Here is a 459834-nt window from a genome sequence, read left to right as displayed (position 1 = left end):
TGGAATGCCATTTTGTGCCTAAACTTTCATTCATCTGTCAAACTCAAAGGACAAGGAAGCCTTCCCTGAAAGTTTGAATTGCCTTTTCTTGGTACTTAAGCCCCATTTTATTTAAAATTTAGTTAAAAAGACATTACCCTAGGGACTCCTGGGTGGCTCAGTCGTTGGGCGTCTGCCTTTGGCTCAGGTCGTGATCCCAGGGTCCTGGGATCAAGTCCCGCATCGGGCTCTCTGCTCCGCGGGGAGCCTGCTTCTCCCTCTGCCGCTCCCTCTGCTTGTGCTCTCTCTCTGACAAATAAATAAAATCTTAAAAAAAAAAAAAAAGACATTACCCTATGAACATATAACTAACATAATTAAAATTTTCCAGCTTATAAACGTTGCTGATTTGTGCATTTAACAAATTTTACATAGAATTTACTCTGTAGCAGATACTATTCTAAATATGTTAGCAAACCACACCCACTTACTTTATACACATTTATTTCTACAGTTCGAAAATTCAAGGCAAACTCAAACTCATCAGGATGGTTGTTATCAAAAACAAAAGTGTTGGCAAGGATGTAGAGAAGTTGGAGACTTCATGCATTATTGATGGAGTTGTAAAAAGGTGCATCTGCTATGGTAAACAGTAAGGTGGTTCCTCAAAAAATGAAAATAGAATTACCATGTGATCCAGCAATCTTTCTTAGGGGTATATGTTCAAAAGAATTGAAAGCAGGGTCTTTCATTTGTACACCACGTTCATAGCATCATTATTCATAATAACCAAAATGCAGAAGCAACCCAAATGTCCCATCAATGGATGAATGGATAAACAAAATGTGATATATCCATACCATGCAATATTATCCTGAATAATAATAATATTCAAAATAAGAATTATTATTTCTTAAAAAGGAAGGAATTTCTTTTAAACTTTTTTTAAAAGATTTTATTTATTCATGAGAGACAGAGGGGCAGAGGGAGAAGCAGGCTCCGCACAGAGCAGGGAGCCGGATGGGGCTCAATGCCAGGACCCCAGGATCACGACCCGAGCCAAAGGCAGACGCTTGACCGACTGAGCCACCCAGGCGCCTCAAAAGGAAGGAATTTCTAACCCATGCTACAACATTGAACCTTGAGGGCATAATGCTAAAGTGATACAAGCCAGGCACAAAACGGAGGGGAGAGTATACTGTATATACTCTAAGTATGAATCTACTTATATGAGCTATGTGGTCAAACTCAAAGACAGAAAGTAGAATGGTAGTTGTCAGAGCTGGGAGGAGCTGAAAATGGGGAGTGGTCGCTTAATGGGTACAGTTTCAGTTGCGCAAGATGAAATGGTTCTGGAGATTCGGTACACAACAATGGATATACTGTACACTTACTGAACTGTACACTTAAGATGATACATTTTATGAGTTAACCACAATTAAAATTTTTAGGACAAACTTTCCAATTGCATAAGCAGTTACATAAGACATGATAAAGTTTGAAAAAATCTGATCACTTCCACTCAGTGCCTTGATAAAGCTTAAGTACAATTTATTTTCTGAATTAGAACGTTGATAGAACATGTCAAACTTGACTTGCATTTAAATTCCTGCTCAGCACAGAATCAGGCTTTGTCCTTGACTCTTGCCACTCCTTAAGTCGTTTGAGTATTTTTCTCTCCTGTTACTGGCTGTCATCACAGCACATGTTCTGCATCTGGTATGTTGGTGTCAGAGTAACTAAATTACACAAGACCAAACAAACAAAAGAGTCATTTAAAAACCACCCTTAGGGGCGCCTGGCTGACTCACAGTAGAGCATGCGACCCCTGATCTCAGTGATCTCAGCGTCATGAGTTCGAGCTCCACATTGGGTAAGAGATTACTTTAAAAACAAACTGGCGCCTGGGTGGCTCAGTCCATTAAGCGTCTGCCTTCGGCTCAGGTCATGATCCCAGGGTCCTGGGATCAAGTCCCCCATCAGGCTCCCTGCTCAGCGGGGTGTCTGCTTCTCCCTCTCCTTCACCCTCTGCCCCTTCACCCCGCTCGTGCTCACTCTCTCAAATATTAATAAATAAAATCTTTAAAAAAATAAACAACCTTTGGTGCTTTTTGACTGGGATGAAGTTTACCTAGTATATATTTGATCATTCAAATCTTTTAGTTTTTAGAAATATGATTACCGAGAGTCAAGTTTTGGGGCGCCTGGGTGGCTCAGTTAAGCATCTGCCTTCGGCTCAGGTCATGGTCCTGGGGTCCTGGGATGGAGCTCCACATTGGGCTCCCTGCTCAGCGGGGAGCCTGCTCCTCCCTCCCCCCCCCCGCTTGTGTGAGAGCTCTCTCTCTCTCAAATAAATAAATATTTTATAAATAAAGTCAAGTTTCATCTGAAGGTGAGAATTCTAGGGAGGCAGGGTGCTTACAATGAGAACAAGGACTTAAGAGTCCAGAGGAGCTGCTTTTTACTAGCTGGGAGGACTTAGGCAAATTTCTGACCTTGGCTTCTCATCTTTCAAGTGAAAAGGACACTACCTGTCTCTTGGATTATAATGAAGATTAAATAAAATGAATGCAACGCCTGAGTCAGTACCACGCCCATTATAGACATTGTGGAAATGTTAGTTCCTTTCTCCCTTGCTAGAGGATTATGGAGGAGAAGGAAGAGGAGCCTGAAAACCTCCCTTTTACTAAATACATGATGATGCAGCATGCCTAGCAGGTGACTCCATCTGCCAGGATGCACCTGTAAGACTCAGCTGGTACCCAGCACCATAGCAGTTACTCAAGATTTGGATAGTAAGTAGGGTTGAGCTAAGCTCTTGGCTTCAGGTCAGGTTTGTGGAGGAAGAGTGTTAGGTAGATTGCGTCCTTCTGAAGGTTGGTTCCAATGACAGAGAAGTCACTACAGGTGAGAAAGGGAGGAGTCTGAGAAGAGAGAAGTTGGAGGAGGGGGTCTATCAAAGCCTACCAACATTTCCAGGAAGCTCAGATGTTCACTAGCACAACCCAGGACAGAATGGTAGTGTGGACAGACTCACTCAAGCCTAAGATTGCCCTGGGTCCTCAAAGATCTCTCTGCCCCTACGGACATCCCATATCTGTTTCTTAACGTCTCCCTGATGGAGGGTTTATCATATCCTAGAGACATCTCTAGTATGGTTTAGAACACAGACTGGAGCTGGACCAGAATCCTACATCTAGCAAAAAATGCAACGTGACCCGCACAGCTGTGCCCTTGCCTCTGGTCATCTCAAAGCCACAGATGTTCCCAGGCTGTCTGGCTGCAGACTCGCAGGGCCAACTTGAGAATTTAGGACACTACTCTCCCGCACCAGGAGAAGCTGTACCACAAGGGGTGGGGGGTTGGGGAGGGGAATGTTAAATGAGTTCACACAAACTTTAGGGAAAATCCAAAGAGGAGACTATGAGACCCTTTTTCTAGCCATACTAACCCTCCCACTGAGCAAAAGTGAGGGGAGGGGAGGGAGCCCCATGAGGTGGAATGGGATTGATAAACTGACATTGGAAAACCAAACACTTTTTTTTCTATCTCATACAGGTGATGTATATTAACTATATATGGGAAATACCAAAAAGTCTTTTTTTAAAATACTTGCAATCTTAAGAAATCAAAAATTACATGAAAACAAATGAAAATGAAAACACAACAGTCCAAAATCTTTGGGAAGCAACAAAAGTGGTTCTAAAAGGGAAGTTTATAGCAATACAGGGCTACCTCAAGAAGGAAGAAAAATCTCAAACAACCTAAACTTATACCTAAAGGAGCTAGAAAAAGAACAGCAAACAAAACTCAAGCCCTGCAAAAGGAAGGAAATAATAAAGATTAGAGCAGAAATAAATGATATAGAAACTTAAAAAAAAAAAAATCCCACAATAGAACAGATCAGTGAAACTGGAAGCTGATTCTTTGGAAAGATCAACAAAATGGATAAACCTCTAGCCAGACTCATTAAAAAAAAAGTAATTTTATTTGGAATAAAAATTACTAATGGAAGAGAAGAGATAACAGCCAACACCACAGAAATACAAACAATTGTAACAGAATATTATGAAAACCTATATGCCAACAGATTAGACAACTTAGAAGAAATGGATAAATTCCTAAAAATTTATAACCTGCCAAAACTAAAGCAGGAAGAAATAGAAAACTTGAACAGACCAATCACCAGCAATAAAATTGAATCAGTAATCAAAAAAACTCCCAAAAAACAAAAGTCCAGGACCAGACGGCTTCACAGGTGAATTCTACCAAACATTTAAAGAATAGGTAATACCCCTTCTTCTCAAACTATTCCAAAAAATACAAGAGGAAGGAAAACTTCCAAATTCATTCTATGAGGCCAGTATCACCCTGATACCAACCAGATAAAGACATACAAAAGAAGAGAACTACAAGCCAATATCTCTCATATATGTAGGTGCAAAAATCCTCAACAAAATATTAGCAAACTGAGGGTGCCTGGGTGGCTCAGTTGTTAAGTGTCTGCCTTCGGCTCAGGTCATGATCCCAGGGTCCTGGGATTGAGTCCTGCATCGGGCTCCCCACTCAGTGGGGAGCCTGCCTCTCTCTCTCTCTCTCTCTGTCTCTTATGAATAAATAAATAAAATATTTTTAAAAATATATTAGCAAACTGAATCCAACAATATATTTAAAAAATCAATCACCACGATCAAGTGGGATTTATTCCCAGTATGCAAGGGTGGCTTAATATTTGCAAAACAATCACCATGATATACCACATCAATAAGAGAAAGGATAAAAACCATATGATTATTTCAGTAGATGTAGAAAAACATCCGACAAAGTACAGCATCCATTCATGATTTTTTTTTTAACAGCATCCATTCATGATTAAAGAAAACCCTCTGTGAAGTAGGTCTAGAGGGAACATATCTCAACATAATAAAGGCCACTTATGAAACACCCATAGCCAACATCATACTCAATGGTGAAAAACTGAGAGCTTTTCCTTTATTTTTTTATTTTTTTTAAATTTTATTTTATTTTTTTTTTTAGATTTTATTTATTTATTTGAGAAAGAGAGAGAGCACAAGAGGGGGGAGCGGGAGAGGGAGAAGCAGACTCCCTGCTGAGCAGGGAGCCCGATGCGGGACTCGATCCCGGGCTCCAGGATCATGACCTGAGCCGAAGGCAGTTGCTTAACCAACTGAGCCACCCAGGCACCCAAGCTTTTCCTTTAAGGTAAGGAATAAGACAAGGATGCCCACTCTCACCACTTTTATTCAGCATAGTACCGGAAGTTCTAGCACAGCAATCAGACAACGAAAGAAAAGTCACCCAAATTGGTAAGGAAGAAGTAAAACTATTTGCAGATGACATGATGCTATATATAGAAAACCCTAAAGACTCTAACAAAAAACTACTAGAACTGATAAATGAATTCAATAAAGTCGTGGGATACAAAATCAATGTAGAAAATCCGTTGCATTCCTATACACTAATAATGAAGCAGCAGAAAGAGAAATTAAGAAAACAATCCCATTTACAATTGCACCAAAACCAGTAAGATATCTAGGAATAAACAACCAAAGAGATGAAAGACCTGTATTGTGAAAACTATAAGATACTAATGAAAGGAATTGAAGATGACACAAAGACATGGAAAAACATAAAAATTAATTAATTAATTAATTAAAAATGGAAAAACATTCCATACTCATGGATTGGAAGAACAAATATCATTAAAATGTCTATACTACCCAAAGCAATTTACAGGTTTAATGAATTCTCTATCAAAATACAGTAACATTTTTCACAGAGCTAGAACAAACAATCCTAAAATTTGTATGGAAGCACAAAGACCTCGAATAGTCAAAGTAATTTTGAAAAAGAAAAAACTGGAGACATCACAATTCCAGATTTCAAGTTATATGACAAAGTGGTAGTAAATAGTATGGTACTGGCATAAAAATAGACAAATAGATCAATGGAATAGAATAGAAAATCCAGAAATAAACCCACAATTATATGGTCAGTTAATCTTCGACAAAGGAGAAATGAATATACAATGGAAAAAATACGTCTCTTCAACAAAGGGTGTTGAGAAAACTGGACAGCCACATGCAAAAGAGTGAAACTGGACCACTTTCTTTCACCATACACAAAAATAAATTCAAAATGGATTAGGGGCACCTGGCTGGCTCAGTCTGTAGAGTGTGCGACTCTTGATCTTGGGGTTGTGAGTTTGAGCCGCACGTTGGGTGTAGAGATTAAATAAATAAATAAATGTATATATAAATAAAATAATTTTTTTTAAAGAATCAAGAGTCACATGTTCTACCAACTGAGCCAGCCAGGTGTCCCTTATGTACTCTTTTGCTACGTTAGTATATTTTTCTCCTTTTTCATTAAAATTCTATGTGGACACAGATGAGTGGACCAGAACAGAACGTTCAGAAATAGACACAAATAAATCGGGAATTTATTTATTTATTTTTTTTAAATATTTATTAAATTTTTAAAAAAGATTTTTAAAAATTTATTTATTTGACAGAGAGCACAAGTAGGCAGAGCAGCAGGTAGAGGGAAAGGGAGAAGCAGGCTCTCCGCTGAGCAGGGAGCCCGATGCAGGGCTCGATCCCAGGAGCCTGGGATCATGACCCGAGCCGAAGGCAGCCGCTTAACCGACTGAGCCACCCAGGCGCCCCTAAATCGGGAATTTAATGTATCATAAGAGTGACACTTCAAATCAGTGTGGGAAAGATGGATTTTTTCCCCGTATATGGTATATCCTATAAATATACTCCCACATGTGCAAGGACAACTGGTTAGCCATCTGAAAAAAAATATGTTGCATTCCTATTATACAACTTATACCAAAATAAATTTCAAATAGACCAAAGATTTAAATTGAAACCCTAGTGCTAGAAGGAAAGACACAATTTTAAATATTCTCTGAGTGGGGAAAACCTTTCCAAGTCATAAAGAAGCCATTAAAGGAAGGACAGTGAACTACATAAAAATAGAAAACGTCTGCATGCACAAAGGAAAAATTATAAAGTTAAAACATAGAAGCGCTGGGTGTGGAGCCAGGAGACCTGGAAAGTCAGTATTTCAATTCAGCTGGCCCAGCTCTAAGTTGCTTCCATTTAAGACTTGGGGGAAAATATCCACTGTTCTCTACGGGAGGGGCCCTCCTTGAGGGCTCCCTGGTCTGGCTCTTGGTGAGGCCTTTTCCTTACAGTGAGACTACCCCCTAAGGCACCATAGGCCCAAGTGTAATTGGGGGGTCCCCCCTGGGCACTCCATCTCCAAATAGCCTTCCCTAACCACCTGCTTCTGGTGTCCCCAAGTCCAGCTTAGACAGTCATACTTTGGGTAGAGATACCTTAGCTAAGAAAATACAAAGTATTGGAGAACTAATGCATTGAGTCTGGTGGGTTGTTTGTGGGGCATGAGCATTTCGGCCAAGGGCAGGTGGACCATGTGTCATGGGTGTATGGGAAGTGTGCCGGCCCAGGGGCATCGAGTTTGAGTAGGTCCCAGTTCCAGCGTGGACTTCCTGCCCAACCTCGGAGAAGTCAACCTTTCTTCCTGGGCCTCTTTTCTTCCCCCTCTGAACCAGGAAGTGGTTGGACTAAATGCTCTAGTTGGGTTCATTCATTCGTTCATTCATTCTACAAATGTGTGTTACGTACCTGCCACATGCTGGGGTACTGCTGTAATTGCTAGGGATACAGCAAGGGACAAAACAGACAAAAGGCTCTGCCCTTGTAGAACTTACATGTTAGTGGGAGGATACCATCAACAAACAAGAAATATAATCATTAACTAAATTATTTAATATTTGAGAGGCATAAGTGCCTTAGGAAAACAAAAGCAGAGTAAGGGATATTCAGGATGTGTGTGGGTGTTGGGATTTAAAACGAGGGTACAGGGGCGCCTGGGTGGCTCAGTCGTTAAGTGTCTGCCTTCGGCTCAGGTTATGATTCCAGGGTCCTAGGATCGAGCCCCACATCGGGCTCCCTGCTCAGCGGGAAGCCTGCTTCTCCCTCTCCCACTCCCCCTGCTTGTGTTCCTGTTCTCGCTGTCTCTCTCTCTGTCAAATAAAATCTTTTAAAAAAGTAAAAAATAAAAAAAAAACGAGGGTACATGCTAGGCTACACCAAGAAGGTGACTTTTTTTTTTAAAGATTTTATTTATTTATTTGAGAGAGAGAGTATGAGTGAGGGGGAGGCACAAAGGGGGAGGGAGAAGCAGACTCCCCGCTGAGCAGGAAGCCAGATGTGGGGCTCCATCCCAGGACCTGGAGATCATGACCTGAGCCAAAGGCAGATACATTAACCAACTGAGCCTCCCAGGCAGAAGATGACATTTGAACAGAGATTTGAAGGCAATAGCCAACTGGGTATCTTGGGAAAGAACATTCCAGACAGAGGAAACAGCCAGTGAAAAGGCCCTGAGGCAGGAGTGTGCTTGACAAGTATGAGAAAAGCAAGAATGAGGTCAGACAGGTAACAGAATGGACAGTGGGGATAGATCATAGTAGGCTTTGTAGGCCCTTGCAAAATCTTTGGCTTTTAATCTATATGAGATGAAGAACTGTCAGAGGGTTTTATTTCTTTGTTTTAATATTTTATTTTTATTATTTATGTATAATAAATACATAGAGCAGAGGGTGAGGGAAAGAAAGAGGGAAAGAATATCAAGCGGACTCTGCACTGAGTGCAGAGCCCCACGCAGGGCTCAATCCCACACCCCTGAGATCACGACCTGAGCCAAAACCAAGAGTCGGACGCTTAGCCAACTGAGCCACCCAGGCACCCCTTAATATTTTATTTTTTTAGAGCAGTTTTAGGTTCATAGCAAATTTGAGCAGAAGATTCAGAGATTTTCCATACACCACCATCCCCACACATGCACAGCCTCCTCATTATTCACCCCCACCCCACCAGAGTGATACACCTGTTACAAGGACACATCATCACCCAGAGTCCATAGTTTCCAGTGGGGCTCACTCTTGTTGTTGCACATTTTATGGATTTGGACACGTGTATAATGACACATATCCACCATTCTAGTATCACACTGAGTATTTTCACTGCCCTAAAAATCCTTTGTGCTGTTGGAGGGTTTTGGGTGAAGCAATGTCCTGTGATCTTTTTTGGAATTCTGAGATCCTACTAAATTTGAGGAAAGAGTTAAGAGGGCTGCAGAACCAAGACTGTTGCCTATTTTGCCTTCCGGCCTCCTGCCGGTCCGAGGGCGGATATAAAGTTCCCAGCCCTCCCCCCGGTCTCCGCCTCTGCGCGCGCCCTGCCTCGGTGGGAAGAATGAGGCTGTAGAACCCCGTCATTCCTCTAGGTGGCGCTGCCTCACACACAGGGACACCTCCCTGTTCTGGTGTGTTCCCAGAACGGCCAGCCCTTTCCCTGGGACCCTGTCGGTGAAATCGCTCAGGAGTGGAGAAGATTGGAGAGGCGCTCCATCATCAGGGACATCCTCCAGCCTGCTCGCCCTTCTCTGGCAAATCCTCCCTGCTTTGTCAGGACTGCCGGGGGCCCCTGGAGCAAGACCGACCCCCAAGCCCGTACTCTCATCTCACCACTTCTGGGGAGCAAAGAACGCGAACAACAAAGAGAGAGCCAGGGTCTTCTTCCCCTCTTTACGTTTCCGTGTACTTGTTCTTCAAGTCTAGATTGATATTCATTTTGACACTTAAACATTGTCATGATGCTCACTCCGGAATATGAATTGAGGGAGGGGAGGAGCAAGGGTCACACGCATACGGGCACCTCGGATGTTGCTGCCTCCTGTGCTTTTGGAAAACGATTGCACCTGCTTCCCCTCCTGGAGTTGACCACCAGCTACACGGCCTTTCTAGCTAGAAACAAAGTACCATCTTCACTACCTTCTCCTCCCTCTTTTATCTCTCACATCTGTCACCAAAACCGTCCGTTTTATCCTACGGAATGTGACAAATTCACCCCACCCCCCTTTATGCACATCTTCACTGCCTTTGTATATCCCCAGGGTAGCAAATATGAAAAGCGAAACGAGTCAAAGGGAAGAAGGCCAGTGTGTGAGGCAAGAGGGAAGGGTGGGGACTGTGGGGAACCGGAAAGAGTATCCGTGAAACCTGAGCCACGTGCCCTTCTGTGGGGAGGCGCACCCACGTGTGGCAAGTTGTTAAAAGCCAGAAATCTGTTGCTGTTTGTTGTTTTTAATGTGAAATGTACCAAGTTAATACTGGCAACTGATTTTTTTTTTTTTTTAATGTTTTAAACAATAAGTAGAACACCACAAGGGGCAAACAACACACCAGTGGTCCGAGTTTCGCAGGCAGCGGCCGATTTTTGACCACCGGTTTGAACCATCATCCTAGCTACGACTACTGATGCGGCTTCTTCTACCGTCTCAGGCCTCTCCCGTCTCTCACTTCCATGCACCTTGCTTGCGGCCTGCAGAGCATCTCCCCAGGCGCCAGGTCACACCAGTTCATTCCCACTGCTTGACGGCTCCCTTGCCGTGGTCCCCCCAGGTTACCCAGGAGACCGAGTGCAGACAACTGAGGCAGGCTGCCGGACTTCTCCCTCTCTGACTCCAGGCCCGCTCCCCTCCCCCGCACCGCGCTCTCCCTGGGCATACATCACTCCTTTGTTACCGGCCAAGGCCTCCCGCGCACCTCTATTCAACCCGTTGTAACGTCTCTCCACGTGTGTCTCCTGCTCTAGATGGCGATGGACGGCCATGGACGCAAGTGACCGCATCTTATTTGTCTGTGCTCTTGTGGGCCACTGCCGCTCAGAAGGTAGCTGGCAAATATCTTTTTAATAAATTACAAAATGAATGAATGATGACTGTTAGCCAAGTAAGGTAGAACTGTCTTAAGGATGTTTATTTCCCCACCCCATTTATACATAACTAAGACCTGAGCATCCTTATGACAAAGACAGTTTTCTTCTTTCCCTTCATTGGCCCCCCAGCCCCCAGGGTGCAGAGGTGTTGAAGACAAGTGCTCTGGGAGCCAGGACAAGCTGCCCCCGCCCCTCCCGCCCACCTCTTCTTACGGGCAGATCCCTGGAGTCTCTGGGGCTTCCTTAATCCTCTTTCTCTTGAGTTTTGTTTTGTGAGGAAGTTTCCTTAGAGAACCTGAAAAGGGAAAGTGACACAGTCCTGATAACATGAGCAGTGAGAGAATCTCAGCCTGTAACATGTCAGGGGGCGTAGTAGGGACAGAAAGGAAGAACGACAAAATCTTATCTTCACTTGCAACCTCTGTCCCTTCCTCTTTTCTCACAGAAACCCTGTGGTGGAGGAAGACTGTATCACCCCGATTTACAGGTGAGGGATCTCACCCAAGCGCAGAGCCCACCCTGCCCAAAGCCTTAGGCAAGAGAGGGGCAGAGTCAGGACTAGACCACATTTCTTGACTCTGAGCCCTCCCCACACCCATCTCGGATTTCAGGCCCTGGTTCCCAGAACTTGGCTGCCGGATGGTTTGCCAACCCCCTGCCATTTTTTATTTAAAAACTGACTTATGAACATGGTGCCAAAGAAACACCAGGTGGGTTACCTTTAATATCACAGATGGACTCAGTGATTGACCAGAGCCCGTTCATGGTGGGTCCAGCAGACAGCATGTGCTTTGTCATATAACACAAGGTGAAGAACACAACCTTGTCTGTAGCCCAGGCAAACAAATATTTAACAGGACTTCATCAGGACTTTTGATCTGAAGTCCTGTTTATGCACAGAGGAACAAGCTTAAAAAAAATGCCAAAAGGAAGCAACAAGTGTCAAAAGTGGGACATTCTGCAGAACAATGGCCTGATCTCTTCAACAAGTCAGGATGTGAAAAAGGGGATTTTGTTGGGTTCAAAGAGATGGAAGAGACATGAGCAGGTGCAATGATGCATGAGTGGGAAATCAGTGCAAGAAAGGTCTTGGACTACTGGGAAAATTTGAATAAGGAGTACTTAATCCAACAATTAGATGAAACGAAAACGTTGACATGGAATGCTGATCTAATTAACTGAAAAAAGCAAGTTCCAATCAAAATCCTATACGCCGTGAGATCTCATTTGGCTAAAATACATGTATTGATATGTATAAAAAACATCTGGAAAGTGCTAGCAGTAGGGAGGACAATGTGATGTTTATATTTTCTTATTTTTGCTTATCGGTATCACCTTATTTTCTATGCTACACTTACGTTTGTAGGAATAAAATGTTATTTTAAGAATTACATAAAAGCCAATGTTCTTAATCCACCATCCAAGGCTTTTTCCTATTACCCCTCGTCCTGCACTTCTCCAACCTGCTCTTCCATTCACCTCCAGGCCCAGACTGTCTGCTAATTGCCCCTCACCTCTGCACACACCTTTCCTTCCTCTCTTTCCCTCCCTTACCCCACTTCCCCTCCTCCTCTTCCCTTTCTTTAAAGCCTGTCCCAGAATTACCTCCTCCAGCCAGCCTGTCCTACCCTTTGCCCTATGGCCTCAGATGGCTCATTTGTAAAAGGGGGGTGATAATACCCATCTGAGGATGCCGCAGGGGTTAGGGTTAGGTGAAATAAAGATACCAATCCCCTGGTATGGAAGAGGCTGGCCCCAAAGCCCAGAGCTCACTTTCCTTATCTGATTCATGAACTGCGTGGCCTAAATCATCTTCATGATGGGCTGGCCTTCATTCCATTGGATATTTTGCTTCCTCAATTTAAACTATAGGCACCAAGGCCAAGGGCCATCACAGAGCCCAGACAGGGCTCTGGGCCTCAGTAATTGCCTGACTCACGCCCACTGCCCCTGCCCCGTTCTCCCTCCTGCTCTCCACTCGGGGCAGCTGTGACTGGTGGATGAGGCCCCGAGCGCCGCGGGCCTGCATCAGTCCCAGTCGGCCTGACCCTCAGAGGAACACCTGGGGCCAATTTAGGACCACACTTGGAGATCCTAGGCCACTCTGTTCACCTTCACTTGCTCCCCCAGTAGCGAAGCAAGAACAGCTAACTGTGGTCCCAGAAGCCGGATCCAGAAGGGAGAGGGGTAAGTGGCTCCAACATCTCTTTGTACCTCAGTGCCCAGGAGGGGACTTCATAGCTTCCAACCTTGGCTGGTACCCCTCACTGAAGAGTCTCTGTCCCCTCACCCCATAGCCTCTGTCCAGAGGGCCAAGCAGTGCAGTCGTGGCAGAGACCAAGGCTGCTGGGAAGGCCCATCCCAGGCCATCTGACTCGACTTTCCCCCCACTGTGGGAATGAACCACTTCCTTAGTCCATAGCCCACCCAACGCGGGCAGAGCAGGCTTCCCGCCTCTGCTTGGACACCTCCTGGGAGTCCCCACTCCTGACTGCTAGAGACGGTCTCTGCTTCTACTCCTATGGGCAAGTGGCTTCGTTTAAACTGTTCATTGAAAAACGCAAGATCCCAAACTGTGTGCATCATGAGACCTCCGGAGGGAAATCATGCAGAACGCTCAGGGGAGACACACCAAACCCTTTACTGGTCATGGCCTTGGGCGATGGGTGATTTTCCTCTCTCCTGTTTTACACTTATCTATACATTTCAAACTTTCTATAAGTGGCCCCGCAAGGAGGGGGACAAAAAAGAGAAAAGAAGAAAGTGCAGAAGGGGAAGGAAACATGGACCGAGACAGAAGTGCGGGGTTAAAGGGAAGATGGGAAGGGAGGCTGTCGCTGCCCCCCACCTAAGGGCATTACCTTTCCCGCCAGGGCCCCGGGGTGGTGGCTCCGCCAGCAGGCAGGCCTCTCGGCCGGGCGCCTGCAGCTTGGACAGCCTCTCCTTCATGCAGCTGATGTTGTTCTGCAGCCCCCACGCGCTGCACAGCTTGGGCAGACTGTCTTCCCGGTCGGCCAGCACGGAGCTCTCCGGGCCGTCCAAGGGGCAGAACGCCACCTGCAATGGGCCCATAATGTTGAGGAGAGCGTGGAGAAGAGAGGGCCCCACGTTCCAGAGCCCCAGCCCTGCCCCTGTGAGGAAATGACTGCGGTCTGGCTGCACCTCGCCCTCCCCCCCCCCCCCCCCCCCCCCCCCCCGCCGAGCCAGCAGGAGGCACGAGTCACAGATGGGGGAGAGGAAGGACCCTGGGGACACTGAGACCGGGCTGCCAACTGTCTCTTCTTGGGTGCTTCTTTACTTGGATATATGTCCTCCATCTCTTTTTAGAGTTATATATAGTGTCTTTTTTAATTTGCTTCGAGTTTTTATTTAAATTCTAGTTAACATAGTGTAATATTGGTTTCCGGAGTAGAATTTAGTGATTCGTCACTTCCATACAACACCCAGTGCTCCTCACAACAAGTGCCCTCCTTACTCCCCATCACCCAGCTGGCCCACCCCCCGCTCACCTCCCTCCAGCAACCCTCAGTTGCTATAGTTCTCTCTGGCTCTATAGTTAAGAGTTCTCCATAGTTAAGAGTCTCTTATGATTTGCTTCCCTCTCTCTTTTTTCCCCTTCTCCTATGTTCATCTGTTTTGTTTCTTAAATTCACATGAGTGAAAGCATGTGGTATTTGTCTTTCTCTGACTTATTTCGCTCAGCATAATACACTCTAACTCCATCCACATCACTGCAAATGGCAAGATTTCATTCTTTTTGATGGATGATATATATATATCTCATATCTTCTTTATCCATTCATCAGTCAATGGACGTTTGGGCTCTTTCCATAATTTGGCTATTGTTGATAATGCTGCTATAAACATCGGGATGCACGTGCCCCTTCAAATCAGTATTTTTGTATCCTTTGGGTAAATACCTAGTCGTGCAATTGCTGAGTCATAAGGTAGTTCTATGTTTAACTTTTAGAGGAACCCCCATACTGTTTTCCACAGTGGCTGCGGAAAGTGTTAGGAGGGTTCCTTTTTCTCTGCATCCTCACCAACACCTGTTGTTGCCTGTGTTGTTGATTTTAGCCATTCTGACAGGTGTGAGGTGGCATCTCATTGTAGTTTTGATTCCTATTTCCCTGATGATGAGTGATGTTGGGCATCTTCTCATGTGTCTGTTGGCCTAGGGTTATTAGTGCCTTATGCATTTGTTTGTAATGAAACAGTAGCATTTGTTTTAAAGTCCTTGGCAAAATTAAAATTGAGAGCCTAGAAATATCTTTTGAAATTTTCCTGGCCAGTGAAATCCAGGAATCACTAAAATGACAACACCTCATATTCAGAGGAGGATTCCCTGAAATGATCCACCCATTCATGTTCAGAGGAAGAAACAGAGACCCAAGGGGGAAGGGATTGGGTTAAAGCTGCGTAGCTAGAGTGGGGTGGGGTGCTGTAGTTAGAGCAAGGCTTTCCCCTGAGCCAGATTACGTTTGAACCCGGCTCTTCCCCCCACTGGCTGTGTGGTCTGGGTCATGTTACTTTACCTCTCTGCATCTGGCATCTTCATTTACACACTGTGGACAGTAATTGTAATTACCATGTAGGGTTACTTTTGAAGATTATAAGAGGGAACATAAAGGGCCTGGCACATAGAAACTGTTACCTATGATTCTTATTTTGAACCAGTGATTCCCAAAGGGTGCTCTGTGAATTCCTGGGGACCCCTGAAATATTTTGACCCCGCTGACCCCCTGAAAAGTGAGGTCTACTCAAAGTGCAAGAGAGAAACCAATGGATTCTAATGAACCTAGTGTGAAAAGGTCATTGGTACAAATCTGAGAAAGCTACATACTGTATGATTCCAACTGATGACATTCTGGAAATACTGAGACAGTAAAAAGATCAGTGGTTGCCAGGAGTTTGGAGGGAAAGGATGGAGGGATGAATATGTGGAGCACAGGGTTTTTACGGCAGTGAAACTATTCTGTACGATACTGGAACGGTGGATACATGTCAGTATGCATTTGTCAAAACCTATAGGGTGGCTCAGGTCATGATCCCAGGGTCCTGGGATGGAGCCCCGTATCGGGCTCCCTGCTTGGCAGAGGGCTTCTCCCTCTCCTCCCCACTCGTGCTCTCTCTCCCTATCTCTGTCTCTCTCTCTCAAATAAATAAATAAAATCTTAAAAAAAAAACCTAGCATGTACAACACAAAGAGTGGGCCCTAATATAAAGTATGGACATTATTTAGTTAATAATGTGTCATAAATAATGTGTCAATACTGGCTTAGTGATGGTAATAAATGTGCCTCTCTAATGCAAAATGCTAATAACGAGGGAAACAGGAGGGGTTAGTATACGGGAAATCTCTGCACTTTCCACACAAAGTTTCTGTAAACCTAAAACTATATATATATATAGACATTCATTGATATGGTTTCAGATTCCACATTGCTAATAAGTAGCTGCCACTTGTTGGGTTTTGGTGTGGTGTCAAAGAAAAATATCCATGACTATCTGCAAATGCTAGGAAAATCCTCTTCTCTCACTACACATCTGTACGGGCCGGGTTTTCTTCACGTACTTTAACCAAGTCACATATCATAAGACACTGCAGAAGCAGCTCTTTTCCATTAAGCCAGACACTAAAGAGATTTGCGAAAATGTCAAACAATGCTGCTCTTCTCACTACATTTTTTTGTTTTGAAAAATACAGCTATTCCTTGTAAAAATTATTTATGTTAAAATGTAATGGGCTCCTTGTTTTTATTTTTAAATGGATTAGTGAGTACATATTTTGAATTTTTTCTTTAGTTTTAATTTTAAAGATTTTATTTATTTATTTGAGAGAGAGAGAGAGAGAGACAGCAAGAGAGGGAACACAAGCAGGGGGAGTGGGAGAGGGAGAAGCAGGCTTCCCGCTGAGCAGGGAGCCCGATGCGGGGCTCGATCCCAGGACCCTGGGACCATGACCTGAGCCAAAGGCAGACGCTTAATGGCTGAGCCACCCAGGCACCTCTAGTTTTAATTTCTAATAGGGCAAATATCAATAGCTATAACCTACATAAACAAATGCTTTGGGGGCTTCTCAATAGCTTTTTAAGAGGGTGAACATGACTTGAGTCCAAAATGTTTGAGAGTCACTGTTTTTGAACAAAGCCAGGCCAGGCTCCATCTGATAGTCCTCCTTCCCCAAGCTGGCTGTGCCTCTCTGCCTGGCTTCCACCATCCCCACTCATAGCCTCTCAGGAATGTCCCTGCACCAGTGAAATCCAGGTGCGGGTGTGGGTGTGGAGAGTGAAGAAATACCAAGAAATACATCGGGGTGTGGGTGTGGAGAGTGAAGAAATACCAAGAACTTGAAGCTGAGCTTCTGCCCTCTTCAGTCCCACTTTGCCCCCTGTCGGGGGTAAAGGTAGGGGCAGTGGGGTCTCCCTGAGGCAGTGAGTGTGGAAACAAGTCGAGGGATGCTGGCGGTATCAGAGGGCCCCCTCAGCCCCAGGCCTCCCCCCCACAATCCAAGAACACACCAGCCAACCCTCAGCTGGGCCCGGGAGGAGCTTTCCTGAGCGCCTCACCAGGAACTTGGCCGTCTGGTTGCTCTTGGTGTACTTGTAAAGCCTGCGAAGCTGTCTCGCCTCTAATTCCGAGAAGAGAGAAACAAATCGCCAGAGCATCCTGCAGGGGAGAAACCAAGGCTGAGGGAGGCAGAGCACAGTCCCTCTCCCTTCAGCATCTGTCTTGTGTCCATGACCCACTCAGGGAGAAATGGACCACATCCTGCCTCCTTGGATTTGGTCAGGGACGTGGAGAGGTGGACATTTGCTAAACCTTGAGTACCCCATCCTGGTGATGGACACCCACACCACACAGCAGTTGTTTAATCAGAGGTCATTCTCCACAGGGTCAGGAGAGTTCTTTGTCCACTGCGTGTGCAAGCTGCCATGAATCAGTGCTGCCCTGAATAACTAGAGGCCCCTGTTCTCTCCAGCCCTCCTTCACCATGCTCACTCCAGGATCCTCACTCTTTCACATAAAGGTGAAGGACTCAGGGATCTTGACTGAGGTGTGTCCTTGAATGGGGGGGTGGCGGGGCCCAGGAGTGGGTATAGTGGGAAGGGCAAGAAGGCTGCCCTACTTCCTCCAGTGCTTGATTTCCCAGGTTCGGCAGTAGTGCTGCAGAAAGGTGTTGATGTGGTCCCCTAGGACCACCAGGCTCTGCTTCATGTACTTCAGCTTCTTCTTCTGGGGAAGGTCCCTGGGCAGGTGCAACTTTCGCAGGAACTTCTTCAGTGGCCTTAGATATTCTTTACACTGAAGAGGCAACAGGTGAAGTGAGCGACCATAGGAGAAAAGAAGAGGCAGATGGGTAGCCCCAAGTAACCAGCAGCCCTTATGGGCCAGGAAGTGTTAAGTGGGTTAAGTAAGGAGGCTCTCGTCAAGGTCTTACTTGACATGACAAGTGGGACAATGAGGCCTGCCAATTTCTGACCCAGGTCTCCTGGCCTGGAGGAGGGACAGGGTCCCTTACTCACAATTTTGAAGGTGTCCTGGCCCAGGCCCTTGGCATGGCGTACAAGTGAGTCTCTGGTGGGCATGGTGCCGGAACCCTTCTCCAAGCAGGGTACACCTGTCACCTGGGAGGAGGCAGGGTGCCGCGGTCAGCTGGGGAGCTCCTGAGGGGCAATTCGAGGCAACCAGTGGTCCAAACTCCAACCAAAGCCCTTCTCCGTTTTCCCTAGGACCTCTTCCTTGGCCCAGCCCTGAGGCGAGTAAGCCCTCAGCAAAGAAACCCATCCCTGAAGATCCCTGCTTAGAAAACCTAGAATGCCCTGCCCATTTCTTTTATAATCCTTAGAGCACAGTATTGTAGCTAATTTTGCAAAGCACTTGATAAACATGAACTCATTTTATTCTCCCACAAATTCTGTAAGGTGATGTATCATTATCCCTGATTACAGATGAGAACACTTTGAGGCACCAAGCGATTTAAGGGACTCCTTGGGGGAATGAGCAGGGAGTCATTCACTCATTCATTCAGCAAACATTTATTGAGTGCCTAAGTCCCAGGCCCACCTCCAACCCTCAGCATCAAGCCACAATAATGAGCACTCCGAAAAGCATGTGACAGTGATGGTAATGAGAAGAAGCTCTCTGATAGCAAACGTGGGGCCAAAAAACAAAAACAAAAACAAAACAAAACTGAAAATTAATGAAGACAAAGTGACTATGAAATAATACTTGAAGTCAGAGCACAGGATTAGATTGACACAGTAGGATTTGCACTTGACTTTGCAAAAGCCTCTCGGAAAAGTGAGCATTAATTCCTGCCTGTGTTCAGGAAGACCCAGGCCCAGACCACTCTGAAGGCGGAGACCAGGGAGAGGGTGGAAGGGAAACGGAGAGGGTATGGAACCGAGGCTCGTCCAGGCCCCAGAGCGAGGGGACTCTGGCGGATCGGCCCCATAAACACACCAGTGCCACCACACAACCAAGCACACAGACCGTAACTCAAGTGTGCACACACACGCACACACACAGATGAGCGCTTGTCTCCACAACCAACAATCATCTTGCCAGGAATGTATGTCTTTGAATGAATTAACCTTCTCTTGCTCTTTCCGTCTCCTGCTAGCTCATGTACATCACCATTTTTCCTTCTTCTTTTCTTCCCTGAATCTCATGTTCTCTGCTTTCCAAGACCAGCCCTTCAAGGACCCTCCGTTCTTCCCTCCCTCGCCTCCCTAGCCCCATTTCACCTCGTTTAGTGGCTTGTCCCCTTCAGCCCCTTGCCCATCGGAGGCCTCCATCTCAACAGGTGCACTGGCGGCCTCCAGAGTGGCCCTCGTTATGTCCCCTCAGGCTTCTGACCTACTGCTTCTGTGACCTGAGTGTCTCAGGGAGTGGGCAGGTTGGCTCCAGAACTCGGAGCAAAACCATGGCAACCGCCAACACAGAGCCTAGCTCCCCTCCCCCTCCCATGCCCTCGTTCTTGGGGGTGGCCACCAGCCACCTCCTTCAACAGGGAACAGAACTCGGGAAGCGAGCAAGATGTGCCGAGTAGACCCAGGACTTTGTCAGAGCTCAGCGCTGGCCAGGTGGGGCTGTAACCCCTTTTCCCAGGAGAACCGTCAGATGCCGGTGATTGTGACCCCTGGTAAGAGCTTTAGAGTCACTTTCCTGCGTGTGTATCGCTGATGACTCCTCGGTTATGCCCTGGGCTCCCCGTGATGAGGGCCATGGGTTATAACGTTTCTTTCTGGCTTGGGGACAAAGGTCTAGAGGGTGCCCGGAGAGAATGGCATACAGCAAGCCTCTCCTGAGACGGATCTCCTCTTCTGTTCCTCCGTAGCCTCCGGAAAGTCAATAAGCCAGTTGTGTTGGGCGATGGTTAAGTGGTGGTAGCGTTCTTAGGGAGGGTGCAAAAAATACAAGCTACCATGTAATATTATCTCAATTGAGCCTCGCAGCAGTCTTCTCTGAGGTGGGTACCGCAGTGACCCCATTTCACAGAAGAGGAGCCGAGACGCAGAGAGGTCCGGTGACTTGCCTTAGGTCCGCGGCCACTAAGTGGGGCGCGGGGCTTTCGGTCGGATCCGGACCGCTCTAGCCTTCCCCACCCGCGCCGCCCTCCGGGGATCCGAGGCCGCGAGAGGCATTGCTGCTGCCGGAGTCCCGGCGCCTGCCTGGCCGGCTCGGCCCGGAGGCGCTCGGAGGTGCGGGGTCCCAGCCGCGACCTCGCCCCTGACTCGGCCCCGCGCCCGCTCCGACCTCCAGCGGCGCACGGCGGGGTTCGGCGCTGATGGGACCGGTGCAGCCTCCGCTTACTCAACCTGCATCTTCTTCCCGGGGACGCTGAGCTCCACGTCCTGGCCCTTGCCCTCGTGTCCTCTGGGCCCGGGGTCCCCCCGCTCCACCGCTGCAGCCCCCAGTCCATACTTCCCACTTCCTCCCCTGCCCTCGCCGGCACCCGGTCCGACCACCGTGGCCAACGCAGCCGCGCTGGGAGCCCCACCCCGCCCCGCTCCGCCCCGCCCCGCGAAGTCGTGCCAGGCCTCCCTCTCGCCATCTGGCGGCGGTACCAGCACACGACAGGGACACTGTGGCTGAGGACATGCCTAGGGGAATGTGGCTCCCCTCCAAACTGGAAAGCCTGGTGTGTTTGAGCATTAATCCAGGACTACTTTGCGGCTATTAAGAAGGAAATTGTATTGGCAAGAGTAAGGGAAAGGGGGCTCTCTTATACACTTCTCCTGGGAACAATGCAGAATGTTAAATGCACATTCCCTTTGGCCCACAAATTCTACTTCTAGGAGTTGGTCCTAAGGAAAGATGATGTGTGCATAAGGACTGTTACAATGGTGACAATTTGGAAACAATTGAAGTGTCATCAGTAGGAAAGGGTAAATAAACTGTGGAACACCAATACTTAAAAATACTACTCTATTAAATAGTAAATAAAATTAATTAGGGGCGCCTGGGTGGCTCAGTCGGTTGAGCGTCTGCCTTCGGCTCAGGTCATGATCCCGGGGTCCTGGGATCGAGCCCCACCTCGGGCTCCCTGCCCAGCGTGAAGCCTGCTTCTCCCTCTCCCACTCCCCCTGCTTGTGTTCCCTCTCTGGCTGTGTCTCTCTCTGTCAAATAAATAAACAAAATCTTAAAAAAAAATTAAAAAAATATTTTACTACTGAAATACTATTATTAAAATATTACTCTATATCTACATAATACTAATTAAAAATTTTTAAAATTACTACTTTATATTTAATGAGGTGGAAAACAAGAACTAAAGCAGCATGTGTGGTATGATTCCATTTTTGAAAGTATGGATTTATATATGCATAGAAAAAAGTCTTGAAGGATACACTTCAAAATATAAAGGGTGAGGGGCGCCTGAGTGGCTCAGTCGTTAAGTGTCTGCCTTCCGCTCAGGTCATGATCCCAGGGTCCTGGGATCAAGCCCCACATTGGGCTCTCTGCTCAGCGGGAAGCCTGCTTCTCCCTCTCCCGCTCCCCCTGCTTATGTTTCCTCTCTCGCTGTGTCTCTCTCTGTCAAATAAATAAATAAAATCTTTTAAAAAATATATAAAGGGTGATTTTTCACCTTTTTTGCATATTGTCTGCATTTCTAAAACTAATGAATATGCTTTACATTTACAGTCAGGAAAAAAAGGGAGAGCTGAATCTTTTAAAAAGTTACTCATAAGGAATAAATAACATCATTAAAAATGTTATATAATGCTAAGATTAAAAACACAAACCAAAAGAGTACTACATTATAGCTCTGAGAAGCCAACATGAATATGGACCAAGACTGGAAGAAAACAATAGAAAAAAGAAACAAGGAATTGAACACAGATATAGATATTGTATATCTATTCCTCCCCCTGCCCCAAATAATATTTACAATTCAAAAGGGGGAAGTAAGTCAGAACCTCAAAGTTTATCTGTCCCTGCCTGCTCCCTCATCTCACTCCACTTCTCCTTTTCCCTCCCAGAGCCTCCAACAAGTCCTAGACTCTGGATGCCTGCCCTGTTCCCATAATGGTTTTATTATCAGCCATAGGGAGTAGCCTGAAAAGAAAATTGAGCCTACCCGCAGCTAGGAATAATGACTCAACACTCAACATAAAAACAAAAATCCATTGCCTTTGGGAGACATTCTTCAAAATCCAATTGGTTAGCATAAAATGACATTATAGGGCAAGTCAACTCATTGAACTGGGTCACTCCTCCAATATTTAATTTAAAAAAAACTGTGCCATGTACTTCAGGCAGGTGGGGTGAAGGTGAGGGTGAGGATGTTAATTTGTTCACCCTCCACTCTATGCAGGTTGGCATATTCCTTAATGGTATGGGCTGGTTTCATAATCATTATGGCTCACCCCTACCCTCTAGTGACAAAAATCTTGTTGTATGTCCTAAATTCAGGGGACAGGGAAAATGACTCTTGGCATCTACTGCCTACACTTCCTCTCATAGACTTGAAGATCTTTCCATCTCTCTCCCTGGGTTAAACAGTGACTCAGAGACTTTTAATTCCCTTAAAGAACTCTCTCTCTATCCCTTTTTTTTTTATTTAAAAAAATTTTTTTAAAGATTTTATTTATTTATTTGACAGAGAGAGACACAGCGAGAGGGGGAACACAAGCAGGGGGAGTGGGAGAGGGAGAAGCAGGCTTCCCACTGAGCAGGGAGCCCCATGTGGGGCTCGATCCCAGGACCCCGGGATCATGACCTGAGCTGAAGGCAGACGCTTAACCGACTGAGCCACCCAGGCGTCCCTCTTTTTTTTTTTTTTTTTTTTTTACGATTTTATTTATTTATTTGACAGAGCACAAGCAGGGGAAGCAACAGGCAGAGGGAAAGGGAGGAGCAGACTCCTCCCCGAGCAGGGAGCCCGATGCGGGGCTCGATCCCAGGACCCTGGGATCATGATCTGAGCTGAAGGCAGATGCTTAATGACTGAGCCACCCAGGTGCCCCTTTATCTCTTTCTTTAATAAGAAACCCAAGGGTATCTTAGCATTGCCAAAAGAAACCCCTTGATCTTGTTCTAAATTATCCAATTAGAATTGTATCAAGTCTCCAAAAAAAGGAGGGCCATTTAAATTCCCACCGTAGCTGGAGTGCTGGGTCTGGAGGACATGTGACAGTTTCTGGCTGAGGGCCAAGGCATCCCTAATCCAAGGCCACGAGGGATTCTATCACTGCCTAAGGCAAAGTCTCTTAACATGGGGTCCACTGATAGGCCTGAGAGAATCAACAAACCCATTGAAACTCTTAACTAGCAAGTTAAGGCCTCATTGCCTTCATCAGGTAGTCAGAGAGGTCTATAGTCTAAAGAAGTTAAGAACCTAAGGGTGTAGACCTTCTTCTGAGCCGTGGTTTTTCAGATGGGTCTTTAAATCTGAGCTCAGGGAAACCCGCAAATGGAGGTCGTGTGAGAAATGCCAGAAACACAGTTAATCTGGAGAGAAACAGGATAAAGGAAGAAGGCAAGGGGGTTTTTGGTCTAACTAACCATATTCCAGACCAGACCCAAGAAACCAGCGACTAAGGAGAAGGCCACTGAGATCCTTGAGCATGTCCAGTAAAGGTGATATACCTCACCCCCTGCGAGCAGCCTGCACCCATCCCTCACCAGCGGGAACGAAGCTCCCTCTGCACTAATCCAAGGGTGAGAGCCTGTCAGGACGGAGTCTACGGCGTGACACCTTTCCCTCTCACCCTGGCAGGACATAGGCACATCTCTGCATGCTGCTCAGGAGCATCTGTTCATCTCCTCTCCTCTCAAAATAGTTCTCAAAAATATTTGGTACTTTTTCCTTCACTCCTATCTGCTATTTACTGTAGTTTTCCATTTATGGAGCCCTGGTTTAATTTCACTTCGGTTTTTTTTTTTTTATAGCAATGTTTTAATTTGGGCTTTATGGGCTCTAAAAATACCTTGTCAGGATATCAAAAGTAACACCACAGAATGGCAAACTTTAACTTCAGAGCATGTTTCTAAACAATTTAATGATATGCAAGCTTCTGAGATGGTGTTAAATTGCTGGGCCTAATGATTTCCACTTGCCTCTCTCTGGAAGGTGTTCTTTCCTAAGATGGGAGGCAGGGAGATGCGCAGGAGAAAATTGTATGGTCAACGAATATTGGAGCTGGGAAGGATTTTGGAGAGGAAAAATGCCACCCCTATGTTTGCTACAAGTCGGGTGGGAGGCATGGGGTGGCGGGGTGATAGACATTGGGGAGGGTATGTGCTATGGTGAGCGCTGTGAATTGTGCAAGACTGTTGAATCACAGACCTGTACCTCTGAAACAAATAATACATTATATGTTAAAAAAAAAAGAAGAAGATAGTAGGAAGGGAAAAATGAAGGGGGGCAAATCGGAGGGGGAGACGAATCATGAGAGACTATGGACTCTGAGAAACAAACAGGGATCTAGAGGGGAGGGGCGTGGGGGGATGGGTTAGCCTGGTGATGGGTATTAAAGAGGGCATGTATTGGATGGAGCACTGGGTGTTATACACAAACAATGAATCATGGAACACTACATCAAAAACTAATGATGTATGGTGATTAACATAACATAATAAAATAAAAAAAATTTGCTACAAGTCCTGCAAGTTGTCCCCAAAGGACTTACTCTCACCGTCTCTCCTTCAGGGCACCATAGTTGTACCCACTGCCTTTGGCCTAGATTTGGTGGTACTGGGGGGCTAATCTCAGGTTTTCCAGACTGAGAAAAATTCCGATGAGAAAAATCACCTCACCTTGGACTTTCAGAATCAGAATTTCCCAGGAGGGCCTGGGAATCACTACTTTGATATGTCCAAGGCACTTATCATTAGGCAAACTTGGAAGATGCTGTGTGGTGAGGTGAATCCCGAATTGGCCCTTGTTTAAACTGAACTGGGTAAATTATGGACTCTCCAGTGTTGTGTCAGAGCTGGCTCTAACAGGCTCATGAGAGCAGATTATTAAATTTTTAGGAATTTTGCCAGCTGTTTGTTAAACACAGACATTATTAAATGATATTGAAAGCAGGGACTCGGGGTGCCTGGGTGGCTCAGTCGGTTGAGCGTCCCTGCTTCGGGCTCCCTGCTCAGTGGAGAGCCTGCTTCTCCCTCTCCCTCTGCTGTTCCCCCTGCTTGTGCTCTCTCTCTCTCTGTCAAATAAATAAATAAATAAAATATTAAAAAAAAAAAAGCAGGGACTCAAATACATACTTGTGCACTAGTATTCAGAGCAACATTACTCACAATAGCCAAAAGGTAGAAACAACCCAAATGCCCATCAGCAGATGAATGGATAAACAAAATGTGGTCTATGCATGCAATAGAATTTTATTCAGCCATAAAAAGGAATGAAATTTTTATATGTGCCGCAATATGGATGATCCTTGCAAACATTATGCTAAATGAAATAAGCCAGATGCCAAAGAACAAATATTATATGATTCCACTTATATTAAATATCTGGAACAGAAAAATTCATAGAGATAGGAATAGAATAGAAGTTACGAGCATGTGGGAGGAAGGAAGAATCATTACAGAGTTTCTGTCTGGGATGATAAAAAAAAGTTCTGGAAATAGATAGTGGTGGTGGCCATACAATATTGTGAGTATACTTAATGCCACTAACGTGTACACTTAAAAAAGGTTAAAATGGTAAATTTAATGTTATGTATGTTTTGCCACAATAAAAAGTTAATTCTGTAAAAATAAAATTAAATATCAACTTACAATTAAAGAAATTCTATTGAAGACAAAATAATATTCAACAGTCAGCCCTTCCTGGTTATTTTTCTACATTTAACAGTTACATTTGCCCTGGCGGTTTTATGTCTGTTGTATTGGTGAAGTAGGAACACTATATAAACGGGCGCTGCCGAGCACTTCTTCCCAAGTGCACATGCAGCCATGTTATATTGGTCACTGGATGTCAGCTGTAGAGGGAGTATTTACACAACAGAAATCAAAACCACTACAAATCAGGATCCTCTTCTCCCCACCCAACTGCTCATTAAGCATTTGCCAGCACACCACTCTTTCCAAACCATAATTTCCTCAATGGCAAAAAGGAAATAAAACTTATCGCAGAGTTTCTCTAAGGATTGAAGATAGTTCATTGATGGAGGTCAACTAAACTGATTGTGGTGATCATTTATATATATACATATATATGTCAAATCATTATGTTGTACACCTTAAATGAATACAACGTTATATGTCAATTAAGAATTTAAAAAATTTTTGGGTGCCTGGGTGGCTCAGTCGTTAAGCGTCTGCCTTCGGCTCAGGTCATGATCCCAGTGTCCTGGGATCGAGTCCCACATCGGGCTCCCTGCTTGGCGGGAAGCCTGCTTCTCCCTCTCCCACTCCCCCTGCTTGTGTTCCTGCTCTAGCTATCTCTCTCTGTGTCAAATAAATAAATAAAATTTTTTTAAAGATTTTATTTATTTATTTGACAGAGAGAGACACAGCGAGAGAGGGAACACGAGCAGGGGGAGTGGGAGAGGGAGAAGCAGGCTTTCTGCGGAGCAGAGAGCCCGATGTGGGGCTCGATCCCAGGACCCTGGGACCACGACCCGAGCCGAAGGCAGACGCTCAGTGACTGAGCCACCCAGTCGCCCCAAGAATTAAAACAATTTTTAAAGATTTTTCAGGTGAACGGGCCCATCAGTGTGCCTGCCACATCGGAAGTGTTTGATTAGCTTTCACCTTTCACTGGGGACCATGAGCTCCTTGAGGGCAGAATCCCGCTCAAATTAGCTTTCTATCCTCCAAATTTCTATTGTAGGAGCTCAGTAAATGTTTATTGAATTGAATACATGAATGAATGGATGGCTGTTCCCGAGACAAATGGGGAAGATATTATTACCTTAACCGCAAGCACCAGAATTACATTTAGGAAAGGAAACAACTTCAGTAGCTGGGGGCACAAGGTGAGAGCTGAGGCCAAGGCAGGAGCCTTATCACCAAAAAGAGAGAGCTAACTAAGCTGCTTTGGAAAGAGAAAATGAAAATTTGGCCTTCAGTTTTGTTTTTGATCTAGAAAAGGATGTCAGAAGGGAGAGGAAGGGAGAGGAGGCATTACAGAGATAGAAACCGGCAAAACAGATGATGTGAGGCTGGGTCACCGTGGGATGAGGTGGAGGCTGGGCAGGCTGGGCGAGACACTTCCAGTAAGGCATGCCTGGGGAAGGGTGAACCACGGGATGAATATGGGTTATATTCGTTTGCTGTAAGGTATGAGATGCAACATTTCATTAGAACTCTCCGTGTCAGGACGCCTGGGTAGGCTCAGTTGGTTAAGTGTCTGCCTTCAGCTCGGGTCATGGCCCCAGGGTCCTGAGGCTCCTTGCTCAGTGGGGAGCCTGCTTCTCCCTCTGCCTGCAACTCCCCCTGCTTGTGCTCTCTCTCTCTCTTTCTCTGACAAATAAAGTCTTAAAAAAAAATAAACCCTCTGTGTCTACCCTACTCGACAGCTTTAGATTTGTGTCTGTTTTAGAATGAGATGAAGCAAAAAGAAGCTGGGCTATCCTATTTTGGACCCAGGCTGCCAGTGAGAGATAAGGAGCAGCAACAAGATATGGTACAGAGCAAAAACGGTGGCAGAGGCAAGAAATGCGATCGGAAGGGACCACCATGATGACATAAATTCCTGGTTATTTGTGGACAAACCTGGACAAGCACTTTAGACTTCTATGGTTTATAGGTTGCAGAGCTGAATCAGTTTTCTCTAGATTTTAAAGAGCTGGGAGATCTTGGCTGCCAATGGATTACATTCAATTATGTTAGAATTTGTATTGCTATCTAATGTTCCGTTGCTCAAACAGTGGACAGTAATATAATACACTGGCTTATTCCTATAGTTCAAAGACTGTATTCCTATAGTTCCTATAGATTTTGAGAGGATTCTTTGTCTTTTTGGACTCCTGCTAGAATTAGGAATGTTCTGGGTAAATCCATAAAACCTAAGGCCATTAGAATGTCCAATTACCCTACCTCTTACAAAAATTTTTTTTTAATTTATTTATTTGAGAGAGGGAGGGAGAGAGAGAGAGAGCACAAGCAGGGGGAGTGGCAGGCAAAGGGAGAAGCAAACTCCCTGCTGAGCAGGGAGCCCGATGTGGGGCTCAATCCCAGGACCCTGGGATCATGACCTGAGCTGAAGGCAGACACTTAATGACTGAGCCACCCAGGCGCCCCTTACAAAATGTTTTTTGATGTCCAACAAAATCTAAGCTATCTAAAGAACAGAGTAGAAAATGGAATGCTGGTAACTTTACAGTGGAGAAGCCTGCTAGACACTACATTAACCTAATGATGAAGGTTAATATTACCAATGATGTCATGTGGGTATCATGTACTCCCAGATGTGATGTGTTATGAGACGAGCACTTCATCTCTGCAGTATTGTTGTTGTCTTAAAGATTTTTATTTTAAGTAATCTCTACACCCAACATCGGGCTCGAACTCACAACCCTGAGGTCAAGACTCACACACTCTACCTACTGAGGCAGCCAGGCGCCCCCATCTCTGCAGTATTCTTTCCAAAAAACCCCATTACCCCAATCTAATCACGAGAAAAAATCAGACAAACCCAGATTGGGAGACATTCTACAGGATATCTGGCAAGAACTCCTTAAGATTGACAAGGTCATTTGAAAAATAAGGAAAGACTAAGAAACTGTCACAGACTAGAGAAGACTAGGGAGACATGACAACTAAATGTAATGTGGTAGTCTGTGTTTGATCCTGGAACAAAAAAATAAACTTTAATGGAAAAACTGGTGAAATCCAAAGCAAGCCTGGAATTTATTTATTTTTTTTAAAGATTTTATTTATTTGACAGAGAGAGACACAGCGAGAGAGGGAACACAAGCAGGAGGAGTGGGAGAGGGAGAAGCAGGCTTCCCGCTAAGCAGGGAGCCTGATGTGGGGCTGGATCCCAGGACCCTGGGATCATGACCTGAGCCGAAGGCAGACGCTTAACGACTGAGCCACCCAGGTGCCCCTGGAATTTAGATAATAATACACCAATGTCAATTTTTTAGCTATGACAAAAGTAGCATGGTAATATGTTAACAATGGTGGAAATCGGGTAAGGAGTATAAAGGAACTTTCTATACAGTCTTTTCTGTAATTATTTAAAGATTTTATTTATTTATTTTTGAGAGAGAGAGAGAGAGAGATTGAGCGAGTACAGGCAGGGGAGGGAGGGGCAGAGGGAGAAGCAGACTTTCCACTGAGCAGGTAGCCTGATGTGGGACTTGATCCCAGGACCCTGGGATCATGACCTGAGCTGAAGGCAGACGCTTAACCAACTGAACCACCCAGGCGCCCCTTTTCTGTAATTCTGAAAGTATTTCCAAATAAAAAGTTTATTTAAAAAAGAAATGGAATTACATGGCCTTTGGTCTGACCCAGGAAACTCATATATTCTTATGTTTTGAGCTTTTCTGTTTCAGGGACTATAATTATATGGTTTGTGTCACCTGACAGAGTACATTTCAAGGAATCTTCATTTATTCCCATTGGCAAAGATAAATTAACATCCTTTTTCTAGGTTCTACTACTACTAGGTTCTACTAAAAAAAGAGGTACATTCACAATCCGGGAACCTGGTCCCGGGAAAGACATTCTCCGTTAAGTTGTTTTGGTAGGATCAAACCTGGCTTCCTTTCCAGGCCTGCACTTGGGTAATTACCCACGGCTGCTTTATTTGTGCAACAGTAATATATTGAGATTGAGCGCACCTTTGTGCAGAACTCTGCCCTGAGTACTTTCATAAGAAAGGCAAACAGATACAACTGAGGTGACCGCATTAAGATTATTGCCAACCTGGGAAGCTTTTTCTGGGCAGCCAACAAGCTTTTGAGGGCCGTGAATAAGTTTGTTAAATGACCGGCTTGTGCATTCTAAACTGGGACTCCTACTAGTGCTTATTCTCTGTTTGTTTGGGGATTGTGACACTGGCTAAAAAGACCAGCTTTCTATTTAAGTGTCCTTTTCAAACTGGAAACTTGAGAAGACTGTTTCTCGGCAGCCACTATTTTTAGAGTATGTGCTCTGGGAGCACAATGATGGTGCTTCAAGGGGGCTAATCCCAGTCTCTTTTGTTACAAGGAAACTGATGTGCATCCTTCTACAATTTCTCTAAATAAGCCAAGCCACACTTACAGATGCCTTTGGTCTGGTACGCAACACAAAGACCTTTGAAAAGCTGTGTTTCAGCACAGCCAAAACCCCCTCTCAAAAAGGGGTCTTTCCAGGGCACCTGGGTGGCTCAGTCGGTTAAGCGGCTGCCTTCGGCTCAGGTCATGATCCCAGGGTCCTGGGATCGAGCCCCACGTTGGGCTCCCTGCTCGGTGGAGAGTCTGCTTCTCCCTCTCCCTCTGCCTGCCTCTCTGCCTACTTGTGCTCTCTCTCTATCTCTCTGTCAAATAAATAAATAAAATCTTTAAGAAAAAAAAAAAAGGGGGGGGTCTTTCCCAGACTAGCTCTTTAAGGAAATGAGATGTGGAGGAAGATAGGCTAACGTGGGAAGTGATAGCGCCTTCTCATAGACATCTAGGCAAAGGGAGAACTAAAGGGTCTTCTCTCAACCGCCAAGAGTGAATACAAACATCAAGTTAGGACTTTTCCCTGGAATTAAAAATATCAAAAGATCAATGCTTAGGACCTATGCCATGTGCATCGCATTAAAAAAAAAAAAAAACTTTTTACTTGGAAATAATTTCAAGCTTACAGAACAGTTGTAAAAAAAAAAAGAACAGCAAAGAATACTTGTATGACCTTTACTCAGATTCACTTGTTAACGTTTTAATCAGTTTGCTTTATTATAGCATTCTCCCTCTTTCCTATTCTGTCTCTCTCTACACACACACACACGCGCGTACATACAATATCTATATTCCAGAAATGTGTGTGTTGTGTGCATAAAAACTTTGTTTTTTCCTGAACCCTTTAAAAGTAAGTTTCATATCTCATGGTCCCTTTCCCCTAAATAACCCCAGTGTATATTTACTAAGAACAGGAATTCAAGTCAAGAGATATTCTATTTGAGGGCGCCTGGCTGGCTCAGCTGGTGGAGCGTGCGACTCTTGATCTCGGGGTTGTGAGTTTGAGCCCCACATCATTGGGTGTAGAGATTACTTACAAATAAAATCTTAAAAAGAGAGAGAGAGACTATATTTGAGGAAACACATCCAAGCAGCCTCATTCACACCTGGACCTGATCTCAATGATGAGATCCTACAGTCCAGGCTTGAACCTGGTATCACAACTCGGATTTTGGAGAAAGGGATGAATGTAGATCGCAGACAGGAGAAATGTAAATTGTTTTCCCCAGAAGGCAGGCTGTGTCACAGAAATATTGCTGGAGCCCATTTCCCCCTCCCACAGTTCCAGCTAAGGTCTCAGCCAACGACAGGCACCCACTGTCAGGCATGCGAGTGAGCGAGCCTTCAGAGGATTCCACTCCTTAGCTCAAGCTGTTGCTGCTGACTAAATGGAGGAGAGGTTAGCTAGCTCCGCAGAACCTTGCCCAAATCGCAGATTCATAAGCAAAATAAATATTATCATTGTTTTATGCCACTAAGTTTTGGGGGTAATTTCTTGAGCAGCAATAATAATCAGAATCGCAATCACATGCAATGGCACGGGGATGCTCACATGTAGAAACAAATATGTATGTACTGGCATGTAACTCCATTTAGTGCTCAAGTACTTCAGAAGAATGAAAAAGTTTGAGATCAATGAGGGATGGAGTATTGAGGATGGAGAAATGTTTGCATAATGCAAGATTGGCCTAATGTAGTTAATAAATGCACACAGTGATCTATAACTAGAATTTAAGTCTGCCCACCTTTGTTTTTGTTCCATATCCATAGAAACTAGAAGATTTGGGTTAATTTAGTACTGTTTTAGGGAAAGGTTGCCCATGAGTCTAGGACGTGGTCTGAGCTACTAATGAAGAGAGTTTTTCTGAGTGGGAGAAATCGAACCCTTTCCCTGTGGAATTTCTGGGGACAATCTTAGTATCTATTGGGTACTCCCTCAGACTTTGGTATGAATTAATTAGGATGTCAGTATTATTTACTAATGTACACAAAAATATGTGGGCCTAAACAATCTCTCTTGAGTGACATCCAGGCTGAAGTTCATGCATAGGTAGAAATCTACCTTCAACCATTAATTATCATACTTTAGCCTAACTCAATTAATTCTTGTAGAACAAATTTTAAGGGTACCTATTGTCCCCAGAACCTTCTGTCAAGTATTGTGCATTGACAGATCAAAGAGATCACAGCAAAATAGAAATCTAATGAAAAGCAACTAAGCTCTTAAAATCTACCTGAAATACTTATAATTCTTACCAACTGTTAGAAGTGAGAATTATTACCTTGCTAGTTAATAATGCATTTTGATTTTTCAGTTGTGTTAGTAGCTACCTTTTTTGTTCATATAAAGGGCATTTCTGATGAGGCAGAGCTTCTTATCTTTTGAGTTCTACTTTATACTTCTGTGCCTTTATTCACACTTTTCTTCTTTCCTGGAATGCTCTCCCCCCACCCTTTAAAGATTTGTTTACTTGAGAGGGAGAGAGCACGTGCGTGGGAGGAGGGCCAGAGGGAGAGGGAGAAAGAATCCTCAAGCAGACTCCCTGCTGAGAGCGCTGAGGCTCCACCCCAGGACCCTGAGGCTACTGGGGCTTGATCCCAGGACCCTGAGATCATGACCCCAGCCAAAATAAGAGTTGGCCACTCAACCAACTGAGCCACCCAGGCACCCCACTCTTTTCCCCATTCTTTGCTTTCCTACCTCACTGGCTTCCCCTTCTCATTCTTCTTGCTAGTTCCCCATCTCTGAACTTTTAGTTTTGGAAGCCCCAGTTACCTTGGGAGTGGATCATGTCCTGGGAGATCTCATCCAGTTCCATGACTTTAAGTATCATGAATCTCTAATGACTCCTCAATTTATATCTCCAGCCAGAACCATTTCTCCCTTCAGACAAATATTTAACTCTCTATTCAACATCTCTGCTTGGATGTCCAATAGGCATTTCAAAAGTAACAGATCCAAAGCTGAGCTCCTGAACTTGTCCCACAAACCTGCCCCTCCCTTTGTCCTCTATTCTACATCTCAGTGAATATTAATTCTAGCCTCCTAGTTCCTTTGGCCACCAAGTTTGAAGTGGTTATTCTCTGACACATCCCAATTCAGTCTATCGATAAATCCTGTTGGCTCTTCCTTCAAAATATTATCTTGGACCCCACCGTTCACCCCTTAACCCTCCCTGCCTGGGTATCTGCAGTAGCCTTCCAACTGGTCTCCCTATATTTACTCTTTCTCTTTCTTTCTTTCTTCCTTCCTTTCTTTCTTTCTTTCTTTCTTTCTTTCTTTTCTTTTCTTTTCTTTTCTTTTCTTTTCTTTCCTTTCTTTCTTTCTTTCCGTCTTTTTCTTTTTTGAGTAAACTCCACACCGAGCCTGGGGCTCAAACTCACAACCCAGAGATCAAGAGTCATATGCTCTCCCAACTGAGCCAGCCAGGCGCTCCTCTGTCTTTTTACCCTTTCATCTCTTCTCTCACTCCAGTTCATTTTCAACACATCAAAGAGATCCATTTCAAGTGTATGACAGGTCTCTTCTCTATGCAAAATCCCTCAATGGCGTCCCATTTTCTAAATAGTAAGAGCCAAAGTCTTCAGGGAGGATGTACCTCCAACCACTTCCCTCAGTGTTCAGTCACACTTGCTCCTTACTGATCCTTATACCAGCCAGGATGTTCTTGCCTCGGTGCCTAGGATTTCCACAAGGTTTACTCCATTATCTCCTTTAGATTTTGGCTTAAAGATCACCTTTTTGCCCCTCTCTGACTATTCTATTTTAAATTACAGCCTTCATCTCAGCACTTCCTGTCTCCTTTCTCTGCAATTTTTCTCCACAGAACTTGTTACCAATGGACTCCATTATTTTATTTATTTTATTGTCTTTTGTTTTCCCTAAAAAGTAAATTTCATAAGACCAGGAATTTTTCTTTGTTCAATTCCATATCTTCAGGACCTAGGATGATGCCTGCTACATACTAGGCACTTTGAACTTGCTGAAGGAGTGAATGAATGGCTGATTTCTTACTTGGTCCTTCAAGACTCCCATCCCCCAAGGCTTCCCTCCCTCCCCCACTCCTTTAATTTGGACTCTCCCTTGTCTCAGTTCCCATAACATACTATATTTGTCTTGATCATAGTACTTCCTAGAGGCTTTAAAAAGAATTCATCTTTGTGTTCCCTAGGGTTTAACACAGTCCCTTGCACACAGAAGATGCTTAATCAATTTTAAAATGAGCTATTTGCAACATTCATACTAAATGTTGGGGCAGTGAGAAGATGTTAGACATGAGTGAGACACTTCTCAACTTCCTCTGTTTTTATATGAATTTCCTTCCTTTTTCAAAGAAACCCAGATTTGATGTCCCCCCACCCCCAGAATGCCAGTAAATAAATATAATTGCCAAAAAACTTTTGGCCAAATGCTATTTTATAGCTTTCAAATCCTTCTGGAAGAAAACATTGGGATTTTTAAAATTTTTTACTTGTTGGATCAGGACCGCCAAGCAAAAAGTTTTACCTAAACCTAGATCACAACTCACATACTGCATATCTAGCTTCACCTACTAACTCCTTTGAAGACTAATGATTTACTCCATCTTCACTCCCACTGTGAATGTCAGAGTTTTTGAATTTTATACCACAATTACTAGCTATTAAATACCTACATGTAGGCAGGTACGTCTCTATCAGAATTTTTGATTAACACACTTGATTTTTTAGAGCAGTTTTAGGTTCACAGCAAAACTGAACAGAAAGTACAGAGATTTCCCATATAGCCCCTCTCCCCATGCGTGCATAGTCTTCCCCACAAAATAATAGTTATTAGTCGAAAGGAAGCTTGGAGTGAAGAAAGGGAGGACAATTAGACAAATAGCAAATTGGTAGTTAGTAAAAGGTGGAAAACAGAATAGAAGCATTATATTAATAGCCAGGTGAGAAAAAACTCAGCCTGACCTAAAAATAAAAAGATTTGAGCTGGCAAGAGAATGTACATTTCAAGAGATAATAAGATAATAGAACTTAAGAACTGGAAAAAGCCTGATTGAGTTTAAAGCCTTCATCTACTAGACAAAGAAATCAAAGTCTAAGGTATAGAGCTAGAGTTGGCATTTCTCAAATATTTAACAAAGCATATTAGTATGATAAGCTGGACTTCAGATGACTTGACAAAGCTATTTCAATCCGAGAAATTGAAGTAAGGCATATCTTATCTGTTCAGAACTGGATTCTGTGTTATTCTATGTTTTAACTGCTGATTAGAATTCAATTAATGTACTTAAACTTGTAGTTTCTATTTTGCTGGAAAAGACTGGCCTGAGAGTAAAATATAGTTGTCACATTAGAAGGAATAGAAGGAATAAGATGAGACGAGGCCTAAAAAGAAGCTGCTTGATTTTTCAGGAGCTAACAACAACAACAACAGTTACTGGTGAAACTGTCCACAGTACCCATTCCCTAACCTTGTAAACTATTAATTTGAAAGAGACATAAATATAACATCATTGCAGTTGGGGTGGAGGAGGGCAATTTGGAGTACTATAAAAGAGTAAACATTTACTCAGAGGTTCAGTGGGTAAATTGCGAAGCATGGATTGTGGTAAGACAGAAAAAGACACCTTCTAAAGTAGGTCTAAGTTAAAGGCCCTCACTTTGAATGTTTTACTTCTTTCCCATTCTTAGTTTTAGCTTATGTATCTTGTGAGTCAGAAGCTCCTAGGGAAGAGGCACTGTTGAAATTTTGCCAAATTTAGGCACCTCTTAAAGAATGATAAACAGAAAGGAGAAACACCTTTAAATGCAGATGAGAGAATGATATCTCTTAAAGATTTTATTTATTTATTTAACAGAGAGAGAGAGAGAGTGCGCACAAGCTGGGGGAGCGGCAGGCAGAGAGAGAAGGCAGCTCCCTGCTCAGCAGGAAGCCTGATGTGGGACTTGATCCCAGGACTCTGGGATCATGACCTGAGCCAAAGGCAGACGCTTAACGGACTGAGCCACCCAGGCGTCCTGAGAATGACACCTCTTTAGTCATTCTTAAAATATTTTGTCCAGGTTTGTTTGTTTGTTTGTTTATTTAAAGATTTAACTTATTTGAGAGAGAGAGAAAGTGAGAGAGCACGAGCAGAGTGGGAGCAGCAGAGGGAGAGGGAGAAGCAGACTCCCCGCTGAGCAGGGAGCCCAACGCGGGGCTTGATCCCAGGACCCTGGGATCATGACTCAAGTGGAAGGCAGATGCTCAAACGACTGAGCCACAAAGATGCCCCTTTGTCCAGGTTTAAAATGAAAATGAATTTCACATCTAGAAAAGCAGGGATTCAGTTCTGTGTTGGTAAGATTTGTGATAGGTAGAGGGTAAAGACAAAAATCAGTTTAAATTGATACTAATGTTAGCAAGGTGAGAGGAAATTGGTTTTCTCAGAAACTCTTGATTAGAATGAAAATGGTCCAAATCTTTCTAGCAATTTGGCAACATCTACTATTAAAACTTAAAAGGTGCATAGCTTTGGGGGGTGCCTGGGTGGCTCAGATGGTTAAGCGTCTGCCTTCGGCTCAGGTCATGATCCCAGGGTCCTGGGATCGAGTCCCGCATCGGGCTCCCTGCTCAGCGGGGAGCCTGCCTCTCTCTCTCTCTCTCTCTCTCTCTCTGTCTCTTACAAATAAATAAATAAAATCTTTAAAAAAAAAAAAAAGGTGCATAGTTTTAAGATTCTGCAGTTCAACTTCTGGAAAGTCCATCTACAGATATACTCACATTTGTAAAGAGGATATATGTATTAGGATGTTAATTGCAACAATGTTTGTGATATTAAAACCCTTGAAACTAATGTTCATCAACAGGTGATTGGTTAATTATACATTAAATACAAAAAATTGGCACATTATGTATGTTAAAAAGAATAAGGTAAATCTATAAGCTGACATGAAAAGCAGTTTGAGCTATACTATTGATTGAAAAAGAAATTGCAGATTAGTATGTGGCTAAGAAAAAGGTGTGTAGTGGGTATAGTTACAGAAAACTGGAAGAATACATACCCCTAGGGAATAAGACTGGGTGAAGTAGAAAGTGTGACCTTTTACTTTATATACACTTTTTTTTACTGATGGAAAAACATTTTTTTTTTACATAGAATATATATAATTTTCATTAAAAATAACTTGAAGTGCTGAAAGTTACATTTTCATTTACTCTAAAATACCTGTATTTTAAAAATATAACACAGTGACCACATCCTCGTATTTTGTCATTGTAAGGCAACAAGGGCATAATACTAGAACAAAAATCCCAATTCTCTTACTGTATAGTCATGCTTCATACCCTGTTGGCCTCATTTTGTGGCAATCAAGTTATACATAAATTAGGTGCTGTTGCATACCTTCTTTATGGTACTGACCTCCCTGTCTATGACCTAAGCCTCTTTGGCAAGTTCTAAAATGACTCTGCCCTATTCCTATGTTATTTCTCTGGGAGTACAAACTAAGGAACAATGTCATTTAGGTTGCTCAACTGGAAGTAGAAATTACATGCCAATCTCCCATGCTTTAAATCTTCATATGAACAACTCTTTCACAGGCATGTAATTATAGATAAAACAATGGTTCCCCAAGTGCAACCTAATGCTTAAAGTCAGGTGGCTGGCCAACTCTTCACGGATTAAGTGAAATATAATGAAAATGAACAAACTAAATGATTAATAGACTTCCTTTCAGCATGGCAAGTAGACTTTAGATTTTCTACATCATCAAACTTAAGTACTGTGTCAATTTTAAGTTATAGAAGGATGTTTAACATTTGACTGCCTGATACTGTGTAATACAAACCAAAAGGCAGGTTTTAATCCCAGCTTAACATTTAAAATTCCCATCAGACACAACTATCTTCTTCACTGCCTTCAATAATATGCTTAATTTAACTCAAAGGAGAAATACTATTTCTTAGTTTGCTATTTCAACTCACAATTTTGAGAAGTGTTTAATCCATGGTAAACTCTGATTGGATGAAAATTTTTATGGCCCTATGGGAATGCAGGCCTGAAACCAAGGAGGAAATTTTAAAATTCCTGTGTGTTAGTACTGCTCTAAATCTTTCATTACAAAGTTTATATTCTATTCTTTCCTCAGTATTTTATAATAATTTACTATTTCATGTGATAGGTTAAGTCCAACTCTAGTCCCACCTTTCAAAGGGGGCAAGTACTACAAAGGGCTAAAACAATTTGCTTCTAATTCCACTGTAAGTCAAATGGGTAGATAATCACTCAGGTCTATCTTTTGCATGCCAAGGTTACCTTTAGGTATTGATTATTTGGGACAGTAATAATGCTTAGGTATGTTGCAGTTGAACTCTTGAGGGTCTTTCCCCTACAGCTGAGCCCTTAAGATTCACTTCCCATTAATTATGATAATCTAACTGCAGGCTGAAGACGACAGAGTTGTTTTGTCTGGATACTTCTGTCTATACCAAACTAATGATCTGGAAACTAAAGGCTTTGAAGTATGTTCCCAACCCCCTTATTCATGGCCTTTTAGATGAAACTAATCTGAGGTCTTAAAATTAACTGCCTCATGGTGAACTGGAAAGGGCAGCACAGTGACTAATGCCATGCTGCTGATCTGGTCTGCCAGGAAATGTGAGTAGAGAAACAAGAGTATTGCCTTCTTTCTCTAGCAGGGCATATTATAATCTGTTGGCTTTAGGAACTAAAATCCTTTTGCCGGCTCTGAATTACCTAACTGGCACCTCCCATCTAATCTAATCCAAATGGTTATTTTTCAAAGTTATTTCCTTATCCAAAAGCTTTACCTTGTGACTTTGAGGGTGAAGACTAACAGAAACAAATTAAATAGACTTAAAAAGCGAGGAATTGAATATTAAACAACTGCATATAGAATACATCTGTATATTGTGTGTGTGTATATATATATGCAAAATACATTGTGTGTATATACACCTGTATGTGCATACACACACACACACACACACACTTGACTTTTGAACGAGACGGTCGGGGCACCAACCCTCCTGTATAGGCAAAAATCCTTGAATAACTCCTCCAAAACCTTACTACTGTTGATTAACCAGAGCCTTGCCAATAACTTAAAGTTAACACATATATTACATGCTATGTGTTTTCTATACTGTATTCTTATAATAAAATAAGTTAGAGGAAAGAAAATGTTAAGAAAACCATAAGGAAAATACACTTACAGTACCCTACTGTGTTTATGGGGAAAAAATCCACATACAAGAGGACCCCTGCAGTTCAAACCTGTGTTCAAGGGTCAGCTAAACCACATCTATTCATCTGTCCATTGATGGACACTTGGGTTATTTCTACATTTTGGCTATTGGGAATAATGTTCTATAAATATGGGTGTATAAATATGTGTCCCTGCATTCTTTTGGCAAGTGGAATCCCGGATCATACCATAAATCTGGGAAATTCTGGCACATGCTACAACAGAGACAAACCTTGAGGATATTGTGCTAAGTCAAATAAGCCAGACAGCAAAGGAGAAATATTTTATGATTCCACTCATGAGGTACATAAAAATGGTTGTTAGTATTTTACAATAAAAAATAACTTTTTTGAAAAGTAAGAGGCTCCACTGTAAATCTTGTAAGCCTCACATCTCTGGTGGGGAGCAACTCTTGGAGAGAAGCAAGCTAAGCCTTTTGCAGAGCAGCTTCTAGAGATTCTATAGAGGCAAGTTCAGAGCGGGAGGTGGGCTTGCGGACGTGTAAGGAAATCTAGAGTCAACTGGGGTGTAGGGGGGAAACGGGATAACGTGAAAAGGAAGACATTCTAAACTTTTCACAAGGTTCATTTTCCTTAGGGATCTCCCCACCAGGATTAAGAATGCTTTCGTCACAGGAAATCCTTGAGGGTCTCTTTCCTTTCACAGCTCCCTCCTAGCCAAAATATTCCATAACGTTAGGAGTTTCTCCCCTGCCCGCCCCTTTCTCTCACTGCACCCCTCAGACCCCGGTTCCCTAAGATTCCATCCAAGATGAGGCCTGTCCAAGGACACTCCAACCGCCAGTTGCTCCGGCCCCGCCCGCCAGACGCCAGAACGCGTGGGCGGGAGTCACGGCCCCGAGCGCCCCGGAAGTCGCCCCCTCAGGTGGGCGGAGACTCCCGGGCCTTGCGGCTTCGGATTGGCGAGAAGCTGCGGGATGATGCGTTACGCGCGGGATTCGGCCCCTCCCCTACGCTCCCGAGCGCGGAGAGCGTGGGGCGGGGCGGAGTGTGTGGTCCCTGGCGGCCATTACCCGGAACAATCCCCGGCCTCGGGTCAGGTGACCCTCGGCGGGGCCGGCGGGAGGGGGGAGGGGGGAGGGAAGAGGGCGTGAAGAGGAAAGGGAAGGGAGGAGAGAGGAGAAGGGCGGAGTAGGAGGGAGGGGAAGGGGGCGGGGTGGGAGTGGGTCACGTGATTCGGCATGGAGGCGGTGGCGGCGGCCGGGAGGAGCTGCCGGGGCAGAAGCCGCACTTGTTAGTGTGGGGGGAGGAGGGGGCTGGGGGACGCCGACACCGTCACCCAGGGACGCCGAGTAGTGGGCGGGAGGGGGGGTGGGGGCGAGATCAGGCTCCGACCCCCGGCCGAGGGGATGAGGGGAGCATGGGCGCCAAGGAGTCACGGATCGGATTCCTCAGCTACGAGGAGGCGCTGAGGAGAGGTGAGGGGGGAGGGGTCTGGGCGAGCTGCGGGGGAGGCCAGCGACGGGCTGCCCCGAGGGTGGGTGACCGGGGAAGGGGAGGAGAGGTTGAGGGCGTGGGGCGCCAGAGGCGGAAGGGAAAGGAGGCCAGCGAATGGGGAATATTATTGGGGAGAAGGGTCGGGTGGGAGAAGTGTTTGGGAATGGGGACCGTATGGAAGGGGGAGAAGCTTTCCCAGAGAGAGGGGTATCTGGTGCTGGTAGGGAAATGGGGTATCTGGTGCTGGTAGGGAAATGCCCGTGCTCTTTGGTGGCGTTGTTATCCTGGCTGTGTCCAGGGAAGTCCTCGCCCCCCTTTCTTGGGTGGCACCAGCCCTTCCAGCCCCCCTCATCCTTTACTGCCATTTTCTCATATCACTCCTTCATAAAACCCGACAACATCCTGAGCTCGTACCCAACAGCCTTGGTTGCAAGGGAGAGGGGAGGCGGCTGCAAAGCCCTCTTCTCTTTTTGCTGCTGGAAGCCCCTTCCAATTGTGGAGTCTCCGCCTTTTCCGAGGGCCTTTGCCAGTCTCTAGGGGCTACCATCATCCACTTCTGCCACCCCCTCACCCTTTGAGCGACTGACTTTGATAAAAACGACCTGAAATTAAGTTGTATTTGAGGTGAGATGAGACTGGACAGCTGGTGTTGCCACAAGACCTTGTCTTAGGTTTCACCTCCTTAGACGCCGGCCAGAGCCTTACATTGCACTTGATCCCCAGTTCTCACCCCCTCCTCCCCGTAAAATGGCATTCGGAAATCCAGCATTCTGATATTGTGTTATAGCTCCCTTTAGAGACCGGCCTTGCTGCCAGTCCTAGCCTGCTGCTTATTGGCTCTGATGCACAGTGTGTTAACAGCCCCAACCCCCTACCACTTACTCTGATACCGCTGTCCGTGATCACTACAGCACACGCTAACTGGAAGTGTCTGTTGCACAGTTTATGGCCAGAATGTGACTTAATGTTTCATGACTAGGATTTGAGTATGTGTGTGTGTGTGTGTATGTATGTATGCTTGTATTTCTTGTCGACATTTAATGGATTTTCTTGGTAAGAAGTGAAACATTTAAGCAGGTTGGATGCTTGGCATTATTGTTAACAGGTTTCTAAGTCAAGAAACCAGCTATGCTCCCGGTGATGGTGTCAGTAGCTAAGGATACAAAATAAAAATTGGATTAAAAGGCATTCAAAATGAGGATTTAGTAGTGAACTCTGTTCGTATGTAGGAAAAAAAGATAAATTCAGAGGGACATCACCGGAAAATAGATACAGAATTTAGGTGTATTCATTGTGGCCTGGCCAGAATCACAAACATAAGCTTTTTCTTTTTTCTACCGAACAGTGTAATGATTGTTCTTATGGACAATCTCGCTTGAACTTTTTTCTCAATATGAGAAATATTCCAAATTCTTGATGTGTTTCCAGCTCTAGTAGGCTAGTCATTTCCGGGATGCTGTCGAGCCTGACAGGTCTGGCCTCAATTAGGCAATGGCTTACATGGCGTGAAAGAGGACATCAGTCAAATTGGTTTACAGCTTCATGGTTCAGAAGTGTTCAGTTTCTTAAGTTTGTGGGTGATGTAGCTGGCATTAAAGGAATTCTAAAATTTAACTTTTATTAAACTCTACCTTGCTCACTCTCATATCAAACTAAGACTTTAGTACCTTTGTAAATATAAATGAAATTAATAGTTGGTGCATTTTAAACTGATTTGATTGAAGGTCTTTGTTCAATTTATTACGAAGTGTTTGCCTGTTGAATTTTAAAATGAATATTTGAAGAGGTAGCAAAAATATTTGTTAAAACCTTTTTAAATTATTCTTTGAATAAATTTATGTTTTATTAGTTTTGCTTCAGAGGAAAATAGAAGCAAAAGAGAGAAGCACGTTGATAAATAGTATTTCTAAATGTAAACCAGGAGCTTTTTTTAAAAAGTGGGTAATTCTTTTGAACATATTGTTTACTGTAGTAAATGTTGGACTTTATTTTTAAAGATTTTTATTTATTTATTTGAGAGAGAGAGAGCATGCACATGAGCGGGGGTGGGGGGCTAGGGGCAGAGGTAGAGGGAGAAGCAGACTCCCCGTTGAGCAGGACCCTGAGATCACGACCCAAGCTGAAGATAGACGCTTAACCAACTAAGCCACCCAAATGCCCCAAATGTTAGACCTTACTATAGAATTTCTTTCTTTCTTTTTAAAGATTTTATTTATTTATTTATTTATTAGAGCGCGAGACAGCATGAGGGGGGAAGGGGCAGAGGGAGAGGGAGAAGCAGACTTCCTGCTGAGCAGGGAGTCGGACTCGGCTTGATCCCTGGATCCTGGGATCATGACCTGAGCCAAAGGCAGAGGCTTAACCAACTGAGCCACCCAAGCGCTCCTACTATAGAATTTCTTTTACTAAGATTATAGAAAGAATTTATAAAGCTTTTGATAGAGCAGAAAAGTGGTTTGGGAACTTTTGAGGGGCATGTGAAGAATCTAAATAGGTACTGAAACCTCTGTCCGTATAGTCTTCCTTGTAAGGTGATTGGGAGTGTGGGTAGGGAGAGGATTGGACAAATACACTGTAGGTTATATGAATCACTATACAAGTGAAAAGCAAGCTTGATAAACTACTGAAATACCCACTTGGCTTTAGTTAAAATTATTGAGCGGTAAATAATGCCTAACCATACTTAGGTAGTATTAAAAAAAATAGCCAACTGTATATTGCTGCAAACAAGGAATTGCAGGCAGTTTATCTTCTAAAATGGGGCCTTGGAAATGGAGTGTTATGTTAATGACAGATAACGCTCACTGGACCTAAGTGAAGGCCAGTCTAGTGACTTCTCATTTACATTGCGGAAGCTCTAGAAATTAGGAAGATTGGTTTTGCATGCTATTTTAGCTAGACTGTGTGTCAGTTATGTAAACATTAATAGTTTTCTGAAAGCATACCTTAAGATTTTTTTTAAGGTAGATGTATTAGTGGTAGCTTTTATTTTGGGCCTCTTTCTATCTATCTAGTCTTGAATAGAACACAAATAGGCTGTTCCTTGAAGGCTGACACTTGTTTAGATTGCATGTATTTTCTGAAGTGTATCTACTGTATTTCATGGGTACTGAGAATTTAGCAGCTATGTTCATCTCTTCACTTCCTCTTGCATCTAAGTTTGTGGCTTGTGTATTCCTAAAAATAGATTCTAAATGCTTGGAACATAGCATTAGAAAAAACATTGAATGAAAGATGAATTGCAGCTTAGAGTATTTCAGAACTCCAAGAAACCTTAAAAATCTCCAGTTCTTTATTCTTTCTTCCTGCTCCTCTCTCCTTTTCATCATTCTGGAAACAGAATTATAAGGCTTCCCCCTTGCCCCCCAAGACTTGGCTGAATTAAAATTGTCCTTAGCGTTTAAACTGTGTTAATAAAATAAAGTGGGTGAATTTCTTCTAATCCCTTTAAGAAGAATTTGGCACTTATATTAGACTGAGTAGTTGGGTGATGAAATATAGCATGTCAGAAATTATGCTGTGGTTTCACGTTTTTGAGTGCTCCTTTGCTCATTCATTCAGCAAATTTTTACTGAATGCTGCCTGTGACTTAGGCACTGTTCAACAAAGATGACTAAGACCCTCTCCAGGAGCATATAGGCTGGTCAGTCCACGGAAGTGTGTATACCCTCAAGGTGTATGCAGGACAATGCGTGGGAGGTGGGAATAAAATAGTAAAACTTCTTTTTAAAGTTCTATTTTGTGTATGTTTGATAATGGACAGTATTTTCAAAAAGTAGTATATATGTATATTATTTATAAATGATTAACATATAGTATGTTAAATGCTACAGTGCTATAGAAGGAAGTGCTATAGGGATATAGAGTGTGTGTTGGTGTATTGGCCTGAAAATACCTAACACTACTCATTTCATAGTATGTGCTCAATAATTGTGTGTTAAAGAATTTAATTTCCTTATCTCTTAAAGGTTGTTGTGTTTGCTACTGGAATAATTAAGTGTGTAATAGTTGAAGATTCCAGTACGTTGCATTTTGCTTATTATCCACCAGCCCTCATATGCTCTAAAACATTGACTCCCCAACCAAGATTTTATTCACCAAGTTTCATAGTATTAATATTAAAATTTCACTGATATTATACTATGATGTGTTTAGCATAATATATCATTGTATAAATGAAAATTTAATATCACACTTGTTACCTTCTGGGATGCACTATTTTCTCTTATTAAAGCACTTATTTGCCTTTGTCTGAATTTATTAAATTTACCGGTGAGCTCTCTTGCATTAGGGTGGAATTACAGGTTTTGGTTAAGCCATTTGCAAGTATACCTAACCAGCTGTTATTATATGTGAAGGAGAAAAATGGGGCAGTTTTAAGTTAGTCTGCTTATATGTAGTCACCTAAGTAATTACACAGGTGCTGTTCTTCATAATCTTCAGTTTGACACTCCACTTGGAGTGTCCGTGACAAAGAGGAGATAAATATACCAATGAACCCTGAATTTGGGGAGGATGAGCAGAATGAGGTGACATCACTTGATGGTTAATGGCCTCCCCATTTACCAAACTGGACAGCTGTTGTTTGTTTTTTCTTGTTCATTGTTTGTCTTTGTGCTTGGTTAGAGAGACTTCACAGTGACAGCATTCAGGATTGCCTTCCAGAAAGATGTGTAAGTACCTAGAGTTGGGAATGTGGTGACCAACCAATCGTGAGGTGATTTCTCTGGAGAAAGAGATTTTTGGCACTCGATTATATGGTAGGTCACAGGAAAAGTTAGAGAAGTGATTATTCTTGCTGTGACTGTAGGAAATCCGTTTTTGGATTTGAAGAACTAGAGACTAATGCTGAGAGCTGGGATTAGAAGCTTTGATGTTAAACAGCTGCAGAGGTGGAGGGATTTTATTTATGAATTAAAAGTTGGTGGTTTGATTTGGGACAACATGGAGACTAGAGGGTATTATGCTAAATGAAACAAGTCAGACAAAGGCAAATACCATATGATTTCACTTACATGGAACCTTAAACAAAACGAATAAACCAACAGCAACAAAGAGCAACAGGCGCATAGATAGATACAGGTTGCCAGAGAGGAGGAGGGTGGGGGAATGGGTGCAATAGGTGAAGGAGATTAAGAGGTACAAACTCCAGTGATAAAATAATCAAGTCACAGGGATGGAAAGTACAGCACAGAGAATATAGTCAATAATATTGTAATAACTTTGTATGGTGGCAGATGCTAATTATACTAATCATGGTGAGCATTTTGTAACGTATGTAATTGTCAAATCACCTAAAAACATAATATTGTATGTCACCTATACTCCAATTAAAAAATTGGTTGATGGTCTGATAATGGTATTGAGAAGACTTGAAATGGAACTCAGAGTTCTTTTCATACCATATCCAAAAAGCATGGCTTCTCTGTTCAGGGCTTGTTGATGCTTCTCCTTTTTTGGGCTTCATGATAAATGTGTTTAAATTGAGCCAATCTAAGGGTACCTAGCTGGCTCAGTCCTAGGAGCATTGACTCTTGATCTTGGGGTTGTAAGTTCGAAGCCCACGTTGGGTGTAGATTACTTAAATAAATAAATAAACAAAATCTGCTTTTAAAAAGATAAATAAATTGAGCTGCTCCACCTCTTTCTGTATGCTAATAAATTCTCTTGTTCCTCTTATCTAAAAATAAAGATCTCTTGGAAGTCAAAGGTGGATATTTAATTACTGACAAAAGCCTGATCAAACTAGTAGTTATAGATTTACTGTTAAAAGTTAGAGATCAATTAGAAGACCTATCTCTTCAAAGATGATGGCCTTCCTTTAACACCCTTCTTTATTAGAGATTTAGTGTTCATTAACATAAGGCTCTTTTTATTTCAGGGAAATCTCAAGTTTATCACTATCTTGTAAACAAGGTTCAGAAAAATTGATATATCAAGACCTTGCTATAACATGGTTCTTGGAATCCTTGATACTGGACTGCGTTAAAAGAAAACTGGGCTAAAGTGAAGTTTTACAGGGGCGCCTGGGTGACTCAGTCAATTATGCGTCTGCCTTCAGCTCAGGTCATAATCCTGGGGTCCTGGGATCGAGCCCTGCATCGGGCTCTCTGCTCAGCAGGGAGCCTGCTTCTCCCTCTTTCTCTGCCTGCCGCTCCCCCTGTTTCTACTCTCTCTCCCTCTCTCTGTCAAATAAATAAATAAAATCTTAAAAATAAAATAAAATGAAGTTTTACAGAGAAATTCTCCAGCTTCTCTTTCATTTCCATAAAGAAGTTAGATTGTTGGGAAGCCTGGGTGGCTCAGTCGTTAAGCGTCTGCCTTCGGCTCAGGTCATGATCCCAGGGTCCTGGGATCGAGTCCCACATCGGGCTCCCTGCTCCGCGGGGAGCCTGCTTCTCCCTCTCTCACTCCCTCTGCTTGTGCTCTCTCTCTCTCTCTCTGACAAATAAATCTTAAAAAAAAAAAAAAGTTTTAAAAAGAAGTTAGATTGTTTCAGCATTGTAGCCCTTGAGGGAAAAGCCTTTTAAGGTTTGCTGTGGTTTCTTGCCTTTTTCTAATGACTGGTGAAAGACTCTAAAGAGATTCTATTATGAAAAGGACCCTTCTATCCAAGTAGTCCTCCCCTAGTCTTTTTTCCACCTAATAAATGGTACCACTATTGTAACATAGTTGCTAAAACCAAGAGTCTCTAGACTTCCTCAGTTCTTTCTTTTCTTTTGCCATCTGACCTATCTTCTTTTTTTAAAAAAAGATTTTGTTTATCTATCTGACAGAGACACAGCGAGAGAGGGAACACAAGCAGGGGGAGTGGGAGAGGGAGAAGCAGGCTTCCTGCAGAGCAAGGAGCCCGATGCGGGGCTCGATCCCAGGACCCTGGGATCATGACCGGAGCCGAAGGCAGACACTTTAACGACTGAGCCACCCAGGCACCCCTGACCTATCTTCTTATCCCCAGTTTGAATCTGTCATCTAGTCCTGTTAGTTTGGTATCCAGTTCAGTCTGTTAACTTCTATTCATCTTCACTGCTACTACTCTAGTCCCAGCTGCCATCATCCCTTGCTAAGATACTATGCAGTGGTTTTCTGGTTTCACACAGCCCCAGCCAGTGTAATCCTAAAATTCAAATCAGATCCTGTTACTCCTTTCCTCTCAGCCTGGAAGGGCTGCCTACAAATTTTCACAGGTCTGGTTCATTTTTCATACCTAAAGTATGAGCTCTGATGGCCTCGTGAGGCTTTCTTTTACTATCTTATATGAAGTGGTCTGTCAGTATTGCACTATTCTGTATGGTTCATTCATAGCCTTTATCATAATATATAATTAACATGTTTATTGTCAGACATGATGATGAATCTCCAGTGCCAGGATAAGTGCAGTGCCGGGTATATTTTAAGTGCTAAGTCAATATTGGATGGCTGGGTGAATGTATAAATGTATAAATGATAGAAGATTTAGAGAACTTGCATAATGTTTGTAAGGTTGGAGGGTAAAGGATCGAGTACTGATAGGGATTGAGTAAATTAAGTGATGTACTGATCTCAAGATTTCTTTTCCTTTAATCAACTTAGAAAAATGTACTAAACGTTTTCAATGATAGTTAAAAATATAAGAGCCTTAAGTATAGTATGTGATTTTGTTTGTTCAGATATTTAAATTTAGATACTAATTAAATTCCTGAGTAGACATTAAGAGACTAGTATGGCATTAAGTATTATGTTCATGAACACTTGAGAATGTCTTTTGGTAAAATATAATATTTAATAATTTTGCCCATGAAATGATTTATTTTTACAGTGATTTTCATGTACTTTTCATCTGTGATGACAAGTAGCATCCTACTGCCAAATGTAAGGTTAGAGTTGCAAACTTTTTTGGTTAACATGTTGTACAGTGTTACTTCGGAAGCTGAGAATAAAATTAACATCAACATAGAATGCTTTCATTGGTTCTAAATATAGGTCCAGGTGATGTAAAAATAAATTTTAGAGGCACTTGGCTGGTTCAGTTGGTAGAACATGTGACTGTTGAACTCGGGGTCGTGAGCTCGAGCCCCACATTGGGCATAGAGCTCACTAAAGAATAAATAAATAAAATACATAAATATTACCTTTTTTTTTTTTTTTTTTTGGTCCAAGGTTCTTTTTGTCTTGTATTCCATGGCTAATGATCCTCCCTCCCACCTTCTTTTCTTATTCTTTTAGTTTTAATTTTTATCACAGTGATATATGTGCATAATTTAGAATCGAATGGTTCTACAGGGTTTGTTATGAAAACAAGTACTGTTTTCCTCTCTCCCTTTCCAGTTTTCCTCTGCTAACTGTCCAGTACTTTTAATATTTTAAATTTATTAATTTGGTCTTTACATTATATCTCCAAATAATACATTTGTAGTGATACTTTTTTTTTTCCATTTAAGGAAAATTTATTGGCATCCCACTATTAAAGATTAGGATTTAGCTCTTTATTTCACTGCTACCCATCCTCCAAATACACACATGTGCTCCTTCTATAGTCCCATTTCCTCATCTTGGTATATGGTTTTTTGTTGTTGTTTTTTTAAGATTTTATTTATTTATTGGTCAGAGAGCGCGAACACAAGCAGAGCAGCAGGCAGAGGGAGAGGGAGAAGCAGGCTCTCCGCTGAGCAGGGAGCCTGATGCGGGACTCGATCCCAGGACTCTGGGATCATGACCTGAGCCGAAGGCAGACGCTTAACCAACTGAGCCACCCAGGCGCCCTGGTATATGTATTTTAAAATTTTGGTTAGATCATTGTTCAGTATTTACATAATTAGGTCTTTATAAAATGCTTTTCACAGCTAAGCAGTTTAATATAGTAGGATTACCTTCCTTTCCTGTATACTTGATTTTCTCCTAAATATTTCCTGTAATAATTGCCTTCTATTTTATTTGCTTAGGTTTCTATTTACTGTAATTCAACCCCCAAAGATCCCACCCAGTTGTTAAATCTATCCGTGTGTGTGTGTGTGTGTGTGTGTGTGTGTGTGTGTGTGTTGAGAGAGAGAGATAGCGAGAGAGAGCATGAGCAGGGAGGAGAGGGAGAAGCAGGCTCCCGACGGGCTCGATCGCAGGACCCTGGGATCATAACCTGAGCTGAAGGCAGATGCTTAACCGACTGAGGCACTCAGGCGCCCCAAGTCTATCTATATGTTAATGTATATCAGGTGTTCACTCAGTTCATTATATTGAAAAATTTTCTTGGAGCCTTTTGGCCTGCTCCAATCTGTACCTATTGCCCTTGTGCTCGAAGCATAGCTGCCGTCCTGGGATCTTCTTTCACCATTATCCTGGAGATTTCCTTCACTGTTCTGTGTTGGATCCCCCGTTTTCTGTATCCCTTGTTTCCTCTTTCTTGACTTACTGTGTTATTTTGTTGGAATTCATCCTCTGGTAGCTTCCTGAAGAAGGGTGCATGGGAGGTAAAGTTTTAAGACCTTTATTAAGCTGGTGCTTTCTTACTTTAAATTAATTCTTGTATCTCTGTTCTTCTACTCGTCAGTTTCCAAGAGGCTCTCTCTGTTTTTTACCAAGTAATTATTCAGAAGTTCCTTTTTAGTAATTCTTATACATGATCTCTGGTCATGTGGGTCTTAATTTAAGCTTTAGGGCAGTTTCATTGCATGGTCAGTTAGAAACTGGGGTAGGAGGAAGACATTGCCGTAGAATGCAGTTTTCCTGGTCATGTACCACTAGGCTATAAAACTCCATGAGGGTGGGGGCATGTCTGTTTTGTTCACTGCTATATTTCTAGCAACTCCCATGTTTTTTGCCTTTTGTTAGCTACTCAATACAACCAGATTAAACTTTTAGAGAAAACTGGTTCAGGATAAATGTTTGTGTGCTCATGGGTGTATGCTCTGAGGCTTAAAACTCATATTTTTATATCTGTGTACATATATTTAAATGCATCTTTTGCCTTTAAAAAATTGTTAGTTGTATTAAAATGTTATTGTGTCATTTTTGGCTCTGCTTTAAAGTTGGTTTTGGGATCTATTGGTGAGCTGCTGTGGTAGGAAGCTGTGGTGGGATTAGAACAATTGTTTGATTAATAAATTTGGTTTAGAGATTTTTTAGTTTATGCAAGCATCCATAAATGAAATCTTTCACTGTGTTTAGTTTTATAGATCAGAAGTTATTCTTTGTCAGAGATGCTGAGGTAAGAATACCTATTTACAGCTAATTATGGAAGGACAAGAAATTGCTCATTCTTTATAGGCTTCGAGGTATAGTAAGGAGTAATCAATGGTGGAAGCATTTTTTATTGTCACATCACTGCTACCATATAGATATAAATTGAAGGTGACAGAAGATTGCCAAGCAAATATATTTAACCGACTGAGCCACCCAGGTACCCGCCAAGCAAATATATTTAAATAATGAAAGAAATAGGATATCAGCTGAATGAACACTTGGCAGTAAATAACATCTTATAGAAAAATGTTTCATTTTGAGCGGAGCATATTTTTTTTTATATTATTTCAGTAGAGTCCCAAACTAAATGCAACTTATTTTTCCACAGATCTGCTTATATATTGCATGTGTGTGATTTACCATGGGCCCAAGCCAGAAACCTGGTTATCAGTTGAGGCTCTTTCTTTTCTCTGTTCACATTTGATCGATCACAGTGTCCCTTTGGTGCTACTTTATTATCTTTTGTTTTTTCTCCATCTTTAAAGTCATTGTCTTAGAAAAGGCCTTCATCTGTCCTCTGGACTATTATTGGTCTCCTACCTTTTCAGTCCATTCTTTATATTTCCACCAGAATAACCGTTCTGAAGTATACGTCTGTTATTTTATTCATCAGTGGAAGGTACCCAACACCCTGTGGTTTAAAGTCAGTCTTTAGTGTTAGGAAGTGCAGGTAGTTTCTGTGATTTGGCCCCTGCCTGAACACTCTGTGCCTTTGAAATGCTGCTTCCCACATCTTGGAATGCCTTCCTTTATTACTTACACTCACTAAAGTGCACAAATGATGCTATATAGCTTGATGAAATTTTAGCTATGTACCAAGCAACCACTATGCAAAACCAAGATAGAGAACATTTCCAGCACTCCAGTAGGCTCTCTCTTGCCCTCTCCAGGTTGATACTGCCCCTCAGAGGTAACCACTGTTGTGACTTCTATCCCTATAGATTAGTTTCACCTATTTTTGAGTCTTGTATAAATAAAATCGTAGAATATTTACTTTGTGTGTGTGTGCATGGTGAACTCATTTTTTTTAAAATGAGATGTGAACTCATTTTTAAGACCAAATTTTAAGCCTTTTCTTTATGAAGTAAATTCCTGAAAAGATTACTAGTGTCTTGAAATTAGGGCAAGTGTATTATTTTTATTTCCAGAAGCTAGGGTAGTGACTGGCAATGAAGTACATGCTTATTGATGAATTGACAGGCATCCTGATCCCTGAACTGTCTGCCTCACTGGATCCTCATCCATCAAAACTAAGCCCAGGCATCAGGTCCTCTCATTAGTCTTCCCTGATATCGCTCCTACTTTTCCTCCCCCTTTCTGCCCTAACACTTTTATCGGAGTGGTTATCCCACTGCAGTATAGCTGCTAGTTTAATTGCCTGTCTACTTTATGTGAGTTCTGAAATCCTCGAGAGTAACTCTGGGGCTTAGAAGGTAATTGGCAGGGCTTATTAAAATGTTGATTGAATGGATGGGACAACTTATAGTAATAATCTGGTAAATTGTATCTTTACAGGATAAATTATAGTTGTTTCATGACATTTATACAAATATTCCAAATGTTCCAGGAATATAAATATTTAAAATTTGGGTTAAAAAGAATACCTGCTGGCCCTAAACTGAAATTACCTGAATCCATGAAGCGCTCAGTAGAAAATATGAAGGAAAAAGGAAACACAATCTTATATGCAATGACTTTAGATTTGTAATTTGTTATAATTAGCAGCTTTGATTAAATTTAGTGCTGACATTTTGCAGGTGAGCCTTGATTTGACTGGTTTTGAGACACTCAAATTTTTCATAAATAGCAAATACTTGTTGGTGCGAATAGGAAAACATGGTAAAATCATGGCAAAATTCCATGCAATTTTTGAAACTTTTTTCAAATAATTTATGTAATTTAATATGTACTTATAAATTTTTTTTTTTTCAGAGAGGGAGTGCACATGGGTGCATGAGGGGGCTTGGGGGGGTGGGGAAGGGGCAGAGGGAGAGGGAGAGAGAGAGAATCTGAAGCAGGCCCATGCCCAGCATGGAGCCAGACGGGGGCTCAATCTTAGAACCCTGAGATCGTGACCTTAGCCAAAATCAAGAGTTGGACGCTTAACTGACTGAGCCACCCAGGTGCCGCTCTACTTAAAATTTTTTAATCTCTTAAATGTGGGCCAATTGGTTTACTCTCTTCATTTCGTATTTCTGTGATTTCACTTATGTGGAGTGACTTTTTCTCTACCTTCATCTATTCTAATAATTTTATATTGTACAAAGGGTTGAGTAGGCAAAATGAAGCTAGATTATGAAGGGTTCATTTTCATTTGATTTTACTCATCTTTCTGGACTTCTAGATTTTGCCTAGATCTTCTCTGGAACATTCCTGGACTATAGAGCACTTATCTTCTTTGAATTCCTATGACTCTTAATTTGTATCCTCGGTATTTGAATATTTTTATATACATATGGTATTGGTATTGTTTTATGTGTATTAATTTAATCTCCCCACTCAATTTTAAGTTTCTTGAGGAGGAATCTTTTTTTTTTTTAAACCACTTTGCATTGTTTTAAGTACAAATAGGTGTTCAGTTTATGCTTGATGGTGGAGAGAAACCGAATGGTTACAGTCATTGGTGCCTTTATATAATTGTGATGTGTTGCTTTTTATTTATTTATTTATTTATTTATTTATTTATTTTTAAAGATTTTATTTATTTATTTGAGAGAGAGAATGAGATAGAGAGAGCATGAGAGCGGGGAGGGTCAGAGGGAGAAGCAGACTCCCTGCTGAGCAGGGAGCCCGATGTGGGACTCGATCCCGGGACTCCAGGATCATGACCTGAGCCGAAGGCAGTCGCTTAACCAACTGAGCCACCCAGGTGCCCGATGTGTTGCTTTTTAAAATCAAGTTATCTTATTTAGTTTTAAGATACATCTTTTAACTTTCATTTTCATGTTTTCTTCTGAGTGTTTAACATGTGGCTCATATCTCAAACTCCCAATTTGCAAGTTTATAGGAGTGTGACTGAAAGTTAAAATAATGGGTCCAAGAGAACTGCATGGCATGGCAGTTCTATACATGCTAGGAGAATTTATTAGACAGTTATAGGTTGCAAAGGAATTTAGGAGACTTTTGCTTATCTTATGTATTTGTGTCAGTTTGAAGATTTGAGAATGCACCCAAGATGATGACTATTTATCAGTATCTCGTGATTCTAATATTAACAAATATAAGTAAATATGCTTTTTCTCATATATATGAGAGAGAAAGCAAAAATTGCACTAAATTACGATTTCTGATTGTAATAGGAATATCGCCTTATGATCAGTATTGTATTTTCAACCGTATGTGTTAGGATTATTGTAAGGGACTTATGAAATATTTCATGTGAATTTTTGTCTGATCTTCACAAGCTTAGGTACATATATAGTTTTATTTTCTGGCTTTAGCAATTTATTATTGTGGTTAAATTATACATAAGATGAAATTTATTCTTTGAACCATTTTAATTTATTTTAGTTTCCTTAAGATTTTACTTTTAAGTAATCTCTATACCCAGCGTGGGGCTCCAACTCACAACCCCGAGATCATGAGTTTCATGCTGTACTGACTGATCCAGCCAGGTGCCCCTGAACCATTTTAAATTGTATAATGCAGTGTCATTAAATACATTCATAATGTTGTGCAGTCATCACCAATATTCATTTCCAGAACTTGTTCATCATCCCAAATAGAAATTGTGTAGTCCCTGAATAACTCCCCATTTTCCCTTCCCCCCAGTCCCTGGTAATCTCCATTCTACTTTTCGTCTCTGAGTGTGCCTATTTTACGTACCTCCTATAAGTAGAATCCTGCAATATTTATCCTTTCATGTCTTTTTCCATTTAGCAAAGTATTTTCAAGGTTCACCCATGTTGTAGCATGTCGTAGAATTTCATTCCTTCTTATGGCTGAATAATGTGTGTATACCACATTTTGTTTATCCATTCATCTGTTAATGGACATTTGGATTGTTTTCACCTTTTTGCTATTGTGAATAATGCTGCTATGGATATTGATGTACAAAGATCTGAGTCCCTGCTTTCAGTTCTTTTGAATGTATACCTAGGAGTAGACTTGCTGGGTCATATGGTAACTTGATGTTTAACAGTTTGAGGAACTACCAAGCTGTTTTGCAAAGTGGCTGCACTATTTTACGCTACTATCAGTCATGTATGAGGGTTATGATTTTTCCACATCCTTGACTACACTTGTTGTTATCTTTCTTAAGCCATCTTAGTGGTTGTGAAATAGTATCTCATTGTAGTTTTGATTTGTGTTTCCTTAATGGCTAGTGATGTTGAGCATGTTTTCCTGTGCTCGAGTATATAAAAGTTATGTTTTCACTATACTGTAGTCTATTAAGTGTAAAATAGCATTATGTCTAAAAAAGCAATATATGTACCTTAATTTAAAAAATACTTTATTTTTTAAAGATTTGTTTCTTTATTTTAGAGAGAGAGTGTGTGTGTGTATGAGTGTGTGAGCGAGTGGGGGAGGGGCAGAGGGAGACAATCTTCAAGCAGACTCCCTGCTGAGTGTGGAGCCTGGCATGGGGCTCGATCCCATGACCCATGAAATCATGACCTGAGCTGAAACCAAGAGTCAGACGCTTAACTGACTGAGTCATCCAGGTGCCATCCAAAACACTTTATTTTTAAAAAGTTGCTAACCATCATCTGAGCTTTCAGTGAGTCTGAATCTTTTTGCTGGTGGAGGGTCTTGCCTTGGTGTTGATTGCTGCAGACTGTTCAGGATGGTGGTTGCTAAAGGTTGGGGTGGGTGTGGCAATTTCTTCAAAAAAGACTACAGTGAAGTTTGCTGTATTGATTGAGTCTTCCTTTCACAATTTCTCTGTAGCATGTGATGCTGTTTGATAGCATTTTACTTGCAGTAGAGCTATCAAAATTGGAAGTCAGTCTTCTCAAACCCTGCTGCTGCTTTATCAACTAAGTTTATATTCTAAATCCTTTGTTGTCATTTCAGCAATCTTTTTTTTATAATTTATTATTATTTTTTTTAATAATCTCTACAGCCAGCGTGGGACTCAAACTCATGACCCTGAAATCAAGAGTTGCATGCTCTTCTGACCGAGCCAGCCACGTACCCCTCAACAGTCTTCATAGCATCTTTACAAGGAATAGATTCCATCTCAAGAAACCACTTTCTTTGCTCATTAATAAAGATTAACTCCTCACCTATTAAACTTTTATCATGAGATTGCAGCAATTCAGTTACATCTTCAGGCTCCACTTCTGATTCTAGTTCTCCTGCTGTTTCCACCACATCTGCGGTTTCTCCACTGAACTCTTGAACCCCTCAAAGTCATCCATGAAGGTTGGAATCAACTTTTTCCAAAATCCTGTTAATGTTGATATTTTGACCCGTTCCCATGAATCACAAATGTTCTTAATGGCATCTAGAATGATGAATCCTTTCCAGAAGGTTTTCAATTTACTTTGCCCAGATCCGTCAGAGAAATCACTTTCTATGGCAGCTATAGTCTTACAAAATGTATCTTTTTTTTCTTTTATTTTTTCTTTAATTTATTTCTTTTTTTAGAGAGAATGAGAGCATGAGCGGGGAGGGGCAGAGGGAGAGAGAGAATCTTAAGCAGGCTCCATGCCCAGCATGCAGAGCCTGACATGGGGCTTGATCTCATGAGCTTGAGATCATGATCTGAGTCAAAGTCAAGAGTCGGATGCTTAACCAACTGAGCCACCTAGGTGCCCCTATTTTTTATTTTTAAAGTAAACTCTGCCTCCAATGTGGGGCTTAAACTCAGGACCCCAAGATTAGGTACCCCATGAAATGTATTTCTTTTTTTTTTTTTTAAAGATTCTATTTATTTATTTGTCAGAGAGAGAGAGAAAGATCACAAGCAGGAGGAGCGGCAGGCAGAGGGAGAAGCAGGCTTCCCGCTGAGCAGGGAGCCTGATGCGGGACTCGATCCCAGGACCCTGGGATCATGACCTGAGCCGAAGGCAGCTGCTTAACCAACTGAGCCACCCAGGCGTCCCCCCATGAAATGTATTTCTTAAAGAAAAAGATTTGAAAGTTGAAATTACTTCTTGATATGTGGGCTGCAGAATAAATGTTGTATTAGCAGGCATGGAAACAACATTAATCTCCTCCATCTCCATCAGTTCTCTTAGGTGACCAAGTGCATTATCAATGAGCATCCATATTTTGAAAGGAATCTTTTTATCTGAGCAATAGATCTCAACAGTGGGCTTAAAATATTCAGTAAATCATGTTGTAGGGACGCCTGGGTGGCTCAGTCAGGTAAGCGGCTGCCTTTGGCTCAGGTCATGATCCCAGTGTCCTGGGATCACGTCCTGCATGGGACTCCCTGCTCAGCGGGGAGTCTGCTTCTCCCTCTGCTTCTGCTGGCTGCTCCCTCTGCTTGTGCTCTCTCTGTCAAATAAATAAAATCTTCAGAAAAAGCAATCATGTTGTAAACAGATGTGTTGTAATCCAGGCTTTGTTCCATTTGTACAGCGCAGGCAGTAGGTTTGATTTAGCATTAATTCTTAAGGACCCTGGGACTTTCAGAATGGTAAAATAGCATTGACTTCAACTTAAAGTCCCCACCTGCATTAGCCCCTAACAAGAGAGGCAGCCTGTCTTTTGAAGCTTTGAAGTGAGGCATTGACTTCTCTTTAGCTATGAAAGTCCTAGATGACCTCTTTTTCCAATATAATGTTTCATCTACATTGAAAATCTTGTTTAGTGTAGCCACCTTCATTAATTAAGCTACATCTTCTGGATAACTTGCTGCTTTACCTTGCATTTTTATGTTATGGAGACAGCTTCTTTCCTTAAACCTCACGAACCAACCTCTGCTAGCTTCAGTCTTTTCTTCTAGAGCTTCCTTACCTCTCTCAGTCTTCATAGAATTGAAGAGAATTAGAGTCTTACTCTGGATTAGATTTTGGTTTAAGGGAATGTTGTGGTTGGTTTGATCTATCCAGACCATTAAAACTTTCTCTGTATCAGCAATAAGACTGTTTCACCTTCTTGTCATTTGTGTGTTCACTAGAATAGTGCTTTTAACTTCCTTCAAGAACTTTTCATTTGCATTCACCATTTGGCTAACTGGTGCAAGAGGCCTGGCTTTTGGCCTGTCTTAGCTTTTGACATGCCTTTGAAGATTAATCACTAAGCTTAATCATTTCTAGTTTTTGACTTAAAGTGAGAGATGTGGGGCTCTTCCTTTCACCTGAACGCTTGAGGCTATTGTAGGGTTATTAATTGGCCTGATTTCAATATTGTTGTTTCTCAGGGAATAGGGAGACCCGAGGAGAGGGAGAAAGACCAGGGAGTGGCCAGCTGGTGGAGCAGTCAGAACATACACAACATTTATCAATTAAGTTTGCTGTCTTATATGGGCATGGTTCGTGGTGCCCCAAAATAATTACAATAGTAACATCAAGGATCACTGATCATTGAGCACCGTAACAAATATAACAATAATGAAAGAGTTTGAAATATTCTGAGAATTACCAAGTGTGACATAGAGACAGAAATGAGCAAATGCTGTTGAAAAAATTGTACCAGTAGAGTTGCTGAAAACCTTCAATTTATAAAAAACACAGTATCTGCAAAGTGCAGAAAAGTGAGGTGCAATAAAATGAGGTTATGCTTGTATTCTGGATACCTTATCAGTTAGGTGATTTGCAGTTATTTTCTCCCTTTCTGTGGGGTGTTTTTCATGTTCTTGATACTGTCTTTTGATGCTCAAAAGCTTTTAATTTTCATGATATCAGGTAGTTTTGAACTTAATGTTTTAGACTGTGCAGAGATAAAACCCACAAAACTCTGAAAGATTGACCTCATAGTTGCAGAAAACCATGGTAGAAAGAACCCTACTTCCTATACCCAAAAGACCCCCTCCTCCTCAAATAAAGAGAGTGCTTTAGAAATAATTTTCCAAATAATCCACACAGCTCATAGATAAATAAAAAGCAAACAGTTCTTAAAAGCAGTGCTGTCTGTAATGAAAGCAGAGGAGAGCCAGCTTTATTATCAAATCTTAGCCAGGGTGCAAAGTCAGGCTATTCTTTGAGGAATATCAAAATTGGCCTCTATTACTGCAAACGCATACACAAATAGTAGCAGGTGGTCTCTTCCGTAAGAATGAAAAGTGCCTGTGTCTTCTTGAATTCTAAAAATTGAATGTTTGTTAACCCAAGTACTGTGGAGGCCTAGGGCTTACGTGTTATATATGCTACTGGAGTAGAGACTATATGATTGCTACTTAGTGATGCAATGACATTTATATGTTTTAAAATCTTTTGTTTTAGTAGGCACTCTTTTAAAGAAAGGTCTGCCTATGTTTTTTCAACTTACTGTCTGGGGGCAGGTTCTTAAAAGTTAACATATCTTAATGGACATATATAGATAAATAGGTGAGTTTAAGGGGGTGATAAATACTGGCTGTGAGAGGTTTCTTTTTAGCTATGTAATCCCTTAGATGTAGTCCTTTGCATATCAGAATTTTATTACAGCAATGTTCTGTGCATTTTTAATAGAGGTTGTCAGTCATTTATCTAATAATTCTTCCAGAAGTTTTTATCTTTTGGAAGTGGCTTTTTGTAACTTCATATATTGGAAAAACTTTTATTCTAGACTGGAGGCTCTGATACGCTATGTTAGTCTGAAATTTTTTTTCCATATTTGAACATTGTTTAACTGAGTGGCTTTAGTTGATTATTAATACTTTAATGTTGTGTTAAACATTAATGCCATTATTGATATATTGTAATTTAGTGCAGTTAGAGTACTCCAAGGAAGAAATTAAATTTTCTTTATTTTTTAGAAGTTGTTACTTTTCATAAAATAAAAAAAAGTCTAATTGGCAAAAAACTGAGTGATAGTAAACAATGCAATGCATATTCTGATTTATTGTTTTCCAGTTACACACACTAAAAGATACGAATTATCCTCTCACCATATTAGTTTAGAGATTAAAGATTTGTCAGAAAAATTAAAAATGACATGTCAAATTCATATTTACTTTTTTCACTTTGCTGTTGAAGTTTTCGTCGTTCTGTCATTCTGTGCTTAGAATTTACATCTCAGGGCGCCTGGGTGGCTCAGTCGGTTAAGTGTCTGCCTTCGGCTAATGTCATGGTCTCCGGGTCCTGGGATTGAGCCCGGTGTCGGGCTCTCTGCTCAGCAGGAAGCCTGCTTCTCCCTCTCCCTCTGTCTACTTGTGCTCTCTCTGTCAAATAAATAAATAAAATCTTTAAAAAAAGAGAAGTTACCTCTCAACTCTGATTGGCATTTTAGACTTATTTCTGCAGCTTTCTGTCAGATTGCCTGTACCTAAGTTGATGGCCTAAAGGTAATCATAACTCTGGCTTTATCCATGAAATGTACTCAGGTCTACTACATTTATTTATTTATCTACTTATTTCTATTACATTTAAAATAGGAAAAGGAGAAATAGTGTTAACCAAAGAGATAATTTAGTCTGTGTCATTCATATACTTCATGGATTTGTATATATGTTTATGGTCCTAGAATGCAAATTCTGGCATCGTGTTATATAATTTACAGTACATTATAGATATTCCTTTAAATGCCCAGTGATAATATTTATGCAGTATGGTGTAATTTAAAATACCAGAATTAGTGTTTTATTTCTTTGTAGAAAAGCCTGTCAAGAGTAGTTTCAAGCTTGCCTTGTATACTTTAAAATATGGAGTGGGATCTTTTCTATGCTTTGGTGAATTGTCATTCCTTTCTAAGTTTGGATTCGCTTCCAACATTTTCTCTTTTGTGTTTTCACTGTTGTGAAAGTATCTGTGAGCTCTGTAAAAGTTTTTTTTTTGTTTTTTCTGCCAGTGTTGCTTCCTCTGGGACATCTTCATCTTTTCTGTCGTGGCCACTTTTCCCATTTACCTTTCACTGAGTTCCTCTGAATGCATATCTAGTATCTCTTGAAAGGTAAAAGTGTCAACATTTCCATGGTCAGCTATTTCTTCTAAATCTCTATTTATGTTTAATTTTTAATTGGAAGTTAGCATTATCACTTTTCATTTCTTTGCTACATTTTTATCTTTGTTGGCTAGTTTCCTCTTTTGATTGTCCATTTTCATAAAATATCACTTGGATTTATCACACAACAATTATACCTTCTTACTCTACATATGAACTGAGTAACAGCTGTGTAGGGACCAATTATAGACAGATTTTGAAAGAAGTGACATGATCGGTTACTGATCATGATGTGCATCTTTTATTAACATAGGGATTCATGGACTGAAGAACCAGCCATGCAGTTTGTATTTTATGAAATTATATACAGTTAATATGATGTGGTGACTGAAATTTGAACTGTGTTTTTTTGGGGGGGCTTGTGTCATTTAACTAAATTGTAGAAACTGAAATTCGTGAATATGGTAACCATGCAAAGCAAGGACTGCCTTTATATTAAAAAGAATTAACCTTACTTTCTCTTAATTGTTCGTAAAATACACGTTTTGGTGAGGATTTGATTTCAAGAAAGCCAGAATGTGTTTGTGGTTTGTAGAGAAAAGGATGTGAAGCTGACCTATATAACCTCAGTTTCTTACACTTAAAAAATTCTATGAGCTTATTGCCTTTAGTATAGACAGTGTATGATGTGCTTATTTCCGTAGGTAGATTTGTAAGATTTGGGGTTTCTCATTTGTTACTTACCTTGTAACTGATTAACAAAGGTATTCTCTTTTCACCAAAAAGATTTAGTAACAAGACTACTTTAATTTTAAAGAGGTTTTTTTTTTTTTAAGTTTATTTATTTTTTAGTAATCTCTACACCCAATGTGGGTCTTGACTCACGACCCTGAGATCAAGAGTCACATGCTGTACTGAGTCAGCCAGGTGCCCTTCAAGACTATTTGTTTTAGATTGTTTATAGTTTTTAAAAAATTATGAATAGCCTAAGTGTCCACCAGTAGATTAGTAAAATGAATTGCTATATCTATACAGTGAATATCATATACCATTAAAATTGATACTTGTAGAAGGACATTTTAGTAACATGGAAAGCATGTACAATATGGTACGATGAGGAAAACATGAAATAATGTATGATGTCATTTTTGTAAAGATTATATATGTGTAAAGAAAAACAAATTTGAAGAATAAACAGTTGACCCTTCACAGAGGTTTCAACTGTGCAGGTCTTATGCTGGCATTTTTTTTTTTTTTATAAATAACAGTGTAGTACTGTATGTATTTTCCCTATGATGGTCTTAATGATGTTTTCTTTTCTCTAGCTTACTTTATTGTAAGAATACAGTATATGGGGCACCTGGGTGGCTCAGTCGGTTAAGTGTCTGCCTTTGGCTCAGGTCATGATCCAGTAGTCCTGGGATCAAGCCCCACATCGGGCTCTCTGCTCAGTGGGGAGTTTGCTTCTCCCTCTCCCTCTGCCCTTCCCCTTGCTCATGCTCTCTCTTCCCCTCTTTCTCTCTCAAGTAAATAAAATCTTAAAGTATGGTATATAATATGTAAAACATACAAAATATGTGTTAATTGACTGTTATTGGTAAGGTTTCTGGTCAGCAGTAAGCTATTAGTAGTTAAGTTTTTGGGGAGTCAGAAATTATACATGGATTTTCCACTGGAGGTGGGATTGGTGCCCCTAAACCCCAAGTTGTCCACGGGTCAGTTATATTACAAAACATTAACAGATTATCTCTGTGTTGTGAAGTTGAAGGTGATTTTCCTTGTATATCTTTATTATCTAAAAATAATTTAATTGTACTTAAAACTGTTTTTCTTATTACCAGAAAAAAAAAAAAAGCATCACTTTTTAGTTCTCTTCATGAAAGATTGTGTTTCACATTTCGATATAACAACAAGTGCCATTTCTTTTGATAGTCCAGTGGGATTAAAGTCTCACTGTAAAATTTTTTTGTGTGACTTTTTTTAATGTTAATTTTTCTTTTCTTTTCTTTTCTTTTTAAAAATTTATTTATTTATTTATTTGACAGAGAGAGACACAGCCAGAGAGGGAACATAAGCAGGGGGAGTGGGAGAGGGAGAAGCAGGCTTCCCGCCGAGCGGGGAGCCTGATGTGGGGCTCAATCCCAGGACCCTGGGATCATGACCTGAGACACTTAACGACTGAGCCACTTAACGACTGAACCACCCAAGCACCCTAAAGTTAATTTTCCAAATTAATATGTAAATGCTTTTTTGTGTATTTTGTAACGAGTAGTTTCATGAAAATAGATTTGTGTTTTGTGAAGCTTTTAATAGCTCTTTTTTTTTAGGATTTTAGTTTTTAAGTAATCTCTCCACCCAATGTTGAGCTCAAACTTAGAATCAAGTGTTGCATGCTCCGCTGACTGAGCCAGCCAGCACCCCTTAATAGCTCTTTTAATTTATTCACTTCATTATTTAACAGCTTTTTAAAATATTTTGGGCAGCAGAAAAATTGAGGCTGTTTATTGGCATCACCTTTAAAATGTTTGTGTTGACCGTATGATCAGGTGAAGAGTTCTAGGACTTATTGGTCAATATAATTGAAAAAAATTTTCTTAAATATAAAACATTCTCTTCAACATCAAAGTTTAGAGAACTGTGTGATAGCTGTCTCTTTTATTAGCTTATGAAGAATTTAAGACATTTTGAGTTTATCTGTAAGGTAATCTAGATAAGTTTCTGCTAAAGATTTGAATAATGTTTTGCCAATCTGAGTTGTATAGAGAAGTTAAGGTTAGATTATTTTAAGTGTTAAAGTAGAGAAAAAGAAATTTAATAATGAATTACATTTCCTTTTTAGAAGTCTCTTTTTGTGGGGCGCCTGGGTGGCTCAGTCATTAAGCGTCTGCCTTCGGCTCAGGTCATGATCCCAGGGTCGTGGGATCGAGCCCCGCATCAGGCTCCCTGCTCTGCAGGAAACCTGCTTCTCCCTCTTCTACTCCCCCTGCTTGTGTTCCCTCTCTTGCTGTGTCTCTCTCTGTCAAATAAATAAATAAAATCTTTAAAAAAAAAAAAAAGTCTCTTTTTGTGTAATTTATTAGTTCCTTTTGCCTTTCTTACCTCTTTTTAAAAATGTATGGCCTGTGCTTTGACATGACAAAAGCACTTAGATTTCTTATGGTTATTGGAGTAAATACATAATTGAATGACTGATTAGTTATTTATTAAATGTTCTGTGCTGAGTGCTAGGGCTGCCAAGACAAGAAATGATACTACCCTCAAAGAGCTTATTATTCATATAAGACAGAGTAGGGTCATGAAGGAGAGAGTAGTCTGGGAATGAAAGGCAAGAGGTGTGATTTTGTTTTTTTTTTTAAAGATCTTATTTATTAGAGAGAGAGAGAGAGAGAAAGGTTGTGTGTGTGTGTGCGTGCGTGCGTGCGCGTGCGTGCGCGCACACTAGCAGTGGGGAAGGGTAGAGGGTGAGGGAGGGAGATAAGTGGACTCTGCACTGAGCCCCTGGTGGAGCTTGATCTCCTGACTGGAAATCATCACCTTAGCCAAAACCAAGAGTCTGATGCTTAACCGACTGAGCCACCCAGGCACCCCGAGAGAGGTGATGATTTAACTCAAATTGGAAAAGAGGATTAGTTGTTCAGGTGGCATTGCAAGAAGTAGGGTGGTATCCATAGAGGAGGGAGCATTGTAAGCAAAGGCAGATAGGAATGTCAGCTAACAACCAACAGCACCTTTGTAAACTTTGTTTAAAAATTATAAAGCAATATAACATTACTGAGAGATTCGTTGGGAAAGGGAGAAAATTTCACTAATGATCTGTCACTTAACACAGCTAATGATTTGCTTTTATTCCTTTTTCTCATAAATGCTTTATATTTCCATATTGTTTTAATCATAACATACCTGGGATTTTGTATCTTGTTTTTTTGAGATGTCTGTTTTTATCAGTTATATATTCATATAGTTTAAAGTGTTAAATAGTTTTCATGAGATTTGTTGAATTAAAAAAAAACTGTTGAATAAGATGCAGTTGCCTAATCTTGGCATTCTCTCTTTCCCAGAAGGTACTACTATATATTCTTTTAGTGGATCTTTGGTATTTGGTACTGATTTTTCAGTTTTAGGCATTATCTATTGACTTCCTACTTTCTGGGCATGAGAATTTAGCTTTCTTCCCCCTCCTTCTCCCTTAGCCACTTCCTCTTCCCCTCTCCTTATTACTTCATCCTGCCACTATTGTTGTATGATAATTTGGTTAGATAAATATTTAATGTTTACCTTATGACCATGTACATGTATGATTCACAACTAAAGGTATGTGGTAAACTGTGATTATTTTTCTAGTGCAATTTTTTATTTTCCCTAGAGCTCATAATTATGATATTATGTTTGTTTAGTATTCTAAGTATTTATCGCTAATTTAATCCTGCATACACTCTTGTCACTTGCCCACGTCTCCTCTCAAGATTATCACATGTTGTCAGTTTCTTCTGCTGTCTGCATGTAACCTGTGGACTGGCTTCAAACTGGATTGGTTACTCTTTGAACGTGGTCCATAGTGATGATCCTGGGAACTCCCTTCACCCTTATCCTGGGGCTTCTTATGTACTAGATCTTTGGTTAACGTCTATCCCATGCCTTTTGCTTTCTGGATTTTTTCTTGTTTTTGTGGATGACTTCCTCCAGGAACTTTGAGAAAGAATTTATGTGAGGTGAATTATTTGAGATTTGTAAGTCTAAATCTGTCCTCACATGTGACTTTTATAGGTGTCCAGAGTTAGAATTCTAAGTTAGAAATCATTTTTCTTTAAAATTTTGAAAAAGTATTGCTTCATTTTTGAGCCTGGTTTCCCATCTTGTTGAGATATCCAGTACCATTTTAATTCTTGGACCATTGTATTTGTTTCTGTTTCTGGAAGCTTATAGTATCTTTATTCACAGTGTTCTGAAATTTCACAGTGATGTCATTTAGTATGGCTCTGTTTTCACCTATTGGCTAGTAAAAATGGGCTCTAACCTGAAAGTTGATGCCTGAATTGAGTTCTGAGAAATTTAATTATCTTATAGATGATTTCGTCTCTTAGATTTTTTTTTTTTTTTTCTGAAACTCTTGTATTTGGATGTTGGAGCTCCTGAACTGATTCTCTAATTTTCTTACCTTTTTCTGTCTTTGTCTTTTTACTCCTTTTTGGGAGATTTCTTTAACCTTGCCTTCCAATCTTTTTTTTTTAATTTTTTAAAAGATTTTTTATTTACTCATTTGAGACACAGAGATACAGAGAAAGAGAGAGCATGAGCAGAGGGAGAGGCAGAGGGAGAGGGAGAAGCAGGCTCCCCACTGAGCCAGGAGCCCGATGTGAGGCTCCATCCCAGGACCCTGGGATCATGACCCGAGCTGAAGGCAGATACTTAACCATCTGAGCCACCCAGGTGCCCCTTGCCTTCCAATCTTAATTGATCTCCTTTTGCTCTCAATTTTTAATTTTTAAGAGCTCTTAATTTTTTTCTTTATTGAAAATCTTCATGTGATAAATTTACATGTAGTAAAATCTTACATGTACAATGCATAAATCTCAAGTGTACACTTCAGTGAATTTAAAAATACGTAACCCATCATCACCAGAATCCTTTCCCCCTGGAGTGAGGCTGTAGGCCAATGCGCACAGGGAAGTGTGCTAATAAAGCCCATGCCTATGCAAAAAGAACACCCCCAAACAAAAAAATTCCACCCATGTAACCTATACTCCTACCAAGATACACATCTCAAGTATTTAGTTCAATCAGTTTTGACAAGTGCTTTGTATTTATCACCAAAATCAAGATAAAGAATATTTGCATCACCCATGAAGGATTCTTCATGCCTTTTTCCAGTCAGTCATCCACCCCCAGGCCCCTGCCACCAGAGGCAACTACTGATCTGATTTTTGTCACCATTGTGTTTGTTTTTGTACTTAGTACAAATGGAATCATATAGTATGTATCCTTTTGTGTTTGCCTTTTTTGGGTCAACATAGTATCTAAGAGATGTGATATTTATCCATGTTGTTGCTGAGTAGTATTCTCTATGAATATAACATGATTATTTATTCTTCAATTGGACATTTCCTGGTTTGGGCTATTATGAATAAAACTGCTTTAAACATTTTTGTACAAGACTTTTAGGACATATATTTTTATGCATCTTATATCCCTAGGAGTGGAGTGGAATGGTAGGTCATAGAATAGTATATGTTTAGCTTTTTTGGAAACCACCAAATAATTTTTCAAAGTGGTTATATAATTTTTTTTCATTACTGCTAGTTCAGTTGCTCTCTCTCCTTACCAGGCTTAGTATTGTGCATTCTTTTAATTCTAGATATTTAGATTGGTGGGAAGTAGTATCTCAGTGTGGTTTTCATTTGTATTTCCTCGATCACTATTCATGTTGAACACCTTATGCATATTGACCATTCGTATGTTCTTCTGAGCCCTTTTTTGTTCTATGAATATTGTTTAGTAGCATCTTGTTATTTTTTTCACTTTTGTTATAATCTTACCTCTTTGAGGATATTAATAACACATTTTTAAAAGTTTCTGTTCCTCCTATAGACTGTTTCTTCAAAAAATTTTTTCCTGTTTTTTGCTTCTCTCATAATATAGGCTTTCTGCAGATGCCTAATCTTGTTTCTCTGCTCATAAAGCTGAATACAAGTTCTGTGTTAGTGGTGCTTGTTTTGAGCATTTTCAGTGTGGAACCCCCCCCCAATTCCTAGTCAGTATCTTTAGATCTTTACTCAGAAAAGTCTTCTCAGCTCTTCTATCTGGAGAGTAAAGGTCTGGTTGCCAGACTCTGGAAGCTCAAATGAGGAAGAGGGGAGATATCTTTACATTCCCATTCATTACTTAATACCTCCGTTTTTAGAGTGGTTTAGTTAACCTCATTTATGTCTGGTGTCCAGAGATTTTCTGGGGTTTCATATCTTCCAGATAATACACCTCTAGTTTTTTGCCATGGCTGGGGAGGCTTAGTAGCTAGGCTGTGTGGAATGGGGTTAGGGATCTCTGGAATGTCACTACTTAAATAGAATTGAGTTAGTAGCACCACTGCCTTCTTTACCCCCACCCTTCTACATCTTGTGGAAGCATCCTTGTCCCACTAATTCTGAATCTTTATGGGATTCCTCCATATAAAAACCTCACCTTTCCTATTGGCAGCTTAGGATTCAATTTTCTTATATTTACTAAGTCCTTTAATATGTATCCATTTTCTCTTCAGCTTCCAAAGTTTTCTTAGTTTTATCTCCTATCCCGATTTTTTGTCTTTGGGTTTATGACTTAAAAAAAAGAACCCGTTTATTGAAAAGTGGGCTTTAAGAAGGGAATGAAATTAAGTGTGTTTCAGTTCACTGTTCTTTTATCAGAACTCTGTATATTTTTTGTCACATAGCATATCATTTTATTTTTTCAAATTATTTTCATAATTATGATTTTTCTTGGTTGCTTGATATTCCATTGCCTAGATTGTCTGTAATTTACTGTTGCTTTATCAATTGATACTTAAATTTCTTCCAGTTTTTCACTTATTACCTTATGCTGAAATGAGCATCATTTAAATTTCCCCATTTTTAGGATTATTTCCTTAGATTTCCAGAAATAACCATCTTTTTTGACTCAGATCATTATCTGAAAGTGATATGTGAGTGTTGATTTTATTAAACATATATCAGAATTTGGTATTATAGTTTGCAAAAAAACCCCCACCTTTTTTGCTAATTAGTCTAAAATGGCAGCTTGTTTTAATTTTATTTTAGATTAGATGTCAAGGTAGAACATTTCTCCATATTTTTGGTAGTTGTATTTCCTCATTTTTTGGTCCTTTAGTCTTAGTAACATTTCTAGTTCTTAAAATTGTTTTTTTTAAGTCAGTTTGTAGAACTCTTTATAATAAATGCCTTGAATGTTAACCATCAGATGGATTTGCTGCAATTTCTGCAGTGGGTTTGCCATTTTATTGCCCTTTTTTGCTATTTTTCTTTTTTCTTTTTATTTGTTTTAAAATGAAGTATAGTTGACATACAACATTATATGAGTTTCAGGTGTATAACACAGTTATTCAACATTTATATACATTATGAAATGCTCACCTCTGTAAGTGTAGTCACCATTTGTCACCATACAAAATTACTACCATATTATTGACTATATTCCCAATGCTGTACGTTACATCCCAGTGACTTACTTATTTTATAACTGAAGTTTATACCTCTTTTTTTTTTTTTAAGATTTTATTTATTTGACAGCACAAGCAGGGGGAGTGGCAGGTAGAGGGAAAAGCAGGCAAAGGGAGAAGCAGGCTCCCTGCTCAGCAAGTAGCCCAATGTGGGGCTCCATCCCAGGACCCTGGGATCGTGATCTGAGCTGAAGGCAGATGCTTAACCGATGGAGCCACCCAGGCACCTGAAATTTTTACCTCTTAATACCCTTTACCTATTTAGTCTATTTCCTTGCATCTTTGCCCTGACAACCACCAGTTTGTTTTCTGTATTTATGAGTCTGTTTCTGTTTTTTTTTTTTTTTTTAAAGATTTTATTTATTTATTTGAGACAGAGAGAATGAGAGAGAGAGAGCACATGAGAGGGGGGAGGGTCAGAGGGAGAAGCAGGCTCCCCGCCGAGCAGGGAGCCCGATGCGGGACTCGATCCCGGGACTCCAGGACCATGACCTGAGCCGAAGGCAGTCACTTAACCAACTGAGCCACCCAGGTGCCCGAGTCTGTTTCTGTTTTGTTTTGTTTATTTCTTTTGTTTTGAAAATTCCACATATAAGTGAAATTTCATATAGTATTTGTCTTTCTCTGACTTATTTCACTTAGCATAATACTGTTTGGGTTCATCCATGTTGTCACAAATGGCAAGATTTCATTCTTTTTTATGGCTGAGTAATATCCATGAGCTCAAAATTTGTATAGTCAGATCTGCCAACTATATATTTTATATCATTCTGAAGTTTCACATTTTTACTCTAACATGTGCCTGAAAAATAATTGATTCTAATTTATGACTTTAAATTTCAGTATTCAACTTTTATTCACCTGAGATTTATTTTGGAGTATGGAAAAAGGATCTAAATTTGAGGGTTTTTTTTGTGTTCTAACTGCTAAGCAGCTAATCCAGTATGAGCCAGGGAATCATTTTCATTTAAAAACAATCCTTTAGGGGCGCCTGTGTGGCTCAGTCATTGAGCGTCTGCCTTCGGCTCGGGTCATGATACCAGGGTCCTGGGATCGAGCCCCGTGTCGGGCTCCCTGCTCAGCGGAGAGCCTGCTTCTCCCTCTCCCTCTGCCTGCCTCTCTGCCTACTTGTGCTCTCTATCTCTCTGTCAAATAAATAAATAAAATCTTTAAAAAATAAATAAATAAAAACAATCCTTTAAAAAATAATTTGAATATGAATAGTAACTTCTGTTTTGCCTCATAAATTCTAATTATTCCTTCTTGTGGTCTTGCATCAGAAACTTGTGTATTTTCTCAGAGAAACTCTCATTGCATCATATGAAGTGTAGACTTCCTTATTTTAAATTATTTTGTTCTTTGGTTGTTTGGGAAGTGTTGGTACACTTTTGCTTTTATGTAATAAAACCTGAGAATGTTGCCATCTTGGGGTTGCTTATAACACCATACATGGTTATCAGGAAATTGCTCACAACTGTGAAGTGCTTACTGTGCTGAATAAGGAAAATAAACTCCTAGGCTTATTTTGTGTTTATTGTTTGATGACCAGATTCCATTCTTAGTTTTAACTGTTTTGTTTTTGTTTTTTTAACTAGGATCTCAGTTTAAAATGTATTTTCTCTTCAGCTTTTATTTATTTATTTTCTTATAATGGCCCTACAACTAGTAGCCTTGTTTCTGAACCAAGGCCTTTGGGTTGAAAAGATTTTCCTCTAGTCGAGAAACTCCTTTAGATTTTTCTTTCAGGATTTCTTATTAACGATAAGCAATAGAACTCCCCTCCCCCTTGATTTCTATGAGTAAAAAAACAACCAACCAAACAAAACCAATAAACTACCTATTGGAATGAAAAGCAATCTAATTTTTATATAACTCTGTCAAGCTTAAAAAAATTTACATTAAGGGGCACCTGGGTGGCTCAGTTGGTTAAGTGTCTGACTCTTGATTTCGGCTCAGGTCACAAGCTCAGGGTTCTAAGATCAAGCCCCACGTTGGGCTCCACACTCAGCTGGGAGTCTGCTTGAAACTGATTCTCTCTCTCCCTCTGCCCTTTTCTGTGCTCGTGTGTGCACACACCTCTCTCAGATAAAGAAATCTTTAAAAAATTTGCATTAAAATAAGTAAGCAAGTGGTACACTAGCTACTATTGCAGTATAGCATGAAGTGCTTCATTATCTCTAAATACAGCAAACAACATGGGTTTGAACTGCATGGGTCCATTTATATGCAGATTTTTTTCAATACAATAGTATAGTATTGAATATTGTAATATAGTACCATAGATATATTTTCTCTTATGATTTTTCTTAATAACATTTTCTTTTCTCTAGTGTACTTTATTGTAAGACGGCAGTATGTAATACATATAATAAGTGTTAATCAACTGTTTATGTTATTGTTAAAGTTTCTGGTGAACAGTAGGCTATTGATAGTTAAGTTTTTGGGAAGTCCGGTTTATGCACATTTTCGATTGTGCAGGCAAAGTGGTGGGGGTTGGTGCTTCTAACCCGTGTTGTTCAAGGATCAACTGTACTGTATTTCTCTTGAAGAAAGAAGGATAGAACTATGTTTTACAAAACAGAGTAAACTTGGTTAGGTGGAATTTTTACTTAATATCAACCCTTGCATTTTCTTTTTTAAAATTTGTTTGTTTGTTGCCTGTTGGCTTTTCTGTTTTTTTGAGGTAGCTATATGGGTTTCTTTTAAAAAGTGGGCTTAAGATTCTTTTTTTTTTTTTTTTTAAGATTTTATTTATTTATTTGACAGAGAGAGAGACAGCGAGAGAGGGAACACAAGCAGGGGGAGTGGGAGAGGGAGAAGCAGGCTCCTTACTGAGCAGAGATCATGACCTGAGCAGAAGGCAGATGCTTAACAAGTGAGCCACCCAGGCGCCCCTGGGCTTAAGATTCTTACCCACTGTCATAATAGCAGTGTGTTTCTGTATCTGGGAGAAAGAAGTACCACAGGTTTTCAACAGTAGACTTAAATTAGAATATTTTTAGAGTTCTGGAAATCAAGAATCAATAGCAATCTGCTACCAAATATAACTAAATTATATTTATTTTTCTTAAAAGTGCAGTAAAGTATTCATTTTATTTTTAAGTGTCGGAATACTAGAATTCATACTATTAAAAGTACAAATTGATTTCTTATGTCATTTTGTAACCTACCCTTTTTAGGAGTTTGGGTTCAAGGCCAAACTCTTTTGGTAGTTTCATTCTAGTTTTTCTCATATATATTTACTCTGTGGCATTATTTTTGGTATTTTAATAAAATTACATAAATGTTTTATTTGTAAAAATGCCTTCTCTGAATAGATTCTTTTAGTAATTACTTTATTTCCTGACGACCTCATAACCATTACCATGAAGTCATGGTGTAGAGTAATGAAAAAAGTAATAAGATTTTTGTACATAACTAGGACAAGAATTCCTTGGGGGAAATATTGAGTGAATGATTACAAGGAAGGTAATTCTTTGGTTACAAATTAATTGCCTTGAAAGTTAAATTCAACTTTAAAATGCAGTCATTTTTAAAGAAATAAACTCATTTATGAAGCTAGATTAACTGAGTAATTACAGCTTAGTTGATAAGGAAAATTGGAAAACAGTGAACATTTTCTTTATTTAAACAAATTAACGTTCACTTGTTGAAATAACTTTCTTTTCAATTTTCTTCACACCGTAAACTGGAAATGTTGTTGTCTTTTCCTCTACCTGAATGTTTAGTAGAATAGTAATGACTTTTTCCTCCATGCTTATGGGCGAACTGTTAGTGTGTTGCCATGTCAGACACCTCTCTGAAAGTTGTGAATGAGAGTTTAGGATAGAAAGAATATGTGTCATTGCTATTAGAAAATCTGAGATCAGGGAACTAGTAAGGAATGAGATCTAAAATACTCATGAAAATTAAGTACCTATGGTACATGAGTCGTTTCTACAAAAATTGGAAGCTGTTATATTTTATTATCATTTTAATTTAAATTTTCAGATTAAAACATTGTTATTACCAGATTGGTATACATTTTCTAATCGCAAAGTATTGGTAAACACTCTTGAAAAATCAAGAACTCAGTTTTTCAGTTGTAAATGTGTGAATTTCTTTAAAGAATTCAGAATTGCCCACACCTGACTCTTACCCATTCATGTGATTTTTTCAGAATTGCTTTTGATATTAGAAGGAATAATGTATGAAATTTTGTCAGATGTTATTTGTTGTTACCATTAATAGTACTGAAAATGACATTTTTGTCACTTGTTAGGTGTGGTTTCCAAGATATCAGTTTGTTTTCAACAGTATTTCTTCCCAAGTGACAGCAGCATTGAGAATAGAATACTGTATGTGTTCTTTTTCACCATTTTGCCAAGAGGGTTGTTAAAAATTCCAGCTATTTCCACTGTGTATGGATAGGACAAGAATAATTCCAAATTTCATTAATATGTTTTCTTCTGACCAAATTTTTTTTTTTTTAAGATTTACTTATTTATTTTAGAGAGAGAGAGAGTGCCGGGCATGCCTGTGCTTGTGAGCAGAGGGAGGGGCAGAGGAAGAGGGAGAAGGAGGAAGCAGATTCCCCATGAAGCCTGTCCTCGGGACACTGAGATCATGACCTGACCCAAAATCAAGAGTTGGATGCTTAACTGACTGAGCCACCCCAGGTGCCCCCTGACCAACTGTTTTTTTTGTTTCCAAATTTCATTAATTTGTTCTCTTCCGAGGTAGTTTTTTTGTAATGCCTTTCAGCAAGGATCTTAGTGATAAATAAGGATGGATGAGTTCTCATAGAATTGTATGAAAAATTTCATGACTTCTTAATTAAAAGGCATAAGGAAATAGCTTCCAACTTGAATATTATGGGTTTAGCTAGTACTAATGGTAGAATGTAAAAGGTCTGACTTTTAATTCTCTAGTCACTTGATGATGTAAATCTATGGTGTTATTTGTGGCTTTCTCATTTGTGAAATTCATTGGAGGATTGGACTTTCTCTGTGAACATATTAGTGAATAATAAAGTTTTTGGAAAGGGGTGGTGCTTAGGATATGTTATAAAAGACTATTATTTTTTTAAAAAAGATTTTATTTATTTATTTGAGAAGACAGAGCATGAGCGGGGGGTAGGGTGGGGACAGAGGGAGAAGGAAAAGCACACTCCCTGCTAAGCAGGGAGCCTGATGTGGGGCTCGATCCCAGGACCCCAAGATCATGACCTGAGCTGAAGGCAGATGCTTACCCAACTAAGCCACCCAGGCGCCCCTATAAAAGACTACTCTTAAAGTGAAATAGAATGGAGGTTATAAATGATTTTAAATTCATGGATAGTTAATGTGATTGGCTTAGTATGTTTTGGGGATGATGGTGAAAGGAAACATCACTGTTCCCTTTAGGGAACCTGAAAACATATGTACTTATGCGTGGGCCTACTTCTATGTGGGCTTGCCTTCCCTCCTTCCTTCCTATCTTCCTGTCTCCCTGCCTACTTTCCCTCCTAGCATTCCATCCCTTCCTTTCTCCTTCCTCTCCCCAAAACAAAAGCACTAACACAGATATATATGTTATCCTTATTAAACTATCATAAGAATCTTTGGGTGCGCTTGGGTGGCTTAGTCGGTTAAGTGCCTGCCTTTGGCTCAGTCATGATCTTGCGGTCCTGGGATTGAGCCCTGCATTGGGCTTAGTGTGGAGTCTACTTGAGATCCATGCCCACCCTCAAAGAGTACACTTATGATGAGCACTGAATAATGTATAGAATTGTTGAATCTCTATATTGTATACCTGAAACTGTTAACTATATTGGAATTAAAATTTTATTTTATTTATTTTTTTTTTTTAAAGATTTTATTTATTTATTTGAGACAGAATGAGAGAGAGAGAAAGAGCACATGAGAGGGGGGAGGGTCAGAGGGAGAAGCAGGCTCCCCGCCGAGCAGGGAGCCCGATGCGGGACTCGATCCAGGGACTCCAGGATCATGACCCGAGCCGAAGGCAGTCGCTCAACCAACTGAGCCACCCAGGCGCCCATGGAATTAAAATTTTAAAAAGGAGTAAAATGCTAGGTTAGATACAGCAGCTGTTATTAATCTTAATATCTTTAAGGTTAAAACACGGATGACAACCTGTCATTACATTTTGGTTAAATTCACAAAGGAATTTGGGCTACTAGATGTCTTGACTAAATTTTTCCCCCCCTCTGGAAGAAAGGAGGGTACTTGGAAACATATATTTTAATGTACTTGAACTGATGAGTGCCATGTTGCTGATAGCTCAGAAGTTTATGGACCAGGAGAATGATAAATTGTGTGTTTGATTTGAGAAACTGCTGGAAGCAAGTGAATGAACTAGAAAACTTGTCATCAACATATGTTAAATAGTCATTTTATTATGTTATGGAAAATAAAAAAAGCTAATGAATACTTAAAGGCATTCTTTCCATGACATTTTTAAGGCTCTCCTGCAGCGTTTAAGTATACGACAAATTTTCTTTGACAATAAACTAAGCGGTGTCTTTTGTGATTTATGTTCTTTTCTTATGGCCAGTTTTCAAAGACACATTCTTGAATTATTTGACGTTGATAACTATAAGGTGGCATATTTGGTATAATATGAGCTGTCATTCTTAGTAGAAGAAAACTTGTACAACTTGCGTGTTTCCTCATTTGTATTCTGAGTTTATAAGTTACTACTGTTTCGTTCATTGACAAAATAGCTTTGTTGTCTAGCACAGACTCTGTTCTATATTATTTTTTTCTTCACATTTTCATGCTTGTTAATGAAAACCAATAGGAGGGAGGAAGCAGAATTTTCTCTTAGACTACTTCAATTTTTTTTTGTGCAGTACAGCAAAGCTCAGAGCTTAGGGCTGCTGGGGAACAGAAGTAGTAGCAGATGGTCTGCAAAGATAGGGTGGTTCGTTTTGATTACAGACACTGGCAGTCTGTGAAGTGACGATATGGAGCCACAATGTATTCTACAACCTGCACTAACCATGTGTGTTGTGGTAAAGCCAAGAACAACTTTGTATGGACATAGTAGAAGAGATGACTGGATCCACTTTTAGTTTCCACACACCCACACAGAGCAATACTGTCAACATTATATCTTTGAGCACTAAGGCCAAGCAGTATATGAATTGCCGCACTGTTTTCTGCTTTGAATTACAGCTGATGTGCTCAGGGATATAAACTAGGATATAATACAGAGAGCTAGATTTTTATCTTCTCAATAACAAGAGAAATGGAGATTTATTTTCTCCATTGTTTAAACAGCTACTCAAAGATGGGCTATATGGGATTCTTTTAGAAATTTTTGTTTGTTTGAATTTCTGAGACCACGTAAATAATAGTGGATAAAAGGCTAGGGAAAGTATAATTGTGGGAATATAAATTGGTAGAGTCATTTCGAAGGGAGTTTGGCAATATTTATTAAACCAAAAAAAGTGTGAGTGACCTACTGCTTACTAGAGAAGCAAATGGGTATTTGTATATATTTCTCCAAGGAGGCATGCCCATGATTTTTCATGGCAAGTGTTGTATGAAGGAAAATTGAGAAACAGCCTAAGTGTCCAACAATATGTGAATAGCTAGGTAGTCTGTAGTATTATGTAATGGAATACTATGCAGCACATAAAGGAATAAGGTAGATCTATTTGTAACAGAGTAAGTTGCATTGTGATATGTATAGTAGGATACCACTGTAAGTTTCACTGGGTATTTTTAAAAACATGGAAAAAGATCTGAAAGGAGACAGACCAAACATTGATTATCTCTTGGGAAGGGTGAGGGAGAGGTAGGGATTAGGACTAGAGGGAAGAAGTGACTAGGGTTTGGTAGTGGTGATGTCTTTAGCCTTAGCTGTATGTATTGTTTGAATTTAAAAGAAGAATTCATTTACTTATTACTTGCATAATAAAAAAACTAAACAGTTATCCCCTAGGGGTGCCTGGGAGGCTCAGTTGGTTAAGCATCCAACTCTTGGTTTTGGCTTAGATGGTGATCTCACGGTCATGGGATTGAACCCTGCATTGGGCTCCATGCTGGGCATGGAGTTTGTTTGAGATTCTCTCTTCCTCTCCCTCTGCCCCTCCCTCTGCTCACGCATGCTCGCTCTCTCTTTCTCAAATAAATAAATCTTAAAAAAAAAAAAATCCCCTGGTACTACCCAATACAACAACCACTTTATTTGCACATTGTCTTCATTTGTGTATATATTTGTCTACTTTTAATAATCTGCGGTTGTTAATTTATTATATTACAAACATGTTTTCATGTTTCTGTGAAGTCTTTATTACCATCTGTAATAATACTTTTAAATTATTTCTTTAACTGAATTTCCCAGGAATGAACCACATGATCAAAGGATATGAACTTTTCTGGCTCTTCTTAAGTATTACCATATTATTTTATAAAAGGATTTTACCAGTGCATAATGCTACCAGCAGTGGTGAAGTACAAGTTTACCGTACCTTACCATTCAAATTTCTTTTTAAAAGCATAACAGGGAAATGAGGAGTATGGATACTGGAGTCTGACTTTGTGGATGCAAATCCTGCTTCTGCCACTCATTAACTGTGTGACCTCAGGAAAGTGACTTAACTTGGTTGGGCGCTTCCATTTCCTCATCTGTAAAAATGGGAATAGTAACAGTATCTACTCTGTAGGATTTTTACAAGGATTAAGTGAAATATTTGTAAAACAACTGGAATGGTGTCTGTCATAGAGGAAGTATTTGATAAAATTTTTTAAAAAATCATAACTTGGAGGATCTTTGGAACAAGACTGTTGTGTATAGGTTGTATCTTATCTGCCTTGTTTGATACTGTGTGATTATTTTTCTAAAATTTGCCACTTTTTGTCATTTGAAGCAAAAGCATACTACATAAATGTATAAATACATAATTTTTGAGTACAGGGTATATGTTTTTAATGATAAAAAGATGGATTTATCAAATGTAAGAGATTTTGAGAAAGCCATGTTTGATTTTCTGCCTTTGGGCAGGTAAATGTCTAAATTATACCTATTCCAGCACTTTTAGAATTAACATATTCTAAACTTCATGTTTCTCATCTGAGTTCCATTTAGTAGGCTACTAAACGTGATTCCAAATTGGATTTAAGCTAAGGAAAGCTGTGAGGAGATTATACTTGTATTATGGTCACATTTGCATTATGGTCACATTTAGTGATGACAAACATCAGGTGTAGGATAATGAAAAAATATTTTTTTGAGCCTTTACTGTGAGTCAATATTGTTCTAGATACTGAGGTTCATTAGTAAGTGGGAGTCAGTAAATGAGAGAATAGATAGGACATTTATTTGATCATTTAAAAAAATCTAAACTTTATCCAAAAATTTATTACGCATCAGTAGTACTTACGGTTCTTTGATTAAGTGTTGGATACAGATAAGACCATTTCTTTGTTCTGAAGGAGCAGAGGGAGATATACAATTAAATCAGAAAATATAGTATTAAGTTGTGTTAAAGTTAAAGCACAGAAAGTTTGCTACTGAGTAAGTGATTACAAGGAAGGTCATTCTGTAGAAGGGACACCTAACTGTAGGTAGTAGGGCATGGAAGCATTCAGAATAGGCTTCTAAAAAATAAAGGAGAGACATTAAACCAAGTCTTGAAGGATGTTGGGCCAGTTAGATTAATTGAGGATAAAAAAAAATTGAGGATAAGAGGCAAAGAACATTGTGAGGATGATGACAGTGAACATAATGTGCTTAGGGAGTGGTAAGTAGTTTGGAATAGCTGGAGCCTTTGTATATATCTCTACTTCTGGTTCTAAGGTTTACATTTACAATTTTCATCAATTTATTGCTGTCAAAACATTTTAGGTTCTTTTGGTCTAAGCCTAGGATTCTCAAGTCTTGGCAAGTGACATTCTTCCTGGCCTTATAACCATGGCACAAGGTATATTTTCTTAGTTTCTGAGATGCCCCATAAGGTAGAATCAAAGCCTGAGGAAGAATCCTCCTCATCAGTATCCTGTTCTCACTAGTTTCTAGTGGCCTTTGATATTCTTGATGTACAGAGTAACATTACCTTATTAAGCTTTTGCCTTACTTTTTATTTTATTATTTTTTTTAAGATTTTCATTTATTCATTTGAGAGAGAGAGAGAATGAGAGCGAGCATGAGTGGAGTGGGGGAGGGGCAGAGACAGAGGGAGAAGAAGACTCCCTGCTGAGCAGGGCTCAATCCCAGGACCCCGAGATCATGGCCTGAGCCAAAGGCAGGCACTTAACTGACTGAGCCACCCAGGTGCCCCAAACCTTGTCTTAATTTAATGGTGTTCTGCTCCTTTGAATTTTGAATTATCTCCATTTTTCTAGTACTGTTTGTCACTTGTGAGGTTCTGATCTGTAACTGATTTTTTTCTGATTGCTTTCTATACATTTTTACATATTTCAAGTAGCCATTAATTGTCTTTCATATACTGTCATTATTTTTTTTAAGATTCATCCATTTATCTTAGTGCGAGCATGTGTGGGGGTTGGGGCAGAGGGAGAGAATCCCAAGCAGACCCCCTGCTGAGTGGGAAGCCCAACAGTGGCTTGATCTTGTGAGATCACGACCTGAGCTGAAACCAAGAGTCAGACACCCAACCAACTAAGCTACCCAGGCGCCCTACTCCTCTTATTATATTAGATCTACAGATCTAGTCTGGAACTTGTTCTTTTCTATAATGTATCTAATACTTACCTTTGCAGTCTACTCAATGCCAGTCATAATTTGATTAAATTATCATCGTCTATAAAAGGGCATGGATTTGCCTATGGTTTTGCCATAGCTTGCTTGTGATGATTATCACTAGTTTGCTTTTTGTGCTTTTCCTGGGTCCTATTTATAGAAATTTGTTTCTATTGTGGGATTTCTTGCGTATTATTTCTACTTTTATGTTTAGTTGTTTATATTTTACCATTCTTTTTCTAATAGATATTTTGGAAACTTTGGAGGGATGGTTATTTTTGACTTTACCTTCAGAATGCTATATTTCTATGTTTGAGTTTAAAGTCAAAACAGAATACAGTCAGTGTTTAAAGGGATCCGTGAAAATGACATTTTGGTAGACTTGTTCGCTATCAAAGATTAGATTTGTACTAGTGATTTAATGATGCTAGAGAAACCTATTGATTAACTGAACTATTGGAACATGTGGGGGGTTTTGTTGTTTAAAGTACTCTGTAGATTGAGTTCCAAAAGTTTACTCAGAATTGTTAACCTTAAAAATAAAACTGCCAGTTATTTTACCAGCAAAAGGAGGGCTTTATTCAGGAATAGCAGAGAATTGCAATCCAGGACAAGCAAGCTATGGCAAAACCATAGGCAAATCCATGCCCTTTTATAGACGAAAGGGGAGAAGTTGGGAGGGCTGTTAACAAACAAAAAGTCCATGAGAGTAAACTGGGAGTTCTAAGTATAGTGGCTGTTCATTGGCTGAATTGTGACTGTCTCTTATTGGCTGGGCTGTTGCTTTGCGTGAAGAAAACGTCCTTCTTCCTGCTGGGATAGTCCAGTAGTATCCACCTTCAAGGAAGGTTCCTCTCTTCCTGTTGGGCCCATAATTGGCAAGAGTACTGGGCATGAGCATTCCCCCTCTAGGCCTCCCAACTCCATTCTAAATGGCGTTTCCTTTTATTAATTTTTACTGAATTTAACGTTTATTTCTCCATGGAAACAATGTTATAAATGCTGATTAGGTTTGTAGGGTTGTGGCTTACAGAAATTTTAAGTCATTGTTTAGCTGAAATACCATACATTTGCAATAAAAAAGTAGTAGAAACCATTACTGTGGAATACTAGATGAAGCACAGTAACAGTAAGATTAGTCACAGATGGATAAGAGTTATTTTTAGAGAATTTTTGTTCATTTGTGAAAAGCTGGGGATTTTTTACGTAAGCAGATTCTGCACTTTTCAAAATCAGCCTTCTTTTGCCCAGTGTTACTATCTGTGAGCTTCATCCATGTTGTTAAATGTATCAGCTTTTTCTTCTTTATTGCAGAATAGTATACTATAATATTAATGTATCATAATCTTTTTGTCTTGTTCATGAATGTTTGGGTCACTTGCATTTCTCGGCTATCATCAATCAAGTTACTGTGAACACTTTGTATAAATCTTTTGGGATCTTATGTTATCATTTCTCTTAAGTAAATACCTAGGTGTGAAATTGCTAGGTCAAAGGACAGGTGTATAGTGAACTTAATAAGAAACTGCTAAACCTTTTTCCAAAGCAGATATACCATTTTACATTCCCACAATGAATAGCAATGAATAAGAATTCCATTTCCTCTATATCCTTGCCAACATTTAATGTTCTTCTAATGTTCATTGAGTGTTTATTGATTTGGTTATCCTCTTTTATGAAATGCTCATTTAAGTCTTTTTTTGTGTGTCTCTCAATTGGGCTCTCAAGGAAGGTGAAGAGCCTGATAACTTAGAGATCACTCTCTGAGACATGAAGGTATAGATGTTCAGAAGTGATGTAGTTACTACTCTTGAATCTGGTATGATTGCTTCTTGGTTTGACCAGGGGTCTTAGCATTGGTATTTTAATGATCTCATTTGCTTTTTATATTTTGATGAACAAAATTCAGAATAGGTATAAAGCTCATTGAATTTAAACTATAATAAGAGTTTGTATTTTGAGCTCACAGGTACAACCATAACCAAATCTACCATTATCGACCACAGAAACAATTTGTATAACGTTGTTATAAGTCCTATGAGTCATTACTTTCTCTGAGGGTAACATTGCTTAGAGATCACAATCAGTAGTTACAGTGTTAGCATTGTCCTTGATTCGCCAAATTAGTCTTTTGGCATCACTTATAAAAATTGGGAACTTCTTCCCCACTTTCTGGAGGTACTGTGGAAAACTGTGGCTCTCATTAGTCCTTTAATCTTTTTAGAATAAATATATAATTACTAAAATTATTTTTTTACATTGTCTAATTATTTAGAGATAATTTCTTTGTATACTTCTTATTAATCCTTAAATATATACTAACCAATTTAGAATAAAAATGAAAGTCTACTTTGAAGGAATTGATCCATTTATATTGTTAGAGATTCTAGTTTATAGAACTAATACCAGGCCAGTTTCAGAATTTTCAGTTTTGTGCCACTTGATTAAAGGTTATGAATATGTGTGAGTTTAACCTTTCAACTTTGCTTTGCCCCCTTTCATAAGAAAAAAAACTTACATCATTTAGCCTGAGATTCATTCTGAAATTCTGGTGAAGTTGTGTTCTTGACAGTCACCAGTGGCAAAAAACTTGTTCTTCGTAGGCTGCCTCTTGTCTGAGATGTTTCATCTAGGATACCCTTTATTATCTACCTGACGTGGCTTTGCAGTAACTTTTGCTATAGGCAGCCTGCTAGAGAGTCTTTTGGTAGGTAAATTCACCAAGCACATTTATAAACTAATGTTGGTTGTGATTTCTTTGCTATGTTCTATTTTTCCTTCTTCTGTGTTTGGAAATTCTTACCCTACTTTGACAGTAAAAAGCATATTTCCCAGTGTTTGTTTACCTCAGTGGTTATCCTCTGATTCAGATGTTAAATTTTTATCCATGCCTTTGGAACCAAACTGTCAAAACAGCAACTCCTGTATTTAAGCATAAATCTGAATGCAAGACACTGCCTTGGTTCTGTGAGAGAGAAGAAATAGATTACCTAGTCCCTGCTTTTGAGAGACTTAAAATCTGCTTGGAGAGATAAGACTTAACCTTTACCTTTGGAAAAAAGTTACAGTATAAAGGAGCATATAATAGGAATATAGAACGCCAGTACCATGGCCTGTTGTGAAATATTTTATAGCCATTTAGTGAGTATTATGAAGTACTGAACTTTGGGGGGGGGGGAAGCCTACCTTTACAAAAGTGGATTAAAGTTCATGTATTTCACATATGCATATGATTTCTTTACTGGAAGTAAAAAGAGTTTAGTTACAGCTAGGGTTCAGGGAATGCCCATGAAATGAAAACATCCATCCTGTCACCACAGAAAAAGGTTGATAACTGCTGTTATAGAAACCACCCCCTTCCCCCCAAATTGTAGGAGAGTTGAGCATTGTACTGTTCTTTCTTTCATACTGAGGTTTTTTGTTTTGTTTTGTTTTGGTGCCATAATCAAAGCACATATTTTATTTTCTTTTCCGGGACAGCAAGTTTTAATCTCTTCATATGACCCTGCAAAAGCCATTTAAATAGCATCTCTATCTAAATCAGAAAGGTGGAATTGACCTATTTATTACTGGTACTGTACAAATTGTATTAGTCTCCTTGGGCTGCCATAATATCCCATAGACTGGATGGCTTAAAAAACAAGTTAAAAGTCCAAGATCAAGGTTCTGGCAGGGTTTGGTTTCTGGTGAAGGCTTACGTCTTGGCTTGCGGATGGCTGCCCTATCTCTGAGCCTCCACGTGGCCTTTCCCCTATGTGCCTGAATTCGCAAACTCTCTGGTGTCTCTTGTTATAAGGATGCTGGTCTTATCTGATCAGGACCCCACCTTTATTTATTTATCCAGCTTCAAACATGAGTTATCCTTCAAGAAAAAGGGAGACTGACCCCAAAGGGGATTCAGAGATGACAGGGCTGTCACTCCCACCACAGGTCCAGAGGGCAGGTCTGGTTTCTCCTCAGTTTCAAAGGGTGTAGCCTCCTTGGTTTGGGAGTAGGGAACCAAGATGCCACCACCCAGTGCCTCAAGAGCAAGGCCATGGCCCAGTACCTAGGAGCAGGGCTGCTCCACAGAACCATGAGAGTGGCACTGACTCCCAATGGGCCTGGCAGGCAGTTTCCAGTAACATGTTCCTCATTTCTGTCTGATATCTTACCAGAATGGTCTTTAATGTTCCTATTCCTAACCAATGTTCTGTTCATCCTAAAGAGTTCAATACTCTTTAGGATGATAGGGACCCTCTCTGTGGCTTTCTTCTCTGAACTCTCACCTTTCTTCACCGCTTCTCACCTTTGAGGGCCATATTTCTACCAATAGTCCCTTCACAGCAATCTAGGCCTTTTATATATAAAGCTTATTTATTTATTTTTTTAGTAATCTCTGCACCCAGTGTGGGGGTCCAACTCACAATCCCGAGTTCAAGAGTTGCATGCTCTTCCTACTGAGCCAGCCAGGCACCTCTAGACCTTTTTTATTTTTTTTTTAAGATTTTATTTATTTATTTGAGAGAGAGAATGAGATAGAGAGAGCATGAGAGGGTCAGAGGGAGAAGCAGACTCCCTGCCGAGCAGGGAGCCCGATGTGGGACTCGATCCCGGGGCTCCAGGATCATGACCTGAGCCGAAGGCAGTCGCTTAACCAACTGAGCCACCCAGGCGCCCTAGACCTTTTTTAGCATGCACCTCAAAACTCCTCCAGCCTCTACCCATTACCCGGTTTCCAAAGCCACTTGCATATTTTTAGGGGTTTGGTATAGCAGCACCCCCCAATTTCTCAATACCAAATTCTGTATTACCTTAGGCTGCCATAATAAAATATCATAGACTAGATGGCTTAAACAATAGAAATCTATTTTCTCACAGTTCTGGAGGCTGGAGAGTCCAAAACTGAGGTTCTGGCAGGGTTTAGTTTCTGGTGGAGACTCTCTTCTTGGCTTACAGATGGCTCCCTGCTCTCAGAGTCTTCACATGGCCTTTCTTCTGTTTGCATGCAGGGAGGTGGGGGGCAGGGAGGGAAGCAGGAGCTCTCTGGTGTGTTTTCTTCTATGGATACTAATCCTATCAGCCCCACCCTTGTAACCTCAATTAACAGTAATTCTTAACTCCAAATGCAGCCACACTGGGGGTTAGGGCTTCAACGTTTCGGTGAATTTTGGGAGTGACACATACATTTAGTCCCCAACAGAAATGTAAATACCATGTAAAATATTAAAATTCTAGTATAGACTTTATCTTCATCAGTGACACTGAATACACTTCAGGACCAAGCAGACATTTAGATCCTTTTTCTTTATTGTCCTTTCACAGCTAATGAGTTATCCATTGAACCCATTGAACACTGTTCAGTCAATTTTAATGTCTCTTGAATCTGCCTTTTAGCCCTCATCTCTTGTCTGAAGGAATGCAATAGCTTCTCAGCCGGTCTTAATGCTGCCTATGTGGCCTTTTTCTAATCTTTTTAACATCTTAACACAAGTGTGAACATAAATCTGTTTGTTACTTATTTCTTTAGAACTCAGAAATAGCTTAGAGTGTCCTTCCATACACTTGGACTGGATACCTCTATCAGTTAGGATTAAGTTTGGATGAATATTAAACAGAAAAAAAATTTTTTATTAAGATTTTATTTATTTGAGAGAGAGAGAGCATGAGCAGGAGGGAGTCTGATGTGGGGCTCCATCCCAGGACCCCAAGACCATGACCTGAACTGAAGGCAGACGCTTAACCAACTGAGCCACCCAGGCGCCCCTAAACAGAAAATTTTTTTTTCTTCCTTCCTTCCTTCCTTCCTTTCTCTTTTTTTCTTTTCTTTCTTTCTTTCTTTCTTTCTCTTTCTTTCTTTCTTTCTTTCTTTTTTAAGATTTTATTTATTTATTTGTCAGAGAGAGAGCTCGCAAGCACAAGTAGGGGGAGTGCAGGCAGAGGGAGAAGGAGACTCCCCGCTGAGCAGGGAGCCCGATGGCGGGCTCCATCCCAGGACCCTGGGATCATGACCTGAGCCCAAAGCAGATGCTTAACCAATTGAGCCACCCAGGTATCCCCTAAACAGAAAATTTCTTAAATAAGATATAGGAGTTTATTTTTCTCACATACAAATCTGGAGATAGGATATCCAGAGGTTGTATGGTAGTTTCATGGTCATCTAAGCTTTTCTATGGTTTATAACTTCAGGTTCATTTGTAGTGTAAGAGAGGGGCTGGAGAGGTAGCCATTGCTTTCTGAGGTGGGAGGAAGAGACAAAAGCAAAAGGACATTCATTACTGTCTGGAGCTTTTTAAGGAGTCTTACTCTTCTAGCAATTTTTGTTACATTTCACTGGCCATTTCTAGTTGCAAGGGAGGCTGGAAAGTATAGTTTTTTTTTTTTAGCTGGGAACATTATCACCTTGTTTATATTTGCCAGTTATCATTCCATTCTCATTTCCTGCAGCTCTGCTTCTTGCAACCTATACTTCATTTATATCAAACTACTTGCAGTTCCCTGATTATTTGTGCTACTTTTTTTTTTTTAAAGATTTTTATTAGTTTATTTAATTGACAGAGAGAGAGACAGCGAGAGAGGGAACACAAGCAGTGGGGAGTGGGAGAGAGAGAAGCAGGCCTCCTGCCGAGCAGGGAGCCCGACCCGGGGCTCGATCCCAGGACCCTGGGATCATGACCCAAGCTGAAGGCAGTCACTTAACCAGCTGAGCCACCCAGGCGCCCCTGTGCTACTTTATTCTTTTATATGTGTTTTCCTTGCATGGAATATCCTTCGGCGTTTTTTTTTTTTTTTTTGCCAGGTGAACCCCTTCACTTCAAGAACCAACCTCTTGGAAGCTTTTCTTAATCACCAACTCAGAATTAATCACTCCCTATTTTGGGACTCCATTTTACTACTTCCACCATAACATTTCCTATCTGGTATAATGGTTATTTGGTTGTGTGCCGATCTTACCTATTGAAATTTGAAGTATTAGAATGTGTGAACTATGTCTTATTCATCTTTACAGTGACTGACACATAGTAGCATTTAATAAAAGACTGTTGAGAAAAATCAGCTAAAAGCACAATTTTAAAAAAGAAAGAATGTTATGCTTATAGGCCACGTGCAGTTAAAAACTGCCTGTAGGAACTGCAGATAATGAATATTTAGGATATACAGACTACAACATTAAAATGATAATTAGGGAAATTTCTGAAATCCCTAGTTGAATGATTTGAAGGTACTTATTGCTTAAAACAAAGTTAGACAGAATTAGTCTTGATAGCTCTGCTTTGTAAATGAATTTTTATAAATGGATTTTTTTTTTCAGATTATGCTTCCCCCTACCCTTTTAAAAAGTCTATGACAAAATAATTACAACTTTCACTAGCTCTGTTTCATCTTTGATTTTCATTTCCAGGGACAGTGTATCCATTGCCTTGCTAAGTCATACTTAATTATAGAAGTCATGTTGAGTAAGGGAAAAGAGAAAATTTTCATTTAAACTGAGGAAGAAAGGCTCTAGATAGTCAGACCCTAGAGCCTCCGATCAGGGAGTCACTGGAAGCTAGCCTACTTTTTCTTTTCCTTTTGCCTTGGACTCCTTTTCCTTCCCTCCCTTTCCTCCTTCCCCCCCTTCCCCCCCTTCCCCCACTTCCCCATTTCTCCCCTTCCCCCCTTCCCCCCTTCCTTCCTTCCTATTCTTTTGATAGATCTTAGATGCTGAAGTTCTTTGTGAAGAAAGAAATCGCAATCTCCTTTCCCTCCCTTTTTTTCTCTAAGACTAGGTTGCTTCCAGTTTCTGAAATAGTGCCCTTAGGTGTAGTACAGATGGGATTTTGATCTTTCCCAGCTCGGTAGCAGATCACATGCTTTTCCTCTGTCTTCTCCCTTTCGATTTTGTACCTTTTCTAAGATGTTAGCTTGGAAGTTTAAATCTTTAGTTTAGCTCTGTTTTTGGCTAGGGGTAATCTACTATAATGGTTGAGTATCCCTGAAGGAGAGTGGTATGGTTGACTTACTTAGTAGCACTTCTTTTTTGCAACATACTATTTTCTTTAGTACCTATGTATATAACTTGTCTTGCAAACATTTGTAAATAATTAAAAGGGGAATATATGATATTGAATTCTTCAAGTGGCTATGGAAAAAAGAAAACCTGGTACAAATATTTAGTGTTCATTATATGGCAGATTATATTTTTATTTGTCAGAGAGAGAGCGCGCGCACAAGCAGGGTGAGCAGCGGGCAGAGGGAGAAGCAGGCTCCCTGCCGAGCCGGGACCCTGAAGTGGGACTCGATCCCAGGACCCTGGGACCATGACCTGAGCCGAAGGCAGACGCTTAAGGACTGAGCCACCCAGGCGCCCCTGGCAGATTATATTTTTTTAAAAGATGGCATGACAATATCTCCTATCCCATTTGCTGCTTACAATATGACTATGACACTTCTCCCATGAAAAGCAGGATCTGTGGTTGCTCCTCTTGAATCTGGGCAGGCTTGGGACTACAGCAGAAGTGACAGTCTTATTATTTCAACTTTTCATTACATATACCAGTGAAATATATTTGATTTCCTTTGCCTCTTTGTCTAATATGTTCTACCTAATTTTTCTCTTTAACCTTGTTAACTTTATTTTTCTGTTTTCCTCCTTTCACTCAGTCTTGTCTTCTTTCTCTTTCCTGCATCATTTCTTTGTCCCAGGAACAGATAGATGGTAGGCATTTTGGTAAATATTTTTCCATAATGCTGGAAGTCTCAAATTGAGGTCCAGTGACCCGTCTTCCTTCTCCTCTGTTAGCAGAAAATGAAATAAAATGAGGAGGGGTGGTTTTGTATGAGGGCCAATGTATGTTTCTCCAGGCTTTCTTTTTCAAAATGTAAACTTGTTCAAGTGGAATATGTTGTGTCTGTATGAACACTGAGCACTTAAAAGAACTCTTATATCAAATTTAGTCTTTCAGTAGCTTCCAGATTTGAATTCTTTTATTTTAAGATTTTATTTATTTACTCAAGAGAGTGAGCGAGAGAACACAAGCAGGGGGAACTGCTTCCCACTGAGCAGGGAGCCCAATGTGGGGCTCGATCCCAGGACCCTGGGATCATGACCTGAGCCAAAGGCAGAGGCTTAACTGACTGAGACCACCCAGGTGCCCCTTGAATTCCCATTTTATTTTATTTTATTTTTAAAGATTTTATTTATTTATTTGACAGAGGGGGAGAGAGCAAGCACAAGCGGGGGAGCGGCAGGCAGGGGAGAAGCAGGCTCCCTGCTGAGCAAGGAGCCTGATGTGGGGCTTGATCCCAGGACCGTGGGATCATGACCTGAGCCGAAGGCAGCCGCTTAACTGACTAAGCCACCCAGGCGCCCCTTGAATTCCCATTTTAAAAAGTTTACTCGTTCTTCTTCTTTCACTGACCAGAATAAGACTGAAGTATTTATTGACAGATTTTCAGCTTTTAAAACCAAGGAAATAAACAAAAACAAAAACCCCACCAAGGACAATACCTTATATTTGTATCCCCCATAGAACCCAACACACGTTGCCGATTATATATGTTAGGTGAAATACACATCTATTTAGTTTTTATGATATGTCATGTAGACTACTCAGAATATGCTTGGATTACTATGTAACTAAAAAACTGCTAGACAAAATTGTGGAATGTTTTTTCTGCTCTTGTTTGTATTTAAAAAACAAATTAAAAAAAATACCCTCTAGACAAGTCTTGGATTTAGTGAACTCTGTAGTAGTCTTGTGTTATATGTATGGGTTATATCAAAGAAGCCTCATTCTTTAATCTGTTACAAAATAGTCTTATTTTTAAAATGAGTACATGTTGAATTCTTGGTGACTTTAGTTCAAGGAGCTTTTGTGTGAGTAGGACCTATTGTAGATAAAGTATAGCAAGTGAACGTATCCATGCTTTGAGTAAATATCATATTTTGAGTAACCAGAAAATTTGCCCTGAAAATCTGTTTTGATATGAGAAAAAAAATTTCGCCCTTCTTTCTTTACCTTTGGTGCTTCCTTGTTGTTGTCTTGTGTTCACACTTCCTGTTTGAGGTGGGATTATGGTTCTGTCCTTATAGCTCTCAATAAGATTCTGGGTGGTTTCTTAAATCTCATGGCAGAATGTTACAGGTGTACAGTTGACCCTTGATCCTTGAGGGTTAGGGGCACCGATCCCCTGGGCAGTCAGAAATTCACATAAAACTTTTGATTCTCAAAAAAAAATTTTTTTTTAAGTAATCTCTTTGCCCAACATGAGGCTTGAACTCAAGACACGACCCCGAGATCAAGAGTCTAGAGATCATACTCTACCGACTGAGCCAGCCAGGTGCCCTTGATTCCCCAAAATTAATAGTTAATAGCCTGCTGTTGACTGGAAGCTTTACGGATTACATAAACAGTCAATTAACACATATCTTGTATGTTATGTGTATTATATACTGTATTCTTAAAGAGAAAATGTTATTAAGAATCACAAGGAAGAGGAAATACATTTATAACACCGTACTTTTTTTTTTTAATTTTTTTTTTTTTTTTAAGATTTTGTTTATTTATTGGACAGAGAGAGACAGCGAGAGAGGGAATACAAGTAGGGGAAGTGGGAGAGGGAGAAGCAGGCTTCCCACTGAGCAGGGAGCCCGATGCGGGGCTCGATCCCAGGACCCTGGGATCATGACCTGAGCCGAAGGCAGACGCTTAACAACTGAGCCACCCAGGCGCCCCCCCTTTTTTTTTTTTTTTTTTTTAAGATTTTATTTATTTGACAGAGAGAGACAGAGAGGGAACACAAGCAGGGGGAGTGGGAGAGGGAGAAGCAGACTTCCCGCTGAGCAGGGAGCCCGATGTGGGGCTCGATCCCAGGACCTTGGGATCACGAGCCGAGCCGAAGGCAGACACTTAACGACTGAGCCACCCAGGTGCCCCAGCACCGTACTGTTTTTATTGAGATCGTAAGTTTGTGTCATGTTTACAAGATGAATCATCTGTGAGTACCTACATCAGTATTATCGTATATAATACAAAACATTATAGATGTTACATGTATTACTAACAGGCATCAAAAATGAAAAGATAATATGAAAAATTTGTATTTATTTATAGGCTTAACAATTCATGATTTGATAATAAAGCAGCAGCAGTATGATTGCTTTATGGTAGCCTGGTGTTATTGATCCATTTGTTTCACAGTAGCCTAGTCTAATGAATTCATCTTATGAATGAATCATTATACAGTTTTCCTGGCATACATTATTGTAGTCCTTTTCATAATACATTGTCACATTAAAAAAATACCTGTGATCGTAGTCTAATAATGCAGTGTCTCCAGTTATGAGAGAGAGAGGCATACTGTGCCAGTAATATAGTTCTTTGAAAGAAATTATAAAACAGTAAGAAAACTAACACATTATTGATTTTATATGAAATATCATTCACTTCATGCATACATAAAGATAGGCTGTCCACTTCCATATGCGTTTTGCACATGGTGTTCCACATGATGAATAGTTAGATGATGATGATGACGATGATGATGATGCAAAAACATCTACAGTTCTTGCCATACAATTAATAGATGTTCACACAAAGACACACACATACACAAGAGATAAGCTTTTTAACTTTGACATAAATTATTTACTATTCATTAAATAGAAGTGGATTGTCATAAAGATCTTCCTCATTGTCTTATTGAGTTGGCTGAGGAGGAGGAAGAGGAGGGGTTGTCTTGCTGTCTTGGGTGGCAGAGGCAGAAGAAGTGGGGGAGGTGGAAGAGGAGGCAGAAGAGGCAGACACACTCGGTATAACTTTATGGAAATACATTGTAATTTCTGCCTGACTTTTTTGCTTTTTTTGTTTTTCTAAAAACATCATATAGAGATGTCAGCATGATATGGTACCAATCCTTCTTCCACCATTTGCTTTAGTTTTAGTGCCCATATCATAGAAGGGTCCAGGTCATAAAAGAATTCAAAACAGTCTTGACTAATTGAAATCCTTCTGCTAAATTGTCTAATGTCAATTTGTTTTCTGGCACTGCTTCTTTTATATCTTCTTTCTCATCATCTGGCACTGGTTTGGAAACACTTATCTCCCTCGTGTTGTCTCCATCAAGTTCTGCCTCTGGTGTGTCTATTAGCTCTTGAATTTCTCCAAGATCCCTATCTTGAAACTCTCTAATCCCCCACTTTTTTTTTTTTTGTGGCCATATCTACAATGTCTTTCGTGTTTTCCCTGATTGACTCTGTTGTAAACCTTGTGAAGGCATGCATAACATTTGGACACAGTTTTCTCCAGCAGGAATTTATTGTTTTAGGCTTTGATGGCTTTCACTGCTTTTTCTATAACAATGATGGCATATTCAGTGGTGTAATCTTTCCAGAGCCTCATGGTGTTCTCTCTTACTGGGTTTCTCTTCCATAGTGTTGACAGTCCCTTCCATAGAGTACCACATGTAATGACCTTTAAGGCTTCTTATGACCTGACCCCCTGATCTAGAGGTTGAATTATGTTTGGGGGCAAGTAGATCACTTTGACACCTTTGGTGTTGCAATCATGGGGTTCTGAGTGGTCAGGGGCATTGTTCAATATCAAAAGTATTTTTTCATTTGAAAAATGTGATTTACTAGTCACTCATCTAAGCAAATCTGAGTACCTACAATGTATCAGATAAAGTTCTAGTCTGAGAACTGAAATTTGTCATTATTTTTCCATTCCTCAACCGCAGTGTCCACCCCCAGAATTTGTACCCCTTTTCCTACGTAAAGGGATTTCACACTTAAAGAGTCTTTTTTTTTTTTTTTTTTTTTTTAAAGAGTCTTGGTAGGGGTGGAGACCACCTCCATCCATTAGAGGGAAAGACTTAATTTCCCAGACATTCTTGCAGTTGGACATGGCTCCTTGTGGGTCCACCACTCAGATGAGCACCTGCCAGACTGTGACTCAGTACATGGTGATACAGAGACTGGAACTGTGCAAAATGCATTTGGCACTGGTGGTATGAGTGGTAGTAGCAGTCCTGGCCACAGGGTCCAGGGTTCAAAATTTAATAAGGATGAGAATCAAAGAACTTTAAAAAGTAGACCCTTGGGGCGCCTGGGTGGCTCAGTCGTTAAGCGTCTGCCTTCGGCTCAGGTCATGATTCCAGGTCCTGGGATCGAGCCCCGCATCGGGCTCCCTGCTCGGCGGGAAGCCTGCTTCTCCCTCTCCCACTCCCCCTGCTTGTATTCCCTCTCTCGCTGTGTCTCTCTCTGTCAAATAAATAAATAAAATCTTAAAAAAAAAAAAAAAAAAAGTAGACCCTTTACTGGCAAGGTACTTCCGACTATAGGGACAGAGCATTAATGGAACCAATTTAGAAAACTGGTTCTCGTTGTCCAGAGACTTCTTGTTGTACACCCCAATGACTGGCAGCTGATGTTTATCTTTTCCCTTCAAGGATCAGGTGGTAGCAACTTTAGAGATAAGGGCAGTCCTAATCATGAACCCACCTGCATTTGTACAAAGCAGTAGAGTTAGCCTGTCTCTTCCTACCTTAAATCCTGGTGCTTGCTTCTCTTCCTTACTAATAAATGTTCTTTGTGGCATTTTTTTTTTTCACAGGCTAGGACACTTACATCTGCATTAAAAACTTGCTCAGGCAGATAATCTTCTCCCCAATGATTTTCTAAATGGCGTCTGGGAATTCATCTGCTGCCTCTTGGTCAGCAAAAGCTGCTTTTCTTGTTGACTTTTTAAGGCAAACCTCTTTTTAAAATTCTTAAACCATCCTTTTCTGGCATTAAATTCTTCAGCTTGCTTTAGATCCTTCATCTTCTTTTTGCTGTAAGTTGTCATCTGATGGCTTTGATTTTTCTTGAATCATATTAGAGTCTACAGGTATGCCTTTCTTATTAACAACCTGCACCCACATAAAAGCTGCATTTTCAGTACAAGATAAAAAGGTATTTCACTAAAGTACAAGATTTTCACTCCTGCTGGTACAGATGTGGTGATGGCTTCACGAATTTCCCTTTTTAAAAAAAATTTTTTAAATGGTCCTTAGTGGATTCATTTATCTTGAAATAGTGGGCAGCCACAGCTGCAGACCTCAGTCTGTGGTACATATCAGGCAATTCAATGTTAGGACTTTTCTCTGCTTCTTGGGAGCACTTCCAGCATCGCTGGTGGCACTTCCTATGGGTCCCCTGGTGTTATTCAAGGCTTATGGTTTTGCACTCAACATGAAAAATACATGAGAGGGCGCCTGGGTGTCTCAGTCATTAAGCGTCTGCCTTGGGCTCAGGTCATGATCCCAGGGTCCTGGGATCGAGTCCCACATCGGGCTCCCTGCTCGGCGGGAAGCCTGCTTCTCCCTCTCCCACTCCCCCTGCTTGTGTTCCTGCTCTCGCTGTCTCTCTCTCTCTCTCAAATAAATAAATAAAATCTTTAAAAAAAAATAAAAAAAGAAAAATACATGAGAACCACGAGAGATCACTTTTTACCGTGATACACAATTTACTGGAGAGATGAACTATTCACGCAGAAATGATTAGCACCACACAGCATTTAAAGTAGACATTCTAACACTTGAACTCACTGTAATAGCAACAGGAAGTGGCTACGAAATTAACAGTTGTACAGTATGTACTACTGTTAATTTTATGCAGTTATGACTTAATACTGCATATTTACATTTGTTTACAATTCTCTCGGTTGGAATGGTACCATGTATGGTCTGTAAGTGTGTGTAAGTTTTGATAAATTTTAACTTTTTCTAATAAATGTATATTTTATGGTAGTAAATGATAAAATAGACAAGTATCTACATATATTTCATGCACTCATGACATACTTTTCAGTTTTTTTGATGTTTCTGGGCTATACAGTTCATCTGTTTTTTCAGATTGCAAATTTCCAAAAAATTTTTCAACGTCATTATTGAAAAAAGTCCACGTATAAGTGGACCCATGCAGTTCAAGCCTGTATTGTTCAAGGGTCGACTGTATTTTGAAATGCTTCTATTCTCTTTTTTAGGTTGTTAAGAAAAACCTAAAATAAGACTAGTCCTTGAGATTTATTTTTTGAGGGTGAAATACCTCTTAAAGCTGTTCCTACTGTGGTCAGATGCATCACTTGGTTTACTGTCCTGCTGTCTATATTTCTGGAGCCCTTCTTCTTCGTTTCTAATCTGGCCCTGTCCTCTAGGCCTACTGTGTAGCTGTCATCTTGGGATGTCATATCATAATCAGCCGTCCTTTACCACTCTCATGCTGGAGTCAGTGTTTCCTAGATCCCTTTTCTTTTGTTTATCCCCTTATTTTGATGTAGAACATTCTCTTATAGCTGGCTGTGAAAGGGTCCAAGAGATTATTGTTACTTTCTCATTACTGTATTTTATAGTACTTATTTGGATGTAATTTTTTTTTTTTTATCCTTCTCTAAGACTATTTGGAGGTTTTAGTATTTTTTTTCTTCTTTCTTCATTATTTTTGTTCACCCCGCTAACCCCTATTTGTTTTGGTACCTTCCTTGTTGGAATCTTCCTCAATATTTGGTGTTCTTTGACTGTTCATTCATTTTTTTAAAGGTCCACTCTATTGAAATAAAATTTACATACAATAAAATCCACAGATTTTAAGTATTCAGTTTAATTAGTTTTGACAAATGTATTCTCTTGTTTTGTTTTTTTTTATTTATTCATTCGGGATACAGAGATACAGAGAGAGAGAGAGAGAATGTAAGCAGGGGGAGAAGTAGAGGGAAGGGGAGAAGCAGGCCCCCTGCTGAGCAGGGAGCCCGATGCGGGGCTCGATCCCAGGACCCTGGGATCATGACCTGAGCTGAAGGCAGATGCTTAACCATCTGAGCCACCCAGGTGCCCCAAATGTATTCTCTTTTGTAATTGCCAACCCCAGGCAAATATATAAAACATTTCCATCACCTCAGAAGAGTTCCCTCCTATCTCTTTGCAGTCTGTTCCCTACATTTCTACCCACACACCCTTCACTCCACCACTGGTCAACCACTGTCTTTGTCACCATAGCTAGTTTTGCCTCTTTAAGACTTTACTATAATGCAGTCATACAGTATATGTTCTTTTTTTTTTTAAGATTTTATTTATTTATTTGACAGAGAGAGACACAGCAAGAGAGGGAACACAAGCCAGGAGAGTGGGAGAGGGAGAAGCAGGCTTCCCGCTGAGCAGGGAGCCCGATGTGGGGCTTGATCCCAGGACCCTGGGATCATGACCTGAGCCGAAGGCAGACGCTTAATGACTGAGCCACCCAGGCGCCCCAGTATATGTTCTTTTGTGTCTGGTTTCTTTTGCTCAATATCATTTTTGAGAGTCATTTATGTTGTTGCGTGAATCAGTTTCTTAATTTTTATTGCAGAATACTATTCCATTGTATGGATATACCACATTTATTTATTCACCTGTGGATGGACAAAGGAGTTGTTTCTAGTGTTTTGGCTATTATTAATACAACTTCTATATATATTTCTGTACAGTATTTTCATTTCTCTTGGGTAAATAGCAAGGAGTAGAATTGCTGGGTCATAGTTAAGTCAGTATATGCTTAACTTTACAAGAACTGCCGAACTACCCATTTATTTTTAAAAGTGTGCATTAAAAGGATTGATTGGAAGACTTATGTGTTTGAGTATGTCACTGGTTGACTTGTGGATTTTCCTGCTGTTCAATTAGTTGGGAACCCAGCCATGTCTAAGGGGGGAATAGAGAGTCTCTTCTCACTCCATGTCAGGAGCAGTAGGCGTTTGTTCTGTTATCATTTACTTTTCTTCAGGGAAGAATCCTGTTTATTCTGCCTACGTGATACATATGTCTCAGTAGGGCAAGGGATACAAATGCTCACTTGATCTTTACCTTTTTTCATACCTCATTATTCTTACAGCTCTCAGATAAACCTGGTATTTCCATGTATGGAGGCTTTCTACCTCAGATTCTCCAGGGAATGTATCTCTGGTCTTTTAATATATATCTACATCTAAAAGGTTTGTGTAAAAGTGGTGGCTGGTGCCTCACTACATCATGCTTCAAGGTTAGACCTGAGAGTCTAACTACTTTTTATATAGACTCTCAACCAGTCAGTCTCTCTTTATCCCCACCTTTTACCATACCCCCCCCAACCTGCGCCTTTGGTGGTAATTGGTCCCATCAGTTCCTGAGCCTTTTTTGGGGTGCTCTGGATAGGGTAAAACAGGTAAATTAGTTTGCTGCTTGTTCATATTTCTCAACTGCTAGGGCTTACGCTTTAATTCTTTGGTCTGCTTAGGTCAGTCACCACCCCTCAAGACATTTAATGGTCACCAGAAAAATTTGACTCTTAGGTCCTCAGTTTTCTCTTCTCTTTGTCCTTGTGAGTTTATATCCTTTTTAATTCTTGCTGTAATTTTAGTGATGTCTAGAGAGAGAGAAGAGATTTTTTTCTTATTTTTTAAAGATTTTATTTATTTATTTATTTGACAGAGAGAGAGACAGCAAGAGAAGGAACACAAGCAGGGGCAGTGGGAGAGGGAGAAGCAGTTTCCTGCTGAGCAGGGAGCCCGATGTGGGACTCTATCCCAGGACCCTGGGATCATGACCTGAGCTGAAGGCAGATGCTTAACGACTGAGCCACCCAGGCGCCCCAAGAGACTTTTTTAAAAAGATTTTATTTATTTATTTGAGAGAAAGAGCACGAGTGTGAGCTGAGGGTGGGGCAGAGGGAGAGGGAGAGAATTCCAAGCCGACTCCACACTGAGCATGGAGCCCCATGTGGGGCTTGCTCTTAAGACCCTGAGATCATGACCCGAGCTGAAATCAAGAGTTAGACAGTTAATTGAACCACTCAGCTGCCCCAAGAGAAGAGATTTTTGAAAATATGTGTTCAGGGATGCTTGGGTGGCTCAATCCGTTAAACATCTGCCTTCGGCTCGGGTCATGATCCCAGGGTCCTGGGATCAAGCCATGTGTCAGGAATTAGCGGGGACCCTGCTACTTCCTCTGCCTCTTGCTCCCCCGCTTGTACTCTCCCTCTCTCTGACAAATAAATAAATTTTAAAAATGTGTTCAGTTTTCCATTTTTTACCTGAAATTGTTTTTTCTTTCTAAAACTAAAATAACTACATTAATGTTATGTTTTCCTACTTTAAAATTTTACTAGGCTTGATTCTAGTCTATTTTCCATCTGCCTAAATTTTTATTTTATTTTTGTTATTTAATTTTTAAAGTAGATACCATTTATTGAATGTCTGGATGTACTAAACCTGAGCTATTTTATGGTTTATATTCATTAGGCACCTTAGTTTAAACAAAAGTATGTGAAGCTGTTAGAAACATATGGAAAGTATTATGGTATAATTTCATTTTATTTCATGATTTTCTCACAACAGTTATAGGAGGCTATTCTCATCTCACAGATACGATGATGACAGCCACAATAAATAACATTTAGATGGCTTTCTGTAACTCAGGCACGGTTCTGAGCACTTTGCATTAGTGAACAGAATCCTCCCAACCACCCAGTAAGGTACATACTCTTCGAACTGCCATCTTACAGAAGGCTCCAGGGATAAGGAGTGGCCCAGCTGGGATTGCAGTCCTCCTAAATTTTTATTTTTAAAGTTTTCAAAGTTTCAGTTGTAGAAGAGAACACTTTTAATGTATGTACTCCTTGTCTACATATGAGCTGATTGTTAGTCTGTTTATTTTGAATAAATAAAAGTGCTGTTTATTTTCAGTAATTGTGGATCTGGGCAGTATATTAGTGTCTGATATTCTATTTCAACTATATATAGTAACTTATTCAATCTATCCTGTGTTGATGGACATCATTTGCTTCTTATAAATGCTTTAAAAAGCTTATTACAGAGGTGCCTGGGTGGCTCAGTTGTTAAGCGTCTGCCTTCGGCTCAGGTCATGATCCCAGGGTCCTGGGATTGAGCCCCGCATCGGGCTCTCTGCTCAGCGGGAAGCCTGCTTCTCCCTCTCCCACTACCCCTGCTTGTGTTCCTGCTCTTGCTATCTCTCTGTCAAATAAATAAAATCTTTAAAAAAAAAAGCTTATTACATATATTTTCTCATGTTATAAATGAGTAAGTTTATTAGTCAATAGACTGCTATTTTTTAAATATACTACCAAATAGTCCTTCAAATGATCTGTAACCGACAGTGTATGAGATTATCATTTTATATCCCAATGATTGATTTTCTTGTCTCTTCTGCTAGGCTGTCAGCCTTCTAATTTGTTAGTAAAGCTATTAATGAAAATTAGGCATCTTGAAGAAATATGTATTCCAGTAGCTGAAGTAATTTATTTTCCATTACTGTAGTTATGAGATGAGCTTTGTTCTGTTTTTCACTTTTGCATTCCTTTTTTTTCTTTTTTAAGAGAAAGAGTGCACACGTGGGGAGGCGGGGCAGAAGGAGAGGGAGGGAATCTCAAGCAGCCTCCACCTGACACGGGGCCTGATGTCCTGACCCCGACCGAGATCATGACCCAAGCTAAAATCAAGAGCCCGGTGCCTAACGGACTGAGCCACCCAAGCACCCCTCACTTTTGTATTCTATAAGGAAAAAAATGAATATATTGAGGATGTTAATAGTATGACTCCAAATTTTAATGAATTAAGCATCTAGTATTCACACTTTTCTCTAGCTACTTATTCAAGTATTAGTTCTTATTGTTTTATCATTGCCCTACAAATTGTCAAACCCATGTTTCTCTCCCTACTATAAACATTTATTGAATGATAATATATGTGCCAGGGACTCTTCAGGCCTTATCTTGTTGGTCCTTTCTACCTTATGCAAGACTGTAGACCAGTCCTTTTTTCTTGTCCTTTGGAGAGTATGCTTTCTTGTTTTTCCTGTTCTAACTGTTCCTTATCAATAGAGTATTTTTTCTTTGTCTGCAGATCCTGTAAGCATTGATTTCTTACAGTTTTTTCTCTAATTCACTGTGCTTATTTATGGATTTCATTGCCACCTATATGCTGATGATTCTCTTCAAACCTCTCCTAAGCTTTACACTCATAATTGTAAAAACGCACTGAATTTCCCCAGGGTTTTTCATATACAGTATATCCTTACCAGGGTTTATCATCTTTTCTTCCTCACTTATCTTTTTCTTACATTCCCTTTCTACATGATAATACCATCCTTCAAGTTTCCCTGACTAGTATCCTGAATATTATCCTAGATTGCTTCTCAGTCAGGCTCTCAAGTTATACTGACTTTTCTTCTAGACATTTCTCAGATTTAGCTTCTCCTTTTCTTCTTGTATTAGTCTACTTTTTGCTTCTCTTATTCCATATTCCTTATTCTCATATTCCACTACTGGTAGAATGAACTATCTGAATTGTATCTGACTGGGTCCTGTTTCCTATCTGCCTGGAATTTGTATCTGAATTGTGTCTGACTATATCCCTTCTTTATTATGACAGAGCAAAATTTCTATGACTTGGTCAAATGACTGCCACCCTAGGTTTATCATTTACTACTCCCTGCCTTGTTTATTTTGTTCTAGTAACATACAATTCCATACACTCCATTCATCATTGTACTTTGTAACAAACTGTCATTTCTGCCTGGCATACCCTTGTCCCTTTTGCTTTAGTTAGCCTTTACATTTTTATGTAATCATCCTCTCTGTCCAGAGTCTTCTCTTTCCTCCAGCATGGGCTAAAGGTACCTACCTTTTCTGTGCCTCCATTATGATCCTTGAACTGACTGCGTAATATTAAAGAGTATTTTTCTTATCCTTATAGGCAGATATTGTTTTAATTGGTGAAAAAAGGTCTTCAAAGGTCTTCAAAATGCCTAAAATAAACTAATGACTCAGTAATTTTTTTTGATAGTGGGTGTCTAAAAATATTAGGTTGTTAGAATAATTTATAGATTACTTTCTTTGTAAGTGATGACAAAATCTAAGCTAAGCTTGGAGACTGTCCTCCACATGGATAGATAAGTGCTCAAGAAGTATAAATAATATAATTTTTATCCCAAAGGAAGTTGAAGTATAGTTGGTATACAATGTAATATTAGTTTCAGGTATACAGCGTAGTGATTTATATACATTATGAATGGTTGTCATACAAGGTTAATACAATATTATTGACTGTATTCCCAATGCTGCTCTTTACATCCCCGTGACTTATTTATTTTATAACTGGAAAGTTTGTACTCTTTATCCCCTTTACCTATTTTATCCATCCCCTCATCTGTCTCTCCTCTGTCAACCACCAGTTTGTTCTTTGTATTTATGAGTCTGTTTCTGTTTTGTTTGTTTTGTTTTTAAGATTCCACATATATGTGAAATCATACAGTGTTTGTCTTTCCCTGTCAGACTTATTTCATTTAGAATAATACCCTCTAGGTCCATCCAAATTGTTGCAAATGGCAAGATTTTGTTCTTTTTCATGTCTGAGTAATATTCTGTATTACGTGTATATACACACACACACACACACACACACACACACACACACACACACATATGTATGTATATATATACCTTATCTTTATCCATTCATTATTTTTTAAAGATTTTATTTATTTATTTTGAGAGAGCGAGTGAAAGCGCGCACACGCGAGCGTGACTGGGGGGAGAAACAGAGGGAGAGAGAAAATCTCAAGCAGATTCCACACTGAGCATGGAGCCTGACACGGGGCTTGATCTCAGGACCCCGAGATCATGACCTGAGCCTAAATCAAGAGTTAGCCACGTAACTGAGCCATCCAGGTGCCCTATACCCATTTATTTATTAATGGGCACTTAGGTTGCTTCCATAATTTGGCTATTGTACGTAATGCTTCAGTGAACGTAGGGGTGCATCTGTCTTTTGAAATTAGTGTTTTTGTTTTCTTTGGATAAATACCCAGAAGTGTGTATGTGGGGGGGAAATACTCAGAAGTAGATTGCTGAATCATATGGTATTTCTGTTTTTAATTTTTTGAGGAACCTCCAAATTCCATTGTGGCTGCACCAATTTACATTCCCACCAACAATGCACAAGGGTTCCCTTTCTCCACATACTTGCCAACACATATTTTTAAAAAATGAAGATTTTGAGAGACTTCTTTTCTCTTCTGGTTTCTTACCCTCTTCAATTTCTGAATTGCAGTTACAGATGTAGAGCTGAAACGACTGAAAGATGCCTTTAAGAGGACCTGTGGGCTCTCATACTATATGGGCCAGCACTGCTTCATCAGGGAAGTGCTTGGGGATGGAGTGCCTCCCAAAGTTGCTGAGGTAATCTTTATATTCTAGGTTTTCCTTTGAGATGGTTATCCACCAGCCTGAATTCTTGAGGAGCTTTCTGGTCTTAACATGTGTACTCTTCCCTACAGGTATTTTTCTTGCTGAGTAGGTAAATAGGTCTTATTTTAGATGTCAATATGGCTGTGTTTTTAGAGGCCAAATGGGAGTAACACAGATCTGCAGTTTGCTGCTTTTATTCTTCTGAGCTTTAATAGCCACTGACTGTAACCATGGGACCATTTGTATGACTGACTTCTTATTCTTATAAACTTCGTTACTCTGATGTATACATTTTATGTTGGGAGTATGTTTTACAAATTTCGTGTTAAAGAAAACCTTTCCATATAGCAAAACCGAATTAAATTAATTCTATAAAATTAAATGTAGTAAATGAAACACTAGTTTATTGGAACCTGTAAAGACTTACTTAATTTCTACTAAAAATTTTAGGTAGAGATAAAATGTCCTAAGTTGATATAAATCTACCCTTTCTAAAAATAGTAAGTTAACTATTTTATAGCTTCATACACAGATATGCATTATGTCATTCCAAATGTGAAATGAGAATAAAACACTGAAAATGTTAATAAAACACTGAAAATTATAGGAATTTTAAGCGTATTATATTACAAAGAACTGTAATTCACCATTCTTAATTAGTGACCGTTTCTGCTTCTAACATGGGTTGTGTGCTTTTGAATCTATGGTTTATGTAATATATAGTTTACATTTTTAATTTTTATCTTTTTTTTGTGGGGGTATATGTTGCATTAATTTTCTTAAATGTGTTTTTTTTTTTTTTTTTGTAAAATTACGTACCTCTGCCATTGTTTCGGATTTATGACAGAGTTAACTTTTTTCCTTAATACTATTTATTGGATTTTCTGTTTCATTGTGAGTTCATCTTCCTATTTCTTTCAGTCTTTTTGTCTTAAATGCTTGTATATAAAATTTTGGAATTTATTTTATTTTAGTATATAACTAGCAAATTTATGAGATACTATAAGTTGGCAGTTGAGGAAGGGTCCTCTGAGTCCATAATAATTAAAATATTCCAAATTCAAATATATACTGCCTTCAGCCTTTCTCTCCCTTCACCTCCTTTCTTAAAGTCGAAACTGTCAGACTCAATGTAGTTTATGGTACTGGGAATAAATTAAGTCAGACTATCTCACTTGTCTCTTTGGACTATATATAAAGATTTACATGTGTACATTGAGTTGTAAGAGTTCTCTATGTATTCTAGATACAAGTGCCTTATAAGATACATATTTGCAAATATACCCTCCCATTCTGTAAGTTTTCTTTTTACTTTCTTTTGATGGTACCCTTTGAAACACAAAACTTAAAATTTTGGTGAAGTCCAATTTACCTGTTTTTCCTTTTATCATTGTGTTTTAGGTATTGTATCTAAGAAATCATTGCCAAAAAAAGAGAAAAGAAATCATTGCCTAACCCAAGGTCATAAAGATTTACTCTTCTGTTTTCCTCTAAGAGTTTTAGCTTTTAAATTTAGGTTTCATCTATTTTGTATTAATTTTGTGTGTGGGATAAGGAGTCCAGCTTCATTCTTTTGCAAGTAGTTCTCCAGTTGTTGTAGAACCATTTGTCAAAAAGACTATTCTTTCCCCATTGAATTGTCTTGTCACTGATGTTAAAATTGTTGAAAGTCAGTTGGCCATAAACATAGTTTTATTTTTGGATTCTCAGTTCTGTTCCATTGATAATCTGTGTCTCCTTGCATCCTTGCACATTGTCTTGATTACTCTGGTTTTGTAAAAGATTTGAAGTCAAAACATGTTATTCCTTTTTTTTTTTAAGATTTTATTTTTTTATTTGAGAGAGCGAGAGAGAAAGAGAGCGAGAGCGTGAGCATGAGTAGGCAGAGGAGCAGAGGGACAAGCAGACTCCCTGCTGAGCAGGGAGCCCGATGCAGGGCTCAATCCCAGGACCCTGAGATCATGACCTGAGCCAAAGTCAGATGCTTAACTGACTGAGCCACCAAGGTGCCCCCAAAACATGTTATTCTTCTAACTTTGATCTTCTTTTTCAAGTTGTTGTGTCTATTCTAGGTCCCTTGTATTCACATATAAATTTTAGGATTATCTTGTCAATTTATGCAAAAAAGGCATCTGGGATTTTGATAGGGTTGTATTGAATCTGTAGATTGGTGTGGGGAGTATTACCATTTTAACAATATTTTAAGGCTTCTGAATTATGAAATTAGGAAGTTTTTACATTTAGATTTTTAATTTTTTTAATGTTCTTTAGTTTTCATTGTGCGAGTCAAATGTCCATCGGCTGAACAAAATGTAGAATCCACACAATGGAATATTACTTGTTAATAAAAAGGAATGAAGTTTTCTGATATGTGTGTGGAAGAACCTGCAAAACATGCTAAGTCAAAGAAGCTAAACACAAAAGACCCATTTTTTTTTTTATCCCATTTGTATGAAATGGTCAAAATAGCCAATCTATAGAAACAGAAAATAGATTTGTTAAAATTTTAGTTGATTTTTTTCTTACTCGCGTGCATAGCAGCTGCATCTTCTTGCCGTGTTCCGCTATTGGAGAGGCAGTTCATGCATCCCGTGTTTTGGAGGAATCTGTCCTTCCTGGGATGTCAGGCTACTTGATTGCCTCTGATAGGCTCAAGAAATGTTGTAATATGATAGTTTATTTGGCTTTTTCTGGTTTTTAGGTTAGAAGTAACACTTTTTCAGACCTTTTACATCTAAGGTGGAAGTGGAACTCCTTGCAACATCATTTTTATGTGAATATCTCATAAATTTCATTTCGCCCAAAACTGCTTCAGGAATCTTCCACTGTCCTTTGGACTGTCTGTTAAGATTAATCACTGGCTAGAATAATTAAAGTAATTATTTTACAAGAACAATCTTAATGTTAAATTGTAAAGTCCACAGTGATAGTTTCAAGTTTCAGTTTTATTGTAGTTAACGCTGTTTTGTGTGTAAAATCTAGCACGGTATTAAAACACGTAAATTCTATAAATGCTTTTAGTGATGATACTAGCTTTTTTTGCCCTATTATTTACTGAAATAGGTTTATTTTAAGTGAGGATGGGTACTGTTAGCATGTGGATATTGATTAGTAAGCGTAATGTGTAAATTGTGAAGTATAATAAGGAGCTAATAAGTACTTTTATCTTTAATTAATTGCTGGTATTTTCTCAGGAAAGGAAGTCTATAGTTTTTCATACCATAATCTCAAAAGGATGAGTGAACCTCATTTAAGCTCAGTTTTGGAGCAGTTTCAACATCAGCTTGTGGTTTATTTTAGCCATCTCTCTGAGATAGGCAGGTCAATAGATAGATTTCATCAGCTTTTGTGTGTATTTGGGAAAGGGAGAGAATTTATTAGTATAATTCATATTTGCAGAGTACAGAGTCATTTGCTGAAGGAGAAATGCTACATTTTAAATAAAATGGAAGTTAAAGGTCTATGCAGGTAGTGTTGAAGTTTGAATTTATTTATTTATTTATTTAAAGCTTGAATTTAGTTTTAGTGAGTAGGTAGACTCAGAATGGAGGTCTGTATTTTATAGCTTCAGGGAAATAAGTTAAATGATTGGATTTATAAATAAAGTGATGGCCCTTGTGAGGCCTTTCTTAAAATCCTGTGGAGAGCTTCAGCCTTAAATTTGGGTGAAGAGGGTCACCTACTCTTGGTGAGATTCGGAAATTAATATTTTGAGGCACAACTGCATTATTTTAATGTCAGTATCTCTATAAGAAAAGCCACAGGAACCATTTAAGCTGCCAATTGTGGATGGAGGGAGAACTTCATTCCCTAGTTAATCAGTGTTTTCCTTTAAAGTAAAAGTAATGATATATCTTTGAGAAGTAAGGGGAGGTATTTTTGGAATCTTAGTAGAAAAGGATGAAAGTTAAAAAGTTAAAAAGTAACTTTAGTCCTTAATATGTTGATTAAGGGAGCATTGTGAGTTTCTAAATTATTTTCTAGAAGAGAGTAGCTGTATATTTTTAGAGCAAAAGAGATTTATTTAGGATTGAACTGAACTCTCATTTTTTTTTTTACCTTCTCTGAAGACTTACTGTGATAAATTCTAAGACTTGGGATGAAGAATAAAAACTCATGACAGTTTACAATTTTTGGAATTTAAGCATCGATCTCATTTGTCTCATTGTTTCTAGGGTAGATTAGTGTAATTAATATTTTGATGCAGTTCTGTCTTGCTTATAATAATAACCATGTGTTATTTGAGTAGAATAGTAAATGAATAGAATTTGAGGAGATTGAGAAAACAAAGTCAAATGAAGTACGTGGTAAGTAAATGGAAAATGTGTAATACTTGAAATTGGCCTTTTCTGAACCAAAGCAACTAACTCTTAATAATCCAGTGCTTATATTTTCTTTTGGGTGTCACCCATCCCCCAACTCCTATCCTCCCAAAGAAATTCTATTTTTTTAAATTTATTTAATTTTTTTAAAAAAGATTTTATTTATTTATTTGACAGAGAGAGAGGCAGTGAGAGGGGGAACACAAGCAGGGGGAGTGGGAGAGGGAGCAGCAGGCTTCCTGCTTAGCAGGGAGCCCAACGGTGGGGCTCCATCCCAGGACCCTGGGATCATGACCTGAGCCAAAGGCAGACGCCCAACAACTGAGCCACCCAGGTGCTCCCCAAAGAAATTCCAATAACAAAACATTTCCATGTAGTATTAATTTGTAATCAATACCTATTGTTTTCACATTCAACTAAAAGTAGTTTTCACCATTTACAAAATCTGCTAGGCAAGTGAATTTGTAGTAGCTGCTCATTAACTATTTCTTTTAACCAAAAACTTAAATCTCTTTCTCAGGATTGACTCCAATTCTGGATGACTGGCTAGTATAGTAATACCTTTCCACTTTTCTCCTTACAGCCGCCTCTGACACTTTTAGCCCACATTGTTTTTCTCCCGTTCCTTACAGGTATTAAAGCCTACCTCTACTATGTAGCACATTTTATGAAGTGATGGCTTGTTCTCTAATTGTTCATTTAAATCTTGTCTCTCAACTAAGTTACAATTCTTGATGGGCAGACTTTATGACTTTTAAAAAATATGCCCCAGAGTACTGTGCATATAGTATAAAGTTAATGAGCATTTGATTTATTAATGCTTTTTAAAAGTAATTATATTATTCTGCAAAATCCCATTACAAAATGACCAGAAAACCAATATTCGTGAAGTCAGTTAGCTTTGCTAACTTTTGCAGTCTTTGAACATTTAACCTTTTCCAAATTAGAGGAAAATGCACATGTTAAGTGAAAGCAATCTTAGAGCCTAAAGTGTTTTCAGACATAGTGATCAACATGTAAAACCAGTTGGTTAGTAGGATATTTTTCCATTAGTGGTAGTAAATTTATGCTGAGGTATTCATATTGCATTTAGATGCCCCTTGTTGACTGGGGACATGTATTTACTAGATAGTCTAGGTTTAGGGGGACTGACCACAGAATTATGATTAGTATTTGTTTTGATGTTAGTTGATCTGTATTACTTAGTATATTCCTTTATGTTGGATTTACTAGAATGGTGGGTAACAACTTTCTTGACAACTCTAGTCGTTGATTGTTAGCACTTGATGCTACTGATCATTGACTCTTGTAATATCCAAAATAACTAATGTGTTTATATAAACCAGAGAAGGGTAGCTAACTGTAACATTTGTTACAGTAAATTCTGATCTTGACATTCTAGCTAACAGGAGAACACTAGGCAGGATACTGGTTTAAAATCTTTCTCTGTAACTAGAATCTGTAAAATGTTCACTAGACTTGATTTAACTGCATCACTTTTTGTTCACAGTGTACTATTTACACTGGTTCTTAAATTTCATGGTTTTTCAGTATTTCTTTTTATAAGACTGGACAGAAAAGATTCCAGGGATTCTATTAGATGAAAATATTAACAGATTATTTCGCTTTCTTGTAAAATTACATATGGATAAAAAAAAATGCATTATTGTCTTTATGGTTCTTAACTGCAAAGTTTTATCCTAGAGTGACTTTTATTTATTTTTTATTTATTTTTTTAAAGATTTTATTTATTTATTTGACAGAGAGAGACAGAGCGAGAGAGGGAACATAAGCGGGGGTGTGGGGGAGGGAGAAGCAGGTTTCCTCCTAAGCAGGGAGCCCGATGCAGGGCTCGATCTCAGGACCCTGGGATCATGACCTGAGCTGAAGGCAGACGCTTAACGACTGAGCCACTCAGGCGCCCCCCTAGGGTGATTTTTAAACGACTTCATAAACTATTGAGAAACAGAGTTTTTAGAGTTTATAGAGTGTCCAACTCTTGATTTTGGCTCAGGTCATGATTTCAGTGTCTTGGGATTGAGGCTGCAACAGGGAGTCTGCTTGAGGATTCTCTTCCTCTCACTCTACCCCTCAGCTTGTGTGTGCACACACTCTTTCTCTCTCTCTCTCTCTCTCTCTCTCTCGCAAATAAATAAATAAATATTTGTAAAAAGGCAGTTTATAGTGGAAGAGCTGATATGTCATTAAGCATAATGGAACTAGTGAACTTCTTATATAAAACGTTATATCAAGTACATTATATAAATTATGAATGTTGTAAATGGTATTGCAGATGTCAAAGAAGTTATTCATTTATATTGGAACTAAAAAATACTCTTACAGAAAATAACTTATGCATGGGGTGCCTGGGTGGTTCAGTCGTTAAGCGTCTGCCTTTGGCTCAGGTCATGATCCCAGGGTCCTGGGATCGAGCCCCGCATCAGGCTCCCTGCTCAGCGGGAAGCCTGCTTCTCCCTCTCCCACTCCCCCTGCTTGTGGTCCCTCTCTTGCTGTGTCTCTCTCTGTCAAATAAATAAAATCTTTTTTAAAAAAAGAAAATAACTTATGCGTAATCACTTACTTGAATTCTTGGTGTATTTATTAACTGAGCTACTGATATGACTGTGTAGTAGATGGTGAAAATAATCAGTATCCTGTTCAAGTCAGTCTTGATAAACACATCTGTCCAATAGCATGTTCCTTAATTGGCGTTACAAGGTAAAATAAGGTTGATTTAATTTATAACCATGTTAAAAACTCTGCCAAAATTCAGCTGATAAGATTTAGCTGTTTGACTATAGAAATCATAACATTCATATAAAAAGAATTCTAAATGGTGGGAAAAGCAACGAATATTTGCTAAACTTGGGTGAATATAGAGGGAGACATCTGAATTCTTATCTTTTTCCCCTTTCTCCCCATGCCCATAGATGGAATAAATATAGCTTTATTTTATTGAGGAGCTACCTAATAAAATTGTTGCAGAAATGGAACCATTTTGTTTGCCTTGCATATGGTAGTTATTATCTTCTAAGACTATCATCTTTGACTAGTGTGACATACTGCATTCAGTATTTAGATTAAAATGTAGGGAAAAGAGTTGTAAAATACAGTTAGACTTCTATATTTCTTTATTTTTGTCATTAAGTGATAAATGTGAGAATCCTTTCTTAATGTGCTTTTTAAAAAAGATTTTTATTTATTTATTTATTTATTTGAAAGAGAGAGAGAGAGAAGACAGAGATAGGGAGAGGGCACAAGCGGGGATGAGAGGGAGAAGTAGGCTCCCCACTGAGCAGGGAGCCCGATGTGGGGCTTGATCCCAGGACTCTGGGATCCTGATCCGAGCTGAGGGCAGATGCCTAACCGATTGAGTCACCCAGGCGTCCCATGCATGGGAATAAGTTTTAAAGAAATCTTGTCCTGTATTTATAGCTGTTAAAGTTAGATAATTGAAGTTTTTAATTCTTTTTTTTTCCAGGGGTGATATACTACTAAAATATATTTCTTCATCCGGCAGTCTATGACGTTCTTCCTTTTAAAATAGAAGCATATTATGGGCGCCTGGGTGGCTCAGTCGTTAAGCGTCTGCCTTCGGCTCAGGTCATGATCCCGGGGTCCTGGGATCGAGTCCCACATCGGGCTCCCTCCTCGGGGGGAAGCCTGCTTCTCCCTCTCCCACTCCCGCTGCTTGTGTTCCTGTTCTCGCTATCTCTGTCTCTGTCCAATAAATAAATAAAATCTTTAAAAAATAAATAAATAAAATAAAATAGAAGCATATTAAAAATATCTGTTCTGTTCATTTTAAATATACTAAAATGTATTCACAATGAAGATTTAACTACTTTGAAAAATCGTACTTGATGACTGCAATAAAAAGGAAAATCAAAAAAAAGAGGAAGTTCTATTGATACATGCAAAAACATGAACAAATCTCAAAATCACTGTGCTAAGTGAAGGAATCCAAGTAAAAATAGAATATATGCTTATGATTCCACTCATAATAAAATTCTAGAAGTTGCAAAGTTCTCTATTCTGAAAGGAAGCTTACTGGGTGCTGGTGGTGCACGGGGAAGAAGAGGGAGAGAGAGATTATAGAGGGACATGAGGACACTTTTGAGGTGATAAAAATGTTTTTTTGATTGTGGTGATAGTTTCAGTGGTATGACATGGCATCACAAAACTGGTCATTTGTATACTTTAAATATGTGCAGTTTAAAAATGGGACTAATAAAAATATTTGCAGTTTATTGTACTTCAATTATCCCTCAAAAACTTTGTAAAAACATTTAATTAGATGTACTTTTTGTGTTTTTCAGGAAGAATACTTATACTACCTGGAAAAGTGAGCCTATTATATAAAAATTGACTATTGACAAGGTGTATCATTTCTTTTTCAGTCTTTGTTAGGGTATTTGGGTTTTAGTTCTAACTTTATTAATTTACTTCAAGGTCCTTTCCTAGTCACTTAAGTTCTTTTTTTTTTTTTTTTTTTTAATATTTTATTTATTTGACAGAGAGAGCACAAGCAGAGGGAGAGGAAGAAGCAGGCTCCCCACTGAGCAGGGAGCCCGATGCGGGACTCGATCCCAGGACCCTGAGATCATGACCTGAGCGGAAGGCAGCCGCTTAACTGACTGAGCCACCCAGGCGTGCCCTAGTCACTTAAGTTCTGAGGCAAAAGAACCTCCAAACCTTTGATCAGAATTGTTGTAGGAATTAGGTGTATGAGCAGCTTGATTGTAATTAGAAAAGTTAGAAATGCAGTTAAATTTATGATGTTTTAGTGGTCTTTGAAATTGGCCTGGAATGGAGTGGGAAAGGATGTGGGCTAGGTTAGGCTGGGAAAGTTGGGGCAGTGAAAGGGAGGAATTCTCAGTGATAAATTTGGAACTCTGCCTTTTCCCTCTTGATTTGAAGTTACAGATTAAACTAAACTTGTAGAAAATGGAAGTTAAAGCAAAGAGATTCCAGAATGAGATCGTTAGGAATAGAAGATCCAGGATAATCAGTTTCCAAGAAAAGTATGGATAATAAAGTAGGACTGGGAGCCAGTTGTGAGGACATGGATCCAATCTTAGTATCATGCATTATGGTATGAAAATACCAAGGAAAAAAGCCAGGAAATCTCCATAGACAGAATTCAGAGACACTGACTCCAAGGAGAGCAGTTTTGATTTGAAACCTTGTAGTTGAACCTGAAGCTTCTTCAGAGCACCTCTGGATCTAAGACTTCAGCTTCTTCATTGGGATGGGACTAGATCAGGGACAAATATTTGCTTTAAAGGAAGCTAGTAAGTGGAAGGGGAGTTAAAACCCAGAACTTCAGAGAAATTATTTAATTATTTTAAACCACTGCCAAGCTAATTGAGAGGGTATACTAATAATTTACCTCACTGATGTCTAGTGACACTATAGTTTATGCTCTGAGCATGACACGTAGTTGTGTATTTGAATAGACTTAAATAGACAAGGTTTTTTTAGAGATGAGAAAAGCGGTAGAGACTGAATCTCAGAACTTGCTCTTTGGTGTGGGGGCAGCAGGAAATTACCTAAGACAAACAGAGCTAGTAATCTGGTTTGTCCAGTTAATCCTAGGGTTAGTTATTGGTCAGACAATCTGTCAGATATAGATAGGTAATGTACAGAGGTATCCTGGGTTATTTTGTTTAGGCAAGGCTCCTTTGCTTTGGGGCTTGAAGAATGGAGAGAAGTAATACGGAGTATTCTATCCTCTAAATTTAAAAAGAGTATTAGTAACTTACTTTCGGACTCTGGTGTTACATAAACATTTTATGATGTGGGTTTATGCTTAGCATCTAATAGTCAACGGTTCTGTGGGATAGATACCTGACACAGGCTTATGAAGCTCTAGGACAGTTCTTATGTGAAAAAAATAGGGATTATAGAGTAAATATAATAAAATATATTTAAGAATGTAGAGCAAATGGCATGTTTTACGTTTTTTCTGAAAGTAATATTTTTTCCCTTTAACAAATTTAACAACTGATTCTTTAACAATAAAGTAATTTGAGAGGATAGTAATCTACATAAATAAAATTAATTTCTGTCTCTTAGAATGTCCTGTGAAAGTAATCAGACTTATTTTCATAACACTTGGTAAGACTTTTTGGGGGAATAGGACTAAAATTATAGATTATTCTATCCTGTATGCATGAATTTTCCTTTGGTGATTCTCTGGAGGAACCTCAAAGAGATAGGCAACTTATAGAGTTTCTCATACTGAGGTCTAGGAATTCCATGTGACCACAAGCATTAAGTCTCAGTAGAATGAGAAAATAAACCATGGTGTCCAATATGGACCCCCAAATCAAATTACAAGAGCAGATGATCTGAAATACAAGTTTTGATTTATGATTGATCATTAATATCTTGGGAAAAATTGAGGTTCTATTACTAAGGAAGGAAGAAAAAATGGATATTGTGTAGACTGCTAACAGTTTTTGCCACAAGCTATATCACACAAGCTGTATTATGATCCAGGGTGAGTAGTAACAGGAATTTATTTAGATTAGACAGTATCATGGAGGCTGGTAATTCCTATATAAATGAAAATTTCATTTAATAAAATTGCCTTTTGGGATGCCTGGGTGGCTCAGTCGGTTAAGTGTCTGCCTTCAGCTCAGGTCATGATCCCAGGGTCCTGGGATTGAGTCCCACATCGGGCTCCTTGCGCAGTGGGGAGCCTGCTTCTCCCTTTCCTCCCTGCTTATGCTCTCTTCTCACTATCTCTGTCTCTCTCTCAAATAAATGAATCTTAAAAAAAAACCAGTTTTATTTGCAAAGCAGGATAACTGGTTGCTGCTGGGGAAGGACTCTAAGTAATAGGGATAAGATGGAGAAGGTTTATTTTACTTTTCATTAAAAATACTTTTGTAAGTTTTAAATAGTGTGGTGCTGAGCAGGGAGCCCGATGTAGGGTTCGATCCCAGGACCCCTGGGATCATGACCTGAGCCGAAGGCAGACACTTCACCGACTGAGCCACCCAGGTGCCCCGCAACTAAAGTTTTTAAATTATCTTTTTTATCATAGTGATATATGTACATGGTCAGAGCAGAATCAGAAAGAGCTAGTGAAAAACCAAGAGTCCCCTACCTACTCAATCTTGAGTATTATGATTATGTAAATTTTTTTTGCAACATGGTATGCTATGATTTAGTTTTCTTTTTTTTTTTTTTAAGATTTTATTTATTTTTTTTGACAGAGAGACACAGCGAGAGAGGGAACACAAGCAGGGGGAGTGGGAGAGGGAGAAGCAGGCTTCCCACTGAGCAGGGAGCCCAATGCAGGGCTCAATCCCAGGACCCTGGGATCATGATCTAAGCTGAAGGCAGATGCTTAATGACTGAGCCACCCAGGCGCCCCTTAGTTTTCTTTCTTTCTTTTTTTTTGTTTTTTCCCTGGGGTTAACAGTTACCTTATTTTTTCATTTGCTTAGTTTTCATACCTGTGGCTAAATCATCTCAAACTTCCAAAAGCTTTTTGGTGTAATTTTTTGTGAGTCAAAGGCTAATTTTTTACACTGATCTTCTAAATGTACTTTTAGTTTAAGTATTTTAGTTGTGATACATACATAAATGTCATATATATATATCTATCTGTTTGTTTATATCAGGCTCTCATTCTGTCCTCTTAACATTCTATGAACTTTTATGCTTTTTGGCCTTCTGTGTCCCAACTATAGATAAAAAAATTTCTGATTCAAGATTTAATTAGTGAGTTTTCTTTATTTGCTGTTGAGATAATGTGGAACATCAAGGTAAAATATAGGTGGTGAAATGGAGGTGAATTTTAATCACATCATTTGCATTATGTTAAATTACCATTAATAACAAAAATGGGAAAATACTAGGTATAAAATGCCATCTGTGTGAAGCACTTGACCTCAGAGGAAAGAGAAATCAGGCTTAAGAATTAGGTTTTTTTTTTTCCTTCTCTAATGTGAAAGCTGAGATACTCTTTAAAATCAAGTTAGTAGCATTTCTAAAAATGTGTTTTATTTTTTACAGATTCTGGCTAGAATTTGACTTTTTAAACAGTTTATTAAAACCAGTTTATAGTTGGCACTGCTCATAGAAATTAGTAGTAGGCAATATGGTTTGCTTAAGTTATTTTATTTTTTATTTTCTTAAGATTTTATTTATTTTTGTGGGTGAGAGAGCACGCACACAAACAAGCCCGAGTGGGGGGAGGTCAGAGGAAGAAGCAGACTCCCTGCTGAGCAGGGAGCCTGAGGCGGGACTCGATCTCAGACGCTTAACCGACTGAGCCACCCAGGTACCCTTAAGTTATTTTATATATGGGCGGCAACTTTAATAGTATTCCAGCTCTGAAGAATAATTTTCTCATTAATTTCCAAGTGACAGAAGCAATAGAGGTGTTTTGACATTTATATAAAAAAGAATATTGACATGGGACGCCTGGGTGGCTTAGTCAATTAAGCGTCTGCCTTTGGCTCGGGTCATGATCCAGATTCCTGGGATCGAGCCCTGCATCGGGCCCCTTGCTCAATGGGATGCCTGCTTCTCCCTCTGCCTGCCACTCCACCTGCTTCTGTGCTTGCTTGCACTCTCTCTGATAAATAAAAATCTTTAAAAAAATTTAAAAAATTAAAAAAAAACCAATATTGACCTACAATACCACACATGAGGATTCATTCTGAACTGTTTCCTGTCTTCATTCTTTTTTATTTTTACATTTGACTTTCAAAAACTTTAGATGAGTTAAAAGGCTTATAGGAGCAGTCTTCAGGAAAATATGTTAAGCCAACTTCGCTATGTATAACCAGATCTTTGCTTTGAATGAAATACTGGTATTGTTTCCTAACAGCCTTTTCCCTTACAGTTTCCTAAATATTGAGATATAATACATGCTATTCAACTCACCCATTTTATTTTATTTTATTTTAAGATTTTATTTATTTGTCAGAGAGAGAGAGAGCACAAGCAGGGGGAGCAGCAGGCATATTTTATTTCATTTATTTTTAAATAATCTCTACACCCAACATGGGGTTCAAACTCACAACCCTGAGATCAAGAGTTGCATGCTCCACCAACTGAGGCAGCCCGGCATCCCTCAATTCACCCATTTAAAATATATGGTTAATGCCTTTAGTTTGTTCACAGATTTGTACAGCGATCACTCAACTAGTTTCATCACCCCCAAAAGAAACCCTGTACCTTTGTCACCCCTATTTTCTCCATCCCCTCCTCCATCAGCCCTAGGCTAATATACTAATTTACTTTCCATCTTTTCAGATTTACCTCTTCTGGGCATTTCGTAAAAATGGAATCTATAATATATGGTCTTCTGTGACTGGCTTCTTTGACTTAGATGAATCTTGAAAACATTATGCTATGTTGCAGCGTGTATCAGTCCTTCATTCCTTCTAATTGGTGAATGATATTCCCTCATATGGATATATCACATTTTGTTTATTTGTTCATCAATTGATGGATATTTGGGTTACTTCTACTTTTTGGCTATTATAAATAGGGATGCTATGAACATTCATGTGCATTTGTGTGGGCATATATTTTCATTTCTCTTGGATATATACCTTGGATGGAATTTCTGGGTCATATGGTAACTCTTTGTTTAACCTTTTAGGATTTTTCCAAAGTGGCTGTACCATTTTACATTATCACCAGTGGTGTATGAGGGTTGCAACTTTTCTACATTCTTTCCAACCTTGTTATTATCTGTGTTTTGGTTAGAGACATCCTAGTGGGTATGCAGTGGTATCTCATTGTGGTTTTGATTTGCATTTCCCTAAATAGTGGTATCCTGAAGTAAAGTTTTTTTAATTTTAATTAATTTTTTTAAAAGATTCTATTCATTCATTAGAGAGAGCGAGTGAAAGAGGGCATGCGCATGAGTGGGGGAAGGGGCAGAGATACAGGGAGAAGCAGATCCCTCGCTGTGCAGGGAGCCAGACTTGGGGCTCAATCCCAGGACCCTGGGATCATGACCTGAGCTGAAGGCAGATGCTTAACCAACTGAGCCACCCAGGCATACCTTCAGTTTTTAATTTTTAAAAAAGAGTATTTGAAAATAATCTCCTAACTGTTCAGGGATCCCAATTAAATATACTGGTGGATCTGAAATGTGCACTAAAGGTTTATACATTTTGTGGTGTGCGTGTATATGGGAATTTGTGTTTGGCTTAATTGTCTCAAGCCTTTTGAGGGCTCTAAAGAATTTGAGGCTTTCTGTATTTTAGCAATAATATTCTTTAAAATTTAAAGTAACAATCATTAATTAAACTTAATGTTGATATAAAGGATCTAATCTATATTTCATATTAGGGTTTTGTAAGCATAACTCCACGTCTAAAACCCAGGGACCATCTCCTCTTCTTTGAACCCCAAGTCAGTTAATTTTGATGTTTTCCAATCTTAATCCTTTTCTGAAATTTTATCTACTTTTTAAAATCTAATTTTTATAATATCTGTTTCATTATTAATTTTGTATAAATAAATTTTTGTGAAGATTTACTAATATAGAGAACCAAATGAAATGCCATTGGATATAAGTCACAACATATATTTTCTTGGTTTGTATATTGTAATACTTATTAAAAATTCATCTTTCTAAGAACATTGTTTTTAACACAAATATGATTTAGATCTGCAGAGGGATCTACCCTTCTCACTTTAAAGATTAAACAGCATCTTGAGTCTCAAGATCTATTCAACACATCTTGTGAAACAGTAGGCCTGTTTTGTACCTGGTAGTCACATTTTAATTTTTTTTGTCCATCTAATAGGACTTATGCTTAGATACTATTTTATTTCTGTTCATTAACTTTATTTAGTAGTTACTGAGAACAAACTTGATGGGCACTTTATCAAGAAGCAATGACTCATGTGACAAAGTTGAAATATATCTTTCTCACTTAGTACTACTAGGGTTATGAAAAAAGCCATCTGATTAAAATAATTAACACCGAGGTGTTAATGTTTGATAGAGTTGGCCTTCACAAGGAGTTGTCACTCTTAAAAGAGCTTGTTTTCCCACATTTCCAATTAGTAGATATAGAGAAGTAATTTTTTGTTGTTACTGGATTTTTCAGTTCTAAAAATTTGCATTTGGTTTTTCTTTGCATCTTCTGTTTCTGTACTAAGACTTTCTATCTTTCCATTCAGCAGTGAGTGTTTGACCTCATTTCTTTGGTCATTTTTATAATGGCTTCCCCAGTGTCTTTGATAGGTCTAATATCTGTCTCATGTAGTTGTTGATTATCTTTTCCTAATTGAATTTAGACTTTTCCTGGTTCTTTATATGCAGAGTGATTCTGGATTATATTCCAGACATTTTTAGTATTATGTTATGAGATTCTGAGTCTCTCTAAATCCTATGGAGAGGTTGATATATTTGTTGTATTAGATTGTTGTATTAGATCGTTGATACTGATCGTTTAGGCTGCAGGTTCTAATCCATCTTCTTTTGGTTGTGTGGTTCCAATGTCAGTTGAGTTTTCAAAGCCTGTGCACTGTTATTTGTTCTGTTTCATGTGTGCACCACCCAGTGGCCAGTCTGGAACCTGGACAGTGATCTATCCTGAATTTAATTCTCAGACTTCGTTGTGATGTTTAAATTCCAATCCATGCATGTACTATTAGGAGGTGAACCCAGGAGTCAAAAACAAGTTTCCTGAGCTCCTTCCTCCTCTCAATATCTATAGCACTTTCCCTTGCCCAGGAGCTGCCATTTTTAGTTCTCCTTTCAGAAGGCTGGTTCTTTAGTTACTCTCCTGTGGCCACACACTTTCCACTACTCTCCTTGTGTCTGGAGCTAAGCTCTAGGACAACAGAGAGAAGGAAAAAAAAATGGGAGTTTGTCCCATCCTCTTGGGATTATAGGTGGTTTTGTTTGTTTGTTTGTTTGTTTGTTTTAAGATTTTACTTATTTAAGAGAACGAGAGACCAGGAGCAGGGGGAGGGGCAGAGGGAGAAACAGACTCCCCACTGAGCAGGGGAGCCCGATGTGGGACTTGATCCCACGACCCTGGAGTCATGACCCGAGCCGAAGGCAGACACTTAACCAACTGAGCCACCCAAGTGCCTGGGATTATAAGTGTTCTGATTGGAGAGTGTGATAGGCTGAATAATGGCCCCCCAAAATCTCCGGGTCCTAATCCCTGGAACTGCATGTGGCATGTGTCTGTGGAATTGTGGTAATAAATGCCCATGTTCTAAAATGCCAGGTTTATTACTTATTACTCTCTGAAAATATTTTTATTTAGTTAGGGATATCTTTCTTGACTACTGGAGATAGGTTTATATAATTACGTATTTTTGGTTGTTTAAATCTCAATTTGAGATTTTCAACAGAGATGACTAAAAATTTATTGTGTGGGTGACATTGTTCTAATGATGATACTGAAAATTTTTATAACCTGTCTTCCTTTGTTTTGTAATGAGTATTCCAGTTACCCTGTTAATTAATAAAATAAAATCCAGCTGTTGATACAGTATTGGGCACATTCTTATACAAGTTATTGAGTTAGGCTTTGTTTTTCCCATTTCTCATAGAGTTATATAGTATTTACGTAATGGTTGAGTGGTGGTACAGTGTTTAGGTCAATATAAGCTACTAAAGGGTGTAGGTAAAGGCATGAACTGGCATGAGTTTGGGAGGAGCTTGCCCTGAGCATGTCGCTTTTAGTTTGGTAGAGCAGGTCAAGCTAATAACTGTATTTTACTCTAGTTTCCGCATTCCTTGTTCAGGCAAGACAGTTTTTGACTGTGAAGGTAGTTCTCAGAAGAACCTTGCTTACTGCAATGCTTACACTTAAGGAATAGGAATGATATACTACTAAATCAAATCTTTGTGTATCTCAGAGGATTTCTAAAAATCTCAGAAAATAAGCCTTCCTTCAAAACCAGACACTTATTAATGAGATGAGGAAGATGTAGAAGAAGGAAGCAGATTAAGCACCTGTAAAGAAAGATGTATACATCTATTTTCAATTAACGTTCTACAAAATGTTAGTGCCAAGAAAGACCAGTTAAGTCATTTATTTCTCTTCCATTGTGTCTCCTGTATCCCATTTGATGTCTGGCATGTAAGATGCACAATAAATATTATGTGGAGTATAATTTTTAATTAGTCATCTGGCTCTATGGATAGTTTGTGTTTCCTCTCTTGAACTGGAAAAGTGTTATTGTTTATTGTTTTGAAATAAGTTCAAGTTCTGTATGTGTGGATCTTTGTGGAATTTTTTCCTTGGTCATTGTGCCCGTAGGAGAAGAGCTAGCTATTAAAAACTAGAAGTGGGGGGGCACCTGGGTGGCTCAGTGGTTAAGCATCTGCCTTCGGCTCAGGTCATGATCCCAGGGTCCTGGGATCAAGCCCCGCATCAGGTTCCCTGCTTAGCAGGGAAGCCTGCTTCTCCCTCTCCCACTCTCCCTGCTTGTGTTCCCTCTCTTGCTGTGTCTCTCTCTGTCAAATAAATAAAATCTTTAAAAATAAATAAATAAATAAATAAATAAAACTAGAAGTGGGGAGGAAATATTATTTAGAATACATTTAATATAAAATTTAAAAAAAGATTTTTTTCCTGTGGTACATTTACTCAAATATTCTGAAAATCTGTTCTTCCTAAAATTTTTAATTAAAATTTTTATTAAGGGGCACCTGGGTGGCTCAGTCGGTTGGTTGGTCATCTGCCTTCGGCTCAGGTCATGATCCCGGAGTCCCTTGATCGAGTCCTGCATTAGGCTCCCTGCTCGGTGGGGAGTTTGCTTCTTCCTCTGCCCCTCACCCCGCTCGTGCTCTCTCTCTCTTGCTCTTGCTTTCTCAAATAAATAAATAAAATTTTTAAAAAATTTTATTAAGATAAATACAGGTTCACATGCAGTTAATAAGAATACAGGGGGATCTGGGGCGCCTGGGTGGCTCAGTTGGTTAAGCGACTGCCTTCGGCTCAGGTCATGATCCCAGGGTCCTGGGATCGAGTCCCGCATCGGGCTCCCTGCTCAGCGGGGAGCCTGCTTCTCCCTCTGACCCTATCCCCTCTCATGCTGTTTCTCTCTCTCTCTCTCTCTCTCTCAAATAAAAAAAAAAAAAAATCTTTAAAAAAAAAAAAAAAAGAATACAGGGGGATCCTTTTTTATACCTTGCTAGTTTCCACTGAAGGTAATATTTTTCAAATGCATATCACAGCTAGGATATTGACACCGATGCTATCTAGCCACTGATCTTAAACTGCTTTCCCCAGTTTGTGTGTGTGTGTGTACTCAGTTCTGTGTAATTCTGTAACTGTGGGGGCTTGTGTATCCACCACCATGGTCAAGCTACTAAACAGTTGGTGAAGTCATCAAAGCTTGATAGTTTGACAACTTTTGGATTTTCTGGTGTTAGAGGCTTTTTGTTGTCACAGCATGGAACCCATGCACAATATGGTTTGCTGCCGTCCATTTATGAGTCTTTTCCCAGCAAAGTTCCTTTGGTTTCTAGTAATGATTGGGTTTGGTTTATGGTACTCTTGTTTCCTGAGAATTGGAGTCCCTTTTCAGGTCTGTTTGAAGACCCTATCATTTGTCTAGACAACCCTGAAAAAAGATGAGAAGCTTAATTGTACTGATATTATCAAAGATGTGTATTGAAAAGTTTTGGGACTGAAAAATAGCCCCTATTATCAGTTTTTCATAGTTTCTCTCTCTTTTTTTTTTTTCTCTCATAGGGTCAGGATTTTTTTTTCAATAATCCCTGGAAACCACATTATGCCCTCACCAGCCTATTTATTTTGAAAGATAGCAGGATATTTATTTAATACCCTTAAACTCCAAAGAGATACTACCTGAACTATTTAATTATCATTAATCTGTTTCTTATTAGGTCATTTGAGAGTATCATGCTTTAATGGCCAAGGTCATTTGTTTTATCCTCTTGTGGATAATTTCAGCTGAACCCCAAACTGGCAATAACATACTCAGATGTAGTGACAGTTTACAGGTTTTACACAAGGTACAAATGAAAGCAGCTTGTTTATTTGAAACCAGGTCTTTCCCTCAGAGAAACTATTTAACTGTGAAGAACTTTGGTTGTTGTTTATTAATATTGCATGCTAGTTATTGCCTACTTTATAAATATATCATTTAGTACTTTGAACAATCATGTAACTGGTTTATCTTATTGGGAATGTTAACTTTGAATACTTGATTAAGATTGTGTTTGCCTAGTGAGTTCACAAGTTTTTATCTGATATCTTGTTTAAGTTATATGATGTTTGTCATGATGCAGGTACTGATATTATTACCATTTTATGAATGAGGAAAAGATACAAGACTTAAGGATGTTAATTTACTTGCCTAAGTATTAAAGCTAATACATGGATCCAAGATTCAAGTCCAAGTATCCAAATTCGTATTAGCTACTCTTCTATGTTGCCTCCCACTGATAATGGTAATAACTAACATTTATGGACTTATTCACCATGTACTTGGCACTATGCTAAACATGTTATGTAAATTTTCTCACTTAATTCTCACCACACCATGCGCTATTATTATTAATCTTGTTTTCCCTAGACAGGCAAACAGAAGTTATATAATTTGTCCAAGAACCGCACAATCCCTGAGTAGAAGGGCTAGGATTTGACAATGATTTGACCTCATGTCTGTTTGGCTCCAGAGTTTTTAACTCTGTATTTCACTGAAAATTACAGGCTTATACATTGATTTGTCATGTTGACTCTTTTTTTATAAAATATATTGCATTGTCTTACTTAGAAAACTATCTTGTCTAGTGACTGTGACTTCATTTTTTGCCCAGTATGATATAGTGTGTGAGGGCAATTGGAAAACGCTTATTTTTTCTCTTTCGTATTTTTTAACAGATATACATTCTCATAGTTCAAAATTTTAAAAAGAACAAAAGAACAGTGAAAAATCTCCTTTCCATCCAGTTCCCTGGCCACCTAGTTTCCCTTCCTAAAAGGAAGGATCTTACCATTTTTTGATGTATTCTGTCAAAGTTAAGATGTATCTTACAAATATGAATTGGGATATTTATTCTTTTTTTTTTTAAATTGACATTATTACCAGTTTCCTTAGGTTTCTAAAACACTTTGTTACCCTGTAGTTGTGAGGTTTTTTTTACAGTATCTAACTCTTGGGGATTTCTTTTCTGTTCTTTGCTTTTTTGGTTAGAACATACAAGCTCTACTCTATTAACAAGTTTGAATTATATAATACAGAATTATCAACTATAGTCACCATGTTTTACATTAGAACCTGAGACTTTATTAATTTTACAGCTGAAAATTTGTACACTTTTACCAGCCTGTCCCTATTTCTCCCACTCCCCAGCCCCTGACAACCACTTTCCTACTCTCTATTTCTAAGAGTGTAAATTTCTTTTCTTTTTTTTCTCTTCCCCCCTCCTTTCCCCTCTTTTCTTACCTAAATATTCCGCATGTAAGTGATACTGGGAATTACTTGTCTTTCTCTTATCTGGCTTATTTCACATGGTATAAGCCCTCAGGGCTTATCCATGTTGTCACAAATGACAGGATTTCCTTCTTTCTCCTGAATAATAGTTCAGTGTGTGTGTGTGTGTGTGTGTGTGTGTGTTTGTATCCATCCATGTTGTCCCAAATGGCAAGATTTCATTCCTTTTTATGGCTGAGTAATATTCCATTGTGTATATATGCCACATCTTTATCCATTGATCTATTGATGGATGCTTACATTGCTTCCATATCTTGGCTATTGTAAACTGCTGCAGTGAACATAGGGGTGCATATATATTTTCAAATTAGTGTTTTCTTTTTTTTGGATAAATACTTAGAAATGGAATTGCTGGATCATATGTTATATCTATTTTTTTTAAAGATTTTATTTATTTACTTATTTATTTATTTAGCGCATGTATGGGGGAAGAGGCAGAGGAAGAGGGAGAGGGGAAGCAGACTCCCCACTGAGCACAGAGCTGACATGGGGCTTGATCTCACGACCCTGAGATCATGACCTGAGACAAAATCAAGAGTTGGATGCTCAACCAACTGAGCCACCCAGGCACCCATGTGCTATTTCTTTTCTTTCTTTTTTTTTTTTTGTTAACGATTTTATTTATTTATTTGACAGAGAGACAGCGAGAGAGGGAACACAAGCAGAGGGAGTGGGAGAGAGAGAATCAGGCTTCCTGCTGAGCAGGGAGCCCAATGCGAGGCTCGATCCCAGGACCCTGGGATCATGACTTGAGCTGAAGGCAGACACTTAACGACTGAGCCACCCAGGCGCCCCCTGTATGTTATTTCTATTTTTAAGTTTTTGAGGAACCCCATACTATTTTTCACAGTGGCTGCAGCATTTTGCATTCCTACCAACAGTGCATGAGTGCTCCCTTTTCTCCACACCCTCCTCAATACCTGTTAATTCTTTTTCATAATAGCCATTCTGGCAGTTGTGAGGTGGTATCTCATTGTGGTTTTGATTTGCATTTCCCTGATGATTAGTGATGTTGGGCATCTTTTCATGTGCCTGTTGGCCATCTGTATGTGTTCTCTATTATATAATGTCCATTCAGGTCCTCTTCCCACTTTTTATTGGATTGTTTGTTTTTGATAGTGAGTTGTGTGAGTTCTTTATATATTTTGGATATTAACCTCTTATGGTTATATCATTTTCAAATATCTTCTCCCATTCAGTAGGTTTCCTTTTCATTTTGCTTATGGTTTCCTTCACTGCAAGAGTTTTTAGTTTGATGTAGTTCCAAGTTTGATGTAGTTCCAATTGTTTATTTTTGCTTTTGTTACCTTTCCCTGAGGAAACAGATCCAAAAAAATACTACTAAGACTCATGTCAAAGACCTTACTATCTATGTTTTCTCCTAGGAGTTTTATGGTTTCTGGTCTTACATTAAGGTCTTTAATCCATTTTGAGTTTGTTTTTGTATATGCTATAATGAAAGTGGTCCTGGTTTCATTCTTTTGCATAAAGTTGTCTAGTTTTTCCAACACCCATTTATTGAAGAGACTTTCTTTTTCCCCGTTGTATATTCTTGTCTCCTTTGTTGAAGATTAATTGACCATATAAACATGGGTTTATTTCTGGACTATTTGTTCCATTGACCTATGTGTCTCTTTTTGTGCCAGTACTATATTGTTTGACTGTTATAGCTTTGTAGTATCGTTTGAAATCTGCGGTTGTGATGCCACCAGCTTTGTTCTTCTTTCTCTAGGTTGCTTTGGTTATTAGGGGTCTTTTATGGTTTCATATAAATTTTAGGATTATTTGTTCTAGTTTTGTGAAAAATGCCATTGGTATTTTGATAGGGATTGCATTGAATTTGTAGGTTGCTTTGTATGGGCATTTTAGCAATAATAATTCTTCTAATTCATGAGCACAGTATATCTTTCCATTCCTTTGTGTTTCTTCAGTTTCTTTTATCAGTGTCTTATAGTTTTCAGAGTACAGGTCTTTCACCTTCTTGGTTAATTCATTCCTAGATATTGTATTCTTTTTGATGTGTTTGTCTATAGATGATAGCTGTTCTTTTCATTCCTAGATATTGTATTCTTTTTGATGTGTTTGTCTATAGATGATAGCTGTTCTTTTTTTTTTTTTTTAAGATTTCTTTATTTATTTTAGAGAAAGTGAGCAAGGTGGGGAGCAGAGAAAAATAAGGAGAGAGAGTGTCTTAAGCAGACTCCCTGTTGAGCGCAGAGGCTCGATCTCATGACCTTGAGATCACCACCTAAGCTTAAACCAAGAGTCAGACACTAAACGAACTGCACCACCCAGGCGCCCCGATGATAGCTATTCTAACAGGTGTGAGGTGGTATCTCATTGTGGTTTTGATTTTCATTATTCCAATGATTAATGATGTTGTGCACCTTTTCATATACCTATTGGTCATTTGTATGTCTTTGGAAGAATGTCTATTTGATTCCTGCCATTTTAAGAATCGGGTTTTTTTGTTTTGTTTTGTTTTGGTGCTATTGCACTGTATGATAGCAATACAACATATGTAGGTTATTGTATATATGATTTGCAAATATTTTCTCCTATTCCATAGGTTGCCTTTTCATTCTGTTGTTGGTTTTTATTGCTGTGCAGAAGCTTTTTGGTTTGATGTAGTCCCACTTGTTTACTTTGTTGTTGTTGCCTAGAATGAGTATGTGTATCTTTGATTACTGAGGGAACAAGTAAGAGAAGAATGTCTTGGCACAAAGTTATTATCACATTCTTTAAAATAGTATTTAGAGTCCCTATCTTTTTAAAGACCTACGGCAGCAGTGGCATGTGACAGCACCTCACTACCATTCCCTAGTACTGCTGACTTCCCTGCAGGTTTATTATTGCCAGTAGCCGATGTGTATAGTGCAGGAAGTTGTGTTCTGTGATCAGTTGCTTCATTATTTCTTGACTTGAACTGGATTCCTAGAAATGAGAGGAAGGAATGGACAAAAAGGGTAGTCAAAAATGTTACTATCTTGCTTGACTGATCCCATCCTTAGAGGAATGTCCAGGTTCTGTGAATGTGATTTTGGCTAGATGTATCATTTCTAGGATATAGGGACCTGATAATGTCTCCTGTCCCTACTCCAGTTGCTCACTCTGTTTCTTTAGCTTATTTTTGTCTGCCTAATAATCTCAGCAGTGGGACTAGGAAGAACCAGGTAAGGGAGGAGAGATGAGCAGAGACCTATTCATGTTGTCTTCTTATTACCTTTTTTACCACATAGGGCAGGCATATCTCTCTGGAAACAATGTTTGTAAATGATGACTGCATTCCTATACTAGCTCCCAAGCTTATTTAGTTCATAATAACACAGATGAAGTACATACATTCATAGTAGTGTGCTTTTAAGGTCCTTATAATTATTGTTGTTAGTTACTCAGTATTTTAACCACATTATAATTTAGGTAGAATTCTGGGGTTAGCTAAGGAAATCTGATCATTAATTATGAGGGAAAATGCATTCCGTATTCTAAATCGTCATTTTCACAAACTGTAGGTATATAGTGTGTAAGTTGGGAATTATTTCCTTTTTTTTTTTTAAGATTTTTTTTTTTTTTAATTAGAGAGAGAGAGACAGTGAGAGAGGGAACACAAGCAGGGGGAGTGGGAGAGGGAGAAGCAGGCTTGAGCAGGGAGCCCGATGCGGGGCTCGATCCTGAGCCGAAGGCAGACGCTTAATGACTGAGCCACCCAGGCACCCCTCCTTCTTTCTTTCTTTCTTTTTTTTTTTTTAAAGATTTTTTATTTATTTGACAGAGAGAGACACAGCAAGAGAGGGAACACAAGCAGGGGGAGTGGGAGAGGGAGAAGCAGGCTTCGCACGGAGCAGGGAGCCTGATGTGGGGCTCGATCCCAGTACCCTGGGATCATGACCAGAGCTGAAGGCAGACGCCCATCGACTGAGCCACCCAGGCGCCCCCTCTTTATTTCTTAATAAGTAGAATTACTCGAGTTATTTAACGGCTATCTTTGGGTTAGGTTTTGTTTGATTTTGCTAGTCAGTCTTTAAATTTTCTAAGTAACTCCATGACAATACAGACTTGGACTGGATGAGTGAGATAGGTCAGAACTCCAGTAAGTCACTTTCTTTGCTGGATCCTACTGAGCTGAGAGAGGGCAGAGAAGTATTTGGCATAAAATATATAGAATAAAATTTGCCATTTTAACCATTTTTAAGTACATTTCAATGGCATTAATTGAATTCACAGTGTTATGGACATATCATTACTATCTTTGTCTAAAATATTTTTATCACCCTAAAGAGAAGCTCTGTACCCATTAAGCAGTAATAGGCCTCCCCCCAACCCCTTGCCTCACAGTCCACTTTCTGCCTCTTTGAATTTGCTTATTATAAATATTTCATATAAATGGAATCATACAGTATTTATCTTCTTGTGTTTCTTTTACATTGTTAGAAGTTTTTTATCTTGCTAATTGTTGTATATTTTAAATTGATGTGACAAATCAGTTTGAAGATGTAGGATGTCTTGAATTCAATGAAATTTTTGTTTATGGTTCCACCCCATTTAAATTTGGGGGCATTGAAATAGTTTGGTGTATGCCCCTGACCTAGTCCCAGTCTCATTTTCTAGCTTTAGAGGTGGCGGTGGAGCTGGAAGCCACTGGGGATTTTGGCATAGTATCACGATCCCAAAGTTTGTGCTACTAGAACCCCCAGTGGAAATCTTTTACCTCTTTTGAGTTGGAATTCACCTATTTGAATTGGGAAACTGGAACCTTTCCTTCTAAGCATATGAATAAGTCCTTTTCTCCTGCTGCTTCTTAACCATAGTTAATATGTATACTAGTTAATCTCATGCTGTTCTCCAGATGGAATTAGATTAGTGAACAGTAGGAGAATATTTTATTCTTTAATCACTATCATGCAGCATAAAATTGTATTAACTTAAGCAAAAAGGTCATAGCTTTCTTAGCTAAAATTTTCAAGCTTAATCTTGTTTTTCTATCCTTATATATACTGTTTTTAAGAAACTCTAAATACATTTTGCCTAAGGTGAATTTGATTCTATATTGTTACCTATTTTATTAGCCATTCCTCCCACTTTTGTCATTTATAAAATTAATACACATGCCTTCTATGTCAAATCCAAATCACTGATAAAAAGATGTTTAATAGGGGTGCCTGGGTGGCTCAGTCAGTTAAGCATCTGCCTTTGGCTCAGGTCATGATCCCAGGGTCCTTGTATGGAGCCCCACATAGGGCTCCCTGCTCAGTAGGGAGCCTGCTTCTCCTTCTGCTCCCCCTGCTTGTGCTTCCCCCCACTCCGTGTGTCAAATAAATAAAATCTTGAAAAAAAAAAAAGATGTTTAATAGTTATAATAAAAATAAAGTCCAGTTAGGACTTCTTTAGAGTCTTTTTTCCAAAGAAGGTACAGAATTCTTGGGACGCCTGGGTGGCTCAGTCGGTTAGGCGACTGCCTTCAGCTCAGGTCATGATCCCAGGGTCCTGGGATTGAGTCCCACATCAGGCTCCTTGCTCAGCGGGGAGCCTTCTTCTCCCTCTGCCTTCTGATCCCCCTGCTTGTGCTCTCTCTCTCTCTGACAAATAAATAAAATCTTTTAAAAAAATAAAACAAACAGTAAAATAAACACTTAAAGAAAAGCAGAATTAAAAAAAGAAGATATAGAAATTTTAATCAATATTTTTTTGTGTTTATAATCACTCAGCCATATTTGCATGGCTCTAACTATAATTATTAAGTCTACAGTTTACCATAATATCTAAAATATAATAATATGAGATCTTGTCAAATATTTGTCTAAGGAAAGTAAGCTTGCCTTTACTTTAATTCTTATTGGTTAATTTGATTACTGTACCATTTAAAATTTCTGGAACATGATCTTTGTCATAACATGGAATCTAATTTTTTTGTAACTTCTAGGCTAACTTTGGGTTAGGCATACGAGGAAGTTGGTCTATTTTTTTTTTTTTTTAAGATTTTATTTATTTATTTGACAGAGAGAGAAAGAGAGCACAAGCAGGGGGAGAGGCAGGGAGAGGGAGAGGGAGCAGCAGTCTCCCTGCTGAGCAGGAAGCCAGGCGGGGCTTGATCCCAGGACCCCAGGATCATGACCGGAGCTGAAGGCAAATGCTTAACCGACTGAGCCACACAGGTGCCTGGGGAGTTAGTTTATTTTTTATGTGATCTCTTAAAAGGTGTATAATTTAAAGATTCACTTTTATAGTGGTTTGAATTGAGCCCTTTTTCAAAGTAGTAGAAACATGTAAGAATTGGTATATTTAATGATTAAAAGATTGCTTTATTCATTTGATTTACGTTTCCGTAATGACTAAGATTTTGAGCATCTTTTCATGGGCTTATTGGTTATTTGTATATCTTCTTTGGAGAAATGTCTGTTTAAGTCATTTGCCCATCATAAGTCATTTGCCCATTATTTGTTTTCTGGTTTATAAAGTCTCCTAGTTTTTGTTTTTTCATTTGCTCATTAATTGGGTTGTCTTTTTGTTATTGAATATAGAATCCTAGGCTGTGTGCAGAAGTTTTTTTCTTCCTTTCAGCACTTTAAATGTGTTCCTTTTACTGTCTTCTGGCTTATGTTGTTTCTGAAGTCAGTGATAATTTTTATTTTTGTTTAGCTGTATAATGTGCCCATTTTTTCCCCCCTCGGTGCTTTTAAAATTTTCATTTTTTTAAAAGATTTTAATTTATTTATTTGACAGAGAGAGACAGCGAGAGAGGGAACACAAGCAGGGGGAGTGGGAGAGGGAGAAGCAGGCTTCCCGCTGAGCAGGGAGTCCAATGCGGGGCCCGGTCCCAGGACCCTGGGATCATGACCTGAGCTGAAGGCAGACGCTTAACGACTGAGCCACCCAGGCGCCCCAAAATTTTCATTGTTTTTCCATGAATTTATGATATGCCTTAGTTTGGTTTTCTGTATTTATCTTGTATGAGTTTCTTTGAGAATCTTGGATCTGTGATTGAACTGGAGAGGTACTTTGCCACTATCTTTCAAATATATTTTCTGTCTCCCCTTCCTTTTTCTTGGCCTCCAATTACATGCATTCAAAAATGGTGATTATTCACATGACTAGACTCTGATTTTCTCTTTAATTTACTTTCCATCTTTTCCCCACCCCCCACTTGTAACCTTTTTTCTTATTGTACTTCAGTTTGGATAGTTACAATTGTCCTGTCTTCAGGTTCACTGATCTTTTATTTGCCAATGTTAAATATGCTGTTAAAGTTCTTTTGTAAACTTTTTTCAGGTATTGTTATTTTCTTCACTTTGAAAATTAAATTTTTTCTTTTAAAATACGGTTTCAGGGGTTCCTGGGTGGCTCAATCTGTTAAGCGTCTGCCTTCAGCTCAGGTCATGATTCCAGGGTCCTGGGATGGAGTCCTGCATTGGGCTCCCTGCTCAGCAAAGAACCTGCTTCTCCCTCTTCCCCTTCCCCACTGCTTGTGTGCATGCATGCACACACGTGCTCGCTCTCCCCCTCTCAAATAAATAAAATACTTAAAAATTTTTGTAAAAATATATAGTTTCAGTTTTCATGTTCATATCTTTATTTAAATCCTTAACCTTATTTAATAGTTATTTTCAACTTCTTATATACTAGTTTTTATCATCTCTGTCATTCTTTTGCCTGATTTTATTTCTGGTGATTGTTTACATTTTCTTCTGACGTCTAGTATTGTTTATATCTGCTGGATAATATAAATTTTTTTAAAAGATTTTATTCATTTGAGAGAGAGAGCATGAGCAAAGGGGAGAGGCAGAGGGGAGAGGGTGAAGCAGACTCCCCACTTAGCAGGAAACCAGGCAGGGCTTGATCCCAGGACCCCAGGATCATGACCTGAGCTGAAGGCAGGTGCTTAACCAACTGAGCCACATAGGTGCCCTGGATATTTTAAATTTTTAAAAAAGATTTATATATTTTAGAGAGAGAGAGAGCATGGGGTGGAGGGGACGGGGAGAGGGAGTAAGAAACCCAAGCCGACTCCACACTGAGCGTGGAGCCTGCGGCTGGGCTTGATCCTACCACCCTGCAGACACAGCCTGAGCTGAAACCAAGAGTCGGAGGCTTAACCAGCTGTTCCACCCAGGCACCCCTAATTTTTTTTTTAAGATTTATTCATTTATTTTAGAGAGAGAGAGAGCACGTGCAAGCAGGGGAAGGGGCAGAGGAGGAGAGAATATCTTCAAGCAGACTCCCTGCTGAGTGCAGAGCCGTACACTGGCTCAGTCTCATGATCCATGAGATCATGACCTGAGAGGAAACCAAGAGTCCGATGCTTAACTGACTGAGCCACCAGGCACCCCTCTAGTGGATATTATAAACTTTATGTCTTGAGTACTTGAGTTTTGTTGTCTTCATTTAAAGAGTGCTAGCTCTCTTTTATTCTAGCAACAGTGAAATTAGTTGCAGATTAGTCTAATTCTTCTGAGGCTTGTTTTAAATTTTTGTTATGTTGGGTCTTAAGTAGCCTTTACTCTAAATCTTTTTTAGTTCTAATAGTGAGGATTGATTCTTCTGGAGTCTCTTCTAAATGCACTGGATATTAATGGAGGTCTCTCTTCTGACTGGTCAACTTCATACGAGCTTTGGGTGGTATTCAGCTTCCCAATACCTGGTAGTTTTTCCTTAGTATTTGTTCTTTTTTTTGTGTGGAATTTACATTATACACCTGAATGTTATTCGGAACTTCAAGGGGTCCTTTTTGATTTTCTGAAGCTAAGTCTGACTATCTCATGATATTTCTTTATAGAATTTACAGAAAAGGAAAATTTGATTAGTATTATGAAATGCATTTGAAGTAAAGAAACATTTAGTTGGAATAGACTTTCTGCAAAGGCAGTAATGTAAACAGAAATACTTTTTATCTTTAAAAGGAAAAATCTTTTCAACACATATATATAGAATCAGAGTTTGCATTCGAATAGCAATATTTGAAATTTTATGGGTATTGAGTATATTTTATGTAAATGAATATTTCATGTTTTTATAGATTATGTACTGTGGGTCTTATTGTGTGCTTGAATTATTCTTTGAACTTCACCAACATAGAGTGTGACTCATTTTGTGTATTCATGTTATATATTTGTCATTAATTATATAAAGACAATTTTTAGGCATATAGGTTGGTAGAATCAGGGTCTTTGGGAAAATACGTTGTTTCGTGTTTTTTTTTTTTTTTTACTTTGAGCTTTTGTACCTTTTTTTTTTAACGCTGTGTGAGTCCGTATAGATGATGTTACACTTTTGTAACAGATGTTTCCCCCAAAATAGTAGCTTGAGATAACACAAGGTTATTTTTCACTCATAAAAATTCTGTTGATGGAGTCAGGTGATTCTCTGTGACAGCTCCTTTGTGTGTGGGTTCAACTTTCCAGGCATTGTCAATTCTTACTGCATTTTTGTTTATCAGAAGGAGCTTCTATAAATCACCAAGGTAGAGGTGGTCATGCCAGGGAGGGGTCTCTTGCCTGCAATTAGATATTTAGCCCAGAAGTGGTATATGTCATTCTGTCCTTAATCCTTTGGTCACAAATAGTCATCTCAATTACAAGGAGCATGAAGAAATGTCTCCTTGCCTTATGCCCCAAAAGAAAGGAGAACTATATTTGTGAGAGCATCAGAAGTCTCTTCTACAAATATCTAGGCCTAATATTTTCATGCTTTATGCTCTCAATTTCCCTTTTGAAATTATCATTGGAATTACTTTCCTGTTCTTATTATTCTACCTTCTTGTTACCTTAGTTCAGCAATGCCCTTTAGGAAGGAGGATTGAAACATTGTTCATATTGAAACATTTAATCCATATAAAAATAAAGTGATTAGTTGACATAAGAAGGGAAAGATTACATGTATATGGGAGTATGAGTATAAATTCATGATGTATTTTCTAGCATAGTCCACTGAAAAGTCTGAGAAGCAATCACTAATACCCAATCAATAAGCACCCCCAGCACCTCTAATCAACTGTTGTGCCACCCTGGCTCTTCTATACAAAATATATCTCAGGATGGCCAAATAGTTGCTTAGGGGAATTTTCTCGCTATAGAAGTATTCTAGCCAATTAACAAAAGAATGGCAGAATTATAATTACCAGCATTTTTTAACCTTTAGTGAATTTGTGAGTCTAGGCAGTGGCCATCAATGGCTACTAATGTCACAGAAAGAGAGATAAGCAGTCGTTATGTGCCTCCTGATGGAGATACAATAGCATCAACTGGGAGATGGTTTTTGCCAAAAAATATAATCAGTTCGCTGGAACTGACTACCATTGCACAGGAAATACAGAGGACAGAATATGTGATCATCAAAATGCAAACTTTGGGAAACTGCTCAGGACCAACATCTTGGTTTCTTCAGCAAGTAAAATGTGAGGAAAAAAAGACAGGGTTGGAAGGAGAGAGAAAGAAAATGTACATATAAAGAGACTTAAGAGTCTAGCAACCAGTTATATATTTTAGATCCTGATTTGAACAAACAAGTTGAAAAAAAATATGAGACAGTTGAGGAAACTTGAATACTGACTAGATACTTTGTGATACTAAGGAATTTTTGTTAGTTTTCATGTCAGTCTGTTTGGACTGGTATAACAATATCATATTCTGAGTGACTTATAAACAACAGAAATTTGTTTCTCACAGTTCTGGAGTCTGGAAAATCCAAGATAAGATGCCCACACAGGAGTGCCTGGGTGGCTCAGATGGTTAAGCTTCTGCCTTCGGCTCAGGTCATGATCTCCGGGTCCTGGGATCGAGCCCTACGTCAGGCTCCTGGCTCAGCGGGGAGTCTGCTTCTCCCTCTCCCTCTGCCTCTCCCCCTGTTCATGCTCTCTTTCTATGTGTGTCTCAAATGAGTAGATAAAATCTTAAAAAAAAAAAAAAAGATGCCCACACATATAGAATCTGGTGAGGGCTTGCTTCCTGCTTCATAGATAACTCTCTTTCCCTGTGTCACCTGTCTCACATGGTAGAAAGGACAAGGGAGCTCTCTCAGGCCTCTTTTGTAAGGATGACTAATCTCATTCATGAGGGCTCTACCCTCATTACCTAATCACCTCCCAAAGTGTCATACCCCACATTGGGATTCAACATAAGAATTTGGGGGAGACAGGTTTGTTAAGTGGTAGTCCTAGTATGGTTATATTTTTAAAGTATCTTGTAATACATAATAAAATATTTACATATCACATTAAGAATAAACTGCATAGAGCTTTTTTTTTAAAACACAGAATAAGTTTGTTGTTGTCTAGGCATTTCCAGAAAAATCAGTTCTTCATTAACAAATTTAGAGCTGCTAAATTTGATGTGAGAAAATTGGTTTTGAAAGAAATAACATCTTCAAAAGAAAGCATAGAAAAATTTTGATATGGAGTAAAACTAGTTGATGAATCAAATGTTCATTAAAAGTTTAAATGGAAAAGTATTGATCCTCACAAAAATTATGTAAAATGAAATGAAAATTGAAAACATAAATTTGGTTCTGTTGAGTATTAATCAAGCAGTTTAAAAAGTGTAGTAGAGTTTACTTAGGAAACTTTCCAAGGCAAAAGTTATGAGCTCATTGATTCCGAATTAATTCTTACTAATTAACAAAGTGGAGTCAAGCTCTGGTTTCTATCTTCTGCCCTGAGAATAGCACTTCTCACGCAGGAGCTGCTCTTTGGCCTGGGTCCTGGAATGAGAAGACATGTGACACCTGCATGGAATGGAGTGGAACTAAGGCTCAGGAAGTTAAATGATTTGCCCAAGATCATATAGCTAATAAATTAATAAAGGCTGTGTTCAAATCCAGGTCTCTCTCACGTCAAATGCCATGAAACAGTGTGCATCACTTATTTTCCCCAAGGAATAGTGGAGTACCCTTGTAGCCAAAAGACAGTGGAGGAAGAAGGACCAGGGCATAGAGCAGCAGTTAAAACATGGCACAACTTTTCCTTAAATCTGGAGACCTATGTACATCTGCCTGTTTTTAACCTTTTAACTATATTCCAAGAATTCTTGGTATGTTACAGAATATAGAATAAGTCTTTCTCGTTTGTTTTTAAAGTCTTTCTCTTTTAAAATGCATATTAATTTCTTTTCTGAACTGATCATATTATTTACTGGGGTGATATCATTGCCTGAAAGGAGGCTAGTGAGATCATTACCACAAGCATCAATCTTATTCTACATTAGTATAATAGTATGCCAAGTCTCAGTCTGGATATTTATGGCTACCATATATTTAAGAAAATATGTTTCTTATTCTCCTTTATTTTTTTATTTTTTTATTTTTTTAAAGATTTTATTTATTTATTTGAGAGAGAGAGAATGAGAGAGAACACATGAGAGGGGGGAGGGTCAGAGGGAGAAGCAGACTCCCTGCCGAGCAAGGAGCCCGATGTGGGACTCGATCCAGGGACTCCAGGATCATGACCTGAGCCGAAGGCAGTCGCTTAACCAACTGAGCCACCCAGGCGCCCTCTCCTTTATTTTTTAATAGCTACAGAAAATCACTAAAAAGATTTTTTTTTTTTTTAAGTAGGCTCCACGCCCAGTGTGGAGCCTAACACAGGGCTCGAACTCACGGCCCTGCGATCAAGAATCGGACGCTTAACCAACTGAGCCATTGAGGCACACCCCAAGAGATTTTTAAATAAAGATCTTATAATGAGTTACAATAATAATAAACACTTACGTGCTTTTTAAAAAGTAGCATCAAAATATCCTTTCTATTCTGTGCACACCCACTCTCACCAATCCTAAAAGCAAAGCTGAGTAGTAATGAGCATGGCACTTAGTATTTCATGTGTTAAAGCATTGTCAGTTGTAACATAACCATTGCTTTAAAAATAACTTTTTGGGGATTAAAAAAAAGATATTACACATTAGATGTGTTAGATGCATGATGATTTGTGAAACATTAATAAAAGGTGGAAAATACATATGCCTTAGAATTCAGGAAATAGGGTGATTTTCCTGGGCCTCTTTTCCTCATCTGTCAGATGAACTTTTGAACTTGGTAGTTTTGGATGGTTATTACTGTTCTTGTATTTTGGGAGTGAGGTTACCAGTATGTTCCAGCATTCCAACCAGATGTATTCAAAACAAAATCTTCTGTATTTTAGAAATACTTGCAAAACTGAAAATCCTATCTTACCCAAAATTCCTTGATTAACTTTACTCTCTTTGTATTAAAGTCAGGTAAGTGGTCAGAAATGAAGAGCTTACATCATTAAGTTAAAACGGGGAAAGGGGATGCCAAAGACATAGTGGTTATACATTGAGTTTGTGATCATTTGGAATTTTGTAGTTTAATTTTCAGTAGATTTCACCAAAACGGTTTCATCTTGCTGGTGATGGCTTTCATTTCATGTAATACTAAAGAATGTTTATAACCATATTATAGAACCATGAAGTGGTTAAGAGTTCAGTTTCAGGAACCTGTCTTGCCTAGGGTTTGAATCTTGACTCTGCCACCTCATTAATGTATGACTTTGGACAAGTTACTTACTCTTCTTGGGCTCTAGTTTTGCTCAACCACAAAATGGGGACAACCAGTAATACCTTCCTCATGGAATCATCTTGAGGCTTAATACTGTTAAAGCACTTACCACAACAGTTGTATGGCACATAATAGGCATTTAAATGTTGGCTATTGTTTTTATTATTATAAAAATAATAATTTATTAATGGAGTTAATGTTGGGTTGAGGACTATAGTGCTGTGATTTAGTAAGTAGTTTCTTGCTGACTGGCAATATAAAGATCAAGATACATGATATACCATTGTACGTATAGTATGCAACAGTATGTGTCCAGTTCCTTTCTCCCATCTTCTGTGCTACTGTCATGTGTTTTAATTTTTTTTTAAAAGATTTTATTTATTTATTGGACAGAGAGAGTGAGAGAGTACAAGCAGGGGGAGCAGTAGAGGGAGAGGGAGAAGCAGACTTCCTGCTGAGCAGGGAGCCTGACGCAGGGCTCTATCCCAGGACCCTGAGATCATGACCTGAGCAGAAGGCAGACACTTAACCATCTGAGCCACCCAGGCCCGCCATGTGTTTTAATTTTACACATGCTATAAACACATTACATTTTTACTCCTATTCCTTTAGATGGCCAATTATCTTTTAGAGCAATTAAAAATAAGGAAAAAACTACATTTCATATGTACCTTCATTTATGCCATTTCCTTTTCTTTTGTCTTTGTGTAGGTACATTTCTCTGGTTTGGTATTGTATTTCCTTTAGCCTAAAGTACTTTTCTCCCCCTTTTATGTGGTGCAGCTTTGCTGGTAATGACTTCTTTGTTTTTGTTTTCCTGAAAAAATCTATTTGACCTTTCTTTTTGAAAGATATTTTCTCTGAGTACAGGATTCTCAGTTTTTTCTTCTTAGTGTTGTAAACATGCCACTTCACTGTCTTCTGGCTTATGTAGTTTTTGATGAGAAATGTTTCTCTCAATATAGTATGTCTTTTTTCCTCTGTGTGCCTTAAAGATTTTCTTTTTATCTTTGGTTTTGAGTAGTTTGAATATGATTTGTCTAGTTGGTTTTGGGGGGTTAGAGGTGTAATTTATCCTGCCTGTTCTCAGAACAACTTCTGTCTGTGGTTTTGTGTCTTTATTAGTTTTGGAAAATTCTCAGCATTCTCTCTTCAGATATTTCTTCTGCTCCATTCTCTTTTACTTCTAAGATTTCAACGGCATGTGTGTTAAATCAGTTGATTGTCCCACAGCTCTTGGATTTTCTGTTTTGTTCCTTCCTACCCACACATTTTTTCCCCTGTTTCATTTTGGACAGTCTCTTACTTGACTCTCTCGAGTTTATTGTTGAGCCATTCCAAAGCTTTTATTAACTCTCTGTTCCCGTTTTTCCTTTGTCAGGGTGGTTTTTTCCTTTCCTTCCTTGTGTAACTTATAATTTGTGGTTGAAAGATGGATGTATTATATACTGGACAGTACAGACTGAGGGAAATAGTATTTATGCCTGCCTAGATCTTTAGCATGAGTAGCTGAGTCAGTCTTGTCTGTGGTTGAGCTGTATTTTGTATTGCTATGCTTACCCACAGTGCACTACAGACTTCAAATTCCAGTCTAGGGTTACCTTTTTTATTTTTATTTTTTTTTTAAGATTTTATTTATTTGAGAGAGAGAGAGTGAGCAAGAGAGAATACAAGCAGGGCGAAGGGCAGAGGGAGAAGCAGACTCCCAGCTGAGCAGGGACGTGGGACTTGATCCCGGGACTCTGGGATTATGACCTGAGCCGAAGGCAGTCACTTAACCGACTGAGCCACCCAGGCGCCCCTCAGGTTACCTTTTTTAGGGTGGGATCTCATTTGCCAAAGGATTTTTCTTTCCTTTTCTTTTTTTGTTTTTTAAGATTTATTTATTTTTTGAGAGAGAGAGCGCGTGCACAGAGGGAGAGAATCTCAAGCAGACTCCCTGCTGAGAGCTGAGCCTGACCCAGGGCTCGATCTCAGGACCCTGAGATCATGACCCATCCCATGACCCCGAGATCATGACCCAAGCCGAAATCAAGAGTTGGATGCTTAACTGACTGAGCCACCCAGGCGCCCCACCGGAGGATTTTTCTAATGTCTGCTCTACCTTCAACTTTGGATCTCATTTTCTTAGTTGTTAAAGTACCTTAGAGAGTGTCCCTCTCCCTACTCTTCCCTTCCCAGCAGTAGACTGATGTTATTTATTACCTCAGTGTTTGCTAACACAATGGTGGTAATGGGTGTGGGTGCTAGGGCAGGGGACAGTCTGTTTTCCATTTTTCTGTTTCAGTTTTAGGCAGACAGTGTATCCCCAGAGACTTTCTCAGTGGTTCCACCTCTCTCCCAGGGGTAGGGGATTTCTAAAGGTCTAGGGCTATGATTTTTTCTACCCCTGCCTCAGGGATAGAGGGTTTTTTCTGTTACCTTCCTTCAGTTTATGCAGGGGCCAACTAAAAATAGTTACTCCATAAAGTATATCTATTAAGATTTTTTTTAATGTTTTTTATGTTCTGATCTGAAGGCATCTCCCTAGGCTAGTTTTTGCTAGACTTTTCTATCAGTGGCACCAGAGATGCAAAGTTTTTGGCATCAAGTGTGTTATTAAATATATTTATAAATATCACTTAATAAATAATGTATTTTCATTTTTTATATTGATTCTAAGTTTTATTTCTTTAATTCTTTTTTTACTGAAGTATAATTGATATCCAATGTTAAATTAGTTTCAGGTGTACAACATAGTGATTTAACTTCTCTATTCATCATGGTACGCTCAGCACAAGTGTAGCTACCATCAGTCCCCATACAACACTATTACAGTACAATTGACTGTACTCCCTATGCAGTACCTTTTATCCCTGTGACTTATTAATTCTATAACTGGAAGCCTATATCTCCCACTCCCCTTCACCCATTTTGCCTGTCCTCCCCGCCCCTCTGGCAGCCATCAGTTTTTCTGTATCTATGAGTCTGTTTCTTCTTTTTGTTTGTTTATTCATTTGTTTTGTTTTTTAGATTCCACATATAAGTGAAATCATTGTCTTTCTCTGTCTTGACTTATCTCACTTGGCATAATAACTTCTAGGTCCATCCGTGTTGTTGCAATTGTCAAGATCTCATCCCTTTTGTATGGCTGAGTAATATTCCTGTGTGTGTGTGTGTGTGTGTGTGTGTATACATACACGTGTACACACACATCTTCTTTATCCATTCATCTATCAGTGGACACTTGAGTTACTTCCATATCTTGGCCATTATAAATAATGCTGCAGTAAGCATAGGGGTGCATATATCTTTTCAAATTAGCGTTTTCATTTTCTTTGGGTAAATAGTAGTGGAATTACTGGATCATATAGTATTTCTATTTTTGATATTTTGAGGAACCTCTGTACCCTTTTCTACAGGGGCTGCACAATTTATAATCCCACCAACAGTGTATAAGGGCTCCCTTTTTTCTCCAGTCCTCACCAACACTTGTTATTTTTTGTGTTTTTGATTCTAGCCATTCTGATAAGTGTAAGGTGATACCTCATTGTGGTTTTGATTTGCACTTCCCTGATGATTACTGATACCGAGCATCTTTTCATGTGTCTGTTGGCTATCTGTATGTCTACTTTGGAAAAAATGCCTATTCAGATCCTCTACCCTTTTTTTTTTTTTAAAGTAGCTCTATGCCCAGCACGGAGCCCAGCCTGTGGGGCTTGAACTCAACAACCCTGAGATCAAGACCTGAGCTGAGATCAAGAATCACGTGCTTAACTGACTGAGCCACCCAGGTGCCCCATGTCCATTTTAAAATCAGATTATTTGTTTTTTTGGTGTTGAATTGTGTAAGTTCTTTATATATTTTAGATATTAACCCCTTATTGGATATATTATTTTTCGAATATCTTTTCACATTCAGTAGATTGCCTTTTCATTTTGTTGATGGTTTCCGTCACTATGCAAAAGATTTTTTATTTTGGTGTAGTCCCAATAGTTTTATTTTTGCTTGTGTTTCCATTTTACCTAGAAAAATGTTAACAACAGCTGATGTCAAAGAAATTACTGCCTATGTTTTCTTCTAGGAGTTTTATGGTTTGGTGTCTCATATATAAATCTTGATTCCATTTTGATTTTATTTTTGTGTTTTGTATAAACAGGTGGTCTAGTTTCCCAGACCTGTCCAGTTTTCCCAGCACCATTTATTGAAGAGACTTTCATTTTCTCATTGTATATTCTTGCCTCTTTTGTCATAGATTAATTGACCATATAAATATGTGTTTATTTCTGGGCTGTTTATTCTGTTCCATTGATTTATATGTCTGTTTTTATGACAGTATTATGCTGTATTGATTACTGTAGCTTTGTAGTAAATCTTGAAATCTGGGAGTTCCAGCTTTGTTGTTCTTTCTCAAGATTGCTTTTACTATTGGGGGGGTGTCTTTTGTGGTTCCATGCAAATTTTAATATTGTTTGTTGTAGTTCTTTGAAAAATGATGTTGGTATTTTAGTAGGAGTTGCATTGAATCTATAGATTCCTTTGGGTTTCAACTGTTCTTTAATCATGCATTTTATTGACAAAAATTCTGCACGGCAAATACTAGGTCAGTTTGTTTTAAAGAACATGGCGCTTCTGACACCAGTTGTGTGGGTTTTTCCCCTTTATCAGTCAATTTTTCAACTCTCTGGACACCATTTGGGTGTCCTGCAGTTCAATTCAATTCTGATACTAAGTACCTGGAATTAGTGCAGACCTCACAGGTCTGTTCCTGGACCTCTGGTACTTCTGACCAATTGGCTGTAAATCTAGGGTTCCTATGACCCCTCTATGGGTTCGATAATTTGCTAGAATGGCTCACAGAACTCAGGAAGACACTTTAATTACTATTACCAGTTTATTTTAAAGACTACAACTCAATAACAGCCAAATGGAAAGAGAGGCTAACGGTGGCGGCAGCAAGGGATGTGGACGGGCAGGGAGGGAGACGGTATGCAGAACTTCCATGCCATCTCTGGGTGCTCCACCCTTCTAGCACCTTGATGTGTTCACCAACCTGGAAGCTCTCCAAACCCCGTGGTTTAAGGGTTTTTAATGGAAGTTCCATTATGTAGGCATGGTTGATTAAATAATTGGCTATTGATTGGCTGTTGGTGATTAACTCAGTTTCAGGCCCCTTTCCCCTTCCTGGAGACAGGGGAGAGATGCTGAATATTTCAATCCTCTAATCACATCTTTTCCTCTGATTGGTAGGCTTACATTCTGAAGCTTTGTAAAGGCCCACCAGAAGTCACCTCATTAGCATATGGATTAAAGGGGCTTATTAGATGAATAACAAAAGATGCTCCTTTCACCTACATCACTAAGGAAGGATTTTTAGAAGCTGTTGTATCAGGAACCTGGAATAAGACCAAATATGTATTTCTTCTTATATCTCAATATCACCCTAGGCACTCAAAAAATTGTCAAATGAATGAATTCATGTGATTGTTGTTGCTGTCCCTTTCTTATGTGTAGTTTTTTTCTTTATTTTTGATCATTTTAATACTCATTTGTAAGAGTGTAAAAAATGTCTTTTGTGGTCTCTATATATTTTACTTTTTAAAAATTGAACATATAACGTAAATTTGAGACATACATGTTAATTTGATACATTTATATATTGTAATATGATTGCCATTCCATTTCTGAACTTTCACTTAAGAGAATGTCCATCTTTCAAATCAAAATGTGTGTAAGTTTTACAGAGGTTGAAGGAAATTCTGTAATTACACAAAATTCTTATCACATTATTGGGGCTTTTGAAGGGGAGGACCTTTATCTTCTTTGGCCTTGATAAGGACTGCAAAGAGAAAGAATATTCAGTGTGTGAGCCAGTGATATATGTACTTTAGAATAGATACAGTGTATTTTTGGCTGAGTGCAATAACAAGATGTGTAAGAGGAGGAAGAGGGAGAAACGTAACATCATTTCACTAAGGCTTACCAAAGCCTTATTTGGAGATGGAGGCAAGATTTGTTAAAGGTGATATCAGCCTCAAATTCCTCAACAACTAAAACATCTAACGTTGGCTTTATCATTTTCTCCTAGGTGATTTACTGTTCTTTTGGTGGAACATCCAAAGGACTGCACTTCAATAACTTAATAGTTGGACTTGTCCTTCTTACAAGAGGCAGAGATGAAGAGAAAGCAAAATGTAAGTACTTTTATTATCTGAAAATGATAATACTACATTTGTGTGCAGATAATTTACCTGAAAATTCTTTTTTTTTTTTTTTTAAGATTTTATTTATTTGACAGAGACAGCAAGAGAGGGAACACAAGCAGGGGGAGTGGGAGAGGGAGAAGCAGGCCTCCTGCTGAGCAGGGAGCCTGATGTGGGGCTCAATCCCAGGACCCTGAGATCATGACCTGAGCCGAAGGCAGGCGCTTAATGACTGAGCCACCCAGGCGCCCCTTACCTGAAAATTCTTGATGACAGTCAAAGCATTTGAGTTAATATTTCTCCAAAGAAAATATACAAGTGGCCAATAAGCACTTGAAAAAATGCTCAACATGATCAGGTATTAGGGAAACATACATTAAAATTAGAGTGAGATACCACGGCATATCTACCAGGATGGCTGAAATAAAAAAGACAGATTAGGATTGGTGAGGATGGAAAAGTTGCAAACCTTATACATTGCTGCTGGGAGTGTAAAATGGTACTGTCACTTTTGGAAAACTGTTAGGTAGTTCTTCAAATTGTTCTTTTTTTTTTTTTTTTTAAGATTTTATTTATTTATTTGACAGAGAGAGACACAGCGAGAGAGGGAACACAAGCAGGGGGAGTGGGAGAGGGAGAAGCAGGCCTCCCGCCGAGCAGGGAGCCTGATGTGGGGCTCGATCCCAGGACCCTGGGATCATGAGCTGAGCCGAAGGCAGACACTTAATGACTGAGCCACCCAGGCGCCCCAGTTCTTCAAATTGTTAAATATTGAGTTATCATATGACCTGGCAATTCCACTCCTATGTATATATCCCAGAAAATTAAAAACATGTATTCATTAAAAAAATATGCATGAGTAGTCATAGAAGCACTGTGCATAATAGTCACAAGATGGAAACAACCCTAGTATCCATCAACTTATGCATTCAACATAAACAAAATGTGTATGTCCATATAATAAATTACTGCTTGACAATAAAAAGGAATAAAGTACAAATAAATGCTGCAACATGTGAACCTGAAAATATTATGTTGGAAGTCATAAATGCCAGTCAAAGTAGGCCACATAGTATGTAATTCCATTTATATGAAATGTCTGGATTAAGCAAATCCTTAGGCACAGTAGATTAGTGATTGCCAGAGGCTGGTGGAGGAGAGGAAAAATGGAGAACAACTGCTAATAAAGGTGGGTTTCTTTTTGGGATGAAAGTTTTATTGAAAATTTCCCAGGGGAGGGGCGCCTGAGTGGCTCAGTGAGTTAAACTTCTGCTTTCAGCTCAGGTCATGATCACGGGGTTCTGGGATCGAGTCCTGCATCGGGCTCCCTGCTCAGCAGGGAGCCTGCTTCACCCTCTGCCCTTCCCCGGGCTTGTGTTCTCTCCTCTTTCGCTCACTCTGTCTTTCAAATAAATAAATAAAATCCTTAAAAAAGAAAAAAAAAAGGAAAATTTCCCAGGGGAAGTAAAGGCAAGTGTTTCTGTTACATAGGATATATATAACACTTTGCTCCAAAAATTCCTAGGTTTTTATCCTTGGCCACTGGATGTTGGGTCTTTCTCTCTTCCTTCTTCCTTTTCTAACCTGTCTTCTGACTGCTTCCCCTAAATCTCTCAGAATCTTCTCTCTTACCCCTGAATTTAGACTGTTTTTTAAAATCTTTCCTTTTTTATAGTTTTATTGAAGTGTAATTGACTTAAAATGCACATATAAAAAGTGTAGATTTTGATATGTTTCGACACATATGTGTACCCACATTATCACAGTTAAGATATTGAATGTATCCTTAAACCCAATTGGAATTTCACTGTGATCCTGGTTTTTCAAATTAGCATCCCTCTACCAACAAATAGTGTGGCTCCAGGCAGCCAGTAATTAAAAATAACATTTTGGGAGGGTCACAAACATAAACATATATTTAAATGTTTTTTTTTTTTAAGATTTTATTTATTTATTTGAGAGAGAGAAAAAGAGCACAGAAGCAGGGGGGAGAGGGAGAAGGAGAAGCAGGCTCCCCTTTGAGTAGAGAGCCCAATGCAGGGCTTGATCCCAGGACCCCAGGATCATGCCCTGAGCTGAAGGCAGACGCTTAACTGACTGAGCCACACACCCAGGCGCCCCTCTTTATTTTTATTATACTGTTGTATTAGTTTTCTAGGGCTGCCCTAACAAAGTACTGCAGACTTTCATAAGTGGCATAAAACAACAGAAACTTACTGTCTTACAGTTCTGGAAACTAGAAGTCCAAATTGAAGATGTTAGCAGGGCCCTGCTCCCTCTGAAACCTATAGAGAAGAATGCCTCCTTCCTAACTTCTGGTGGTGTCGTCCTTGATGTTCCTTGGCTTGTAGCTCCATCACTCCAATTTCTGACTGTGTTTTGTCTTCTCTTCTTATAATCAGTCATATTGGGTTAGAGCCCGCCCTGATGACCTCATCTTAACTCGATTACATTTGCAAAGACCCTGTTCCAAATAAGGTCATATTTGTGGATACTGGGGTTAGGACTTTACCATCTTTGGTGGGGAACACAGTTCAACCCATAACAGGTGGTCAAAGCATTCCAGCAAATACTCCCTCTGAGGAAATCCATTATGGGATGGAGGAAGGCAGGCAGGGGAACCTGCTGGGCCTTCAGAGGGATGGAATGTCTCTTCTATCTTTCTGTCTTCTATCTTTCCAAATAAGGTCCCATTCACAAGTACCTGGTGGTTGGGTTTCAACATATCTTTTTGGGAGATGCAGTTCAATCCATAACAGCAATATTTCAAACATACATATAATATGTACATCCACCCAGCTTTATTATTTCTTAACATTATATCATATTTGTTCCAGATCTTATTTTTTAGGAAATAAAATAATACAGCCAAGGTGTGGCGCTCTCTTTCTGTATCTCTTCATGGTTCTGTCCCCATTCTTCCCTTCACAGAGGTAACCACTCTCATGAATATAGTGATCTTTCGTTCCTCATGTAGGTCTTTATACATTTATGATGTTTTATATACCCTTAAACATATCTTCACCTGTTTTGCAGATTTTAAACTTTTTAAGTAAATGGTGTATGGTACAGATTATTTTGCAATTTGCTTTTTCCCTGAATATTTTTGATACTTATCCATCTTAAAACACTTAGTTCCTTTATTCTAACTGCTATATAGTATTTCATTGTGTGTGTATATCTCAGTTTACCTATTTTCTTATTGGTAGACATATATCTTTTTTTCCCTAAGTTTTGCTATTACTAATAATACTCCAGTAAACATTGTTGTATCTCATGCATATGTATGAAATTTTCTCGAGGGTGGAAGTTGAGTTGCTTAGAATCTGAATTTCTAGCATATATCACCTTTGCTAGATTTGGCCAAGTTACTCTCTAAAGTGGTTGCAATAATTCATACTCTTTTTTTTTTTTTTAAGATTTTATTTATTTATTTGTCAGAGAAGAGAGAGAGAGAGAGCAAGTACAAGCAGGGGAAGCTGCAGGCAGAGGGAGAAGCAGGCTCCCTGCTGAGCAAGGAGCCCGATGTGGGACTCGATCCCAGAACACCAGGATCATGACCTGAGCTGAAGGCAGCCACTTAACCGACTGAGCCACCCAGGCACCCCAATAATTCATACTCTTATTAACAGTGTATAATAGTTCCTGTTTCTCCCAATTTATTGCTGACACTTTGTGTTGTCACACCTAAACATTTTTGCAAATTTGGTGTGTTTGAAAAGCTATCCCATGGCTGTTTTAATTTGTATTGCTGGTTTTCATTTTCTTTCTTTCTTTTTTTTGGAATAAATTAAATTATATATTTATAAAGTGTTTGGCACTAGTAATCATTCAGTAATATTTACCTCTCTCTTCCTTCCCTACTTCTACCAAGGTATATTTAATCTATGGTAAGTTTAATTTATTCTTTCTTTCTCCTAGACATTTTTAGTCTTTTTGCAAGTGAATCTGGGAGTTATGTTGTACGGGAAGAAATGGAAAGAATGCTCCATGTGGTGGATGGTAAAGTCCCAGATACACTCAGGAAGTGTTTCTCAGAGGTATATTTAAAGATTTACATTTCATCCCTACCTATTACAAAGTATTAACTCTTAGATGTTTATGTGCAGCATATTCTTGACATTTTTGTTTTTAATGGTTGATGTTTCAACTATTTATGTGCTGTGCTCAAAGGCCCATGACACTTATTACTGCTACATTTGTGAATCTGAAAATTCCCAATTCTACTTAAAAGGCAAGTGTCTATACTTATGGTATAATGAAACACACTCTCACATTCTTACACCAACATACACTGGTGATCCTGCAGGAAGCTGAGCATAGCTCACATTGTAGTTTCATTGCTTTTCATTGTATAAATGGCCTTGAGTCATTCTGTGACTCTGGGACCCATCAAGGCTTATTTTATCATTTATTTGACTTAGCTGATTTGCATAGTGAAATATTTAGGTCTGAAAAATCTGTCATTTTTTTCTGTTTTCATAAATAATAACTTTCATTGTAGAAAACTTAATAAAAAAATGCATATCTTTAACAGAGAAAACTCTCTTTTTTCTTCCTTTTCATAGGTCTGCTAATATGGGAAAAGTCCCTAGAGATGGTAGAGTAAAAACCCTTTTAGAATTTTCTGATCCTTTCCTGCAGTGAACTCAATGCTGCATGATTTCTTACAGGTGGCTGTTTGACCTACTTGGATTTCACAGATATGACAGTTCCTTACTGCGCATAGTTTTATTCAGTTTAGTTTAGTCACCTTCCTAACTGTATAGGGACTGATGGTCTGTACTGCAGCCATATGCATATATTTCGTTCTAACGTCTCTTTGGACCCTCTAGCTTTTCACTATTCTGTCTTTGAGTTTCTTCTGTGTTGATAGCACCTGGGGATTTCCCTTTCTTGCTTTGAGCTTGCCTGTATGGTTTTTGGTAGTGGTTATGGTGTTACATTTTACTCAGCATTTCTGTGTGTTTGGTACAAAAGGATTGGCTTCCTGCATTTTTGCTTCTGACATATTTTTTTTTTTTTTTTTTTTTTTAAAGATTTTATTTATTTTCTTGACAGAGAGAGACATAGCGAGAGCAGGAACACAAGCAGGGGGAGTGGGAGAGGGAGAAGCAGGCTTCCCGCAGAGCGGGGAGCCCGATGCGGGACTCGATCCCAGGACCCTGGGATCATGACCTGAGCCGAAGGCAGACGCTTAACGACTGAGCCACCCAGGCGCCCTGCTTCTGACATATTGACTGAAAGTTGCTGTGATAGTATTTCAGTACTTCAAGACAAACTAAGCTATGGTTTTTCTCTCCAGTAACAAATATTGTCTGGTCAAAAAAGTCATCTAATCTTTGCAGGCCTGATTAATTGGATTTTTCACAGAGATCTCAAATGGATTCATACTCTGCACATATTGGGGGAGAATGTATATTTTTCTTATTTTAATGAGTTTTATGCACACATTCCCATTTTATAGATGGGAATTAAATGTTTCTAGTTTCTCTAAACCCAGTTCTTTGAAGTTCTCTAAAGTTTATGCACAACAGCAGGTACATGTATTAGACGATAATTAGTGCTATAGGGGAAATTTAAGTAAATTAAGGGGGATAGTTAGTGATAGGGAGGATGTGGGTGACTGTAGGTAATTTTGTGTAGGATAGTTGGGAAAGGCTTGTCAGATAAAGTGATATTTGAACCAAGAATTTAAAGGAAGAGAGCTATAACCATGCAGATATCTAGGGGAAAGCATTTTTCAACAAGAGAATACAGCAAAGGCCCTGCTTGACATGTCCAAGCAACAAGTAACCTGGAATAGAGTAAGGGAGTGGTAGGAAATGAAGTTACAGAGGTTGGGGAAGAGGGTGGGATAAAGTGGGATAAAGAGCCATTATATATGGCTCTGGAGGACAGTGTGAGTTCTTTGACTTTTACCAAGTGAGGTAAAACATTGGAACGTTTTGGGCAGAGGAATGAATAGATGAGGGTTTTTTTTGTTTGTTTGTTTTTAAGATTATTTGAGAGCGAGAGCACAGAGGGGAGGAGCAGTGGGAGAGGGAGAAAGAGAATCTCAGGCTCCGCTGAATGCAGAGTCTGCCGGGCTCAATCTCATGACCCCAAGATCATGACCTGAGCCAAAACCAAGAGTCAGACACCTAACTGACTGAGCCACCCAGGCGCCCCAACATAAGTTTTTTTTTTTGAACATGATCAGTTTGGCTCTTCTGTAGAGGGTAGGCTAAACAGAGTCCAACTGAGCTGTCTGTGAATAATCCAGGTGAGAGGTGATAGTCATGTAGATCATGGTGTAGCAGTGAGATGGTGAGAAGTTTTCAGATTCTGCATTTATTTTGAAGAGAGAATTGACAGGAATTTTTCTTGTATTGATTATGGGGTATGGCAGAGAGAGAAGAGGATGACTAAGGTGTTTGGCTTGATTTAGTAAGTGAATGGAGTTTCCTTTAATTACGATGGCTAAGACTATTAGCGGTTCAAGTTTGGGGTTTTGATATCAAGGGAGATTTAGGACATAATTAAATTTGAGAATCATTTTAGACATTAAAGTGGAGATGTCAACTATGCTTTTTGGTATATAATTTAGAGTTCATGGGATAGGATTTGTTGGCTTATAGTTGAGGATGAGATCATCTTAGAGTGAATTTAGATAGAAAACAGATTGGAAGACTGAGTCCTGTATTCCAATGTTTAGAGATTAATGAGATGAAGAAGAATCAAAACAGGAGCCTAAGGAATAACCTGTAAGGAGAACCAGAAGAGAATGGTGTCCTGGAAGCCAAGTGATGAAAGTGTTTTAAAAGAAAGGAGTACTTACATCAAATAAACTGAAAGGTCAAGTGGGTTGACTTTTGATCATTGAGAAGTGATTATTAGATTTGGCAATGTAGAGGAAGGTCATTGGTGTAGGTCCTGTGGAGTTAAAAAAAAAAATCAGTGGAGTTAGGATACTAAAAGAAGTTTGCTCATAAGAGGAAATTGTAAGGGGGAAAGTGGAATGTTAAAATTGCATTTAATGGAAAGGGAACAGTTATTATAATGAAAAGATCATAAGACTGTTAGTAAGGCTGTGGTTAAGTGTTATATGAAGGACAAGATCTTTGGAAGAGGAAAGATCAAAGAAATGAGAGGCCCCGGTTTTGGAATACTCATGAAGAAGCTATTTAAATCACTAGATGCTTGTGGTTGGTAAAAAACCAACACTGTAAATGGGCTAATTTTTTATCTGATTCAACTACTTGATGTATTTACCTGCTGTAATTTCTGAGTAATGTGTCTGATTATGTCCAAACCCTTGCTTTTCAAGTTAACCATGTTTCAGTATGAATCTACTTGTATTAGAATAGACTTATTTAGACTTCCCAAAGCAGTGCTTTATGTTGTTTTGGGGCAATCCAAAAAAAACCCCAAAACTATAAAGAGAAGCACTTTAGCTAAAAGATGTGGACCTAGCACCTAGATTTAGTGACATGGAATGGGTTTCAGCTTTTTCTATCTTGTGCTTTTATTAGTCTTGATGAAGTTATAAAGGAATCCACGTAGGAGTTGTATTATTCTTTTCTTACTGAATATTTTCTTTGGTTGTCAATTTTTAAGGTGGAAATTCATATTTTATATTGTTCTTTAAAGATATAACAGTTTCAGGAGCCTGTTCATTTTTAATTGCCCTATGTTTCTGGAATTTTTTTTTCTAAACTGCTATTGTGACAATTTATAAAAGGAAACTTCCTGTTTGCTGCCTTTTTTAGAATACATCCATGACTCAAAAACATAAAAAGTCAGGTTTAACAGATGGAATTTTGGTGTTACCAGTATTGCAGTGATCTGAATGGACAGATAGATTTCAGAGCTTTATATTTCACTGAGTCAGCCAACAAGTGTGGTGTATAGCTTAGGCTTAGAAAATTTGGACTACCTGGGTTCAGTCATATCCCTGTCACTGTATAACCTTAGATTATTTAACTTTTTAATGCCTCAATTTTCTCTTGTGTGAAATAGAGATGATAATAGTATCTCCTACAGAGGGTTACTTTGAAGATTAGGGGTGCCTGGCTGGCTCATCTGGGGGGAGCTTGTGACTCTTGATCTCAGGATTGTGAGTTTGAGCCCCATGTTGGGTATAGAGATTACTTAAAAATAAAATCTTAAAAAAATTTTTTTAGAACAGTGCTTAGGGAATTGTAAATAATATTAACTATATGGGAAGGTGGTAGAAGTGTCTATTTTAACTGGCAGCTTCTTTCTTTCTTAGTACATCAGGGTGCATTTTATAGCAACAACATCTTAGCTTCTCTGAAACCATTGATGCTGCATGTTTCGCTGTATCTAAGATCCCATCAATTGTAAGATGTACCTGTATGTATTACAAAGAAAGAGAAAACCTGCCAGTTATAATTGAAGGATGCTATTGATTTTAAAACTCATCCCAATGTTAGAGATGTTAACATGTGTAAAAATGTGTGTGAGCTTGTGAGATATATACAGCTAATCGTCTTTCTAGACTAAATGTGGGAAACAGAGAAAGAATATTGGTATGATCCCTAATCTGTACACATGCTGGCAATGTCCTCACATGTCCCTGCGGCAACTCTGAATGCCACATTCTTCCATTCAGAAAAACAAGACTGTCAATGTTGTTTTGATGTTTTGGATTATACTGTTAAGTCTTCTGAAACTACTAGGCTAAGGCTATTGCTGTACTTAATAGGATGCTGCCAAACAATATAGAAATTATTTCTCCCATATATCTCTTTTAGGTTATGAGTTACTTGTATTCCTTAATATTCCTATCAGGATTAGACCTAATAGGCTCTTGAATGTCTGTCTTCATTGTATTTCCAAGTGGGTTGCTTCTGTCTTTTTTTCATAGAAACATCTGGCCCTCATTCACCCTAGGTCCTCTTGTCTTCCAGACAAAGAAATTGACTTGCACAGCTAAGTGATGTTCTTTCTCCGCTCAGATACTTTTTTTATCCAGAGATTTAGAAAACAAAATATTTGACAAGAAAGCAAAGAAATAGAAATGTACTTGTTTCTTTTTGTATTCTAGTTGACTTATGAATACATGTATTTAGTGATGCCTTCTGGAAGAGGGCCCTAGGATAGTTGTTTTTAATTTGCCCATGAAACTTAGAAAGTATTTTAATGCCACACATATTTAATTAAAATATGCTAAATATGACAGATTAGTAAAAAATTGGCCTTCTTAAATATAGAAAAAAATGCAGTTACTGATTTCAGGATATACCTTAGTAAGTAAAATGTGGCTTATTAGTAACAATGCACTGCTTTAATGAATTGATGAAATAATTTAAACTAGACATATAGATTTTATGGAAATGGAAGTTCTTAAATACAGTTATTTTTGAAAGCAGTTTGATTTCCAAGTATACAGTCTGTAGTGTTATTTAGATAATCGTAAATGTCAACAAATCGCAAATTTCAGGTTGTGCAAGTTCTAAGTAAGATACCTTAAAATTTGACTAAACCTATCGTTTTTTTTCTTTTAATTTTAGGGTGAAAAGGTAAACTATGAAAAGTTTAGAAATTGGCTTCTTCTAAACAAAGATGCTTTTACCTTCTCTCGTTGGCTACTATCTGGAGGTGTTTATGTGACCCTCACTGATGATAGTGATACTCCCACTTTCTACCAAACTCTAGCTGGAGTCACACATTGTAAGTAATGGTATTTCATTGTTTTCTATTCATTTTTTAATACAATTGCCTGGTAATATGGGAATATAGCTATTAAGGAGAAATTTATTGTCAGTGGTTTTTTTCTTCCAAAGTGTAATAAAATAAAATACTCTGGAGCATTTGGTACATAGCTGAAAAGGAAAACTCTTGTTTTTTCTCTACTCACCAAATATTTTTGTACTTCACATGTGTGGGGTTTTTCCCCACACAAAGCAATTCCCCAATGCTCTGTATATACCAAATGGGTGTTCTGTACTTAAGTTCAGTTCTCACACACTATCTACCTGGGGGTTAGCATAGATCCCACAGGTTTAGGGCTCAGTCCCATAAGACTATCCACCTGCTGCCCGCATCAGAGGCCAATCACAAATCCCAGTTATCACCAGTGCTTCTGATCAACCAGCTCTAAATTAGATGATCCCCCTCCTTGGGTTTGATAATTTGGGAGAAGAACTCATAAAACTCAGGGAAACAGTTTATATTTACTGACTTAATATATAATAAAGGGTATGTTAAAACACAGATGAAAAGCCAGATGAAGAGATACATAGGGCAAGTCTGGAAGGGTCCCAAGCACAGGAGCTGGGATGCGCCAATCCTTCTGGCATGTGGATATGTTCATCCATCCAGAAGCTCTCCAAAGCCCATACTTTTGGGATTTTTATGGAGGCCTCATCATATATAGGTATGATCAATTATTAACTGAATTTCCAATCTCTAGCAAATGGGGAGTAGGGCTGAAAGTTCCAAGTTTCTAATTATGGCTTGGTCTTTCTGGTGACCAGCCCCCATCCAGAAGCCCAACAAGAGTCACCTCAAGCATTAGAACAAGACTGCTATCACCCAGGAAATTACAAGGGATTTAGGACTCCTTTGTCAGAAACCCTTATCACTCAGGAAGTTATAAGAGTTTGGCCAAAGACCAAATATTAGGAACTGGGGGCAGAGAAACCAATTTCATACTATTTCACAATAGCCCTCTACTAATTGTCCTTAACCAAGCGGTTTAGTTTCCTAAAGTTGCTGTAACAAATTAGCACAGTTCTGGAAACTGAAATCAAGGTGTTAACACATTTCCTCTGAAGGCCCTAGGAAAGAATCCTTCCTTGCCTCTCCCAGCTTCTGGCGACCCTAGGCTTTGCTTGTGGCAGTGTAGCTCCACTCTCTGCCTCCATCTTCCTGTGGCCTTCTCTATATCTGTGTCCTCTCCTTTTCTTATAAGGATGCTAGTTATTGGATTTAGGACCCAGCCTAAATTCAGGATGCTGAATTCATTACATCTACAAAGACCTTATTTCCAAATAAGGTCACATTCTGAGGTTCCAGGTGATCATGAATTTTTGAGGGATAGCATTGAACACCACTGTATAGGCCTTAAGTGTTAATTTCTACTGTTCTTTCCTGTGGGTACAGAAAAGTACCTGCACGGGGCTTTTGCTAATGCTATTCTTAACACTGGGATGCCTTTCCCTTTCCTTCTCCCTATAAATCTTGGTCATCTTTGAAGACTTAAATCACATGCCCCTTTGTTTCCATGAAACCTTTTCTTGCCTTCCTGTGAGAAATCATCTCATTCCTCTGAACTGTCATAACACCTTCATGTACACTTCTTGGATGAGCTTACCATTTTCCATCTTTTATTGTAATTATTTATAGCATTCTATTTATGTGTACATGTCATTTCTCTCTTTTTTAGAGAGAGAGAGACCATGCGAGTGGGTGGGGGGGGGCAGAGGGAGAAGGAGAGAGAGAATGCCAAGCAGACTCCATGCCCAGTGTGGAGCCTGTGTACCTGTCATCTCTCTTAAATCTTAGAGTCTATATTCTTTCCTTTTTCTCCCTCTATGCCAAGCCTTAAAAATAAATATTTGTTGACTGAATAGAGTACCTTGGGTGTCACGTACTGTTGCTTTATGGAACTATGACTGGCTATTAATTATACAGCAGCTACTTTTCTGCCCATTTTCATTCCATTCTTACCAGAAATTCCGATAAATTCTGGCATGAATAGGCAATGAACTTTATTCTACTACTTTTCAGTGCCCTTGTCTTTATTTTTGATAGGAAGCCTCTTTTAAAAAAAAATTTGTTTTCCATAAAAAATTAGGGAATCTTTTTATATTCACTGTAAGCTCTAACTTACATTAATATTTAAATTGTCATTCTTATGGATATTTTGCTGAACTTTTGCTTTTATTTGTGATTGTATGGTAAATTATTTTTCTGTTAATATTGGCTAAGTGTGACTACTTTCCTTTAATGAGTTATGTTGAAGAAAAGTTTATTCTGACACTTGTTAAAATGGTAAGGAAGACTCAAATCCAAGACTTCTGCAGTAGTGTATTGCAATAGGAGAGAGAGATTGGTCAAAACTCTCTAACAAGGACAAATGAGGAATTGTAGCTGGGGAGTGAGGCAAGGTGGTCAGTGGAGGGAAAATTACTAAGAGGAGATGTCAAAGGCAGGGGGAATTCTTGCTAAAAGCAAGCCAAGGACCTATTCATCAAAGGTGGGGTATGAGGAACTTGATCAGATATCTAGGGTAGGCAGACAACTTGGCAGGATTCTTTGCTAAGACTGGATTTGAGCAGACCAAAGACTGAATGGGGGCCAAGTTGGAAGCCTAGTCGAAAAGAGGGCTCAAAGAAGCAGGACTAAAGTGTGCTCAAGGAGAAAGTCTTTTATCAGTTTCTTAAAGTTAAATTAGGTCTGACATACTTTGCAAATGCAAATGCTGCTTATTGCTTATTTTGGAAAGAACTATATATTATTACAGATTACAGATTTCCTTAAATTCATTCAGTCAAGATAATTTTCAAATTGTTAAAAATGTTATCCCATTATGTGATTCCATTTTTATTTGAAAATGATCTTTTCTATTCAGCTTTTTATTACTTGGGAAGATTTTTGAATTTTTAATAGTATTTGAATTTGCCTTGTTAAAAAATATTTATCTTAGGGGCACCTGGGTGGCTCAGTCGGTTAAGTGTCTGCCTTCGGCTCAGATCATGATCCCAGGGTCCTGGGATCAAGCTCCACATCGGGCTCCCTGCTCAGCAGGGAGTCTGCTTCTCCCTCTTGCCTCTGCTGCTTCCCCTGCTTGTGCTCTCTCACTCTCTCTCTGTCAAATAAATAAATACAATCTGAAAGAAAGGAAAGAAAGAAAGAAAGAAAGAAAAAATATTTATCTTGAATTATTTAAAGCAAATATTAATGTAGAGCCATTGTTTCACCTGTAATAATGACCTTCTAATTTCTAAACTGAGTGGTTTCTTAGGGTCATTGTATCTACTCCTGTCTCTGCAGCTTTTTAGCACTCTTTGACCATTCAGTTTTCATGAAATTCTCTTCTTTGGCTTTTGAAACATTATAATTTCCTAGTTTTTTATTATTTGAGTTTTCTTTACTGCTCCCCTTTTTCTGTCTACCTTTTAAATGTAAGTTATTTCTCATGGGTTCGCCTTTGGCCCTATTTTATTCTTAGATGATGTGCATGCTTTTGTTTCATTACAGCCATTTCCATTGCTTTGCCTATCCATCATATATCTCTGTAGGTGATACCTTGATGAAATTTTCTGGTCTTGGGGTATCTCAAATTGTATATTCATTTTAATAAATGCCTCCTGGATATTAGTGAAAAGCAAAATTCAGTTGAGTAAATTTGAAGATCAAATTGGCTTTATTCAAATCATGAACTCGGTAGTATCCCATTTAGCAAACAGAAAGGAGCTCTGAGGAATTGTACAAAATGGAAGGCTTTCATAGGCAGAAGGGAGCGGGAGTAGGGTATGGGAGGTGGAGTTTCTAACAAAGAGTAGATTGTTAGATTGTTTCAGGCAAGGTCATCTTCCTTTGGGGTCTGTCAAGCAGATTACTTTACTAGTGCTGATCAGGTAATTCCAGATTGACTGGTTAAAGGTCACATTTCTGGGAAAGGCTGAAACTACAATTAGATTAGATATTAGGTCTTCGTTTGCTAACATGGGGCTCAGCACAAGTGACTCTATTTGGGGCCTATTGTTCTTTTTTTTTCTTTTTCTTTTTCTTCCTTTCCTTTCCTTTCCTTTCCTTTCCTTTCCTTTCCTTTCCCCTTCCCCTTCCCCTTCCCTATCCCTCCCTGAGCCAAACCCATACTGGAGCACAGATTGAGATGGACACTTAACCGACTGAACCACCCAGGTGCCCCTGTTGTTCCTTTTCTAAAACTATACATATTCTAACATCTTAATCTCATATGTAAAATCAAATTCATGTTTCCTTGCTTTCAACCCATCTAAAGGTTCAAAAAGCAAACAGTATGTTCTTCCTCCTGTCTATTCTATCATGGTTAATAGTATTTGTAATTCCAGTCATCCAATTTGAGATTAATTTTGACTTTTCCTTGTCAGGCTTCACATTAGATACTATCAATCTTAACTCAGCCATATTTCTTGCATCTTTCTTTACTGCCGCTGTCATTGCAGTATTTGTCCTTATTTATCTAACTATATGTTAATTCTATGAAAGAATGAAGGACAAATTTTTTGTGTTTGTTATTTACATTAAAAAATGTAAACTCTTCTTTTCCCTGCTCCAGAATCTTTGAAGAGTCTTCATTTTCTGTAGAACAAAGTTTAAACTCCTTAGCATGGCTCTGAAGTCTCTTAGTTTCCTATTCTTAATTTTCCATATTCATTTCTCCTTACATATGTTCTCTGCTTCATCTACAGAGCACTGCTCAGTACCCCCATGAACTTTTTTAGCTACCCTATACATCACTCCTGATAGTCCTTCATTTAAGATTGCATTTCATCTTTCAGCCCTTGACAATTGAAATACTTCTTTGTCCTCAAAGCCCAATTCATATGCTCCCTTTTTTGTCACGCTTGCTCCATTTTTCTTCAGTTTGAATTACTTTCCATTTGCATTCTTGCTCATTTTACACTTCAATTAAAGCAATTAAGATGCTTTTTGCCTTACCTTAGAGGCATTTGGAAATGGCTTTGATTCTCCCCAGAAGTTACAAGTCCCTGGAGGACAAGGCTCTTGTCCAATTCATCTTTGAGTTCTTTTTAGTACAATGGACTAAATGCACGTTATTAGACTGGACAGTATTGAAAAATTTTCAGCCACTAACAGTCTACTTCCTAAGTACTGATTTAAACATTTGATTTCCCCAGGAGTGAGCAAGAGGTACATGCTCTTTTAGGATTATAGCACTAAACTTATGCCAAGGAGAAAGGCCAACATCATGTTTGACTAAGGTTCAACAGTCTCGGGGCGCCTGGGTGGCTCAGTCGGTTAAGTGGCTGCCTTTGCGGCTCACATTGTGATCCTGGGTCCTGGTGGTCCCGGGGTCCTTCCTGGGATCAAGGGCTCCCTGTTCAGCAGGGAGCCTGCTTTTCCCTGCCCCCGCCCCCCGCCCCCTCTGCTGTGTTCTTTCTCACTCTCTCTCAAATAAATGGATAAAATCTTAAAAAAAAAAAAAAAAAAAAAAGGTTCAACAGTCTCATAGTATGTGAACATTCATATAAAGACATACTATATTTTTAGGGGGGAAAATGAATTATGATATTTATAAATCACTGCTGAAGTAACTGCTGAAGGTTGCAAAGTTCTAAGATCTTCCTTCTGAAACTCTTGGTTAGATAAATGATGTTAAATACAGAAAATTGATTAGCATTAAGGTATATAGAGGATCACCTTATTATAAATAGGAGGGAATTGTCTATCTGAATTAATTATTTTATCTACCACTATAGTGCGCCCATTGATTTCCCTGGTGGCCATAGAAATGTCAGTAGTGTATGGTAAAAGCCTGAAGAAATGCTATGCTTCAGATTTTTTAGTTATTTATAATGTTTTAAATGCTGGCATCTTAGTTGAATTTTGTCAATCCTTGTGTCTTGTAAGAGGAATACACCAAAATTAAAAATTAATCAAATATAAGGCCACGATGGTATATTGGTAGTTACCAGTCTTTATTGAGCATTAGAATTACTTGGAGAGGGTATTAAAAGTGCAGGTTACTGATTCTATGATCATGATTGTTATTCAGTGGGCCTTAGGACTGTGTACTTGAACAGACATCTAACGTAAGTCTGATGTAGGTGGACCATGAACTACATTTTGAGAAATACTGATAGGATGTTTAGGAGTCTTCAGACTCCGAGTCAGACACTGGCCCTACCACTTATTACTCACGTAAGTTTGAGAAATTTATTTAATCTCTCTGAACTTCTTTTTCCTCCTCTGGAAAACAGGGAAAATGATACAATTTACCTCACAGGTGTGTTGTAAGGCATGTAGGGGAGGAAAACTTTTTTCCTCTATCCATCTTGGGTTCATTGGCTAGGGCCCTTTAAATTAGACTGACAAAAGGCAGATAACAAGCAAAAAACATAAGTTTATTAACATTGCTTATGCATGGGAGTATTCATTGATGAGTAACTGAAACAGGTGGTTAGAACTTGAGTTTGTATCGCATCTTAGCAAAAAACAGTAATTTTGTAGGAAAGGGACAAGACAAAGGAAAAAGACTGACTTTGAGCTTCTAGAGGTGGCCAATTATGGGACGGCAAATGTATGGAGAAACTAATAGTAGATAGGGCTGCTTAGTAAGGTTTGTTAATGTAGATTCATTTATCTGGTGCAATCTCCATGTTGGTAAGGATCTAGAATAGTCTCTGGTGATTACTTCTGTCCTTCCTGGTAGAGGGGCAGGGAAGACACTTTTACAAATTAAGTAAATGGGGGGGGGTAGTTGGCAGAGAGCTTTTCTCTTATCTGCCTCTTCTCAATTACCTTCAACTCAATATAATCCTTATGCCAAAGTGACATATTTGGGTTGGCATATTGTTCTACCCTTTAGGCGTACTTGAGATAATACCTGTTTTAAAGGACTCAGCTCCATGCCTGTTCTGGAATTGGTGCTTTACAATGAATATGCATCCTCTTGTATCATTGAACACTTGGCTTGCAAATGTCGGTGAGCTTCACCCCATTATCTCCAGGGAGTGATTGTTTTAGAAGCAAGTAATTTTGTAATAGAGGGTTGTAGATCAGTATAAAAATTAACTCGTCCACATCTGTGGGAAGGAAGTCTTCTTCGTTTGTTTTACAATTTATAGAAACAAAGAACCAGCATAAACCAGTGGAATAGACAACTCAGTGGCTATGGGCTTCAGCAGATAGCTACTTTCTTCATGGGGCTTACTATGAAAGCATTATCACAAAGTCAGAATTACTGCTAAATTTCATTTATAAATTCTGACATAGGTAGGTTTACATTCTGATGGCTATGATTTGTCATATTATGTGTAAATTCTCAGTTTCTGGATAAACAGTTCACAGTTGAATTCTTTGCAGGCTCTTCCACTCAGAGAATATTTGGTACATTAAACTTCTCAAATAATGTGTCCTGAGTGTGGAAACTTGTGATAAAAAAAATAGTGTTATTAACTGATTTATAAGTAGACAGAAAATATTTATTTTAAAGCATCAGTGACTCCATTTAAGTTTGTGTAATGAGCCAAGGTATCTAGGAAACAAAAAGGAATTAAAAATTTTCACTTGTAAATAACATTTATATTAGAGTGTAGATGCCTTTAATTACTTTTTCACATACAATTATAAAGTAAAATTTGAAGTCACAGTAAGTTGAACACACTGCCAATATTTAATCAAATGTTCTCTTTTATGTAAATCACAAAGGAAACTGGGGAGCTATTTGTATTCAATACAGGTTAGAATAATTAACTGATTTGATTTATACAAGATTTCAGATTTTATCATAGCATGTGCGTTTTTCAGAACTGCAAATTCCAAATTATTGTTACCTTACCCTTTTTTTTTTTAATTTAAGAAATTCAATTGGAACTTTAGCGCAGAGTTAAGTTTTGAATGTTTGAGTAGATCTTAATTAAATTTTTATTAGGGCTGTTATATTTTTCTATTATAATTTGCTGTTTAAATACCTAAGATTAGATCTGAAGAAGATCAAGGTGGTAGAGAAGGAAGATTCTGGGCTTACCTCCTCTCACAGACACACCAAAACTACAACCACAACGACCTGAAGACTAGTAGAACAGCTAATCCACAATTAAAGATATAAAGAAAAAGCCACATTGAGATAAGTAGGAGGGTGCACAGACATGTGGTGTAGTCAGGAACGACATCCCCAGTATGGTAACCCTTAAGCAGAAGGGATGTCACAAATGTGGAAGTCCTCCCTGGAGAACAAGGGATTTCAAGCCCCACATTGGACATCTCCACCCTAGGGACCTGTACTGGGAAGATGAGCTCCCAGAAAGCCTAGCTTTGAAACTCAGCAGAGCTTAACTCCAGGAGAGCCGCTGAGCTATAAGAAACCCGAAACTCTACTCTTAAAGTAGTCTGTGCACAAATGCACTCACTCCAAGAGCACAGAGGCAGGAGTTTGAAAAGTCCCTGGGTCATATGTGAAGGAGATTTATTCGCCAATTTTAGTGCATGTGCTGAAGGGGCAGGGATTTGTTGGAACTTTATCCTGGAACAGAAACGGAGGTAGGTGCCATTTTTCTTACTCTCCTACCTAGCTGGCCTGGTGCTGGTAGGTGCCATTTCTGACATTCTCCATCTACTTTACTAGTACCAGTCACCATACCCCAACATTCCTGCACCCCTAAATTGTCCCTCCCCCAAGCAGGTGACTCTCCAAAACAGCTTCTCAGCTGGATCTAGTACCCCTCCTCAAATGGCTCCCTCCTCACAGCACCCATTGGGTGGCCTCCACCAAGACGGGAGGCCCCCAAAGTAGCTCCTGCCATTCTGCATGCAGCGTGTGGATATGGCCTGGACCAGCAACCCCCAAACTGACTTCCGCCCCAGAGGGTCAGCCCAACTCACTAGTGTGCCTATAGCAGCTGCATCTGGTCATTTCAGCCAGTCGTGCTATGGACAGTCCCATTTATCAGTGCGCTTATAGCCATCACACCCCAGTCACAATAGGAAGGCACACACAACCCACAGGGGAATACCCTTGGAGCTCCTGGTTTTGGTGACCAGGGGGACTGTGCTTCTGGGCCCCACAGGATGTGTTCTACATAAGGCCACTCCTTCAAGACTAGGAGATGTGGTTGATCTACCTGATACATAGAAACAAACACAGTCAGGTAGAATGAGGAGACACAGGAATATGTTCTAAATGAAAAAATAAGACGAAACCTCAGAAAAAGAACTAATGAAACAGAGATAAACAGTCTACTTGATAAAGACTTAAAAGTAGTGGTTCTAAAGATGCTCACCGAACTGAGGAAAAGAATGGATAAACACAGTGAAAACATCAACAAAGAGCTAGAAAATATAAAAAAGAACCAATCAGAGTAAATGAAATGAAAAATACACTAGAGGGAATCAATAGCAGATTAATGATGCAGAAAAATGGATCAACAATCTGGAAGACAGAGTGGTGGACATCACCTAAGCTGAACAGCAAAAAGGAAAAAGAATTATTAAAAATGAGTATGGTTTAAAGGACTTCTGGGACAACATCAGGCATATTAATATTTGTATCATGGGGGTACCAAAAGGAGAAGAGAGAAAGGGGCAGAAAACATTTTTGAAGAAATAAAAGCTGAAAATTTCCCTAAATCTGGGGAAGGAAACAGGACATTCAGGTCCAGGAATCACAGAGAGTGCCAAATGAGATAAACCCAAAGAGATCCACAGGAAGAAACATAAAAATTAAAATGTTGAAAATTAGGGGTGCGTAGGTGGCTCAGTCAGGTAAGCATCTGACTCTCAATTTTGGCTCAGGTCATGATCTCAAAGTCATGAGATTGAGCCCTGCAGTTGGCTCTGTGCTCAGTGGGGGTCTGCTTCTCTCCCTCTGCCCCTCCCCCCAAATAAAATGTCAAAAATTAAAGATCAGAGAGAAACTTGAAAGCAGTAAGAGCAAATACAGGAGAACCCCCATGAGACCATGAGCTGATTTTTTAGCAGAAACTTTGCAGGCCAAAAGGGAGTAGCATGATATATTCAAAGTGCTGTAAGAAAAAAAACCTACAACCAAGAATACTCTACCTGACAAGGTTATCACTCAGAATAAAAGGAGAGATAAAGAGTTTCCCAGACTTCCCAAACAAAAGTTAAAGGAGTTTATCACCATTAAACCTGCCTTATAAGAAATATTAGAGGGACTTCTTTAAGTGGAAAAGAAAAGGCCATGAAGTAGAAGTAAGAAAATTATGAAAGAAAAAAAATCTGACTGGTAAAAGCAAACATATAGTAAAGGTAGTGCAACCACTTGTAATGCTAGTATGAAGGTTAAAAGACAAAGTAGTAAAGTCTACCATTTCTACAATAATTAGTTAAGGGATACTCAGAATAAAAAGTAAAATACGACATCAAAAACATAAAATGTGGGGGCAGATGGTAAAAATGTAGTGTTTTTAGAATGCATTTGAGCTTACATGACCACAAACTTAAAATAGACTACTATATATATATATTCGGGTGTTACATAGGAATCTCATGGTAACCACAAGCCAAAAACCTATAATATATACACAAAAAATAAAGAGAAGGGAATCTAAACATAATACTAAAGAAGGTCCTACAGTTTTCAGAGTATAGTTCTCCTCTCTGCTTGATTATATTTATTTCTAGATATTTCATTCTTTTTTTTTTTTTTTGTGACTCAGTGGCTTTTATTGTTCTGTTTGGAAAGTTTATAGATTTTTTTTTTTTTTAAAGATTTTTATTTATTTGAGACAGAGAGAATGAGAGAGAGAGAGAGAGAGCACATGAGAGGGGGGAGGGTCAGAGGGAGAAGCAGGCTCCCTGCCGAGCAGGGATCCCGATGCGGGACTCGATCCAGGGACTCCAGGATCATGACCTGAGCCGAAGGCAGTCGCTTAACCAACTGAGCCACCCAGGCGCCCCAGGAAAGTTTATAGATTTTTAAAGGGTAGGGTATTGGTATAATTGAAGAAGGAAGATGTAAGAGACATTAATCTAGTATTGTTGATATAGTAAGTTCACAAAGTATTGAATGAAGAAATAAAACTTGAAAGTTAATTGCTGCTTGAGGCAGGTCTATAGTGACAACGTGAACATACCGTCATGGCCTGATTCAACTTCAGTATGCCCTTCCTTGTCTTTCTTGTAGAAAGTGTGCTCTAAAACTGAAATCATCATCTCTTTCTCTGCTTCCCTTTTATACCCTTCACAGAAACTTGAAAGTCACAGGAGCTGGGCTCTTAAATTTACTCAGGTGGTTTCCAAGTAGGGTAAGTGGTTTTCAGTGTAGATCAGCAAACTGGTTAAAAAAATTACTTCTCTCATAGAAGATATGAACTTTTGCTGTAAAAATTGTTTTTTCGGAAGTGGTGGATCACCTTCCAGAAAGTGGTTGCTTTTATGTTCAGAGAGTTGCTGCTATTCTTTTCTTCGATCTCCTGTTGAGTTCGCGGATGTTCAGAATGGTTTGATCCCTATCCAGATGAATTCCTGGGACCAGACGAAATTTAGGTCTCCTGCTCCTCCGCCATCTTGCTCCTCCCCTAGATATTTCATTCTTTTTAATAGTTGCATATAAATAGGACTATGTTCTTAATTTCTCTTCCTGAAAGTTCATTATTAGTGCAGATTGAGCATTTACTAGAGGAGGTACTATATGTACTCTGTGTATATTATCTTGTTTAATCCTTGTGCCCTCTTTGAGGTTCATTTTATCCATATTCTAAAGATGAGGAAACTAAGGCTATAAGAAATTAAAGAAACTTTCTCAAGATCAGATGGCTAATCGGTGCCAAAACTGGGATGAACACAGTTTATTGACACACACTCTTGTTATTCTTCAATCTTTTATGAGTAGCTTGTAATTATAGATAAAGGAGTTGGTCATGTGGTTATTGTGGTTGTGGTGAGCCGTCTCCTTCAGACTCACTTCAGACAATTTTGCAGATTCACTTTTCCAATTTCCTTTTTTCCCCCCTCTTGGGATATTTACAAATGATTATTTTTTTATATCTCTTCAATAATTAATTTCATTTGATCCAAGCAAGATCCTTGAATGATTGTATATTTACCAACAGTGAAATTGGCAGTAGAACTATGATTTTATGAACTATGTTTTTAAAATGAGTTATTTTCTTTAGTGTTGATCATATTTTCACATAATTTAGCTATATTTTTGGCAGAAAATATGTGTACCCGTTCTTTTTTTCTTTATTTTTGCTTTTTGTGTTTTTTTTGTTTTTTTTTCTTTTGTTTTTGTTTTCTTAAGTAGGCTCCACACCCAGTGTGGAGCCCAGCATGGGGCTTGAACTCACATTCCTGAGATCAAGACCTGAGCTGAGATCAAGAGTCAGACACTTAATGGATTGAGCCACCCAGGTGCCCCTGTGCCTATTCTTTCTTATAAATAGGTCTCTAAATAAACTAAGAAAGAGTTTTTGGGATTTCCTTAAAATGTATCATAAGAATGAATAAGCCTATTAACTCAGTGATTCTTTTTAGTAGTAGAATCTGGATTTTGAGGTAATTAATGTAGTATTTTGGGTTAATTTTAGGGCCATAGAATTCATTTTGATCATTTTTCTTTTCATATCTAACTTAAATTGTCTCTATTTTAGCATTTATTATCTCAACTAAAAATTCATGTTATTATATTCCCTTGCCACACTTCAGTTGGTATTGCTAGCACCTTTTTTCAATGAGAAAAAAAGTATTTCAGTGATTCTTTGACCATAAACCCCTAGTAAATCTGCATGTCCCTTTTTCATTATCCTCTTAGCTGGTTGTATGTGTTGTAGGGATTACAGCCATTTTAAGTAGATCTCAGAAGGTCACTGCGTTTGTGAACAGTTTGCTTCCTCAACAGTGTTAAAGAACTGTGTTACTGTTTGAAAATACTGGGATATTTTGCCTGTTTTTGTTTTGTTTTGTTTTAAATGAGAATCCAGTTTTGGCATTAAAGACCTATTTCTGCAGCTGCAGCCTCTGGTAAGGTGAGACTTGATTAGGATGGCCCAAAGTATAGGCCAGGAATTATTTAGAATGTTGGGAGTGTGGTGTGCTTCTGTTGTGAACCAGAAAAAATTATACCTGTAGGTGGGTGATAATAAATTCAATCCTCTTTAACTAGTAAAGTGTTAAGTTTTGGTATTGACCTATGAATTGCAAGTAGAATAATTACTGCAGTCATTACCTCTAACTTCTTTAAGTGAAAATAAAGTTAGTTTCCTTCCCTCTTCCCAGGAATTCAGCTGCCAATTCATGTAAAATGTTTGGGTAATACTAATATATATAATTTACTTTAGCTTGCTTTTGGCAAGTACTCGATAATGGATTGCATGCAGTCTATAACCAAAATATGAACAGATCACATAAGGTTAAAAGGGAACTGTAAAGCATGGTTTTAATTGGTGGCCATAACAGTCTAATCATTTTTTTTTCTTTTAAATATCTTCTACATGTCTTTCCACATTTCTCCTTAAGCAAAGAAATTATGTTTTTTAAGGAGATTAATAAACAGTTTTCAAAAGTAAAAAAAAATTGAGAGGCAGTTAGTGTGATTTGTGTGTGTGTTTCTAATTTAGTGTATTGTGTAAACAGCAGTTAATCAGAAGTACTTACTGAACATATGCTCAGTACCAAGAATTATAGAAATAAAGGCTGCTGTCTTCCTTGTTTTGTTTCAGGGTCAGATTTTTTATGTGCAGATCTATTACTTGGAAGAAAGTTTAGAATTTGAGAAAGCTATTTCTCTGCAGGAACAGAAGAGTTTCTCTTTCTTTCATATATTCTAAATGGAGTGAACAGATATCTTATTTTAGAAAAGGAAACAGTATGCTATCTTAATATATTTATCAGACACCTATGATTACTCTCCTTATTGTTAAATTTTTAAATACTTCTTTTTAGTAAATTCAGTTATCTAGGTATTTGAAGTAGATACCTCTGTTTTTAAAAAAATGAAAGCTATGTGCTCATTAGAAGTTTTGCATATTTTAAAAAATTAGTTCCAGTTCCAAAATAATCGGACCTTTGCAAAGGTTGATTCATCAGAAGGTTACAATGTAATATATTTGGTATTTGTTGAAAAAAGAAAAATGTGTATTCTTGTGTGAAAATTTTATCTTTTTTGTATCTCAGTCTTTCTTGATGATTTTGATATAAAATTTTAAAAATTAACTTAGCCCATTGATTATTTGAAATTGTGAACAATGATTTTGTGTAATTTGAGAAATCATACAATGGTATAGATGATAACAACGCAAGTATTGAAAATAATCTTCCCAATCTAAGTGACATTCAGTTTAAGTACATGTACCTTCAGGGGCACCTGGGTGGTTCAGTCAGTTAAGCGTCCGACTCTTGATTTTGGCTCAGGTCATGATCTCAGGGTCATGGGATTGAGCCCCGCTTTGGGCTCCGAGCTCAGCAGGGAGTCTGCTTGGGATTCTCTCTCTTCCTCTCCCTCTATCCCTCCCCCTGCTCATGCTCTAGCTCTATCTTGTGTGCGCTCGTGCTCTCTCTCTCTCTAAAACAAATAAATGAATCTTTAAATAAATAAATGCATGTATGTTCAAATAAATATGGCTGTATGAAAACATGCAATTATATGTTTTTTCTTTTTCCTTTTTTTTGATTACCTATATTTTAAATAATTTTTCATGCAACAAAATGTATTACTAGTCTAGTAAAAACAAGTAATACAAATTTAAAATTGGGGTGCTTGGGTGGCTCAGTGGGTTAAGTGTCTGACTTCAGCCCAGGTCATGATCTCTCAGTCCTAGGATTGAGCATTTGGCTCCCCACTCAGTGGGGAGTCTACTTCTCCCTCTCCCTCTGTACCTACCCCCATTTGTGCTCGCTTTCTCTCTCAAATAAATAAAATCTTCTTTAAAAAATTTAAAAATTAAATTAGTATTCTTAGTATTTTCAATTTTTAACTTTTTTTTTAAGATTTTATTTATTTGACAGAGAGAGAGAGAGCACAAGCAGGGGGAGCTGCAGGCAGAGGGAGAGGGAGAAGCAGGCTTCCTACTGAGCAGAGAGCCTGATGTGGGGCTCAATCCCAGAACCCTGGGATCATGACCTGAGCCGAAGGCAGACGCTTAACCGACTGAGCCACCCAGGTGCCCCTTGAGTTTTTAACTTTTTAAAACATGTTATAACTGTCACTCAGTTTTCACTCAGTTGTTTATAGTTACTTTTAATAATTAATAAGTAAGTAGTTCTTTTTAAATGCCAAAGTGTAATGTAACTTCATTGTCACTCTTAGAATCCCTGTTCCTAGATTTTGTGGATCATTAAGAGGACTATTCTAGGATAGCCAAGTTAAGAACTTTCTAAGAGAGCATGAAGTAGGGACAAGTTAGAATCAGTGACATCTGTCAAGGCCTTTTTTGTTTTCACCTATGGCAGGTGTGGTCGTTTCCATGTACTTTTTCTGCTTCAGGGTAAATTAGAACATTGTCTTTCTCAAAATCTCAGTTCTTCCATCTGCTGATGTGTAATAATGTGCACAAAATTCTGTATTCCTAGTGCAGATTTATTTTTATTTTCATATTTTACTTTCAAAAGAGTTTCACTCTCAGATCATTTAAGTAAAAACCTCTCTTTTAGGTTTCAGGTATAGAAAACATCAGGGCAGAATAAGGAGTATGAAGGGAAAATAGACATTAGCTTTAAGTCCTGAGAGCCCCTTGAAAACCAAGCAAAAGGAATATAATTTTTCTTAAAATTTTGTGGAAGTTGGTAGAATATATGTTTTCATTTATTCACCTTCTTATGACTATAGCACTTATACAAATACAGTACAGGTATGCATTTTGATTTGACTATCTCTCAATTATCTTGTTGATGAGTAAAAAAGTTTTCCCCCTAAATTTGTACTAAAACTACTAAAGAATAGAGTAAGAATCCTTTGAAAGCAGTGGAAATTTAGAGAACATTGTTCTTGTCTTCCTAGTAACTTGTAAGTTATTGGAGGCCAAGGTTCTCTACTGATACCAATCTTCATCTTTTATCCCAGTTAACATTATTCTGAATATATATATCCTGGGTTCAACAAAGAAGTCTTATTTGTTCATTAAAAAATATTAAATGAGTGTTCAAAATGTATCAGGTATTATTTTGAGTGTTAGAATATAGCAATGAATAAAATAGACCGTAAGACCTTACCTCAAGGAGGGTATGTTCTAGCTGGAGGAGGCATCCAATAAACAAAACAAGTAAATTATGCCATATATTGATAAATATTAGGGAGCAAAGTAAGACAGGGAAAAGGGATGGAGGACTATCATCAGGTGGGGTGCAGTTCAGATGGTCTGAGAATATGACATTTGAGTAAAGAGCTGAAGGAGTTGTTGGAGTAACCATTGCAGGTATCTTCGGGAAGAATGTTGAAAAGTTTTGAAGCAGAGAAGTAGCATGATTCTGTTTAAATTTTTCTTCTGAAGTGATTTTTTTTATTATTAGTGAAATTAAGTCCCCCCCCCCCCATTATTATGAATTGTCCGTCTGTGCTTGTTAATCTATGGTCTTAATGTTTTTTAATTGCATGTATTGATGATTTTAAATCTTTATTAAACATCTGACTGGTCATCTCACTTCTGTTCTTGCTGCCCACCAGGCTGTTCTCAACTTAGTAGTGAAGAGTAATCCTCTAAGTCAGATCATGTCACTCCTCTGCTTCAGGCCCTCCAGTGGTTCACAGTTTAAAACCAAAGTCCTCACAATGACCTACATAACCTGACCCCCATTTTTCCTTAGACTTTATCTCCTACTACTGTCTCCCTCACTAACTCCACTTCAGTCACTCTGATCTTCTTTCTTTTCCTTGACCTTGCTAAGCATGCTTTTGTCTCGAGGCTTCTCTCCTTGTTCTCTCTGTGTAGAAAGTTTTTTTCTCCCACCATTTGCCCCCTTGCCTCCTTCAGATCTGTACTCCTGTCACCCTCACAGTGTGATCTTACATAACCACCCTATTCAAGTCCATGGTAGGCCTCTATCAAGGCCCTTTTTAGGACCGTTGTATGCTTCATTTATTCAGATCTTTAATATTATTTTATAAAGTTTTTTTCATAAAAATCTCGCTTACATCTTAAAGTTTACTTTTAGATATATGTTTCTTATGGGGAATTGCTAGTTTTGTGTTTTTTCTCTTTAATGTTTTCTTACATGTTATTAATGTTATATAGAAAAACAATGATTTTTGTATATGTATTTTGTATCTCTACAGATTTTTAAACTCAGTTATAATTTGTAAAAAAAAAAAACCCTCTGTGTTTTTTGATATGCATTCTGCTCATATGCAAAGAATAACCTTGCTTCTTTTCTAATTTTATACTTTGTATTTATATCTTATTGAATTGGTGAGAATTTTCAGATTCATGTTAAATAATAATTGAAGGGTTCTGCTTGAGGTTGGGAAGTAGAAAGATATGAAAGACCTTCACTCCCATTGTAATAACATGAAATCATCACATAAACTAAATAATCATACTCTTCTTTAAAGCCCTCGAATGCAAAGAAATCTTAGGAAGGGAGAGGGAAGGACTGAACTCCAGAGGGACAAAGTCCTTCCTAGGTGATCAAGGGATGTAGAGTGCTTTCCTATCTCAGGCCAGAGGCTGAGATTGGGATTGAGGCTGGCAGAGGAGTGAGCCTGCCTGAGGACAAGCTTTACTGGAATGAGGAGAAACCAGCCAAACTTTTGAGAAACCTGTTTCAGATTTGAATCTGAAGAGACCCTAAATACAAAGATAATTGTTTCCACCCAGTTCTCTCATGTGGAAATCTTGCTGAGATTGGGGGCAAGCTGAAAAGTGAAGAGAGATCTCTTGATTTGCAGTTTCATGGCCTAACAATTTTGAAATCTCAGACTGTGTTGAAGGCTAGCAGTCTCAAGGCTCTGTGGTCCCTAGGTGCTGTCATTTTATGAAGTCTCATAGTTTTGAAGTCTTGCAGTCATGCAAGTTTAAGGTCTAACACAGAGATTGGCAAAACGTTTTTTTTAAAAAGGCAGATAATAAATATTTCAGACTTGGGGGCCATATGTCTGTTTATCACCATTACTCAATTCTGCCATTGTAACACATTAGCAGCCATAAACTATATGTAAGTAAATGGCGTGGCTGTGTTTTAATAAAATGTTATTTATATAAACATGCATGCAGCCTTTAGGCTGGAGTTTATGGACCCCTAATTTCAAAAACTAGCAGTTTCTGGGTTTTCCTGAATAGAAATCTGAACTCAGTTTTCAAAGCATTTGAACCAGAGGCAAACTTAGTCTAACCAAAGCTGCAGTCAAGCTCCTATCCAAAATCTGGGATGACCAGTGATATCAGCCCCATGGAAATTAGGGACTTTGCATTTCCTGTTTTCATCATTCCTCTGTGTTGATTGCTCTCTGGCATCATTCAGTCTGAGGAACATCCTTTAATGCTACTTTTGGTGCAGTTCTGCTATTGATGAAGTCTCTCAGCTTTGATTTGTCCAAAAAATTCTTCATTTTGCCTTTTTTGGGGGAAGAATATTTTCACAGGATATAGAATATGAGATTAACAGTACTTTTTTTCTTTCAGCACCTTTTTCCCCCATTGTCTACTGGCTCCCTTGTTTCTGAAGGGAAGTCATTGCTTATCTTAGTTCCCTTGTTTGTAATGTGTTTTGCTTACCTCTGTTGCTGCTTTAAAGTTGTTTTTTTTTTTTTTAAGATTTTATTTATTTATTTGACAGAGAGAGACACAGCGAGAGAGGGAACACAAGCAGGGCGAGTGGGAGAGGGAGAAGCAGGCTTCCCCGTGGAGCAGGGAGCCCGATGTGGGGCTCGATCCCAGGACCCTGGGATTATGACCTGAGCCGAAGGCAGACGCTTAACGACTGAGCCACCCAGGCGCCCCGCTGCTTTAAAGTTTTGCTATTAGCAATTTGATTGTGACTTGCCTTGGTTTGGTTTTCTTTGAATTTTTCTTACACAGAGTTTAATGAACTTTGGGATTTGTGGAATTACAGTTTTCATCAAATTTGGGGATTTTTCAGCTGTTACTATTTCAAATATTTTCTGCCATCCTTTTATGGGATCCCATGTGTGTTGTGCTGTTTGATATTATCTTATATAGTTCACTAAGATTCTAGTAACTTTTCACCTTGTTTCTCTCCTTATGCTTCCATTTGGATAGCATTTCTTTTGCTTGGTGTTCAGATTCACTTATCTTTCCTCTGTAGGTTTTAATCTGCTATTAAATTTTCCAGTGAATTTTTAAATTTCAAATATTGTATTCTTTATCTCTAGTAGTTCCAGTTGGTACTTTTTTATAGATTCCATTTCTTTCCTCAATGTAGTCGTGGTTTTCCTTAAATTCTTGAGGTATTTCTAATAGATGTTTTAAGGCCTTGTCTGCCAATTCCATCATCTGTTATTTCTATAGCTTTTTGTATTGACTAATTTTTATCTTGGTTTTGGATCACTTTTTTCTGCTTGTTTTCATATTTTTGTGGATGCTAGACATTGTGAATGTTAAGGCTAAGTGGATTCTCCCTTTAAAAGGAGTTTGTTTTCTTTTGATAGGCAGTTAAATTACTTGTGGATCAGCTTGACATTTTGAAGGATTTTTTTAAAAGCTTTGTTGGGGCAGGTCTGGAGTAGCCTTTATTTTGGAGTTAGTTTTTCCCCTTTTTTAAGTGTGACCCTCTGAGTCTATGAATACTACCAGTGTTCGGTAAGGTATCTCCACTCTGGCTGGTCAAAACTTAGGCATATCCAAGCCCAGCCTCAATGAATTTCACTGTGTGCATACACAGCTTACTCTTCTGCTATTCTGCCAAAACTCAACAAGAGTCCTGTGCGTACTTTTGGAGCTCTTTCTTTGTATAACTCTTTCCTCTCCAGTAATCTGCCCTGTAAATTTCAGCTATCTTAACCTCCCAGAACTACAGCTTCTCGGTTTAACTTAGTGAAATCTCACTGCTTAGGTTCCTCATACCTTACCAGTGTCTGGAAAGTGACTGCAGGTAAAAAACCATGGTAATGGAAGGACTCATCTGCTTGCTTTCTAGATCTTACTTTAGTTCCTTGGGGGGAAAAGCACATATAAAATATAACTGTGGTTGGAGCTTATCTGTAATTTTTTATTGTATCTTCTGTTGAATGAGGAGAGAAAGATATTCATGTTTTCATGATGCTCCTATTACTTATCACATTGTAAATCCTATTCTACATCATCTGTCATTTATTGACTTTTGTTATTTATGAGATCCTTTTCATATTCTTTTTCATTAATTTAATAAGTATTGACTGTGTAGGTAGTTATCCTATCAACAGGATGAATCAGACATGGATCCTGCTATTAGGATGATTACAGTGTAACCAGGAATGAAATAAGATAAAAACAGAGAGAGAGGCAAACCATAAGAGACTCTTAACTCTAGGGAACAAACTGAGGGTTGCTAGAGGGGAGGTGGATGGGGGGAATGGGGTAATTGGGTGATGGGCATTAAGGAGGGCACTTGATGTAATGAGCACTGGGTGTTACATGCAACTGATGAATCATTAAATTCTCCCCCTGAAACTAATAATACACTATATGTTAACTAACTTGAATTAAAAAAAAAAATCTTTAAATCCAAGATAGAGATTGAAAATTATGAAAAATGAGTATAAGTAAAAGTGGTGTAGGAACCCAAAAAGAAATGTCTCAGTTGTTTATTATTTTACATGTTGGATTTAAGCAACCTACTTAATGGGAAATTGCAGACATTTTTTTTTCTGATTTTGAAGCCACTTTTATATTAATTTGAATTTAATTTTCATGCAGTTTTCTTTATTTTTTAATTTATTTTAGAGCACAAGTGGGAGTGGGGGAGGGGCATATGGAGAGGGAGAGAGAATCTTAATCAGGCTGCACGCCCAGTGGGGAGCCCAACTCCAGGCTAGATCTCATGACCCTGAGATCATGACATGAGCTGAAATCAAGAGTCAGACACTTAACCAGCTAAGCCACCCAGGTGCCCCAATTTTCATGCCATTTTAGATATAATGTATTTGTCTTTCAGTTTTGTTTAGGTAAATATTTTTAGCAATTGAATTGGAAAATTAAAATATATCCTTGGAAGTTAAATGATCAGGTTGAACTAACTGCCTAGAAGAGAAGTCTAAGGTTTTATAATCTTATTTGATTTGACTCTCAGTGGAGGAATCAGACATCATTGATCTGGAGAAACGCTACTGGTTGCTAAAGGCTCAATCCCGGACTGGACGGTTTGACCTAGAGACATTTGGCCCATTGGTTTCACCACCCATTCGTCCATCTCTAAGTGAAGGTAGGAATCATTCTATTTTCTACAAATGTTCTTTGGTAAACACACCTGAAGCCATCTCTTATTTCTAATGAATATATCTTAACTCTAAAAGACCATAATATTATAAGTTTGCAAGTTTCTTAAAAATAGTATAGAGGAAAAAAACTAAAAGGGGAATTAAGATTGTAGTGTTGAGCTTCCTATTCTACCTATGTGTAACCTTGCATCAAGGTTAGCTCCCTGCACCTGAATATCCTCAAATATAAAACGAGTTTGACCAAGTTAGTCACTGTATTCCAGGGAAGTATCTCAGCCACTGGTGCAGGGATTAGGGTGGTGGTCACTGCCTGGGTAGAGCTCCAGGTCTCCACACATAACCCCACCTCTTCCTCACCTCAAGCGCCTCCACTTTTTTTCTTCTACATGAGAAGGTTCCACTGCTGTATCTACCCCACCCCACCCCTACCCCCGCACCAAAAAAAGATTTAAGAAACTATTGGACTGGACCATCTCTGAGGTCCTTTCTAGCTCTAAACTTTTCATTGCTATAACTTTTTTTTATTTAATTAGGAATACAGAGAGTAATTATGGGTGATATCATAAAAATCATATTTAGAATCTGAATATTTGGGTTGTCTTTTTGATTCTGACCTTTTTTTTTTTTTTTTAAATGATTTTATTTATTTATTTGACAGAGAGACACAGCGAGAGAGGGAACACAAGCAAGGGGGAGTGGGAGAGGGAGAAGCAGGCTTCCCGCGGAGCAGGGAGCCCGATGTGGGGCTCGATCCCAGGACCCTGGGATTATGACCTGAGCCGAAGGCAGACGCTTAACGACTGAGCCACCCAGGCACCCCAGATTCTGACCTTTTTTAACTTTTCTTTACTTTTGGCCAATCATTTAACCCCTCCTGAGCTTTAGTTTTCTACTATTTAAGGAATTACATTCTTAAAATGTACAGTCTGTGTTCATCACATTCCTGGGGTACTTCAGAAGTACTTATTGGAGGAGCCAGAGCAGATGGGGCTCTGGGCTTTTCCACTTACTTCAGCAGTGCAATTGGGATTTTACCTTTTTAGAATTGAATATTGAGAAATCATTTTATTTGAAAACAAAATTATTCCATTTGTATTTTACAAAAAGTTTAAAAACCACAGGATTATAAATTCTCTTTCTGATTTTAAATATTTATTTATAAAACATGAACTATGACAAAGAAGACTGCAGTACAGAGAATATCTTTTGTTTGTAATATGGTGTGTTATTTTTCTTTGCTTAATGAAAGCTTTATGGGAGCTTACATAACATCATGTTATATCTTTGAGTATACATCAGCTTTTCTCCTTCATTTTTCCTTTTTCTTCATAATCTTTCTAAGTAGGGATAATTGTAATTTCTGATTTTTTTTCAGTTTTTAATTTTTTAAATTGATTTTAATTTTTTACATACTATTGTCATCTTTAGCTGTTACAACTGATAGAAGATAGAAACAAACAGGCAAATATAACTGAACACTAAATGACTGTAATGTATTTTCTGCAAGGATCTTAAGTTTTAGTTATACCAGGAGAAAAATGCTTCCTGAGACAGTGGGAACTACTGATAAACTTTTTTTTTTTTAATTTGGCCAGTTTATGGGTGTCATGCTCCTTTCATAGACGTGATATTATTAACATTAGGAGGCTTGTTGGCTGTGATTTATGGTGTCTTTTCCTATTTCACAGGTTTGTTCAATGCTTTTGATGAAAATCGTGACAATCATATAGATTTTAAGGAGATATCTTGTGGGTTATCAGCCTGTTGCAGGGGACCCCTGGCTGAAAGACAAAAATGTAAGTGTGTTAAACATTTAATTTAAACAATTAAAAATTTGCAAACTGTATATACAGAGAAAAAATTAGCATTCATCCATGTAAAATCATCTGTGTATTAAGGCTTGAATTTTTATCATGTTGTCAGGTTGGCAAATACCAGTCTCACGTTGAGGTTTTACTGAAGTCAGTCTAAGGATTCAATCTTCTCTTCTTTTTTACTGTGGAGTAGTTTGGGATCTTTGTGATTAATAATGGAATTGATTTTCCTGATGAATTTGCAGTTCATGATAAGTGAACTACATCAGTCACAATATATTTGACAGTGTTAAGCATTTAGAAAACATTTTCTGGTAGTCCATAGAGAATTTTGTGTCTTGCATAATTTAAAGTACAACTCATTTTCTGTCACTTGTATACATTAATATTTTATTAGTAAGATGAAATCTATGATCAAAACACAACTTTATTAAATACTAAAATGGTCTTTTTAACCTAGCTAAAATGTTGTTATAGCATAATTTACAAGCATAAGTACATTATGTTATTAAATCTTAACCATACTTGAGAAAATGCAACAGTTTACATTTAATTGGAACCTAATTCTATTGTATTTACTAGGGTCATCATTTCTGTGTCTTTCTAAAATACAGCTTCACAAATGTCACTTATTTTGGGTGTGCTATTTGATATTTTGATCTTCTTTAGTAATATTTACTATGATGCACTCAATTGATTTAGTAGCATAATTATTATGGTGGTATATTGAAATAGATAATTATTTAATCTTAAAATTCAGGATTCTTCCCTGGTGATATGCCATTACTACAGTCTGGCTTTATGGTAGATTATATGTTCCCATTAAAGTTCTAATTTTAAATAAGGAGGCTGAAATCTTTGCTTCTCACGTGAGGTTAATTATCACCTTATATTTGTTTTTAATTTCCTTTTCGCTGATGGACTAACAGAAGTTAGCAAACTGTCGTGATTTGTTTGGAGTTAATTAGGAAAGTGCTGATATTTCTTTTCTTTTTTTTTTGAAGATTTTATTTATTTATTTGGGAGAGTGTATGTGCAGGAGTTAGGGGAGGGGGAGAGGGAGAGGGAGAAGCAGACTTCTTGCTGAGTAGAGAAGCAGACTTCTTGCTGAGCAGACTTCTTGCTGAGCAGGGCTCAATCCCAGGACCCTGAGATCACGACCTGAGCCAAAGTCAGACACCTAAACCGATTGAGCCACGCAGGCGCCCCACTGCTGATATTTCTAATTCTTAGCATGTTGTATATAACTTCATTGAGGAGTTGAAATTGTTCTTTGGCAAAAAATTGAGTGTGCATTAATTACATTAGAGAGGCAGAGTGGAAGCAGACCATCTTTATAACACTTTGTTACTGATTTTTTTTTCTTTTTTAAATTCGAGAGAGAGAGAGCGATTTTGAGAGTGAGCAGGGGTGGGGAGGGCCAGCAAGAGAGGGAGAGAAAGAATCTCAAGCAGACTCCCCACTGAGCATGGAGCCCAACGTGGGGCTTGATATCATGACCCTTAGTTCATGACCTGAGCCAAAACCAAGAGTCAGACGCTTAACCGACTAAGCCACCTGGGTGCTCCACCTTATTATTGATTCTTAATATAAATGGAATATTTTCAACATTATAAAAATCAATTCTGCAATGATCAGTTTTAAATATTAGAAATTAAAGGCTTGGATTACCTCCTCAAAACTATGAGGTATTGTAATATTTATTGTAGAGTAACTTAACCCTTTTTTATTAGTTTGCAAGGAATTTAGCTCTAGATTTGGGTAAAGGATAGGACTCTGTAACCCAGGTAGTGATTCAGAGAGAGATATATGAAGTATGCAGGAAGTCCTACTAGTGCAGAGGACTTTAATGACATATTATAGTCTGCTCCAGATGAGAACTTAATCCAGAATATACTTGCTTGAGAAACTAAGTGATTTTACTAGGGCAACTTCTAGTGAAAGGCATTGTACTTCAGAATAGAAAAGTAATTTCCATCCATAAGAGTTTCTTTTCTTTAGTTTGCTTCAAGGTGTTTGATGTTGACCGTGATGGAGTTCTCTCCAGGGTTGAACTGAGAGACATGGTGGTTGCACTTTTAGAGGTGTGGAAGGACAACCGCACGGATGATATCCCGGTAAGTTCTGATTTTATACATATTGTTGCATGTAAACTTCCAATAAGAAAATAGAGTGGAGGATTTAAAAAGAGAGGGAAAGAGAAAAGGATTTGTTATTACTTTGAGTTGCTGTGTTAGGCTACTACTCCACATATTCATAGCTGAAGGTACAAAATTGGGAAGAGAATGTGCCTTAGAAAATTTAATAAACTGAACTTACTGTGTAAAGTAAGAATGAAACTGCAGGAGAATTCTCTTAAGTTTTTCAAAGCAAATCTATTTATTAAGGTAATTTTTAAAAAGTACTTGACTGATAATTACTAGAGTGGAGGGATGTGGGAGGATGGGTTAAACAGGTGATGGGAATTAGGGAGGGCACTTGTGATGAGCAGTGGGTGATGTATGGAATTACTGAACCACTATATTGTATACCTGAAACCAATATAACACGTATAACACTGTAAAAATATAAAATAATATAAAATTTTTTTAATAAAAAATTCTTTAAATACTTGACCAAAATACAGTATATTTTAGCCATTGAATAATAAAAATGATAACTACTCTTTTCTAATTATTCCTTTGGATTTCTGTTTTTAAAGGAGTTACATACGGATCTATCTGACATTGTAGAAGGCATATTAAATGCACATGACACCACAAAGGTGAGTCTAGCTAGGACTAGAATGAATTATATTCTTTTCTAAAAATACCATGGTGGGGCGCCTGGGTGGCTCAGTCGTTAAGCATCTGCCTTCAGCTCAGGTCATGATCCCGGGGTGCTGGGATCAAGCCCCGCATTGGGCTCCCTGCTCTGCAGGAAGCCTGCTTCTCCCTCTTCTACTCCCCCTGCTTGTGTTCCCTCTCTCACTGTGTCTCTCTCTGTCAAATAAATAAATAAAATCTTTAAAAATATATAAATAAATAAATAAAAATAACATGGTACTCTGAATTAGGATATATAGCTTATATACATATTTGAATCTCTCCTGCATCATCTCCACCAAGTGCTTATTTGGACCTACAGTTATAGTACCTCCAAATTGTCTCTAAAGATAGCCCATTCCATCTTTTTTTTTTTTTAAGATTTTATTTATTTATTTGAGAGAGAGAGAGAGTGTGTGCGTAAGAGAAAGAGTACAAGCAGGGGTGGGGGGAAGGGCAGTGGGGCTTGGTCCCAGGACCCTGAGATTATGACCTGAGCTGAAGGCAGATGCTTAACTGACTGAGCCACCAGGCGCCCAGCCCATTCCATCTTTAAATAACTCCATTAAGTGTTTATATATACATTTATATTTTATAAGCTAGGTATTTTATAAAAATTAAGTAGACATAGCCCTTGTCATCTGTGGTTTATAATATTTATTTTTCCCATTTTAATAAGTTATGGTAGGGCTAACCTTATATTGAGCAAAAGAAGTCACACAAAAAAGAATATTTACTGTATGTTTCCATATATATGAAACTCAAAAACAGAGGCAAAACTAACAAATGGTGATAGGTATTAGAATAGTTATTTGGGGGATGGGTGGATTAATTGGGAAGGACCATAAGATATCTGGGATGATGGAAATGATTTTTTTTTTAAGATTTTGTTTATTTGAGAGAGAGTGTGCACAAGCAGGGGGAGGGGAAGGGGGATAAGCAAACTCCCTGCTGAGCAGGGAGCCCAACATGGGGAGCTCAACATGGGGAGCCCCATGTGGGGCTTGATCCCAGGACCCTGAGATCATGACCTGAGCTGAAGTCAGACGCTTAACCAACTGAGCCACCCAGGCGCTCTGATGGAAATGATTTTTTATCTCAATCTGGGTGATGCATACATTCCTGAATTATATTTTTCAATAGTATTGGTAAAATCTCCACTGAATTATTTAATGGCAACCAAATTAATCATGTAATACCAGGAATAAGCATATACTTTACAAAGAGTAAATTCTTGATTTTTTTTTTTTTTTAGACAACGTTTATTAGTAAGGATATTATTATAGGCTTATTCCTATGGCTTATATTACTGTAATGTCTTTGTGACCCTGTGTGAAATTGAAAATAAAGCACATATGTGAGGCACATTTGAGTTATTTTGAGCCTTTCCATTCAAACATTGACATGTACCAAGTACCAGATTGGTTAGATATAGTCCATAGTAGTATTACAGAGGTTTAGAAAAAATAAGTGACATCAGTTTTTTTTTCTTTCTTCAGTCACAATTCCAGAAGGAATCATTATAGTCTTATTAACTGATGCTCAATAGAAACAAATAATAGAAGTGAGTTTTGCAGGGCTTGAGCTTGTTTGGCAATACGGCCTTCTCCCTCATTTACTTCTCTCTGCCAGAAAACTAAGGTATCCACTTCTCTTTGATATGCATAGAAACGTGGAAAAATTTCTGTTAGAAAATGCCTCATATAGAGGTACAATTTCTAATACCCTTTTTCTGAGCGGTAAATATGTAGGTATTATTACTGTCTATTTTATGTAAGATGTAATTTCTTCTTCTGGCTCTACTGTGAACATTAACAAGAAGATAATTTAGGGACGCCTGGATGGCTAAATTGGTTGAGCGTCTACCTTCCTCTCAGGTCATGATCCTGGGGTCCTGGGATCGAGCCCCGCACTGGGCTTCCTGCTTGGCAGGGGAGTCTGTTTCTCTCTCTCCCTTCCCCCACTTGTGCCCTCTCTCTCTCACTCTCTCAAATAAATAAATAAAATCTTTTTTTTTTAAGATTTTATTTATTTGACAGAGAGAGATACAGCGAGAGAGGGAACACAAGCAGGGGGAGTGGGAGAGGGAAAAGCAGGCTTCCCGTGGAGCAGGGAGCCCAATGTGGGGCTCAATCCCAGGACCCTGGGATCATGACCTGAGCCGAAGGCAGACGCTTAACAACTGAGCCACCCAGGCACCCCAATAAATAAAATCTTTAAAAAAAGAAAAAAAACAAGAAGATAATAATGGTAACAGTTTAGAGTAAAACTTGGACCTTTCAGCCAAACCTATTAACCATTATCACTGGAGACAGATTATGTCAATATTACACTTTTTTGGGTACTCTTAGATTTAGTATTAACATACTAAGAAGAAGCTGTATTATGAAAACTAATAATTATAATCACAGTACTTTAAAATCTTTTTTATCATATATGGTTATCATATAGTAAAAAGAGAACATATCAATATCATTAATAAAAGCAAAAAACATTACTATTCATCTAGAATTGGACACATGCAGTAAAAAACATTTGGTTATAGTTCTGCTGAACAAGAAAAAAACATATTGCCTCTATATGCATATGTAATATTTTGTATATGTTGACACCACAAAAATGTTGCTTTACTCAACTTGTAATTTGTTAAATTGTTTTTTGGGGAAAATTAATATACTTATTTATTCATTTTTGATACATCAAAAATTTGTTATCAAGTTCCTTTAAATGTCTAATTAGTCTGATAATATTGTCAGATATTTCTAAGAGGGTCTTAGAAAATTGTTAGAATTGGGGCGCCTGTGTGGCTCAGTCGGTTGAGTGTCTGCCTTCCTCTCAAGTCATGATCCTGAGGTCCTGGAAGAGCCCCACATTGGGCTCCCTGCTCAGCAGGGAGCCTGCTTCTCCCTCTCCCGCTGCCCCTCCCCCTGCTCATGTTCTCTTGGGTCATGCTCTCTCTCTCAAATGAATAAATAAAGTCTTTTTAACAAAGAAAGAAAAGAAAATTGTTAGAATAAAGTGCATAATCCTGAGTCTGCTTTTTGCTTTCACAATTTGTAAATATTTCCACTTTCCCTGTTCAGAGCCTTTTGCGGTTTTCCATAGATAACCCTTGAAGCAGGAGATAATGTGAGTTATTTCCCAGATCTATTTGGAGGAGTGAAGATTGTTGACAATAAATTGTCCTTATTAACACTGACTGCTTTGACAGAGTTTTGTTACTTTTTTTTTTTTTTTTAAAGATTTTATTTATTTATTTGATAGACAGAGAATGAGAGACAGAGAGCATGAGAGGGAGGAGGGTCAGAGGGAGAAGCAGACTCCCTGCCGAGCAGGGAGCCCGATGCGGGACTCGATCCTGGGACTCCAGGATCATGACCTGAGCCGAAGGCAGTCGCTTAACCAACTGAGCCACCCAGGCGCCCGAGTTTTGTTACTTTTAAACTTATCCTAGCTGGTCTAAGTTTTCAGATGAACACACAGCATCTACTTTAAATTTTTGGTTTGCTTTCAGAAAAATTAGTGATACAAGTTTAATAAACCAGATTTTATTCAAATGCTATAAAAATGAGGACATTTTTGGGACGCCTAGGTGGCTAGTCAGTTGGGCATCTGCCTTCGGCTCAAGTCATGATCCCTGGGATTGAGCCCCATGTTGAGCCCCTTGTCGGGCTCCCTGCTCAGCGGGGAGTCTGCTTCTCCATCTCCCTCTGCTCGTCCTCCCTGCTTATGCGCCCCCTTCTCTCTCAAATAAATTAAAAAAAAAAAAATAGTCTTTAAAAAAGACATTCTTAACATGAAATCTTCTAAAATATTCTTTTTCTTTCAGATGGGCCATCTTACTCTAGAAGACTATCAGATCTGGAGTGTGAAAAATGTTCTTGCCAATGAATTTTTGAATCTGCTTTTCCAGGTATGTTTAAGGTAAATGACAGGTACAGAGAATAGTAGTTCTACACCTGTTTCATTGTGTAGTGGTTATTACAACTCAGCTACAAAACCACATATTATAAAAACTACATTATCCTGTATACACCTGAAAGATGGTAAGATAGAGTATGAGAGCCCTGAGGCATCTCAAAATCATGACATGAGAGATGAGAAAGTAGAATAGAGGTGATTATGTTTTATTTATCTTATCATGGTAGACCAGCATGTTAAATACATAGAGAATAATTTTAGATTGCAAAAGCCATCATAATTTCCTATTTTTCTTCACTGTTGTCTTTTTTAAAGGCCCTTCCTAACAAGTCAGGCAGTGTGAACAGAAAGATGGATCATAAGTAGGCAGCTGTAAAATTTTCAATGTACACAGTCTCTCCAGTTAGATTATCTTGGCTGCAAGGCTGTTTCTAAATGTTTTAAAAAATTCTTTAGAAGAACCAAGAAAGATTGAAGAAGGAGGAGAGAAAAAGTGCAAAGTGCCAGGAATGAACATTAAGTCATAAGGCTTGCCACATTTCAACTATTTTCCTCGTTAGAGTAGTTCTCTTGCTCCAGTTTAAAAAAGTAACTTATGATTTCCCATTTTTTATAATTCTTCATAAATATTTAAGTTGATTTAGTAGTGGTATTTTAGATTCTTATTTTATTTTCCTTCCCTTGTAAAAACACCCCTGTGAAGGTCAGTAAAGTTTGGTATTTTTATATCGATCATGCTCTTCCATTTAAAAAAAAAAAGAATAACTCGTCTGTGCATGGCTATGTTGGAATAAATGGAAATTGGTCTCTTCCTAATAGCTAATGACTAATGACTATGGATATAAAATATATACAGTCTAAAAAGCCTGTAATATCAATTTATATCAATCAGCTGCTCCACTATCAGTTATAATTTTCATCAGGATTTAAGTTGATGGCTTTATAAAATATAAACATGTACAAAAATTGTATAAATCACTATTCTAAACAGAAATGACTTGCTTGGTAATATCAAAATTGATCAACTATTTTTATCTCATTTAAAATAATATCCTCATTACTTTATCTCATAATTATATAAACATTTAGATCACTTAGGCTTATGTCTGTGTCATCTTGTAGCTCTCACATAGCATAGCGTTTTGATTTTTTTTGTATTGCCTTTTCTATTTTCTCATTTTTTTTTCTCATTCTTATCAAGGACTTGCAGTGGCACTATTTTTCTATGACTAATTTATAAATAAGCATATGCTTGAGATTTGCTTTTGTGTGTGTGTTTCTAACATACTATGAAGAGCTGAAAGATAGTTTCCATTGAATACCTGTCACCTACATTTTAACATTACATTTTACTACATTCACTTTATTTCATATACAATATGCTTTTAAGTAAGAGTCTGTTATGCTAAGTTGTTTTATTTTCTATGTGTCTTAAAATTGGTAGAGTTAGTTGGTAAGTCTAGCGATAAAAGCTTGAATTACGCTCTTATTTGCCAGGATCCCTCTTGACTGTTTTGGCTATTTAAGTGTAACATACATAAGTGTCAATAGAATTAGAAAACCATCCCTGTAGTAATATCTTTATTTTCAATCTTTTTTGTAAACTCAGTGCCCAATATTTTGCAGAGGAAGCATGCTAAACATAACCAGGGTCTTGTTTCTTGTGCATTTGTCAAAAAGTGTCAAGTTTTAAAAAGCGTGGTAGGCAGAAAAATGCACACCACCTCCAACACCAGTTATCCATGCCCTAATCCCTGGAACCTGTGCATATGTAATCTTACATGGCAAAAGGGACTTTGCAGCTGTATCAGCTTAAAGACTCTGAGATAGGGAGATTAGCCTAGCAGATGGGCCTATCTAATCACATGAGTCCTTAAAAGTAGAGCACCTTTTCCAGCTCTGGTCAGGAAGAGGGAGGGAGGTAAAGGAGGAGAGGGAGAGAAATGACTTGGAAGAAGGGTTAAAGATGCTGGCTTTGAGATAAAGGAAGGGGCTGTGAGCAAAGTAATGTGGATGAACTCTGGAAGCTGGAAAAGGCAAGGAAATGTATTCTTTTTTTATTCTTTTTTATTTTTTAAAGGTTATTTATTTATTTGACAGAAAGAGACAACAAGAGAGGGAACACAAGCAGGGGCAGTGGGAGAGGGAGAAGCAAGCTTCCTGGCCGAGCCGGGAGCCCAATACGGGGCTCGATCCCAGGACCCTGGGATCATGACCTGAGCCGAAGGCAGCCGGTTAACAACTGAGCCCCCCAGGCACCCCTGTATTCTTTTTTTAACCTCCAGAAAGGAATGCAGCTCTGCTGACACCTTGATTTTTTTTTTTTTTAAGATTTTATTTATTTATTCATGAGAGACAGAGAGAGAGAGGCAGAGGGAGAACCAGGCTCCCTGCGCTTGATACAATACTCAATTCCAGGACCCTGGGATCATGACCTGAGCCGAAGGCAGATGCTTAACCTACTGAGCCACCCAGGTGCCCCAACACCTTGATTTTTAACCTAGCGAGGCCCATGTCTGAATTTTAACCTACAGAACTATAAGATAATAAATTTGTATTGTTTTAAGATGCTGAATTTGTGATAATTTATTACAGACGCAATAAAAAACCAATGCAGAGAAGATAATCCACATTTATGGATTGTAAGGCTCAACATCTTAAAGGTGTCAGATCCCTTTAAATTGGTTTGTAGATTTGGTACGCTAGCAATCAAAATCCCAAAAAGTTTAATGTCATTGTTTTTGTGGAACTTTAGCTGATTCTAAGTACATAAAGAATGGAAAGGGCCAAAAATAGTCAGGATAATGTAAAGAACAGTGTTAGAGGACTGAAGTCACCGGATATTAGGACTTCCGATAAAACAACAGTATTAAGACAATATGATATTTGTGTGTGTGAAGGTAGACATAGACAAGTGAAACAATACTGAGAGTTTTTAAACAGACCTACATGTATGTGATCACTTGATTTATAATCAAGAAGACATTGCATTGCAGATGGGAGGGGGTGATCTTGTCAATAAATGGTGTACTGGGTCAATTGGTATCTCTATGGGGAAAAATGCATCATTATTCCTACCTCGTGCCATAGATGAAAATTAATCCCAAGTAGGATTATAAGTCTTAAAAGTTTAAAAGGTAAAAATAAAGCATTTAGAAAATAATGTACAAGAATATTTTAATGGCTTTGAGGTGGAAAAGAGTTCTTTAAAAGGACACAGAAAGCATTAACCACCAAGGAAAAGTTTTTAAGTTGGACTTCAGTAAAATTAAGAGGTTTTTTATTTTTGTTTTTTAATTGGGAGATACCATTAAGAAAATGAAAAGATAAGCAATGCAGTGGGAGAAGTTGTTTGTGATACCTATATCCAACAAGATGGGTGTCTAGGGCATACAGAGCATAAAAATCAATGAGAAAAAGGTAAAACTTTAATATAAAAATGTGTAAAGAAAACTTGAAGAGATGCTTCACCAAAGAGAATATCCAAATAGTTAATGAATGTTATGAAAAGGGGCTCCTTAGTCATCATAGAAATACTATTAAAACCACATATGAAATAGTAGTAGACATGCCCCAGAATGATTAGTTTTTAAGTGATATGAAGTATTGATGAGGATAACAAGAACCTGGAACTCTCATACATTGCCAGTAGGAATATAAATTATTACAAATACTTTGGAAATTGGGGCACCTGGGTGGCTCAGTCACTTAAGTGTCTGCCTTCAGCTCAGGTCATGATCCCAGGGTCCTGGGATTGAGCCCCGTGTCGGGCTCCCTGCACAGTGGGGAGTGCCACTCCCCCTGCTTGTGTTCTCTCACTCTTCTCTGATAAATAAAGAAATAAAATCTTAAAAAAAATAAACAAACAAATAATTTGGAAATTGCTTGGCAGTATTTTCAAAAGTTGAATGTGCGCTTACCCCGTGACTCATAAAGTCTACCTCGTATGTAAACCCTACAGAAACGTGTATATCTGAGCACCAAAAGACATACAGGTAAGTTCTTATAACTTGTTATAGCCCAAAACAGAAAATGACCCAAATACTTATCAACAATAAATACATAAACAATAAGTAAATTGTAACATGTGCATAGAGTGGTATATTGTAACGCAATGAAAATAAGTATAATAGTGCCACACACAAAAACATGGATGAATCTTATATAATCTTGAGTTGAAAATACTAGACCAAAAAATTCAAAAGCAGGCAAAACCTATGGTGACAGAATTCAGGATCATGGATACATCAAAGGGGCTCAGTGATGTGTGGGAAGGAACCCATAGTGGGACTTTTGATGAGATAGCAGTGTTCTATTTCTTGACTCGTTAAAGGTTTCATAGATGTTACTTTGTGAAAAGTCATTGAACTGTACACTTAAGATTTGTTCACTTGTAAGCATGAATACTCTATTTCCATTTTCTGTAAGTTTGCTTAGAAAAACAGGTTTTGAGGCACCTGTGTGGCTCAGCCGGTTAAGCGTCCAACTCTTGATTTTGGCTCAGGTCAGATTAGGTAGTCAGATTAGGTAGTCAGATCAAGCCCTGCATCAGGCTCAGTGGGGAGTCTGCTTGAAGAATCTCTCCCTCTGATTCCCCCCAGCCCCCCCCCAAATAAATAAATCTTTAAAAAAGAAAAATAGGTTTCAAAAGCTCAAGTATTTGTTAATATGAGAATGGATGAAACAAACAGTGGTATGTTCACGGTGGAATACTACTCAGCAGTAAAAATGAACTGCTGCTGCATAGAAGAGTCTCGAAAACCCAATTTGTGGATTTTGTTGTTATGTAAATGTTACCTCAAAAGGTAAACAAAACTGTAAACAGATATTGAACTCTGATTAATGTTGGCCATGCTGATGTATTTATAAAAAGCTGTACTAATGTCTGTAATTTACTTTGAAATGCATCCAAAAATTAAGATGGATTGATGGATGAATTAAGGGATAGATAGATGCAAGTATAATAAAATGTTAATGTTAGAATCTAGGTAATGGGTATAATGTGTTCAGTGTAAAATTCTTTCAACTTTTCTGTATTTTTGAAATTTTTCATGAGAAAATGTTGAAAAAAATTACATCTTTTGTGATGATATTTAGAGAAGGCAAGTAAGTTAAGGAGGAAATGAGTCTTAAAAAGCATATTTAACATTAGTGACAATAATTTTTCTTTTTGAACTATTTAAACTAAAATGCCACCCATATCTTTTGTCTCCTATAGCCTCTTCATCTCCCCTCACCTTCCTCCCCAAGTGCCATGATATGCTGTTCAGATTTCAGGAATGAAAATAATATTCTCTGCATGGTTCTTTTCTTTCTTCTTTTCTGGCTCTGTCTCTCTCTTGCCCACCCTCCCTCCCTCCCTTCCTTTCTTATCTCACACAGAGATTTGGAAGTTGGCCTCTATTGAAATGGTTTGTTTAAAATAAAAACAAACAAACAGCTAAAGTTTAAAGTTCAAAGTTGTTCAAGTGAATCATTGATAACTCATCAGTTGAAAGCTATTGCTAATTCAGATTCCCATCTACAAAGTGGAACTCATGCAGAGAATGTGAAATACTATACAGTCCAGTCATTGGCACCAGTCAATGAAGTTTGATTTACCACTTTTTTCTCTAGGTATGTCACATAGTTCTGGGGTTAAGACCAGCTACTCCAGAAGAAGAAGGACAAATTATTAGGTAAGTTTATAGTTTCAATCTGTGTATTTTTCATTATATAGTTGAAATTTCTGACACCTGAAATATATTGTTAATAAGTAACAGCATGTCCCATTTTAATACAGTCATTACAGTGACACCTTGTTTCTCCAAATTAATTTCATGTTGAAATATTTTTGTTAAAGTAATTTCCTAACCAAGGGATTGGACTAATTTAGAAATCAGATTCTCATTAGCATTAAAATTGTATTGAGTACTGAATTTATTATTTTTTGAAATAAGACATTTTATACAAAAGATAAAAGGTAGCAATTTTTCCTTACTACAAAACAATTCATGTTTATTGTAGAACGATTATAAAGTAGAGCTAAACAAAAAGAAGCAAAAAAATGCCCATCACCTCTGTATTTACAGGTAATTGCTGTTGACATTTTTTTCAGCATTATTGAGGTATAATTGACATCTAATATTGTAAGATATTTAAAGCGTACAGTGTGATTTGATATATGTATCCATTGTGAAAGGATTCCCTTCATCGAATTAACACATCCATCACTAGCCCCTCACATACTTTTTTAGTGTGTGTGAGAATATTTAAGTTCTACTCTTCAGTTATACACTATAGTGTTAATCAACTGTAGTCACCATGTTGTACATTACATCTGCAGACTTGATTCATCTTATCATAAAAGTTTGTACCCTTTTTTATCACCCTTTCTCTATTTCCCCCAACCCCCAACAACCACTTTTCTACTCTCTGTTTCTGAATTAGACTTTTTTAAGATTCTACATATAAGTGCTATACCTTGCAGTATCTGCCTGTCCTTGTCTGGCTTATTTCACTTAGTATAAATTCCTTTCATCCTCATCCATGTTGCTGTAAATGACAGGATTTCCTTCTTAAGACTAGATAATAGTTCATTGTATATATGTACCACATTTTGTTTATCCATTCATTGTTGGACACTTAGGTTGTTTTCATACCTTGACTTTTGTGAATAATCCTTCAAAGAATATGGAAGTAAAGCTATCATCTTCAAGATAATGATTTTGCTTCCTTTGGTTATATACCCAGAAGTGAGATTGCTGGATTATATGGTAGTTCTTTTTTTAAATCTCATGTGAAACCTTTTTTTTATAGTGGCTATTCCAGTTTACAGTGTACAAGGGTTCCTTTTTCTCTACATCTTTGCCAGTGTATATTATCTCTTGTGTTTTTGATAATAACCATCCTGACAGGTGTGAGGTGGTACCTCATTGTGTTTTGATTTGTATTTCCCTGATGATTAGTGATGTTAAATATCTTTTCATGTAGCTGTTGGCCATTTGTATGTCTTTTTTAGAAAAATGTCTATTTTAGGTTCTTTGTTATTTTTATTCTTATTATCTTACTATTAAGTGATACGAATTTCTTATACTTTTTTTTTGATATAATCCCTTATCAGATTTGTGGTTTGCAAATATTTCCTCCCATCCCATAGATTGACTTTTCATTTTGTTGATGGTTGCACTATTGACATTTTTATATACGTATACCCATATGTTTATGCCTTTGTTGGAATTTGTAATTTTTTTTAAATAAGAAAACTTCAAAATATTGTTTTATTTTTGGCCTCCATTTTCACTGCAGATCATATCAAATGATACTTTTACATATCAGTAAAGCCTCTTATAATTTAAATGACTGGCTAATAGGCCCTTTTCATCCCCTATTTTTAATCTCTATTTTTCTTTAGTATAATTTAGTAATAAAGTCTGTATGCCCTTGGTTAGATATGTATTTAGGCAAAATTACTTGTGGTGAAATATCTTGATAATAGGCCTGCACGTTTTTATGGCTGTGATTCAATTTTTAATACATCAAGTATCCTTCATTGCTTGAGTGTTATACCATTATACTCTACATTTGTGTAGAAAGTTTCAGAAACAGGACAGAATCTCTAATAAACTTCGCTTTTAAAATAAATTCAATACATAGTTTGTTACTTATTCTTAAAAGTAGTGTGTATACAAAATTTTCAGTAGTTTTTTCTGGTGTAGGATTGCTTGATAAAGGAGAGTTTACTGAAATAGGGGTGCCTGGGTGGCTCAGTCAGTTAAGCGTCTGCTTTCAGCTCAGGTCATGATCCCAGGGTCCTGGGATCAAGTCCCATGTTGGGCTCCCTGCTCAGCGGAGAGCCTGCTTCTCCCTCTCCCTCTGCCTGCTGCTCTGCCTACTTTTGCTCTCTATCTCTCTGTCAAATAAATAAATAAAATCTTTAACCAAAAAAAAAAAAAAAAAAGTTTACTGAAATAGAGTTGTTTGGAATACCTGAGAACAGGATTATGTAGTCAACATTTAAAGAAGAATGCCAGTTGAGGTTCAGATTAATTGAAGTAGCAAAGTATATTTTCCAGCTTTTTAAAATGGATTTTTTTTAAAAAATGGTTATTTTTTTAAAGAATTAAGCAAAATCCATTTTTTAAAATGTTGTTTTCATAAAAACGCTTGTCTCATGTAGTCTTTTTAATTTTCATGTTCAGAAGACTCATTCTTGTTTATAATATTCATATGTTGACAATGTTGTCTTGATTTTTTTCTGATTTTTAGCTATCATAAAATAAAATTTTAAAAAATATTTAAGTGTACAAATGAGATATTGTAAAGAAATACTGAAAGACTTTTATGTAGCTGCAGTAGCTTTTTTTTTTCTTACAATATTGCAGTCTAATTTCATCACATACTAATATCTTCTGAAGTCAGCATGACTTACCATAGATACTAAGAATGCTACTGAGATAAGCACCAGGTGATGTACGGAATTGTTGAATCACTATATTGTACACCTGAAACTAATATAACACTGTATGTTAACTAACTGATATTAAAATAAAAACTTAGGGGCGCCTGGGTGGCTCAGCCGGTTAAGCTGCTGCCTTCGGCTCAGGTCATGATCCCAGGGTCCTGGATCGAGTCCCACATCGGGCTCCCTGCTCAGCGGGGAGCCTGCTTCTCCCTCTCCCTCTGCCTGCCTCTCTGCCTACTTGTTCTCTCTCTCTCTCTATGTCAAATAAGTAAAACCTTAAAAAAATAATAATAATAATGAAATAAAAACTTAAAAAAAAAGAAATGTTGATTAAAAAAAAAAAAGGAGGGATGCCTGGGTGGCTCAGTCAGTTAATCATCTGCCTTCGGCTCAGGTCATGATCCAGGGTGCTGGGATCAAGTCCCACATCGGGCTCCTTGCTCAGCGGGGGGCTTGCTTCTCCCTCTGCCTGCTACTCCCCCTGCTTCTGCTCTTCCTCTCTGTCTGTCTCACTCTCTGACAAATAAATAAAATTTAAAAAAAAAATTTTTTTTTAAAGGAAAGCTATATAGCACAGTATATATATTTCTTGGCTTAATTATTTTGCAGATGCTTATAGCATCCCTATTTAAAAATATAATGTTGGCATAATCTCATGTTTTTATAGAACTTTATTCTACTTGCATTATTTCATCTGTTCCCTAGACTAACTGCATTAAATTAATGTCACCATCCCATTTTATAAAAGAGGAAACTGAGATTCACAGAAGTTGAGGAACTTACCAAAAATTGCATGGAAGTGGCAGAATCAAGTCTAGAACTTTTTTCATCATTGAAAACAAATGATCTGCTTTCTGTATTCCTTACTTTTATTTTTTTATTTTTTTATTTTTTAAAGATTTTATTTATTTATTTGACAGAGAGAGACACAGCAAGAGAGGGAACACAAGCAGGGGGAATGGGAGAGGGAGAAGCAAGTTTCCCGCTGAGCGGGGAGCCCGTTGTAGGGCTCGATCCCAGGACCCTGGGATCATGACCTGAGCTGAAGGCAGACGCTTAACAACTGAGCCACCCAGGCTCCCCTGTATTCCTTATTTTTAAATAAATCTGAATTTTAAATTCTAGATTCCAAATTGACTAATTTCATTTGTGATTTTTGAGTTTTGTTTTATTTTACCTCCATTTTCACTTCTAAAAATTCATTTGAATTTTTAGGATGATTTTTAAAAGATGAATCAGGTTGGTAAATAAGCAATGAGGTGAAAGAAATATTTGTCTCTAACATAAAGGGTCAGTAATTTGTTTCAAAATTAGTATCATGACTTCTGCTGCTCTGCCTACTTTTGCTGAGTGAAGAGCTCAGCAAATCCTCTCCCTCAGAAGCAACTGGACAAAATATAACACTGTACAAAATTGTCAGCCAGCTATTTCAGGACTCTGGAAACTGACCTAAGGTATTCAACAAGTTGAGAAGCATTTATTCAAGAAAAACTACTAAACCTTGGTAAGAATAATGGGAATCCATAGTAATTTTACCTAGGGCTGATCCCATTCCCTCCTACCCAACATGATAGTTTTACCAAGGCAGAGATGACAGGGCTGACTTGATTTGGAATAGAGCAGGGATGAATGCCTGCCTAAGAGAATTGTAACAAACAGACAGTGATCATGGTGGCAAATAGTCAAGGAACATCATTAGCTTGGGGTTGAGATACTGGTTAAGGAAAGCAACAAACTGAGATACCAGTGAAAAGTTTAACAAAGAGATCCAGAGAACAAGACAACCATAGTATGTATTGATAAACTTCCCCATATCACAAATGATCTGGAAGGCTGCTCATATATACAAGGCTATGCACAAGCTCAGCAGAAACCAAAGAGGGTCTTAGCTATCTATTAATTCCTGATTGAATGTAAGGCCTTGCACATGCAGAAAATAAAAACCTAGGAAGTTTTGTAACCTGCCTGAACTTTGCATCATTTCCCAAACTGAACTGATGCATCAAGAAAAAGGTGTAAGTGTCACTGGCTCAAGATGTTTCAGCACAGGGGCGCCTGGGTGGCTCAGTTGTTAAGCGTCTGCCTTCGGCTCAGGTCATGATCCCAGGGTCCTGGGATCGAGCCCCGCATCGGGCTCCCTGCTCCGCGGGAAGCCTGCTTCTCCCTCTCCCACTCCCCCTGCTTGTATTCCCTCTCTCGCTGTGTCTGTCAAATAAATAAATAAAATCTTTAAAAAAAAAAAAAAAAAAAAAGTTTCAGCACAGCCCCTCACCAGTCGTTGGCTGACCAGTAAGTTATGCTGTCCTCAAGGAAGCCAATAATGAAGAAAACTGAACAGCCTCACACTGCAGGGGAAACACTCTATAGAATTAGTCCAGGAAGTCACAAGGCAAAACACACAGGCAGTATCAGAATCCAGAGTTGGTGAAATATATTATCAAATATGTCCAGTTCTCAGTAACAGAAGATGATGAAACGTGCAACAAAATAGGAAAATGTGACCTGTGGTGGTGGTGGGGACACTCATTAATAGAGGTAGCCCCAGATTGACTTAGGACACAAAGACTTCAAAGCAGTATTGTAAATGCTTTCACTACTAATGGAAGCTTTGTTTAAAGAATTAAAGGAAAGTATAATGACAGTAACTAATCAAATATGAAATATCAACAGATAGAAATTTTAAAAGTGATCTAAATGGAAATTCTGGAGTTGAAAATTATAATAAATGAAAATTCACCACAGTGACTCAGCAACAGATTGGAGGTACAGAGAAATAACCAGCAAAATAGAATATAATTAAATAGATTTTTCCAATATGAAGAACAGAGAAAATAATAATGAACAGAACCTGAGATATGTGGAACACCAGGGACAACTATATCAATACACACATAATGGAATTCCCAAAAGGAGAGAAAGGAGCAGAAAAAAATATTTGGTGAAATAATGGCCAAACCTCCTAAAATTGCTTTAAGTTGTTAATCCAAGAAGCTCAGCGAACTGCAAAGAGGTTAAAAACAGAGATCCACATCTAAACATATCACAAACTGTTCAAAGCTACAAAGAGAAGATCCTAAAAGTAGGAAGAGAAAGGTTACTCCTTCTGTAGAAGGCAACCCCAATAAGATTAATGGCTGACCATTTTTTTATAGAAATGATGGAGGTCAGTAGGCAGTGGGATGATATTCAAAGTGCTGAAGGGAGAAACTGTCAACCCAGAATTCTTTATCCGGCAGAACTATCCTTCAGAAATTAAGGTAATTTGAAAACATTCCTATATAAACACTATTGCTAGTAAACACATAGATACTGAAGGATTAAAATACTTAAAATACTGAAGGAACTTCTTCATGCTAAAACAAAGTGACCCCAAACAATAATTTGAACTATACAAAGAAGTATAGAGCACCAGTAAACATAATTACATACTTAATAAGACAGTATAAATATGTTTTTCTGTTTCATCCTTTTAATTTAAAATACAAAATCATGAGACAATAATTTGAAAGTATGTTGTTCTTACAGCATAAAAAGATGTCATATGCATGATGATAATAATACAACCAAAAGAATAGGAAGTAGAACTATATTTGAGCAGCTTCTATAATTTACTGGAATAAATTAGTATTAATCTGAAAGAGCATGTGTTAAGCTTTATTTTGTACCTCTAGAGCAACCAGTAAGAAATAATCCCAAATATAGTTTCTTTAGAAAAATAATTAAAATGATATAGTAGGAAACAATCTACTTAACACAAAAGAAGGAAGTAAAGGAGGAATTGAAAAACAAATAAAAATACTTGAGATGAGTAGAAAACAAGTAATAAAATGGTAGGCACAAATCCATATCAATAATTACCTTAAATATAAATGGATTACTAATGATGTAATGTATGGGGATTAACATAACAATAAAAAAATTTAAATAAAAAAAAATAAATGGATTAAACAATTATCAAAAGCTAAAGATAGACTGATATTTTTGGGGCGCCTGGGTGGCTCAGTCGTTAAGCTTCTGCCTTCGGCTCAGGTCATGATCCCAGGGTCCTGGGATCGAGTCCCACATCGGGCTCCCTGCTCCGTGGGAAGCCTGCTTCTCCCTCTACCAGTCCTTCTGCTTGTGTTCCCTCTCTTGCTATGTCTGTCTGTCAAATAAATAAATAAAATCTTTAAAAAAATAAAGATAGACTGATATTTTTAATCCAAATACTTGAGATTCAAAGACACAAATAGGTTGAAAGTAAAATGATGAAATAGATATAACCAGACACATAGTAACCATAAGAGAGCTGGAGTGGATATACCAACATTAGGAAAAAATGGCTTTTTAGGCAAAGAATTATTACAGGCAGACATTTTATAATGATAAAAGTTTTAATTCATCAGGAAGATATAAAAATTGTAAATACATGTGCATCCAGCAGCACAATACCACCCGACAACAGCAGAGTACATATTCAAGTACACATGCTATATTGTTAAGCCATGGATTATTATATTATGTCCCATTGGCTAACTTTGGTCCAATACCTGATTTATACAGCCTGCAAGCTAGGAATGTTTTTTTTTTTAACACTGTTTTTGTACACTGAGAACCCAAAGCCTGGCTGAGAGAAGTTAAAATCTAAAGATAGGTCAGTTGAAACTATTGAGACTGAGGAATAGAAAGAAAAAAGAATGAAGGGAAATGAACAGAGCTTACTAGACCTATGAAATAGCAGCAACCATATCGGCATACACATGATAGGAATCCCAGAAGGAGAGGAGGGAAAGTGGCAGAATATTTGAAGAAATAATGGCCCCAAACTCCCCAAATTTGACAAAAGATGTGAACCTAAACATTCAAAAAGCTCATTGAACTCCAAGAAGGATAAAACTCTTAAGTGACTCCCACCAAGACACATTATAATCAGGTGGTCAGAAGCCTAGGGACAGAGAAAATTTTAAAAGCAGCAAGAGAAAAGCTACACATACAGTAGATCCTCAATAAGATTAACAGCAAGTTTCTCATCAGAAATCTTGGAATCTAGAAAAGCAGAATGGTACTTTTATTCTATATCTCGGAAAAATATTTTTTCAAGAGTGATTTGGCTTTTAAGTTGAATTCTTGTACGTGACACTAAAAGTGTAAGCAACCAAAGAAAAAATAGATAAATTTGACTCATTAAAATTTAAAACTTCTTTTTATCGAAGGACGTTGTCAAGAAAGTAAAAAGACAACCTGCAAAATGGGAGATAATATTTGTAAATCATAGATCTGCCAGAGGTCAAGTAACCAGAATATATACAGAACTCCTACAGCTCACCAACAAAAAGAAAACTAAAAACTGGGCAAGGGACTTGAATACACATTTCTCCAGAGATGACATACAGATGGTCATCAGGCACATAAAAAGTTGCTCAAAATCATTAGTCATTAAGGAAATGCAACTCAAAACCACAATGATTCTACTTTGCATTTACTAGGATGTTTATAATTTTAAAAATGGATAATAAATTCTGTGAGGTTATGGAGAAATTGGGGCACTAATAACATCACTGGTGGAAATGTAAAATGGTGTAACTGCTATGCAAAAAAATTGGTAGTTCCTCAACTACCATGTAACCTGGCAATTCCACTTCTAGATATATACCCCAAACAGTTGAAAGCAGGAACTCAAATGTTTGTACACAAATGTTCATAGCAACACAATACACATTAGCCAGTAAGTGGAAACTGTCCAAATAGCCATCAGTGGATGAATGGATAAACAAAATGTCATATATACATACTATGGAAAATTATTCAGCCTTACGAAGGAATGGTACATGTACTCATGCATGCAACAACATGGATGAACCTTACAAATGAAAGAAGCCAAATACAGAAGTTCACATTGAATGATTTCCTTTATATGAAATATCCAGAATAGGTAAATGAATAGATACAGAAAGAATGGTGATTATCAAAGGCTCGGGGAAGGTAGTAATAGGAATTAACCGCCTAATGAATAACTACTCAGTTGGGATGTATGAGAATGTTTTGGAGAAATACACATAGCATAGAAGTGACTATTTTAAAGCATACAATTCAATGGCATTAGTACATTCAAAATATGCAACCACCACCTTATGTTATGAATTTCTCCTTCATAAAAACAGACTTTAAAATCACGATGTGATGCCACTTCACACCCACTTGAACGTTTATGATAGAAAAGATAGACAGTAACAAGCATTGCCAAGAATATGAAAAAACTAGAACCATTATACATTACTGATGGAAATGTTAAATGGTGCGGCCACTTTGGAGAATAGCTTGCCAATTTCAAAGTATCAGATGTTAGATGGATAAACAAAATGTGGTGTATACCTACCTGTGGGATGCATTATAAATAGTTTTTGGCTCAAGTCAGTTAAGCAGCCAGGCGACTCTTGATTTTGGCTCAGTCATGATCTCTGGGTCCTGGGATTGAGCCCTGTGTCAGGCTGTGTGCTCAGTGGGGAGTCTGCTTGAGATTCTCTCTCTACCTCTCCCTCTGCCCCTCCCCCCCACTCGTGCTCACTCTCTCTGTCTGTAAATAAATCTCTTAAAAAAATAGTATTTGGAATGGAATAACAAAGCACAAAGTAATGATATCTGCTACAACGTAGGTGAACCTCAAAAAAATGGTAAGTCAAAGAGGCCAGATGTAAAAGACCATGTGTTCTATTATTCCATTTATATGAAATGTTCAGAAAAGGGAAATTTGTAAGAGACAGAAGATAGACTAGTGGTTTCCTGGGCTGAGGGTGGTAACATGAATTGACTAAAAGTGGACACAGGATAGCTTTTGGGGGTAATGGAAATGTTCTAGAATTGGATTGTTGGATTGTGGTGATAGTTGCACATGTCGATAAATTTACCACAATCATTGAGTTATACTCTTAGTTCAGGTAAATTTTATGTTAGGTAAATTATTCCTCAATAAAACTATTTTTTAAAACATCAGGTATGAAGCTTGATAGTGGTGTTAAGACTCCTGAAATTGACTTATCGGTGTTTCACTAATTGAAACTATGGCAGTCTCCCGAGTATATCTGTGTCGTGTTTTTACTTTGTAAAAATTTCTGATAACTTCTGGATGTGTGTGTGGTCATCTGTTTCATATACCATTTGATGTACTGAATTTATTTTGTATGTACAGAGGATGGTTAGAACGAGAGAGCAGGTATGGTCTGCAACCAGGACACAATTGGTTTATCATCTCCATGCAGTGGTGGCAGCAGTGGAAAGAATATGTCAAATATGTGAGTATGATTTCCCTTTATCTACATATTTCATAGAATTTTCAACTCCATCAGACTTTGTGTGACTACTGACCAGGAATAAAATGCTTCAATATAGATAAGGATTTGAAGGGGGAAGAAATGAATACCTATGTGATACTTCTACGGACTAAGCCCTGTGCTTAAACTTCCACATAAATTTCCTCCCTTGCAACAACTCTGTGAGGAAGGTAATAATGGACATGGGGGTGCATGCATATGCACCTTACATATCTCAGTTATCCTCACAGTATCCCTGGGAGGAAGGTGGTATGAACTCATTTTACCTGTGATGAACCTGAGGCTGGCATTAAAGGTAACCTAAATACTGGGTGGAAGTTCTGGGATCAAACCTAAGGACTAACTTTTAAGCCAATGGTGTCTCAACCACATCAATTACATTATCCTTCATTTGTTCACCTTTTTCGGCAAAATGTTGAAGACCCTTGGGTAAGAAGTATTGATTTTCTTTCTTTCTCTTAAATTTTATTGTTATGTTAATCGGCATACATCATTAGTTTTTGATGTAGTGTTCCATGATTCATTGTTTGTGCATAACACCCAGTGCTCCATGCAGAATGTGCCCTCTTTAATACCCATCACCAGGCTAACCCATCCCCCCACCCCCCTCCCCTCTAGAACCCTCAGTTTGTTTTTCAGAGTCCATCGTCTCTCATGGTTCGTCTCCCCCTCCGATTTCCCCTCCTTCATTCTTCCCCTCCTGCTATCTTCTTTTTTTTTTTTCTTAACATATATTACATTATTTGTTTCAGAGGTACAGATCTGTGATTCAACAGTCTTGCACAACTCACAGCGTTCATCATAGCACATACCCTCCCCAATGTCTATCACCCAGCCACCCCATCCCTCCCACCCCACCCCCCACTCCAGCAACCCTCAGTTTGTTTCCTGAGATTAAGAATTCCTCATATCAGTGAGGTCATATGATACATGTCTTTCTTTGATTGACTTATTTCACTCAGCATAACACCCTCCAGTTCCATCCATGTTGTTGCAAATGGCAAGATCTCATTCCTTTTGATGGCTGCATAATATTCCATTGTATATATATACCACATTTCCTTTATCCAGTCATCTGTCGATGGACATCTTGGCTCTTTCCACAGTTCGGCTATTGTGGACATTGCTGCTATAAACATCGGGGTGCACGTACCCCTTCGGATCCCTACATTTGTATCTTTGGGGTAAATACCCACTAGTGCAATTGCTGGATCATATGGTAGCTCTATTTTCAGCTTTTTGAAGAACCTCCATACTGTTTTCCAGAGTGGTTGCACCATCTTGCATTCCCACCAACAGTGTAGGAGGGTTCCCCTTTTTCCACATCCCCGCCAGCATCTGTTGTTTCCTGAGAAGTATTGATTTTCTATTTAAAAAAGTTAATTTTAGGGCGCCTGGGTGGCTCAGTTGGTTAAGCGACTGCCTTCGGCTCAGGTCATGATCCTGGAGTCCCTGGATCGAGTCCCGCATCGGGCTCCCTGCTCGGCAGGGAGCCTGCTTCTCCCTCTGACCCTCCCCCCTCTCATGTGCTCTCTCTCTCATTCTGTCTCAAATAAAATCTTAAAAAATAAAAAAATAAAAAAGTTAATTTTAGGACTTACATTAGAACTCAATTTCTAAATGATAATCTGCCATTTTTCCAAATAAAGAATTCAAAGGGAAAATTCTCATTAGTGAATATTCTCATCTTACTTAGAATGGATTTTTCTTCAGAATTAAAAGATTCAGAGTAATGCCAGGAATCAAATTTCTCCGTATTTAGAGAGCCAGTTGATTAATATAGAATCCTTGTTAGTTACCAAATGATCACTAACCTGATTACTTAATTTATATTTTTTCTTTTCTTTTTTTTAAAGATTTTATTTATTTATTTGACAGAGACACAGTGAGAGAGGGAACACAAGCAGGGGGAGTGGGAGAGGGAGAAGCAGGCTCCCCGCTGAGCAGGTAGCCCGATGTGGGGCTCGATCCCAGGACCCCGGGATCATGACCTGAGCAGAAGGCCAACGTTTAACGACTGAGCCACCCAGGTGCCCAACTTATATTTTTTTTCGCCTGGGTGGCTCAGTTGTTAAGCATCTGCCTTTGGCTCAGGTCATGATCCCGGGGTCCTGGGATCGAGCCCTGCATTGGGCTCCCTGCTCAGCGGGGGAGCCTGCTTCTCCCTCTCCCACTCCCCCTGCTTGTGTTCCCTCTCTCACTGTCTCTCTGTCAAATAAATGAATAAATAAATAAACATATTTTTTTTCTATATGTCTTTTTCTGTCATTGTTTATTTATCAGAATATTGGTAGACTGTTTATATTATTGACTTCATTATTCTGCTTGGTTCTTTTTCTATTTTGCAGAGTTTAATATTGTGTTTTCACATACAAAATACATTAATCAATGTTGTTGAAGGAGTAAAAAAGTAGGCAAATGACTTCAAATCTTGTAGGTACATGATGATAATGATGGTGATTGTTAAGTAGAAAATGAAAACATTGGGGTAAAGCATCCCAGTCTATTTTGAAATGCTTTCTATCCTTTATATTCTTAGATTGGCCTTAGAATGAATGGTTATTAATAATTTTACTGGCTGCAGACACAAAGTGTAACCTCGTTTTGTGTGTTGTTTTTTTTTTTTTTAAAGATTTTATTTATTTATTTGACAGAGAGAGACACAGCGAGAGAGGGAACACAAGCAGGGGGAGTGGGAGAGGGAGAAGCAGGCCTCCCGGCGAGCAGGGAGCCCGATGCGGGGCTTGATCCCAGGACCCTGGGATCATGACCTGAGCCGAAGGCAGACGCTTAACGACTGAGCCACCCAGGCGCCCCCTCGTTTTGTGTTTTGAAGTATTACTTTTTGTTTCCTATAGGAACACGGTAGAGGTCTTGTTCTTCACAGCACATCCCTTATAAGCAGAAGTGCACTGCCAAGAACACAAACCTGATTTGCTCTTGCCTGCCATAACCCTTCTTGCATTAAAAGAATTAGTGGAGGGTGGTAAGGGAGAGATGTGGAGGGGGAAGTCTGCACTTAAGTATCATATTCTCTCCACTGTGGCATTCTGTGTTACTGTCTAGTATGTGTCTGTCAAATGCAGACTTTAAAAAAATGAAACTGGCTGGGGGCATCTGGGTGGCTCAGTCGGTTAAGTGTCTGACTCTTGATTTCACTGGGGTCCTGGGATCAAGCCCCGTGTAGGCTCCCAGCTCAGCAGGGAGTCCTGCTTCTCTCTCTTTCCCTCTGCCCTGCTCATGCTCTCTCGCTCTCAAATAAATAAAATCTTAAAAAAAAAAATGCAAATCACTTTTTAAAAAAGTGACATCCTGGGCGCCTGGGTGGCTCAGTTGGTTAAGCGACTGCCTTCGGCTCAGGTCATGATCCTGGAGTCCTGGGATCGAGTCCCGCATCGGGCTCCCTGCTCAGCAGGGAGTCTGCTTCTCCCTCTGACCCTCCCCCCTCTCATGCTCTATCTCATTCTCTCTCTCAAATAAATAAATAAAGTCTTTAAAAAAAATAAATAAAATTAAATTAAATTAAAAAGTGACATCCTGGGCCTTGTCTGTAAAATGAGATTAAGAACAGTTACCTCCATCACAGGAGGTTATGAAGATAAAAGGAGTTGATACATGATAAGCGTTTTAGAACAGTGTCTGGCACATAGTAAGTACTTAATAAGTATTAGCTAATAGTCTGAGAAAACACTATAGGATAATAGTAGTGAGCTTGTACTCCCTGTGTTAGAGTCCTGGTCCTGCTACTTGTGGTATGACCTTGAACAAGTTACTTAGCCTTTCTCTGCCTCAGTTTCCTCATACAAACAACAGGGTTAATAATGATACCTATTTCAATAGTGTTGTTACAAAGAATTAAATTAACATATGTGAAGCACTTAGCCCCAAGACTGGCAAGTAGGACCCTATGTAAAGTTAGAGGAAGTAATGGTAGTAATACTAGCAGTGGTTTTAGCAAAGCAGTAGCAGTAGTAATTAGTGATTTACATTTGCCTTTTCAGTATATATGGCAATTTTGGCAAATGCTTTATTTAAGAAAAATAAATTGGTGTTTTTAATGTGTTGGATAATTTCTTCTGGGCTTAGTCTGCCCACCTAATAAGGTATCAGTTAGCTTTAGTTAATGTCTCTTCATAAAATGGCATATTTGCTTATGTGAATTACTAATTGTCTGTGAGGGCAGACTGTATCTTTCAGACAGTAGCGTGCCTAAATAGAGACTAAGGGAGCAGGAAAAATAAACAATCCTTTCTCAGAAGTGGTTTGCCTCAGATATGAATGATTGACTTGAGCTTGAATATTTGATCTGCTCATGAGATCTGTTCCTTCTTTAATGAGCCAAAGTTTTTTCTACCATGTGAAATCTCCTTTTGTACGAATGTAAATGGGGAGAAATGGTGAAATCTTTTCTGTTTGTCATCATTGTATATATTTTTGTCTTCCCTCCTGTTTGAGAACTGAGGGAGCAGCTCTTACTACTCAATTACAGATTTTACTGTTTGTTATGTATTATTGGTTGTTATGTGACTTTGGAGTTAGAAAGCACTTTAAGCACTTCTCTTTTCTAAATTTACAAACAAAGCCTCTAAGGGCCCTTTAGGTTTTGTAATTGCACAGAGTTGTATTGGGCAATTACTTTATTACCTGATCTAGATTTCTAGAGTTCAGGTCTCTTGACTCCTACCTTAGTACTTTTTCCATTACTCCATACTATCTTCCATTTTTCAAAAACCAGCATTGCAGACTAATGAAATGTAAAATTGGCATAACTAGTAGTTGTTTAAGTTCTTTAATACTTGTAGTAGTCATATATATAGAAAAAAGTAGCATCATCACTGAGAGAAGAAAGTGAATCCTGACCCTTATTTTGGAACATCATTAACCACTCATAAAACTCAAAAGAAATCATGACATGCTCAAAATAGAATTATCTTATATTAAAGTGCCACATAGCAATTTAGGAATCATTGACTCAGAGAAGGAGGAAATTTTTCACCATCAGTGAAACTTGACCTACCTAGAGACCTATCTTCTGAAAACACAGGATAGTTGCTAATAGTTCCAGAAGCAGAAGTCAGTAAAAACAAAACAAGACTCTTTGACATTTAAGGGGAAAAATTTCCTGGAGCAACGGGAAATAACACTGAGAGCCAGTGGCTATGTATGTGACCATCATTGGTTTGTTTAACATGTAGAAGGAAAGTAGTCATAAGATTAGTCAACTGAAAATGTTGACAATTTCACTAAAAGCCAAGGGTGGAAGCAATGACCTGAAAAATAGGGCAGAGAAGGGGGAAGAAGAACCTGAGTGATGGTGACAGTTTCAGACAGTGCCTGACACTGAGAGCAGTAGATTCCTAGAATAGAAAAGCAAGCCAGACAGTGAGAAGATAGACCACTGTAGTTGGAACATTGGAAAATAAGTGAAGAAAAGCCTTTATTCTCTATCTAAAAAGGGTATCATTCACTGCGCCATGTTAAAAGTATATAGTATAGTGTGCAGTCACTGGTGAAAGCTTGTAGTCTCTGATAAGCTATTACAATTATTCTGCTGCTGAATTATTGTAAAACTCTAACAGATTTAATGCCTGGTAATATTTTTATCACCCCGTTTTCTTACCAGTGATATCTATAGATTTCATCCTAAAGACGAAGTTGTTCAGAAAAGAAATAAGAATGGTTTCATGTAAATTTTCTTTAGAAGTATAAGCTATATATGAGATTTCCAAAGCCTGGGGGCTGGGTGGCTCCGTCGATTAAGTGCCTGCCCTCAGCTCAGGTCATAATCTGGGGTCCTGGGACCGAGCCCTGAGTTGGGCTCTCTGCTCAGCTGGGAGTCTGCTTCTCCCTCTCCCTCTGACCCTTTCCCCCTCCTCCACTTGTGCAGCTCTCTCTCTCTCTCTCTCTCTCAAATAAATAAATACATCTTTTAAAAAAAATTTTAAATACAATTCCAAATATTTCTCTTTGAAATTCTGTTAAATGTCAAACTCAGAAAAATGAAACAAGACAAAACCAGAGAGGGAGACAAACCATAAGAGACTCTTTTTTTTTTTAATTTTATTATGTTATGTTAATCACCATACATTACATCATTAGTTTTTGATGTAGTGTTCCATGATTCATTGTTTGCGTATAACACCCAGTGCTCCATTCAGTACATGCCCTCTTTAATACCCATTACCAGGCTAACCCATCCCCCCACCCTCTTCCCCTCTAGAACCCTCAGTTTGTTTCTCAGAGTCCATAGTCTCTCATGGTTCATCTCCCACTCCGATATCCCCCCTTCATTTTTCCCTTCCTGCTATCTTCTTTTTTTTTTTTTTTTTTAAACATATAACGTATTGGGGCGCCTGGGTGGCTCAGTCGTTAAGTGTCTGCCTTCGGCTCAGGTCATGATCCCAGGGTCCTGGGATCGAGCCCTGCATCGGGCTCCCTGCTCAGAGGAGAGCCTGCTTCTCCTTCTCCCACTCCCCCTGCTTGTGTTCCCTCTCTCGCTGTCTCTCTGTCAAATAAATAAATAAAATCTTTAAAAATATATATATATAATATATTATTTGTTTCAGAGGTATGGGTCTGTGATTCAACAGTCTTACACAATTCACAGCACTCACCATAGCACATACCCTCCCCAATGTCTATCATCCAGCCACCCCATCCCTCCCACCCCCCACCACTCCAGCGACCCTCAGTTTGTTTCCTGAGATTAAGAATTCCTCATATCAGTGAGATTGTATGATACATGTCTTTCTCTGATCCTCAGAAAGTTGAAAATAGAGCTACCATACGACCCAGCAATTGCAGTACTGTGTATTTACCCCAAAGATACAAATGTAGGGATCCGAAGGTGTACATGCACCCCGATGTTTATAGCAGCAATGTCCACAATAGCCAAACTATGGAAAGAGCCAAGATGTCCATCGACAGATGAATGGATAAAGAAGATGTGGTATACATAAGAGACTCTTAATCTCAGGAAACAAACTGAGGATTGCTGGAGTGCAGGGGGTAGGAGGGATGGGGTGGCTGGTGATGGACATTGGGGAGGGTATCTACTATGGTGAGCGCTGTGAATTGTGTAAGACTGATGAATCACAGACCGGTATCCCTGAAACAAATAATACATTATATGTTAATAAAAAAATTAAAAATAATAAAAAAATGTCAAACTCAGAGGAAAGCTTGAAGAAATTTTTTACTCACGTGGAATTAAAGGAGACCCAATCTTCCTCAAAATTTATTAATACATATTTTTTAAAAGTAAGTTATAGTGCATAAACAAACTTAAATGGAATAGAGAATTGAATATAAATTTTATTTTATTTTATTTTATTTTTAATATTTTTATTTATTTATTTGACAGAGAGAGAGAGACAGCGAGAGAGGGAACACAAGCAGGGGGAGTGGGAGAGAGAGAAGCAGGCCTCCCGCGGAGCAGGGAGCCCGATGCGGGGCTCGATCCCAGGACCTGGAATCATGACCTGAGCCGAAGGCAGACGCTTAACGACTGAGCCACCCAGGCGCCCCTGAATATAAATTTTAAAGAGTTGCCTGTCAAGTCCACATGATAGTTATGTGGACAACATTTAAGTTCAAGAACACTTGTAGCAAAAATAAAGTGATTTTTCTGGAGGATAATGAAGTGACCTGGGAGAAGACTTTAATTTTTCAAGTTATTCTTTCAAAATGGCTATCTTATTAGTTTTACTCCATCTTTATAGGAAAGAAGCAAATGACCCAAAAGTTCATTAAGATCTGAATCTTTCTAAAAAGCAAGTTCCAGAGCAAGTAGTACATTCAGTAAGAAATCAGTTACTACTATACTCTCAGTGTTTGGAGCACATTATGAAAACAAATCCTCACTAGGGCAGTGGTTATCAATTTTGACTGCGTAGTGGGATCATATAAAGGCCCTTACAAAAAAAGAAAGAAGAGAAATGCCTGTTCTGCTCCAGACCAAATAAATCAGAAAGCACAATTGAAAAAAAAAAAAAAAGATTGAGTTAATATAAATAAGTCATCTTGTTTACTGAAAATTTATTTTGAAACTTAATTTAAATTGAATCCATTTTCGTTGGTATGGACTCGATATCAGAAAAGCTGTGAGACGATCAATATCACACACTGAAAGCCAAACATAGGATTAATAATATAAACTACTCAAGCCTAATTTACATTTCAGCTTCTTTGGCCATAGGTAATTTTTGTTCTGTTGTCCATACAATTTTGACTTCTTTGGTGCATAGTCTAATTTAAAATACTGATGGGGGCGCCTGGCTGGTTCAGTCGGTAGAGCATGCGACTGTTGCTCTCCGGGTCATGAGTTCAAGCCCCATGTTGGGCATAGAGCTTACTTAAAAAAATAAAATAAAATCCTAATGGCCCAAAATCCATATTTAATGTAGATTCCTAGTTTTTAGTCATTTGTGTACTATGGCCATCATATTTTGCCATATAATGCCCATAAAATTATTTGCTTAATATGTTTATTTAAATAACTTTATCATTTTTATGTAAATAAATGTATTTTAAAAAAATAAACTTTATATCAGTATCTTAAATAAAAAGTCAGTGTCACACTCCAGAAATAAAAGGTCAAAATAAAAATAAATTCAGTGAAAATACCAAATTCCAGCTAAATAGTATTGCCCTTTGAAGACTAGTATTAAGGTCTGTTCTCTGTTAAAAAGAGAAATGATCAAGTGTTACATTAGCAGATCAAGTATTAGATTAGCACATTAAAAAAAAAAATTAGCACATTAGTACCAAATGGGGACCCTTTCCTTGAAGTAATTAGAGGATTGAGAGAGAATTGATAGGGAATAACTTTTTCACTGTGAACTAGGTTATTTAATAACCAGAATAATCTGGTACCTTTCCCATACTTTAGGAAACTTATTGACAGAAGATGCCAACATTAGGATCTGTTATAAAGAATCCATATGCTTCTGAATTGTTTGAAGTTTTAACACTTGATATTTTAAAAAATTTAATCCCAAAAGTGAATTGGTCTGTAGAAAGGAACCTAGGTTTTATTCTCATTCTTCTTGCCACTCTTTCAGTTAAAGGCACTGAAATTTCTTCAGAGCTGGCTTCTGAAGGATCTACAGATGGATAGTATTCACCTGGCTTATAGATAAAGAGGAGAAAGCATCAAATAAAATGTTGATCCAGTGTCTCTCTGGGCTAAAATTAGGGATGCTCTAATTGCATTAAAAGAAACTAAAGCCCCCACTGTGCTATTGCTATGCTTTTACTTGGAGTTCGTCTTTTAAATTGGATATTTTTCTTGGGTTGAGTCATTTGCTTTATAAGCAGTGCCTCCAGTAATCCGTTTTCTCCATAAAATGCATGTCAGTGTTTATTGAATGCCACTTGAGTTCTTCTACCCATGCTCTTGCAAATCAGATGCCTGTGGGACCTTGTTTCACTGGTAAATCCCTTTAGTCTTTCTCTTTACCCTCTCAGTTACAAATACCCTGATCTTCTAAAAACATTCGTAGATAAACGTTCTCAGAATCTTATCGTTCTGTTTTTCTATCACTGAACTTAGTAGAAAATAATTCTGTGCTTAGTAGTCTCTGCTTCTGGTACTGTACAATCTCTTGATTTTTCTTCCATCATCAGATTCAGTGTCCTTCCAGATTCTTACATTGCCTATTTTGTAAATATTGTTCTCTCCTTATTCTACATACACCATGTTCTTATGCTTCAGGAAGGCTCTTGAGCTTCCAATTTTTATATTCTGCCTCTTTTTCTGTCCTGACCACAAGACTCAAGTGTCCAGGTAACTCAAACAAGAATATCCCAAAATAAGGTCATTCCCCAAATGATCCCATTAACTCATATACTTTATCTTACAAAGGTGTCAACTCCCATATAGTCATCTACACCAGCACCTCAGCTTCTACCTGGAGTTATCTTTGCCTCTCTTTCATACACGATTAGTTGTCAAATTTTTTCACCTCCTACATATCCTTAATCCATGTTCTTCTCTCCATCTCCTTATTTCTGGATCTAGCTTTATGGTTTAGTACCTTATCATCTCTTGCCTTGAATTATTATAGGAGCCACCTTTTTTTTTTTTAACACTTTTATTTTTTTTTTTAAGATTTATTTATATTTATTTTAGAGAGAAAGACCGCGCGGGGAAGGGAGAGGCAGAGGGAAAGAGAGAGCGAATCTCAAGTAGACTCCCCGCTGAGCAAGGAGCCTGACACAGGGCCTGATCCCACAACCCCGAGATCATGACCTGAGCTGAAATCAAGAGTTGGATGCTTAACCGACTGAGCCACCCAGGCGCCCCATTATAGGAGACCTCTAACTTGTGTCTCAGTTTTCCATTTCTGCCTCTAGGCCTTTCTGTAGAGTACTTTTTGAAGTAAAAAATGGATTATACTGTTCTGTTTGAAAGCCTCTCACAGAAAAATCCTGTGAATATAATGCTAAGTGAAAGCAAAAGAAACTATATGCTGTGTTTAAAATGTAATACCTGTTTTAGAGCAACCAGAATGATAGTTCACATTTACTAAACGCCAGGCACTTTACATATGTTGCTCATGTAATCTTCACAGTAACTCTGAGATAGATACTAATATTATCCTGATTTCTACCCATGAAGAAACTGAGGCTTAGAAATTTACTTACTGTGGGGGCACCTGGTGGCTCAAGAGTCAGTTAAGTATCTGACTCTTTTTTTTTTTTTTTTTTTTTTAAAGATTTTACTTATTTATTTGACAGAGAGAGAGAGACAGCGAGAGAGGGAACACAAGCAGGGGGAGTGGGAGAGGGAGAAGCAGGCTTCCCGCTGAGCAGGGAGCCCGATGCGGGGCTCGATCCCAGGACCCTGGGATCATGACCTGAGCCGAAGGCAGACGCTTAACGACTGAGCCACCCAGGCGCCCCTAAGTATCTGACTCTTGACCTCAGCTCAGGTCTTGATCTCAGGGTAGTGTGTTCAATCAAGTCCTGCGTTGGGCTCCATGCTGGGTGTGGAGCCTACTTAAAAAAAAATTATTGTGAAGGTTCACATAGCTGGTAAGTCAGAGCACTGCCCTTAATTCTAACTATATACTCCACACTATTTATTTTTTATGTGTACATATATGTTTTCAGTCACAAAAAAATAAACACATCAAAATATCAACTGTAGTTAATGCTAAATGATGGGGTCATTTAGCATATTTGTGATTTTTTCTATATTTCCTACAGTGACAATGTAATTTGTAATAATAAAAAGAATAAATATTAATTTTTTAATATAAAAAAAACCTTCCATGATTTTCAGTTTTCAACAGAATAAAGCCTAAATTACCTTGTGTTCGGGGCACCTGGCTGGCTGGCTGGCTGGCTGGCTCAATCGGTAGAACATGCGACTCTTGATCTTAGGGTCATGCTTTTAAGGTCCACATTGGATGTAGAGCTTACTTTAAAACATAATAAATAAACAGGGGCGCCTGGGTGACTCAGTTGAGTGTCCGACTGTTGATTTCAGCTCAGGTCGTGATCTCAGGGTCAGGAGGTCGAGACCCATGTTGGGCTCCACACTTGTCAGGTAGTCTGCTGAGGATTCTCTCTCCCTCTCCTTCTGCTCCTCCCCGCCCTACCCCCACCCCCTGCTTCCCTCTGCAATAATAAATAAATAAATCTTTAAAAAATAAACAGGGGCGCCTGGGTGGCTCAGTCAGTTGAGTGTCTGCCTTCAGCTCGGGTTGTGATCCCGGGGTCCTAGGATGGAGCCCCACATGGGGCTCCCTGCTCATCAGGGACCCTGCTTCTCCCTCTCCCTCTGCCTGCTGCTTTGCCTACTTGTGCTGTCTCTCTGTCTCTCTCTCAAATTAATAAAATCTTAAAAGATTAAAAAAAGATTTTTTTAAAAAATTAAATAAACACATACATACATACATACATCACTCACTCACTTTCTGTCACAGAGTCCTTTGCAGTATGTGTTCCAGTCTGCCTTACCAGTTTTATTTATACAAACTCTTCCCCTTGGAAAAAACTAAAATTTAGTTATACATTAAAATGTTCTTAATTGGGGCACCTGGGTGGCTCAGTTGTTAAGCATCTGCCTTTGGCTCAGGTCATGATCCCAGGGTCCTGGGATCGAGCCCAGCATCGGGCTCCCTGCTCAGCAGGAAGCCTGCTTCTCCCTCTCCCACTCCCCCTGCTTGTGTTCCCTCTCTCACTGTCTCTCTCTGTCAAAAAATAAATAAAATCTTTTAAAAAAAAAGTTCTTAATTGGCAGTAGCTAACTACAGGAGGATTAGAAGCAATAGATAATTTGGGGATTCATTTTTGAAGGCTGCTTAGTTCTTGGATTATTAAATTGTACCTTTTAATCTCTTACTTCGTGATTTTTAGGATGCCAGCCCTGTTGTAATTGAGCCATCATCTGTTCTGAATGGAGGAAAATACTCATTTGGAACAGCGGTACATTGTATAGAGCAGAGTGAAGATAGAATCGGAGGAGGCAGCCTCACTTACGTGAACACCACGGAAGAGAAATTTTCAGACAACATTTCTTCTGCATCTGAAGCCTCAGAAACTGCTGGCAGTGGTAAGTATGGCTTGTTTCCCATAAAGTTTATTGAGGGTCACTTCTTAAAGGAGTATACTTTGTCAGAAATGTGCTTCATAGGATATAATCAGGCTTCTATTCACAGAAATAACTTTTGAATGAAATGATCAATTATAAAATTCTTGAATACATTAGTAGCTTTACAAAAAGAAACTCTTCTATATTCTACTTCATTAATCTCTCAATTTGAAAATATGTTCACTGTTGGGGTACCTGGCTGGCTCAGTCAGTAGAACATGAAACTCTTGATCTTAGGGTTGTGGTTCAAGGCCCACATTGGGCGTGGACCTACTTAAAATAAATAAGTTCATTTGTAAAAAAAAAAAAGAAGAAAGAGAGAAAATATTTTCACTGTTTTCATTGATTAAGGCTACTTCTCTCCATATTGCTATTAAATTATTTTGTCAATAATTTGGAAAGACAATTTTTGAGAAAAGACCGTTTTTGAGAAAATCTAAAATTCCATCTCCAAGACTTTCTCTGCCTTCATTGGATTAAATGCACCCTCATATCAGATTCTACAGACATTTCAGGCTGGAATTGGGGGATTTTTTTTTTAAACTATTGAGAAGTCCTAATGCTTCCCATAATCCCCTACAGTCTTTGGTAGGACTAAAACTAAAAACTAAAAAAACACTAAAACTCAGTGTTTCTACACATTTGGGGAAAATGCTTTGATGTTTGTGGCGTAGCTGAGTTGAGCTGATCCTTCTGCTGACAGTGGCAATGCTCTCAACCTTACTCTGTTGTTATTTCATCTTTGAGATCTGGCAAATTGGACAGAGCTAGCATCCTCTCTGTAGAGTTCTTTGTAGAATCTACTCCTTCTTGTTCCCCATCTGACATTACAGCGATCATTCAGCAGTCCTAGAAGTTCTGTCTCTGATGAGCTTTAACACCAAGATTATTTTTAACCCTCTCTAAGGTCCTTTTTGATACGTGCTTACTCTGATCTGTGCTATCCATAGGCTGAGCAGTGCCGCAGACGAAAGGTTTAAAGTGACTAATGGCTAGAATGTTTACGCGATTGATGGCTAGAATGGTTCGTCTGTAGTTCAGAGCTGAAAAAGCTTAAAATACCATTGAGGTTCACAACTCTTAAGTCAGCATTAATCATTTTTCTGTGTGCATTTTTCTGTTGTAACCTGGATGCCTTCCTTTGAAATAAATTTATTAAGGAAGTTCCCTCCTCTCTGGCACTCTTCTTTTAGAGTTCTTGTTTTAGCTCCTTCCCTTTGGTTTAGAGACTTCTTTTTTTTTTTTTTTTAAGATTTCACTCATTCATTTGAGACACAGAGATACAGAGAGAGAGAGAGAGAAAGCATGAGCAGGGAGAGAGGCAGAGGGAGAGGGAGAAGCAGGCTCCTCGCTGAGCCAGGAGCCCGATGTGGGGCTCGATCCCAGGACCCTGGGATCATGACCTGAGCTGAAGGCAGACGCCTAACCATCTGAGCCACCCAGGCGCCCCAGGTTTAGAGACTTCTTATGACCAATCTACTAAGAACATTTGGAATGCGTTTACAGGTGGAAAAAAAGAATTAAGGGTGACTATGTGAGATCCCAGGTATTTGGCCATACTTCTTCCTTTTCTATCAGAGGATGTATAATTCTTGTGAATTATTAGATATTTTAGGATGCTGGCCAAATGTTCATTTGGTAACTGTTGGTTTTTTGGGGGGTTTTTTGTTTGTTTGTTTGTTTAGATTTGTATTTATTTATTTTAGAAAGAGAGCATGTGAATGGGGTTGAGGGGCACCAGGGACAGGGCGAGAGGGAGAGAAAGAATCCCAAGCAGACTCCACACTGAGCTGAGCATGGAGCCAGACATGGGGCTGGATCTTACAACCCTGAGATCATGACCTGAGCTGAAATCAAGAGTCGGACACTTAACCGACTGCGCCAGTCAGGCGCCTCATTTGGTAACAGTTTTTAAAGCTTTTCTTCCACTGAGTGTTGTGCTAGGTATTGTCCAGAAGGATGACATCTATATTTCCTATCTTCTGCAGAGTTATCAGAATCTTATGCTGTAGTGACATGCCAACAGAAAAATAGCATTAATCTAATACATGGACATTGAGTTCATATCTTCAAGCCTATTTATGTATAATAACTAAAAATAAAGAGATTCCATCCTCTTTTCCCTTACAGGCTTTCTGTATTCTACCACACCAGGAGCAGATATGTGCTTTGCCCGACAACATAACACATCTGACAATAATAACCAGTGTTTGCTAGGAGCCAATGGGAATATTTTGTTGCATCTCAATCCTCAGAAACCAGGGGCTATTGATAACCAGCCACTAGTAACTCAAGAACCTGTAAAGGTAGGTGATATGACATCTATGTAAAACAATTCTCTTTCAAAAAAGTGGCAAATAAATTTCATTCTAGAGGTTTTAATGTACAGCATGACATTTGTACATTCATGGTTTGTTAAATTAACCTGTTGAAGATGGAAATCTCTGCACAGTATATTTCTGTGAGGATATTTTATGATTTAGTAATTGCATAGAAGCAGTGTAGTAATCCTTAGAAATATTCTTACTTACTAGGACAGCTACTTTGAAAATGCAGTTTTATGTGTATGTGGAATTTTTTTCCAAAATAATAATTTCTCAGCCAGTCTTATTTCCAGATGCTCTAATGATTTTTCAAATGATTTGCCTTGAGTTCTCTTTCTTAAATAATTTATTTCGAAAGTTAAAAATAAAAATCTCTTTTAGAAAATTATTTTCCAATAACATGAAACTGAGTTGTGACATATGTGTTTGTTCTCCTGTGTCTAGATTTTGTTAAAACACGAGACTGTAACACTAAAAATATTAAAAATCAACATCTGTATTCCATTCTTTCTAAGGCTACATCACTAACACTAGAAGGAGGACGATTAAAACGAACCCCACAGCTAATCCATGGAAGAGATTATGAAATGGTCCCAGAACCTGTGTGGAGAGCACTTTATCACTGGTATGGAGCAAACCTGGCTCTACCTAGACCTGTAAGTATAACCAATGGTGCTTTATATAAGGAACAGTCCTAGTTGGGTCTTCCATTACTTTTCTATATGAATCTCACTATCCACAAATTAGTTCTTACTAATGGCAACAGAGTACTCAGTACCTGTAAATTAGTTGAACAAAATTTAGATTTCTTTACATTTATTCATTCATTTATTCATACATTTACCGAGCACTGTATTAGTACCAGCTCTACAGTGATGTGCCTGTGGGAGTGGGTGGCTTACCTGGAGCGGAGGGAATAGTCACTGGACTAAATAAAGTCAAGGGATTGTGAGGCTAGGCTATTAAATAAGTCATCCATATAAACGCAGACTTTAGGATAATGTAGGGCTTAGGCTGGAGCAGAAGTCTGAGAGCCGGTGCCAAAAAGTTCAGTGAATATAGGGGAAGTGCTGCAATGATTACTTCTGAGACTGTTATTTTTATTAACCACACAGGTATCCAGTTAGGGATTGGTTCATCCTATAGTTGTTGGTAGATTTTTGTGTTTTGTCTTTTTGAAGGAAGGACACAAAAATGATCATAACAGGATGATAACAGGAATCCAAGGCAAGTGAATTCTGATTGTTGCCATTATTAGGATGAGTCATTGAGAGCATAAATAAAATGCTCTAAAGTAATTTAAAAGACTTGAAGTATATAATATCACAATATTAGTGAGTTAACTATACCATTATACTTTGGGGCTTATACAGTAAACAACAGGACTCATACCCTCAATACTCTTTGCGTTGTCAATGCAGTAAATTACTTCATAAGAAGGTTCTTTTTGTAGATCAAGAAACACTCTCCCTCATATAATGTCCCAGATAGAACTTTCTTATACCAGAAAAGTTTGCATAAATGAGATACAGTAACTTAGATCACTTCCAAAGAGAGGAAAAAGTCTGCTCTAAAGCCTTAGTCTATAATTTTGATGTTGACTTTGACTTACTAATAATTATGTTTATTAAAAATTGTGTTTAAGTCGGAATCAGGAATTTGGACTTTGTGTTTGTTGGCTCCAAAAGGTTCCTACTGTATTTGGCATCAGAACTCCTAGAAGATACATATAAATACGAATATACATAGATACATATACATATATATACTTTATTTATTGGGAGGTGGGGTAGTCCTTCAGTTAGTTACTTAATTTCTGGGACTTTCCAGCTTTATCATTATATTCTATATCTAGGAATATATCTGGGAAAACATTGTGATAATTGTGTTTGATATATATATAGTTTGATATTTTAGAGCCTGCCTAGATTTGGATTACCAGTGTTCCGATCTCTAAACCTTAGTTTCTTCCTCCTCTCTAAAATGAACATGACCGTATCTACTTCATTAGAGTTGTTTTGATAATTAAATAATACATACAATTAGCACAGCATCTGATTTATGGTAAGTGGTCAGCAAATGCTGACAATTGCTAATATCATCATCATCATCATCATTAAATGAGTTTTTTCAGAGCCTCACACAAGGTCATATTTTTTACATTGATGTCAGACAAATATTAAAATAATTTTACTAGATCAAAGCTGCATTTGCTAGCTTGATAGAATTTTTTTCATCTCTAAATATGACACATTTGCCTGATTTCAGGAAAAAATGCTACAAAAAACATTTAAAATGGTGTTTTCAGGGCGCCTGGGTGGCTCAGATGGTTAAGCGTCTGCGTTCGGCTCAGGTCATGATCCTGGGGTCCTGGGATCGAGCCCCACATTGGGCTCCCTGCTAGGCGGGGAGCCTGCTTCTCCCTCTCCCTCTGCCTCTCCCCCTGCTCATGCTCTCTCTCGCTCTCTGTATCTCTGTGTCTCAAATGAATAAATAAAATCTTTAAAAAAAAAAGTAAAATAAAATAAAATGGTGTTTTCAGGTAGAGAATACTAAATGTATTGCCATGGCAAGGTTAAAAGTGAATGCTTTCACCTTCATACTTACATAAGTCATACTACTTATTTAAAAATATCTTTGGGGTGTCTGGGTAGCTTAGTCGGTTAAGCATCCGACTCTTGATCTCAGCTCAGCTCTTGATCTCAAGGTTTTTTCTAAAAGTGTGATGATCTCTTTAAGGCAAATTCTTGCACATGGAATTGCATCTATTGTTTGCCAGTTGCCACTGAAGTTAACAAGTTCAAAGACAAGAATAATTAAAATGTAAATAAATATGTGTTTTTGTATGTGCATAAGAATTTGTTAATTTGTAATTTTTCACAAAATCACTTGTTCTCTTGGCAAACAAGATGCATATTATAAAAACTACTTCATTATCAGTTCAAATTCTGCCAAAGGTATGTTTTTATGTAGCCTGACAACTACCAATACTGAATTATTAATCTTGCCTCAAATCATATTAAACTAAAATCATAAGAAATTATGGTTGACTTTGTAGCTATTAGTACCTGTCTCGAGGTGGACAGACTTCGTCCAGCAGTCTTAGAGGAGAATACCAGGGAGAGCCCTTTTACTGCTTATCATTTAAGTAGGATTTGAAAAAGCTCCCAAATGGAGCTTCTCAAGTGCCATACTGTAGCATATCAGAATATGCGGAATACTTTTAAGAAAAAGTCCTAACGGTTTGGTTTGTAGCATTGTTTTCATTTGGTTCTTTACTGCCCCCTCTTGATACTGAAAAATGCTCTATTGCAGAAGACATTGGTTACTAGGGCAGAGGGAAATAAAATAAAACCTGATCACTTGAGACTGTTAAAATTTATGTAGGATTTTATGTTTTAAAGTATGTTAATCCTGCTGTCCTTTTGGAATACTAAATTGATAATGTTCTACTCTTAAAACTCTTGGAGCAATATTTTTATAATGAAATGTTTTCCTGTGTCTTTGGCAAGCACATTATTGGAGGGGGTTACTGAAAAATCCGTTTCAACATGAATCTCAATTTTGCTCACGCACTGTAATTGTTTTTATCATAGACAAAAATATATTGAGTCAACCAGTTACAGTAGAACATAGCAAAGTTTTATATGAAAACATTTTTATCCTTACTACTAATACAAGAAATAAAATTTTAAGCAAATTTATAATATTCTTTATATGTGTTAAAGAAACAAGGTATTTTCAAATGATGTCCACTGATAAGGTTTTATGAGAGAAATACGTTCATAAATTTCTGAGAATATTATAAATTGCTACACTTTGGCTGGCAAAATGACTTAGATAATTAATGATATGGCCTTCTATACTTTTTGACTTATAACTCCAGTCCTAAGAATTTGTCCCTTAAAGGACATCATTTATATACATGAAGTATGTAAAAGTGAAAAGAATTATAGTGTGAAGGGAATAGAATTATAGATAATATTTAAGATTTTTCCCCTTAATTTCAGTGTTACTCGCTTTTAAATAAAAGAGGAGAAAATAATCACCAGGAGTTCTAATCTTGGAAGATGGGTTTAGGACCAGGAGCCTGAGAGTATTTAAACCTATGTAATTTAAATCTGTGAATCTCTATAATCTAACATAGATAGTGAACCTAATGAACATTTTAGTTTAAAAATAAATCTCAGAAATTCGGTAAAAAATGACAAGTTTTGTTTCTTTTATAGTGATCACATTATATCTTTTATAACAATAGGTGATCAAGAATAGCAAGACAGAAATCCCAGAGCTGGAGTTATTTCCTCGATATCTTCTCTTTCTAAGACAGCAGCCTGCCACTCGGACACAGCAGTCTAACATCTGGGTGAATATGGGTATGATGAGCCTGAGAATGTTTCCTCAGCATTTACCAAGAGGTAACTTAAGAATGCAGCAAGAATACCATACATCTCTTTCAAAAACAAAAACAACCAAGTTGCTCAAAGTCTGGTGCCACTGCACTAACACATATTCCCATCTACTTTCATACGGAATCAGTAAATCGTCTGTGGGGCTTAGATCTATGGTCATGCGCAAGACTAGATGGGGTAGTGGCAAAGTCTCATCATCAAACTGAGAAGAATTGTTTCCTTTTCTGGTTGGTAAGCATACAAAGAAAAAAGGCCATTATAAATTATTTGTTTGTCGTAAGTTAGAATATGCCAGTTGATGACTGACTGGTCTTTTCAGCTCCTCAAATTTCTGAAAAGTAACTTCTTTCACAGTATCATATTTTTGTTTATTTGTTGGTGTTTTTTGGGACTCTTTTGGCAAAACATGATACATTTCTCATGCTTGGTCCAAGGAGTCTTTATAAGAGACAGATAATATAAAGTGAAAAATATTTTTGAAAATTAAAATGGCACATTTGCTTTGAAAAACATCAAGCCTATCAAAATGACATATAAGTTCCCATTTTAATGTATTGCATGCAGAAAGTCCCCTTTGATTTACCTGTGAGGTTAAATTTTATTGACAGGCAGGACTTGCTCTATGCTTTTGCTTTGCAAATATTTGACATTGTTCTTCAGCAGAAATAATGAGTTATCCATTTACACAAAGTCTTACTTTGTGTAACAATGCCAGAATGTTATTAATATAACTTAGGATGCAAGAACTACCTTTGAACCCAAACCAACCCTGTAAGCACCATTCCTCCTTTGAAATCAAATAGTTTTCTGTCTTCCTTAAAGGTTTTAGTCACATAATATATTGGATATTCTTACACATATTGTTTGGTAAGAATTATAGCAAAGCATTGGCTTCTGCCTAACCAAACTTGGGGAAAATGTCAAAATCGAGGAGCAGTGAAATAGAATCACTATGAAACATTCTTGATTTAATTTTCCATTGAATAAAAATGTTCACCTTGCTTCCATGGCACCCATAGCATATATCTTTCTCAATTCTCTTTGAAAGATAACATGAGAGGCAAGATGTGTTGTTGTGCTTTTAGTAAGTACTCTTTGTAACTCTTGTGCTGATCCTAGATTTTCGCTGCTTCTGTAAATTCCACTAGATTTGTTGGTGCTATTCAAAAACACAGAATTATGTGTAATAAGTGGCTGCCTGCTTAATGAGCTATGCTATAAAAACTGTCTAGAATTCAAATAAATTTATGTGGCTTATGACAATAGAAATTGACTTGGACACTACACTTGCAAATGCTTCTGAATCCTAGAACTGGATAGTTATGCTCCAAATTTATTCTTAATTTGAAATTTTATTCCTTACTAATTAATTCTGAAATCAATCATTAATCGTTTTGAAGTTTATGAAAATATGCTTTCTTGCTGTAATCTTATAACTAATCCTCTGATGTATAATTGGAAAATTTTGCTCTTTTATTTTCTGTTAAGAATTATCCTTTGCTTGCTACCTGATAGTAAAATATTTGCTAGGCTATGTGTTTAAAAATTGATCATGGTTGGGTTTTGTTCTGCCATAACTTATTTTTCATCTTTCTTATTACTCAATGTATTAGGGCTGTTTACTAGACTCTTTTATTACTTTTGAAGTGATGGGTGTACAAACTGTGACACAGTTAACAATGACTTAAACGTAGCCTTGTTGACAGATAAGGCTACAGGGTCTTTGTTTCTTATATGGTTTTTCAGCCTATTTTAGGTGAGTCAATTCTTTTTGGAAGCTCTTAAAAAAGTGGATGATGGGGCACCTGGGTGGCTCAGTCGTTAAGCGTCTGCCTTCAGCTCAGGTCATGATCCCAGGGTCCTGGGATCAAGCCCCACGTCAGAATCCCTGCTTAGTGAGTCTGCTTCTCCCTCTCCCACTCCCCCTGCTTGTGTTCCCTCTCTCACTGTGTCTTTCTCTGTCAAATAAATAAAATCTTTAAAAAAAAAAAAAAAAAAAGCAGATGATACCAATACTTTTCTCTGCTTTGTTTAGTAGGTGAAGATTCAAAGGCATTTAATAAGAGGAAAAAGCTAAGTCTCCATTGAATGGGTAGAAAATTACCTGGCATGTATAATTGTACCCTGGATGGGTTACATTGATATGCTTTGTTTATTTTTGTTTTGGGTTGCTTAGTAAACTATAACCTACTATAGCTAGAGAGGACCATTTTAAGCTACAGCTCTTGCCTGGGTTTTTGGCTGAATAGTTAACCAAGGTTTAGTTAATTGTTTTAGCAACCTGTTTTTAACTTCCGTAATCTCTTGTCACTTCATCCCCCTTCTCTTTTGAAGTAGGTGGTTAAACTTGATATATTCTTTCTTCACTTATCTCTCTTTCCCCTTACTACCATTCTTTTTGTTTCTTGAGCCCTCTTGGAATTAAAGATCATTTCTGCTGTCATCTTATTTTGCAGGCAGGTCATATGGTTTTCCTGCCTTTTCAGCGGGGCAATTTTTTTTGTCATGGGAAGGTTCTTGGTTTCATTTTAAACTCTGGCCATTGTAGTGTCTCTGCCTATTTAGAATTTTAAGTAAAAGTTTCTTGTGTAATTGTACTTCTGTGCCTGGTATTTGGGGCACTTAATTACTGGGAGTGATGGGATTAGTAATTCAAAGACAGTTTATTTTAAGAAAGTGGGTCACGTTGTTAAATAACAAAAATTCAACCAAGTAAATTTTAAAGATCTAATTGGCTTTATTAATTGATTTATGAATCTGGCAACATCCCTTCTAGCAAGTAGAGGGGTGCTCCCAAGAGCTACAGAAAAAAAAGAAAAAAGGTTTTTAAAGGTAGAGAGGGAGTGGAAAAAAGGAAACTCTTCACAAAGATTCCATTGTTTTAAGCAAGGTCTCCCTCTTAAAGGGAATAGTAGGGTCTATCAATAAATTTCCTAGTACTGACCAGGAAATTCACATGTTGACTGGTTAAAGGTTACATTTCTAGGGATTTGAAACTGCAGTTAGGTCAGGTATTAAGTCTTAGTTTACTGACTTAAAGCTTTAACATAAGTGATCCCATTTTGGGCCAGTGGTTTTCTTTTTAACGAATTCAATTTTCTGTGGAATTCTTTTTAATGAATCCAGTTATCTGTGGAATTCAAATCAAGTCCCATATGATCTTCCCCATTCTTACATTGAATATTGATTTTGCTATTGAGCGTGACCCTGCTGAGGGCAGCCAAGATACCGTGTCTGTTGTTGATACTTGCCACTGCTCTTGGGATCCAAATATTGCCTGTTCCTTGGGCTTCTGGTCTTGTTGCTCTTCCTTCCAAAGTTAAGGCTTTGAACTTAAACACAGTTGGTCTCCTATCTTAATTTTAAAGCTTCTTAATTTATAAAATTATTAATCCTATAATTCTCATTTCTCATCATTATTTCCTAAAACAGTCATTGCTGAGTGGGGTGCTTTTTTTTTTACACCTGCCTTTTTCCTTATTATGATTACCATGACCATAGGAAATGTACCTTCTCCGAATGCGCCATTAAAGCGGGTCTTAGCCTATACCGGCTGTTTTAGTCGAATGCAGACCATCAAGGAAATTCATGAATATCTGTCTCAAAGGCTACGCATCAAAGAGGAAGATATGCGCCTGTGGCTCTACAACAGTGAGGTAAGTCATTTCCAGTTGTAAGGTGACTTGTACACATGCTGAAAAAGATCCGAACAGTACAAAAGTATATAGTGAAAATTCTTCATTCTCATCCTCTGACCCGTCTTCCATCCTCCTCAGAGGTAGTGCTATTAATTGCTTATATATTCTTCCTAACATATGCAGTATGTTTTCAGATTATACTCTGAAATTGGATCATAGGTAGTTTTAACCCGTTCTCTATTCCATTGTTGCCTCTTTATATCCTCCTGTGATCACCATGGAGAGGCAGTATAGTGTAATAGTTAAGAGCACAGTTCCTGGAGCCACACTGCCAGGGATTAAATCCTGGCCCTGCCACTTGTTTAGTTGTATAACCCAGAGCAAGTCACTTAACTGTCTCAATTTTCTCATGAGTAGGCGGGCAACATAATAGTATCTCCCTTAGAATTAAATAACTTAATTTTGTGAGCACAAACAAAAACATGTAATTCTACTGTAGGACTTTGATTTTATATTTTTGGTTCCTGGTAAGTTTCATCTTGATCATAAGCATGTTTACTGAATTTCATACTAGATAGTAAAGAAAATTCTTTTGTACAAGTGCTTCAGAAAAATCTAAATCTCAATGAATTTTAGTTTGGTGTGTGATAAGTCTTCCGATCTCCCCAAAATTCTGTTATAATTTTGTTTTAGAGCATGAAGTATTTGTTTATGAAGTTGACATTGTTTTTCTCTCATTTTGCCACCTAAATTATAAATATTTATGAACTATAATATGCGAAATATCTGTCACATGAGTTAGAGAACTACAAGGACATGTTTAATTGTTTTAATTATCATTCATTTTTATTTCCTTTTCTGTTTCAAGTTTAGTAATCAAATTAACAAAAACATTTTCTCCTCCATACACAGAATTACCTTACTCTTCTGGATGATGAGGATCATAGATTGGAATATTTGAAAATCCAAGATGAGCAGCATCTGGTAATTGAAGGTATAAGATGGAAGCATGCATCTATATTAGATTTTAGGGAAAGAATTTAAAGATTTAGTTACTAATAATCTGTTTTATAATTTTTCTGACTATTATTTGATCATTATATTCTTTATAGTAAAGAAAACCCATTCAGCTCTTATGTAATCCTACATACTACCTAGATTGCTTTAAAAGAAAAATATGTCTGCTTTCATTGGTTGGCAAGGAATAGAAACATTGGGTAGAAACAAGTGAATTCAGTTATAAATTTATAAAATTTCAACCTGCCTTTTTGAGTTTGAGTAAGAAAACTAACTTTCTGGCATAGTTAGTGGCAGAGGCTTTCATTAGTCATCAAACACTGGTCACTCGCCAACAGAACTTGTATATTCACACATAGATTTACACACTGACATGGACATGTCACTGTAAACTTAAAATGTATCTTTCCCCTTCAAGATTTTTGGAAACATTGCAGACCGCCTTTGTATTAAAATAAATAGATTATAACACCCAGTGCTCCATTCAATACGTGCCCTCTTTAATACCCATCACCAGGCTAACCCATCCCCCCACCCCCCTCCCCTCTAGAACCCTCAGTTTCTTTCTCGGAGTCCATAGTCTCTCATGTATTGAATGGAGCACTGGGTGTTATACGCAAACAATGAATCATGGAACACTACATCAAAAACTAATGATGTAATGTATGGTGATTAACATAACATAATAAAATAAAATAAAATTTAAAAAAGAAGTTGAAAAAATAAATAAAATAGATTACTCTAACAGTTGTCATAATTTAAGAAGGAATTGTGATAATTCTAATACATTAAGTTTAAGAGCTTTAATTACTTCTATAGATGTTTGAGTATAATTTTAATTCAGGTTGGTAATTGAGGGAATAGCTTACTAATGAATTCTAATCAAGTGGCTATAAAGTCCCCAATATAAAGAGTTGGAATGGTTTCAGAATCAATTACTAAAATTAACTCAATTTTTTTTTTCAGTTTCTGATTTAGAAATAAGAAATTTTTTTTTTTTAAACAGAAGCAATTGAGTGGGTGTGATTTGAATGGATAAGAAATTAACACGTTCCTCTCTCTGTCTTTCCAGTTCGCAACAAAGATATGAGTTGGCCTGAGGAGATGTCCTTTATAGCAAACAGTAGTAAAATAGATAGACACAAGGGTAAGTCTCTGGTTAATTATTTCTAAAGAGATTATCTTAAAATTATTCTTTTTTTCTTTCTCAACTATTGAAGTGTTAACAACTTTTGGCTTTCTAGTTCAAAATTGATTAGGACCCCTTTTTCCTGGAGTATCAATTTTTTTTTTTCTAACCTTGCAATTAAATAATTTATATATTTTTAAAGACATAATACTAGGAGAGAATTGTTTGAATTGTAAAAAACTATCTTAGCAGTTAAAGAAAATCTTTGCTAGTTTTAGATCACAAATGAGCTTGGATTATCATGATTGCCAGTGACTCTCTATGAAAAACCTTCTCTACTTTGGCATTCCAAGACCAGATAAAGAAGTATTAGCTCCATTTAGCTGATTAAAAAAAATTAAAAAATCATTGCGTCAAATACAAGTAACTGGTCTGCCTGCGACATCTTACTGTAGTTAGGCTTCCTTCTCATAATTGTTTGTTCCAGTTCCCACAGAAAAAGGAGCCACTGGTCTGAGTAACCTGGGAAACACTTGCTTCATGAACTCAAGCATCCAGTGTGTGAGTAACACACAGCCACTGACACAGTATTTTATCTCAGGGAGACATCTTTATGAACTCAACAGGTAATATTTCTTGGTTCATTACCCTCTCTTTATGACTTTGATATGAACCCACTACCACTTAAATCTCTTTCTTCACCCTGGGGGAGAAAAGACTTATCTTATTTGCCCTATTTAGTATGAAATAAGGGGCAAGGGATACTTCTCTTGTTTTAAAAAGAAATTTTGATGTGAGAAAATAGATAGACATTTCTGTGCCCATGTGATTGTGATTTATGAGAACCTTTGGCAACAAATTTTCCTCTCGAACTTCTAGGACAAATCCCATTGGTATGAAGGGGCATATGGCTAAATGCTATGGGGATTTAGTACAGGAACTTTGGAGTGGAACTCAGAAGAATGTTGCCCCATTAAAGCTTCGGGTAAGCAGATTAAAATAATATGAAAGTATTAAGTCCTAAGCAGTTGCTTAAGTAACTGATTTTTTTCTACACGCTTTTTATGTTTAGCTTTTTAGCTTTAGTTTAACTAATGTGTTTTAGATCTTTCATGAGACATAAACTAGGTGTCAAATATTTTTACTTGCTCAAATATATGTAAAATACTGCTATAGATGTAGTGTCAGGAAATGATCAAAGTCATAGTCTAAATTTGGGATGTCATTCAGTTTACTAATTTATCAAATATCTGTATACATAGTAAATCTTCCTTTGTTAGTCCTTTACTGTTAGCAGTGTTCTAACTGCAGGTATACCGCTGAGCCTAGTAAATGATACTCATACCTTTTTAACATTACTAAGATAATTAGTTCTATCTATAGAATTGTTTTTTAAGATTTTATTTATTTATTTGACACACAGAGAGAGGGCCAGAGAGCACAAGCAGGGCGAGTGGCAAGCAGAGGGAGAGGGAGAAGCAGGCTCCCCGCTGAGCAGGGAGCCCAATGTGGGGCTCAATCCCAGGACCCTGGGATCGTGACCCAAGCTGAAGGCAGATGCTTAACCGACTGAGCTCTCCAGGTCCCCCACCTATAGAATCTTAAAAAGCAGCAAGAGGGGCACCTGGGTGGCTCAGTCGATTAAGCATCCAACTCTCTCAACTCAGGTCTTGATCTCACGGTGATGGAGTTTAACCCCGACATTGGGCTCTACGCTGGGCATGGAGCCTAATTTAAAAATAATTAATTTAATTAAAAATAAAAAGCAGAAAGAATGTATATTACTGAAATTCATGGATACAAATTTTACATTATATATGTAGTAAAGTTAGGATTATTATTTTTAGGATTATTTTTTATCTTTATTTAAAAACAATATAAAAACTTTTTTAGATTAAAAATTCATCATAATAACTAAAACTTCGACTACTTAACCACTTGCAAGCACTATTCTAATTACTTTATATGTATTAACTCATTTAATCTTCTAAGTAATCCTAGAATGTAAAGCAATATTATTATCCTCACTTTTTATGGCTTAGGAAACTAAGGCTCAGGGCAGTTAAACAGCTTGCCCAAGGGCGCCTGGGTGGCTCAGTTGGTTAAGCGACTGCCTTCGGCTCAGGTCATGATCCTGGAGTCCCTGGATCGAGTCCGCCTCGGGCTCGCTGCTCGGCAGGGAGTCTGCTTCTCTCTCTGACCCTCCCCCCTCTCATGTGCTGTCTCTCTCACTCTCTGTCTCTCAAATAAATAAATCTTTAAAAAAAAAAAACAACTTGCCCAAGATTATAAGCTAGTTAGTTAAGTCCTCACAGTTAAACACAAGGCTATTCTGCCTCTAATAATAAAAGTTAGGATACAAGACTAGAAGAGTTAACTGTAAAAGAAAACTATAACAGGAACTTTTTCAATGAGAGCAAAGGCCATTTTAATATTTCCGTCCTACCTGTCTTAAATAATATCTGTGTACCTAAAGAACTGCTTATATGATACTGAACTGGGACACAGTATTGGCCAAAATACCTTTTTTTCCTTGTCATTTGAGATTAAGACTAGAAAGATTTTGTGATTATTCAAAATATATTTGCTGAAATCGAGGCAGACTAAATACTGTTTACCTTCTCATAATGCCTCTGAATGAATGATGGGGCATATTCATTCCAAATTTTATGGGGTAGCAAATAATGAGTTTGATTCCTGTTATATTTATAGTGGACTATAGCAAAATATGCTCCCAGGTTTAATGGGTTCCAGCAACAAGACTCCCAAGAACTTCTGGCTTTTCTCTTGGATGGTCTTCATGAGGATCTCAACCGAGTCCATGAGAAGCCATATGTGGAACTGAAGGACAGCGATGGCCGACCAGACTGGGAAGTAGCTGCAGAGGTTTGTCAGTTTTGAATTTCTAATGTAAGCAATAGATCAAATGTTCTGGCCACGAATGTGTGTTGCACAGCTTAAATGCTAGCTAAACTATTCTGTGATCAGAATTGTACTGTGGAAGTGAAGGAATTTATATTTCTCTGTTTAATTCTTGTTCAGTAACACCAAAACAGAGCATCTTTAATGCAAGTTTTAAAATGTTGCCTTTTTACATTGTAAACTTTTGGGAAAGAATGTAGGAATAATTATTCAGTAGAACTTGGAGTCCCCATAATTGCTAAAATAATGTGTACAGTGACCAATAGACATGTTTTATCTGCCTTTTAATGGGTAAAGAACTTTAATACTCATCACTGTCACCATGGTAAGAACAAAAAAATAGGATTTTCCGTCTGTATTTAATATCATATAGGTTGAACAGAAAGAATCACATTCCATTCAAGAACTGGTTTTCTGGGGCGCCTGGGTGGCTCAGTCGTTAAGCGTCTGTCTTCAGCTCAGGTCATGATCCCAGGGTCCTGGGATTGAGCCCCGCATCGGGCTCCCTGCTCGGCAGGAAGCCTGCTTCTCCCTCTGCCACTCCCCCTGCTTGTGTTGCTTCTCTCACTGTCTCTCTCTCTCTCTGTCAAATAAATAAAATCTTTAAAAAAAAAAAAAACTGGTTTTCTATACTATCTCAGTAGGTGGTACATTTTAAATTACATATCTGCATTGTAAATTTACAGGCAGAAAGCTTCCATGTTTTAAATGAAGATTAAGGATTATGTTCTTTTTTTAATTGGGGTATAGTTTACATACAATATTATATTAGTTTCAGAGGATTATATTCTTGACATTTAAACCTAATAGACTTAGCCAATTTATTTGAATTTGTGTAGAAATAATTATCTTTTGAATTTTGGGGAAAAAAAAAGTTTTCTAATCTTTTTCCTTGCTAGGCCTGGGACAACCATCTGAGAAGGAATAGATCAATTGTTGTGGATTTGTTCCACGGGCAGCTGAGATCCCAAGTCAGATGCAAGACATGTGGGCATATAAGTGTCCGATTTGACCCTTTCAATTTTTTGTCTTTACCACTACCAATGGACAGTTATATGCACTTAGAAATAACAGGTAGGTCACAAAGTTCCAAAAAATTACTTCAATGTCTTTTACCTTATTCAGGTAACCCGAATTTGTAAGTATAGTCATTTCTTTATAATGCATTCTCATAAAAATTGGCCAGCATGTTATAATCTAGCAATCTAATTTTAGGCATAATTTGAAGTTTGAAAGACCTGGAATATAGGTCCAAGCCTTGTACCCATTGATTCCTCTATTGTTTCAAACATACCAGAAACTCTTTAAAATCTTGCAAAGCCATTCACACTTCTATAGCAGATGAACATCAAAAAATAATGATTTCATTCAATATCATCCCCGAGTACTATCTATTGTAGTTTACAAATAAAATAAAAATTCTAGACTGAGGGGCATCTGGGTGGCTTAGTCAGTTAAGTGTCTGCTCAGGTCATGATCCCAGGGTCCTGGGATCGAGTCCCACATTGGGCTCCCTGCTCAGCGGGGAATCTGCTTCTCTCTCTCCCTCTGCTGTTCCCCCTGCTCGTGTTCTATCCTTCTCTCTCAAATAAATAATAAATAAAATCTTTAAAAAAAAAATTCTAGACTGAAATGTTTGCTATTTCCAAGTCTCACACACACACACACACACACACACACACACACACACACACAGGAAAGCTTTCAATGAAACCTGCATTTTACTGATAAAAGATGTTTTTTCTTTACTAGTTATTAAGCTGGATGGTACTACCCCTGTACGATATGGACTACGACTGAATATGGATGAAAAGTACACGGGATTAAAAAAACAGCTGAGCGATCTCTGTGGGCTTAAATCAGAACAAATCCTTCTTGCAGAAGTACATGGTTCCAACATAAAGGTAATATTAACTATTCTTTCTAAGAAACCCTTGATTCCATCCTTCAAAGATCACCGTTTTCTCAGGGCACCTGGATGGCTCAGTCGATTGAGCGGCTGACTCTTGATTTCGGCTCAGGTCATGATCTCGGGGTCCTGGGATCAAGCCCTGCATCCACCTCCGTGCTCAGCGGGGAGTCTGCTTCTCCCTCTATTCTTCCCCCCGCTCTCTCTCTCAGATAAATAAAATAAATCTTTTAAATAAAAAAAAATCACAGTTTTATCAATTAATGACTGAAGGAGATATTAATAACAACAAAGACTGAATAAAAAAATTTCTCAAGTTTCCCATCCCAGAAACTTTAAAAAGGGTTATCTGCCAGCATAAAGAAGTAATAATGATAGTGGCATTTTTAAAGAAGGGAAATATATAAGTCCAGTGCTATCTATATGGAGTAATCTAGCTATGTCACTACAGTATAGAATTCCCCCATTGACTACTGCTGCTACACTTTACAGCTCTTCTATATTGCCACGCTCACTAGAAGTCTTCCTAGGTTAAAATTTTATACATATTTATAAATGTGTGCTTTTACTGTTTCTTTATGAATATATACACCTGGCCTTTCAATACTCTTTAAGAAGTTAGAGAGCAAAGACAAATTGACGTAAGTCACTTCTTCCTGCATACCAGCTACAAAAATAAGCAATTTAACAAATACATTGCCTAAAACTAATATTACACCATATGTTAACTAACTAGAATTTAAATAAAAACTTGAAACAAAAAAATAAATTTAGGTGGGGAGGGATGGGGTAACTGGGTATTGGGCATTAAGGTGGGCAAGTGATGTAATGAGCACTGGATGAATAACTGAACTGTACATCTGAAACTAATGATACACTAATTGAATTTATTTTATTTTTTTTATTAAAGATCTTATTTATTTGACAGAGACAGCGAGAGAGGGAACACAAGCAGGGGGAGTGAGAGAGGGAGAAGCAGGCTTCCCGCTGAGCAGGGAGCCCGATGTGGGGCTCAATCCCAGGACCCTGGGAACATGACCTGAGCCGAAGGCAGATGCTTAACGACTGAGCCACCCAGGTGCCCCCACTAATTGAATTTAAATAAAATAAGTTTAAAAAAATTTTTAATAAAATAATAAATATGTTACCTACCCTGAATTGAGCTCATACCATTGGTATGAAACTCACCTAATTGATGTTTTTCTCATGTGTAAAGCAAAGGTAAGAACTCTCTGAGGTTGGGGTTTAGATGCTTGAAATGAGGGACAAAACTTAAGGAGCCAGTTATACACAATATACTTCTTTCCTATGGAAAGGGATAACGGTTTTGTAAGGTTAGTTTTCAGTCAGTTTATCAAGCTTCATCTTTTAGTTGTTTGAGAAAAATTAGTCATCTTGTTTGTTTTATTGGTGAAAGCATCTAAGACATTAACTTGTATGTATCAGAAAGATGATTTTCCATTTTATCTGAAGCATTTCCCCCCTTCTCATCTTACCTCTTTTTCTGTAGAATTTCCCTCAGGACAACCAAAAAGTACGACTCTCAGTAAGTGGATTTTTGTGTGCATTTGAAATCCCCATTCCTGGATCTCCAATTTCAGCTTCTAGTCCAATACAGACAGGTAAGGTAGAACTAGAGCTCCTTCTTGTGATTTTAGCTTTAAATACTGGGTTTATATTTGTTTGGGCTAAGGATATTTGGGCAAAAGAATTTTGGAGCCTGATGGAAACCTTGGTGATCATTTGGCTCAAATTCCTCATTTTTTAGACAAGGAGCCTAAAATTCAGGCAATGTAAGTGACAAGTAGATGCTTAACTAAATCTGCCCCTGGAATTCAGATCTCTTAATTCTTTTTATCTGACACTAACCTGGCAACAGATGGCATAAGAGATATATACTATCAGAAAACAAAATAATAAACACAACTAAAAAATAATCTCTTTTGGGTTGGGGTGGGAAATAAAAACAAAAGAAGAATTACTGTTTATCAATATTGCATGTGATTTGATATGGTTATCTGAGTCTTTTTGACCATATAGTATTGTTTGCCTATCATATAACCTTTTGCATCCAATAGAATATCCACTAGTTACATGAAGTGTTGAGCACTGTTGAGACTGAAAAAATTGTGTTTTTAATTTAAATTTAAAAAGTATCTTTCATAATCATTTGTAACAAATATATTAACTTTGGTTGGGGGGTTGTTGCTAATGGGGAAGGCTTTGCAGTTGTGGAGACCTAAGGTATATGGGAAGTCTGTGTAAAGTTAAAAAAAAAAAGGCAACATCTAGCTAGAGACTACTGTATTCAACTAAACATTTTTAAGAGAATGGAGACATGAATTTGTAGAGAGGAAAAAGAAAACTACGTGCAACAATATGGTGCTGATAAAGGTTCTTACAAAAATTTTACTTATACTTTTCAGAAAACTTTCCAGCAATTACTCTGCTTTGTCATTTAGTCTAAGTGTGAGTTATAGAAGTAAAATCTGAAATTAAAATCTTCTAATCAATCTAGAATTATTATTTGAACTGTGATTTCTCCCTGCCCTTTGCTAAAAGAGACTGTACTACAGTGGTCTGAGTCCCCACATTATTTGAGAAAAGAGCAAAGATGAAGGCACCACAAGCTTATGATGCTATACTTATCTTTGAATTTGTAGATTTCTCCTCTTCCCCATCTACAAATGGAATGTTCACTCTATCCACCAATGGGGACTTGCCCCGACCAATATTCATACCCAATGGAATGCCAAACACTGTTGTGCCATGTGGAACTGAGAAAAACTTCACAAATGGAATGGTGAATGGTCATATGCCATCTCTTCCTGACAATTCCTTTACAGGCTACATCATTGCAGTCCACCGAAAAATGGTTAGTTTAACGTTAAGCAAGTTACTGCCGGTCTTGCCAGTGTCATTTGTGAAACATAGCCACTTTCTGTCTTTGAAGCATCTTCATTTTGTTCACTTTCAATATATTATGTATGACAGTGTAAGTGATGAGAGCCGGGATTTGGTATCACACATGCTGGCCTATGTATGAAATGACATTCCTCACTCATATTAAACAGCAACAGGATAGCTGGTACATCTGAATACTACTTTCTTTTATTTTTTATTTTTTTAAAGATTTTATTTATTTATTTGACAGAGAGAGCTAGAGAGCACAAGCAGGGGGAACAGTAGAGGGAGAGGGAGAAGCAGGCTCCTCACCAAGCAGGGAGCCTGATGCAGGGCTCGATCCCAGGACCCTGGGATCATGACCTGAGCTGAAGGCAGACGTTTAACCATCTGAGCCACCCAGGCACCCAGAATACTACTTTCTTTTAAAAGTTTGTGTCTCCTGTGTTCAAGTAGACATGTACATCTTCTCTGCCATTAAGTGTGGATACCTTTGGAGATTGGTTTGGTTGGTTGGAGAGAAACAAGAATGTTCTTGGGTAAAACAAGTTGTCTCATAGGACTGCTATAAAAAAGTAGCACAAATTTGGTGGATTAAAACAACAGAAATTTATTCTTTCGTACATATTTCTAAAGGCTGGAAGTCTAAAATCAAGACATCTGAAATCAACAGGGCCGTGCTCCCTCCAAAGGCTTTAGACGAGAATCCTTCCTTGCCTCTTCCAGCTTCCATAGGCATTTCTTAGCTGGTAACTCCAGTCTCTGCCTCCTTCTTTGCATGGTCTTCTTCTCCCTTCGCTTTTTACTAATAATGTACTGATAAGAGCACTTGTCATTAGATGTAGGGGCCATCCAGATAATCCAGGATATCTCAACCTCAAGATCCTCTACTTAATTACATCTGCAAAAACGATTTTGCCAAATAAAGTCACATTCACAAGTTCTGGGGGTTAGGATGTGGACATATCTTTCGGGGAGCCACCATTCAATCCACTACAGATATCGTTTGTCATAGTAGGAAAAAAATTAAGTACCTAGAAATAAACTACAACAGATATATAAGGCATCTATATGGAAAACAATAAAATATTGACAAAAATTAAAGAAGACTCAAATATTTGAAGGATTAGACCATGTTCATGGATTAGAAGACCCAATATTTCAAAGATATCCGTTCTCCACAAACTGATCTACAGATTCAATGCACAATCCCAATGAAAATGCTTACTCTGTGTGTGTGGATGATTGTGTATGTATAACTTGATAAGCTGATTCTAAAATGGAAGTACAGGGGTGCCTGGTTGGCTCAGTCGGTAGAGCATGCAACTCTTGCTCTTGGGGTCTTGAGTTTAAGCCCCATGTTGGGCGTAGAGCTTACTTAAAAAGTAAAAAAAAAAAAAGTGGAAGTACAAAGCACCAAAATAACCAAGACACTGTTGAAGAAGAACAAAACACGAGGAATTGAGCTACCAGATATTAGAATTTTATAACACTACAGTACTTAAGACATTGTGATGTTGGTGTGAAAAAAGACAAGTAGACCAGTGGATTAGAATAGAGGGCCCAGAAACAGGTTCACAAGTGCATGAACACTTGAATTATGACAAAGATGGCATTGCAGATCAGTGAGAGAAAGACCATTTTCTCAGTAAATGGTGCTGAGATAATTGGATAGCCATATGAAACTTGGCATCTCCATCTCTCATCACACAGTGTTCAATTCCAGGTGGACTATAGAATAAATGTGAAAGCAAAACAATAAAACAACCCCCAGAAAATGATAAAGGTGAATAACATTCATGACCTTTACGTAGGGAAAGACTGCTTAAATAGGACACAAAAAGCACTAACCATAAAGGAAAAGATTAATAAATTGGATATCATTAAAATTAAGAACTTTAGTTCCATCAAAAGACACCATTAAGGGGCACCTGGGTGGCTCAGTCGGTTAAGCGGCTGCCTTTGGCTCAGGTCATGATTCCAGGGTCCTGGGATCGAGCCTCATGTTGGGCTCCCTGCTCAGCGGGGAGTCTGCTTCTCCCTCTGCCTCTGCCTCTCCCCCTGCTTGTGCTCACTCTCTGTAAAATAAAGAAATTAAAAAATCTTAAAAAAAAAAAAGACACCATTAAGAGAGTAGAAAGGCAAGCCTTGGAATAGAAGATGTTTGCAACATCTATAACCGCCAAAGGGTTCAATCCAGAAAATACAGAGGACTCATGTAAATCATTAAGAAAAAAACATAAAAAATGGTTGATACTTAAACAGGCACTTCACAGAAAAGATATCCAAATAGCCAGTAACCATATGAAAAAGTGATCAGCCACACTACTAACCAGGGAAATGCAAATTAAAGTCACATTGCCATATCACTGCACACCCACCAGAAGAGCTAAGATTAAACAGATTGACAGTGTTGATAAGGATATTTGAGCAACAGGGATTCTCATACACTGTTAATAAGAGCATAAATTAATATAGCTCTTTTAGAAAATAGTTACCTAGTTAAAGATAATTATCCTTTTTAAGCACCTAAAAAGAGACATGTGTGTACCAGGAGTGTAGAAGAATATTCCTTCAGATAACAGCATTATCTATAACCCAAAGCTGAAAACCAAAAAATGAAAACATTAAATGCCCATTAGTTGGGGCACCTAGGTGTCTCAGTTGGATAAGCGTTGGACTCTTGATTTCAGGTCAGGTCATGATCTCAGGGTCATGAGATTGAGCCCCGCATCAGGCTCCGTGCTCAGCGGAGAGTCTGCTTGAGATTCCCTCCCTCTTCTTCTGCCCCTCACCCCACTCGCCCTTGCTCGCTCTTGCTCTCTCTCTAAAATAAATCTTTAAAAAAATAAATGTCCATTAATAGTAGAAGGGACAACAAGTTGAGACATATTCATAGAATATTATACAGCAGTGAAAATGAATGGACTTAGAGTTATATTCAGCATAAATGAATCTCATAAACGTAATATTGTGGGAAAGAAGCCAGACACAAAAGAAATATAAATTTTATTATTTTTTTTAAATAAAAACTTTAGAAACAGGGAAAATGAAATTGTTTTTTATGCATAGGCTACAAAATTATACAAAGCAAGGAAATGACTACCATAAAATTCAGAAAACCTGTTAACTTTCTTTTTAATTTTTATTTACTTATTTATTTATTTATTTAAAGTGCATGAGCAGGGCAGGGGGGGATAGAGGGAGAAGGAGAAAGAATCCCAAGCAGGCTCCACACCCAGCACGGAGCCCAGCATGGGGCTCGATCTCTCGACCCTGAGACCATTACCTGAGCCAAAATCAAGAGTCAGACACTTAACCAACTGAGCCACGGAGGTGCCCCAAAACTGTTAACTTTAGAAGGAGGGAAGAATTTGTGATTGGGAGGAAGCATAGGGAGGCTTTTGGAGTGCCGGCTGTATTCTGTCTTGACCTGAGTGGTAATAATACAGCCCTTTGTTTTCTGATAATTCTTTAAAATGTACTTTTCTCCCCATTTGAATTAATAACTCTTGACTTAAAGTGAGTTTCTGACCATATGGATAACATTCTGTGGACCATGTTCTAGACAGGATTGTATGAGTAGACAGAGAATTAAGGGATCCATTTGTGACTTGGAATTGTCTTTAAGCACGGCTCCAACTGGCCCCATCAGCTAAAATAATTGATCCATGCATTTCCCTGTCTTTTTTTACCAAGTGTTATCACATCATAAATTAAGAACTCGGATGTACTTTTTTTTATTCTTGGAAAACAGCTCTCCTCAGTTATCATGTATATGTTATATAATTGCATGGTAAGTGCTAAAGCATTATGTACAGGTTTTCATAATTATTGGACCATAAAGCCACATTGTCAGCTCTTAATTTTCACCTTTTGACTAGTTCCCTGTTTCCAGTTTCCTTCATGATCTAGGCAGCTGCTTTGAGAATGCCTAAATTTGATTTTACCATCTGTCTGTCTCAAGTCAGGTTCCTTTTCCCATCATTTCTGTGAAAGGCAACATTATTCTTCCATGCTAAAGCTAAAGGCTGGGAATGTTCTTAGATTTTTCCCTTTTCTTCTAAAACCCTATATTCAATATATCACTATGCCCTTTAATTTCTTCTTTCAAAGTACTTGAAGTACTTGAATTTACCATTTCTTCATTTTCCCTGCCACCTTCTTGGTATCATGGTTGAGTTACTTTGAAAGTAGTTTTTTTTTCTTCCTATTTCCTTCTACAAGGTAGAAAAAGAATAGGACTAAGGCAAGGCAACGTAAACAGTATTCAGAAAATAAAGAGAGAAATAGAAAAACGGTATTGACATGACAACTAAAGGGCAAGTCAATTTAAAAGAAAAAAGAAGTGGTTTACATGGGCTAGAGAAGTCAGAGTGAAAACCACAGTTTCACAGTGTAACCTAGTAAAGAAATGGAGCAGGTTCTTTGCACAGTCAGGTCAAGTGAGTTTTTTCAGCTGAGAGGAAAAGTTGTTAGGAGAGAGCAAAGGGAGAATTTCTGGTTTAGGAAAGTGGGAGTATTATCCCTATGGAACTGAGCAGACTGTCCCCACCGTACTGGGAGAAGTTACCTTCAAGAGGATGAAAATTTTGTGTGGGTTTAGAAAAGAGATACACTGAGGAGAGTAGAGGAAAGAGATCATTGCTTAGATGATCTCACTTAGTCTCATTTATTTAGTAAAATAAGTCATCTGCTTAGAGTTGGAGTGGAAGAATAGTAGAAGATTAAGTAGAGAAAAACTAATCTACGTTTTTAGATTTTTTTTTTACGTTTTTAGATTTTTTAAAAAACAGTTCTGAATTTAAAATAGTTGTTCTGAATTCTATACACATTTCTGTGAGTCTTTTTTTTTTAAGATTTTATTTATTTGGGAGAGAGAGAGCTCACAAGCAGGGGGGAGGGGCAGAGGGAGAGGGAGAAGCAGGATCCCTGCTGAGCAGGGAGCCCTATGTAGGGTTCTATCCCAGGACCCTGGGATCATGACCTGAGCCAAAGGCAGATGCTCAACCCACTGAGCCATCCAGGTGCCCCAATTTCTGTGAGTCTTGTAAGAACATCAACACATGAAATGGGGTCTTAGAGTCATGTATTAAGCTTAAATAAATAACGGCAAGGGGTGTCTGGCTGGCTCAGTTAGTGGAGCATGCGACTCTTGATCTCGGGGTTGGAAGTTTGAGCCCCACATTGGATGTAGAGATTACTTAAAAATAAAATCTTTTCGGGGCACCTGGGTTGCTTAGTTGATTAAGTGGCTGCCTTTGGCTCAGGTCATGATCCCAGAGTCCTGAGATTGAGTCCTGCATCGGGCTCCCTGCTCAGCGGGGAGCTTTCTTCTCCCTCTCCTCTGCCTGCCACTCTGCATGCTTGTGCGCTCTCTCTCTCTCTCTGTCAAATAAATAAATAAAATCTTTTAAAAAATAAAATCTTTAAAAAAAAAAATAAAATCTTTTTAAAAATTTTAATTAAAAAATGAATAATGGCAAGATAAAAAAATGCTTGAGAATCTGAAGTCTTTTCACCTAGAAACTAGATAACCCTTAGTGAGTTTTTAAGTCGTTGATTTAGCTTCTCTAACTACTACACAGAGACCAAACTTAAAGAATTAAATGTCCCAAGTGCTTGGCAGCTTTTTTGAGTAATCCTGAACTCCAACCAACCTTTCTATTACATTAAACTTTTGTTTTATTTATTTATTTTTTTAAGATTTTATTTATTTGACACAGAGAGAGAGCATAAGCGGGAGGAGTGGCAGGCAGAGGCAGAGGGGAGAAGCAGGCTCCCCGCAGAGCAGGGGGAGCCCGATGTAGGACTTGATCCCAGGACCCCGGGATCATGACCTGAGCCGAAGGCAGTCGCTTAACCAAGTGAGCCACCCAGGCACCCCTAAACTTTTGTTTTATTAAGCAGCCATTTCCAAGCTACTTCTGTGCAGTATCTCTATATTAAGGAATATCATAAAAATCTCCTTAACATACTAAAATCAAATATTTTTAAAGTGTACCTTACTTTTATTCTATCATGTAATTAAAAAACAAAAAAAGACTAACATCACTCAGCTACTTTTAGGAAGATGCATAAGTGTTTACAGCATTAAATGACTGGGTTTTGTACCTTTCCAAAAGTTCGAGAATTATGCTCTAACAGCAGCTATCAACGCCTTATTAGAAAATCGCATTTTGAGGGAGTTTTGGTTTACTGGCATACTTTCCAGAGAAAGGATTTTAATTGCTTTTAAAAGCCTTGAGCTATGAAACTATTACTAGTTTTTACATATGATTCACTGTGTGTGAGAAATATTTATCAGAGAAAACTAGTTTGAAAATATTAAATGCTGAAAACCTGTGTTTGATAGACAGCAGCTCTGAAGCTGGCAATACCTCAACCTTTCAGTGACTCCACTCTAAATAATCATTCTCTTCATATGAGTGGAAGATGGTTCTATCAATAAATGGAGGTGTGGTAGTGACTAATTTGAAAATGTTAACAATGTCTGTTATTGGCCGTCTTAGAAGAATGAAAGGGAGGAATCAAAGGCCTGTCTTCTCAGTCCTCTCGTCTCTTGTTTGTACATACAGATGAGGACAGAACTGTATTTCCTTTCATCTCAGAAGAATCGCCCCAGCCTCTTTGGAATGCCACTGATTGTTCCATGTACTGTGCATACCCGGAAGAAGGACTTGTATGATGCGGTTTGGATTCAAGTGTCTCGATTAGCCAGCCCACTCCCACCTCAGGAAGCCAGTAACCATGCTCAGGATTGGTGAGTTTAGGGGATCAGCCTAGACCTGTGGTTTCCAAACTCAAGAAGAAGAAGAATTTCTATGAATTCTGTGTGATACATAGGATACATTCCATGTTAGGTTAATCACTTGTTTAAGAACCATCCAGGGGCGCCTGGGTGGCTCAGTCATTAAGCGTCTGCCTTCAGCTAGGGTCATGATCCCAGAGTCCTGGGATCGAGCCCCACATCGGGCTCCCTGCTCTACAGGAGGCCTGCTTCTCCCTCTCCCACTCCCCCTGCTTGTGTTCCCTCTCTCGCTGTGTCTCTCTCTGTCAAATAAATAAAATCTTTAGAAAAAAAAAAAAGAACCATCCAGAGAGCATATAATTCAACCATTTGGTTTCATCTTTTGAGTAGGAGAGACTGACTATACAGCTTCCTTTTATCACCTAGACATTCTAGTGTCTAATAAGCCTTTCATTCTCTAATCTCTTACCTAAAATCCCCCCTGCTAATGCTCTAAATCCTTCAGGTAATATCCTTGACTTTTGTTATTGCAAAACCACAGAGTATGAATTCACCAGGAAATTTGTATCCTCTCAACCCTCTGAAATTCAGGATGGGAACAATAGTGTGCATTTCTATACATGAACTCTAAAAAATTCCCATGCCATAACAAATGATTCAGTTGGATTATTTCCATACCATGTCAGTTTAACACAGAATAATTTCGTAAGTCTAGGTAAAGAAAATAAATGTCTTCTGTTTTCTTTCCATTCCTCCTACCAGTGTTCTGTTGGATTAGTAAATGTGTTTATTTCTAATAATTGTTAGGATCATGATACCTTATTTATATCTGAACTGAACTGGAGTTTATTATCTTGTTGTCATGGTGCAAGTGAGAGTTCAGCTTCTGTGTTAACTGAATAGAAGTTCTCTTTGCTGGTAGGTTATGTTATGGGTTTTTTTGATGCCAATGATAAGGCTTGAGGATAAATCTTAAAGGAAAACTGCAAGTAATAGATAAGCAATTTAGTTGAGGAATGTTGTGTTTAGTAAAAATGACAATAAGGCAGGATTAAATTTGAAGGAAAGTCGGACTGAATTGAAGGACTTCCAAATGAGGACTTTTCCCAGGGCTTGCTAATGAATTGGATATGGAGTATGAGGGAAAGAGGAATCCAAGCTTGGTTTTCAGCCTGAGCAATTATTTATGAATGGTGTTAACATTTAATGAAATGAGGAAAACTGAGGAAGGAGTAGGTTTGGGCAAGAGATGACAGGAATCAAGTTAAATTCAAGATGTAGGTTATATTTTCAAGTGGGAAATAGACTGAAGTGTCCTTTGCTGGAGATAGAAACATAGGTGTCATCAGCAAATAGTTGGCATTTAAAGCTCTGAGACTAGATGATATCATTTAGAGAGTAAGCGTTAGATAGAGAAGATACCCACAATCTAATGCCTGATCCATTCCAACGTTTAGAGGTTGAAAAATGACAACAAGAGAGATTGAGAAGGAGCAGCCAGTGGGAACTGACCACTGGACTTGATAAAATGGTAGTCTTTGTGACTTTTGCAAAAGCTATTTTAGTGGAGTGGTGTAGATGAAGCCATGGAGGTTAGAATAGGTAAAAGAGAAAGTGCTTCTACAGGCAATAAAAAAAATAATAAAAGTTGATCTTTTAGGAATAACACACTGAAATATTTATGAATGAAAATGGTAAAATGCCTCCAATTTCCTTCAAAATAATTAGTGGGTCACAATAGCCAAGAGGCTAATAACCCAAATGTTCATCAACAGACAAATGGATAAACAATATGTAGTATATCCATACAATGGAGGATTCATTAACCATAAAAAGGAATGAAGTTCCAATACCCACTATAACATAGGTGAACCTCAAAAACATTATACTAAGTGAAATAGCCAGACACAAAAGGACAAATACTGTGTGATTTCACTTTTATAAGATATCTCAATTAGGCAATTCATAGACAGAAAGTAGATTAGGGGTTACCAGGGTTTGGGAGGAGAGGTGTAGGGGAATTATTATTGCTTGATGGGTACAGAGTTTCTGTTTGGGAAGATGAAAAATTTCTGGAGATGGATGGTGGTGATGGTTGCACAGCATTGTGAATGTACTTAATGCCACTGAATTGTATACTTAAAAATGGTTAAATGGTAAATTTTATGTATATTTTACCATAGTTTTTTTTTTTTTAATGGAATAAAAGAACCCAGGGGAGCTAAGTATAAGGGTATAGATGAAATAGACGTGGCCAAGGATTGATGATTGTTATAGCTGGGTGACAAATACATGGGGGTTCATTGTACAGTTCTCTATTTTTGTGAGTGTTAATGTCGATAAATTTGAATGTTTACATTAGATGGACAAATTCCTGGAATTGAGGATCTATATAAAAGATTATTTTGAGGGACAGTGGACAAGGAGGAAAGTGAGGATTTGAGGGCAGTGACTAGAAATTTCTCTTTGGTCTTGGGGGCCTGGGTAGCTCAGTTGGTTAAGTGTGTCTGCCTTCGGCTCAGGTCATGATTCCAGGGTCCTGGGATCGAGCCCCCGCATCAGGCTGTCTGCTCAGCAGGGAGTCTGCTTCTCCCTCTTCCTCTGCCTCTGCTCTCTCTTGCTCTTGCTTTCATGCATGCTCTCTCTCTCTAATAAATCTATTTTTTAAGAAGTAAATAAATTTCTCTTTGGTCAAATAATTGTTAAAGTAGTGATACTTGAATAAGTGATTTAAAAGGATAGGAGATGGTTGTTGCAAAGTAGGATATTTGGAACTGAGATTTTTGGAGGTGGTAAAGTCCTTATCATGGTTTCATTACCTTCAGCAACCGTGTAATAGCCACTGCCAATTGCCAGATGTGCTGTCCTGCATTGCTTCTTATTGGGGCAAGGATGAATAAATATTTTTTTAAGTTGGAGAATTCAAGACTGTTTTGCAGTTAAAAGACATGACTCTAAAAATGTTATGTACCGGGGCGCCTGGGTGGCTCAGTCATTAAGCATCTGCCTTCGGCTCAGGTCATGATCCCAGGGTTCTGGGATCAAGCCCCACGTCGGGCTGCCTGCTCTGCGAGAAGCCTGCTTCTCCCTCTCCTACTCCCCCTGCTTGTGTTCCCTCTCTCGCTGTCTCTCTCTCTATGTCAAATGGATAAATAAATCTTTAAAAAAAATTAAAATGTTATGTACCTTATAGCTTTGAGTAGTTAAAGCAGGGAAAGGGGGTAACTGTCATGTACCACATCAGGATTCTGATTAAAGAAAACTTCTAAATATATAGTTAGTCGACTCTTCTAAAAAACCATTATGACCTTTCAGCCTTCTGTGCTGTGTCAATGTTCTTGTCATAGAAAGGTCTAATTACTTGTTTAATGTGAATTAAATCTTATGATAGAATTAGGACTGAAGGATAATTGGTATTTGATTTCATGATTTGCTTATCTTATAAAATTTGCGTGGACCACATGGACTCTCTTAGAGACATCTGGCAGTCTAGTCTGTCTACCCTTCTGTATGCAAGGATACAACATGGGAGCCCTGAGTGTGTTTGGTACAGGGCTGCCTGCTGCTTATGGGTTAAGATAACCAGCATCGAACCATCACCATGAGCATACTGCTATGACAGATGTCCCTGCCTTGGGTTACTTCAAGAGAAAATGAAAAGGAGTTGAGACCTCAAATCAGAAATGTTTTTTTATACTCTTTGGTTTATGTTCTGTTTCAGTGATGACAGTATGGGCTATCAATATCCCTTCACTCTACGAGTTGTGCAGAAAGATGGAAACTCCTGTGCTTGGTGCCCATGGTATAGGTAAAGTGATCTTCTGCAAAAGAAAAATTTTAGTAGATTGCAACTTCAGATATTATACCTTTTTCATAAGGTTTCCAGTTTTTAGAAGTAATATTGAATATGGGGCGCCTGGGTGACTCAGTCATTAAGCGTCTGCTTTCAGCTCAGGTCATGATCCCAGAGTCCTGGGCTCGATCCCCTGCTTCTCCCTCTCCCACTCCCCCTGCTTGTGTTCCCTCTCTCGCTGTGTTTCTCTCTGTCAAATAAATAAATAAAATCTTAAAAAAAAAAAAAAGTAATATTGAATAATGAGAAGCTTAGAATAAACTTAGGAATTATTGATTCATCTTTTCCTTATTATGAGATCTATAGCTTAGTTTTGCTCTTGAGCCTTAGGTGGTTCTATAAACTGTATGATACTCATCAAATTCATAGTTTATGATCAACATTTATTATTTTATACTTTCTGCTCCTTAAATATAAATCAGTTTAGCAGTTCTGAGTCCAGTAAAACAGTTTACTTACTAGACTTTCCTGGAAGTCTATTTTTTATTTTTAGAAGAATTACGGAGATTGATTGGTCATTACTGTTGCACCTTGGAAAATACCTGAGTACTGAAGTCAGCCTTCAGAGAACTGTAATAGACTTAGCAAACAGAATCTAAATAGGCACTGAAACCATGGCCTTGTCATGGTCCCTCCCCTCCCATAAAATTTTATGTGCATTTATTTAATGTATCACTTTACAAACAAGGAAATTAGGCATTGTTATATCAGATGAGTTATCCTACCTCAGAGCATTAAATAACTAAATTTAGAATTTTCTTACCCGTGTATTATCTCAAATGTCCAATTTCCATGTCATTTACTTGCAATAAAGTCCACATACTCATGTGGACTAAAAATGGCTGTCAAGTGCTTTGAAAAAACAGAGACTTGAGAAGTGATAGGCATGCTTCCCTGAAATAATAATAATTACTAATATATATTCATGCATTGATCAGTCTTAAGTTAGAGGCCCATGACAGACTGTGAACCCAAGAAAGAAAGTGGAGAAGTAGAAAGGGAGAATATATCTGATAAAGAAAATTTGGATTCTTTCATAATTATTCCATCCTTCAGTAGATCATTCCCCCCCCACCCTTAGATTTTGCAGAGGCTGTAAAATTGATTGTGGGGAAGACCGAGCTTTCATCGGAAATGCCTATATTGCTGTGGATTGGGACCCCACAGCTCTTCACCTCCGCTATCAAACATCACAGGAAAGGGTAAGTACTCAAGGCCACCATAAGATGGTGATTTTTATTTGTAAACATTTTCCCAGTTTAATCGTATTGTGCCATTTCTGTTTTAGATGATCTAAGTCATCAATCAGAAAAATATTCATTGGTATTCTCTATGGCACTTAATATATTGGCATGATTACATGGATGTTTCAGTTTTCCCACTTCTAGAGTTAATTGTATTGGGGCATTATATTTCAAAAATACTAATAATAAGTAAATCTTGAAACTCTGGGTATATTTAAGATGTTATATTGTTTGGCCATCACATACCAAGCAATAAATATCTCTCTGCCTGTTTATTAATTATTATTGGAGCTGCAGCATTTGGTAACCACTGTTACTTAACTCAAAGGCATCCCAGGGCTATAGGTTCTTAATGGGCATAGTGATCAGAAAAACTAGAGAAAAAGGGGCGCCTGGGTGGCTCAGTCGTTCAGCGTCTGCCTTCGGCTCAGGTCATGATCCCAGGGTCCTGGGATCAAGCCCCTCATTGGGCTCCCTGCTCCACGGGAAGCCTGCTTCTCCCTCTCCCATTCCCCCTGCTTGTATTCCCTCTCTCGCTGTGTCTCTCTCTGTCAAATAAATAAATAAAATCTTAAAAAAAAAAAAAAGGAAAAGAAAAATTAGAGAAAAGATTCAATGTTTCAAGACTGGGCACCTAAGAGTACATCTCAATGGCTATTCTTACACTTAGCATTCCTCTACTGCCAGAGCAGTTTTAAATTTTGAAAATGTTACTTCAAAAAGAATACTAACTCCATACCTAAAAATGTTTGTCAAATATCATTTGAAGGATAGTTTGGCTAGGTAGCTTATGGATAGAGATATGACGAATCTGATGGAGAAGTAAAAGCAACAGAATCAAAGGATTTTTTTTTTTAGTCACCTGAAGAATTGTAGTGGCTTTTGCATTTATGTGGCTCCTGATGGAAATTTCCAGTGTACAATCTGAAGAACTCTAAGAGGACTTCCTGCTTATAGAAAGAAGGGTCTACGTGACCTGTTCAATCTCACCCCATTTTCACTTTCACTGATACTCTTAGGATACCATGGAAACCAACTTGCTGTTGAGATGTCCTGCTTTGCTAGGGACTGGGGCCACATGACTAATTTCTTTCTACATAATTTCTCTTCCTACCTGTTTCTGCATGTGCTTGGGGAGTCACGTAGACAAGGGAGATTCCTTGGTTGAAAATTGACATTTCTATCCATATATTTTATGTTTTTTATCCCAGTGATTTTAGGAATTTATTCTAGGGAAATACTCTCTAATTTGCTGACAAATCTTCATCATAGTATTTTTAGAATAGTAGAAAAATTTGAAACAACTTGTAATTGTCCCACATTAGAGGAATGGTTAAATAAAGCATAGTATAATAGCTGGGTAAAATATTATGCAGTCATTGAAAATAATGATTACCAGGGGTTTTTGGGGGGTTTCTGGGTTTTTTTTAAAGATTTATTTATTTGAGAGAGTGAGTATGGAGGAGAGGGAGAGAGAGAGTCTCAAGCAGACTGCACGCCAAGCTCAGAGCCCTGCGCGGGGCTTGATCTCATGACCCTGAGATCACGACCTGAGCTGAAACCAAGAATTGGATGCTTAACAGACTACACCACCCAGGCGCCCCATTACCAGGTTTTTTTTTTACTGGCATATATGGGAAGATACTTAACGATGTCATGGGTTGTTTTTAAAGCAAGGTATAGAATTGCACATACTGAAAAATCTTTTCAATATAAAAGAATACTATTTAGGAAAAGGAAAAGAACATAGAATGGGGGCAGGCACCTGGGTAGTTCAGTTGGTTAGGTGTCCCACTCTTGTTTTTGGCTCAGATCATGATCTTAGGGTTTTGAGTTCAAGCCCCCATTGAGCTCCACACTGAGCATGGAGCCTACATTAAAAAAAAAAAAGAATATAAAAGGTTCCCTGCCTTTTTATATTTTTCTGTGCTTTCAAAATTTCCATGTAAATGTTTTATTTGGTACACAGAAAAAGAGGCAATTGCTCTTAGTATTTTTATTTTTCACCTAACTTCACATTCCTCAATAGATAATTGAACTAGATAGCTTTTTATATCTCCCTCTTTTTCTAATAGTCTTATCATGTGAGAAAGCCATGACTTCATTCTTTATGTTTTGTGTTAAGGATGAGCTTTCAAGCAGAAGAAAGAGGGTGCCAGTGAGTGATTTAAACTATTTGAATAGTGATAAAGGACCTGGGAATGGATCCCAAGACATAAAAAGGGAATCTTTGTCATTTAGGGAAATTTTATAAATAAAAATTATTATCAGTCCACAAATAGGTTTTTTTTAACCAACCTTCTCCCTGTCTCCAGTAGCCTGTGTGTTCCATGAGAAATACAGTGAATAAAGATTAACATTCTTTAGTAGCTTACTGCAATTTGTGGTTGTCCATAAAGCATCCCTGATAGAGATAATGTTTAACTGGCTATGAGAAAAGAATATTACTGTTTTTCTACTCTGATTCCAGCAACCATGATGCAACATATTTTCTTTTGAAGCATGTCAGTTTTTCCCTTGGATGACCAGCTCTAAAGATGATGAAAGTTAGTATCAGAAAAGAAGTCGGTGACCTAAGGTCAAGCCAGATTTCTCATTCTGAAAAAAAAAAAAAAAAATGACTTTTCTCTAAGTTCCTCTTTTTATAGATCTTTAGAAATGGCTGGTGATGCAATGCTAAAACCGTTAACTGAATGGTCAACCCAGCATTTGACAGCCTGTGACTCAGCTAGCCTCTCGTGTGGGGAAAAAGTCACAGGCGCCCCATTACCAGGTTTTTTTTTTACTGGCATATATGGGAAGATACTTAACGATGTCATGGGTTGTTTTTAAAGCATGAAAACCTCTTGTAAACTGAATGTCCTGAGCCGTGCCAGTCTGTAAGCTAGGTGGCTCAGTGTTCCCATCATAAGTTCAGGAAGGAAAACAGAAGGGAAGTTGCCTCAGGCCAAGAGAACAAATTCACCTCTGGATGGGGTGAGTAATAAGTTCAGTAATGGACATGTGTGTGCCCTTTGCCAGAAAGAGAGACACTTATTGTTGGACTGGGTGTCCAGACCCCACCCTGAGATGAGAAGACCCCTGTGTGAAGTCTCACGGTAGCATTCAAAGTCCTGATGCTCTGCCTCCCCCACTGTGGTTCTCGGTTGCTGTTAAGTGGCAACAAGAATGGGAGAGGGAGGGCGCCTGGGTGGCTTAGTTGGTTAAGCGACTGCCTTCGGCTCAGGTCATGATCCTGGAGTCCCGGGATCGAGCCCCGCATCGGGCTACCTGCTCGGCGGGGAGTCTGCTTCTCCCTCTCCATTCCCCCGTCTTGTGCTCTCTCTCTCACTCTCTCTCTCAAATAAATAAATAAAAATCTTAAAAAAAAAAAAAAAAAAGAATGGGAGAGGGAAAAATTCTTCTTTGTCTGTTGCATTCTAGGTACCTCCCCCTCTCCTTCTTGCTGATCCCACACTACCTCCAACACACATACTTGCACACCTACCCCCTCTGCTCTCTCTCTCTCATACATATGTCCTTCTTGCTCCTGCACCTAGCATGCTGGCTATTGAACACTTAAATGTGCCTGATTCAAGTTAAGGAGTATTGTAGATTCCAAAGACTTAGTAAAAAAGAATCTAAAATATGTCATCAATAATTCTCATATTGATCACATGTTGAAATGATACGTTTTGTATATATTGGATTAAATAAAATATATCATTATAATTCAAAACTTGTAAAACAAACAGGCAATTCCTTGTTTTTGTCATTTTGAAGAGTTCAGAGAATTTTCAAGAAAAGCTATTATGGTCATATAAATAGAAATTTGATCCAAGATGTTATTGATGTGATTTTGGAAGTAAGTGTACAAATACTGCATTTGCTCAGACTTGTTTGAGTCCTGTTTTGTTTTTCCTCATGTAGAATAAAATGAGAATGAGTCACCTAACGGATGATGCCTAGCCATGGGACCATTTTAACGCCCCCCTTCCCTCCCGCCCACCCCTTCTGCCATTCCTCTTCCTGTTCCCTCCATCTGCAGGTTGTCGATGAGCATGAGAGTGTGGAACAGAGTCGACAGGCACAAGCTGAGCCCATCAACCTGGACAGCTGTCTCCGTGCTTTCACCAGTGAGGAGGAGCTAGGGGAAAATGAGATGTACTACTGTTCAAAGTGTAAGACCCACTGCTTGGCAACCAAGAAGCTGGATCTCTGGAGGCTTCCCCCAATCCTGGTATGTTACAGCCCTACCTCTGAGAGAGGAGGAGCCTGGCATATAGGAAGGAAGTCGTGAACAAATAGGAATTTTATTACTTTTGAGAATAAGAAGACTCTTCCTGTGGCAGTATTTAAAACACTTTCGCTGTGCAAGGTTTTTGTGTTGCACACAGATTAATTGTTCTGTACATACTGTTACTCCCAGTTTCTGCTCTGAAGGAGCATACAGGCTAGAAGGAGAGGGAAGTCATATAGAACATTAACTGTAGTTCAGTGCAATGTGTGAGAAGCGCTGCAAGGTGTGCGTCCTGGTGAATTTGAACTTCAGGAGAAGGTGAAAGCACTTCTGGCTCTAGAGAGAGAAGCTTAGGCTCTTCTATAGAAGAGCAGCTGAGCCTGAGTCTCCAGTCCCACTGTGCTTGGTCACATGGCCACAGCACAAGCACACAAGTGCTCTGGGGCCTATGTGTTCTTTTACATGTGATTTACTACTGCCTTCTTCCTTCATAGAGTAGAAGACGCTTCTGTTGCTTGTCAGGACAGTTTGAAGTGCCAGATCTTCCTGTTCATTTAAGAAAGTATTTTTCCTTAAGGGTGGAAGTATCATATCAAATGTAACTGTAAGGCACTGATATATTTTAACCAGACCTTGTGTGTATTTTTTTCTTCATGTCTTCTTCCTACTACTCTGTGAGACGGTAAATGTAGGTTTTCTTTCCTTGGACCAGAACAACTTCCCAGTAGAGGATGCACAGGAAATTAATAACATTAATCAGCCAGCTCCAGGGATGGGAACTCTGGGAGGAAAGGAAAAGGGCAGGGGCCAGCTTGGGACAGGTGGGTGGGAAGGGGGAAAGTTTCTTTTTAACTGAGGTGTAATTAACATGAAATTAAATGCATAGATTTTAAATGTCTAGTTTGATGAGTTTTGATAATTATATATGCCTGTGAAATCACACAGAACATATGCAGTAAAGGCATTTATATAAAAGCTATGTTTTTTATGTCTTTAAAGAATGAATTTTATATTGAGAGCTCGGTGGGCTTCCGTAGATCCATATACAAGTATGCCCCTTAGGAAGGGTTTCTCTTCATATACACAGTAAATTGTGAGCATTTAGGGTAGAGGTAGCCACCCAAAGATCTGTGCCCACACTAGATCGTATAATAACACTGTGTAAGATTAGAGGAATTTGTTGCTCTTGAAAAAAAAGAGAGAAGCCACAAAGGAAAAGGGAGATTCTTATGTTCTTTAGGACAGTGAAACTCTCTGGTAACAACCAAAGGATATGGTAAGAAATGAGAGGCCTCCTATTGGAGACTGGGTAAGTTTCATCCATTTTTCTTCAAAATACTCAGTATAGTCTTCTGTCTTCATGACAGAAATATATTTGTGAGTGGATCTTCTATGATGTTGGAAAAAGGTCAATGTGGGTCACAGGCCCAGGAAGCAGAGGAAGACACGCAAATATGGGCTCCTAGGATGTTGCAGAAATTTGGGAAGAATTTAGGATATGCACAGGTTATGAAATTAGGGAGATTACCATGTTAGCTATACATCTAAAGGCCAGTGGCCCCACTGATAATTCTGTTACATAATAAGATATATTCTTTTTGAAAAAAAATATTATATATTCTTGAACATTCACATGTATTAGACTTGGGGTTTTTAAATGTAATTTTGTATCTTCTGAACCTTTTAACGTAATTGTTTTCTACCCTTCCTTCTTCAGATTATTCACCTTAAACGATTTCAATTTGTAAATGGTCGATGGATAAAGTCACAGAAAATTGTTAAATTTCCTCGTGAAAGTTTTGACCCTAGTGCTTTTTTGGTACCAAGAGACCCGGCTCTCTGTCAGCGTAAACCACTCACACCCCAGGGGGATGACCTCTCTGAGCCCAGGGTTCCGGGAGGAGACGTGAAGAAAGTGGATGCTCAGAATTCAGCTGGGGAAGAGGATGTGCTCCTAAGCAAGAGCCCATCTTCACTCAGTGCAAACATCATCAGTAGCCCTAAAGGTGAGGAAGCCTGGAGGGCCTCATAGAGCCCAGATGTCACCCTGAGAGGGGCTTTCCTGGGACCCCTATAGGCTTCGTGTTTCCCTCTTTTTCCACTCTGGAACAACAGCTTGGTGAGGTAGAAAGAACCTATCCGGAATCAGACCTATCTAGATTTGAGTCACCTGTGTCACTTTTAGCAAGAGATGCAGCTTCCCTAAATCTATTTTCTCATTCATAAAAGTTCCCAGAGTCTGAGGATTTGCTACGTCAAGAGTGAAACACCATATATGCCTGATATCTGTGGTGATCATGAATGATAATTGTCATCCTTGTTCCCAAAGTATAGTCTGGGAACCCCTAGAGGGTCACTGAGAGACCCTTTCAGGGGGCCTGGAGGAGTAGAACTCTTCATAAAAAATACTAAGTATTCACCTTTTCAACTTTTATTCTCACAAATGTGCCTGGAGTAAGAGCCACCATGATATGTGATGATATCTTCAGTGAAATATGTGTTTATGTATTGTATTTTTTAGTTCCTCAGTTTTAATTTCTAATATTAATATTGATAGATATAACCCACAGAAACAAAAAGTTCTAGGGTCTTCAACAATTTTTGAGAGTACATGAGGTGAGGGAGGCTGTGACCAAAAAGTTTGAGATCGACTACCTTACCAGATTGTTGTGAGAGGTAGAGATAGTAGAGAGAGTTCCCAATACTGTGCCTAGCAATAGTAAGTGCTTAATAATTGGCGATCGTATCTTTTAATCTAATTTAACAAAGGAGAATATGTATTTGTAATACATCTTAGTGTAATTGTGTTTTTTTTTTTAGTCTAATTGTTTTGAACTGAATCTGACTGAAGTTATCTTTCTGCTGTTTGTTTTTATTTTACTTTCATCTTTCTGCTGTATTTAAGTCCCTACATGGTACTTTATGTTTCCAGGACATTGCTGCCTGTGGGAGCTTGGCCTGAGGAAGAACTTATTGGCTACATAATAGGAATAAAAAGTAGCTGGTCAGAACACCCCTGTATTTACCTTTATGTGTACACTTGTGAAGTTGGCTTCAAAGTTAGCATTTGGCGGCTGGTTAAACTTGTGGCATTTGGGATTTATGAATCTTGTCCTTCTCTCACTTTCACAGGTTCACCTTCTTCAACAAGAAAAAGTGGAACCAGCTGTCCCTCCAGCAAAAATAGCAGCCCTAACAGTAGCCCTAGGACTTTAGGGAGGAGCAAAGGGAGGCTCCGGCTACCCCAGATCAGCAGCAAAAATAAACTGTCAAGTAGTAAGGAGAACTTGGTTGCCAGCAGAGAGAATGGGGCTGGACAAGTTTGTGAGCTGGCTGATGCCTCGAGCCGAGGGCACATGCTGGGGGGCAGCCAAACTGAGCTGATCACCCCTCAGGACCATGAAGGAGCTCTGGCCAATGGATTTCTTTATGAGCATGAGGCATGTGGCAATGGCTACAGCAATGGTCAGCTTGAAAACCACAGTGAAGAAGACAGCACCGATGACCAAAGAGAAGATGTTCATGTTAAGCCTATTTATAATCTATATGCAATTTCGGTAAGTGGTTACATGGTTTTCAGAGTGATCTGCACTTTGTGGTTCCTTCATCTTCATTCATTCATCAGTCATTTTTTCAGGGCCTCTTTATTTGCTAGGCATTGAACTTGGTGATAACAAAGTTAGCAGTAGGTCTTGGCCTACCTAGAATCCAAGGTGCTCCCAGTGTAATGCGGGGGATAATCATGTAATATTACAATTGGAGTCACGGGTTCAAGGCATTCATAGTTATATACACCTAAGGAATTTTAGCTTTTTAAAAAATAGTTACAACTGGGGCGCCTGGGTGGCTCAGTCGTTAAGCGTCTGCCTTCGGCTCAGGTCATGATCCCAAGGTCCTGGGATCAAGCCCCACATCGGGCTCCCTGCTCCACGGGAAGCCTGCTTCTCCCTCTCCCACTCCCGCTGCTTGTATTCCCTCTCTCGCTGTGTCTCTCTCTGTCAAATAAATAAAATATTTTTTAAAAAAAATAGTTACAACTATAAAATGGTAAGATTTGGAGCTTTTAAATTTTGACTTTTCTTTTTGTTTTATTTTTAGAAAAGGGTAGGTGGTACCAAAACATTTTTCTTAATCACTTAAGTGATTGGTGTTTTCCTCATTGGGTCCTAGTATTGTGCCCTGGCCAGACTGCTGTTAACCACTAACATACCTCTACTTTCTTGTCTCTTGCAGTGCCATTCAGGAATTCTGGGCGGGGGCCATTATGTCACTTATGCCAAAAACCCAAACAGCAAGTGGTACTGTTATAATGACAGCAGCTGTAAGGTAAATATCCCCACTCTTTGAATAAAAGAAACAGAAATGTCAACAGATCTAGGGGACATTTGTTGAAGTCATGGACTTTGTCCCAAATAGGAAATAGATATTTTTGTTAGAGTCGTATATAGGTGCCTTCAGTATTAAAGGAACAAAAGTGATGTGCAGAGTAGAGAATGAAAACATGAACGGTGAGGAAAAAGAAGGTATTGGTTAATGAGAAAAAGTTCTTATCTTTTTAGCTATTAGGATTTGATGTTTTTTTCTTTATTTTGTTTTCATTCTTCTTATTTGTCAGTGGTCAGACTATTTTCCCCAAAACAAACGTTGAGAATAATAGGACTTATTTTAGGGCAGGTACCAGGCAGCCAAAATATTAAGTTGATTGGAAGCAGTCTGGGTTAGTAATTAAAGAGGGTTGGTGCTCCCTTCCCTCGCAAGGGTTAAGAGCCAGCATAGGGACGGCTTTTTTATTAAAGGCTTTTCTTGCCCCTTCAGGAACTTCACCCGGACGAAATTGACACCGACTCTGCCTACATTCTTTTCTATGAGCAGCAGGGGATAGACTATGCACAATTTCTGCCAAAGATCGATGGCAAAAAGATGGCAGACACGAGCAGCATGGATGAAGACTTTGAGTCTGATTACAAAAAGTACTGTGTGTTACAGTAGAGCTGCCGCTCTGGCTGCTAGGCAGGCTGGTGGTGAGGGGGACGGCTCCCTGGAGCTGACATTTGGCAGAAGCGTCGCTGAAAGGCAAGCTAAATGTAGTTATTTTATCCTGTGACCCTGAAGCACAAAATAAAAATCCTAATTAAAATAGCAGTTAACATAACAGTAGTAATACTTTGGTTTGGAAGTGTCTCACACGAGCTCTCTGGTAGAGAACTTTCAGGCAGAGCCCACCATTAGCCTGGAAACAAAAGGGTTTGGCACCAGCCACCTGGGACCAAATAAGAACTAAATTGTGCTTGTCCAGATATAAACAAACATGTAGTGAGTGTAGAGTTTACCAATAACCATAACAAAATGCTAAGAATTTCCTGGGAGTCAAAGTCAAACAAAAAATTGTAGTGTTGTCTGGGGACGACATGATATGCTACCTCCTTTTTCCTGAAGTTTTATTCCATTATATTGACAAGATGGAGAAAGCAAGATCAGAAGGTGTGCAAAGGATTCTTCTGGCATGGACACACATTTTTCTATTTATTTTTTAAACCATTTCCCCCACTCTTTCTATGCCTTTCTTGCTTTTCGTTTCTGTTGTTGTGTTCGCGTTTGAGACACAACCAGTCATTCGTGGCAGAGACATATAGAAGTGGTCAGTTCGGAAGGGAGACTCTCTCAAGAGCTGTGTGCCTTCTACCCAGGGCCATGGTCGGAGACCCTGTAGGGGGAAAAAAAGCATCCTGGGAAATCCAGCTAAAGTAGCCCTGCACATAGAGGCATCTTACGTTGAGGATACTTCAAGTGTCCTCAGAAATAGATCCCCCACCCCTGCTGAAGCACAGTAGGATAGTTGCCAATATTTGCACCATCATTACATGCCCACGTTGCACAAGAGCTTCTGAGAGGGAAGGTGGCATCAAAGCTAGATGGTGTTTTACAACTAGGGGTTGTTTGTTCTTTGTTTCTTTGTTTTGCACTTTAAAAAAAGAGAGAATACATGCAAATGAACTTTTTTAAAACATGTTCATATTTGATGGCTGTAAGGGCTATAAATTAACTTGAATAGGGGGTATTTTTCCCCATCATATTAAATTTAAAAACAAAACACATCCCAGACACTGATAGTATGTATTTTTTATTTAATTGGTGGGTTTAGGAAGTAAGCTTTTATTTTGTTTGCATGTCCATTTCTTTGGGTTTTTTTGTTTTCTTGGTTTTTTTGGTGTTTGTCTTTTTTTTTTCTTTGTTTTTTTAATAATTTCACAGTAGTGGTCATCAAAAGTTATGTTTCTTCGCTCGCTTCATTTTTTTCCTCTGATAATTCAAAACTGGAACAAAAGTATAAATGTTATTTATTTCGGGCAGCATTTTTTTCCCTGTGTTGTTTTTAAATATATGTAAAGTAAATATTCCCCCCTCCTTTTTTTTTCCATTCTTTTTTTATTCATCTGGACCCTGGAAGTGATTCTCATTAATTGTCAGATTTCATTAACCTTCCTTCCTCATGGATAGTAGCTACCAATGTAATTAAGCATTTGTGTTCTGATACCTGAGGCAGGTTATTATCCAGTTCTTCTCAGAGCATTTGGAAAGGTTGTTTTAAATGGATACCTAAGTTAAAACCCTATTCAGAAAAAGACTGTAATTACAAGTAGGAAGGAGTGGCGTAAATGGTAAAATATGATGAAGTCAGACAAAATGCAGGCTTTATAGTTTCATGATTTCAGTATATAAAAATCTGTCCATTTCTACCTGGACAAGTCCCGTGAAAAAGTGGAAGATTTAAAATAATTTCCTTACAGATGTTTTATTTAAGCAGGTAGCACAATCTACTAATGTTGTTTGATCTGTGTTTGTTATATTGGTTGTAATTAATTTTTTAATTCATGACTAGCAGAAAATTTATTAAATTAACTATTAACTACATTCACCTTGTAAATTACTGTATAAAACTTGTTGACAATGCACTGACTTTAGAAAGATGTTAATGTACATAAATAGAGTGTAAATAAAATAGTGTTGATGTACTGAAATATGAACTGTATAAAAAAGTATTGGTAATTGTATATGGAGTGTACCTGTTTATCTGTAACTATTATCCAAACAAATTAAATACTGTGGATGCATCTATGTGCTGTTTTTCCTCTATACAAGTAAACACCAAAAAAGTCAAATTTTTTAGCCTTTCTCTCTGTGACCCTGTTTAATTCTCCTACTTGAATAATACCTACCTGACATAGAGTGGATGCTCCATCTCCGAAAGAATGGAAACTGTTGAAGGTAGAACAAGATCCCTGCAGTGACCAGGTGAATTGATTTAAACTTTGCTCACATCCCTGTTAGGACATTGTTTGGAAGGCACTGGCGTGGGGGGAGGGGGTGTGTATGAAAGCTGGTAGTGAACGGAGCCTTGATGAAGGAGGTCTTAACAATCATTTTCTTGCAGATTAAGACAGAAGGTGAAGAGGAAGACTTATCATTGAATAATGCCACAAAATGATCCTGGGTTTCTAGGGGGCGCTGAGAAACCAGGGATGTCCCTGGGTTGTGTCTCTGGGACGTCGCCAAGGAAGCACTTGGCAGTGGGTCCTTCACCCTCAGTCCCTGTTTGTTTATCTTTAAAAATAGAATGCCTACCTCTCGGCCTTATCTTAAGTAAATGAAGTATACGAAAACCTGGCAGTTCCTTGGTAAATGCTCAATGAACGTGGAATCCAACCTCCATGAGATTCAATCATGTTTTGCCAAGAGGTTTTTTTACTCTTGCTATTCCAATGCTAAAAAATTTAATAGCTCTTTGCTCAAATTCTCAAAAACGGGAATACACATTAAAAATGTATAGAATGAAACATGTTGAATCAGCAGCAGTGGTAGCTTGTTTAAGGAAACAAAGAATCCAGAAAGTCATCGAAAATAGGGCGCCTGGGTGGCTCAGTCGTTAAGCGTCTGCCTTTGGCTCAGGTCATGATCCCAGGGTTCCGGGATGGAGCTCCGCATCAGGCTCCCTGCTCAGCGAGGATTCTGCTTCTCCCTTTTACTCTCCCTCTGTGTTCTCCCTCTCTCTCAAATGTCTTTTTAAAAAAAGATACAAAATAAAGCATGGCTCCTAAAGTGCCAGTCTGTGTTTCTGGCTCTTTAAAGAGCAAACTTTTTTTTTTTTTTAAGATTTTATTTATTTATTTGACAGAGAAGCAGAGGGAGAGGGAGAAGCAGACTCCCCGCCGAGCAGGGAGCCTGATATGGGACTTGATCCCCGGACCCTGGGATCATGACCTGAGCTGAAGGCAGATGCTTAACTGACTGAGCCACCCAGACACCCTAGAGGACAACCTTGAACCAGCCTGTGGAGATGGGTAAGCATTTTGTTTCCAGTTTCTGAATGGTCCTTTAAATTGAGAGAGGTTTTTGGCCTCCCAGCCTCTCTGGCTGAGGGTAGCATTTCCATATGCAATCTCTCTACCACTTGGTGGCATTAGCCTTTCGTAATTGCGGACACAATTGAATTGAAGCAAATTGATGAATTGCCACATTTCCTCCAACTATTTTAAGGGTTGCATATAGGATTTTACTAGTCCAGAACCAGAATGTATAGCTTAGGGAACAGGATCCTAGTTTCCCCGATGATGTACCAGCTGGTTCCTTAGTATTGACATCACAAAGTCAGAAGTGCACACACCCACCCCTATGATCAGAGACTCATACAAGACAGTGCAAATAAAAAGAGGATGTCTTTAGGTTTGCCAAACTTCCTGAACAATGAAAAGCAAGACAGTAAATAAGAGTGCAAGAATTGCAAACTCAGAGGCCTATAGGACCCTGGTTTCAGAACACAGTATAAGAGAAACAGGTTCAGCCATGGATGAGAATGGAGAGTAGTGGGGACTATGCAAGCACACATCCATCCAAAGGCTCCATTTGATTGTTGCCATGCAGGAAGGTGGGCCCCCGTGTTACCATATCTTTTTTTTACCCCTAAAGAGAAACCAGTAATCCAGATTTTAATACAAAATACCCAATTTACAAATGTCGATGATTAATGTTTAAAAAATTTTAAACATTGTTCTCACATAAAGCCTATCTGCAAGCTAGATACAAGCCACCAGTCTATGCCCTCTGGCAAGTAGAAAGGTTATGGACTTAGAGCCCATTAAGTCAAAAGTCAGCTTGTAGATCATGCACTAAAAGTTAGTCCCTTAGATGCTCAGATTTCTTTTTTTTTTTTTTTAATTTTTTTATTGTTATGTTAATCCCCATACATTACATCATTAGTTTTAGATATAGTGTTCCATGATTCATTGTTTGTGCATAACACCCAGTGCTCCATGCAGAACGTGCCCTCCTCAATACCCATCACCAGGCTAACCCATCCTCCCAACCCCCTCCCCTCTAGAACCCTCAGTTTGTTTTTCAGAGTCCATTGTCTCTCATGGTTCTTCTCCCCCTCCGATTTCCCCCCCCATTCTTCCCCTCCTGCTACATTCTTCTTCTTTTTTTCTTTCTTAACATATATTGCATTATTTGTTTCAGAGGTACAGATCTGAGATTCAACAGTCTTGCACAATTCACAGCGCTTACCAGAACATATACCCTCCCCAGTGTCCATCACCCAGTCACCCCATCCCTCCCACCCCACCCCCCACTCCAGCAACCCTCAGTTTGTTTCCTGAGATTAAGAATTCCTCATATCAGTGAGGTCATATGATACATGTCTTTCTCTGTTTGACTTATTTCGCTCAGCATAATACCCTCCAGTTCCATCCACGTCGTTGCAAATGGCAAGATCTCATTCCTTTTGATGGCTGCATAATATTCCATTGTGTATATATACCACATCTTCTTTATCCATTCATCTGTCGATGGACATCTTGGCTCTTTCCACAGTTTGGCTATTGTGGACATTGCTGCTATAAACATCGGGGTGCACGTAGCCTTTCGGGTCCCTACTTTTGTATCTTTGGGGTAAATACCCAGTAGTGCAATTGCTGGATCATATGGTAGCTCTATTTTCAACTTTTTGAGGAACCTCCATACTGTTTTCCAGAGTGGCTGCACCAGCTTGCATTCCCACCAACAGTGTAGGAGGGTTCCCCTTTCTCCGCATCCCCGCCAACATCTGTCATTTCCTGACTTGTTAATTTTAGCCATTCTGACTGGTGTGAGGTGGTATCTCATTGAGGTTTTGATTTGGATTTCCCTGATGCCGAGCGATATTGAACACTTTTTCATGTGTCTGTTGGCCATTTGGATGTCTTCTTTGGAAAAATGTCTGTTCATGTCTTCTGTCCATTTCTTGATTGGATTCTTTGTTCTTTTGGTGTTGAGTTTGATGAGTTCTTTATAGATTTTGGATACTAGCCCTTTATCTGATATGTCATTTGCAAATATCTTCTCCCATTCTGTCAGTTGTCTTTTGGTTTTGTTGACTGTTTCCTTTGCTTTGCAAAAGCTTTTTATCTTGATGAAGTCCCAATAGTTCATTTTTGCCCTTGCTTCCCTTGCCTTTGGCGATGTTTCTAGGGAGAAGTTGCTGCGGCTGAGGTCGAAGAGGTTGCTGCCTGTGTTCTCCTTTAGGATTTTGATGGACTCCTGTCTCACATTGAGGTCTTTCAACCATTTGGAGTCTATTTTTGTGTGTGGTGTAAGGAAATGGTCCAGTTTCATTCTTCTGCATGTGGCTGTCCAATTTTCCCAACACCATTTGTTGAAGAGACTGTCTTTTTTCCATTGGACATTCTTTCCTGCTTTGTCAAAGATTAGTTGACCATATAGTTGAGGGTCCATTTCTGGGCTCTCTATTCTGTTCCATTGATCTATGTGTCTGTTTTTGTGCCAGTACCATACTGTCTTGATGATGACAGCTTTGTAGTAGAGCTGGAAGTCTGGAATTGTGATGCCGCCAGCTTTGCTTTTCTTTTTCAACATTCCTCTGGCTATGCGGGGTCTTTTCTGGTTCCATACAAATTTTAGGATTATTTGTTCCATTTCTTTGAAAAAAGTGGATGGTATTTTGATGGGGATTGCGTTGAATGTGTAGATTGCTCTAGGTAGGATTGACATCTTCACAATATTTGTTCTTCCAATCCATGAGCATGGAACGTTTTTCCATTTCTTTGTGTCTTCCTCAATTTCTTTCATGAGTATTTTATAGTTTTCTGAGTACAGATCCTTTGCCTCTTTGGTTAGATTTATTCCTAGGTATCTTATGGTTTTGGGTGCAATGGTAAATGGGATCGACTCCTTAATTTCTCTTTCTTCTGACTTGTTGGTGTATAGGAATGCCACTGACTTCTGTGCATTGATTTTATATCCTGCCACTTGACTGAATTCCTGTATGAGTTCTAGCAGTTTTGGGGTGGAGTCTTTGGGATTTTCCACATAAAGTATCATATCATCTGCAAAGAGTGAGAGTTTGACTTCTTCTTTGCCAATTTGGATGCCTTTGATTTCTTTTTGTTGTCTGATTGCTGTGGCTAGGACTTCCAATACTATGTTGAATAGCAGTGGTGATAGTGGACATCCCTGCCGCGTTCCTGACCTTAGGGGGAAAGCTCTCAGTTTTTCCCCATTGAGAATGATATTCGCTGTAGGTTTTTCATAGGTGGCTTTTATGATATTGAGGTATGTACCCTCGATCCCTATACTCTGAAGAGTTTTGATCAAGAAAGGATGCTGTACTTTGTCAAATGCTTTTTCTGCATCTATTGAGAGGATCATATGATTCTTGTTCTTTCTTTTGTTAATGTATTGTATCACGTTGATTGATTTGCGGATATTGAACCAACCTTGCAGCCCAGGGATAAATCCCACTTGGTCGTGGTGAATAATCCTTTTAATGTACTGTTGGATCCTATTGGCTAGTATTTTGGTGAGAATTTTTGCATCCATGTTCATCAGGGATATTGGTCTGTAATTCTCCTTTTTGATGGGGTCTTTGTCTGGTTTTGGGATCAAGGTAATGCTGGCCTCATAAAATGAGTTTGGAAGTTTTCCTTCCATTTCTATTTTTTGGAACAGTTTCAGAAGGATAGGTATTAATTCTTCTTTAAATGTTTGGTAGAATTCCCCTGGGAACCCATCTGGCCCTGGGCTTTTGTGTTTTGGGAGATTTTTGATGACTGCTTCTATTTCCTTAGTGGTTATAGGTCTGTTCAGGTTTTCTGTTTCTTCCTGGTTCAGTTTTGGTAGTTGATACATCTCTAGGAATGCATCCATTACTTCCAGGTTATCTAATTTGCTGGCATAGAGTTGCTCATAATATGTTCTTATAATTGTTTGTATTTCTTTGGTGTTGGTTGTGATTTCTCCTCTTTCATTCATGATTTTGTTGATTTGGGTCATTTCTCTTTTCTTTTTGATAAGTCTGGCCAGGGGCTTATCGATCTTGTTAATTCTTTCAAAGAACCAGCTTCTAGTTTCGTTGATCTGTTCTACTGTTCTTTTGGTTTCTATTTCATTGATTTCTGCTCTGATCTTTATTATTTCTCTTCTCCTGCTGGGTTTAGGCTTTATTTGCTGTTCTTTCTCCAGCTCCTTTAGGTGTAGGGTTAGGTTGTGTACTTGAAACCTTTCTTGTTTCTTGAGAAAGGCTTGTATTGCTATATACTTTCCTCTTAGGACTGCCTTTGCTGTATCCCAAAGATTTTGAATAGTTGTGTTTTCATTTTCATTGGTTTCCATGAATTTTTTTAATTCTTCTTTAATTTCCTGGTTGACCCATTCATTCTTCAGTAGGATGCTCTTTAGCCTCCATGTATTTGAGTTCTTTCCGACTTTCCTCTTGTGATTGAGTTCTAGTTTCAAAGCATTGTGGTCTGAAAATAGGCAGGGGATGATCCCAATCTTCTGGTACCGGTTGAGACCTGATTTATGACCTAGGATGTGATCTATTCTGGAGAATGTTCCATGGGCACTAGAGAAGAATGTGTATTCCGTTGCTTTGGGATGGAATGTTCTGAATATGTCTGTGAAGTCCATTTGGTCCAGTGTGTCATTTAAAGTCTTTATTTCCTTGTTGATCTTTTGCTTAGACGATCTGTCCATTTCAGTGAGGGGGGTGTTAAAGTCCCCCACTATTATTGTATTGTTGTCGATGTGTTTCTTTGCTTTTGTTATTAATTGCCTTATATAATTGGCTGCTCCCATGTTAGGGGCATAGATATTTACAATTGTTAGATCTTCTTGTTGGATAGACCCTTTAAGTATGATATAATGTCCTTCCTCATCTCTTATTACAGTCTTTGGTTTAAAATCTAATTTGTCTGATATAAGGATTGCCACCCCAGCTTTCTTTTGGTGTCCATTAGCATGGTAAATGGTTTTCCACCCCCTCACTTTCAATCTGGGGGTGTCTTTGGGTCTAAAATGAGGCTCTTGCAGACAGCATATCGATGGGTCTTGTTTTTTAATCCAATCTGATAGCCTGTGTCTTTTGATTGGGGCATTTAGCCCATTTACATTCAGGGTAACTATTGAAAGATAGGAATTCAGTGCCATTGTATTGCCTGTAAAGTGACTGTTACTGTATATTGTTTGTGTTCCTTTCTGGTCTATGTTGCTTTTAGGCTCTCTCTTTGCTTAGAGGACCCCTTTCAATATTTCTTGTAGGGCTGGTTTCGTGTTTGCAAATTCCTTTAGTTTTTGTTTGTCCTGGAAGCTTTTTATCTCTCCTTCAATTTTCAATGACAGCCTAGCTGGATATAGTATTCTTGGCTGCATATTTTTCTCATTTAGTGCTCTGAATATGTCCTGCCAGTCCTTTCTGGCCTGCCAGGTCTCTGTGGATAAGTCTGTTGCCAATCTAATGTTTCTACCATTGTAGGTTACATATCTCTTCTCCCGAGCTGCTTTCAGGATTTTCTCTTTGTCTCTGAGACTCGTAAGTTTTACTATTAGATGTCGGGGTGTTGACCTATTTTTATTGATTTTGAGAGGGGTTCTCTGTGCTTCCTGGATTTTGATGCCTGTTTCCTTCCCCAAATTAGGGAAGTTCTCTGCTATAATTTGCTCCATTATACCTTCTGCCCCCCTCTCTCTTTCTTCTTCTTCTGGGATCCCAATTATTCTAATGTTGTTTCGTCTTATGGTATCGTTTATCTCTCGAATTCTGCCCTCGTGATCCAGTAGTTGTTTGTCTCTCTTTTTCTCAGCTTCTTTATTTTCCATCATTTGGTCTTCTATCTCACTGATTCTTTCTTCTGCCTCATTTATCGTAGCAGTTAGCGCCCCCATATTTGATTGCACCTCATTGATGGCCTTTTTGATTTCTACTTGGTTAGATTTTAGTTCTTTTACTTCTCCAGAAAGGGTTTCTCTAATAACTTCCATGTTTTTTTCAAGCCCAGCTAGTATCTTTAAAGTGATGATTCTGAACTCTAGATCTGACATCGTACTAATGTCCGTATTGAGTAGGTCCCTGGCAGTCGGTACTACCTCTTGTTCTTTTTGTTGAGGTGATTTTTTCCGTCTTGTCATTTTGTGCAGAGGAGAATAGATTAATGAGAGAACAAAATGCTAGCAGGGTAACAACGTCCCCAGAAAATATACTCTAAACAAATCAGAAAAGACCTGAAGCAGTGGGAAAAGAAAGGGAAAGAGAGAAAAAAGAAAAGGAAAGAAAAAAAGAAAAAAGAAAAAGATAAAGATAAAAACAAACAAAAGCAGAACAAAACAAAACAAAAATAGAATGTGATCAAATATGATCAGGCTGGGTTATAGATCAGTGCCACACACTAGATTTTGGGTGTATTTTGGTCTGTTAAAAGAAAGTCCCTCCCAAAATTTTAAAGAAAGAAAAACTTATATATGTACAAAAATAAGGGTTGATATGATGAAGGGATAGAATATGACTGTAAAGATGGAAATTATAAAAAATTTTAAAAAAGGATTTGATAAGTTGCTTGAAAAAAGAAAGAAGAGGATTAAAAAAAAAGAAGAAGAAAGAAAGAAAAAAGGGAGAGAATGTGATCAGGCAGGGGAGTAGAAAAAAACCATACACTGGAGATTTAGAGTATATTTTGATCTGTTAGAAGAAACTATCTCAAGATTTTAAAGAGAGAACAACTTATATATATATGCCAAAAATACGGGTAACTACTATGAAGGGATAGAATATGACTTTAAAAATGAAAAATAAAAATGTTTTTTTTAAAAAAGGGATTGATAAGATGTTGGTTGAAAAAGGGAAAAAGAAAAATTCAAAAAAAAAGAAAAAAGAAAAAAAAAAAGACAGTTAAAAAAAATAATTAACTTTGAAAGACTAAAGAATCATGGTAAAAAAGCCATGGATTCTATGTGCAGTATTCCCCTAGCACTGGAGTTCTGCCGTTCTCATTGATCGGTAAACTTGGTCTTGGCTGGCTGTTCTCGCTGATCTTCTGGGGGAGGGGCCTGTTGCCGTGGTTCCCAAATGTCTTTGCCGGAGGCAGAATTGCCCCGCCCTTGCCGGTCCGGGTAAGTAATCTGCTCGGGTTTGCTCTCCGGAGCTTTTGTTCCCTGCAAGCTCTCCGTACAGCTTTGGAGGCGGAGAGTGAAAATGGCGGCCTCCCAGTCTCCGCCCCGGCGGAGCCGAGAACTCGGGGTCCCGCTCCTCAGCGAGCCCCCAGAGAAAAGCAGTCAGTCACTCCCGTCTCCCCGGTCTCCGGCCACACTCCGCGCTCACCCGGCCTGTGACCGCGCCTTTCTATCTGGCACCCGACCCCGGGTGGAGTCTCCAAACCCAGCAGATCCCCGCGGTGCGCTCCCGCACCTCTCCTCCCGGGGGAAGAAGGTGAGTCTCCCCGGATCTGCCGCTTGTTGGGTCCCTGCTGGAGGAGCAGTGGCCCGACTGTGCCGCGGATCACGGTTTATAGCAACCCCGAGCTGAGAGCCCGCGCCTGGGCTCCGTCTCTGCAGCCGGCTTCCCTGCTCCGATACCTGGGAGCTCTGCCGCACTCAGGCACCCCCGGTCTTTCTGTGACCCCGAGGGTCCTGAGACCACACTGTCCCGCGAGGGTTCCACCCCCCACTTCGCCACCAGAGTGACGTCCCTCAGCGGAGCAGACTTCTAAAAGTTCCGATTTTGTGCTCCGTGGCTCTATCACTTGCCAGAAGCGGCGACGGAGGCCCCTCCCCCGCCGTCTATCCTCCCGAATAACGCCTCGGATTCACTTCTCCGCACGTCCTACCTTCCAGAAAGTGGTCGCTTTTCTGTTCAGAGAGTTGTTGGTATTCTTTTCTTCGATCTCCTGTTGAGTTTGTAGGTGTTCAGAATGGTTTGATCCCTATCCAGCTTAATTCCTGGGACCAGACGAAATCCAGGTCTCCTACTCCTCCGCCATCTTGCTCCGCCAGCCTAGATGCTCAGATTTCTCATGCCCGATGAATACCATGTTACTTCGAAAGGTTATTATAAGGAGTAGATAATGTATGTAAATAGGCACAGAATCTGATACCTATTAAGTACTCAAGTAACAGTATTCTTTCCTCATTTAGGGAAACAGAACACAGGTATAATACAACCATAATGTTATGATCAGGTTAATTACCAGTCCAGAGGTATATAGCTAACGACATGTAAGCACGTTCTAGGTACAGAGCTCCGTGCCAGGTTCTCTGGGGCAGCAGTTCCCAACCCGGCAATTCATCAGTATCATCAAAATCAACTAGACGCTTGTTAAAAGTGCTGATTCCAGGGTCCCCACCCATCATTGTCATATTAAACCCGTGTTCTGTATGTCTACACTCGGATTTATGAGCTCTTCTCCCATGCGGTCCAACAATCTGCATTTTAGTAAGTTCCTCAGGGGAGAATGTTTTACAGCCAGTTCACACTGGTCTTCAGGTTGGTCATTTATGGAAACCACTGCTCCAGGGAATGAGTCATTATTCAGTCTAATCAGGGAATGATGATATGCATATGCACACATGCAAGGAGCAGTGGTAGTAATTAACCAAAGCTCCCTAGATATAATTGTCTTTGATGGGGTGCTGATTGAGGGCACTAGACAGTAGGCTGTTGACAAAGTACTTAGGGAAAACCAAATGGGAAAGGGAAGTGAGCTGTGTCATGAAGCAAGATCAGGACTTTATCAGAAGCGTGCAGAACAGTCTGGCAGTCTAAACAGGCAAGGGAGCAGAGATGTGTAGACCTGTTTTTTTCAAGATTTTTTATTTATTTATTAGAGCACAAGCAGGCCGAGCAGCAAGCAGAGGGAGAGGGAAAAGCAGGCTCCCCACTGAGCAGGGAGCCTGATGTGGGGCTCGATCCTAGGACCCTAGGATCATGACCTGAGCCGAAGGCAGACGTTTAACCAACTAAGCCACCCAGGCGCCCCTTCATATGGTTTACGTAAGTGCACACTACATTTAGACCATTTTATTGTAAACAAGTTTTTGTTTGCTGTCATTTAACTTTCTCTTTTTTATACACACAGTCCCCTTTTGCTGAAATTTATGTTGATAATGAACTTTGAACCTTACCATGAGCACAGGAGGAACGCAGAAGGGTGCTGGGCTTAAAGTGCTCCAATATAATCAAAGTTAAGTGGAGGAAAAAGAAAAAAGAATCAGGCAGGAAGGTGGGAGAAAAACTAGAAGGGCTTTGGAAAGGAAGAAGGAGAGAGGAGGCCCAGAAAGCAGAGTGAGCTTGTGGGACATCCAAAGCTTTGGGTGACCATGGGGGCAGGCTTCTTTAATTCTCTACAGCAGGATCCTCTGCTACTGATGGCTAAACCCTAGTGCTCACTGGGATTGTAGGTCGAGTAGAGAGAAGGGGACTTCCATATTAGTGATCAGCAGAGAGCCTCCCGGAATGCATCAGGAGATGCCTCTGGTCATCGGAGGCTGCTATAGCCTCAAGTCTGGGGCACTCATCTTGGCTGCCACCACAGAAAGCAAGGACTAGAGATCTAGTCTGTAGTGTTTTTTCTGCTCCTTGAAGAATTGTATGACCTTGAGCAGATTACTTGTCTCCTCTGCACCTCAGTCCCCTTTGTGAATAATAAAGGGGTTGCGTTAAGTCAGTGGTCTTCAGCTTTTAGTTTGAAACAACATTGCGACTGGACCCTTCCAACTCCATTTTATCTGAAGGACTGGTGGCTAAAGCAGATGAGGTTGGAGTTGCTCGGATTGAAGTGAGAGTGGGAGATGGGGTGCTGCTTGAACAACCTGTGAGGGATCAGATGCACATTAAAGCACCTTTGACCTCTAAGCATACAGAAAGATGTCATGCAGGGCCTGAGGAACTCCCAGAGAATTGTCGCAAGCCGCAGGAGAGATTCTCATTTGGTCTGCTGGAAATCACCGTGGCCTCGGGGTAGACCTTTCTGAAGCTCACAGGACGTCTGGGCAGGGGGGAAAAGACAGCCAACAAGAGTGAAGGCCCACCCCCGACCCTGCAGAGACCACAGGTAGCAGCTGGAGCACCTGTGACTGGACATCTACAGGAAGCCAGCCCCAGGGCCTGTGACCTTCCACTGTGCCAGCTAGAGAGAGTTACTGCTGCCACTCCTTGTTTGCAGAGCTCCCTGTGGCTTGGAGCTGTAAATAAACATCCTTTCACTTTGGGAAGAGTTGGGGAAGGGGAATTTATTGCTCATCCATCAAATGTTTATTGAGCGCTGTGTGGCATAAAGGATAGGCCTGCACTTGGAACCAGAAGAACAGTTGGAAGGGGCACTTAGCCATTCAGTGGACATCTGCCATTTACCAATCCCATGCTATGCACATCTCATTCATTATTAAATGCTCACCACAGCTCTATGAGGGATGCATTATCATCCCTTTTTATGGATGAGGAAACCGAAACTCAATAAAATTAAGTCTCTCGTCCAAAGTGTCACACAGATGGAACGTTTCCAAGCTGGATTCAAACTCAGGTTAATCTGGCTGCTTCTATACCACCTCATCTCTGCCTCAACTGGGGTCTGTAATCTACCACTTAGCATCCTCTGGCAAGATGGTCAAGCACTCTGAGCCCCCGTGACCTTCTCCCTGCCGCCCCCCCCCCCCCACTGGATTACTGACTTACTACGAAAATATACAGCTCAGGAACAGCTAGATGCATCAGGCAAGGTGTGCAGGAAAGGGTGTGGAGCTTTCATGCCCTCTCCAGGCGCCCATTCTCCTCACGTTTCCCCGTGCTCACCAACCCAGCTCTCCGAACAATCCCGTGGGCTTCTTTGGCAAGAAATGAGGGTCACCATGACCCTGACTACATTATAGTGTTGTGGTAAGCACTGAAGGGGAAAGTGAAAGTGATAGGGCACCTGGCTGGCTCAGTCAGAAGAGCACCCGACTCTTGATCTTGGGTTCGTGAGTTCGAGCCCCACATTGGGTGTAGAGATTACTTAAGTAAATAAATTAAAAAAAAAAAAAAAAGAATGTGAAACCCTTTTACGACTGATAACACTTACGCAAATGTGAAAGTATTATTGTTACATAAGGAGAGGAAGTAGATGTCCTGAAAACAGCCTCCTCCCCTTGTTCCTGGAAGATAAAGAAACACTTGGGAGCAAACAGCCATGAAGTGACTCTTGTCTGAGACTGACACCCTAGGTTTGTTCTCTCCACTTCTGGTAGCCCAGGGATCTTAGGAGCTGGACAGAGGGCGTAGGAGGGGAGGTGGGACTGGGGAGGGAGAGAGAAAGGACTCTGGGTCAGGTCAAGGCCTGTAGCTCCAAACTGGACTTTGAAATATCCGAAGATATCAGGGATTTAACAGGGATGTGATGGTTCCAGAGGCAAGGTAGGAAAGACAAGGATTGAATGAGCTGTTCTTGGGAAGGCAGCCACCAGCCATAGCAGCCATGAGATTCTCGTGCTCCCCACTGGCCCCCTGCCAGACCGGGCTACCTGACGATACTTAACCCACTGAGGACAATGCCTCCTCCCCTGAGCTGGGGCCTTTTCCTTCCTGGCCTTTTCCTGGGAAGGGAGGGAGAACAATTGAGCCAAGCTGTTTCTACCCAGGTGTTTGCGCCTGTAAGCCTGGGCTCTAAAGCAAATACCACATGTCTATGCCCAGTCCATCACACAGCAGGCAGACTCCGCAGCTGCCTTCCATTCAGTCCTGGCTGTGCTGAGCGCCACGGAGGCAGCCCATTGTCTTCCCCTTCCCGCCCCCCCCCCCCCGCCCCCGGGTCTGTGAGTCCAACTTTGATTTTCTATCCTCTTCAATGATAATAGAAATGCTAGACCTCAATCCAAAACCGATACAGGTATCCCCCATTTTCCGAAAGTTGGAGTTACTCACTTCACTTTTACAGAAGACCTACATTAGTACCGGTTCTCGCTAACCAAAAGAAATCCAACAAGGATTTTCACTTTTATGAAAAAAGCCACTACCATATTAAGGTAGGTCTTTCATGAAGGCTAAGTTGTATAACATGAACTTTCAGAAGGTGGGGGATACTCTTCGCTTTACAGCACTTCAATTTAGGAAAGGTTTCATAAGAATGCTCTTTTTTGTTTTTGTTTTGAGAGGCAGGGATGGGCAGAGGGGGAGAGAACCCCAAGCAGATGCCCCGCTGAGCACGGAGTACAACAGGGCTCAATCTCCCATCCCAGAGATCATGATCTGAGTCAAAACCAAGAGTCAGACGCTTAACTGACTGAGCCACCCAGGGGCCCCAGGAAGGCTCTACTTTTGGATAGTGAGGGAAACCAGTATATGTCAAAAAAGAAAGAGCGAGGAAGAGAGAAATGGAGAGAGAGCAAAGGAAGGAAAAGTAGGAAGGAAGAGAGAGAAGCATGCCTAATGTGGACTCTGAGGAAATCACCACCATAAATGCAAACTGATGTGCAAAGCAATGTCGGGGTCAGGGGGCTTCCATGCTGCCCGGGTACTACCTTTCTGGGGGTGGCGGCACGGGTTCGGCGCCTGGCAGAGACTTGGATGAAACATTTCGTCTGTTACCCTGTTTGCACTGATGTTGGTTGTGGAAACCCTCTTCCTCACCTAGAGCACAGGCCCACGCCCTGAGCTTGCGCTCTCAGCGGACTCCATACGGCAGCGTCTCCTGGGTCGGCTGGTGTGCGAGGTGTGCTGGCCCCCCCTCAGCAGCCTCGCGCCCCGGGAGTGAACGGTCACTCCCTGGGATGACACAGGTTTCACTGCGTCTTCCTCTTACCCCCTCTCCCTGTACCTAGCGCAGGCAGCCTCCCGAGGGGAGCTCAAAGATGTCTTAAACTAATCCTCTCAGCTGTCATGTGGTGTCCCCTGAGGAGGAACCTCCAATCTCTGGTCTCCTCATGCAACACCAGCACCGCCTCCCCCAAATGTCCCCTCACAGAGTGGACACCAGGTGGGAGTTGTTCACTGGGCCTTCATACCAGTGTCCCCCCATCAGAGCTGCCTTCCCCCCCACAAGCAAGTGTTAGTGTTTAGCTGAGATTGCTCTTTCCATCTTCATGGGCCACTTCCATTACTTTCATGGCCTGTTGAATAACAAGAATTCAACCAAGTAAGTTTTTGAGATCTAATTGGCTTTCTTAATTGATTCATGAATTGGGCGCATCCTGTCTAGCAAGTAGAGGAGAGCTTCACTGAGCTGCAGGAAAGAAAAGGTTTTCAAAAGCAGAGAGAGAACAGAAAAAAAAAGTTATTAGCAAAGATGCATTGTTTTAAGCAAGGTCACCCTTCTAAGGGAAGGGAAAGGGTCTATCAGTACATTTCCTAGTGCTGACCAGGAAATTCCAGGCTGACTGGTTAAAGGTTACAATCCCAGGGGAGCTGAAACTGCAGTTAGGTTAGGTATTAAGTCTTGGTTTGCTGACATTGGGCTTTTAACATAAGTGACTCCATTTTGGGCCTGAGGTTTTCTTTCTAACAGACTCCAGTGTGAATCCCAGAGTCTAATAAATGCCACACTGGACTCCCAAGTCCATCCTCCCTTATGACTCTTTACTTGGACCCAGCATGTCACATGCAATCCCTTTCCCTTAAGAGGTATCTCCCAGGAGACCACTCGGGCAGTGGACCCAGGCAAGACTGTCCTACATATTCCAAGCAGCTCCTGATAGAGCTGTTAACCCCATGGCTGCATGTGAACCCACAGCTCACACTAGAGTGAAGTCCCAATTTGACCTGCAGCCTTGTGGAGACTGTGCCCATGGAATGGAGGAGCCCAGGCACCTCAGGCCAAGGATTGGGAAACAGATTCCCTGAGGAGGACACATGATGTGGGGGAATAGTGAAAGCCCAGGATCAGGTATCTCCTATGCCCAGGCCCTACATGTGGAAACAGCTGTTCAAACTGTAACAAAACCAGGTCGATTGTGTCAGTCACAGAAGGAAAGTCAGCATAAATAGAGCTTAGAAAACCTGGCTTATCTCTCAGGATTGCCCCGTGGGCAAGGTAAATATTTAGTTCCAGCCCTGGAATGGTGCCTGCTAATTCAGTGTTTTGCTATCATTTTTTTTGATTCATTCATCTTGCAAACGTCTGCCCCACCCCCACCCAACCCCCTCCGTGTGGCCAGCCAAGGAGTGGCACTTCCATACTGGGTTGGCTAAGAGGCAATCCTCGTCTTCCTCATCTTCTGTCAGGTCAGGTCAGGGGTCTTGGTCAGGGAGATGGAGGGGAGCTGCCCTCCATTGAGGAGGGCTTCACAGAAGAGTCACTTTTAAGCTGGGTTTTTGGCTGGTGTGTAAACCTCATGAGAAGAACACAGGTAGGGAGGGACAGGGGGGAGTGTTCCAGATCTAGGGAACAGCGTGTCTCTGGCTGGCTAGGTGACTTCTAAACGCAAGCTACCGTGGAAGCGCTTTCAGGCCAGCAGCACTCAGTCCAAGGGGAGCAGCTCAGACTGCAGGGTTTGTAGACCTGGCAGCCACTCACTGGCAGGGGCAAGTCCCTTTATCCCTCCACGCCTCAGTTTCCTTCAGAAAAATGGTGGAGCACACTGAGGATCCAAGGGTGGGGTTGAGTACCACCCTGTACGGGTCCAAGTCCCACTACCGCTAAACCACTGGCCAGTCACGGGTCCCATGCATTCCATTCCCTCCTCTGAAAATGGAGAAAATAGAAATGCACATCTCAGAAGCTTGTTTCAAGGATTAAGTGAGATATAAAGCATGTTGCATAGTTTTACCTGAATAAGTATTAGCTGCTGTTAGTGTAGTGTTATTTGTGTGGAGTCAGGACTATCAATGCCTGTCCCAGGGTTCTTCCAAGCCAGGCCTGATTGAAAGCCTACTACGTGCTCCAGGCTATCTGGGCACTGATGCGCCACAGTCCTGCAGGTTGGCTCCCCCAGGAAGCTGATAGAGTTCAGTGCACAAGATGTTTATTAAGAAGTGCCTCTAAGGGGCGCCTGGGTGGCTCAGTCGGTTAAGCGTCTGCCTTTGGCTCAGGTCATGATCCCAGGGTCCTGGGATCGAGCCCCACATTGGGCTCCCTGCTCAGCGAGAAGTCTGCTTCTGCCTCTCCCCCTGCTGGTGCTCTGCCCCCCCCCCCCCGCAAATAAATACATAAAAATCTTTTTTAAAACAAGTGCCTCTAGGACCCACACCTGTGGAAGAGAGCAAAGCAGGTTTGGGCTGGGACGAGGGAGGGATGGAGCGGCCACACAGGCCGAGTGGTCACCTTGACTGGCCCCACCCAGAGCTCGGAAGCTGGAATGATCCCTTGGAGTCACCCCGACTGGGCTGACTGTACCCCCAACCTGATCAGTCACTGGCTGGAGGCTGCTGCAGAAAGGAGCGTGACCTTGAGTGAGGGGCTTCCTTCCCCTGGAGAGGACAATGACTGAAGGCATCTGCACTCCAGCAGCACTCATCGCGGGGGGCAGGCGTCCCTAGGGCTCTGAGCTGTGCAGGACAGCGTCCCCCACAAGTAGTCAACGGAACAGATGAAGATCCCTGCTGTCCCCAAGAGGCTGTGCCAGTGCAGGCTTTTGTTCCAAAGTTACTGTCAGGATTCAGTGAAATAGTGCATGCAAATAATGACAGCTGAAGGTAGTGAAACAGATCAGGGCGATTACAAGGTGAAAGGAACCAGAGGGGCGGCAGTTGGGCAGAGGGAACTCAGCTGCCTGCTGGTGTCTGGGTCCTGCTCTTCCTGTCCTCCAGGCTCTGACGCGAGCCAGCGCTCCAACTCCCACAGGGTTCTGCACCTCTTGAGTCTCTCCCGACTTTGTAAATAAAACCCTGGCATCAGGCCCCTTCTGACCTCACCTGGAGAGGACAGCCAGATGCTGCCCGAGGGCTCCCTTCTGTGAGAGGTGGCTGGTCTGCTGGGGGAAGCTGAGCTCGGGAAGGGACCCTGGCACTCCAGCCCACGGAGGCGGGTATCAAGCAGAGACCCAAAGAAAAGGAATCAGATTTCTGGTGTAGGAAAATGTTAGGGTTCGACGGCCAAGAAAGAGTTCTTGAGATGTCTTTGGTACAAAAAGGTGGTTTTATTAAAGCCCGGGGACAGGACCCGTGGGCAGGAAGAGCTGCACTGGGGTTGTAAGGGGTGGTGATTATATACTTGCAAGTTGGTAGGGGGTTAGGGACAGAACAAACCTCCAAGGTCTTTTGGAAACAAGGTTTCTAGGACCCTGAGGGGGCTAGCTATTGTTGGGGAAGGTCATTTATTATTGTTTAGTAAACCCTCAGTCAGGAGACCCTTCAGATGTGTTATCAGTGGGCCATATGCTTGGAGGAGAATTCCTAACATGTATCTTGGGGTGGGCAGGTAGAGATAAAGGGAGCTTCCAGAGGAATTTCTGCATGTTTAAAGTAGACCCCAGGATCCTGGAGGGTCGGGCTAGGATTGCCTTTTGCCCCTTATCAAAGTGTCAACATCAAGGCAGTTGAGTCCCTAGAGAAATGTCACTCGGCCTGTCAATGGGCTGTAAGTAGTAAGGAAACTGAAGAATTTTTCTTCTGCCTTTGTTTCCCACATCAGTTTCCATGGCACTGACCTCTCCCAAGTCTTTGGAAAACCGTGGGGAGGAAGTCCACTGGCAGAAGGGCCTGCTCCCAAGTGTAGCCAGTTGCCCTCGCAACAGGGAACCTGATACCAGGCAGGGGGAAAACCCTCAACCAGTGTGGTATCAGTTCCTGGAAGGTGTGGTCAGCGGGAGGGAGTGGGGGATGGTCAAGGAGGAACTGGTGGTTGCTCAATCTCTGACCCCTTCCTTTGTCCACCCTTCCCTCTCAGCCTCAGTTTCCCTGACGTAGGTGGGATGGGGGTAGGGTCACCAGACCTGCTAAATACAAATTCAAGACACCCAGGTCAAGTTCAGTGGCAGATAAACAACAGATAATGTTTTAGTATAAGTCTGCCCCGTGCAATTTTGGAGATAGACTTAAAAAAGTGTTCTTTCTCTGAAATTCAAATTTATCTGGCAATCCTAGGTACAGATCCTCTGCTGGCGAGAGCCTGCGGCAAATCCAGGCAGGCCAGCCAGCCAGGGTCGGAGCCAGCGCTAGAGAAAGGGCCCATCGGAGGGCGCATCCGGTAATCCCGCAGCTCCTGAGGAAGGCCTGGAGGAAAGTGCAATGGATTCCACAGCAGGAACGCAGCAGGGGCCCGGGGAGGCTCGGCCCGACTCCACCCTGGACCCCCACCCAATAAGGCAGGGACGTGAGCGCCGCAGAGCAGGCTGGGCCTCAGTTGGTCCCCTTGACTCCCCATTATGTTCTGGGTGACCTTAGTCAACTGGGCAAAGGTCAGGCTGGGCCTGCGCTGCGTATGGGTGGGGTGGAGTGCTGGGGGGGGTGGTGTCCAAGTGTCTGAGCGGAGAAGCAGACCCCTCGAGGGGTCTTGCAGCTTCTCCCTTGCATAGGAGCAGGACTGCAACCCCACCTCACCTCTGCTCCCCATCACAGAGGCAAATCGCGGCATCACTCCTCAGAATTTGGACCCCCACCCACTCTTTCCTATCCCCATCCCTGGAAGCGGCCAGTTTCTCTTCATCTGTAGGTCCTACCCACACTTCAGTGCTCTTTCTAATAAAAAGAATCATAATGATAACTACAAATTATGGAATACATCCTCTCAGCCAGGCATCTTGTTTCATCTTGGCAGTGACCTTATGAAGTAAATACCATCATCATTCCCATTTTACAGATGAGGAAAACGGAGGCTCAGGAAGGTGAATTAAGTTATCAAAGGCTTCTCGCTTGCTTTTCACAGCAGTAGAAGAAGACCCAAATGTAGGTCTGTGTGGCTCTGGGGCCCGTGCTCCGTCTATTTTGTAGAGCTGGTAGTATTGTGCCCCGCTCCGTGTCTGCCTTTTGGCCAGGAGTCTTGGGGGAAGAGCACAGACTGGGTTTTTTCCTACCCAAATCCTCAGTCCCTGGCACGGAGGAAATAATAGTGTTTGTTAAAAGACTAAATCTTGTTGGAAGATCAAAATGTACCTTTATCCCTCGCCTGTCCCCTGGCCCTCTGCCTATCCTCCCAGGCCTTGTAGCAGCCGACACTTGGAATGTGAAGAGCCTTCCATGTGTCCATTCTCAGCCGGGGCTAGGGCTCAGAGGAAGGAACTGGCTTGTGACTTCGTCTGTCCTGTAGCTCTCCTCCAAAGGAAGCCCCTCCCCAGGCCCGCCTGGGCCCAGGGACATGTCCTTAGTCCCTAGAGGAGATAATGCCTTTGTCCCTACTCAGATAAACAAACAGAGCTGCTAGATGTGTAAGTAGAGGTGTAGGAGCAGCGCCCCGCCCGCGGAGATGGGCCTGGCCTTCCTTTCGAGGTCCCCGGCAGAAGCCAGAGGACCGCGAGGCCCAGTCGATGGAAAGGTCAAGCTTAGCCCATTTTGTAGATGGATAAACAGGCCCAGAGCAGGGAGGCCTTGCCCCCATGCCACCAGCTGCCCTGCCTTTTCCCACACAGAAGCACAGAGCCTCGGGGTCATACCATACGGGGGCACTATTCGTAATGGGGCCTCTGTATAGGCACCCCCTAGAGTCTGGTGTCAGAGCAGGCTTTCCGCATACCTGTGCTCACATGCACGCTTCGCCACCACCCATGACTCTGCGCCCCTATAGACCCTTCTACTCTCGCCAGCCCCACCCTGCACTGTCAGATCAGAGCCACAGGAAGCAGGGCCAGCAAGTGTGCAAACCGAGAGCCAAGATGGGGAAGTTTATTTTCCAAGAATCATCTAAACACATGGGGAGTATTTTTAGTCCCTGGCTCCAACCCAGATGCCAAATCTAAACAGGGGGCCAGAGGGAGGCCAGAGAGACGGGCCATCGGGGAGACAGAGCAGCCAGCGGAGACAGGGTGGGACAGGGTGCTACAAGACCCCACCCTACCCCTGGTCCAAAGATCTGTCTCCCTGTGAACTGCCGCAGGCCAAAAGTGGGCGCTGAGGAGGTACAGAGAAGTGAGCCCAAATTCTGACAGGTCCCCTTGATGTAGGAAAGATGTTAGGCTTCAAAGCCAACGGCCAAGAATTCTTGAGATGTCGTTGCTGCAAAAAGGTAGCTTTATTAAAGCACAGGGACAGGACCCGTAGAGCAGAAGGAGCTGCACTGGGGTCCTGAGGAGTGGCCCATTATACACTTGCAAGTTGGGAGGGGGTTAGGGATAGAACAAACTTCCAAGGTCTTTTGGAAACAAGGTTTCCAGGATCCTGAGGGGGCTAACTATTGTTAGAAAAAGGGCATTTGGGCGCCTGGGTGGCTCAGTAGGTTGGGTGGCTGCCTTCGGCTCAGGTCATGATCCTAGAGTCCCAGGATTGAGTCCCGCATCGGGCTCCCTGCTCGGCGGGGAGTCTGCTCCTCCCTCTGACCCTCCCCCCTCTCATGCTCTCTCTCTCTCATTCTCTCTCTCAAACAAATAAAATCTTAAAAAAAGAAAAGAAAAGAAAAGAAAAAGGGCATTTATTACTGTTTCGTAAAAACTCAGTGAGGAGACCCTTCAGATGTGTATCAGTGGGCCGTATGCTTAGAAGAGGATTCCTAACATGTATCTTGGTTGGGGGTCGGAGTAGAGATAAAGGGAGCTTCCAAAGAAATTTCTGCATGTTTAAAGTAGACCCCAGGATCCTGGAGGGTCGGGCTAGGATTGCCTTTTGCCCCTTATCAAAGTGTCAAAATCAAGGCAGTTAAGTCCCTAGAGAAATGTCACTCGGCCTGTCAATGGGCTGTAAGTAGTAAGGAAACTGAAGAATTGTTCTTCTGCCTTTGTTTCCCACATCACCCTAACCTCTCTCTCTGCCTCGGCATCTCGTCTGTGCAACAGGAAGAACACCACCCTTACAGGATTGTAGTGAGGCCCGTGTCTGGCACTCAGCGGGCATCCAACGAATGTGTCTCATGGTCTGCGCTGGGAGCCAGCAACCCCAGAGAAGTCAGGTGGTGACCCAAACTATCAGGCACTGAGCCTTCCCCAGGCCTGGCCAGCCACAGTGAGTGTGTGTGCAAGTGTGTGTGTACACATTGTATGCCCAGTGCGGTGATCAAGGGGCAGTGGAAGTAAATGAAAGCAGGGCTGTGGGGAGGGTAGGCTGGGCCCTCTTTCTGAATAAGGGGGCCCCTGATAGCCCCCTAACATCTCTGTCAGAGTTGTGTCAGGAGCCAGGCTCGGTCTCTAGAAAGGGGTCTGCCCAGGGTGGTGGGGCAGCAGGGAAGGATTGAATTGACCCAGAAGAGGAGACTCTCTAGAACCCACACACCCCACAAGAGGGATTGCCTGTCAGGCTCAACCTCCAGGGTGTGGGGGCCAATTCCAGGAAGGGCTCCTGCAGCCATGGGCCAGGAATGACCTTGCTATGAATCATGTGCTGACAGCACTTACTGGGCCTTAGGCGGGAGGGAGGGCGGGCACAACTCAGGGAAGAGGTTTCAGCCCTGGGACCGGAACAAGCTGTGCCCGTCCTGGCACCCACTGGCCAGGTTTATTACTGTGGGGCCAGGGGGACGAGGGAGGGTCACGTGCCTTCCCCCTGGGCTCCTTGAGTCCCTTGGAGAGAGCTGGGGCTTCCGGGTCCTGCTGCCCTGTTATTCACTGAATGCCGCCTGGAGGGCCCGGACAGGTGGCCGTGGGGCTTAGTGGTGGGGGGCACAGTTGGGATTTCTGAGAGCCCTGAGCCTCGGGTGGGAGGGGGTACTCTCAGATCCCCCAGGGGCTGCACCAGGAACCAAAGAGAACAGGTTTGGTGTCCACACACCCCCTGCTGACACAGGCTGCCTGCTGTTGCCATGGTGCTGGTAATACCACCCCCTTCACGGCTACGTGGTCACCCGCACGAAGGGAGGGGGGTGCTTATTCTTGGTCAGGAAGGGGAAAAGGGGAGGGGAGGCTCTGGAGGCGAAAAGGGGCGGTCAGGGGCTCTGAGAGTGTCAGGGCAGCAGAAGGCGTAGAGGTCACCTCCACCAACCAGCTCCCTCCAGAGACTGAGGGCTTGCAGGGCATGGGGGTGGAGGGGCTTCTAGCACCGGGTAGTGGGATCCCTCGAGTGTCCGATTAGCTTGCACATCTTCCTGTGGGGAAGTTCACCACCTCCAGATGGTAGAACCTGCTAGAACCCCCCCTCCCCCAGGGACCCCTCTTCACCCAGCAAGCCTCATTCTCCTCCCCTTCCCCGAGCTCATGCTCCACAATCCAGCCCTGCCCTGGATGATGAGATCCCAGAGCCTGGGGCCCCTCGACCCCTGCTTGCCTGGCTTGGGACCTGTCCTTGGGCCCCTTATCTCCTTCTCCCTCAGTTTTCTGGACCCTCCTCCTCCCCATACCTGCCTCCTCCTGGTCTCACCAAGTGTCCAAAGACCCTCGGATTCACCTTGGATAACTGCAGCTGCCTCCCCTCCCCCCTCCCCGCTGCAGCCCCTGCTTCCCCCAACGGAGCACATCAGACCCCTCTGCTCTAGCCTCTCATGTTCAAAACCAGCATCCTTACAATGTCCTCCTACAAGCCCTCCCTGCCCCCCACACACTTAACCTCTCCCTTTTCCCCTTTACCTCTCCCACTCCCCTGCCCTCCAGCTCTCTCTTGAGGGCTTTCTCCTTCCCTCACTCCACTCCTGCTGGCCTCCCTGCTCTTCCTCTGACTGGCGCCCTTCCCTCCCCACAGGAACACCTGCTGGCTCCCAGATGGCCCCCCTCCCTGGCCTCCTTCAAGTCTTCCCGATGTCCCTTCCGGCTGAGACCTTCCCTAACCACCTTCCCTTCCCGATTACCCTTCTCCATAGCTCTTACTGCCTTCTGATACGCTGTACGATGTTTATTTTATTCATAGTGACTCCAGCTAGACTGGACTCCAGGAGGGCCGGCATTTTTCGTCTGCCTTCCCTGCCACATCCCCAGTGCCTAGAACATAGGCGCTCAAGAAATATTTGGGCAAAGAAATGAACCCCCTGGCACCTACCTTGCCTAGGCTGCACGCACACTCCAGGCCGAGGACAGAGGAGACAGCGCTGGGCTGGGGGCTGAGGATTCTCTGCCAGAGCCCCACCATGTGGCCTTCATCCAGCCTGCTCTCTGTTCTGAGCTTCGGCTTCCTCCGTTATACAGTGAGGAGGCTGGATTGGAACTTCTATGGCTTTCTCTGTGTTGGAACTCAGAGCTGTCTTTGCATCTCTCCAGGTGGGGTGTAGACAGGGAGTTCACAAAGGTGGGAGGGGGTGCCTCATGGTCCCTGCTCAGAAGAAATCTCCAGGACTTCAGGCCCCTCCCCTGGAACGGCGGTGGGTTGAGGGGAACAGGGCAGGGATAGTCACGGAAACTAAAAATAGACCTGAGAAAGTTTTCTCCAAAAATATATCCATTTAATCATCATCAAAATCCAAGCTAGGAAGCCTGAGGAATGGAGGCCCCAGGCCTCTACACACTGAGAGCAGAGGTCAAGTGTCCAGAAGGAAGCAATCATCGGAGGAAGCCAGCCGTCAGGCAGGTGAGCGTGGGGACCAGCAGGGTGGGCAGGGGCAAGGGAAGCAGCTGTCCCGGGGCCTGAGACTTGAACACGAGGCGCTGCCCCTGGTCCTGCAAGGGCCTGACGTTATCTGTCATTCTCAGTGTCTGCTCCTTATCATAGTACAGCTTCTTGGAGAATGTGAGGATCTGTGGAAGGGACCGGGCTCAGCAGGAAGCCAGGAGCGAGCAGACCTGTGCTCCCTGCTGTGTGACCCCAGGCCAGTCACCTTGCCTCTCTGAGCCCTCTTTAGTAAAGGGGCTCAGAATCCCTAGCTCTCAGGTTTCTTTTTGTTTTGGTTTTGTTTTTTGTTGTTTTTTTTTTCCCTAGCTCTCAGGTTTTTGTGCAGATGAAAAGAATAAGGGATGTAGAGTGCTGGGCACTGGTAGGGGCTTAGTTCCCATTAGCTTCCCTTAGCCAGGTGGACACACAGCTCACAGTTTTGAGGGCCCATAATCACTGATCACTGCTGTATTATCACTGTTACTATAGAACAGTGGTTCTCAGACTTGAGCGCGTGAGCATCACGGCGGGGCAGGGCGGGGGGGTGCTTGTTGGGCCCCACATTGCCAGGCCCCACCCCCGGAGTTTCTGATTCAGTAGGACGGGGTGGGGGCGGTGAGTTCCGAGAAATGAAATGTCTAGCATGTTGATGCCACTGGACCAAGGACCACCCTTTGAGAGGCACCGTTCGGCAGTAAAAGTATCCCTGGAGCAGGGATCTGGGCCCTTGGGTTCACGGCTGTATCCCTGGAGCCTAGTGGTCGTAAGGCCTCGAGTACCCTTGTTGAATGAATGGACTGTTCTCCTACTGTGGCTGCACGGCCCCTCTCTCTGCTGCTCCTGGCCAGCCCCGGACCCTCCCCCTTGCTGACCCCTCCTCCCCCCCCAGGACACCAGCTCCCTGCCCTCAGCTGGACAACTCCCACCTACCTGCAGGGGGCAGCATGGAGGCCTTTTCTGACTGCTCCTGCCACCGCCTCCCCCCAAAGCCCTCAAGCCAGGGACGGGATAGGCGAGAGCTTTCTTGTTTGTCTGCCCCAGGGAGGGTCTATGGATTCAACCAACAGGACCTCAGCTCCCTGGGGTGCCCCATCCCCACCCCAGCCCAGGGGGCCTCCGTGAGGATCCAGAGGGATGGTTTCTGAGGAACTGGGCGGTGGGAGGCCGCACCCTTGGCTGGGGCCCTATGTACCTGATCCCTGTGGAGCTGAATGCGTTCCTGGAACACGGTCCAGACAACCGTCTCTTGGCAGCCTGGAGTGGTAAGTGAGCCCAGGTAGCGGTAGTAATGCCTCAGTTTCTCCTTCTTGGGGAGCAGGTCGAACAGGCTGATGCTCTCTTTCATCATGGTGTTCATCTCTGGGGCAGAGGTAGGTACAGAGGACACCGTCGATTGGCGGGGGAAGCAGGGGATCCCTGAGAGCCCCGGCCACCGCATCACCCCGGCCCTTCCTCTGTAGGAAGAAGTCTCCTTCCCTCCCCTCCCCCCAGCCACTCACGGGGTCTGGGGACATAAGACAGCGCCTCCACCAGGGGCTGGAAGCCATCATTCTCCTCAGATCTGACCTGGAACAGAAGGGGAGGGGGCTTGAGAGGGACCTGTGGAGAGCCAGTGCTGACGACCAGTCCATTCTCCTGGTCTGGGGTGGGGAGGGCAGGCAGCTTCTGGGACTGAGGCCCTGAGAGGCTCTGGCCTCCCCACCTGGGGGTATACAAGCTGCTGAGAAACAGAGGGGAAGTCGGGGCCCCCCAACCTCCCCCCCCCCCCCCCCCGCCTTGCTGGAATCCCGGATCTCTGGATCCTAAGAAGCAGCTTCTCAGCCCCTGGGGGATGAGGGTCCCACCTCCACCAGGAAGGCCAGCACTGCAATCTCATCTTTGGAATCCTGGGCCTCTTTCTCGTTCCTCGATGTCCCCTTCTCTTTCTCATGTACTATGTGCATCTGGTGGGGGAGGGGAATGGAGAGAGGACCTGTGAGGGGGCTGGAGCACCCTTCTTGCCCAAGGCAGGTCCACCCAGAGCCCAGCCATGCACTGCCCTGGAAAAGGGCCCTCACCTCCATGGCAAAGCGACCCCCATCGATGGCGTGCTCTGAGCCCCCATCCAGCACCTCGGACCAGTGCAGGTGCAGCTGTGTGGCCCGGTACTGGGCACTCAGTCCTCCTCCAGTGACGGAAGCCTTGCCCTCCAGCAACACCATCACTGGAGGGCACAAGAGGGGGCCGAGTCCTCGCACCCACCTCCCCAGCCCCTCCCAGCCCACCCACACAGAACCTTCTCTCCTGCCCCCCACCCTTCACAGGCTACACTCCTGGGCCCCGCAGGGACAGGATGGGATCAGACAGGTGGTACAGCCCAGACCTGTCGCTGGCCACGCGCTGCCTCCCGCCCCTGCCCCGGCCTGCCTCTCCCTCTGCACACCCCCGTTGCCCCAAACATGCACCTCAGCCCAGTCCCTCCCCTGCTTCAAGCCCCTCCCTGGTGCTGGGGCCTTCTCAGTGTCCAACCTCCTCAGCCCCCAGGTGACCTGCGCCTGGGCCCAGTTCAGCTGCTCCTGGCCTGACTCTGGCCCGTCCTAGTTCCGCTCTCTGCCTCCATGCACACGGCGCCACACACGATTTTCTGAACACCCCAAGCCACTTCACACCTCTGCGCCTTTGCCATATCGTTCCCTCTTCCTAGAACGCTGCCTGCCCCTCCTCCACCCAGACTGCCCTGATGAAAGTACTGAAGATACTGTGAAGTGCTCCTTCCCTTCCAAAGCCCGGCCTATTTCCCCTACCCCCCGACCCCTGGGCTTTGCAGCCCCTCCGCAGCAAAGGTGGACCTGGAGGAGCCCCCCAGCCCCTGCCTGCCCAGGTCCCCCCTTCCACCTGCCCGAGACCCACCTGAATGCCCATTGTTCTGGACATTCCACTTTTGCTTCTTGTCATAGCCAGAGAAGGAGAAGGGTCCCAGGTCTGGGTCTACCTGTGCCTTTGTAGTGACAATGTTGATGGGGGACTGGCGGGTCTTCTGGCAGTCTTCACCCCACTGGCTAGGCCCTGAGCAGGGAGGAGGGGTCGGCTGAGAGTCAGGGGCACATGGCACCTCCTCAAGTTCAAGGAGGGGAAGGAGGGAGTGCTTGGAAGCCGTGAGTGGAATCCCCTGGAAGGGGACCTAGGAAAGGACAAGCTGACTAACAGTAAACATTATCTGAGGGCTTGGAAGCGGGGAAGGAGACCCTGGAGGATGCTGATTCCCTAAACACAGGTGGTTGGGGCTTGGGGAGGGGGCAACACTGTTCAGTCACTGAAACAGGGCGTAGGCAGCAGGACAGCAGACTGCAGGGAAATGGATCAATGGTTGAAAAATAAATGCTAAGGACAACCTCCCAGGTCCACCCGAAGAGGTGTCACTAGAATAGAACCAACTCTTTATTTTGTTATAAGAGCCCAATGCGGGGCGCCCAGCTGGCTCAGTTGGTGGAGCATGTGACTCTCGATCTCAGGGTTGTGAGTTCAAGCCCCAGGTTGGGCAGGGAGCCTACTTAAAAAAAAAAAAAAAGTAAAATGTGTCTCTATATCTGATGCTACTGCTGATTTGTTTGTTAGAGCACTTCCCCTCTTAGTGACAATGACAGGAGATGCCAGGGAAGACTCGGGTCACTCTACCTTCCCTGTCCTCTGAACACCAGGACTGTGTGTGTGTGTACACATGTGCGTGTGTGTGTGTGTGTGTGTGTGTGTGTGTGTGTGTTTGAAGAACTGATATCTGACTGGGGGACCATCATTACTCTTATCCTTCCCACCCTCCCTGGGTTTTCATTCTGACTTGGGCAGTCCCCACCACGCAGAAAAGCCTGTCCCCAGGACTTGCTGTACTCACCCAAGCAAGTATAGTTGGAGGCCTTGGCTTGAACCTCGTAGCACCAGTGTGACCCTGGAGTAGAGAGAGGAAGCCTGTGAGGCCTGTGTCGGCGGATTTGTGCACACACGTGTCTGGGAATAGAGCTGAGCTGTGTGCACATAAGCAACACTCTGTGTGTGTGTGTGTGTGTGTGTGTGTGTGTACACAGTGGGTCAGACACTAGGAATATCCCTGGAATCAGAGACCCCCTTGGGTTGGGGTAGAGCATTCCTGGAGTCTGGGACAGAGGCCCAAAGGAAGGAGACTTGAGAAAATATAGGGATGGGGAGAGAAGTGGTAGAAGCAGCCAGGCCCCAGGTGACCCATGGCTGATCAACTGGTCATCGTGCCCAGGGCACTGGTCCTCAGGCTAAACACCCACTGTTGAGGGGCCTTGGGAGGTCCTCTGAGGCCCTCACCGCTACCCCCGGGCTGGCCTTGCAGTTGCTTTCAGCCTCCTCCTCCTCCCTTGTATCTCCCACCCCAAACCTGGAAGGGAGGTTCTGGCGAGAGGACAGGAAGAGATTTAGTCCCAGTCTCCCCTCCTGGGACAATAGAGCCAAGTTCAGCTTGGCTGCCTTCCCAGACTTGATCCGGGATGATGGAGATTAGACTAGCCCTTCCCTGGAACACATGCTCTTGTGTGATTAAGACCCATTCTGGACTAAACTCTCACAGCCCACCAGGGAAGGCAGTCAAGCCTTTTCCCCTGTCCCACCACCCCAAAATCCTGGGACACGGGAGCAGATTCGGGTTCTAATCCCAGCTCTGGTTCAGGGCAGTAGAACCAGCATCCCTGAAAAGAGGCTGCACTGCAAACATACTACACTAAATGCAAGATATTACCCAACAGGGGAAACTGCCAGGGCAGGGCGCCTTGGAACCTTCTGCGCTTTCTGCTCGGTTTTTCTGTAAACCTAAAACTGCTCTATAATTATAGTCTATTGATAAAAAAAAAAAAAAAAAAAGGCTGCAGCAGTAGGATGGACAAAACATTTGATCCAGAGCTGGAATTCTGGCTGGACCATTTAGGGGCAAGTCACCTTAATCTCCCTGAGCCTCAGTTTTCTTATCTGTCAAATGGAGCTAAGAGCATCCGCCTCATTGGGCTGTGGGAGGATTAAATGAGAGATGGTAGAGTCGTCCAGGCAGCCTAGAAGCATAGTAAAGTCCCCAGTGAGTCCTTACTTTCCCCGGCCTCCCTCCCATTGGCCTCAGATCAGTGCGCAGATGGCCAAAGCCCAGGCTGGGCAGAGAGGAGAGAAATGAAGTGAGCTGGAAAGAAATCAGGGATGAGAAAATTCCCAAGAAAAGCACAGCTTCCCACTCAGCCTGAGCTGAGGGCTCTGAGCACCTCCGCCCCCTTCTCTTGGGGCTGACTCCATCCACCCCACCTCTCCTGGGGTCTCTGGAATGAGGCCAGGGTCGGGCAGGAGCCAGGAGGAGGTCAGGTTCTTGGTAGGGGAGGGAACAAGGGGCTCCAGGCCAGGAGAGTGAGCATCCCCAGAAAATGGAGCACCTTCTCGCTCCAGGCCCCTCAGAACCAGCTAGGGCTTTGCGTTTGCCAGCTCTGGGTCCGGGGCTTCACTGGCTGCCTGCCATGCCAGTCCGACTGCTTTCAGTCCTCCCCACGTCTTCCATCTGCTGCCCCCCACCCCACCCCGCACCGAGGGGAATTTCCGCATCCCAGGAACCCCCATGTGGGTCAACTCTGCAAGGGGCAGAGGCCCCTCTCTGCAGGTGGCCAGAGCTGGGAAGTTGGAGCCTGCTCACCTGGCTCAGTCCTGGCTCAGTCCTGGCTCTGGCTCTTGCTTCCTCTCTACAGGAGAGTTCATTAACTTTGCTGAGCCCTCCATTCTACCTCAGGCAGAACGAACTGCTACCAAACAGCCCGGGACTGTGGTCAGGGTCTGAGGAGACGGATGGAGCTCACTTGTAACCGTGAAAGGCTCCTTGTTGTAATTCACCTGTGTCCTCCCCTCTCAAAGGTCCTGAAGGCAGAAGGGGCCTCCAAGGTTGACTGGAAGCCCCAATGGAAACTCTTCCAGGGGAAGCCTTGCTGAAGCCAGAGTCCTGAGGAAGGGCGGACCCTTCTCTCAGCCTCCCCAGGGCCCATCTGGTTCAGGCTGAGCCATTCTCGGGAACGTGCTCTTCCCTGACTCTGGCGACAGCTCCTTGTTTTGTAATGGTGACCTCTGATCCACTATCTTAATCATGGAGACTTTCGACCCGTGTGGCTGAATGCTCTTGTAACTACCCTCTTCGGGAGGCAAGAGCCAGGAAAACAGTGTTGATGAGGCCAGGGGTCAGGTCTATGTCCATGGGCTGAGGTGGCAGGGTTATAAACCAGCTCAGGTTCCTGTAGTCATTCATGAGAGGGCTGCCCTTGCAAATAATGACAAGCCTGCTGCCTCAGTCCATCTCCAGAGGGCCTGGGAAGGAGAGGGGCTCCCCACAGACAGATCTCGGCTCCAAGCTCCAGGTTCTACCTAGGTGACCCGCCCGGACCAGGGATGCAGTCATCAACCATCACCAATCACCCAGCCACTGTCCCCCACCCTTGACTTGCCCCCCCCCTTCCCCTTTCTTTAGAGTCGACTCAAGAAGTTCTCTCTGACGGACCTTGCTCACTCTACCCATCCCCTCTGTGGGGAAGAAGGAATCCTGGAAACCAGCTCAGCAAAACCCAACTATTTCCTGGCAAAGTCTCAGCAACTCCCGGCCAGGGTTCTGGGGCCCCAAAGACACCTAGGATCCTCTCCCCTCCTCCTCCCTCCATGGCAGCACATGCTCTGGGTCATCTGATGTGTATCCTGGTCACTCTCCAGCCTCAAGTGTCCCAGGGGATGAAATGGGTAGAGGAAGACAGGCCCCAAGACGGTTTCCAGTCAGAAAGCCCCAGCGCTTAAGGGGAGCACAGCTTGTAGGAGGGGGCAGCTGAGCTAGATTCCTGGCTGGCTGGCCCCAGGCCGGTGGTAGAGCCATGACGCCATCACGCATGGGGGTCTGCCACACGCCACTCAGGTACTGCACGAAGCACTTACACCCACTAGCTCACCTGAATCCTTAAAACACCTGAAGTCAGAATTATCTCTATATTGTGAGAAAACTGAGGTGAAGTGACTTACCCAGGGCCACACAGCTACAAAGTAACAGAATTAATTGCAAAGTGTTTCTCTTTTCTCTTTCTACTGAGCCCAGCCCCTTAGGTAGGTTTCAAACTCCATGGTTACATATAAATTTTTTCACATCCCGGCTTTGCTCTTTTCTCCTTCCTCCTCTCCTAGGAAGAAGCCAGTAGTTTCTGCAAGATTCCCCTCATCCCCTCCACCACACACACACACACACACACACACACACACACACACACGCACAGCTAAATCTTTCCTGCAAAGGGCACATTCCTGCAAAAGCCCCTCTCCTTCTCTGCTGCAGAGGGCACCCTCACCCCTCACTCCACGACTCCAAGAAAGGAGCATCTAGCTTTGGAGAGGAAGTTTGGCCAGCTGGACCCGAACGGGGGACCATCGGAGGGGTAGCTGAGCCGGGGACTGGCGGATGAGGGCTTCCTGCAGAGGAGGTGGTCCCCTGTGGGGCCGCAGAAAAATGCCTCCCTGGACCCCTGTGCCCAGTCGTGGGGTTGGAGGCGCTTTCAGCTCCTTATCAAATATTAACACACAACCCCTGCCACCTCCCACCTAGGCGAATAATTAAGAGCTCGGCCACATAATTAATCTTTAAACGAAAATCACCCTGGCCGGAAAGACCGGCTCGGCCAGGGCCTCGGGTCTCTCCTCGTGCCCCCCCCCCCCCGCCCCGCCGCAGGCTCCCAATAGGGCTCTGGGGGCTGGGGAGGGGAAGGGGGCCCGGCAGCCTCGGGTGACAAGGAACCCTGGGTGCGAAGCGGAAAAGCCAGGTCTCCGGTGCTCTGGGCGGGGGGCAGCCCCTCAGCACTGAGCCCCGGCGGGACGGACAGCGACCCAGGGACAGGCTGAGGACCAAAGGCGCGGGCAACGCCAGAAAGGGCGAGAACGGCGGCGCGCGTCGAGGCGGGTCGGAGAAGCGGCCACATCTCTGACTCGCACGCTCGCCGGGCCGAGCGCCCCGCAAGCCCCGCAAGGCCCGCAGCCGCGCACACGCGTGCACACAGCGCTCCGCCGCCGCACGTGGCCGTCCCGCTGCGCCCAGGGCCTCGCGCCCGCCCCGTCCGCCCTCCCGCCCCGCGGCCGCTGCGGCGCCCCCGCAGCCCGAGCCCCAGCGCCCCGCGCGCACTGGGGCTGGGGGCACCGGGGGGCGCCCGCCCAGGGGCCGGAGGGGGGCCCGCGCGGTCACCTGCGCTGGCCGAGGGCCGGGCGGCGGCGAGGGCCAGGAGCGCGGGCAGCAGCCGCATCCCGCACAGGAGCCGAGACGCCGCCGAGCCGGGGGTCGCGTGCCGAGGAGGCCTCCGGGGGTGCCGCGATCATGCCGGCCCCGGGTTTTATAGCGGAGCCGCGACGGGAGGGAGCCCCGACATCGGGACGCGGGCAGCGGCTCCTCCCCCTGGCGGAGCCTCCCCTCCTCCCATCCTGTCCCTGCGCTGAAATCTGCTCCCCTCCTTGCGCTCCCACCCCCTGCCGGGCCACCTTGTGTCTCGTGCCCGCACCGCCACCACCCCGCCCCCGCCGCCAGCTCCGCTCCTCTCGCCTCGGAGGCAGCGCCCTGCCCCACCCCGCAAGAGCCGCCCGCCCCCGTCTCACACCTGGTCTCTGGTTTGGGAACGGGGTGGTGACCTCGCGAGGTACTTGATCGATACAAGGGTGGGTGCCCGGATTCCTGCCTTTGAGCGTTTTGGCCTGGACCCCCGGCGCCGCCCTCTCGCTCCCTCCAGTCTGCCGGGGCCTTGGAATAGGCTTGGGTTGGAGTGGACGGGTAGAGATAGCCTCCCGAGGATGGTGCTGTTGAGGGATGTGTGGTGGTGTTTCTTGAATCCGGTGTCCCCAGAAAGAGGGCTTGCTTTTTTCGCTCAGGCTGTGGTCCCTGATTATCTGGTCTCTTTTCTGTTTCCTCCCAGGCTGCTCCAAACTTAATTTCTAAGCAGACCAAAGACCCTTCTTCCAACAGAGTGAAGACGCCTCTAAATTGCTGTGTGAGCATTTATGTGATGGCCAGAGCGGGGGGAGCGGGGAGGGGGGCTGGTGAGGGGCAGAACTGAGAAATAGATCCCAAGGGGCTTATGGGGTCAGAGGGAGGGGGCTGGCTCCTGTCTTGAGGCCCCCAGACTCCTGAGATGAGATGGGAAGAGAAGAGACAGGGGTGTGAATGGACCCCTAGTTCTCTCATCTGCCAGGATCTTCAGAGGGGTCCAGGCTTGAAGGACGCCCTAGCATTTGGGACAACGGGGCTGAGGGCGGTCATAGAGAGGAAGCTGCCTCTGGTCTCAGGAGGGGTACTCCGTCTCCCGGCTGCCTCCCTCCCGGCTGCAGGGCCTCTAGACTCTTTCTAGGTACTCTGCGTCCCACATCAGGTGGGGGCTTCCGTGGGGGTTTGGAAAGCTCAGTCTTGGGTAGGGAAGAGGGACAGGGAACCAGGCAGTGGGCCTGGGCCCCCTTCATCAACAGGAAGCCCCTGTTTTCTGGTCTAGTCGCTTCCCCATCCGCTGCCAACCTTTCTGCTCCCACCGGCCTTTGAACCTAGGCTAGGGACCTCTGAAGAGGGATTGCCTCTCCTAGAACTCTCCAGGCAAAGGGGCTTCCTCCTTGGTCAGAGTCCTGGCTCTAACCACCACCACCACCCCCCCTACACACACACCTCCTGGCCCAGGATCACAGCCTCAAGGAGCAGCTTTGATCCTTCGGAGAGGGGAGGGGGCGTCCACATCGGGTTTAGGGCTCTATTGTCTACACTGCTTTTGAATTTAATCAGCAGCTGAGGCTGTGGCAGTCAGGGGAGGGATTCCACACCCTAGGGCCTTTTCTGGGGAGTGGATTTATGTCCACAGGGCTATAAAAATATCTCTCGGGACTGGGGAATGGAGTGGGGAGGAACCCTATTCCTGGGAATGACATGTACTTCAGGGGGTCCGTGTGACCCCCAGGCCAGCCCCCTGACTGGCAGGAGAGATTGAAAACCTTTGGTGGGGCTAGGGGGCTACTGATCAGTGACCTTCGGACCCACTTCAAAGTCCATCCCTTTGGGGCCTCCCAGGGGAGAAGAATGTGCTGGGGGGAGCTGCCCCCTAGGTAACCCTGCTCCACACCTGCGAGTGTGCCCCCCTAGCATGCGGGGGCCAGCGAGATGGGGGAGAACCGAGCCCTGGTGTGGTGTCCCCTCTGAGGCATGGAGCACGCATGGGAGGAGGTTAAGGATGGGCGCCTCCTCACGGATGTACCCCCATCAGGGACACCACAGAGGCTGTAGACGGGACAATGCAGGACGTCGGGGTGTGGCTCCTGCTCTGTATGGCATCTCCCCAAGGTTACACGGGGCAAGAGGCTCCCCGCTTCTAAGCTTAACATTCCCAGCCTTATCTCCCAGCCTAGCCCCCCTGTCCTGGCTTGCCATAAACTAGTCACCTGTCACTGTCTAGGCTCAGGGCCCCGCTCCCCTGGAGGGGACAAAGCCCTCATTCAAGCAGGGGTCATTAGAGCAGGGATGGGCCCTGTCGTGTCTCAGTGACTTACAGGGCCCATAAAGCTGCCAATCCCGGGCCAGCTGGCCCCAGCCCTGGTGCAGGCTCCTTCCTCGTATTCTGCCCAGGCTCCCCAAGTATCCTGCATTCAAGTCTCTGCGCTTTCTCTAACCCAGGCTTGGCCTTGGGCAACTTTCCTACTCCTCTCTGATTGCAATTTCCTCGTCTATAAAGTGGGGATGGTCATCCCTGCCCTGTGCCAGTGAACAGTTCCCTGAGAACCAGCTGTGAACGAGTGCCTGCCCAGCCCAGTCTTTCACAACGCGCCTCACGGCTCCTGGGTACCTCCCTGAGCCGTGGTTGTCGCAGAGATGAATCACGGCTCTCACCCTCTGGGGATGCTCACCCCCATGGCACCATCTGGTGTGAGGTGGTTCCCGGTGCACATCGGTCAGAGGAAGGCTGAGCACGTACCCCTAAACAGAAACCCGTCGCACCTGTGTTCAGGCGGCAAGGTGGGCTGACAGAGTATGAGGCAGAAGCTTAGAACCCGCTTTGGAGCAACACTGCTCTGGGTTCACATCCTAACCCCACCACTCACCCTTTACCTCCCTCAGGCTCAATGTCCTGATCAGGAAAATGGGGATAAAGACAGCACCTCCCTCACATGGTATGGCTAGACTCCAACTATGTGATGCTAAGTGAAGAGCCTGGTAGAGGTCTAGGCACTCAGTAAGTGCTCAGTAAACCTCAGCTCTAATTACTAGCCATTAAGGGCAAAAACGGCACATGCCCTTGATTGCATAGGAGCCCAGAGGAGTGGTGCCTCACCCAGCCAGGGAGTGGAGAATTGGAGAAGGCTTCCTGGAGGAGATGAGATCCACGCTGAGTATTAGAAGACAAGTAGATGTTAACCGGAAAAGGGAAGGGAAATCCAGCCAGAGGGAACAGAATGAGAAGAGGCATAGAGTGGGGTGGATAGTCACCAAGTGAGAGGTAAGGGTGCTGAGAGACAGAATTGGGGAGGTATTTGGCATCAGATGGATAGGACCTGTTTGTTGGGGTTAGAAGTTTGGACTGATACTTCCTTTGATGAGGGGGTAGATCTCAAAAGCCTGATTTTCTAGGTCAGGAAACCTCTTCAGAGAGGGTCCCTCGGCCCTAGAAAGGGACAGGGATCCTTAATTACTACTTTGAGTCACAAAAGAGGAAGCTGAGGCTCAGAGAGAGCAGGAACTCACCTAAGTTGCCCAGCAAAGAGAGAGCAGAGCTGAGGTTTGAACCTGGGTCTCCTGCTTCCCTCCTCATACTCTTTCCATGCCATTTCACCCCCCTCCATCAAACACACACACACCTCCCTCCCATGGAGACCCCCAGCCTCCATCTCCCATTGCTTTCTGCACCCTCAGGGCCTCCTCGGATTAGCAGATAATTCAAGGAAATGTTTGCAGAGACTCCAGGTTTGTGTCCCTGGAAGTTAAGATGAAATCCATAGGCAGAAGGTTTAATCAATACTCTCCTCTCCACCACTCCCCAAACTGGATCTCTGCCATATTCTAGCAGAGACAAGAAAGCTCCTTTCCTGCTAGCATCTGTGAAAGCTGCAGTTCTTCTTCCCTCATCTTCACGCCTACCCTATTTCTCTGGTCTATAGGGAGAATCCTGGGGGAGAGTGGGGGTGGGGCAGAAAGAGTTGGAAGCTCTCATGGGGGCAGGATAGGGGCCTCCTTAGTGGAGGGGTTGGTGGAAACTTCTGCCCCTGACATTTTGAAATAATAACAGCAGTAAGAAGCATGGGGAATGATCCAGCAGTGGAGATGACATATGTTCTGTTCCTGCCCTGCAGAGAGTTCAGGAAAACTCCCCCAGGGCTGTCCCCCTCTCCTCTGTGTCTCAACCACAGGAATCCAGGCTCACACCAGCAGGAGGCTGAGATCAGAGCTGCTTTGGATTTTCCAAGTGTATCCATGACAGTAGAACCTCCGAAGAGGATGATGAGGGTGGAACCAGGTGGGGAGAAAAAGGCAGCCTTAGGGGAAAGGGGACATTCCCTCCTCAATTCATGATGCGGCCACATGAGGAGAACAGGCTCTTTCAGGGGTGTGTGTGTGTGTGTGTGTGTGTTAACTTCTTTTTCTCTGATTATCCAGATAATACTTACTCATTGTAGAATATTTTGAAAGAAGCAGGGGGGAAAAATCACCAAAAGCCTTATCTCTCAGAGGGAACTATTTTACAATTTGACATATTTTTAAGAAAAAAAAAATTAAACAAAATAATCACCTCCCCACCTTAATCTGTTTAATTTTTCTTTTTCTTTTTTTTTTTTTTTTTTTTAAAGATTTTATTTATTTATTTGACAGAGAGAGACACAGCGAGAGAAGGAACACAAGCAGGGCGAGTGGGAGAGGGAGAAGCAGGGGATCGAGCCCAGGACCCTGGGATCATGACCTGAGCTGAAGGCAGACGCTTAACGACTGAGCCACCCAGGCGCCCCCTGTTTAATTTTTCTGTCTTCTCTTCTCTTCTGTCTTCTGTCTTTATCTATAGGAAAAACACTGTTGACATAGTGAACAGCTCAGTGTCATGCTTTTTAACCTTCACATTTCAGTGTAAACATGAGTCCACCTTACCTCACAGCCTTTGCAACTGTCATTTTGTGGTTCCACAATGTACCCAAGCTGTGTCCTCAGCTGACTTCCTGTTGTAAATAACACTTGTAGGAACATCTTCCACTGAGGGGCAGAGCTGTAGGCTGGGGAAGGAAACCAGGCGTCCCCGGGGCCTTCCCCCAGCTCCTCATTGAACAGAACTGCCATCAGTTCTGGAGAGCAATGTGGAGGTGGGATAAGGGAGAAGGGAAAAGATTTGTGAGGGACCCCCGCCAAGGGCCCCTCAGAGGCCAACTGGAGAATCTGAGCCTGGAGTCTAACTCTTTGACCTCGGGTGTGCCTGTAAGACAGGGAACATGTGGGAGGGGGGTGGGGAGATGGGGGGGTTGTTCTGTGTAGATCTGCGGGGAAGAGAGGCTGGGAGGAAAAGTGTGCCCGTGGATGCTGCCGCCCCGCGGTGTGTTTGCACAGCAATGGCGCCCTCTGCTGTCCCTGTGCTTCCAACCCATCAGGGCCTTGTACAGTTCCAAGTTCTTCCCATTGGCTAACTAGATGAGTCTGTCCTGCCCCGGTGTTTTTCAGTTGGGCGGGGGCGTCATCTAATGACAGTGAAAGAGCATGCAGAGAGTTGGAAAGCAACTCGTTAGGGCCACCCCATACCTGATTCCCAGAACTTTAGCCCCCTTCAAGAGACTTCCCACCATGACCACCAGAAGCAACCTCATTTCACACCTGAACTACTCTCAGATATCAGAAGGGAAACCGAGACAAGTATTTGAGAATGTGTCAGCAAGTACCCCACCCTAGCTTCTTCCTTCAGGTGTGGCCCTGGCTCCCCCATATCCCGGGGACATGATGAAGGTGTCAGAGCCGCAGACAGAAGCTGAGATTTAGCAAGGCTGCATAGATTGCTCACCTCCTGCCTCTGGTAAGAGCTACGTGTGGGTACATGTGGGATGGTAAGAATAATCTATCCTGCTTCCTCCCTTATTCTGGCAACCAAGGGAGGTGGAGGGCAAGTGGCTGCCGTAGTAAGTAACCTCAAAGTTAACTCTGAAATGTAGTTAAAGTTTGATGAGACCTACGCTAGATGGGAATGGGCAGGGCTGGCTTCATGAGTTCGGGACTTGTGTAGACACAGAGGGGCCGCACTTGTTTGAATATTCTGCCGTTGCCCTCTTGACATTCTTTTTTTTTTTTAAGATTTTATTTATTTATTTGACAGAGAGAGAGAGTGAGAGAGCACAAGCAGGGGGAGCGGCACGCAGGGGGAGAGGGAGAAGCAGGCTTCCTGTTGAGCAGGGAGCCCAACACGGGGCTCGATCCCAGGACCCTGGGTGGATCTCCACCCTCCTAGGGCTGGCCAGGAAGGAGGCAATGGTGCCTCAGAGAACCCATGGGCCAGAAGCCCCTTGTGGAGCCTTCAGCTGGGTCACATTCTGCTTTCTCGAAGCTTGGACTCCGCGTGCTTGCAATTCAAACCAGTGATGGTTTGAACTGTTAAAGCAGAGGATGATCCATGAAGGTGATTAGACAGTGTGAATGTGTCCTAGAGTTCGGGTCGGATTCTGAGTGGAGGCTACAGTGGGGGATGTGGCTCCCGGTAGGGATGGGAGTAGTTGGGAGCTTCAGCACTGTGAGATGGACAGCACCCTTGAGGCGCTGGCTGAAATCCTACGGGGTCGGTGACAGCCCCACTCCCCCACTGTGAGTTTTACCCTGGGAAGCAAGGCAGAGGAGTGGGCCCAGTAGGGCCAAGCCCTTGGGCCGGGGCCACAAGTCCCAGAGGCTGGATGGCGCTCAGAGCCTGTGCTCAGGGGATCAGCCAGAGTTTGAGGTCAGGGATGAGGGGGAAGGAGGGAGGGAGGGAGCTTGAACTGAGCTAGCCTGGGGAGGCTGGTGTTCCAGGACCGTGGAGCCAGGAACTGGAGGCAGAGACCTGGTCACACCCCTGAGGCCTCTTCCCTGTTCGCTTGGAATCCCAGTATAGACTCTGGTTCCGGTGCTTGTTGTGACAAACCCTCCTGCACCCACAGGCCCACCTCACACCCCAAGTTAAAAGGAAAGATAAGGGCACCTCTGAGGAGAAATGGAGGTGCAGAAGGGCTGTTTCGGGAGAGGGAGGCAGAGAGGTCCATCTGTGCTGACTCGGTGACAGTGAGGGATGTGGTGGACTGTTTCTAGGAAGCATGCAAATGACCCTTTGTAGGGTTCAGATTCCGTGTCTCATGGGAGGGGAGCAGATCAGTGTCCCAGCCAGGGCCTCCTCCCAGCAGCCACCCTGTCCCCGGAGCCTCCATGGTTGGTCGTGGGGCACCCCCATCAGAGTGTGACAGGAAGGGGGAAATGAGCAGACAAAGGCAGAGGGGAGACACTTGAGGGCAGCAGTTTATGGTCATGGGAGGGCAAGCACAGTTGGTGTGCCCTGGACAGGTCACCCATCCCCACCCCAGGACCAGGATGAGGCCCTGGACTTCCATTAAACACGACTCCATCTATACACAAGGCCTCCCCTCCTGAGCTCCCGTGCACCCAACCCGTCCCGCTCGTCTCTGCCCATGGCCACTCCGCAGGCAGTCCGCCAGTGCTGGTCTGGGGAGTCACCTCCTAGCCATGTCAGTCTCCTGGAATTTCTGGTTCCATCTACTCGCAACACCCTTCCTGAGCAAACTGGTACAGCCCCTCAGGCCTGAAGTGTCCCAACACCTCCAGTTGGGTGGTGGCTCCCTAGCTTGGGGCCCTTGGCCCAGGCCCCATCCTCTCGTGGCAGATGTCACTGGGTGTGGTCCTCTTGTCTCTTCCCCGATCAGTCTCTCCCAATCCCGAGGCCCTGAGCTCAGTCAGGTCAGGAACCAGGTCAGCTTCTCCCACAGCAGAGCTCCTACACAGTGGGAGCTCCGCAAATATGTGTCAGCGAACCAGCCTTGTCTTGCTTTACTCATTGTGGGTGGTCTGACTGAAGAAAGGTGGGTCCCTATAGACCAGTGGCTCAAGATCGCCCCGGGAGCATTTCTGTGAAATGCCTGTACCAGGCCCCAGCTGCTGGGACCAATCCAGGCTTACCCAGTTGCAAGATGTATTGGCAATGTTATGAAAATAACATGGTGGATTGCGGGGCATTCTGCATTCATTTTACAGCTGGGGCTACAGGCTCAGAGGGGGCGCTGTAATTTGTCCCCAGTCACACAGCGAGGTAGGTAGACCCAGGCAATCAGAGGGAGGGTCCTCACACCTCTCCCCTGTCCTCGGAATGTGCATGCAGCTGCTTGCCGTTCCCACACTAGAAGCTGCCCAAGGACACAGCCTTGAGAGAGAGACCATCTTGACCATCTTTCTCCCTCTCTTCCCGCCCTCTGCATAGGGGGGCTGATTTCAGATTACACCGGGGAAGCTCCGAAGTTTCAATTTAACAATGTCAGAGCTCTTTCTTACTTTTCCTTTCTTTTCTTTTTCTTCTTCCTCTTTTCTTTTCTCTTTCTTTTCTTTTTTTAAATAATGCCAGAGTTTTTCTAAGACATCAATGGATCGGGGAAAATCACTTTCCACCACCACCTCCCCCCCACACACAGAAAATTTGATCCTTTAGCAACCCAGGAGACAGCCAGAAAACACAGTTCCCAAATAGCTCTAGTCTCCCAGTCCTGGTGTTGATCAAGTGCAACCATGCTTTACTCCCAAGACTTGAAGAACATCAGGGTTGCTCTGTTGGTTATGCTGGCCACGGGATGTGGGGTGCTGAGCGCCCACCCCATGCGTGAAAGTCTTACACCAGCAGAAAGGGCGCTGGAGAGGACCAGGCATGGGTAGCACACTGTGAGCATGAGCTGTAGGGAAACATGAATATGGCTGGCAGGTCCTCAAAAGGTTAATCATGGGGTTACCGTGTGACCCAGCAATTCCTCTCCTAAGTCTTTACCCAAGAGGAGTAAGAAACATGTTCACGCGAAAACTTGTACATGACTGTTCATAACAGAATTATTCACAGTAGCCACAAAGTGGAAATAATCCAATGTCCATCAACTGATGAATGGGTAAGTAAAATATGGCATGTCCATTTAATGGAATATTATTCAGTCATAAAAAGGCAATTCTAATATACGCTACAACATGGATAAAACTTGAAAATGTTTAGCTAAAGAGAGGTCATAAAAGATCACATATTGCATAATTCCATTTATAGGAAATGTCCAGAATTGTCAGATCCAGAGAGACAGAAAGTGGATTAGTGACTGCCTATGGCTGGCAGGGTTAGGGGGGAAATGGAAGTGACTGCTAATGGGTATGGGTTTTTTGTTTTGTTTTGTTTTGTTTTGGCATGGTCTATGTGGGAGGGCTCACCCACCCCAGTCAGACACAGCCTGTGAATGGTTCAAGAGAGAGGGCCTTTCTATTACTTGGAAAAGCTGGCTCTTTCTGGCGGAGGTTGGGTGGAAGCTTACATTGCTTTATTGGCTAAGCCCTTGTGCAGTGCACAGACTGCACCACATCCATGTCATCCCTCCCAGAATAGGTGAGAACAGCCCTTCAGGGTGTCAGCCCTGGCTTGAGAGCGCACCTCTGGTCAGAGCTGATGGTCCTGCTCCTTATCACCCCAAGGCCACGGCCAGGCTAGTCTCTGTGCAGAGACCAGGTCCTTTGTGCATTACCTCTTCCTGGTGTATGGTCTGTGCCTGTCCTGGCTGTTGAGCTTGATGCAAGGATGTAGGGAGTGTGGTGCTGCGCATAACCTGCAGGACATGGGCCAAGGAAGCCTTCAGAGGGGAGAGAGAGCAGCTCGGGAGGGGTGAGGACAAACCAGGGGCTTGTTGACTGGATCAGACACCTACAGAGACACTCCCAGCCCTGAGATTGGGGTCCGCAGATTCGGGTCCTCATGTGTCCTGGGATGCGCCGTTTGATGGCCGCCCCTCCTGTGCACCAGCAGCCGTGCTGGGGCCGCAACAGAGCTATCTCTGCCCTCTCACAGCGCAGAAGCTAACGGGTCATGGTGGTCGCGCCTGCGACCGACGCCAAGGCGTGCACGGGGCACTAAGTAAACTCGGTGTCTTGAGAGGTCCTTCTGTGGCAGCCGATGGCAAAGCTGAGACTATAAGGAGACCGAATACACGAAGAAAGTGATGTGGAGGATGGGACTGAGGATGGAGTTGAGGGGGCAGTGGTTGAAAAGCATTCAAGAAAAGAAAAGAAAAGAAAAGCATTCCAGAAGGTGAACAGCATGTGCCTGGAAAGGCTCAGGGAAAAGGAGAGAGTGTGGGATATTGGAGGAAGCCACAAACAAGTTCTGGCTCAAGGTAGAGACTGGAGAGGTACCTGGAAGGTAGGAACAGGCCAGATCACAGAGGTTCTTGTGATTAGTACATCCCAGTGACCATGCCACCAGCAGTGGGCGAGGGGCCCTCACCGTGTGTCACCCACAGCCCCTGAGATCACTTACACCTAATGATCTATTTGCACGTTTCCTGTGTCTGTCTTTGGATGGGCCTTGGTGCCCTGGGCTGCCCCTAGCCCCCCTCGGGCCCCTCTGCCTGCTCTGGGCTCACAGAGGGGGCAGGGGGGGCCATGGTACCACCTCGGGTGTGCACGGAGAGGAGGTCATTGCTCTGTTCACCGCCCCGCATCGCGTTCCCCAACCTTGTCCTCAGGCGCCCCAGTAGTGGGTTTCTTCTGGTTCATCATGGTCATATGTAGATGCTTAGGCTGCCAATCATTCAGTTTGGTGGGAGAGCTCCTTCCCTGGCCTTCAGGAAAACCCTCTCCTGGTGGTCCCTCAGTTTCCCTCATTCTGCCAGGCCTGCTGGGGGTGTTTGGATTCGCAGTTGTGATTTAGCACAGCTGTGGCTCAGCTCCCGCAACGAGAAGCTGAAGCCGAGCTCCGGGCTCACCGGGGGAGGGCCCAGCAGGTGTGCGAGGCACCTGCACTTCCTCCCAGCCCCCCGCACGCCGTGGGGGCTGACTGGCAGTCTCCTTTCCTCACGGGTGTCGTGCGTGTGCTCGCGGTGGCTGGCAGGCCGGCCAAAGGGGGGCGTGTTGGTTCTCAGGGCGGAAAAGCCCTCCTCCTGTCCTCCCAAGGAGGATTCTGTTGTTGACGACCTGGAGTGGTTGTTATTTACCATGACGGGCAAATCTGTTTGGATTTGACAGAGGGGACAAAATCTGGTCCTCAATGACGGAGATGGAGAGTGAGGTACAAGGAGGAGGGTGTCGCAGGGAGCTGAATACCACAGGTTGGCCCTTGGGCTTTCTCTGGGGCTTTGGTGACTGGCCCATGCCCTCTCTTGCCCCTCTGTCTTCCCATCTGCCTCATGGGTTTGCGAATACCCACTTTGCCTCTTGAAGTCACTATGTCACCCAGCGGGACACTTGTCCCCTTGTGCTGTGCCAAACGGACAGAGGAAACTCAGGTCCTGGTGGGCGAGGAGACTTACCAAAGGCCCCCATAAATGTCAGAGGCAGGACTTGAACTCAGGCCTTCTCTGTCCCAGTCCACACTGTCCCACGTGGGACAGATCACGTCATAAACCCTCTGACTTTTTTCTCATCTGTAGAACAGGGCCGCTGCTGTCTGCCTCCCCAGAGATGGGGGTGAGCAGGAACATCATGGTTTCACTGAGGGCATCGCCTTCCACATTCCAACCTCCCCGCCCCCCCCATCCCACCCATGTTGGCCCTTTTGCAGACAGGGCGGGCCCTGCTCCCTGGCGGTGTGACCGAAGCCTGAGCCCCAGGCCCCTGCCCTGTCCTCACACTTGGCATCGCCCATCAGCTGGCAGGGCTGAGCTTCGTCCTCAGAGTCGGCGAAGCGGGTGTTGCCGAGGTGCAGCAGTCCGGCCAGGATCTGAGTGGGCAAGGGGACATGGTGTGAGCTCTTTCTCCAGGGCTGGAGCCTTGCCCGGGAAGGGCCCGTCTCCTGCTGACAGAGTCCCGGTACCAGGATCATTAAGACAAGCTCCTAACTGGTGCCCCCTGACTACGAGCCCCTGCCAGGCACAATGCAAGCAGCTCGTATGCATCACGGACTAGAATCCTCTCAGTCTGGGAGGCGTGTGCTGTGACAGCGCCCCCCGCGCCGATGGGGCGGGTAGCAGTTAAATCACGGCGCAGACCCCACAGTCGCAGAAGGAAAAGCTCGGATTTGAACCTAGGGCAGCCTGACTTCAGATGCCTCTCAGACGCTCTTGGTGGGGCATGGCCTGCCTGGTCAGCTCAAGACAAACCCAGCACCATGCCAGGGCCAGCAACGTAACAGGAGCACAATATTTACCAATGAGCAAGCCCCATTTTTTTTTTCCCCTCTATGCCTCAGTTTCCCCAGAGATGGTGTTTCGAACTGGGGAAAACCTGGCTGCGTGTGTTACTGCTGGAGGAGCTTCAGATGGCCATGGCCAAGGTGAGACCACTGACATCAGGCGAGACACCTGCGCTGATCTTGGGTTTGTGCGGCCAGGCTGAACGAGGGACCATACTGGTCTGTCCTATTCATGCTTTACAGGTGGAGCAAAAGACCCAGACAGAGTAGATGACTTGCCCCAAGCCGCACTGTGAGGCGGGGGTGGGGAGGGGGAGGACCAGAGATGGTGTTCTTCTAGGACCTGAACTGTTCGAGAACAACTTCTTTCCACGCCACGGAATCTCGACCTCCCAACGACCCAGGAGGCAACGGGAGAGCAAGGTTCTCCAACTTAGCAGGGGTCCCTCCTTTGGGCCCAGGACCTCCCACTCATCGAGTGCACGACGCTCTGCTTCTAGGTCTCGAAGACCAAGCAGGACAATCGATTGGTTTTCCCCTCCGGGCCTGCTGAGCGCGGATTGGCTCTGGTTTGGAAACGCGGAAAAGACGGGGCGAGGGGAGAGGAGGTGGAGGGGGGTCCCGAGGACGCCGGGAGTCGCGCGGCCCCAGCACCGCCGTCTGCAGGAGGTACTCGAAGCCCAAGTGCGGGGTCCTGTCGCAGGGGCCGGGGGTCCCCTCCTTCCCCAGTGCCGTTGGTTCTAAGTCTGGTCAAGTCAGCCTTTTACGTCGCCCCCTGGCCCTGCCCAGAGGCCCTGTGGTCTCTTGTTCGGTGGTCTCCGTAGCGAAAACTCATTAGTCGTACCCGCTCCTGCAGCCCCCGTTTTGCAGGAGTGTTTTTCAAAGGAAATCACAGCAAGCGGTCTTCTGTGCCCAAAGCTCACATGGTGTGAGCTCTTTCTCCAGGGCTGGAGCCTTGCCCGGGAAGGGCCCGTCTCCTGCTGACAGAGTCAAGGGAGGCGTCTAGGTTCCTGAACACCTGTCTACACTCCAGAACTCTGGGGGTTTGCCTCCAAGCATATTCTTCTTCTTTCTCGGTTGCCCATGATATACAAGCATGGCGGCCTTGGAACATCCACTTACCACCCCCCCACCCCCGCCCCCCCGCACCTTTCTTCTGCTGGGAATGGAGATACATTAGAGTAGTAAGATTTGAAAAAACAAATCGCAACACCAAAAAACCATGTTACGTAATGCAGTGCCATTTGACAGAACAAGCTGTCAACAAAAATAGGACTCGTTAATTCTCTGGAAGCGAAATTAATTACAAATTCACAGGAGATGCCAGAACACTTCGCTGGGAGGTTTTAAGAAGTAATGGGACTCTGGAAAATTCGTAGTTGTATGGATACAAATAAACCAAAGCTACAGCCCCGAAGTGCAGGCTTCTGCCAGAGTTAGGGGGGCGCTTGTCCTAACTTCCCTCCCACTCCCCCTGGGGCTGCCTGGCCTCTACAGGGGCTGAGTGGGGCTGGGAGCTCTGGTGGGGCGTTCTCTCCTGTGGTAGAGTCATATCATGGGTAAATTCAACGGAGGATTAGCAAGCAAAAAATAAGAGAAAGAGGAGTAATTTGAAAGGTACAGGCAGTTCATTCTCTTCCATTCCATAACTGAGCCTGAGACCAGAGGAGAGGGGGTTGGGCCCCCAGCCAGTCTCAGCTCCTGCTACCTCTTTTTTTTTTTTTTTTAAAGATTTTATTTATTTATTCATGAGAGAGACACACAGAGAGAGGCAGGGGCAGAGGGAGAAGCAGGCTCCCCAAGGAGCAAGGAGCCTGATGTGGGACTCGATCCCAGGACCCTGGGATCATGACCTGAGCCAAAGGCAGATGCCTAACCATCTGAGCCACCCAGGAGCCCGCTCCTGCTACCTCTTAAGGTGCAGGCATTTCTTCAGGCTTAAGGGCAGTTGGAGGTGTTAATTAGTTAGTTAGTTAGTTAGTTAGTTAGTTAGTTAACACAGACACAGCGAAGGAGGGAACACAAGCAGGGGGAGTGGGAGAGGGAGAAGCAGGCTTCCCACCGAGCAGGGAGCCCGATGCAGGGCTTGATCCCAGGACCCTGGGATCATGATCTGAGCCGAAGGCAGACGCTTAATGACTGAGCTACCCCGGCGCCCCTGTTTGTTTTTAAATACCTTTTGAGGGGCACCTGGGTGGTTCAGTTGGTTAAGCATTGGATTTGATCACAGCTCAGGTAAAAAATAAGAATAAAAAAAATACCTTTTGCTGTTTGTGCTCAGTATAGAATATAACCTTTATGAAAAAGCATAACACAACCTTCATAGAAAAGAATATTATGTTACTTCAGTGGCTGGCTCATCTGGTGGTGTATGTTTAACATTTTAAGAAACTGTGGGACTCTTTTCCAGAGTGGTTGTACCATTTTACATTCCCACCAACAGCGAATGAGGGTTCCATCTCCTTGTGTGAGGATGTATGACTTATACTTTTGTATTTTCTGTACTTTGTTTTTAAGTCAAAATGAGAAAATGCTGTTGGTATTACGTAAGACTCAGTATGTTGGCATTTGTAGATGAAACTAAAAACCACCTATAACCTCACCACCCCCCATGCTTTTGCTGTATTTTCCTGCAGGATTTTTTCTGATCACCCACAAGCCTAATGAAGGATGTACCATGATTGAGTCATTCCTCTGCTATTAGATATTTGGATTGTTTCTGATTTCTTTAATTTTTTTTTTAAAGATTATTTATTTATTTATTTGACAGAGAGAGACACAGCGAGAGAGGGAACACAAGCAGGGGGAGCGGGAGAGGGAGAAGCAGGCTTCCCGCTGAGCAGAGAGCCCGATGCGGGGCTCGATCCCAGAACCCCGGGATCATGACCTGAGCCGAAGGCAGACGCTTAACGACTGAGCCACCCAGGCGCCCCCTGATTTCTTTAATTTTTAAAATAATATTGCTATGAGCATGATGCTAAATAAAGTCAATTTGGTTATTTCATTAGGAGTGGAATTAGTTCATTCTTAGAAGTAGAATTATTGGGGGCAAAGACATGAAGATTAAGCTTCTTGGTGAACACTGTCGCAGAACCAGGAAGGTATATATGCACATATACATGTACATACGTGTGTGTGTGTGTGTGTGTGTGTCCCGATCACGGTGACATATGAAATTCGCCATCACAGGAGTGAATTACTGATGCATTGCTACAGCATGCATAAAACTTGAAAACACGATGCTAAGTGAAAGAAGGCAGTAACAAAGGACCACGTATTCTATGATTCTATTTATATGAGAGGTCCAGATTAGGCGAATCTATAGACACAGAAAGATTAGTGGTTGCCTAGGGGATGGGAGGATTTGGAGGTGATGACTAAGGGGTGCAGGGTTTCTTTTTGGTTTCTTTTTGGTGTAATGGAAATGTTCTAAATTTGCCATGGTGGTGGTTGCGCAACTCTGTGAATATAATTTAAAGCTGCTGAACTGTACACTTTATTTTTTTAAATTTTTAATGTAAGCTCTATGCCCAGCATGGGGCTTAAACTCACAACCCCGAGATCAAGAGTTGCATACTTTACCAACTGAGCCAGCCAGGTGCCCTGAATTGTACACTTTAAGTGGATGAATTATATAGTATGTGAGTTATATCTCAATAAAGCTGCTAAAAGGGATGCCTGGGTGGCTCAGTCGGTTAAGCATCTGCCTTCAGCTCAGGTCATGATCCCGGGGTCCTGGGATCAAGTCCCATACCCGGCTCCCTGCTCAGCGGGGAGCCTGCTTCTCCCTCTGCCTGCTGCTCCCCCTGCTTGTGCTCTCTCTCTCTCTCTTTCTCTGACAAATAAAATCTTAAAAAAAAATAAAGTTGCTAAAAATATATCAGTCAGTCATCGTAGCCAATAGAGTGGTATGTTTGGTATTTGGTGGGTGTCAGCTCAGTGACCTTATTTTTGTCTGTGTTTAAAAATTATGAAGTGGCTTATTTTGTCTCATTTTATCATGGTCTCAGAGTAAGCTTCTCTGAGGTTAGTATTGTTGATTGCTTATGCCCAACAAGAGAAGAAAATGACTTGGCTGTAAGTGTTAGACCAGTTCGTAGCAACGCTGAGGTCTAACCGTGAATGTCAAATCAGTTGTGAATGTCAGGGGCTGTGTTTTTTCTTCCTCAGCAGACACTGGGAACCTCAGTGCGGGCCTCAGGGACCCTTGGGAATGCAAGTTAACACACTTGGGAAGGCCACAGAAGCTCTGGTCCCAGCCTCCTGCTGGTGTGAGCTTGGGCTTGTGTGCGTGGGACCTTGGGAGGTGGGGCCACTAGGCTGGAGGAGAATGTATGCCATCTGTGTTGTAGGGACTTTTTGTACTTCTTATGTCTGCTGCTATTTCAAAGTATTTAAAGGCAAAATGTTCCTTCACTCGCTCTGCCAAGGAGGCCCCGTCATACTCCAGTGACCACCTCTAGCCTTCTGCTTTGTTCACTCTCCTAAGATTCCCTCAGTAGCCCAGGGAGGACTTGTAGGGTTGAGGTGAAGGGGAAAGGAGGGGAGCAACAGCTTTTTCAGGCCTGGCAAGAAGAGAACTTTTCCTGTCTTTGCTGTTGATTAAGCCTTGTTTTATGTTGGGTTTAATCCCAACAGACACCTAGGGGCACCCAGAGTCCCTGCAGACTCTTCCTGGTATCACTGCCTATCAGAGGATGCAGAGGGGAGGGTCCAGTGGAGGTTGGGGGTCCCAGTGAGCAGAAGGCAGGGGGATGGCATAGAAGGAGCACTGGGAGGGGGCTTCAAATTCCAGCTCTGGTTCACTAGGCCTGAGAGCCTAGCATGTGTGGGAGGCAATCAAATCCAGAAAATATCTGTGCTTCCTCCAGGCCCCCCACCCTTCCCCATGGTCCGCCCAGCATCATCATTTCTTCTTTGGATGCTGTTTGAGTCCTTGCCTTGGCTGTGGGGCCAGCCAAGGGGTGACACATGGCCCTCAGGCCACATGTGCCCTCCTCCTGTCCCCCTAGGATTATGTTGTTGAGAGCCTAGAGTGGTTGTTTTTTAATTATTATGGTAGCCAGAGCTGTTAGGATCTGACTGAGGGGGACCTCCATTAGCATCAACTCCTTGATGGATGAAGTGGAAAGCAGAGGACAGGAAGGAGGGTGTTACCGTGAGCTGAACACCAGAAGTTGGTCTTCAGGCTTTCTCTGGGGTTTTGGTGACTGTCCCATGCCTTCTCTTGCCCCTCTGTCTTCCCATCTGCCTAATGGGTTTGCTAATATCCACTTTGTCTGCCTCTTGGGGTCATTATGATGCCCAGGGTGACATTAGTTACTATCCATTGCCATGGAGGCTACAGTATGGAGCCCATGTGTTGGGGGGTGGTGGGATTAGAACTTCTCATCTCTTAGTTGACTGTCCACTCCATCCCACACAGGTGTGTGCCTTCAACGGGCTGAGCAGTACTGCCCATCTTTCGACACTCATCCAGGGTGCACCAGCAAGCACCCTGCATAAGGAGATGGGCAGGTTCCAAGAGTCAAGCAACATTCACTATGCAGCACAATAATTTTAAGAATCCTCATTCTTGGATGGTTCAACAATCCTGAGGCCACTGCCTGCCCTTCCCCCTGGTGTGAATTCATCCCTACAGTAGTACATGGTCCCCTGGGACTCTGCAACCTATGTCCAGCCAGAATGCTCTCTATACCCTGGAGAGCCTCAAACTGGAGTGGCTGGTATTTGTAGGCACCGGACCTGGGTCCTTTCATAAATCTCTGAAGAGCAGGACGTGACATTTACTTCTGCCAAATGAGTGCTGACCACATGCTCAGCTCCTCTGGAGTGCTCTCTCAAAACCCTTTTGCCTCAGCTGGTACCTCATCTCTCTTCTAGCCTGAACTGAGGCCAGCTGATGCTAAGGAGGTATGACTGGGCCCTGGACTGCCATGAGGGTCGCCATGGGATCCTGGGGCAAGCCAGGGCATATGTGGGGTTGGTCATGAGCACCGGTGCAGTCATCTGGCTGCCCCTTCTGGCGTCCTATCAGCCCTCTTCTCTGGACTAGTTTCTGGCCCAGGAGCTACATGAAGCTTCTTCCTGCTGCCCACCATTACTGCCGTCATGATTATGCTGGGCAACTGTGCCATTTACTCCTCCAGGACAAGATTCTAGACTCTAAGTTGCAGAGCCCTTCACTGGGAACATCTGATCTCCCCTGCCTGCCTGGACATTGGGTGGGTGGGCATCCACAAAAGTTGGGGGTCATCCAGAGTGGAGGGAGAAGCATCTCCACTGCAGGGAATGTGTACAGGAAGAATTCCAGGGATTGTCTCACCTCATCCTCTTCAGGTAGCAGGGCCTACTGGGTTTGGATGCAGGTGGGAAGAATCAAGTTCCTGGAAAGTGAGGCGACACTCCCCTGGGCCCAGTCTCCCCGCACAACTCATAGGACAAGTTGGGAGAGGGCAGTGGAGATGCCCATGAGGTGTGAATGCCTACTCATTCCAGAATGGAGCATAGGAATTGAGTACTGTCCACTTTCCTGTGCTGAGTGGCCCCTGGAAAACATTGGCCCTCCCTTGGCCCCCTCTGGGAAGCTCGGACCTCCAAGGCGATTCCCTTTAAACCTGCTGAGGCAGACAAGCATCCTTGTGGATTATTAGGCCAGCGTGAACAAGGCCTGGAGTCTGAGGGTTGGGAACGGTGGCTGTAGGCAGAGACTATTCTCTGTTCTCTGGCTGCCGGGCCCAGCACGCTTCAGCACTGCGGGCTGGACAGCGCCTTTCAGGGCGAGCGGGTGGCGCCCGGCAACTGTCCTTCTGAACCAGACCTTCTCACGGAAGGAACAGGACGGAGTTTCAGGGGTGGACCCTGAGCCGGGTTTGGGGTGAGGGGCAGCATGTCCTTGTCCCAGCGCGGTGAGGCAGGTGTCACGTGACCTAGCGCCACCAATCCGCATTAGCCAGTGCCTGGACTTATGGCATTATGCAAGTGCGAGGAGAAGCGGCTCCGCGGGGATGCTGGATCCCTGCCTAGGAAGCCACCCTTTCTGGCAAACGCTACAACCAGCGACTGGCCCAGAGAGGGCCTAAGAATCGTCCCAAGCCACACAGTGAGGCAGGGGAGGGCCAGCAGTAGGTAGGACCTGAAACATCGGGAAAACCTCATTCTAGCTCAAACGTATGAGAAAAATCACCGAATAAGCAGCCCTGAATTTACCCTCCTGCTATGGGCATGTAGACCCTCAGTCTGTGTCATCTCTCCACTAACCGCCTTTGTCACAGCATCATGCAGCTGAGCCAGAATGTCCAAATATGCTCTCAAGGTCCTGGCAGCCTTCTGTACCTTTTTGGACACTGTTCTGGGGTTTGCTATTCCCAGAAAGCCAGCCACGAGGCAGCAAGACTGGTTCTCAGGCCACATAAGTGGAGAATGTGACTTGAGAGAGTGGTCATTCGTCAGCTACCAGGAGAACCAGAGCTGTTTGGATCTGCTTGGGAGGAAGAAGTGCAGATATCAGCTGTCTGCAAGTGTTCCTTCACGGAGTGGCAGAGGAATCAGGTGGAGGCGGATGGGCAACGCGCTCCAGCCTGTTTGTGTGATGGGAAATGTCCAGAGGAGACCCTGATGCAGGAAAGGGCACTCTTTAAAAGCTATGCTAATTTTTAAACTTCTTATTTTGAAATACTTTGAAGCTTACTGGAGAAGGTGGTTCTTTGTACCAGTAAACCCATCACTCACATTTTCCCAAGTTTCTACTATTCTCTGCCTTCATTTTCTCCCTCCCTCTCTGTTTCTCAAGTACACGCACACACATGCAATTGTTATTATCACTGTTGTTTTGAATCACTTGCCAGTGAATTGTACAGGTCTTACCTACTCGTAGTCTGTGAAAGAGCCAGGTCATTGGGCCCCACTGGGAGCCACAGCCCAGGGGGGAATCAGCCTGTGGGGGATGGGGTAGGTGGGGGTCTGAGTAGAGTGATCAATTTAATGGGGACACTGAGGGAGCCTGGATCTCATGGTTTCCATCTCCTCAATGAGCCTGTGGGGCAGGTTGTTTGCATCCCTCAAAAGGCAGGTAAGCCCCCCCGCCCCAGACTCTGTCAGGGGAGGTACCCAACCCAGGGGAGGAAGTCAGCTCTAGTTCCTACCTCAGTGAACAGGCTGGAGTTGGGGAGGGGCCGAATTATCCCCCTGCCACTTCCTGACCGCCACTGACCATTTTCAGCCATGTGATCTCTCTTCAGGGGGACCAGATTCTTGGCATGGGGCTTGGAAGTAGGAAGTGAGTCCTGTCTACACATAGCATGACACCCACACAAGCCCTATTGAGACAATCTGCTTAGTTTTTCTCCCGTCTTGGGTGCAGTTTTGTTACTTTCATTCTCTCTCCCACCTCCCTTTTCTCCGTGGCTTACTTTCCTCTTCTGTGCCTCTTGCCTCTGGCTTTTGGTTGTAATGGATTTTTTTTTTTAAAGATTTTATTTATTTATTTGAGAGAGTGAGAGAGAGCGCATGAGCCTGGGGGGGGGGTTGAGGAGCAGAGGGAGAGGGAGAAGCAGACTCAAGTGAGATTACAAGAGGCCTCGGAATGGCCACATCCTGAGCTCCTCAGAAAATGTCCAAAGGGAAGAACAGAATTGGTTAGAGGCAAGAATGGCAGGAGAAGCCTGCGGGGTGTTGAGGAGGCCAGAGCCAGCCATCTCTCCAAGCTACGGGTGCTTTTCATGGGGCCATTTTAATTAGAATTTCTTCGAATGTTCAGATGAATTAGGGGATAATTGGCATCTTTAGTACAGAGGATTAGCATTCCATTACTTAGGTACTCTTTGAAATTTTTCTAATTGTTGGGTAATTTCCTCTATGACATTTTTTTTTTTTAAGATTTTATTTATTTATTTGACAGAGAGAGAGGTAGCGAGAGCAGGAACACAAGCAGGGGGAGTGGGAGAGGGAGGTGCTTCGAGGGTTGTTTTCCAAGGTAATTTCTGACTTCTTTTTGGTGCTGACTTTAGGATTTAACCTTTATGAAGAAGGTTAATATATTCAAACCTTGGGTGCCTGGGTGGCTTAGTTGTTAAGCGTCTGCCTTCAGCTCAGGTCATGATCCCAGGGTCCTGGGATCGAGCCCCACATCGGGCTCCCTGCTCAGCGTGGAGCCTTCTTCTCCCTCTCCCACTCCCCCTGCTTGTGTTCCCTCTCTTGCTGTGTCTCTCTGTCAAATAAATAAATAAAATCTTAAATATATATATATATATATTCAAACCTTTACAGGAACGCTGGCTTCAGATCAGGGACAGACGACTAACAGCTCTAATGACATTTTAATTTTTCTCCTTTTTCTGTTTGAAGCTGAAACTATTAGCAGCGAGTTCCTGGCTAACCCGGAAACACACATGGAGGCTGAGGTGGTTGCTGCTTTCACCAGCCATGCACAGTGCAGTGAGCGTCCGACTGTCTGGCCGAGGAGGCAGGGAGGCAGACTCGGCCCCAGACAGGCCTGAGTTCAGAAGCTGGCTCTGCCACTGAAAACTGGGTGACTTCAGGGGAGTCCTTGCACCTCTTGGGCCTCACGTTCCTCCTGTGTGTGGGATCCCACCCACCTTGCAGCCTTCCCTCTTGGAATTGTCTTAGGCTCCGGGGCTCCCAGGACCTGTGCTAAGGCTGCATCTCTTCCTGGCCTCTGCCCACGTCCATTACAGGCTATGTCCACTGAGCGTCAGCCGCACCATCCCTGAACTCGAAGCCAAAAGTGGGACTGGAATGGGCGCCTGGGTGGCTCAGTTGGTTAAGCGACTGCCTTCGGCTCAGGTCATGATCCTGGAGTCCCTGGATCGAGTCCCGCATCAGACTCCCTGCTCAGCGGGGAGTCTGCTTCTCCCTCTGACCCTCCCCCCTCTCATGTGCTCTCTCTCTCATTCTCTCTGTCTCAAATAAATAAATAAAATCTTTAAAAAAAAAAAAAAAGTGGGACTGGATTTACCAAATCAAATCCTGCATGGAAAACACAGGTCCATTCAGTGGAGATCCATTCTAGCCAGAGACTTTTCATGGGGCCATTTTAATTAGAATTTCTTCGAATGTTCAGATGAATTAGGGGATAATTGGCATCTTTAGTACAGAGGATTAGCATTCCATTACTTAGGTACTCTTTGAAGTTTTTCTAATTGTTGGGTAATTTCCTCTATGACATTTTTTTTTTAAAGATTTTATTTATTTATTTGACAGAGAGAGAGATAGCGAGAGCAGGAACACAAGCAGGGGGAGTGGGAGAGGGAGAAGCAGGCTTCCTGCTGAGCAGGGAGCCCAATGTGGGACTCGATCCCAAGACCCTGGGATCATGACCTGAGCTGAAGGCAGACGCTTAACGACTGAGCCACCCAGGCGCCCTTCCTCTATGACATTTTATGGTAGCATTTTTACAGATTCCCCCTGAGCTTTTTGGAAGAGAACAGTGCAATCACCCAGGGAAGGCCAGAGTGAAATGTGACTTGAAATTTTGGCTGGGGAGGAAGTAGGGATTTGGCACAGAGTTCCTTTTGAAAGGGAACCAAACCTTAGTTTTTAATAGAGAAAACTTTGCCAAATGTTATAATCTTTTATGTGGTACCTTCATTATACCAAAAACTCAAAGGTTTAAAAACAACCATTTGGCAGTAAGCAAATGTCACGTCAAGTTGTCTTTCCATAGGGAATTTGCCACCTTGAGTGCCCCCATATTTCTGTGGATGAGCCTGAAGGCTTGAATGACTAGAACATTTAAGGAGCGCTGGTCTCTAGTAAACTTCAACAGGTTCTTGCCTCGGAACCTATGCCCTTTTTTCCCAGGCCCTTTGAGAGATACACACCCTTTTCTCCTTAGTTCCTCTGACCCCTATTCATTTATTGGACTGATATTTCTTAGAAAGTATCATGCCAGAATTTCTCCCAAAAGGAGGAAATAATTCTAGAATTTGATGATAGTGATCAAAATAGCCAACCTGGGGAATTAAATGGCCCTTTGCCATCTCTTATTTGCTCCATCTCTGATAGCACCATACCTGAGTCTGGGGCCACTGATCACTTATTCCTATGGATCAGCTACCCTCCTCTTTACGGGCAAAACCCTCAACTGATATTGCAGAATCCGCAGTGCACCTCCCATCAAGATTCAAATAGATTCCTTCAAACCTTTCTCCAGAATTAATCAATACCCTATAAATAACAAAGACCTTTAAGGTATCAAGCCCGTAATAGAAGAGTAGAAGCCTCAAGGCCTCATTATCCCCAACACTAGTCCCTAGAATACCCTTATTTTACCTGTGAGAAAACCCAGTGGCTGAGGATGGAGGTTTGTTCAGAACCTCCGAGTAATAAGTAACATTACTATCTCTTGCCGCCCTGTTGTTCCCAAACCCCATGTGCTACTCACATCCATTCCCACGGAAAGCAAACCTTTTCATTGTGATTGATATACGCAGTGCATTTTTAGTATGCCAGTTGATAAGGAGAGGCAATATCTTTCTGCTTTCATTTGGGAAGAATGGAAATGCACCTGGACAGTAACGCCCCAGGGTTTCACAGAGTCCTTTTTACCTTTCACAAATCTTAAAAGCTGATTTGGATGATGGAAGGGTTTCTGCAGCTTCCCCTTGGTCACAGTGAGTAGATGATTTGCTTCTCTGTTCCCCTTCTCAATCCTCTTCAAAAGGAAGATAGCATCCACCTGTTAAAACTTTTGACCTTAAAGGGACATAAAGTCTCCAAAGAAAACTACGCAGTTTGCTCAAAGTCGGGTTCAGTACTTAGGGCATCTGATCTGGGAACGAGGATGACATTTGGACTCAGATGAAACCCTCACAACTTCTTAACAATGACGGATTACCTTTTCACCCCCATGGAAATTTGCAGAAAACTCTAACAAATGCAGATTATTCGTAGTTTACCAATGGTTCTTATTTTTTTTTTTTTTAAGATTTTATTTATTTATTTGACAGAGAGAGACACAGTGAGAGAGCGAACACAAGCAGGGGGAGTGGGAGAGGGAGAAGCAGGCTTCCCGCCGAGCAGGGAGCCCGATGCTGGGCTCGATCCCAGGACCCTGGGACCATGACCTGAGCCAAAGGCAGACGCTTAACGACTGAGCCACCCAGGCGCCCCCAATGGTTCTTATTGAAAGTATGAAAATGGTGCATTTCTTGCTGAGTCTGCTATTGTAACTCCTTTTGAAGTCACTGAGGCAGCACCTTAACCCTTCCCTTCTTCTGCCCAACAGGCCGAATTATCTGCCCTTACTCAAGCTTTTACCCTAGCTAAGGGTAAAACCGCCAACATTTACACTGATCATTGGTATGCCTTTGGGGTAGCTCATGACTTTGGAATATTATGGAAACAACGAGATATCCTTACCTCCAATGGGAATAGAATTAAAAAATGGCTCTTATGTCCAAAAATTTATTAGATTCCATCCTTTTGCTGGCTGCTCCAGCTGTTATGAAGGTTTCTGGGCATTCCAGACGTGACTCCCTGGGAGCCAAAGTAATCTATCTTGCTGATATTTCCACCAAAAATCCTGCTTTCAAGGAAGCCAATAGCCAAACCTCAGTCATGGTTCAAAGGGATGTTCTCCCAAATGATAATTTGTAAAAGTTGACAAGAGATACCCAACAACTGTCCCAGAGAGGGAAAAATTTAATTGGAAATTTAGTAATTATTGGCTCAATAACAGATAATTCGGTTTGGACCAAATAACAATCTGGGCCTACCAGAAATTCTAAATTCCCACTACTTGCCACTGTACGTGCATTGAACCATTGGTCTCCTAGCAAAATGATAGAATTCATAAACGGGTATTTGTGGGGAAAATTAATAAGGCCACAAAAAGTGCCCACTTCTCTTGTCCCAGCTGTCCAAAGTAGAACCTGGCAAAACCTGTTCACACAAATGGATTTCATACAACTTCTCCTCTCATTATGTTTCATGATATGTTGAATAAATCTGTTTTAGTCATGGTTTGTATATGTTCTCACTGGACCAAAGCTTCCTGTTGTAGACAGGCCAACGCTTTTTCTGTTGGAGATTATCCCTGCCTGGGGAACCCCTCTCAAACTTTATGGTGATTAGGGAACCTATTTTACCGGTCAGGTGCTTTGACGAGTCTGTGCTATTTGGCTAGTTTTACAACATATTTTTGTCTTGTTTTGTTTTAAGTAGGCTCCACGCCCAACCTGGGGCTTGAACTCACGACCCTGAGATTAAGAGTCACATGCTGTACTGACCAGCCAGCCAGGCGTCCCTACAACATTTTCATTGTGCACACCATCCTCAGTCCTCAGGGTTAGTTGAGCACGCTAAAGGCACCACTAAGACTCAATAGGCAAAATTTGTCAAGCCCCTCCAAAAACCTTAGCCAAAAGCCTTGCCATTGGTCCTTCTAAATCTCAGATCTACCCCTTAGAACAGGATATCCAATACACTTGGCCCCTGCCTCCTTTGACCCACTGTTGATCAAGGAGATAGACTTCAATATTGTAAAGTCCTAATTGCTTCTATTAAAAGTAACCATGCTTTGGGGCACCTGGCTGGCTCAGTCGGTAGAGCATGCAACTCTTGATCTCAGGGTTGTGAGTTTGAGCCCCACATTGCGTGTAGGAATTACTTTAAAAAAAGTTTCTGTTTAAAAAAATTAAAAGAAAAAAAGACCAGAAAGACTCTTCCGCCTCGATGGAAAGGTCCTTTTCAGGAACTGCTCACCAACTCTTGTGTCACCAAAGTCCAGGAAACAAACTCATGGAGTCACATGACACGAAACTTTGGACCAGCACATCATTTGATGACCCGAAAGTAAAGATTTCCAGGAATTGGAGCCGACGACACAGCTTTGCCAAGATGTCCAGACTAGGCCTGTACACCTTTTTCTTACTGTTGCTTCTTCTGTCTCTTTTGTGGCAAGAAAATGCTCTTGTCCATGTTTCCCAAACTCTTATGAAAGGGGGTAACCTCTTCTGTGACTATGGCCTTTTGGAAACAGTCTCATCATGATCCTGTGACAAAGGAATTTTTCACTTGCTTTTTCTGAAGGGTTAGAAGGTTCCGAATTCACGAAATTCTTCTTTCATCTGAACTATTATCTGACTCTGGATTCTTATTCACGCTCATGGGTTCTGAATTTACATCTTTACAAACTGTATTACTGAAAACCCGTTTGGTTCTAAACAGTTATTTTGAGATAACATTAGTGTTTTAAAACGTCTTTGAAGTTGTGCTGTTTTGCAAAAAGTTTGTTAGCTGTTGCTCTATGTTTATACCTGCGCTGAATCTTCCCAGACGCACCGGGTTCATTCTTTCAGAGCGTTCCTGCACATTCGCTAATCACTGCTCTCCGGTTGCTTTAAGCGGAGACCGCAGGAGGCATATGGGTTGCCAGGTCTGCTCTCACAGGACGGACCTGTCCCCCTCAGTCTCAGTAAGTGCCAGTTACTTTCAGACCTAGAGTCCTGGTTCAGAACCATGATTCCATTTGGAACTGTTATGATACCTCTTTTGTTATTTATAATTGTTTTAAGTTTTGTATTTTGTTGCCAGTCACACTGTAAAAAAAAAAAACAAAAAACAAAAAACAATGCACCCAATAAGGGGATGCTGGCTCAGTGCTTCAAGATGACCTCTGACACCTATGACCTTGAGAAGATACGGAGTTTAGATGGGAAGTACCTGAGACTTCTCCCTCCTAGTCTTCCCTATTACTCAAATGTGACCTTAAGTGGTTTCCAAGTGTTATGCACTTTCCCTCTGATGTAGGGCGTGACGAAAGATCTTGATCAAAAGGGGAAAACATGGAGATTAATAAAAGGAAACCTTGTTTAGAATGGAGTGGGGAGGGGCGCTTCCGTGGCTCAGTCTGTTTAGTGTCTGTATTGGACATCCTGTTCCAAGGAGTAGATCTGAGATTTAGAAGGACCAATGGCAATGCTTTTGGCCAAGGTATTTGCAGGGGCTTGAGAAATTTTGCCAACTGAATCTTAATAGTGCCTTTAGCGTGTTCAACTAACCCCGAGGACTGAGGATGGTATGCACAATGAAAATGTAAGGGCGCCTGGCTGGCTCAGTCAGTAGAGCATGTGACTCTTAATCTCAGGGTCGTGAGTTCAAGTCCCAGGGTTCTGGGACCGAGCCAGGCATCAGGCTCCCTGCTCAGTGAAGAGCCTGCTTCTCCCTCTCCCTCTGCCTGCAGCTCCCCCTTCTTGTGCTCTTTGTCAAATAAATAAAATCTTAAAAAAAAAAAAAAAAAAGCAGCAGCAGCAGCTGAGATTTGGCAAGGCAGCAGAGAGCCCAACCTTATGAACTTCCCACCTCTGATAACCGGAATATGTAGCTCAGGTTGGGTGATCAGATCCCTCTGCCCACCCCATCATGGCACCGAGGAGGGTGCAAGGAAGAGGCTCAGGCCCTAGTTAGTAACCTCGCGCTCCCGAGAAGTACGGTTAAACTTCCATCAGCTAATGTGGGTAGCCAGCTTGCAGCTGGATCTCCACCCCTTGGGAATGCCAGGAAGCGTTGGACGATAAGCATCGGTGAGTTGGCCCTGGAGGGCCAGTTGCAGTTGGAGCCCTCTGCTGATACGGGTCTCACTTTCGTGGAGGAGACACTCCTGCCCATCCGGTCGTCGGCTTCAGCACCGCGCCCTCCACGCTCTTTCCTGCCACTTGGCGATGGTCGAGGTACCGGCCAACGCCTGGATTTACCCTCCCCTGCGCCCCGAGACAGCCTTGGCTCGGACACGGAGTGGGGTGGAGTTTACTCCTATCCAGCTCGAGCTCAGCTACACCAGGCCAATCTGGACCTGGAGCGCCCTCTGGCGGTGCTGGGCGGCGGGCCTGGACCTCCACGCGCAGTGCCATGCTTTGGGCTTGGTCCCCGGAATGCGCTCCCGGGTGGCGGAGCTCTGAAAATCATTCGGCCTTGATTATTACCTCACCCCTCTCCAGGTCCGGCTCGGGGAGGCGCGATGCAGCCTTACACAGCTGCTCGGATGGGTTTGGACGGGGGTCAGGGAGAACCAGGGTACTGCTAAGGGTGGGTACGTCACTGTGGACATGCCGTTGCTGGGCCTGGAGTCATACGTGTTGTTTTTCTCTGAACTGGCCACTGCCAAGAAGATCTATACTGGCCTTGCTTGGCCTTTTGATGTTCCCCAACCTCATCACCACCGCTGTCCTTTCCTGGACATTGGAGCAGGAGGGGTGCAGCTGTTTCGGGGCACTGGGGGTCTCCCAGAGTAGAGGGAAGGCTGTCTTTACCACGTGTAATGTGCATGGGAGGAATTCCAGAAACTTTTTCTTTTCGCTGATGTCACCATCTCTGGACCCAAAGGTAGAGGAATCAACGTGGTTTGGATGTGGGTGAGATGGGGTTGAGCCCTGAAAATTGTGGAGACTCTCATGGCCTCAGCCTCCAAAGACAGCTCACAGTAAAAATCTGGAGTGGGTAGTGGTGATGTCCACAGTCAGCAAATTTCTACCAGGTGCCAGAGAGGGCACAGGATTCAAACATGGCCTGGACAAATCGCTGACCTTCTCTGGCCTTCCCAGGTAAGCGTGGACCTTCTGGGATGGTTCTGGGGTGGTCACGACTATTGAATACAGGGAATGCTGCTGATTATTGGGTCAGTGTGGACATGTCTTAGATTTCAGGCGGGTCCTGGTATACCCAGGGGTAGCTGCATGCGGGGCAGGTCGGGATCTATGCCACCTCAGCACTAAGGACTGGACAGCATCCTCAGGACAGTTTCGCAAAGCCAAAGCAGGGACGCCTGATGGCTTACGCCCACCAAGGGTGGCCCATAGAGGCTGCCAGCAGAACCCTTTTGGAGGGGCCTGAGCTTCGGGACCCCGGCCTTGAGGGACTTGGGGCCTGACATCTGCACTCATAGGGTTGGGATCTGAGTTCCAGGAGTTACAGACTCTGGGTATCAAATAACCCTTTGTAGTGCTTCGAATTACAAACTTTTTGAAAAATTCAATCCATTTCTTTACATATATATTCTACATAAGTTACAAATCCTCGCTTCTGCCACTCTGCTAGAACTTTTCCAGAAAAGCCTCCATTTCTTCCTTGATCTTGTTTTCTACCAGTAATGCGAAGTTACTGTGTTTTGAAGGTTATAGTTGTTTGTAAACACCTGTTTGTTGGTCTTCCTGGCTAAATGCTGGGCAAGGCCAGTGGAGGTCGCCATGTCAGAATTGTCTCCAAGAAGGGAGGTAGACACAGGGATGGAATCGTAGCTTTGCACATGGCCACCTCGAGGCTGTGCAGGTGTGGCGTGGCCCCCACCCACGGGAAGAGCCAGTCCATCAACTGCATGATATGGAAATGGGTGAGTTGCTCCCACAGCCTTGTGCTGAAGTTGTGCAGAGAGACGTCCTCGACCTTGGCGGCCCGCGGCCCCTTCATACCACCCAGCGAGCCCGCGGCCCTCAATCATCGAGACTCTGGCTCCGCTCAGATTACATACACTTTTACACATGGTCTTTTCTGTGCTTCTCAACAGCTCAGGAGAGCAGCCCTGCACATCCACACTAATAGGTGAGGGACCTCAGGGAGGGTAGAAGTCGCATAGCCAGGGAGGGGTTTGAGCCAAGACTGGAACAATTGCCTTGGTCCTTGCAGATTTATCCACAAAAACAATGACAATCGTGTGGAGCCCTTATAGTAGTGGGATCCTGAGGGCTGATGGGCTCAACACAAGGGAGGAGGGACTTGGGAGTGAGAATGACTTATGGCCCTAGGTGGGCACTGCGCATGTGGGGTGGGAGCCCTGGTTAGGCTGGGCAGTGCTTAGGGCTTTAAGGAGGCCCAGGCTGCTAATGAAACATGACTGTTCCTAAAGCCTGAGGTGCCACTCAAGGCCCATCACAGTTCATCTATCCAGACTCGTTAGGCCAGGACCCCCTCCTTTGGGCCAGAGCTCACTCATCTATTGCCTGACCAAGCCATCCCAGCCAGGGCTGGGACTAGGGTGAGTCAAGTAAGGAGCCTAGGGTGCAAGATTTGAAGAGGCATTCACTGTCAGGACCGTGCAAGTGCAGGCTAGCACCAGCAGGACCCTAAGACAGAGTCTCTTCTACCTCCCCTCTCCCTCCTGCCTTCACTCTAAGCTTTGAGCTCCTAGAGGGCAGAGACTGTGCCTGCTACTCCCTTGGGCCCCCCGGCGCAGCATGTGGGCCTTGCAGTGCTGTTCTGAGAACTCAATAAACATTTGTCCGTGGTCAAGCCTCAGCTTTCGTTCCTGAAAGAAAAAGAGTTTAAGCAGGGAAGAGCATGTGTGTGTCACTCAATCTAACCGATTCTGGTTTGGCCAGGGTCTGGACTTCTCATTTGCTAAATATAAGCAAATGGAATGTCGAGGGGGAGAACCCAGTGCCCTTGCAAGATTCAGAAAGTCCAAGTCAGGGGCGCCTGGGTGGCTCAGTGGGTTAAGTGGCTGCCTTCGGCTCAGGTCATGATCCCAGGGTCCTGGGATGGAGCTCCGCATGGGGCTCCCTGCTCAGCGGGAAGCCTGCTTCTCCCTCTCCCACTCCCTCTGCCTGCCACTCTCCCTAGGGACGACAGCGAGATCTAATCCGGGAAGTCAAAGCAGCTACTGGATGTGCATCGAGTGTATCGACTTTCTACTTATCAGGACTGGAGCAATGAGCAGGATCGATCCATTGCTTTTGACTGCCAGTGAGTGCTGCGCGCCGATTGGTCCGGGTTAAGGAAACGACGAAAAAAAAAGGCGTGCACGTGGGAGCCTCGGTCAGAGACTGGCGCGTCGGGTGGGAACGAGGCCGGCGAGGGACCATGGCGTCGCTCAATTGCAGCGCCGTCGTCTGCGTGATTTGCTTGGAAAAACCCAAATACCGTTGCCCCGCCTGCCGCGTGCCTTAGTGAGCGCAGGGGTTGTGGGGAAGGGGACCGGGCGGGGGCGGCGGGGGACCGGGCGGGGGCCCCGGGAGGGTCCGCACGACCTTCCGGGCTGACGCGGCTCGTGGCCTCTCTTGTTACAGCTGCTCGGTGACCTGCTTCCGGAAGCACAAAGGTAAGGCCCCGGCGTCCCCCCCGCCCCCCGAGCCGCCGCTCTCCTCGTGCGGGCAGCCCCCACGTCCCGCCGCGCTCCCTCCCGGCCTTGCCTCGCCCGATCCTGTCGGAGCCCCAGGGGGAGCCTCTGCCTGTGAATGCCTCCCCGGATTTTGAAGTCAGAAACTTCTGCTCTGCCTTTTCTCCTACAGACTGCCCTTCCCCGCCCCCCCCCCCCCCCCCTTAAAAATCGGCGACTGCTTTGGCCGTCGAAGTCAGCCCTAGCAGTTTCTTCATCTTAGTATTCTGACTCAGAAGCTGCGCTGGCTGCAGTTAAGACCATTTTCTTTAAGTGCCTGGCTAGAAACAACGAGGTGGATCTGTTTGCCTTAAGGAGTGATTAGTGCTGTTAAATCTACATTTTGACTACAATCGGGAGCCTCTTAGTCCTCAGAGACCGTTCCCCACGACCTCATGCTGAGTTGACTCTGTGGTTAAAGTCCTATTGGTTTTTTGCGTCTAGTGTGATTCTACCCGCCGCCCCCCCAGTCTCTGGCTTAGAGGTGTGTTTCAAGCTGTATTGCTCCGCCTGCTGTTTTTGTTTTTTACCCTAGTATCTCTGGAGCATTTTCAAAGGAAATTTGTCAGTTCAAGATAGAGAGGAAAGAAGTAGAACTGTTTTGGTGGAAATAGGGTTGGGGAGCCAGGTAGGTTAGCTTTGCTCTGCCTGTGCAGCCCTGGGTGGCCCCTCTAAGAACCCCTAGGGCAATCCGGGGCAATCTGGAGCTCTTCACAGTGTGGCCCTGCTGCTGCCAGGGTTTCTCCTAAAATGCACATTTGAGTAATTCACTCCCTTGTTGAAAACTCCAGCATTTTCAAAGGAAATTTGTCAGTTCAAGATAGAGAGGAAAGAAGTAGAACTGTTTTGGTGGAAATAGGGTTGGGGAGCCAGGTAGGTTAGCTTTGCTCTGCCTGTGCAGCCCTGGGTGGCCCCTCTAAGAACCCCTAGGGCAATCCGGGGCAATCTGGAGCTCTTCACAGTGTGGCCCTGCTGCTGCCAGGGTTTCTCCTAAAATGCACATTTGAGTAATTCACTCCCTTGTTGAAAACTCCAGCCTCTCTAGCAAAGGGAGGCCGTGGTTCTTAGCCTAGATATTGCTCTCCCCAGGGAGACACATTGTCACAATGTGTCTCAGTAGCTGAGGAGGGTTGGGGTCACTTCTGGCAATCGGTATTTGTGCAGATAAACATCCTTTGGTGTGTGAAACCATCTCACACTGGTAAAGACCCTTCCACCCTGAATATCACAGTGCCTTTGATGAGAGACACTGGTCTTGGGAAGAAAGGCCAACCTCCCGTGTGGCATTCTTCTCCTGCTTCCTCCACTTGCAACCCCCCAGCCACCTGCCAGGCCTGCCCCGTCAATCAGCCGCTAGTCGCGCATCACTGTGTCCTTGCATGTGACCCTATTTTTCAGGGGTCTGGTCCAGCTGTAGACCTTTCCCTCTGCCGGGAATGCTCTTTCCACCTGGCAGCACCTCCTCTTTGTCTCCCAGTCCTTTTAGGTGACATCAATCAGACTTATCCCGGGCTCTAGCTCCCAGCCATAAGGCCCAACCCCTTGAGGTGGGCCTGATGACTTTCATCTGTGTCATCCCAGTGGCACGTAGTACATGCAAATTTGGTATCTGCAACTGCTGAGAAAATAATTCGCTAATTGAAGTCAGTGTGCCACTTAATCTTGGGGAGAGCCCTGTGAGGTTAGGCGGGGTGAGGAGGATGGGGACAGACCTCAGGGTGCATGAGGCCTGCTTCCTCCACCCTCTGCCAGGCTCAGGATTGCTTGTTTTCTGGGTGCTGCCCTTTGATTGGATCCCTCAGTTCCTCTGCGTCCATCTCCATCCCCACCCACATCCCTTACCACGTACATGTTTCCCACCTAGATGCTGGCTCGGTGGGGAGGTGCATCTGATTTGTGTCTCTTTCAGAGCAGTGCAACCCTGAAACTCGTCCTACTGAGAAAAAAGTAAGGGCAGCTGTTACGGCAAAAACTATAAAGCCTGCGGAAAACAAAGGTGGGTTGCTTGACTTCAAAAAAACCACCTTGGAAGGGGTTTCAAACAGAAGCTGAAGGAGGAGACGTGGGTTGGGACAGGGAGTCAGGAACGAAGGCTTCATCTTAGCTCAGAGCACCAGGACGGGGGGCACCTGTTGTGTATTTTAGAGCAGCCTGAGGGCATTGTTAAGGACAAGAAATAAGGGGGTGAGAGGCAGCTGGCTGTGGTGTGGGGGTGAGGGGTGGACCCTGCTGGCAGGAACCTTCTCCAGTCATAGCTTCAGGTCTCCCTCCCTGGGCCTGGATGGAGCGGTCCGTTCACCTGAGCTAGGCTCAGGTGGGAGGCTGCCTTTGACCTAGCTCACCTCCCTGCTGCTGGGGGCTCCTCATGGCTTATTGTGGGAGTGGGCTGTCAGCCCATCCATCTCTACAGACTTCAGTATCCCCTGGGTGTCAGGCACCATGCCAGCGTCCGAAGGCAGCCCCTCCTGGTGCCAGCAAAGAGGTATTGAACATTCACAGCGTGGGATAGCCTATTTCTGCCCTTTGAGAAGCTTCCTTGTTGGGCTTAGGCAGTGTCAGAAATTTTTGGCCATGCTGAAAGCACAAGGTATTCATGGTAGCAGGTTTTTACAGAGCACCTAGTTTTTTGGCCCCTGACAGGGCTGGAGCCATAGTGAGGAGAGCTGGGGGGATAAGAACTGGAAAATCAGGCTCCTGGCCCAAAGACCACAGAGAAACAAGTAGAACAAGCATGTGAACATGCTAGGATGCATTTGTTAAACTCCCCAATTCTTAGCTTCACCCTCCTTCCCCAAAAAGAGGAACGTTGGTAAAGTCACAAATTCCAGAAAAGGTCATTTTTGTTTTGTCCGTACCTGCTCGCCCTGCTGCTGTCAGTCACTGGTGTGCACATCTATCTGTTGGAGTAGTCCGTCTGGCAGCTAGGTTTCTAGTCGTAATTAGTTGTGTTCTGTATTCCTCAGATGATGATGAGGACTCTGTAGCTGACTTTCTCAATAGTGATGAGGAAGAGGACAGAGTTTCTTTGCAGAATTTAAAGAATTTAGGTAAGTGTGCTGTGCTTGCTTCTTTATCAACCACTGATACATTTAATCCAACGTATAGAATGTGATTCTTTTTTTAAGTTACTAAATACAGGTGACCTTTGAACTGCACAGGAGTACGGCTCCCTTCTGTCCACCCTGCAGTTGAAAATTTGTGTATAACTTCGGACTCCCCCAGAACTTAACTACTAATAGCCTACTGTCGACCGGAAACCTTACTGGTAACGTAGTCGATTAACACACAGTCTGTCTGTTGCATGTATCATATGCTGTATTCTTACAATAAAGTAAATGAGAGAAAAGAAAACGTTAAAAAAATCACGAGAAAATACATTTACACCACTGTATTTATGGGGAAAACTCCATGTATAAGCAGACCTGTGCAGTTCAAACCTGCGTTGTTCAAGGGTCCCTGTACTTGAGTGTGGCACGCAGAGCCCTTCAGCCACATGACCCCGTAAACACTCAGGGCTTCCACACTTCCCCGCCTTCTTACAACTCCCTCGGCCTGGAATCCTATTGGTTCTGTGAGTTGGCAAAATTCTCCTCCCTCAAGCTTGGTTCAGGTTACCCTTCCTCAGCTCAGTTTTTCTTGATCTTTTGTCTTTCTCAGAAGCAAGCACTTTTCACCTTCCCATGGGGCCTTGCAATATACCACTCGTATTTTATGGTACCTTCTCTCCCCCACACCGGTCTGTAGGGCAGGGGCCTGCATTTACCCCACCTCCCCAGTGCTCTGTACGTGGTCTAGCCATTCAAGCAGACGGTAACCCCAGGAGTTGGGAGTTTTAGAGGGATGAGGATGTTCGTAATGCCCGGTGTTTCTGTAGGCCCGTGCGGTCTGGCCTTGGGGCCGTTCTGTGGCCCAAGTGATGAACGGGCCAGGGTAGTTCCTACACGTGGGAGGTTTCACTTCCGTCTCACCGTCAGGCCCACCCTGCTGCGCACCCAGTCCCACAGCAGGGAGGAGACAGAGGGCAGGTGTGAACGGTTTTGTAAACTAAAGCACCACGCAGATGTTGGCGTCTGTTCGTTGCTACTGAGCCTGCAGTGAGGGCCATGTGCTGGCTTCTGCAGCGTTCAGAGTCTTCGGTGTAACTCTCCTCATCAGGGAGAACCTTTAGGCCTGTGAAGAATAACGTGCCAACAACTTCATGTTGTTCGTTGTATTTGTGCTGGTATTTTTTCTTAACTTGAAATGGCGTAAATTTATAGAGATGCCAAGAACAAGAATGTGTGATGGCATTTAACTGGAAATCATCTGCTATGCTGACCTCCTCTTGTTTATGTGGAGCACTGGTTCCATTTTTGGGTTTAAAGGTGGAGGGGATGCGGCACCCTTGATCTGTACTACATTGGACGCATTAGCTTTTAGCTGTCTCTGTCTCTTCCCACTTGAACTCACACTGGCTTTCTTGTTCATTTTTAAGGAGAATCTGCAGCATTAAGAAGCCTGCTGCTCAACCCTCACCTTCGACAGCTGATGGTCAGCCTCGATCAGGGCGACAACAAGGCGAAGCTCATGAGAGCCTGCATGCAGGAGCCCTTGTTTGTGGAGTTTGCGGACTGCTGTTTAAGGATTGTGGAGCCATCCCAGGATGAGGATTCCTAAGATGGATTATTGTGCTGCTCCCTGGAATGTGTGCATGACTCTTAGAACCTGCCCGCACCCCCCAGGAGAAGAGCTAGCGTGGGGCCCTCAGCAAGGGTGCTGACTTCCAGGCCGGCTGGCTTAGGGTGGACCGTACAAAGGCTTTATCTCCAGCACTGTAGGCGTGGGTTTCAGGCAAGAGGAGGATACTCGAGGTGACAAACCCTTTATGGAGGGAGAATTTGACATTCTGATGGTGGTGTTTAAATGTTTTAATTTTGGTAGCGTTTAGACATCACACATGATTTGTCAAGTTTCATACCCATTTGAGTTAAAACTTGCTCACTGTTGCTAAATAAAATCAGGATATGGTGATTCTATGGTAAATGGCATTGTTTATCCTTAGTTCATAATTGCTTGAAATTACGTTAAATAAATCAACACATTAAATAGTAAGGTTTTGTTCCTTTCAAAGGAACTAAATGCAAATATCCCAGTCGCAATTTGGGGGCTACTTTCAAGCTAACTCGGCCTGTTCTGTTTGCAGGGAATTGGGGGTGCCCCACTGTAGTGATGGACTACACAGCTGAGTCGGATCTCTGAAGGTAGTAAAATGGGGGAAATCCTTTGTGGCCCTGAGGTTTCTTAGCCCTGAGTTTGCTAACCAACCCCTGATGTCTGTCAGGGCCTGAGATGTCCATGGAAGCCCCAGGCAAGTGCAGGGGCCGCGGCAGCCGTCGCTCGCTCACAGGAGCTTGGAGTCGTTGTGGGAGTAGTGCGGTGGCGTTGTGTGGATTAAATGTCTTTGGCAAAGCAGATGGCAGGAAAAAGCCTTGTAGACACAAAGGCACCAAAGGGTTGCCCAGCCAGGTGAGGCTAGAAGGTGAGAAGACCTCACCTGGGGCCCAGGCTGTCTCTCTCCAGCAGAATCTGATTAAAGCCAGTAACACTGTAGGGTGAGGGTTCAGGGCAGATGTCTGCGTATGGCAGGGGAGACTTTCTGCAGTGGAACTTGATCGAGCCCTGGGTGGGGGGGAGGGAAGAGAAAGAGACCGCTGAACCCCAGCTCCCAGGAGTGCCAGCCCTCCAGGTGCCCCCCCCCCCCCCGAGCCAATGCTAGAAATGTGGAGATGTGGACGAGCATTGGTAAGAGACCAACAGCAGGAGCAGGATTCGGTTCCTGCTCTTTGCTCATTCTAAACCAGTGGCAAATTAAAATACAACATTTCACATCCATTCGGTGTGATGGATGAGGGAGCTCTCCCCTAATAAGAGTATTACCTGCCACAGTCTTAAGACTGCTTAAAACTGGAAGAGAAAACAATCCCACTTTTGTTTATACTCTGGCTGGCCTGTGTGTTGTCATTGGGAGATCTTCTCCAGGTTACATCCTATCGTAATTCCTCTGGTATGAAAACTCAGTTTTCTTTTGACTTGTGTCACTTAAACCTGGCCGGGACCCCATGTGGTAGGTTGAGCATTAGCTAGTGGAATGTGTTGGCTGACTCTTTTCCTCCGGCGGCCCGTAATATAAAAACAGAGCTGTTGGACCGCTGATTACCTGCTTGTCATTTGCGCAGCTGGAGCAGGAGATAAACCAAGTAAGAATGTGAGGAAAATAGGATGCTAACTTCAGAATAAGCGGTCATCACAACCCAAATTTTAAAAAGTGGGACTAATTACATGGAGGTTCAGAGGAGAAGCCAGAACACTCAGAGGCAGTTTTTAAAAAGTGAAAGGGCTCTGGAAAATTCCTACTTGTAATGATGGATACCACCCAAACCAGCCAGTTGGGAGGCTCAGGCTTCTGGCTTCCCGAGCAGGGTCAGGACGGCTCTTGTCCTAGTCTCAGTCCTGCTCCCGCCGTGGACTCATGGGCTTTGGCTCCTGCCTTCTACAAGGAGGTGTGAGGGACCCAGAGCCATGCTTACCTGAGGCAGCGCTCGGATGGATGTGACACCAGCTTGTCCTTGGGCCGTCTGGACTGTGTAGCTACTGGGGCTCCCCGTGGGGAGCTGGAGGCAGGCCCAGACCACCAACTTCCTCTGAAAGCCGCGGACACCCACAGCTGCGTTGGCCAGGACCAGTCCCAGGGGCCACAGGCGGATAACCGCCGCCAGGAGGCTGGTCTGTGTCTGTGGCAGCAGGAGGGAGCCCGTGGGAAGGGGAACTTGAGACAAGTGGTTTTCTTCCACACCATCCAGTTCTTTCGAAGCAAGGAAGGCCATTCCAATCTAAAAAAAAGAGTGCCACTTTGTAGCTTTTAATGTATTAGTTCTTAATGGAAACCAAAACTATCTTTAACAAGGTAGCTTAACAAGGTGACCTGAAGGGCACCGGGCTGTTGAACAGCTGGATGCCTTCAACTAGATGGGCGCCATGTAGCCAAACTTCTTTATGCCCAGGGCACCTGTGCTTAGGTCTTACGTATGCTACTGTAAGAACAGCCTTGAGATCTAATTGATACACCATAAAATTCACCCCTTTAAAGTGTATAATTCCATGGTTTTTAGTATATGCCCAGAGGTGCTGATGCCGCCCTTTCTGCGTCCCAGGAGCCCCACCCCAGGGCCCTCGGGTACTGGCCGGCCGCTGCCCAGCCTGCCTGCGGGGTCAGATACTCACTCGCCACCTCCGCCACGCGCGCTCGATGACAGTGGCAGCTGCGTGCAGCCTCCGCACGTGTTTCCGAGCTAGCCAGGACCGGATGGCTGAGGGGTTTGCCCAGAAACAAGAAGTGAAATGTTCCTTAGAACTATGGGTAGCCTGGCCCTGCAGCCACACCCGAGCTGCTGAAGAAGCTTGGAATCGGCACCTCTTCAGGGGACGGCTAGCCCACGCCGCCCCGGGAGGGAGGGAGCGGAAGTCAGTACTGAAGTGAACTTGGCTCTGAAAGACGCCCCTCAGACCGTCAGCCTGGGACAGACGTCGTGTGGAAGGGCCGCAGGGAGCAGGCTGAAGTTGCCTACCGGCCTTACGAATTCATAAATTGGGAACTCACTGGGCACCCACGTGTTGGTAAAGGTGACACTACTGGATGGCAGACTGGCAATTTTCATTTCCTTCTGCAATTTCAGCATTTTCTGGTTCTTTTACATTCAGAAAAGGGGCTGTTCCATTCAATATTAATATGTTTGGATTCTAGAAAACTAAAAAGCTTAAAGACAGATCCAAATCCTGCTATCTCACCAATGCAGACAGTTCTTTAGTTTCCTTACTCTGTTTTTTTAGGCCCATACACACAGAAACACACCTGAGGAAAGTGGCATCACCCTTGACGTGCAGTTTGGCATCCTGGTTTGAACATCACATTGGAAGTAGTTTTCCATTAAATTTAAAATATTCTTCTAAAACACTTCCTAGCTGCTATATCATAAGGATGGTCCGTAATAGCCATGACTTTACCACTGCCAGCTATGTGGGTGGTTTCTAGTATTTTCAAAGTAAGACTGCAGGGAACATGGTTCCTATCTCTCTTCCTTTGATGAATCAAATCTTGTCAGTTTTTACCTTCTCAAACTCATTACAAGCCCTGGACCCAACACATAACGATTTGTCATAGAGGCAAAGGAAGGTGGCATAAGCCACTCTCTAGGTCTGGGAAAGGGGAATTAAAGGCAGATGTTCAGCCTCTGCTGCCTACAGAGCACCCTTATTTGTGGTGTCACCTGGTTTCCACTGAACTGAGGAGACACTGATGAGAATTCGAACCCCAGTGTACCATAGGGTCGTACCGTCAGTGTCTTGAGGCTGGGACACAGCCTTGGCATAGGGCGTCTCCAGGGAACCCGGATCACGCGGGGTCTGCACGAGGGTCCGTGGGCCCCGAGCCCATGCACCTCGTACCTGCCTGGATGAGCACGGCTGCCCGCCTCCGCCTCCCCTGCTTGCAGTACCAGTGTCGCCTCCAGCTGCCCTGGATGCGGCGGGCACACTGCTCCAGCACCTGCGCACGTCCATGTTCCAGAAGCTCCAGCTGGGAGAAGGGGCATCCGCTGAGGGCCTCAGCCTCTCCTCCCCCTGCCCTGAAGTGGTCCCAGACCCGGTCCTGCTGAGGAGAGCACGCGGCTGGCTTCGGGGAACTCCCCGCCTCCTCTCAAACCAGCTTACCGTGGAGTCCGTCATGAACACCTTGGTCCTGCCACAGTGAACTGGGGCTGCTGAGGCCTCAGCTGGGTCGCCAGGTGCAGCGGCTGCCTGAGTCAGAGCTGGAAGAGTGTGGAGGATGTCCTGGAGGAGAGGTTGTGGTGTGGCCGCCTCGGTGCATGGAGACCATTCTGTGGGATGGGAAACGGAGGTCCCATCAGCTCTTGGTCATCCACACGCTTCTGTGGACTGGAGAAACCGGTTCTGGTCTCTCCAGTACTCCACAGGCTTCTCTGCTGCTGTTCCTGCCTCTAACCACTTCCCCATCTTTTTTGGGGGGAGGCCAGAGGTGACCCCTTTACTGAGCCCCCATTCCTCAGGCCCTGGCTGTTCAGAGGAATACAGGAGTCCCCACTTGTGGCTGTGCCCTGGGCTGGCCTGCAGCCTCCATCCCCACCGGTCCCCTGGGCAAGCCGGCAAGGGCACTCGGTGCCTGCCCCCAACCTGGAAACCCAGGCTGCTAAGCCGGCGTTTGTTCCAAGGCCCCAAACGTGCGGGGGACCAAGCAGGGCAGCTGGGCCGCTCCCTCTGCCCTGGACCCCTTAACTCCCTGCCACGTATGAGAAAAGGGAGAACAATCCCCGTCCCATGGAGGCCCAGCAGGTGCCCCTGCCTGCCCTCCCGCAGTGTGCAGGGCTGGCTCCTGTAGAGGATTTACCTGAGGGCTCTGACCACCTTTTGCTGCCCAGCGCCTCTCTGGAGAAGAGGCTGCCAAAGAGGACGCCGCAGACGAGAAACCGCAAAATCGACCGGGGGCGAAGGGGGCTTTAGGCACGAGACACAGAGCAGTAGAGCAGATCATGAAGAGAGGGGAAGAAAGAAGTGGGGGAAAAGAATGAAAGGCAAGTGACAAAACTGAGCCCGAGAGAGGTGGGAAAGCAGAAGTGTCCCAGGTGGGAGCCGTGGCTGCTGGGCTGGGGTCCGGCTGGGCAGGGGCCTCGCACTCAGTCCTTGGCCCCTTCTTCCTCCACCTGTGCGGGGGGGGGCTTACCCTACATGCTGACAACCCCAAACAGGGGCCACACGCCAGACCTTTCCCTTGATGTTAGAGCTTGCCAATGGGATGACTCCAGGGACCTGGAGCTCAGGTCAGCCCTGCGGGGCTCAACACCTCCCCCAAACCTCTCTTCCCCACTGGCCGGGCACAGTCTGACCTGTTTCTTCCCAACATTGCCCACTGTGCCCACATCTCTAGCTTGACTCTGGCCAACGTAATAAGCCTCACTCCTATGGCCTCCAGAAAGCACAAGGCTGACGTCACTCCCTTCCTCCTCCGAGGTGCCTCCATCTGCCCAGAGAATAAAGCTCGGCTTCTGTGACATGGCCTATCACCCCAGTCTCACTTCCAACTGTTCTTTGCCCGTATGGGCAAGCAACACTGGCCCGGAGTTCCTCACACACAGGGTTGTCTCCTGCATGCAGCCCTCCGTTCAACTACCTGTTAGGTGGAATGCTCTTCACCTGGCCAATACCATCTGTGCTCAGACACCACTTCCTCCAGGAAGCTTTCCCTGATTCATATTCCGCAGCACTACCCACGGCACTCTGTTCCCACCTCTGCCTTTCCACTTTCCCCACTGTTTGTCGTCTTTTAGTCTGTTTTCCCGACTGAACCAAGAACCAAGAACCATGAGGGCAGGGCTGTGTTTTACTCTGCTCTGAATGCCCAGCCCCTAGCCCCAAGATGGCTCAGGATAGGTGCTCAGTCCACTGTGGCTGAACACACGACTAGCAAATGGGCCCCACTCACCTGAGCGCCCTTCAGCAGGAGGTGGGCTGTGGGGGCCAGGGGATGTGCGAGCACGGAGCCTTCTCAGCAATTCATATCGTTCCACGAAGTTCCGGTGAGGGATCCTGGAAGCCAAGGGCGGCGGAAGAAATGAAGTGACTTCATCTGTGAGCCTGGAATAGCGCTTGGGGCCAATGGGAGCTCCTCTATTTAATCTACTCAGCAGCTGCCTGACTGTGCCCACAATGAATGGATGTGGTGGTTCTGAAGGGATGACTACGGTCACTCACGGAAGCCTGTGGAGACCATTTTAAACTGGGTCTGCTCTTCCTGCCGTCTTGGTCTACCCAAACAAAGCTGCTCGCTCCTCTTGTAGGGGATTTGCGACCTGCCTCCTTCGGGCTTGATGCAGCGAATGTAGTGGGGCGTAGTGCTATGCAGAGATTGTGCTCTTCCAGAAAGCAAGAAGGGGCTTGCAGGCTTCTCCCCAGTTGGATGGCTCCTGCCGCGTACGTGGTCAGCCACATCTGTGCCTTCTGACCCCACAGCCTCCCTTGCTTCCTCCTGATTTCTCTGCTCCCCTTCACTGCAACACTTAAACAGCTGGTGACACCTTGTATCTATCTATACCTCCTCCTCCTGAGTCTGGCTTCTGTCCCCAACACTGTTCCCGTGTGGCTCTTGCTGCAGCCATCAGCAGACACCACGCCACCAAATCCAGTGGGCAGTGCTCTGACTGGCTGACGGGAGGTGCCCGGCTGACCCCCTTGACCCCCGTGAGCCTGGCTTCCTCCTTCACCCACGACTCCTGCCAAGTTGCCGTTGTTGGTTTCTCGTCCCCTACCCTAAGTGTGAATGCTCCTCAGGGAACGGCTTCAGAGTGCTTCTCTCTCCCCACCGTGATTTCCTCCTTGCTCCTGATGTTACAACCCACTGAGGACAGATCCTCATGCGCCCTCCAGTTCCCAAAGCTCTGGGCCCCGAGCTTGTCTTATAGCCACTGCAAACCTGACGAGGTCACGTTCCTGACTCTCCTCCCATCCCACCTCCAGCCTGTGCCTTCCCCAGACATCCTATCTCAGGGAACTGTCCCCTGATGCATCCATTAGCCTCCGATGGAAGCCTGGAAGTTTCCTGTGTGAGCTGGAAGCTGACTGCTCCCCTGCCCACACCCCATGGTCAGCCAACCCCCAGTCCTGTTTCTATCGCAAGCCATACTCCAATTTCACCCATTTTGCTCCATTTTTCACAGCTGCCCCCCTCATCTGGGTCACCATCTTGCCTGTGTACCGGCAACAGCCTTCTCACACATCTCCCTTCTCTCCTGCCCCTACGTCCAGCCTCCACACAGCCGCCACAGAACATGAATGGGAGCACAGCACTCTCCTCACAACGTCCAGTGGCTTCCAGGCCCTATGGACAACTTGCCAAGTCCTCGTGGGACCCATGCGGCCCCTCTCCCCCAGGTCCCTACGCTCCCATCACTTGGGCATCTTAGTTCCTAAGCTGGGAGCTTTGTGCTTCCTGTTTCCTCCGTTCCCAGAGGCCTGAGCTGCTTAGAGGGCCCCTCCCTGACCAGCCCCAAGATCCTCTTCCCCCATTAGTCTCCCAGCAGCATTTTTTGTTTCCTTCCTACACTGATCAACTTTATACTTCTTGTACGTGTACCCATAGGAACGTATGCCCCAAGAGGCAGAGGCTCACCTTCCTTATTCACTGATACTAGAAACTGCTTGGAACAAAACAGTACACAGAAAGTGCATGGATAAACAAACGAGTGAAGCCTCTCGAGTTGCAGGTTGACCTCTGCAGACCTGCTTCTTTCTCTTCACCTCCACCTCCTACTCTGGGCTGGGCAGCTCTTGTCACGCCTGAGTCCCAAGCTCCACCCCAGCACCGGCCCCGCCCCATGCAGCGCTCGGCCCACTCACCGGACGGGGAAGCCAGCAGCACTGATGTGGATGGTCTCCACGAGGCCACAGGCCTCCAGCTGACTCAGGACCTGCAAGGGTGGGAGACAGGCTGGGCACCTGCGGCCAGAAATACCACTCCTGCCCTCTCTCTGAGGCTTTACTGTGGCCTTGGTCCGTATGAACCTGCAGCCTGTCCAGAGGCGTGGCTGATGGGGGTCTACTCCTTGGGACCTCAAGAAAATCTCCCTGCTAAAAAGGGTCCTGGTGGCCCCAGGTCCCCTTATCTGATGCCTGGCTTCTAATGCAGCTGAGGCAGGTGCTGGTCCTGCTTTTCTCTCGCTCCTCCAGGCAGTGCAGAGGTCCTGCCTCACCATGCAGCCCAACCCCATTTGTTTCCTATTTATTTTCTATTTTGTGGGCGACAGAGTAAATCATAGCTGAGAGGGAGGAGAGGCTATATTGTAAAGATTCTTCGGGACTTGAGTGGAGAGGTCCTGGCCTTAAACCCCCAGGCCAGTTGACTATGGGACACTCTCCAGCACTGTGCAGCACTCAGACCTCATCCCCATCTCAGAGCCCCGTACCCTGAACAAAGGGCAGCTGCTGGCCACCGACTGTTTTTGTGCGACTCAGAAAACACTCGACCTCCGGTCAGAAATGGCTGCAGTGTGCAGGACTGTAAGGCGACGCAGGCTTTCAGCGAATCACAAAAGCCACCCATCCCTCGGGGCAGCTTCGGTCTCATCAGGGCACGTGATGGGCGAACAGAGTGTCCGATGCAGTGCAGCCTTCCTGGCTAGCTCACTGTGCTGTGCACAGACCACAAAACCGTACGTGACCGTGCTGCCAAAGCAGGGGACACAAGACGCCCTCGTGTGAGACTCAGCCCGAGAGACGCGCTCTGGGCACTCCATTTGGAGCCTAAGTTCTGCCTTTCGGCCCTTCAGGGCCTTGGCCAAATGGAGCTCCCCACAAAGCAGCTCTGGCCCCGTGAATTACCTCCTCCTGGAGAAAGGTGTGCGCCTGGCCCTGGCTGTTGGGCTTGATGCAGCGAATGTAGTGGGGCGTAGTGCTATGCAGAACCTGCAGAAGCTGCTCCAGGGAGGCCTGCAGGGAGGGGAGACTGCGGGGTCAGGCAGACTGGGGCTGCCTGCGTGCATCAGCTGGGCCGTGGTTAGTGACTGCCTCAAACACCTGAGGCGGTCCTCACAGCCCTGAGGCGGGGATGCTCCTGGGCCCTGGGATGATTATGGGAGGTGCTCACTGAGTCCAAGCACCCTCCTGGCCTGACCTCCCACTGCTCCTCACCCCTGCCTCCTGGGGCCTTCCTGACCTGCGATCCTGCACCTGGTTGGTCTCTGCTGCCCTCCCCCCACCCTCACTGGTGCAGTCTTTCTGGAAGAGCACAATCTCGGAAGCCAAAGCCATTCATTCAGGCAACAGCTGTTCTCATTAAGCCCATCCTGTGTGCCAGGGGAGCTGTGCTGGGGCAATGACAAGGTCAGTCTGCGGCTCAGAGCCCAGGGTCTGACGGGCTACATAGATATGGGGTGGGCCCCCTCAGTGGCGTGTCTGAGGCTAGGCAGGAAAGTGCCAACAAAATCTGGGCTCCACAAGGTGCTTCCTCTAGGAGGTGATCAGGCTGAGGTTTGAAGAAGGAGAAGGAATCAACTTAGGACAAAGGGTATAGAGGGTGGGAGTGTGGGGGGAGGGGCAGGGGCATCCCAGGAAGGTGGAGCAGAATGTGCAAGGGCTCAGAGATGGCAGAAAGCAAAAGGTGCTAGAGAAGGTGACAAATCTGCTAGCCAAGGACAGCTGGAGCAGGAAGCTGGAGAACTGGGAAGGGATGGGGGCACAGAGGTTCGCGTTAACTATTGCTCTTCTGTGACCGCCCTATCGGCAGTGGGTGAGAGGCCCTCACTGTGCCACCCACAAGCCCCTAGGCTTCCAATCATGTCAATTATACGTCTCTTTGTCAGTTTCCTGTCTCGGTCTTCCCCATGAGACTACCAACTCCGTGTGGACTGGGACCACGCTACTTGACTCGTCAACACTCCCTGGCACACAGTACCAATCCTGGAAGGTGCTGGGTAAATATCTGAGATTGGTGAATGAACCAAGGACATCATATCAACACCCCCCCGACACACCTTGAACTTGGACACCACAGTCAACACAGGGGCTCTGCTCTGGCCAGAGGGCTCCTCCTGGGCCTTCTCTTCGGGGTCAGCAGGAAACAGCACCTTGAGTAGGGGGTCCTGGGATTGCTGTAGGAGCCTGGTCAGCTCAGGTGGGACAGGGTCCTATTGGAAAAGGACAAGGGCAGCAGGTAAGGGCACGTGGAGTGCTACCCAGGGCTGTCTACAGGTGTGCCAGTCCTGCTCACCAGGGCCCCAGAAGATGGCTTCTATGGGAGCCCCACTGTGACAGGAGTCATTTCTGGGCAGCTCATGCCTGATTATCAGGGACCTCAGGCAGGCCCAAGAGGTGACTTTGGACTCTGGGAGGATGTTCAGGAGAGAGAGAGTGCATGACTGGAAACTTCCATGTATGTGCAGCAATGACTCAACAACCTCATTTCACACCAGCCCCCACAAGCCATGGCCCAGCCCTCACCTTGTTCTTCTCCACCAGGCCTGCAGTGTGGTACTGCACAGGCCCCGCGTAATGTACCACGATGAAGCTGGGCTCCCGGCTGAGCTTGTTGTGGCCCAGGCAGGGGCTGCCTGCCAGCGCACTCTCGATGCGTGTCTGGAGCTGGGCTGCACTGCTTGGCCGATTAAGGCGGCATTCCTGCATGGGATGGGATGGGCAGTCAGCCAAACACGAGACGGGCTCACCACAACCCTCATGGTCCCCACACCCTGTGGCCCCCCAACAGCAGAGTTGTCACACAGTGGCTCTCAGAGGGAAGTTAACGTAGGGATTAGCAAGCCCATTTGGCAGATGGGAAGACAGAGGCACAGGGTGGGTACAGTATAGTCTCCAAGGCCCCAAAAAGGCCCCAGAAAGGCCCAACTCTGATGCTCAGCATACTAGCTGACCCCACCTCATTTATGAGGGAGCAGATGCTGATGGGGCTCCCCTCGAGGAGATCCAAGCAGGGCTGGTTGTCCTGGTAGTTGACAAATGACCACTCCAGACCCTCGACTGCATATTCCTCCTAGGGGACAAAGGTGGGGGTTGGGTGGCAGGAGAAGGCAACTGTGATCTGAGGCCCAGATGGCTCATCCACGGCTGGCCTCAATACCACAGCATATTCCAGAATGACATCAAAGAAGGAACTAAAGGCTCCTGGTAAGATCCTGGAAGAAGCATTCTACCCCTCACCTGTTGAGCCCTTAGGTAGTGAGCCACAAAGTGCTGTTGCAGCTTCTCATTGGCGTAGTTGATGCACAACTGTTCCAGGCTGTTGTTGGGAAAGGACTCAAATCCGTACACATCCAGCAGGCCTGAGAGGATGGGGAAGAGCCCATGGGGCCGCTGCAGGGGCGGGGGGCAGTTGGGGGGACTACAGGAGCCCGGGGCGAAACCTCATGCTTGGCAGCCTAGAGATGAAGTTAAATGAGCATGACACCCGGCAGTGGGCACAGCATACACCCCGCCTTGGGGAGGGGCCCATCTCCACTTCATGGCCCCTCAGAATTCAGAGCAGGAAAGAAGGCTGAATGAGGTTTGAGGGGCGGCCTAGAGAACATTTTCTGTGTCCAATCCAGTTTGGAGGGCCTCGATCTCACCAGCCCAGCTGGTATCTAGAATTCCACTGTCCCTTGAGCAAACTTCACATCTCTGAGCTTGACTTCCTCCCCTGACTATCCCACCCCAGTTCCAACCATGTTACCGTGTCCCCCAAACCCCCTCTAATCTAGCTATTTTGCCTCTCCCCCCACTGCTCTCCTGAGGCCGGACCTGGGTCTCAGGAGAGAGGAGGGGCCCTCACAGACAAGGCACCATCTGAGTCTGCCTAGAGAGCTACAGACGGGTCAGACATGGGCACCGAGAGCACAGAGCTGTCTTGCCCAGACGTTGATGGATGAGGAGACGGGGGTGCAGAGAAGGGAAAAGAGAGAGCTGTGTGGAGTCGCACAGTGGACTCTACTGTTCTTTTTCTGAAGGAGTGCTCCCAGAAAGGTGAGTCCCTGCTACCTATGAAAGTGGTCCAGGAGTCAGGGTCTGCACAGATGCTGCTATTGATCACGGATACCAGCCAGTCAAACAGCCTGTTGGGGTGGGGGTGGAGGGAGAGAGGACTCTGGTGAGAGGTCAGGTGAGCCTGAGGGGTGGCAAGACTGCTCCTCTAGCCAGGGTGCCACACTCTGAAGGGCCTGTATCCCAAGCCTGACAGGCCAGAGGGTCAAACCCTCTCCTCCAGTTCTCTGGCCCATCCTGTCTTGCCCTACCACGAATGCAGTCTATGGTCATGCCTGTTCCTAGGCACACATAAACCTGGCCTGTCCTGCCAGCACGCTGAACACAGGACAACGAGACCTTGGGGCTAGACAGGGAGTGGGTCTCCATCAGTCACTTGGCCAGACACCCAGCTGGTGTCTTGACTAGAAAGGAAGGGGCCGATGGGTAGGCCTGCATGAGGCTTACAAAGAACCAAGTTCATTAGACTCCCCTGCAAAACTAGACCTGTGGTGCCTAGAGCTCAAGATCCTGCCACATCCCCCCAACTCGATCCTGCACAAGTGGGCCCCGAGTCACCTGAGGTCAAGTGGCATCCTGCACTCTGGACCATCCCCCACTCCACCCCCAGAAGATGAGGCGGTCACGGTCCTGGGGACACGTTCAGCACGATGTACGGTACTATTAAGGAGTCTCTTTCTTACAGTTTTTCTTAAAGTGACTGCTCTGCAACTTACTGCAATCCAGTCACTGGTTTCTGTTTTTGCCACAGGGGCTTCAAGTACCCGTCTGAGGTACTAAACACAAGTGACCTGGTGATACAGTGACCCGACATTTATCCTGTATGAAATGTTCTATTTCACACAGGCTCACTCTGTGGTCATCATATTTATCTTATTTGCTCATTTTGCAGTTACTTGACACAAAGGCTTTAGAAGACTTTGGCCTGAAATCAGCTTCGGCGCAGTGGGAACAAAGTCTCTTGCTGAACTGGGGTCAGTCTGAGCCCAGCTGCCTTGGGCCATCTTCATCTTAGTAGTGCATCTCAGGCTCTTAGACTCTTCAGGAAGTTCATGAAAGCAGAGGGACCCTCTCTCCCCAGTGCCCAAGTTCCCATAAGCACATGCATACGCACATGTATGTGTTCTGTCCCATAGCTGTGCAGGATTCCGGGCCCCTTGATACCTTTACTTGGTACCCTGAAGGTTCTCAGAACCCAGGGTGAGAAATCACCCTTAACCACATGGCCAGAGTCCACGTGGAGATGCCCAAATAACCGACCAGGGAAAGGCCAGGACCCCCACCTTCACCACGTTCTGGGCTTGCGCTTGCTGCACACTATGTCATGCGAGACTGTGGGCCACACTGCTGGCTCTACCGTCTTATCAGTCTCCCCAGGTAACATGAAAACATGAAGTGCGAGGGCACATGGAGACAGAGGAGCCGATTCACCCATAAGTCTAAACCTGGAACTGAGTGGGCCCCAGATCGCCTTGGCAGCCTGCTCTGCCAGTGGAGAGCCAGGCAGGCTTTCCTCACCCACTGCCAAGGGCAAGGCAGGCTCCTGTGCTTTAATAATGAGCTGAATCTAGCCCACACTGTGGCAACTTCCCCACGCAGAGGACTCTGGAATTAAGGTCAAAGGCCTTGCTCAGGAAAAATCCAGGAGCTACTCCCTGCTGTCCCCAAGGGTCTGGGAAGGGTCTGGGAAGCAGGGAGAAGAATGTGTCTGCTTTATCTGGAAGCCTCCACTGTGGGCCTGGGCCTACTGCCTGATGGTGTCTGGTCCAACTCCAGACGGGAAAACCTGGAAGGAGGGCAGGGCCCCGAGTGCTCACCGTGCGTAGACTAGTTTGGCCACACAGTCTCTGCGGATGTCGCACTCGGCTCGGGAGCAGGGCTTCCGGAACACCTGCTGCCTGCCTGCCCTGATGGTTCTGATCCGCAGTGTCTCCAGCAGTGGGGCTTCTGGAAGCTGTAGCAGCGAGGCTGACGTCCTGATAGAGCCTGAGAAGGACAAATCCCCTCCATGCAGACGGCCGTCTTCACAAGACAATGTGATGTCATCACAGTGGAACCATGGTGCCCCACGTGGACGGAATAAACTCTGGTTCAGGTGCAGGAGGCTTGCCCGAGGCAAAGGCAGGACTTGAACTCAGGCCTTCTCTGTCCCAGTCCACACTGCCCCACGTGGGACAGATCACGTCATAAACCCTCTGACTTTTTTCTCATCTGTAGAACAGGGCCGCTGCTGTCTGCCTCCCCAGAGATGGGGGTGAGCAGGAACATCATGGTTTCACTGAGGGCATCGCCTTCCACATTCCAACCTCCCCGCCCCCCCCCATCCCACCCATGTTGGCCCTTTTGCAGACAGGGCGGGCCCTGCTCCCTGGCGGTGTGACCGAAGCCTGAGCCCCAGGCCCCCGCCCTGTCCTCACACTTGGCATCGCCCATCAGCTGGCAGGGCTGAGCTTCGTCCTCAGAGTCGGCGAAGCGGATGTTGCCGAGGTGCAGCAGTCCGGCCAGGACCTGAGTGGGCAAGGGGACATGGTGTGAGCTCTTTCTCCAGGGCTGGAGCCTCGCCCAGGAAGGGCCCGTCTCCTGCTGACAGAGTCCCAGTACCAGGATCATTAAGACAAGCTCCTAACTGATGCCCCCTGACTACGAGCCCCTGCCAGGCACAATTCTGTTTGAGTTACATGCATCAACTCGTTTAATCTTTTCAACGATCACTAAGGAATGTGCTGTGATGATGCCCATGACAGACAGGGGTGACAAAGGGAGAAGTTCAGTCGTAAGTCTACAGGGCACCTGGCTGGCTCAGTGGAGTGTGTGACTCTCAATCTCAGGGTTGTGAGTTCGAGTCACACGCCGGGTGTAGAGATTACTTAAATAAATAAAATCTTCAAATCACAAGCCTGCAGGCCACAGACTTGGTAAAAGACAAAGGGAGGATGAGAACCCAGGCAGTCTGACTTGAGGTGCCTCCCAGGGCAGCCAGTGGGGCTCCCACGTCACCCGTCTGTCCCTGTGCCTTCCCTTCTCTAGAAGCAGACTATGAGACCACTCCTATTACCTGTGGGCCAGGCTCACTTCTGCGTGGCCAGTGGGGCTTTGGCCCTGGCTCCCTCTGGCCTTCTCTCAGCACTGGGGCTCTGACAGCTCGGCCTGGGGTAGAATCTGGGATTTTGGTCTCTGCACATTGGGCTCGATGTCCCAGGCCACACTGTACAGTGGATCCACATGGATGGGTCCCCACAGGCTACAGAGAAGAGACTCAAGTCCAGCAACTTGGAAACCCTCAGACCCTTATTGGGAGAGCAAGGCCTCTCCCACCATCCCCGTCTGGTCCCAGGCCGGAGGTCTCCACATGCTACCAGTGTTCAGGCCACAACCTACCTTGGGAGAAGACTGCCATACCCAATGGGCAGAGGGTCATGATACTGCAAGGCCAGAACCCTGGGGTTGTCCACTTGCCCTGGGTTTGTCCCCATGTGCTGTCCCTCTGGCCAAGCTCTGGCCTGATGTGCGTATGCTGGCCATGATCCCCTCCCTGCCTGAGCAGCCCCCATCTAGAGGTAGAGGTCACTGTCCACTGCACTGCCACCTCCCTGCAGAGGCTTCCCTGTGGCTGCTGCCAGCCTATCCTGTATCCCCGCCCCCTGCTCTGGTGGGTGTGGGGGTGATGGGGAGGGCGGCAGTCAGCTCCGTCAGCAGACAGAAGGGAGAAGGGAGGCCACTAGTGGGATGATGGGGGCCCAGCTCACCTGGGTCAGCACTCCATCTGAGAGGAGGGAAAAGTGGGAAGTCGGAATTACTACGTCTGGTACAAACTGTCACTTATTGATGTCCGACCCGGGGAGGTCACTTTACCTCTCTAGTTTTCTCAAGCATAAAAATGGGAAAAATCTCCACACACACAGGACTGTTGAAAAAACCAAGTGGACTAAGAAGTATGAATGTGATTTTAAAGTCTGAATATACTAGACGAACCTGTGATAGCATTACTTCTCTATTCTGTACTCTGATCACTGCAGTAATAACTGACCTGGGCCCCGCGCCCCCCCCCACCCCCCCAGCCCACTGTTAGGTTTTATAGCACAGCACTGCACACTCAATCACTGTCCTTTATGCCCTGTCCTCCCCGATGCCCTGTCCGGGCTCAGCGGCTCAGAGGGTAGGTGACTCCTTAGAGACTGCACAGTGGGGCTTAAAGTCCTAGATCTTCAGAGTTCAGAGAAGGGACGTATGAAAGGGGCTTCCCATCCATCACCTCTGCCCAACACAAGAGCTGTGCCTTTTCTTCTAACCTGAAAGATGTTGTTCTGAGTGGGGGTGTCGATACCCAAATGAAGCATGGCCTCTCTGGTCACCTCGAAACAATCCTCTGAAAAGGAATCCAAGTCACAGCCCAGGGTCAGGACCAGAGGTCAGCAGGGACATCGAGGGGTGAAGAAGGCAGGCCCTGCGCAGAGGGTGAGTGGGTACTGACGGGCCAGCCCAGGGTGCTGGACAAGGCTCCCCCTACCTTCCAAGGTCCTGTCCGGGTTGGGCAGCCAAGAGAAGGCTGCTCCCTCAGGGAGGTGCCATTGAAGCCTCTCGTCCGTGCTGGCTCCTTTACAGATCTGTGGGAAGGGGGTGGGCAGGTGGCCGAGGTGAGGGTGTGAGGAAGCCCAGGCCTGCATAAGCCTGGGGTTGCCATGAGAGGAGAAATGCTTTGATATCACAAGGTTGAGAGGTCCCTGCACAGAGCCCAGGGCAGGCCCAGAGGCAAAAGCCTTAGCAACAGTTCTGAATGTCTCTAACCTGACGCAAGAAAAGCCCGCTGAGGGGGCCTGTGGTCTGATGAGGAAAGCACAACTCCTGTCTGGGGAGCCCCAGGTCCCATCCGAGCAGGCAGACATACTATCCAGGCTCTGGGGGACCCCAAGTCTGATTTATAGGAGACACATCAGACACAGCTCTAGGGAAGCCCTCAGTCTGTTGGAAACAGTTGCCATTGTAAGAGTCCTCGGTCTGATGAGGGGGACCCAGTCCCAGTCCCAAGGACCTTTTGGTCTGATAGAGAAAGCAAATGCATCTCCATGTCAAAACCATCCTGGGAGCTAAGGTCCAGCATGAGGCAGAGGAGTTGCACAAAGTCTGCAGGAGTAAGTGGCCGCCTCACGGAAAGCGGTGGGCAGGGCAGGCCTGGAGCATGGGAGTGGGGCGGAGAAGAGGGTTTGGAGGCTCAGACCCATCTCCACCCTACATCTGGGCAGCTGTGGGCCCAGCTTGACACAAACCTGGTAGAAGATGTGGAAGTTCCTCTCACTGGATGCCTGACAGGCCACTCGAGTTTTCTCCAGGAGGTACGTCTGGACTGCAGCTCCGGTCATCTGCTGGGCCCTGGGCACAAGCAGGTAGCCATTTATTAAGGACTTACCATCTGCCAGAATGCAACCTAGCCACTCCCCCCAAAGCTCTTCCACTTAGTCAAAGTGGGTCTTGAGGACTAGGGACCACTCAGGTCCTTGGGTGGTCTGGAACATTCCCCTGTGACCAGCTCAGGTGGACAGGGCCAAGCCCTCTATATACCATTTTGTCCCATCTCAAGGCAGGAACGGAAGCCCCAGCTTCAAGCTCAGGGGTGCAGTCCAGAGAGGTGGTAGTTTAACTAGAAGCCCCGAACCAGGATAGAAGCCAGGAGGAACTCACAGGCCATAACAAGCACACCGCCTCAGGGTCTCTAAGGCTGGAGTAGCTAGAATTCTCCAGGTTCAAAGATCACCCCCAGGTTCATTTATCCCACAAACATTACATGCCAGGAGGAGCAGGGTTCTGCCCATAGGAGTAGCCCAGGCTGGAAACCGCCCCAGCCACATTCAGCCTCCGCATCCCCATCCTCCCATCAGCCAGAGTGGCAGTGGCCATTACCTGTTCAGCTGGAGCTGGATGAACTTCCCAAAGCGACTGCTGTTGTTATTCCTCAGGGTGCACGCATTCCCTAGAGATCACACCGAGGTTTATAACACTCCCCCATGCTGACCAGGTCCTTGTGGGCCAAGGTGGGGGCACGTCTCGATCCTCAAGTCACCTAACAGCCCCTTCGTGGGTTTCCATGAAACAGGGGACAGGACTAGGGAATGGGCACTCGCGCTTTATCAAATGTTTCCGGAGGGTTAGAACTTCTTGGCAATGAATTGGAATAAGCAAGTCTAGGTGGTCAGGGACTGTCTTCTTTGAAGGGAAAGGACCAAAACCAACAAGCTGTCACTATTGAGTTAGACAACATCTAGGTACAACAGACCTATCTCCACCCCGCATCTGGGCAGCTGTGGGCCCAGCCGGACACATCTAGGCTCGAGTCCCAACATGGGACACTCACTGGTGAGCATTCTTAGACAAGTCCCTTTCTTCTCTGAACCCTCAGGAAACCATATGTAAGAACAGGATTTGAACTAGGTGAGCCATGAGGTCCTCTCCAGCACACTGTTATATCTGCCTAGGCCAGAGGATGGGGTGACTCTAATGGAAGGAGCCCAAGGGCACCTGGGAGGTTGAGGGTCCAAGGCAGTGAGGCTCTCATCCTCCAACTCCCAGAGACGGGCTCAAAGCACCACCCCTCTCCCTGGGTGGTGGCAAATCCCAGAGGAAACAGAATTGAGGTACTGTGCAGAGGACACCAAGCTCACCAAAAGCTTCCATGACAGGGTTGGAGTTCAAGATTCGCTGCTCAATCCTCTCTGCAATCCTGTGGCTCTCCCAGGATGTGGGTGAGGCGGCCACCACAGCATAGAATTTCATCAGGCAGCGGGACGTCCAAGTCTGCGGCAGAAACAGCCCTGTGGGAGCTGTGTTCACGTTCCCTCCCTCTGTACCTCAGGATGCAGGGCCCACCAGAGTCCTCTTCTCCACCAGGCACATTGCTGACCGAATGGGGGAATGTTGAATTCAACTGTGTCCTTTACAGTGAAATGGGGGGTTGCTCCCTTCTGCTGCTCCTAGTTCCAGAGGACACCTTTAAGAAATGAAGGAAGGAGGGATAGAGAAGGGACAACCCACCTTGACCTGGGCAGGCTACTCAGTGTCTCTGAGGGCTCACAGCTAATACTGACTACTCTGTGGCAGGTGCTGAGCTAATAAGGATGCTTTCTGTGCATCTTCTTACTAAACCTATTGATGCACGTGCCAGGACATACCTGTTTTTAAAATGAAACTGAGGCAAATAAAGATACTTAATTTTATTGAAGATCACACATATAGTAAATGACAGAGTTCTGATTTACACCCAGGCAATCTAATTAGAAAATTCCCAACTTGTTTTTAATCAGCTGAAATGAGGCACATTTTCACTTCCAATTGTTTGTTGCTAGGACATGGAAATACAATAGATTTTTATTTATTTTGTTTTTTAAAGATTTATTTATTTATTTGACAGAGAGAGCCATAGCGAGAGAGGGAACACAAGCAGTGGGAGTGGGAGAGGGAGAAGCAGGCTTCCTGTGGAGCAGGGAGCCCGATGCAGGACTCGATCCCAGGACCCCAGGATCATGACCTGAGCTGAAGGTAGATGCTTAACGAGTGAGTCACCTAGGCGCCCCAGATTTTTATTTATTTACTTTGTAACCTGTTACTTTGCTCAACTCTCTACACACCTCACTACAACTTCTTAGTTGTAGTAAATTTCTGTAAATTCTTTTAGCTCTTTCTATGAGGTGGGAGTTGTTCCCTTCTATTTTCTGAAAGACTGTGTAGAACTGGTTAACATTACCTCCTTAAATACTTGATAGAATTCACAAGTAAAGCCATCTGGGCCTGGAGCTGTCTTTGTGGCCAGGTTTATTACTATGACTTCGGCATCTTTCATTGATAAAGGCCTATATATTTCTTGTGTGAGCTCCAGCAGTTTGGGTCTTCCAAAAGATTTCTCCATTTCATCTAAATTGTAGAATTTATTGGAATAAAGTTGTTCATAATAATCTCTTACCAATCTGTAGGATCTATAGTGATATCTATTCTTTAATTCTGATACTGGTAACTTGTGAATTTTTCTCTCTTTTTAAAGTTTGACTAGAATGTTATCAATTTTATTAATCTTTTAAAAGATATGGCCTTTGACTTCATTTGTTTTGTTATTTTTGTTTCCTATTTTATTGATTTTTCACTTTATTTCCTTCTTTTTATTATTATTTAATTTAAACTCTAGTTAGGTGACAGTTCAATATTGATTTCAGGGGTAGAATTCAGTAGTTCATCATTTACATACAACATCCAGGGCTCATCGTAACAAGTGCCCTCTTTAATCCCCACCCACACACCTCCCTCCATCAACCCTCAATTTGTTCTCTACCTTCAAGAGTCTCTTATGGTTTGTTTCTCTTTTCTTCCCCCCTCCCATATGTTCTGTTTCTTAAATTCCATATATGAGTGAAATCCCATGGTATTTGTCTTGCTCTGACTGACTCATTTTGCTTAGCATAATATACTCCAGCTCCATCCATGTCATTGCAAATGGTAAGATTTCATTCTTTTTGATAGCTGAATTTTCCATCTTTTTTTTTAATTTAAATTTTAGGTAGTTAACATACAGTGCAATATTGGTTTCTTTTATTTCCTTCTTCCTTATTTTGGGTTTATTCTTTTTTCTCCTAGCTGCTTAAGGTGGAAGTTCAGATCACTAATTTGAGTTCTTTATTCTTTTCTAATTAAGCATTTAATGCTACAAATTTCCCTCTAAGCACTGTTATTTTTTTTAAAGATTTTACTTTATTTTTAAAGATTTTTATTTACTTATTTGAGAGAGAGAGAGAGAGAGAGAGCATGAGAGGGGAGAGGGTCAGAGGGAGAAGCAGACTCCCCGCTGAGCAGGGAGCCCGATGTGGGACTCGATCCCGGGACTCCGGGATCATGACCTGAGCCGAAGGCAGTCGCTTAACCAACTGAGCCACCCAGACGCACAGCACTGCTATTTTTTTAAAGCAGATTTTGATATGTCCTGTTTTCCTTTTCATTCAGTTCACAGTATTTTTCTAATATTCTTTGTGGTTTTATCTTTGCCCATAAGATATTTAGAAGGGTGTTAATTTCCAAATGCTTTGGGTATTTTCCAAGTATCTTTGTTACTTATTTTTAGTTCAATTCTACTCAGGACAGAGAACACAGTTTGCGTGATTTTAATCTTTTCAAATTGAGATTTGTTTTAATGGCTCAGAATATGGTCTGTTGGTGAGTGTATCATGTGTACTTGAAAAGAATGTTCAGGGGTGCCTGGGTGGCTCAGTCATTAAGTGTCTGCCTTCAGCTCAGGTCATGATCCCGGAGTCCTGGGATCAAGCCCTGCATCGGGCTCCCTGCTTGGCAGGAAGCCTACTTCTCCCTCTCCCACTCCCCCTGCTTGTGTTCCCTCTCTCGCTGTGTGTCTCTCTCTCTCAAAAAAATAGAATCTTAAAAAAAAAAAAAAGCTCAAATCTCAAACTATAATTTTGACTTTTTCAAGTTCTTTCAACTCTATCCACTTTTGCTTCATGTATTTTGAAACTGTACACATTTAGTATTATCTTCTTTTTTAAATTTTAATTTTTTTAGGAATCTCTACACCCAATGTGGGGCTTGACCTCAACCCCAAGATCAACAGTCACATGTTCTTTCTAACTAAGCCAGGCAGCTGCCCCTAAAATGTTCTTTGTTCTGTATAACTGCTTCAGCTTTCCTTTGATTAATATTGGAATGATGTATCTTTTTCTGTTTTTTTACCACGAACCTACCTGTATAATTATAGTGGGTTTTTTGAATACCTATAACTTGAGTCTTGCCTTAAAAAAAAAAAAGAAATCCAATCTGATGTTGTCTTTTCATTGGAGTGTTTAGTCTATATTCATTTAATGTAATAATCACTATGGCTGGGTTGAAATCTACCATCTTATTATTTCTTTGTGATTTGTTTCACATGATCTTTGTTACTTTTTTCTTCTTTTATGGTTGAATTTAGTACTTTTAAGATTCCATTGTATCTCCACAGTAAACTGTTACTATCTTTGCCTTAGAGTGAATTATTTTTGAGGTTTTTTTTTTTTTTTTTTTTAAAGATAGGGGGAGAGAGTTGGGGGGGAGGAACAGAGAGAATCTTAAGCAGGCTCCATGTGCAGTATGGAGTCTGACATGGGGCTCAATCTCACAACCTTGAGATCATGACCTGAGCCAAAAACCAAGAGTCAGTTGCCTAACCAGCTGAGCCACCCAGGACCCCCTAGAGAGAATTATCTTGTAGAGATAAAAAATAAGATATCACATCCCCAATGTTCTTTACTCCTTTGTATCAATCCAAATATTCACCTGCTTTCATAGTCCTTTGGCCTAAAGAACTTCCTTTAATGTTTCTTGTATACAGGTCTGCTGGCAATGAATTCCTTTAACTTTTGTTTGAAAGTCTTACTTCACTTCCATGGTTAAAAAAATTTTTAGGGGCGCCTGGGTGGCTCAGTTGGTTAAGCAGCTGCTTTCGGCTCGGGTCATGATCCCAGGGTCCTGGGATCGAGCCCCGCGTCGGGCTCCCTGCTCAGCGGGGAGCCTGCTTCTCCTTCTCCCTCTGCCTGCCTCTCTGCCTACTTGTGCTCTATCTCTCTGTCAAATAAATAAATAAAATATTAAAAAAAATGAAAGAAGCAAAGAATTAAAAAAAAAATTTTTTTTTAAAGTAATCTCCACACCCAAAGTGGGGCTTGAACTCATAACCCTGAGATCAAGATTGTATGCTCCACTGACTAGCCAGCTGGGCATCCTGTGTTCTCATTTTTTTAGATATTTTGGTATTTTTGCTGGTAATAGAATTCTAGGTTGGCAGATATTTTTTTCTTAAAAAAACAAAAAAACAAAAACAACTTTCCTTTTTATTAAGTAATATCTACACCCAATGTGGGGCTTAAACTCACAACCCTGAGATCAAGAGTTGCATGCTCTACCAACTGAGCCAGCCAGGTGCCCCAAAAGATATTTTCTTTCAGCATTTTTTTTTTTCTTTCAGCTCTTTAAAGATGTTGCTATTACCTTTGGACTTGCAGTTCTTGTTTGTGTTTGTTTTTGTTTTAAAGATTTATTTATTTTCTGGGGCGCCTGGGTGGCTCAGTCCTTAAGCGTCTGCCTTTGGCTCAGGTCATGATCCCAGGGTCCTGGGATCGAGCCCCATATTGGGCTCCCTGCTCAGCGGGAAGCCTGCTTCTCCCTCTCCCACTCCCCCTACTTGTGTTCCCTCTCTCGCTGTGTCTCTGTCAAATAAATAAATAAAATCTTAAAAAAAAAAAAAAGATTTATTTATTTTTTGAGAGCGAGCGAGCAAAAGAGAGCTAGAGAGAAAGAGCAAGCATAAGCAGGAGGGGCAGAGGGAGGGAGAGAGAACCTGAAGCAGAATCTGTGCTGAGTGCGGAGCCTGACGCAGGGCTAGATCCCATGACCCTGACATCATTACCTGTACTGAAACCAAGAGTCAGACACTCAACTGACTGCGCTACCCAGGCATCCCTGGGCTTGCAGTTTTTGAAAGATGCCCGTTGTCACTCTTATCTTTGTTCCTCTTTTTGTAATATTTGTTTTGCTGGTTCCCATAAAAGTTTTCTCCTTATGTTTGGTTTTCAGCAATTTGACTATAATGTGAAGTATGTTTTCTTTGTATTCATCTGCTTTTTGTTTTCTGAACTTCTTGGATCTGTGCCTGCCATCTTTTGTTCATTGTGTAAGATATCACCTCTGACCCATGTGTTCTCTTTCTCCTGGCACACCAAGAACAACTATGGTAGACCACGGGATACTGTACCATAGCTCTCAGATGTGCTTCTTTCTTTGTTTCTCAATTTGAATTATTTCTATTGATTTACTGTCAAATTCATTAATGTATTCATCTGCACGTCTGGTCTGTTGATAAGCATGAAGGAATTATTCATTATATTTTTAATTTTTATCATTTTCATTTAACTCTTTATAGTTTCCATATCTCTACTAAGGAATCTTTTCTAGAGACACTGACAAGCTCATGAGAAAAGTTATGGACATTCAGGGTCCCACAAGTTTAAAAAGTTACCTACAGTGAGGCTCCCTGGTTGATAATCCTATCCATAAAGATTCTAATCAGTTGCTGAATGAGGCATTTAATAATAATGCCTTATTCTTAAATATGAACAGAAACTTACTGATCATCAACTATTTGATAAACCTCTTTTACATGAATGACAAATATCACAACAAAGAAGGAAAAGGAACCAGAAGGAAACAGAGTCAATGCAAGGAGAAAACAAATAAAAATCATGAAGTATCCTCAAAAATAAGATACTGAATCTATGAAATAAGACTAGGATGGTGGGGGCTGCGGGGAATAATATTCAGAGAACAAGCGAGAACTCTTAGAATTAACCCTTTTTCAACAAAAAATTCAAAATTCAAAAAATTGGAAGGTAGAGAATATCTCCCAGAAGGTACAAAATATTAAGAGACGGAAAAATAAGTGAGAAAAATAAGAATATTAGACAATTAATCAAACGTCCTTCTAATAGGAGTTCCAAAAAGAGAGAATAGAAGGAAGGAAATTATTAAATTATTAGCTATAATACAAATTTCCCCAAATAAAGAACATGAGTTTTCAGGATAAAAAGACCCACACAAAATACCCAGCACAGCAAACGAAACAAAACAAAACAACCATACCAAGACATAGCACTTGAGTTTTAATACCTATAGATAAAAAAGACTATAAAAGCTTTTGGAAAGAAAAACAAATCGCCATTATGGACTGGGACTCTCTATCACAACACTCAAAAAATATAGAAGAAAAAAACCTTATAAATTTGGAAAGAAAATGGTCTCTAACCTGGAATTATAAAATCCAGCACGAGGTGCAACAACTCAAAAATCTGCCCTGCATGTAACTTTTCTAGGAAGCTACTAAAGAATGTACTCCATAAAAACAAGGCCATTAAGAAGTTGAAGCCATGGGCTCCAGCAATGGGTAGGGGTGGGGGTGTTGTCATAGGACAGAGGGCAACTTGGGGGATCCCCAGAGTGAGGCAGAGAAGCTCCCAGGTAATAACTGTGTGGCAATACCCCTTGGCAGCCACCAGTCCAGGTGGGAGCCAGAGATCTGGGCGCTCTGGGAAGAATATCACCAAGAAAAAAAAAAGGACTTGATGTACTTGCTGGTGGATAGGTGTTATCCAGCTTTGGTGACAGGTTTAGTAATAACTTAATAATAGGTATATAGAAACTAAACAAATGAAAAAACGGCAATTATTAAGTAGAGGGAAAGTAAAAATTATACAAAAAAGGATATTATACTGCTTTGCTGTGAACAATATACACATGGCTGTAATACTGCCTATTAATTAGAAATCGTGATATAATTATGTATGTATTTGGGGGCAGAGAAATAGGGCTAAAATCCTTATCAGAGTAGGAAATGAACGGATTAGGTAAAAAACTGAAAAATTAGTAACAATATAATGATGTTATTTAGAAATACAAATGCAAACACCCAAATAAACTGCTAGAAGATGTGAAAGTAGCTGCCTCTGGAGAGAGAAATAGTCTTGATAGATATGGGGTACGGCTGCTGTTTTTCTTTGTAAGCCTTGCAGTATTGCTTGATTTTTGAACTATGTAATTATGCTACTACTTATTAAACAACCACACAGACCCAGCAAAAGACCATAGCGGCTGCTCAATAAAGGGTTACTGAGCTCCAGTGGCATGGGTTTCAGGCCAGGTCCAGCCTCAGCTCCCCAGAGCAATTCTGGAGGACAGTGGGCTTCCTCTGGGGGCTGGGTATGAGCCACTGCACTGGCCAGTTTGAAAGAGCTCTTGAAGATCCTCTCCACACCCAAGTCCAAGCTGTCATCCCTGCAGCTGTCTTTCCTAGTGGACTAAGAGCCCCCTGAAAGCCATATGTTGCATTTTTCAGCTCTGTTCCTCCCCCTGCTACTCTTCAGTGGCTAGCCCATGGCCTAGAAGCTGGCAGGTACTCAGCGCTCGGCCATTCTCTCCTATGTAAGTACAGGCAGAGGCAGTTTCTGGTCTAAAAAATCCCTTGTGAAGGTACAAGCATTGTGGAAAAAGTGGGGTGGCTGGGTGAGCCTTGGCAAGAAGGTGGCGAGGCCTGGCCCGGTGGCCTCCTCTGACCAGCTGTGCAACTCCTTAACTATCCTTGTGCAACATTCTGTCTCAGCTGTGGTGGTTCTGGCACCTAGGGGGCCACATGACCGCATCAAGTGCTTCTGTCCTTCCCCCCAGCCAGCCCAGGGCACCGTGGTTGCCAGCACGGGCAACCCAGAGGGTACAGGTGGGCTACCCCAGTAACCCCTTCCTACGAGTCACCCCAGCTACTTTTAGAGGAGTGCTGCTATGTGCCAAGCATACCAAGTGCCTATGTGCACTGGTCCATTTAACTCTCGTAGGAGTCCCAGGACTTACATGCTGGTCCTCCTGTCCCTGTCGTGTTACAAATGGAAGAACTGAGGTTTGCAGAACCTAAATACCTTTCCGATGTGCTCTTAACCGTATTCTGGAATCCCCAATACCTAACTTTTGTTTCCAGTGGTGTTAGAGCTGAGACCTTTGAGGAGAAACTGAAGGCTGAGAGAAAAAGTATCCACCCAAGGTTACATGGAAGAGCCTGGACTAGAACCCCATCTCTTGACTTCTTGCCGAGTGCTTGCTCACCACTGCACACTGACTCCCTGCTTGAGCCAGCCTATCTGGGAATGATTAGGCAGCAGCAGAACTCCACAAGGAATGACCTCCTCCCTCTCTGCCCACCCCACCAGTCACGAAAGAGGCCCTCCTACCTTTCCAGCACCACTCTCTCCGCTGACAATAATAGACTGGTTGACTGGCTCAATCAGGCCCTTGACATTCCTGTAGGTCTGTTCACCCACAGTGAAGATGTGGGGCTTCAGTTTCTAAAACATCAAGGGGTGAAAGGTCACATGAGGGAATGCCTGTCTCCAAGGAGTGGTTGATCCAATGATGGCTGAGATGGGGAGGCTTCCTCTAGAAAAATCTCCTGGATGTAGCAGTGTTAGACCCAACTGCGGGACCCTATGGTGCCTATATCCGCTCATCTTTTAGTATGGAAGCAGCGCTGGCCTTGACCAGTCTATGACCTTAACACTTTGTCCTCCCATTTTATTTTACCTTAATAGTCTTATTCTGCTTAGTATTTTATGTTACTATACTTTGCAGCACGCAAAGAACTTTCCTACAAGTTACTGCCTAAAAAATCTATCCATTAGTTGGATAGCTAATCCTATTTTATGGACGAGAAATCTGAGGTTTGGAGGGGTTAAATAACCTTCCCAAGGCCACTCAGCAAGTAAAGGCAACTATGTGATTTGAATTCCTAGGCCATGATTCTTCTTTCCACCCACAAATATTAATTATCCTCAATGTGCTGGGCATTAAACTGGGCACTGGGGAAACAGGAAACCATGACATGGCTTTTGCCTTTGAAGAGGCTGTCAGTGAGATATGGGCTCTCAGGGAAGACTTGGACACTTAACCATGCATGAGCTTCCAAGGGCCAGGCCATCTGCACAATGCCTGGCCAGCCCGCACTGCCCGTCCAGCAATCACCCCCTACCCAGCTTCCTGGAGAGAAGGTACTGTTGTGGATAATGTCAGAGCCATCCCTCTCTGCACCTGCCTCTGCCCCAGCCCCTTCTTCCCTGAACTGTTAAAAACCTCCAACTGTTCTCCCTATATCTTGTTTCACCTTCCTGAACTTGACTCCCCCAACTTCCCGAGTAATTATCCCCATGGTGGGCTCCAGTCAGTCCCTCCAGCCCTGGGGAAGCAGCACTGCGCATACATTCTGCCTGCTGTGGTGCCTCAGACCCTTCGCCAGCAGCCCTGGCTTATCTCATCTATTGTCTCTCTCCCTGACAGCACCCTTCTTTTTTTTTTTTTTTTTTTTAAAGATTTTATTTATTTATTTATTTGAGACAGCGAGAAAGGGAACACAAGCAGGGGGAGTGGGAGAGGGAGAAGCAGGCTTCCCGCCGAGCAGGGAGCCTGATGCGGGGCTCGATCCCAGGACCCTGGGATCATGACCTGAGCCGAAGGCAGACGCTTAACGACTGAGCCACCCAGGCGCCCCTGACAGCACCCTTCTTGCCAGCAGGTTGGCTCTTGCCTCTCTCTGAAGACATCATGCACTTAAACACCAGCTAGCCTATTCCCTGCCTGCACCACCTCCAACCCCATCAGAATTTATTCCTCTCATTCCTCCCACTGAGAGGAACAAATGCTGAATTTTCTAGGGCACTCCTTATTATACATGATTTTATTCTTTCCCCAAAAAATGGTTCATTAAATACACAAATATACCTTTGTAAATCCTTCCCTCTTAATAAAGTCACAAACAAGAAAAAAGTCCATTATCCTATGTCCTTATTTTAGGTTCCAAACTCAGTTAAAAAAATATTTCTCTCTCACTTGGCACCTACTGTCATGTGTCCAAAATTCTTCGACTGCCTGGTGGGCAGGGCTGTGGCACCAGCAGATTCTGGATGACTGCATGGCTGGTGAATAGATGGATAATGACAGGGAAGCTGCAAGGAGGCCCAGGGGGATATGGCGGAGCCCTGAGGCCCAGGAAGTGGCTGAGCCTTACCCGGGGCTGAGGCGCAGCGTGGTACTCTCTCATCAGTGCTGGTGAGTAGAGCTGAGGGACGGCCTTGAAGGGGTTCAGAGCGACCAGGGTGCAGCCAGCATTGGTGTAGAACGTGTCTGCTGCGTACCGAGCCTGCAAACACCTCAGGACTGAGGCAGAGGCACCTTTAGCAAACTCTGGCTCAAATACAGACCCAACTGCCCACACAGACAAACACTGGCCTAACAGTGTTACCTTTGCAATTAGCCAAGTGCCTTTAGATCCCAGCAGCTCCCTGATGGATAGGTACAAGATCTAATTAAGATGAGCCCCAAATCTGGAGCAAAGTCTGCCCTGGGGAGCCTGGGCGCAGCTGCCAGGCAGACGTCTGGAGCAGCCCACCGGCTCAAGGTCAGGAGTCCTGCCTGCCTTGGTCTGGCCAGGGGAAGCTGTGCGAACGACCCACATCACACCCCTACCCTCTTGGAGACAGCCCTTTTTTTAAAGATTTTATTTGTAAGTAATCTCTACACCCAACGTGAGGCTCAAACCCACAGCCCCGAGATCAAGAGTTGCACGCTCCACCAACGGAGCCAGCCAGCACCAAGGGGTGCCTCTTGAGGACAGGGAGGCCCATACCTGTCTCCGGTGTCACGGGATTCACCTTGGTGAGGTCATCCAGCTGGTGCAGCGGGACTTCCCCGCTCAGGAACTCCCGCAGGTCTTCTCTGAGGGATTCCCCTCCTTGGGCACCAGAGCCTGAACTGTGGCCATGAACCTGAGAGGCCATGAGAAGAGGGCCATGAAAGCTGGGACTGAGGCCAGCTGGCAGCAATGTAGGGGTGGGGGCCTGAGGAGCAGGAGAACAGGCCTCTAGTATCATTGGATTCAAACTTCAGTTCTGCCACTTACTAAGCCTGTGAACCTGGGTAAGTTACTTAACTTCTCTGAGCCACAGCTTCTTTATTTGTAAATAAAGGAAAATAAAACCAGTTCGCAGGGCTACTGGACAGAAAAATAAGAGATACACAAAGCACTTGGTGCCTGGCACACAGTGTGTACTCAATAAATGAACAAATGCTATCCCCTCTCCTCTGAACAAGCTCCAGCTTCCAGGCTGGCCAGCTAGGGGTGGGGCCCAAGGTGGGGGGCTGCTACAGGGGATCATAACCCCCCCCCCAAAAAAGAACCATGGCTTGGGCTTTTGAAAGAGACCATTGAGCTTGTGATGAAAAACCAGCTGTGAGGTAGCCCCATGCCTTCATCACTTGGCTCTCGGGGCTTAAATTTAGCCTGGCTGTTTAGTTAGTTTCCTCTGCCCTGGGTCTACTTGAGAGGGAGCCTGGCTTGGAAGTTGGATGAGGTTAAAAATAGGCACAAAGGGGAAAAGGCTGTTTCTCTTTCGCCCTCGCCGATCCTTGATGCCAACACTTTCCACGTGTTTCCTCTTTCCAAATTCCTCCCATGGTCTCATTTTTCCTCTGATCTCTCTGGAGACTGCAGGGAAGATGGGGTGGGGAGTAGGAGAAGACAGTAAGTAGTACCTGGCTGAAATCTGCTTTTGGAGAAAGGAGTCTGTAATAGGACTGTGTAGGTTTCCAATGAGATTAGTGAACCCTAAAAGTTCAAACCCCTCAAGCCAAGGTGTCAAGTGTCATCTGAGAGGCCCAGCAACAAGTTTCTTTCCAAAGATGTTGCCTGTTCTCTGAATTTGGGCCCACCATAATCCACAAGGCAGGCTCTTGGCCTCCAGGATAAAGGCTGAGGTCAGAGCACGGCTGGATCCATGCAAATCCCTTTGCTCTGGGCGGGGGGAATCACAAGCCGAGCCATAATTTATGATTAGCTCTGATCCAACCAGAGAAGTAGCTAAGTATAATGGTCAAGAGCCTAGACCTTAAAGCTAGATTCCCTGGATTTGAATCCTGATTCTACCACTTACTAGTTGTACAATGTTATGTAAATTTCTTAATCTCTCTGTGCTTCAATTTTCCCATCTATAAAATGGGAATGCTGGTAGCACCTAGGTCAGACACTAATAAGCACATCAAGTATTTAGAGAAGGCACCTGTATATGCACCCAAAATTAGCTATTATTATTCTTTTAAAAACAGCTCTCCTTCAATTATGCAGTGATATATCAAGGCCTAAAAAGCACACATGCCTCTTTAGCCTGCAATTCTTTTAGAAAACGATCCTATGTAAAGGCCATAAGAATATTCAGTATATTTTGAGCTATTTATAGTCGTAAAAAAGTTGAAAACAACCCACATGTCCTAATGGTGGACAATTTACAGTATATCCTTACAATGGAATAAAGCAGGTTACAAAAAACTATGTAGCTTCAAATATTTTAAAAATACATATTTAGAGGAAAAATAAAGGATATTTTCTAAAATGTTATCTCTGGTTAGTGTAATTATGGGTAATTTTAATGTTCCTTTTGCTTATATTTTCCACATTGCTTACAGTGAATGTGACCTTGAATAAGTCAATAACCTCTCTGAGTTTCATCTCCAAAACGGGGATATAGTAGCACCGTACATATAACACTGTAACTTGCTTGAGGACTAAACAAAATTATTCATGTAAAATGCTTAGAACAGTAGCTACTACTTAGGTAGGGCTCAATACAGAGCAGCTGCTAGTATGGTTATGATGAACATTACTGCTTTTTTCATTAAAAATAAATAAATAAATAAATAAATAAAAAGTTTAAACAAACAAAAAAAGCCCAGAGCAGACAATTGTCCTGCCAGCTTCTCTCCAGTCTCAAGCTCATTTCATAAGACAAAAGTCTGGAAGATGATCAAGCAGTAGTGTCTACCAGGGCTCCCTTGAGGCTGGCTGGCTTTCCTCTTGGTCATCCCGATAAGTCTCAGGCACCTACCTGCCTGGGACTCCACTAGACTGTGAGCTCCTGGAGAGCAGGTATCATCTTAAACATCTGCCTCAGCCCGGTGCCTGGCCACATTTTGTAAATAAAAATTCAGCAAATATCTACCTACTGACATTCTCTTTGGACCGAGAGCTGCACGAGAAGGATGATATGGACAGGAGATGCGTGATTTGGAATCCTGAAGGCCTGGGGCCATAGTAGCCTTTTTAGAGAGGCAGAGGCCTGGAGTAAGGGCAGGTTTCATGCTGCAGTAGCAATTCCCCCACCACACGCTTCCTGATCCATTCATCAGACTCCTATATTTCCACATAGGCATCTTCACCCACTGACCCCTCTGCTTGGACTGCTTACTTCCCTTCTCCACCTGGCTAATTCCTACATATTCTTTAAGGTTCAGCTTCAAAGAATACCTCCTCTTGGAAGGCTCAGGCTTCCACTGTACCTCAGCAGTTCAGGCTGGCAGGGACATCTCTCAGGACTCCCTCACTGGTTCAGACTTGTGAAGTCACCAGAGTGCCCTAAGGATTCCCCTCCCCATCCCATCTTACTCATCCCAGGAAAAAGAGCTAAAGACCACAACAGGAGAGATTCAAGTTAGGTATCAGGAAAAGCTTCTCAATGATAGGTGAAAGGCACTGGAGTGACTACGTGAAGAGAGAAAAGGTCTTTCTTCTTTCTTCCTTCCAGGTCAGGGTAAGTGGCATCTTCATTCAGCTAAGTGACAGATGGGAAAGTGCCTTAGATGCTTCAGGGCCTAGGTTACCTAAGGGTGAGGTTTTACCTGCTGGAGCATCTTGCTTCAGTGTGGTCAGCCAGGGTTCTGGGTCACAGGCACAAAGAGTGCTATCCACCTGGTCATGGGGGCACAGGTTGGAACATAGGTCCAGTAAAAGGCTCAGTTCTGGAGGAATCTGAGATGAATCACCTCAGAGCCTATGACATGAGAGAGAAGACAAGGGCCAAACACAGGTGAGGGCTTCTTCAGGGTGACTCACTCCAGCTCCTCCCGCCAAGCAAGAACAATCAAAATAAGAATCAGGGCGAGCCTGGGCAGAGAGGGAAAGTCTGTCCTATCCCCTGCCAATTAGGAAACGGGAAACTTTTATGAGAGCCTCCAGAGGCTCCCCGGGCTCTTCAGGGGCAGTTTTACTACAGAGGTTTGGGGTGGGGCTGCATATGTTCTGAGTCAGTGTGCTGTGGAGAATGGAGACACTGGGAGACAGAGAAGTCTCATGCCCTACCCTCTCCACTGGACAGAAATATCCTATTTTTGTATAGCCAGTAATTGATAGACCAGGGAGGCTAGAGTCAATTCTTGATGCTCTAGGAAAGTTGTTGTGTGGGAGCAAAATTATAGCTCATTCACAGGAAAGCCGTATCACCTTCCTGGCCCACTTTGATCCTTTATCTTGAACATGGGGGTAGTAAAATCTACCTCACAAGGAGTGGTTGTGAAGGTCAATGATGTCATGGAGTACAAATCTGAATATTCAGTCATAGGGGGAATATTGTTATTAATAGTAAGGACTACCGAGGATGGATAATCCATTTGGCGACACTAATCAGGTAGAACAGCCCAGTGTCAACTTTAAAAAGGCAAGGATTTCAGAGGAGGAAAATCTGAGAGGGGGGTGTTGTGAGGCTATACCTAGACCAATCGCTGAAAAACTGTAAGTGACCCTAAGACTCAAAATATCCCAGGCCTCACACCTTCCTAGCAAGGAGGGATGAGGACGAGGGGTGTCTGTAATGGATGGACCCTGGCGGAGACTTGTTTGAGGCTCTGAATACATCTAGCACGTGAAAGAATTCAGGGATAGGGACTTCATGCAAACTGAAAAAAGGACAGAGAAGAGCATCAGGAATGTGTTGGATACATTCACCTTGCACACCGATCATATGCTGCCCAAGGGACAGCCGTGGAGAGGGCAACCCCAGAGTCAAGGAAAACAAAGCTCCCTCACCTGGAAGCTCATTTTAAGAGAGAGGATCAGGGGAGCATAATAGGTTGTGGAGTTAGAAATCAAAGCCCACAACTCCTCCAAGGCAGATCACAAGAGCTCTCTAAGCCTTATTCCATTTACTCGTTTGCAAAAAGGAATACTAATACCTACACCTCAAAACACTGAGTTAAGGATCAAATGGGCTAGTACCTCAGAGAACGCCTTGCAAATGTTGGTTATTATGATGCAGCGTCCGTTCCCAGCCAAAGTCAAGTCAGATTAGAGCGGTTTTCTCCAGTTCTCCCAGCTCTTGCTCTCCCCCAGCTTCGCGGTTACCAGCCAAGACTTTCTGGAAAGGGTGTGACCACTGTGGGCAGAAGGAAGATGGTAATGAACAGATATAACACCAAGTCAAGGCAAGAGGCAACCTGATCACTAGCTCCTCCTCCTCCCCAGCCTCAGGTTCGTCCTCCGCTTGGAGGACAGTGGGAGCGCACGCGAGAAGAGCTGGGTAAGGGTCCTGGGAACCCAGCTGGATCCGCCCCCAGCTTCCCTGCGGGAACAAAGACTCCCTTTCTGGACGAAGTGCCCGCAGGGACGAGGGCTGGGACGCCGCTCCGGAAGCACCTGGCACGGGGAGAGTATGCCCTTCCCTGGAAGGTGGATGTGACCCCAGCCAAGGGCGCGGCTGCCCTGACGCTTACCCGGGCCAGCTGCCCCTTCCCCGGTCCCTAGGATTGCGAAAAGAAGGGCAGGAGACGGGACTCAGCCTCCCAGCTGAAACCCTTCCCCAACCCCGGGCCGCCTCCTGCCAGCAAGGTGGAGAGGTGGAGGGGGGACCACGAAAGGTTCTTGTTCTAGGCAAGTGCCAAGAGCTGGGCTACCCCCTGCTGAGATACGAGACGGTCAAAAAGGAAATGGGAAAGGGTAGGCAAACGGCGCTTTGGAAAAAGAGGAGGAAGACGCCCTCCGTTCCTCTGCGCTCCAGGGGCAAACCGGCCTCCCTGCCTTTTCGGGGTCGCGAAGCGCTTCAGACCTGGGCTGGGGGTGACACTCACCGGTCCCACGGCCTGAGCCGCCGAGCGCGCGGCCCCCGCCAAGCCCGACTGGAAAGGCAGGCGGGCGGGCTGGGAGAGACGGCGGGAAGAGCCCGGGGAGGGGAGGGAAGAGGAGAGGGCGGGAGCGAGCCGGGGAGGAGAGGAAGCCGGGACCGCCAGAGCGCACCGGCCGCCCGCCGCTCTGGCCCAGTGGCCGGGAGCCAGCCGGCTCCTCCCCCGGGGCGGGGCGCGCACTGGGAGCCGGGCGCACGTGGCCCGCCCTGGACGCCTGGGTCGAAGTTAGGGGCTCCAGCTAGGACAAAGTATTTTGAGAACCTGGGCTAAGATGGGGTTGAGACGCCGGCCTCCCGTATTCCGGCAGGAGGCGCGCGGGAGGCAGGGCCTCCGGGGCCTCACAGGGCCTGGGGTCCTTCAGTAGAGGACGCCGTGGTCGAACACTGAGCCGGGCCCTCTGACCCCACCACTCTGAGAGACTCGTCGTGGGGTTCGAGGGGCGGCGGTGAAGCGCGTGACGCGTCTGCTCCGGGCTCCACCGACGGACCTGGGCGCGGCAGGCCCACCATAGGCAAGAACTAGCGCGGGGTGCCTACGCGGCTAGGAAACGGGCTCCGGTCTTGGGCGGGACGCGCGCGCGCGGAATCAGCCGGCCCGGAAGCGCAGGCCGCCCCACGTCGGCCGGAAGCGCGGCTCGGGAGGCGGAAGCGGGTTGCTCCCGCATGGCTCTGCGGTTGCGTTGGGAGTCGTGCAGCAGGGACCATGTAGACGGCCGGCTGCGGGGGCGCCGGGACACCGAAGGCACGTGAGGTGTAAGGGCCGGCGCGGCCGTGGCGCGTGTCAGTCAGGAAAAGGATTCCTTTATTTCTAAAAGCCAGTCGATTCAGATCGGTTTGTTATCGAGAGGAATTGTTGCTGGCTCAGGCCGTCAGGCATGCGTGCATTCATTTGTTCTACATGGTTCTGGTTTGGCCAACAAACGTGTTCTTTCTGTGTGCCACTTTAAAGACATTGAAATATGAGAGAGGTATTTTACATCCCTTTGAAACCACGAACACTAGTGTGTGCCATACGCCCAGGCCTCCCCCGCCCCGCCCCCTTCCCCAGGATTAGCATCCATTCTACCCGTCTACACTTAATCTGAAAGCATGGCTGTGACTGAGGTAAGGAGCAGCCTGGGGCTCAGGATGTCTTTGGAGGACTAGTATTTTGTCTTGGAGGCAATGGGTTCAGAGAGGCTCTTCACACAAACCAAGGTCTCCAACTCCAAGGTGTACTTAAATACCTTCTCCTTATCCTCTGATTTGACTTGAAGTCATTAGTTAAATGTATTCAGTTTGCATTACAAAATTTTAATAACCTATCCTAATGCTTTGTAATAGGAATTCCTATCTGTGATTCCATTTTCAGGGTGTATATGCCAAATTAATTTTCTTTGTGAGTCTGCCTTATACAGAGAATAGCTTTTTAACCAATGATTTCATACTATTAGCATGACATTCTTATCCTTTTTTAAGATTTTATTTATCTGAGAGAGAGTGAGCGCGAGAGAACACAGAGGGAGAGGGAGAAGCAGACTCCCCGCCGAGCAGAGAGCCTGAGGCAGCACTGGATCCCAGGACACTGGGATCACGACCTGAGCCAAAGGCAGATGGTTACCCGACTGAGCCATCCAGGGCCCCCCCCCCCCCTTTTTTTTTTTTTTTTAGATTTGAGAGAGTGAGAGCACTAGCGGGAGAGGGAGAGAATTTCAAGCAGACACTGTGCTGGGCGCAGAGCCGGTGGGGGGCGCTCAATCTCAGGATCCTGAGATGAGGACCTGAACTGAAACCAAGAGTGGGATGCTTAACCCAGTGCGCTACCCAGGTGCCCTGACATTCTTATCCTGATGTGTTAGCCTTCTTCCCACAATCCTTGGGGGAGGAATCACAAATTCTATTTTCTGCCCTGATTTGAAATCATTAGGCCTTAAGTTCTGCTCTGAAATCTAGGAATATGAGTAAAATCGGGGGCACTGGGTGGGACAGTCAGTTAAGCGTTAGACTCTTGGTTTCAGCTCAGGTCATGATCTCAGGGTCTTGAAATCAAGCCTCATGTCAGGCTCTGAGCTCAGTGAGGAGTCTGCTAAAGTTTCTCTCTCCCTCTGCTCCACCCCGCGCACACATGCTCTAATAAATCTTAAAAACAAAGTAAAATTAAGTCATATATATGCCTATTCCACAAGAACATTGCTTTTCCAATGTATCCCTTTGCTCTTATCACAGGAAGAAGAAAAAATGTCTCAAAAGCAGATGAAGGAAGCTTTTGTCAGTAACCACAATGGAACCAGTGTGCTGGAAGTCACCCAGGGCCTGTGCTTACCTGCATTCTGTATCCTGTGCAGAGGGCTTCTGATCATTCTCTCACAGCACTTGTGTTCTTCACATACCTGGAAAACTAGATTCTTCATTGACTTTGTTTTCCTAATAGTTCCCCTGGTGGCCACTTTGACCATTTTGTCTTCATTTGTCGTCCTTGAGCACCTTGCTGTAATTATCCTTGGGGCAGGGCTATTCTATCAAATATACTGCAGGAGAACTTGCTGTGCCAGAATGCCTGTCCAGAAAATACTTGAAAAATTCATGAAAATCAGTCTAGAATCAGAATATGTTCCAGCCATCTCTTGTTTCCGTGTAATTAACAGTGCATTTACTGCTATTGCCATTTTGGCTGTGGACTTCCCACTTTTTCCCAGAAGATTTGCCAAAACTGAGCTCTATGGGACAGGAGCAATGGATTTTGGAGTAGGAGGTTTTATTTTTGGGACTGCAATGGTTTGTCCAGAAGTTAGGAGAAAATACACGGAAGGGTCCAGATTTTATTATCTTACAAAGTCCTTGTACTCTGTTTGGCCATTAGTTTTCCTAGGAGTAGGACGATTAGTCATTATAAAATCCATAGGCTATCAGGAACATTTAACTGAGTATGGAGTTCACTGGAACTTTTTCTTTACCTTAGTAGTTGTGAAACTGTTAACATCACTGCTTTTGATTATTTTTCCTCTAAATAAATCCTGGATTGTGGCCATCAGCACTATTGTGTTATACCAGCTAGCCCTCGACTTTACCCCACTGAAAAGGTTAATTTTATATGGCACTGATGGTAGTGGCACAAGGATTGGTTTATTAAATGCCAACCGAGAAGGAATAATCTCTACCTTGGGGTATGTGGCAATTCATATGGCTGGTGTGCAAACAGGGTCATATATGCTTAAAAAAAGATCACATGTCAAAGACTGGATAAAAGGAACGTACTGTATTCTGCTGACAGCTATTAGCCTCTTCATATCTCTTTACATAGTTCAGGTAAATGTAGAAGTAGTATCTCGGAGAATGGCCAATTTAGCCTTTTGTATTTGGATAGTTGCTTCTAGCCTGATCCTTCTTAGTAGTTTATTACTGGGTGATATAATTTTGAGTTTTGCAAGATTTCTAATTAAAGGGGCTGTAGTACCATGTTCTTGGAAACCAATCCAGTTGTCTGCCACAAATAAAAAGCATTCAGAATCTCTAGTCTCTGAAGCTGAAAGAAAGGAACCCAGTCTTTGTTTAATTACAGCTATGAACAGAAACCAGTTAATTTTTTTCTTGCTGTCAAATATAACTACTGGTCTGATCAACCTGTTGGTAGATACATTATACAGCAGTACCTTGTGGGCCTTAATTGTGCTCAATCTCTATATGTTTACCAACTGTTTAGTTATATATGTGTTACACTTGCAAGATAAGACTATAAAATTGTGGTGATAAGCATAGGTACAAAGTACTTGTGTTACAAAAATATTATTTTAATGAGGAAGAATATTAAATGTGAAGAAAGTGGGCTTTTGGCAACCCAGTGCTAACCATATTATAGAATTGAGTTTCAATCCTCTGTAATAGTAGTGATGCTTACTGTTTTAATGTATCCTAACACCATATAATTTTAAAGAAACTGCAGTCGTGACACTGAAAGAGGGTAGGGAGGAGGATTTTTACTTTCCATCTTATATCACAAACCATTCTGTATTTTTTTATTGTATGACTTTGTAATAAAATTTACATTAAAACATCTCAGCATGATCGTGAAATTGTCAACACTTCTTTATATATTTTTTTTTAAGATTTTATTTATTTGACAGAGAGAGTGAGCACAAGCAGGAGAGTTGGAGAAGCAGGCCCCTCAATGAGCAGGGAGCCTGATGTGGGGCTTGATCCCAGGACCCTGGGATCATGACCTGAGCCAAAGGCAGAAGCTCAACCAACTGAGCCACCCAGGCACCCCTGTCAACACTTCTTTACTGCTCAATTTTAACCTATTAAAAACGCCTACGTATAAGAAAGCAGGTGTTGACAACCAAACACTTATATACTATAAAGTCAGAAAACAATTAAATGCTCCAAAGAATGGACTGAATTGCGCGATGTAGTTTACATGCCTAGTAATTACGAGGTAATAGTTTTACTTCAGGACTAATTATTTTTTTTTAGCAACTCTGCTAGGGATGATAAGCAGGTTTCTTGGTATCTTGGAGCTTGTAATCCAGTGGGGAAACAGACATTGAACAACCATTACAAACTGTGGTAAGTCATGAAGTATAGGTTACCAAGAGTGTCAAATCAAGAACTGATCTAGTAGAGTCAAAGTTTTCCCCACATACGGTATTTTTTTTAAAGATTTTATTTTTAAGTAATCTCTACTGCAACATGGGGGCTTGAACTCATAACCCTGAGATCAAGAGTCATGCTCTGCAGACTGAGCCAGCCAGGTTCCCCCAGACTGTTTTTTCTTTTCTTTTTTTAAGGTAGTCTCCACACCCAGCACAGGGCTTGGAGGGTAAGGGGGTGTGGCGCAAGGTGGGGCTCAAACTCACAGACTGTGAGATCAAGACCTGAGGGGAGATCAAGAGTCTGAGGCTCAACTGACTGAGCCACCCAGGTACACACACCCCTAGATGGTATTTTTTTGAGCTAGAGCTGACTGATGGGATGAGGAATTAAAATGTGGTAAGGGAAAGGGTAAACAGCATTCTAGGTAGAATGAATCCTTCAGCAAAGGTCCTGAGTTGGGGGGCGGAAATCGCACATCTTGGAACTTAAGGTGGGAGCTCAGAAAAAGGGAGAGGGTGGGTAATAAGGCAGGCAGGGACCATACCAGGCATCCCTCATTTAATTTACCACGTTAAGGGGAAAGAGAACCAGTGAGAAAGTCAAGCACTAGGCTGATTTAATACAATGATGGCTATATTAACGTTTAATATCCTACTGGGAATTTGAGTCATTTAAAAGTTCTAAGCAGACCTTTGAACCAGCTGTTTAGAATCTAAGATTTAAAAAAACGAAATCCTTAGTTTCCAATTATAATGTTTCCTGTATTTTGTTTAAAGTGGGCAAAAAAAGGGGTGCCTGGGTGGCTCAGTTGGTTAAGGGTCTAACTCTTGATTTTGGCTCAGATCTTGATATCAGGGTTGTGAGTTTGGGCTGGCGTTGGGCTCCATGCTGGGCATAGTGCCTACTTAAAGAATAAAAATAAATTAAAAAGTGGACAAAAAAAATCAACTAAAATCTGCCTTTCTGTTGTATTCTATTTTCAAGGAAAAATCTGATTTTGCAGAAATAGTCAAGGGTCAGAATGCTCAAGTTAATTTTATATTTGGTAAGGAATCTGGATTATTTGTGGAGTATAGGTAGAGACTCCTCTAAAATTAAATTTTGGTTGCTGTTTTAATCAGTTGCCTCTAAATTAGTTAAAAATTTATTTTATTCCTGAATTTGTTAAATATAGTCATGTTATTACACTAATTAGTTTACTTCAATTTGTTACATTGATGATGGCTAATTTAGTATTTATGTGGCATTTTTGCCAACTATAATCAATGATATTTGGAGTTAATCTATTATTGAAAGGAATTTTCTCCCTAATCAGTATGTTGAGCAGCTATAAAAACAAAAATCAGATTCTATTTTCAATTAAAAAGATTTTTGAAATTTAACCAGTAAGATTACAGCATATAAATTAAGCACGACTAGGAAAGGTGACTGGTTCTCTTGCTATGTCACAGTGCTAATACCCCACGACTTACCTGTTCAAAGCGTTCAGAGCAGGGCCGAGGAGACTAAACATACTGTTCTCTCATTTAAAAAAATGTAATTTAGGGGCGCCTGGGTGGCTCAGTCGTTAAGCGTCTGCCTTCGGCTCAGGTCATGATCCCAGGGTCCTGGGATCGAGCCCCGCATCGGGCTCCCTGCTCCGCGGGAAGCCTGCTTCTCCCTCCCCCACTCCCCCTGCTTGTGTTCCCTCTCTCGCTGTGTCTTTCTCTATCAAATAAATAAATAAAATCTTTAAAAAAAAAAAAAATGTAATTTAAATTATTTGATGCCTGAACGAACATGTTGTCTAACTGGTCTGTTGGTTTTCGGTAACTGCTCCTTCATTTTTTCTAGATCTTAAATATCTCTCGACAAGTTTATGTCTCACAATTACGGATACTGAATCATAACTTAAAAGAACAAAGTGTACTCTCTGTTTTTTCTACCTCCAATTATGAAAGTCATGTAAGAGAAAGCGAATGAAATAGCATTCATAAAAATAGAAGAATTAGTTAAAAAAAATTCTGACTTGTCTCTAGTTTACAGAAAAGATCAAACACAGATTTATTGAGCTCCAGTGTACCAGGTATAGGTGTTGGGAAACAGAAAATAAGACAAAGTCCCTGCCTTACATTTTAACTTGCAGACATTATTTTCCCTTAAAAGAATTTTTCCTCTCTGAAAAATTTTAAGTGGGGAAAGTATGTCTCTTTTTTTTTTTAATTGTTAACAGACACAACAAAACTTCCCACTGTCAGCTCATAAAAAAGAAAACCAAATTCACAGATTCTCAAATTTGGACAACAATGGTAATTTAAATAACATTCTGCTATTGATTTTATTACCACATAAAACAACGTGGTTATTATAGTGAAAACAACAAAAGGTATTCTAATTGGCTAATTTCCTTTTCAACTATCAATTTTTAAAAAAAATATTTTATTTATTTGACAGAGAGAGAGAGACAGCAAGAGAGGGAACACAAACGGGGAGTGGGAGAGGGAGAAGCAGGCTTCCTGTGGAGCAGGGAACCCAATGCGGGGCTCGATCCCAGGACCTTGATCTGAGCTGAAGGCAGACGCTTAATGACTTAGCCACCCAGGCGCCCCTCAACTATCAATTTTTTAAAAAAGATTTTAAGGAATCTCTACACCCAAAGTGGGGCTCAAACTCACAATCCTAAGGTCAAGAGTCACATGCTCCACTGAGCCAGTCAGCCTACCCCTCAACTATCAATTTTTGAGGACAGAGAAGGGAGGGGGATAGAGAAGGGAAGAATATAATCTGGTCTACGATTTTATCCTATCGATAACCTCCAGGAAGTAACTCATTCCCATAACTTTTTTTTATTGTTTATTTTTATTTTTTTTTTTTAAGATTTTATTTACTTGACAGAGAGAGAGAGAGAGAGAGTGAGAGAGGGAACACAAGCAGGGGGAGTGGGAGAGGGAGAAGCAGACTCTCAGTTGAGCAGGGGGACCGATGCGGGGCTCGATCCCAGGACCCTGGAATCATGTCCTGAGCTGAAGGCAGATGCTTAACGACTGAGCCACCCAGGCGCCCCAATCATTTATTTTTTTAAAGATTTTATTTATTTGACAGAGAGAGACACAGTGAGAGAGGGAGCACAAGCAGGGGAAGTGGGAGAGGGAGAAGCAGGCTCCCCACTGAGCAGGGAGCCCAATGTGGGGCTCGATCCCAGGACCCCAGGATCATGACCTGAGCCAAAGGCAGATGCTTAATGACTGAGCCACCCAGGCGCCTCTCTCATGACTTTAATTTTACACAATTTAAACTGGAGGTATCTACCAACATGTATCAATAGCTTGTGTTTAGAAGATGACGTTTTATTTTTATTGAGCATTGACGTCCAATATGATGTATAAATCATACAAAATCTTATTTTGCTCCCTAGGAGTTTATGTGTCGTCTATGAATATAGGAAATAACATAAGGAATAAATCAGTTCTCTTCATTTCTTTTAAACCTAGGTTGCTTGGAAAATAGTCCTATCTCATTTATGCTTGAGTTTTGTGGCTGGCTCTTGCACACTGGGAATCTAGTAAGAAAAAGAAAGGTATTTTGTTGATAATTTATTACCTCTCCATCACTCTGTTACTAGGTACCAGCAAAATGTCCTCTGCTGTTGATTGCGTTCTCCTGGCCTTTCAAATCCTTCAACCTTGCCTTTCACAAGGCCTACATCGAAATTTAAAAATAGGCAACATCTGGCTTTTTTATGTAGTAATAACTTATTTTGTCAGAGTTAAGCTCTCTAAAGGCAGATACTTAGTCATGAAATATTTGCTGCAGTATTGGTTTTAGCAGAAGCTAGACCAATAGTGAAAATGAGTGCCTGCTCTAAAACCAAGAATATATGTAGTTAAAACTTCTAAAAGTTGTTTTCCAGTGAAATAATTTTCTAAGCATTTCTCCTCGAATATTGATCATATTTGGAGCACCCAGGCTATCGCCTTACCTCCTTAAGAACTTACCTAGCAAATTATCCACCTTTTTAACCTTACAGTTTTCACTGAATACCTATGGTATTGTCCAAAGATACTAAGCAGCATGCTCAGTGGATTAAAAGACAAATCCAGGGGTGCCTGGTTGGCTCAGTTGGTAGAACATACAACTCTTGATCCCAGGGTTGTGAACTGGAGCCCCACATAGGGTGTAGAGATTACTTAATAAAAGACAAATCCAAGTCAGGGGAAGTAACCTCAGATGGGAGACTGTTGTGGTACCATTATGTTTTATATCTGGGTTTTAATGCTTTTTCTAACTTAAGATTTAAATCCCCCAGGGTGAAAACTCTCTTCTTTGGTAGTACCCAGTGCGTACTCAATAATCAAAGTTATTTAAATTAGCACCTATATATTGAGCTTGTCATTTTCAATGTCCTTTACCAACCACAACCCAAAAAAGTCTAAAAGGTATAAAGTAGGTACGTTAATTAATATAGTCTTTATAAGAGTACCTTTAGGTCTTAAAAGCCACAGTACTTCTTTTCCTCAGAGGAGTATTTTTACATAAAACACAAGATTCTCTCAAAAGTCCAAAGTTTGGGGAGTAGGAGACCTGGATTTCGTCTGGTCTGAGGAATTCAGCTGGATAGGGATCAAACCACTCTGAACACCTACAAACTCAACAGGAGATCAAAGAAAAGAATAGCAACAACTCTCTGAACAGAAAAGCAACCACTTTCTGGAAGGTAGGACGTGCGGAGAAGTGAATCTGAGGCGATATTTGGGAGGATAGATGGCAGGGAGTGGCCTCCGTCGGCCGCTGCTGGAAAGTGATAGAGCCGCGGAGCACAAAATCGGAACTTTTAGAAGTCGGCTCTGCTGAGGGACGTCACTCCGGTGGCTAAGCGGGGGGTGGAACCCTCGTGGGAGTGTGGTCTCAGGACCCTCGGGGTCACAGAAAGACCGGGGGTGCCTGAGTGCGGCAGAGCTCCCAGGTATCGGAGCAGGGAAGCCGGCTGCAGAGACGGAGCCGAGGCGCGGGCTCTCAGCTCAGGGTTGCCATAAACTGTGATCCGCGGCACAGTCAGGCCACTGCTCCTCCAGCAGGGACCCAACAAGCGGCAGATCCGGGGAGACTGCCCTTCCTCCCCCGGGAGGAGAGGCGCGGGAGCGCACCACAGGGATCTGCGGGGTTTGGAGACTCCACACGGGGTCGGGTGCCAGAGATAGAAACGCGCGGTCACAGGCCAGGTGAGCACGGAGTGCGGCCGGAGACGGGGGAGACGGGAGTGACTGACTGCTTTTCTCCGGGGGCTCACTGAGGAGCAGGACCCCGAGTTCTCGGCTCCTCCGGGGCGGAGATTGGGAGGCCGCCATTTTCACTCTCCACCTCCGAAGCTGTATGGAAAGCTTGCAGGGAACAAAAGCTCCCGAGAGCAAACCCGAGCAGATTACTTACCCGGACCGGGCATGGGCGGGGCAATTCCGCCTCCGGCAAAGACATTTGGGAACTGCGGCAACAGGCCCCTCCCCCAGAAGATCAGCGAGAACAGCCAGCCAAGACTAAGTTTACCGATCAATGAGAATGGCATAACTCCAGCACTAGGGGAATACTGCACATAGAATCCATGGCTTTTTTACCATGATTCTGTAGTCTTTCAAAGTTAATTTTTTTTTTAACTTTTTTTTTTGAATTTTTCTTTTTCCCTTTTTCAACCAACATCTTATCAATCCCTTTTTTAAAAAAACATTTTTATTTTTCATTTTTAGAGTCATATTCTATCCCTTCATAGTAGTTACCCGTATTTTTGGCATATATATATAAGTTGTTCTCTCTTTAAAATTTTGAGATAGTTTCTTCTAACAGATCAAAATATACCCTAAATCTCTAGTGTATGGTTTTTTTCTACTCCCCTGCCTGATCACATTCTCTTTTTCTTTTTTTTTTAATCCTCTTCTTTTTTCAAACAACTTCTTAGCAGTTCCTTTTATAAAATTTTTTATAATTTCCATCTTTACAGTCATATTCCATCCCTTCATCATATCAACCCTTATTTTTGTACATATATAAGTTTTTTCTTTAAAATTTTGGGAGGCACTTTCTTCTAACAGACCAAAATACACCCAAAATCTAGTGTGTAGCACTGATCTATATACCAGCCTGATCATATTTGATCATATTCTGTTTTTTTTTGTTTTGTTCTGTTTTTGTTTGTTTTTATCTTTATCTTTTTCTTTTTTTTTTCTTTTTTTTCTTTTTCCTTTTTTCTTTCTTTCCCTTTCTTTTCCCACTGCTTCAAGTCTTTTCTGATTTGTTTAGAGTATATTTTCTGGGGACCTTGTTACCCTGTTAGCATTTTGTTCTCTCATTAATCTCTTCTCCTCTGGACAAAATGACAAGATGGAAAAAATCACCTCAACAAAAAGAACAAGAGGTAGTACCGACTGCCAGGGACCTACTCAATATGGACATTAGTACGATGTCAGATCTAGAGTTCAGAATCATCACTTTAAAGATACTAGCTGGGCTTGAAAAAAACATGGAAGTTATTAGAGAAATGCTTTCTGGAGAAGTAAAAGAACTAAAATCTAACCAAGTCGAAATCAAAAAGGCTATTAATGAGGTGCAATCAAATATGGGGGCGCTAACTGCTAGGATAAATGAGGCAGAAGAGAGAATCAGTGATATAGAAGACCAAATGATGGAAAATAAAGAAGCTGAGAAAAAGAGAGACAAACAACTACTGGATCATGAGGGCAGAATTCGAGAGATAAGCAATACCATAAGACGAAACAACATTAGAATAATTGGGATCCCAGAAGAAGAAGAAAGAGAGAGAGGGGCAGAAGGTATAATGGAACAAATTATAGCAGAGAACTTCCCTAATTTGGGGAAGGAAACAGGCATCAAAATCCACGAAGCACAGAGAACCCCTCTCAAAATCAATAAAAATAGGTCAACACCCCGACATCTAATAGTAAAACTTACGAGTCTCAGAGACAAAGAGAAAATCCTGAAAGCAGCTCGGGAGAAGAGATATGTAACCTACAATGGTAGAAACATTAGATTGGCAACAGACCTATCCACAGAGACCTGGCAGGCCAGAAAGGACTGGCAGGATATATTCAGAGCACTAAAGGAGAAAAATATGCAGCCAAGAATACTATATCCAGCTAGGCTGTCATTGAAAATAGAAGGAGAGATAAAAAGCTTCCAGGACAAACAAAAACTAAAGGAATTTGCAAACACAAAACCAGCCCTACAAGAAATCTTGAAAGGAGTCCTCTAAGCAAAGAGAGACCCTAAAAGCAACATAGACCAGAAAGGAACACAGACAATATACAGTAACAGTCACCTTACAGGCAATACAATGGCACTAAATTCATATCTTTCAATAGTTACCCTGAATGTAAATGGGCTAAATGCCCCAATCAAAAGACACAGGCTATCAGATTGGATTAAAAAACAAGACCCATCGATATGCTGTCTGCAAGAGACTCATTTTAGACCCAAAGACACCCCCAGATTGAAAGTGAGGGGGTGGAAGACCATTTACTATGCTAATGGACACCAAAAGAAAGCTGGGGTGGCAATCCTTATATCAGACAAATTAGATTTTAAACTAAAGACTGTAATAAGAGATGAGGAAGGACACTATATCCTACTTAAAGGGTCTATCCAACAAGAAGATCTAACAATTGTAAATATCTATGCCCCTAACATGGGAGCAGCCAATTATATAAGGCAACTAATAACAAAAGCAAAGAAACACACTGACAACAATATAATAATAGTGGGGGACTTTAACACCCCCCTCACTGAAATGGGCAGATCGTCTAAGCAAAAGATCAACAAGGAAATAAAGGCTTTCAATGACACACTGGACCAAATGGACTTCACAGACATATTCAGAACATTCCATCCCAAAGCAACGGAATACACATTCTTCTCTAGTGCCCATGGAACATTCTCCAGAATTGATCACATCCTAGGTCATAAATCAGGTCTCAACTGGTACCAAAAGATTGGGATCATTCCCTGCCTATTTTCAGACCACAATGCTTTGAAACTAGAACTCAATCACAAGAGGAAAATCGGAAAGAACTCAAATACATGGAGGCTAAAGAGCATCCTACTAAAGAACGAATGGGTCAACCAGGAAATTAAAGAAGAATTAAAAAAATTCATGGAAACCAATGAAAATGAAAACACAACTGTTCAAAATCTTTGGGATGCAGCAAAGGCAGTCCTAAGAGGAAAGTATATAGCAATACAAGCCTTTCTCAAGAAACAAGAAAGGTCTCAAGTACACAACCTAACCCTACACCTAAAGGAGCTGGAGAAAGAACAGCAAATAAAGCCTAAACCCAGCAGGAGAAGAGAAATAATAAAGATCAGAGCAGAAATCAATGAAATAGAAACCAAAAGAACAGTAGAACAGATCAACGAAACTAGGAGCTGGTTCTTTGAAAGAATTAACAAGATTGATAAACCCCTGGCCAGACTTATCAAAAAGAAAAGAGAAATGACCCAAATCAACAAAATCATGAATGAAAGAGGAGAGATCACAACCAACACCAAAGAAATACAAACAATTATAAGAACATATTATGAGCAACTCTATGCCAGCAAATTAGATAACCTGGAAGAAACGGATGCATTCCTAGAGATGTATCAACTACCAAAACTGAACCAGGAAGAAATAGAAAACCTGAACAGACCTATAACCCCTAAGGAAATTGAAGCAGTCATCAAAAATCTCCCAACAAACAAAAGCCCAGGGCCAGATGGCTTCCCAGGGGAATTCTACCAAACATTTAAAGAAGAATTAATACCTATTCTTCTGAAACTGTTCCAAAAAATAGAAATGGAAGGAAAACATCCAAACTCATTTTATGAGGCCACCATTACCTTGATCCCAAATCCAGACAAAGACCCCACCAAAAAGGAGAATTACAGACCAATATCCCTGATGAACATGGATGCAAAAATTCTCACCAAAATACTAGCCAATAGGATCCAACAGTACATTAAAAGGATTATTCACCACGACCAAGTGGGATTTATCCCTGGGCTGCAAGGTTGGTTCAACATCCGCAAATCAATCAACGTGATACAATACATTAACAAAAGAAAGAACAAGAACCATATGATCCTCTCAATAGATGCAGAAAAAGCATTTGAGAAAGTACAGCATCCTTTCTTGATCAAAACTCTTCAGAGTATAGGCATAGAGGGTACATACCTCAATATCATAAAAGCCATCTATGAAAAACCTACAGCGAATATCATTCTCAATGGGAAAAAAGTGAGAGCTTTCCCCCTAAAGTCAGGAACGCGGCAGGGATGTCCACTATCACCACTGCTATTCAACATAGTATTAGAAGTCCTAGCCACAGCAATCAGACAACAAAAAGAAATCAAAGGCATCCAAATCGGCAAAGAAGAAGTCAAACTCTCACTCTTTGCAGATGATATGATACTTTATGTGGAAAACCCCAAAGACTCCACCCCAAAACTGCTAGAACTCATACAGGAATTCAGTCAAGTGGCAGGATAGAAAATGAATGCACAGAAGTCAGTGGCATTCCTATACACCAACAACAAGACAGAAGAAAGAGAAATTAAGGAGTCGATCCCATTTACAATTGCACCCAAAACCAAAAGATACCTAGGAATAAATCTAACCAAAGAGGCAAAGGATCTGTACTCAGAAAACTATAAAATACTCATGAAAGAAATTGAGGAAGACACAAAGAAATGGAAAAACGTTCCATGCTCATGGATTGGAAGAACAAATATTGTGAAGATGTCAATGCTACCTAGAGCAATCTACACATTCAATGCAATCCCCATCAAAATACCATCCACTTTTTTCAAAGAAATGGAACAAATAATCCTAAAATTTGTATGGAACCAGAAAAGACCCCGCATAGCCAGAGGAATGTTAAAAAAGCAAAGCAAAGCTGGCGGCATCACAAGTCCGGACTTCCAGCTCTATTACAAAGCTGTCATCATCAAGACAGTATGGTACTGGCACAAAAACAGACACATAGATCAATGGAACAGAATAGAGAGCCCAGAAATGGACCCTCAACTCTATGGTCAACTAATCTTTGACAAAGCCGGAAAGAATGTCCAATGGAAAAAAGACAGTCTCTTCAACAAATGGTGTTGGGAAAACTGGATAGCCACATGCAGAAGAATGAAACTGGACCATTTCCTTACACCACACACAAAAATAGACTCCAAATGGTTGAAAGACCTCAATGTGAGACAGGAGTCCTTCAAAATCCTAAAGGAGAACACAGGCAGCAACCTCTTCGACCTCAGCCGCAGCAACTTCTTCCTAGAAACATCGCCAAAGGCAAGGGAAGCAAGGGCAAAAATGAACTATTGGGACTTCATCAAGATAAAAAGCTTTTGCACAGCAAAAGAAACAGTCAACAAAACCAAAAGACAACCGACAGAATGGGAGAAGATATCTGCAAATGACATATCAGATAAAGGACTAGTATCCAAAATCTATAAAGAACTTATCAAACTCAACACCCAAAGAACAAAGAATCCAATCAAGAAATGGGCAGAAGGCATGAACAGACATTTTTCCAAAGAAGACATCCAAATGGCCAACAGACACATGAAAAAGTGCTCAACATCGCTCGGCATCAGGGAAATCCAAATCAAAACCTCAATGAGATACCACCTCACACCAGTCAGAATGGCTAAAATTAACAAGTCAGGAAATGACAGATGTTGGTGGGGATGCGGAGAAAGGGGAACCCTCCTACACTGTTGGTGGGAATGCAAGCTGGTGCAGCCACTCTGGAAAACAGTATGGAGGTTCCTCAAAAAGTTGAAAATAGAGCTACCATACGATCCAGCAATTGCCCTACTGGGTATTTACCCCAAAGATACAAAAGTAGGGATCCGAAGGGGTACGTGCACCCCGATGTTTATAGCAGCAATGTCCACAATAGCCAAACTGTGGAAAGAGCCAAGATGTCCATCGACAGATGAATGGATAAAGAAGAGGTGGTATATATATACAATGGAATATTATGCAGCCATCAAAAGGAATGAGATCTTGCCATTTGCAACGACGTGGATGGAACTGGAGGGTATTATGTTGAGCGAAATAAGTCAATCAGAGAAAGACATGTATCATATGACCTCACTGATATGAGGAATTCTTAATCTCAGGAAACAAACTGAGGGTTGCTGGAGTGGGGGGTGGGGTGGGAGGGATGGGGTGACTGGGTGATAGACACTGGGGAGGGTATGTGCTCTGGTAAGTGCTGTGAATTGTGCAAGACTGTTGAATCTCAGATCTGTACCTATGAAACAAATAATGCAATGTATGTTAAGAAAAAAAAAAAGAAGATAGCAGGAGGGGAAGAATGAAGGGGGGAAATCGGAGGGGTAGAGAAACCATGAGAGACGATGGACTCTGAAAAACAAACTGAGGGTTCTGGGCGGGGGGGGCGGGAGGATGGGTTAGCCTGGTGATGGGTATTAAAGAGGGCACGTTCTGCATGGAGCACTGGGTGTTATGCACAAACAATGAATCATGGAACACTACATCTAAAACTAATGATGTAATGTATGGGGATTAACATAACAATAAAAAAATTAAAAAAAAAAAAAGTCCAAAGTTTGGCTATGTAGTCTAACCCGTCAGAAGCTGCATGCTCGGGGCGCCTGGGTGGCTCAGTCGTTAAGCATCTGCCTTCGGCTCAGGTCATGATCCCAGGGTCCTGGGATCGAGCCCCGCATCGGGCTCCCTGCTCAGCAGGAAGCCTGCTTCTCCCTCTCTGACTTCTCTGCTTGTGTTCCCTCCGTCGCTGTGTTTCTCTCTGTCAAATAAATAAATAAAATCTTTAAAAAAAAAAAAAGCTGCATGCTCGTCCTATATGCCTACTGGATCTAAGCTAACGATCACGTTGTTCTGCTCGCCAAACATGGCCAAAAGACACAAATAATAAATACTGGATAATCACACCTTTGGGACTGAACAATGGTTCTTCCAGTTTATTATGTCACCCAACCTAACAGTGACAACACAATGTCATAAGTGAACATGGCTAAAGATGTACTGCGGGGTTTTTTGTTGTTGCGAGTCTCTAAGATTTCAGGTGACGAAAATACTTTTTACAGATCAGTATCACTGCTCTAGCCTAATCTACCAGGAAATACAGATGTCATGAGCATTAGTTAGTTGTAAGAGCAGCAAATGGACTTATCCTTAAAGTCATCAAGACTTTCACAGGCAAAGTACTTCCCAACAACTGGTTTTGGCTCTACAACAGGCCTCCAAAGCCTTCAAGGTAGGAAATGAGTACATGGTGGCCCGCAGAGTGTAGATGAATTGCCTTTACAGGGGCTCTGCTTCTCAGGAGAGGGTCAGAGGGAAGGGCCTTTACCCGTCCCAGTACTTTGCCCAGGGGAATCCGTGTCCCGAGTCCCTAAGTTAATATTAACCCGGCCCAAGAAGTTTCTCTGGCGAATGCGTTCACGAGCCTCTCCTCACAGTCTTCCATCTGCCTCTAGTGTAGCAACTACAACGCAAAACCATCAGCACTAAGTTTCCCTCGGCGGGATCTTGACGCAATCGCAGTCAAGGAAGCAGTGATGCGGCTGGCTCCCGGTGAATCAGGGCGTTCAGGGAAACCGGCGTCAACTACCTGGAAACCAAGCCCGGAGTTTCTCGCTCACCCTCCAGACGCTCGTCTCCCCTTCCCTCACTCCCGCTTTCCGCTCCCACTGACTTGGAAAGCCTCAGCTCCTTCCCACTTACCGAAGTCCTCCCGGGGCCTCGACCCTCGGGTGGGCACTGAGTCAGCTCGGCTCGGCACCCTTCGGCCCTCGGGAGAGCGGTTCCCAGGCCCGAGCGGCAGGGGGACAGAGGTTCGGGCCTATTCACTTCTCCTGGCAGCCCTATTTCGGATTTATTTGGGTAGCTAGACTCGGGGGAGGGGGGTCGGTCACGCGTTCGAGAAGCCCGAGGGATCACCCCCACCCCCTCCACCAGGGTTTCGAAAGAGGCGACCCGGGAGCGGCGGTCTACAGTCTCGCGAGAGGAGGCGGGGCCCCCGCCCGGAGTTCTCGGCCCCTCCCTGCCCCACCCTCCCCACGTCCCCCGCCCTCCCTCCCCCACTCCCCGTGGCGCGAGCGGCTGACTGAGCCTGGAGAGGAAACGGCATTCGGAGCCGCGCTCCCGCCCAGGCCGGCCCTGACGCGGGCCTCGTCAGCCGGTAACGGGGAGCAGAGGTGGGGGTCAGGGAGGCGACCACGAAAACGGTGAAGGTCAGAACCGAGAGGCCTCCTCCGAGAAGGGTGAGGAAGGGGTCTGAGCCTCCTTCTACAGACTCTGCAGAGCTGAGGCGGGGTCGACCCCTCCCAGGGGCGGGGTCGCGCTGGGCAACTGCAGCCCTGGGGACTGACTGGGCGGGGCGCGCCAAGAAAGGGGAGGAAGGGGTCAGCTGGGGGTTGAGGGCTCTCCGGCGGCGGGAAGCAGGAGGTGGGCTGTGGGGCTGAGGCCGTGGGTGGGGTCCTGGAGCTGGGACTCCGGTGACGGGCTGGGGAAGCCCCGGGGCCAGCGGGTCCCTTCCGCCTCTCCTTTGGACCCTGACTGGAGGCCGGCGGGGGTGGGGGCAGGGGAGGGCGAGCGGCGCGAGGGGGGCGGGTCCCGGCGCTGCTCGGCGCTGATTGGCTGAGCGCGTGTGGAATCGGGTGATGGGAAACGCAGCCCGGTTCTCCCGTGCCCTCCTGCTCCTCTCCCTCCCCCCCGTGGCGAATGTGCTGCACGGCGGCGGGTGCTTACGCTCGCGGGGTTTGGCTGTTGCAGGCAGGAGCTGGGAGGAGGCGGCAGCGGCAGCGGCAGGAGCAGCGGCGGCGGCGGCGGCAGCTGGGAGGAGGTGGTGACGGTGGCAACGGCAGCGTCGGGGACGATGGCGCGACTGGTGGCAGTGTGCAGGGACGGGGAGGAGGAGTTCCCCTTCGAGAGGAGGCAGATTCCCCTCTACATAGACGACACCCTCACGGTGAGCGGGCCGGGCCGGGCCGGGCTCGCCGCTCCCCTGGCAGCTGTTTCCCCTCCTCCCCCTCCCCCAGGCCGAGCGCTGCGCACTGGAGAAAGAGTGTGTTGCAACTCCTAGGCGAGGCCTCCTCTCCGGCAGGCCCCACAAACTCGCCTTTGCAGTGTGTCGCACGGTATCCTCTGCGGGCCCCTAGCCCAGCGCTCCGTAAGCATTTCGAGCCCCTCTCGCCAGATTTTCCTTCCTTTTGGAACCCTCTTGCTTTCCCCTGCCTCTCAGCGAGACGCTGCTTTTGCCAAAGCACGCGCCTGGGAGAGGAGTTGAAGGATCTTGGGCGTTTAGGGCCTATCCTTTACAGAATCCACCTACCCTCGGGGAAGCTTAATTATCTGGAAATGTCGCAGCTGCACTGCTACCTGTATATTTTCTCTCTCAATATTATAGCTCACTACGGAAGCTTAATTACTTAAGGCAGAGTGACATGCTCTCGCACAGTAAAGATTCCACTAAAATGATTTGGTTTCATTGCAAATAGTGTCATATTGCCTAGTACATTAACACTCTTTGAAATGATTGTAGTGCTAGGCCATGACTCTTCAAAATGGGTTTTCTTGGCAATAGTTATTTTTTAGCGTACAGGTAGCTTTTTCTTTCTTTTTTTAATAAAGCAAAATTATTGAATGTGTAAGGGCATTATAAAAAGCTGATTGTTCATCTCGAGTGTCAAAACCCACTTCTGGGTAGTTTTCTTTTTTAGAGTTGATGGTAGTACAGCATTACTGACCCCTCTGCCCTGTGTTGCTGTACTATTTCCTTTGAAAGGAAATGGCAGAAATTTGAATTGAATCTGAACAGGAAATGAGTGCAGTTGCTTGCCACTATTTCGTAAAAAATGAAATGAACCTTTTCTGAATATCTTTTGAAATCTGCATTTTGATGATGCTGAAGCTTTGGATTATACATTTGCCTATTTTGATAGGTGTAACTCAGTCTCTTTATCATATTACCTTTGCCTTTTTGCTTTTCAGAGGAAGTTCTGTTTTGTTCTTGAATTTTTTTTTGGCAAATATCTATTGAAGTTTTTTCAAATTTTATATAAAATGCAAGTCATTGTAGAGCTGCCACTCTGTGCCTTTCTGTTTGCCAGTCTCAAGACTTGATTGAGCTGCAGTACTTTTAGATTAGAAGAGCTATTTGGTGACTTAATTTGTTAGAACTTTTTATGTGAAAGCATCTTTTTTTTTCATGGAAAGAAAGTGCTTTTTTTTTTTCATGGAAAAAGAATGATTTGGCCTGACATAAGGTAAATAGAGTTTGTGTTGATGCATTAGAAAGTGCCTGTATGCCTTGGTTATGATTTCTGTATTTTTTACATTAAAAGTATAATGGAATTGTATTTTAAGTTAAAAAACTAGCACTCTGATCAAATTAAATGATGCATTTCTCCATTTGAAAACTCCTAATATGAGTTCATTTGTTACTTTCTTCTCTTCCTCTTCTTACACAAACACTTTTCTAGAGCACGTAATTTGGTATCAACTTTCTATGATTATTGTCCCACAATGTCTTTGAAGTTGAAAAAAATCCAGTGGGTTTAGACATAAGGTTACTTCTGAGTGTATAATATCAAAACATAGGGGAAATCAACATAAATTTGAATATTTACAGCATTTTAAAAGACACTTATTGACACTTCCTGACACTTCTTTATGGTCACATAACCACCTTTTGTGTGAATGGAGCATTGATACATCTGTCATATAGCACTTTAAAACAGTGGGTGTTTTTATACTGTGTTCTCTGCACAGTGATACTAGTTTCTAAAATTTTCCATAGAAAAAGATGTAACCTTGCACTGTGATACGTGATTGTACTTATTTCTCCAGAGAAGTTGGGATTGGACTGAACCTAGTGATGGAGTTTTGCTTTTATTGTATTGTGGACTTGCGACCAAGGCAAATAAAATTTAGGGTCATTTAATTTAAATATCCCAAAATAGCATTTTATTTAGGAAAAGGTGCAGTTTTTCTTGTTTTAGAAGGGTTTTTATCACTAGGAATGAGTGGGACTATTTATTGCTTTGTCTTGGAACTTGTGCATAGTCATTGAATGCTGGTTAGTGAAAAGTCTTGTCAAAAATGCATTATATTTAGGGAAACAACTTTCAGAACTTTCTATCAAATACTACTCAAAAGAAGAAGGCAGAGCAAACACCTGTTGGGGAAGAGGGAGGGAAGATGCCTGTAGCAGAAGTTTATGCTCTGCACTGGTCCAGTGATAGTTTGATGGCAGTGTATCCCTGAAGTTAACATTTGGTCTGGTCTTTGTTCTTAGGGTCCATAGGTAATGCATTGAAAAAAGGTTGTGTGATCTTTATTTCAAGTAGTCTTAGAATCTTGTTAGCGCCTACATGTTAAGTCTGGTTACAGCTGTCACAGTTCAGTTACAAATGTATCATTTTAGTAACAGAAGTTGAAACCTCTAGCCTTAATTCTACTGGTGATTTTAGGTTGGACTTTATAAAATGAAATTGAGAAGCTTGTATGTGAGGAAGTAGTCTTCTCCTCTACGTGGTATGTTAAATCCACGTTGAAGACTCATTTGGTAATTCTTAGTGGGTTTGAATACTTGAGTACAGCTGATACAGGTGTATTTGAGAAAATCCCAAAGAAGTAAGTTGGTGGAATATTTAGGAAAGTGGTGTGCTGTGTGGACAAAATGCTTTTTGGTGTTACTAGAATTGTAAAATAACAAATGGACAGAATACGGATTTTATTTTAGAGATAATTTTTGGAGAATTACAATTTTTAAGTGAGTAGTTTTTTTAAAAAAAATTAAGAGTCAAAATTTACACCCTTTATAAAATAATCTTGAAAAATAACGGTATAACAAAGAAAAAAAATGATCCTTAATCCTACTTCCCAGAGATAACTAAGGAGATAGCAGCATTTGCTATAATTCTAGTCATAGACACACACTTAGATGCAGAGTTGAGATGTATTGTTTACTGTAACATTTTATATCTGGCTTTTTTTTCCCCCCAGTAAATGTAATACTGAGAACATTTGTTCTTGTCATTCTTAAGCAGCTTTATTGGCCATATAATTTGTTGTGTGACATTCCATAATTTAATCATTCTTCCTTTGTGGATGTAGGGGTGATTCTACTTTTGACTATGAATAATATAAAAATATAAATAATGCATAAATCTAGGCATTAAATTTTTTTTTCTCAGGCTTTGAAGCACAGTTCTGGATCACAGAAGAGCCTTTTGTAAGGCTCTTGATACATAGTGTCAATACTTGATACATAGTGTCACATTGCTATAATATTGCTGGGAAGCAGTTTACCCTCCTAATAATTCAAACAATCTAAATGGACTAGAGACTCTGATAATGGATTTTAATGGAGACATTAAAAGATAGTAAATGTTAACATATCCACTTGGGGATTAGGTGTTTAGCATTTTTAAATTTAGTATTTAATGTTTTCTTTTAACTCTTAAGTATTTAATTGATTTTACCAAAGGTGATAGATGTTAGAAATAGCTGTGAGGATGAAATAAAAAAGTAAAGCTAAAGTGACAGTGACTTTTAATAAATACAGATTTAATATTGTCGGTTAGAGCTTGTGAGAATGTGCTAAGAACAGATTATTTGTGGTCAGGAGAAACCAGGACAGATATTTAAGGGTGAAAGTGGGTAATGGATTCAATAAACTTTATAAAGCAGTAATTGCAGGACAATGACTGGTTCTATTTTAGGCCAGTGAGGGAAAGGCAACCTCATCATGAAACAGAACACTAATGATTCCTCTGTGAAACCACACCTGAAATACTTTACATGACTGTCTTCCTTTAGGTAACCTAGAATCTGAAGATTAAGTCAAGGAAGCAGTTTTAAAGAATGGGAAAAAATAGTGCTACTCTCCTCTTTGCCTTCTCTTTTTCCTTTTTTCTTATTGTTCTCTCTGAACATTAAAGAGCATATAGTGATTTACCAGAAAACAGCAAGGTAAAAAGCCATTGTCCTAAGTGTTTGAAAGGCAAGGACAGAATAATTTAGTGTGAGTGCAGAGTTTGTAACCAGGGTGGTATAGAGTAAGTACAAGAGAAAATTTAGTATTATCCAAGCTAGTGAAACCCAGGAAAGACACAGTAATAGACCTAATCTTGACATTTATCTCTACTAGTTAGGTGAAAATCAAATGATCTGAAATGAAGATTAAAAAAAAATTTTTTTAACCCTGTCCCTTGTACCTTTTAGAAAGGATTCCTAAAGCAGGTATTATCCATTAAATTATATATATTTTAAATGTCAGCTGTTAGATCTCAGTGTTAGATTTGTTCTTTGACCTCCGCTTTAATTATTAAAACAATAAAACATAGTTGATAAAAGTAAAAATTCATTATACAGAATCAGAATTTAGGATTTCACCTATGAACCAGACTGGAGAGACCTGGATTTGGTTAAATAAGGAGCATTCTTTGAATGTTCCTTAAATTGGTAGCTTTGATCTTAAAATAGTATAGGTAATTATCTTAATTTTTTTTATGGTGGCAGTTGATACGTGGTGAAATGGTGTGCATTTGTATCAAACAAGTGAGAATGCAAATTAAGGTGTTAGTTGCTTAAATGGTAGATTTGGAGTGACCTGCAGTGTCCTGTTCAGTTACATGGCTTTAAAAGTTTTCCTACACCTTTTTTCTGACTTGACAGTATAGTTTCTTTGTGTTTTAAACCATGTAGTGATGACAAAAAACATGTGAGTTAACACTGTACAGTACTATTAACTATTTTTATCTTTTATCGGTTTTCAAGGACCAGGATTTCTAATATTGGGATTATTAATTTTTTAAAAAATTTGAGTAGACTGTTAAATATAAGTACAATGGACGGTATGGATCATTAGATTTTTTTTCCCATATATTTCTGTTATCCTCATGAGTTCATTTAGAGCCACCTTGTTAAAGCAGACCAGTGACCAGTTTTACTTAGTACTGTTGGTGAAGTTAACATATGAAAGTGCATAGAACAACACCCGGTATATATGACGCTACACTAAATGTCATTATTATTACTACTACCAGTCTTCGGAGATATTAATAAGACTGTAAGAAGGAAGATTAGAGAGAAGTCAATAAACCTGAAAATGGGGTAATTGTTCCTTGAACCTATGAGATTTGGACATAATAGTCTATGTGTATGGAAGAAGAAACTTCCAGAACAATAAAGCTCTTGAGATGGAAGCATGTCTCTGAATATGGTATAATGAACATAGAATTGGAAGCAAGGAACACTGACTTTTCCCCCTTGGTAATAAACAGTATATATGCATTGTAATGAATTTGGGAAAGGTAGGAACACATAAAGGAAAAACTCTTAATCTTTTCACTGCCTAGAGATAGGCCACATCTAACATACGTATTTTCTTTTTCTGTAAGAAAGTATACCTGCATACAAACATTTGAATCATTTTGTACATGCAATTTTTGGTTCTGTGAAATACAGTGGTATCCTGGATTGTTGAGTTGGTGCTTGCATCATTGTCCATTCTTGGTATCCCCTTGTCTCTACTTCACATATCCTGTGTTCCCCCCTTATCAAATTAAGAAAAGATCTATTCCTTATACTTGTCTTTATTGTTCAGTCCTTAGTTTATTGTTAGAACAAGCATGTTTTAGGGCTGTTATTTCTAATGTGGAGGAAAAAGAGGGTCACGTCTATTAAAGCAGGTCTTTGTGGTGCTGGTTGGTGAAGAAGGAATCTTTTTAAGATCATGTTCAACTGGTTAGGGTATTTTTAGTGTTTTGTTTTTGCCTCAAATGGGTCTCTTTATCATGACTTCACTCTTTGGATATGTAGGAGTTTGTGGTCCTTGTCATCTGGAAATAGAAGTTTGTCCTAGCACAGTATGTTTAATACCTTTAACAATGTTTTAGTTAAGATATAAATGTGTTACTTTATTTCATTGTTTTGAAAGGCATACTTTTTTTGCTCCCACGTTTTACCATCTCTGAAATTGGGATGTTTCTTTTATTTGGTGACATATCTAATAGTTATAAAGGCTCTTTCCTAGTGGTATGTAACCATGGTACTTTCTAAAATGAGTGGTGTCACAGATCAGTGACATGTGCTAATTAGTAGTTCCCCATTATCTGATACTCAGAAACATCCTTTAGCTTTATATCCCTCTTCCTCTGGTAGGGAATTTTGATAATTGAATAAATATCTCTGTATCCTTTTTGTTCCTAATTAGAGCAGACATTTAGTATATGCCAGGTATTGTTCTGAGTATTTCATATATGTGTGGTCCGTATGTGTATGGCCATTTGCATAATAAAATTTAGTATATTCCATAATTAAGAGGAATAACTAAAAGTATGTGTAATGTAAAATATCAGGTTATTTTACATATTAATTATTATTATTGGCCACTGCAACAAACACCTTTAAACATAATTTAATCTTTGAGATTTAATCTTTGAGAGTAGGAGATAACCTACTCTATGAGAGATATTAAACATTATTACTTAATCTCATTTTACAAATGAGGAAGCTGAAAAATCAAACAGGTTAAGTAACTTGCCCAGAGTTATGACATACTTGTAAGTGGTAGAGCTGGGATTTGAACTCTTGTTTGCCTGACTTCATTGTCCTTGCTTCTAATGACTATACCATTCCTGGCTTTAGAAACTTATGTAACTTGGGTGGTGGTGGTGGAGGTTGTCTTAACTTCTTTTGACAGGGGGGTGGGGACTGGGATGTGCAAATCCTGCTTTAGGGATCTATTTCTGTCCTAGGAGTTTATAAAATAGTTCGTAGCACGTGTTCAAAGAAGATAAAATAATTGATTTTCATTCTTTTGCATATTAAGATGGTGATGGAATTCCCTGACAATGTGTTAAATCTCGATGGGCATCAAAATAATGGTGCACAACTAAAGCAGTTTATTCAGGTAATATTTTTTAAACTTAATGTTTTAAATGGTGTGTGTGTGTGTTTTGAAGAGTCATTTAAAATTTTAGCTTTAAGTATTAGTTTCTTACCTGGGGCTCTCTAGGTCTTAAGATTGCACTGAAATTGCTTTCTTTCACTGTTGCCATAGTGAATATATTTATGCACCTGTTATGTGAAAGAGGTTTGGTGGTGGTGTGGTATCACTGTACATGTGCCTATGGCTTTAATTTCACCAAGCCATCTTTCCCAGTTTTTGAAAGATAAGGTGTACAGCTTTTCATTGAGAACGTGTTGGTTTTCTTCTGTAGTGATTGTTTTGTTCAAGTAAAAAAAAACAAAAACAAAAACTTGTACTATGAACTTTATGATTTTTATTTAATTTTTAAGCAATAGATACCTTATAAAACCCTGTATGTAATCAAGATAATGGAAGGTAAGTTGCTATTTCACTTCAAAATTCTATTTCTCCTTTTGGAGAAGACTTTGAGTGAAAGGTTAATGGTAAATGTGAGAAAATTCTTGGGGGTATCTTACCCATCTTTTTTGGTAAAGCTAGAAACACTATTTGTAGTGTAACTAACTACATCCAGATAGAAGTTACTTACTAGAGTTTTGCCCATTTCTCTACAGCTGTGGTTCTCAGTCATTTTTCTGCCTTGTCATAACCAACATAACATTCATATGTACCACCATATTACTTACTCACTGCAGGCTTCTACATAGGTAAGATAGGCCTTGTTCTCTCCCACTAATCCGTAACACACCTGTCCATATCTCCACGTTGAGAATTGTTGCTTTACATGATCACCATCCTAACTTGATTCCAGTAGCTAAACATAGTGCGGTGGTAATTGAGAGGAAGACATGGCAAAGCTGTATTCCATCTTTATTTTTTTCTTTGTTTTAAAATTTTTTTTTAAATTTTATTTATTTGAGAGAGAGAGCAGAGATAGCGACAGATAGCACGAGAGAGTATGAGCGGGGAGGAGAGGGAGAAGCAGGCTCCTCGCTGAGCAGGGAGCCCAATGTGGGACTCGATCCCAGGACCCTGCCATCATGACCTGAGCTGAAGGCAGATGCTTAACTGACTGAGCCACCCAGGAACCCTAAAAATTTTTTTTATTTCAAGTGAGCATACTAAGCTTAATAGTCACTGACCAAACTAAATTTTCAGAGGCAGGGCTTCTTTTTGCTATGCTGAGGCACATACTGCTAGCCCTGACATCCTAAGCAGAGTTTTGTTTTAAAGATTATTTATTTATTTATTTATTAGAGAGAGTGCAAGCAGAGGGAGCGGCAGGCAGAGGGAGAGGGAGAAGCCGACTCCCTGCTCAGCAGGGAGCCCGATGCGGGGCTCGATCCCAGGATCCTGCGATTGTGACCTGAGCTGAAGGCAGATGCTTAACCGACTGAGCCACCCAGGCGCCCCAAGTTTTTTAGACCTCAGATGCTAGAACAGAGGGCTTTGTGGAGCAAACAGTACAGCTTGGGCAAGGCCGACTTGTTTTTCTTACTCAGTTGTAGATAGAGATGGCAAGTCTTGCCCATATTGTACTTACTACACAAAGACAGGAACCAGAAGTAGTAATGAAGAGAAATTTTATGTCTTTTTTAAGGACTGTTCTTCATTTTTCTTTTCCTCTTTCTCAGCGACATAGCATGCTTAAGCAGCAAGATCTAAGTATTGCCATGGTGGTGACATCACGTGAAGTATTGAGTGCACTTTCTCAGCTTGTCCCATGTGTTGGTTGTCGTCGCAGTGTGGAGCGCCTCTTTTCCCAGCTTGTAGAGTCTGGAAATCCTGCACTTGAACCCCTGACAGTAGGGCCCAAGGGAGTCCTATCTGTAACTCGAAGCTGCATGACTGATGCAAAGAAGCTTTATACCTTATTTTATGTACATGGGTAAGTATAATCAATGGGGGTTAGATGACTTTGTTAAAAATTTTTAAACTTTGTGACAGTGGTAGCTCTTTTACTAAATTTGGTAGTGGCAAAGCTTGAGTTCAAAATCAGTAATTTTATTGAGTATCTTCTGTGTGTCAGTGACTATAGATATTGTTCTCATATGGAGAGAGGCAGGCAGTAGGCAAATACATGATTTGTCCAGTAAGTTATAAGTAAGGGAGATGAGAATGGTTGGGTGGAATTGATATGGAGGATGGTCAGGGAAGGCTTCTGTGATAAAATGACATTGAGTGTAGACTTGAGTAAAGTGAGTAAGTAAACCTTGTAGATATCTGGGGGAAGGCTCAGAAGGAGGAGCAAGTGTAAAGGTTCAAAGGTTGGAGTTTTCCTGGCATGTTTGAAGAACAGTAAGGAAGCCATTGTGGCTGGAGCCAGATGATTGAAGGGAACAGTAATAAAAGATGAGATCAGAAGAGTAATAAAAGGCCTACTTATGTAGTGCCATCCTGAGTTTTTTGTTACTGTTGGTTTTTTTTACTCTAAGACGGGAGGATTTGGGAGTGTTTTGAGCAGAGGAGGGACATGGTCTGACTTGAACACCTCTGTGTTGAGAATAAGTGGAAGGGTGGTGGAAGGGGAGAGAAACAAAGGCTATTTAATAATCCATGCAAGAGATAATGGTGACCAGTATGGTGGTCACAGAGGTAATAAGAAATGGCTGGATCCTGGGTATATTTTGAGTAATGAGCCAGTAGTATTTTTGGATAGATTGGATATGGAGGACATCAAGGATGATTCTCAGATTTGGGATCTAAACAACAGGACCAGTGGTTTCCATTTACTGAGATGGGTAAGAACGGGAGGAGCAATTTTGCAGAGCTCACTTTTGGATGTGTTAGAGATACCATTTGGGCATCCAGGTAGAGTTCAGAGAGGTCTGCTCTAGAGATAAAAATTGGTGTCATCAGGATATATATAGTGTTTGAATTATAAATAAACTACACACCCACACACACACGGACATAATTTAAATCTATGAGATGAGATGGTCATCAGAGACTGAATATAAATAGGAAATGAGAAGGTCTGAAGACCAAAGCCCTGGGTTTTTCTGTTTAGAGGTGATGGTAGAAAGTTAGGATTTTTTAGTCTGCCTGAGAAAAGGCTTGGAGGGTTTTTGAACAGAACATAATGTGATTTTTGTTTTGAAAAGATCACTTCAGCTGCTGAGTGAAGCCTAGGATGTAAAGGCAAAGGGTGGGAAGCAAGGAGACCATTTGGGAGGTCAGCTATTGCACTTGGCTAAGCTAGAGAGGTGAGTTGGATATCGATGGTAATGGTGGAGGTGATAAAGGGTATGATTCTGGATATATTCAAAAGTTAGAGTTGACAGGCTTTGCTGATTGGTTGGATGTAGGGTGTGGATATTAGCTGTACACATTACTATATTTGCATAAAATTTCTGTTGATGGTTCCTCAAGGATAGTTTTTATTTAGATATATTTTGAACGGGAAGATGGCTGAGAGGTAGCAGTCAGTCATGAAATATGTGAGTGTCAGACACACTGCTAGATACAATGCAGATACAGGAATGAATGAGACAGATGCAGTCTAGGGGAATGAGTACATTGAATAGAACAGGTCTCTCTCAACATATTGACAGACTGGGAATGGAATGGAGAAGACAAGTGTACAGATTCTTCCCGGTTAGAATTTGTTTGATGAGAAATTTTCAAGGTAAGTGATGTATCTATAATACTTTAAATATACTTTGCACTAAAAGGTAGTAAATAGAGATTTTGAAAGTTCTAAAGAAAAATGAATATTAATCAAAATTTTAATGATTTATTTTTGATTAGGTCCAAACTAAATGACATGATAGATGCTATTCCAAAAAGTAAAAAGAACAAGAGATGTCAGTTGCACTCCTTAGATACACACAAACCAAAACCTTTGGGGTAAGTAGAATCGACTATCAAGATGCTTTGTAATTGTTAAGATTATAAATGTTGATTGTATTTAGTAAAAAGAAAAAAAACACTGCTAATTTTATTAATTAGTTACACTACAACATAGGTTAAAATAAATCTGTCTTCCGATTCTATAAGGCCTTTTTGCATTGAGACTGTGTAGGGTCTGAATATAGATTTGATTTTTCTTTTGGAGATTTTTTTTCCTTATATTAAATATGTTTCAGAGGAAGAAAGTTGAGATCTTTATGGATATTTATTTAGCCAACACTAAGTTTTTCAAAGTAGTGATATTATTTGATCTATATATAGTCATAATGTATAAATTATTTTTTTTGTCTTTCTTACCTCTAGGTCTCCCTAATAATTTATCAAGGATTCAAAAAAAAGTCTTGGATCAGTTGTAGCAATGTGTATTTATGTAACTAATCTGCAATTTTGTTCTGGTTAGGTGGTACAAATGCCAGAGGCTGCTTTTGCCCCCATCTCCCAGCACATTGTTACATTTGCCCCCTACAAAATTGCTTGAGGTTGGGGGTGGTAAGGAAAAGCCATGGAATTTGAAGGGGGGTTCTAAGAAGTAACTTGTGTTTTGAAGAGAATGGGATGATATAAAACAATACTGGGTTGCTTTAAAAATTAGTTTTTTAGTATCTCATTAATAGTGTTGACACAATTGTTGTATAGACCTTTTCCTTCCTGGTAAAAGACCTGGATGACCAGGTGGTGATATGTTAATAATCTATTAACAAGTTTGTTTGTTTTCCTATACTCAGGAACAAGATTTTTAAAAAATTTTATTATGAAAACTGCCAAACACATAGGAAAGTAGAAAGACTATTCAGGAACCTTCCTTCCTACCAAATATCTTCACCCAGATTCAGTAGTGTTATCAAGATTTGTCACATATGTTTTATTTATCCATCTTTTTCTTTGCTGAAGTATTTTAAAACAAGTCCCAGGCATCATGCTTTTTTACTCCTACATATTTCCACATCTATCTCTAAATACATGGACATTATCTTTCATAACAACAGTGCCATTATAATACTTAACAGAATTAACTATAATAATCTAATACCCAGTTTAGATTTCCACAGCTTTCTCTAAAAGTGTCTTTTTACATGGATTTGTTAGAATCAGGATCCAGACAAGAACCACAAAGTATATATCTAAATGTGAGAGTACTCTGAACCTTCAGTGAAGCTCTATACAACCTGAAGTGGTTATCAAAAGAAAATTACTTTACATACCTGATTTACCAACATCTTTAGAGAATTCCTGTCTTTCTAAATGTAAAATTCAGTCTAGTTTTCTCATTATACAGTATCTTTAACTGAATGACCTGTTGGCTAAAGCCACAGAGTAGTATCGTATTATAAAAAGCCTGCCTTGTGGTTTTTTTGTTAGAAATATTCTTCATTGCAGAACCAAAGAGCAACAGATCTCAGTATCTTACACATCTGCTCATTGTTACCTTCCTTCAAAGACCAGTTCTTCTACTTTTGCTCTGGGTTCCATTTCTTCTTGTTCTCAGTGACTTTGCTTTATCAATTATCTACTTTTGTTAAATTGACATAAGCTATGTTTTCCTAAAAACAAAAACAAACCTCCACAGACTTCACATTCCCCTTCAGCCACAGCCCCACCACAAAGCCAAATGTTTTAGGAGGTTGTTTGCTGAATTATGAAATCAGTATGAGTTGATCTGAAGCACTGTCTCCTAAGGTAGCTTCAGTTATTCCCACACGCCATATGGATAGCAGGCCAGAGAGTACAGTGTGCTTAGGCAAGACTCCCTCTCCTCCACTTTGGATGGCCACTGCCATTGTATGATACTGTGACTCTCCATTTTACGTATTTCCACTGTTACTCCCCCCCTTTCTCTGTTTAGACTTTCTCCAGGGAAGTGTTAACAATTGATTAGGTTTCAACCTAATCAATGGCAGCAATCCAGCTCAGCCTTCCTGAGAGTTCTTGTATCCATGCAAGTAACCCCAAGTTACTGGCTGCCTGGGAGTAAGTTTGAGATCCAGAAGAAAAGTCTGGGCTACATTTGTAGGCCTGTTGCTGATAACTGAAGATTATCTTAGAGAATAGTATGTAACATCTGTCTAGAGAGAGAGTAAGAAGGAAGAATGCTGAGGAATTCATTCAGTTTATTGGTAGAAAAGAAGCTAGTAAAGAAACTTGAGAAAGAGTGGCCAGAGAGGTAGGAGGAAGCCAAGGGAAAAGAGTGTTTCATGGGGGTCTGGTCAGCTGTGTTGAATGCTGCTGAGTCATCAAGGACCCAGAAGTGTCCATTGGATATAGCAACACTGTGATAATTGGTAATCTTGATGACCAAATCTGTGGTTGAGTGGAAACAATCCAGATCAGAATGGGTAGAAAAGTGATTGCGATACAAGGTTGTAGTGGATTAAGCTATGAGAGGAAAGTACGGGAGTGGAAAGACTTCTTTTTCAGAAAGCTTGATCTTGAAAGGAAGGAATGATATAAAGACAGTCTAGAGAGGTTATGGATAAAATCTTGATTTGAACTACAGCATTTTTTTTAAAGGATTAATGCTCTCATGTTCTGATGATATAATAATCATTCCCCAGCTCTGATTTCATGAACCTTTTCCTCAATTGTGAGAACTTGGGTTTGAGAGTTGATCAGTTTTAGGAGATTATGGATCACTCAAGCATAATTAGAAAAAGAGGAAATATGGGCGTTGAGAGTAGAAGGATAGAACATGGAAGACAGAGGAGTGGTAGAGGTCTTTGTTTCAAATAAGAGTGCTGAACCTTGCTTGAGCCCTTGTGACAGGGAATAGGGAGTTGAAATGTACGGATGAACTTAAAATGGTGGGCAGGGAGTTGAGAAATACCTGTTTAGCTATATAGAGTAGGTTAAGTAAAGATACAGAGGTTTTTCCATCTCAAGCATCCAAGGTAACGAATTTCTAGGGCTGTAGTGAGACCTGCAAAGGAATAGGCAGGAGCCAGTTGTTCAGAATCATGAAATAATCAAGAAGAATATCATTGAATGGAATAGAGACACACATTTCTCTTGGAATTTACATCTGCAACAAAGCAAAATGCATGACCAGCGCTACATTGAAACCTGTGGGGGAGGGAGAGTCTGGGAAGTTTTTAGTAAGTTTTTTAAAAATTATTTATATAGGGGCACCTGGGTGGCTCAGTTGGTTAAGCGACTGCCTTCGGCTCGGGTCATGATCCCAGGGTCCTGGGATCGAGCCCCGCGTCGGGCTCCCTGCTCGACGGGAAGCCTGCTTCTCCCTCTCCCACTCCCCCTGCTTGTGTTCCCTCTCTCGCTGTCTCTCTCTCTCTCTGTCAATTAAATAAATAAAATCTTAAAAATAAATAAAAATAAAAATTATATAGTATTTATTACTGATATAGGCTGTGTAAAGTGTTCATCTTAGTGTGCTCTCTTTATTTTATAAGTGTAAAAATTTGTTTACTATAATTAGATTAATCTGATTTTTTTTTCCTCAGCTACTTATAAATGTGAAGGTAGATAAGAGTTTTGTTGCCATGGGTTAGATATAAAACCACATTAAGTAGATCAAAACTTTTTAGAATTTTCAATTTGTGGACGATTGATCCATGTTTATAGGTGAAAATATTGTTTTTTTAGTTCTGTTGACTTTAAAGCATTCCAAGTAGATTTGCTCATAAAATGCTTAGTATTTTAATGAGTTGGTATCTTGATAAATGTAAATGTTGTTAAATTGTGTCAAATAAGCTTAATAAGTTGAGCAGAAATTTTTATGTAAAGGTATGAGCATATGTTTAAATAGTATTTTAATATGGTTAAAATGAATATGTAATTATATACAAATTTGTAAACTTATTCTACTACTATAAATGTATTAAAGAGTTGATGATTTTAATTTAGACTATAAAAATTACGCCTTCAGATCATCTCAGTGTCACTAAGCTTTGTACTATACTGTACTACAGTGAAGGGAGCAGTAGCAGTGTCAGTTCAGAGAAGTTAAGTACAGATAAGAGAAGTAGTGAAGACCACAGGAAGGACAGCAAGTGTAGGATCATTTTCCATTATGGACCTTTCCAGGGAACAGCCAGGTAAAATCAAGCAATCCTTTACTCTGCCTTTTTTAATGTTTTACCCTTATCTATTCCTCCTTTCACTAGTATTTGTTTCTTTCTGCAGAGGTTGTTGGATGGACGTATGGGAACTAATGTCCCAAGAATGCAGGGATGAAGTAGTTTTAATTGACTCTAGTTGTCTTTTAGAAACACTAGAAACATATCTGCGAAAACACAGGTAAGTCTAAAGGTCATCACATTATAGTTGGAAGGTGCCTTAGTGCTCTCTCAGTCATCCAGATCGACCTGTTACCTCCTTCATATAATAGCACTCTAGTCTTCCCATTAATACCTGCTGCTGGGCAGAGCTTAATGTTAGGGTAAGCAGTTCCTTTATGGGATGACTCTCAGTGTTAGCCTTCTTGTGTTGAGCCGGCATCTCCTCTTTTTGTAATTTTTACCTGTTGGTTCCCGGCCAATAAAGTGTACTTAATTGAGTAAAGTGTGCTTAATCACTTTGGAAACTCTAGTGTTTCTTGTTTTTATGGTAGAAGCATTTCATGTTGTCATTTTCAAAATTAAAGTTTAAATTAGCAGCTTTCATTTAGTAATAGTTTGAAAGATTTCTTCTATAATTGTCAAGACCTAAAAATAGAGTTGGAATTTGTGTGGTTCGTGTACTAAAAAAGTAACTTCAGGTTTTTCTTTTTAGAATACTACTTTACAAAGGAATTTTTTTTTTTTTTAAGATTTTATTAGAGAGAGAGTGCACAAGCGGGGAGAGGGACAGTGGGAGAGGGAGAAGCAGGCTCCCCGGTAAGCAAGAAGCCCAATGTGGGGCTCCATCCCAGGACCTTGGGATCATGATCTGAGCTGAAGGCAGATGCTTAACCGACTGAGCCACCCAGGTGCCCTACAAAGGAATTTTCTCTAAATGTCATTAACATTTGGAAATTTATAGGGAGGGAGAGTGCAGTAGGAAAGGAAACTGGTAAGGGAGCTATCTAGAGATGGTGTTCTTGGGGGGAGCTGTACTCTTTTAATATAAATTCATTAGTTATTTGGTATGTGATTGTGTGTTCTTTGACGTGGGACATAAATATTTACTTTGGGGATACTTCTAGAAAACATACGTGAATGATAAAAACTAGCGTTATCAAGATTCGTGTTTATATGGCAATGAGCTAATGACTTAATCTGCATACTAAGTTTATTCAATGTTTTTCTTTTTTCAGTTACAAACTTTCGTGTTTATTTGCCTTTTTGGTTGATTATACCCAAGAGAGTAGAGAATATGTCAAATATTTGTAGTTTTGTTGGAGAGGGATCATACCGACAAAAAACATATTTAAATATGTAGGTCCATTATAGATTCCTTCCTCTTTCAATATGAATTGATCCTTATATTCAATATTAATTGGTCCATCCAAAAGATAACTTTTTGGGGTGATAAATTACTAGTTATAAGAGCTAATGTTTAGGAGTTTCCTATAATGGTTGTAGGTGCTTCCTGTATTTGGATGGCAGTATTTTATGCCTATAAGAAGGTGGAGTCTATTTGATAAATATCTGAAGGTTGGGGAGAAGTACGATTAAGAGAGATTGCTTTGAATCTGGGTTCTACTGATTATAATTTTGTACAAGTTACTTGACTTTTCTTTGCCTCCATTTTTTTCTTAAGACAAAAATAATGATAGTACTGATTAACTGTAGGATTAAATTTGTCATGGGGATAGACGATACACAGTCAGGCTTACTTAGAACAGTATCTGGCTGGGAATGCAAGCTGGTGCAGCCACTCTGGGAAGCAGTATGGAGGTTCCTCAAAAAGTTGAAAATAGAGCTACCCTACAACCTAGCAATTGCACTACTGGGTATTTACCCCAAAGATACAAATGTAGTGATCTGAAGGGGCACCTGCACCCCCATGTTTATAGCAGCAGTGTCTACAATAGCCAAACTATGGAATAAACCCAGATGTCCATCGACATGAATGGATAAAGATGTGGTATATATACACACTGGAATATTACGCAGCCATCAAAAAAAAAAATGAAATGTTGCCATTTGCAACGATGTGGTTGGAACTAGAGGGTATTATGCTAAGTGAAATAAGTCAATCAGAGAAAGACAATTATGATACGTGGAATTTAAGAAACAAAGCAGAGGATCATAGAGGGAGAGAGTTAAAAATGAAATGAGATGAAACCAGAGAGGGAGACAAACTAGAGACTCAGTGTTAGGAAACACACTGAGGGTTACTGGAGGGGAAGGGGCTGGGGGGATGGGGTAGCTGGGTGATGGACATTGGGGAGGGTATCTGTTGTGGTGAGCGCTGGGTGTTGTGTAAGACTGGTGAATCACAGACCTGTACCTCTGAAACAAATAATACATTATATGTTACTTAAAAATAATAATAATTAAAAATATATATAAATAAAATGTGAATATATGTATAAAATTAAAAAAAAAAGTATCTGGCACATAGTAAGCACAGTAGTGAATGTTTGCATGCCAGATTTGCAAGGTCTTGTTATTCCTATATATCTAGTTCTTGTTTTAGGTCCAGTTTGAGTTTTTGAGGTCCGTATAATCAGCTGAAAATGATTTCTAAATGTCTGAATAATGGGGGCGCCTGGGTGGCTCAGTCGGTTAAGTATCTGCCTTCAGCTCAGGTCCTGGTCCCAGGGTCCTGGGATCGAGTCCCGTGTCGGGCTCCCTGCTCAGCGGGGAGTCTGTTTCTCCCTCTCCCCGTGTCTGCTGCTCCCCCTGCCTGTGCACGCGCACACTCTCTCTCTGTCAAATAAACAAAATCTTTAAGAAGAATGGGTAATGTACCTTTTTGGCAGTTCTGTTTTATTTAGTGGACTTTTCTGAGTACTTTATAATAAAGATTTGATGGGGAACTGGGGTGGCTCAGTCTGTTAAGTGTCCAATTCTTGAGCTCAGCTCAGGTCTTGATCTCAGGGGTGTGAGTCCAGGCCCCGTGTTGGGCTCCATGCTGGGCGTAGAGCCTATGTGTAATAAAGATTTGATAACACTAGCCAGTTAATTATTATGGTAGTACATGATTAGAAATAAAGTGTTAAGAAACTGAAACCTCTGCCTTAAAAAATGTTTTTTACATTTATGTGCAAGGTTACTTTTGAAAACATGAAAAATCAGTTTCATTCTTACTGCTTCCATATAGTATTTTTAAATTGCTGTTTACTTATGCTTATTATGATTATGTACAAAGATACATTAAACTATGAGGATTTAAAGTAGTAAAATAGGGGCGCCTGGGTGGCTCAGTCGTTAAGCATCTGCCTTCGGCTCAGGACATGATTCCAGGGTCCTGGGATCGAGCCCCGCATCGGGCTCCCTGCTCAGCGGGAAGCCTGCTTCTTCCTCTCCCACTCCCCCTGCTTGTGTTCCTGCTCTCGCTATCTCTGTCTCTGTCAAATAAATAAATAAAATCTTTTTAAAAAAAATTTAGTAAAATAAGGGGAAAATATTTCAAGTTTTATTATTGTTACTGTATGACATCTAACCATTTATTTACCTGAAAATGTAAACTTATCTTTTATAACCTGAAAACATGGAAGTATTTGTTATTTCTGCATCCAAGTCTTTCTTCTCCCCCTCAAGGGGAAGACTTTTTTTTTTTTATTGTGGTAAAAAAAACATAAGTTTACTTCTTAAACAGCTTTTAAGTAAACACTACATTACTATTCACTATGCACATTGTTGTACAGTAGATCTCTAGAATTTTTCATCTCGCATGATTGGAACTACACCCATTGAACAACAATTCCCCATTAACCCCTTGACCCACGCCCTGGCAACCAGAGTTCTGTTTTCTGTTTTTATGAATTTGATTATTTTAGATAACTCTCATATGTGGAATCATTCGGTATTGGTCTTTTTGTGATTGGCTTATTTAACTTAGCATAAATCCATGCTGTAGCATATGATGCAGAATTTTCTTCCTTTTTTAAAGCTCCGTAATAGTCCCATTTGTGTACATACCACATTCACTTATCAGTGGACATTTGGTTGTTGCCCCTACGTCTTAGCTATTTGTAATTATACTACAATGAACATGAGTGTGCAAATATCTCTTCTTTTGGCTATATACTCAAAAATGGGATTGCTGGATCATATGATAGATGATAGTTCTGTTTTCAGTTTTTTTTAGGAAATGCCATACTCTTTGCCATTATTGGCAGCACTATTTTACAGTTTCAGCAACAGCAGTGTCAAGGGTTCCAATTTCTCTACATCTTTGCCAACACATGTTGTTTCCTATTTTTTTAATAGTGGCTATGCTAACAGGTATAAGGTAGTATCATGTGGTTTTGATTTGCATTTCCCTGATGATTAGTGATGTTGAGCAACTTTTCATATGCTTGTTAGCCGTTTGTATATCTTTGGAGAAGTGTCTATTCATATCTTTTGCCCAATTTTTAATTTTTTTTGTTATTATTGAGTTGTAGGAGTTCTTTATAAATTCTGGATATTAACCACTTATGCCGTATGTGGTTGCAAATATTTTTTCTCTGGTTGTCTTTCACTCTCTTGTTTCCTTTGCTACACAGAATTTTTTTTTTTTTAAGATTTTATTTATTTATTTGACAGAGACACAGCAAGAGAGGGAACACAAGCAGGAGGAGTGGGAGGGGGAGAAGCAGGCTTCCCGCTGAGTAGGGAGCCCGATGCGGGGCTCGATCCCAGGACCCTGGGATCATGACCTGAGCCGAAGGCAGATGCTTAACGACTGAGCCACCCAGGCGCCCCGCTACACAGAAGTTTTTAAGTTTGATGTAGTCTTATTTGTCTATTTGCTTTTGTTCCCTGTGCTTTTGATGTCCTATCCAAAAAATCATCACCTATTCATTGTCATGAAATTTTTCTTCCTGTGTTTTCTTCTAAGAGTTTTGTAGTTTCAGGTCTTAATTTTTAGGTCTTTAATCCATTTTGTGTTAATTTTTGTATATTTCTGTGTTATTTGAAGCATTAGTGAAACTGATTTAACTTGTCAGTATTATTGCCTGTGTTTACTAAGTGGGTTTAGGGACTGTATTAACATATATTCATTTCAAGAAACATACTTAGAGGGGCGCCTGGGTGGCTCAGTCGTTAAGCGTCTGCCTTCGGCTCAGGTTTTTGTGTTAATTTTTGTATATTTCTGTGTTATTTGAAGCATTAGTGAAACTGATTTAACTTGTCAGCATTATTGCCTGTGTTTACTAAGTGGGTTTAGGGACTGTATTAACATATATTCATTTCAAGAAACATACTTAGAGGGGCGCCTGGGTGACTCAGTCGTTAAGCGTCTGCCTTCGGCTCAGGTCATGATCCCAGGTCCTGGGATCGAGCCCCGCATCGGGCTCCCTGCTCCACGGGAAGCCTGCTTCTCCCTCTCCCATTCCCCCTGCTTGTGTTCCCTCTCTCGCTATGTCTCTCTCTGTCAAATAAATAAATAAAATCTTTAAAAAAAAAAAAAGAAAAAGAAACATACTTAGATGTGTGCATCAAACTAATGTGTGGCAGTATAAGGGTAAATGCAGTAGGAAGTGTAAATTGCAAATATAGGAACACGGGAAGGCTGAATCCTAGTTACAGGAATTGCAGAATGCGTCTTTAAGATGGACATGATTTAGGCAAATGGAGCAGGATCTGGAAAGGGGTGGGGAGGAAGCAGAAGAAACAAGACTTTGAAGTAGGGACACATCTGCTATGTTCACAGTAGTCCATTGTCTGTATGGTATGTGTACAGGAGCAGGGTAAATTGCCTAGGCAGGGGGAATTGGAAAGAAGACCTATAAGAGATGTAAGAAATAACTGATACCAGTTGGCTCCACGCCTAAAAGAGGATCTAAGAAGAAGTTGGGAGTTAACTGAGGTTTTCTTCCTGGGTGACTGTATGAATGGTGGTGTTCTTAACAGGTTTGTAAGGGAACATTCATGTTGCCCTTGGTTTTGGAGAGGAAGTTTAACATGTTGCCTATTGTACATCTGTGATGTCCCCTATTTTTCAGTATGGGTTTAGCCCTCAGGCAAAGGCAGAAGACTTGAACAAGAGCTGTAGAGGTGAGAAGTACACATGTTGGCTGAAGCCATTGGAATAGAAGAGGTCACCTAGAGAGATGAATTTAAACTAAAGAGATTGAAATTTCCTCATTCCACCACAGCTCATCTTCTCAGAGATGCAGTTATTAATTTTATGAGCCTAGCATTTTTATCAGACCAAGTTGTTTCTTGTTTCAGGAAATCAAAGCTAAAGAAACAAGGCTCTATTTTTTTTTCTGATTGAATAATGTTTGGTTTCTAAAAGAAAATGTCATCATCCTCTACATTCACACTCTCTTCTACACTTTTTTTTCTCTTCTACTTTTGCCTCTGAAATTTAGACTACATTTCTATGTATATATTGTCAATATTATGATAGTGTATTGAGAAACATGCATTTTTTTTAAGAAGAAAATTTTTTGGAAGTTATTAGTAAACTAAAACTACATGTGCGACTTTCCTGTTCTTCTTGCCCCATTACCTAGTGAGGTGTTAAAATGTTGTAGCAAAATTTGGACTCAAGGTTTACTGATTGAAGATAGCTATTTTCAGAGGCTAAAAGGAGAGGGATTCTTTGAGTCACTGGTTTGTGGCCTCTTGTTTTATTTCCGACTTGTACAAATAGCTCTTGAGGTGGAGATACTCTAGTCCTTGGCAACTATTTTCTGGACATACATTTTATGAATGAGCAGGTATATATCCATCTCATTCTTTTAGGTCCACATATCTTTCTCGTTTAAGAATCATTTGCAAATGGAGATCTAGCTATACTCTAATCCCTAAATTTGTATTTCTCTTACATGTGTATGTTTTAAATATGTGTTTGGAGGATTTTTTTTAATACTCCATATGGTAGGGGAGTGTCATTGTCTAGTACACTGTTAGTTTCATGAAATAATTATGCAGCAAGTTCTTAATTTTGAAGTTTTTCTTTTCAACAGGTTTTGCACTGATTGCAAAAATAAAGTCCTCCGAGCATACAATATCCTTATTGGTGAACTTGATTGCAGCAAAGAAAAGGGCTACTGTGCTGCACTTTATGAAGGTTTGCGGTGCTGTCCACACGAGCGGCACATACACGTTTGCTGTGAAACAGACTTCATTGCACATCTCTTGGGTCGTGCTGAGCCAGAGTTCGCAGGAGGGTATGAGTATGTAATTTGCTAGAATGGGCTATCTAGCGCTTTGCTTCATTTTATTACTGAAAGTTTATTTCCATCACCTTTTGCCTCAGTACATATGATATATGTATCAATTAAAGTGTGCCTGTAAAGATTTTGCTTTCTTTAAAGTATGCATTTCTTAACTGACTGAGTAAAAATAGGTAGGGAGAAAGTGTTGTGTGGTGTTCATTTCAGTCCTCTGCTCCTTGTTGCTTGAAGTAGACAGGCTTTTTTTTGGCTTTCATTATTATAGATTATCATTTTCATTTGAAAATGATTAGAAGGGATTTTCCCCCCTCCATCCATGCATTTCCATGTTTAAATTTTGTTCATAATGATGGTTTTTGCATAGGAAGGAAGGTCTTTGCAGCAGGGGGTTAAATACTTTATTGACTGTAATTCATGAACTGTATATATTATTATTGAATTGCATAAGAACCTAAAATTTTATCTCTGGCTTTATTATGAAAATAAAATTCAGAGAAAGTTGTTCTAGAATAAATTGAACCCATTTTTCTTTGTGTTTTGTGTATCAGCTCTCATTTGAGTGCCTACTTTCTGCTAGGCATTTAGAACGTGAAGACTTATCACTGAAATTCTGTGAACACTTCTACTGAAGACTAGCCTGGAGGGCTTTTGTCCATGACTGAATCACGTTGGCATTTCTCCATTCCCCCTCAAAAAAAAAAAAAAAAAAAAAGGAAAGAAACGAGTAGGCGTTTGTTATAATAGGTGAAAGGAGCTGTCATGCCTACCTCTGAGCTGGACACATATATGACTTCTCTGTGCCCAAAAAACCATCTCTTCAGGGCCAGTTCCTGAATTATCTTATTTTTAGCAATATTAGGACTGAGTTCTGCCTGCATGTGTATTTCTTATTGGTTATATACATGTGTGCTTGTATGTTTATGTGTATATTCAATTTGAATGTATAACTGGCTTGTTATTAGATATGCAAATTGTGTTTAAAACCTGAACTTAGAGAAGTCTTATCTGTCTTTTACTGTTTCAGTAAAGGGTATTAGGAATTATGTGTGATTTATTCTCCTTTACAGGCGAAGAGAAAGGCATGCTAAGACAATAGATATAGCTCAAGAGGAAGTTCTGACCTGCTTGGGAATTCATCTTTATGAAAGACTGCATCGAATCTGGCAAAAACTACGAGCAGAGGAGCAAACATGGCAGATGCTTTTCTATCTTGGTGTTGATGCTTTACGAAAGAGTTTTGAGGTAAGAACAGTGGGCTGCTTCAGTGTCTAAGATTGCTTAGTCACATTATTAGACTGAATGTTAATATAAGCCACCAGTCTGATTTTGCCTCAGAGGCCTGTGATCCACTGATAGTGTCATGGATTTGGAGAGGTTCGGGAAGGAGAATTGGAATCTAGAAGTTGTTTGTGGGTTTTTCTTAGTTTTTTAATCCTCTTATTCTGCCAACTTTGTTTTTAGACTTTCTCAGAGTAGAAAACTGAAGTTGATTATTTAGCAAGATGTTGCTATCATATATATCTAATGAAAAGTTAAAAGCAGCCCCAAAATAAGCAATAAAATTAGAAACCTTTAATGAGTCTCAGCTTGCCTGCTGATGTCCAGTAGCCTCTTTATATTGCTGTATTGGGTTTAGTGCTTATGATTTGGTGACTTTTTTTTTTTTTTGGTTCTACTCTCAGCACATAAAATAATTGGCTAGTGAACATTTTGTTACATTCTAGGGCATGGTCGTAACCCTTTAACTGGGTCACAGATCCCTTTTGAGAATAGTATGAAAGCTATAAACCCTTTTTTCAGAAGCCCATCCATGAGCTTAAACATTGTTCTGGGGAGTCTGAGGAGATTTGTACTAGTTCTTGCTGAACACATTTCTGTTTCTTTTCTCTCTGTATGTTTGTGACTTCAGAAACTAGATCATCTAATCAGGTTAAATAGTCTTCTCATTGTGTGAAGAAATGAATGTTTACTCGCTGCATTAAAAATTTTGAAATTTGAAACTAGAATATTGCTGGTTTGGAATAGGAGTGTGTATAAGTCTGGCTTTCCTGTAGGGATTAGTGGTATATTCACTTGCTGTGGATTTTAAGATGTCGTCATTTAAAGTATTAAAATTGAAGATTCTTTATGGGGATGCCCTGTAGAATTGCAACATGAATTACCTGTGTGTGGTATCATTTAAAATTAGCAAGTGAGGGGGGCGGAAATTAGCAAGTGAGGGGCACCTGGGTGGCTCAGTCGGTTAAAGGTCTGACTCTTGATTTCAGCTCAGGTCTTGATCTGTCGGGGTCGCGAGTTCAAGCCCCGAGTTGGGCTCCACGCTGGGCATGGAGCCTACTTAAAAAAATAAAATAAAATTAGCAAATGAGAATTTCCATGGAAAATAGAGGAAGTTTTGACCAATATTCATTCTCAACTTTGTTTTTATAATAGATGACTGTGGAAAAAGTACAGGGTATTAGCCGATTAGAACAACTTTGTGAAGAATTTTCAGAGGAGGAACGAGTAAGAGAACTCAAGCAAGAAAAGAAACGCCAAAAACGGAAGAATAGACGAAAAAATAAATGTGTATGTGATATTCCTACTCCCTTACAAGCAGCAGATGAAAAGGAAGTAAGCCAGGAGAAGGTAATATTCCTTAATTTTGACTCATAATTATGTAGTATTGCTTTTTGCTAGATTTTGGCATTTTTACTATGCTTTTCCAGAATGTGAGGAGCTGCAGCTCGTGTATTGGCTTTTTTCCTACTATAATTGGTAAAAGCCAAAATTTTTAATGTCATGTATTCGCTTTATAATGTTCAGTAGTTATCTTTTTACCTGATCTTAGCATGTTGTTAGATCAAATCCGTGGAAAGTTAACTCCATGCATGACCTAGAGCAGTTCTTTTTGGTCTCAGGATCCCTTTGCATTCTTAAAAATTACAGTGCCCAATGTGCTTTTTGTTTATATGGATTATACTTATTAAAATTTACTGTATTAGAAATTAAAGTGGATAAATTTAAAATTATTAGTTTTTAAAAAATAATATAAGCCATATTATACGTTACCATGAATAACATTTTTTGAAAAATGTCACCCCCCCCCCAAAAAAAAGAAGTGAGAAGAGTGGCATTATTTTATATTTTTGCAGATCTTTTTAATATTTGGTTTAAAAGGAATTAGATGGATTCTCATATCTGCTTCATTTAGTCTGTTTCCATATGTTGCTTGGTTGAAGCATATGAGGAAAGTCTGGCCTCACACAGAAAAGGGAGGAATATTTTAATATAAACTTTTTTAGATAGTTGTGGCTATTCTTCTTTGGCATTACAACTTAACAAGTGGTAGTTTCTTAAAGATTAGTTATGATGTGGAACCTGGCACCTGTCAATGACCTTTTCATAACTCAGTTAAATTAAAATCCATTATTCAGTCTTGCACTTTGAATAGATCTTTTATTCATGCATGATTCTGTAACATCATGCATTGGTCATTTGAAAGATACAGGTTTACTGAGTTACGCAGATCTTGCCAGATACTGACATTTCATTACATAATATCACATAATCATGTTAAAACCACTACTGATCTCATCAGGAAGGTCGTTAAGTATTGGGAAGCTTCAAGCTCATTGTGCTTGTGTATACAAGTTTTCAAAATTCTGATTGTGATTTGAAAGTTTGAATTTTATCACTGACAACAAATACTGTCCATTGTTTTCCTTGAGGTGATGGGCTGACTTCATTTTTGAGAAAATGTCTTTTAAGTGTCTGAGTCTGAATAACCACGGTTTGTCTCTCATGCTTTCAAGTAAAATTAATGTTCCAGGATAAAAAAACACCTAGTTCAGTTTATAAACTCAAACAGTTGCTCAAGTGCTCTTCCTTGAGACAACCGTTGTACTTTGGTATGCAACAAAAGTGCTTTAAGCGTACTTCCTGTTTGTCACATAGACTATTAAAAAGGCATCTACTCGTGAGTTGATACTTAATAAAAATATTTTTATTATCTTCACCAAAGAAATTCATAAGTGGAGTATCTACTTATTGATTTCTAAGAGTGCTTGACAAGTAAAGAATATAGTGACTGTTAGTACACTTGGATTGCCACTGCTTTGACTTGTGCTAAGTACCAGCAACTTTTCCCCACCGTTGCTTTTGTATTGTCAGTGTAAGTGTCAGTACAGTGAAAAAGGCAATTCGCATCTTAGTATTCTGATGAAAATAGTTTTGACCTAGGAATCAGCAGTCTACACTTTGAGAACTACTCTCCTGGATTTTCCTGATACCGTTAACTCTTAACCTTGCTTTTAGTTGTTTCATAGTCTTGATCAGTGGGTTAGTGATTTTTTCATGAGAATAATTTTTTCAGTTGTTAACCTCTTAGCTCCTAATTGATGTTAAGGAAATTAAAATGTATCCATTATGAAGGTAAGACTTTTTACTATCCCTTAAAATTGGTCCTTAAAGGAAACAGACTTCATAGAAAACAGCTGCAAAGCCTGTGGCAGCACTGAAGATGGTAATGGTTGTGTAGAAGTCATTGTTACCAACGAAAATACGTCCTGTACCTGTCCTAGCAGCGGCAATCTCTTGGGGTCCCCTAAAATAAAGAAAGGTAACCAAATACAGTTATCTTTTTTCTTTTTTCTTTTTTTTTTAAGATTGATTTATTTATTTTAGAGAGAGCACGAGCGGGAGGGGCAGAGAGAGAGGGAGAGAGTATCCAGCAGACTCTGCACTGAGCGTGGAGCCTGACGTGGGACTTGATCCCACGACTCTGAGATCATGACCTGAGCTAAAACCAAGAGTCTGATGCTTAACTGACTGCGCCAGCCAGGTGCCCCTCTTTTTTCTTTTTTATGTAGGCTTCATGCTGGGCGTGGAGCTCCAACATGGGGCTTGAACTCACGACCCTGAGATCGAGTCCTGAGCTGAGATCAAGAGTGCTTGATGCTCAACCGACTGAGCCACCCAGCCACCCCCACCCCCCATATTCATTCTTTCTTTCTTTTTTTTTTTTTTTTTTTTTTAGATGTAAGAGGTTTTTGGGGGCACCTGGCTGGCTCAGGCGGTAGAACGTTCAACTCTTGGTCTCAGGGTTGTGAGTTCAAGTTCCACATTGGGGATAGAGATTACTTAAAAAAAAAACAAAACTTGAAAAAATTAAAAAATAAATAGAGGTTTTAGAGATCTTATAACTTAGACACTTAATATTTCCTTTTTCTTGGGGCACCTGGGTAGCTCAGTCAGTTATTAATCTGATGAAAACAAAACACCGTAAGCCCATAATCATGTTTTCATTATTTAATTTACTTTCTATTTTCAGTAAGCCATCAGTTTTGAAATTTTTCTGTAGTCTCCAGTTGGTTCACTCTTTGTGTAATATATTTATTGGTATCTTAATTGTAACTCTCAACTGATTTATTCTCAGGCTTATCACCACACTGTAATGGTAGTGATTGTGGATATTCATCTAGCATGGAAGGGAGTGAAACAGGTTCTCGGGAGGGTTCGGATGTTGCCTGCACTGAAGGCATTTGTAATCACGATGAACACGGTAGGTTCAGATTAAGCTTCCCAATTACTTCTGCTACATGGCTGATTTAAGCACATAAATGAGATTATTGATTTCTGCAGGTGATGACTCCTGTGTTCATCACTGTGAAGACAAAGAGGATGATGGTGATAGTTGTGTTGAATGTTGGGCAAATTCTGAAGAGAACAACACCAAAGGAAAAAATAAAAAGAAGAAAAAGAAAAGCAAGATGTTAAAATGTGATGAACATGTAAGTGTTATAATTCTTAAACCTTTGCTGTTGAGGGGAGAGCAACCTATTTTCCTTGGAGTAGCAGCTTAGTTGCTAGTATTTATTATTATTTGAGAATGAGTACCTTTCGAATGCAGTTCCTATTGGTTGCTTGTCTTGTGAGGTTTGTATGCATGTGTGTCTGATGTGGTCATTTGACCAGCAGTCCATGTGAGTCATAAATCCAATTCATTCTTTTCATAATACATTTTTTTTAAGATTTTATTCATTTGAGAGAGAGCAAGAGCACGAGTGAGGGGCAGAGGGAGAAGCAGGCTCCCCACCAAGCAGGGAGCTCGATGTGGGGCCTGATCCCAGGACCCTGGGACGATGACCTGAGCTGCAGGCAGACACTTAACCGAAAGAGCCACCCAGGCGCCCCATTTTTGTCATACTTTTAAATGAATTAGCTATGTAATCTTGAGCAGTTTGCTTGATACTAGTTGTCCCATCTTTGAGGAGAGAATAGTCCCTATCAGATTAAGTTCTGCGAAGATGAAATGAGATGATATTGATGGGTTAGCATAGCATCTGGTATGTTCTCAGCACCTGCTAAATGCCGGCACTGCTGTTACGCAACATTCCTTCTAAGAAGTTAACACACTCTTAGTTAACAGACCTTTTTTTTTTCCTTTCTTTAAAGAGTAATTGCTATTATTTCCTGCCTTTTTATCTGGGACATCCTTTGCTGTGCTTTCAGATCCAAAAGCTTGGAAGCTGTATTACAGATCCAGGTAATCGAGAGACCTCAGGAAATACCGTGCACACAGTGTTTCACCGCGACAAGACCAAAGATGCACATCCTGAAAGCTGTTGCAGTTCTGAGAAGGGTGGGCAGCCACTGCCTTGGTTTGAGCACAGGAAAAACGTACCACAGTTTGCAGAATCTACAGAACCGTCATTTGGTCCTGATTCCGGAAAAGGTGCCAAGAGCTTAGTTGAACTCCTTGTAAGTGAGGATATCTTATTGTGAATAACTGATTGCTCTTGGGGTAGATGTGGGAGGGGACAATATTTGAGAATTTAAAGGTGGGACTGGGGAGGCTTTTAAGAAATTAAGGGCAGTCTTTCATTATTTTTGATGACTTCAGTTCTGTTCTTCCCCTCATGGCTTATGCAACTGCTCTAGAGCACATTTCCTTGTCCTCCTTTGTCTCCAAGGTAGGAGAGAATAGTTGGGAGAGGGGGATAGAGTTAGCATTATGTCCGGGAGTCTGCCTCCTTGAAGAGGGTTATTTGTAAGCAAACTGCCTTTCTGAGTGGCACTTTATAGTGGCCAGCCTTCCAGACCAGGAAAATATGTAGAATCTGAACTAGAGTCCATTCTTCTCGGTTACTTCCTTTCAGTTCATGTAAGATAAAAGCATAAGTGAACTTGGAAAATCTTTTATATTGACTCCAAGTCTTGATACTTCAGATCAATTATGCCTAATTCCAAGCAACCCAGTACATATTTGTGTGCAGCTTGGAGGAGGGGCAGAAAAGAGAAGGGTGGTATATCTTCTCTATAGTAGTTTGACTCCTAATGGAACCAACTCCTTTAGAATAGTTTTTTCTTTTTAACATGGTGGTTAAGTTTCATAAGTTTTAAAAAGGTTCTATTTTACTTACTTTGTAGAGGTAAAAGTTTCAACATAGGACCAGCTGATTAAAAACCAGATCAGTCTGGTTATTTAAAATTTAGGAACTAGTTGTATCATCTCTAATTAGTCATTTTTTAAGGCAAAGGCATGTTGATAGTCTGTCAGGCTCATAGGTCTTCTAGGACAAATTATAGATCCAGAGTTTCAAACCGAGTTGAGTTGGATTTTATTCTTACTTAGTACTTTAATGACATGATGCTTGTTCTGTAAACAGTCCAAAGACTTATGTGACTAAATTGCAATTAAAAGGCTAGACTGCCTTAATTTTTAGCTGTCCTCCATCGGTATAGTATTTCGCATTCTTAATTTAAGTCATAATCTTAACTACTGCTTTAATTTGCAGGATGAGTCTGAATGTACTTCAGATGAGGAAATCTTTATCTCACAAGATGAAATACAGTCATTTATGGCTAATAACCAGTCTTTCTACAGCAATAGAGAACAATACCGACAGCATCTGAAGGAGAAATTTAATAAATACTGCCGCTTAAATGATCACAAGAGGCCCATTTGTAGTGGCTGGTTGACAACGGCTGGAGCAAATTAAATAAATAAAATAGCTCTGTCTTTCAATGAAACACTCAAGATGACTACTGCGCCTTCTCTTTCAAAAACTCTTAATTTAGTGACTTATGGCAAAATTTTACCTTAAATCAATGTGATTCTTTCTTGTTTTGGGAGACGGTGGAGGTAACCTCATTAGTTTGTTCTTTCTTCAGGCTTGTGTCTTTAGTTGCGTGGCTGCGCAGGCCTGCCATATGATTTAAGCCATCTCTCTTCATTAAATGTTTCTCTTCCTGTGAGACTTACTAAAGCAACTTAGTGGCAAAAAGTAATGTTGTACTTATACTTCTGTACAGAAATGACAATGAGCTGAATATATGGTTTTACAAAGTAGACATCCACTTGCGAAATGTTTGGATGTAATGTTAAAGCGCAATGTGCAAAATTTAAAATAAAGAATATTTATTAATATGCATAGTAAAAATTGGTGTACATGTTTCTACTTAATGTGTGGCAGTATTTTAATATTTGCCACTTTTGAACTCGGTACTTGGCCAGTGATGATGTCAGGATGAAGTGCAAATGAGGATAGAGTTATAGATTGTTGAGGACAAAATTCTTCCCTTCACCGGAATTGACAGCCAAGAAAAGCAGTTTCCAGTCTTTTGTTTTGAAAGAATAAATGTGCTGCAATACCTTTAAATACTGGCTAGGTAGCATCTTTCTCATGACATTGTTAATTGCTATTACTAAAAATTCCCTGATAACTAACATAAAGCACCTTAAATTCAGAGATTCATAATTGAACTAGAAGAATGAAAACAGAACTTGGCAGAATTTCCATCAAGGGTTGCCTGAGAAGGAATTACTCTAGCATGTAGACCTGGGACTAGAAGGCTGCACCCAGAGCTAACCACATTGCAGTCTGTAAGTGCATGCTCCTTATCTGGTTTCCAACAATAAAGTCACTATGGCATTACAATTTACTGCTTCCATAAGCTGTCTGTGAGTACTGAAGGAGAGGGATTCCCCCAGGACTAGCATTTGGCTGCCATTTAAAAGGTTGAGTCAGTAGTAAACACATGTGCTTAGAGCTTTGTGTCTGCATGTTGCTAATACTTGGTGGGCAGCAGGCAAAGAGTGGGACAGTCAATACCTCTGTGCAGTGGGGATGGAGTGAATTTTATGGGCTCTCTACTATTTAATCAGATTTCAGGTGGGTAACAGCAGAAGCTTAGATTTAATTTTTATAGATGGTGGCATTTCTTTGATATACCCCCTCATTTTTCAAATCTAAGTGTTTTATAGTGATGGGGCAGAAGTAAAATGAGTCTCTCTGACCTTTGTTCACTTTCATTCTGGAATCCAGGAAAAATGACTAAGGATCCCCACAGCCCTGGGCTCTGAGCCCAAACCTCACTTCACCATCTTTGCTGTCAAGTTCTCTCTTATCCCTGAAAGTAAGGGCTGGTCTTATTTTATTTTAATCTTTATCCTTGGGCGAAACACATAAGTACTTGGTGAATGAATAAACAAGCGCATTTACTGCTTATACCATTGCTTGCAGGGGAGGGATTCCTTAGGCAGAGGTGTTTTTTCTTTGGAAGGATGGCTATATTAAGAATGCAGAGGAAAGGAAGGCAGTTTCCAGAGCTTTGATGGAACATCCTGAGAGGTCAGAGAGCAAAGTGAACTCTCCTCTGAGCAAAACCAATAACCCAAGAAGAGACAAAGGGGAGAATGGAGAGAAGGCAGTTTCGGAGCACATCCCCTGGCCTAAGACTGGACAGTGTGAAGTCCAGACCGTGCTTCACCCCTTTCTGTCTCGTATAGTCCTTTATACAATGAAGGCTAATAAGTAATATCTCAAAGGGCTGCTGTGCATATTTGTTAATATATTTAAAGTGCTTAAAAGTGCCCATTATACAGTAAGGGCTCAATAAATACTAGCTATTGCTTTAATCTTGGGCATACATAGTGATACATTTGTCTCATTGGGAGTGGGAGGGTCTAGGACAGTTGGAGACAGTAGGCCAATAAATGTGTACTTGGGAATATTTCCATTTTTGAGTTCTCATTCTGGTAACACCGAGGGATCAGGTAGGGTTGAGAGTCTCTCAAAGGAACTGGGCGGTGATAGCTGAGACACAGCCTTTTCTGGGCTGAACCCTTCCCAGCCACTGGGGGTGCGGGAGTCACCTTAAGTGTCCGTAATTTCTCTTCCTGACCTTAGGGCTCAGGAACTGGGAAGGGAGACTGAACACGGAGCCGGGGTACGTGCAGCCTCGGGGCTGGAGCAAGCCCCCGCTAAACATCGGTTTCCCCGCCCCGATGGGAAGCAGCTCCCGGGACCCTCCCGCGCTGGCGGGCGCCGCGGGAAGCCTGTTTTCCCACCTCCCGCCAGGCTTGGGGCGGGGTCGGAAGGGGCGGGTCACGGGGCGGGGCGGCCAGGCCGGGGCCGTCCTCCGGCTGGATGGGGCGGGTGGCGGGGGTGCGGAGGGTGGAGCCCCCGCCCGGGGCCCGGCAGAATGGAGGCGGGTTCAGGCGCGGCTCGGAGCGGGGCAGATTGGCGGCTGCAGCGGCTGAGCCCCTGCGACCCTGGGCGGAGCTCCGCGATCCAAATGTCCGGCTCCCGGAGCGAGGTGGGCGGGCGGCTCGGGACCACCGCCAGGGCCGGCATGGAGCGGTGGCGGGACCGGCTGGCATTGGTGACAGGAGCTTCGGGGGGCATCGGCGCGGCTGTGGCCCGGGCCCTGGTCCAGCAGGGACTGAAGGTAGTGGGTTGTGCCCGCACCGTGGGCAACATCGAGGTAAGTCCCCGCCGGGGAGAAGGTCGTTCTGGGAGGCGTCGTTTCCGCCGGGGTAGGGTCTGGGGCGGGGAGTGGTGACCTGAGCCAGGCTGCGACCCTGTCCTCCCTTGCCCGCCACCCCAAGGCCATTTGCAACGGGATCAGAGTGGGAGGCTTGGATACCTAGTAGGACAGGCCTCTCCCTTCCCTTTTATAAAGTCCCGTCTTTGAAGGAGCCCTACCTACTCCTGACAGGACTCTACTCCAGTGTACCAAATCTCTGATTCCTTGGCATCTTTCTCCCTGCCTATCTGCCTGCCCAGGTAGTCTGAGGAAAGGGGAAGCCAGGGAGAAGGAAAGAAAGCTTTCTGGCCTCAGGGCCTAATTGGCTACTGGATTGTTTCCTCTAGTCCCCAGACCTCGCCCACAAAGCAGAGCAAAGTGGCTGGCCAGTCAGATGAACAGGGGCTAGAGGTTTTAATCATGATGATTTTTTACCCAGGACTGAGAGTGGTTTTGGGGTGGGAATGAAGCTTCTCAAAAGAGACTCGCTCTCTCCTTCCTCACCCCCAAATTTGAGGGTTAACCCCTACCCAGGGGGATATTTACAGATAGACCTTTCTCCAATTTCACTGTCCTAGGTGGGACTGAGTAGGTGAAATAAGGTGCAGAATATGTGAGCCCTGAGGGGACAAAGCAGTGTGGAACTGGAACTCCTGGTTTTTCTCTTAACCTGGGGTTGGGAGCCCTGAGATATGAGCACTAAGAGCTCAGAGAAAAATGAAATGAAGTTGGCCATGTTGTAAGAGGAGGGAAGAAGACGAGAAATTTCCATCATAGGTCATCTTTGGATTTGCTCCTGGCAGGAATCACTCTTGGGGTTTGGGCCAGTGCTTAGCAACAGGGCATTATTTTCACCATTGCTCAAAGTCCCTGCATAAGGAGGCCTTGGGTGGGGACAGAGGGAGAAGGTGTACCGGAAGGAGGGCTGTCCCCTCCCCTGCTGCTGACCAAAGGTACACTTTATAGCTGCCTAGATAGTCCCAAGGTCACCCAGCTATACCACTGCCCTCCTCTACCCCTCCCTTTCTCCTAATCCGAGGAGCTCTGGGCCCAGCCCCAGCCTTGGAGCCTAGATGATCAGACCAGGACTTACACCGCTGGATTCCTTCATTCTAAAGCCACTGTTGCCTTCTCTTTCCTCCCCCACCCCAAACTAGCCAGGAGAGGGGTCCCTGAGCTCCAAGGGGATCATCAGGCTGCTCACCCAGCCCCAGGGTGATTCCTTTAATGAGATAAATGCCTGTGCTGTGAGGGGACAGACATGGTTTCGGGTCATTTCTAGGATAAATGAGGACAGGTGGGACAATGAGAAAGCAGTGACAGGGAGCAATATGTCCCCCGGCCCTGCAATCTGGCTTTCCTGCGGGGATTTGAGTCTGGAGGTGGAAGGGAGAATCCCAGGCTTCCTTAGTTTGCTCTTATTGATACTAAAGCAGAGTTTGAGTTCTGGCCTCCGACAGAGAGAAGCCCTATCTCCTGAGGTGGTTGTGAGTAGGTGAAAGGGGGTCAGCGGGGCCTTCTAAGTTCCAGAGGACCATACCTTTTGAACTCTTGGAGAGTTAAGGCAGAAAAGAATCTCTAGGTCACCTGATCCAGCCCTTTATTCCCATCTCGATTTGGGGAGGAAAGGGTTCGAGGCCAGGGCAGCTGGCCAAGCTGGCCTTCCTCTAGGGCGCCTCCTACCCCCCAACTCTCTCCCTCCCACACATGTATGGTCACCTTCCCAAGGCTCAGGTGCCCAGTCACTGGCCTTCAAGGCCACACAGCTTGGTTTCTTCCTGCTTCTGAATCTCCACGTACCTCACAGCCACCTCCCAGTGGCTCTGCTTCCTCCAGTCTTTCTGTCTCAGGGCCCTCAGTGTGCTGAGGTCCCTGTTGATACGCTGGGGCTGCCCAGGGTCACCTGCCACCTGACTTGCCTCATCATATCCCCAGAAATTTTGGGGTAAAGGAGGGTACACTGTGGGACAGACGGAAAGAATCTGTCCTGACTTCCTCACCTTTCCTAGAGGTAGGGCGAGGGGAGACTGGCAGTTGGGCCCAACTCGAAAGCCACCCGGCTGCACTCTGTGGAGGGACGGTGACAGTTCAGACCTAGGCCCTCTGGGAGGGACTGGAGGAGGGAACGGGAGAGGAGAGAATCCCGGAGTAACCAGCTTAGTGACTCATGGCACTGGTGGAAGAAGCATGGGGTGGGGTGAGAGGTACAGCTTACCTGTGAGCAGAGGAGGGGTTCCCGTTGGAGGAGAGGCAGAAGAAAGAGAGGTCACGCTATGCCTAGGACTCCTGGCTCCCCTCTCCCTTTTCTGAACTGAAGACTCGAGTTTATCAGGGGATTCCTCCATTGATGATCTCAACTCCCCTGGGCCCCCCTCACTCAGGGGGTGCTCTTAATCCCCTGGACTTTGACCAAAGAGGACCAGTAGTCCCAACATCTATGTGGCTGGAAGGTGGCCGCCAAAGGAGCGAGTTCTGTGCGTGGTGACAGCGGAGGAAGGTTGTCTTGGGCGGGAAGGTGTGGGCACGAGCAGCTCACCCCAGTTAGCCCCCTGTTGGGTTTCATAGGAGCTGGCTGCCGAATGTAAGAGTGCAGGCTACCCCGGGACTTTGATCCCCCACAGATGTGACCTGTCCAGCGAGGAGGATATCCTCTCCATGTTCTCGGCCGTCCGATCTCAGCATGGCGGTGTGGACATCTGCATCAACAACGCTGGCTTGGCCCGGCCTGACACCCTGCTCTCAGGCAGCACCAGCGGCTGGAAGGACATGTTCAGTGTAAGGGCTGCAGGCCCGGAGGCTGGGGCTGGGGGGAGAGCAGGGGAGCCAGGGCTTTGTGAACCAGAGGGCTGCTCGGGGTCGGACATCTAGCAAGAGGGAGCTTTGGGTTCCTACCTGGGGCACCTTGACTCTCCCCTTGCTTCTTTCCCTACCAAAGGCATAGTGAGTGGATGAATGGCCATATCTTTTGTTCTCCTTTCCTTTGAGCCCCTTAAAGGGGCAGTTTTCTAAAGTCCAGGCTGATTTCCTTCTATTGGAAGAAAGACTGGTAGGGAAGAGAACTGTTTATTGAATGCCCTGCGTGTCGGCACCATGCTGAGTGCTTGGGAACATGGTCTTACAGGAAGCAAAGGAACCAAGACACAGGAGATGAGGTTCTGACCCAGCCCTGCCAGTCACGTGGCTTCAGGCAGGTGGTTACCCTCTGTGAGCTGCAGTCTTGTCACATTTAATTGGGGTGAACACACCTATACCAAAAATATCTAGGGCCCAGGGTCCCCTGGGGCCAGGTCAATACCTCAGTGAGTGAGGTGGGTCAGGTGGAGTGTGCAGTAAATGGGGGAGCACACGGCCAAGTATAAGGGTGGCTGCTGATGTCCCGCATCGCTGCGGTAGGGCAGTATGGGTCCAGTGTGGCCAGATCTTACAGTTTCTTTGAGAGGAGTGGAGAGCCTGGGTTTTTCTATGACATCCTACCCCTCCCATTTACCAAAACCTCAGCTCCACAAGGGGAAGGATTTTTTTTAATAAAGATTTTTTATTTATTCATTTGAGAGAGATGGAGAAAGTGAGTGAGAGGACGAGCAGAGGGGAGGAGCAGAGGGAGACGGAGAAGCAGACTTCCTGCTGAGCAGGGAGCCTGATGCAGGGCTCGATCCCAGGACCCTGGGATCATGACCTGAGCCGAAGGCAGACGCCTAACCGACTGAGCCACCCAGGCGCCCTAGGGCAAGGATTTTTGTCTGGTTTATTCTCTGTTGTATAGCCTCAGCCCATAATAGATATCCAGTAGATACTCAATAGATATTTTTTGAGTGAATGAAACCTTCCAGTACATGTTGGGAATGAATTGAAAGTGTTTTAAAATTTTGTATGGACCAAACACAGCCTTGTTTTCAACCTGTAGACTATATTATGGGGCAATATTAGGGTATAAAAGTATCCTGAGAAGTTGAAAGCAGTGTGTGCATGGGGATGCATCTTTTCCCGCAATTGATTTAGCACCAAAAAGTGCTTGGGCCTGCGAATGAACAATGAACGTTGAAACAGTGAGCCTGAAAATGAGGCACTACCCTGTGCTCAGAGAGCCTTCTGGGAGATCTGAGTTGTGGTCCTCACCTGCAGTAAGTGGGTCACCAAACCTGGACCGCAACTTCCACATCTGTAAAATGAGGGACTTACATCGAATCCTTAAGACCCTTTCACTAAGAGGACCAGAAACAGGGCTGAAAGCCCACGAATGCTGAGGCAGGTTCACGCCGAGAGTGTTCTGGACCGATGCCTGGCTCCGACACCTGATAAAGAGAAACATCGAATGTACTGGCTGGTCTTGTTTCTTCTCGGGAGGAGAGACAGGAGGACCTGCTGAAAGCTTTGTCTCTGCTTGTCCTCATGGGGGAGGGGTGGGGCTCGGCGGTAGTTTTAGAGCTGAGATACTTCTTCAGGCCTTTGTTCCCTGGAGGGTGGGGATTTGGGGTCACCTCTGGCAGAAGCCAAGGAAGACAGAAAGCCCCCATGTGCTTGGGAGCTCCCCTGCCATCCTGTGACCAGTTACCCCACCCCCTAAAAAGTCTCTGTGCCTAGTCTTGTAGATGGAACAGAGGGTAAAGGAAGGCACGGAAGGAAGGAAGGTCAGGTCTTCTCTGCTTATAGTTGCTGGGGAGGGGACGGGAAGGCAGCAGAGAGTACTCGGTAGGGTGGGGAGAGGCTAGGGTCTGTGCTTGAGGAGAGAGATTTTTAAAGCCATCTTAGGAAGGATTTTAGGCTTTTCAGAGAGAGCAGGGCCAGGGACGCTGACCCAGAGAAGAGTAGGGTGTTTGGGGACGAAAAGGAGATGGTTCTCTAAGGCAGACGTTCTATTGTTTGCCGAGGAGACAGCCAAGACAGGGAGGTTCCGTGGACATGGATAGGTTTGGGGGTTTTCCGTTCCTGTTTACAGAAACTGGGGGAGGAGGGGGTTCACCCGGGGAGAGGAGCTACCTACCACTACTGTCAGCTGGGGCTGGTGGCTTTCGGGGGAGGCAAGGTGCCCTGGAGCCATTGGTGGTCTCTGATAGGACCTGGACACTGTTTTGGAATGCCACCCCCCCTGGGCAGGGGCTGCTCTGTGGCTCTGTTACCTGCTCAGATGGGCCCAAGCTGGAGACACCCCATTGCCCTCCCCGGCCTGCAGGTGAACGTGCTGGCCCTCAGCATCTGCACGCGGGAGGCCTACCGGTCCATGAAGGAACGCAAGGTGGATGACGGGCATATCATTAACATCAACAGGTGAGGCAGGTGGCCAAGGGCTAAAGCTCAGACCACCACTCACCCACCAAGCTGGGTGGCCACGCTGAGTGATCTGTTGCAGCTCATTTGACCTCTTTGGAGGTCCATTTCATTGGTGGTAAAGTAGGGATTTAATACCTGGTTAGCAGCCAAATGGCCCAGTTATGGGTGAGGGAAAGAATAGGGCGTATCAAGTGCCAGGCCCTAGTTGGACTTGCAGGGGGCGCAGGGCTTGCACGAGCTGCTTGAATCACAGAAGCTACCTTAGTGGGCCCCCAGGATGGCCTCCAGAGGTCCCGCTGAGCAGGCTTCCGTGGGGCACCCGGGTGGCAGGGCTGACTGGTGCAGCAGGGGACACGGCTGCTCTCAGCAGCTTCACTCTCTTCTTTCCCCTTCTCTCCCTCCACCCAGCATGTCTGGTCACCAAGTGTCACCCCACTCCGTGATCCATTTCTATAGTGCTACCAAGTATGCTGTCACCGCACTGACAGAGGGACTGAGGCAAGAGCTTCGGGAGGCCCAGACCCACATCCGAGCCACGGTGAGGGTGCGGCCTGGTCCTGGGGCCGGGGGCGGGGGGTGGGGGGCGGGGTGGGCACAGGCCCTCCCCACCCCCCACGCACACTGGTCACGGTGTGCTGCTGGGAGCTTGAGGGCACAGGGCCCCTGGGCTCTGCCGCTGCTTGCATGACCCTGCCCAGTCCTTGCCTGTGAGGGGGGAGGGGGCTGATGGGAAAGGGAACACAGTGGGTGAGACTGAGGGAAAGCAAGGGGTGTGGGAAAGCCTGGCTGGAAACCCGGACTCTGGGCTCTTTCCTGGAAGGCCGCAGGACCCTGGGCAGCTCACTCAGCCCCTCCAAGCCTCAGCCTTCTCACTCATAAAATGGAGACAGTGACCCCTACCTGGCTATGACGTTTTAAGGGACACTGTCGTAAAACCCTTACCTGAGAAGGGCTCTGTAGGTGGCGGGTGTCACTGCGATCATCGCAGCTTTGGGAGGACGGGGTGATTGCTGGACATGGGGCAACCATCACCGGGAAGCAGGGGGCCCCGCCGTCTCCATCCTGCCCTCCCCAAAGCCTGGCCTCTGATTGGGGTGGAGGTGGGGCTTGGCTCGGCCCCTGAGCAGGCCGTCTCTGTTGGTCCAGTGCATCTCTCCAGAAGTGGTGGAGACACAATTCGCCTTCAAACTCCACGACAAGGACCCTGAGAAGGCAGCTGCCACCTATGAATGCATAAAGGTGGGGCCTCCCTCTGGGACGGCTGAGCCACTCACCCTCTACGTAAAGGCAGAGGGAACCCTGGCCTTTGGACTACACCCTTCTAGCCAGCCTGTCGCCCCTCCTGGAGGGCTGGGGTGGGGATGAAGATGCTAGAGAGGACATTAGAGGTGGGAGGTCCATTCTGCCCTCACCTCACCCCCTTTCCTCCGGTGCTCTCCAGTGTCTCAAGCCCGAGGATGTGGCCGAGGCTGTCATCTATGTCCTCAGCACCCCTCCACACGTCCAGGTGAGTCTGGCCTTGACTGCCCACCCCCTGGAGGAGGCCAGCCATCCTCAGAGGAGGACAGCAGGGAGGCCTTAGGGGGTGGGGAGAACGTCCTGGCCGCCTCAAGCCTTGTGCCTTCCAGCAGATTGGAGATATCCAGATGAGGCCCACGGAGCAGGTGATCTAGTTTCCTGTGGGGAGCTCGGCCTTCCCTCCCCGCCCCTCGCGGCTTGGCTCCTGCCTCTGGATTTTAGGTGTTGATTTCTGGACTCCTGGATTCCGCTTCCTCTCCCCACCCCACCAGGGGCTAAAAAATTTGTTTGAAGTTTTTATATCTTATCAAATCGTTTCCATCACAAATAGGAACAGTGGGCTGGGAAGAGGAGGTGGTGTCCCTGATTATTTTACCTGTTAACTCATTCTCGGTCCCCTTCTTAGGCTCCTTGGCCTTTGTTTGCTCTCTTCCGTCTCTTCCTTTTGACCTGGGGAAGGGACTGTGGCCAAAAGGGGGGCTCCCCCTGTCCCTCAGGAAGGAGGTGGCAGAGAGAAGCCCTCACCTTCCATCTGAATGGTAATCCAAGGCTCCAGGCTTCCTCCTCTCCCTGCCCTACTGCCCCATCGCCCCTTCACTTCCCCCATCCCAGTTCTCCAGCCCAGTCTTGGCTTCTCGGCTCCCACGGGGGTCATCACTCCACTGACTATGGCAGCTGAATACCAGGGCCTGCCTCCCAAGTGGATTTCACTGTGATAATTAAAAAAGAAAAATTGCAACAACTTCAGGAGTGTCTTTCAGTTCTTCCTCCTTTTCCGTGATCAGGGGCGGTTGTGGGTGGATTTGGGGCATCACTCCTGGAGTGTGGATGACCTTAGGTAGCAGATGTGGGTTTGGGTTGGGTCTTGAAAATGGGTCGTAGTTTGCCAGCCAGGAAAGAGGACAACAGTGGAGACCAGGGTGGGAGGCTGGCTGAGCAGGCAGTGGTGTGGGAACAGCACGGAACATAGTGCGGGGCTGTGCGGGGCTGGAAAGGAAGTTCCTTCCTGCCTGGATCACCGGAGGTCTGAGTGCTGAGCCAGGAGACTGCCCATTACCTGTGGGCCGAGGGCATCAGTTGGCTTGTCAGCAGGCGCAGGACAGGCACAGAGCTGTCACTTAGAGAATCAGCCGCCACGGGATAGGAAGTTACTGCTGGGGTCCTGCTGACTGATGCCGAGGGTTTGACAAGGCAGTGGAGGTGCAGAGGAGGGGCTGGATGCAGAAGTTTCTAAGGAAAATCACCAGCACCGGGTGGTGAGCTGGATGGGGGGAGGGAGTCACCACGGTTGATCTGGTTGAACACCTGCGCTTAAAGTGGCCTTTGCTGGTGCCTGGGGTGAGTGTGGCCCTCCAGCCTCCTGGGACCTCTTGGGACCTGGAAGGGCGCAGAACGAAGTCGCTGGTAGGGGTGGCTCGGTCGGCGGCGGGTACAGAGAAGGCGGCCATTCAGCCAGCCCTGCAGGAGGCGCTGTGGGCACGGCCCGGCGGGAGGGCATGCGCAGTGCGTCGGCGGGCAGGGGGCGGGCCGCCTGGACTCGGAAGCGGGGTAGCCCACGTGGGAGGCGGGGCGGGGCCGCTGTGGTTCGGCTCCCTGGTTCTGGGTAGTCTCTGCCGGGCAGTCCAGGCCGTTCGTCCTCTTCACCCGTGTTGGGGAGCCGGGAGCCGGCCCCGGCGGGAGATAGCGCTCCAGATGACGCTGCAGGGGCATTGACCATGGCACTGCTCTTGGCCGTCGGGGGCGCGACCTGGCGTTGCTCGGGTCGCCTCCCCGCGCGTCATTTCTCCCGAGCGGCGCGGCGTGGGGAGCGGCCAGGCGGGGAGGAGCTGAGCCGCCTGCTGCTGGACGACCTGGCGCCGACCCCGCGCTCTGCGGGGGGACTGGAGCTTCTGTTTGGCCTGTCCCCTTGTCTCCTGGCCCTGCGGGCCGCCCGTCGCCGCGTGGCCAGGCTCCTGCTCCAGGCCGGCAGGTCCGGGTTGCAGGGGGAGAGGGCCGAGCTGCTCCGGGTGGCAGAGGCGCGGGACATCCCCGTCCTGCGGCCCAGACGGCAGAAACTGGACGCCCTGTGCCGCTTTCAGGTCCACCAGGGCGTCTGCATGGAGGTGAGCCCGCTGAAGCCTCGGCCTTGCACCGAGGTCGGGGAGGCGAGGCCAGGCGACGACCCCCAGCAGCTGTGGCTCGTCCTCGAGAGGCTCCAGGATCCCCGGAATCTTGGGGCCGTGCTGCGTTCTGCTCACTTTCTCGGAGTGGATAAAGTCATCACCAGCGGGAGACACAGGCACGGACGTCCCTTAGTCCCCATGTGCCCCAGTTCGGGGCGCAGCCGAGTTTCTAAGCACCTTCATCCTTGATCCCTCAGCCAGGCCTCCCCATCGCCAGAATTCTCACCTTAACCCTTGGGGGCCCAGGCGGAGGGCAGGGCACTGGGTTTGAGATTACCCAGCTTAATGCGGGGCATGGGGAAATTTGCAGCTGCCCACTCACTCCGGTAGTCAGCAAGGCCAGCGCGGGGGCTCTGGAGGTGATGGACGTGTTCTCCACTGATGACCTGGCCGGCTTTCTACAGGTAATGGCACGCAGGGGGGGCGGTGGGTAAAGGAGCAGCAATGAGCCAAGCTCAGTCTCTCCAAGGGCACTCATCCAGCAGCTGATGGAGGAAGGGGAGGATGTTGGCATCCTTCCCTACGTCCTTCTAAATCGCTTTGGGAAGGATCCTGGAATTTTTGAAACCATACGTAGAGCAGGATCTGAAGTTAGAGACTTCGTAGCTTCATTCCCTTTACCTCACTCCTTCCCCTGGCATATCTCTTTGCCCTGGAGGCTAGTGCACCTGCGAGCTTCACTGCCTTCTCAGTAGGTTGTCAGTAAATGCTTTTTGTTCAGCTGGGAGAAGCTGGGTGGCAGGAATCATGTATTTGCTGAGGAGAGGCGCAGCTGCAAAGGCTCTTTGAACAAGGACAGACTAATCTCTGCCTTTCCCCTCCTCCCACCCCCACAAAAAACAAAAACTCAAACAAACCGCCACCACCACCACCACCACCACCACCACCACCACCACCACCACCAAGAAACAACTTTGATATCCAGGAAGGGATAAACCTAAGAAACCCCTCTACTGGTCCAGGTTTTGGCCTTCAGCTGTGCTTCTCTTGCTGGACACAGGGGGGCAGTCTTGCCTTGCATTTGGCTGCTCCCCTGACCAGCCGCCCCCTCAGGGCTTCCAGGCCCAGTCCTTGGATCTCTGTTCGTTTCTTAGTTTCATCCGGTCTCAAGGCTTTAAACACCATCTATACTTGGATGTCTCCCAAATGCGTATCCTAGCCTGGATCTTACTCATGAGCCCCAGATTCACCAGCTGCCTTTGTGATCTGAGGGGCATTTCAAACTTGTCCTTTCCAAAGCTGAGCGCTTCCTTCTGTAGACTTGCCCAGGTCAGTCGAGGGTGACTGCATCGCCTTGTTTGGGCCCGAAGCTGTGGTGGCCTTGATTCTTCTTCCTGCTCTCACACCCCGTGGCCCACCTACCTGCAGATCCTTTCGGTTTTCCCTTGAAGTTATTTTTGTATTCAAACCAATCCTCACCATCTCTACAGCTCCCACCGTGGTGCAGGCCACCATCCTCTCTTGCCTGCCTTATTGTGGAAACATCCTCACCAGTCTCCTGCTGCTATTGGCTCTCAGCACAGCCGGCAGAGTGATTCTGTTGAAGCATGTCAGACCATCTTACTTCTCTGCTCAAAACCTTTCAGAGCCTTTACAGCTCTCCCAGAGTAAAAGCCAAAGTCCTTCCAGTGGCCTTTGAGGTCCTGCCTTAGGTGGCCACTTTGTTTCCCTCTCCTGTCCCAACGGCTCCCTCCGCACGGGCCACCACCTTGCCAGTCTGCTGTTCCTCACACATGTCCTATAAGCACCAGCCTCTCAGCCTTTGCATTTACTCATCTCTGCCTAGATTATTCTTCCCCCAGATGTCTACATGGTACTCTTCATCCCCTTCAGCTCTGCCCTCCAGTGTCACCTCAGGGAGGCCCACCCCAATCACCCTTCCTCTGGGTGGCTGTGATTTTGTCCTGTTTTGTTCCCTGCCCTGTCCCCAGAGCCTAGAACAGAGCCTGTCCATTCTAGGGGCTTAATAACTGTTGACTGAATTGAGTGGATCAGTGAGGGATTGACTATATGGGCAAGTCCAGCTCCTCACCTGGGGCTCTGATGAAGGTTTGGGGAGCTAGAACGTGATTTCTTCTTGTCAGGCCAAAGCCCGGGAGGGCTGGCTCGTGGCTGGCACGGTGGGCTGCCCAGGGCCTGAGATGTCCCCCTCCTCTGGGATCCCCACCACTAGCTGCTTGGATTTCCTCTGGGACCGGCCTACTCTCCTCGTGCTGGGTAGGTAGATGTCCCCACTTTTCCGCATTCAGATGTGCATGTCCCAAGCGCCTGCGCATCCTGCTGCGGCCTCCTTACCCCTGTGCATCCGTGCCCTGCAGGTAACGAGGGCTCGGGCCTGTCCCCGGCTGTGCAAGCCTCCTGCCAACTGGCCCTTACCGTCCTGCCCGGCCGGCGGCTGCCTCCTGGACTGGGGTCCTTGAATGTCTCCGTGGCTGCAGGTGAGTCTGCTGTTGCCCAGCCTCCTGCCCTGTGATCGCACACGCACGGCTCCTTCTCCTTAAACAAGTTGCTCTGTCTCTCTCTGTCTCTGTCACTGTATGTGCCAAATGGGGAAAGTGCATTCTTTTGAGGATGAAACGAGGGAGTGCTGGGATGTGGTCCTTCCTCCTCTCCATCCTCTCCCTTCCCCTTGTCCTTTTGTCTGTCGGCGCAGGAATTCTTCTTCACTCCATTTGCAGCCAGAGGAAGGGTTTCCCTGCGGAGGGGAAGAGAGAGCACCTTCTCCAAGACCCCGGAGAACCCTCAGCCACATCAGAAGGGCCTGGAGTGGCGCAGCACCCAGGACTGGCCTCAGGATCAGAACAAGAGAGGCAGAATGGGAGCTGACTTGGACTGAGTTGTGTGTGCTGGAGGGCACACATACCCACACGCTCGAATGTGCTGGAGTCTCTTGCCCGAGTGTGCACCCAGGCCCTTGTTTACTAACCACTGTCTTCGGGGGCAGGGAGCTCTGCAGTAGAGACCAGAGGGAAGTTGTTTCCTGTTTTGATTTTGGCCTTGGGGTTGGGGGTGGTGGCTTGTTCATCTCCAGGATGTGCTGGGCTGGGATAGAGGGTCTCTCCTCCAGGGCCCTGCCTGGAAATCAAGACATCAGAAGGGAATCGGGCAGCCCAGTCCAGGTGTCCTGCTCCTCTTGAACCAGTGTGAGAATGTAGAGGGAGGCCTGGGTTCCTCTTGTGGACGAGACAGGTACAAATCCAGGCTAAACCCAGCCCCAGTGGGGTCCTTGAGCCCATGGCTTCATCCTTCCACGCCTGCCTCCCAGGGCTCTTTGTGAGGATCAAATAAAATCTCCTGGGCCAACTGAGGGTTCTAGAGGGGAGGAGGGTGGGAGGATGGGTTAGCCTGGTGATGGGTATTAAGGAGGGCACGTATTGCATGGAGCACTGGGTGTTATACGCAAACAATGAGTCATGGAACACTACATCAAAAACTAATGGTGTAATGTATGGTGATTAACATGACAATAAAATAAAAAAAAATCCCCTGGGCTGTTCTGTCCTATTCCTCCACTAGGTGGCAGCCTCGCTCTTTGATCTACAGTCTCTCCTGGCAGCTTTGACAGCCACCTGGGGAGCTGCTTGGCGGTGGCCCCCAGAGAGGCAAGGGGAAGATTAGCAAACGCCTCTCACCTCACTGGCCCTCCAGAACCCCTCACCAGCGACTCTGAGAAAGGAACCCATGAACCACAGAACCTGACCTTTGGTTCTGTGTAGTAGTGAGCACAGGGTTGCTGTCGATTATACAACCCAGATGGGTTTGGTCCTCCTCCCACGGGGTCCCACAAGTGGAGCAGAAGCCCCCAGTATAAGTGGTTTAGAGCAGTCTTGGCTGCACGTTGGAACCATCTGGCAAGCTTTCAAAAACAATCGACACTGGGGGACTACCCCTAGAGAACCTGATGTAAATGGTCAGGGGGCAGCCTGGGTATTGGGATTGTTAAAGCCCCCAAATGGGTCTGCTGTGTAGCCCCGGCTGAGAACCACTGGAGCAGGGCTTCTGGACCTTGGCAGTCTTGACATTCGTTGTGATGGCTGTCCCCCACTGGATGCCAGTAGCACGCCCTGCACCCTGTTGTGACAACCAAACGTGTCTCCAGACATTGCCACATGTCCCCTCCGGAGGACACAATTGCCCCTAGTTGAGAACCACTGCTCTGGAGCCTGGGTCTGGAGAACAGCAGCCCAAGTTCAAGTCCCGATTGCTGTGTGACCTTGGGCAAGTTCCTTTCCCACCTGAACCTCAGTCTCCTCGTCCATGAAGGGGGATCACCCTACCTTCCCGAGTTGTGGGAGGACAGAGAGGGCAACGTGAGCTCAGCGCCCCCCACACAGTGGTGCTCAGTAAATCGTAGCACCCTTTTCTCTTTGGAATGAATTTATCTTGGAATTTGATGCCAGTTTAGAAAGACATTAAAAGGGCCTAAGATTGCTCTAAAGTCAAAGTTTTTCCTCTCAAGAAAGAGGAAGAGGGGCGCCTGGGTGGCTCAGTCGTTAAGCGTCTGCCTTCGGCTCAGGTCATGATCCCAGGGTCCTGGGATTGAGCCCCGCATCGGGCTCCCTACTCGGCGGGAAGCCTGCTTCTCCCTCTCCCACTCCCCCTGCTTGTGTTCCCTCTCTCGCTGTGTCTCTCTGTCAAATAAATTTTAAAAGTCTTGAAAAAAAGATAAAGAAGAGGAAGAAATCCTTTCATGAAACTCAGATCTCTCTACCACGTTGGTCCCCTTGAGCTGTCCGTCTTCAACTCCCACACAGATTCTGACTTCTACTAGCACAAGTCAGCCTTGGGCATATTACACGGCCTCCCCCACCCCTGCTGTGCTCTTGGCCAAGAGCCTAATGTGGTTTTGAACCTTGGCTACACCTTAGATGGGTTTGAGGATGTGTGTGGTGGTGGTGGGGACATCTTTAATATTCCAGATGCCCAGGGGCATCAGGCTGATTCGATCAGAGTCTCTTGGGAAGGAGACAGGTCCTGTGTTTCTTAGAGCTCCCCAGCTGACACCAGTGAGCCGTCAACCACCTTCTCATGTCCAAGAAACTGTTTCTAAATCACTCACACCCGTGCTTTTGAGCGCATGTCTGAAAGTTTGGGCCAGTTGACCTTTTATCTCTGTCCCTAAGGTTTTTAAGAAGGTGCTGGGTCCAGCCCTGGCTGCATGGCTTCTGGCCTGGATGGCTTCCCAGCCTCCGCATATGTAAGATGGGGATAGTGCCTTCAGACCTGCTCCAGCTAGCCCTCCCCAACAGGCATTTGTAAAAATAAAACGAGAGAGCATCAGTAAAATAGCATTCTGTAAACCTAAGCACTGCGTACCCCAGGACTAGCACATGATAATACAGACCTGCATGTAACTGCTCAGTTTATGTACGGAGTTGCCTGGGCCACAGCATACCCAGATATTTGGTCAAATGTTACTCTGAGTGTTTCCGTGAAGGTTTTTGGATGAGATGAACATTTAAGTTGCGGGGCGCCTGACTGGCTCAGTTGGAAGAACATGTGACGCTTGATCTCTGGGTTGTAAGTTTGAGCCCCACATTAGGTGTAGAGATTATTAATAAATAAACAGATTACTAATAAACTTTAAATTGGTAGACTGAGTAAGGCAGAGCGCCCTTTCCAGTGTGGATGGGCCTCATTCAATCAGTTGAAGACCTGAACGGGGGGGGCAGGCTGACCCTCCCCTGACTAAGAATTCTTCCTGCCTTTTGGAACTGAAACATGGGCTCTTCCTGGTCCTGAGCCTGCTGGCCTCAGATGGGGACTACCTCACCGCTCTCCCGGGGCTCCAGCTTGCTGACTCATCCTGCAGAACCGGGACTTGCCAGTCTTACAATCACAGGAGCCAAGTCTCCATAATAAATAAGCAAGGATGTGTACATGTGGATAGAGATATGGGTATGGATAGACACCACCTCTTGGTTCTGTGTCTCTGGAGAATCCAGACTACTAGACTTGATGAAAATGAACGGAGATGTTCCCTCCGTGTGTGGCAATACAAAATCGAGCTCTGCTCTCTAGGACCAAACCCAGCATGGAACCTAGACGTTGGGATTGGGGCTACTCGGGGTTCAGAGCCTGCTCTCCTGCCCACGGACTCCTGTGTAGTGTCTGTACCTAATCTAACCTGCTTTGGGCATGGTGGGTCCCAGGAGTCTGAGCCATCTAGAGAGCCACTCTGGGGGCTACCAGCCATGCACGTTGGGGGCAGGGGGAGATGGGGAGTCTCCTCCCTGCTTCATCCCCTGGGCACCACGCTGTCTGGCCTCTGGGAAGGCAGGTTCACTTGAACCAAAGGGTATTGAGGCCGTAATTACCTGCCAGGCACACATCAGTATGTAGTTCTGTCATGCAAACCAGGCATTAAGACAAAGAGAAAGCACCTGAGACCCCAAGGCTAAGGATGAGGTGGGAGTTTCCTTGGGGGCAGGGAAGCTCTGTGCCTGCCACACAGGGGCTGCTCAGCCAGCATGGTGAAATGCACAGGCCCCCCGGGAAGGCCGTGGCTGCGGGTATGAAGGGGGGGCCGGGTGGGGGTGCATCCCCTGCAGGGCAGGGTCAGGATGAAGCCAGAGGGGAGCAGGGGCAGTTGAGAACACGACCCTGGCTGTTAGGTAGTGCTTGCTTGGAGTTCCAGTGCTGACTTGCTAGTCGCGTGAATATGGACGTATCTCTTAACTTCTCCGCGTCAGAGGCCGGGTTGGGGGGCGGATTCAAGGAGCTTACGCGAGTACAGCGCTCGGCCAGGTCCTGGAGGAGCAGGACAGCTGTTCTTGTAGCACCTGAGGGCACCAGCTCTGCTGTCCTACCAGCCTGGCCTCCGTCTCCCCAGAGACTCCAGGGCCTATTTCAGCTGCAACACAAGATTTACCCCTGAGAACCGCTGGAGGGAGTTGGAGAGGGGAGGGGGTTGAAATGACATTGGCAAGATCCTCCTTTGTCAGGGTTCCCCAGCCAAGAGGGGAAGGGGCTCAGAAGGTTGGTATTCCAGAAGAGCTGAATTGTGGCCAGCACCCCCAGCCCCCTCCAGGGCTGGAATTTTTTTTTTTGGCAGGAAGCTAAATCGCCAGGTCCCTCCCCCAGGCTGAGGTCCTAAATGAGACCCTCCCCCATCACTCTGGCAGGGCCAGGCGCCAGGGATCCCCACCGTTTGTAAATGTAATCAACCTTGAGGTCTCGGGCTTCCACAGGTGCAATTAGCATGCCCATCTGCTAATCCCTGATTAATGATGTTTACAAACATGGGACGCCACTCACGGAGCTGCTCAGCCCCTCCCTCCAGGACCAGGAGGCAGGGGTCTTCCTAATAGCACCCCCGCCCCTCCACACACACACACACACACACACACACACACAGACACACAAACACACAGAGACACACACACACACACACACACATACTATCTTTAGGCCAATGTCCCTCTCCATCCCCTTCCCCAGGCAGTGCGCAGAGCTGGAGGTCCCTCCATGGAGCCCCCTGGCCCAACTCTCCTTGCACACATAGGGAAAGAAGACCCAGAGAGCACGCAGGGAGAGTATGAGGCTCAGTGGTAGGGCTAGGATCCTATTCTTCCCTCTTTCTCCCCGGTTCTGGAATCTCTGGATACAGGGTGGGCTAGCTGCCTTTCTTCACCATGCCAGCTTCAGCTCTGGAGTCACACGTACAGGCCTCCCTGCATGGAGGTGGGAGCCCACCCCCCATGTACCAGGGGTTGGGCTCCTCTACCTGTCTCCAGACAGGGGACCATTTCCACTCCACCCACCTTCCTACTGAGGTCCTTGGTGTCTCCATGCCCAGGGGCACAGTAGCAAAAGCATTAAGAACGCAAACTTCCGAGACAGACAGTCCTGGGTCCAAATGTTGGCTGTGCCTCAGGCCAGTCCCTTAACCCAGCTGAACCTCAGTTTCTTCACCTGTAAAATGGAGACAAGGATAATACCTACCACATAGCTCGTTGTGATGATTCATTATTGGACTTAGGAAATGGACTTAGCACCGTGCATGGGACACAGTAGGTGCTTAATAATGTGAGCTTTTTATTGTGAAAATGATGATGATGATGATGGTGATGATAGTGATGGTGATGATGAGGAAGAAAGGAGGCATCTGAGGCTACAAAGATGCCCAAGGACTTCCTCTTCTCCCCGCACCCGCCTCTCTGGGGAGAAGGGCAGGTCCCAGCTCATTACCGGTGGGGGCTAGGGTGGAGGTGTCAGATTGGAATCACTCCTGGGTCTGTTCACAGCTTCCCTGTTTCATTAACACCTCCCTGGTGGTCTTCAGCTCATCCTACTGGGGGAGGTGCTCCAGAAAGTTCTAACTGCCCCCTACTCAGCCAGAGCTCAATGTGGCCCGCTCCGAGGTCTGGGCTCAGATGCACATAGAGATGGTTTTATGTGGCAGAGAGATGGTGGCCACTGGCCAGGAGGCTGTCACTGTCCACTCCCTCCCCCCAGGGTCCTGGAGGCCTGGTCGGGGGACACCGTACCTGAGGCTGCCCCTTTCTTTTCCCTTCCCCATCAACCTCTCCTCGGTAAGTTCTAGTCCCCTAGCCCCGCTGCATCCCAATCTGGACACTTCCTTTCAAATCTGTGCCTCGAGGTGAGCAGCACGGTCTTGGGTTCTAATCCTGATCCGCCTTTTCCTAGCTGGATGACATTCTCTAGGACATGCAGTTGCTTCTGTCAAACAGGGATACCATCCCTATGGCCGGGGTAGCACGGCGCCCGGACAACTGTAAACGCTCAATAATGACAGCCATTGTAATTTTGCAGACACAACTGCTCTCTGAATTATCTTTTTAAATCTCAGAACCTTGTTTAGCTGACTGCGGGTGGGGGCGGGGGGGCCGCCACGGTTTAGAGAAGCAGGAAAGGGCGTAAGCTCTGCCCCAGTTAATTGTCCCAGTTTCTTCCCCAGACTGGGAAAAGGAGTGGGGCTGGTCGAAAGAATTAGGACCAGGAGATTTAGATCTTGGGCTCTGGGAAGTCTGCTTCTAAACCAGGTTCCCCTCCGGACACTCCAAGAAGGATTCTTATGGAAATGCTTGTCTTTGCCCCCGCTGTGCCCCTTCTGTCACAATATCCCATTTCAGAGGACACCCTTTGCCAGCTGTGGGCCCGGAAGGAGGGGCTGGCCGGCCCCTCCCTGCCCCAGCCCTGCAGCTGGCTGAACTTGGCCCGCCCTGCTTTCTCCTGCCACCTCTACACCACACTTCCCCTTAGACTCAGGGCTTTTTTTGCTGAGGTTTGTGGGTGTCCAAAGAGAGACTCCATGAAAAGTGTCACATTTTTGTGATTGATCCATAGTCTCAAAAAAAAATGTCAGTGGGCTGAGCAGTTTCCTCTAGAAAGGAGAAACTGATGTGGGAAACAAAGGCAGAAGAAAAATTATTAAATTTCCTTACTACCTACAGCCCATTGACAAGTCCTTGAAACAGGCCGAGTGACATTCCTCTAGGGACTCAGCTGCCTCCATGTTAATACTTTGCTAGGGGCAAAAGGCAATCCTAGCCTGACCCCCCTCCACCCCCACCAGGATCCTGTAGGTCTACTTCAACGTATAAAAATTCCTTTGGAAACTTCCTTTATCTCTAACCCCCCCCCCCAAGATACGTGTTGGCAATCATCCCCCAAGCATATGGCCCACCGATATACATCTGAAGGGTCTCATGACTAAGGTTTTATTAGACGGTAATAAATGACCTTTTCCCAACAATAGCTAGCCCCCTCAAGGTCCTGGAAACCTTGCTTCCAAAATTCCTTAGAGACTTACGCTATCCCTAACCCCCTCCCAACTTGAAAGTATATAATGGGCCACTCCTCATGACCTCGGTGCACCTCTTTCTGCCCATGGGTCCTGTCCCCAGGCTTTAATAAAACCACCTTTTTGCACCAAAAACGTCTCAAGAATTCTTTCTTGGCTGTCGGCTTCGAACCCTAATAACGTCTTTCCCACATTAAACCAAGGCACAAGTCCGCCAACCAGGGAGGCGGCAAGATAGTGGGGCTTGGTCTCTTCTTGCAAGTAGCCCCTTGGCCCCCCGCAGGCCTCTGCAGACACGAAAGCCACTCCTACCTCTAGCCACCCCCCCCCATCCTTTATTGCTTTCCTCATTTTATATTCCCTGGTCCCTGACCAGGGCCAGGCCCACACTGAGGGTTTAAAAATCCCAAATGAACGCGGGGATGGGTCCTGAGGTTGGAGATGAACTGCCTCCCCCTCTCCTCTATTGTCGGTTGGGGGCAAATCTCAGCTCAATTCCAGCTAGCCCTCCCCTTCCCCTTTCAGAGAAGGCAAGACGCAAATGAGTCCCCAGCCACAGCTGCTCTTGATTCTCTGAAACAAAGGAGCTAATGGAGAGCAAGGGGATGCTCTGTGGAACCCCTCAGCCCTCGGCCCTGCTGAGACCCATCTGTATCCGGGTCTTGCACAGATGCCCTTCCCACAAATAGGGGGACGAGCGGTGGCTCAGGCATAGTGAGGGGCTGGATCTTGTTTGAATCAGAGCCCTGAGACCAACACACATACTTTAAACAGTCTCAGCATGGCGGGTATGGGACCCTGAAGCGGTGTGCTTGGAGCGGGGTGATGATGGTGATGGTGATGGTTCCAACGTTCATTATGTATTTACCATGTGCTAACGGTTTTACATACCTCGTCTCATTTAATCCTCATGATGCTTTGGGGTAGGCCCTGTTACGACCTCTGATTTATGGATAGGAAACTGGGGCCCAGAGAGGTTAAGTAACTTGCCTAAGCTCATGCTGTGGCAATCCCATTCCCAAAGGTTTGTAGGGGGTGGGGGATGGAGGGTAGGAAGCTGGGCTTGGCAGGAGAGAACCTCCAGCTCAAACATCAGCTAGGAGGCCTGCAGCTGAGGAGGCCAAGCCAAATCCGCACACAGCCACCCTGCCCACGCCCGCACCACACCAAACCCGCCCCCACGCAAAACCCCAACCCCTCTCTGCACTCCACCTCTCCTGAACCATCCCGGCAATCTCTAAGTGGGGCATCCCAGCGGAGGGGCCTGGGGGCCACCCGCACCAGCCCCCCACTCAGCTGTGGGTGGTATGCCCAGCTGGGAGGCCAGAATAGACAGCTCAGAGCTGGGATGCAGCAGAAGAGCCTGAACTCTCAGAGACACCCAGACTTAGGTTTAAATCCTGGCCCTGCTCCCAAATAAAGGCTCAGGCCTTGGTCAAGTTTGTTAACCTCTGAGCTTGGTTTCCTTTCTATAAAATGGCACCAGTAACTTTTCTCCCAGGGTTATGCTGGGGTTTGAGAAAAGATGCCCGTGGCACACGGTAGGCCTTCAAGGACTCTTCCTTGCCTGCCTCTTCCTTCCTTCTCAGGGGCCTCCCTCTGTGTCTGCCTCCTTGCCCTTCCCAGCTTGGGGTCTGGTGCCTCTCTCTCAGCTCTGCCTGTTTTCTGATGATCTCTGTCCTGTCTGCTTGCCACTCGGGGCTCCCTGTTGCTGCTCCCTTTCTGGGGCTGTGTCTCCATACCCTGTCTGTCCCTCGCCTTGCCTCTCCCCTGGCTCCTGATACCCTGGGGGCTGATCGATGGCAGCCGCTGGTTATCGATTGGGGTGGGCGTCCAAGTGTGGCTGCTGGAGGCCGATATTGATGGACAGGATTGGTGCCCAGGCTGCATGGAGTGGCAGTTGGGGAGCCTGGGGCTGCAGGGGAAGTGGGGCTCCCCCCTCCTCTGCCAGGACCTGGGAGTGGGAGTCCTTAAAGCTGCAGACCCCACCACTAGGATGGGAGTAGAGGATGGGGCAGAGGGCCTCTGAGGATGGAAGGCCAAGGCTTGGCTCATGGTTTCACTTAACAAGATTTATTGAAGACCTACTATGTGCCAGCTGGGGATACAACAGTAAGCAGGTCAAAAATCAGTAGGTCAAATTATATAATGTGTTATGGAAGAAATAGAGCAGGGAAAAAGATGGGAGTGCAGTGGTGGGGGGAAGGTGACATTTTAAATAGGTTCCCGAGGGATGGAGCTCCTTGGAAAGGTGACCTTTAAGTAAGGACCTGAGGAGGGGAGGGAGGGAGCCATTTGAGAGCATTCTAGGCGGTGGAAACACCAGGTAAGTGCAAAGACCCTCTGGCAGGGGCATGTGTGGTGGGTAGCGGGCTCCCAGAGAGGCAAGTGTGGCAGGAGTGAGGTGAGGAATGAGGAGAGCAGGAGGGAACGGGTGGGAGACGGGGTGGGGGCAGGGGCTGTCCAGAGCTTGGGGCGGACGGTCAGGCCCGGGCTGACAGCTGCCCCAGCTCCAGTCTGAGAGGCCTGAGCAGCTTCCTCCAAGGGAAGCTTCCAGAACATGGTCCTGCTGCTCCTGCAACTCCATGCCTAGAGTTTCACACCAACGTAGTCGCAGGCCCTTTACTGCTTTGTTAATGAGATAATGCTCGCAGCAACCCAGCTAGATTCTCTCACTCCCTGGTGTAGAGTTGAGAACGAAGAGGCTCAGAGATATTTGGCGACTTGCCCCAGGACACACAGGAAATGGCAGGGCTGGGACTCAAGCCCGGTTCTGTCTGCCTCCGTCTCTTTTGTTTACTGTCTTAGCCGCTTTTTTAAAAAGGATCTTATTTGTTTGAGAGAGAGAGAGAGAGAGAGTGCATGCAAACAGAGGGGGGTGGGGAGGAGCAGAGGGGGGAGGAGAGGAAGAGGGAAAGAATCCCAAGCCGACTGTGCGCTGAGCGCAGAGCCAGCTGGGGCTCAAGCTCATGACCCTGAGATCATGACCCGAGCCGAAACCAAGAGTCAGACACTCAACCAACTGAGCCACCCACACACTCCTTAACCATTTTTAAGTGTATAGTTGAGTAGTTAAGTTTATTCATACTGTTGTGCCACAGACCTGCGGATCGTTTCCATCTGAAACTGAACAGAAACTCTATACCCATTAAATAACTCCCCGTTGTCTCCTCCAGCCCCTGGACAACCACCATTCTATTTTCTATGTATCTATGTACACGACCACTTTAGATACTCATATAAGTGAAATCATACAATATTTGTCTTTTTATGACTGGCTTATTTCATTAGCCTGACGCCTTCAAGGGTCATCCACGTGGCATGTGACAAGATTTCCCTCTTTTTAAAGGCTGAATAATATTCCACAGCATGTTTATACCGCATTTTATTTGTCCATTTATTGGCTGATGGACACTTGGTTTGCTTCCCTCTCGGCTTGGCGAATAGTGCAATGAACGTGGCTGTACAGATACCTCTTTGAGATCCTGTTTTCAATTCTTTTGGGTATGTACCTAAAAGTAGGATTGCTGGATCATAGGGTAGTTCTATTTTTAATTTTTTTTTTTTTAAAGATTTTATTTATTCATTTGAGACACAGAGATACAGAGAGAGAGAGAGAGCATGAGCAGGGAGAGAGGCAGAGGGAGAAGGAGAAGCAGGCTCCCTGCTGAGCCAGGAGCCCAATGTGGGGCTCGATCCCAGGACCCTGGAATCATGACCTGAGCCGAAAGCAGATGCTTAACCATCTGAGCCACCCAGGCGCCCCCTATTTTTAATTTTTTAAAAAAGATTTTATTTATTTATTTGAGAGAGAGAGCGCACACACATGCCAGGGGGAGGGGCAGAGGGAGAGGGAGAGGGAGAAGCAGACACCCCCTACCCCTGCCGAGCAGGGAGCCTGATGCAGGACTCCATCCCAGGACCCCAGGATCATGACCCGAACCGAAGGCAGATGCTTAACCAACTGAGCTGCCCAGGCGCCCCTCTATTTTTAATTGTTTCAGGAACCTCCATACTGTTTATATTGCGGCTACAACCATTTTACCCTTTTACCAACAGTGCACAAGGGCTCCGATTTCTCCACATATTCTCCAACTCTTGTTTGTTTGTTTCTTTTTTCTTTTCTTTTTTTTTTTTTGAGAGAGCAAGTGTTGAGGGGGCGGAGAGGGAGAGGGGGAGAGAGAGGGAAGCAGAGAGAGAGAGAGAATCTTAAGCAGGCCCCACACCCAGCGGGGAGCCTGATCTCAGGACCCTGAGATCATGACCTGAGCCAAAACCAAGAGTCAGATACTTAACTGACTGAGCCACCCAGGTGCCTCAACACTTGTTACTTTCTGGGTTTTTTTTGTTTTCTTTTGAGAGTAGTCATCCTAATGGATGTGAGGTGATACCTCGTCGTGGGTTTAATTTCCTTAATGACTAGTGATGCTGAGCATATTTTCCTGTGCCTGTTGGCCAAGTGTGTATTATCCTTGGAGAAATGTTTATTCAAGTCCTTTGCCCAATTTTTTTCTTTCTTTATTTTAATTACAATATAGTTAATATACAGTGTTATATTAGTTTCAGGTGTGCAATACAGTGATTCAACAGTTCCATAATCACCTGGTGCTCATCATGACAAGTGCACTCCTTCACCCCATCACCTGTTTCACCCATCCCCACGATCCCCCATCCCCCACTCCCCTCCCCTCTGGTCACCATCAGTTTGCTCTCTAGAGTTAAGAGTCTGTTTCTTGTCTCTTTCTCTCTCATTTTTTCCCCTTTGCTTGTATGTTTTGTTTCTTAAATTCCACATATGAGTGAAATCGTACGGTATTTGTCTCTCTCTGACTATTTCCCTTAGCATCATGCTGTCTAGCTCCATCCGTGTCATAGCAAATGCGTTTGTCCAATTTTTAATTAGGTCACTTGTTGTTTGCTCTTGAGTTGTAGGAATTCTTTATATATTTTGGATATTAACCCCTCATCAGATGATTTGCAAATGTTTTCTCCTATTCTGTAGGTTACCTTTTCACTCCGTTGATTGCGTCCTCTGCTGCGCAGAAGTTTTAAATTTTGATTTAGTCCTATTTGTCTATTTTTTCTTTTGTTGCCCATGCTTTTGGTATTGTATCCGAGAAATCATCACCGAGTCCATCCAAATTGGTTGCTTTTAACCACTTCTCTCTGCTCTCAGCAATTCTGTCAGCTCCTTTAGGTCCTTGGGCGGGGCAGACTCAGACCCCAGGACTGGAACCAGTGGGAATCTCAGGGAGACAGACAGCAGCTCAATCTAACAGGATTCCAGAGGTTGAATGGGGTACTTTGGAGGTAGTGAGCTCCCTGTCACTGGAGGAGTATAAGCAATCAGATGACCATTCAGGTAGGATGTTGCCCAGGAGCTTCAGGTAGAGGAGATTTAGGTTGGATTGATGGCCTCTGATCGCTTCTATGATTCAGTAAGGAAGGATTGGGAGCTCAAAACTTCAGCCAGTGAGGTGGGGGGATGGGGGATGGGCAGGATTGCAGCTGACAAGTGTACCTTCCTCTGTGCCTGGGGAAGTCTTGTATTGGGGTCTATCTGTGGTGGAGATTCCCTGAGTTCTGGTCACCCTGGAGCCTAAACCCAAGCTCTGACCTAGATGGTCCAAGGATCTTGGAGCCCTGGGCTGGAAGAGAAGATAGAGATGTGGCTCCTTCCTCACCTGCAGGGGGCTGCTTGTGAACAGAATGCATGAAACAAAGACTGCAGAGCCTGGCAGACCTTGACCCGGGTACTGCCTGAGGCACTCACTGGCTGCATGGGTTCGGGCAATTTCTTTCACTTCTCTGATTCTCGTCTTCCTCATCTGAGCAAAGGGCTGTCACCTCTCATTCAGGGTTTTCTGTAGAATGATAGTAACAGGTGCCTGGGGCCTGGCAGGTGATCGGTAAACCACAGTGATCAGGGTTAACCCCAGATCATTGGCTCTCACCATCCTCCAAAGCCAATGACCCTGAGGTGCTATCTACCCCCTACCCTCTGGTGACCACTTCTCACTGTTCTTGGCCTTGGCCAGCCTCTCATTCCTTCTGAGGGCAGGGGATCCCGTCTCCTAGATCTAGAACCCAGCTCAGCCATGGCAGATACCCAAGCCGGACCAGGGGCCCTGTCTGGGCCTGGTGGGAGGTACTGGATGGCAGCCTGATATCCTATCTGTTGGGCCTCTGTCTCTGCCTGTCCCTGCGGCTACTGGGCCTGGAGCCTCCTCACTCTGGCTGCCCAGTCCTTCCCAGCCCTGCATCCTGTGTCCTGGCTCATCTCCCATGTTGCACCCAGAAATTTCCCCCACATTACCCCCAGCCCAGCCCATCGTGGAGAAAAATCAAATCTCATTAAAGGCCATTGATTTTCCTCCAAATTTGCTGCGAGTACACTTTGAGGCTTCTCAATATTACTGCTGGGCTCCCACCTTCAGCCCCTCAACTGCCAGCATAGCTTCCTCAGGGAAATTGAGGAGTGCCGGGCTGGGAGGCCACAGGGGAGCGCGAGGGCCGGAGGCGCTGTCTGCTGGAGCCCCCAGCCCGCTCTGGCCCTTCAGCGCGCCTAGACTCCGGACATGGCACTGGTTTCTGGGGAGTGAGTATTTCTCTGCCTCGCTGCCCCCTGACTGCGGGGCTTAGGCAGAGGGGTATGTGTTTCTGTGTGTGTATGTCTGTCCTTGTGTGCTGGTGTGTGATTTTGTGTGTCAGTGGTGTGTCTCTATGCACCTGTGTGTATTTATCTCTGTGTGTGTGCGCATCTGTAAGTGTGTGTATTTGCATGAACGCAGTGTGGGGTGGGCTCTTGGCTTGCAGTTGAGCTTCGGATGCTATGCTGCCCATGAAACAGCCAGCCTGGGGAAGGGGAAGGGGCTTGACTTGGGATAAACCCAAGATATGGTTCTTTTCCCAGGGGCCAAGGGCTGGGTAGGCCTCTGGAGGGGACGCGGGCTTCTCTGCCCTCTCCAACTCACCCCTACTGTCCCTTTGTCATCTTGGAAATGGGGCACCTTGCTGACTTTGTTGCAGTATTAGGATTGGGTTTTGGGGGCTGGTGACAAAGATTCACAACCTAATGTTGGAGGGTGGGCATGAATTCCGCCCTGGCCCCTCCGATCTGAACTAAGAGTCCCAGGTGGGTGGGTTTAGAGTTGAATGGATGTATATTCACCTGGTGAGTCTGGAGAGAGTAGGTTAGAAGATTGGCAGTGAGGGTGTCAGGGAGGGTTTGTGGCATGGAGGGCATTCCTGACCTCCTGGGTCACGATCCTAGCATAATGTCAAACATCAAGTTCAGCCTTAATGGGGATAAAAGTCATGAACAGGGGCCTTTTGGCTTTTGTGGGGTGAAGTGACTTTCATCCTGACGGTAGGCCGGGCCACTTGCTTCTAGCCCAACTGCCAGGGCCAGAGGTCAGCCACGGTGCCAGACTGGCCTTCTAAACTCTGGGACACAGCTGAACTACCCCAGGGAGCAGCCTTAACGAGGCCTCTGATAAATCTGGGGGTGGGATGGTCCCTGGGTATGTGCCCTCAATGAAGTCTCACCTACCACCCCAGTCCTGCGAGGTCTGTCATGTTCATGGATGTGAAGGCATGTTCTCCTAGAGGCCTCTGCTGGGGAGCTGGGAGCAGCCCTCCGGGTTCTGGGGACAGGCCAGATTTATGGCACTGGGAGAAATATTTAGGCCTGAGACAGTTTGGTTGTGTTAATTATGGAAATCTAAAGATAATCTATATTTAATGCTGAATTTTGTCAAATTTGCTAAAGAATTAGGGGAGCGTGTGCAAACAGTGACACTTCAATGAAGAACAAGGTGCAATTAAACTCTGAAATTTACAGTGGAATAATTGGAGAGCATGACAAATATAGTTATCAGCGGCAACTAATTAGGGGTCTGTTCGAGGTTTCTGGGCTTGATTAATCTCGCCTGGATGCTAATAAGTTATGCTGGGCAGATGATACCATTTGTCGCCTCCTACTTTCCACCCTCTCCCCAGCGCACTTGCGGGTGGGGATGTGGCCCATTCAGTCCATCCCTCTCTACAGCCTGGCCTGAAGGGGAGAATGGGGCCATCACAGCTCCTGTGCTGAGACCCCCCCCTCTCCAACTAAGGATGGCATGAACATTTTGAGCCGCCCCTGCTCAGGCATCCTGGGGTCTCACTCGAGGCTTGCTGGGGTTGGGGGACAGAGGGTTGGGGCTGAGTTTTGGGGTCTAGCTGAGCCTCAGTGGGTCAGATTTGTTCCCTCCCTGTTGACGTAGCTTAGCCTGACTCTGCCTTTCACTCCACACCTCGTGGGAAGGGGGATTGAGCCCCTCTCACCCCAGAGAGATCCATACAACCCTTCCTTGGCCAAATGCCCCCCTCCTCTTTCCCTGCCAGGTCTCTGCTAATCTTCCTTGCCCCTGTTGGTGGCCAAGCCTTAGATCCACTGATTAAAGTTTAGGGCCGCACTGGCGCCATTACCCAGCTGGAGTGTGGCCAGTACTTGGGCATGGCTGCCAGGCCCAGCTGTGAAGCTAGACCATCCCCTTCTCTCTCTGTCTCTCACCTTGTCTCGGAGTCTCTCTGTCTAATGGCCCAGAAACCTCCCTCAAACCTGTTGCCCTTGTCCCCCTGCACGAGCCCACCCTGGGAGAGGTCTCTGTGTGACGAGTTGGGAAGAGGGAGTTCCCCTCAAGAACTCTCTTCTCCGGACTGGCAAGTCCCTCATCTGGGGTCCCCCAGGGCTGGTGGCTGCTGCCGGCCATGTGCACGGGCCCCATCCTGAGCAGTCCCCCTTTCATCCCCTGCCTTTGTTCCCTGTCATTTGGCACAGGATGAGGACTCCAATTGGCAGCCTCAGAGGAGGTGAGTGAATCTAAAATGGGAAGTTAGACGAACTGCTTCTTTGTGAATGTCTTCAGTATACCAGACCTCTCGAAGCATGAATGTGAGTGTGTGTGTGTCATAGGACACTGGGACCTTGATGTGGCTGGTGGAGAAGACAGCTGGGAGGGGGTGCAGGAGGAGGACAAGGGCTTCCAGAATGCTTCCCCTTGGTATCCGGACCAGAGTGGTCCGACTCCTGGGAGAAGGGGTCATTGCTTCCTGGAGCCTTAGTTTCTCTTCCTGCTTGTGGCCTGAGAAGTTGTGAGGTCAGACCCACCTGGGCCTGTGTCCCGGCCTTGGGGGCCCTGGGCTGTTCCCAACCATGTCAAGTCTTGATTTCCTTCTTGTGGAACAGGGATAATGACTTCAGGGCACTGGTCCCCGGGGTTACCAGGACCTCCAGTAAAGGGCTAGGAGCTGAGCAGGCCCTCAGTAAATGGGGTTCCCTCCTCGCTCCCCCTCTCCTTCCTTTACCTGCCTCACCCACCTCCACCCCTTTCACTCCCGTCTGAATTCCTTGTGGTTTGCACTGTTGTGCCCGTGGCTGTGTCAGACTCCTCCACCAGGGGGCGGTAGATGCTGTGGGCACAAGCAAACTGGACCCCGGCATGGGGTGCATCCTCCTTGGTCCTCCCTCTGCTCTGCTGTCTCTTGGACTGGAGGGCTGGACAAGTTGAGGTCAGGGAGTCTTTTGTGCCCTTCTCTGCACGGATAACACCCTTTGAGGTTTGGGTGAAAATTAGAGAACACGCATCTTACATTAGTACCCTGCAGCACGCTTACCGATCACCACTGCCGTCCCGGGCCCCTAGGGCAGGGCTTAGTCGGCCCATTTTACAGATGGGGAGACGTGTCTTGGTCATTGCTTACTCTTGCAGAGACTGGCAAGTCACAGGTGCAGAATGCATTGGATAAACGAAGGCTCGCAGCAAATTTGCCGAGGGTGAAGTGGCCTGTGAGGGGAGGAGTTGGGACTCAAACCCAGGCTTCCCTGACTTCTGGATTAGCAACTTTTCCTCTGTCCCAGTTTTTCCAATCAATCAAGACCGTGGTCTAATCCCTCCCTGTCATTGTCACGGCCCCTGGTTCTGAGGCAACTGCAAATGGGGCGTCAGGCTTCAGACTCCAGCCTCTAAATCCTCAGGGGCTGTGTGTCTGTGGATAGATCACGAGCTCGTTTGAGTCACAGCTTTCTGGAAGATGGTCAGGTGATGCTTAGTCCCTTCTTTGCCTGGTGATTATGGGATGAAATGAGATGATGAATGCAGAGACCCCTCTCCCCTAGGGTGGGCTCCCCTCTGGGCTGGAGGTTCCCTCCAGGGACTCTAGGTCTGTCACTTGGAGCTGGGAGGGGGGATGCAAATACCCACGGGTCCTGTGCAGCCTCTCTCTGGGGGAAGAAGAGAGCTCCCGGGGGCTCCTTTCTCGGGAACCTCCAGCCTTTGCAGCTGCGGGAAGCGATCGGGCTCCGTTGCCATGGCAATGCGGGCCAGCCGCCTGCAGAGCCTTCCAGGGCCAGCCGCCTTGACCTCACTTAGGATGATTACCTTTCGGCAAATAAAATAATTGTGCTAATAAAGAGGCTGCTGGCCCCCTCATCCCCCACCCCGCTTGGCCTGTTCCCCATCCCCACCCCGGGGAGAAGGAGAGGCTTCCCCCACCCAATTACCCCTGGCCTGGGGGATGCCTTACTCTTAAATAAGTTGTTGACTGAGATCCCGACTGGGTTTTAATTTTTGCTGATTTTAACCATCTCTCATCCTCCCCTTGTTGCCTGCTTCCTCCTTGCCCCGGACGTCTTTGTGGAAGTTGCACAGCTGAGATAATATGACTCTTCCGTCTTCCTTCTACATGGCTTTGAGCACCCACTGGGCCTCCCAAGCTAGCACAATAATAAATTCCACTTACTGTGGGCCCGCTGTGTGTTACAACCTTTACAAGTGCTTTCACAACCGTCCCCTCCTTAATCCCGGTAACAGCTGTGCGAGGCAGGAACTTCAGTGCCACTTGACAGAGGAGAAGACTGAGGCCCTGGGAGAGAACACGTTTTTGGTTTTTGGTTTTTAAATTTTATTTGTTTATTTTTAAATTGGAGTAGAGTTGACACACAATATTACATTAGTTTGAGGTGAACAGCATAGTGATTTGACATCTCAGTCTGTTATGCTGTGCCCCCCACAAGTGTGTCTGTCCCCCACAAGTGTGCCCCCCGCAAGTGTGTCAGCACACAACACTAGCATCATACCACTGACTCTCCCCCCTATGCTGTACCTTTCATCCCCGTGACTTACTCATTCCATAACTGGAAGCCTGTAGAATACGTTTGTTTTGACAGGGCCAGAAACCTGGTCAGGCCTCTGGACTGGAGAACAGACTCTCCTACCAGGGTGTGGCCATTTGGCCTGGAACGTTCAGTTCAGCCCCTGGCTGGCCACTGGGCTGGGCTTCCAGGGGGTCAGGGAGAGAGGGACCTATCCACAGAACATGGAGATGCACGATGCATTGACTCACGCTCAGAGAGCAGGAGAGTGTTGGAGACCCAGCTCGGGGTGCTTTGGAAGCAGACGTCACGACAGAGGCCCCGGGGGGGGGGTGAGGAGGACGAGACTGGTGGTTATGGGGCTGCCACTTTGCTGAGTGCCTCACGTTTGTTAATCGCATGTGATGCTCATTACAAGCCCATTTTACAGATGAGAAAAGTAAGGCTCAGAAAGCTAAGATGAATTTTTCAAGGTCACCCAGCTGGTAAAGAGGGAGGATGTAAGCACAGATTTGCTTGACCTTTGTGCCCATGCTCAGTGCTTGTTTCGCTTTATCAGGCTGCCTGCCCAGGTGTGGGAAGGAGAGGGAGAGGCGGGGAGGGAGACAGGGAGCAAGGCATGGAGCACAGTCTCTGGACACGGATGGGGCCTCTTGGACGGCTAATGATGCTTTAGCCACCGTTCAATATTTTAGGTTCTTGTTAAAAATACTTGCCGAAGAGGGGTTAACAAAATTGTAGCTAGGAATGGTGTCAGCAGTCTGGATTTGAGGCCCTTCGTAAGTGTGAGTCCCAGCCTAGAAACCCGTCCTCCTCTTCAGCCCCCCACACCCCCCAGAGGCGGTGCCCCAGACAAAGTGAACGGACCAGCAGGGACAGGCAGGGGACAGGGCGCGCGCTGGGCACACTAGGTGGCGCTCTGACATTGGTCAATCCTCCGAGGGCCTGGTTGTGCTGTGGCTGGTGGGTGGGGCAGAAGTCCCTCTCCCTGGACTAACACCGGGGGCCAGGGCTGGGTGGAGAGGTGCTGGAGAGGTCAGAAGCCAGGCTGGGGGTCGGGGGCACTGTTGTCCCAGTCACGACTCCTGGCCATTCCTGGGGCCCCAAACAGGGGAGCTGACCCAGTAGCAGTGGAAGGGACAGAGGGACCAGAGGGGCTGTGGAGCAGGGTGTCGGGGTGCTGGTGAGGGAGGAGCTGCTCAGCAGTGTGTGGGTGACCCTGAGCTGCTGAGGGCATGGGGAAGGCTGTCCTCTTGTTGACCACTAAAGCCCAGGCTTCTAAACCCAGGGCCCCCCTGGAGGTGGGACTTGCCCAGCTCACCTGCTCTTGGAGCCCGGGGGCCAGGTTCAGAGGGAGGCTGGGGAGGCCGAGGTATGCGTAAGCCTCCAGCTACTATTGAAGGAAGCCTGGGGAGATATTGGCAAGACATGGGCCCAGGCCCCAAAGACCTGGATTCCTGTCCCCGTTGAGCTGTGTCCTGGCCGTGTGACCGTGGGCAAGTCTCAGATCCCTGCTTCATTCTTGGTGACACAGGTGTCGTTCTCCAAGTTGCTGGGACACTGGAATGAGGTCATACACAGAGGCGCTCAGAGCGCCCAGCATGCGGCATCTCTCTTGTCCTGTTGGTTTACGGAAGTGGCATCTTGGTCCCCTTGGTGCCTGCAGGCCCGGTCAATCTCAGTGACGTTGACTGGTTACTGCCTGGGGGTGAAGGCAGCTGGCGCTGCCAGTGTTCCAGAGGCGGCCTTCCAAACCTCACCCTGCAGGGAGACCGTCCTCCAGAGACCCCTGCCCTCAGATTTTAGCATTTCCCCTCCTTAGAAATGGGCACCTTGGAGCTGGGCCTGCCGGCTCCGCATACCTGTCCTGTTTCCCCCCCTGCAGGCCTCTCTCTGCAATCCCTGGGCGGAAGGAAGGAGAGGAGCAGACTTTTTTCCAGTAGTCTGCTTGTCTACTTCCCTCCTAGCCGGTACAGGTGGGGAAACTGAGGCAAGGGGGCACCATGGAGACAAACCACAAATCCCCGAATGCTGGTAGGTATGGGGAGCGAGGTGGTGAATGACTTCCTAGCCTCCTTGGGGAACTCTGGTGGGGGCGGGTGGGGGAATGGGTCTTCACCCTAAACTCCCGGGAAAGAGATGTCAAATGGTTGGCCTGAGACCAGCGAGGCGCTAGGAGAAAGGACAGGAACAGTCTGGGAGCCGTAAGTTGAGGGCAAGGGCAGTGGAGACAGACTTCTTCAGTGGACAAACATTCTGCAAATGCTCAGGGAGACACCTTATGTGGGCCAGGCGCTCCTGTGGGGGCTGGGGGTTCAGGGTACCCAGACGGACGCAGTCTGCACCCTGGGGGAGGGTTCATGGACTCAGGCTGCTTGAGGCCGGACTCCAATCACCTAACACCCCCAGGTCCCTGTTTCATCATCTGTAAAGTGGAGATAAAATGCCTTCCTCGTGGGACTGTTGTGGATGTTAGGTGCACGGAAGGTGCTTAGCACGGGGCTCGGCATTTAATGCCTGGGGACTGCTGTGCGTTTGGTCACGATTAGCGCGGTCACTAGCTCCGGAGAGTGTGACCTCGAGTAAGTTGCTCACCCTTCCTTGAACCCCGGGTTCCTCATCGAAGAAAAGGGTTCATACCATCTGCCCTGCCCACCTCACGGGACCCTGTGTGGGGCTGAAACCGATTGAGAGAATGCCTGGGAAGGGTCCGTTTAAATTGTGTGTGTGTGTGGAAGAGCCCAGCATTCGGGCTCCGTCTCTCCTGCAGGCTACCTGAGCAGGTGGAGCTGTCAGATGCTGTGCGGTGCCCTGGAGACTCACGTCAGGACGTCTGCTCCTAGAGGTCCAGGCTGGAACTGAGGCCCCGGGGGGAAGGTGTGGGGATGAGAGCCAGCCTGAGAATTTGCAGCATTTCCCCAAAGGCCTAGGGAAGTCAGGAAATAAATCTCAGAGATTGAGATGGGGCCAACCCCTCCCCCACCCCAACTCTGGGCTGGAAGCCGGGCAGGCAGCCCTCTGCTGAGGTCGGGGGGGGGGGGGTCCTCTCTCCCCCTGTGGGTGTCCTTTTCTCCGTGGGCCCTTCCCCGCCAGGCCGAATTCCGAATTCCGGCTGCCTAGCTACAGAACCCAAGGAAGAAATAATGCAGTGGGCTCTATCCCAGAGGTTTTTGATGTCTGCCTCCTGGCTCCTCACACAGATGAGAAGGTTCCTGTCACCTCCTGGGCTGTTTATTAGTGCCTGGGGCTCCCCACCCCCTACCTATCCCACCTGCCAACCAGCTGGCTGATGGTGGCCCTGGCCAGGGTTCAGCTTGGACTGGGGCTGAAGAAGCAAAGAATCCAGAGAGGAGACTCCCATCTGGGAGACTTAGGATTGGGGGCAGCCCCCCGTTTCTGGGGAAAAGAGCTGTAGGAGGCAGTGTGGTAGAGTGGGAAGAGCCTGGGCGGTGCGGTCAGCGAGCCTGGGTTCCAATCTCTGCTAGCTGGGGGTGTCTCGGGCGAGATGACTGGAAATAGGACTCACTCTGGAGGGAGGACATGCAACTTGCATGAGATCACCAGAGTGAGGGGCCTTAGACTATGAATTCAAGCATCCTTGTCGGTAGGGTCACTTAACTGGAATTTGGGCAATTTTGTGGCTTCCCATCCCCCTACCCCAGCTGCTTTTCTCAGCTCATTGACTGATTGATTAGGTGAAAGGCATCACAGGGAACGAGCAAGGTGCCATCCGGTTGGGGGATAGGATGTGAGCAGAAAATCCCAGAGTATACTTCCTTTCCAGAACAGCATAGAAGTAAAGGCGCTTTTCTGGCAGGGAGATTCCAAAAAGGTCTCATAGAAGAGGGAGTGTTTCTCAGATGGCTCCAACTGCCTGACAGGTGGAAAGCCTGGGGCCACAGCAAAGAAACTGCAAATAGGCTGCTTTCCGAGAGCAAAGTGTAAGTGACGTGAAACTGAAAGGGAGTTGTGGCAAATTCCTGGATTATTGAAACAAAAGTGTACTGTGTCAGGGAAGAGCATAGGAGGCTGAATTATTTGGGAAATTACTAAAATGTTCTTTCAAATGCCTGGATCTGCTCTGCTCCCTCAAGGTGGCCCACTTCCTTTTTCCTTCCCTTCCAGAATAACAGGCTTAAAAAATTTCTTCTTCGTCCTCCACTTCCTCAGCTTCCCATGGTGTCCTTAACCCCATTTCCACTCCTCCAAGAAAGAAGGTGGCATAGGAGGAAGATTGGGGGGTGGTGGAGATAGGTGGTCCCCAAACTGTCCTTGGATAATGAGGAGGGATGGCCTTGGGTTGGAGGTGTCGGAGCCCCGTTTCACGCTTGGGTCCCTGAGGGCAGGTACATGGGGGGGGCGGGGAATCCTTTTCTCTGCCACAAATACTCATGTCAAGTAATTTACATTAAACTAGGCTCACAACACTCTTTATTCTTTCCAGGATACCAAAGGAAGGGGATGGAGTTTGGGTAGCAGGGGTGGAAGAAGGAGGGGGAGGGAGGAGGGGAAGGAGGGGGAGGAGGAGGAGGGCCAGTACCCCGTTGGCCGAGCTGCCTGCTTTATTTTTCTTGTTCCTGGAGCAGGCTGGCAGGGCCTGTCCCTCACCCACAGCAGCAAGAATACAGGCTCAAGGAAAAGACAACTTGGGCCCTTTTCCCTCCCTGCTTCCGGCTCCATCTCCCTCTGTCTCTCTGTCTCTGATTCATGAGGCAAATTCCCAGGGGACTCCTAGGGAGCCTCTGTGCTTCCCTTGAGTTGCACAGGGTGGTGATGATTTTGTTTCTTCTCATTTTAGACTGAGCTTGGGATTTCTCATGCCCAGTTACTGAGTGTGGCTTTGGTCCTCTTTGGGGGAGCCGGGGTGGGTAGAGGGCCCACATTTCTCTGTGCTTCCATTCTTCCAGAGCCCAGATGGTCTTGGAAGGGCCACCGGTCCTCTACGGGGAACCTTCCAAGGGCTGGAGCATGTACTCCCAAACCAGGTCCAAAAGGATCTGAAGAACTTTAATTTTTACATGTTCACATTCCGATCAGTTCTTTCTGAGGTATCACTACCTTCAGGGGCATTTTTTGTAAAAGGTCCTGAACACTGGGACCTGATTTAGCCTTTTCGCCACCCTAGGAGCGGGGGTGTTGATCTCCCTTTACTAATAGAAGGCCCAAGGCTCATGAAGAGCATTAACAGCCAGGCCTGGACTTGAACCCAGTTAGTCCCTTCTCTGACGCAGGGCTCTTTCCCTGAGGCCTGCATGCCCTACCTTCCCTTCCTCTGAGTTTCCCGCTTTCCCCTCACATCCACTCCCATGGGCATTTTCAGGCTTCGAGCCCACGGTCTTGTCAATTTCATGGCCACGTGGTGTCCCATCATGTTGCTGGATTGTCACTTTGGTCACTCTTGTTGGGTGAGAGGTGTCTAATTTCCTGCACCTTTTCAAATTACATCCATTGTTTTCGTCATCCCGCGTATGTTCCATGAGTATGTTCCATGAGTAGGTCCGGAATGGCGCGGGCTCTGCGTCCCAACTAGGGCTGGGGTGGCGGTCAGTGCTCCGTATCCTGACCCAGAGTGCGCTCCACGCAGAGATGGCTGGCAGTCTCCTCTCAGAGCATTGTCACCTCCACCCAGAAAAGCTTACAACCACCCCTCTAGGAGCTGGCGTGGTGGCGCCGTGTAGATTCTGTGCCATTGTGGTATAGCCTGGACCACTTCACCGATAATAGCGCAGTTCATCTCCACATTTCTCGGAGCCAGCACCACATTAAAAACCAAGGGCTGAAGTGACCCAGAGTATAAATCTGCCTCAAACGTTGGCCAGGAAATTTAATATTAGCTGAATGGCCAATGTATCAATAGCTGGCTTAACTTGGAGCTACTAATGCATTTCCCAAAACAGGTAACAAGATTTAGAGACGGAACATGGTTAAATGGTATAACCATAAAGTTCAGTCTTTAGCCATGACGCATCTGTTTGGTGGAAAGCATACATTTTATGAACCACGTGGGGAATTTGAGAAAAGGGATCAGCCATAGGAGGAGACCCTTATTTCAGTGCCAGTGGAAGGGAGGCTTTTGGTTCAGGTGGCGAATGGGGGTGGGAACACCTCCGGGGTGTGAGGCTCTTAGGCAAAGGAGGGAAGCAGAGGACATTGGTCACTGTGGAGGGATGAGGAAGGAAGGGGCAGATCTTCCCAATTCAGGGGGAGGTGAAGGCACAGAGCAGGAAGGGACATGCCTGGGGTCAGGAATGGATTCCCGTGGAGTTCCAAGCATCTGAGCCAAGCTGCCTCCTGGTTTTGCAAAGCATGGATATTAATAAGGGTGATTAGTAATCATGACGTGTGAATAATAAGGGGATGGTTAATTGTCCTGGTTATGATGAAGAGCAGTCACTGGGAGAGGGTGGGGGAGTTGGGACCCCCTGACACACACACACACAGTCACATGGGAACTGTTCCTGGCTGCCGATTATGAGCCACAAAGCCAGCAAGCTCAACGGGTATTGGTATTTTTAAAAATGGAACCTAAGAAGGCAGAATTTTACAATTCATTTTTAATTTCCCTTTATATAATATAAAAGGACATATGTTCCCAGCAGAAAATTTGGAAAATACAGAAATACCAAGGATGGAAACAAGAACCAGTAAAAACATCTTTTTTTTTTTTTAAAGATTTTATTTATTTATTTGACAGAGAGAGAAACAGCGAGAGCAGGAACACAAGCAGGGGGAGTAGGAGAGGGAGAAGCAGGCCTCCCGCTGAGCAGGGAGCCCGATGTGGGACTCGATCCCAGGACTCTGGGATCATGACCTGAGCTGAAGGCAGATGCTGAGCCACCCAGGCGCCCTAGTAAAAACATCTTGATGGATATTCTTCTAATCTTCTGTGTGTACATAAATATGGCCATAAACTATTTTTTAAAACAGAACCAAACACAATTGGATTATATTCTGCATGGCATTTGGTAACTTGCTTTTTTTTTTTTAACTTACAGATCTTCATGTGTACCTCTCCATGGGATTAGTCTTTGAGAATATGATTTTTTTTTTTTTAATGAAGGGAACAATATTTTGGGCAAGGAGAAGCCCATTTGAAAAGAATGGGCTTCTTTTTAGCCTTCCCGATTGGAGAGGCTGGGGATCTTCAGGACTGTGGGAGGGAAATACTGTGGGGCAGCGTGGCTCAGTGGGCCCCTGTGGATCAGGGAGTGGGCAAGGAAGGGGGTAGTGCTGTGCCAGAACCTGAGGTGGGGGGAGGAAAGCCTCTTCTGAAGACATACAGAACTTCTGAACTCCAACATGGCGCCCTGCTAGGGAGCTTCCAGATTCCTGGCTGGTGCCAGGGTGAGGGAGGGTCAATAATGCTGCTTCCTCAGAGGTCCTGTTCTCGAGAAGAAGCTTACAAGTCGAGCCACACACTCTCTGTCCCATGATGGGGCCACTGGGGAAAGAACATCTTCTGGTTTGTGGGAGATGAGAGATGGAGTGTGATTTCACCCTTCCTGAAAATGGGAAAGCACGTGACAACAAATGTTGACCTGACCACCAACACCAATAAGCTCAGCTCCCCAGAGCTCTGAGGCCATCTACCTCTACCTCTGCATTGCTTATCAGCCCCAGCCTTCGTGGACTGAAGGAGGAGGACACCACAGGACCACTCCTATGCATATGTGGCACTTTGTTAGAATTCTTATGCAATTTTCATTCATTGTTCATCCACTCCATAAATGAGAGTTATCCGCTATCTATTTCATGAATAGCTTTCCCACGACCTGCCGGCTCTGCGGCCAGGTGCAAGGCGCTGCCCCTCTCGGTCCTCAATGTCCTCATCTGTAAAACGGGGCTCTTATAATGGTACGTATCTCGTAATATCGGTGGGAGGAATAAGATGAAACAGTAACTGCAAATTGTGCTTAGAACAGTGCTTGGGACATAGTGCTCAATAACTATTAGCTATCATCATCACTGCTACTTCTGTGTCAGGCGCAGTGGATAAAGAGATGACTAGGATGGGGGCACTTGGCTGGCTCAGTCCATAGAACCCGAGACTCTTGATCTCCAGGTTGTGAGTTAGAGCCCCACATTGGGTGCAAAGATTACCTAAAAATAAAATCTTTTTTAAAAAAGGGGGGCACTTGGGTGGCTTAGTTGTTTAAGCATCGGCCTTCAGCTCAGCTCTAGTCATGATCCCAGGGTCCTGGGATCAAGCCCTGTGACTGGCTCCCTGCTCAGTGGGGAGTTTGCTTCTCTCTCCCTCTCCCTCTGCCCCTCCCTCCACCCCTCCTTCTCATGCCCCCATCTCAAATAAATAAATAAAATTAAAAAAAAAAAAAAGAGAGATGACTAAGATCCCTAAGACACAGATCGTGCTCTCAGGGAGTGCAAAATCAGCTGCACGAAAGCCCTCAGGTCTGGACGGTGGGCTCTGGGCACCCCAAGAAGAGAGTGCCTCCTTCCCGGGGAGTAGGGTTTTGACAGGCAGCCCCCAGCCCCATCCCAGGCTCACCCTCAGCTGTGGTTCCCCCAAGACATGGCTCCCCAAGACCTGGCCCAGTGGGCAGCTTTCTCCAGTCTTTAAAAAGCAAGGCCAGCATCCCCCACCCCAAGTCCCCTCTGCTGCGGCAGCAAGGAGGTTGTTTGGAGAGGTGAAAAAAATTAAAATTAAAGCTAAATTAAAAAGAAGATTCCCATTTCCTCTCCCCATCGCACTTTCCACCTCAATTTTATCGCATCTTCCGTCTCGTTTTATTGACTTTTAGAAGCATTGCCACAAGATTTAGTGTGGAGCAGGAGGGGAGGTAATAAATGTGGTACTCCTCTTGCGTCCAATTAATGGGGGAGAAGAAGGGGGCTGCCTCTGGGTGTGAAGCCTCTAGGGGCAGGGACCATCCAAGGCCACGGAGCTGGGGGAGAGACTTGCTAAGGTGGGGGCGATGGTTACTTTGGGCTTTTGTCCCCTCCCTGGGCCCTTTTCCTGGTGACCCACAGAAAGAGAATCGGTCCGAACTGTTCTAATCCGTCCAGAAAACAGAAATCAGAATTTACAGTCTCCCTGGCCTGGCTTTACAAACAACTCCAGAAATCTCCCCTCCTTCAAACTCCACCCATATTTCCTGGGACCGAAGATTCCCCACCCACCAAACAGATCTTTATTTAATTTAATTTTATTTCATGCTCTGTTGGTGCAAGGCAGTTTTTCTTCCTCTCTCCACCCTCCTTTCTTACTCTATTTTTTTTGCTGCCCCCCCAATCTCTAATATCATTTTCACCCACCCACAGCGACGCTGCGTATTTTCTTCTCACCTTAATGGCCCCGGTTTCCACTCAGTATTTAAGCGGAACAAGACAGAGGTAAGTGGCAAATAAACAGCGGTTGCTATTCACGCTGGCAATTTCAGTTGATCGTGGAGAGGCTGCCTTGAAATTAACTCTGCCGCGGAGGAATGTCAGGCACGGAGAGTGAGCCACCGGGCTCCCTACTGCCCATTACAGCCCCTCCCGGTTATCCGCCTAGGTGACACTGGAGGGGTGGGTGTGGAGATCTGGTGCCCAAAGGGTTTCTTTCTTTTTCTAAAAACAGGCCCCTCCCCCTTCTTGGCCTTGGCCTTTCACCTCCATAGACCAGCGGTTCTCCCAATGTGGTCTTGGCCAGCAGTATCATCCTCACCAGGGAACTTGGTAGAAATTCAAATTCTCCAACCATCCCATCCCAGAAAACTCCAGGGGGTAGGACCCAGCAATCTGTGTTTGTTTGTTTGTTTGTTTTAAACAACTTTATTGAAGTGTAATTCACGTACTATAAAATGTACCTGTTTTAGGCATACTGTTCAATGACTTTTTAGCAAATTTATTGAGTTAGGCAACAATCACCCCCCAACCCAGTTATAGAACATTTCCCTAACCTCAGTAAAATCCCTAGTGTCTGTTTACAGTGAATCCCTTCCCCACCCCAGCCCTAGGCAACCACTAATCTACTTTGTGTCTCCATAGATTTGTCTATTCTGGAGGATCTTTTCAGTCTGGCTTCTTTTACTTAGCATAATGTTTTGTTAATTGTTAACAGCTTTATTGAGATATAATTCACATCACCATACAACTCACCCATTTAAAGTGTACAATTCAATGGCTTTTAGTATATTCACAGAGTCGTGCAACCGTCACCACAGTCAATTTTAGAACATTTTCATTACCCCAAAAAGAAACCCGGTACCCCTTAGCTGTCACTTCCAAATTCCCCTATCCCTTCACCCTAGGCAATCACTAATTCACTTTCTGTCCCTAATAAATTTGCCAATATTGGACATTTCATATAAATGGAATCATATAAAGTGGGATCCTTTGTGACGGGCTTCTGTCACCTAGCAGAATGTTTTCAAGGTTCATCCATGTTGTAGCGCATGTCAATAGTTAGTCTTTTTGATTGCGAATAGCATTCCATTGCATAAATAGGCCACATTTTGTTTATCCATTCACCACTTCATGCACTTTCGGGTTGTTTCCAGTTTTTGGCTCTCCTAATAATGCTGTGAAAATTCTGTACATAAAATTCTGTATGCGTGAACATAACAAGTCTGTATTTAAATCTGATCTTGCTGAACTTGAGAACCACGGCGCTAGGCCTCATCCCCCATCTCTCTTCTAGATCTTTCCTTTACTCTCCCATCTTCCTACACCAAGTGCCCTTCTTCCAGGGGTCTCTTTCTTTTATCCCCTGAACAAACATTCATGTAGCATCTACTGTGTGTGCCTGGTTTAGGTTAGGGTGGGCCCGTGGCTAGCAGGAGCAGAGTATGGGTGCTTTCCACCCTCCTTCCCAACTTCCTGAAGAGCAGGCCTGGGACTCCCTCCCGCAGAAGCCCCACCCGCAGCCCAGCTCCGTCTATCCACCCCCGCCCCCCTTTCATAGCTCCTCAGATTAGCCGAGCAGTTCCGCAGGACGGTCTGTCCTACTTGCCGGAGTGTGATTGTGTACATTTCCCTGACCTCTGCTGCCTCAGCTTGCTCAGTGGGTAGAGTGGGCGTGCTAGCGGCGCTGACCTGCAGGGACGCCTGGATCATCACTGGATAGTGCGCAGGTTGTGATTACTGCTCCCGGCCCTCCACCCCACTTTTCCACTGAAGCAGTTTGGGGTGCTCAATAGGTCAAAGGGTCGACTTGAAATCCCTCCTGCTTCTACATCCTGCCTTGTCACCTGCTCCTAGTCCTTGGCCCCTGCAGCCTGCTTTCCTTCCCCGGAACCCAGGGCCGCCTCCTCACCTCTCCCTCCGGCAGCCGCCTCCAATACCGCCCTGCTCCCGGCCACCGCGCCAGAGGGCTGCTGGCTTTCCGCCACCCTTCCCGGGCGTGGAGCCACGCCTGGGCGCCTGAGGCCGGGGGCTCTCCTCAGAAATCTTTGAAAATGCAAGATCTTTTGGAGCCACCGGGTCCAGGCCAGGGCTTACCCGCGCGGAATGCGTCTCAGCCCGGGATGGGGCCTGTGGACCTCCACTGCCCGGTGTCTCAGGAGCCCTTGCTCGATGCCCAGACCCCGTCCCCGAATGTGACAGTGTCCCGTTCTCTCCGCCGGGTGTGAAACCAGCCCGCGTCCCGCCCGCCGGGGACGACGTCTCCATCAATGGGCTCCGCTGCCGGCGGGGGGAGGGGGGAACCTCGGCTGTCGCCCCTCGGTCTTTGTTGCTCCCCTTCTCCGTCCCCTCTCGACCCCCCTCAGGGATCGCTCCTTTCCCTCCCCGGCACCCCGCCTTCCTCCTGCGCTCGCGGGCGGCGAGCGGAGCGCGCGGGCCGCACCTCCCGCCCGGCGGTAAAGCTCCTCATTAGCGTGTTTGTTTTTATTGGACGCACAATCACCGTAATGGGCGCCGGGCGCGCTCTCTAATTACAGCTATGAATATTCATAGCGCGGGGGGGGGGCTCCCGGCGGGGGGAAGCCCGGGGGCGACGCGCGCGGGGCCTGGGCGCGGGCGGAGGAGGGGGACGTTGGTCTCGGGCGCCCCGGAGCGGAGCGCTGGCTTCCGAGGAGGGCCGAGCCGGGAGGGCCGGTGGGATCCCGGCCCCGGCCCGCTTCAAGCGTTCTCCGGAGCCCCCAAACCAAAGCACCAACTTCCCGCCACCCCCCGCGCTGTGTCTTTTCTTAATTTTTCGTTTCCTTTCACCTTGGCTGCTTGGGAAAGTGAGGATATAGATTCGGGATCTAAGGGATGGCCCCACTGCACAGTGCGGACTCCGTAGCGCGTCCTACTTCCCTGGCCTCCACCTAGGTCAGGGGGCTCGCTCGGTCTCTGTCTCGGTCCTGTGTGTCTCATTTTGGTTGGGTTCGGTAAAGGCGAGCGTGTGCCTTGTGAATTAAGAGATTTAGTCACTTGTGGAATGACTTTATTTTATAGCGACTTCCTCCCCGACTGAGTGATGTTGCATGCATTGGTTGTATTTATAACTTAATAGCTTTTCTCAATTTTATTATACTTTTTATGATACTTGTGGCTTTATGGGACTTCATAATTTTTCTCAGATTCATTAAATTCAGCTGAGGGTGGAGCTAATGACAGGAGCAGGTACCGGTTTACAAGATGGCAGGCTAGCAGGTAGGATGCCGTCTCCCCCCCACCCCCCATCCCTTCCACTCCCCTCCCCTCCTCAGGAATCTGGCTTTTGCTGGCTGGTGGTGGCGATGGTGATGGGTCTGTGAGGTAATCTTGGCTTAGTTTCTCATCTGGGGCCTGGGATTTCGAAGACAACCTGACAGAGAGCCCTGTCCAGAGTTACCCCACCTTTGCTCATGGACTGCATCTGACTTGGGTCCTCTCATTATTTCCGACGCTAATTCCTAGCCAGAGACACTTCCAGCCCAGATGGGCAACCTTCCCATTTTACAAATGGGGAAACTGAGGCCCGGAGAGAGGCTGTTACAGAATTAGAAACGGTAGACCCACGTCTCCCGAACTCCCAGCCCAGGCCTCTTCCTCCTGGTCTCTGCTGACTCAGCAACAGCTTCATACTCTTTAGCTTAGCTCCCAATTTCCCTTCTCCCCCCAGATTGTACGACCTATTAAGAGCCTCAGAGGGAGGGTATCATCATAGTAGTTAACAATATGGAGTGTATGCCTTCTGTCCTTGAGTCCTCCCAGCGGCCACTAGCTGCTAGTATTTATTTCCATTGTACAGATGAGACAGCAGAGGCCCAATGAGATTACTTTGCAGTGACCACATCTGTGCAAAGCTCAGTAGATTGTTTGCAAATTTTCCTGATGCCTTTTTTTTCTTTTTGTTGAGAGGAGGTGGGTAGGAAGAACAAATAGTCTGGAGGACAATCAGAACAGGGGCTCTTCATTACTGAGCTGTGATCTTGGTTGAGGGAGGAGGTGGGAAGGCAGAGGAAGAGGAGGGTCAGCTGTGGGTGGAGATGAGGAGGGGTACCAGTGCTCTCCCCTCCGTGTCTCTGTGACCCTGGGAGCCTCTGGCATCTAGGAGGGAAGCAGCTACTTGGGAGATGGATGACTTTAATCGAGTTCTAGTCCCCGGCCCTGCTCAGAGTCTCCCCGGGGCCTGTAGGCCTCTTCTATTTCGGAGGCTCCAATACATTTAAAAATGAAGAAATGCCAAACATGGTTGCAAAAGTGTCATCTGATTTACATTCCACAACTTAACACTTTTAACTCACAAAAGACGATGCGTGTAATTGTGCCTCTCCCAAAAGTCATTTCAAGACTGAGAAAATTATGGAGGTAAGACAGGCTGCGTGCCATCAGGCTTTCTGTCCCCTGGCTCGTTCCCTGCCGTAGCTCCAGGATGGGGAGCAGTGCTCGGCACGCAGTAAGCACTCTGGCATCCCTGCTTCTCCTCTGATACAGGAACGGCACCCTCCTGGCTGCGAGGGGCCACGTGAGACTCCCGATTAGAGCTGGAGGAGAAACACCTTCTTCTCGCAACCGTGATGGGGACTCCCTGTGGCTGTCAACCTAACCCCGTTTAGACATCATGACATATTGAGACCTTCAGTGGCTATGGGGCCAGAGTGCTGGGGCCATCCTGCTCTCTCCCCCCCACCTCTGGCCCCATACCAGCTTCGGTGCTGCACACTGCTTTCCTTCCCTGCCCTTCTTTGGGCAAGATCTGCCTCCTTCAGGGAGTCTTCCTGGGCTGACCTTGCCAACCCATAATCTCCTGACCCTGTTGCTCAAAGGCCCCCTCTCGGTCAGAGGCTCTGGACCCTTGGACTGTGAACCTCAGTGGGGGAAGGAGCCCCAGAATCCTTGCAAAGGGGCATTCTGATTCCCACGTGTGCCTACCATTGCTGCCAACAGAGATTCTGTCTTGCTTATGTCTGTGTTTTTATTTTTTTCCCCCAAGAATATGGTGATGAGTAAAATTAAAATTCCTTTAAAAGTGTGCCTGGATTTTTTATAGCTTTGAGCCATTAGGCTCTTTCTAACAGCTAACACCAGTAGTGTTCTTGTGAGGCTGGCGGGGTGTCCAGTAACTTTTGGATGCTAAGGAAGATCTTTGGAATCTGGAGAGGTGGACGACCCTGCTTCAGAGGATGCTGTCTTGTTCTGTTCGCACCTGTCTGGTTCACCACTCATGGGGCATGGCCCTGTTGGATGTGCGTGTGCTCAGAAAGTGTGTTCGGGTTCTTGGATGAAACTGGCAGGAATAAGCCCCTGGAGGGCAGTGGTGGAAAGGGCGTGGAGTCAGGGGGCCTGGGTTCGAATCCTGGCTCTACCTGTTAACTGGTGAGTCATTTTGAGCCAACTCATGGCCTCTCCAAGCTTCAGGTTCCTCACCTGTAAAATGAGTGGATTGAAACCCACCTCGCTCAAGGGGTGGTGATGACCAGGAAAAAATCTTCTAAAGTGCCAAATCAGGTGTCATGTGGTAACCATCACCCTTATGATTTCTTCATGTGCATGCCAGGGACACTCTGCAAGTCTGTTGGATGAAATAGGAGACATAGAACAACCAGCCAAATGGAAAATGAACTGATCCGCCCTCTCCGCAGCTCCCCACCCCCCTGCTCCCACCTTGACGCTCCCCACTCCCCGTGGCTTGAGTGAGAGCTATGCCCCAAGCCCAGCCCTGCTCGGTGCCTCCATTACAGACCTCAGGTACACGGCCCTTAAGATGCATTTGTAATTTTTATTGTTATATCTTTTAATTTTATTTTGCTCTCCCTGCTGTCTTGAGCAGGGGAGATAGGGAGCTGGTATTTATGGCTGTTCTCGCGACCTACCTCTTAGAATGTATGTATCAGTTAATTTAATCTCCCCTGGTCTTATTTAAACTGTTTTCCTGATTCACTCTCTTCATTCTCCATCCACAGCCCCCCCTCCCCTCTCATCTCAGCCTCTTTTCTGTGGCTGTTTCTGGGCTCTGTCCCTTTCCTCCTCCTCCTTCTCCTCCCCTCTTTCTCCCCCTGCCCCCTTCTCTTCTCCTTCCTGCCTTGCCTCTGGCCTGAGCCTTTCCAGCCCTGGGTTCTGGAGGTTGAAGAGGCCTCCTACACTGAGGTTGCTACCGTATTTTTCTGTTTTTTCTCTGTCTCGATCTCTCTCTCTCTCTCTCTCTGCCCCGGTGCCTGATTGACATTTACAAATTACCCAGCTGAAAGTGTTCAATCCCTGACCCGCCTGTTTCTGTTCAGCAATGAGTGAGATTTGCAAGCATTTTGTCATATAATTACTGCAAATCCCTTGAAAATTTCCACAACAAGGCCAGATGAATGGTAATTTGGGGGCCTCCAGCCCCCAGTCGCTGCTGCCAGACCACAACGGTCTGAGGCCAGAAATGCAAACCAGCCCCATATATGTGTGTGTATGTATGTGTGTACATTTTGGAGGGGGGTCTGAGGGAGGGGGCTCCCCGGTCATTTTGTTTATTTCCCCTAGAGATTTCTGGGAAAAAAACTTGAACGGCGCAGACACACACACTTCTCCACTTTCTTCCTTGTGGTGTGCATGCTGTAAAATATTTGGATTGGGAGATTTATTTGCTTTACACGGGTGTATTTGTGCTGATTTTATTGTATTGACTGGGTGCATTTTTTCTGCGTTCCACTACAGTTTTATTGTGTGCCAGTCTCGGGCATACATCACCTGCATTGTTTTCTGCAAAAATTACGCCCTGTTTCACTGTGTCTTGATAGGACTTACTACATTAGTACCTAAGTGGGGAGATTTGCTGTTGCCATAGCTGTCTCGCTACCTCCCCCCTCCCCCACCCCTCGCATCTGGGCAGCACCAGGCACTTTGGGCTAGAAGAGACTTAGGCACTTGGGTTTCTGTGGCTGCCCTGTGGCCCCTGGACCTGGGTGGGGGATGGACAATGGAGGAGGTGATTGAGTTGGCCATGGGGTCATGTGGTCATGGGATTGAGGGTGGAAGAGGTCATGCCGGGCACTAGGATGAAGAGAGGATGGGATCCTCAAAGAGGAGGACCCTGTTAATTTGTCTGTTTTTTTGCCAGCATTTGTTGGATTCATCCCTGGAGAGTGTTCATGGGCCTTTCATGGTCTCTCTTGGGAATGAATGAGCATGATAGAGACCCCGAGTTCCACACTTAGCATAGGCAGAGGGTTTGGCTGATATCTTATGAGATAGTTGTTCTCCCTATTTTATAGATGGGGAAATAGTAGCACGGAGAGACGGGGTCCCTGGCCCTAGATCACACAGCTAGCAAGTGCTGGGTGGAGATTGGAGCCCATGATTGCTTGATACCAGGGTCTGCTTCTTATCCCTTGAGGAAGCCCAGCAGGAAGGAGGCATGTACCTGGGATGGTGACTTAAGGCAGGGAGGGTTAAAGCTGGAAAGGGTCTTATAAACCATCTAATACACTTCCCTGAAAGATGGGGAAACTGAGGCCTGGGGAGGTCAAGGCAAGCAGTCTGTTGGCGGATTAAGTGGAGGAGCCTTATTTTCCTTCTTCTCCTGGGACTGCTTATAGGGTTGGGGTCTGACTTTGGGGTGTCTGTCTGGCCTGCCTGGCCCCTCCATGGTGTGAGTGTGTGCGTGTGCGTGTGTGTGTGCATGTCGGACAGAGGGCAGGAGGAGCACGTCATAGCCTGAGTCAGTGGGTGGCATGGGTCACCTGAGGTCGGCCTAGGCCCCTTGCTGTTCCCCAAGGTGGCTGTAGCCCTCCCCTCTCAGTTCCCCTACCCCGTGGTGCCTGAAGCCACCTTCTCTGTTGACAGTGTTTTATGGGGGGTTCATGGATAGATTTGGGTCTGACCTGTTCCCAGAACTTTCACAGATGTCTTCTCATTTACACCCCCAGCCCCGGTGGTCAGTGAATACAAAGGAAATGTAAAGGATTAATTTCAACATCTCAGCCCCTCCCCCCACTCCATACCACTTTTTTTTTTTAAGCCAAAGATTATATAATTAAATTAAAAGAAAGTGTGTCTTCTCACAAACTGTATTTCCTCATGGCAAAGTCCCATTTCTGAGGCGAGGTTGTAATATCATATCTAGAAATGTTTTCCTTTGGGTATCAGCTGTCTCTGCCAGTTAATTGTTTCCACCAGCATATTAGGAGCTTAGAGCAGCAGCCCCTCCAGGAGGCTCCTTTGGAAGGAGGCTGCTCAACAGCAGAGGCTGGGGTTCACCTGAGGCTGGGAGTCGGCCCAGCAGGTTCAGGTGGCTCCTGGGGACAGCCCTGGGAGATGCTCTGGACACAGGGACCCCTGCGGGTGGAGAGGCCTCTGCTCTTCAGCCCATAGGCAGTGGCGTGTGCCCTGCCCTCCTGCACGCACCTGCCTACACGTGTGACCCAACCCCCTGTGCAGAGACGTGCTCATACCCACAAACATCACAAACATGTAGGCAGACAAACTGCCCATTTTAGACACTGACTCAGTTATGTGAACAAATGCATGCAGGTTCTTTACAGGGTGGGCACTGTTGCACGTGTGTGTGTGTGTGTGTGTACACATATAAGACATGTGATCTATCTATATCATATCATCTATCTATCTATCTATCTATCTATCTATCTATCTATATCTTTCCATCATATTGAAATCAGCCCATGGCTTCGGAGTCAAGAAACCAGATGCCAACCTTCTCTCACCTGTGACTCTGTGTGACCTAAGGTAACTCCTTTCCCTCTCTGGGCCCAGTTCTTTCTCAGTAGAGGATTTACTGGCCCCAAGTCCCCGTGAGCCCTCCTTCTCTCTACTAGGTTCTTTGCTTCTCTCTCAGGGTTTCTCCGAAGGAGGCAGGAGGTGTCTCTCCCTCTTCCTGACCTCCAGTCCCCTGCTCTGTCTTGTGGCACTCAACGTGTCCACACTTCCTCTGACCACTCTCGGTCCCAAAGGCCTTTCCTCCCAATGCCAAGATCCCCGTGGTCCAGAGGAGAGCCCAGTGCAGGCCACGAGCATGGGAACTGACCATGACTCTTCCTTCTTCTCAACAGCTGCCAAGGGCATGAGCAGACAAGCCTGAAATCTGGGTTTGGCCCGGAAGCTGTATGGGGTCTCCTGGGTACTTCCACTCCACTCCTGAACCTCCTCTCTAGGGATCTCCATGCAGTGGAAAGGTGAAGATGGCTCATCCCACCAACTTGGAGCAGAATCAGCAAAAGCCCCAGGGTTGGCAGAGGACAGAAACAGGAAAGAGGAGTGAGGCTGTGGAGGAGGCAGGACCCTTGGGGAATGTTGGGGATTCTCAGCCCAGAGAGTCACCTGCGCCTCCCCTAGGTTTCCCTTGACAATGCCAGAAATGGAAGTGTGAAAGTTTTGGGGGCAGGTATTTGCATTTGTGTACTAGATGGATTTATATAGCATCTCCTTCTTGACTCCCCCTAAATCACACCCTCAATGGTGTGGAGGAGGGAGGGGGAGAGCAGGGTGGTAACCAGGGGCAACCCTCCTCTCCCTCCCTCATCCTGAGTTAGTGCCATTGAAGAGCTCTCCAGGGCCAGCGAATCACCCACATAATTATCCCTGGAGGTAATGGGCTTGGAGAGGTGGGGGTGGGGGGGTGGGCTAGGGTGGGAGGGAGCTCAGTATGAGGGGTTTGTTGAGGCTGAGCGAGCAGAGGGATCCGTGGGAGGTGGACAGGGACAGGATATGGGTGCTGGGCAGGTGTGGATCCTAGCTGCCAAGCCCTCCATCCCCTCCTCCCACAAGAATCAGATTTGAGGGCCGAGTTTGTCTTCTGTTGTATAGTTTGAAACCTGATGTGTGTGTGTGTGTGTCTGTGTCTGTGTGTGTGTGAGAGAGAGACAGACACACACAGACACAAAGAGAGGCAGAGAGGTAGTGAAGGGTTAAACTGAATGGGGCTTTCCCGGGCGGTGAGGAGGGGGGCGATCTTTGAGGATGGAGCTAACTTCTGAGCACAGGCCCCAGATTACAAGGCGAGACTGAGACTGGGGAGCGGGGTCCAATGGCTGGTCTATGTCAGCGTCTGGATGCTTCTCTGCCTCCCGCCAACCCAACCCAGCTCCAGCACAAATTTGCATTTAAATAGAGATTTTTTTTTTTTTTTTAATGAGAAGGACCCAAGGGAGCCCCCAGACTATTAAGTTTTCTTCTGGGGGCTGTGCAGAGCCTTCTTCATTTGCCCCTCCACCCCAGCCTCCCACCCCTCCTCCCCCAACCGTCATATTATTCTGCAGCCATATATTCTGAGGGCCAGATGAGGCCCGGGCTCTGACAATCTGAGGGCACTTGTGGGGACAATGGGGCCGGCGCTCTTGGGAAGATAGAGGACGCGTAGTGCTCGACCCCGATACCCCTTCCTCTTTGTCTGCTGAGGCCTGAGCACCCCACCCTTTACTCTCTCTCTCTGCTGGCCCTGGGGAGTAGAGGGGCCCGGACTGGGGGTCCTGCTGCCGGCTCTGGACTGTAGGCGGCGGTGGCAGAATTGTCGGTCGTCATCATATTGGGCAAGGTGCATGAATTAGGAGGCAGGAGACCTGGTTTGAGTCCTGGCTCTGTGTCACCCTGTGTAAGTTACTCAACCTCTCTGAGCCTCAGTATCCTCATCTGTGGAGTGGGGCTGATAATAGAAGCCTCCTTCCCGGTGAGCATGAGGTTGAATGAGATAACGTGGTAATGGGCTAAGCAGAGTGCCTAGCACATGGGGTATGCCTCCAATGATCAAATGGAGAGGATTGGGTGGAGGGAGATTTCAAGGAGCAAGTCGGATGCTGTAGAGAAAGAGCAGGATGTGAAGTGGAGAGACCAGCATTGTTTTTCCTGCAGCTCTACTTAAAAACTGTGAGGCTTTCCCTGCTATGGTTGAGATTTTCTCATCTGTAAATTGGAGGTTCTGAGTTAAAACTCACCTGAAAGGGTTCTCATGAGCAGCAGGTGATTCAGCCGGGGCTCAGGGCCCCTGACACCCAGGAGATTCTCAGTAAAGGTTAGTTCTCCTCCACTTTCCCTTCCACAGGATGGATGAGCCCAAAAGGTGTTCCGGGCACTTGGAAAATGTTTGGGAGGACCGGGGCCAGGGCAGACCCTCGGAGGTCTGAACCTTGAGGGGAGAAGCCCTCAGGTGCCCATCTCAGGGAGCTTGGGGCTTGAAAGCCCTAGATGAGAAAGGAGGCCAGCTCTGCCCTGCCCTCCCTCCTCCCGGGGACAGCTCCTGATGGGTGGTGACATGGCTTTGTGTGTTTAGGGGGGGTTATGGGAAATGAGGTGTCAGCGTGTGGTTGGCTGACGGCTGAGGAGCTCGGGAGGGAAATTGAGGGAGAAAAGGTCAGCTTGGGCAGGCTCCCCCCACCCCCAGCTCCCATCACTAGTTCTGGGGGAAGGCAATGAGACATGACAGGTCCCTGGCCACCTGGGATGGGCTGAGAAGGGACATAGGGTGGGCATGGGAGAGGAAGTGTATGTGTGTTACCTGTTAAGCCCGATTCACCCCTCGCCCCCAACCCCAGATGCTGGCGGGCCCAGATCAGTCCTGGCGTCTCAACTAGCAGAGTGACAGTGACAAGTTCTTTGATTAGAAAAGCCTCCGAGGATGATACCCCACAGACTCCTCCTTTTCCTCTTCCTCTCCTTTCATTTTTCCTTTCCTTCCTTCCCTTTCTCTTCCTCTTTTTCCTGTCTCAGTTTCTATTTCCTTACCTCCCTTTCCTTTTTTTATTTTTAAGGAAATAATGTCTCGGAGGCAGAGTTGAAGAGCCCCTCCGTCAGGCCTGGCTAGCTCAGAACACGGCTCTGTAAGAATCAGGAAAAGGTGACCCGTCTGGGAAGCCCCAGCCCCCAGCCTGGTGGGGACCATCCGTGGTGGTGGAGGGTGCTTCCCGTGAACGAGGCATCCTTCCGCCTGGTGGCTCAGCCAGTGTGGGGAAGGCCGGACTTCGGTCCTCACTTGCCCCCTTGGGCAGTGAGCGACCTCCACCCCTGGCCCACCTCCCCCTCCCACTGGGGGCTCCCTCTGTCCTGATGCAGTTGTGCATCCTTTACATCCATGGTTTTGTATTTGCTCCCCTTTACAGTCCTTCTTCTGGTCCTTTCTCTTCTTTCTCCCCCTTCTCTTGTCCAAGCTCATCTCCTCCAGAACGAGCCTTCCACCTGTCTTTTGCGTGTCTGTGCATCTTTGTGTAGCGAGTACAGTACGTGTGTACGTTATATCTCCTCTTGGGATGAGTGTCTTCGTGTCTTTCTCTGAGGGCTTGGCATGTAGGAGGTGCTCAAGATGGTGTGCCTGGTCTGTGGGTGTCCATGTGTGTCTCTGTGTATCTCAGCTCTCTGGACCCCCAACCATTCCCTCACCGGGGCTTAGAAGGGAGAGGGAATTAGAAGGGGACCCCATGAGGTTGAGGCCCTGTGCCCTCCAGTCCCCTCTCAGTCCCTTCCTATCCCGTTGGCTCTTCCTCCATGATACTCAGTCTTCCACAGAGCCCGCGAGAAGGGCAAACTGAGGGTCTGCCTTGCGCTGCCTGCATGGGCCTCCAGGTAGGTCTCCCTCCCCTTCCCTCCCCAGGGCTCCTAAGGCCTCCAAGACCAGAGATGCTCGGCAGGGCCGGGGGAGGGGGCAGAGAGGAGGAGGTGAGGGAGCCTGCG

At 43.1% G+C, this 459834-nt stretch overlaps 9 protein-coding genes, 1 long non-coding RNA gene, 1 other non-coding gene and 1 pseudogene across 28 annotated transcripts; 7 read left to right on the top strand and 5 right to left on the bottom strand.

The window, feature by feature from the left end:
* Positions 1-10832: 10832 nt before the first annotated feature.
* On the bottom strand, positions 10833-20818 carry CHCT1 (CHD1 helical C-terminal domain containing 1). The gene is made up of 6 exons (XM_036120983.2): positions 19568-20818; positions 18344-18445; positions 17947-18122; positions 17387-17486; positions 13679-13874; positions 10833-11112 (listed from the first exon to the last, which is right to left on the bottom strand). The coding sequence occupies exons 1-6, from the start codon at positions 19616-19618 to the stop codon at positions 11027-11029; spliced, it is 711 nt and encodes a 236-aa protein (XP_035976876.2). The 5' UTR covers positions 19619-20818; the 3' UTR covers positions 10833-11026.
* Positions 20819-40988: 20170 nt separating this feature from the next.
* On the top strand, positions 40989-254245 carry USP32 (ubiquitin specific peptidase 32). Of its 3 annotated transcripts, none has more exons than XM_036120979.2 (34): positions 40989-41108; positions 102292-102419; positions 142798-142903; positions 146834-146952; positions 152431-152590; positions 173774-173905; positions 175610-175717; positions 177737-177852; positions 178437-178499; positions 182369-182452; positions 188077-188138; positions 198069-198171; positions 210577-210772; positions 212942-213117; positions 213651-213791; positions 217394-217511; positions 221049-221203; positions 222098-222179; positions 223275-223349; positions 223819-223957; positions 224211-224316; positions 226044-226217; positions 227153-227327; positions 228006-228157; positions 229673-229784; positions 230826-231037; positions 237645-237829; positions 241539-241625; positions 242752-242872; positions 246942-247133; positions 248851-249139; positions 250266-250690; positions 251367-251459; positions 251949-254245. In XM_036120979.2, exons 1-34 carry the CDS (start codon positions 41051-41053, stop codon positions 252120-252122), a joined length of 4818 nt encoding a protein of 1605 aa, XP_035976872.2. In that variant the 5' UTR covers positions 40989-41050; the 3' UTR covers positions 252123-254245. The 3 variants fall into 3 exon arrangements, with proteins under 3 accessions (XP_035976872.2, XP_035976871.2, XP_077920260.1); XM_036120978.2 differs by having other exon boundaries at positions 217394-217553; XM_078064134.1 differs by lacking the exons at positions 40989-41108; positions 146834-146952 and having other exon boundaries at positions 102293-102419; positions 217394-217553.
* A 23537-nt stretch (positions 254246-277782) lies between these two features.
* On the bottom strand, positions 277783-286377 carry CA4 (carbonic anhydrase 4). The gene is made up of 8 exons (XM_036104755.2): positions 286172-286377; positions 281819-281872; positions 280840-280995; positions 280008-280153; positions 279795-279893; positions 279450-279516; positions 279143-279309; positions 277783-278096 (listed from the first exon to the last, which is right to left on the bottom strand). Exons 1-8 carry the CDS (start codon positions 286227-286229, stop codon positions 277902-277904), a joined length of 942 nt encoding a protein of 313 aa, XP_035960648.2. The 5' UTR covers positions 286230-286377; the 3' UTR covers positions 277783-277901.
* On the top strand, positions 281398-281470 carry TRNAE-CUC (transfer RNA glutamic acid (anticodon CUC)). The gene has a single exon. It is a non-coding gene; the product is annotated as a tRNA-Glu (tRNA).
* A 28978-nt stretch (positions 286378-315355) lies between the features above and the next one.
* Positions 315356-315728, bottom strand: LOC118543628 (proteasome assembly chaperone 4 pseudogene; annotated as a pseudogene).
* A 1309-nt stretch (positions 315729-317037) lies between these two features.
* On the top strand, positions 317038-322422 carry ZNHIT3 (zinc finger HIT-type containing 3). The gene is made up of 5 exons (XM_036104772.2): positions 317038-317203; positions 317324-317355; positions 319322-319408; positions 320376-320459; positions 321887-322422. Exons 1-5 carry the CDS (start codon positions 317118-317120, stop codon positions 322066-322068), a joined length of 471 nt encoding a protein of 156 aa, XP_035960665.1. The 5' UTR covers positions 317038-317117; the 3' UTR covers positions 322069-322422.
* On the bottom strand, positions 322302-356918 carry MYO19 (myosin XIX). Of its 9 annotated transcripts, none has more exons than XM_078064052.1 (27): positions 356788-356918; positions 355625-355781; positions 354253-354404; positions 351212-351350; positions 350594-350742; positions 348768-348881; positions 340638-340770; positions 339880-339949; positions 339249-339351; positions 338492-338588; positions 338274-338350; positions 337040-337225; positions 336402-336492; positions 335802-335970; positions 333982-334055; positions 333166-333287; positions 332885-332998; positions 332452-332628; positions 331986-332138; positions 330835-330942; positions 329854-329924; positions 327944-328047; positions 326158-326324; positions 325894-326023; positions 324673-324758; positions 323979-324281; positions 322302-323070 (listed from the first exon to the last, which is right to left on the bottom strand). In XM_078064052.1, exons 3-27 carry the CDS (start codon positions 354262-354264, stop codon positions 322942-322944), a joined length of 3078 nt encoding a protein of 1025 aa, XP_077920178.1. In that variant the 5' UTR covers positions 354265-354404; positions 355625-355781; positions 356788-356918; the 3' UTR covers positions 322302-322941. The 9 variants fall into 9 exon arrangements, 8 of the variants coding, with proteins under 8 accessions (XP_077920178.1, XP_077920177.1, XP_077920195.1 ...); XM_078064051.1 differs by lacking the exon at positions 356788-356918 and adding an exon at positions 356473-356718; XM_078064069.1 differs by lacking the exons at positions 333982-334055; positions 356788-356918 and adding an exon at positions 356473-356718 and having other exon boundaries at positions 333166-333244.
* A 12-nt stretch (positions 356919-356930) lies between these two features.
* On the top strand, positions 356931-360574 carry PIGW (phosphatidylinositol glycan anchor biosynthesis class W). 3 transcript variants are annotated; one of them, XM_036104767.2, is made up of 2 exons: positions 356931-357037; positions 358731-360574. In XM_036104767.2, exon 2 carries the CDS (start codon positions 358743-358745, stop codon positions 360249-360251), a length of 1509 nt encoding a protein of 502 aa, XP_035960660.1. In that variant the 5' UTR covers positions 356931-357037; positions 358731-358742; the 3' UTR covers positions 360252-360574. The 3 variants fall into 3 exon arrangements, with proteins under 3 accessions (XP_035960660.1, XP_035960659.1, XP_077920224.1); XM_036104766.2 differs by lacking the exon at positions 356931-357037 and adding an exon at positions 357110-357267; XM_078064098.1 differs by lacking the exon at positions 356931-357037 and adding an exon at positions 357315-357629.
* Positions 360575-373045: 12471 nt separating this feature from the next.
* On the bottom strand, positions 373046-374145 carry LOC118543631 (uncharacterized). The gene is made up of 2 exons (XR_004921180.2): positions 373840-374145; positions 373046-373726 (listed from the first exon to the last, which is right to left on the bottom strand). It is a non-coding gene; the product is annotated as an uncharacterized LOC118543631 (long non-coding RNA).
* A 49-nt stretch (positions 374146-374194) lies between these two features.
* On the top strand, positions 374195-405604 carry GGNBP2 (gametogenetin binding protein 2). Of its 5 annotated transcripts, none has more exons than XM_036104774.2 (15): positions 374195-374378; positions 374890-375085; positions 381956-382036; positions 383689-383942; positions 385805-385903; positions 389887-390012; positions 390101-390214; positions 396972-397175; positions 398249-398423; positions 399615-399809; positions 401634-401781; positions 402598-402723; positions 402804-402952; positions 403674-403922; positions 404960-405604. In XM_036104774.2, exons 2-15 carry the CDS (start codon positions 374993-374995, stop codon positions 405161-405163), a joined length of 2217 nt encoding a protein of 738 aa, XP_035960667.1. In that variant the 5' UTR covers positions 374195-374378; positions 374890-374992; the 3' UTR covers positions 405164-405604. The 5 variants fall into 5 exon arrangements, with proteins under 5 accessions (XP_035960667.1, XP_035960666.1, XP_035960670.1 ...); XM_036104773.2 differs by having other exon boundaries at positions 396972-397181; XM_036104777.2 differs by lacking the exon at positions 389887-390012.
* Positions 405605-407597: 1993 nt separating this feature from the next.
* DHRS11 (dehydrogenase/reductase 11) lies at positions 407598-415501 on the top strand. 2 transcript variants are annotated; one of them, XM_036104779.2, is made up of 7 exons: positions 407598-407930; positions 410538-410747; positions 413143-413237; positions 413649-413778; positions 414387-414479; positions 414682-414747; positions 414872-415308. In XM_036104779.2, exons 1-7 carry the CDS (start codon positions 407649-407651, stop codon positions 414911-414913), a joined length of 918 nt encoding a protein of 305 aa, XP_035960672.1. In that variant the 5' UTR covers positions 407598-407648; the 3' UTR covers positions 414914-415308. The 2 variants fall into 2 exon arrangements, with proteins under 2 accessions (XP_035960672.1, XP_077920167.1); XM_078064041.1 differs by having other exon boundaries at positions 407791-407930; positions 410594-410747; positions 415165-415501.
* Positions 415502-416302: 801 nt separating this feature from the next.
* Positions 416303-420406, top strand: MRM1 (mitochondrial rRNA methyltransferase 1). The gene is made up of 5 exons (XM_036104778.2): positions 416303-417036; positions 417231-417324; positions 419005-419137; positions 419239-419358; positions 419574-420406. Exons 1-5 carry the CDS (start codon positions 416474-416476, stop codon positions 419744-419746), a joined length of 1083 nt encoding a protein of 360 aa, XP_035960671.1. The 5' UTR covers positions 416303-416473; the 3' UTR covers positions 419747-420406.
* Positions 420407-459834: the final 39428 nt, after the last annotated feature.

This window comes from Halichoerus grypus, chromosome 2 (assembly GCF_964656455.1).
Source record: "Halichoerus grypus chromosome 2, mHalGry1.hap1.1, whole genome shotgun sequence".
Taxonomy (NCBI): domain Eukaryota; kingdom Metazoa; phylum Chordata; class Mammalia; order Carnivora; family Phocidae; genus Halichoerus; species Halichoerus grypus.
Note: the sequence above shows the minus strand (reverse complement) of the source record. Positions and strands in the feature narration are given on the sequence as shown.

Excerpts from the sequence above, each read along its gene's own strand:
- CHCT1 (XM_036120983.2), bottom strand. The coding sequence starts at position 19,618 with ATGGAGGCCTCCGATGGGCAAGGGGCTGAAGGGGACAAGCCACTAAAC. Across the intron at positions 18,446-19,567 it reads GGGACAAGCCACTAAACGAG|GTGACAGGTGTACCCTGCTT; the intron begins GTGAAATGGGGC and ends GCCTCCTCCCAG. Across the intron at positions 13,875-17,386 it reads ACCAGACGGCCAAGTTCCTG|GTGGCGTTCTGCCCCTTGGA; the intron begins GTGAGGCGCTCA and ends GGCCCATTGCAG.
- USP32 (XM_036120978.2), top strand. The coding sequence starts at position 41,051 with ATGGGCGCCAAGGAGTCACGGATCGGATTCCTCAGCTACGAGGAGGCG. Across the intron at positions 231,038-237,644 it reads TTGCAGTCCACCGAAAAATG|ATGAGGACAGAACTGTATTT; the intron begins GTTAGTTTAACG and ends TTGTACATACAG. Across the intron at positions 250,691-251,366 it reads ATAATCTATATGCAATTTCG|TGCCATTCAGGAATTCTGGG; the intron begins GTAAGTGGTTAC and ends TGTCTCTTGCAG.
- CA4 (XM_036104755.2), bottom strand. The coding sequence starts at position 286,229 with ATGCGGCTGCTGCCCGCGCTCCTGGCCCTCGCCGCCGCCCGGCCCTCG. Across the intron at positions 279,517-279,794 it reads TGCTGGCCTTCCTGGTGGAG|GTCAGATCTGAGGAGAATGA; the intron begins GTGGGACCCTCA and ends CTTCTGTTCCAG. Across the intron at positions 279,310-279,449 it reads GTCTTATGTCCCCAGACCCC|AGATGAACACCATGATGAAA; the intron begins GTGAGTGGCTGG and ends CCTCTGCCCCAG.
- ZNHIT3 (XM_036104772.2), top strand. The coding sequence starts at position 317,118 with ATGGCGTCGCTCAATTGCAGCGCCGTCGTCTGCGTGATTTGCTTGGAA. Across the intron at positions 319,409-320,375 it reads AAAGCCTGCGGAAAACAAAG|ATGATGATGAGGACTCTGTA; the intron begins GTGGGTTGCTTG and ends TGTATTCCTCAG. Across the intron at positions 320,460-321,886 it reads GCAGAATTTAAAGAATTTAG|GAGAATCTGCAGCATTAAGA; the intron begins GTAAGTGTGCTG and ends TTCATTTTTAAG.
- MYO19 (XM_078064052.1), bottom strand. Across the intron at positions 340,771-348,767 it reads GAGAGAGTGGTGCTGGAAAG|ACTTGGACGTCCCGCTGCCT; the intron begins GTAGGAGGGCCT and ends TTTCTGCCGCAG. Across the intron at positions 332,139-332,451 it reads GCCTGGTGGAGAAGAACAAG|GACCCTGTCCCACCTGAGCT; the intron begins GTGAGGGCTGGG and ends CTTTTCCAATAG.
- GGNBP2 (XM_036104773.2), top strand. The coding sequence starts at position 374,993 with ATGGCGCGACTGGTGGCAGTGTGCAGGGACGGGGAGGAGGAGTTCCCC. Across the intron at positions 399,810-401,633 it reads AGGAAGTAAGCCAGGAGAAG|GAAACAGACTTCATAGAAAA; the intron begins GTAATATTCCTT and ends TGGTCCTTAAAG. Across the intron at positions 403,923-404,959 it reads AGAGCTTAGTTGAACTCCTT|GATGAGTCTGAATGTACTTC; the intron begins GTAAGTGAGGAT and ends TTTAATTTGCAG.
- DHRS11 (XM_036104779.2), top strand. The coding sequence starts at position 407,649 with ATGGAGGCGGGTTCAGGCGCGGCTCGGAGCGGGGCAGATTGGCGGCTG. Across the intron at positions 413,238-413,648 it reads CATATCATTAACATCAACAG|CATGTCTGGTCACCAAGTGT; the intron begins GTGAGGCAGGTG and ends CCCTCCACCCAG. Across the intron at positions 413,779-414,386 it reads AGACCCACATCCGAGCCACG|TGCATCTCTCCAGAAGTGGT; the intron begins GTGAGGGTGCGG and ends CTGTTGGTCCAG.
- MRM1 (XM_036104778.2), top strand. The coding sequence starts at position 416,474 with ATGGCACTGCTCTTGGCCGTCGGGGGCGCGACCTGGCGTTGCTCGGGT. Across the intron at positions 417,325-419,004 it reads ACCTGGCCGGCTTTCTACAG|GCCAAAGCCCGGGAGGGCTG; the intron begins GTAATGGCACGC and ends TCTTCTTGTCAG. Across the intron at positions 419,359-419,573 it reads GAATGTCTCCGTGGCTGCAG|GAATTCTTCTTCACTCCATT; the intron begins GTGAGTCTGCTG and ends CTGTCGGCGCAG.